At 38.2% G+C, this 576,716-nt stretch overlaps 1 protein-coding gene across 1 annotated transcript; it reads left to right on the top strand.

Annotated features, from left to right (window-relative positions):
* The first annotated feature begins 106,772 nt into the window (after positions 1–106,772).
* Positions 106,773–561,217, top strand: ZNF385D (zinc finger protein 385D). Its single transcript, XM_075705630.1, has 9 exons — positions 106,773–106,878; positions 210,469–210,747; positions 424,838–424,980; positions 466,144–466,254; positions 496,427–496,589; positions 553,382–553,615; positions 555,540–555,718; positions 557,070–557,171; positions 560,984–561,217. Exons 1-9 carry the CDS (start codon positions 106,773–106,775, stop codon positions 561,215–561,217), a joined length of 1,551 nt encoding a protein of 516 aa, XP_075561745.1.
* Positions 561,218–576,716: the final 15,499 nt, after the last annotated feature.

Below are 576,716 nucleotides of genomic sequence, written 5' to 3'. Positions count from 1 at the left end.
TTAGAATGCAGGGAAATGCATTAACAATAATGGGTACAAAAAGGTACTGTTTGGTATATGTAAAAGAAATGGTAGTAAGAGGTAGGCTTTCTTAATGAAAGACAGGCTTTGTCTAGCTCATTAGTTTAATACAGAATTCAAGAATCTAGTTCACAGTTGGATTAATGTTACCTTTGGGGGAACCGTAGAAGTTAATTCTTTTAAGCCAATGTTGATAAAAGCAGCTTTAACTTGCAAGAACAGTTCTATTATGCCAAAGAAATTAGATAATTTATTCCTAGTTAAATTACTGTAAGCAATACAAAGATCTATTAGTTTCCACAGTTAGTCCACGCTTGTAGTATTGCAATCTAATATAGTTGCTAAGACCTATCGACAAAATGTATTATTAATCTGTGAAACTAGCTAATATAAGATGTGACTGAGGTAAAGACTGTATCAAGCTTCAAAAAAAATTAGGTGTGAGCTAGGTACCACCTACAGCTAAACCAGCTAAAAACAGATATTGACTTTTGAGCTGCATCAAGCTTCTACTTTGTCACTTAAGGATGTTATGAGCAGATGTAACAACTCTTTGCTTCCTAATTCTTGGTTGGTAACTGTATCCTATCAGCAAAGCCTGGCACCAGCCAACGTCCATGGCTGCGCCAGTTTTCTTGATTCCATCTACACTTGATATTGGAATACTTTAGCTAAGTTGGGACCTAATAGAAGTGCCCCAATTTCTACTGGTGCTCACTGTCTCCATGGTCTTTAGGGGATTGCTCTGAGGTATAGTAGGCTGCGGAAATGCCAAAACTGATGCTATTTGTAGAAGTGGTTGAATCAACTCTGTTACTATAAATTTAGCTAAGGTAAAGCTATGCTTGATTCTTTTGTAACATAATTTTAGCCTGGAAAAGAGGAGGCTGAGGGGAGACCTTATCGCTCTCTACAACTACCTGAAAGGAGGTTGTAGTGAGGTGGGTGTTGGTCTCTTCTCCCAAGTAGCTAGCGATAGGACAAGAGGAAATGGGCTTAAGCTGCGCCAGGGGAGGTTTAGACTGGAAATTAGGAAAAATTTCTTTACAGAAAGGGTGGTCAGGCATTGGAACAGGCTGCCCAGAGAGGTGGTGGAGTCACCATCCCTGGAGGCGTTTAAAAAACGGGTAGATGTGGCACTTCGGGATATGGTTTAGTCTGGTCTACCCTTGATTAGTCTAGAGTGGGCTTGGTAGTGTAGGTTAATGGTTGGACTGGATGATCTTAAAGGTCTTTTCCAACCTAGATGATTCTATGATTCTATGATAATTTGAGTAATCTTCCAAAATACCTAAGGATTTAACTTAAAAGTCTGATTTCAGTACAGTTTTATTTTGTGAAAATAAAAATAAAGTATTTCTTTAATATTCTTATCCACTCCTTAACAAACATGTTAAGACACAGGGATGACCAAGTTTCTTTTAGCAAGGATGATATGGAAAGGCATAGTTCTGTCTAGCTGTGGTGAGGTCCTGGTTGGTCTTTCAGTAGCCATTGCAACCTGCCTTTCCTCCTTTGTTTGAGAGGAAGAAAGGACGGCTTCTGCATACAGACCTTAACTCAAATGCCTACCTCTGTCACATCCAGATTAGATTTATGTAACACACATGCTGTGCTCTGGACTAAACCTTTTAAATCAACCTCAAGTTGATGAAACATGATCGTGATACCTGTGGTGCCTGGAACTTTCCTGGATGCAGTTCAAGATGCTGGGTTTCACCTACAGATCCATAAATGGCCCTGGAACTCTTTCAGTTGGCAAAAGGATTTGGTTTCTCCTACCCTCCCTATAAAGAACTAGAGGCCCATAAGTTGGATCAACCTTTGCTTAACAGTGAGAGATGCTGTTAGCCCCTCTTTTGAGGGGGTAATCCTTTTGTGGGGGGAGCAGGGGGAAATAGTAGGGAGAAGGGGAAGATTATATGCCATTTTGTGATGAACTGTTGCGGTTTATTTCCGGGCTTTGCTGCATGCTCTTAGCTTTTTATGCTGTAGCTTAAATGTACAGGTCTGCTCCAAAGAGCAGATTAGTGCCGTCTATACCCCTTCCATATCTCTTCTGCTGCAGCTCCATGTAGTGATTTGAAATAAAATGACATACCTGGAAACTGGCAGCCCACAAACACAGTGAAGAAGCTCTTTCTCTTCTTCTGTACTTAGACTTAACTACTTGTTTGTAGATCTCGGGCATGTCTTAAATTCTTTAATGGGGTTATAAAATAGCAGCAGAGAAATAATATCTATAGTCTTGTTCATGTTACAAGTCTAATCTGTCTATAACTTTATAAGATTACGGGTTGGACAGGGAGGAAATCATTACAGAAATCTCAGCAGAGGTGGAGGATTTAGTGCGTTTTAAACTAGCTGGAGGGGAAAGAAGGTCAAGTGCCATAAACACTGAGTTTTTCTATGGAGACAGTGAGTGTACTGCTTTAAACAAATTACTAGCTGCAGGTTAATTACTGCATGTGAAGATTTTCTGTCTTCCCAGCATTTTTTAAATTAACAGAGGTGTTGCTTTGTGGTGCATGAGTGACACTGTTGCTCTATAGGTGGATGCTCCACTCTCCTGAGCTGTTTCACCAGCAGTCATTTTCCTTGTTTAGTCACCCAGGCAGTCTTTCATGTGGAAGAAAAGCACAGTGCATTTAGAAATTCCGGTAAAGTCATTTGACAGAAGCTGGTCACTTATTAAGACAAAGATATTGTCTCGAGCATCACATGGCTGATGAATGGAGAATGGGTTTAGTAGTAATATATTAGTCAGCAGACTAATACAGGAGGCTACAGAAGCTATTGTTGAATGATGAACACAGTGGGTATGGACTGAGAGGAAAGGAGAACAAACTACTGGTGCCCCAAAATATCTTCTACCCTTACTTTTTCCCCAAAGAGAGATGTGAGGAGACAGTGCACATAAAATCCAAGAACAGGTCTCAGGTAAAACTATCTGAAATGGCTAAATAATATTTGTTTTTTTCTGAACACATTCTGTGTTCTGTACTAAAAATGCACCATGGCCTCACAGAAAGAAATTAACTGTGTTCATGCTGGTGGTGATATTTCTTTCCTGTAACTCTTCCCATGTACTACTTCCTCATATGTTGTTTTCCCAGAACACTATTCTTATGTGTGTGCACCATAAATACTTGTTTGAACATTTTTCTTGCAATTAATGTACTAGAAATTAAGGGACCCTTCAGCTGAGTGCACAAACTTTTTTCTGCTGCAGGTTTTTCTCTAGGCTTCTGCTGCCAGTCTGTTGAGCAGTTCAATCTCTGTTACTGACCAGTTCTGACCAAGAGGACACTTTCTTTTTACAGGGCAGATAACAGAGCAGACAATTCATCGCTCCTGTGTTCAAGTTTTACTTATCTTACCAATTTTAAGTGTGTGTGTGTTCAGGAAGCTTGCTTGTCCAATATTTTTCTTGCTGGCTTTGCAGAGTAAGTGACCCTGCAGCCACTCACTCGGCATTATACCCCGGAGAATCCAGCACAGTTGTGGCAACCCTGAGTTATGCCCTGTTATACTTGCAGAAGATTAAGGGTTTATAGCAGTTTAATATAAAATAAATACTTTTTCATATATTTTGTCTTGTCCCTCTCCATAAACATTCACCTTATTCAACTGTTGTCTGTATATCATGGGTTTTTGTTTGTGGTTTTGTGTGGGTGGGTTTTTTTTTTAGTTAGTTTGCTCAGCTTCCTTGGTCTCATTGGGTATTTTAAAATAATGAAAAGATTTGCATGTACATCTGAATTTTTCTCCCTCAGAAATGATACTGTGAGAATTGTGACCTTCATATAAACTTTGCTTGCTGCTTTTACATCTCTTCCAGAAGTACCTGCTGTTGCTCTGGCCTTGCAGTGGATGCCAGATAGTTAAAGGGATGTACCTTTTATGTGATTTTGCAGTATTCATCTAATCCATATGTAACAGGAATTTAATGTGTCCTGCAGAGGTTGACAGGACTCATCTCGTATATCGTCATTACCTTGAGATAGCTTCTCCTCCTCCCTCAAGGTTACTTAATAGGACTTTCTTTGCTTCTAATTCTTGCTATGAAAATGTTAGCTCTTCCTTGTAGGTGTGAGATCCACTGCTTAATGGAGCAGGCACTGGTAGTGGTTGTGGAGGTCTCCAAAAGTACTTCAGTCACATTGTCTCATGCCAAGAGGCTCAGTACAGGGAACAATTTAAACCTGAAGAAGAATTTGAGGCAAATCAGCAGGTCCATCCTCCTCAAAGCAGAGAAGGGCAGCAGAAAGCAGAGGGGGAAGGAAGGTGCTCCTGTATAAGCAGCAGATTTTCTCTTCCCTCCTCTATCCCAAGACTCTCACTCTTCCTTCACAAATTAATTTTGTAATGAGCAAATGTAAATTGTTTGTAATGAGGGTTTGTGTGGGAACATAAATGTACACTCATATTAGTTTTGCAAAACATACTCAAACTGTTTAAGTGCTCCTATGTATTCTATATTTTTAAGAGATTTTGGGCAGGACACCAAAACTGATGAACATTCACATTTTAATGCAGTCTAGCAGCAGATGGTCTGAAATGGCCGATGGAATCACTATCTCTTCTGAAGTCCAAAATGATGCTAACCAGCAAAAGTGAAGATAATGAGGTGAGCAATTTGTTTTATGACAAGCAGGCAAAGAAATTTGTTCTCAATTAGCCTGCCAACATATGAGTCTAAGGTTAAAGTATTTAGAGATATAACATCATTTGGCTTTTAGTGGTGTTCAAAGTGTCATTGTTTTGTCATTTTGTCATTGTGTCATACCACAAAAAAATTAGGATCAAGTGATTTTTAGGTAGAAGTTGGTAGGCAAGGATCATAGAAACTGTTGCAGTAAAAGCACTGAGGTCCATGAGTTGGTTTGGGTTTATATGCTGGTACATTACATGGTTGTTTTTTCATTGTCTTCTGTGCCTGGCAAAGTGAAGCTTTCAGATGTTTTTTGCATATATTGAATATTTACTTCTAGGAAAATGTGGAATTTCTTCTAAGAATTACTCCATTTCCCATTACAAAACCATATGTATGTAACTTAAACTGCATGAAAATATATGCACCGAGTTTTCATACTTTATTGTGTAGTGCACATGAAAACTGAAGAAGTAAGTTGAATGAATGTTTTGCTGGTTTCTACATATGGTATTCCTGGAACATAACTGTTGTCAGAAAATTACTACTGTTGATTGTCAAAATCATGATAAAGCTGCTGCTGCCACTTATGCCATGCTTTTGACTTCACAGTATTTTGGAGAAGACATCAGTCTAAACTGGTATGAAAACACATATAGCACAACCTTCCACCCTTTATAAGCCTGTATGCAGCTGTAAACTGTTTTGGAAATCCTCTGCAGCTTTTCTTGACCATCCATGCACACATGTTCTTCTGAAACTGCCCTTTTGTGCTGGCTTCTCATTTTTTGTGGACAGTGATATGTGTCTTGCGGCACTGCACAAAGCTTGCCTGGCCTGGTAATACCGCATGGTCATTTTCTGGAGCAAGGGTCACAGGTGGAGGTGCCTCTGCCCAGCTCACAGGACTGTCCTCCCCATTGCAGACATGGTGGGGGGCCCTTTGTGGGCCTCTGAGGACGGGCCCATAACACTCAGATATGTTCTAACTTGTCTGCTTTCCTTCTCCACCCCCCATCTTTTTGGCACACCCTGCCTTTGAACTTCTCCTTCAACCCACCCTTCCCCTGACATCTTAGGGATTGTTAAGCAGCATTGGAAAGTGTGTGTGGAGGTGTCCATGATTGTTTGATACTTGCATTTACAATTTTATGAATAAATTACTCTTATTAAAGAATGTCTTACACACTTTATACCTACACTTTTAGAAACTTAATCTATCTTCATGTGTACATGCGCACAGATGACACTTTTTATGTACTTATTTAGCATAAGTAGATTTATATATATTTACCTATGTGCATTTTTTTTTATACTTATAAGCCCTTCCTGGTCCTAAAGGAAAATGGACAGTAAGTTTTGAGTTCACAGGGGTATGATTTTAAAAAATGGCAACCAGACATTTGCAGAGCCTCATGAAACTGCATGGTGTGGAGGTGTGGGACTTCCCCTGGAAGTTAGGGCTGGGACATCAGTCACTTCCTGACTTGGGACACGGTTGCCTCAGTACTGCTGGTTGTGGCAGGGAAGCTGTGTGTGCTCCACCATTTGCTTTTGACTGAAATGCCTACCCTGAGGATGTGCAAGGCTCATATGGTGTAGAGCTTACACGTGTGTCATGTCTCCCCCCCCCCCCCCCAACTGTTGTGTTTTCCTCTTGAATTTAAATAAATAATAATAACAAACTGGGTATTTTTGAGAAATATTAAGTAGAATATTCCAGTTTTGTATACATCTGTATACTGTAGCTCTTGACCTTTAAATGTAAGTTTCACATTGCTCAGCTTGTGATATTCTGTCATGCAAAAATGCCACTGAACTGTTGACCAGTGCAGAAATCCTACAGGCTGATATCTTGCTACAATGACCAGTTGTTTAATATCTTAACATGTCAGGTAAAAGTCACAAAAAATTAACTTTAACCATATATTAATACAAGTATAAAGATTTCTTTTTGTCTATACTGCTATTGTGACTCTATCTTTGTTAACAATCTTGAAACATTCGTTTGTGGGGGGTGTGTGGGAAGGCACCAGCTGACAAGATACTGATTTAGCTGGGAGTGGAATGGAAGTACCCCAAGTTTGCTAAGAACCTACAGAGACATGGGCAGCTCAAGAGTGTGGGATTTTCACCCACTACTGCCCTTTACTGATACTGTGCCAAGTGCTTTTTGTAAACCTCTAGAAGAACTGGAGAGCGATACAGGTTATCCTTCCAGCGCTTGCTTCTTGCTTCAGGGACAACATTATTACTGGTCACAGATCCTTTCATGTCCTGGAGACTTCCAGCCTTTAACATCTCCACTTCCATTTCTATATGAAACACTTTCCCTGCAGTCCCTTTGTAGGACTGTAGAGTTTTCCTGCAGTTCAAATGAGTTCATGGGGTGGGGGTGGGGGAAGCACTCCTTGTGCTTGTTAAACTTAGTTTTATCATTCTTATATCAGAAGAGCTTAAACAAATCACCTCCCCGCCAATGGTGTGTCCTGGAAAATGAGTCCAACTCCTTGATTGTACAAGTAGAAGCAAGATACATAAGGAGGAAAACAAAACTTTAAAACAGTTGTAGATGGTACTGTATAGCCATGTTCTCCATTAGTTGAAGCAGTAGCATGATGGGCTGTTGAGTCAGGCTTCTTTCTCCATCTGGTTTCTCATGAGATTTCTGCTGTGCCTGTGTCTTCTCAACCAAATGACTGCAACTAGCTTCTAGGTCTTCAGGGAGATGTTAATAACACACATAATATCACTGTCATTTAAGTTGCTCCATCTCTTTCTGCTCCTTTTATTGTTTTTTGAGCCTTCTACTGCTCCAAAATTGAACAAGATGCTTAAAACCTTGATAATGCAGTTGAGAGAATGCTTTGCTATCCTTAAAGTAGGGTTGTAAATAAACCATTTTCTGTCACACTTTTCTTTACATCCTACATTATCCAAGGGTACATCCACCATAACTTTATAATCAGTGTTTATATTGATAACAGAAGTTGAATCTTTCTTGTACATAAAGATGTTTTGTGCCAGTGTGTTGTCTTTTCTGCTAATTTATAGGCTTAAACTATACAAATGACTATAGTGGGGGAAGGAGTCAAGGAAATGGCGTCTTCTGAAGTAGATGTAGAAGAGAATAACTGAAAACATGGTACTTCGGGTTTTTCTTTTGTGTTTTATAATTGGAGAGACTTTATTCTCTGAACCAAGAAGTGTTACCTCGCACGGCGGCATGGCAATCTCACAAGAGGAAAACCATACTAGATTTTAAAAGCATACATGAAGATGTTTACCTAAGTTAACCTCACAACAGGCAAATAATAGATTTAATAAACTATTAAAAATAATTTGCTGTGGGTTTTTTTTTTATTATGGGTACCCTAGATTAAATCTTCTGGATGAAGTTAAATGCTTTCTTTAACAGCATTTTATCTGTGTAGTGCTAAATCTTGAAAAAATAAGACATGAAACAATTTCATCTTGTCATAACTTAGTCATGCAAGGGCTTGTCTTATATGTAAGCACCCCAATGTTTAGATTTGTTCCAGCATGTATCTTCTCAGAGCTGTTTTAAAAAACTTTTGGGGTTTTTATGGTCTATAGGGATATGTATTTAAATAACGATACTTAAGATTTTACAATTCAATGAAGTAACATTTCTTTTCACATATGAAGAATGTGTTGAGTGGAAGTAGCCAAATTATTCCTCCAGACAAGCACCATGTGGTTTTCTTCTGAGGAGCTGGATGAATCTGTGCAACTTTCAGCCCAGACTAATAACTACTTTCGACTGCAGGAGTCAAACTAGTTATGTTGTGTAGATTTATTAATGTCTAACTCTGCCTGATGCAGCTCACTAGGATATAAGGTAAACGTAGTTTTGTGCTTTTTTACCTAAGAAGGGGTTAACTTGCAATCCCGTGTGTGTTTTCAGTATCAGTTGAATAACGAGACTGGAGGGAAAGTAATGAGAGGGAGAGTGTTTTATCCTAGATATTTTTACAGATCTGAAGCACAAGCTTTCCAAATTGGGAGATGCATATGAGATGGAGGTCCCTCAGGGATAATTAGGACCCTTTCCCAAATTAAGAATGTTTCTAGGCTTAGTGATGTGTCTGCCAGCTAATGCCTGATTTTACAGTATTTTTGCCTACAGTGTTTTCTGTGTACAATATGTAGAAACTATATTCTTCATGTCCTAGAAACACAACATTGTTTAGAGAACTGGTTTTTATGCACTTAAAATTCTGAGATCTCATTTATGACAGCTGATTGGAAAAGAAAAAAAGATTATGTTAGTCTGAAGACAGTCCCTTAAGACTCAGAAGGAATCTGGAAATTCAGTAAAACTTTAAAAATAATAATAATGAAAATTTTATATAAAGAATACCACACAGTGTTGCTGTGTAATATGAGCTCCGTTACTAAATGGATACTAGTACATCTCTCTTGAAATGGTGAGATTTATGCATATGACTGACAAAATGCCACTCTACAGTCCACCTTCTAGATCAGAGGAAATCAGCCTTTAGATTGTGGTTTGTCACTTGTGCATGCAAAGAAATGTTTGCACTAGTATGCGCTCACTTATGATGGTGCAATCAGCTGCGTTTAAAATGCTGGAGCTTGAGGTTGGTTTTCTATCAGATTGTCCCCATTATTTTATAATAGTGCAAGCCTTTTTCAGCTTCAAAATGCTGCTCTTGTACCTTTTTTTTCCACATAAGCTTTGTGCACCTGAGACGACGTATATGAAACTATAGATATAAGCAAGTCCCCTGTGACTTGAGCTCTAACATTGTGATGGGATTAGATTAACTTTGCACAATTCTGATTCTCATTACACACCCTGTCAGAAAGCTGGATTCATGTTGTGCCATTTTCTATCCTCATTACCGTTTTTGTCACAAGAATGAAATTTTTCATCTGTCATACAGGCTGGAAAAGACAGCAGCCTGCAACTGTATTACGATAACCTTTCTAGTGCTGTGCAGTTTGACAGGCTGTGCCTTTCTGCTTTGTTCTCTTTAATAGTTTCTCAACCTGTTTGAGGGAGAGAAGGGATGGATATCCATCTCAAGGTATAATACATGATTAATAGTGTTGCCTGTATTCAGAGGACTGTAAGTTTCCAAACTGAGCTGGCTGCAAAAAGGATGGCAAATAGAAATGTTGCTACAGCTAACCAGGCCCCTTTTTCATTTGCCTGTGGCCCAAGAATCTGAGGTGAGGCTACAAATATTAAAGTATCTAATTCATACCTGTGTTTCCACGAATTCATAATTGCTTTGGCTTGCTAGTGTTACATTTGGCTTGCTACATTACATTACGCCCAACTGATAGAGTTCCCCTGTAAAACAGATATGACCAACTGTCAGTATTTCACAATATTTAGTCTAAAATTTCCTCCTCTTAATTTCATCTCATTACCATAGTTTATGTCCTACAAATTACCCTGTTTTATCAAATTCCTATATTTCTTTTCTGTTTGTCAGTAGACCAAAGAAATATAGCTATCCTTTAATTATTCCTCACATACTCTGTAATGAAAATTTCAACAAAGGATTTTTAAATAGATATTCTTCATTTTTATATCTCATATTTGTAATATCTCCTGACCTTCTCTATTTAGAAGAGAAAAAAATCATGGTTCTGTCAGTATTCTCCCTGTGGTGATATCCTGATCAAATTACCTGCATGATGAGGGTGTGTGGTAGTACTGCTTTTGTAAGGGCTCACTGGCCAAAAGGTGCTAGTATGCTGTATACTGAAGTTAAACTACTGTCTGAGTGAGAGAACTCCTAAAGTGCAGATGCCCAAAGGCCTCAGTTGTGACCAAAATTATTAATACATAGCAGTGCTTTTACAAGAAAAAGCCATGACCTACAAAGTGTACCTCTTTTGGAGATGGTATTTAATAAATGAATAATAATATCTGACTGTTTCTTGCCCCTCTTTCCCCTCAGAAATGTATTAAGTGACTGAATGATACTTCCCTAAACTGCTCATCCCATCCACAATCACCTGCATGAATGTGCCCCATCATACAGTGCATTATGCAAAGGTCACCAGGCTTCATAAGTTTTGTAGTTTGCAAGCTGATTTGTATAACTAATCTTTTGTCAACACAGTGGGGTCTTGGAAATAAACTCATTTTTCTTGCATTTAAATGTAACAGGTGTACCCGTTTATTGAATAAATATGTCTAACAGCAATTCTACAGCAAATGTGAAAATATGGGAAAATCTCCATTGTGTTAAATCCTTTCCTGTAAGGGCGTTTACAGAAACAAAGGGGTTATAAAACGTGTCTCTTACTGCTCCTAAATGTTATGGAAGTGCACCTTTACATGAAGACATCTGGAACATAAAGTTCAACTAAATCACTGGAGACTCCACTTCAAATGCAGTCTATTTCACCGTGACCTTACATCAGTGAACCCTTGAACCTTGCCTGCTGGCAAGCAAGATCCCACTCCAGCTATCTCTTGTCCTTTCACAGAGCTGTGTAGCTTACCCCAATAGTGATTTTTTCTTTTTTTTTTTTTTTTTTTTTGTTAATGGAATGCCAGCTTCTTTTCTTAGCTACCCTGAAGGCTTTTCAATACTTGTCTTAATTCAGGAAATCATATTGGAGTAAACGCAGGGATATAATACCAGTGAAAGGAACATCAGTTAATAGTGAAATTTCACCCCAGCATTAAAACCAATTAACCTAACACTGCCTATGCTTAAAGCAAGCAAGCCAGATTCTACTACTATTGTAATATATATTATTTACTCTTTAGTGTGTCCTATTTAAATCATGAAGTTGAGACAGAGGAATGTGGTTAAAACAAGTAATTATTCCAATCCATTTCATTATACTGTATAACATCTTCTAAAAGCCCTTATGCTTTGTTTACTTCAAAGATGCTCTGTATAAAACAGGCAGTAAAAGCTGAGTCCATGAAGTCAATGAGGTTATACCAGGAATGGCTTTTGGTCCATTTTCCTTGTAGGTACTCTTGAACTATTAACCTTTTATTTTGCTTGATTGTTCAGTAAATGAAAAGGTCTCATGTAGGATCCTAATCCCTGCTGTAGAGTAGCTAAAAGGACAAAGTAATTGTAAACGTGTGCTTAAAATTAGGTGTGTAGCAGGTTTGGGGGTGAGGGAAAGCAGAGAAAGGAATGGTAAGTAACAGCTTGTCCAAGTGACTCAGGGTGCTTGTAGAAAGAATTTGGTTTGTTTTTTTTTTTTTTTTTTAGCATCTCTTCCCCTGCAACAAAATAAAAGCTAACTGCAGTGTACAGTCTTCATTTGCATCTGACATGCTATGTGTCGTATCTTAGACAAGTCAGGACTTTAAGATGCTTTTCCTTTCCTTCTCCTGAGCTCTGCTGTCAGCCTGTAAAGTGCCCATGGTGTATTGGGAGGTACTTATAGCCTTGTGACCCTGATAATTTCCCTTTAGGAAGGGACATATCTACTTGGAAGGGTAACAGAAACACCATACCAAACAAAAAGGTAAAATCAAGCCAACGCAGCAGAAATTGGTTAGGTGGCAAAATAAGAGGGAGCTTTATCTTCTGAGGAAGGCAAGTAGTCCAATTTTAATTTTGTTTGCAGTTCATAGGGTAGATGTGTATCAGTAAGAACTCGCTTATCGATCCATTAGGGGGAAATGTTGAAGTCCTGTATGTTACTGGCCTACTATTTTTGGCCCCTGTTTCTTCAGCTTCCTAAGACTGTTTCTCTCCTTTACTCTGTGGCAGATTTCATAATGGAAAGAACCCTTAGGTAAGAAGAGAATTGAGCTTTGCAGCCTCAGATTTTCTGGGAGGATGAGGTTGGAGTGAGGAGTGCACCATTTTCCTCTTCTTTTTTTCCTTGCCCAGGTCCTGTTTTGCTGTGAGACTGTGTTATTAAAAATTAGTGCAGACTCAGAATAACCTAGATTATAAAACAAAATTAAAAAAAAGCAACAAAATAGAATGCAAACCTAATTTCTAACCAGCTCTGACTAGTGTGTGACTGAAGAAATATCAGTGCCCTGTGCTACTAGTCAGGCATGTTCTTGCAGTCAGCTCTCACACTTCAGAGAACCAGAATACTGTGAAACTCCCTGCTTTTAAATCCATCCATGAAAGTCTGTACCTTTATTTGGGAATGCTAAGGAGCACAGTTGTATATTCAAATATATTCTTGGTGAGCGGATGTGGTACTTAATTGAAAATCAGTTTGAGAAAAGAATAATGTAGGTAAATGTCTATGCAAGATTGAAAGGTTTTTTAAAGTTATTGTATTTGGCCCTCAGAAGTAACGTTACTGCGATTAAAAAAAAAAATAAATTGCTGAACTCTTATGTTATGCAGGGTTAAAAAAGGAACTAATTTTGCTTACTTGCCTTCCCTGATGAGTCATTATTTAATTATCATGATTCATAAATTTTGTGTCTATTTTAAACTATTGCTAAGTGCCCACATTACTGATTTTTTTTTTCTTGACTGAAACAGTAGCTACTGCATTAAGAACTGGGTTCTGCCTGCTGCACTTCTTAATGCTCAAATCCAAATACCTTTGTCTAATTCAAACTTCATGGAAAATGCTAGAGCAGAGCCAGGCCCTCTGAGCACATACTTTCAGACTTTCTGAGATTATCCTGCATGCTGTTTCACAGGTATAATGAACTCATGGTTACTTAGAGTCAGGGAATACATAATTCTCTTTGATTTGCTAGATATTATAAACTAGTAAAATATATTCTACTTTGTAAAATATGCTTAAACTGCGCAAGGCTCATGATGGTAGTGATAAAAGCCTCTATTGGGACATGCACTGTCACAATTTGTGACAGTTGTTTTGGACACTATTGCCTAAAGCTCTTCAATGATTGACATAGTGGTGGTTTCTAACTTCGTTAATTATTTCCCATCAGAGATTTCTAAGTCAGTAAAAGAAGGTGTATCTATCTGAGCATCTTCCTATTTCTGAAAAATAAGTTTCTAACAATGCTTTCTAGATTTTGTGGTTTTTTTTTTTTTTCTTTCTTAACGAAGAGCAGAGTTTGAAAAGGTGCATGATTTAGATTAACGAGGACTGGTAAAAGAAATATTTTTGTAATTCCCATGAATTTAACACACAAAGGATTTGTGCTAGTTCCAGCTTAGAAAAATCATTGCTTTTGGGAGCAGGCTGCAGTTTTTCTTTTTTGTTTCACTCTGTGTTCCACGAGACATGGGCCATTTGTTTTCCCCTTTGAAATTCTTTTAGAGCAGAAGTGGAAAATGTTTAGTTCTTTGATTTTTGGCCTTTGAAAGTGAAAATGTGATCCTGTGGTGCCAGGGCACAAAAGCAGCAGTGTGGAGGCAGTGAACTGCTTTTAACCACATTTTTAAACGAGGCCAAATCTTGTCATAATTCCAAATCTTTCAGAGGAAAGATGATCTTTGGTTGGTGTAACATGATGGTAGCTTAGATACTGATACAGAGCAATTGATGAAATCCATCATGTGAAAAATAATTCCATAGTGTAATACTTCTGATTGTCAGAGTATATGAGCCAAGAGGTAATAATCACAGCTAAGAAATAGCCCTCATCCTCAGAGATTATGTTTTTTTGAATAGTAAAAAATAAATGATCACTTTAGACAGGGAAAGCAAGTAGCTGGAGGAATTCTCTGCTGCCTTCTGGTCAACAGAGCATGCCGGCTTTGAATTAGGTAAGTAGTGATGGTTGATTGAGACAGGATTTTTTAAAGTAGAACTCATCTTTCAAAGTTGTTTTTAGGACCCATAGTGTTTCCAAAAACATACGTATATTATAGAGGATATGACCCCAGGTCAGTTTTATTTAATTAAGCATTTGTTTGTAATTACAAGAAGTTGATGTGTATTTTGTTCATTTTTGTAAGAAAATGCCAAAATCTTTTATTTGACATGTATCAAAGGGGCCTTTGTGAACAGTGGCCAAAACAGGATGTCTCACCTTTCTGTGTGTTAGAGTTGTGTTTCAAAGATGTTGGAAATGCTGGATCAATAAACATAAGTCATCACCAATTCTAGTTCTTCCTCAGAGAGAAAAAGTGGAGCCAGGAATACCTAATATTGTTTTATTTCAGGTTTAAATAAAAGCCTTCAATTATGCAAGAGAATAAAATAGCTTTTATGAATCTAGAACTATGAAATTAAGTCTAATAACTTCTTTTTTTCTTTTAACTTTCTTTATATATGTGACTCCTCTACATTTGTACAACAATTTGAACGTAAATGCTAGAAATTAACTTGAATTAAGAAAATACAACATCGTTGTTGTGTGATGTGGAAAAGGGTTCCTTGTCAGGGATGGGTTGGTCACATGGCCCTGGGTAAGCGCAGGATGCTCCCTGCTGCTGTATGTGCTTACTGTCAATATTCATCCACGTTGCAATTTCCATTTCAATTCCAAACCTCAAAATTGCTGTGCTCTTGTATAATACACTCCTGGCACTAAATCATGCTACCTACTGATGTTTAGTGACCTGAATGAAATTGTTTCGATGTAATTGACTGGCATGCTTTGTGTATAGAAATAAGTCTGCTCAGCAAAGGCTAAATTACGTTTTTAAGTCATGAAAAAGAGACTTGTCTATTTTGGATGTTGAAAAACAATGTGGGCCCATCAATTTCATCCACAACAAGAGGTAAAATATATCAAAAAAAGTACACAACCTTAAAAGCTATTGCTCTAGAATTGCACTCTATTGGTTTTCCCTGTTTTCTTATTATAAACTGTATCTTTTCCTATTGTGATAGGCTTTTCTGATCAACACTGTGCTGCTTTTAACTGGGAATACAGCCTTCGTTCTCTTCTAGAAGTAGGTTAGGTATGGTTGCCAAAAGAAAAAGCAGAATCCAGCAACAGGAACATGCAAGGTGGGCGGCAGGTATGTGTTGTGTGGTGAGTGTATTAAAAGTCTACTGCATAAAAGGCTTACTGTTTAGAGGTACAACAGTACAGTATTTAAAACTCATTTGGGAAAACTTTGTTAGATTAGATTAAATGCGCTCTGAGCTATGTATCTTCCTATTCTGCACCTGTATTCTCAGTGCCAATGAATTCCGTTATAGTCATCACCAAATGTTTTGTCTTCATGAAGAAAAATAGTTGTTTGTGTTTTCTCAGCTTTGGGAGGGTATGTGTATGATCCAGCCAGAGGGAAAAACAGCAGAGTAAAGGGAGATGGTGAAGTTATGTCATTATTTTTATCAGCTTGGGAACTAGCTTGTTGGGAACTAGCTGATAGATGGTAAAGGCTGATTCCTTTTTTTAATGGTTTTCTCTAATAATAAAGAACTGCTATTACTCCCTTTCCCTCACACACTTCATCAAGGCTGGACCTCTGATTGCTGTCATCCCCTTGCTAGCTTTGAAGGATAAGAATGGAAGGAAGGATTGCATGAGAGTAGGAGTCCCAGCTCCAGTTCCTACTTTCATTAGATGTATTTCTGTGAGACAGCTTCTAATTCTGGTTATTAAAAAAATAGATTCCCTATGGCATGAGCGCTTCTTGCTGTCTGGCTTATTGGACAGGTCTCTTGTGCTCTTCAGAGATAGAGAAGCTTCTGGGTGATAACCAGATCTGTCTGAATGAAGGGATAGATTACTGTTCTTTGCTACTCACTATGATGCATTCACCTTCTGGCCTTGACAGCCATGAAAGGTCTGGTAGCAACCTCGTAGAGCTTTTCAGGTTAACTTACTTGCCCTCAGGAAAGGATCCCCCATCTGTCTAAAATCTGCACTTCGATAATTACATCAGCTCCTGCAGAAAAATCACAAAGTTTTTGCTGAGGAACACAGTAGTCATTTTCATTTAGCTCTTTTTGGCTCTCAGTGACTGCAAGAAGTCAGTCCCTACTTGCTCTGTCACCTCCAGATTTTTGTCACCTCTGAGGAGCAGGTATAAACTGATCTTGGACCTGGCTGCGCCTGTCTGGGCTCATTGCCCATGTGGCTAAATGTTAGCTCTCCTGACCTGGCCTCTTGTTCTTTGTACTCTGCCACTAAGTTTCAGCAGGCAAACTTAAACAATTCATGTTGCTTGACATAGCTTAGGGGCAAAATTATGTCCTCTGAAGTAACTCCCTTCCCTGATGGACAAGTGCTGATCAGGTATGCGTAGCTTTGGCTGAATAAATCCTCTGCATGTGATTTTCTTAGCCTTCACTCCCCTTTTTACCTTTGGGTGGTTTTTATTTTGCTTTAAGGTTTTGGTTTGGGGTGTGTGTGGGATTTGGACAGAGTCAGGTGTCACACCTGTGTCCCATAGTTGTAGGTTCAGATTTCTCCTGGTCAGCCTGAGAAGGGATAGCCTTAACGACAGTAACTTTTTTTTTCTTTTTGCCCTGCACTAACTCTGGGGCCTGCCTTCAGACTTCAGGAAAATCTTACAAAAGAATGCTGTGAAAAATGAGTATCAAACCCACCATGTACATGTATTTTAAAAATTCAGATGTTGCATTGTGGTACCCTTTCATGGCTGTAAGCAATTCCATTATAGTTGTAGTTAAGATTAATTTGTCCTGGGAGTTCCTTGGAATAGCAACGGTAACTTCATGATCCCAAAACCATATTATTCTAAAGAAATATAACGCTGGTAAGTATATGTGGTGTTGGGCACCTCTTCTGGCAAAGGCATGGTAAGCATCTCACTGAGATGAATAGCTGTGGATAACCTGTGTGTGTTAAAATAAGCAGAAGTACTTTGCAAAAAGACAATCCTTTCTCTAGACTGTGCAAGTCAAAGGCCTGACTCTCTCATTGACTATATGTTGTGTTTTCCTTTGAGACTTGGCTGAGGGAAGTGATGTAACTCCCATATTTTATCCTCTGAAGGACTCTAAAGGGAGAAATTTGGCAGGTTCTCAAAGGCCCTGAGGAGTCATTTGGCTTCAGGTTTATAACTTCTCATGTTCACTAAACATGAAGCTGCTGGAAAATGCCACACGTTTTGGGCTTTATGTCAGCAGTGTACCATGGTACGATCTCACACAGCTTTCTCCCTTGTCATGTTGGAAGAAGGGGCAGGTCTGCAGCCTTGTAAGTGACATGGAGCATGTGCCATATGGGCAGAGTTAATGGAGCAGAGAGGGAAGGAGACACAGCCCTATTCTCTGCATAGCAAAACTTCCCTTGCACCTTTGCACTCCTCTCCACCACCCTTGGTAATATGTTCCGATTTGTTGAAGTCCTCTTTTCTGTAGCCAGCGTTCACCTGGAGACATGTGATGCTAAAAGAAAGCCACCAGAGCTGCTGGATCTGTGCATGCTCTCCAGTGTTCTACACTAAAGTGAGAAGTACTGCCTGCTGCAAGAATAATGGCCTCTGCTTTGGTTTGTTGATGCATAGAGAGATTGACTAAAATGTTGGCATGCAGTATTTTAAAGCAAGCTGATTATCTGAAAGCCTTCTGAAAGATACCTTATGTTAGATACTAATAAAAACCACAATTTAAATCAACCTGTTCACCAAGAGTTCCTTTTAATCCTCAGTTTCATCTTTCTTCTAAAAAGTGCTTACAGGTTTTACCAGTCCCTGACTGTTATTAGGTTCTTGGAAGGTAATCTCAATTAGTTCTGCATGCAGTATGTACCCATTTAAATTTTCCCCTTAACTTTCAGTTAAGAAAGCTGTGATTAGCTGAAATGGGGCTGACTTATGCAGAATATTCCCCCCCCCCCCCCCCTTTAAGAACAGGAGGTGTGCCTGGGGCTTCCATTAACTAAAGCTTTGCAGACAATGATGTCACAAGGATACAGGGTCAGTAAGCTTCTCTTTAAATACCTCATTATAGTTTCCCTATTGCTAATGTTAAGGGTCTTGTTTGGTCTGTAGGTTTGGAATTGTGCAGTCTGGAATTGTCTATGCAGTCCCATCTGTCTCTTAAATGTAACTAAAAGTCTGAATTTGTACTGTTTTGTCCAGTTACATGTTTGGCCCCTAGACTGTCTCTTCAGTTGGCGGCCGGTCACGAGCGGTGTTCCCCAGGGCTCTGTTTTAGGGCCAGTCTTGTTCAATATCTTTATCAATGATCTGGATGAGGGGATCGAGTGCACCCTCAGTAAGTTTGCAGACGACACCAAATTGGGTGGGAGTGTCGATCTGCTCGAGGGTAGGATGGCCCTGCAGAGGGACCTGGACAGGCTGGATCGATGGGCCGTGGCCAACTGTATGAGGTTCAACAAGGCCAAGTGCCGGGTCCTGCACTTCGGTCACAACAACCCCATGCAACGCTACAGGCTTGGGGAGGAGTGGCTGGAAAGCTGCCTGGCCGAAAAGGACCTGGGGGTGTTAGTAGATAGCCGGCTGAACATGAGCCAGCAGTGTGCCCAGGTGGCCAAGAAGGCCAACAGCATCCTGGCTTGTATCAGGAATGCTGTGGCCAGCAGGAGCAGGGAGGTGATTGTCCCCCTGTACTCGGCGCTGGTGAGGCCGCACCTGGAATACTGTGTCCAGTTTTGGGCCCCTCACTACAAGAAAGACATTGAGGTGCTGGAGCGTTTTCAGAGGCGGGCAACGAAGCTGGTGAAGGGTCTGGAGAACAAGTCTTATGAGGAGCGGCTGAGGGAACTGGGGTTGTTTAGCCTGGAAAAGAGGAGGCTGAGGGGAGACCTTATCGCTCTCTACAACTACCTGAAAGGAGGTTGTAGTGAGGTGGGTGTTGGTCTCTTCTCCCAAGTAGCTAGCGATAGGACAAGAGGAAATGGGCTTAAGCTGCGCCAGGGGAGGTTTAGACTGGAAATTAGGAAAAATTTCTTTACGGAAAGGGTGGTCAGGCATTGGAACAGGCTGCCCAGAGAGGTGGTGGAGTCACCATCCCTGGAGGTGTTTAAAAAACGGGTAGATGTGGCACTTCGAGATATGGTTTAGTCTGGTCTACCCTTGATTAGTCTAGAGTGGGCTTGGTAGTGTAGGTTAATGGTTGGACTGGATGATCTTGGAGGTCTTTTCCAACCTGGATGATTCTATGATTCTATGATTCCATGACCTTTTTCAGGTGATGCTTTCTTGACTTCTTTGCGCATATAAATATGGTACATTCTCCACTCTGCATGGAGTCACCTTACTATTTATACATTTCTTTTTCACGGTATTTCTGCTGCTGTGTTAATAATTGACACTTTTTTCTTTTCCCCCTTTAGAGACTATGAAAAAGAAAAAAAGGATAAATTTTCCTCATCCCATCTTGCTTTGCCAGCTCTCACAGAAATTGTTTTGTGCTGTGATTTTTCTAGTTTTATTAATGCTTGGTTTTTAACCCTACAGTTTCTGCATCCCTTGTCTGGTTTGATTGCTTTACTGCTGCTTCACTATGATCAAAGGTAGAAAAGCCACCCTTGTATCCTTTAGTGGAAGAAGCTTGTCTTCACAATTCTCTAATCCTGTCAAGTACAAGCACGCGCATCGCTAAGGAATTCACATGTCCTAAGGAAAGCAGGATGTGTTCCTTCTTTGCCAAAGATAGGTTTGTAGAAAAATTTAGATTGACAATGTGTTAGTCATCACTCCGATGAAGCTTTCAGTCCTATGGATGTGCACAGTTCCAGTGGCCTCTTGTATAAAGGTATTAACAGTTATGTTTGATGTACATGACACCAGAATAATTAAACTTCTTTCACTTCTTTTTTTTGTTTTGTTTTGTTTTCCTCTTTCTGTTTGTGTCTCAAAAGAAAAGGACTATTCTGCTATGGTAGGTCCTATGCTCTCTTTCTTTGTATTGTGTCACTTAAACACAGTGGTGGATGAAAAAAGCATGGTCATGGCAAAGGCCAGCTTGCCACAGTTAGACACCTAACAGAATAAGTAGTTCAAAGCTATTTTTTCTAGCTCCTAGCTGTGTTATGGTCTCTGTGCATCAAATCAAGTCATAAACATGATAGATTTTATGCATGTTGTTCATGTACATCCAACTTGTGGATGGACTTTATTGTCCAGTTGCCTGCTGACAGAAGTCCACAGAAGCAAGGGAGATGTGCCAGATCTACAACTTTCCTTTATCAGAAACCTGTTGTGTCCTTCTCCTTTTGTACCTTTTACTTGTCTGGCACAAATACTGAGCCATAGAGACCCATTTTTGCACTCAGTTTCCAATCATATACCTGTAAAAATGCAAATGCTTACTTTCATCCATAAATTGTTCTCTTAACTTGGTTCATGAACTTCCACGTTTAACTGTATAGGTATTGGTGAGAACTGCACTATAGATTTTTTTTTTTTTTTTTTATTTTAGTTCACTTCTATAACTTGGATACTACTGAGAAATACAAAGAACAACTGTTGTCCTAAGAAAAATGTTTTGGGATGGAGCTTACACGTACAGGGTGTAACAGAACAGTGGAGAACCTAAAAATATATGCTTGGGACAAACATTAAAGAGAAATGAATAATTCTTTGGAATGATCTTGAGGAAAGAATTTTTATGACAAAGAACTAAATTTAAAAAAGTCCCTTTATCCCTCCTTGTAAGTAGTTCTGTATGGTGTCAAGCTCCTTTTAATGTTTAAGATGGTCTCATTCAGTTCAAATGGAAGTGAGTGAGAGGACAGAGAAAAGACTGATTATAGGCAAAATGATTTCCAAAATGTTGGACAATGAGGATCACTTCAAGGCAGTAATGAATTAAAATACTTTTCCATCTCCTAACATTCTGCAGCTTAATCTGTACCTGCATTCAGTGGAAAAAACAAAACCCTCATAAAGTGAAATACTGTGTGGTAAGAGCCATACAAAAATATGATTTATAGGAAATAACAATCTTCTAAGTTACTACTTAGCTTCTTTTCTTCCCCAAAAGCTGGGATTAAAAAGTAGGTCAACAAGTCCATTTAAATAGCTTATTCCACAGTGTGGTTTAAATTAGTGCTAGTGACAAGTGTATGAAGTGCTGTGCATTTTGTTTTTATAGCATATTGGTTAAATTTAGAATTGTTCAAAGTGGCTGTTATACACAAGCCTCCAGGCAAATCCTCAGATCTTTCAGTCAGTGAACTTTGTTGTTGTTTTTAAACACATATAACTTGTTGGCATTGTATTTGTAAACCAGGTGTTTTATCCAAACGTGCAATTAGAGTAATGAGTGTTAATGTTAGTACAGTGGTGGAGCCTCTTGAAGTAAGGAGGTACAATTTTGGCTCAAAGGCTAATGCATTTATGTGCTCTAAGCACGTGACTCCCACTTCTAGCTTTGTCCAGGAATCCCTCCAGAACAGTGATTTTAATCTAGAGACAAGCTGAAACCTTTAGGTATCGCTGAACAGAACTGCCCTTGTAATGTTATTTAGTAATGATAGGTCAGGCGGCTTCGATCAGACAAATGGCCTGAGATGAAAGAGTGATTGTAGGCAAGGAAATGGCTTTTGCAGGAGCTCTGTTCTTGCTTCAAAAGCCATTCTTTGGCTTGCAGTCTCCCTCTCTGCCTCTTGAGAATTGCCAGAAACAATCCTGGCCCTTAAATTCAGAGGTACCTAGCGCCAAGGTGAGGAGAAGGGTTTCCAGCCCAGCTAGAAATCTTTCTCTGTTCCTCCTCCTTTTGTTGCTGTGCAGCAGAGGGTTCTCATCTGCACCCTGCGTGCAAAGATACCAGCAGAGCCGAGTGAATAATGAGGAAATCTACTCGCTAGTGTTTTGACAATTGCTAAATAGAGTTTTGCTTAGATCATGTTTGTACCTATTTTATCTGCTGCGAAGCTTTTTGTGAAAAACTGTGGGAGTGAAGTGTTTGCTCAAAAGAATACTTGCAGGGAACTATTTCTGGACTAATTCATGATTAATTTAATCAAAACCCTGTTTTTCTCACTGTAAAAGTAGCTGATTAATGATTACGTCATAAGTGAGGAAACAGAAACAGAGAGTAAATCAGTGTGTTAAATTTGAGCTCGTTCTTTTTCAAAGCTCTACATAATTCAGCTGCAGCAGCATGTCTTGGGCAGCTTTTTTTTGTATCCCGCTCTCCCAGTAACGATATCCTTGTCACAGTCTCCCTCCTGCCCTGCTCTTGTTGTATGCCATTCTATTTTATGGAGGTTCTCACTCTGCTTTCATTGTGAAATATATGAGTACCTTGCAAGTTTATGGTACGTGAGGTGACTAGTATCTGTCATATTTGGCTCATTCTTTCCCTACATGAAGAATTAGATACTTAGTAGGAGTGCTTTGTTTTGATAAGATTGTTTTCTGCTTATAGGGGAAGCAAGCTAGGCAGAAGAAGAGTGATTTGCATTTGGAGTGAGAATTGATGCCATTTGTGATAGCCCTTAATTCCTATGGGAGTTTGTTTCAGAGCCTTGGCTGACTGCTGGCAAAGCCCTGTGCTTTAAGCCCGTTAGTTTTATGATACATTTTCATACCTGCGTACTCTAACAAAACTTCTTTGTCAGGTCTCCATCCTAACTTCGCTCCCATTTCTCCCATAACTGTCTACTAATTGGAATGGACAACTGGAAATCCTGAGAAACTGAGGCACGAAAAGAGCTGCCAGTGCAATGAAGCTTTTTTTCCCCTCGCTGCTGCTCTTTTCTAATGTTGCAGTTGTTGGAGAGGCTTCTCATTTGTGCTCTGAAAGCTGAGGTGCTGACAAAGATAAGTGAATAATGATGAAAACTACACCTTATTTTCAAAGTTATCTATCAAGTGTCGTTAACTATTTCATACTGAGCATTGTCCAGTCAGGACAAATACTCAAGCCATGATAAACTTTGCTTGGTAATGACTGTATTGCTCTTGAGTCATCCCTAACATCTAGTTAACAGCCCACATGTATTTGGGAAAGCACTTAAAGCGCATATTTGTGTTCCTTTGACTGCAGTGGACTGAAGCAAACAATTAAGCATACTTCCAGTCAGGACTGATTTCCTGTATTGGACCTGTGTTGCAAACAGATCTTAATAGAAAATGTCACATAATACTTCTCTCTCCTCCTTTTTCTGTAAATAGTGAGATGAGTTAGGTACAATATGGCAGGGTTATACGATGCCACAACTAGCTACTAATATAACAAGTCATTTGAAAATATACTTTGTGGAATGAATTGATCTGGCAACACTTCACAAATTTCGGTGAGAAACTTAAAGGACTACCTCTCTAAAGACTATTCATAAGGTATGATGCCATCTTGAAATATTATTTAAATTCAAAGAACCCTTTAAGGTATAATTAAGTTTTAAGACTTTTAAGCTCTTGACAGAGTTAAGAGCCGAAGGAATAAACCTTTATTTGAAACAATATCAATTCTTATTAAATTTGATGAATCTGAAGGATATTTCAGGGATATTGCCTCTTTAGCATTGAAAGAGGAACTCTATAGATGCTCTGAGAATTTACTGCTACCAGAATATTGACAAATTGCTCTGTCTCAGCACTAACGGACTACTTATTCATGAGCTGAAGATGAATATCCTGCTTTCTTGTGCAGGAAAGCCGCAAGCAGACAGGTAAGAAAGCCCAGAAAGAATAGATTCTGCAATATGGCATGAAGACTGACAACACCACTCCCAGCACTGCATTGACCTCATCATGACCACATGATCATGACTGAAATTATGAAGTTCCACCATGAAACTGGATTAAAATTTTAAGATAGTGTGTTAAGTCAAAATTGAAAAGTGTTTGCAACTTGTAACAGTGGCAAAACCTGCATAAGGTAAATTTGCTTAAATATGGTGCAATAGAGGGGTTGTAGATCAAATTTTGGACAAATAATATGACTTGATTGGAGTTTAATAGGCATATTAATGAATGACTGTCACAAGAATTCAGATATGCTTTTGTTTGTCTGATGTCATAGGACTCAGGTGCAACCACAGATATTTGCCATTTATAACTTATCAGGTTTTCCATGGTACATGAATCTGCCTTCCGCAGATTAGTGAGATTTCCTTGCCCATCTCTAAAGGTTTATTTACCTAGGATGTACCCTAACACATGTTTCAGTTTGGAGAATTAAGTATCTTGAGGCTGAGATTAACCTCATTGTCAGAGATCCTGTCTGTGACTATAGGTTTTCTCAGGAAAAAATGTATAAATGAGGTAGCTGTTGTTCGTATTCTTTTTTCTTTTCTTTAGCAGTACCACAATAATCATAGTTAATCACTGCTTTAGCTGATCATTTTGCTTCTTTTTAATTGAGAAATTTCCTGAGTTGTACAACCAAATTCCATGACGGTCCCATCCGTGAGTTTTTCTTGATAGATAATCATTAAGACTTGCCCTGCTGTGTCTTGTTTCTCTAAGCCCTTTTTGGTAATGTTCTGGATAAAATTCCTTGACGCTTAACTGTATGAAGCACTTTCTTGTGCTCCTAATATCTCATCTAGGAAACCAAATAAGTAAATCCTCAGTGTAATTTCTTAGGAAAGCATTTCACTATGAATGGGTTGAGTGAGCAAAGCTTGAATAATTGAAGTTGGATTTTGCAATCCAGTTTATCTGCAAAGATGTTGCTATACATAATCCACATAACTTTGAAATATTTAAATATCTACATTGATCTATTGTTGTTCATTCTGCCTCTATTATGTCACAGCTTGCTTTTTGTCTCTCAGTGTTCTCATGGTAAAAGGAAATAAATATGCTCATGCTTTAATAAGCAATTAAGCTTTTTGTTATGTCATCATTAGCCTTTCCACAGAAGTGAGGCAAACTGGGCTAGCCAGACAACTGTTTCTCATGACTTCCGATATGCTGAGATGGCTTGAGGTAAAACAAACATTTCTATTTTGCTTCAGGTGCTCTTGACATGTGCTGCCTATCTTAATCTGCAGCCCTGGAAAGAGTCCAAATCACATGGAGCTTGGCTCTGGAGACAAGGGTTATTAACAGGGTAATTTGTTAACTTCTGTGCTTTTTTCACTCCTGTTATTCTGTTTTGATAGTGGGTAGATGCACTAAAACGGCACCGTGTGGTGCCTGGCCAGGAAAGTCAAACAGCTAAGATTTTTGCTCACGAAGCAATTTCAGTTAGATATGCATAGATATAGTTACTTTGAGATACATCCACATAATACTTACATTCTCATGTTTTGTGACTCTTGAAACTTAGTACAAGCAAAATTAACAGTTTTCATCTGAGCAAATGGGTTCTGTTTAACAGAGAATTGACATCATATGACATTTTGTACAAGGATTGTCCTGTTGAACTAAAACAAAGGGATAAAAAGAAGTGCCAACAATTTTAGTAGCAAAGCATACAAATTAATTTCCTGGTGACTCTCCTGAGAATCAAGGTATGATTCAATTAATCTCTCATAAATTTGGGTAATGATTCCCAAACTGTTATTCCTAACTGTGTTTTTAGCCAATGTTGGGTGAAACCACCAGAGTTTAAAACCAACTCCTCGTGAGTAGACATCTATGTTTTTGTGGTGACTTCCAGCCATATTTGGAGGCATTTTTTGCCTTTGCTTCCCTCTGTCAGAACTGAGCACCATGCAGCTGATGTATTTAGGACTCTGGCTCCACTGTAAAATTACAAATGTTTTTTCTGGTGTAGCTAAGGCTGTGTTCCCCAAAGATACGGGCCTGGCCTTAATCTGATTCATCTCAAATGGCCATGCTGTCCTAAATGGGGCTGCCCATGCATATGGGTAAGCTTATACCTAAATACCTGCAAAGAGACTGGCTTGAAGTTTGACCTGAACCACCAGCAATATTCTGGAGGCAACAGATTCTTTGATCATCAGTTCCCTGAGGCCTTATGCTTTCCTTTATTTTTATTTATTTATTTTAAATTAAAATTACTCTTCCTCTTAGGAATGTCATTGCCAATAATAATAAAAAAATGCTACAAGCTGACTTGATCATAAGTTCTGGGAGGCACAACTTCTGGTAAAACCTATAAGTTGAAAGGATTACAACATTTCAAAATTCCTTTGTCAGACACTGTCTTTATTTTAATTTCTTTTTTTCTTCCTACACTATTACTGTCCCTACAGGAATGATGGATGACAGAAAATGATGTTCCCATTAACTTAAATTGTTACCCATAAACCCTCCAGAGATTTCTAATTAATATGAAAGTTTACTAGATTGGGCTTATTGCGAGAGCCTGCTCACGGTGCTCTGTATTTTTGCCACTGCAGTGCAGAAGTCCATAAATCTTCATAGCTCTGGGATTCCCAATATGTCCCATTACGATGAAAAAGTAGCATCTGATGCAGGGAGTGTAAATACTGTATAGATGTTCAATAAAGTGTTTCATTCTTCACTGGTGAATTACAGCTTTATGGCACATAAATAAAGCAAAGCAAGGAGAACTAAAATATGAGGAATAGGTGTATATCAGCCACATTATCTGGAATGAAATTGTTTCTACTGTGGTGACAAATGTCTTGTCTTCAATTTGCATTCATGTCTTGCGTTATACTACTCTAAATGCAGTTGGTTGATGTTGTTATACGTGAACTCAAACAGTTAAATGATAGATTCTGCTCTCCTCCAACTTTTCATGGGAGAAATAAGTCAGATTGGGTCAGAGACCAAGGGGTATAGTGCATTGTTTATCAGCCTGGTAAAGTTTGAGAAGAAACAGTATTTTTTAAGAATCAACTCTATATAGTTAAAAGAAATTAAGATTTTGGACATGCAAACTCTTCATTTGTTCATCAGGATAAGAATCTTTTGATCCACCTGTATGTTTTTGTTTGGAGATTGATTTATTAAGTTAATTTTGACCATTTTGTATTCTGGAGGGTGCTGTTCCTCCTTGCTGATTCACAATAAAAATACCCCCTTGAAGGTAAAGATGGTTCCTTACCACAGGAAGGAATCTGGCTGCCTGATAAGAAGCTGGAGATTATGGATGGTTCGGTATTAAATTCCCTATTTAAAACAAAAACCCCACCTGACTGCACTAGATACAAGAAAGCCGAGGGATGTAGCACCCCTATCCCATCATGTGGGCTTACTCTTTGGTATAGTTCAACTCTGAAATTGCTTTCACAGAGACAGATATGTTAGCTGATCAATCATGGTGATTCCTTTAGCTACTTCTGAAGGAATTGTGAAATACAAGTATTCTTGGCTATCTGGGAAGGCATCTGGATGCCTGGGGCTGTCCATGATTTGAGAAGGTGTCTGCAGGAAGTAGCATATGTAAGAAGCAATTCTTCCTGGCAAAATCACTACCTCAGTGGTGGTGGTCACAGCAACAAGGGCATTTCAAACCCCAACACCAGTGCTACTCTGCAGCTTAGTGAATGAAGCCCAAGCAGTAGGGCTGTTGTTGATGACGTGAAGTGAGCAGGAGAGGTAGACAGACAGAAGAGGCTTGTGGCTGTCGCCAGGCAGCAATGGTGAATGCTTTCTTCCTCATCCCATGTCAGTTCTGGGGCTGTGCATAGTACAGCAGCTGCAAAGGACTCTGGTTCCTTTCTTCCTTTCTTGTGCACAACCTTCTTTTGAATTGTATGGAAAAAATCCCCATACTAGAAGCTGCAGAATCAGGGTTGGGGGTGAGGATCTTAAACCAAAAAGAACCTGAAGCAAAAAAAAAACCCACCAAAAAACAAAAACCAAACCCACAAAACTGCGAAGAAACAAAAACCCCAAGCCCCAATGAAAAACAAACACACAAACAAGAAAGGCCCCCCTGCCCCCCCCCAATAAAACTGTATAAATATATTGACAAGACCTGCTCTGTTCAGGATCAGCCCATGATGGGTTTTGCTGTTGTAGTGAATACATTCAATCACTAGGGTAATCACTCAGCAAACAATGTGATGACAAAAGTAGAAAGGATTTCATAGACCATCAAATCCAATCTGCTGTGCTAAGCATGTTGTCACATCACCCTGTTTATAAATGTGTCAGCTCCATCAAAATTGGTTAGGGTGTTTGCTCCTCTTACCTATATGAGCAGTGTATTCTAGAAATGCACTTGTCTTATGGAGGGTCTAGTCTATGCTTATTTATGGCCCTGTTATATCCATTGGCTCTTCAGTCTGCACTGCATTTCAATAGCTCTTTTCTCCCTCCAATGTTCGAACCCTGGTGTATTTATATACAGTGGTCCAAAGATTACTTTTTTGCTATTTTTCTCTTTTTCTGAATTTGGTGCCTTTCATGTAAGATAACCTTCATTCCTATGATCATCTTAGCCCTTCTCTGACCTGTAGTAGTCTTAATTCATCATCAGGTAACTGGAATTTGTAATCTTAATTCTAGAGAAGGTCTTACAGAGGTAATACACAGTGCTCTGACTTCTCATACCATGTGTGATGTGTTATAGGATTGCATTTGTCTTTTTCATTGTCTGTACTTATGGTTCACAGTCATTGCAATCTGTGTGACCAGGCATTTCCAGCTAATGACCTTTGAGATTTTTATAGAAATTCTTGTTATATGCCAAGACTTTGTCTGTATGATGAGACTTAATGTTGTCTTTCCTTTCCCAACTGAAAGGAAAGCAAGCCCTAATGAACAAGCAGGAAGAGATGCAGTGCACTTTGGTCATGTTCCTGACTATCAAGGGTCAGGGCTGTAGGCTGCAGAGTCTGGAATGCCTGTGCTTATTTTGTGAATTATTTTATAAATTTTATTACACTTACCTAATGTTCTCTGCATTTTTGATATCGCTTTACTGTGTCATCAGTACAACTTACTATATTTACAACAGTAAGTGTCTTGATGTGATTTAGACATATGCTCCCATTTTCATGGGTGAGAAGTATGGCTGAAGTCTTGGGTGAGGCAGTTCTCTATGTTATTGCTGGCTAGATATGAAATAGCTTAAAATCTGCCTCAGTGTATTTTCTTTTTTTTCTTTGTGTTTCTGGCTCAGATGGAGGTAGAGAATACAGTAATGTTCAGGTGGCCTTCTTGGCGTTTTTGGGGGAGTCTGTTTATATCTGGAATGAAGATTTAGAATTAAGATGACTTTATTTTAACAAGTGGACTTCGTCCTAGCAGATTATAATTATTCTTAGTACTTCATACGTAACTGTGGTAAGAGCTGCTCCAAATACCCAGTGTGTTAGTAGTCTTGGTTAACAGGAGATACCATAACTCTAGCAACTGTCTTTTCACTAAATTTACAGATTAAATCAAGAGACACTGCATTTGGCTTACACGCAAGATTGAGGTCAAGGCATGTGTGTTCTGTTCTCATCCCTGCCATGGATCTGCTGGATAAGTGTGGGTCAGACTCTGCCCTTTAGTTTCTTTGCCTATAAAACTTAAACACACATCATCAATTTAACAGTCCATGACAGCTTACAATTTGAGTTCAGCCATGGCCTCTGCCTCAGGGGTTTCAAAGCAAGTGGCATGTTAAGGTGTATTTGGCAATGCTGCAAAAATGTGGTAATGATTACATTAAGTCAGTGAAAGAAATAAAAAATAAAAGAAATCTATTCTGTATTTTCCTTCAAGTTTGGCACCTGAGAGTCATTGAAAGTGGGGTCTTTAAAGTTCTCTGCAGTAAGTCATATCTTGTGCAAGATATACTGGCTGTACCTGGACTGAAAGACCATAACCAGTTATCTGGGGTTTGGGAAGCAGAAGTGTTAGAAGCACGTCCATACTTCACTTCTGTTGAGTGTCTTGTTCCTGTCTTCTTTCAAGAGTTTTGTCAGCTTCCCTCTAGGACCAAGAGCTCTAATGTGCCTTCTTCCCCTCATCGCTCACTGCCAGGAGGGTAACGAGGCCTGACTTAGAAATGCTGCGTGAGTGGCAAGCAGCTGAGCAGTCTGATTCAGTATATTGCCGCATACAGCACTGTAAATCTGGCAAACCTAATTATACTCGGAGGGATAATGACAACTCCATATGGAATGGAAAATTGTTTGCACGTAGATTTTGCTTCTTAACTCTTCTGGTCTTCCTGTAGTTAGTAGGCAGGCAGCAGCCTCCAAAGCTAACAGCCATACTACTTCTTGTCCAGCTGGCATGGAAGATTTAACTTCACATGAGCCAGCTGGCTATCTCCTTGCCTCCTTTCACCTAAGAGACTGAAATATGTCATCCTTGAGATATGACCAGACTCTTGGAACTTATACCTCTTCCTGGGAAAGAAGCAGCGTTATTAGTACTCTCTATATGCTTTGCTTTAGAGATATATAAATATAAAATATGCAAATATACATATATATGTATGTATATGCTTTATATCATTATGCACAGATGTTAAGACTAAAATGTATAGCGAAGAAACTTCAAGCCTACAAAGAGAAATCCAGAAAAAGAACAAGAAAATAAAAAAACAAGGTACCTTGTTTTCATTTTGATGTGACTGTCTTACTTCCCCTACCCTGCATATGTGGTAGCTTTAATTAGAAGTTGGATTGTTTAAGTATACAGCTGAATTTATTCCATATGCATACTCAGGAGCATTGATATTAAGAGGATCAGAGTTATTTTCATTTCCTGTATTTGGGGATATAATTTATTACCCTTCAATATGGCACTATTGGTATTCGTACTTATTTTCCTTTTTCTAATAAATACAAATAATATGGAGAAAGATTAAAATGGCTTTTTTTGATAACATTGCTTTATAAGTAGTCCTGCTAGGCTCTGAAAGTCACATCTGGAACAATTAATCAAATGGGACATTATAACATTTACTGATGCTGCTGTTTGGCTGAATCTTGATTTTTGCAGAGGCAGCAATGTATCAGTCTAAGCCATGAATCTTTCCCAGGAGAATGTAGAATTTGGAGAAAATCAAAAGTGACAAAGGCACAGAGAATTCCACGTATTTGGGTGTGGTGCTAGAGCAATATTGGTGATAATCTCGTTAAGTTACATGTGCTTCTTTTAATGTCATTTGTTCTAGCCAAAAACTCAACCTGCCAAGCTCCTTTTAATAGCATGGGAAGTGAATAAGGTTATTTTGCGTCTCCCCTTTTGGCTGCTCAAAACTTTAAAATTGCTTCATTTGAGCATTTTCTAAATCATCCAAGCTTGCAAAAATGAAATTAAAAGCATGACATAAAAGCAGTTTAAAAAGTGCTAACTGTGGATTCTTGTCTTGTATCTCAAGAACAGCAGATGTGGCACAAACCTCTAGCAATAATCTGAGATGCCTACAATGCAGAGATTTATTAAAAGCAGCAAAGAAAACCCCTTACCTCATGTAAGTAACTGATGTTGTTTGTCCACTGAATGCATACTCCTGGTAGCACTGAGTGCCTTAGTTTATGTTGACTAAAACCAGAAGACCTTTATTCAAATAAATCTTTAAATAAGGCTAAATATTTGCTTAAAAAAAAAAAAAAAAAAAGAGTTAGGAAGTGCAACTTTCTTCCAGGGTAATGAATGAGGATTGTAGCAATGAGATTGTTAGAATCCACTTATAAATTGAACATTGACAGTAAATGAAGGTAGGATTTAAAGTAATTAAAACAGAGGGCTACATATTTTAGGTTATTACAGTCTAAGCTAATGTACTTCTATCCTTCTTGCTCTATCCGTTTTCTTAGAGCAACGTGTACAGTGTTGCCTAAGGACTATAACTAGGTAACTAGTCTTGGCCATTGATGAAACCAAGGGGCTTACAAGAAGAATCTCAAAGGATATCAGATGCTGTTTGTGTTGAAATTACTGATCATGCATTGCTCAGTGCTCTTACCTATTCTGAACATTTGTCATCTGCTCTGTCACTTGAGATCTGTGATCTCCATCTTCTAGGTGAAGAAATTAGTCCCTTGATGCTTATTGCAACTGGCATTGTGAATAATATATGTTTAGGATGGTGAAGATCAAGCAAAATAGATCATATGTGATATCAAGAAAAGATCTCAAAGGCCATGATATAAGACTCTTTTGTAAGCTGACTTTGGAAATTCTTGTCTACATTGTCAAACTTATAAAGATAAGTTGAAATAAATGAATAAATATGAGATAAAAATAGGGTGTTTGCCTCTAAAGAAATGGCCTACTTAAGGTCTTTGCATCTTTTGCAAGTTTTAACTGTTTCCACTGGAGGCAGTTCTTAAAGTTGTCTAGTACCCAAATTATTTGCGATAGTTTTTCAGCCGCAGCATCCTTCATAGGGATCTACAGAGATATATCCAGGAATGTATCCAACCATCCTGAGCACAGGAGATCTCTGATGCTAAGTGAGATGTCTCATGTTTGGATTCCATCCATAAAAAGGGATGTAGTGCAATTCCTAAGTCCTAAGACTTCCAAACCATGGATTACATTGTGAAGGTTCTTTTTAAATCTTTTAAGTGAAATCTATTGTTGGAGATTACTTCCCTGAGGATTACTGGCAAACGTATTGTATTTATGGGGGTACTCGACAATTTAGATGGCACAGACAGGATGCCTCTTTCATTCTAACTTATCTTTGTACATGGTTTATAACATCCACCCAAATTACTTCTTGGTGTGCAATTTTTCATGCTTGTTCTTGTCTCAGAAGTTTGGGGTTTTTTTTCAAAGGATTTCAAAGAAAATCATTTTAGTTCTGAGTGAGCTGGGCGTGAAAAGGATTGTTTTGACATACTTTTATGCTCTGGTTGCTCCAGAAGCATTTAAATCTGAAAACTGCAATTGTGATGGGTAAGTCTCAGTCTCTCGGATAAGGTGTGATAAGCACACAAAAATAACATTAAAAGGACATTAATTAAGGTTGCAAAGTTAAGCACTTGCCAAAAGAAGTTAGGCAGTGACAGAATGAACACAGACAGTGAATCCTTAATTCAGCCCTGCTGTATATGTTATGCCAACTTTTAAGTGATAACATACTATTTTTTTTCATGTCCTTCTTTTTCTCACTTGGTATGGTCTTTTCTTACTGAGTTTCTCTTATCACATTCGTCTTTCCAGATCCAGTTTTCTTGCCCAGCAATTCTTTGTTTTATCCACCCAGACATCTCATTTCTACCCCATCCCTGACATTTCCTTGCCTCACATTATTGCCTTCACCTTCACTCCTGAATGTCTCTGCCTTTTTTTCACTCAGCTGCCTTATGTCATCTTCCTGACTTTGGCCAAGAAGAAATGAAACTGTAAGGAACAATAACAAAATCCACATCATATTTCTTAGGTACCTATCTTAAGATGTAGAGAACTGATTTACGTATGGAAATATATTTGGGAACAAACTTTTGGAGGAGAGACAGAAGGGAACCCTTCCAGACTGTGGCCACAGTCCAGCATCTCCCATCCTTTTGTCTTGCAGGTCCTTTTGCTATGCCATGTGCTTTGGGATTTCCAATGGTTGTTCAGCTTGTTTATTTCGATTACTGATGTGCTGAATTTTCTACGACTGTGTTAATAGATGAAGTAAAGATGTTAGAAAGGACTGCAGGAGGAAGCTATCTAGAAAAAAAAAAAACTGAGACAAAAACCATTGTTGGTTTTCTTCACATATTTGTATTTCACCAAATATACGTGAGCATGCTAATTTTGCATGCAACTCCTCTGTGAAACCAAGTGCCCCTTTCACTCTTACCCACCTCGTGTTTCCCATCCTCTCCCTCCATCTTTTTATTAAACTGACTTTTTCTATGTTCTCTTAAGTTAAATTAGTTTAGGTCTATGGGGAAGGTTACTGTGTGTGTATACGGCATCAACTGGAACAAACCCCCACAGGTTTGTGGGGCATTGCTGGCCTGTGCTCTGTACTCCCACTATGCTTAGTGATCAGTGTGCTGGGAGGTGTGAATGTGCCAAATAAACCAGTGAGCCCATCTCGCTGGGTGAATTTTAACCTTAATTTAATTCAGGAACTTCCAGAGCTTTCTCATTGATATTGCAAAAAGCTAACTTACGTTCTTAATTTTCTACGCTGTAAGTAGATCTGGCTAATTTGTTCCCCAGCTGTTTAATTTGCAAAGGAGGCTGTCATTCTGTGTTAAATAAAACTGGAAAAGAAGGAGCTTGAGGAAGATCTGTGTAACGATGAAAGTTTGTTCCAGTTCAAAGCTGCTGTTGATACTGGGTGTGATCCAAAATCTCCTGATGCCAGAGGAAACGCTTCCATTGATGTCATCAGATTTCAGATCAGGGCCAGCATGCTCAGCTCGCTGCTCCTCTGGCATGCTCTGGTACCTGAATCTCTGGGAGAGTGGGCTGTGCCAACAACATTTAGAGAGACCCCACTCCTAATTGTCCCCTGCCTGGTACCACGTGCAATAGATGTCTCCTCCCACTTGTGTAATTCACTCTAGCTAGCTGTTTCTTCCCTCAAGTATTTAATGTGAGATATTTTTGTCTGTCTCTCTCCCCCCCACTCCCCCGCCCCCCGAGCCTAGCCTTGCTTTTCCTTTGCTTTCATGAGGCCAGGTGCACATGGTTTTGTGTAATCCACCAGTGTCATGGGCCAGATCTGGGTGGCCCCCACTGCCTGCTGGACAGCTGTCCCCTAAATCTGAGTTGCTGGCTAATTCTGCCAGGAACTGATTCCTAGATGGTTTCTTTGGACTCATTGTCTGAGTCTGGACATGCTTGGTGGCCCCATCATTGACAGTATCTGTCCTTACATTTTAAAAAAAGTGTGTTTTGAGAATGCAGGCAGTTATATGAAAGATAATGGATGAATCGGGTTTCTAGTGATTTGCTGTAGTATTATTGTATGTTATAGGCTCAGGCACCAAACCATGGTCTTGGCAAGCCCCACCAGAGTGTGGCCAGCCCTGGGGCTGAGAGAAGTTCCCTGGTGAAGGGTTTGAGATTGGTGGTCTCCTTTTGACTCTACTTGTCAGGGAAATGTGCCTCATGGGACAGTCTCAGTTGTCTTATGATCCACATAGTCCTTTGGTATTGCCAATCATACTGTTTTCTCTTTTGTTTCATCTGCCTGTTTTTTTCCAGGCTTATCTGTCTCTGCACTGCTGAAAGTTCCCATTTTCTCTTCCAATTTACTTTTAGAGGGAGTGGGACAGAGACCCCTGTCAGATAGTCTGTCTGCTAGTTAAAAGATGCCATTGCCCTTAGCTAGGCAATCTCTTACATCAGTTCAGCAGACAAAAAGATGAAAATACTTTTCTTGCTATCAGAGCGGAACAAATATTTAACTCTTTCCAATATCCAAATGTTTTGTCTGTGATTTGTAATAAGTGTTGATAACAGATTAGCTGCTATGATAAAACTTTGCTTTATGGACTATGTACTATTGTGGACTCTGTGCTGGTAGGGTTAAGAGAGCTGGTATAAGTAATTTTCCTATTCTGAATCTGTTCGCCCACATATAAAAAGAGAACAAAAATGCTGGCTGCCTTTCTGATATGCTTTGAAATCCACTGCTGAAAAATGTTACTTAAAAGTTGGACATTATAATCTATAATTATAATCAAATCCATATAAGTATTATGCATAAGAAGACAGCCTGATAGCGAGTATGGCTATAAGCATGAAGAAATCGGGAAATTCCAACCCCTGCTGTAGATAAGTGACACTGCAGGCCATTTTCAGCACAGGTATCAGCTGTTCATTCTGTCAATAAGGCAAAGAACATGGTGAGCTGCATTGCTACATGTTAAAATTCCCCCCTGTATTTAATTTCCCTGCCATGATTTTGCATTAGCATAATCCTTTGATCTAAATATCAAAGTATCAGCAAAGGATCGAAAACTGAAGTCAGGTTTAGAGCTGAATGTGCTGCTATACTTCATGAATGGCATTAGTTTTGGGGAGGGTGGCAGTGGGAAACCACACCGCCAAAAATCTAGAATTGGACTGCAGAACCCAACTTATTTGTTGAACATACAGCTTCTCTTTTGATATCTACAGGTTTTACTCCTATTGAACAATTCTGTCTTGGACTATGAGAACCTTGAATGTATTTTTGGGCATCAGGTTACTTCAGGAACTTCTATCTAAACCATCAGCTTTTTACTGGCTTACAAAAGCAAAAATGTTTCGTTATCTCAGATAAATACACATCAGTTATAGTTGACTGAAAATTATTTTAAACATGTGAACACACCTGAAGCATGAAGTGTCAAATGTGAAGTTTTGTTATTTTCTGATTTCAGATATGTGAACTGGGTAAATAAACATGCAATTCTGTAGATGAACATGGTTTCAGACTATCTCCAAAACTCCAGCTGCTCCTTCTGTTAATCTCACTTTCCTTGCTGATCTTGCCTGGACACCTCAGGATAGTCCAAAGACATGTACAGGCTACTTATCTGATAGACCTACATTATAAAGGTTGATTCATCAAAATGAATGTCTTCTCCCTTATTTGATTTTTATTCTTTGATTTATTTGTTCCAGTCCCTGGCACCAGTGAAGTAAACTTAAAAAAACCCAAATCTCTTGACTTCGTTTAATACATGTTACGTAGAATATCCCTGATGTGATTTTATTTTTTTTTAAGAGAAGGAACATCTTTGTCATAACTATACTGGCTCACGCTTCACGGTAAAGGAGCAATAAAGTTGCAAATTGCATGATTCATCAATCTAGAAATGCTTGTGCAACCCAGTTCTGTTCTCCTATTTGTCTGCATCATGATACTAGCTTATTACATTTCACTGCCATTTTATAAAAGCTCAGAACAAATGCTTGTTTACAAGTAAAGCAGATTAGAGCCTACGCTCAGTTGTTATAAATCAAGACAGTAAAGTGAAGTTGAGACTCTTTTTAAATTTTTTTCCTGAACTGCAACTATTTCTTGCTACTGTCAGTAATAATAATAATACAATGACTGTAGAAGTAGCATCTTGAGGTCTTAAAAGGATTATGACCGTATTGTGTTACACACTTCAAATACACCTGATGAAGTGTTGGAAATTTCCCTGAAAGGAGATCGAGTCTGGAGGGACACAGAGCACAGCCAGATTTGTTAGAACACCTTTTTTAAAGTTTTTTTATTAATAGGCTTGAGCTGTTAATAGCGGAAAACTACTTGGACTATTCATTCAGTTTTTTGCACAGTTCACGCAGCTGGAGCAACAGTGAGAGGCTAGCCCTGCTGTACACTTACTCAGAAGTGGATGGTCATCCTGATACAACCGTGGTTTCTAGACAGGTGTTCGGAAATTCCTTTGATGTCCCTTGTGTCAGCAGGTGTGTGTTATACCTGTAGTTTCTGCCTGCATGTAGCAGCCCATTTCTTCTCTTGGCATGGTCTGTTATGCCACTGCTGGTTGATGGACACATTCGCCAGCCTCTTGGTGTCCTCAGTTTACCAGTTCTTGGGAGACTTTCACATGCTATCTTGTGGCACATATGTTTCCACTCTTCACCCACTGTTTTCTGGTGATGGTTCCTCCGTCCACATGTGTAGGTCCCTGGGGACCCTGTTTAGGCAGGCTCACGCAGAGGAGCTTTTGTGGCTTTGTGGCAGGAGCAGCGCTGCTGGGGTGCTGACTGTGACTGAGGGAGATGGAATGTGAGTGGGAGAAAGGAATAATTCACCCTGTTGTGTAGCTGGGAAACTGGGCCACAGTATTTTACTGACATGTCTCACTCCTGGCAGGAAGCCTGTAGCAAGGCTGTGAACTGAGTCCAGGATGTCTGTGTCCTCCTTGCTCAGCCCTTCACTCTCAAGAACAACTGTCTCTGCAGTTTTCAGTTCCTGTTGCTCTTCTTGCTCTGCTGCAAGATACGCAGTCACAGCGTACTTGCTTCCCTGGATTTACTGGCACTCTGGAAGTAGGCTCGAAGATCTGAGGAAAACCTCAAAATGTCTGAGACTGGGTCTCCAGAGCTTGGTTGACTATACTCTTACTGTGACTCACCCTGAGCTGTTTGTTCCTCTCAATGAACTAGTGACATTTCTTCTAGTCTTGAGTGCATAAAGTATGGATAGAAAAGGAGGAGCCCAAAGAGATGTGCCATGTGTCTGAAGGGAACAATTGTTTAGAAGAGTCCATTTTCCCTATGACTCTTCCACCCAAAATATCTAAAGTATTTAGAAGAAAAGAAAGAAGAGGCTAAACATTTGTAAGAAATTAAATCCAAAAGGACGATTCATAAGGATTAAGAGAAACAATTATTGAGGCTATGATTCAATATAATGTGTTTTGCAGGAGTTACTTTGTTTTACCAGCCCTTGGTTTTCTACTGTTCCTCAGTCTAAGTGTCAAAAGCAACAGTTGACAAACCCTTGTTTTTATTTCACTCAAGATATTGCTAATATTTTTTTAGATAACACTGACAAATGTACTTCTGGATAGCAATTTTTACTATATTGATTTGGTGGTGAATGGTGTCAACATTAGATTCTGCTGAGAATACGAGTCATGACCAGGCCTAACATTGTAACTTCACATTAACCTCTTCTGTAGTTCTTTTTTTCAGACTCTGAAAGCTGATTAGTTTTTATAGAGGAAAGACTATGTGGAAATTGCTTTTATCTTCAGGTAAATTTCATTCATGTAATATGGACTGTTTATAGCCTGACCATGAAACATTTGCTGGTTTTGAAAATACCACAGTGTGTTTTGAATGAAAATCGTCTGGACCTGGCTGCTTTTTTGCACTGGAGTCTGATGCTGAGCCATTAACAGTTGCAGGATCCGGCCTTTAGACAAAACTGTATAAATGGGAATTTGTAGAATTTGTACGAGGTCTTCAAAAGAGATAAGTAAATTCCTGGCTCTTTCCTCACCCTAGTTAAAAACTGGGCTTGATATGGATCTGGATTAGTCTGTAAGATCTGTTACCTGCCCCTGAAGTATCTGATGCCACACTGTGCTCTCCTGAGCCTGTCCAGGCCTTGGAGAAGATCCAGGCCTTGGAGAAGATCCTGGCAGTTGCAGGTGACTTCTTAGTGCAAAGGTCAGGAGAGTTGGAGGCGTTTGTGAGGAAAGCGAAAAAGGAAGAGTGGTGAAGACAAATAGCTCTTCTTCACTCTGTGCCTTTTTTTTGTATTACATTGAGAATTGCTATTGATTCACTGAATCAAAAGCATAGAAATTCCTTTAAATACCAGTAACTTTAATAATTTGTAGGTATTCTTCACTGAATTGTCTTAGTTAATTAGTAATTTTTGTTGAGTAAAGTGTCAGTTCTCCTTACCATAAAATATGCCTCAGGTTAGAGCAGAATATTTAAAGTGGCTTGACAGTGCCTTTTCTTCAATCCACTTTATACTGGTGGAAGTAACTTCATCTGAAGTTCCTAGTCTTAAAAGCATTCTTGAGACACTCACTTCCTTGTCCCGATATCCTTAGGAGAGATTATAATAAGAAAACAAATAAGCTTATTGTTTCAAACCATACCTACAAGAGGACAATATGCAGAGTAAGAATGGGTTAAATGAGAAAGCTATGTGTAATTAACTGAATTGGAATTCCTCCTTGAGCTACGAGGGTGGGATGACCTCTGTGTTTGATAAGTAAACAGCCTATTGCTGACACTGGTGAGAAGCAAATAATAAAATAGAGTTAGTATAGGTATCTTTGCTTGATACTAAACTTCACATTTCTCTACTTGTTGAATGTAATCTTACTGGTTTTGACTACGTCACTTGCAGCAAATTGTTCTCCTGTTTATACATGAAAAGCCACTGACTTTTCTGGGAATTTAAGGATGGGAAAACGATACCAGAACTTGGCCAATCATAAAGTGTGCAGTAAAATTTTGACTGTCAGATGTAATACATTTGGAAGATTATTTTGCAGACATGTTTTGGGTTAGGAAAATTGGTGGTCTCTCCTAAAAAGAAAAAAAAAAGGAATAATTGAGCCTTTGCTTTTGGACCCAAGAATGGGACCAATTTCCAGGCTATACTGAAAGATTTAAAACAGCAAATTCATGTCAGGTCAGAAAACCAGAAATTGATAATTACAAGAAAATACTGTGGCTATTTTTTCTTGTGTAATTCAGTTGACTCATCTCTCAGGAAGGGCATATGATCAATAAAGTCTTGTTCTGTTTAACTATTATAGAACAACTTGACTAACATCCGAGCCAATTTCCCTAATCTTGCCTCAAAGTTGGGATAGATAGAAAAGGAGTCAAGTGTCCAGGTTGATTTAATGCATACATAAAGATGAGTAGCCAGAAATGGAACGGGAAATGTGGAGCAGTTCCGTCAAAACCATTGATCGAGTAAAACAGGTAAGTATTAGACTACTTTGAAATATTGAGACTATTTTTAACAGTAGGACTAGGTTTGCTTAAAGGTGCATTGAAATCAGTAAGAGACAAATACCTAACCTACTTAAGCATTTTTGTGAGTTGCACTGGATTTCTGGCTAAAATACAGGTGCTTTGCTGCCTTTGTAAATAGTGGAAGGCTGGATTAGTGTCAGGGCCCTTTGAATGAAAATCGTCTGGACCTGGCTGCTTTTTTGCACTGGAGTCTGATGCTGAGGCCTTACCTGGGACTTACACCCTTTAGAAGCTTTAGCCCCTGCCCTGAGCCACACTGGAGGAGCACTGGTCTCTAGCACAGCCACAGCAATGCCCGGCCTGGCCATGGATCCCCTTGATGCAGACCTCAACCTGTGGACTGTCTTCTTGGCTTGACCTTGGACCTGCCTTACCACCGTGGTATTGCCTTATGACTTGGACTCTTGGTTGGACCTGGCCACCATCTCAGGTTCTGCCCTGCTCCCCAACTTGGGGTGGTAGACGGGCCCCGACTGGCCACACCCTACCCTGCTGGTCCCCATGGGGACCCCCTGCCGCTCCTGGCTCACCTTCCCTTAGGGAGCAGACCTGCTCTTGTTGCTCCCTGACAGCTTCTTGTGGGTTGGGGTTTTTTTTTGTTTGTTTTGGGGTTTTTGGTGGTTTGTTTTTTTTTTTTGACACTTTTCTTATGATGAAATGAATTGTATTCTGCAGACTTCTCTTTTAGTCCACCAGCTTCACAGAGATGTCTGAATTAGATCTGATACCTAGCCTTTAAACAATTAGTGCTAGATGAGCAGAAGCACACTCAACAGTGAACTCAGAATTTCCTCTTCATCTCTAGGATTTGGCATTATTTGAGTTTTTTGACCTAATTCTCTTCCCTGAGCTTGGCGGTTTCAAAGATTTTCTTGCAGGTCTCCTATTATAGATCCCCATTACCCATTCCCTAAAGACCAGATATAATCCTTTCATCTGTCTTGTGCAGTTATTACTGCCTGCTGCAACAAATCAGCACAGCTTTAGCAGCTTTAGATGGATATCTATGTAATCTCTTCATGGGCTGGCCAGCAGAATCCCACTACTCACCAGTACAGTGATCTTTCACATTCATCATGTGAGTATTCAAGTGCTCAGATTTTATTAATGGCAATACCCTGGAGAGAAGACAATAAGCTTCAAGGAAGGCAAATATTAATCTTTGGTTTTGAGGTATTTGCTGAAAACATTTAAAATTGCATATCTGTCTGATTTTAAAATTTACAAGTTGAACCTTGTTTGGTTATTTACATTAGTTGGAGAGCACGGTCAATAAAGTAGGACTTGTGTGTGGGAAGTTTCAGTGGAAGTTAATTACAAGGAATCAGGGAATAGACAAAGTATACAGTAATGAATCTTAATGCCCGGAAGTTAAAGAGAACTTTGTCATTGATTTAACAGTGGACTAGATTTCATGAAAGACCTATCTGACTTAGGAAATTTTCCTAATGCCTGTCAGTTTCATGTTAATAACTATTTGCTGAAGTAATTTTAGTAGTTAAGAATATGTGAAAAGTTAGATTTATTTGCAGATTATTCACAAATACAAAATAAAAATTGACAGAATGGATTATTTGCTTTGTTCAATTCTACTTTTTTTGCCTGTAACTGCTGGTAATAGCGGTTAGTATCACTAGCTCTCTGTGGCTGAAAAACTTAATCTGATTGCTAACCTGATAACCAGTTCAGTCCAAGCAAAATCTGCAGTCAAAAACTGATCACAAAGTTATACAGTGAGTCAGGGGACTGAAGAATAAAGATACTAGGCTTGCTATTTGTGAGTGGAAGTACCATATCCAAAAGAGTGCTTTCTACTTAGGAAGCAGCTGTAGATTTTGTAATGATGCTTTTCATGGTAAATAATGGTTGCAAATAAATATACTACAAATACCAAAAAGTCTATAAAATTTTAAGTTTTAATTGTTGCAAAATCAATAGGGTTGTAAAAAGAAGCACAGTCCATTAACACTCCCTGGTTTTATTATACAAGAGAAGTTTTGCAGAGTTTTTTGTGGGTTGAATTCTTTGGTTTTGGTGAATTTAAGACCTTCAGATTTGTCAGAGTACAAATCTGAGAGAACTTCATAAAGAGGACAGATGTTACATGACCCAGGCTGCAAATGGACTTCCCCCCTCTCCTTGAATGGAGAAATCCTTGTCCCACTTGTGTCTTTGCTGAAAGGAAGAAACTAGTTCAGTTTTTGTGCCTAGTTTTATTGCTGGACATCTTAATAAATTTAACCAAGTCTCTAGGTTTTTAACTGTGATTCTTAACCGAGGTCAGGGTTCTGAGCATGGGGTTATTGGTGGCTGTATTTAATATGGAGGCGCGCAAGGATAAACCAAGGGCTGGGCTTTGTGAGACAAATTTCTGCAGACCTGAGGAATGAGTCACCACAGGTGGATGCAGAGCTGAAGGGGAAACATAACCCATGAGAAGAGGGAGAAAAGTAGTAGCTGCAAGTGTGTGTGTGTGTGTGTATCCCTGGTTCTTATCACACCAGGTAGAGCAGTGAGAAGGATGGGCTCTGGAAAGGCTGAACTTAAACCAAAAACCAGAGAAAAGAAATATAAAGCTGAAAAAGATGTGAAGGAAAAGAAAGGAGACAGGCAAGATGGGACAAACAGTCAATTGCTCAGGAAAATCAAATTGCTAGGGAGATTTACATACATAAAGTTTAGTCTCATGGGGCTTTTTATTCTCATATTTCTCACACACAATAATAACCACTACTCCGACTGCGGAAGTTGCTCATATCCTGTGGTGGAAGAATCAGCTCCAGGCATCAGCTCTAGCAGAATTTACTTTTGCTAGATAAATAAAGCCCACATTAGCTGCCAAATAAAAATCATTATCACATGAGTTTCTATTATGCTTGCTCAGTCTCTGGTGTATGGAGCAGATATTACCAACTCATCTCACATAAACTGCCCAGCAGGTGGCTGATAATGGCTTTAGGGATCACGATGCAGGGCAGTCACACCTCCAGTCAGTGTATCAAGCCACTCTTGAAACCGCAGCTCAAAACCACAGCTGTCATTCAGCATCCTCCCTGCAAGACATTCTTGGTACTCTGAATTCACTTACAGCTGTCGTTTCACCCTTTGGGTCTTCCGTGGGCAATTTAATTCATAAAACAGACAAACAAAACACACTGTAGATACTGCAGGTTTTTATTGTTTCTTTTCTGGTTTTTTAGTTTGTCATATTTCTTTTATGCTGTATATTAATGTCCATAAAATGCAGAGCAGTACAATTGTGAGACCGGAGGGCAGACAAAAGAAAAGTTTTCCCTTGTGTGCATTTTTTTTTTTTCCACTTCTGCAGTTCAGATTCCCAAAACCAAAGGTGTGTTATTCTTGTTTATCTCATCTTTAATGTTAAATGTAGTCTGCACTGCCGACGTGGGTGCTGCTGTTTGGGGTACCCATTATGTCATAACTACTAAAAAATTATGTACAAATGATGAGCTGTTTGGGGTACCCATTATGTCATAACTACTAAAAAATTATGTACAAATGATGATGTACTGACTATGGGGAAAAGATGTAAAAACCTTATATTCATTCCAAAAAGTGAAAAGATGCTCCTAGTATCCCTCTCATTCATTTAAAACAGCTTCCTTATTTATCTTTGTTCCAACAAGCCAAGAAATAAAGTTCAGTGCAAAATAAAAAGGCATATTCTGGGTGCTAGCAGTCTGTGTGTGTCCCACTTCAGAGGCTGAGCAATGCTGGAGGGACCCATTTTTCTGCCTGATGTAGCTCTCTTGATTATTCTTTTAACCAGATGTCAAACAGAAAACTGACATACTTTAGATACTCTTAAAAATGATGGTAATAGGGGAAGATTGTAGAACATAACTGGAATTGTACTCTTGCAGCTGAATTGCTATTGATTTTAGAGAATGTAAAATCTCATTGTGAGAGAGGCATCTCTAGCCCTTGGCAACGCCTTGCGTGCACGGGACAGGGCAGTGCCTTCCAAATGGCTTTGCTCTTTCCAAGATGATGAGTTGTAGCATGCAGTTCTGCTTTGTACAAGCCTGGTTGCTACTACTGATCTCTCTGATTAGCCCTTCTCCTATTGCAACCATTAGTAGACATTATGTTGACTTCTGTTGTATAGAGCTGTGTTGTATTAGAGCAAACTGGTGAGGATTTTGTATTAAATGTTGCACTTGTAACACCCGTTTTCATGAGTATAGAAAGATCTGTTGTAGAAAAATAAGATACAGTCCCAACCCAATGAAGTGGGAACTTATTTGAGCCTAAAGTGTATTTCACAAGTAGTAGGAATATAATTCAAATACTTGTAGTTTTAATATGATTTTTTTATCTCTTGTCTTTCACCTGCAGATTTTTTTTCCAAGGAAATTATATTTTGCTTACCTTATTTCATTTTGCATATAAGGAAAGAACATAAGAGAAAACATTTTTTCCAGTGTTTTTCTTGTGTTCCCTTACATAAAAAGAATTTTACCAAAAAAAAAAAAAAAGGAATTCATTCTTTATCAACAAGGCACAGCATACAATCATCAATTATTGCACAGATTTTATCTGTAGTCTTCAGGAACAACAAATAATAGTGGCAAAGTTGATTTTGTATGACTTTATTACAATAAAGGATATAGGACAAAGGGAAATTATATTATTTCTGGTTTAACTTTTATATGACCATGTAAAAGAAATGTATGCAGTTGTAAGTTTGTTTTCTTTATATTGGTCCCTCTTACCAATAGATCCTTTTGTTAAAAGATATTGTTTTGCTGGATAGCATATAGATGTCTCACAAGCATATTTATGTTCTTTATTCTTGAGGAAAATATTTGTTTCTAGGCTGTATTAATGCAAATTGTTTCTGTGTAGTGTTTATATATGCATAATTATGGAAATATGTCACAAATAATTCTACAGGGTGTAGCTTTCATTTTCTTTTGTAGTGATATCGAACAGCAGTATAATTATGGGGAGCAATATGTAGTGATATCTTTAACTTGCAAAGACAAGGTGTCACATTTAATAGAGTACAAATCTAATAGGGTAATACAACATGACAGCAGTGAGTTCAGACTCTGCATGCTCAGATATACATTGGGATACATGCTGGAACAAAGCAGGAGAACAGAGTTCAGGAAGCAGAAGGCTTGTGAGCTTTACTAAGCTAGAAGTATAAAAACAATATTCTCCTGTCCTTTTGTTTTGCATGTTAGCAAAGTTCAGATAGCCCAGAATCTGTATTTTTTTTCCAGACATCTTGTTACTTTATTATTAAAACCCATGATATTAAAAAGTAACTGGCACACAGTTGATATTTGACTTAAACATAGGTTTTTATTTTTATCTTTTTTAGGATTTCATCTCCTATTTATGTAGCCAGATACTAGATTGTGTTGACCATACAGGTAGTGCTTCACCTTACCTCCAGCTGTGTTCATTTTTGTGGTGTAAAGTATAATAAACACTGAATGCATTCTAGGTTTCTTTTTCCTTTATGATTGCAAGTAGTATCACAATAGAAATATAGGAAGTATGGGTGATCTGAGTTCAAGACATGGCTTGGACAACTCTCAGTAAGGCAGTGCATGTGATCAGCTTGAACTGCTCTCTCTGGCAGGCTCCAGGAACTTTGTCATAGGTTCCAAATGTTTCTGCTCCTGGGATAACCTTAATGATACACAGCTGAAAGAATAATTTGTATTGTTAGTAACAGATATGAATGAGGGAACTTATGAATCGGGTATTTAGGAAGATAAGAAAATCCTAAGCAACTGGATGCTTGAAGAGTTTGCTTTGCATTGATTAACTGCAGTGGCAGTTGGCATACCTGTGTTCAAAGGCCAATTTTATGCAATTAAACTTGATAGATAAATTTGGAATAAGCTATTTTTACAGAATATATACAGCTTGTTAAGGATGAAAAAGTTTCTGATTTTTTTCAGACAGTCATATCTCAAAGAGATCTTGATATTCAACACAATTTTCCCTTGCAGATGATTTTTGTATCATGTTTCTAGTCAAAGCATTCAGTACTAACAAGGCGGGGAAGGTATCCCAAACAAGGATCGTAACAATATTTTGGGAAACCTAAAGGCTGTGTGCATGGAGGCATGTCAGTAAAAGCATTGGTGCAAAAGGAGCAAGGAGGTAATGACAGCACATTAAAAGGCATACGTGCCAGTGTTTGATAGTGGAGTCGAACTCCACTGTAAGTAAATTGTTCTTTCTTACCAGAAAAGAAACATGATCTCCACTGAGAGGTTTATAGGTCCTACATATTATCTAAGGCAGGAATTCCAAAGTTTTATCAGGCAGGAGTAAATCATAACGTTCATTTTGGGGAGAAGTAAAATTCTTCAATACACTTTCTTGACCACGTATTAGGTAAGGACTGCTTTTCTTTTTCTGCCCTTGTGGAAGTGGAAATTCCCTCTTTTCTGGATGACATAAATATTCCTGGAACAGGTCAATGCAACAGCTTCTCCCTGCCAAGCAAAGTATTAGGTGTAGCTGGGGCTGTATACAGGATCTGGTTGTATGGCTGGGGCACCGTCCAGACTTTTGTGGGATGACTCTTCCATGGGTCACTTTGGCTTCAGGCATTACTTCATGGAGCACCTAGATGTAAAGCTTGGTTCTAGCATAGTGAACACAGACCTTTTAGTTGCTATAACTCTGTGTCTGTCAGAAGCAGCTATGTGAAAAAGTTCCAGCATGGACTGTACAGCAATGCTTTGTGATCTGCAAGCAGACCCAGGGGCTGCACTTCTTGAATCCCTGCTCTGAAAAAGTTGTTTCTGCCAGAAGATGTTGCATTCCAGAAAACTCATATGTAAGTAATCCCAGTATCCGAGGCCACTTACAAACAACAGACCGTTTCTAGAAGTCCTTTTTGGTATATGCTTTCTCATTCTGTTATCTTGGCCTCTTTCCCTTCTCCTTGATTTGTCACTTGAGAATCCACATAAAATGAAGAATGCAGCACATTCAAAGGAAAGTTCCTGGAGCTGAAATGTTGCAGCTGTTCTGCTCTGTGGTCTCTTGAATCAGAGTTGCATTTTGTATTACTTGTGCTGAGGAGGGTTAAAAGCCTTAGAAAAAGTTGCTGTTGGCATCTGTGGCAGAGGGTACCACCACTGCAACACAAGAGTGGATATGAGCTCTTGAGAGCTGAAAGCACTGTAGATTTTACCAGTGTGAGCAAATAGTATGTGCAGCCCCATGAAAAGGTAGCTTGAAGTCTTCAACCTTATAACTGCTCTTAGGGCAATTAAACATGAATTCTAACAATGAAGACTTCTGGGCTCTGCAAGACATCAATATTCTGTCTGATTTCACTGCTGAAAGATATCTTAACTGGTAAACTCATATCACTGGTGTGTGGTTCAGAATGGTTCCTGCCTAAAACAACATTTCACATAGTATGAAATACAAATCACTAGGTATTCCTCTTGGAAATAGATACTTTCTCCTAACTTTTACATACTGTACTTGTTATCAGAATTCTGAGAATTTTTCCTCCAAAATCTACTAATTGGACAGTGCAGCCCGATACATTGTAGAGAAATGGAAAGTGAAACAAATCTATTTTAATAGAGTTGCTGTTTGTCATGAGCTGCGATGAAGATGGCTGTGGTTCTGACTCCATTTAAAAATGAAATGTTGATGTACCTTCTATTCATTTGTATGTTGCTGTATGTAAGACGAAATGCATCCCCAATCCCCCAGCCTCTTTTCCCCGCCATGAAATCGGTTTACAGAGGCAGCAGTCCTAGACGTACCATGTACATCTGAGAATGTCTTTTTTTTTTTTTTTTTTTTTCTTTTTTAAATGCTGCCTCTGCACAGACAGAAGATAAAACCCGACATATCCTGAGAGCTGGGCAGCCAAATATCTTTAGATACTTTTGGAATGAGATGTCTGTCTGTGGAACCATGCCTTGAAGATGGTGTCCAGCTGGTGGCAGTTGGGTTGGAAAGAGCTCTTTAGTTGGCATCAGCTGAATTTAAAGGCCAAACCAGAAGGAAAACCTGAGTGCAGTTTGTGGTTAAGGACCCATTCAGTATGTTAGTGTCTTTACTTCTTTTTCCTTGCGCTTGTATTTTAACCAAGTACAGTTACCTTATGTGATTAATTGAACACAAATAGCTTATTCAGAACTGGAAATGTGACATCTCTACTGCATCAGACTTGACATCCACTTCAGAGACATCTCTCTATCAGAGAATGGCTTCTTAGAGTCAACCACAGGATTACATTACAGCTCCTGTCTGCGATAGAACTGCTGTGTGTCATGAGGTCAGCATAAATACTGAAAATCTGTTGCCTGGAATAATCCAACCTGACACAGACAACCTAAACCTACATTATAATCAGCATGCTGGGATTTAATTCTTTGCTAAAGCATACTACTTCTCTCACTTGGGAATGTAAAAGTGCTTATAAATCTAATTAAAATTCTTATTTAGAAAAAAGGAAGATCCAGGCTTGGACTCATTTGGGCATTTAACCTAATTTTTTCCCCTTTCAACTATAGAAGGATCTGTTCTTATAGGTAGGAAGATATTGATAATGGCAGATAGTATGATAACATAATCAGAAAATCAATTTGTGAAATGATTTTACAAGACTATTTTTGTTTATCTTGGTCAGCCTTAATTTTTTGACTTGAGAAATCAGCACTCTTTCAGCGCTCTTTGCTGAAAGGCTGTTGCTGACCCTGCCACTTTCTATTGAACTAGCACCCTGGCACATGGTTAACAGTTACGTTTGCCTTTTACTCAGCAGAAATTGCAAAGCCTGTCTCTAATTCCCAAACACTTGCAAAAAAAGCCAACCAAGTGACAAGACACAGGAAAAAAAAAAACCCACCTCAGCATGAAAAACAGTCTTGGATGCAAAAACTAACAGGGCAGAAAGCGATAGTCTTCTACAGCTCAGCTTTCTTCTTCCCTTTGCAATTTTTCCTTTCCTTTTAAGGTGTTTCCTTCTTTTTCTTCAGCTAACTGGCATCTGACTTAAAAGGACACCTCAGAAAGGTCAGTTGATTAGAGACTGAAGACAGCCTTAGCTGAAGAGGACAATTTACAATTAGGAACAGATATAAAGATATATAAAATGATGTGAAACTTTTTCTGAAGTGGTTGTAATTTATACTTGAAAGGGTCATAATGACATTGCTTCTCTGCACTTATATTGGGTGCTTTATCTTAAGATCTCAAAGAGTTTTATGGAGTGACTTTAGTAGTAGCATAACCTTCTCCTTCACCTTTAACAGGTTGCAGTGAGAGAGTAGGAGAAAAGTTGGGGATGGGCATTAATGGAATCCACAGTGTCCTCTCCAATTTAGGCTGGCATGCTGCCTCCAATAAATGACATGCTGTCACCTGGACCTTGCCAGGCTAGCTATAGCACACAGAAGATTGTAGGTGCTGCCAAAACATGACCTGGTAGAAAACATTATGCAGGAGAAGGTGTAAAATCTTCTGTCACAACTGGAGCCAGAGATACACGATGAAGCTGGGAGGCCATTGTGCCTGAACTCAGCTAAAACATAAATGGCTACCTGGGATCATAATCTTGATTAGTCATCTGGACCCCCTGTATGTTCAAGGAGTGGAACAGGCACTTCTACTACACTGTTTCTGACCTGTTTTAGATGTTCCTCTTAGCACCATTAACTAAAAAGGCCAGGTAGATGTTTAAAGTTAGGTGAAATTACCTCCCTGCCCCCCACCAAAGGCAAGTACTTTGTGGTGTAAAGGCTGGGCTGAGAAAGGAACTTTTGATTCAAATCTTTTGATTCCTGGGTGAAGACTCTAGTAAAAAGAGAATACTAAAGTAATTATGATTTTAATGAAAGTTTCCTGAACTGCTGTGCTTAGTGCTGGACTGCAGGTGGTCTTTATGCAGTGGGCATGCAGTGACTTGTCTTAAACAATTAGATCCTACAGAGACCGAAGTGGAGAAATAATGTCTTTATGTCTAATGTTTGGACCACAGCAGATAAATATTTAGGTCCCTGAAGAGTCATAATGCTGAGTCTGTAAGCACATTTTATCAAAGCATCTCCAGGACTGTGCAGTTAGGTGGCTACTGGAATGTGGCTTTTTTGGCTGCTTTGTGGACACAGGATCACCAACAGCCCTGTTTTGTGTGTCATACAGAGTTTGGGGTTTTAAGTAGTTTGTCCTATATGACACCAAAAGACTGTCCTGGAAATGGGGACAACAGCCTTAGTATACAGATGACAGAAAGGGCTGTGTTGAGTATACTTCATAGGTGCTTCTTGCAGTCAGAGCAAGCATGGAACTGACCTGGCTGCTTCCATACTTGGCATGGACCAAACGTTAAGACAAAATAGGCGGGAAATAGCACAGTCTGGCTTCCTTCAGCTGGTGAGACTTGGTGAAGGGCTAATGTTGCTCCTGCTGGGATCCTTCAGCAGCTTTGAGGCAGCTGAAGAATTACCTCATATAGAGCAGCTATTCCGTAGGAATGCCTCTTGCTTTCTGTGCAGACCAGAGCTTCATGATCTTTATAGATGATAAGGAGTCTGCAGAACGAGAATCTAGCTCAAGTTTACACCGCACTGTTCTAGCAGGCTACAGGTGTGTTGCTTGCAACCTAGTACATTAAAAGCTGCTGTCCTTTCAATAACTCCTTCTGCATTTTATTATGTGTTTTTTGTTGACACTTCAGCCTGCACAGCTTCCTAAACAAGCTCCTAAAACTTGAAATCTTGCATGTATTTGCAGAAGCAGTGGGTGCCAAGGAAGTGGCAGTTACACTGCTGCCACCAATTTCAGTGGCACAGCAGGAATGGTCTTTAAGAGTAAAGCTAGACTTACAAGTGCTCCAAGTTCTTGGGGAATATTCCATATTATAAAAAAAACTTCTTTCTTAGAAGACTTAAGGCAAAGAAATAACTCCTTGCCAAGATAATGTCTGCTTCTCTTGGTTACTGGGCTCGCTAGACCTTTCAGGAAAAACCTGGTTTAGGCACAGGTAGAGCTGTGCTGTTTCAAGAGAGTATTTTATAGGGAATGACTAAGCTGTGCCATAGTCAATTCCTATCTTGGCAACTTAAAACCTTTTGCTCAAGTGAAGGATTCAACAGCCCCCTGGGTTTCCCCCTGCTTCGGCCTACTTGTCCAAGGTCCTTTGACACATTTTGTCATCTTAACATCTGCAGAGAGAACTAATTTAATGTCTACCCACCACCTGCTGGGTAAATAAAAATTTATTTCACAGCATGGCAAGACACTCCTTCCACCAATAAAGACCTATAGAGGTTTTCCCAAAATTCAGACACTTTTTAGAAGACTGAAATGCTTCTGTTTAGTTTGTGTTCCCTATTTTCAGTTTACACATACTTCTCCACAGCTCAGCTCCCCACCCCCACCCCCAAAAGAAGTGTTTAAAATATCCCAGCAGAGGCTTTCTTTGTGAACTATCTCAGATTAGGAGGCAGACAGAAGAGGTTTCTTGTGGAATTCAGGCAGCATTTACAGCCTGATTAATGCACAAGTGGCTTACTGCTTCTCAGTCTTTCTGTATGTGTATTACAGTAGCATCTAAAGATCATAGCTCTGTCAGGTTGGTATTATTCAAACATGACACCTTTCCTACTGTGAAGATGCCTAGGTGCTCAAATTAGAGCTGAAGTTTTATCTCTTTTCCCTTAGTCCACAGTTTTTGTATCCCTTGCTGCCTTATTATTTTGAGAGTGGAAGCAGGCTGTCTTCTTGATCTGGACTTGCTGTCCCTGGTCTCATGATTTTTTTCCTTTTTTTCCTGTGGAGTGGAAGTGGAAGATTTTTCTTATTAATAACGCAAGCACACTAATACTTTGTGGGTTTTTTCATAGCTTCAATAACTTCATGTGTTAAAAAGAAAGCAATGGGGAGGGGTAAATACCAGCACTGAGCTGGTGGGTGGCCTGGGAGCTTGGTGAAAGCTGCGGATTGGGGTAGAACTTTGGGGAAGCTCATATGGTTCTGACCTAGGGTATCCTAACAGTGATCAGTTCATTGAATAACAAACTCAGTCATAAAAGGAACCGAGGGAATATATATATCAGAAAGTGCATTAACTGTGTAATATTTTTTCTGGGTCATTCTGAATTACATACTTTGTGAAACCTTCCTTTGGTTTTTTTCATAAATATTTGCTACAACCCTCTGGTTTCTTCCCATGACTTACTGTTAGTGATTTCATCTTATACTGTATGACTTTTTAGTAATATACTGGGATTTTTTTCTTTCTTTTTTTGTTTTTCACTTCAGACTGAACAGCTCAGAGTTTGGGCTTCCCTAGAGCTTCAGCCATATTCTCTTGTTTTCACTGTTTCATCTCAGCTGTAAATTGCATTTTCTGTCTTTTTGTAGCAGTGAGCTGAGCTGTTCTTGTCCCTCTTCTTGCCACCAGAAGTCTGGTTTCTTTTGGTTAATTTAATACCTTTTCCACTGGAGATAGTTCATCATTTTCTTAAGCATTCTGTTGTGCTTTATTGGCCTTATTGTCTGCCTTGCTGTTTAATAAGTCTGGCACAATGCCTTCCCAACAGATTTCCTAAGCCTTCTTTGTGTACAAGATTTTCAGCAGTTAGAGTGTTTTCTTTGTTGGTTTCAGTTTGTTTGGGCCGATGGGTTCTTCCTACTGTCTGACTGGCACACTGTGATGTCAGCTCTGTCACTTTTCTCCAGCCTGATTATCTACGTGGTTGTCATATCCTTCCAGAGCTCCAACTACTTTCTAAATGCTAGCCTTGAAGTTTTTCCAGTCTCCCTGTTAGCTTTCTCACAGGGATGCAAAGTGATTTTTCCCAAGGGCATCATGAATTTTAAGCTCTCTAGCTACACACACATATTTATTACAAAAGTCCTGTGGTGTCAAAGACTATTCAATTGGTTGTGACAGGATGACTTTAGGAGTCTCACTGCTCTGCTGCTGCAATTGACCAAGAAATGGGCACTGAGACAGACTGAGAACTATGTTGTGTGCCCCTGAGATAGGCTTAAATGTTGATTTTGGTTTTGAAGTGGCACACAAACTATGATCCTCTCTAACACCTTCATGATAGCTGACCCTGAACAATGGTAACAGTATACGGAAACACAGTGTTACAGACCCACCTGGAGACTGACTGGTTGTGTCCCCCACCCCGGGAAAGAGGATCCAGGTTCTATGTAGTGAAAACAGAAATGACAAGCAAGAAAGCAAAAAATTCCCTTGCACTGAAACATAAAGTCATGTTCCTAAAGCATTTGTATGCCTGCATTTCCCACCATTGTGCCACAAGGAGCAAGGTTTGAGAATCTGAAGGACAGGCTTAGATGCTTCCATGTTCTCTGAAATCCATAGCAGAATTATGTCTCTTGAAATGCATAGTATATGGGATATGATTAGTATGGACCTGTGGCTCAGATTTTCTGGACTGAATCTTTCATCATTCTCATCCAGGTTCTGCCACACATCATCACACTCAAATCCTTACCTTGTGAACACCTCCATGGAAGACAGCAGAATAAGTCACAGGGAGAAGTGATGCTGCGTGTCTGAACTGGAGCCTGCGTCAGCCTGGGGAAGTCACTAACCTTCTGCCAAGCTGATACAAGTCACCTCTTGTGAGCTCGATGTGCTGTTTGTGCAGTGAGTTCATCTATTACAAGCTCAGCTTTGTATGCTACGGTCAGAGCAAAGTGCTGCATGTGGAGCATCAGCTTACAGGACAGGGAACATCTGTAAAGACTTCCTTTTCTGGGCTTTTGTATTAACAAGTGAATGAATGCAGCTCCTTTGATCAGTTTATTTCCTGGGCTGATATTCTTGTTCTTATAAGCCTTTGCATTCCTTGCTCCTCATTTCAGTGTCTAAACATCTCACTTTAATTTGTCCACATAAAACTCCTAGGAGGTAAGGTTGTAGTGGAAAATTGGAGAGTTGAAATGACTTTAATAAGCTTTCATAAACAGTTTGTGACAGGGCAGGGACAGAATTTAGGATTTTAGAGGTTTGGTGCCAAAACCATTTCCACTAGTGCACCAGTTGTTTGGGAGGGCTTTCCTTCTGGAGATTTGCCTTATCTGTTTTTCAGAAACTCACTATTGAGCTTGATTTAGTGCAGTCCCACAGTCCTCCTTTTAACCGTGTCTTTCAAATCAGTGTTTTTTATGAACCTGTGAGTTTAATTCCCTTCTCTGATATAGAAACACCATGACTACAGAACCATAGAATGTCTGAGGTTGGAAGGGGCCTCTGCAGGTCATCTTGCCCAACACCCCTGCTAAAGCAGGGCCACCTAGAGCCAATTCTTGTCCATGTCCAGATGGCCTTTGAATTTCTCTGGGCATATAGACTCCACAACCTCCCTGGGCAACCTATGCCAGTGCTTGGTTACTTACCCTCACAGTGCAAAAGTGTTTCCTGATGTTCAAAGGGAGCCTCCTGTGTTGCAGTTTGTGCCCATTGCTTCTGGTCCTGTCACCAGGAACCACTGAGAAGAGCCTGGCTCTGTCTTCTTTGCATTCTCCGTTCGGGTATTTATACACATTGATAAGATCCTCCTGAGCCTTTTCTTCTGTAGGTTGAACAGTCGTAGCTGTCTTAGTCTTTCCTTGTAGTAGAGATGCTCCAGTCACTTCATCATCTTCATGGCCCTTTGCTGGACTTTCTCCAGCAGCATTTGTTTGTACCGGGGAGCCCAGAACTGGACACAGCACTGCAGTTGTCTCACCAGTGCTGAGTAGAAGGGAAGGATCGCCTCCCTCAGCCTGCTGGCAACACTCCTCCTAATGCAGCCCAGGATACCATTAGCTTCCATTGTAGCAAGGGCAATTACATTCTGTTTTTAAGGAAAGTTTTAGGGTTGTATCTTCCTTCCTGAAATGTGAATGTTTGTAGTTCTGTGATCTTAACTGAAAGAAGAGAGCAGCTTTAGACAGAAGTATTTTTCTCAACAAATTTAGTCAGTGCATTTAAAGGAGCATTAATAAAAATAGCAAAGCCTTTAGGGAAGTCTGACAAAAAATATTTCTGTCTGTTTCTTAATTTTTTAGTTTTCTGGATTTAGTGATTTTTTAATTTCAACAGTTCTGGAGACTCCACAGTGTCTCAATTTTCAGTAGAAAAAGGGATTGGAAAAATGATTTTCAGACATCAGTTTAAAAATAAAACAAAATAAACAATTTTTTTTTTCTTTTGCTGGGCAGCCAGAAATGTTGCATAGCTGGACTGCTAATGCCACGCCCTCTAGAGAGCCTGTGTAATAGGTTTTGATTTCTCCCTTGCCTTAGCCTATTTGGATTTCACTTTTTCCATTACATAGTGTTGTTTTTACAAGAACAGCATGTAGCTTATTAGTGGAATTGTCCTTATCTTTTGTGTGGCTGCAAAGGAGACAACAAAACAAGGAGTTTCGCTGCCAGGAACTCCCTCAACAAACTCTGGAGGCAATATTGTTCTCCAGGTTGTATGGAGCAGTATACAGAGGTCTTCAGGAAGACATCTAGATTGTATTGCTGAAGGGTGTGATAGATATATTAAAAATTGCAGGAAATGGAAGAAGGGGATTCCTGCTAGATCACCTCTAAGAATGGACACTGCCAGCCTGGGAAATGGCATGGCTGATTTATTTCAGCGTTCAGTCTTTGTGTTTGTATTGGCAGGGAGAAATACACCTATATATCTATATCAATGCAGTTAAACCTCAGTGATGCACTTCTGAGGATGGGGTCATGCTGAAGGTTCCTTATTAACCAAACTTCAAGGTGAATGGCAGGCATGAGTCTCCTCTGCCTGAATTGTAAATTGAGCACATCAATGAAAATGACCAAATTGAAGTTGAAAGGAATCTTTGTAGCATGCTGCACTTCTGCTTTCTGATAGTGATGTAAACAAGGATCAGAGTTGAATGTGAGGGCAGAAAAAAAGAACATTTGGAGGTGAAACTTGCAATGAAGCACAGCTCCTTAGAGTCAATGGAAAATGTCTGTTGAAGGAAGGCACTGATGACCAGAAAGGGAGGACAAAGAAGCGGGACATAACAGGATGTAAAAGATGGTTTCCAGGTGCCATGTGGAGGTGGCACAGGCAGCATTGTGCAGAGCATTCCTGGGCAAAATTCCAGTTTGGTTTGGAAATACTCCTTTAAATTCCAATCCTACTTCAGACCTCCTTCATCTGAACAGGGAGCAGGAAACCTAGCTCTCTGAGCACATGAGCACTTGGTATCCCAGGCCACCCTGACTCCAGAAAGTCTGATAAAAGACTGAAATCAGCAGGGAATTGCTGAACTCCTCGCAGCTAAAAAGGGTTTCACTTGTGTTTTGAGTGGAAGTCTTGAGATGACTTTTAGGTAGAGGCTACTCATCAGTGCACCCCTGGAGCAGCACGGGCTGCCATGGTCTTACCTCTACTGAGCACCACAAGACAAAGCATTAGAAGCAGAACACCTGTATCTTGTCCTCACCTCTGCTTCTAATTTGTTCATTGACTTTGGGTAACTTATACAATTACATATCCAGAGTTTGGCTTGCTTCTCTGTATGAAAAATGATAGCCCCTTTATAAAGCTTACTTCACAAAAGATTGTACTTGTGAAGAGATATTATTACATAGCTTATGGTGTATAGAAATTAGGTGGCTTTAAAGTAATTGACTGATTTGTAACCAAAGGATTCACATGGGAGCTATTTATACTACTGATGGTGAGTAGGAGCTTCACATTATATGGAGGTCTAGACTGATATTTTTCTATAATTCTTTCTTTTGATTTTATTCTGTCATCAAAATCTTAACAGGCTATCAGTACATTGTCCAGATTTCTGTAACAAATAACTGTCATATATAAGTATGGAAAGTCTACTGGGGAAAAAAAAAAAAAAAAGGCAACAAACTCTGAATCTTTTATGATGCATTATTCACTACATACATTTTAAACAAAAGCACTGTATATACAGCCTGCTCCTATTGCATTGGGATTTCCACCCTTGTTTTAAAATTTCGCTTTGTGCTAACAATTGCACCTAGCCATAATACATTTTTAATAACAATAAAAATTGGTATAAAAGTACAAAGAATAAAATAGCAGAGGGTTATAGGATGATATTAATGCAGTATGCTTTTCATATGGTTCACAGGAATTGCCACTTTTAATCATAACCATACATCTCCAAAGCCCTACATGGTTTGAATAATTTAGTGTTGCAAAATCAGTCATGAAAGTTCCTTGACCTGAAAGTTTGCCAGTTTAGAGAATGGAAAAACAGGCCTCGCAAACATAAGTGTATCGAAATGTTTTAGAATACGATAAATAAATTCTGTTAAACTCACTAGGGCAGATTCAAGAATACATCTATCTGTGCAGCTTTGCCTGGATGCTTTGCACAGGACAGGCTTGAAATGTAGCTTTCTGAGAGTGAATTTTAGTGATTTATTAAATTGGTTCTCATTCAGTGAGAGTGGTGAAAATTTTTATGTATCCAGATCTGGCCATTGTAAGGACATCTTTCATGCTCTGACGTTTGCAACAGTCACAGTGTATGCCTGCAATATTAAAAAAAGAGCTTACCTTGTACAACAAGGACTTCACAATCTCATTTGCATAGATTTTAAAGATTCATTTCGGATTAAACATTTACTCTGCTTCAATAAAAATCATAGCCAGTAGTCATGGATATCTTCATTGCATGCTCTCTTTTTAAAAGAGTATCCTCACATGGTACTTAACAGGGAATGAAACTTGAGTTGTCTAAAAGCTGGATCAGTTCAAGGCTCACAACCTGACTGCTGTTGAGCGTGAGGATTTGTATTTCTTCAGAGCTGGAAGATTCTTATTTCTCAAACCTAATTTCCCATTAAGTTTCAAATGCTGAGCAGGATCAGGGAGGGGAGATGCAGTTGTCTGGACACTTTTTGGAGAAAAAAGAATGAACTCCCCTCTGGAGCTAAAGTGTCTCATCAGTTTCTAGAATTCCCTGTTGAAGAACTGTTGCAGAAGGTAAATTTATACCTTTAAGGCATACGGGTCAATGTCAGGCTCAAGCAAGACAGAAGTTTGAAGGGTGATAGTTATTGACGAGCATTAGTCCCATCCAATCACACCCTAAGGACTGACTTTGTTCTTCCCATAAATGTTCTTGGGTCTAATTCTCTCCACTGGCAGCCCAGCCTGTGGAATATTTTAGATGTGGATTTGTTTGTCCATTAGCATCACAGGAAAAATTCCCTCATTGCCAAATAGACTTGGGAAAAATTCAAAATGAGGATGTTCTAACACAATAGATGCTTCTGGCTTCAGTTTCTAATCAAGACTTGGATTTAAGTGGTGTTTGCAAGTTGCTTGCATTCACACTTGCATATATGTTGCTAGAGATAGCCTGAATCATAATATGACTTCCAGCGCCCCAATTTCTCTCTCATGTTTTTGTCCCTCCACTGTTTTTGGGAAACTCATTAATTTACCCTCCTTCCAGTTCTTAATTCTATAAGCTTTATGAAGGTTTCATATTCCAATATGGGAGATCTGGAGCACTTAGATTTTAGAACTTGTGCTATCTCTATTTTTGACTAATCTTTTTAATACTCTTGCCTTCATTTTAGCATCTGCTCTCAAGGCTTGGAAGGAGGCAGTGCTTAGCACTGCATTTGAAATACACAGAATAAAAAAATGTATAAATGATCTGTCATAGCTTGGGTGCTCTTGTTTAATATTTAGGGGTAAAAAATGGCTGTTCTATTGCATTTACCTGTAACAAAGTTTGACAATGTCCACAGGAAAAGGACAGTTTAAAACTTGTATGCTTTAGTTACCTTTTCCCAGGCTCCTCATTTATCATTCCACTTTAAATATTTCATTGTATCTTGATAATACACTTAAAATTTAGCTTGGCATGAAACGCATAAACGGGATTATTAATATACCATTATTTCATGGTTATACAAGAGCAAATTTGAATTGTCACTTTAAATCAGACCATAAGTCAAAGCAAAGATCTTAACAGGTTGCTTAGATCTGTATCTTCACCGAATTAAACAGTAATTTGGCAGTCTCTTCTGCTAAATGTAGTGAGATAGCTAGTTAGTCTGATATGCCCAGGCAAATATATTGTGTTGCAATGATGGAGACAATTCCCTGTGGCAATAGTACTGGCAGTTGAGTTGATTCTTCTTGATACACTGATTCAGTATGTACTTAATGTTGAGGAAGGAAAATGTGTTTTAGAGGCTCCTAATGTGAATTCTAGGAATTAGGCTGAATATCACTTGTGTCACCCACGATAGACTTCCCTTATTCTTATGATATTCATTCTTCGTAGTCCATTAAAATGCCTTTACTGTGGTTTGTAGCTAGTTGGAAATTATATCTGAATTGTATGCTATTGGTGAAAACAGTATTTATGAAGAGCTCCATATACTTGATAGGGGCTAGACCATGTACTTTATAAAGACACCTAAGATCCATTACCTGGCACTGGTGTCTTTGACAACCAAATATTTTTCCAGATGTCTCACCATCAGCACTCCTGTACATACAGAAAACAGCCACAATACGTGTGCTGAGAAACGGAGCATAGTTACTCCAATGCATGGGGAACCTTGAGCACTCATGTGGACCACATTCAAGGGGGACTGGCCTGTCTCATAATACACAATCACTCCTGACTCTACATCTCCAGGACTTTGGAGACTAAGGGACTGTGATATCTTGTGGACGCCCTTACTTTTTATTTCAAGTATTTGATTTAGATCTCTATTTTGATAGTGTCTTCCAAGGAGGAAAAGTAGCGTTCATAAAAATCCATGTTATAAATGGAGGGATGATGTTATTAATGCCTTAAGGTAGCTATAAATGTTTAGCCAAACCCATCTTTGTAGTTTACTGAGGAGAAATGTCATTTTAGATGGTCAAATATGCTTGGACTGGAAATGGCTAAGAACTCCTTTGCTATAAGTGAGCATTCATTAGGGAATGTAAACATTTTCTGCACATGAGGTAGATTTGCTTATAATAATATTTCTTCAGACCCTATTAAATAAATAAAGAAAAATAAATACAAAATACCTCTTCTATGTTCTGCTCAAAAGAGGCTATGTTTAGTAGCACGCTGGTACTTTTCCACCTCCTTTAGTTGCTGTCCATGTATGTCTAAAACACCCCTTTAGGTAGTGAAAGGTGAAGATGGAAGGTGAAAAGGAAAGTGCTCTGTGTGAATACAAGCCACGTTTTTCTGACGTTTTGTGTATTTTTTTTCATTGACTTAGAGAAACATTTGTGTATTGTGTATGTTCCTGTACTTCAGTTGCTGCTTAAAACATGTTCAATATGCATTTTAAATTCTATTTTAGAACAGAAGTATAGTTCTTCCAATAATATTGGAAAAAAGCAAGGTGACAGTAAAAAAGCAAATCCCTGAAGATTAAGCATTACAGAAGACTTGTGTCTCTCCTGGGAATAAAGAAGCAGATTTTACTTCAAATTAGGACTTGAATTTTACTGAAACCAAAGACTGTGTTTCAAGAATTACTAATATTGGAGAGAGGATGATGAATCCATACTTAAAGCAATAACATGTGACATGGGGAAAGACCTTACAGGTAAATACTCCAAAAGAATGATTTAATGTTTTGTTTCTCTTATTTCTTTTACTACTTGTGCTTTCACTGAACGCTACCTCAGATCTCCCAAACATGATTACCATTTCAGTCTTACTGTCAAATTAGGAGAACTGCAAGGCAGGAAACAAGTAATGTTAAACTGCTGCCTGTTAAAAGGAGAAATAGAAGCAGCCAGATGCTTGTACGTCAGTTTCATCTTAAGCTGTCAGCTTTGGACTTGAAGAATTTTTACTTTCTTGTAGTATAAGTGCATACTTTCAACCTCTTCAGACATCCTCGATTTCATTTACAGTGAGAATATTCAGCTATACTGATACCCTGTGAAACACATTCAGCAACTGTATTTCTTCATTTTTCTTTGTTAAGGATAGTGATGTCATCATTTTTAACTGCCTTTGAAAGTGTGCTTAGGAGTCTCTTCTCTTGAGCAAAAGCCACTTTCTATCAGTCTTTCTGTGGGACAACACCATTTCATAATTTCTGTTTTCTACAAAAGGGACATCTCTCTGCCTTGCTTCATGGTAGCAGTCATCTATAAAGCCACCACTTGGCTTTTTCCAACAAAAAATACATTCTTTTGCCTATGGTGAAGTTGAGATACATATCTTTTTTTCACTCTTCAGGACTCTCTTCTGTCCTGTGCTGTTGAGCTTCTCCAGAAAGCTACATTAAAAAAAGAAAGAGACAAAAGAAAAAAGGAACAACCCCTGTCTCATGCATTCATTGCATTCATTTACCTTCAGTTTAAACATAGGATCTTGTCTATCTCCTTAGAGATTATGTCTCTACTTTCTTCCACAAAATGGGCAGGATTATAGAGGAACTTATGTGCACCTGCTTCACTGCCCCAAAGCACCCATAAAATATTCTATGTTTGTGAAAATTTTTGTTTTAATTTTAGCTGGCAAAGCAAGCGTTTTTAAATTTGGGGATTTCCTAAATTTTTGTCCAGGCTATCCGCCCACCTATGAAACACCACTAGTTTTGCAGTTCTGGGGCCCTGAGGGACAGAGGGAGGCACAGCTACAGAGGTTAACAGGAGCATCAGCACATGGGCCTCCAGAGTACAGGGAGGCTCTTTCAGGCAGCCTGTAGAGACTCCTGCCAAGAAAACCAAAGTGTGTGGCATTTAGCTTGATAAGATTAATTTGCACTGCTGAAAAGACGCAAAGTGAATTTCAGTCTGGCTAGAGCTTTCCGATGGATGATCTCCCCTGCTCCCTCTGAAATACTGGTTCATCTGATGCCAACTGTGATCCTGGTTTTCTAAAGGAAAGGACTGGGAATGTACTACAGATGACCCAGGACTATATGGAGCTGCATGATACCTAAGTTACTTTTGTATAAGAGACTGTACTGAGGCTACATCTTTAACATATGGGTGGCCCTGGGAAATGACACTTCTCTGTAGAGATCTTTTTCATCATGCAGCCATTTAATTAACACTGTTTCTGTAAATGAAAAGATGAATGAAATCTGATTTCCTATGGGTTTGATTTTTCTTTTTGATTTCATTGTCTAAGAAAGTGCAAAGTCTCCCTGGAGCTTTCCTTTAGTGGGAACAGGTATGAGGAGTTGCCTTCTGACATGTGCATTTCCAGGGTTTCTCTAGTTTTCATAAAGTTGCTAGGATCCAACCTATCTTTCTGATCTTTATCCTTTCAAATTCAGTTCAAATCAGTCAATGGGCTCAACATTTATTGAGGGTGACAAATAGGCAGGTAGGCACAAACAAGAAGCACTATCATAGTGGAAAACCAGGCAAAAACCTAACCAGAAAGCTTGTGCAAATGGAGTATTTCTTAATTTTCATAATGCTGAAGATTTGGATGGGGAGAGGAGGAAATCTGCTAGCCCGCTAACAAGTTGAAAATGGCATGTAGTACAGTATACCAGAGTCAGCATGCTTAGGTGGATCCAGTGTCTTGTAGAAAATCTGTCTGATATGTTCCTTTCCTGCAAAATGGCACTTTAAAAAGTCACTGTCTGGCTTCTGGTGTTACTCTGGCTAGTAAGCAAGTTAATTTAATTTATTTATACCTCATTTATAGTGTGTTAGAAGATAAGTAAATGACCTCTTGGCTGCTCTGCATTTTAGCTGAGCACATAAATCTTGCCTAATGTTGGGATATTTTAAATATTTTGACTTTTTTTTATAGGACCTGCATGTAAATTCCAAATTTGTTTTTCCTGAGTTGCTTTTTAAACATTAGAGTATGTATTTTAAGTGTTTAGGTATTTTTTCTAATGCAAATATATGTTTTTAGAATGTTGGTTTTGTTATCTTACAAATGTAATAGTAGTTAGTAGTAATCCAACAATTCTGATGATCCTCAGCCTTTTTTGAACTGCAGGTATAAGAAATATGAACAAATGTACATTAACAGCAAATGATGTTTTCTTAAGCCTGTCTGTATATAATTTTTTCATGTAATAGAAAATCAAATTTAATCTATGTATAATAAATTGAGCTGACGTTCCCCAAACAAAGCTTATTACTCAAGAGGGGCAAAGCACTGGCTGTAGTAGTGACTTTAGTACTGACTCATTACAAGAGTTGCTCGGTGCCAATTGCCAAATTTCATTTAAAAGAGCCCTCAGAACCTGTTTCCTTGCTTGGAATCACTGCTGTTTTGGCCTGACTCTACTGAGAACATTTCAGTCTTGTTTCCTTCTCTCTTCTTGGTATAGGTAAAGCTTCTTCTGCTTTCATGTGCTAGGGGAACAGTTTGTATGTAAAGTTAGTTTAGTTATGGGGTTTTTTTAAATATTATTTTTTCCTGTTCTCCCCCAAAACCTCCTCTAAGATCCAGAGCCAAATGACTGGTGGCTCCAGGGCCATGCTACATTGCAGCCTTCCCTTTAGATCTATATAGGCTCAATGCTGGCTCAGCCAGTGTCATATAGGGACAAATGTGAATTATAGCACAAAGCTATCTCCATTGTATTATGCATACAAACTGTAAAAAGCCATTATATAAATCTGCTTTTGCCATATGTATATTACCCAAAAGGTTGCCTTGGGGCTCAGGTACAGGACTAGAAATGGCTTCTCCTCACTGTATTTTTATGACATGCTGGCTTTTCTGCAGAAAAGTTCTTTAAAGTCAGCATTTTCAAAAACTGATTTATTTGCCTATTATTCGCTTGTCTATCATAGGCCAGCAGTGCTCTTCTAGCTCTGAAAAATCAGTCCCACTTAAATGCAAATTACATTATCAGAAATATTAGGCACAGTTGAAATACCAGCTTTTAACTTTCTGGGGCTCAGAGTTCAGACTCCTAACTGTTTAACATGAATAAGGATGTTTCTGTATGTCAAGTGGGTATGAGATTTCATTGATTAATTTTGTAGTAGGTTTAGAAATGCCTTTGACATTGCCAGCTTGTGGGGATGCATTGAAGTCTTTTGGGAAGTTGCCTCAAGGTTTATGTCCTTCAGCCGTTGTGTTTTTGAGTCACAAGAGTCCTAGGTAATCTTAACTGACTTTTTAGTAAAAAGCCTGTCAGATGATAGAAATTTGAAAACAGCTTCCAAACCAGGAAGCAAACACGAATGTACGAAAGTAGTCCAATCATGCTACTTTTTTGATCCAGTTGGGATTTGGGGGAGACCTTCTGTGTGATGTTTCTGGTGAGCAATACTAACCTGGCGTGACATGGCATTGCATAATGGAACTTTAAATAGTTATGGTGAATAACATGGTCAATTTTAACTCCTCTTTATAATTCTAGAATTTCTCAGGATGGCATATAATTTTCTTAAATATACTTGTTATTCATAGGTACTATTTGCTTGTAAGTGCTATTATTTATTCTACAGACCGAATAATAAACAAATTAAAAGTAGTATTTGGAATTCCAGCCATGCTCCTCAGCCATCAGCAGAGTATTTGTTATTTTCACTCTCTGAATTAATTTTCTCTTCCAGAGTCCTCACAGATGAAACCCTCACTCCCTCTGATGTGCTACTTTGCTGGCCTTGAAGGCTCTGGTAAGGAATTTTGGGAATAAGGTCATCCTGTGATGAATTGTCCCTTACACCATGAAAATAATACCAGGTAGGTGAGGTTTATTGGATATAAAGCTTTCATTAGCAAAGTAAACTTCTTTTCTGCAAGGTGCTTCAGTACTTTGTGTGGGTGGCTCATTGTTTTCTCCTGCGTGGGATTTTGGAAATGTTACCCACTTGCAATGCGAAGCACTGTCATGTACCAAGCCCACTGTGCTATATAATCTGTTGTTATATACTTTAGTGATTAACTGCAGTTTCTTGCAAAAATACTTATCTTTACCAGTTGTACTAACATGCATAAAAAGAAAAACATGCTTCTATATTTCTGTTTTTACAGGATTAAAACTCTTTAGTGACAAATGCTACTTGTCTCTGATAACATTTCTGAAATCTACTGAACAAGGTTTTAAGTTTTACAATGTTTATATGTACATTTTAAATGAAATCAAAGCAACCTCCAAAGGAAATAGCAGAAAAAATACCTTCTCACTCTTTCTTTTTCTTTTTTTCCCTTCTCACTCTTCATAATACAATGAATTTGTCTTTAGACGGCTGCATCTTCAGGAGCACTCCTGAAATGATTTTTTGAAATATCATTCTCTGTAAATACTGCACTTGTCATCACAAGCCCCTGCCTCTGAGAAAGCTCATGCAAAAAGCAGAGACTCACTGAAATCCTAAGGGGAGAAAATTCAAAAGGGGTTGGGTACAATCATTGTCTCCATTGTGCAATCGCTGATAATATGAATTCAAGTTAAAATTCAAATGAACACTTGCAGAAATGTTCATCCATCTCTCACATTTTATATAAATATGAGATACATGTTATTTATATACATGATGTAAATAGCATCAGTTTCTTGGCTCTTTTAAAATGGTTTGAAGAAATGGAGTAATCGCTTCAGCTGATGAGGCTTCGCAACATGTAATTTACTATGGGTCCCATCACTTTTGAATGTGTGGAGATTATGTTTGATGTATTATTGAAAATGTAACTCCCTCATTTGAAATTCTTCTCAACTCTCAAACAATGAGATCAGTCACAACAAAGAAGAGACTGGGAAAAAGGGAGGGAATGAATGCCTGACAAAATAGCCAGAATAGCCATCTAATAAGCACCCTGGTAAGGGAATATTTGGATAGGCTGAAGTTGTCCTTTCTTTATTATAATTTTGTCTTCCTATATTTTGATTATTTTGCCTTTTGCCTTCTGCTATATGTTCCTAAAGGTTTATCGGTATTTTTATATGTATAATACTTTTGAACTACTGAAGGAGTTCATCTGTATGGAGAGTTCTAACAGCCTTTTTTTCTCCTCACGCAGCAGTGGAGCATCCACAGTGCAGATATTCTCTAGATACTCTCTACCACGTCGATGAGTACTGGGGAAAGGGGGAGGCTTGCACAGGGGGAGGTGAGCCTCTGCTGCTTTTTTTTTGCCCCACATGAGTCAGGAGGGAAGACTAGCTTAGGTCCCTTCAAGTGACCTCCACAGGGGTCAGTTTTGTTTCACTGGAAGTGTGTGTTAACCTAACTGTGATGAATTCTTCCCTTTATCACCTTGTTGAACTGGGTCAGCAATATTAAGTTACTCCTTTGATAACAACATTAGGACAGTCGTAAGAGCTGAACTGGGATTTATATCACTAAGCAAGATACGGTTTGTCTCGTAATCTCTGTGTTAGGATTGACTGTGGATTTTGGCTGGGGAATTGCTTGTAGGTTGTAAAGATGGGCACTTCTTAGCCCACTGCAGTTGATGGCAAAGCTGGCAAAAGTATCCCTGATCTCAGGAGCAACATGAGCAACCCAGCAGAGTGCAAGTTACTTGCAGCTATTTTACACTTACTTGTTTCTACTTACCTGGCTTGTCACTGATACCCCTAACAGGTATGAAGCTCCTCTTTTCCTCTGTGCTATAATGTAATAAATAACTGTGAAAAGCTAGCAGATTTTACACTACTGCACTAATTTATTGCATGCTGCTGTCATGAGCAACAACAGCAGCAAAACCTTTAAAGTAATATTTGGAAAAGAAATGAGCACAAATGAAGGTTCAGGAATAGCTTCTTGAAAGAGCACTTGAGAAAGAGTGGTTTCCCTACCAACGTCTCCTCAGTAACAGATCATTAATGGCCTAGCAATTTGTGGCAGGAGTACAGCTCTGTGAATGACTGTAGCTCTTTTTTTCTTTTTATTTTGAATTTGCCTGAGGAACCAAAACAAGAATGTTAAGGGACAACCCCAAGGAAAAATTATATTTATTTTTCTTTTCCACGAAACTGAACAAAGCCCCAAAGCATATGTTGATTTCAGACTGAGTGGGATGTTTTGCTTTAACACAAAATTAAACACTACATTTCATTTTCAGTTGTATTTAACTGTTTTTAAACAGGTAAAATGTCAAAGCAAAGCATGTTAAGAAAATAGTGCAGCATTTAAAGGCTTATCAAATCTGTTTATTGCCAGCCACAGAGAAGATGACAAAATCCATCCATAGTCTCAAATGCTGTTTCTTCAAGTTGCATTTTCCAGCAAATGTGATCTAATCTTAATGGAGAGACACAAAATTCTTGTATTTTGCATTCTGCACATGCTCAGACAAAACCTTTGCTCTGCAAAGTGTATTCCCGTTAGTTACCTTATTCTCTTTCCTTTCTTGGTCTCTGGTTTGTTTCAGTCTTCTACAGCATCTTGTCTAGAAAACGAAGGTGTATATTTGCATTGCATATCATCTAGATAAATTGAAGCATAGTAAAGTAAGTGGCTGTAATAATAAATTCCAAGTTTCCGCCATGCTGGTTTTTTTCCTTGTATAAAATGTTACTATTATTTTATACTGTACAATGTACTGGCATCCATCCCAAGTTATAATTAGCTTTAAACAAAGAGACTTTTACTTTGCGGGGGGCCAGAAAGGAACCAAGAATTAGTGCACTGACTCACAACCAGATATTCTAGTTGCTCTTACCTATTTCTTACCTTTTCTCCTCTGGTATGAATTTAGCATACAACCACACTATACTTCATATGCTCAAGAAGGACTTTGAGATCTTCATGTTCAGATAATCTTCTCTGAGCTCTTGCATTTAGTCCAATTCCCTGATATGGAGTATGGTCATTTGGATATGACTGAAGTGTAACTGTCTATCATCCCAACAGCAAGCGTCATTTACATGTGTTTTCAGAAAGTATCGCATCAGAAGTCTCATCATTCAATTGATCTGGAAATGCTGAAGGCTAGAGATAGACACAGGGAGGGCACAGCTATATTAAATTAATATTCTGATGGTCTTTGGCATTTGTGAATAGTCTTCTACCATTAAACTCTAAACCTATTCTATCTGTAATTCAGTGCTTGTATTATTTCTTTTCCACTTCCTTTCTCCCTCTGGGATATGGTAATAAATGAAAAGGGCACACGGTTCTGCAAAATCTTCAGATCTCCCTTTCTTATGGCACCGCAAGGGATGTTTATAAAATTCCAATTTTCCTTTGTTCCTGGCAGCAAACCCTTTAGCTTTTGTGTTCACATCAATCGCAATCAGTAACAAAATAAGCCTCTCTATGGAATACTTAATTTGATCTAAATATGTCCTATATTTATTAATATAACTGCATTTACATGGTTCTTACAGGGTCAGAAGATGGAATACCTGTAGAAGTCACTGGATATAATAAGCTAGCAAGACAAAAGGGAAACCACAACCAAACAGGCTCCTCTGTGCCATCACTCTGAATTCAATGCCTACGAGGCAGCTGGACGCCCATTTTTAGAAAACCTTTTCTTTAGGCCCAGATAAACACACGCTTTCACGTTGACGTTGGCAATCAATACAAAATCCATCAAAATGTGAATTTACATCAGCATCTAGAAGCTCTTTCTTTAGGCTGAGTCCATCAAGAAATTCACAAGAACAGGCAAGTTAGCTCAGGAGGTCTTTTTCTGTTTTTTCTGCTCTTTAATAATTAAAATAAATATTCCTGTGGGATGGAGCAGTGAGCAGCAGGAATAACCGGTAAAAAGTGAAATGGTTGGACTACATATGGCATCCCTTCTGTATCCTGTTTTATTCTGCTAATCCTGCAGATGCAATAGAGTGGGTTTTTACAGGGAAAAAAGACAGTTGGGGAATGGGCTTTGTAAAGAGGATTTGGCTCCACTTTGGTACTTAGGTGAAGGTCAAACTTTCAGAAGAGGTCAGCATCAAGCAGGTCCAACCATGACACTTGTGCACAGATTTTTCGAAGAAGTCAGCATCTTGTATGCAGAGCTTGTTCTGATAATCTTATTTGTTTTGGTGGCAAAGCTGAAGCTAAGCTCTTCTGAAAATCCGACTGCTGTATCCAATTATGTTGACAGAAGCCCAGTTGATGCATATTGAATTGCGGTTCGGAATGGTCAGAGAAATGGAAATTGTGTGCGTGTGCCACAGATTTTGTAATGTTTAGTTTAAGAGAAAACTGAGCAAAACTAAGAGCTTGTTGCAATCCTCTCTTGTGTAGCCTTGTGGAAATCAGTCCCATAATGTTTAGTCAGTGCATTCTTTTTTTCAAAGGGTAGGGAGACAAACTGAATGGCATTTCACTGTTAGATATATTTTTATTCTCTTGAAGAATCATATATAATTTAGTAGAAAAATAGTGAATATTTTAAGTAATAAGTGAAATCTGACCCTACTGATGTGTTGGATATTTTTACTATTAATCTCAGTAGAACCAGTTTTGACACTAATTTTATAGGCACTGGTGAAATAATTGATTTAAAACGATGGAATAAAAGCTGGCTGCTTCACCTAAACATACTGAAGGTCGCTCCCCTGCCTTTCCAAATAAATGGTGATTTCTGAAAAAAGTTAAGGATATTACTCTTTTAAAAGATACTCTTGTGGTTTCTCCAACCACACATTAATCTATATATCGTGAGGAAGGCAGATATGTACTGTGACCGTGGTTACTTTTCCGATTGTGGTGTTTGTGGTGTGTATGTGTATGTCCTTGGCTGCAGTAATTTAAAGAGCTTGAGATAAAATTAATTCTTTCTCTGAATTCACTGAAGAACATGAGAGACATTTGATAATGACTTTCAATCCTAGGCATCTAACAAGTTTTTAAACATGACTGCCAGCCATTACTGAGATTTTTTTTTCACAATTATAAGGTGGTTAATACATTTTCTAATGTCATCATTTACAAGCCTAAAGTTTCACCAAAACAAAAATATTTTCAGCAACTTCAAAGAAATGTTGAAATAAAAATATATATGTGGAAATATAAACACCTGTGCACACACACACTTTCCAGAAATGTTTTCTAAAAGACCTGCTGCACATGTTACTCTTTCCATCTCTTTTCTTTTCTTTGCAGCCAAGCAGAATATTCACTGGAATGTTCAAGACTGGAACAAAGACGTTGGTGGGAAACTCAACAGCTCCATATAGGTAATATTATTGTCCACAACAATGACATTAAAGAGAGAAATTAAGATACCTGGTATTTGTTTCATCCCTTACCCTTATCTTTTCCTCCATGATCTTTCTGAACAAACCACAACTTCCAGGGTATACTACTTAATCTCATCTGGATACGCATATGCTCATTTGCTGGAGGCGCATTGGGGGGGATATAACAGCATAAAAAGTCCAGCCTTTTTGGGTTAACCAGAAATAGAGCGAATAGTGTCTAGGCTTTATCTGAAGTTTGTTGGGGGTTTTTGTTATTTTCTTTTCTTTCTTTCTTTTTTCTTCCCATATTACTGTTTTGTTTCATAGTATAAGATAAGTTTCTAATTATAGACTCAATAAAAGCCCTGCATATAGCATTTAAGCGGTGTGTCGGTTTCTAGATAGTATATGCTTCTACTGTGACCTATTGTCATGCAGCAAAGTCACTGGTTTGATATTCATTTCTAGGTGCAATGTAAAAACAGCAGCTGTTTTAAACCCTGAGAAGTGTCTGTTCAGGTGAATGGATAAACAGTAGTGTGCTCTCATTTTAGCCAGTTTATCATCTGGAATGTAGCAGCAACTGGTGATGTTAAATGCGTTGATATCACTTGAAGAATCCTATTAAACACAGACCGAAGTGTAAGTGGTTCGTTGCCCTAAAAACAAACATGGGAAATTTTGCAGGCTATGGATCTTTTCTCTTTCGCACTGACACCAAGCAGAGACGCAGGAGGGATTTGGTTCTTTGTGTCTTTCTTGTGTCTTTCTCAGCAGTTTCTTTTTCTCCTTGCAAATTTTGGCTCATAGCTAGTCTGCAAATATGAATTTCAACACATTGATGCTGACTATGGCTTGTATGTCCTTATGGATACTGTCTGCAGCATACAGGAAAAGCTAGGTGGTGTGCTGGAAAGAGAAATTCTTAGTAAACAAAACTCTTTTTTTCCCTTTCCACTGCATTCACAGATTATGCCTCCCAATTTTCTCCTTTTACTGTGCAAAGTTACCAGAAATGCTGATATCTGCTGATTTGTCTGAACATCAGCCAGTTATCTTAAGCTAATTATTATGGATTTTAGGCCTGTTTGCATCTTCACAGGCAATTAAACAATATTAGAGAGTAGTCATTACAAAAGGGATCAGACCAAGTCTGAATTGAGGCTCTTATACTTTTCTTCATGACTTATATCTATAGTAAAAAAGATCCCACCTATACATACAACACACGTATTTTGAGAACTGAGATTTTTTTTTTTTCCACAATGTTTTCTCAATAGCAACAAAAGGAGAGAAGTTATAACAGATAAACATATCTGGATTGTATCTGTCCAATCGATCATGTTCAGTGGGTTAAAAAAAAAGAAATTAATCCCCTCTCCAACCACTCTCTTCAAAAAACAACAACCAGGGGGCAGTCTGAAAGAACAATCATTGACTGAGAGTTGCATTTACATTTCCAGCAAGGACCAGAATATATATTAAGTAAGCCAATTCATAATATGATGAAAATTGTTGCTTCCCATTTACAGAAATATATTTTTCAGTTGCTTATTTTATAAAGGAACCCTTCTGGAATTGAAATATAAGGGGTTGTTTTAAATTACCTCTTTTTTACCTTACACCGAAATCATATTTTTCAGGCCATCTTTATTTCTCATCCTTTTTTGAAATAATCAAATCCTGAAACTTGAGCAATATTCTGTAAAGTTTAATTCTATTGTTTTCCAATAATATATAAACTCATTGTAATGCTGAAACCACTTAGCAAATAACAAAGAGAATTTTTAGTGTGTTTAGTATGAGAAGGAAAGAAGGCAGATTAAAAAAAGCTTCTAACATTTTTGTGTAAAAGATTTAAAAACAGGGCTCTCCAGACTCACGAAAATGAGTTTTAATCTCAGGAAGAAAATGAATGCAATGATGTGCAAAATGAGCATATGAGTATCAATAAGATTTTTATGTGCTGATTTTTTTTTCTGGAGAAGAGTATGGCAGACACAACAGGAAAGAGACTGCCAGAGGTGTATGCATATGAGGCACAAAAAGGTTGGTGACAAAATCAGATACTAGCGTACTGTGGGGAAGAAGAAGGTGGGGTAAATGTTGACATAAAAAGCCCAAAACACTTTATTTGTATTTGCTTTTGGAAACAGTAGGTCGATCAGAACTAGGTGCTGAGAGGCAGTGCTGTTAACAGGCCTGTGGAAGGACTTGGGTGGGGAGAATTGCAGCTGGACTGAAGCAGTTATGTGAAATACAGACCCGGAGACCTTGTTGGTGTGGCCTGAGCTATTTTGGAAGAAATTGCAAGATTTAGGTCTGACATGGATAGATGAGTCCAGAGATTATTCATAGATCCTGTTTAAAATAGGATTCAAATGTGCGCGCTTTCTTTTTTTTTTTTTTTTTTTTTTTTTTTGGTAACATACCACAAAGTGTGAAGGCATTCTGCATTTTCAGAGCAACCAAACCAAAATCCTACTTGATTTCCCTCTTGGTTGTGCATATCATGTTGAATATTGAAGTGTTTTTGCATTTAATGTTATTTCACTTTGTTCACAGTGGTTAAATAAACAGGTTTTTTGTTTAGAAATATTTATAACAGTATAATAATTGTAGTTCTTTTTCAATTCTTTTTAATGCTTTTAGTTTACTTACATACAAAGAATTAGATCATTCTGCAGGTACTCCTTTTTATATAGATTTAGCTTTTTATTTTTTAAAATTACTTATTCAATACATGTGAACAATTCTTTGTAACCTTTGTATGAATATACATATACTAAGTTACCTGAAGCCTCTCACATTACAAATAAAAATAGAAAGAAGGGATTAAGTTAGAGGGCAGTCATGTAGCTAAAGCAAGCTTGAATCTGAATACAACAGAAAATCTCTAATTCTCTTCTGAAAGCTCCAGCTATAACTGAATAAACTTTTTGTTAAACTTTAAGTATTTTTAGACAATTTTTCTATTCATTTTCACAATACCTATTCAGTTAAACACACATATATATGACTGTTTAATAAATGAAATAGTGTGTAAAGTATGTAAATGAGACACTTTTTTTTTTTTACCATGATCTTTACATAAACCTTCCTCTCCAAAGATAACTACTAAAATAGGTCACAGTATAAAAATAGTATAGTAAGCAACCTAAGAACTAGATTCTGTTTGCAAACTGAGTGCTATAAATCCACCCTAACACCGCTGATTTCAGTGGTTTAACTTAGATTAAACCGTGTTGTTATTAATGAACGTGCATCTGGTGCAGATGAAATACTAATTCCTTCAAAGTCCTAACACCGAGGAGCAGGATTTAGCTGGCAAAAAATAAGAAACTGGAAGGAAATGCCTATGTTCCTTCATTCCAGCTGCAAATTTCTATTTGAATCCTGTACTGCAGGAGCGTCTGACCTTTCAAGCAGACAGATGCCAGGTCTCGTAAGGAGGTACACAGAAGACATACATCTTCAGCCTTCCTCTGCCAGATGACAAAAAGAATGCCCATCATGGAGCTGCAGCCACCCCCTATCCCATGACTGGCATACAGCCTCCGTAATCTGTTTCAACAAACATACTCTTTTAGTTACATGGGTGGATGAGCACGTATCACATGTTGGGGATGCCCAGATTTCTGCAGCTGTATTACACGGGAGTCTGGACATGCTGCAGGGAGAGGGGTTGATGAGCCCTTGGGAAAGCTGATGAGTGCTAGAGCACTTTAAATTACTTATGCCTTTCTTTTTGATTATGTCTCAAGTGTCCCTGAGGGCTAAGTATGTGAAATGATTGTACAGAAAGGATCAAATAAAAGGGACATTGTAGAAGGTAACATCCTTGGATTGGGCTAGTCCAAAGGATGATGGGCCATGGGTACTCCTTGTCCATGCTAGGCAGCTGTGCCCTGGGGCAAAACCCTTCTGGAGCTCTTATTTGTTAATCAAACTCTACTTCTTCCCTAGTAGACCAGTAATGTAATTAAAAAAATGGCTTTTAATGTCTTTTTATTTGCAACTAATGCCTTCTTCCAGGTTCAGTGCAAGTTTGATTACTTCTTAAGCAATTTATTAAATATAAGGAGCAAAAACTAAGCCAAAGGTTTCAGTTGTGATATTTGACAGCTGGAGAAATGCCAAGGCCAGCAACTGCCAAGCAGAGGCAATTCTGAATAGAAGTTTAAAAGAAAAAATTGATTTTTGTCAAAAAATCTTTCATAAATCATGCTGAAGCAAAATATTTTTCTCCCATCAACTTTGCAAAAACATAGCCTTTTATTTAAAAATCCTTTCCCCTTAGAAAATTCAGATTCTTAAGACTTTTTATATTTAGTTGGCCTTGAAATTAGGAAAAGATGTCCAGTACCTAATTTATCTAATTTCTTCAAAAACCTGCCTGGCTACAGAGCCTTATAAGCAACCTCAGAGATAGCACAGGTTTTTCTCCCACCAAGGATGCATACTGCTGCAGGGTGCAGTTCTTAAGCTTCATCCTCAATTGCACAGGTATTCATAATGATAAAGTTTTCAATCATAGTTTTACGCAACACCACAGAATTTGATGCAGCTGTATTAATACATAGCAGTTAAGAATCAAACCCATCACACACCTCTTACATCCTTTAAGTATTGCTGAAGAATCCCTCGTATAGTTTGTCATCAGCAGTAGCATTAATGCAAGTGGGTAAGTTTAAATGACTAATCAAACCTCCCTGATACTAATTCCAAAGTTCATGAGGAGGCAGTGAAAGCAGTAACAGGATGCATGTCAGACTAAGCAGAACACTCAGGATCTAAGCAGAAAAGCAAAATGATCATTGCACAAGAAATGCCCAAATGTCTGAAAGATTTTTATGAGTACTGAATTAGATAAGTTTTGGGTTTTTTTTTTTCCTGATAAAAAGAATCTCCCTGGTGTCTGCCTTCATTTACCCTTGTATCCTCCGAGCGTGTGTTTTTTACAATCTCTTTGTTGCTGTAACGCTAGTTGATTGAAATTCTCAATTTGTAGGTCTCGAACATGTTTATTCAGGGGATGGGACTTGCACAAAACAATACACTTGTATGAGGCAATCCCATCACATCAGCCTTCATTAGCATTTTTAGATTGTCTAACTGGGATACTTGTTAGTGATTGCTGTAGTTCCCATGTTTCCACAAAATGGCCTCGATTGTTGCGTGTCGATCTTTGATACCACATTGGCCTTAGCTTTACCATGATGTCTGAATTAGATGAGCATCCGATGTGCCACAACTGCAACTTTTCTCCACTAATACAATGGGATGTTTTGAGCACAGGGGCTGAGGTCTTTCTTCGTATGAGTATGTGATACAGCTGTTGAGTATTGTTGTGGGGTTTTTTTTTCCCTTGAATTTATTTTTTAAAAAATTAAAATACCATTGTTACTATCTATTTCAAGCTCATGAGTTTATGCACATTTCACACCTTACTGCATTGGTCTTCTTCAAAGGAGGATGCAGAGTGTCTGAGTTAGTTTCATATTTTCCACAGCTAGATGATGTGTGTATCCATTCCCCTCTCTGCCACATCACATGTCTTTAAATCTATCATAAGTAATTTTTCTTATGTGGAAACTAATTAACATCTTGGGAACAGATTGCTTGCATTGTCTTGATATTTTTTTTGAAGTAACCAGATGCTGTAATTACTGTGTGTACAGTTCTTTTTGCCTGTAGGTTGTCAGATAGTACCCCCCATCACTTTAATTAACAGCATAAAGTTCATGTAAACAGTAAAAGATGATACAAATTTGTTTGGGAGTCTTTGAATGTAATAGGAAGAAAGATCTGTCCTGAAGGTAAAATGAAAACAAACCTAATTCAAATCATTCATGCTAGAATACTTAATTCCTTTCCTTTTTAGTACTATTATTCTTTATTTGAAATTCACCTACCTTTAATTAATTTTTTAAAAATTCTTACTATGTACAAACTAGTGCTCTGTGTTGGTTTACTGCAAAATACATCTACATCTTTAATAATTACATCCCTGGTGAAACCTGTATTTATTGGTGCTTGTTTTCTATACCACTGTATACTTTGATTAGATCGTTACTAGTGCCTCATTTCTTCTGATTTTTCCCAAGAAGCTGAACAAACTGGATTGCTATTAAGAAAAAAGATAGCTCATTGTTAAATACTTTTTAGGTGACAAGAGGCAATAAGCATTCTCTGAGATCTGGTTTAATAAGAGCTGCATACACAAGCAAAGGGAAGGAGGGACAAGGCATCAAAACATGAAGACATTTATAAGGTATCAGTTAAATCAACTGGCTGTCCTCCTAGCCATTACTGGTCATTTTTTCATAGGCAGGTTTACTTATGAACAGTGTCAGCTTGACTGTATTTTAATTGCTCCTGTATGCAATGTCCACTATAGTGCAATGCAGCACCTTTTGGATGAGACTTGTTTGATATATCAGACTTTCATCAGATGCTTTCTGAGATCCAAACACATTGTGTCATGTTTTAATCATCAGTCTTGGCTATAGCATGTTCCAAACAGCTAAGACAGATTTTCTCATGAGACGTATTAAAGAAAGATAAGGAAGAGAGAATTCAGTGGAATGTGTCATCAGTTAAAATGCCAGACGCATGCACAATGAACATGCTTGATTTGAGGATGGTACTTGCATCAAATCCAAAAAAGAGATTGCAGTTTTGCTTCACGTAAATGCAATATTTTATTCATGACATTTGGTTACACCTTTTTTCTTTGTCATAGTCTATGACTATTCAAAATATTTTTTCCTATAACCGTGTAAGTTCTTTTCAATTACACAATGATGTATATCATAATCTTCTGTCCTAACTTTCAGCTCAGTATATAGTATGTTACTCAGCTGTGACTGAAATTATAAAGTGATAGAAAACTATTATGTCTGCAAAATATAGTTTGTTTGTTGGGATTTTTTTCCTGCACTTTTACTAGTAATGATGGACCACTAATAAATAAGAATAGCAATACCAGTGACCTTTGAAGTCTATGTGAGCTGTCTACTAGTGTCAGGGGAACATAATAAAATGGATATTTCCAGTAGAAAATCTTGTTTTACACCCTTCTCTCTGAAATCAAGAAGAAATGTAACATTAATGTCACACAGGAAATAAAGAAAAAAAATGGATTAGCAAGTGGAACCAACCTTGGGAGCCATTTGAAACCCAGCCATCATTAACAAGGCTAGGTATGTGCCAGCCAAACAAAAGAGAGACCCGTGTCTTGTTTTGTGCATTTGGTTGGTTGTTTTTCTGTATTTCAGGAACCTTTTAAATGAAGAAGCTAAAACCACATTTGTTCCTCTGATATACTGTCCCTTTATGGACAGACCTCTTTTTTTGATGAGTGATGTCAGTCCCTACTGTTCATGGAATGATGAGTTGTGGGAAAGCATGTGGTTCCAAAAGCAGTCTCCACCTTGGGGATCAGTCAACTAAAGATAGTTAAAGGAAAGTTTTCCTTTTTTTCTTTTGTGATTGCTGATGAACTTGGTTAAGTGTCAACACCAAAGGTTCCCAAACTGTGGTTGCCAGACCATGTTTAGTGGTCTGTGAATTAAACAACTAGACCAAACAATGCTTAGGATGTCAGTTGCTAAGTTAGACAAGATGGTGGCGTGAGGTTTGAGATACATTAATTGCTAACAGTGGACAAAACAAGCTTCTTATTGTTGTGTATGGGGAAAAGAAGTGGGGCGGGGCAATCATGCAGTAGGAAATTGTAGTCAAGGACAGAGCAGCCTGAACTAAGAGCAGCTGGAACTATGAATCAACAGGGAAGTGTGAGAGAGGACCAGAAACTAGGGCTCAAGGCTGGGAAGATGGGAAACAAGTCCAGAACAAGTGCAGGTTTTTCAGGCAAAAGAAGAAATCCAGTTAAGACAGGAATGATGAAAGGAGATGGAGGCAAAGATTGTAAATGGTTTGAGTGGGCTGTGTTGCCAAGATGCTTGTTGTGAGGTCTCAGCACTGTTGTACAAAGTGGGAATTACAGAGAAAAGGACCTTCATCCCAGTTTCAGTCTTATAGGTTGCTTATTCATGCTGAGTCATCACCTAGCTTGTTTTACCTCCTGAACTAATATAGGCTTAATAGTAATTGAAAGGCTGGATGGCTTTAATTTTACAGTATCTTGTGATATCAGTACACAGAAATGCTGCTCTCTCCACAGAGCATTTTTATGAGGTTCAGTTTCATTAAAATTTTTATTTTATCCATGAAAGAGGCAGGAGCTTTAGCTGCAGGATAAGCCATCTGGAAAGCAGCCAGCAGGAGACCCTCAGTTTTGCCAAATCCAAGGCATTCTGACCTGCTGCAAAAGAGCTGAGCAGGGATGATGAGGGGCAAAGAGGAGGTGTTTGAAATCTACCTCAGCTCTAAACAAGCTTCTCAGGAATCTTTCTATCTTTGTAAAGAAATCTTGAAAAATTAGCGATCTGCAAAGAAGAATAAACAGCCCCCCACCCCCTCAAACCACACATCAAATTTAAAAGCAATTCTACATCTGTGCAGTTTCTACTAGGCTGAAGTTGGTATCCGTCAAAATTTTGCTGGACTTCAATTCATTAGTGCTGCTGCTGGCAGCCAGCACTGACTGAAGTGAAAACCCAAGCTACTGTAATGTGTTGCTGGAGTGTGTTTTAAAGATGATGAGGTTATTTATCTTCTGCTAAACTCTAACAGTTTAGGTGAGTGCAATTTGATCAATTTGGATGGTACCTCCCTCACAACCAATACCCAATGATTTTTATAAAACACAGTGTGCTGAGTGATGACTACCTTATGTCTTATTCACAATATTGTATGTACTGTAGAGGTTGAGATGACTGTTTTGTACAAACAGAATAAAGATGTTGTTATCTAATATTTGTATTCTGAAGGGCAGATAGATGAATGAATGTCACTCTAGGAGCACACCTTATTCTATGCTGGTAAAGCAGACTAATATGGGAAATCTTGTATTGCATTGTTTTTTTCCTGTATTTCTTTCTTGAGTTGTAGCCTTCTCTTTTACTGTCAGATTATTTTCTTCAATACTGACTTCAGTTCAATGTTTATATACATGTGAATATATGTAAGTGTAAATTACAAAGAAATGTTTTTAAAAAGTAATTAGTATTTTTGATGGTTTAGAAATTGAAAAATAAGTGATTGGGAAAAGTAGATAGAACATAGTTCTTTGTTAGTCCATTTTTCTTCTAAGAAAGCAGTAGCTAGAAATACTATTTTACTGGGGTTTGCACATTTTAGAGGTAACAGAAATGCCTTTTTTATTTTTTTAATTTCATGAACGGGCAAAGAAAACTGCTGTGAGCAGTAGTCAATCACAAGAACTAATTGATCCAAATGGCAACAGGGGAAGCAAGGTTAGCCATCGCACTTTTTCTCAAAACGATTCTGCTCCATCCAATGAGTTGTGCCACAGCTAATAGGCGCATTAACACAGATTTCAAATATGTTTTCAACAGTTTTTAGAAAACAAAATGTAGGAATGGGAACATTCGCTTTGAGTTTCCTGACTCCCCATCCATTCGGTATTATCTCTGTGACACCTGCCTGTGAATTGCCCCGCTGCATCTCAATCAAATATAAGACACATTCCTCCCTTTCCCAGTCTGAAGCTATCACTGTTGCTGTGTGGTCGTAAACAACTGTTTTGGTCCGGGTGAGGTGGCAGCTGCTTTGAATGATGGTTAAAGTGTTTGCTATACCAAGTTTGATTGCTTAGTTTCTAGTCGGTTCAGGACAGAAGTCTCAAAAAAGACAAGAAGTGCTATGTGCTGTATTGAAATAGTACAGACCTCCCTGTGATTAACTGTACCCTGCCACTGACCCAGTGGGCTCCGATGGACTGTAGAACTGGAGTGCAGGTTACCAGGCATCACATATGTTAAAATAGTGACCTTTTAGCCTATGGACCTCTGCCAGCTGCCTCTGTGCTGTGCTGTGCGTTTTCTGGGTTTTAAAATGGTCTGCAGATAAGTTAATGGACCTGTTGTCTTGCCCCCAGTGAGATTTGTGCCTAGTCTTTCAGTGGTCTCTCCAGTAATGCTGCTCACATTTTACGGTTTTGATTCCCTCATATTGTAGATTTAGTTTTATTTTTCTGTAGATGTTCCCTGGAGCCAAAATAGAAGGAAGGGGAAATCTTTGCTGTAAAAGTCTTGTATTTATGAGGCTTATGATGACAGGGAAGGGGAAGATCCTTAAAAAATAACTCCAGTTGTTTTTAAACCTTTGTTCACATTTTAAAATGATCTGTGGAACACAGTTTGGCATCTATAAAACAAACCAAAAAAATCTTGTGATGTTGTTATTAATAAAGCAGGTGGCTCATCTTTCAAAATCCCATTTTAGCTAGGCAGTGATTTTCAATGAAACCTGACATGTTCATTTTTGCCAGACTTAGCAGCCCCCAAGGCCTGTTGAAAGTCATCTGAAAAAAGCCTTCTTAATAGATCAGTTTTCTTTGCTGAAGCTGTAGCATCTCCTGTATTTATAGAGATTTGGTTCTTTTACATCTGTATTAGTTGAGCAGCAAGCTAACTCTGGTGACATAGATTAACAAAGTAGGCTAGTTATACAACATTGAAGAATGATATATCCTGGAAACCATACAGTGAGCACCTTTATATATTGGCAACTATATTTTCATTTTTCCATTTATTGTAGAGAATAAATCCTTGGGAATCTATTGACATAATTGATGTCAGCTGGGGAATTGAAGCCAGCCTTGCAAATATGTTAATTATCACTGCAAATGATAGAGAGCACTGGGACAAATCCATATCTAGTTTGAATCCATTGACTTCTCTGAGCTCATGGAGTATTTTGCATGTTAATCACGTGAATTTTGTTCAAAAATGCCTCCCAGTCCCCTGGTTCACATTTTATTAAAAAAGACAGTCTACTAGCTGCTCATTAAGATACCCTGCTTAACAGAGTGGATAAGCAGTCATACTTTTTGAACAAGTGCGGCTATTTACTTATAACTATGTGAGCAGAATAGTAATGAGTCAGGAAATTTTGATGAAAGGCATTTTTTTTGTGGTCTTGCTTCTGGCACAAAATGAGAAAAGGATGTTTTTGGTTGAGCTCAGCTATGGTTTTTATCTAAAAAAAATAAGCATGGATCTTTCTTTGCTCTTACCTCTCCACAATCTCTTTTTAGTGAGCTCAACTTTTCAAGAACTACACCAGCTCATGTCATACCCATCTCCCTCTGGACTTCAAAACTTGCAGTGGCATCAAGCTTTATCCATGAAACAAGTTTCAATCATTTATCAGCATTCCTGGCTAACTGGGGAGGTCCTGGTTGACTGGAGGTTAGCAAATGTGACACCCGTCTACAAGAAGGGTCAGAAGGAGGATCCAGGGAGCTACAGGCCTGTCAGTCTGACTACAGTGCTGGAGAAGGTTATGGAGCAGCTAATGTTGAGTGCCATCATGCAGCATGTACAGGACAACCAGGTGATCAGGCCCAGTCAGCATGGGTTTGTGAAAGGCAGGTCCTGCTTGACTAACCTGATCTCCTTCTATGACAAGGTGACCCACTTAGTGGATGAGGGAAAGGCTGTGCGTGTCGTTTACCTTGACTTTAGTAAAGACTTTGACACCATTTCCTACAGCATTCTCCTGGAGAAACTGTCTGCTCATGGCTTGGACAGGCATACCCTTCACTGGGTAAAGTTGGCTGGATGGCTAGGCCCAAAGAGTTGTGGTGAATGGAGTTAAATCCAGCTGGCGATCAGTCACAAGTGGTATCCCCCAGGGCTCTGTATTGGGGCCAGTTCTGTTTAATATCTTTGTCAATTATCTGGATGAGGGGACCAAATGCAGTAAGTTTGCAGACCATACCAAGTTGGGCGGGAGTGTTGATCTGCTTGAGGGTAGGAAGGCTCTGCAAAGGGGTCTGGACAGGCTGGATCAATGGGCTGAGGCCAATTGTATAGATTCAACAAGGCTAAGTGCTGGGTCCTGTACTTGGGTCACAACAGCCCTATGCAATGCTACAGGCTTGGGGAAGAGTGGCCAGAAAGCTGCCTGGCCGAAAAGGACCTGGGGCTCTTGGTTGATAGCCAGCTGACTATGAGCCGGTAGTGTGCCCAGGTGGCCAAGAAGACCAATAGCATCCTGGCTTGTATCAGGAATAGTGTGGCCAGCAGGACTAAGGAAGTGATCGTGCCCCTATACTCGGCACTGGTGAGGCTGCACCTCGAATACTGTGTACAGTTTTGGGCCTCTTACAACAAGAAAGACATTGAGGTGCTGGAGTGTGTCCAAAGAAGGGCAGTGAAGCTGGTGAAGGCTCTAGAGCACAAGTCTAATGAGGAGTGGCTGCGGGAACTGGGGCTGTTTAGCCTGGAGAAGAGGAGGCTGAGGGGAGACCTTAAGCGTTTTTACAACTACCTGAAAGGAGATTGTAGCGAGGTGGGTGCCGGTCTCTTCTCCCAAGTAAAAAATGATAGGATGGGAAGAAACAGCCTCAAGTTGCACCAAGGGAGGTTTAGATTGGATGTTAGGAAAAATTTCTTCATGGAAAGGGTTATCAAGCATTAGAACAGGCTGCCCAGAGAGGTGGTTGAGTCACTATCCCTGAAGGTATTTAAAAGATATGTAGATGTGGTGCTTAGGGTCATAGTTTAGTGGTGGACTTGGCAGTGCCAGGTTAACAGCTGGACTTGATGATCTTAAAGGTCTTTTCCAACCTAAATGATTCTACAGTTCTAAGCTGGAACTTGCATCTTTCCCCTACGTGCTGCTCAAGCAGAAGCTGTGTGGGATTAACACAGTGCTGGTGTCAGCAGGAGGACCTGAACTCTTCTCCTGCATCGTTTCAGGTTTGGGGCATATGGGCATGGTTTGAAGGGCTAAGAGAGGCATCACACACCTCCTTAGCTCTGTAGAGCATGAGAGCTCTGGCTCTCATGTTAGGTGTGGCATCTGGGGTTCTCCTCAAACCCTTGGTACTGCCAAATTGAGCCCTTTTATGTAGCCTAGGCTATGAGTGGGAGCTGGCGATTTGCTGAAGCTCTCCAAGTCAACCTGTTACTTGTAAGAAAAGCTTACTAAGCCATAGGATGAATATTGATTGAAATTGTGAAAAGCTTCCTCAGTAGGAATCAGTCTCAATAAAAGCTGGTCAGGTGTTTGAAATGTCATATGTTTTCCACAACGGGCAAATAATGTTCCTTTTTCAGCTGTAAAATCAATATGTCTGAGCTTTGCATAGTAGGAGAGGACTGAGATAAACTGCTGAGGGATCACATCTAGGACTTTCCACTCATATGCTGCTTCAACAGGAACAGATCTAGAAGATTGCAAAGGTGCCTGTTATCTGAATTAAACATCCTAAATGGATCAAATAGCACTGAAAGAGATGACATCTTCAAGTATATAAGGAGAGAATGCAACATGAGGAACTGGAAAGTAGAAAAAGTCTGGAAAGCTATATTCTGAAGGAGAAATGAGACGGTGTCTCTTACCACCTGCTTGAATTCACAAGTCTCTTCTGTATCCAATATACAGAAAAATTCTTCAAAGTGGCACTGTTTCTGCATCTGGCTTCTGAAATTCCTCATTTTGTGTCTAAACTTGGGTACTCAGTGAAGTGTGCTCTGAGACTTTTCTTGCATATTTGTTAGAATAATCATCATAATGAGTTCAGTAACTCTCTCTTAATGTGTCTATCATTCTTCCCTGGCTTCAACAGGAAATTATACGTTAATTTGAGCTGATTTTTTTTAATATGTTAACATTGTATGAGAGGGTCCATCTAAGGCACACTATCTCATGCTTTGGGGAGTTTTGCCATGATCTGATAATAAATGATGGAGCTAGTGTGCACATGTTGAGGAAGGAACTACTTTATTATGACAATATAGTGACAAAATAATTTGCTCCTGCATTAATTAAGATGAACTGGTTTTTATAACTTTATTTAGCTTGTGCTATGTCAGTTGGTTTGTCTGCAGGTAAGTGTTGGCATTCTGCCCCAATGTATAGAGGTTTTTGGTTTGATACTTCAGCTCTGTATAAGAAACTACCTGTAGAAAATACACATGTGAACCATCAGAGATCAACACTAGGTAACTTTCTTTTTTCATATTGTTTTGTTTGTCCGTCTGGGTTTTTTATTACATGCCAGCAATTTTATAACATGACAGACTTTCCTCTCTCCTGTTACTTTATATATAGTACTGAAAAAATTCCCATCTACAAAGCTGTAAATTGTGGAAAAAAGCACCTTTCTACTAGGTGTGTATTTTAAGGTATCTTTAAGTATAGTAGAGTTACCCTCTTCTCAGCACTGCTGGAGCCACATCTGCAGTGCTGGGTCCAGTTCTGGGTTCACCCAGTACAAGAAAGAGAGATGGAGCTGCTAGAGAAAATCCAGTGAAGCATCACTAAGATGATGAAGGGACTGGAGCTTCTCTACTATGAGGAAAGGCTGAGGCAACTGTGACCGTTCAGCCTGGAGACAAGAAGGTTCAGGATGATCTTGTCAATGTGTATAAATACGTGAAGGTAGGGTGCAAAGAAGACAGAGCCCAGGCTCTTTTCAGTGGTGCTCAGTGCCATGGACCAGAGGACAAACTGCAACACAGGAGGTTCCCTTTGAACATCAGGGAACACTTTTTCACTGTGAGGGTGACCAAGCACTGGCACAGGTTGCCCAGGGAGGCTGTGGAGTCTCTATCCTTAGAGATATTCAAAGGCAATCTGGACAGGGTCCTGGGATACCAGCTCTAGGTGGCCCTGCTTGAGCAGGGGGTTTGAGCAAGATAACCTCCAGAAGCCCCTTCCAATCTCAACCATTCTGTTGTTCTGTGATTCTTTGAAATGCCAGACTTCATGATTTTGGGTTGAAATCCATGTGGAATTAAAGTGCTCTGCATTTCCATCCAAAGTCCTGAGCAGATGCTGGTTTGTACTTGCTGAAGTGCAGTGGAAGCTACTGGACCCAACACAACAGCTTTTATGTGTGTCTTTTGAAAAAAGAATTAACATCAACAAGCTGTATACCAAGCTGTTAGCATGCTTGCACTTGGGCACAGGAAAAACCTGGTCTTGTCCACTTCACTTGAGTCTGCCTCTTCTGTAGCCAGTACCTATCTGTTTATTTCTAAACAAGGCTGTGAATGGGTAGCCTCATGCTTGACCTTCCCAATTTATAGGGCTTGATCAGTAATACCTGTCTTTGATACAGGGGTTTAGTGTGTCGGGCAGCTGCTATGGAATAACCAGGTTATAGAAGTCTTGATTCAGTCTCCTAAATACAGATATCTGGTGCCATTTGACATGCTTTGCAATGTCCCTGTCCAGCTGCTTGTCCCAGGAGTGGGGACTCCCATTGGTCCTGAATCATCTTTGCCATCACTGTGCAGATGTCTTTGATAACAGAGGTCTCAAATGGTGCTAGATGCTTGTGTAGGCAACTGAATTGATAAAAAACTCTCTTGTATCTCAGAAATACAGCCATGCTGGCCATCTAATAAATTTAACATCACTGGAACGTTACAGTCTTTTGTTGTTTCTGTTACCCTCTCATTTCTCAGGGCATAGATGTCTATCTGGCAGTAAATTCTGGATTTTTAAATAGCCACCTTTATATTCTTGATGATCAGTCCAGGAGGATATTTTCTTCTTCTTCTACTTTTCATCCAAATTAGTTTTGAGCATGATAAAGACAGAGGACTCTTGGAGGCAGATGTGGATTTACTGGAAGGTGAAGAGGCTACAGCCTTCCCTCTCTTGGGGTGCCACTTGATACAGCTCACCTTAGTCTTTATGTGAGGGCTTCTTTGCAGCTCCTAAATCCAAACTGCAGTTGAATCCACATCTTTACTTATGGTTAACTACCTGAGACCTTCTGATCCCCAAAGTGCTGTCAGACACCTATGGCTTGCTATTTATTTATTTATTTTGGTTTACGGTAATTGCACAAGTAAATGTAGTTCTCATGTAAGGGCCTTTCCTTATTGCAGGTCCTGCTTACTCACAGAAAGGTAATTTACTGCCTGCAGGGCAGGACTTGGATATACCCAGGCTTCCTGGGTAGCTAAATGGATCATTCCATTCCAGTGCTCATTCATTTGCTGGCCTCTCTCAGACTGCTCGCAAAAGCACTTACCCTGCAAATGCTTACTCATGTAAGTAATAATACTCTAATTAGAAAGTAAGTGGGGTTTGGAGACATTAAGATTTTTTTTAAGTGAGTAAGCACTTGCAGGGTAAAACCCAAGGGCACCAGAAATGATGATAATTTTCTGCATAGTACATTGTCTATTTTTATCTTGAAGTCTGGATCTTTACATAACTTTCTATTAAACTGTTTGAGATCTTCCCCTCCTAGACCAGTCAGGAAGCCCAATGGGCAGACATTCTTATGCTTCAAAGCATTTTCTAATGACTCCCTTTTAAAATGAAATGAAACATTAGACTGAATTATAGCTGTGATCTGCTTCTAAAGTTCCTTTTTAAGCACTAAATTATATCCTTCCAGTGACTGTGTCCTTTCTTCTGTCCCTCTGAATCTCACTTCAAGCTTATCAAATAACTGCTTTAACAGAAGTTGGCATTCAGGTTCATTACTTGTCCTTTTAAAATGAGATTGTTTACAAATGTCTTCCCAACACCTAACAACTTACATGAAAATGTGCTTTTTCATCTGCAAGGATGAAGAAGACAATGAAGATGTGTCCATGCAGGGGCAACTTTGCCACAAAGACTGGAAGATAGCTGTCAAAGCAAAAAATTCACTAATTTGGTGAGTGGAGGACTGTGAGCTGCCCAGGCAGACATTAACTGGTGTGTATACGCTTGACTTGCTGCTGCTTCTATTACCTCTCTTTTTAACAGTACTCTGACTGCCTTTAAAAACAAGTCCCTTGTAAGAATTCTTTCATATCTCAAACTGTTCTTGTGATTTTACTCTTCAACTATTTTCTTTCTTCAACAGTTTATAAAGACTGTTTAACTCAAACTCCAGAAACATTAAAGCAAAGGGTGATGTTTTGCCAAGCCATATGTTCTTAAATGGTGTGTTTTATGCAGTTGATAATAAATACTTTAAGGCATAGTAGCTAAAAAAAATTCCAACCTAATGCAAGCAGGCACGCTTCCAGTGATTTCAGCACTTACATTAAGGATGAATTACAGGCTATTACTGTCTGTTTTCACTCAGGACTGGGCATAGTATTCAAACTGTGTAGGTTTCATTGACATTAGGTGTTGGGCTGAGGTCTAGAATAAAATTGCTTTTTTCAAATTACTTCACTCTATTTACAGCTTTATTGCTTTGCAGAAGTATTAAAACACTGATATAAAATGTTCAGTAGGTATAAATATCTTGCCTGGTATTTGATAATTTTCCTACCTCAACAGCTTTTAAAGACATTGTTCACCTGCAAACATTTTAATCCTTTTTTACATGAATGAAGAACTTAAACCTCTAATACATGCGCTGTTCTAGATAAAAATACCAACTGTAGGCCATAAAGTGTATGTTCAATTGAATCGTAAATTGCAATGCAAGAGTTAATCTCCATGTAAACAAAGCTTTTAGTCCTACCTACTTGGTATGCCAGGGATACATATACTATAGATTACCTCAGTTTAAAGTAGCAATGGTTCCTTTATACTTGTAGAAATACACTGCACAGAGGTTGCTTATCTAAGGTTTGGTGAGAAGAGAACAAATAGCTTGGAGTGCCAGGCTTAGTGTACTGACACTCGTTTTTTCTCCATCTAGAAAGGTTTTTCTGGAGGCTCCTTCTGCTTTCTCTTTTCTTAGATGTGAAACAAGAACGATTTTAATATTGGCAGATCCGAAGCTGTTCAAAATCTTCTTTTGTTCTTATTCTTTCATTACACAGCTGTAATTCCTCTCTCTCCTACCCAGATTGTATTCTGTCCTGTGCTCTGCTGCTTTAAATAGATATCTGAGGTGCCAGGTGATGACATGGGGGTAAAGCACACCCTTATAGTTTAAATACTGTGTTCATGTTATTTGAAAATTGTTAAATTTGAATTACAATAAAAATCTACTTATGCCAGGGAACTATAAACTCATCATAGTAGTCAGAACTGAGAAGTTAACATGGCATCTTTTTGATTTTGTTCTTAGTCTTCAGATAACCAGAAATTTCTATGTGAATTGTAACCTTTAAGGAAAGGTTTTAAATTCCTTGTAAAACTTAAGATTTTTAATTTCTGTTTTTCCTAAAGAATGTCAACATGAAACAAGGAAGATGTAAGGAAATGCCTGTTACTGGCATTTTGCTCTTTAAAAGAATGCTGTAAATGGAGTAATGTGTTAAAATGCCATAAGCAGACAAACTTGAAACCTAACTCATTGATCAAAGGACACATATTAATGAGCGGAGAACAATTTACAGCATACCTGTCATTTTAACAGCATAAAAGAAGTTTCAGAAACGTGAAATCCTTAAGTGATTTCTCTTTAAAAAACAAAACAAAACAAAACTATTTTTTTCCCCCAGATTCTTAAAAAAGAGACAGATTATAAACATGAACACAATTACTAATGAATCATCAAATGTTAAGCTTTGATCATGCTTCCATGATTGTATAATGTTTTGGTTTCTTGTCTCATTACCGAATGTACTTCCATGTGTTAGCCTATGCCAAGTCATTTCATGATACCATGGATTTTAATAGTGGAATTATGATAGGGTTTTTTTGGAGATTGGCCTCAGTATTACAAATGTATCTTTATTCTTCTCTAACACTATTGAGTGATCCTTAGAAAATAGTTAATAATTTTATCAGTGGTGTAGAAATGAACAAGATATTAAGGAAATAGACTACTGATATCTATGGACAGAAAGTACCTACAGAGGAGCTAAGAATTATAAATATTGTTAACTACAACTGTAGCTAACTACTGCTTCCTTAACTAATCAAAAACATTAGTGAATTCTCATGCCATTTTGACATACTTAAATAATGTTCTAATTTGTTTTTATCCTCTGAACAATGAAATACAGAACATTTTTCCTAAAGTCATTCAGTTTATTAAATCCCCTGAACTATAAACCTGTCTGTGCTTCCTGTGTGACTCCAAAATCACGCTGCTTGGAATGAGAGGGGATGAGAAAAGAAGTTGTGTTATAAAAGAGACCGGGAAAGGTTTAGAGAGAAAAATACATACAGAAAAATTAAGTAAAAATGAGTTACAGAGTCATAGACTTGTTTAGATTGGAAAAGACCTTTAAGATCATCAAGTCCAAGTGTTAACCTAACATTGCCAAGTCTACCACTAAACCATGACCCTAGGTGCCACATCTACACATCTTTTAAATACCTCCAGGGATGGTGACTCAACCACCTGTCTGGGCAGCCTGTTCTAATGCTTGATAACCCTTTCAGTGAAGAAATTTTTCCTAATATCCAATCTAAACCTCCCCTGGCGCAACTTGAGGCCGTTTCCTCCCACCCTATCATTTGTTACTTGGGAGAAGAGACTGACACCCACCTCACTACTATCTCCTTTCAGGCAGTTGTAGAGAGCGATAATGTCTCCCCTCAGCCTCCTTTTCTCCAGGCTAAACAGCCCCAGCTTCCTCAGCTGCTCCTCATAAGACTTGTGCTCCAGACCCCTCACCAGCTTTGTTGCTCTTTGGACACACTCCAGCACCTCAATGTCTTTCTTGCAGGGATGGGCCCAAATGTGAACACGGTATTCAAGGTGTAGCTGCACTAGTGCTGAGTACAGGGGGACAATCACTTCCCTAGTCCTGCTGGGAAGTAAGTTGTAGTAACCGTCATGTATAGCAAAATTTTTAAGAGTAAGAAAAGAATTCTGAAAAATGCCAGTTGCAATCAGTGCCAGCAATACCCATCCAGGAAGAAAGACAGACAGTAATTACTTGGCTTTAGTTTTGCAGATGTAAGAAATGCAATCTTGGTCCTCGCTTGGCAAGTGGCAAAAATCCTGTTGACACTGATAGGGCTGACATTTTGCTCAATGTCTTTCTGATGCAAGCCTGATATAAAAACCAACCAACTCACATTGCACCGAGGAGGAGTTTTGCCACTGGCAACAGCGCTGGGCCTTTTGCCTTTAGGCAGTGAGGCTGAAATCAATGAGATTTCTGCTTTAAATTAGGTCACATATTCCAAACCCATTCCTGCAGCAGATTTGCTCTTTCATAGCCTTTTTTCTTTGTTTTTTTTTTTTTTTTCTTTTTTGTTATGACTACATCAGGGTCAGATCCATAATCTGGCACAGAAGTGGAACAATCAGTTTTCAGTGTACACATTAAGGTGTGCATGGGTGATACGTTGTGTTACAGATTCAATCAATCAAAGCTCAATTTGGTTGTGACGTAATTTCCTTTGGTCTCAGTGAAACACAAGTAAAGATAAATCTGGCTCACTTTTTTCAATATCAGAGCAAAAATAGGATTTTGAAAATTAAAAAAAAAACATTTGTTTGATGCTGCTTTTCAAATTTTCTTTGAAAAGGTTTAACTAATGCAGATTAGTAATTTGTAGCCAAAATTGGTGTTACCAAAGTTGAACATCTTGTTTGCTGTCTTAAATATTGAAATAAAAATGCTAGAAGCTAGTGACCATCTTGTAATAATGTGTAATTTATCTGAGCATATCAGTCTTGTTTAGAAGCAAAAACTTAGATACAATAGAACTTATTTTCAAAGGAAAATATAGCCTAAAGGGTATACATCACACTTCATTTCAAAAGCCCTAGGAGAAATTCTCACTGAGATTCTTACAAATTATGCTCATTTTTTTAGAATGCATCAATGGAACAGTACTAAAAGGTTGGAATGTAAGAAAAATGTCAGCATTTCTAATTGTTATTCTTCTTTGTGTGTGTATGTGTACACACAGGCTCTGTGACGTCCAACAGCATATTTTTGCATAATGAAAATTCTATATATATTCATTTGTGTAGTTGCAAGTTGAGCATTCTTTATAGAAATAGGTAGCATTTCAGTATTTGTGCTTTACTTTTGGTGCAATAATTGTCATTGTCGTGTTATTTGAAGATACATAGTATGCATTATCAAGTACTTAAGTGGTGTACTTTGGCATTGTACGTTAGGAGGATAATGTTTAGTCCAATACGACAATTATGAGGAAAAAAACCCCAGGGAACAGTAAACATCTAACTTGCAAATGAAGACCCACTGGGAAAAGACAGAATAGATTTGGATTTTCACACAAAACTTTTTAAAAATTGCTTATTACATGTATTCAGTTTGATTAGTTTGTTTATTTTGATTAAACAGTCAGTGTTTGTACATTGTTCTCCATTAACAAGTGTCATTTTCATTCTTCTCTCTCTGCTCAACCCATTTTGCTCTGGTCTTGTGTTTTATACTGCTTGTATTTTACCACTTTCACTTTTCTTTTACAAGCAGTGGGAGAACAGATTAAATTATCTCTATGTTCTGTAAGCATATGTCAACTTTGAGCATAGGAGCCTGGTGCAGATCTCTTTGAGTCGATGTGGATTTGAATAGATAAAGATGTACAGTGCAGCATTTTACCAGCATATTTACTGGTACAAAAGCCATTTACACAGCACTGCTGTACCAATTCCAGCCTTGATACAGCCTCATGTGCTGCTAGGCTGGGTCTCACGTTCCTTACTGCTGCTGGCTAGCGTATGTGAAGCCAGCTCAGCTCAGCTGTAGCTCATCTACCTACACAGAATATATGTAAAAAGTAAGAAGCTACCAAAACCATGTAGAATCTCATTTTCTGTTAAACAAAGCCATCTCCAATACATATCTTCCATATTCTACAGAAAAATTATCTTTGCAGACAAACACCTGTACTAACTTCACTGTGCAGTATAATATATTTAAAAACATATTCATGACACATAGGCCTTACATAAACCTATAAACACTTCAAATCAGAGAGAGTGCTCTAAATCTCTTAATAAAAAGATTCTCTGCCTCTACTGGTGCATCATAGAGGAGGTTTCTCTTTGCTGAAAAACATGTTTTGGCTTGAAGAGAATGGTAAAGAGTGAAGTTAGCTGAGTCAAGGCTCACTGGAACTGCCTTGTCAACAGAAAAATTAATGTATAGCCTTATTGAAGCCAAGGTTGGTCACCCATTTTAGGAATATTCCAAAAGACCTGAGTGAGTTGTTGTTTGGATGGATGTGTCTGTACTCGCTGCTCAGCTACACAAATGTTTTTGACATGGTACCCATTGAGGATTTTGGATGGAAATCTCACAACTTACAGGTGAGGTTTTCTTGAGTGCCTGATAAAGAAAAGACTTTCCCTGGGATCTTGGACAAAACACATTCCTAGGTGACTCAGTATTAAGCCAATGCAAAAATAACTGGTATTTGTGAAGCAAAGGAAGTGACCCAGGCCATGCTTAGACTGTGGAAAGTGAAAAGTACTCTGATACAAAAGGGAATCCCAATTAATAGGCAAAAGCATGCAGAACTCTAGTTTGGGTCACAGAACAGTGCATTAAGCTATATACACTGTGGAACACCATACAAGGTAACATAATGGCCAGCATATGGGAAAGGATAGAGGTATTGCAACGGAGAACATCATTGCAGGAATTTTAAAGATTTGCTTGACACACATCATGAAACAAGAGGATGGCAAAATCCCTAGCTCTGGGGCATAATCCCTAGGAAGAATGGCTAATATTGAAATTTGTGTTTGGACTAACCGCCTGAAGGTGAAAGGTGCACAAGTCAGCTTTGCAACCAAAAAGTTATGTGAGAAGCACCGTGTGAAAGTACCCTCAGTTCAACTTTGCAATGAACATGTGTGCTTCAGTGGAATAAAAGGGTACGTGATTTCTGAAAATGAGGAACAATAGAGGGGAATTTATAAATTATTAATTTTATCTAGATTCCTTCATCAGCTCTCTGAGGATGCTACCACAGGAATCCCAAGTGACATGGCATGCAAAGTAGAGAAAGACTTTGTGAATTGAAAAGGCTAGTAAAAGTCTGCAGTTCTGAGGTACTGTGACAATACAGAAAATGTGCACTCCTGGGTGTCTTTTGCATATTCCACATAAATGTACATATTGCAAGGACACTACTTTATATAGTTCACAGGTTCAATCCCTGCTTACTGCAGGGGGGTTGGGCTCGATGATCTCTCAAGGTCCCTTCCAACCCAAAGCATTCTATGATTCCATGATTCTATATAGGTCTTGACTGTTCATGGACATGGCAGAATATATTTGTACCACACAACTGAAAAGATGAAGCATTCATTTATTCTGCTAAAAAGGAAGTTTGTTCCTTTCATAAAGATGTCCGTTGATAACAGTTTTTGCAACAACATTAGGACATCCTATCAATGGACATGAGAGGATGAGGGAAAACTCTCTAATTTTTTTAGAGGAAGCTGTAGGAATTACTGTTTCCCTGGCTGGAAAGTGTACTGTTAATGACAGGTTGGGTCTAAGACAAGTGCAGTAAAAAAAGCCTTTTGTGCCCAAGGGAAATTTATGGGGAAATGTGTTAATGTAGTAATGAGATTCATCTGTAGTTGACATATCAAAGATAAACGTCAACTTATCTATTTGTTAATGGATCTATTAAAAGCTTTGTTTATACTTTCTGTCTATTTTTTTTTCTCAAGCGCTTACACACAGATGGATTGTGCAAACAAATACTTCATTAAGCATAGGACTTGGAGCCAAGTGAGCACTTTCAAGTCCAGAATCATGTCAATTAACCCAATTTAATTGCTTTCTTGATCCACCCCCCCCTTTTTTAACAGTTCTTTTTAGGTTTTTGGATAAGACCAGAGAGGCACTGAGTAATTCTATATGACCAAATGACTCTATACATCCTATTTTATTAAGAAAAATGCAATCTGTGCTCTCAAAATGGCACAGTACCGTGGAACATAAAAACAACACAAAACCCCACATCAAAAAAGCTTCGTTAGAATGAGTCACTGAGGCAAAATTGGCAGGAACAGCCTGATTCCCAGGCTCAAGTGAGCTGGTGAGGGGAGAAGAATCCTGCATAAATATGACAACCATTTTGTTTAAAATTATTTCTAAGACACGTTTTTCCTACTGCTAAACAGTTACTTGGTCAGTATCAAAAGTTCAAAGAAATTTGGCCTTAAGTTGAACTAGTGATTCATTTTATGTCTAGTTGCAACATATATACCTAGGTTTGCCACTTGGACACAAAAAGTGTTTTGATTGGAGAGAGTTCTAGAGTATATAATAAGAAACTGAGTTTTATCTACAGCTAGCCGTATAACACAGAAAGGACTATTTCATAATTAAACATAACATGTGCAGTGCAAATGATTAGCTTGATTTTTTGGGAAAACAAAAATTTCCTTCCTTAGACCAGGAACCAGATCTTCTGAAAACTGACAGCAGATGGATCTTTTGTTATTTCTTAATGATGACCAAGAATAACAGTATGAGTTTTCAATTTGCTCTTGTATGGTCTTTTCAATACATGAAGGATGAAATTGTTTAAAAAGGTGCATTTAATCCTAGATTTTTGAGAGCTTTATCACTAGCATGTGGTCAAATGTAGGACTTCTGAATGAAATTCTGTATAATAATTTCACAAGTTACAAGCTGGTAAAATGCTATACATCAAAACCTAAATTTGTAGTATTTTCTTTTCTATTGTCTCACTGGTATACATCTCATTAACTTTGGCAGGCATATGTGGTATTTCTCAGTAATTAGATTAAAGACTACAGACTTTTTCTATGCATGTGTTTCTGGGATGGGGTAGAGGATTGACCATGTGATGCTATTTGCCTTTGCAAATGGATAACTGATTTTTTTTTCTATAGGGTGAAAAAAAGAAGCCACACTTTAAATAAATTACTCAATCTCAGTTACTGAATCTATGAAACTTTTAGGATGACAAACATTTTTATCCATCTTCTGAGTTGTTCAAATGCTCCCAAATAATAAAGAGGATTTTTACCAGTAAACACTTAAATGTGAAGTTGTTTATATGTCAACACATAGTGGTTTTTTTTTATTATTTCAACTTTCTCAGACCCTCCACAGCTTCCTATGAATCCATGTCATTCGAGCAATTACAGTATCTGTGAAAATCCAGAATTTGCCATTAAGCAAAGAGAATTTTCCTCTGCTGAAAAAAACACGTGATTGAGAACAATGTCTTCAATGTATGCCTCCAAAGAAACATTTAATTGCTCAGTCCTTCTGAACAATGTTAAAATAATAACTTAAACATAAACTCTCATTTGGTTTTCTCATTATGCTCAGTGAAGTTAATGGGACTATATGCATGCTTAAGCATATACTCTAGAGCTTTCTTTATAGGTTGTAGGTCAGAATGACAGGGGGATAATATTTAATCAAGGAAGCAAGTTTTAGTTCAAACTTCCACCGCACTGTTATGTCTAATAGCGAAGGAAATTATTTAAAAACTGCTGGCACTAGGTCTGTATTCAGCATGATTTCAAAACCACAGAATGGTCTATTAAATTTTTCTGGCATGTGAAACTTGGAACGTGAAAAGTTAAGGGACTGTTCTTGCAAATCCCTCGCTTGCAAGAATAAGTATTTATAGGGCTGAGCTGAAAATCCTGAAGTTCTTTCTGAGTTTTCACTGGAAGCCAGGTAAAATCAGGGACTTACAGTGCAGGCACCAGGCTTGGCACCTGGCTCATACCTAAGCTCAGTCAGGATCTAGATACAGTCAGTATCTCTGCTTAAAAAAAAATGAGAAAAATGATTTAGCAGGAACTCTTAGGAGCATGCCTAATGAGTAACAAAGAGGTGGCTGCCCCATAAATGTAGCTTGGGGCACTATTTTAAATATAATTTCAAATTAAAGTATGGCTGAAAAAGGAAATCTTCCTTTTAGTTGATAGTCTAGTGGTTGGAGCACTTATTTAGACAGTGACAAATTCTGGTTCAAATCCCTTTTCTGCCATTTCAGAATTAAATCTCTATCTCTTTTAGTAGTGGACATTAGCCATTGGACCTAGAGACTCTTCCAAGGAAGGAGTATGTTTTCAGTGTTTCAGCTGATTGTGGGTCATAATTATTATAAGATATATAAATTCTTATATGACAAATAATTGCCATATTTATATCATAGAAGAAACGAGAGTCAGCATCATTTCGTTAGGAAGACCTGTGAGAATTTTTACTTCTGCTCCCTGGAGTATTTCTGTATTTTACTTCTGGCAGTCTCTAAATAGCTTTGTGAACTGCCAGTTTTCTAATAGAGTTCTCTTTGAATCCACCTCTGAGGCAGGTCTCCCATAGACACATAGCACAATATTACTGATTTTCTTTTGGGAGTGAAATATTTATAATTTAGATGTTGTATTCCCTAATTTTAGGTGATTGTGCTATGTGTTAGATATGTGCTATATACTAGATGTCATCCTTTGTCTTTACTGAGGCAAGTTTCCCATTGAGAGACACAGGAATAGAAATTAAATAAGGTAAACGGAGCTTTGACCCAAACTGAGTTTCTCTTCCTTTGATATTTGGATATAGAAAATATTAACCTGCTCCAAGGCATGGGAACATTACCTACTATTTCACGTGCCTTGGGTTTATCATATTCTTACTAGGCTTTTTACAGTTATTGTACCTAAAATTTCAACCACGTGTGATTTAGAAAATATAATTACAGTATACATGGTAGGAAAGTTCTAGTCTCTGAAACATCATTAAATTTAATTCCACTGTTTGTAAATCAATTTGGTGGAATTCCATCTTATCAGAAAAAATAATAATTCTAGCTACGCATTATTCAACATCTGCATATGCTCAATCCTGCAGTTCATACAGGAAGATTTACTAAAATCGGTATCATCATTTAAGATGAAAATTGTACAGATTCAGACCAGTATTTTTGAGACTTTCATCTAATGTTGACTTAAACTCAGTATTATATTGTCCAAAATATTTTTGAAAATTCTGGGTAAAGTCCCAAGCCCTTTGAAGTCAATAGACTTTATCAGGTGCAGAGGTTCACATTTCTTCTTTTTTCTATTTTAAATTAGGTAATTGTAGAGCAAAATATGATACCTTTTAGGAACTGTTTCCTTCTGGGTGAATGAATACTTAATATTGCTGGTTAAGTGTGAGTGGAAGGACTGACTGTAGTGCCAGATGTGCCTAAGTCTAAGAGGGTGTCGCATTGTTCTGTTGAACTGCTGCGTCTTTTAATCAGGCTTTTTGTCTCTTACAGCAGTGCTGTACAGAGTGCTTCTAGAAGTGAAGAGGGACTCTAGGTATGTAGACTTGAATTATCAATATTTCCTTTTTTTTTGTGCAGCTGTGCTCAAATTTGTATTGAGTTTGAGTTCTGAAAACAAATGTATAGCCTTGCATTAAGAAATAAAGCCTAATGTATGTGCTTTACATATTTGGTTTTAGGAAACCTAGATTTTTACTCTTGTGCCGTGTTTTGAAGACTAGAGTTACCTAGAATTATCTTTTCTGCCATTAAACCAAACTCATGCCACTGGTATCCCATGGGATAAAAATGCCACATTATGAACAACTGTCTTACAAGTTTTAAGTCTCTGATTACTGATAGGAATCATTGCTTGTTTATATTAGCATGGACCAATGAATGACTGCAATGGAGATGAACTGCCAACTATTCAAGAAACAAATAAGTTACACATGATCTATATAACTGTATCTATATAGAGGATGCCTCTGAGAGGTATAGGGTTATGAAATCCTGAAAGATCCAAATGTACTTGTGCTGAAAAATATGAGGTGGAAATAGAAATAACAGAGGCAGATTTGGAGCAGTTTTACGTGTGTAGTGCCTTTTAGGTTTACTGTAGCTAGACAGAAAAAAATGGAAAGACACACATCATTATTAACAACTCTATTTGTGGTTTGTCAGTTTTTAAAAGTCAGGTGGTTCCCTGGTGTGTATCTGATACATGTCATGTATTTCCATATCCCTTAGTCCTGCGGTTATTAAAGCTCAATGTGAAACAATGTATTGGGAACTCAAGAAGTGTCAAACATTAAATTGTATTTTTATCTCTAGTTTACAGGAAAGACAGAGCCTGGTTGTGACAGGCTGAAGCAACCCTGGAGAGGAATGCTGCTTTCCTGTGGTCAGTAACATGGCACTGCCTTCTGGGAACAGTGTGTTAAACAGCTCAGCTGTGCATTGGGTAAAATAGAATTTTAAAAAGTCTCAAAAATACTGGTCTGAATCTGTACAATTTTCATCTTAAATGATGATACCGATTTTAGTAAATCTTCCTGTATGAACTGCAGGATTGAGCATATGCAGATGTTGAATAATGCGTAGCTAGAATTATTATTTTTTCTGATAAGATGGAATTTCACCAATTTTCAATTTACTGCTTCTTGTCTCCTGTCCCCATTTCCTACACAGGACACAAATGCTGTTTTCTTTTTCCCTGTTCATGCAGTACCGTGGAAATGTTTATTTTGACCAAGACTGAAAGATCACATAGGTGAAGCCAAACTGCATCTGTCAGAACTGTGCCTGGTGGTAGAGCCCCTGATGCTGCAGATGCAGTGGTGAAGTGCTGGCAACAACCCCCATCTCGCATTTCACGCGGTTCTGGTCTCTGCCAGCTGTGAGATGTGCCAATCAACTAGACAGCACATGACCTGACATGCATCATAATTGTGAGCATTACCAGCATCTGCTTCTTACTGCAGGATGAGATTATTTTTCTGGTGTGTGTATGAAGTTTTCACAGGGAAAAGGGACACTCCTGCTGATGGTCTAAATGTCACCCTTCCACCTCTGAACCCTTTCCTCCACAGGCCAAAAGAGCAAAACTGCAAAAATTCTATTATTCAGGGCAGACAGGTTTCAAAGAGATTAAGTAGTGTGTGCCATTGTATTGTGATAGTTGTCTTAGTAGCACATGAAAGAAGAATGAAGCAGTGAGACAGAGGTGTCATACAGTAATATGGGAATAACCTAGGAACCCATCAGCATGCTCTGCTAGATGGTCAGGTCATCGGTGTCAATGTCCTGGAATTCAGCTACTGAATGTGATGGAGCTCTGGCCACCCCCTCAGCTCTCAATGATCCCTGAACACTGCATGGGTCCAAAATTAAAAGGCATAGAGAATAAACCCTGAACAGAAATGGTTCCATTAGGGGCCAGTGAAAGCACCAAAGAAACTTGAGGAAGGATGAAGGCAACTGGAAATTTAAAGAAATGTTGTTATGTGGTGACTAGTGGGGAACCAGCCAAAGGAAAAAGAACTAATGCTAGAGATCAGGGATCTCCTGTACACCTAATTCCAAAGGAATTTCCTTATTTTGGTTCCATATTCTTCACTGATGTTACATAGAAGCACAGAGAATGTTTTCTTAAGGTTATATTAGAGTGGTTGTTAGATACCTATTTATACTTACCTTAAATATTAATGTAGCAGTTATTTCAGTAATTAGGTGGTTATTGAAGTAGGGGGAAACACAGGCCAAATTATGTAATTTTGAGACACGTGTTTAAAATTGCAAATCTGTCTTACTCCATGCAGCTTCATGCTAGTGCATTCTCTTTACCAAAAACACCTAAAGCAATAGTTTTTGACTACAAGCCAGGGAAAAGCGATATAATGTAGTTGTGGTAGTTTTAATGGGCGATTAGACCTGCATAACTGTATGAGTTTAGTCACGTTAACATGCTACTCAGTAAGGATGTAGCATGGCCTGTGTTTGATGTGCTTTTAGCCACTGCAGCTAGGGCTCAGTACCCGATGCCATATTCAAGCATAACTCCGGTGGAATAGAGAGCAAAACCCTGAATTATGGTCACAGAAATGAAGAAGAAACAAACCATTCACAGTCGCTAGTACCATAAAACCTGCGTGAGGTTTTCTGCAAGCTCCTGCAACCGACCATATGCCAGAGGGACACTACAGATGTTGTGGCTGTTGGCAGGGAGATGCACAGCCAGGAGAGGTAATGTTTCATTCAGTACGTTCCTTTTGCAGCCCCTGGCAATAGGTTTTCTGCAGTTTCCTACAGAGCTGCAAATAGAAACTAAGGCTGCCTCTGACTCACTGAACCTTTAAGAAGGTGACAGGTGAAAAAGAGCTAGCCTTTTTTTTTTTTTTTACAGGGTAAGTTCCCACTGGAGGGCAATGGCTTTATTCTAGTCAGGATATGAAATGTACATTTCTGCTTACTTCTGTAAGGACAAAATTCTTAGTCCAGATTCTATCATCAGTTATATTATGTTAAACTGACTTCAACTTATATGACTACTACATTTTTAAAATAAAGCACAGCAAATATGTTTCTGGCACAGCGATAGGGAAACATATTTATAACAGGGACCAAGTTGAACACCGAGAAAGACTGATAACCAACATAGGAAATAACGTAGGTGTTGCAGGAGCTGACAAAATGTGTGTCAAAAAGGAAGAAATTTTCTCTCAAACTGCTAAATTTGTTTGTTAAGGAATTCAGAAAATTCAGGGAAAATCTATTTCATTTTGGAAAGAAGTAAAAAAAAAGATCTCTCTAAACTTTCTTACTATAGCTATTTATTTCTTAAATTCTGTGAAGGGAATAATTATTAGCTGAATTTAGCCTGTTATGACTGACCTCTTAATTCTTCTCTCAAAGATCCTTGGACATACTTTTGCTCTATATTTATATAAAATCCCATTCCTCAGGGTATCCAGAGTAGAAGAGCTAGTAAATACCTGAGAGCAGTGTGCCCTCGTGGGATCCTGTGTCTTGCACATCCTAAAGATTATCTGTCTTCTGATCCAGCTCGAGTAGCATTTCCATTTCATTAGCTAATATGAGGGACCAAGAGGCACCCCTGCAATAATGCCATAGCTTTGAAAACCAAAATTGCTTTTACATAAGTTTTGTTTTTCATCAAAAATTGACTGACCTGAAAGAGCAGTAAATACTCAGGTTTTCTTTATACTTGCTTTTAGAACATTTACTTCATTCAGAAACCTCCCGGTTTATTTGTGAGCTACTAAATGGTGATGCCTGGAAATACATGCTTGTATCTCTCTGAGTGTTTGCTCACTGGGCTAGTGATGTATTTGTACATGCAGTTTCCTCAGCCTGCTCTAAGTTACATAGTGAAATATTTCAGTATCTTAAACATCAGTACTAGGATAAATGAACCTGAGATTACAGATCTTGTAGTTGTTCAGTATATTGGATGAAAAGACAAAAATATGCAGACAACTCTGTCCCACAACAATATCTCAGAGACAGGATTGTAATTTAAGCAGCTCTCTCTGATCAGATTTGAGTAAAAGTTTGAGTAAAATGGACTTTAGGCAGGACATTCAATGTGTAATAGGATCATTTCAAATTTAAGCTTCTAGAATAGTAACTGAAAGGCTCTGAGGTCAAAGCTGTATCCTGTGGGCTTTCTGAATCTCCATATTTATTCCCTCTTTGTGTGAAATGGGAATTCTGCCTAACTGTGCATCCAGCCAGCACCCCGACTCTTCGGGCAGACCCTCAACTGCTTTTTACAGTCAACTGGGTCAAACTCTGCGTGGCATGAAAGGGGTAGGCGCAGTTTATGAATTGTATCTTCTGTCCTACCCATTGGAAACAGATGTCTTCACTTCCACTTGCTGGAAAACAAGTTTCCTGCTGTTGGGTATAATAAGTGAAGGAACAGAGGCAAGGGCATAGAGAACGGAAATGTTGCTTTCCAGCGTGACATTGTTTCACAGTTACAGTCTCTTTTCCCCAGTTTCTAGGAGTAGGAGAAATGACATTACACTTAAAAGAAACCTTCTGGGAAGTCAAGTATATGTTGAAGTTAGGGAATATGCAACCTGAAAATTAAACTTTGTAGATACAAAGATAAGCCACTATTTTTGTTTTATTCAAAATAAAATTGCAGCAGCTGTCTTTTTAGTCAGACTTTCAGTACTAAGATCTGACTCCATTTTACATTCCCTTTTATGATGAATATCTAGTCCTCTAAACCTAGCCCAAGCTCCATGAAACAGTTGTGAGCACAGGAAGCAAAGAATATGACTTGTTTAAGATTGCCCTTGAAGTTTTCCTCAAACAGCCTTGTCTAGCAGTGCTCTCAGGGATTTGGGCTGGCGGGGTCCCTGCTGCCCACCGTGTAGGCGCAGTATCTTTGCTGGACTTGGTGCCAGCATGTGCGTAGCTGCTCCTAGCACATGAAAGAAAAAAGACTTAGAAAGATTATACTGAGGATTATAAAGTTGTGGTGGGGGTGGACGCTGCTATTGCCAAGGCAAGAGCCAATGCAGCGTAAGTCCTGCCCTGTGCCTTGCCTTGTAGCTGGTACCAAAGCCACCCCCTTGTTTTTCCAATTCCTCTAGCACTGGGAAGCATAAAAGGAGTGTACACAGGCTGACCCAAAGCAATGCATGAATATAGCTGAGGTTACTGTAAAAGAGCAAGCTGGGGTACAGGTGCCAGTTTAGGTGCTTTATCACAGTTTTGCACCTGCACAAAGCAGAGGAGGGCAGCTGCGGGCAGGTAAGTTAGCCTAGCAAAAAGATGCTTGTGGTTATTCTGCTTTTGTCTGGTTTGTACAAAATCACTTGCATATTTACATAACACATTATAACCTGGAGGCATCTTCTGGAGGGACACAGATTCCCACGTGGGCCATGAAGTGGTGCTATGCAAGGAATCGGTGTCATTTTGTGAAATGCTTTTCTACCCCACCTAGCTTTCCTCTGTTTGGCCCAGTCAGGAAGAGGTAGATATCTTCGGTACCAAAAGACAGTAAGAGGAAATTCTCGTCAACGGTAAATTACAAGCATGTTGCCAGCAAGTTTTGGACTGGAAGGTGAGAAGGGGCAGAACTGCCTTGGGGCTTCTAGACTAGAGCTGGATTGCTACCATGGACCGAGCTGAAGCCTTACAAATTTGAGGTCATGTCCTCAGAAGGTACTGTGTATTCCCCTTTCCAAAGGAAGCAAGTATAATAATTTCAGTACTGAGAAATGACGCTATTGGAAATGTTTCCATGTTATTCTTAGGTAAAACAACAGATGCCTAAGCACAAAATCAAGTATGGCAATGCTCCTATTTGTGAAGGTCTGAATAAGTCAGTTCAGTATAAGCGAAATTTAGAACACGTATTCAAATCACCAGTCTGTTTAATGTGTCTATGCAAAGAACACATTAAACAGAGAGATATGACATCCAAATACTCCTTTACCAGTGGAAAACCAGCCCCAAGTTAATACGTGAAAACAGTTGTACATCTTCAACATTAAATGAGCAGGAAACATAAGAATAAACAACAATTAGCCTGCAACTTATGATGCTACACTAAGGGAATGACAGTATGATACATAGAGGTATCACATAACATTTCAGTATTATCATTTTATGATATCTGTACCTTTTCAACAGAGGCTGCTCGTATTCTCCATTACACCTTTTGTTGGCATGTGATGAGTAAGTGTGATGGTCCTTTAAGTCACAGGTACTACACTGTACAATAATATTTAAGACGACTCTTGTGTTTTTCACTCCTTTAAAACAAAAAAGAAAAAAAGGAAAGTTATTAAATGTTGATCATGGAAAAAACGATCTTTCAAGAGGGGGTTGTGAATATATTTTTTCAGCTGTGGAAGTTTCTGCAAAAATACCTCTTTGCACAAAGACAAATTTAAGTTTGTAAGGTTGGTATAACTCTTTTTTTTTTTTTTTTCTTTTTTCCTATTTATTAAACCTGTTCTGGAATATTAATTCTACATAGAACTATTGCAGACTTTTCCTTCTCCTCACTAATTCCTTGTTTTATATGCTATATATTTTTATATCATTTAAAAATATTGCTGTCTACAAAACTTTTTTATACCCTGTTCTTAATTTGCTTTCCAACTAATTGGTGTAGGAGTTTCATATTCTTTGCAAAGGGGGATATATCTCCAGATGTATTTTCTTTTGTTTTTCTTTCTGCTTCCTCCCCTGTGTAAATACTATCATAAAAGTACATTTAACAAAAGACTATTAGCTATAAAAACCATCCTCATGTAGAACAGCAGTGACATGATACACCAGACACCCACTTGTGTTGTCTTTATCAATAACAACAGAAACAGGATCAAATGATAGAAATATATGTGATTTAAATCAGTCATTTTGGGAGTGTATTTATTCAAGATCCTTCAAGCGGAGATGAATAGCAGGTTTCTAAATGTGATATTATGAGGGCAAGCAAATGAGTCATTTGTATTATAGCGCAATAGAGTTGGGCAAGAACAACACTACAAGAGGGAACAAGCAGTCATATCTAACTGTTTATTCTACTACATTCATCACCACGGGGTGTATCTGTACATGTCAGGTCAAGGTCAGTGGTACTTGTTCACATGAATCATTTCAGTGCTAATGAAAACCACCCCTGCTGCAGCTTCAGCAGATGACAACATTGGACTGGCTCACTTCTGCAAGCCAGAATTCACAGGTGAGGCAGAACAGCTGGGGGGAATTCAGGGCTTAGGATGGATAACAGATTAGCAGAGGCTGTTGGAGGAGATCAGCATTGGAAAAAAGGTGAATAATTTTTAACCGGAGGACAAAACACTGCTGTTGCATCGTAGGCTGTGGCTCCTTTACACCTTGGCTGTCTGCGTTTCAAAGCCAAAGAGAGTCTTTCAAAAACGAAAAACAATAAAAAAGACAACTTGGTTCTGAGTCAGTTTCCAGAGAATAAGTTTTAAAGTTATGATAACAATGAATCCTAATTATCTTTCCCCACAAGCTTCTTGAAGTCAAGGAAACAGAGATGGAATACAGTGGCACAAGAAGGGGTTTTAGTTTCCTTTTTTTTTAAAAAAAAAAGAAAGATCAGTGCAAATTCTGCACACATTTTCTCTGTGTTTCAAAGTGTCCAGATAGAAAGAAGGATACGCCTGGTGGAGGTGCTGATGACATATAGATATATATGTGTATGAAAAATTAAAAATCAGCTGTGGAATACCTTTTCACGACTGTTGCAGTGACTGCTGTAATTGGACATACAGGTGGATTTATTATCAAGATTACAAACAAAAGTTATGCGTGTTATTTGTACTTAGGAAACATACTGCTCTACCAAATCCTCGGCACTGCAACTGCATTTTAAACTATTTTTTCTTGCCTGAAAATTGCTAATACTCCATCCCTCTGCGCCTGTAACTTTTTAATCGCTAAATCTGATTTTAAGCAGACAACGATTTTCAGGGAATATTACGTTTCTGACGTTGCAATGATCCTTTTACAGAAATTTTGGAGGCCCCGTGCCAAAGCAAGGGGAGGAACGCGATGGCGGGGGGAGTCCCCGGGACTCTAGCGAGGAAGAGGGTGCTCCGCGGAGGTGAGGGAGGGAGGCAGGCTGGTGTCTCACCACACATGGGCTTGTGGGAAGTGGGAATCTCAGGTTGAGTTACTCATCGTTCTGGAGTCAGGAGTGTGCAGAACCAACGATTTGGATGGCAGGAGGTAACGTACACATGTTTTTCAGCGAAGCTGCTGTAGGAGGACTTGCCGGCGGGCAGGGGGAGGTTTATGCCGAGGACTGGCATTTCCCAAGTGTGGAAGCCTTCTGCTCCCGGGAGCCCACCACCGCCTCCTCCTCCGACGTTCTCCCCCCCCCCCCCCCCCGGCTACGAACAGGGGGCTGCCGCCGCCGCTCTGCTCCCCCGCTCCTCCCCACCCCGCGGCGGCGCACGGACCCGCCCGGGCAGGGGGCCAAGCGCCGTCCCCCGGCGCCCCGCACACCGCCGCGGGGGAGCCAGGCGGGGGGCGCGGGGCGGCGCTGCCCGGGGCTCCGCGCTGCCCGCCCGCCCGTGCTGATTGACACCGGGCCGGGCGGAGGCGGGCCCGCCGGGACCGCGCTGCTCCCGCCCGCCGCCGCCGCCGGGCAGCGCTTCCCGCGCTCCATCGCCGCCCCCGCGCTCTCCCCGCCCGGCGCGGCGCGGCGCGGCGCTGCCCCCGCCCCCGCCCGCGCCCGCGGCATGGCCGGCGCGCTGGGCAGGGGGGCGGCGAGCTGGCGGATGCGGAGCGCGGCGGGCGGCTGTAGGAAGGAGAAGCCGGCGGGCGGCAAGCCCCAGCCGCGGCACGGTAAGGGGGGCGGCCGCGGCGGGGCTCGGCGGGGAGCGCGGCGAGGTGGGACGGGGAGCCCCGGAGGTCCGCGCGGGGCACCCCCGAGGCCAACTTGTCTGTGACTTGTTTTAGCCGCTCGGCTCCTTTGGGGCAGGGGGATCTTCTTTTCCCTTTTCCCCTTCAGCGGGTGCGAAGGGAGGCGAGCTCCCTGCGCCCGAACTCCGCGGAGCTGCGCCCCGTGCCTTTGATTTATCGCGTACCGAGGCTAGGGGAGAGGAATAGCGTTCGCCTGCGTTTTGGCATCCCGCTTTGACAGCGGCTTCTTTGATTGTTGCAGAAAGCGTTTGCAGCCTGGCAAACGCCAGCGAATCTGGGAAGAGTCCTCGAAATCTTTTTTGGCTTGCATCTGTCTGGTCTTAATGCCCGGGCAGCGCTGTTACAAATACTTGCCCTGCGTGCGCTTGTCCCCCCCCTTAACTGGTCGGGGAGATAGATGCTCCCTTCCAGGGCTAACCAGCAGGCAAGCAGTTCATCCAAACCCAGATCCTGACTCGGAGAACATAGAAGGGAGCGGTGTCACACGAACTGTTGAGAACAAGTGTTCAGGTTCGTGACCCGTTGCGTGTGCTGAACGGTGAATGCGGTTACTCAGAGCCAAATCTGTCGTGTACAGTTTCCTTACTGTACCTCTTGGCTGTCGCCGTTGTCTGCTTTGATGAACAAACCCAACTGCTTGTGGAGGTATGGTCGCAGCGTCTGGAAATCTCCCTAGAATTTGTTCTAGCTGTGCGTTCCCCGTGGGTTTTAAACCTGTGATTTGGGTAAATGTGCTTGCAGAAGTCTGTGACCTAACCCCTCAAGGGTAAAGTAACAGTTTAAGTTGTGTTTGAGTTGTGCCTTTGATTTGTGCTTGTTGGTTGTCGGATATGTCGGTCCCCAAAGTAACTTTGTGCCTTTTCCAGAGAAAATAATTTGGCTGAAGGAGTAATTTGTACTCTTCACAAGCATATGGAGCGCTGTAACGCATGCAGTAATCTTGATGACAGAAATGTTGGGATGATGGGGAGCCTGGCATCTTAGGCGACGGCGTTCTGAAGAAGGTGCTTGCCATGAAAGTAATACCATGCAAGTGCAGGTCTGAAATGAAAGAAAACTAGAAGTTGCTTCTCCCACCGTCACCTGGATATTTCTGAGCTAGAGTGATTTTGCAGCCACACCTCCTTTTCTCTTTTGCTTGTTTGTGCCCCTTTCATAAGGCAAAGAGGAAACAGACTAAAAGAGTCTGAGCAAAGGTTTTGTCCGTGGGTATCAAAAAACCTCTAAAATAAATGACTGTGCAAGAAATTAAGTGTTATCCAGTTAGAGAATAAAAGTGTCTGTTTAAAAATAGCTGTAAATATTTATCCTGTTAATTGTGAGTGTAATGCTGGTAGTGGGGAATAACTCGCATGAAAAAGAGAGTTGGTGGGATCCCTTTAAGTTATATACCTGTTATTCATGGGTGTTACACAGTAGCTAGGCATGTAGACCAAAATCCTGGATGTAGTGAAGTGTGTGGGAATTTTGCCGCTGACCTGAGAAGAGCCAGAATTGAACCCACTGCCTGGGTGGTGTAAGGTGTTGGGCCAAACTGAAAAACCTTTGACTGATACAGCTACACAGTTATGGCAGAGGTTATAGTACTGCAGTACGCTGCCGTGATCAAAATATTATCAAAGTAGCTCTACCATAAATTAGTTATTTTAGGGAGATATTTTATAACTTGGTTCCAATTTAGCTTAACAAAAAGGTGTGGTGTGTGTCAGTCTGTTAGAGTTGCTTCTTATAAATGTTTTGTAAAGTATCATGTGACAATTCTCATTTAAATAATTACTGTAACAACATGGAACACTAAATTACACCGCAGCACATATAGTTTGCATCCCAATTAATTTTCAGCTGTGCTTTAAGGATAATCACTCTTTCTGCTGTACTGTCTTTGCAAGGTGCACTGAACTTATTTACCAGGTCATTTACTATCCGTTAACAGCTCCAAATGTAAGGTAAAAACAAAATTAGACGTAATTTGTGTGTGCCCAATATTGATGGTGTGCTACAGGGAGATTTTTGGGGAGAAAAAGAAGTGTGGTATTACTTTAGTATGCTGCTTAAATTTTCAAAGTTACAGAAATACTCTGTTTTCCAAGAATGGACTCTTAAGTAAATTTCGGCTTTTGTAGACTGTATTGACCACTTCATGCAGGAATGGAAAATTTACTGAAAATGTTTAAGCTAAAACATTAGAGTGGTTATAAGAAAGATATATCTAAAAGTGAAATTGTGGTGTGTGAGCTGTCAGCAATTTTTTAACTGGCAAACAGACTTACAGGTTTGACTCATTCATACAGGCATGCATGCAATTATCAAAGTGAAGTGAGAACTATTCACTTTTGGGAGGTATCGAAAATATGAAATACTTTCAATTTTGGGAAGTAATGTTGTTCTTTGCTATTCTCTTTTTGCTGCAAAACCATTTCAGTGGGCCACCAGCCTGTGTTGGTAAAAAGTGGCATAGCTCTATGGATCTCACTGGCAGTGTTACGATTGACACCAGCTGAAGAGCAAGCACAATATTTCTGTGTATGTTTGGATTAAGATATGTTTATTTGGGCATCAATTAAGGGTCTAAACTGGCAGGGTGCATATTGAGTTATGAACACCTGAGCAAACCTGCAATTTAACTGAGTCAAGTTACAAGTATTTGCCAGCTTTGACATTCTTCTCACCTTTTATATGAGTAATTATAGAGACTTTTCTAAACTTTTCAAATATTTTAAAACACAAATATGAAATTTTTGCTATGATCTCATGTGCAGAAGTTCTTGTTTTACACTTTTTGTAGTTTCATACTGTGTAAAGCAATGTAACATAGGACTAGCATTTCCACCCATTGTGGTCTAGACAGTAAACAAAGTCTTTGTCAAGACTCCAGCAAAAAGTTCAAGATCCTGTTAAGATGATGAATGGTAACGGTCTTGTAAAAACCTGTTTTTAAATGATTTAATGTTGGTTTAGCATTGGCACCTTACCTCTAAAATCTCCCAAGAGCTTGAAAACCTAGATGGGTGACTACAGCCAGAATTCTATTACAGGTACTCTCTAAGCAGAAGATGTTAAGGAGTAGCATAATGGAAACCACAGTGTAAATCAAGTAGTATTTTACTGTACTGTTTAAAAAAACTTTGAAATACTTGTATGAAAAAAGTCCCCTCCCTTGAGGAGTAGATATGGAAAGTTTGTGACTAGAAGTTGTGAAACAGAAAGACGTTTTAAGTTACTTGACACCACCAAAAATAACTTCTGTCGAGAAAGCAGTATTTTATATCCCTTTTTAAAGCTATGCGAAAGTTTTGTAGTGAAAAAGTAGTTCTGCATCCTTAGTATTAAAACAATTACCAGCGGAAAATAGCACAAGTAAATAGTGCTGGGAGTACATGTAGGAGGAGTGTGTGTGTACACATAGGCGATACTTTAGACAGAAAATGATTGCTTCTTAATTTATTTGATTTTTTTTTTTAAACTGCTCACAAAATGTGCCAAATTTAGGCTGGGGAGTGGAAGTTCTCTGTGCTTCAGCTAACACAATGAAATCAGTTGATACCATGCCAATATGTTGGATCACGCCCAGGTAGGCTGGATAAATAAATGTGAGCTGTAGCAACACAGACCTCTTTTTCACCTGGACCTGCTGACCAGTTGTAGTCTTCACCTGTCTAGAGGTGTCACAGAACAAGACAAAAGCTGTTGTCTCCATTTCTGTTTGGTGTTTATTCCATCTGAGTGTAACAGAAAGGTTGTAGAGCGGTAAGGATAGAAATGAGCATGTTATTGTTCCAGAGAAGTGGACTCCTCTTAACTGTGTTGAACTGATGGAAGAATGGGGAGAGAGAAAAAAAACCTACAAACCTGTCTGTTGTTTTCCTGTTGTATAAGCTTAGATGTATGCACTTAATGACTTCTGGTTGCTACTGGACCGGACTGGACTAGTTGTACAGTTGATAGTAGGGAAATCAAGTTGTGCTTGAGCTTTCTAGTGTCATATGTTCTCATTTTCACACATTTCTTCTTGAAATATTCAAGAATGTCCTTCAGTATTTTCTGTTGGCTTGTTCCTTTTTTCCTTCTCTGTCTCCTGAGAACTAATGTTCTTGGTCATATTGAAGTAGTCATAACCAAATCTTCTCTTTTGCTGGAGGCGTAGTTCTCTGCGCCTCACTTTTTATGTGTGGCTTATTGTAGTATTTGTAAAAGTAAATGTCTGAAATTTGTGTAGGCGTTTATATATATATATAAATCTGCTTAATCTAAAAGAATAGAAGTTCTCTTCTTGAAGCAAGTCAACCTTTTTTCTGTGATCAGCTGGAATAATCTGCAGGTAGACTTTGAATCTTAAAACATTTTTCTAGCCTATATGTTCAGAAAGTATGAATATTGATGTTATTTCTACTTAGATCTAGTAACACTTTGATGCCTCAGACACTTTTGGGATCTCAGTAGTCAATGAGCATGTGTTTGCCATGTGTAATGCAGACCTTGCTGTGAAGCCATGGCTTTCAAAGCAAATGGATGGGTAAAGGGTTTGACCTGGAGAGCAAGAAGGGTTGGTTTATCAAACATATTTTAACTTGCTTAGCTTTTTCCTTATGTAAGTGGCAGCTGATACCTCTTTACTTATCTTAATCAGACCATATACATAATAGTTACAACTTCTTAAAGAACTCATCTGATTTAGGAGTTAAATTCCATTGTGTGTATGTTTTGGGGTTTTTTTTTTGCTGTTGGTTTGTGTTTGGGTTGTTTGTTTGTTTGTTTGTTTTTCAAATTAGTTCACAGTGGTGCTACTGTAAAAAAGGTAATACTCTTCATGGCTAGAAATGTTCATGATAAAACCAGGAGATACCTGTTACATGGCTGTATGTGCCTTTCCCCTCCTAGTTCACAGAAGAAGTTATTTATGATACTGATAAATACTGATAAAACCTTGCATTACAATTCACACAGTTAGAAGTAAGTAATCAGAGCTACAAATCCATGGATTATCCTAAATTTGAATTTACAATAGAATGACAAACCCACCATCTAGATCTTAGAAGCAGACTCCAAATACAGTTTCATGATATTCATTTAAATCTAATTTTGGCACAGAAATGTAGTTAAGAAACCAAAGACTTCCCCTCCATTCCATAACCAGATTTATTTTTCTGATCTTTTTTTTTTTTAAGATGATTTGGAGAGTTTTAATCAGACAGAGGTCACAAATCACTTTGCTGGGAAATGCAAGGTGTGCTTTAAAAGGGGGAAAAAGAAATCACTTTCTTGATCATTTGGCTCTCAATTTTTAAAATTGTGAAGCTAGGTGAAGTGATTACTCTGACAGAACTATAGAAACTATCTCATTTTAGTACATTCTGAAGTATTTTATATTTTGAGTAACCCTGGCTCAGGGGCATTTTATACTCACATCTGGAAGTTTCCAGTCTTAGTATTTGGTTTAGTGTCTCTGTCTTTGTCTTTCCATTTAGCTTTGCCATGTTATAACAATGAATCATCTTGTCCATTAACTAAAGTTGGAATGTCTGTCTATGCACTGAATTTGTTTCATCATGTCGCCATAATAAGTGATTGGAACCGTGGCAACTCTTGACTGCTTTCCCATATGTATTTGGGCTGGACTTTACCCAGTGCTGTTCTGAGCAGCAGCAGGATAAGCCATCACAAAACCTGGAATATCTTTATCCTCTTATGATTCAACCTCTCTTTCTCATGAAACTGTAGGGTAGCATTTTCATATTCTGTCTCTGTGTATATGAAGTTGGGTAGAGGCTGTAGTATTCCTAATCATACGAACTCATAGCAGAGTTGCAACACTCCTATGTGTGTAACAGTTAAACCAGGAATGTTGTTATTGTAGGTTCACTTTGATATGTTCCGTTTTGTTGATGGATTTTAAATTAGTGCTGATTAAAATATTGAAGCATTACATAAAAAGGGAAACAAAACTATAGTGGCATTCTTTGATTAATAATGTTAACAGAGCAGACAAGTGACACGGTGCAAATGAAGGGGCCACGTGGCAGGGAGGCTGTGCCAGCAGATGCAAATTCACACCTCTTGCCATGTGAGTGGGCTTGCAGATAGCACTCTGTTGGCTATTTAAGCAGAGTGTTTTGCAAATAAATGTCCTTTTATTAAAAAAGTATTACACTGGCTGTACCTTGACTCATTTAATTGCATGTAGCCTTAACTTACTTTGTGATGGTATCATGGAAATTATTTTCTTTATTTTCATGAAAAAAACAAGTTTGTTGCATTTGGAAGGTAAATACTGAAGGATCTGCTTAATAAATAAACTGTTGTGTAAAACATATGTGTTCTTTTTAAGATGGCTTTGTGGTCTTGTCTTGTGCACTGTGATATCTAAGAATATTTTTGTGTGCTCTCTATGACCAATTTTCATTAAGAGTTGTTGATGCCACATTTCTGTAGAAAACATCGGAAAGTAGAAATGAGGAGTAGGAATTAGTGGGTAGAACCTTCTCCTGAAGGCAGATTAAAGTAGAACTGTTAGTTCGTGATAACAAACCCAAGAGCCTGTGGAAAAAAGTGAGAAAAAAGACTTGTTATTGTCAATGACTGCATTGAGCTTTGCTGTACAAACCATTCCAGTATTTTGTTTGATACTTTTCACTCTGAAGCTCTGAAACGACAGAGCTGTCTAAACTGCTGGCATTTGTAGTGAGGGGGAGGAACGGAAGGTTGAGAAGACACTCTTTCTCCAGAAGTTGGATTGAGTAAATTTGCGTAGTATAGCCAGGTGTCCTCACCAGTTTCTTCTTTTTTGGCTGATAGTCACTGTGGTTTCATGTGGGAGGTCATGGTTGCTGCTAGACAAGAAGTGGGTGTGAGTAAAATTTTTTAGGAGGTAGGTGAAAGGAGGTTCTGTAACGAGAAGCTGTATGCAGAAGGATCAAGGCACCCTTGTGGTGCATTCACATCAGCCAGGATCACAAAGCAGATGAGTTGCTGTGTTCTGTGCTGGGCAGAATGTCTCTGGGCTTCTGCATCATTTTTAAATACAAGACATCCTGATAATGACGTCTCAACATCATTAACATATGGCTTATAATGTTCAAGCCTGAGTTAGAGGGGATGGTAATGCAATCTTCAATTTTTATTTAAGCTAGAGGTGTGATTTTTTTGGCTGTCTAGCTATTTGGAATTCCAAGAGATATTCAGATCTGCAAATCCATTTAAAAACTGGAGGAAAGCGTTCTTTAGAATGCAAGAAATGCTTTAGGGAAACATGGTGTTTTCCAGTCTGGATGAGGTTGGACTTCTGCAGATTCTCTACGGCAGGCTGCTCCCGGTCCAGGTATTGATTTCAGTTAACATTGAAGTAGCCTGAGGGATGGTCAGTTGTTTGTATTAATGGTACAGCTGGGTGCAGCCTAAATTGCTTCAAGCCTTTGGCCTACCAAGGCAAGTTCTAACAAAGCAAAAAAGAACTTGCCACTGGTTTTATTCATTGTGCAACAGAGGACATCTTGTTATTTTTTGCTGAGAAGTGGTAACGGTCTGATCAGAATAGGAGCATATTTGGGTTTTTTTTTTTTGTGTGTGTAGCTTTTGTTTTCATAATGTCCAGGCGGGGAAGCTAGTCCTAGCTCAATTACTTTACTTTTTGGGAGAGGGCTATATTACAAATGTAAAGGTGGGAAAAGGATCACCTTGCAGAAACTGTAGTGACTGGAGTGAGAGTCTAATCTTGGAAGGACTTTATCTTGTGGGACATAGCTCTTGCTGTATGCACCGTATCAGTCGGTGAGCTGATTTTCCAGGCTTTTTGAATTCTCCTGTTTTGCCACTTGTTCCAGGGACTGAAGCAGACAAATGATCTCACAGAAATGGTGATTAAGTGACACCTGAGAGTTTTTCGGCGTTCTTAATAGCTTTGAGCAGTTGTTCCATTGCAGGGAGGGTGAATCTGAAGATTCATCCTGGATCACGGCTAGCTTTTTTTCTCTACCTTATTCCTGTAGCACCATGATGCCAATTTGATGGTAGATGGACATTTTTAGCCAATGGCTTTTATATGCTGGGAACTGAAACTCTATTTTACTACTTTCTCAGTGTAAAAAGAAGAAAGTTGCAAAATTCTTTATTGGTATGGTATGACAACAGTATATGACTTTTTTTTTTCCCCAATCGAGTTAAAATATTTAGATCCATTAAGTTCTGATTAGATTAAACATATCTAGTGGAAACCTGAGGAATGCATAATTCAGGTTGGAAGGGTCCTAAGGCAGGTCTCTATTCCAGTCCCCTGCTCTGTGTCAGGTGTGAGAGATCAGATCAGGTTGCTCAGGGCTTTCTTCACTCTAGTCTTGAAAACATCCAAGGAAGGAGAATGCACAAAATCTGGCAACTGGTTACGTTTTCACAAGTTGAAAATCAAAATTGAGCCAGAAAACTTTGGAAAAGTGGGAGTTATAGATAATGGCCCTGTCTTCCTAGAGGTCAAGCCAAGAGCAAGTGGTGCTAAAATGATTCCACTGGTGATCTGAAGTATTGCTTGCAAAACATAGTGCAAACTGCCTCATTTTGGGATGTTCCAGAAAGGATACCATAAGAAGCTAGTAATTTGCTTATATGCATGGCAGTCTGAATAAAAAGAGTGATAACTGTTCCTAGGCTTGCAATCCCTTTTCAGAGTGCACCTAGAAACATAGTAACTTTTCGAGAAATACAGAAGAGTATGCCAGGTATCTGGCCCTGCAACTATCTGTTGCAGAAATCAGAAGTGCAGGTAAGATTTTGTGACAAGAAGGGTCTTGGCAACTTGACTAATTGAAATGTTCCAGTGTAGTTACAGCACAGAGGTCTTTGGCCATTATGGAAAGAGACTGAAAGATAATGCTTCGCTGTTTGTTTGGTGGTTTTTGGTTTTGTTTTGGTTTTTTTTTTTTTTTTTTTTACAGGGCTGAGGGCTTCAATCTTCAGACCGCTCTGTTTTGCTTTGTCTCTTCCTTAAATATGCTGAGCTTGTGTCCCGTATGCATCGGACTTGACTTAGAGGTCCAGACTCAATATGCGTTTCTACCTTTTACTCTCTTCTACAGTAAGACCACCAATATCTGGTACATATCTCTTCAACAGTGTTGAAGGAAGAGAACTAGTGTTGGATCTATTTAAGTGTTGTCTGCCTGCATTCCTGCACCATGCTCTGTAGCAGAGGCCATTTCTCTAGGTTCTGTTAGTAGAAAGCTTGTGTGCCTCTTGGCCCTGGGCTTGCTGGGTAGTTGCCCACAAATCTGTAGAAGTAAATACAAGCTCAGTGTATTCCTATGAATCAGCCACTCCTCTAGTCCGAATCAGATTTATAAAAAGCAAAAAAAACCAAACAAAAAAAACAAACCAAGATTAAAACTGTCCATGAACCAAACATTCTGCATTTCAGTGAACTCTAACTGCACTTTTTGAACTCTGCAGCCAAGAGCAAGGAAGCCATAACCAAATTGCAGCCCTCTAGCTACAGCCCGGATGTTTACTGAACACATTTGTGAACATCAGGAGCCTTTCACAGACTTTCTGGGGTCTGTCTCTGGTGTCTTTGTCAAGTAGTCTGGAACCCTGACGGTCCTGTTGGATCTGGGCTCCCAGCGCTCTCTGGGTCCCAGCTTTGGGGTAGTAGCATGGCTGCCTGCTCTGAGGCTCCATATGCCACCCTGCCAGCAGGGTGGGGAGGTTTCTCTGGGTGTCTCCTACGTCTGGCTTGAGGAATGTGCTGAAGAAGCTGCAGCTCCATTTCATCTTTATGTCCTGGCATTGTCTTGTGTACAAACCTACCAGTGAATTTCACTGTTTTCCAACAATATTGCTGTGTAAGAAATTGTCAGGCAACACAGCCTGGATGCAGTAGTACAACCTTGCTGGCAATGTATTTTCCTGATATAGAAGAGTACTGTTTTTCTTTCCAAGGAAGCACTTTATAATTTCTGGTATTAACAGTCATTGTCTTGCATATCCTAATAAATTCAGCTATTTGGTGTAATTAATTTGTTAACGCTTCTGTAGTCATGTAATAGGATGCATTGGACCATGGGCACTCTCAAGACACTTGTGTTAAAAGATTGTTTAGAGAGTCACTTTCTTTGCTTAATAATATTTTAACAAGATCTTTCATTGAATTCTGTGGCCATTACAGTCTCAGTTTTGAAATTTTTCTCTTGCTTGTGTTGTCCCCAACTGTTGGGTTTTTGTTTTTTTTTTTAATCTGATATTTTGTCTTTGTCCCACTGCTCTTTGCAGGTTTTGCTTTTAACAAGTAGATGGGTAAGCATTTCTATCAGTACAGGTATGATTTGGAAATCTTTTTTCAATGGTTTTTATTGGACCTTACACTCCCAGTAATAATTCAGGTGTCAAAGTTAGGGGCAACACACGGTTTAGAAACTAATTCAGTTACTTTAAGTAATTTATGATTTTCCTAATGTAGGGAAAAATTAAGGACTCTATCTGCTACCAAAGTTGTGAAAATTTGGCAGTGGCTGACTTTGTGATGCAAATGGCAAGACACATTTCTCCTGTTCGTAATCTTTAACATAGTTCTTGAGAATTAGCACTCGTATTTCAACAGTTGTATTTTTAAATGTGTCTATGTGCAAGAAGGTGTGTATGAAACCAATCCGTGTAGCAGAAGGAATTATAATGAACTACTAGCTTTTTCAGGAATCTGTGTTCTCTGGCTATAACTGATTGAGTCTTGAATTTGGGGTAGAGAAATGTGCTGTATGAAGGGTGACATGAAGTACTTTCATTGTCAGAGCAGCACTGCATAGTGCATGTCTGTGTTACCACATTTTGTTGGTTGTATGTTTTTGCTACAGAAGAATATAGCAATCACAGCAGGCACTACTGAGGAGCGTGGCTAGGAACTCAGCTGCCATCTGTGTTAGCGCTGTCTGTTCATGTTGTGTGCTTGTTTCCATATGTATAGTTTAGCACTTAGTCTCTACAACCATTGGAGTAACATATCTGAAAACAGTTGTGATAATGAAAGTCAATGGCAAACAGTCATTTAAGAAGTTAATTTACTTGTTTTCAATATCTGTGCTCTGGTTTTTTTTCCTTCTTTTTCTTTTCTTTTCTTTTTTTTTTTTTTTTTTTTTTTTAAATCTCCTACTACTTTAGACAGATTTCCTGAGATGCTGCTGCTCATTCCAAATTTGAACTCATCACTTTTGGCTTTGTACATCGTAATCACCTCCACAGCAACCACTGTGATGCCATAAACAGAGGGTTTGACTTCAGGTGAAGAATGTAGGCAGTAAAAGCAGAAAAACCCATAAAGGAAAATGTGGGAGGATGGAGAGGACGGGGAAAATGATTATTCTGGCTTCCTGTGTAGTGATTTCCTCCCCGCCGCCCCCACCCCAAACTTTTTTTTTTATCTTTACCGATAGCTGAAAGAAAATAAATTCTTTTAAAATGTCAGAGTGGAACTTCTATTTTAGACAGTGTAATTGAAAAAATGTATAAGCAGTGGAGTTTTATTCTGCATAGGTTTTATTTTTCTCTCTTTCCATTCATTTTTAAAAAAGTCACTTTAGTAAATCCACCATGGGAGGATAGTTTTGCTGCTGTACTTTTCCCAGGATGCAGCAAGAGAAATTGCATTTGCAGTTCACAGAGAATGAAATTAAACTTGCTCTGTCCTGATGATCCACTGCTCCTACACCCAGTGCATTTCTGGGAGAGACTCTTGCATGCTGTAGGAGACAGTGCCCTGAATGTGCTTGCACCTGCTCTTGTGCATGAAGGAATAGGCACGGATTTGGGCCCACATAGCTCTCAAATTAGAATTAGGTACTGTGTGGAGTGCCTGTGTGTCTGCCTCCTCTCTGAGGTGTCGCTCTTGGAAGGGGAGACTTCAGGCATGTCACTTTGCTTATAGAGGTTGAGACTACTTGCTGTTCTGTAATGTATTTATACATGCTCAGAAAGATCATGGTTTTGGAGAGCATCAGGCAATTGAAGGATACCCATTTTCAAGTTGCATCGTCTCATGTTCAAAACATAGTTCGGTGCTAAACTGTAAAATCAGTAAAAAGTAATGGGCAAATGCAAATCACATTGTGGCAACTGAAAGAGCGGACTGTCATCGCAGAGGTGATCACCTCTGGTGCAGGCGTGTTCCACAGCAGAGCGGGGGATCACAGCGTACAGGGGGGTTTCCTGAGCCGCAGAAACCCCAGGGGAGCACAGAGACCCGCCAGGAGCCCACAGCTCTCACAAGAGCAGCTGACAAAGTGTGGGTGGGCCAGGAGTAATGGTGTCCATCCCCTGCTCCCACAAAAGGCATCCCCAGGGAGCCTGAGTGACCAGGACAGGCAAACGCCAGGGCATGATGCGGCACTTCGCATGGAAGGGCGTGCAGGGAGGGACGTTCCACTGGCCGAGTGGGAGATTTGAAGTACACAACCCAGCAACCAGGCACCATTCTGTGACCCTCTGTGCAGGTCAAGGGCACTCATCCTACCTGATCCTCAAGGCAGAATGGTGGGTACTCATCTGAGAGCAAAGGCTGCAGCTCCGGCTGGGGGCTCTGCACCATCTACCCCAATGGTAGCCAATGCCTCCACCCAGATGGAGCTGCTGAAGGGAGAGGCTGCAGTGGAGACCTCAGACTGCAGGAAGTGCCTAGACCTCTCTCCTGGGTCAGGGATAGGCAGCAGACCTGCCTGCAAAAGGTGTGCCGAGGTGGAGGACCTCCTGCAGCAGGTGGCCGAGCAGCTGGAGGCAGTGAGAAGGCTACATAACATCAAGGAGGCTGGGAAGGAGTTAGAGAGCTGGTTCCAAGCACAGTGTGCAGCGGACCCATGGGCAAACAGCTAAAAACTACCCCCCCGGCACACACAGAAGGGAGGGTGGCCAATAATGCAGAAGAATGGATGGTTGCAACAGCAAAGACCAGCCAGAAAAAGAGACTTCCCCCAAAGCTTGAGGTGCCCTTGCAGAACTGCTTCACCGCTCTGCAGACTGAAGTGGAAAGACCCATCACGCCAGGAGAGATACTGGAGCTGAGTAAGGCAGCCTGATCTGCTCCCTCTGTAACAACCAGCGCAACTAAGAAAAGGCGACAGGTGGTAATAGTAGGCGACTGTCTTTTAAGAGGTACAGAGGCACCCATTTGCTGACCATTTGCACTCTAGAGAGGTGTGCTGCTTACCAGGGGCTTGTATCAGGGCTGTCACCGAAACTACCAAGCCTTGTACAGTCCACTGACTATTATCTGCCGCTGTTGTTTCACATGGGAACAAGTGATACAGCCAGAAGCAGTCTGAGGAGTATCAAGAAGGACCGCAGAGCCCTGGGAGTGGCAGTAAGGGACTCTAGAGCGCAGGCAGTTTTTTCATCAATCCTCCCAGTCAAAGGGAAGGGGTTTGAAAGGGCCAGTCGAATATGGCAAATCAACAAAGGGTTACAGGACTGGTGCCACAGCCAGGGGTTTGGCTACTTAGACCATGGGACTCGCTTTGAGAAACCTGGTCTACTGGGAGCTGATGGGGTCCATCCATCAGAGAAGGGGAAGAGCATCTTCAGTCATAGGCTTGCCAAGCTGGTGAAGAGGGCTTTAAACTACAGTTGCCAGGGGAGGGGAACCTCAATTGATCCCACTCCTACCAGTTTGATGCCAGTGCCAGCAACAGATGCCCAGAGCCTGGAGAAGGATCACAGGTCAGCAGGAGAGCACCTGAAGAGCAGCACAAAGGAATTCCAGCCACTCCAGCCAGTAAGTCAACTTCATTGGGGGCCCAACTTAAATGCCTCTGTGCAAATTCACATTGCACAGGGAATAAACAAGAGGACTTAGAGACATGTGCACGCCTGCAGGACTATGATCTTAATGGCATCACAGAGACCTGGTGGGAAGGCTCCTATGACTGGAGTGTTGGAATGGAAGGATGCAGGCTCTTTAGGAAGAACAGGAAGGGGAGATGAGGGGGTGGTGTCACCCTTTATGTCAGTGACCAGCTGGAGTGCATGGAGCTCTGCCTGGGGATGAATGAGGAGCTGACCGAGAGCTTATGGGTTAGGATTAAAGGGAGGGCAGGGACAGGTGACATTATAGTGGGGGTCTGTTACAGACCACCCGACCAGGAAGAGCTAGTGGATGAGGCCCTCTATAGACAGATAGGAGCAGCCTCATGTTCACAAGGTCTGCTTGTCATGAGGGACTTCAGCCACCCCAGCATCTGTTGGAGGGACAATACAGCAGGGCATAAGCAATCCAGGAGATTCCTGGAATGTGTTGATGATAACTCCAAGTGATAGAGGAGCCAACGAGGAGAGGTGCTCTGCTGAACCTTGTTCTCACCACCAAGAAGGGGCTGGTGAGGAATGTGAAGCTCGAGGGCAGCCTTGGCTGCAGTGACCATGAAATGGTGGAGTTCAAGATCCTTAGGGCACTGAGGAGGATGCACAGCAAGCTCATTACCCTGAACTTCAGGAGAGCAGACTTTGGCCTCTTCAGGGATCTGCTTGGTAGAGTACCATGGGATAAAGCCCTGGAGGGAAGAGGGCCCCAGGAAAGCTGGTTAATCTTCAACGATCACCTTCTCCAAGTTCTGGAGTGATGCATCCCAACAAAGAGGAAGTCAGGCAAAAAGACCAGGAGGCCTGCACAGATGAACAAGGAGCTCCTGGACAAACTCAGCCCCAAAAAGGAAGCCTACAAAGGGTGGAAGCAAGGACAGGGAGCCTGGGAGGAATACAGAGAAATTGTCTGAGCAGCCAGGGATCATGTTAGGAACGTTAAAGCCCTGGTAGAATTAAACCTGGCCAGGGATGTGAAGGGCAACAAGGAAAGCTTCCATAGCTATGTCGGTGATGAAAGGAAGACTAGGGAAAATGTGGGCCCTCTCTGGAAGCAAACGGGAAACCTGGTTACCGGGGATATGGAGAAGGCTGAGGTACTCAACGACTTTTTTGCCTCAGTCTTCACCAGCAAGTGCTCAAGCCACACCGTCCAAGTTGCAAAAGGCAAAGGCAGGGACTGTGAGAATGAAGAACCACCCACTGTAGGAGAAGATCAGGTTTGAGACCATCTAAGGAACCTGAAAGTGCACAAGTCCATGGGACCTGATGAGATGCATCTGCAGGTCCTGAGGGAACTGGTGGATGAAGTTGTAAGCCACTACCCATCATATTTGAGAAGTTGTGGCAGTCTGGTGAAGTTCCCACTGACTGGAAAAGGGGAAACATAACCTCTGTTTTTAAAAAGGGAAAAAAAGGAAGACTCAGGGAACTACAGGCCAGGCAGTTGCACCTCTGCGCCCAGCAAGATCATGGAGCAGATCCTCCTGGAAACTATGCTGAGGCACAGACAGCATAAGGAGGTGATTGGTGACAGCTAACATGGCTTCACTAAGGGCAAATTGTGCCTGACAAATCTGGTGGCCTTCTACGACAGGGTTACAGCGTTGTTGGATAAGGGAAGAGCAACCAATGTCATCTACCTGGACTTGTGCAAAGCATTTGACACTGTCCCGCATGACATCCTTGTCTCTAGATTGGAGACATGGATTTGACGGATGGACCACTTGGTGGATAAGGAATTGGCTGGATGGTCGCACTCAAAGAGTTGTGGTCAATGGCTCGATGTCCAGGTGGAGACCAGTGGCAAGTGGCGTTCCTCAGGGATTGGTATTGGGACTGTTGCTGTTTAACATCTTTGTCGGTGACATGGACAGTGGGATTGAATGCACCCTCATCAAGTTTGCTGATGACACCAAGCTGTGTGGTGCAGTCAACACGCTGGAGGGAAGGGATGCCATCCAGAGGGACCTTGACAGGCTTGAGAGGTGGGCTGGTGCGACCTTCATGAAGTTCATCAAGGCCAAGTACAAGGTCCTGCACATGGATCAGGGCAATCCCAAGCACAAATACAGGCTGGGCAGAGAGTGGATTGAGAGCAGCCCTGAGGAGAAGGACTTGGGGGTGTTGGTTGATGAGAAGCTCAATGTGACCCAGCAATGTGCACTAGCAGCCCAGAAAGCCAACCATATCCTGGGCTGCATCAAAAGAAACGTGACTAGCAGGTTGAGGGAGGTGATTCTCCCCCTCTACCCCACTCTCGTGAGACCCCACCTGGAGTACTGTTGTTGTGACCCAAACTGGGCTGCCCAGAGAGGATCGTGGAGGTTCTGTGATTCCCTTGGGCTAAATTAAGGTGAAATGACACTAAATGATCAATTAAACACTTTATTGATGGTAAACACCAACCTGAACTTGGAAAGCATAATGGTAGGCAACCCGAATCAGGAAAGCGCAACAATAGGCAATGTGGGTTCTAATTCAAATACTTGTAAGAGGAAAGGAAAAGGAAGAAAGAGGAGAGAGAGATATATCACCACCACCCTTGGATCCTGTGATGTCGACAGTAAACCTGGCAGTCCTCTAGTGGTGGGCATGCTGCTCTTGGAGTGCAGGGCCTCCAGCTGTGCTGGCAGCAAGTGGAGGAGGCAGGTCTGGAGCAGCAGCATGGAGTCCTCTGGTGGTGGGGGTGCACACGTGGCTCCTTGAAGTTGTGTCTTTTATAGACTAGTCCCCACCTCTAGCCTCACCCCCCTTGAGGCTTGTTCCACAATGTTCTTCATCTTCTGTGCAGGCGCCACTGTGTGTGTGTGGGGTGGTTGCGAGGGGTCTTTCAGCTGGTCCTGAGCCCCTTCCTCAAATGAACTCTGCATGACCTTTGGCCATCAGAAGGCAGAACTGTGCATCCTCTGGCCTCCCGGCTCCTCACCAATCAGCTTCTCACCTGTGGCTCAGTGGTGCTGTGCAGACCCTAATTTATCACTATGGAGACCTTAACTTGTCTCTATACAGACCTTAACTTGCTGCATCACAATGTTTGAGACATTAACTCTTTATGGCTCTCACAACTGTGTTCAGCTGTGGGGCCCCCAATATAAGAAGGACATGGACCTGTTGGAGTGAGTCCAGAGGAGGACCACGAAGATGATCCGAGGGCTGGAGCACCTCTCCTATGAAGACAGGCTGAAAGAGTTGGGGTTGTTCAGCTTGGAGAAGAGAAGGCTCTGGGGAGACCTTATAGCAGCCTTCCAGTACCTGAAGGAGGCCTACAAGAAAGCTGGAGAGGGACTTTTTACAAGGGCATGTAGTGATAGGACAAGGGGTGATGGCTTTAAACTGCAAGAGGGTAGATTTAGATTAGATCTACGGAAGAAGTTCTTCACTATGAAGGTGCTGAGGCCCTGGAACAGGTTCCCCAGAGAAGTTGTGGATGCCCCATCCCTGGAAGTGTTCAAGGCCAGGTTGGATTGGGCTTTGAGCAACCTGGTCTAGTGGAAGGTGTCCCTGCCCATGGCAGGGGGATTGGAACTAGATGATCTTTGAGTTCCCTTCCAACCCAAACCATTCTATGGTTTTATAATTTATTTGTTTAGTTGGGTGGCAGTGGGAAAGGCAACTTAACCCTCCCCGAATCCTTTTTCTTCTTGAGCAATAAAATCTTGCTCTTTAACCCTTCAGCCATCCATCCAACAGAGATGATGTACATAAACCTCTGTTTCTAGGCTTTCGTACCGCTTTTACAGCTGGCCAGTTCTTCCTCTTGGGCTGTGGCTTCTCTAAAGCAGCTTCAGGTAGATAAATGCTCAAATGACCTTCATGCTCATGTAGCACCTTAAGTACATATGTAACAGACCACCCAGCAATAAGTACTTAATTTTCTTACAGAATAGAAATTGAATGCTTATAATGCCTATGGCAAAAAAAATTCACCAATAAGAACAGTGAAAGCCCAAGGATCAGCAAGGATCTCTGTTTAATATAACGCTGATCCTGTGCTCCACAAAGCTTGTTAATGTGGGGAGACTCCCACAATATATATCAAAAAGTTAGCCCTTGCTGTTCAAGAATTCCAGCAGTTTTCATTTACATTTCAAAGCCAGAGAGAGACTGAGAGCACTCGTATCTGTAATTCCAATAGTCCCTCTGTCTGGATGGCTGTTTCTGTAAAACTGACACAGTATGGGCAGTTTTCATCAATTTAATTTGTTCCCTCTTCTCAGATGAGCCTTTAATCTCCTGCTTGCTGATCCCAGGTTTCTAATCAGATTTGACAGTGATAGGATTGCAGTGAATATCTTGATGTGAGAGTCTATAACAAGGTAGAACTGTCGTTTCTCTCCTCTGGTGTGGTAAATCTTTATTTGTGAAGTGTGAATAACCTTAAAGCTTAAAGCTGCTTGGTTTCAGGCTGTTTTCAGGTACATCTGTTTACAAGTAAGGTTTGGGTTTGGGTTTTTCTTTTTCCTCTGGAAAAGGCAAGAAAAAGTCTTATTTGTTGACTTGCTTCTGAATGTTTTGGAGAGCAATTTTATGTCAACTTGATTAATTATTCTGTTTTCCCAGAGGTTGAGAACATGCTGATTTCAAGTAAGACCTGAAATAATAGATATTTGACATGTGCATAATCATTTTGATGCATGAATAAAGGCACTCCTGAATGGCTATAATGCTTTCAATAAAAAATCTTACAGTTAAATGAATGAAAATATGTTTAATAGCTGTATTTAGCAAAAGTCTGTTCATGCTTTTTTTTTTTTTCACTGTTTTGTATACATATGTTAGCTGCATCACTTCTGCATCTCTTTTGCTTCCTGTCAAAATGGAAAAATCTTTTCTCTTTGCTTTTTAAGCCATCCTCTGGATAATCTTAAAGCTCAAGTTTTGCCACAAATTAATATAGTAAGAATAGAATATAGAAGGTGAGGGACATACACAAAGTTAAGCGTAACCTCTGCCTATGGAATAAACCAGTTTTATCCAAACTATAAGATGTTATCACTCTGTTTCCATTTTAATAAAGTTTTTTTTTCTTGGATACTTTTAGCTGGTTGTGCCTCCCCTTTACTTTTTATATTCTTATTTATAATTCTGGCATTATCCCATTGTAGTATGTCTGCCACAAATCTGTTGCCAGTCTTGGGAGGAAAAAAACTCTAAATACACTACCATATTTTCTCTCTTTCTCTCACTCTTCTTTTCACAATACACTGATTTCCATGTCTTTGCTGTTCCAAAAATTCTTCCCCCTTTATTTAGTCTCATAACCTCAGTTAAATCTGAGCCTTACTGTCAAAGGCAAGAATTTAAATGTTGTTTCCCCTCCTGCTTCACCTCTTGCCTTTCCTTTTTAGGATTTGGTGGTCCTTCCACCTTCCTATTCAAATTGCTATCTGGCACACTACAGACTCTTCTATTAGATAAATATATCTGTTGCTAAGATATACCCTTAATGTGATTATCTTAAAGAAGTTTGTGGGGTTTTTCAAATGTGTGAAATTCTTAAGGTTTTCCTTCACTATTGTAATGAGAGTCCAAATTGTCCCAAATTATATAGGTCCACACACCTATGTCATAGCAGTGTACTTTTTATTTATGTTTTCTCTGCTTTCTGTTGGTTTTATGCCAATAGCTCCAGGAGGATCGACTCTTATTCCTCAAACATAGTAAACTTTCTAGGTATAAGTTTACAGATAGAACAGAAGAATTCTTCCAAATAAACCACCCTCCCAGCTATGCACATCAAAAGTAAACTCAAACCACAAGATGTGCAGTCAAGTGCTAGTGATGATTGTCCTCTATGGAAGCTGCTGTTTTCACTGTTGTGGCTGTAGGCAGATGTCTTTTTGTTGTTTTTGAGTATATGTGACTTGCAGAACTCTGAAAATTACTGGTAGAAAGGGAGAATCTGATTTAGGAGGTGCCCACAGACTGCGCGGAGGGAGTGAAGGTCTGCATGACTGCTTGTTACTGGCAAATGGTAAAAACCCTTTTTTTGGTAGGTCAGTATTTCTGATTGTTTCATGCACCTGCCTTTTGGGTTCTCACTGGATATGCTATTACAGAACTTTGAGAGAAATATTGAAAAGTTCCATGCAGTAAATGAGCATTACAATTTCCTTATTAATGCTACTTTTGCCTTTGGCAAGCTTTTCTACTTCAGAGAATGTATTTCTTCTCTTGCATTTAGAATTAATTTTGTATGCCTTGACAGCCAAGTTATTTGAAGTAGGAGTAAAACACCACATATGGCACTCACTGAAGGTGAATACTTCTGAGGACTGAGCTGGTCCTACCAGCATACGATGGTGTCCAGCTGACCATGAGCCAGAAGAGAACCTCCTGGTAGGAGGGAATTGCAATGCGTATGGCCAAAGACAAGGCTGACTTGAAGTTCAACAAATGGGAACGAATTGCAAATAATTCAACATTTATGCAAAAGTGATAACCGTTGTTATCTGTTCCAGCATGTGAGCTGACCTTTAATTAGCTTAGAATTATAAATTTTGCAACTTTGGGTGAAAGATGGTAAAGATTGTGTCAACTGCAAGTGAATTGTCTGAGATTTTTGGAGGGATTATTACTGAAAGCAATACCATTCCTATGAAAACATGAATTCTATATAATATATAATTTATTTATATTTAACATGTTATACCAGTGTATAAATTATATATTAATGTATAAATTATATATTAATGTACAAGAATAGGGTGCCTGTTTTGGAAAAGAATGTGCAAAACTCCATACGATAGAGGACGCAGCATTGCCTGACTCCTTCAACCAGTTATGGGTGGTTTCCTGGCAGTGAGTGAGGAGCTGAATTTAATGACTTGAACATATAGGGACATATAGGCAATCTCTGCACAGTAGCTATTTGCATTTGAGAAATGGGAACAGCCATCCAAGGAATTTAGGAAGGCAAGCTGGTAGGTTTTTGAGTGTGGAGAAAGATGCATGTACTGGGGAAAGGTAGCATCTGGACAAATCTGTATACATACAGCTTGAACGTTGTTGGCATTTTGCAAAATTGCTCATCAATAGCTTCTTGAGTAAACAATTTAATTTTACAAGTGTAGAATATTTTTGAAGGATGAAAGATGGAATAACATAGCAGTGGTAAGGAGGGCAATAGCAAAGAGTATGATTAAGAAGACGACAAAACAGTAGAATTAGGACAGCAAAGCCTCACAGAGAAGGTTTTATTTCCAGATAAAGGGCATTCTACAGCTGAGCTTGCACAAAGTTGAGTATAGTGGATTTAAAAAGAGATGTGAAGATGAAGTATTTAACTGGTTAAAGAAAGCAAAGAGGAGTATGATATACAGTGGTCAGCAATAATGTCAATTCCAGTTCAACAGTTGAAAAGGGTATTTGACAAATGTCCTAATCACAGACAGAATAAAACAGTACAGAGATGCTGTTTTAATTTTCTCTTAATTGAAGCCAGGAAGCAAATGAGAATCCTGAACTGAAAGTCTTCTGGCATCTATGCTCTGCCTGTGGAAACTTACAGTTCTCCAAGTAGAAATACAATAATTTGTGAGATATGTAATTTATACAGTGAAACTGTTGCACGTTTGTGTGTCTGTGGAGTTTCCCTGATTTGTATTTATCTGGAGGAAAACAGCGAGGGCGGCCTTCCCACATAAAGATCAAATCACCAGATGAACTATTAGAATAACTAGATGAGCTACTTGTTTTACTAACATGTATAAGAGGACAGAAAATCTTAGAAGAGCTGCATCTTTCAATAAACCAGTTAACACAGAGGTAATAGTGAATGAATAGTGACTTCCAGTTCTCATCAAAGATCAAGGACATAACCCTTTCAGCCTGGGCTGATCAGTTACTGTGTGTGCAGGTTTTTGTTTTTTTTTTTTCCCTCTTTTTTTTCTCCTGTAAGTCCAGAAATATGATTCCAGTGCACAGAGAGTTGGGCTGCACCTAGAACTTTCTGTTATCTGTCAGAAGATACCACTAAATAAGAACGTCTTTGGAGTTAGCCTGGCATTTGGGATATTTCAGAGGAAATCAAACCAGGCTGTAGGGGAACTCTTAGATGTTGAAATTGTTGCTGGCAATGTTCTTTTTGCAAGGAAAGGAAAAGTCAGGGAAGAGGCAGTAGAGTACTGTGATACTGGGTGGTAGAAACTCTTTGGGGCATGCCAGCCAGTGCTTGTGCCTAAGTCAAAGGATGAAAGGGAAGGTAGCATTTGTGGGAAACTAAAGGAAGATCAAAGGAAATCCTAAGGGTGTCAGTGGTTCTAAAACTTTGTGGAAACGGAGTAATGTTAGCTACACTGTGATACTTCTGGAAATTCCCCAAAACAGGCTCTGGTATAAAGACTGCACACCATGGTGTTTGTTAGCAGACTTTTTAGAGACATAAGCTACAGCACAGTAAAATTGGTGGCAAAGCTACCTAAGAGACCAATGGTCAAGGTTGAAATGGTAGATGCCTGGCTGCCAGTGTGCAACTACTTGCATTGCTCAAAAGCTGGATAATAGTACAGCACAGGAACTGACAGTGGGTTAGAGGAACTGGATCCTTTATTACGTGCAGTAGTCTTTTGCAGTCCATGCCACTACTGTACGTATGGCAACACATGGATGTAATTCCAATCTTTTATGCCTATTCCCGGTCCAAATTTCCTTCTCCAGGCAGTCCCAGGCTCCTTAGTGCTCTCAGTTGCTCCCTGTATTTCTTAGCTTTCTGTCTGTTTTCTGAGCCATTCATATCCAGTAATCTTTTCCAGATTTATGGGCAAACAATATGTTTTCCTAGCCTAATTTTCCCAAAAAGGCTTTAGTCGTGTTTCCAAAAAACATTCCATCTGAGACAGACATCAAACAATAAAAAAATGTCATTGCGATGTCTGGCAAAGTTTTAAGCAAATGGTGTCTTCCCGATAACAAACGATGGCAATGTTAATGTGCAGTGCTATCAGTTCTCCCTATAATTACAACATTTCATATATATAGACTGAAAACAAAAGTCAAAAGTTTGAAGGAACAAATTATGCCTAGCACTCACACCTCAGAAAGAGTAGAAGGGGACTTAAGAAGATAGATGGGAATGAAAAATATACTTTGGTCTGACACTGTTGCCTAATGTTCTTAGATATAGCCATCAAGGATACTATGACTAAAGGAAGAAATGCATTATTTTCTCTCTTTAATGTTTTGCATATTCGGTAGTATTTTGTGGGATTTGTGTAGATATTGTGCAGTAATATGTTTTAAAAATTAAATTACCCCATTGTGTAATTTGAAAAAAGAATGTAGACACAACACGTGAACGTGCATTAAATTTCCTTTTTGACCCTGAGTAAATTTAATTACAGAGAAATTCAGCAGTGAATTGAAGAAGCCACATTTTATGGTCTTATTTGGACCTCTGTCTTTAACTGAATGAACTAAATTTTCTTAAGACCTTCTTTAAAAAACAGGGTTTTCTCTGAATAACTTTTTAGTGGATAAGGTATTTCAATTCCATACACAATTGGACTTGAAATATATATATATTTATTACATTGGCCTTTTTATTTCAAACTAATCCAGCCTGGGAGTAGAATAACTGTCTTCTAGAAATAGTTCCTGTTTTCAGTGAAAAGTCTGTATCCAGAATAAGTCTCCCACTTCAGGCAGACTTGCTCTTCTCCCAAACTGAGATAGCTTTAGACCTGAATTGGTTTGTCTGAGTGCCCTTTATTTCTCTTGATGTCATTCACCATTTCAATGCTGGTACACAGCCAGTTTTGCCCCCTTGCTATTATAATTCACATGAAGATATGCAGCTGGAATCACACAATTTTTAAATCACCATGTTTTGTTACTTCTGTGTTCACATCTACAGTAGTCCAGGGGTCCTAGACTCTCTTCAGAGTGAGAAAACGTGTCCCGGCAATGTGAACACTGAAATGCAAAATTCTTGGCATATCTGGAAACACGAATGGAGAAACGCAGAAAAGGACCAGGGCTGCTACAAAACAAACAAACAAGCAAGGGAGCAAGCAAAGAAAGTGTCTTGGGAGGACTGTAGGAATACAGACTGCCTCAGTGCCTATGCTGTTTGATGAAGTACAGGGCTAAAAGCAGGCTGATGCGATGAACACGCCACACTCCCACATTGCTCCGAAACATCTGTGTCTCAGATGCAGCGAGTCCGTTGCGTCCTAAAGGCAGATTTAGGTCAAGCGCCTCTTCCCATTGCCTAGTGCTGGATGTGCCACTTGCAAGGAGCTCAAACGTGCCAGTTAATCGTAGTCTCTGGTGCTGTTTTAAGGCATTCCCATAAAGATGGTGGGGCGAGTGAGCAACCCTAGTCCCCAGGCACAGAGGAGAGCAAGCTTAGACTTTGTTCCCTGTTATTTTGTTCCCTGCACTTCCATTAAAAAGTGGAGTGAAGTTTTGCTGGGATGACTGAAACAATTGCCTGGGCTGGGACAATTTGCAAAGTTTGGAGCGGATGGGAACAAAACTGAAAACTGGCACCAACGTGAGCTTGGCCAGCACTGTGACCACCCTGGCATTGGAGATCTCTCACAAAGGCTGAGTAGAGAATAGCTGAAATTGCAGATGAAGATGCTGTCTTAGGGCGTGAGGTGTCTTGTTTTTCGGCTGGTCTGGCAGGATGACGTGGTTCATGCCACGGTCAGATATGTGCCAGAAAGGGAATTGGAGTGCATGGCTGGGAAGAAAATGCAGGACTGGCAGCCACAGTTAGACTCACTTGGGCTGCTTCAGGTGTACAACATTAGGCAACAAATCACTCTTCTGTAGCTGCAAACAGGGCAACATCACCAGGCAGCGTTTATGCCATGTTTTCCTTCCCCTGCCACCATATCAGCTTTTTTTTTTACTCCTTTGCAATTTAAGCCTCTTGAAGGCATGCCTGAGGGCAACGTGCTGATAGTCTGTGGAGTTGTATGTTGTATTACTGGCTCTATTACTGACTCTTTCAATCCACAACATGTCAGTTATTGTACAAGGGCTCTGCCCAAAAAGGCTTTATGATCATGCAAGTGCTAGTAAGATAAGATAGGAATGTCATCTGATACCAAAAGGGTGGAAGAATACATGCACCATTTATTGATGCTGGTATGGAGACTTGTACTGAAACAATCCTTTCTCTATTTTTCTCTCTTCTTTACAGAGTTCAGGGTAGCATGGCCATTATGGAGAAAAGTCTTAAATAGCTGCTGAGGATCTGAGACGTCTCTGTAAGGAGTAAGAGGGCAGAGAAGATGTGGTTTTGATAACTAGAGTAAATGCTAGGAGAAGGCCAAGAAAGCAGATTAGCTGAGGGAAGTACCTGGAAAGGCAAGGTTGTGCAGGAAGGGCATCTGGGCAAACACAGAAATAAACAACTCTTCAGGAGACTGTGCTGTTGATAATGAACATCCCTAGAAAACCAAGAACTGTGCACTGTGATGGGGACAGGAGGCCAAGTAGAGACCACTGAACTATCACATCTGTCCTGCAGCATTTTACCACCTAGGAAAGGGAGACTTTATCTTCATGATTTATAACCTGTGGGCACTAACATATGAGCAGTCAGAACTTCAGGCATGTTCTACTACAGCTCTATTGTGGTTTTATGTTTTGTTGTTTATATTCAATTAATAAACATTTTTTGTTGTGAAAAACATGGTAAAACCATTTTTCTGAAATGCAGCTTCATCCTAAGAACATCAATCCCTAATAACTTGGTTATGTAAAGACAGAGCATTCATTTTTTTACTTACAGTAAGGAATCATTTTTCCTGCTTTCTACCTTCTAGATTCCAACTGGGAGCATATGATGCAGCTCTGACCCAGATTCACCTACCATCTGGACTACCTTTTAGAACCACCTTTTTTTGTTGTTTGTAGCACCCATAAAAGCTCTTTAGCTTTGCCCCTCAGTCTATTAAAGGGGATCTCAGATATAAGTGCACAGATTACAGCAAAGACAGCAGACATGTATGACAGAAACATCTGTTGCTTATAAGCATCCAGCCTTGTCACCTCCAGTTTACTTTCAGTCTTACAAGTAACTAGAACTCTTTAATTGGAGTAAGCAGAGCTGATTTTCCAAAGAGCCTGGCCTAAATGACCTCATTGCTTTCTTCCTCCGTGTTAATACATGGTATTTAGCCAGGCTGTGAAGTGCGCTGGGGAAGACTAAGACCTCATTTCTCTTGTTGGTCTCAGAAGTTCATGGAGCCTGGTGGTGAATGGGTGTTCAAACAAAATGATGAGTGTTCAAACAAAACAGGTGGCTGTTGCATCCATGAGATTGAATTGATGTATCAGAACAAAACTAGTTAGCTGCATATCAACAGGAATTGAAGTGGCGAATTTCCAGATGGCAATGACCATGCTTAGCACAAAGTTAAGAAACAGCTCTCATGTTGATGGAGTAGCACTGAAAATCATTTCAAATGAAGGCGTTTTCCCCAGGAGGTTTTATTTTAAGTTATGTCACCACGGATGGTTACAGATTTAGAATGCTAATTTGAACAACAAACCCTTCCTAGCTGATCAAGCCTCAAAGTACTGATGACTGATGAATTAGGTCTAGGAAAACTTTTAGAAAATATGCTTTTTGATTCTTACTTCCCATAGAGTTCCTTGTTTTCATAACCATTTCCTAGGTTATGAAACACAATGCAACTGCATAATGGTGAAGAACAGAAACTAACTGACTCCCTTAATATAATGGTCAGCATTGGGATGTATGCTGGAAAGTTGGTGTATAGCAAGTCTGCTGATTTTGAAGAAATCTATGCCAAGTCTTTTACAGGTATCTGATATATAAGCTGGATGTCTTAACACAAATTACTTCTTATACTCCTTTTGTATTTTTTGCAATGCATCTGAGATACATATGTATGTATGTAACTTTTTAAATAAAATTATCCTTCTAAATTTTAAATGAACATGTGGTAACTGTCTGCTTATTAGAATAAAATAGTGTATAGGTTTGCTGTTACAAGTTGTCAGAAACTTAGCACCTTTGAGTAAAAATTACATAAAATTCAGAGAAAAATAATTTGAAATTGTAACCTTGCATATTTGTGCATTACAGCTGACTCTGCTAGTTATAATCCTTCAATTAATGAACAAAGGTGATCTATGTGTCTGATTAAGACCATTGTGGCTGGAATTTTGAATTCAAGAAGAAATGTTTCCCTTACAGAGTCCATAATGCAAGAATTGTTTGCTTTTTAATTTTTTTTTTCTTTTTTTCCCAATCCTTCAAAATAATAAAGAATATAATAATCTCCTCCTGGGAGAACTTGAAAAAATAAAAAAGCTAAATGTACTACACTATTTCAGATTGTTTGACCTATTTAGGAAACTAAGAACTTCAACCTTTCGGACTTAATTCTTCAACCTTTTGGACTTAATTCTATCAGTATTTGGCATCTACCAAGGAGTGTGCCAGTTGTTACCAGTAAATATGAAATACCTATGAGCTAGAACGAGGTCATTGAAGATAAACCAAAGAATTAAAGGTTCAGTTTGCTGTCAGTTAAAACGTGATTTGAACCTTAAAGTAAATCTCCCAACATTAGCAATTGCCAGGGCTTTTCAGGATCATGAGGTAGAAGTCAACTGTTGTTTGCTTTTGTGTTGTAAATGACATGATTCTCATGTTCATGACACAATCTGAGAGGAAAACAAAGTTAATATCTGAGACCATCTGAAATGAAATAATGTTGTGATTTGTGCCAGATGGGTGCATGAAGTAATTAGAATGTCGGTGCTTCCTAAGTAGGGTAACGATATGGACCTAATTCTGGTCAGTCTGGAGAAATCTATTTTGATGAACTTTCTTTCAACTCTATTTAGCTCAGACATATGTTGAAAGTAACCTAGCGGGATGCTACTGCAGTCTGTTTGTATTTCCCCAAGCTATTGAATGCCCTACTGCCATAATTATACCAATGATGTTCTGTAGAAATACTGAGACAAAAAGGCTAAAGCCTATTATTTTTCTACTTAGCAGGAAGCCTAAGGAAATAATCTCTGTCACCTTGGTACTGCGGTTTGTTATGAGCAAAACAGTCTTGACTTGGGAGTCTTTGTTGAATTTAATTTTTTACCAATTAACAGAAACTTCTGATCATGGATTTGGGGGGAAGAAAAAAGAATGAACGTACCCCTTCCCCAAGTTCAGCTTAACCCAAACACCTATCCTAACCCCTTCCTAGTCTCGGCTTCCCTTATTTTCACTGCAGGTCAGGTTCAGCGTGCCCCAGCTCCTTTGGTGAGGTGAAGTGCGGGAGACAGGTTCATGCGCCATGATGGTATATTTCTGCTCTTCTTTGTTTTAGCGTTTTTCCTACCATTCTCTCTCTTAGTGGCTCTGCTCTAAAGTAGCATCCACAGGCCAAAATCCCCTTGGGGGTGTCCCTGCCCCAGCGTGCGTTCCCCACAGGCACAGTCCCTTGGAGGTGTTGCTGCCCCGGCGTGGGTCGCCCATGGCCGCAGTCCCTCGGGGTGCCCTGCTTTGGCATGAAGCACCTCCTGCCCATAGTGTGTCTCCAGTTGCGTTTCCAGTGCCATGTCTCCCACCCGTCGCGGCTGCCACTGGCTCTCTTAAACCTGTGCCCGGCTGCCTGAGGTTTTGGGGGGTGATGGGCTGTTTATGCCGGTTTCAGAACCAGCTGGAACCAGCTGTGATCAGCTCAGGGCTGCCCCCCACAAAAGACACCGCTGCAGCCTTCTGCTACCGAAACCCTGCTGTTGGTGCCCAATACGCAGCTATAGTGCAGATTTTTCCAATTTGTGCACTGTTTTCGCAGAGTAAAACAGACTTGGACCTGCAGTACTGAATTTTGTAAGGCTTTGGAGGAAATGGTTAAGTTCAAGGAAGGGCTGTTTGGAGAATAGTAGATAAAGAACACTTTGTAAAGAATCATTTTGTGTCTTAGTCCTTTTGTTTCATTGACATTGGAGTCATCTTTCACCTTAAATAACGACAGACAGATGTATTTCCTCATGGACTCCTTCAAGATTACTTCTGAGAGCTAAGCAGCATGCTCATTTACCTTAAGCTGCAGCACGCTTCATGCCCTTATTCTTCCTTTGCTGCATTTTAATATATTATTTGCCATATTACTGAAACAGTCATTTAGCTCACTGGGATGAAATAATTTTTCAGTGAGCAGAGGCAACAGAAAGCCGAAGCGCCTGGGAGCAGGTGCTCTCTTGCATGTGTGCTCACACCCCCAGCAGCTGACGGTCATCTCCCGGTCTCTGTAACCTGGGATTTCAGCAAGGGTACATATCCAGTTTGCTGACTCTGGATACACAGCTCTTCCTTTGTTTTTCACCTAGATCTCAACAGATGTTGTATCACAGCTGTGTCGTCTCCCAAAGAGCTTAGGGCTGACCTAGCTGATGCTGGGGTTTTCAGCATATCTGTGTAAGCTCAGTAGTGTTGGTTCAAGTTGCTGTCTGAAGACTCAGAAGTGGAATGCCCTCTTGGTTAACACTTCACACAGGTTTAAAAAGCTTTTCGAGTTTGTTTTCTAAGCAGTCATATTCTAAAACTTATCTTTACTTTAAAGAGGAAAACTGGGATTTGCTGGGACTTGAATGTCTGCATCCCACATACTGAGTTGAATGCTTCTAGACTGTAGGTCTTCTGACCGACATATCCTATTCATCTGAACAGAGCAGTCTATTATATAAATTGTCCAAGGTCTATTTTATTCAAAATGAGCTATCATTCTGGCTTTACATAAGCCGAAGAAAATATCTTTTTGCAAAGTTCAGTAGACCAAATTGTGTAAAAAGAGTTTGGTATTTCAATTTAAAATTATATTGAGGATGGAGGAGAAAAGGAGAGACCTTTTTGTGCTGAAAGTTATGATTAGGACAAAAATAATTCCAGCACAATGGTCTCCCTTTGGAAAATGGGGTTTCATTAAAATTAGCCTTCAGCTGAGTATCAGAGCTGTCAGTCACAAGAAGAGGCCATTAGGCATGAAACTCTACGGAAAGACTGTAGGCGCATAGCCTGTCTGTTTATATCTTCCATGCAATAAATACCACCAGACTTTTTGATTTGAGAAATATGAGAATATTTTATTTAGTTGTAAATGTTGAAGCAATGAATTTCTGAGTTGAGATTCTTGGTGTGGGGGGGAGTATGCTACTTTATTCTGAGTTCTGTGAAGAGCTTAGATATTACATTTTTTCTGCCTTGTGACTCATCTGTAGTGTTGCTGAGTTTGGTTTTGGATGTGATGCATATCTGTGACATTGGACATTGTGTAATATTTATTTGTTTTGGAGAATCCGTGACTTGGCAAGACATTCACTCTGATGAGGTTAGGAGGTTAGCTGGGTGTTTTACCCCAAGAGTTTCTTAGCAATGAAACAGTAGGGTCATCTTCATGAAAATAATTATAAATAACTGCCAAAACACTCGTATCTATTATTGAAGTAGTATATATCCCAAGGTGATACTTTAAAAAGAGAAATATCTTTCATATTTGTAATATTTTCTACATTTATTGAATCAAAGGACTTCATAGCACTAATTGAAAATACCAGAAATCTAAATGATAGTATTAAATTAATGTACAATAATTCTTTTTGCTGTTTTACTACTGTTTCTCAATTGCTGGCTATTGTAATCATATCTTTCTGAATGAAATGTTACTGAAATTGCAATTCCTATATAGAGGGAGAAAAAAATCCAAGCTCAGAATATTTTTGTTGTCTGTGATGGATGCTTGACATCCAACATTTTTGATATATACGAATAGATGGCAATTGTCACTTACCCATCCGATTTTATGTGACATGCTATCAAACTTGTTCTGGCTGCATGTAGCATAATTTCCACAGAATGTGATGATACCTTTTGGATTAAGCTTTGAGGACTTTTTAATCAGTTGCATTTTCTCATTTATTTTAGTACACATATTCAATCCATTAGAAAGCTAAGGCTTTCAAATTTGTCTGTATATGATCTGAGGAGACGTAACACCTCACCAGTCTAAGGATGTCCCTCAGCAAACAAAGGCTCTTTCTTCAAAAGAGTAATGTGACCAGTATATGTACTCTGGTTACAAGAAAGAAGCAACCCAGTATGAGTAGTTGATTTTTGGTGTCCTCCCCCCCGATATAATTATATGCTGTATTGCACACACAATATATCATAGGCTACTTGGTCTTCTACTAAGATGACTGTTTCTTCAAATAAGTTTCCTGACTTCCTTTCCTCACTTTTCCTCACTTTTATTTCCATCAATCTTCAGTCGGCCTCCTGTTCCCTAACATTTGCAAACTCATCCTAAGATGAGAACTTTCTTTGGACTAACAGCCGTAAGATGTCTCTGCATCTGCAGTCTTGCATGGACTCTTTGGTTTTGACAATTATATATGTGCAATTTTCAGCATATGGTATGTTTTATCCAGTGCATTGAGTGCTATTGGAGTGAGCAAAATGAAATAGAGTTAGTACTATATATACCAGAATAAACTTACACAGGCAATGAGTAATGGACAAAATAACTGAGAAAAGGAACATTTTCTTTCAAAAAAAAGAAAAAAAAAAGCCTCCCTGATTTCATAGTCTCGATCTTCAAGAGAAACTGCGAAAAACCTTTAAAAATGAATGTCAGTGCTAAAAGTAAAATCTCATTAGATACTAAGTGCAATGGTGTTATGGCAGATTATTGCTTTTCCTGAGTAACATCTCCTAACTCCCAGCTGTTCTCGAGGTGCTAAGTATTTATTCCTCATGCTTGGGAAACATATTATGAGTTACTGCTTCTAGCCCTGCCAAAAGATTTTTCTGCTTTATAGATGTTTAGCTCCTCTTTTCTAAAGATTGTCTAATTGTTCTGGAACAAAGCTAATTATATAAACCCTGTGTTTTCAATTTTTTACTTAGCTTGATCTATTTTTTCAAGTCTGATAAAGGCTTTGAGTATCAAAAAGCCTTTGTTTCCTTCAGTATCTCTTTATCTGCTGATGTAAGAAAAAGATACTATCTCTGCAAATGTTACTTCAGCTGTTCCTAACACACTGTTATTGTTTGTCCTTGTCTCATCTGGTCAGGAGTTGGTGGTTGTAGAGGTTTTTGAAGGTTATAAAGACAGATGAGTTAGGGAAAGATTAATTTCATCCACCCTTGACACAGTTAAAACTTCAGCATGTGTGTCAAACTAGCCAACTAGGCTTACTCCGCAATAGAGGGAAATAGGCACGAGAGAGATATAATTATGTTCTTTTATTACTTATCATATAGTAGGAAGACAGGAGCAGAATGGGGGAAGAAAAACAAAGCTTTAACCCCGTCAGAATCCATCTAGTTCCCTTTCTTGCTTTTCCCTTCAAAAATGAGTGATTCTGGAGCAGTGTTTATGCCCAGATCTCCAGGGTGCAGTCAGGACCTGGTGGCTTACCAAAACCAAAATGGGGGGAAGGCCCACTGATTTCTGTGACGCTCTTCAGATGAGGAAATTTAGGTATAGGAAAGAGGTGACTAGAGAACTAATTACTCTTAGGGATTTAGGATTAGGATGCTGATATTTGATTATCTGTATGCAGAACAAAATGCCATTAAAATAGCAATTTTACTGTCTGAATTAGTTGCACTTTGGGTCTGACTCTTTAATACTCTTATTACAGTGGACTTCACATACCAATATTGTTTGCTTTATGTGGCTGACATATAATTTCGAGTGAAAAATGGTGCGCTTAACCTCCCATTATTAATCTTTTGAGACTTTTGTATGCTTTCCAAAACTGAATTGCATTTGAATTTCTGTAGTGGAGTGTTTTAACTAACCTCGTCTTAGTCTGACATTTAAATGTGGCAGTTCTCTTTTTCTCTCTCTTTTTTTTTTTAAAACAAAACAAAACAAAACAACTTTCAATACTCAGATTGAAATGAAGTTCAAAGAACTTTTATGGAACTTGGAATGTATTTTGTAATTACCATGGTAGACAGATTTTTTTCCAAATGCGTAACTCCAGGGCATCGCCAGTTTCTAAACTCGATTAAATGAACTAAAGCTCTGTTTTGATAGGTTTCAAAGAGAGATCTGTTGACTCCTCCCTGCGTATGATGTTTTTACCTGGAGCCTCAGGAAGACACTTGTGGAGATTAATATTTGGATAAATTAATTTTCAAAGGGAAAGAAAGAATATACTAAAATGTATGTGTTAAGATTTACTAATGGTTACTGAACTTTCTATACTGTGTATTGACATTTGTTTGTGAATGCTGTGCATTTAAGCTGTGTGTTGTCCTGGAAAAAATGTTCCTGTTTTCCTGGTTATTGTTGGAATGCACTTTCTTGTAATAACAAAGCAGAAACTAAAGATGTGGTAGGTAAGTACCATCACAGAAGGAGAGGAAGACAGGCAAGCACTAAATCAAACTAAATATGATGTACTTTTGGAAATGCTGCAGAGATTCAAGATATTTTAGTTATAAATTATTCAATTTCTAGGCTTGCTTTCCTAATAATGCAAGTTCATCCATAAAGTAGTAGTGAGAGGCAGTAGCAATTGTAAGTATTTTTAGCAAATAAGTATTAGAAGTTCTAAGAGTACCATAAAACTATTATACCTTTTCTAAACATTATATCTGAGCTACATATAATTATGAAATTGTTTTGAATACCTTTAAGTTCATACACTTTTCAAGTATAGAAATTAAATGTTTTGGCCTCCAAACATGCACCCTATCTGTGTATGCATTGTGCAGTTTGTACAAAGTATGGACCTGATTAATGGTACAAGTCGATCTACAAATTTAGTTCCAAACAGGAATCTGTGTAAAATATAGAGAAAGTTGCAAATTTTCTTGTATCCTGGGTAGGGGTAGAAAAGATTTAACTGATAAATTTGTGTATATGCTTTTAGCTGATAACCTTTTGGAAACTTCAGAGATTTTAATCTACCAGAGCTATTGTATTTGGAAGTTGACAGAATGCAAGATCAAAAATTCTATTTCCTGCGACTCTACAGTTTAATATAGGATTATTAACGCCGTCTGTGTTCAGCATATTTTTTTTTCTCTCTGATTTACAGTGATGTATTATTTTGTACTTTCATATTTGTCTTGGAAAACTGTTGTTCTTTATTTTATATCTGATTTAGGAGATAGGAAAATCTTGTCACAAAAATGCTTGTTTATCTACTTTTCTTATATGCCAGTGTAATAGGTGTTACAGTTTTGTTGTCCCAAAGATGGGTTCTTTACCCGGTGTGCAAGAACCAGTTCACACACTGAGTCGAGATATTTGCTTTATTCCATTTCTGCGCAGAGATGGGTGCTAGGTGGTAATTTCACAAAGCTAGCACACCCCGTTATCCTTGCTTCACATATTTATACAATTAAACAAAGTCACTACACCTACTGTTAACACCTACTTGTTAGTAGTTGGTTATTTCTACATTCGCTCAATTTAAAGACATAGCTCCCTTTAAAATCACTACGCATGCTCAGTGTCATTACGCATGCTCAGTGGGTAGGGGTCTCCCTTTGGAGGTGGGTAGCTCTTCCAACAGAGGTGTGGTTTTCATATTGTAATTAGCTGGTTCACTTAGGGAACACTAATTAGTGGATCTTGCTGACTAGTAAAAGAGGAGTTAAAGTGGAGTTTTGACACTCAGGGATATATGTTCGTTGTTTGAGAGATCTCTTGGCCTGCTCCTTATTATAGATACCCTGGTGCCTCTTATCTTTATTACATTCCTTCAACAATCAGTCATCGATTCCGCCCTTTGAGACTGTGCAAGGAAAGAAGATTCACATTTTTCTTATACAAGTCTCAACCTTTCATATGTCTGTCTTCCCAAAGCAGAGCAACATTTCCATGCAAATTGGAGTAAACACGTATATACATACGAATATTAATAATGCTATAATCAATGTACATATTACTTTCTTTAACCATGAGCTTATATCTGGTATCTAAGAGGTCAGCCACTTCCAAGTTTCAGCAAAGCCAAGGGAAGTATCATCCTTTTGTATTTCATATAAAATTTTAGTTTGTTTCCAAATTTCATTAAGATCAGTAGATATTCTGCCACTTTGGTCCACACAGGCACAACATCTGGTATTTAGGACAGTACACACCTCTCCCTTAGATGCCAGGAGCATATCCAGGGCCCTTCTATCCTGAATAGTAATTTCAGTTAACTGGGTCACTTCTTACAGATCCAGCAATTAGTTTTGTTTATGATTTGCATCATTTTTTGCATTAATCCAAAATGTATGTTCTCTTCTGAGGGATTTTTCACTGGCTGCCTCTCAGAGTTCCAACTATGCATCCTCATGATTAGGCAAAGGGTAATGATGTTTAGTACCATATTGGCCTGTTCCTGTGAAGAAATTAGTATTTCTATAGGTACATACAATTGCAATGGGAACTAATATCAGTAATAGACAACAAAATAAAATTGGTCCTTGAGAACATTCTAACTCAAGATATCTTATGAGTCTTTGAGTTCCCAGGTACAGTTTATTAAGCTTTAGAGAATTTCAGTTTACAGTCTCCAGTCTCAGCGGTCCACTGCTTCATTGGGGGTGCTTTCTTCATCTGGGGGTAAGGTATCCAGGAGTCAATTCCTTCTGCCTTTATCGCTGTAAAGGTGGTCAGTAAAATGGTGTCGGGTCCTTTCCATTTTTCTTTCAAAGGTTCCTCCTCCCAGGTTCAAAGATAGAGCAAATCTCCTGGATGATAGTCATGTACTGGTGAGCCTAGAGGTAAAGAAGTCCTCTGGTTGAGGTATCTATTTAGGGAGGATAAAGTTCGCGATAGGGATATTAAATAATTCCTTAACATTTCCTCCCCTTTAATGTGCATCTGGTCTCCCCTTATCATAAGGCTATTGACTGGATAGCATTTCCTATACAGAATTTCAAATGAGCTTATCCTTCTCTCACCCTAGGGGCTATTCTAACTCTCATCAAGACTATTGGTAACACCTCTATCCATTACATATGCATTTCTTGCCATAGTTTTGCTATCTGTCTTTCAATGGTTTGATTAATTCTTTCTATTTTTCCATTAGACTGTGGCCTCCAAGGGGTATGCAGATCCCATTTAATTTTAAGAAATTTCAGAACTCCTTGCACTACCTCTGAACTGAAGTGGGGCCTGTTGTCTGAGGATATTCCTTCTGGTATCCCAAACCTAGGTATTATTTCTTTTAATAAAATATTTGTTACCTCCCTGGTCTGATTGGTACGACACGGGAAAGCTTCTGGCCAACCTGAAAAAGTGTCCACAAGAACAAGTAAATATTTATATTGATTACATTTTAGTAACTCCAAAAATTCTATTTGCCAGTATTCCCTGGGGATTATTCCTCTTTCCACATCTCCTGCCGGTGGCTTCCATTGAATCTTTGGATTATTTAGGCAACATGTCTGGCATTTCTTTACCACTATGTCAGCCAAAGTTTGCATCTTCGGCCCTAATGTATGCCTTTTGACACTGCTCACCATAACATCTGCTCCCATATGGGTTTCTTATGCAGTTTTTGCATGTCTTTCCATTATTTTCATAGATACCAGCTCCTGGTGATTGGGGGTCGCCCACCACCCTTCAGAATTCCTTGTGCACTTTAATATTTCAGCTAATCTATCTTCCTTCTCTGTATACTTGTGTGGTTCCAAACTTATTTTTCCTTCTGGTATTAACACACCAATTGTTGGCTCCTGCATTGCCACTCTCTTTGCTGCTGCATCTGCTTGTCGGTTTCCTTGGACAATCTCCCCTTGTCCCTTTTGGTGGGCCTTGCAGTGCATCACAGCCACTTCTCTGGGTTCTAAAACTGCCTGCAATAACTTTGTTATTTCTTTTCCATACTTGACACGGCTTCCTTGAGAATTTAACGGTCCCCTTTCTTTCCAGGTTGCCTCATGGGTATGAATAATTCTGAATGCACACTTGGAATCTGTATATATATTAACTCTTTTCCCCTTCCTGATCTCCCAGGCTTGTGTCAGAGCAATTATCTCAGCCTTCTGTGCTGAGGTGCTAGGAGGCAGTCGGTGAGATTCAATCTCCCAAGATCAAGTTACTACTGCATATCCTGCCTGCCTCTCTCCATTATGTATAAAGCTACTCCCATCAGTAAACAATTCCATATCTGCACCCTCCACAAAGGCTTGTCTTTCAAATGTGGCCTGCTAGCATAAACTTGTTCAATAGTGTTTAAACAGTCACATTGCAAAGGCTCCTCTTCTGACAAAGGTAACAAGGTAGTGGAATTCATGGATGCCACCATCTTAAGGTCCGTATCGCCTTGTTCCAGTAATACTGCTTGGTAAGATCCAATGGTGTCCCTTCTGCTCAAGAACAGCTGTCACAGCATGGGTTACCAGCACAATTATAGGTTGTCCCAGGGTTAATTTACGTGCTTCTTCTATCAGTAATACTGTAGCAGCTACAGCTCGTAGACAAGCAGGCCATCCTCTACTTACGTCATCCAGTTGTTTTGAGAAGTAAGCAACTGGCTGCTTCCAGTCACCCAGTAACTGTGTCAGCACTCCCAACGCTACTTGGTGTCTCTTGTGGACGTATAATTGAAAGGTCTTACCCGTATTTGGCAGGCCCAAGGCTGGTGCCTTCATCAGTTCTTGTTTTATATCCTCAAACCTTTTTCTGCATTCTGGGGTCCATTCCAATAATTCTCCGGGACCCTTTGTGGCAGCATATAGGGGCTTAGCCATCAGTCCAAAATTTGGTATCCATATTAGGTGCCATCCTGTCATCCCAGAAAGCCTCGCAATTCCTTCTTGGATTTCAGTACTGTGATTCAACAAATAGCTTCCTTTAGTGGGCTCCAAGTTCTCTCTGTTCCTTTGAGGTTTCAAATCCCAAATACTGAACCTTCTCCTGGGCCACTTGAGCTTTTTCCTTGAGTCTTGGTAAACTGCCAGTCCCAAGAAATTTAATAAATCAATTGTGGCTTCAGGACATTCTTCTCTTCCTCTTGCTCCAACCAACATATCATCCACATATTGTTATAAGGTTATATCAGAATGATTACCTTGCCACGTTTCCAGTTCCTTCACTAATACGTTACCAAACAAGGTGGGGTTGTTCTTGAATCCTTGTGGGAGTACAGTCCAACAGAGTTGCACCTTCCTTCCCATAGCTGGTTTTTCCCATTCATTCAGTCTGACTCTGTTCATCCACTGGAATGCAGAAAAAGCCATCTTTCTGGTCCAGGACTGTAAAATAAACATTTGTCTGTGATTCTATTTATTTCCCTTAAGTCCTGAACCAGCCGGTTGTGTTTCTTTACTGGTAATGTAGGGGTATTGTACTTGGACTGGCATTCTTGTAATAGTCCGTACTCCAGAAAGGTTTTTATTAATGGCTCTAATCCTTTTTGGGCCTCTAATTTGATATGATATTGTTTTTTTCCTTACCAGTTTCACTCCGGGTTTTAAGTCAGTTTTTATAGGAGTTACATTTTTGCAATTCCCGTTTTTCCTGAGGCCCATACCAACGGAATTACCACATCCAACACCTTTTTTGGTATCTCATTCTCGGGCACGATTCAGTCAGCAAGCAAATCTGAGCCTTCCAAGCGGCATCTGGAGGTATATGCAACTGTACAGAGTTGTCAGAGAAGGTTATTCAGGCATTTAATTTACACAACAAATCACATCCCAGTAATGGCAAAGGACATTCTGGCATATGGAGAAGTTTGTGAGTTAATCTGGTATTTCCAATCGTACATTCCATTGGTTTCAAGAAAGACTGTATTGTTTGCTTTCCCGTTGCCCCAGCAATTGGAATTGTAAACTTTCTCAAAGGTCCCTTGCAACTGGTAATTACAGAATGAGTTGCTCTGCTCTCTATTAAAAACATTAATTGTCTCATTCCCTAGCTTCACTGGAACCAGAGGATCAGCTGGGGAAACCTCTATTTTCTCCCCCAGTCCCCTTCATTCATTATCCGAGTCTTCCAGCAGGATAGGGTTTACATCTTTCTTGTTCCCTGGTTCATTTGTTCCTTGCAGAGTGGGGCACTCATTTTTCCAGTGCCCTTCCTTTCTGCATATTGCACACTGATTGGGTCCAAATGGTGTTCGTGCTGCTGGGGCCTGTCCTCGCCCGACATCATTCCATCCTCTTCTCCCTCTGTCTCTCATGCCATTCCCAGTTACTGCTGCTGCCAGCAGAGAGGCCTGCAATTTCAACCTATTCTGTTTCTTTCTTCTCCTTTTTTTTTTCTTTTTAAATTTTTTTTTCCTGTTGTTATATACTTTATAGGCTATTTCTATCAGTTGAGAAATTGACGTTCCCACAAAACAAATACTCCATTATTGTCCCCATTCAAGTTTGCATTTTTTCGTATGTCATAATAATTTCTCAAAGGAAAAAAAAAAACCAAACCCCAAACAGATTTACATATGGTACCTCATCCCATTTATCTAACCTTCTACAAAATAACATTAATTGTAACATAGTATTATAATTCAATGTTCCATTCTCTGGCCACTTTTCTCCATCATCAAGATCATACATTAGCCACCATGGTCCACAATATTGCTGTAATCTTACTTTTGTCAGAGGGTCTCCACCATACTTATTCCAGTGTTTCAGGATGCATCCTAGAGGGGAACATGGGAAAACTTCCTTGGAAGTAGTCGTACCCATATCATTACCAAAAAAGAATTTCCTAACCCAAGGTTTATGCACTCAGCTCTGACCCCCTGTCAACAAAGGGACCCCTTCCCTTATCACGCATCTACGTGTGAAACCTGATAACCACAATTTAAATAACGATTACTTACTAATTCAGTGGTCAAGGATATATGTCACTCAAGGATATATGTTCGTTGTTTGAGAGATCACTTGGCCTTCTGCTCCTCATTATAGATATCCTGATGCCTATTACCTTTAGTACATTCCTTCAACAATCAGTCATCAGTTTGAATTACTGTTATTTTACAGAAATTCTTGGAGAGGGGGGAGATTTAAATCTTATGGCCTTATTCACTCTTCCATTGAAATAAAAAGTAAATAGTTTAGATGGTCTATTACTAGTCATACTACTTTGATCAAATGAAGTAGAAAATAATTGTGCTTGAGATACAGTGTCCATAGACAGCGTAGCATACAATTCTTTAGAACTGTCTTTCCACTTACGTCTGTTATTTATCAGCTCCCCCAGGATGGTCAAACAAGATGAACTATCTTTGAGTCAGTAAACACACTGGAAAGGGGTTAGTTCAGTGACAGTGCCTCTCTGTTCAACATAGCTGGGTTTAAATTTGTTAAAATTCCACACCCTGCATAAAAGCATTTCATGGTAACTTGGGAGTTCGCTATGGATTTGTTTTGAAATTCAGTTAGTTCTGCAGTGACTAAGCACGCACACAAAGATTCACAGCTAAGATTTTGCATGTGTATTCCTTGGCAATTGGTTAGCAAAGTGAAGATAACCTAATCCATTGGGACATCTTCAAGGCCCATGAAATGGCCAAGCCATTTTCTGGGCTGCACAAGTTGCTGCTTTCATTACCTCTTAGTGAGCAAGGTTTGTTCATTGCATTTGTAAATTAGTATTGTCTCCCTCCTTCCTGTAAAAAAAAAAAAAAAAAAAAGATTGCAAATAGCTGTATAATGATAGGATATTAATAAATGATTAGAAAAATGATTTTCTGATTGATTGCAGAAAATTAATCAAAGATGACTCATTGGCACTCAAAAGTCAAATGATCTCAGTAGTCTTTTGACTGTGTGGGTGAATGAGCAGTGAAAAGTAACTGGATCTAAAGATCACTTGAAGTCAAAAGAAAAATTCTCTTGGTATAATGGGCTTTGGATGATTGCTAAAGAGAGAAGCCTGGAAGTAACACAGTACTTGCTCACCTCTCTTGAAATGTTTTTCAAGTCAATTAGCTGGGCAACTTGTGCTACCCCCAGTTCCAGTATTGTGTAATCATCTGTTGTACTCTATTTTCTGTTTGCATTCTGTTAGCATTTGTGGAAAGCACAAAAATGGAAACATTTAGACAAGCACTCAAATCCATTGTCACAGTTTAGATTAATTACACTAACTTATATAATGTGGCCTTGAATGAATAGCCAGACTTTGTTTGGGTTATTAAATCTGAGGCTTTCTTATAAAATACTTGCAAGTTCTAAAAGTTTTTTTCAAATGACGTGCGAGCTGGATGACTAACTAAGGTTGCTAATGTCCCTGTGGCAATACTATGGACGAGGGAAGAGGAGAGAGATTTTCCTTTCATGTCCCTGCACAAGAGAAAATTGCATATGTGCCAAGATTCTGCTGTAGGTGATTGTGGACCGAACGTTTGCATACACACGCACACACAGACACAGAGTGTTGCCTCTCTGTGGCATGTGGCCCACTGCGAGTGTGTGACGTGAACATCTCACGCTGCTTATTTTCTCCTGGCATAGCACTACTCTGATCTCACTACATCCCATGATATTTCAAAGGGATAAAGAGGTTTGCCTGGTGCTGTTTCATTTATCATAACTGATTATTCCATCTCTTCATTTTCTCTTGGAACAGTGAACATTTTTCCCAATTTTATTTTCATATAGAAAGAGTTCAGAGCGCGTTCTCCTTTCTCTTCTGTGATTTGTTCTCATTCTGTCTCTCTCATCTCAGACTGGTTTTACTGGCAGCCTGCTGCAGTATCGTGAGGCTGCACTGTGGGTTTCCAGCTGATGCTAGCTGAAATCCTTGGAAAGTTGCAGCTCTCTGAGGCTGTCACATAGCTATTTGTGCTGCTTCGGCCTGTAGGCTTTTGCTTCTGGATGAGCTCCCTGTGTGCGTTACTGCCAGCGGGCACACGGACATCCTCTGCTACTCAGTGTCTGTTGGTGTGTGAGAGCTTACTCTACCAGAAGGCTTTGGCAGTACCATCACTCGTCAGATTGCATGAATGTATTGATGCCATTTGGGCATGACAGTTAGTTGGGGAAGAAGAAAGTAATATTATCTTTCCTTCACAAATGCTTTTTTAAATTAATAACATCTTAATAAACTTTATTTTATTTATTAACTTGAAAACAACCAAACAAATTTCAGTAACATGTAGTGAAGCAGATAAACAATAAAACCTAACAATTTTCTTGGGTAATACAAACTGAGACCTTCACTCTTCAATTCAAACTTCAAGCTCTGTGAACAAGGTTATACTTACAATCCTGCCCAGGTGACCCGTGAGTCTTTAATTTACTCAAGAGCTGCAGATTTCAATGATCTTAAGAAAACATGATGAAAAATAGATTTTAAGTAAATATTAAATACTGCAGAATTTGTGATGGAGTCAGTATTTTCATAATCCACAGCAGTTCCATTTCCCCTGAATGGACAGACTGATGTCTAAGGTGTCTTTATTGTGGAGTGTGGGGTTTGGTTTTGTTTTGTTGTTTTTTTCTTTTTTTTCCTAGTTTGAGTTAATTGAATACAATAAAAAGGACTAGGGATTCTTTATGATTTATTTTTAGGCAGATACAGTTAATTTTATTTTGTGCCCAATTTGATGTTTTCCTTTTCTCTTAGCCTTGTTGAAGTGCATTGATAAACTGTCAGATTCAAACCTGAAATAAAGCTGGTAGTTGAACAGGGGGTAGCTGGAGTTTATTCTCCCACTGAAGCCTCTTGAGCCTTTCCTCTTCTTTACTGTCTTTTCTTTCAGCCCACTGGGCTCTGGGACGAATTATTACTTCACTGGGTGACAGCTGGGGGCTAATCACATGAAGAGTCTACTTGAGCTTTCTTTGTCATGAACAATGTAGTTTCAAGCTGAGTGACTCTTAAGACACAATCTGAATTTTTTTCAGTGCCAGAAAATGGTAGGTACATATATTTAATTATTCTGGTAATAAACAGGGATATATGGACATAGAGAAGTACTACTATAACTTCTGTTGGGAGGCTTAGGCTTCGGAGATGTATCCTTAGACAGATTTTGTAATATGAGAAAATACTAATAAAACCTTAATTAGGTGTGGGGTCTGCTGATACTCCTGTAAATACACAAATAAAGCCATATTTCTGTTCTGTAGTGTATCTGTGATGATAACATATGGCCTCCAAGCTTTTAAGATTTTTTCCTGGAAACATTTATGCATCATTAATACTTAGCCCTTCTGGTAGGGAATAAAACAGCATTTAGGAGCATTCCCTTACCCATTGCCTTTTCTCTCTGTCTCAGCACGTAGGCATGTTGTTGGTCGAGGTGGGATGAAAAGTGAGCCAGAGCTATTTAGAACACCCGTTTCAAGTATCGGGCATCCACCCTATTATGCATTTTTCCTAATATAAAATGTCACTTGCAATCAGAGGGTTTTATGATATTCTGATACACAGTAAATGTATGAGTTTGCAAATTACCTAGACTTTTCTCAGTGCAGTGATCTTGATGTATCAATATGATTCTTTTGGATTTAATAGGGTCTGCATTTCAGAATCTTGATGCATCTAAACACGTGTATCTGTACCTAGAGAAAAAGATACATCGTAGGTGCATGTAAGCAAAGTGCTAGTATTTGAATGTGTGTAATTGTATGTCTTGCACTTGCAAGTAGTATGCTTTAGAAGAAATATTTTTCCTTGGAAACTCTTTGCTTACACAGATAATTAAGGGAAGAAAAGCATTACTATTTTCTGTATCTTATTTTTTTGTCTGAACAAGGGCTTCTTCACTCTTTGATTTCATGGCAGAAACTGTGGAAGAATTTACATTTTTCTCAGACATTCTTTTGTATTTGAGAGCCTCATTTGCTAGGCTTATCTTCATCCTAGGGAAGGAGTGTGTGTGTGGGAGAAGGTGGGGATCCCAGGTGAAGCTGTTCAGGGCAGTTAGTGCCTCTGCAGGTGCACTTGGTCTCCTGGCAGTCACACCAATAGAGTAGACAACAGTTGAGATCAGTCTGTAACCTTTCACTCAGTGGGGACTCCAGTTAGGTCTCTCTCTTCTATCCAGGTATTAATTTTTTTGTTAAATTGCATTGAAAATAAAGCAAATATTTGTTTTGATGATTTGGTATAAGGTGAGCAATCTGGATCTAAGGTTTGTGGCAAAATTTGGTTGTGCAGCATATTGTTTGGCAGAGTGGAAATTCTGTTGCAGCGTTATGTAAATTTTCTTTTAAATTGTGGGCTTTTCATTAAATAAGCAAAATGAGAATAAAGCTAGGCATTAATGATGTTACTTATTTTGATATTTAATCCTTTTTTATGTTCCCCATTCATTTTCAGGTTTTGAGTTGGAGGTGTTTCTGTAGACAATGTCTAAATGCATCCCAGATACTGACAGGAGTAAACCTGGAGCTTTTGGAAGAAAAACAGGTGGGGTTTCTGGCATGTGGGAAGTTTTGGAAACAGTTTGGGAGTGTTAAAATAAGCCCATTAGCCAGATGTTTCTGCAGAAATGAGCAGTTAAAGCTAACAGTGCTGACATTTACATTGTTATCTTTAAGTATTAGACTTTATAAGATACTGAAAAGACTGAATCAATTTATACCATGTTGCAGGCTGTCCCAGTGCTCTGAAGACCATATTGCCCTGTGTTGCACTGGTTTTACTTCCAAGCACGGGGGTTCGAAACCTAGCTCTTTTTTGCTAGGAAATCAATAAAAAGGCAGCAGAGCAGTGGGAACTGGGCAGCAAAGCAAAATCCAGTTCTCAAGGAGTGACAAGAGAATGATTATGGGAATGACACTGCTTGTGTTTCTCTGAAAGAAGTGAATTTCAGAGGGCAGGTTGTGCAAAGAGTTAATGATGTCTTAATCAACTTTGCACCTCTTCATTAAATATTTAGGAAGATGATCTGAGGTTGTGTGGCCCATCAGAAATGTATCTTGGGGCTTGTAGGGTTGTGTCCTGTAAGCTCCAGCAGATATCCAGACTGGCTGTTCAAACTGCCTTAAGTTTAACAACTTTTGTTTATTAGAGGAGCAAAATGAGGCACTAGGACGCTGCATTTCCTCGCTACAGGTGTGTTGCTCTTTCCATTGGCAAAGAGGGAATGGGGAGAAAAATTGCGCCTTACTTAAAAAATGTGGTGTTCAAGATTACCAGGCAGAAGCTCTACAGAGTTCAGATTGCTATCAGGAGGCATGATAATTGTCTTCTATTCCCCTATTGAAATGTTCTTACAGTAGCTTAAAATAACATAAATCAAGACTCCTGAAAGACTTTTAAATGTGTAGTAGTAATTATTTGAACTCCAAAAAACCAGGGGGAGAGTACAGCAAAAGCGCACTTTTTAGAGCACAGTTGGATACCAAGGCTTTACTCTTAAAAGCCTGTTCTGGTCTTTCAATTTGTTCACAGAGTTAAGGTATTTGCACAGCTGTGAAATGATTTTGAGGTGTATTTATTTAAAATCTTCTCTAAGGAGTAGCCTCCTGAGGTGGGAAACTTGTTTTCTTGAGAGCCCCAATGGGATACCAGTCATCCAGTGTTCCTTGAGCATCCTTCATCTCAACACAGTACAGGCTATATAATACACGGACGTCTGTTCAACAGCAAAAAAAGATACAGTTTTGAATGGGAATCACATTTGGACTACTTTACACAGCAGGGGCAGCTGGTTTAAGGATGCTGAAGTTCACAGTTTTTAACATGACATCTGGGACGTGCTGCATCAAAGCCAGGCCAGGTACATTAACTGTTTGGGGAAGTATCAGTAAGTGCGTAACCTGCTGTGGACCCTCTTACAGAGTGCAACATGTTCTCTGCTCTGCGGCACTAAGTGGAGATGTCCTTGTGTTTTATGAGTGCAGATACCGAAATTCTATTTGACTGTTATGTAATAGCACAAGATAGCAGAGAAATCTTGCATTTGCTGCTTCCCATGAGCTTTTTAAATGCCTCCAGTCAATCTGAGTTGCACTATCTCACCAGCTGTTCCAGTTTGCTTGAGAATTGCTATGTGCAGCACTCCCACAGCATTTTGCTTTAGGAGTGAAACTAATCCAGGCAAATTTTGGAAGGCAAAATGCAAAAGCTGCCTACAGCCTGCTTATATACTATAGCAATATTTCTGGTATGTATGTGAAAATAACTATATTTGAAGAGTTCCAGACTTCTATCCCTATGTAACAGTGTATTTTCTCTGACAAATACATTAATTACATGTATGCATTCTTACTCTTCACTTGTGGATGTTGAGCTATTTATTCCGTCCTAGTAGTAAAGACTTCTGTATTTTGGTACTGAAAATTGTGGATCCTTTTCCTTGAGTCACTGCTGAGGCTGTGTATAGCTAGCTGTAGATTTTGATAACACATATGTAACGTTTAAAAACTGATAGACAGCATTTGGATGGCACTGTGTCCTTTTTTTCTCTCCATTGTTTTTGGATTTTTTGTTTGTTTGTTTTCCAAAAGGCTTCCAGATGTCTGTTTCTCTTTCAAAAGCAAAATGTAATAATTTGGTGCCTAGAGAAACACCCAGAGACTATGTAGAAGTTTGCTGTTCTGATAATTTGACAGTGATCTTGACTGAAATTTCTCATCTTCCTCATGTATAAAATTGTATACAAAACATAATTCCTGGCCCTATATATTATATCATTTGTAAGTCAACAGATTTGTGTTCAACTGTGACAATAACATAAATAATTGAATACAAATATGGTGATTTTTGTTATGGTATTAGGTAAACACTTCCTAGTGAATGTTCCTTTTTTTTTTTTTAAATTATTCAAGGTGGAAAGGATTGTGCCACCCAACTTAATAAAGACTAGTCAAGATGTATTTAATAAAAATTCTCACGGTAATGCATTGAGCCATTCAGAAACAAATGCACTTATGACAGTATGGGAAAATTGGTGAGTGATCACATTTTAATGGGTATAGGTTTTCCTAGCACAAAGAGGAAAGAAAGAATAGAGAGAAATTGGAAAAGAAAATGGTGTAATGGCACAGATTTTAATATTGATGGTAACTGAAGGACAAGTTTGAGGACTAACATTTGTTTTCTTGCATAGCTGACCTCATTAAGTGGGACCTAAATGGATTCCTTTGGATCTCTTTGGCAGGAGTAATACAGCAGTTGGGCAATGGCTAATGTGCTTTATCCAATATCTGATGCAGGGAATGATAAAGCTGGTTGTAGGCAGAGAAGAATGAAGATTTTTTTAATTTTTTTTTTTTATATTATGAATTTTTAATTTTATAATTTTAAATTTTTTTAATTCTCATCTGAGTGAGAATTTAGACCTTGGAACTTATAGCATGGTTAAAGTTAACTATAATTTTCTTTGAAAAATCATATGACGAGCAAGAAACCATGAGAGTATGCTTACTTGGAAGCATTTAAGAAATTAAAAAAGAAATTGTTTGTTTGTAGCTTTTGGAAGATTGATAGAATAAAAATACTGCAGAAATACAAAGGTTTAAGGTAGACAAATACTGACTCCTCAAGTTTAAATAAAAAAACCCCACAAAACTATTAGGCATACACAATCTAGACCTGCATTGGGATCACTCTGGGTAGAATGTATTTTAAGTTTGTTATTGATGAATCTAACTTGTAAAACAGCTTGAAGTAATTCCCAGTGACTGTGATGACTCTTTAATTATGAGGGCACAGCTAATCAGCTGAAAGCTGTCCTCTTGCTGAGTTCTGCCAAGAAACTGTCTTGACACCAGCAGATGCTTTTTTTTTTTCTTTCTTTTTTCTTTTTTTTTAAATATATATTTTAAGCCACTGAAAACCTTATGAACCATCTTCTGTTGTCTGTGGAACAAACTCTGTGTTGGTACAATGGTGTGAGTGATTTGTTTATGCCAATACTAGTAAAGGAGTTGGCAGCTGTTGCAACAGAATTTTGTAGTAGTAGGTCAACTTAGAGAAGAGGGTATTAGCAAGCTGGAGGGGAGGTGAGGGAACAATCTTTATTGAGCACAAATGTATCAGGCCTGCTTTGTTAAATACAGCATATATTTTTCAAAGATTTATTGCATAATTACCTTGATTAGATGAGAAAAAAGTGCCTGGAACTAATCAAAGAGCTACAATTCATTGGTTTTAATAATCATTACTTTTCCCCTTGTGAAATGCAGGTGCTTGGTTTGAGTGTGAGGATGGTGGTGCTTATCTTCTACGAGCTTTGATTAATATCTAATTCTTTGCATCATGGAAGGAGCTAATCAGATATTCAGTTTGCTAATCAGCTTCTCAATTTGATTAGTAATGTACTAATCACTTAAGAAAATCAAATGTGACATACGTTTAAGGTTTTTTACTTAAATTTACAACCATTTTTGAGGCTGGGGAGGTAGGAGGATCTGCTTACTACTACAAGTTTGATGCAGTGTTAAGTCTGAGGCAGCTGCAGCCTCTCCAAGACTGCCAGAGAGGAGAAAAAGCTCAGAAGCAGATGCTGCAGGACTTGCTGTTACAGGCTGCACTTGAACTTGTGTCCCTGGTGCCTGCTGCTTTTCCTAGTCAAGAGATCCTTTACCTAGTCAAGACTGAAAGTGAGAAAGCAATGTCCCAACTGCTCAGCTGATTACTTCTGTTCTCACTCTTGGGATTTCAGTAGGATTTCCCTTTTTGTAGGTGGTTTTTTTTTTTTTTTTTTAACATATCCTGACTCTGGAAAATCTTATTTTTAGTATTTATTTTTGCTTCATGACAGGTGTCACTGAGAAGGTGGCAATCTATGAAATATTGTCACCAGTGGCGTAGGCCTTTTTCTTTGCACTGTTGACAGGCGCTGCTACTTGGAGCAAGGGGACTGTTTCTCTTGTCTTCACAGGAGAAGCCTTTGCTGGCCATTTTGTGTTTCCTTTTTCCGTTGACTGTAAAATGCTCTCTCCTAATGAAGTTGTCAAAACTTGCTTCCTTTGTTGTTTTTTGTCTTCATGTTTGTCTTTTTCCCTGATGACAAGTGGACAGTGCTTTGCCACTGCTTTCATTGTACATAAGTTGTTTCATTTATGTTTGCTCCTTTGCTGATGCTCAAGGTGCGTTAGTGAGTCTGGACTCTATTAAAATGGATGGCAAGAGGAGATGTACTTGAGCCCTTGTAAGCATATTAAAAGTTAGAGTTAGCTGCTTATGTGCAGCTTTGTTCATTAGTAATGCTGTGTGTTACAAATATGTAGGGATATCTCTGCCTAGGCCACGATGACTGTTTAAATCCAGATAGGGAAATAAACTAAGGAGTAAGCTATGCTGTCTACTTACTTCCTGTTTATAAAGTTGTATACATTAATAAAGCCAAAGTCAGATGAGCCATCTACTGAGGACATAAGAGATCAAATTGTACCTTTGTCAAAGAACTTGTTAAAGTAGAAAATTTAATGGACTTTTATATTTGCTTTTTGTTTCAACTTTAAAACCATAAAATAGTATTTTAATTATTATTTAAGCAATATTTAATTTCCACTTAAACGATTTGTGCCTTCAGCTCTTAAATGGCTCCATCTCTTCATTTGTCTGTTGCCTGGCAATATTTGTAGTGGCAACTAGCTGCATATTGGTCCAAATAAGAATTGAGCATTTGCAGTTGGGGGCTGAAGGCATAATCAGGATGGCAATGATATCTAACCCTGTGAATGTGTTTCCTTTGTTTATCTTTATATAATGAGTAGGGGGATTAATGTATCCCTATCTACTTCCAGCAGATTTAATAGCAGCAGCAGCCACAAATGTGCTGATAATTTGTATTTGATGAAAACCCAAGACATGCTGACCATGTACTTATCAAAACAGTGAAAAGCCTGGGAGCTGAATGCTAAATATTGTGATTATTGCTTTCTGTATGTCTTCTTCTAAAAGCCAGTATGGGTTTTGCCTGTGGATGATGGAAAAATATCACTTTGAAATGTAGGAACTTCAGTACTGTAGTAGTGGTAGTCTTTAGCTGTCTCTGCCTGAAGTACAAGTTAAATGTTATACTGTTTGCATGCCTTCTCTAGGGAATGGGCATGCAGAATACAAGGATTCATTGTAATATTTGACGATCATTGAACAGCCCTCATTTTTTTTCCCATCTTTTGGTATTATGTGTCTAGATAGAAGGGTGAGTCTAAATTTTATCTTCAGCTGAGATTCAAGAAGTCTCGGAGTATTTGTATTTCATGGACTATTTTAGAGTTGGATGGCCATCCTAAGTTGAATACAACACAAGTAGAAAGGCAAGATGAAACTCTTTATGAAATTTCCATAAGGAACCTGATCTTGTTCTGCTCTGTAACTGAGGGAGACTTTGCTAAGACGGTGTTCAGATTCATGAACTTTGATTGTTTTTTGCCTCAATGTCCTTAAGGGATTACATTCTTATGTTAGAGGAAAGTTTGGCTGCTTTGGTTTTATGACAGAGTTAAGCCAAAGGGCTTTTGGGATCAGTCTGCGTCAAGGCAAACCTAGGGAAAGAGGGGAGAGGGACTGTGGCTAACCCAAGGCTGCATCAAGGGCTGGCTGAGTGGTGTTTTGCTTGTGGAAGAAGTATATTGCCAAGCACTGAAAGCAAACGCCCCTTTGCTATGAATCCATAAGAGGATATTCCTCTGAGAGTATTTGTTTGACTTCATGAATATTTAGTTTGCAGTGTGTTTTGAATGCATTGTTACAATATTTCCATCTTAAATACCGCCATTAACAAAGACAGAAAAAAGAGGATGACATCATGACAGTGGAGTGTGTATCTTTATATATGCTCAATTAGCCTTAGAAACTACTAATTTATGGCCAGATTGTGGCACTAATACTCACAGATGGAGTAGGATATTGTGGAAGGATTCTGCCCAAATGGCTGAGGCTGCAGGCACTTTCTCCTTGGAAGGAAAGATGCAGAAAGGATATTCCCAGTGTGATTTTGTAGTGCCTGCAGTGTGGCAAGTCCCGTACCTTTTAACTGCAGTGTCACTAACCATGAAAAACAAATAATTCTGTGGTACAGGCCTCATATTTCTTCAGCCTGTTCTGCCTGTCAGTAGGAGTGTAGGGTGCTGACGCTTCTGGTATCTTTCCAAAGAGCGTAACAGCTGGGATTCAGATTTGTGCAGTCTCTTACTACCCTTTCATTGGTATTTTGGGGCGGGGGGAGGGATTAAAAAACCCACAACCCTTAACACCAGTTCTGGGCATGTGTCACATGGCTCTTTGGCAGGCACTCAATACTCAAGTATTCTGCTTTCTGGCATTTTCCTCACAGTAAATATGCACAGTTGCCTACTGGTGCTCAGATGGTATGTGATAATGAATTTTCCCATAGAAATGGGAATGCCATAGCAGCCTTCTTAATAAGCAGATAGCTTTTAATAATACTAATATGCTCCTAGTTCTCTAGAATAAGAAAGATATTTCCTATGGTGTCATGCTCAAAGAAACGCGAGACACTCGCTAGGTTGTAAATAAATCTGCCTGCTCCTTCTGAAAAACCAGAGACTGCGATAATGGCATTCAAAATGATGCTGACATCAGCCCTGTGGTTCTTGCCACCACTGAAAGAGCAAATAGTTGTCATTTAATTCTAATGCAGTGCGATAGCCTGGAGCTAAATAATACATTTTTGTTAGTAATTATTTAGCACAATCCCAAACTGCAAAATAAATTTACATATGACTTGTCCCTTGTTGAGTATCTTACTTAGAGGCTACATGGGAACACAGGAAGGAAAATTACTCCAAGAGGATGGTCTGTTTGCATTATTTCAACTGTTAACATTATCAGAAGCCTTTAAATAAAAATGAAATATAAATAAGTTACTGGTTTTAAACATTAAGGACTCCTGCATGCAATATTTAACAATATTCCACCAAAGATATTACTTTTTATATGAAAAGGAATGTATGAATACAAAAACACTTTCCTCGGTTCTTAGGTATGGAACTCCTGTTTGTGGTTGTTTTTATTGATGTTCAAATAATTGAACATACAGAGTGAAGGCTGTGTGAAATTCCTTCTCGTCTCATTCAGTAAATTGGAAAAAAAAAAAAAAATTAATTACTTACAAATCTTTGTGGATCGATTTTTACATAGCTTTAAAACACAGCGCTGGTTGTGTTGAACTGAATGTACAATACAGCAGAGGTTTGTCCGTAGGTGGTGATATGAGCCCTGCTCTTCGTGCTTAGCTGTCATCTTTGAACCTCTGTGCTTCTGAATGAGCTGGATGTGACGGGGAGGGCTCCTAGGGGCTGTGAGAAACCTGGCACTACTGGGACACCCTCCCTCCTCACCTGTGCCCTTGCCAGCCCATGGAGAAGACTCCAGCCACCTTGTTGTCCAATGGAAACATGCTGGAGAGCTGTATGCAGTGCGGCTCCGGCAAATCCTGAAAATGACTATACTGGTGAGTAAAGAATAATGTTTATCTTTAACAAACGCCCTCAACGGAAAGTGCTGTTCCTAACTTACACCATATTGCTCTCTTTTAATTTTATTTTTACATTTCTGTTGTTTGGTTCCTGCGAGCCGGCACTCATTGCACCAGAATTGCAGCGCTTCTCCTGTTGTCCCAGTATCACAGTCCTGCATTGTCAAACATCGATGCCACAGTGTGTATTAAGCAGGATAGTATAAGGTCACTTTTTTTGGGCATGCTTCTCGGACAAGGGGAGGTTTTACTGGCTGGCAAGCATCTCTCCTATGAGGGAAAGCTGGGAGAGCTGGGACTGTTCGGCCTGGAGAAGGGAAGGCTCAAGGGGGATCTCATCAAAGTGTATAAATATTTAAAGGGTGTCAAGAAGATGGAGGAAGGCTCTTTTCAGTGGTGCCCAGTGACAGGACCAGAGGCAATGGGCACAAACTGCAACACAGGAAGCTGCCTTTGAACATCAAGGAAACACTTTTTTGCTGTGGGGGTGACCAAGCACTGGCACAGGTTGCCCAGGGAGGTTGTGGAGTCTCTCTATCCTTGGAGGTATTCAAAAGTCATCTGGACACAGCCCTGGGCAACTGGTTGTAGGTGGCCCTGCTTGAGCAGGGAGTTTGGACCAGATGACCTCCAGAGGTCCATTCCAACCTCAAGCATTCTCTGATTCTTTGAAATCCTCAATCTGGTGTCTTATGGGTTTTACTTTATAGAAATTTTTCATTTGTGTCTGACTTGCAGGCAAAAAAGAGAGAGGGAAAAAAAAAAAAAGCAGCATTAAAGCAAACCTAGAAGGCCTTGTTTAAACAGATGGATTGAAAAAGAAGGCAAACAGTTCTTTGGGTTAGCTGGAGCTGTAGATCTTAGTCCTTTGAGAGAAGAAGTTAAATCTAGGGCTCCCAAATCGCCTCATGGCCTAGTTTGTCTGATATAGGCATACACACCCACGGGGTGGTACTGGAGAGGCTGCACAGGGACCGCAGAGTGGGAATACGCATTGACTGATGGGGACTGAGAGCTGCTGAAGCTGCTGCCATCACTTGCAGCCCTTCCTCAACACATAGACTGACTAGATAAACAGGGGGACTAATTATGTTTTCGTAGAGAGAAGGAACCGAACAACAAAAAAAAAAAGACTGAGATGGTTCATCAGTGAAGAAAGATGTATGTGGAAAAATCTGCCAAAACTGCCCCTCTCTGAAACTTCAGGTTTCAGTGATTACTGGTGTTCACAGGCTGGGATAGAAGAAGCAGGATGCTGCTTGCTCAGATAGGTCCTCTCAGACTAATAGATACATAGCAGGGGCTCTTACTGATTTGTAAATCGCATCTTGACAGAGCTGCTTGAAAGTCTGGGAGTTTATTACCTAGCCTAGTCTAAAGCTGCAAGAGTTTGTGCCTGAAGCAGCTGCCAGCGATAATTTCTCTCCAAATCAAGTCCCTTCTAAACAGGAATCAGACTGATAGTGGCTTTTCTGAGATGAATTAATACGATCTTTATGGTAGTGTTATGTAGGCTAAGCCATGTGCACTCAGGGTGTAGGCTATAGGTCCCACCATCTCCTTCCTCACCCGCAGCCCAGCTGTCTGTTGTGGCCAAGTGGATAGCTCTTGGATTTGAAGCAAGGCCTACGTGAATGTTTTGTATGCTGCTTAGTTCTAGTGTAAATGAGGTGTGGGGTTGGTTTGTTTTTTTTTTTTTTTTTTTTACAGAGAGACCTTTTTTGTTCTTGGATGCCTTAATATGCGGCACTGGTTGCTCAATTTTCCTTTGGGAGAGGTGATGAGGATGCTTTTATCTTTCTGAGGCAATCCAATGTAAAACAAATGAGAAGAAGAATGACAGCAATTATAAATGCTTCCTTTGATAACCATTATTTTTATTGGTGATGCTTAGAATTTACACGTGGAATAATGTTTCTGTGATCTTGTGTTAAGACTTTTAAAGTTGAGTTTCATTCATAAAGATTTTATATTGGGGAAAAGAGCTTTTAATGTGCATTTGCTAATTTTTGACACACTGAACTGCAGCATTAAGATATTCTGTTTACAGTGAAAAGTGAGTGCAAATCAGGTTGCAAAGGTGGCCAAGCTGAGTGTTTTGGTTTTAAATATTAATTTTGAGTGGCTTGTTCTGACGCAGGTGCATATGAGGGAGACAGTAGATTCAACCACAATTTGAATCTAGCCCTGACCTGTGATTCACAGTAATTACATTATTAACATTTGCTATTAAAATATGTACAATTGCATTCAGCTGCATTCATCCTTAAGATGGCCCATTAGCAAGCAGGCAGACCTCAGAATGCTCCTGGGGGTTTCTGAAAAGAGATGGCATTTTATTGTAACACAGAGGAAAGGGAAAGAGCACGGTTCAGGCACTTGTAGCGTTGTGGCAATTGAAGCTTTCTTTTAATTGGCTAGCCTGGGATTGACTTGATTTTCAAAAGGGTCACATTTGGGGAATAAGGGAGCTAGATCACCCTCAGATTGTGAGCCTCTGCACAGAGTGAAGACCTGGAGCTGTTCCCCACTTCATGGGCACAAGGCAGCCATGTAGCTAAATGCTGGAAAAGCCTGAGGTCTCTCTCACCACTGCTTCACCAGTCAGCCACAGTACTTGCTAGGTGTGGGGCAAGGGAATTATTATTTTTTTTTTTCCCACTAGAAACCCTAGGTAACCTAATCTTCGCACAGAATAAAGATGAGAAACAATTCACTCTGGTCCTCTGTAGTGAGTCTGCATGTTATCGCTAATTTGGAAGTGTGGACTTGCTGATGGTGTGCAATCACAAGATTGAAATATTTTGGCCTCATCAGTCTGATCTTTAGCAAGAGCCAGGAAGATCTGAAATGGTTGTTTTTTATCATGACTGAATTACATATTGATAAAGATTTCCTTGCACAGAACACCCAGAATTTATTGCTTTAGATATTTTGACTTCTTGAGTTGTAACCTTTTAACACCTTGAATCTGTTTTTTTTTTCTGAGATAGGCTTTAATTCACGGACTAATAAACTTTTCTTTTTTTAAATGGAATGTTACTGGGTTACCATGTACGGCATGCTTCTCAAGTACCTTATTTAGAGAGAAGCATGTTGTTTCTAATCGATTACATGCCTTTCTGCATGCTAGTAATGACTTCATAATTAGAGCAAATAAAGTGCATTAGATTTCAACATGTAGTAAATAGTGCTATAGCACTAATGTTGACTTGCACCAAAGGTGCTAAACCCCTCTAAGGAAGTGGAACAAGGAGCTAAATTACTGAGATCTTCAGTGACATGTAGTAACATGAGAAACTGAATTCTGAAAATAGACCTGAGTGACAAATATAATTATGAATTTTATCCATGATACTCTGCTAAAAGCTAAGCAGTCATCAAAAAAATTGTCTTCTGTATAGTGGCCTTCTTTCAAGCTTTTCCTTTGAGCAGCTTCAATGAGCTTTCTGCGCCTCGGCTGAAGTGGAGACTAACTGTATGAAAGCCCTTGGCAGCCACCCCCTGCCTCTAGAGGTGCAGAAAGATGGCATAATTTATCACAGGCTGTGTAATAGCCATGAGTAATGGCTACGTTGTACGAGGTGGTGACCAGTTGCCTTCTCTGGCTGGAGAGTATAATCTCTCACGCATCTCTGCGTGGTTTACCGCACGGAGCTGGGATCATCAAACTGTATGCAGGTGGATTGATTTTTCAGTTGCTTGATGACTAGGAATTGAGATAAATGGCAAAAAGGAGGTGTTATTACAAATATTATAAATAACCTTGCTTTTTTACAGATACTGCCAAATTGTAGAAGCACGTAGAAATAGAAATGCGAGCGTTTAATGCCTCTTGTAAGCTTCTGCTGTTCTGCATTTCTGTGGTGTTGTCATTTGAAGGCTGGTGCTAAAAGATGAGGGGAGTAAATTTATTTCTTAGCCTAATTTCTTCTTGAATTTTTTTCCCTCTCCCAAATCTACATTAAGTTTTAGCTGTTGGTGTTTTGGGATAGTGCAACCAGAACCAGGTCAAGACACAGTTCTTGGTGTGCATATGTCCTATCTCTTAACCTACCATAAGAAGATGAATCCTTTAAACTTCTAGGTCCAGAGCTTGGTTTCAGGTGATGGCAGAGTAATTAGGGATATCTATATGGATTTGTGTCACTGATAAATGCAGTGAGTATATTTGCAACGTATTTCCAAGTAATTGCATTGGAAAATTCTGGCACTTCCACATGTTTGTCTGCTCTCTTTTCCTGCCTGTGAAAATATGATCATGGTTATGTGGAAGATTTACTGTTGTTTATTTAGTTCTAACTGGGAAAAATAAACACATACACCTGCTACAGGGCTTTCTTCCTGTGGAATGGTGTTTTCTGGCCATGCAGCTTGCTCGTGCCAAGGGATTCAGAGATGTCCAGGGCAGCTCACAAGATGATCTTGCCAATAACTCTTGTCTTACCTGGGCTCCCTCAGCCTGTGTCAGACTGGGTAGTTCCCTGTTCCAGCTGAAATAAGAGCTTGGAAATAGAGCAACAGACCTGTCCAGTTATGCGCACGTCGGGGGACTGAACGGCTTTTCTCTCTGGCTGGGCACTGCAATGTCCTCTCTGGACACCCATATCGACTTGGGGGGAGGCTGAGGGAGCTGGATGCTGCTGGAGGTTTGCTTTGAGCTGCCGCCCACTTTCACGGCCATCCAGCTGGCACGCACCCTCTCATATCTGCGTTCAGCCTATTGCCTGCTGCGCTCTGCTGCGGTGCGCTGTTGCAGGAGGTAAATTTAAGAAGTCTCATGAAAACTGGAGACTGAAGATGAGAACTGACAGACGACGTCTTCCACAGTACCCTCTTCAATTGTTGCTTGGGAATAGGAGAGTGTTGCTCAAATAACGCGTTTCCTCTTGTCTGTTCAAGGGCACCCTAAAAAGGGAAGGTTGTGAGCGTTCTTGAACTACGGTTTGAAGCAGGATTATGGCGGTAAAGATTTACTCTCTTTCAATATTTCAGCTGTTTCCTGCTCCAACACCATCTCTGGGCAGCTGAGATTTCAGTCATTTTTAAATACATTTCATCAAGATGCCTTTGGGATGCTTCCTGAGATTTCTTGGTAATTTTGTTAAATAACTCTGCCATTAGTTATCCCCAAATTTCATTTTGATTGACTTTATTAAATGGGCTTTGACTTTCTTGATATTTGAGTAGAAAAAGTTTCTCCTGGCATTTGTGAATGTTCAGGTTTGTTGTTTTTTTGAAGTTTGTAATTAAGTTTTATGACAAGACTTGCAGCTGTTTCTCTGCTATTTGAGTATATGTGCCTAAAAGTGCTATTGGTGTTTTCCTTTTTAGCTCCATTATGTTTGTTTCTGTACTTCAAATGCTCTGAAAGTTTTCTCAGATAGCTTGAATGTAGCTGTTTTAAGAGATTCTTTGCTTCATTTGGTAAAACTGAATTATTTTTAAAGTGCATGCATGGATTTGCATAATCAGCTCTCTGGAAGGTTTCTAATCTTTAGTGTTGTTCATGAACAGCACCTCATACAATTTTGCCTTCAGTTCTGGTTTGGGGCTTTAAATAATTTAAATGTCAGGTTTACAGTTATTAATTGTAAAATTTAAGAAAAATGTAAATTTTATGTGTTGGACAAAAAACCTGAAATTTTTGAACTCCATGTTCTCAGCAAATCCCGAATTTAGTGAACAGCCATGGTGAAAATGACAAGCCATTACTAATTAAATTAAGAAAAAGCTAGCATGCTTCAGGCAAGCTGATTATGTGGGCTATTGTAATGGCTATTTGGTGTGTATTTTATTTCCCTGGCAAAATGTTGCATATAATAATGGAGCCTGAAGTGCCTTTGAGTTTTACCCACCAAAAATTAACTTACATAGGAAAAATGAAATGAAGGTAGGTAAATATAAATTAATTAAAAAAAAAAAATCTACAAAGAAAAAAAGACAAAAATGATGAGGTGATGATTAAAATACTGTAAATAGTGGCAGAGTATATTGTAGAAGGAAACTGAAGAAAGGTAGATAAGGGTGTTAGAGAAAAACAGTGACTTCTTTTTCCCGCCAGTGCTAGATGGAATATACTTACTCATTGTAACAGGATGGGAAATGCATATGGGGGTAAAAAGTTGGCTGCAGTAAGATCTGATTCTGGGAAAACTAAGAGAAACTAAAGACCACATCATAGTTGGAGTTAGTGTGAAGGAAAGAATTGTAGGCTACATCTATTTTAATAAAATGAGGGAAAACAAATCTTTTTTTGGTTCCTTTTGTAATGCATTTGGGGAAGTACTAACAGAATTGAGGGGAAAACAATTACAACTTTGCTGAAACTTCAATTTGTAGTGAGAAATACAGCTAATAAACATTTATGTGAAGCAATAGGTATGCCTTTTTTTTTTTTCCCCCAATAGCTAATCTTTGAGGAAAAATACCATCCTCACAATAAATAGGGTACCTTCTGAGAACAATTCCAGAATTTTCTTATCTTTCTATACACATATCTTAACATACATATATAAAAATGCATCCTAACAACTTTTGAAATTATATATGTACTTCTTAAATATTTATTTTTATATATATATATATATATAAATCTAAGTCTATACCTAGACAGCAGGGTAGACTTTTAATTACTTCTGGCGGCATGTCAAATAGCAGAGAAATGTTTTTGAAATGAATCAGATGGTTACTATTCATGGCCTTTTCATCCTGAGACATGCATTTTGTTCAGGCAGCAAGCAAAATTATATATATATTTATGTTTTTTCCCTGTTCTCTTAGGTATTACAATATGACCTGCTTTCCCCAGGACTGACCCTGTTCAATAATTTTTTTTGTTATCTTTTTCAGTGCTACATTCAGGAAAAATAGTGGTATTAGATCAGATAAAAGTTGAGACAGTATTTTTGTCTTTGTATTTATTTATTAAATATAAAATATTTTAGTTCCATGAATAAAAGCTAGAATTGAAAATGATGCCAGAAATTTGGAGAACGATAGCAATGATGAGAACAGCAGTCTATGGACTAGAAGTAAAATTTGTTTTAGGAAATGGGTTTGACTGTTCATAACAGAGCTGAGCCTATATTGATTATAGGAACTGGGCACTTTTAGGTTCCTACATGGCATGGTACCATCTTGGAGTCCCTTGGTTGTCTACCCGTTGTTTTGAAGTGCTGTCGTTGTGTTAAAACCTTGCTCTGCTGTCATCCTTACCCCATTTTTCTGTTCTTCACCCTTCTGCTGAAAACATCCCTCTGTGTAGTACTAATTTAACTGTTGAGAATACAGATACAGTAAGCGACAGTGCAATATTTTTAGCATTTCAGTAATACATTATTTATATATCGCTGACACAAGTAGTGCATGGAACTCCGTTATTAACAGCTTTGCAGCAGCATCCCTTCAGTCTTTTTACACTCGTGCTGCCAGGATATAATGTGTTTAGGTAGTGTTACTGGGATGTGAATTGGAGAGATTTTATGTTGCAATGCATTGTCCCGATGTATTTAAACTGCAGGTATTTTTTGAGTCTCTGCCTGCATATGTCCCCTCCCCTGCCTTAATTCTTACAGAAAAATGTCTTCATTATTTGTCAAATCATTAACCATCACACTTTTCAAGGAAGCATCTTTGGGGTATTCTTGTATTATCTTTGTACAAAATATCTCCTATAACCTGTTCATTAGTGGTATTGACTCCACTATTCCATGAAATTCTGCATGTCTTGATTGCAAATATAATAACAAAATTAATCAAGATAATTCACATGAATGAGAAAGGGGAATATTTGACCTGTGTTACTCCATAAGAAAGTGACAAAAAATCAGCTGTCAAATTTTGGCATATCTCTGCAGAACCATGAAGGTTCTTGTGGTGCTCTAGAGCTGCGAAGTATCTCATCCTGTTGGAGCTGAATGATCCGAGGGCTGGAGCACCTCTCCTACGAGGACAGGCTGAGAGAGTTGGGGTTGTTCAGCCTGGAGAAGAGAAGGCTGCGGGGAGACCTTATTGCGGCCTTTCAGTACTTAAAGGGGGCCTACAGGAAGGATGGGGGCAATCTTTTTAGCAAGGCCTGTTGTGACAGGATAAGGAGTAATGGTTTTAAACTAAAGAAGAATAGGTTTAGACTAGACATAAGGAAGAAATTTTTTACAGTGAGGGTGGTGAGGCACTGGCATAGGTTGCCCAGAGAGGTAGTGGAGGCCCCATCCCTAGAAACATTCAAGGTCAGGTTGGACGGGGCTCTGAGCAACCTGATCTGGTTAAAGCTGTCCCTGCTCACTGCAGGGTGGGTTGGGCTAGATGACCTCTAAAGGTCCCTTCCAACCCAAAGCATTCTATGATTCTATGAATGCCCAGTATTTTTTTTTTAAAAAAGCCAATGCAACCTTAGGAGTTATTAGGAAGAAGCAGAAAACAGAACATCATTATGGCACTGAATGATTCCACGGTATGCCTGTATGTTCAGTATTTGGGCCAATTCTGGTCTCCATCTCTCAAAAAACATGTAGTAGAAATGGGGTAGATTCTGAAAAGGGCAGCAAATATGATCAAGGGTATGCAATGACTCCTGTGCAAGGAGGGATTAAATTGGCTAGGACACTTTATCCAGAAAAAAAGGGAGCTTATTTTAGAACGCTATAAAATTGTAAGTGGCATGGAGAAAATGAATAGGGAAGAAATGTTCGCTGTCTCATCTAAAAACAGAACAAGGGGAAATAAATGGAACTAGCAAGAGCTGGTTTAAAGCAAACAAAAAGAACTACAGTTCAGTGCATAAACTCCTTGCTGCAGGAAGCTGTGGGTAATAAAAGTTGACATGGGCTTAAGGTATGATTGGAGAGTTTCAAAGAAAAGAAATCCATGAAACACTTCTAAAAAAAAAAAAACCCGGAACAACCCAACAATGAAGCAAACAAAAAAGCCTCCAAAGAAAGCCCCAGCACTTTGGTCTTGGAAACCCACAAGCTGTTGGAGACTGAGAGGATTTTCTAGGTGTACATGCTAGATACTTGCTCTGTTTTGAAACTCTTCCATACCTCAAATCGACTTTTGTTTTTATAGACATGCTAGATGGACCTGTATTATCTCTTACACTCTTGTGCTCTACCAGCAGATTAACAGATAGAAGAAAGTTATTTTTCCATGCGTTTTGTTCTAAAATAGTGCTTTGTTTGTGAAGTGTTTGTGTATATACATATCTAAAGATACCTGAAAATATGTCTATCACAACCAAGTGTTATTCAGTGCAGTTCAGTTTAAAGTAGTATGCCAGGATAGGAAGCTGGTTTCCCAAATTCTGTACTTGTAGCAGTGATAAGTTCTTGCTACTCATATGCTGAAGTCTGTTTTGGGCTTTATGGTGTTTATTTTAAGGCTTTATGGTTTTATTTTGTGTATGTATTTTTTGGAGTAGAAACTATAAATTTGATGTTGCATAGCAAATACATTTCAAAGAGTACCTGTTTTTTGAGAACACAACTAGTTCCACCTATTCCGTTTGTATAATCCCTGCTTTTAAGTTACACTTGCTGGAAGAGTTTAATAGTGTGTCACTTTTTTTTTTTTTTCCTCCTTTCCCCCCCTTTTTCTGACATGCTCTGCCCATACGCTTATGTTGTTACTGGGAAAAAGAAAGCCATTTTGGCAGTGCTGCAAATGTGCAGGTATGAGCAACATAATTCATGGCATTGTTGAAACCAGCCTCTTTGCAGAGCTCCAGTGCAAGGACTATTTATCAGGTAGGCAGCCCAGGAGATTGTGCAGAAGACACAATATCCCAATCACCTTCTAGTGATAATAAAAGGACATGAAGGCATTGTGTACTTTGCCTGTGAAAATCATTAGCATCCTGCATGATTTATTGAAACTGTTTATCTAAATCATCATTGCAAATTTTAAAAAAAGAACAGTATTTCATCACATTTTAAGATGAAGACTTGTCAGTGGGTCCTGCTTTTGTGTTTTAGTTATTTATAGATTCCCACTGAATGTCTTGAGCTATGCACATAGAAATCATCTTTGCTATAAAAAGGACCAACTGATTCCTTCCCAAGAGGCTTTTGCATGGTACAAAGCAAAAAAAAAAAAAAAAAAGAAGAGTTTTCACTTATAGTGCACATCTGTGATATTGTGTAACTTAAATTTTTCCTGCTGCTTGACATTTACTTACCCAGAGTGTATCTCAGAGAATGGTTTGTCATTGTGGTGACTTTTTTTTTTAATAAACATGAGTGTGTTAAATGCAAATAGCTACATTAATGTGACATTATTGCTGAAATTTACACATGTAAAGTCAGGAAATTCAGAATAATGATTCCCACAACTGTCATAACTTGTCCCCTTTCTTATGTGAGGTGTACTATTTTCTGTTACACTTTGTAAGCACTTGTCTTTGTTAAACACTGAATGTGTTTTCTCTGGTTGGAACACTACCTCTCTCATATACAGCTTTGGATTTTGCTAAGGTCGTAATTGTGTTATAATGTCCTCAGCAGTAGTTTAATGTCAGTGAAATAAATGTGCTGAGAAATGAATACCCTTCAGTCTGAAATCTGTCTCTTTCCTCAAAGATGATTTTAACCTGAATGGGGAAAGTGTCAGGGACTGAAATTGTGCAGGAGTCCTGCCTAAGGGAGGGCCAGTCATCAGACCTTCAGTGCAAACGAAGCAGAATGAAGCAATTTTGGTTTTCTCCCGCACAGGACATGTTTTCACTTCACATCGTTTGCCTTTGTATAATTAATAAAATTTCTCTGCTATAGGTATTCCGCAGCTCCACAGTGTCAGGCTGTTGCAGCATATTCCAGTAACATTTTCATTTGGCACAGTGCCATTATTTTCTTAGATGAGATCAATTAACACAACACCCAAATGCTCTACAGTTAATTTAGTTGCCTCTAAATGAACAGTTAAGCCAGATTATCTACGTTGGCAGGACGGTATGAATCTTTTCCTGAGAAAAGCTGTATCAGAAATCTTTTCAGCCAGCATTACTACAAAATTTTGGAAAGAAGAGTTTGAGTCTATATTTAGCTTGCTTGAGAGACAACCGCAGGTTTGGGAAGATAGGTATTGGCATATCCAAAACTTTTTCTCAGAACAGTGTGAACTCTTTGGAAATAGGATATAATCAGCACAATGTGAGTGACTGCAGGAACAGCAGCTTCTTTTGTTTATGTTTAAGTATAATATGTGTTTTTATTTACCCTGCTAAAGTAAAACCAAAAATGCATTAAATGCAAGAAACGTGGTGTCTTTGCACTCTTGGAGGCTTTGTTTGCTTTATTTCATAAATAAATGTACTTCTAATTGGTGAAGAACACAATGTGGCTCTGTAACAGGAATGTCCTTTTAAGGGCAGGCCCTACAAGACAAAAAATCCTTTAGTGGTATTATTAGCAAGTCTTTTAGCCAGTAGCAGAGGGCAGGTTTGTCAGGCCATCAGCAAGTGTCCCCAGGTGAATTGTTACAGTGGATACCCACAAACCTGACATCAATTGTATAGTTTAGCCCTACACCCTACTGTATTTAGGCTGTTTTTTCCCTTCAAGGTGGCATCTCCACAGGCTTCTCTGCAGGTCAGCTGGCAAATAAATGTTTAGGTTTCCTATTTGAAACTAGGCATTCTTCATGGTTCTGTTTTTTGCCTCTTTTGTTTTGCTTTAATAGCTATAGATACTGTAGGTTTATGCGTATGCACTTGAAGTCAGTTTGATCAATTAATCAAATGTTTTGCTAATCAGCCTGGTATTCAGTCTGGCTGAGAGCTAGCCAAAATCAATATAAAGCTTCTTGTTTCACAGTGCGTATTTGGAGTTATCTGTGTACATAGGTTTGTAAAAAATAATCTAGTACATGGTGAATAATGCTCTATAATGCATTTCACATGTTGAAGACAAACAAAAGGAGCTTTATCAAGCACCCTCCAAGTAAATTCATTCTTGAGCTAAGACATTTTATCCTAAGAGTGGTTTTCTTTCAATAATTTACAGAAGTGACTAACTTGAAAGTTCTTTCACCTTAATGACTTCTGCTGGTGGCAGAAAGCTCCAGTGTCATCAGCATTCTGCGCCTAAACCTGCTGTCTGCTGAAGAGCTGCCAGGTACATTAACTCTTGTCAACTTAACGGAGATTTGTTGTAAGAGAAGCTGCCTTCTTCATAAGAAGGTTCAGACTGAGCCTTGACACTTAATCTAAATACTGAAGCTACAGGGATTTTCCTGGAGGTAATTTTGAGTGATTATTAGTTGATTAAAGTAGTTCTCTGTGTCAGTTTCAATCATGAATTGGCCTTATATGTGTTGGAGTCTGAGTTTATCATGCTGATGGATATTGGTGTGCAACTGAGTGTTTTTCACATAAATTGGAAAGAACAGTTTGGTAATCCCCTTTTACAAGCTGTAACAAAATTCCTCAGAGTAGCTCTGCAAATACGTCCATCTAATGCAGTAGCACTAAGCAGCTGAAAGTTAAATACCCTTTTCACCTTCTGTTTTTATAAGGTAGGCTGTCATGTGTGTCAAATCTGTTGTGTGCGATGAAAGCTCATTTAAATATAAATAGGCATTTTCTGATAATGAAATTTTAAATGTGTCAAAAATGTAATATGACTGAGTTGGATATTCATCCTATTGACTATAAACAGAAGAGCTGATTGTAGCAAATACTAAGTTATTTTGATTTTGCTGTACTGAAATCAGAAGTATGTTTCATTTTTAAACCTATAATCACAGCAATAATGAGCTCCTGTGCCATGCTTCAAGTACATCGTGCTTGGATTTGTAGCAAAAGGCAGGTCTGACTATGGCTTTCTGCCAGCTTTGCCTCTTCTTGCTGTATGCTCTTCCACTAGATCATCTGTATGGTTTACCCTGAAAGGTCAGGCTTCAACCCTTTACCAAATTTGAGTGTCCTTTCTGAAAAGATAATCTATTTCACTGGGATCAAAATAGATCCTAAGTAGACCCTAGAAAGAGGGTTTACTAGTTTGATATGAGTGCAGGAAGGTGCATTCAGTTTGGAAGTAAATAAAAATTAATTTTTTGTCCTTGCTGTACTTTTGTAACATTAGTAACATTATGATGAAGTAATTAATTTAAATAAAAGAAGAATCTCATTTGCAAATCGTGAAAATTGTTTTTCAATTTCAGGACTTAGCATAGAGTAGGAATTCTAATTTCCAGGTGTTTCTCTTCAGGTTTCTTTTGTCAGCAGTTGCCATGAATTTAGAATCTGGAAAAGTGACTGTGTAGTAATCACATTTCCATCTGCATTAACTTTATCAACACGCTTAACTGCCAGTTCTTGTTTAGTTAGATTTATTGAGAGTTTCATATAGTTTGGTGTGGTTTAGCTAATGCGTAATTTGGATAATTCATGAATTTGCATCCTTTTAATCTTGGAGAGCTGGTAAGTGGAAGGGCATCTCAGAAAAGATTTGTTTAGTACGCAACCGCATGGATTTACAACTCACAAAAACATTAAGCGCGGAGGCTGCTGGGGCTGTGTTACATCACCAGGAGATCTGGTGTAGGAGGGGGTCTTGGCCGTGAATCCCTGCATGAGGGAGGAGAGCCAGTAGAGCTTCCTGAGGCCAACTGTCTGGCATGTTGACTTGGGCTTGAGTGCATATCCTGTCCCACGGTGTAGAGAGGGAGATTTCTGGAAAACCATTGCTGGCTACTGCCTCCTCCTGGAATTTCCCATTTTCTGGCTCTTCTGGGGTTGTGGTATATGTTTTGTGTTTTCATAGTTGTGTGCAAGTTCTGATGTGCAGTGTATAGGATCAGGAAAGGTAGACATCCATCCTATGCATGCTGGCCTCCTTCAGGGAAGCCTTGATTTTTTTTTTTTTTTTAACTAGATCAACATTAACACAGCATTTCTATACCCCCATTTTTCCAATTTCTTGGGTTTAACTTTCTTCAAATTCCTGTTTGACATTGTTTCTCCAGGCTTCTGTAAATTCCAGGTAACTGCATTGATCACTTCAGAGATACATGATTAAGATTCTGCTTATCATATGAGGATGGCAAATAAAACCATTTAGTTCTTCCACTGTTCTTTTTGAGTAATGCAGAATTCTTTATTTTTACATCTTGTTAAAGGTTGCATTAATTGTGTCTTTTTATTTTTCCTGTCTCTCTTCTCTGTACATTTTGTCATTTGTACTGTCTGTAGCTCTTACGACTTTTTTTACCCTGAAGTTTCTGTGGGACTGAGTAGCAGGAAGGTGATTCAGGTTTTTACGCTATTGTCAGCTGAATATTGGATGTTTTTGCTTTTCCATTTTCATATTTTGCATTTTATATGTTTACACATGAATGATCTTTGCCAATTTTGATAGAGGGAAAGGAAAAGCTGAAACTCCTTTTTCTGAAAGTTGCAGAAGTAACAGTCCTGTTTTTAGATTTAAAGCTCTTTATGTGTTTCCAAGCTATTATCAAGAAGCAGTAGATAGGAAGTTGATGGGGGGAGGGAGAGCCTTAAGAGAATATAAAGTCTCTTTTCAGGCATTTCTAATTTTTTATAGATTTTGGTACGTTGCTTAGTAAAAACTGTCAAACCAGATTCATGGCGTTCATGAAGGTTCTCTATATTTCTGTGCTGCACTGTCCTCCAGCTCGTATTGTAGACCTGTATATTCTACTGACTAAAACTTTTAATAGCTGTATCTGTTCAGTGAATATTGGGGAAAATTGAGATTTCTGGATGTATTGATTTATAGATATCCACACAGTGAATTTCCAAAGGCTCATTTCCTTTAAAGGAGAGTTAAATATTCTGTCCTTTCTGAAATTAGGGTATTGCAATACTAGTTACCTTAGAAAATCTTTTGTATATAATGGACAATACATGTTTTAGCCGAAGGAAATGTGGGTCACAGAGACCCATTTACTTGTTAAAATGCATAATGATTAAAACATAAATTTTCATGTATATACACTCATGCTTTTGTTTTCCTCTTCTTCCTCTCCTATCCCCTGCAGTCCCTGGACTTTGAGTTTGAATACAGTGCTGTGGAGCAATACTGTTGTATGGTTTTGTTTTCTTTTGTCTTTTTTTAAATGAATGGTGTTTGTTTATGAAGAAAGCAAGTATTCCTTTGCAAGTATTGGCCATCTTTATTGGCAAATGGTGATGGAGACGCATATATATATAGATGTATTTTAGGGGAGACTGATCTAAGGAGGTGCCTTTGAAGCAACTGTACTTTACATCTGTGCTGGTTCCACTTCATGCCAGCTTTGGGGTTGCTGACCAATGAAGCATGCCATAGTAATTCTGAATCTTTGAAATCATGATTATTTGAAATAGGATTAGGAAGAGGAAGAGAAGGGTCAAATTGAAAACTGCATCAATTTCTGTAGCTTGGTTCTTAAAATAAGATAAATGAAGAATGAGATCATGTTGTGTGTGGGAATAGTATTTATCTCTTTCTGCTCTCCTGTCCTGGCGGTGTTGCTTTCTCCTCAGAGCGGTAATCTGCGGCCGTTGCGTGACCACACTTGGCAGTTTCATGTGTAGGAGAGACCTGAATACAGCCTTCTGTTCAGGCATAAAGGGGATTTCAAAATTGCCTTGAAAATTCAACCAAATTGAATAAGTGATTGTATTCGTTAGGCAGATAATAGTGAAGCTGCTTTAATAAACTGGCTCTTTTTAATCTTCCTCTCCCACCCCTCTGATATCTTTTAGAGTAAGTGCTGTTGAGTTGGTCGGGAACTGTTACAGTTGTGAGATAAACAGTTGGCTCTTCAGTTTGTTTGCTAAGTAAGGCAGTATTGTACTTGGAGATGTGCTTTACCTGCCTGTATCACTCAAGTGGTGTGTGAGTGAAGAGGGATGTAATTGATTTAGCAAGGATGCGCTTTCAAATACAGCTATATATTTTTCATTAACAATAAATAAATGAAAAAGGAAATTACTTTTATTTTGTATTGTATCATTCTCTTTAGCATTATAAGCTTACTTTCAGGTGTTCTTTATTTCTGAGTGTGCAGATTTTTACAGCAAAACAATCTACCATGAAGTTGCTCAATTCAGATGTATCTCTAGGAGACACAGGTGTTTGAGACTTTTATTTTAAAATAAAACTTTAATGTTTTTTCACCAAGATGTTAAAAGGCTTGATGTGATTCCATTTTATTTACTAGACTTGTATTTAGATGTTCCTGTTGTTTGCATTCTGAAACTATAGTAGTTTATCACAAAAATCTGTCTTGGTGTTCTCAACACCAGATAATTTGCCAAATTGTTCTCCTGGCTTGCCAATATGTATACAGTTTGAAAATGTTTCCATACAGAATATCTGCTGGTAGTGATATTTTGTAAGACAGAAAGTTTGAGTTGTTGGCCAGAGAAAGAGTTAATGCCTAACACGTGCTGTTGCAAGCTGTTGTTGTACCACCTTGCTGTACTCCCCCTGCCGCAAGCCCTGAAGAAATGTGCAGAAATAATTACAATGATTAATCCTTTGAAGACTGGGCCTGATTCTTGGATATATTAATTGCACCTTGTTAGAATTTAATTGGTTTATTTTTGTGTGAGCATCATATTAGAGCAGTGTACCATGAATATGGTACTGGACAAATCTCTTGCAGAGATTCAGTGACATTTGTCTACCAAACTGATGGGATTTGCTAATTCTTTTTTTTTTTAAAGGGAAATAACCCAGAAACCCTCAACCCAACCAAAAGGGAAATAACCCAGAAACCCTCAACCCAACCAAACTCCAAACATTGATTTTTCTTATCTCTTTATATATACTGCTTAGACTTGTAGATCTCAGGGAATTTGTAAATAATTTGTCCTTTTTTCTTTACTCATTGTTTCAACTGAAGAAGTGTAAAACAGGATGATACCATGGGTACTAATTTGTTTTTTATCATAAATCTGTGAAGACAGAGTAACTGTTTCTTCCCAGCTCTTCTGCTATTCTAATTATGGAGATGTTTTCCAAAACCAATAGTTGGCTGCTTTTGTTCATCCTAGAGAGTTGTCACCCATGTTGGCTCTTTTAACACTGTATTCAGTACTTCATATAAAGTGGAGATACTTGGAACAGATTTTGGTGCTTCTCTCCTGCAACAGACCCCATAAGTCAACTGTTCAGACTGAGGTCACTTGGTTTGTTCAGCTTGGAGAAGAGAAAGTGACCTTGTTGCAGTCTACAACTTCCTCACGGGGCAGGGGTGGTGGAGGGAGGGGTGTGCTGATCTCCCTCTCTGGTGACCAGCGATAGGACATGAGGAAATGGAATGAAGATGTGTCAGGGGAAGTTCAGACTGGACATTAGGAAAAGGCTCTTGTGGTCGGTCACTGGAACAGGCTGTAGTCAACAGCACCAAGCCTGTCAGAGTTCAAGACAATGCTCTTAGTCATATGGCTTAGTTTTAGATAGTTCTGCGAGGAGCAGGGAGTTGGACTTGGTGATCCTTATGGTTCCCTTCCAACTTGAGGCATTCTATCATTCTAGTTTGCATAGAAATGGAGGGTGACAGCAGTCATTAATATTCTTCTAATGAGAAAATAGCAATACTCAGCATATTCTAATAGAACATTTGCAAGTTGAGAATCTAAATACATGTAAAATGTTATATCTTTTTGAGGAAAAAGGACAGATACATTGCAGGTTCATAACAAAATAAATTATAGATTTAATATAATAATTTTATTTAGCTGCAAACCAATGTTATGGTCAATACAGACTGACCAATATTAACTTTCCTTTAAGAAAACAAGTATGAAGTGCAAATGTATAATAAGCTAAATTAAATATTTCAATGAACGCTTCTTACTTTCTTCATTTAATCTGAAGAGAATATTTTAGGCATTTTAATTTAAACTGATCTGGCTGCTCAAAGAAACATTTTGACAGGAATTCTACTCCATGGTTGTTTATCATTCTCATTGTAGAACATCTGTCTGCCTTAAATCTACTGAACTTGCCTGTGAAAATGTCATTGCAAATGGATCCTTGTTAATGGCCAGGATACCTGTAATTATCTAGCTTTAATATAAATGCTTTATGTATTCCATGTGTCTTCTGCAAAGTAATATGATTTATTAAAATGTACCAGTGTCTAAAACCAGGTTTGAAAGTACATTTTACTCCATTTACAAAATATCTTATCTCCTAGTTGTCTTTTAATTAGAGTAATTTCTCTGTGGCATGTCCTTCATAAAAACGGAGTAGGAGCAGAATCAAATTGTTTTGAAACACTGTATGGGTTTCCTGATCCTGATAACCAAACATACTACTGTATACCTGCAAAGTGGTCTGCAGTTCACAGAATCACAGGATGCCGGAGGTCAGAAGGCTTCCACCACCCCACCCCAATCAGATATTTATACAAATTGCTAAGGTCCCCCTGAGCCTTTTCTTCTAAGTTTACTTTGTGTTCCCCCTATCTGTGGCCACTTTTCTTGGTTACATTTTGGTACCTTATAGTGGTATGTGGAGATCTCAAGGGTTATTTTTGGAAACTTTCTTACAGGATATGTCATGTAAATCCAAATTCTGAATTGACAGGTAACAACATATTCAGGTTCCTTTAAGCATAGATCGATGTATAGTGACAACATGAGTAAAAATGCTGAAATTGTTCTAAGTGAAAAAAAATTTGAAGGAGCTGTCTAGCTGTCAGAGATTGAGCTTTAATCCTGTAAGTCACTTCAAGAACACTGTTTCTGTTGTATTCATATGAATGATGCTGAATGCGCCATGTGATGGGCTCTGTTTAAATTATGAGATCAATGGTAGCCCTGTCCATTTCTCATGGATATCCATTAGATCACTCTCTAAGTGAGTTAAAAAAGGTTGAAGTGAAAAAGTAGCTGATTCATTCATGTGCTGCAATATGTTCCTCTGTCAGATTTTGTCTGCGCTCACTGTTCTGCTGTGCAACATGTGCAAGTCCAATGCAACTTCAGTTCACAGAATTTACAGAGTATGTGCTGCAAGGCCGATGCGTTAAAGCATCTATATAATCCTGCATGTATGTGTATTGTACACCAAACTCTTACTAATTAATTCCTATGAAAATGCACTTCCTTTTTTTTTTTTTTTTTGCATAGCTTTCCACCTCAGATTCAGAATGTGAAATAATATTTCGAAATCTCAGGTTTTTTTCATGGGTTGGAAATTCCATTGTAAGTCTGGGCTTGGGTAAACCAAAACCCAAACCACCTTCAGTTTCCAAATTTTTTATCTTTCATGTTAACTATATTTACAACTTCAGAACTTCTGGGCAAGTATACAGATAGTCACCAAACAAGGATATGGCCCAGAAAATCTCCGTGTATGTGCAAAAAAAAAAAAAAAAAAAAAGTCAAAGTTTAAAATAATAAACCAGTAACTCAGCTGTCAATTTAAATTTTACCATAATCCCTGGTTCTCCCTTTGATGCCCTTTTGTATAGTTCAAACATGGTGATTCTCACACAGAGTACTGTATTGCACAGTGGAGAAAAGGGAATTCTCCATGGCTGATGTGCAGCAGCCCTACCTGTCACTCTCACACTTTTCATTGATTTTTTTCGTTCATTCTTTTCCCCTCTGTTTTTCATCCCATCCTGCTGTTGGGGTTGTCATGCTGAGACTTTATGCTTTCCAATACCTTTATCACTGCTGAATGCCTGTGTATAATTTTTGTACCCAGCTGTGGTGAAAGCATGTGCTATTATGATACAGAAGAAAAGTGAGGCTTCCTTGCTGGGGCAAACCCTTGAAAAAAACAGAAACATTATACAAAAAGAAATACCTTTTTGCAGTAAGTAACAACATTTTAGGTGGGTGGAGGTTTTTGTGTGTTTTGGGGTTTTGTTGTTGGTTGGGTTTTGTTTGTTTGTTTGTTTGACCTTCACTGTCAAATGAATTTTCCTTCTGGAATCTGTTTCAGTGTCGCAGTCCTAAGTTGAATCTAAGTGTTGTGAGAGATTTTACTTCTACACACTCTGTGAATGAGTTCTTGTTATCCAAATTCTGTCTGTTATCAGTGCAATACTAAGCTCATTTTTCACAAAAATGTAACAGGGAAATATGAAGGATTTTTTGATAGATGATGTGTATCTGTTGAGTGACTGAATGCCAAGATAAAAGGGAGGTAAATCTGTTATGCAAGTCTCGAGAATGAATGCACTGTTCTAATAGTATGGCAGGAAGCATTTGTAAAACCATATATAGCCCATAATACAGCCTAGTTCTAGTGATCTCTGACAGAAGTATGAAGAAAGGAGACTTAAGTGACCCTGAGCTGGAACAGAAATAGAAGAAAAAGCCCTTACACTGTGATGTGAGGAATTCCTGCAAATACATTCTCTGTCCCCAGAGAAGGGCAAAATAATCTTTCTTAGCAGATGCCCAAAAAAATGTTTCTTTCTTGACTACGGTTTAGCCTTTCATCTTAGAATGATAGTCTTTCAGACAGTACCATTCTTTTAGCCTGCTAATTACACATTCAGCTTGTGATCTATTTTAACGTCCATATTCTTTACTCTAAAACTTCAGCCTAACTAGTTTTCCCCCATCTTGTATTTGTGTGTGGGGTGATTTCCATTCCTGTCTTACAGGATCTTCTTAACAGGGCTTTTCTCCACCTTGTCAATTTAATTTTGAATTTAATCTTTGCCTGTGATGTGCTTTCTGTCCCTTTGTGCTTGATGTAATCTACCCGTTTGGTAAGCATATACTGCATTCTGTCATCCTGTTGTTAATGAAACTAATGAATAATATTGGACAGAGAACACATCTCAGCAGAGCCTGCTAATACATTTTTCTCATTTGGAGAAATCATTGACAGTTTCAACCTGGTCACTGTTTTCTTGTAACTTCAGTATTAATTTCATAGATGTTTCATTTGGAGTACCTTTTTCAAAATTTCCCTGGGAAAAATAACGGAAAATGGTGTCAAATGACTTTAAGTCAGGAGTTAGTGTCTGCTTTTCAGAGCTAAGCCTCTGACAATTCTTTCATAGTTGTTCAGCGAGTGAAGGAGCATTTTGTTGTGCTCTTGCTAACAAGGAGTTCTCAAATCAAGGCACAGACACTAGATTGTTGTAGTGTTATGAACATTACTAATTATATTTTCACTGTATAAATATTCTCTCCATACAGACTGAGGCTGATTAAAGCTTATTTGTGCCTCTTACATCACGGCAATGCAAATCACTATGGAGAACTCCCCACAGGTCTATTTATTTCCTTTCAAGCCTGCCTCGGTTGCTGGCGCAGGGATGCGCTGAAGATTCTCCAGGGCAAAGTGCTGGCTTGGCTCAGCTCCGCAATCCTTTCTGAGCATTGAGGGCTTGGAGCAAGTAATACAAGTGTTATAGACAGACTAGTATCGGTATGCAAGCTGGTCTGAGCACCTCTGCACTGCATACCTGTAAGATTTTGCTGTGCCTGGACTGGCAATGATTCCTTGCTTCAGACTAGAACTTGTTTCACAAAGCCCTGAGCCATCACAGACTTCATAGCCTGCTGTTATATGCTGTGGGAACAAACTCTGCTAGAGTCCTCATTAGAACGTCCCGCTGTAGAAAGGACACATGAAATTTGGGTTGCAGAGCATTTTAGGTTATTCCTTTCTTTCCCGTCGTTAATTTTTCCATGCAAATTATGTCAATTACTAAAGCAAACGAGGAGTGTTTGTTTAACTGGAGAGCTTCATTCGGTGTCTGATACCCTAACTCTTCACTTCCTTTCTGTCTGTTTCTCTTTTTCAGTAGTGTTTTTATTAGATTCTGCAAAAGACAGTATATGTTTATGCTTAGTATATAAATTTTTCCTTGCCAAGCAAGTTCACAAGAAGCAGTTCAGTTTCTTGTAAGAAAAAGGTGAGTTACTAAGGTGAGTCAAAACTCCATGATTGGTGCAATTTTTTAAGCAAGCTGCACAAATTGCATGAATACAGGAACATACCATTGGGTAAGGCCATGGACAAGTGTGGGCCACAGCAGCAAACATGTGAGTGTTCTCTACTCCAAGTATTAGCTGAATTTATGAATGCTCTGCTGAAACAGGTGCACTATACTGCTTCCTATATATAGTGACAGGTTGAATATTCTCTATGCTGTTGAAGTCTCCTTTGAACATCTCGCTTCTGTCCAAAAAATACATGTATGAATGCAGTAGACCTGTAGATTACTGAAAACTCCTTTATAATGATCAAAAAGAAAAAAAAAAAAAGAAACAGAATACATTAAAATCTGCCTTGTTAGAAGTTTTGTCCAAAATGATGCATTTATATCTGGTTCCTTCAAATAAAGCAACAGACATTAAAATCACCATTACGTATCCTAAATATGCACTTCCTTCTATTAGATACAATCTTTGTGATCCATTTCTTAATAGCACAAAATAACAAACCGCAGTAATAACAAAACCTTTGTTATGAACGTGCCTTTCATTTCCATGTTGACAAGTGGCATGCATGAGATTGTGTATATGAACAATAACTATTTTGTCTAAAGATGTGGACATAACTTTTCTTTCTTTTCATATCTGAAACCATTTACTCTGCAAAGGTTAAAAAAGGATTGAGATACTGCATGAAATCTGATATATAAACTGATTTGATTATAACAGACTGTAAAGTGTGGAAAGCTACTCCCAGACACCTGCCTGTATTTTAATACAGGCAACCGTGTTTTGCGTATGTAACATCCTCTTGTAGTTTTGTTTAGAGACTGTCTGTTTTCTTATTTGCATGGGTAAGTTCTTGGCTTTCCTTTCTACATCTTAATGGATGTGAAAATTTCTCAGTGAGCTGCTCTCATTGGAATTACAACAGGACTGCACGCTGCCCTTTGAGAAATCCTTCTCCACAAATTGAAATGAAGGAAACTAGGAAATTTTGGTAAATCATAATCACTTTACAATTAAGAATAGGGCTGAACAAGAAACTTCTTTTTCTGATGTAGGACCAACTTACTACCCCTTAGAGACATGAAGTTATTAACATGCTAATGATTTTTTTTTTTTTTATTCTGACCAAGTTGTTGCCAGCACAAAAATTGCCAGCAGTTGACATTCAAAAGAGTTTTTGAATTACTAGGTGGAAAATTGGAGAGAAACTGCTGTTTTACAGTAGAGTGGATCTTTGATTAAATGTTACATGCAATCACTGGTTTTCCCAAAAAGGTATGGAGCGTAACACACTTCAGGAGGTATTGTACTAGTACAAACATTATACTCCTTATGTGAATGCGTTTTATGGGAACATGGCTAATATTGTACTCTCTGGGTCACTATTCCCACTTTAATATCACTTCAGATTCTCTCAAAAAAGGGAAGAACAGTAAATATTTGCCAGAAGGAGGAACAATGCAACCCAGACCTATGTCTCAAGTGAGACTTTCAGTAGAAGATGAAGGAACTTGAGGAATGAAACAACCAACCAAATTCTTCGTTGCAGGAGAACTCGTATCACATCTGTATCTTCAGGATTATACTGCAATGTACAGTTAAATATGCCTAAAGCTTAGTAATTTTCTCTTATTTTTATAGCTTTCTTTTGTCACAGATTTAATATGATTTCATCTGAATTTATGATTTAGGGGAAGAACCCTTCTTGGTTTTTTGATCGGTTGGTAAATAATTAGTAGAAATGTATTCTGAAAAGGGCCCCTTGCTCTTTGAGATGTTTTAATCTACAATGCCAAGGCAGAGGATGAAATGTTTGTCCTTGAAACTTCCTGCTAGAATACTGTCTGTGTTCAATGAGATGCATAAAACAAGTGTTATGATTGCTGTTAAGTGCTGACATCGAAGAACTGCTGTTTACTGGGATATATTGGATATCTCTAATATTTGAATAATATGACTTAAATTTCTTTTGATCCTTTCTGTCAGTCTCTAGTGTGGATTTAATGTATTTTAAATCAAATTCCTGCATTCAGAGCAAGCTTTTTAAAGACTTTTATAATGAAATGCTAGAGCAATTGAGTTGTGCTTCTATATGAAACAAACCAAGCCCAAGTTTGCCAAGGTTTGTGAACCGAGGCTGAATTTAATGTGCTCTCCCTATATGCTTTTTTATGTTTTCGATTTGGAAATAATTACTAAATCTCTGAAGATGTGAAACCATAGAAATTAAAGCTAAATGTATGTTGAACCCCAAACTCCTGAGTTTCAGTTTCTGAGGAGGGTTGGTGTTCATCGGTTCTGGGGTTTTCCCCACTAATTTGGAGACTTTCACATACTCAGTAAAATTTGGGTTCTGAATCCTAGGTGAAGAACCAAATAAACTTTTGAGTGAGCGAGCTGTTAAAGTGCTCTTCCACCTCAGTCCTTGTCTCTGACCTGTATTCTGTTATAAAAACCCAGGAGTTAGTAAGCTGGTGTGTCAGATTATTTGCTGCTGCTGTCACTCCATGTCTCTCTCTTCTCACCCTTCCCCAGGAGATTTGGATTTTATGCCTGTCTTGGGAAACCTGCATGTCTTTCTCTTCTGTCAAGTAACCGTATTTGAAACAGTCTCTCTAGAAGCAAGCAGAGTTGTTATTTCTGTAGAAGATGATGCTAAGCGCAATGGTGGTATTGATTTATGCAGATTTCAGACAACACACACTGGAAGTACTGCATACCAATACAATTAAGATGAGCCTAATACAAATCCTTCACTAGAGTAGAAGCAGTAAACACTAATTTATAAAAAGTCCTTTATTTCTATTGAAGCCCTAAAGTAATTCAAATTGGGGGAGCTCGCCATGGTGGTGTTATTACTAGGAGGAGGGTTGTTTGCTCTGTGCATGTGTGGGGGTGTGTGTTGGTCTTTGGTAGATGATATTGACAACACTGTGAGCAGAGTTTAGTGTATGATGGAAATGACTGAGAGGAGGTCAGGGAATGATTCATCTGCCAACCCGTCCGCTCTTAGCTGCCCGCCCTGGGGCAGCGTGGTGCATGGCGGGTAAGGAGTGGAATGCATGGACACCATAGATCGCGAGTCCTTTCATGTGGCTAGTCACCTCTTTGTTCCAGCAGCAGGTTTTGGTTTGTCCCTGTGTGCATCGGTTTTAGTTTTCAAATGTTAGGAATGCTTTCTTCTTTGTAGGGCTGCCTGAGCCTTCAAAATCCTGATCCTAACTCTGGTCCTTGTAAAGGCCACTCGGGTTTTCTACATTTTCTGTGCTTGCACAAGAAGGATACAGTTGTCGCTCAGTTGGGTTGAGGCACTTTGTAGGAATTCAGAATAGGGTCAAGTCCATTCAAAACAGATGATATGGTATTTTCCTGAATTTAACCAGTGAAACAAAATCCAGGGAAACAGTGCAGGAGAAACAAATAGATGAGTTTTCTAATAGTTTTCTAATGTTAGTCCATAATTCTCATGGAAAAATATTTCCTGTCAAGTACCTATACTCTCCCTATTACTCACCTGCAACTAACTTCTCAGTTGTTGGATAATCCTTAAGTGTCTGAAAAGATGCATCTACCTGCAGTCTACAAAAGTCTGTCCCATGCTGTTTTGGTAACAGCACTCAGCTGTTCTGGAGAATGTTACATGTTCAAAGCACTTAACAAATATTAGCTAATTAATTGATTAAATTGAAGAACAAAGTATTCTAGCAATGCAGAAGAATGTGCTTAGCACACATTACAGTACCAATAAATGGATTCCAAATCTCTTTGGCAGATTTAGGAGAGACAGTACTGTTGTCTGTTGAATATATTTGGATAGTGTCTTAATCTGATAATTTCACATGTATAGTGCCTCAAAATTTTGTGCCACAAAATGGCCAAATACAACGTAATTTTTTTTTTTAAATCCATGTGACTACTGAGAAGTATTTGTGTGTTTCCCATATGTAATGAAGTTTTTATGATTAAATAGTCTTTTAATTATTATATAGTGATTGCTTTTTAAGAAGTTGGAGAAATACCCATGTAAGTGGGACTAAAACAATCAACAGAGCTTACTAATTGCAAGTTTTTTGGTTTGTTTTGTTTTTAGGCTCAGTTTGGGCGTCATTTTGAAAATCTTATCCCTTAAGAAGAAAATCTTATCCCTTATCCCCTACAAGAAGTCAAAGCTTTATTCATGGCCTAGAAATTACACTCCAGCAGATATAGATGCTGTACTGAATAATACTAGTCATAGCAACTGTTCAGCAGTTTCTTGGGGAAGAATTTGAGGAATAAATCATCTTTTCAAACAGAAGAGTTTCTTCCTGTTGCATACATTCAGTTTCTAAAATATTATATCCAAAATTCAAACATTAACCTTTATCTAAAGATATGCCTTTTGTGTTTGGAGCATTCCTAGGATTTGTTGTTCTTCCTAGATAGAAAGCACTAGATTACAATGATCATGAATTTACCTGCCATTTATCTGGGATATTTGTGGTATTTTTTTCCTACTGAATTTCCAAGTGGCAGAAAATGGAATAGTCTTATAATGTATTTTCCCTTTAAATAGCAAACAAAAGGGAATAGGAGGCTATGAGATGTACTGCTGAACTTCCCTTCATGCTAGGCATAGTATCATGCTAACAAAAATACTCTGACATTCAAATAAGAAAAGTTATTTGTCGGTTTTCCTTAAAAGCACAATAATCTCTGAAGAATAAAGTTGGTTAGAAGAGGAACAGAGGGGGGGTGGAAGGAAAGGACAGAAATTGTCCATTAGCTTTAGAAACTGCACTAAGATAAGAGCCTAGAAAGCATGCATTCAAGTTTCACCTCCTACTGCACCTGGCAATTGCATGATTGACTGAAGTGTTTTTGTCCGGATGCAGACAGGAATTGTACGAGATTTACAGATATGGTAAAATGCTTTCAACAAGGTCGCTGCTAGCAGCACAGAGTGTTGTTCTGTAAGGTATTTTCCTGAAGCTCCTACATTTAATGAAGAAAATATAATAGTGCATGTATCTAATCTTCCCAACTTCACTGCTATTTCCAGTGCTAAAATATTGTAGTACTTCATGATGTTATCTGCATCTTGGTCATATTCTAATAATGTGTTTAACTTAAAGACACTTCTGCTGTATTTGTGAGTTCAGAAAGGTTATGTCTCTGTAGGCACTCTCTCCAACCCATTTTCTTTTTTTTAGATGGCGCATATTTCCTTCAGTATACTTTAAGAAAATAATACCTTTTGCAATGGCAATGACAGATCTCCAGGCTTCACAATAATGCAAATCTCGACTGCATGTTCTTTTTCTGCTTCTAAACTGTGCCTTTCATGCTGGTACAAGGTTGAAAAAGTTATGAATATGTCTTAATAAGACTGTTCCTCTTTAAAGAAAGTACTTGTTCTGTGTGATGAAGAGTTCTGTATAATGAATCTGCTTGGAGAAGGGGGATTGTATCTCACAGTATGGAAGAGGTTGGGACTGTTAGAGTAATTGGGAGCATGGTGGGAGAGAACTGTTCTGCAGCCTAATGTAAATGGTCAGCTTCAGGTGTAGCCATTTGATATGAGGAACCGGGAGGAAGCATGAAATATAAGTGCTCCAGGAGTAAAACTATCTTTGCAGTATTTTGGGGGGAAGCTTATGTGAATGATTAGTAGCATTGAGCTGGGACAAGCAAATCAGCTTACTGGAAATGATGTGAAAGTAGAGTGAGGAAGAAAAGTTAAAGTAAGCGTGGAAACAAACATGAGAAACTAATGAGCTTTGGTGTGTCACATAGCCCAAGGACATTACATTTGTTAAAAACATGGACTGCATGTTCTGGGCAAGTTTAATGCAGAGTTGCTCATAAAGAAGAAATCAGAATAAAATTGAGTATCTTCAGGGAGACGGTCGCCCATGGGACTGTCAAGAAAATATGAGTTTTGACTTCATGAATTTCCTAAAGGTCAGCCTTATGGTGCTCTCTTTTCTGTTTGTTCCTTGGCATAATCCTGAAGTGCAATTTTAAGGTTGAGGGAGGTGACTCTGCCACTCTGCTCTGGTGAGACCTCACCTGGAGTACTGCATCCAGTTCTGGAGCCCTCAACGCAAGAAGGACATGGACCTATTGGAGCGGGTCCAGAGGAGGGCCACAAAAATGATCCAAGGGCTGGAGCACCCCTCCTACGAGGACAGGCTGAGAGAGTTGGGTTTGTTCAGCCTGGAGAAGAGAAGGCTGCAGGGAGACCTTATTGCGGCCTTCCAGTACTTAAAGGGGGCCTATAGGAAAGATGAGGGCAATCTTTTTAGCAAGGCCTGTTCTGGCAGGACAAGGAGTAATGGATTTAAACTAAAGGAGGTAGATTTAGACTGGATATAAGGAAGAAATTTTTTACAGTGAGGGTGGTGAGGCACTGGCATAGGTTGCCCAGAGAGGTAGTGGAGGCCCCATCCCTGGCAACATTCAAGGTCAGGTTGGATGGGGCTCTGAGCAACCTGATCTGGTTAAAGCTGTCCCTGCTCACTGCAGGGTGGGTTGGGCTAGATGACCTCTAAAGGTTCCTTCCAACCCAAAGCATTCTATGAATCTATGATCTGAATGTCCCACAGTTTACAGAGTTACCGTAATTAAAATGGACACCAAACCTCAGCAAGCTAACATCTACAATAGCAAAGTGGATTTCCTCTAGTTGCAATTCTTTATATATACACACCCCCCCTTTTTTTATTTTTCCTTTGCCTTCACTGATGAACCGTTACTAGAGTGGGTGTTTGTTCCTTATGGTGAAAACAGAAAGGCCTTGCATGCATGCTCAGAAATGTGACAGGTTATGGAGGTAGGTAACATTGTCAAGTGGCTGCCTCTGGCGTCCTCTGCTTCTTTCCTTACTCCTACAAATCGGTGGAGCCCAAAATTTCATATCTGAAGGATGAACTCTGCAAAGTCAGTGTGAGAGGAAGGCTCAGGGATGGAATAGCTTGCTTTTGTTACATTGTTTTATGCCAGAATTTACCATGTTTGATTGTACATTTTGTCAAGGTTGCTGTTTTTTATATCTATGGTGAGCAAAAGACTACTGCAGGCAGAAATAAAAGGAACTTGGGTCATCACTTGTCAGTCTAATCCCTTTGTTGACAAAATGCTCTTTCAGGAGAAGAAAATCCTGTGCTATGTTCACGGGCGTGACAAAATACTGTGCCACTGTGAAACTTACTCCTATCTAGGCTGTTGGCTGCTTTCTTTCATTTTGTACTTTGCCACTGAGGCACTCGTGCTTCTGTTAGGCTTGCTCTCGGAGAAAATCCACCCGCCCTCTGATACCTGTCTTGATGGCTGAAATGGTGACAGCAGGAAGAGTGGTAGCTGCTTCATCTCCCGCCTTAAACCCGTAAGAGTGTTGAACACCTGTTAGTGGGCGATTCTGATACTGGCAGTACTAATTAGCTGTAATATGACGTTGTTCTTGTACAGAACAAAATTTGAAACATAGTGACTATGTTTCTTGGGTTAGAGGACCCAGAGGTTTTTGCTCTTCTTTGTCATTAAAATTTAAGCTTGCACATGGAAAGTTGAAAACTATGGTATGGAATAGCCCTTTGGTCAGTTTGGATCAACTATTCTGGCTGTGCCCCCTCCCAGCTTCTTGTGCACCTGGCAGAGCATGGGAAGCTGAAAAGTCCTTGACTAGCATAAGCAGTACTTAGCAACAACTAAAAACATCAGTGTGTTACCAACATTCTTCTCCTACTAAATCCAAAACATAGCACTATGCCTGCTACTAGGAAGAAAATTAACTCTATCCCAGCTGAAACCAGGACACCATTGTTACCTTGTTTGTGTGAAAAATGATTTTGGCCAAGTTCTTTGAGAGAAGATTTCCAGTGTTTTTGACCCCAAATGATTTGATCAAATGACCCTGTCCATACCTCTTCGAAGTCTCAGATATGTGTATCTGTATATATATTTATATGCATATCTATATTATTTATGTACACAAAAGTACATGCAAAACATTAAACTTTCCTGCCCTTCTTGAAGTTATTTATGCCACACAAGGGTTGAAGTTAGTTGGCAGGACAGAAAGAAGTGTGCTTTGTGGCAGATGAAGTTTCAAAAAAAGCCCTTGTAGTCTCACAAGTGGGTGGTGGCTGTTCAGAACAACTACCTTCCTAAAGCCACGTGGTTAGATATTTGTGTGTTATAGATCTTTGAACTCTTCAATGCTGAAGAATGTGTCTGTTATGAAATAGTGAAGAAGATATAAATCATAGTGTGCTACAAAGGGTAAAACAACCCCTCTTGCTGCTTGCTTCTGGGTAAAGAGTTTGCAACTGTAATGGAGAATTTTTTTTTTCTTAAATGCAGATGACTCAAAAAAGTCTTGATATAGTAAGAAGTATCCAGTGTAAAGGCTTACTGCCTTGGTTTGTGTGTGAATTCTCCTTGCAACAGAAGTTTCAGAATTTGCTGAAGCAGCAGGAGAGCAGTAATGTGGAATGAGGTTCAGTCAATGAAGAGCGATAAGAGTAGTGATCAATAATTAAGTGATTTGTAAAAAGCAGTTGATGACAGTGAATGTGTGTTGGTTCCAGATGTGTATGTGCTGTAGGAGCAAGGCACGCTGAAGTGGATAACACTGCTGTACTGCAAGGTAAGCCATTCCCATGTGCTCCTGACTGTGAGTGTTGATTGCAAATGGCATTATTGGGCCGGATTTAAATAATGCTAAGTAAAAGAATGATGATTTTGCCTAAACTAGGGAAATGAGAGGTAGGATGGAGTAGTCTCTTGTGTGCAGTGGCTTAGGGGAAGGTCACTTGTTCAGTTCTTTGGTTTTAGGCTGTGTTTTTGTTGGCTTTGCTTATGTGCAGTGTTTACTCTTCATATGCCTCTGTGATAAACTAAATGAAAATGTGACAAAGATTTCAAATGGATTGCCATTAAAATGAAACAAAAGTAAATGAATGTGTATTGAGAGGTGTATTGTTTATCTCGGTTGCCCATAGTTCAACAATTTTTCTTCCATTAAAGAAGAATTTTTTCAGGGAGGAAACAAACCTGACAAGATCAAGGTTTACAATAGAAGTAGTGATTTGCCATCGTTTGGATTTTTATTTCCTTACAGATCTTCTCAGGAAACTAAAGCCAGCTGATTGGTCAGATATTCATTAAATTAAGAGTGAACATACTGCAGCCTTGTGAGTCATACAGTCAACAATGAAGTTTTAACTATTGTAATCTTTGTACTTTTTCATCATTAAATGTTTCCCTTTTCTGATTAGAAAAGCTTTGCAGTCCTGCAAAGCTTTTGTCATATAAGTAGTTCTTACTCATGCAGGTAATCCCATTGAAATTCCCTGAGACTGCTAGTGTGAGTAGTCTGGGTCTCAATTAATAAAGGAGTCTCATTTCTATTCTTCTAGAGTAGAGGTATATCAAACACTGAAAGTGCTTTAAGTGTTCTTTAACCCAACCTGTAAAAGATACCATAAATTTAAAAAGTGACAGTTTCTATAATGCATCACAAGAACAGCAGAAATTATGGTGACTGCTGAGATGCTGAAATGACCAGTGAATGCTGAGATGCTGAAATGGCTGTAATAATTTCTATGTAGAAGGAAAATGGGGATCTGATTCTGCTTTTCTTGCACTGTTTTTATGCCAATGTAATGCCAGTGACTTCAGTGGCTGTCATCCTGACTTGCACCTGCATAGGAGTATGTTTATCTTGCCATTTTAGGGAAATGGATTCAGTTAGTTGTCTGGTTTTTAGTGGAAGGGGCACCATATTGTAAAGCTCTGTCAGCAGCTAAGGGTCACTACTACTCTCATATTTAACACTTCTTCAACTTCTCAGGAAAAGTTCATTGAGATTGAAGGCTTGTACATGTACAGTGAGGTGCAATGTTTTAGGTGATGAGGTTAATCAGAGGAGGTAATGCTGAGATAAAAGGCCTTGAAATACTGGGCCATTTAATATTTTGTGAAGTCCTCTAACCTTTTGTCACAAAATCGTGTTTCAAAATGAGTTAATTCTGAAAGTTTCACAGATATTTTATTCAGTAGTTTTAAATGACCTTCAGTGCTAACAAATATTTTAATGCAGAGTTAGGCTGTTATTCTGAAAAATTAAGTAGTTGCGGATGTCCCAGGGATTTTATAAACTTGTCCTACATTTATGAGCTTCTTGATCTGAATCAGCATGGCTGAAGGAAGAAACTTCATAGGTGTTACAGAGCTTTAAATTTTACCATGCATGACCTCTCAGAAGTTTTCAACAGCTTCAGCTTACCTTGACAGGTTGAGAGAGACTGTAGATCACTGGCGGAGCCAGTGGAGCTGGAAATTTTTTACAGACTCAGCAGCAGTAGTTTTTGCAGATCACAGTGGCTGAGCAATGTGCTCAGGCTTCCCAAGAGCAGCAGTTCGGGATCTGTGCTATGAGCATCTGCTACAAAGTGCAACAGAAGTACTGCTGTGAAGGTCTCCCAGAGAAGGCTGGAAAGCATCAGCTATCCTACTTTCTGTGTGTGTGTGGTGTTATTCCCGTACTTTCCATGACTCTTCTTTGGAAATATGGTTTTTTTTAGGACAAAAAATGACTTCCAATCATGTGAGGGTATTTCAGAAGTAAGCACTGATGCCTTTTAATTATTAGCAACCCATAATGTATAAAGCCTAACAAAAAAATAATATGGTGGTCTAATTCTGAAGACAGTGTTCCAAGACAACTTTGCACAGAAAAGGTATATAAATATATATATATTTCTGCAAAACTGAAAAACCTTTCCTCTTTTAGAAGCCTATTTTCTATTTTAGCAATAGTCAGGCACCATCATTGATTAATGTGTCCAGTAAGCTCCTGGGCCTCTCTGGTGATTTTCTAGATTTTGGAAGATACTGCTGCAATATCTTGCAAAATTAGCAATTTAAATTTTTACAAGCAAAGTGAAGCAGCAGACCCTCTGCTGGAGGGGAGATATTGGCTTGAAGTCGCAGGTTTTTGTGTATTTCCATATTTTTATTATTAAGCTGTATATGTCCAAATTGTAAATAGTTAACATATTTCAGTGATCTTGGATCAAAAGAAACTTACAGAAACAATTTCTGTTTTCTCCCATTATACTTGCTCTAAAAGCTATTTTCATGTAACTTGTCAAAAATATAAACAAATTCTCCCCAATGTCCCCTACCCTCATCTTCTACACGAGTCAACAAGAGGAGTGAATTACACTCCTAGGAAAATAATGCAAGGTAGAAGTTACTGCAATGTCTCATTGCAGATAAGTCCTCTTAGGTCCTGACACGTTTTTCTGGATGTGCATTAGGATGTACACCTACCCTATGGGTTTATAGCAATCATACCTTGAAAATACATTTGCATTCACTAATAGTGAATCACCTGAATTTATCCCAAATAAAAAATAAATCATCCCAGTTTCTCTTTTCAATAATTAGATTGCTTTTGCACATTTTTATTTTTGATGCATAAGCATTTCTATAAATGCATTACGTCTGGGTACTGTGATGAAAAGGTTATTAGAAATGTGACATAGACAGATGGGCTTTATGTTAAAATAATTTCCCAGCTGCATAAGTGAAGCCCTGTGCTGGCCTTGTGTGACTGTAACAAAAGACTTTAGCTGCTGCTGTAGGACACTGTGTCATCCTGGGGAAACATGAAAAGGTCCAGATCTCCCAATTTGTCTTTCAGATTTTTTACCAATAAATGTCAAGGATAGTCTGGTTTGCTAGACATTTATCTCCAAATCCCTAATATTGATGAAGAGATTAAGGTAAACATGTAGTTGACATGAAAGAACGTTATATCAGCCTCAGATACAATAACAAAGACATGGGCTTTCAAGACATGACAGAGGATATGCTTTTTAAGTTGCATACAATATTTTTATACTTGTCAACTAAAACTGCACAGTCTACCCCAAATAAGCACATGCTGTAAACTAGCAGAAATTATGTTCCTATTGCCATGAATGCTGTACTAAATACATCCTCTTTGTTAAAAAGAATGCAATCCAAAGGTGCAAGAATAAGATAAATGACAATAACTTTCACATGCACTTGCAAAAACATCTGCCAACCTTTCCAAACACAGCAGACTTTCACCTTGATGTGTTTGCTTTGCTTGGAAAATGATCTGCTCTCCATTAAATTCAACATTAAATGGCCCAGTGGGTGTAATGAAGCAATAAAATAATAATAAAAAAATCCCTACACTTGTAAATACTGCCAGAGTTACCTGAATATTTTATAATGAGTAGATAATCTGAAAAACTGATTACTTTTACAAAAGTATAAATGATAATATTCAAATATAAGCCCAATTCCTCAAGCTTTTTTTAACACTGGTGTTTGTAGAAGCATGTTTACAGGGAGACAAAATGTACAATATTTTGTTTGATCGGGAATTCTCTTCCAAAGGGTAACTGATGGAAGCACTAAAATTGCTCTTTTGCTCTTCCACGGTTCTTTTGTTTTAAAGGCCTTTTGTTTAAAAAATATCCACATAGCAACTCCCTAAAACAGAAGTATAACAAAAAGAGGGGGGACATTGTGTTCTAACTTTTGGCTGTTTTTATATGTGGTAAACATTGCTATTTCCTAGGGTCTGAGAGGTTTTGAGAATGCTAATCATAGAACTTTGGCAATCTTGAGAAATTATCTTGCAAACTACAAGAAAATAGTAATTTGTGAAATTGCTTATATGGAAAACAAAACCCAAACCAAACCACAGACTTCTGACACTCCTCCTGAATTGAAAAGAAAAAAAAAAAAAAAAAAAATCTGAATTTTAGTAGTCCCTTGCTTGTGACCTCTAATTTCCTCTTCCCCACTATGACTACCTTTATTGCCAGTCTATTTTATTTTATTCAGTGTCTGATGGTTGCATTTTATATGCATAACAAAGATTGTAGGGGATGAACTGTCTGTCTCAAAATTATCATTCTTTATTCTGCAATGTTTTTTTGGGTGGTGGTGGGATTTTTTTTTAAGCAGAATTCCCACAGAGCTCACTCACGTGACTTGCCTTTTAATTCTTTTTCTGTTCCATTTTGTAGATGTATTTTCATCAGCATATTGCCAAAAATACTTAACCAGAAAAAGAAAATAAAAAAGTGACTTGCATTTCTAAAGAGATAACCTATCAACAAAATAGAAATAAACACTAACTGAAACTTAGGCATGTTTTAAAAATTACCTGCTTGGATACAGTGTAGCTAGTCGTTGCATTGGAGTGTTAAGAACAGAACTTACTTGTCTGCAAAAATGAGTTTATTGTTATGCCCAAACAACTGTTCATGCTCTTGCTTTCTGCTGAGATATGAAGATTTGACTGGATAATTTAGATACTAGGAAAACTAAAGATCTTTAAGGTGGAATATGGCACTTGCAAGATATCTGGGTGACAGGTTGTAGGCTGATTTCACATCAGGGAGTTGATCCAGAGAAGCTAAAGAGGTGATTTTTATTTATGAAATCAAAAGTAATTCCAATTCCTACAAAATTTCAGTAGTTCTGTAGAAAAAGATTGGTTGTTGTCTTTTCCTTTTGAGCATCCTTTTTTCTTTACACCTGTCTCTGGACCCTGCTAAATGGTCTAATTTATCAGTTGCTCAGAGTTAATAACTTGAAAAATCTGCAGTCTTCTTCCTGACCTTTAAAACCTGTACTGACTGCCTGCCTTCTCAGAAATAATGCTAAACCCAAGGTTTTGTCTAGTAGAGGCAGTCTGAATTGCAACTGGACACTTCTGTCCCTTCTTTTTGAGCCCAGCCAACTCAGAGTGCTGTTGACAGGAGTTTTGAGGCTGCAAGTGGAATTCCCAAATGTGGAAATCAAGAATATGGAAAAAAATAACACGCTTCAGGGCGCCTGACAACAACAGATTTTCTTGGTAGGCAGAGCCTTCATAGCTGGGCTAGCTATGCCTCTTGCCATTTTAACTGCTGCCTTCTGTACAAGGTCTGTGCGCAAGATAACGCTGATGGAGAGGGAGGTGAGGCAATGCAAACAGCTTGCTTTACCTGCATGGGAAGAACATCTCTCAGGGCCTGGCTACCAGACATATAGCTGAGCCCTTATCTTTCTTTGGCCTTATTTTAGGCAGAAATCTTTTGTCTTTACAAGCACCGTCTCTGAAAATGGATTGAATAAAAAGCAAATGAGGGAGTTTTCATGGCTTGGCTCTGGCTGTAAGTCACCACAGTAGTGCTTCTCAGATTTTAGAAGCTGATGTTTGCAAATTAATTACTTGGCCTTTAAATAGTTCCAAACCACCCAAAGTGCTCCATTATGTTAGCGCAGGCTTGAGAAATAGATATGTATTACTAGCTAATTGAATAACATATGGTGTTGATTAGTGCTTAGCTCTTTTTATAGAACTCAATTAAAAAAATGACTGCAGTATATTTTGAGACTATGAGATGTCTGTTGGTTGCTTCTGGCACGAGGGAACTGCTGAACCAAGAAATGATGAACTTTTTCTGTTTAGTTCATCTGTAAGTTCCTTTAGGAACTTGTGGTGCGTGTGGCTGTGACGGGAGATAGGCTGGAGTCTGTTCATTTGCTGCAGTATTGAAATGCAGCCTTTCCTAAAAGATTTAAGTGCTCTCCCGGCAAAACAAAACAAAAGCCCAGGCTTTTATTTTCTGCGCTATTGCTCAAGGTATACGACTATACAATGAGCCTATTTCAGATGGATAAAAATCTACTCTTACAGGGTTCAGTTTGCAGAGATGCATTTCTTGGGAGGAGTCCCAGGCTATAGACCTTAAGTTATAAAGCCCTGCATCCCCAAATAACCTTGGTCTCCTTCTGCCTCATCTCTCCCCCCTCCCCAAGCAATAAACATGTGGGGAGAACCTGCCTTTTTTTCTTTCACTTGATGCAGTTTTTGCTCAAGAGATTATTTTCCTCTTTAACTTTGCACAAATCACCTGAGACGATGATGATGATTATGATTTTCTTATTATTCACATGGATGATTGAGGTGGTATAATAGCTAGCAGCAGCAATCAGATTGGGAGGAGCTGGAAGGATATGGAGAAATAATAAACGGGAAAATAAGGTGTTTCTCTCCCTGACTTATCTCTTTCTTTTTCTCCTAAGCTAGCTCTTCTACTGTATTTTGTGTGGATTTTTTGAAGAGAAAATTTGGTAAATAGTGGCTTCAAATGTGATGTGCACTGTTTGAGACAGATGGCAACAAGAAATACTGACTTCTATCCACAATTTTATCACTGACTAGTAATTTAGCTCTTGGGTGTATGACCTGACAAACTCTTCCTTGCTTTTTAGAAACAAGTGATGGTTATTCTTGCAGTCTTAAAACTCTTAGTAGAAAAGCCTACCAACAGTGTAAAATTACTTAATGAATGTGTTTTACAGATTTTCACGTCAGCTTTTATTGTATTATACACTATTTTGTATTTAATTTTCATCTGAAAGACAGCAAAATCTGAAAGACTCGGAACAAAGGAGGTCCTGAAAAATCAATTATTTTTAAAAAAGCCTTTCCAATGCCAGTAGGTTCCCATTCCCCAGTAGCTCTTCCACCGAAATTATGTTTGTTCATCCATCCAGAGAAAACAGATGAATCCTGCAGCATATCCTGAAGGTTGCTCAGGTCATTTGGGAGGGAGCTGCGTTTCAGAGATGCATTGCTTTCACCGTAAATGCCCTTTCACCATTTTCCCATTGTTTGTCCATCTCATTGTATGTTTGTAACTGCCACAGCAGCAATGTGTAAAGTAGAGCATTCATGACCTAAATCGCTCTGGGCTCAAAACCAGGAACAGGTGCAACCCTGATCAAAACTGGAAGACTACAGTGTCAGGACCACATCATCCGGTGATAACAGGGGTGGAAGAAGCGAGAACTGTTCTATTTTTTTTATCCCTGATCCTTCCCCCAGTCTGTCCTGCCCTCTCCATCCATGTATAAAATAGTTGGCAATACGTTCGTTTTAAGCTTCTCCGAGGAACAAATTTCTAGAGCCAACATTTTATTCAGTGTCCTGGTTTCGGCTGGGATAGAGTTAATTTTCTTCCTAGCAGCAGGCATAGTGCTGTGTTTTGGATTTAGTAGGAGAAGAATGTTGATAACATGCTGATGTTTTTAGTTGTTGCTGAGTACTGCTTATGCTAGTCAAGGACTTTTTCAGCTTCCCATGCTCTGCCAGGCGCACAAGAAACTGGGAGGGGGCACAGCCAGAATAGTTGATCCAAACTGACCAAAGGGCTATTCCATACCATATGACGTCATGCTCAGTATATAAACTGGGGGGGGGTTAGCCGGGGAGCAGCGACCGCTGCTCGGGAACTGTCTGGGTATCGGTTGTCGGGTGGTGAGCAATTGCATTGTGCATCACTTGCTTTGTATATTATTATTACTGTTATTATTATTATATTGTTGTTATTGTTATTTTACTTTATTTTATTTTAATTATTAAACTATTCTTATCTCAACCCAGGAGTGTTTCTCACTCTTACTCCTCCGATTCTCTCCCCCATCCCATCGGGGTAGGGGGAGTGAGCGAGCGGCTGCGTGGTAGAGTTGCTGGCTGGGACTAAACCACGACAGTCCTTTTTGGCGCCCAACGTGGGGCACGAAGGGTTTGAGATAAGAACAGATTAACTAGAGTGTATTAAGGAGTCTGTTAACAGTTGCCGGTCATGATATTAGTTCATCTGATCTGTACCATGTTCTTTTCTTGGCTGTGCATGTTAAAGCTTGGTGTTGGTCTGTGCATTGCGCTATGCTCTGTAGTGATTAAGGATGTTTTGATTGGGAGGTTCCTTATCAAAATCCTGACCTTGAGCATGGTTTTGTATCTGGGTTTTATACACAAGTCATTACTGTACTTCGGGTACCACCTCATGGAGAGAGTTAGCAATTATACCTTTCCCTCGGAGACGTCTGTTGTGGAGGAACTACAGAATGGCACCTTCATTACCTTATTCTATAATGCTTCCTCCCTCATTACAGAAAGTTTTCAGTATTTTGAACATCCCTGGGCAGTTAAGATACTTCTATTGATACTTCTTGGGAATATTGTTTTGGTTTTGACAAAGGTTAGTAAGCAATTTAAGAATATCATCCAGAGATCTGCCCCAAGGCTGGAGAGTTATGAGTGGCAGGGTGTGTGGGATCGTATGCGCAAGTACCTAGGGCAGTGGGGACCTCCAGTGTTTTGGAACTTCACCCCTGAACAAGTGCAGAATCCTGAAGAACTAGTAAAGTATTTGGAAGAAGTATGTTCTCACCCTGGCAACTCCAAAGAGACACAACTCATTGCAACATGCTGGGGACTGGCCCATGCTTATAGAGCCCTGTTCAACACTATTCAGTACCCTCAAGGGAAAGAGAGGGTCTCTGGATCTGATGACAAAACAACAGGCACTGTGGCTACTCCAACCACAGCCATGAGCACTGTGGCTACTCCAACCACAGCCACAAGCACTGCAGCTACTCCAACACCCACCACAGGCACTGCGGCTACTCCAACACCCACCACAGGTACTGCAGCCACTCCAACCCCAGTGGCAGGCACTGCGGCTAAACCAGAGAACCAACCTGCGCCGGTATCAGTTGCCCCTATACAGAAGAAAAAATACACAAGGAAATCAGTTCGTTTAGTAAGGGATGAAGATGAACCAGGGCCATCACGAGAACCAGAGGAGGAAGAACCCATAAATGAGATCACCCGATCCCTATCCCTGAGTGAGCTGCAAGATATGCGAAAAGATTTTGGTCGTCATCCAGGCGAGCACATCATCACCTGGCTGCTCCGATGCTGGGATAACGGGGCCAGTAGCCTGGATTTAGAGGGTAGGGAAGCCAAGCAGCTGGGATCCCTTTCCAGGGAAGGGGGCATTGACAAAGCAATTGGAAAAGGGGCAAAACCGCTCAGCCTCTGGAGGCGACTTCTGTCAAGCGTGAAGGAAAGGTATCCCTTCAAGGAGGATGTTTTATACCGCCCAAGCAAATGGACCACCGTAGAGAAGGGTATCCAGTACCTGAGGGAATTAGGCGTGCTGGAGGTGATTTACAGTGACCTGAATGATGAACAGTTAACCAAAGACCCAGATATGAAGTCAGGTGCACACAATCCATGTGGCGGAAGGTGGTACGGAGCGCACCAGCATCGTATTCCAACTCGTTGGCAATACTAGCCTGGAAAGACGACGAGGCACCAACGGTGGATGAAGTGGCTAGACAACTCCGGGACTACGAAGAAAAGCTCTCTTCCTCCCTACGGGCCTGTGTCTCGGCTGTGGAAAAACTGTCTGAAAAAATATGCCAAGAGTTCCAACAACTCAGAGAAGATCTGTCCTACTCCCCACCTGCACGGACCAGTATCTCAGCCATTAGGAGTCAACGTCCCTATGCTCAAGAGAGAGGATATAGAGGATACACACCACGGGGCACCCTGTGGTTTTACCTGCGTGATTATGGAGAGGACATGAGGAAGTGGGATGGAAAACCCACCTCAACCTTAGAGGCACGGGTGCGTGAGTTGCAAGGAAAAACTATTAGGAAAGGCGGTTCTCCCAGGAAGATTGCAGCTCCAGTTTCCAGTGAGCAGTTCCCGAGACAGAGTAAGAGGGCTAATTTTACTTCCGACCTTGATCAGGGGACTTTTGATTCACATTTACAGGAAGTGAACAGCGAATACTGTGACCAGTGTTAGAGGGGCCCTGCCTCCAGCCAGGTGGAGGAAAGGGACAACCGGGTTTACTGGACTGTGTGGATTCGATGGCCTGGAACGTCAGACCCACAGGAGTATAAGGCTCTAGTGGACACTGGTGCACAGTGCACGCTAATGCCATCAAACTATAGAGGGGCAGAACCCATTTGTATTTCTGGAGTGACAGGGGGATCCCAACAGCTAACTGTACTGGAAGCTGAAGTGAGCCTAACTGGGAATGAGTGGCAAAAGCACCCCATTGTGACTGGCCCAGATGCTCCGTGCATCCTTGGCATAGACTACCTCAGGAGAGGGTATTTCAAGGACCCAAAAGGGTACCGGTGGGCTTTTGGTATAGCTGCTTTGGAGACAGAGGAAATTAAACAGTTGTCCACCTTGCCCGGTCTCTCAGAGGACCCTTCGATTGTAGGGTTGCTGAAGGTTGAGGAACAACAGGTGCCAATTGCTACCACAACTGTGCACAGGCGGCAATATCGCACCAACCGAGACTCCCTGATTCCCATCCATAACCTGATTTGTCGACTGGAGAGCCAGGGAGTGATCAGCAAGACTCGCTCACCCTTTAACAGTCCCATATGGCCAGTGCGAAAGTCTAATGGGGAGTGGAGACTAACAGTGGACTATCGTGGCCTGAACGAAGTTACACCGCCGCTGAGTGCTGCCGTGCCAGACATGCTAGAACTTCAATATGAACTGGAGTCAAAGGCAGCTAAGTGGTATGCCACAATTGATATTGCTAATGCATTTTTCTCCATCCCTTTGGCAGCAGAGTGCAGACCCCAGTTTGCTTTTACCTGGAGGGGTGTTCAGTACACCTGGAACCGACTGCCCCAGGGGTGGAAGCACAGCCCCACCATTTGCCATGGACTGATCCAGACAGCACTGGAACAGGGTGAAGCTCCAGAACATCTGCAGTACATTGATGACATCATTGTGTGGGGCAACACAGCAGAAGACGTTTTTGAGAAGGGAAAGAAAATAGTCCAAATCCTTCTGAAGGCTGGTTTTGCCATAAAACAGAGTAAGGTCAAGGGGCCTGCACAGGAGATCCAGTTTTTAGGAATAAAATGGCAAGATGGACGTTGTCAGATCCCAATGGATGTGATCAACAAAATAACAGCTATGTCCCCACCAACTAGCAAAAAGGAAACACAAGCTTTCTTAGGCGTTGTGGGGTTTTGGAGAATGCATATTCCAAATTACAGCCAGATTGTAAGCCCTCTCTATCAAGTGACCCGGAAGAAGAACGAATTCAAATGGGGCCCTGAGCAACAACAAGCCTTTGAACAAATTAAACGTGAGATAGTTCATGCAGTAGCCCTTGGGCCAGTCCGGGCAGGGCAGGATATTAAAAATGTGCTCTACACTGCAGCCGGGGAGAATGGCCCTACCTGGAGCCTCTGGCAGAAAGCACCAGGGGAGACTCGAGGTCGACCCCTAGGGTTTTGGAGTCGGGGATACAGAGGATCCAAAGCCCGCTATACTCCAACTGAGAAAGAGATACTGGCAGCATATGAAGGGGTTCGAGCTGCTTCAGAAGTGGTTGGTACTGAAGCACAGCTCCTGCTGGCACCCCGACTGCCGGTGTTGGGCTGGATGTTCAAAGGGAGGGTCCCCTCTACACATCATGCAACTGATGCTACATGGAGTAAGTGGGTTGCATTGATCACACAATGGGCTCGAATAGGAAACCCCAGTCGCCCAGGAATCTTGGAAGTGATCATGGACTGGCCAGAAGGAAAAAACCTTAGAATATCACCAGAGGAGGAGGTGGCACGTGCTGAAGAGGCCCCACTGTATAATAAATTGCCAGAAAATGAAAAGCAATATGCCCTGTTCACTGATGGGTCCTGTCGTCTTGTGGGAAAGCATCGGAGGTGGAAAGCTGCTGTATGGAGTCCTATATGACAAGTCGCAGAAACTGCTGAAGGAGAAGGGGAGTCGAGTCAGTTTGCAGAGGTGAAAGCCATTCAGCTGGCTTTAGATATTGCTGAAAGAGAAAAGTGGCCAGTCCTTTATCTCTATACTGACTCATGGATGGTGGCAAATGCCCTGTGGGGGTGGCTGCAGCAATGGAAGCAGAGCAACTGGCAGCGCAGAGGCAAACCAATCTGGGCTGCCGCATTGTGGCAAGATATTGCTGCCCGGGTAGAGAACCTGGTTGTAAAAGTTCGTCATGTAGATGCTCATGTACCTAAGAGTCGGGCCACTGAAGAACATCAAAACAACCAGCAAGTAGATCAGGCTGCTAAGATTGAAGTGGCTCAGGTGGATTTGGACTGGCAACATAAGGGTGAATTATTTATAGCTCGGTGGGCCCATGACGCCTCAGGCCATCAAGGAAGGGATGCAACATATAAATGGGCTCGTGATCGAGGGGTGGACTTAACTATGGACAGTATTGCACAGGTTATTCATGAGTGTGAAACATGCGCTGCAATCAAGCAAGCCAAGCAGTTCAAGCCCCTTGGGTATAGTGAACGATGGCTGAAATATAAATATGGGGAGGCCTGGCAGATTGATTACATCACGCTCCCACAGACCCGCCAAGGCAAGCGCTATGTGCTCACCATGGTGGAAGCAACCACTGGGTGGTTGGAAACATATCCCGTGCCCCATGCCACCGCCCGGAACACCATCCTGGGCCTTGAAAAGCAAGTCCTGTGGCGACATGGCACCCCAGAAAGAATTGAGTCAGACAACGGGACTCATTTCCGAAACAACCTCATAGACACCTGGGCCAAAGAGCACGGCATTGAGTGGGTGTATCACATCCCTTACCATGCACCAGCCTCCGGGAAGATTGAGCGATACAATGGATTGTTAAAGACTACCCTGAGAGCAATGGGTGGTGGGACGTTTAAACATTGGGATACGCATTTAGCAAAAGCCACCTGGTTAGTCAACACCAGGGGATCTGCCAATCGAGCTGGCCCTGCCCAATCAAAACTTTTACGTACTGTAGAAGGAGATAAAGTTCCTGTAGTGCACATGAAAAATATGCTGGGGAAGACAGTCTGGGTTACTTCCCCCTCTGGCAAAGGCAAACCCATTCGTGGGATTGCTTTTGCTCAAGGACCTGGGTGCACTTGGTGGGTGATGCGAAAGGATGGGGAAGCCCAATGTGTACCTCAAGGGAATTTGATTTTGGGTGAAAATAGCTAATGAACTGAATTGTATAATATTAATTGCTTTATAATACTGTATGTTATCTCTTAACTATATGTTATCTCTTAACTGCATGTTAATATAATAATATAGTAGGTTAATATTAAGTATATAATACTGTATATTATGATTGCTATATGCCACATCAATGGTATTGCTGTAAGAATTGCCCAGCTTAATGAAAATGAACTTTGATGAAACCATTTTGGAATGAGAACTGACTTCAGCATGCAACAGTCCAACACTGCACACCACCTCTCCTGCTCTGAAAGACTGGGATGACAGATGGAACCCAAAGTCATGGACTAAATGAACTCAATGGACATTTTAGAGGGATGGGCCATAGACGAAGGGAATGATATCTGTGTGTATATCAAGATAGGGAAAGTGGTGGTGATTAATTGGAACACATTGGAAAGGGGAGGGCCTGTGCATGACTTAGATGGTATAGAATAAGGGGTGGATACTGTCCTGGTTTCGGCTGGGATAGAGTTAATTTTCTTCCTAGCAGCAGGCATAGTGCTGTGTTTTGGATTTAGTAGGAGAAGAATGTTGATAACATGCTGATGTTTGTGGTTGTTGCTGAGTACTGCTTATGCTAGTCAAGGACTTTTTCAGCTTCCCATGCTCTGCCAGGCGCACAAGAAACTGGGAGGGGGCACAGCCAGAATAGTTGATCCAAACTGACCAAAGGGCTATTCCATACCATATGACGTCATGCTCAGTATATAAACTGGGGGGGGTTAGCCGGGGAGCAGCGACCGCTGCTCGGGAACTGTCTGGGTATCGGTTGTCGGGTGGTGAGCAATTGCATTGTGCATCACTTGCTTTGTATATTATTATTACTGTTATTATTATTATATTGTTGTTATTGTTATTTTACTTTATTTTATTTTAATTATTAAACTATTCTTATCTCAACCCAGGAGTGTTTCTCACTCTTACTCCTCCGATTCTCTCCCCCATCCCATCGGGGTAGGGGGAGTGAGCGAGCGGCTGCGTGGTACTGAGTTGCTGGCTGGGACTAAACCACGACATCAGTAAGGTCAATCTAGAGTTGGCAAGGGCAAGTTAGCTGTCACTGGTTTCTTCGTAAAGCAGTCACAGGTAACTGATGCGGCAGGGATTTTTGAGCGACGTAGCAGGTAAATAGGAAGACTCTAGCCTACAGATACCCAGTTTTGGGGAGGGTCCTGTCGCATATATTGACTCACAGTGTGGAAGAGTTTCTTAAAAGGCTGACACAAAGGTCACCATACTACCATGACTGTCATCAACCAGTGATGTCCTATCACCTGAAAGTTATAGCATAAAATTTATGATGTTCAAAAAGATTGGAAGATTCCAGTTATTACCAGAGGGGTTTTTGCATAGTGTGCTGATAATATTCCCCCAAGACGTGAAAACTGACAAGGCGATAATTAGAGAGAGGATCTTGATAAGTGAACGATATTTTTTTTTTTTATTTCTTTAAACATTGTTCTAGCAACAGTTTCGGTTGAACAGCAGCTGATATCTGTTGATGTATGTTGTTATTTGTTGATACCTGAAAACCAGGGGTTTTTTTTACCTGCTGGACTTCATTCCTTTTAATGTTTGAAGAGGCTATTATGGCAGGCAGAGAGAGATTCATCCTATCTAACCTGAGATCTACGGCATAAACATCTGCAAAGGAAGGGGGATGCATGTTTCTAGGAACAAAACACCCGAGTTTAGAATTTGAGTGTTCATAGTGAGATAACTCCTTCTATAGGCCCTGTTGGTGAGGTTTACAGTGACTGCAGTCTAGGGGTGACTAACTGAGATGGAAGCATCTGCATCTTTGGTGATTGCCACCAAAGTGCCTTTGCCATTTTCACAGTTTTGGAATGAAATATTAGAAATCCCTAAATATTGTAATTAGTGGACTTTTGTCCTTAGCGCCCTGTCTGTATTTTCTATCCTTCAGCTATTGCAGGCAATGTATTTGTTGTAGTGACCTGTTGGGAAGTGGCTTCTTCCAAAGAGATATTCTTTAGGATATACTGTGTCATTCATCAATGGCAAATGGCCTGTGTTGAGTACAACTGCCTTACCTGCACAGTGGTCTCTTACTCTGGGACCTGTATACACCATTAGCCTCTTAAATGAACCCAATGTATTTGACTACTATGTACACAGGGTCTAAGACCCAGTGACTGGGGTGGTTCCACACTGACAAGACAGTCTGGAAACAAAACAACTAGTTGTAATACAAATTAGCCAAGTTTCCTTTCCGTATCCTTGAATAGAAAGCATGCTTTTGTCTTGTGTTTAAGAAGGTAAGGATTGTTTCATGGGAAGGATGTAATTTCTAATCCCTTACATTCAAGCACATTTCAGAAGAGAAATCCCCAGGCAGTAGCTGTGTTAGCTAAGCCAGCAAACACCACAAATTGTCGTCGTGCTGGTTTTCCACATGGGACAGTTTTCTACTTCACAAAGCTATAATGTCATGCAAAGTTCATTTTACTGGTAAGCATCATTGAGCCAAAATTGAGTTCAGAGCTCCAGGGAAAATAAATGTAAGCATTTATCTACAGTGCTATTTAAATTGGCTTGAAATTTTGAGTTCCTGGTTACCTTGCTCATTCATTTCTAGTTCACTGCAGTCTTCCTTAGGGCTCCTAAAGGTTCAGAAGTTAGCTTTCTTTTAGGGGGGTAAAAAAAGTTATCTGCAAAACTGATGACTGTTTATATGATATGCAACCAGTGCAGTCAAGATGAACTCTATAATATAATGGCAGGGAAAGAGGGTTTTCTTTTAATGCCTATCCATCTCCACGTAGGATCAGCAGTTCAAACCAATAAGACATTGATAGCAATTAAAAATTGCTTTTAAAATTAAGATTATAATGTTTTCTTCTAACCATATTCCATGTAACTTCCCAGTAGGATAAACTAAGCATCCTTTCCGTCACCCACACCAATTAAAATTGCTGCCTAAACATTTCATTCCAGAAGATAGAAGTATGTAATGATGCAGGCATATGCAGGCATGAACTGGAAGTCTGCGTGGTGCTTTGCAAGAAGTAGTCTGTGCCTGCATTAATTGAAACACTGGTGGATCTTTTACAAGATTTCACAAACTTTTTTTTTTTCCTTTCTTTTCTTTGAAGATACTATTTGGAGTCTTTAATTGTATTTTGAGTATTTCAGCAAGTTATACTCAATTGGATATCTGCCCCTTCTTTACCCTTTGCAATCTTTATTTCCTTGTCCTTTAAGGAATATTCAGTAAGAAGGGCTCAGAATGTTTTAATCGTAAATGGCTTCTGTTTTTCCCAAATGTTTTTTTCTTCATGTTCGGGATTTTTTCTCAAACCTTTTGTGTCCAATCAACATATGGAATACTGCTATGGAATGCTGGCTTACAGCATCAACTCAAGTTGTTCGCACAGGTGTGTAATATTTCACCTTAGTCATTTAGTAGTGCCATTATATAGTCAGAAATCACTGCGTATCTGTAAAGGAAACGGTGGCAGACTGTAGCGTAATACGTATTGCTGAAACTGCTGTTTTCCTAATTGTCACCTAGTCTGCAGTTATAAATTATCCCGTTCTTCCAGATTTGAGAGAGACATGGCACCAGGCAAAAATGTATGCAGCTCTAATGCCATCACAGCTTTCTAGTAAGAGCACAAATCAAATGGTACATGCTTGAATCATTTATTTCCAAGGTGTAATTTCCCTTATTATTTTCCTGTGCCTTTATCTAGTGTGCATTTTATAATTTATTATTCTGGAACGAGATTAGAATGCAAGACAGAAGTATTCTCTATGCCAAAAATCAGACTCTCATAGATTAGGCTGTGTTGATTGGAATATTAGAGGGATGGTATAATGTGCTAATACAGTTTATTAGGCTGATAGCTTATCTGTGTAAATGTTTCAAAAGGAATTAGACATGTGTACATATAGTGTACAATGCTTGCTTAATTTACTAGAGTATATTTGCTTACAAAGTTTTACATCTTGGTTAGAAGATCTGGGTGGTTATAGTAATCTCATGCCTATATGTCTAGCAGTATAGGTCTAGAGATATATTGTAATTTTCAATTCATACTGCTCTCTAGTGGGGAATGCTTTCAATGCAAAAGATTATATATATTAATGTACAGCATGTATATAAACTGGGATTTCTGAAAAGTTACTGTCATCTAGAGCAATTCAGTAAAACTAGTGCTATCATGTTAGTATTTTAATCCTTGTAATGCTTTGATTAAAGACTGAATTTTTTAATTTAAAAGTATTTTAAATAGATGAATATAGCTCTCTTTGAAGTGAACAATATCTCCAGCAAACTCCAGAAAGCTGAGAGGTTGATGGATCACTGCTGCTTCCTCAGGAGAAACCTCCTCCTTCTGTTAGGAGAAATATGCTGTAGATCTGCTCTAGAAAAACCTCAGGTTTTCTCTTAAGCTTTCACAATCTCATAATGTCTTATGGGATGGTTGTGATTTGTCTGTAAGTGTTCCTATCATCACTGGTGGTATAATGGGTTTGATTTTAATAAATAATTCTGTGCTGCTTCTTTTTCTCTTTAATCTTGCTTTGGAATGAATTGTTCAGCTTGCTTTCTTATCTCTTGCTTTAGACAGCTAAAATCCTAGATAACAGATTTGACTATACAAAAAAGCTGAAATAATAATACTGACTGAACTGGTTGAGTGAGGTTTTAACCTACAGCAAGTGCAGAGCTCCTCTCAGAACTGGGTCTGTACTTTCTGAAATGAAATAGGGTTTACTTAGCATAAAAGAACACAATACTAATTAGATAGCAAGCAAGTCTGAAAACTGAGATTGAAACTGTTTTGAATCTTGATACATTTTAGATTTGCATCTTTAGATAAATTTGTCTTTATGATTTTAGTGGAAAGCAGTAAATGTGTTTAAATCCTTGGGAGGGCTGGCAGAACATTTAGTTGATGAAATTTACAATATTTGAAACTCTGTCAAGAGTGATTTGCAGTATTTTGGTGTAATCGGACCCAAATCTGAAGGCTTGTTTAGACTTATTTTTAGATGCTGAACCTTGTCTGGATCTGGGATTAAAGGCATCTGTAGCCTATTTTTTTTTGTGTTACTGCTATCATCTTTTTTGTCTCTAGGTTGACTGATTTTTTTAGTTAGAGACCAAATAGTCAACATTTAAGGCTGCAGTAATTTTGTCACTCAAAAGTACAGATTAGATTCTTTGGCTAGACCTTCCTTCGCTAAGTCTGGGAGAATAAGCAGTTTAAAGATTTATATGCTATATAAAGGTCTCACCAAGATGCTAAGTTGGTCTAACATTTTGCACCCCTTGAAGAGTAAATTAGGTTTGCAGTGCACAGAGCACTTCTTCACCTGTGCCATTTCTGCTCACCTTTAATCACAGAAGCTCATGTTTACATTGGTTTCACTTGAAGTTCTGCAGATGGGATTATCTTCTCATTTCTGTAGTTGTGACAGTTTGGTGTTATCTGAATCTAAGTTAACTATCCTTGAATTATAATCCTGGGAGGTTAAGATAAGAAACTAATAAACACCTTTATTATTTGTCTTTGAACTATTTTGTACCAGACAAGTTACGAAATGATTAGATTTGGGCTTGAAAGCATTCACAAAAAGTGGAGAGGGGATGATTAGGGGTTGCTAAATACCTAATTAATAAACTCGAGTGAGGTATATGCATGCATTTAAGTTTAGCTGAGTAAAATGTAGGGGGTTTATTTTTTCTTCTGTTAATTGCAACACGTCAATATATATAAATATGGGAACCAGAGACTAACTGTCCTCAACCCCCTTTTATTTTTCCAACTTGAAAAATGCATCTTGCATTTAGAAGTGCTAAAACAGCTAAGAATTTGTAGTGATTAGTCAAGTGCAGTATTTGAATGTAGGACTGTGTGTAACAGAACGTAACAATAGGTTGTCGTTCGCTTGGAGTTTAACGGACCTATATATTCTATACTTCATATTAAAAAAAAAAATCAAAATGTGATACTTTAATCCTAGAGAGGATCATAAAATATTTCTGCTGTAATAACTACTTGTATTTCTGTGGTCAATTGACCTTGGCTGGCTGCCAGACCCCCACCCAGCTGCTCTCTCACTCCTGTTCCACACCAGGACAGGGAGGGGGAAATAAGATGGAAAAGCTCATGGGTTGAGATAAAGATAGGGGAGAGCACTTACTGGTTACCATCACATGCAAAATAGATTCAACTTGAGGAAAATTAATTTAATGTATTGCCAATTAAAATAGAGTAGGATGGTGAGAGACAAAGACAAAACACTAAAACACTTTGCTCTCTGCCCGCCGCTGCTTCCTGGGCTTAATTTCACTCCTGACTCTTCTATACTAGACTTCTACACTACTACTACTACACTGAGCAGTGGAGGAGGTATGGGGATTGGGGGTTGTCGTGAGTCCATATCACTTCATCTGTGCTGCACCTTCCTCCTCACGCTGTTCCCCTGCTCCAGCATGGGGTCCCTCCCACAGGATACAGTCCTTCAGGAACTGCTCCAGTGGGGGTCCTTCCCATGGGCTGCAATTCTTGAAAAAGTGCTCCAGCATGGGTCCTTTCCATGGGATACAGTCCTTCAGGAAGGACTGTTCCAGTGTGGGTCCCCCACGGGGTCACAGGTCTTGCCAGAAAACCTGCTCCTGCATGGGCTCCTCTCCACCGACCGCAGCCCCTGCCAGGAGCCTGCTCCTGCATGGGCTCTCCATGGGCTGCAGCTTCCTTCAGGGCCATCTGCTCTGGCATGGGGTCCTCTATGAGCTGCAAGATGGATATCTGCTCCACTGTGGGCTGCAGGGAGACAACCTATGTCACCATGATTTTCACCATGAGCTGCAGGGGAATCTCTGCTCCAGTGCCTGGAGCACCTCCTCCCCCTTCTTTTCCACTGTCTACAGGGCTCTTTCTCCCATGTTTTTTCAGCTGCTCCACAGCGTTTTTACCCTTTCTTAAATATGTTAGCAGAGAGGTGCCACACCCGTGGCTGATGGGCTCAGCTTTGGGCACTGGTGGGTCAGTTTTGGAGATGCCTGGAACTGGCTGTCCCTAGCATGGGACAGCCCTTGGCCTCACCTTAGAGAGGCCACCCTGCAGCGCCCACTGCCAGCAGCCGAGCATCTGCATCCAATACAGTTTCCAACTGTATTGGACAGCTAAGATGTCATGAGCTTCATCTAGACTTTGCTGAGATTTCTAACAGCATTGGTAAGGTTGCTTTTCATAGGGTAATTCTTAAATAAAGTAAACTAACCAAGGGATAAGATAGAAATAATTAAAGAAAAAAATTATAACCCCCCCCCCCCCCCCCCCCCGTTGACAGCTTGGTTCCAGTGATAGATTTAATAGTACCCCAGAAGATTTAAAGAGATTCACCTGAGTGGCTGTGAAGTTACTCAAGTTACACAGCAGAACTAAAAAAAATGAACAGAAAGCAAAACATGAGTGGAAATGTAGCATTAAAATATGAAAAAGCAAAGAGCCTGCCTTTTGATGGTTTACAGATGTAGAAATCTTGTGTATATGATTTTATATTAGTCATCAATTTCCTCTCTTATGGTTTTTTTTTTGGTTTTTTTTTTTTTTCCCCCCACCAGAAAATATGAAGAAGCCCTGGAACCCTGATTTACCAGTTGATAACCACTCATACAATTCAGAGTTCACATCCGTCCCAGACAGGGAAGCTGAGAAAGAATTAGCACCTGATGGCACTGAAGAAAAGAAGGAAAGAGAAAAGAAACACACCAATTTCACTTTGTGTAATGTTTGTAACATTCAGCTGAACTCTGCTGCTCAGGCACAAATCCACTACAATGGCAAATCCCATCAGAAGAGGTTAAAACAGCTCAGCAATGGAAATCTCAAAAGTGATAATGGTAAGCATTACCTTTTGCCACATTTTGGTCTGGGAATTGCAGAAACATGCAGTAATGTCAATATATATATATAAGTATTTTTTTTATTCAGCCAACAAATCCTTTGAAGTTAAGGCAAAGGGTCTCGGTGACTTCAGAGTGCTTGGGGTCATCCCTAGCAGGAGCATCTGGCAAATAGCTAAAGGTACACCGTCTGTGTTGTTAAAAATGTTTTCATTTTATGTTTTGTTTACATAATGATGTTGATTTAGATTCTTTCTCCTTCCATTTGCATTTTGATGGTTTTCAGCATAATCAGTGATATTCTGTATTTCACAGTCTACTAGAAGGGTTATACTTGTGAGGGGTATGTTTGCTTTTAATGAATATAAGGCAGCTGCAAAATAAAGTGAAACAAATACATTACACAGAACAAATACATTTCCAAACTCATTTCACTTTAGTTTGCTTATTCAAGGTTCAACGCATAGCTAGCATGAGTCTGTTTAAAGATCATGACTGAAGTCAGAGATGGGACAAAGGTTATTTTGATTTTAATTGATTTCATTGACAGCTTTGGGAAAAGCATTTTGTAGTAAGTGGCATGTTTTCCTATCATCAGGGTGAGTTGTATGCCTCAAAGAAAAACATGTTTATGGCTTTATGTACAAAAGTAGATTGGATAATAGAGGCAAACGATGGTCCCTGATGAGAAAAAACAGATTACCATGTTATAATTTTCTCAATTTCATAACAGGTAGTACTCAACTTTGCTGTACTATGGGTAGAGTTGTATTGTATTGTTCTGTCTGCTTCTGTGCACCATGTCACAATATCTTAATATGATGTACTTAGGACTTTCAGACTTTTTTCAGACCACATATGTTGCTTAACATTTTGTGCCATGAGTTGCTTCCTGCCGCATTTGCAGAAGGATATGCAGAACACTAATCCTTAGATAGGACTGAAGAGGTATTTTAATAATCTGTGGTTTGCCCTGGTTTTAAGAGTTGGGAATAATATGGGTGTGTTGCTGAAGTGTGCTGGATATGAGAGCTTTGCTATGTATGAGGTGTTGCTCATTTCCTTAAAACAAAACAAAAATACCCTGTAACACTGAACAACACAAATAATTTAGTCTTTAAGTGGACTTTGACTATAATGTTTGGCACTGTTCGTAGTTCAGGCTTAGGAAGAATACCACTACCATTAGTAGGAGCTGTGAAAATGCATAAAGATTGATTTCCTAATTGAGTAAAAGTGCAATATGGTTATCCACAAATGCATTCTTTCTGTAACCAAATAAACACAGTCTAATATTATTGCTTTCTTCAGTTAAGGTAAAATTGTGTTGTCATTATTAGCACAACAATTTTGCTAATGATAGAAAGTGTTTTTCAGCAGTTCATTTTTCTGCTTTAATCCATGGTAATGAAAGAATTAGTAATTAAGCAATGCTGAAATTAGTGTCAAAGGGCTTCAATCGTGCTTCAACATTTATATTCTAGAGAGGATCAAAGTAGTAGTACAGCGGCATGTTTCTTATTTCCTCCATAAAAGTATCCCTGTGTCTTGTGTAGCTGCATCCATTTGTAGTCAGAAAATAGCTGATTGACTATCTAGCTCTTTGTTTCAAAGTGCAGTTGTTTTGGGGGATTGCCTGGAGCTTGAGGTTCTTCAAATCTGGCAGATCTTTGACTATCATCAAAAGTAGAGCTCCACTGAGAGAATAACGTGGGGAAGAGCATAAGGAAATGATTTTCCCATGTCACCAAACTCTGAGATTTCATGGTTTTTTTTTTTTTAAACTGAACATTATGAATGAAACAGAGACCAATATTAAATATTTCTTGCTAAAAGTTAGAACTGAATGTTTGAGTAACCACCCTCCCTGTACTTTGAACAGAGACCCTATCTGAGATCCCTTTTCTAAGTCAAGTAGAAATCAGAACCTGACAGACCTTCCATAATAATAGTTTTTGTCAAAACTACTGTATCTGAAATATGGACAATGTTTTTCAGACGAATTATTGTTTTGTGGATGAGAACCCAGCAAGCTCAAGTGACATATGACCATGACTGAAAAAAATGATGACTTGATCCTTTCAGTTTATCATGTTCACACAAATGATGGTTTTTGAAGGTCACTGATGTAGCTGAATAACAGTTAAACATGCACAGTACTGCTTATTCAATGTATGTCAGTAGGTTGCTTTATTTATGAGAACGGTATTTCTTGTGTAGAAGTCTGATTGTCACAGAAGACAGCTGTTATGCTCAGTGTCTGGGTTAATGGTCTAATCATTCTTGAGACTAAATTCTGCTGTAAATTAAAACTAAGTAAAGGCTCTTCTTTATAAGATGTCTTATAAGGCTTCATCATCAGTAGTTATTCATTATATCTCATATTGAATGAGTGAAGTACTTGCACTACACACAAGAAAACCCCATTTCCAAATACAGCGATTCATGGACTGTACTATGGGTTGTATATGCCTTTGCAAAGTTCTGTGCTCACTTGGAACTAATGTACGTGGAAAGGTTGGGAAAAATATTGGCATTGTGACTTCTCCTTGTTTTCTTTCATCTCTGAATTATTCCCACAAAGCAGGATGGGTTTGTGTGTTTTATATCATGAGGGGTAATAGAAATGGAGAATTGATTTATATGAAGCAGCAGCCCATGTCTTGTTCCCAAACAATTTGCAATGGACTGCTGAACAGAGGTAGGGTTCAGCTGTATTAGCATTTGACTGTGTAATTAAAGCTGTCATGCTATAGTCATCTTCAAACCGTGTGAAGTAGCTTTTATCTGCTGGATATAACAGCGTGTTACTGTAGTTGAATATCTCTGCGTAATTTCATAAGGTATGTTGCTTAAGCACAAAGCCTATTAACCTCTGCAAATACACAATTAATAAAGAAAGTACATTGTGGGGTTAAAAGTAGCATTTTTTGGCTGCTGTATTGGTATCTGTACTGAATTTGAAAAATTCACCAGATTTACTCTAAAGTTTGCTAGTTGCTTATCTGGCAGCTTGGCAGCTTTACAATATGATAGCCCCCTTGGTGCTTTCCTGGGGCAGAGCAGCCTCAGAACAGCAGACTGTACAGAGTCACAAAAATGATGTGAACCCGTTGTTTCTTGTGTCATTACTTGGTACAGTGATTTGTGATGACTTAACAGGACATGGCAAGACATCAGCACTTCTGTTACTGAACTGTATGTGCTTGGGAGTAACACAATTTTCCGCATTCCTTCCTCCTAATAATTGCCTTTTATGTCACATAAAAAGACTTCTCACACTTTCCTCATTACACCCTATACTATATTCTTCTTGTTGGTGACTTTTTTGCCTTTCTGCTCTCCTACATGCAGTAGCAAGGTGACAAACAAGTCAGTGGAGATTTTGAGTAAGTTTTGGAATTGAAAGAGGGCAAAATGCATTTCCTATCTGGTCTGCCAACATCACACCACTTCTCACAAAACCAGCCTGGATGCTGTGGGAAGAGGTGACCTCTTGTGGGAAATTGTTTATTCTGACTAGCAGGAGTAAGACTCACATTTCTACTGACAGAATGGAAAAATAACTCTGGATGCAAATGTATAGCAGTACTAGTGAGAAAGCTGGTATTACTAAGATTTTATGTAAACCAGAACATCCCTTGGGCTTCCTTTTGTGTAAATTGCTGAATCATCATGACTGAATGAGGCATGCTTAGGACAAAAACTAAAGCTGCTTTCCTCTGCAATAATTTCTACAATACATTAGATAACAAGTGGAAAAATAATGAGAGCTGAGAAATGGCCCAAAATTCATAGAACTCCTTTCACTTGAATAGCGCTTCAGAAATAAATTTTTATTTTGAAACACAGGAGCCAGTGAGGCATTTGGCAGGAGTTTCTTTATCTAACTCTCTGAATTCATAACCCAGACAAAAGACTATGCAGTTTAGCAAGTTTCATTTACTTTCTTTTAAACTAAACCTGCCTACAACTTTTTTTCAGTGAAACGTCATCTTAGTAAAATTTTATTGTACTGTGAACAAGGACAGTGAGTGCATGGAAGAAAGAAAGGGAAAAGATCAGAATTAAATATCCTTTTTTTTTTTTTTCAAGAAGCAAATTTCTTAATTTAACACTAGATATTACTTAAGAATGAATAACAATTTGATTGTTACAGTTATACTGAAATATACACTAAAATATGAGCAAGATCCGTTTTGCACATTTTACTTTTTTTCAACTGTATTTGGTGGTTGAATGTAGTTCCCCACAACAACTTTTCTGTTGCCCGTTCTTTTCTAGTTCTGTGCTGGTGCTGTGCTTTATACCGCTGCTGTCATGTTTTTTGATCATGAAAACTGGCAGCTTTGGGGCAGACAGAATGTTACTTTAAGGTGGTAGACTACCAAGCTACAACTTTCAGGTAAATGGTGTTGCCTGCTCTTTTTATTGCATTAGTCCTCCTTTCAGAGAAAGAGGATTGGATAGGGCATTGAGGAATGGAGGAAATCTTCAGGCAAAGTATGCTCTCCTTCAGAGGAGGGAATTTTCTGTTAGTTTCCTGGAGAACAAGTGTTGTCAGATCAGCTTGAGATGTCTCTGAAAGTCATGTCTCTAGCAGTGACCTGTAGCAGGTTCTTCTCAAGATAAAGCAAGGCATTGCACCATAACAACTATTTTACTGTTTTGTGGTTGCAAACTTTCTTTTATGTCATGGTCTGATGCAGAGCCTCATGGCCAGTTAACAGTAAATCCAATACAAGTTATCCTCTGGTTTTAAGCCTCCAGTCTGTGGGTCATAGATGCCAGTGTTTTTGTAAAGAAGCACAGCCAGGTTCCTTCTGGATATTCTGTAATACCTCTTAAATGTCAAAGCTGGAGATCTCTGGACAAGTAGGACTGGCTGAGGGCAGTGTGTTGTCACGTCCACTGCTCCCAGATGTAAATCTTTCTTCTTATTCCGAAACACTTGTCTGTTTTCATCATGTTCCTATTCCAGTTAGTGAACTAGTAACATAGTTTCTGCTTTTAAGAGCACTTTTGCAAGAAATGCTTTTAAAGCACTACTTCTGTTCGCAGAATTTATTTTTTTTACTATATTCAGAAATGTAATACCCACCATATATGACATCATAGTTCAGCACAAAGTTTTATCACAAGGTAACTTGTGTATCGTTGAATGAATTAAGCTTAAGAAAGAGCCAGCTCACACCAGCTACATGCACAATGTTCGTATTTCCCCTGATCAGCACAGTAGGATCCACTTGGCTTTGTGAGTGTACAAAAAATGATGGATGGATGGTAATTGTGGACAAACTCTTTACATGTGTGTGGATATCCATTGTAGACTTGCTATAGTTAGCTGGCTGCTACCTGTTACAAATAAATACAAAGATACAAAGGGACATTGCTAAATTTTAATACAGACCAATCATAGGTAAACACTAGCATTGTAACAAGTTGTGGGGAGGCTGGGGAGAAAGTTTCGTGAGTGCATCTGGAATAGCTTCAATAATGCCATGCAGTCACAAAGGTAACATATATTTTAGCAATCCCCAAAACATTCTTTTGGATTTGGGGAGGAGAAATTCATAGTAGTTAAACTATTCTTCATGTACTGTATCTGGTAATTGGTCTACTGAATAGCATGAAGAATGAAAAAAAAAAAAATTATAGGAGCCTAGAAAACTGTGTTTATTAATTATGATTAATTCTTCAGAAGCTGGGGGATAAGTAGAAATTTATGGCTAAATATGCTTAAAGTATTTTTGAAGTTCCGTATTGTTCATCAAGTGCACTTAAGAATGTGCTTATGTCCTTTGTTCAAGTATGGTTTCGGTCTCAACTGGTAAATCCCTTTCTTTTCTACCATCTTAGGTTACAACTGAATAAAACCTGCTGTGGCAGTTTATTATGAATCAAACAGTTTAAGGTATATGAAGAGTCTCAACCATCAAGAACATCTGCCCAGGGTCTAAACAAGCCTCTAACTGCAGATTTGAAAGAGTTACAAAGGATTGGGTTTTTTCTAGTTTTCTGCCTGAATATAAAACTGCAGAGGTTCTCTTTTAATATCCCCATCTGTATAGAGTGCCCTCCTTTTGGGTGCCATGTCCAAAGCAAGATGCTTAGCAAGTTGTCTCCATTCATAGGACATGGAAGTTTGTCCGTGAGAAATTCTACAATGGTGTTGGACAGCTGAAACAAGTTCAGAAGTGGGTCCTTTGCTGCCTTCTAGCAAACCTGGATAGGGTTTCTGATTTCTATGTTAAGGCTGTGGGGTCTGAGATACTTAAAGGTGTCTTCGACAGCACACAAAGGCTGCTGTTACATGCAGGTTAGAGGGTGAAAATCTTCACCCGCTGTGTGCCTCCTTGATACTTTTAATCCTCTTCCATACTCACAGTTCTTACTGTGTGTGTTCCAAATGTTGTTCTCTAACAGTTTGCTTGTCCTTTTTAGACATGTATGGCTTCATGTCTTCAGGATTTTATATTGCTCCTAGATGTACAACACTTTTTTTTCTATGTTGACAAATAACTGCCCTTTTAGTCCTCAGATCTGTGCTTAAAACATGCTTGCGAAAAGCGGGAAGGCTAACTGTCATCTTGCTCTCTTTGTACCTCTGCCTAATATCAACATAGCATCTTTTTAATCACTTTTCTTTTGGTTTGGTGGGTTTTTTTCCTTTTTTTTTCCTCCTGTATGGCTTCAGGCTAGAACCTGCCATACACCCTATTTATCTGAACTGGTTTGTCTCTCCATTTTAAAGTTAATACTGTTTTAGGTAAATGTTGTCTTAATGTTTTTAATGCTGTAGCATGAATATCAATAATCAATACTAAATTAGCTGTGTAAGGTTCAGTTATTCTGGGAGCAATCTGTGTCCATCTGTGTTGTTTCTGAACTGTGCCGAGATGTTGGTCTGCCATTCTTTGCTTCTCCCTGAGAGTGGCACCAGCCTCATTTCTGAGAACACTGGCATTTGATCTCTCTTTGCATGTACAGTTAACAAACTGTTGAAACCTGTTTTGCAGGATCTCCATTTAGTTCTGCTTATATCACTAGGTCCAATATAGATTATGATGACCATGGCTTCCTTCCAGACCTTCTCAGTAACTTGTCGTCTTTGAATATGACGGGTTTTTTTTTTTCTGCACTGGCATCTGGTAGGCAACAAATCTTCTATGAGTCATGACAACACACTAAGTTTATCAACATTTCCCGGTATTAATTTCCCGAGAGCTAGCTTTTCTCATATTCAGGTTTTTTTTTTTTTTCTTCTTACTTCAAATATAGGTCTATATTCCTCAATGAGGCTGTGAAAGGATAATTTTGAACCTTTCATGTGGCATTATTTTTTTTAATTTTTAGGATATCACAGAATTTAAGCACAGTTTTTGAGCTATATCTGAGTAAAAGAAAAAGAAAGCAGATATCATCAAATGTGACACACATTTCAGTAATGCTGACTTTTTCTTATTTATGGCTTTTTATTCCTCTGATTCAAAATATACTGTCTTCCTGATAGTCATGTCACTGAAATCTTTAGTTAATTTTTTTTATCCTCTGACACATTTCACAGTAGGGGCAAATATAGCTCAAGATCAAGAGTTTTAAGACCAGCTCCAATGAAATTAATTACAGACTCCTGTTGATTTCAAGAGGAGGCAAGTTCCTCATTCTGTTGAGGAACTTAATTAATGTTAGCACACATTTATGCCAGTTCAGTTTATATCATCGAGGAAGCACCAGTTCTAATCTACAGCTCACACTGCTACTGTGAGAGTGAGTTAATCTGTATGATGTCTTTCCTCTGTTTCTCACGTTAATGCTTACAGGTTAGCCTGGCTGGAGTCCCCATGCAGACAGCATTGTAGATATATAGACATAATCAAGATTTCCCCCCGAGTTTTTCCATATATATGAAATTAGAGAGCTGGAGAGATACACTAATTGTAAGCAAAGCAAAAACTTGCTTTAGCCCTTACTTAAACTAATTCTTTGTTCTGTAATCAAAATTCTTCTCTAGACACTTTACGTCAGGGTAATATGTCTTTAAATGCAAGCCTCCCTAATGGGGATGGTATGTAATTTATTATATGGGATATAAGATGAGTGTGTAACTTTTGGACTATAAAAGTAATATTGAATGCTTGTTTTTGCAGGCTTTAGCAGCATAATGACTAATATTAGACTAGAAACAAAACCAAGACGTAGTCTCCCTCTGTGCTGGATCCCACAATGTTGTAGAAGAAAAAAGAAAGTTAATGAAGAATAATTTTGTGATCAAACATTTTGCAAGCTTTAAGCAATTCCATTCATAGCTAAGTACAGTGAAAGTAAAACTGGAAATGTCAAGATGACTCACTTGGGTATTTCTGAGTGCAGTTGGTTAGCAATTTTGTCAAAGATTATTCAGAAATGCAGCATTATTAGTTTTCTTCTGTTGAACCCATTCAATTTCTAATTATTCTTGGAAACACTTAACAAATCATCTTTCCCTTTTTTTGCCAGGAGAACCTCATCCTACCTTTGAGTATTTCTCATTCCATCCCAGTAGAAATAGTGATATTATCAAAAAGGGGGTAAAAAAATCCTCCTCCTACTTCCATTCCTGTCCTCAGATTCAATAGACGTCTGAACCTTGGCAGCTTCCGTTGTGAATAGATTTCCCCCCCCCCCCCCCCCACTGGGAAAAGACAGTAGAATTTTGTCTTTTTCTTGGTCCTCAATTTTAACTATTCTGGTAATATGTCCTAGTTTTTCCTAGGGTGGTGTTTGGGTTTGGTGCTTTTTTTTTTTTTTTTTTTCTTATTATGTTTTTTTAATTTGATCATCAAACTGAAGAAAACCAATGACTACATGGCCATAGTTCTGACTGCGCTTAGCTCCATTTTCCTCGCTTTTGACTCAGAGTCATGTTACTAGTCATAAAACTTCTGTATAGTAAAACACAGATGGATGCATATGCATAGCTGGTCATTCTCAGTAAACTTTGAATTTCAGTGCTGCTTTTTTCTCCTTTTGCTGTTTAAAAAGTAGTATCTTTAATGTTTCTTTTTTCCTAGAAGAGGTAGTAAAACTCTACCGATAAATTGACAGCATTCTTCTTACCAAAGGTACTTGAGACAAGGGCCATAGACAAATGCAGTCAAGTTCAAATTGAAATACTACCAGGGATGTCACTCAGCTCAGTAGTGATATCTGATACTCTGAAGTGTTTTTGCTTTGTTGTATTAAAAATCAGATGTCTTTAAAAGAAGCAATTCACCTTTTTGGAGTAGTCTGTGTTGTCACACCCATAGGGCATTAGGGTCAGGCCTGTAGGAGTTTTTCTTGTGCAATTGTATACTGGGAAAGTTTTCGGTGGCAAGAAGGATAGTACATTTTAAAGGGATCTGTATGGGAAGAATATAAAATAGTGATGTCTGAAAGGAGGTAAATGTTACTCCCATCTTCAGAAAAGGCAAGAACTAGAAGCCAGTCAGTCAATTATCAGTGGCCAGGAAGTTTATGGAGCAAATCTTTATGAAAGCCATTTGCATGCACATGAAGGTAGAGGAAGGTGATTGGGAACAGCCAGTACAGACAGATTTACGTGCAGACTTTGTAAGACCAACACGGTTGCCTTCTGTGGTGAAATGACTGGCTCTGTGAACATGGGAATATAATTTTCTGACTTAAGAAAAGCTTTCATCATGGTGTCCCATAGGATAGTTGTAGCCAAATTGGTGAGATAGGGGCTGGATGAATGGAGTACAAAGTAGATAAGAAGCTGGCCAAGCTATCAGGTTCAAAGTATAATGATCAACCTTTCGCAGTCTACCAGGCACAGGATTGATTATGGCACTCTCCAAGGATTGATAGCGAGGCCAATGCTGTTTAACATCCTCACTTGTGACCCTGGTGACAGGATGGAGTGCACACTTATCAAATCTGCAGATGACACTAAACATGGCAAAATCATTAGTATGATGGAGTACAAAGCTATCATCCACAGGCACCTCAGCAAGCTGCAGGAATGCCCCAGCAGTTACCTCATGAAGTTCAGCAGATGCAAACAGGTCTTGCACCTGCGATGTACACAAGTACAGGCTGGGGACTGGCTGGCTGGAGAGCATCTTTTGTAGAGATGAAGGCTTAACTGCACACTGGGCTGCATTTGCGGAAGGATAAGTAGTAGTTTGTGGGAAGTGATTACTATCCATTCTGTGCTTTTGAGATCATATGTGGAGTACTGTGCCCAGGTTTGGGCCCCCAGTGCAAGAAAGACATCAACAAAAGGGAGTGAGTCTGGAGGAGCATCACTAAGATGGTCAGACTGCAGGAGCACATGACTGATGAAGAGAAGTTGACAAAGCTGTTTTTGTTTATTGTGTAGAAAAGAAGGGCTAACGGGGGATCCTCTTGCAATCTTCAACTTCCTAGAGGGATTTTAGAGAGAACATGGATGTGTACAGTGAAAGGGCAAGATGGGATAGACACAAGTTGCAGTAAGGGAAATTCTGATTAGATATGTGGAAAAAAAGCATTCAGAACTTCACTATAAAAATGGATAAGCACTGGAATAAGTTGCCCAGAGAGGCTGTGGAAATTATTCTCTGGGGACTTTAAGAACTCAACCTGGTCAAACCTTGAAGTTAGATCTGCTTTGAGTAGGAGGTTAGGTAAAGTGAATTCCAGACATCCCTGGATTATTCTAAGGTTCTGTAGAAAATACGCTGGGAAAACATCAGTTTTAAAGATTCAGGGGCCTACTTGCTTAACTTACATCAAGAGCATGATATATACAGCCAAAGGCTTGGATTTTTTTTCATAGCTATGTGTTTAAAAAGAAAAAAATGCCAAGAATACTCCACTCTGAATGTCAAGTTGCTGATGTTATTTGACAGAAGCAAAACAAATACAGTAAAATCTGTATTCTTAGAAAGACTTTGAGATGTAAAACAAACTGTTGAAGCCTTTTTTAGTATTTTTCTTTTTTCATCAAATTGCCTGTAGTGTGTAGTCAGAACTGCTGCTGATGCATGTTACAGTCTATCTAGTTAAAGATTACCAAAATACAATTCTTGTCCTCTAAAAGAGGCAATCTAGGAACAAAGCTACTAGTATACATGGATCTTGTTTTTAGACCTTTCTTCTGTCGTTAGTGGTGACAGAGGGCAGAACAGATGCTACAGGATGCAGTAAGTAACAACAGATACCATTTTGTTCAATGATGTATTAAGACAGACTTGGTCTTCATGGCAGGCCAATATTAACAGCCGTTCAAACTTACTTTTCTTAAAATACATTAACTCTTAATGTAAACTTTTGAAGATGCTAACAGTAGACCCTGCCTTGTAAACACTGAAGTGATCAAACAGCACATTTAAAACATTATGCAATAATTCATATTGAATTTGTTTGTGGGTTTTTGGTTTTGTGTGTGGTGGGTTGGTTTTTTTCTCATAGATCACATCTCATCATGAAATTAAATTATGATTAATTAAAGTAATTTTTGTATGTTGAGGGAAACAGATCTCTATTTAGAATTGCCATTGTAATGTAGTATCAAAAGTATCACACATCAGTAACAAAGTATTCCCAATGTTTTAAAATCTTGAAAAGTTTAAGGAAAAAAACATTGCCATAATAATTCACCATTTTTTGTTTGATTTTATCACTGACTCTTTTGATGTCAGTGACCCTTGTCACAAACAGATTAAATATGCTTGAGAAAGCCAAAGAAAAGATCCTGGAACTGCCAAGCTTTGAAAAATATATATTATTCAGAATTGCAGAGTTGGCATTTAAAGACTTATTAATGTGAAAGAAATTGTTTCATTGAACAGCGGCAAGGCTCTCTGGTCTTATGAACACTCCAAATTAAAAGATTGTGGAAGCAAACAATGCTATACCTAAAGAAAGAACAATTAAATAAGTTTATAGCTGGCATAGAAGTCTCAGTACTATTCAAGAAAGAAACATTTTAATTTCACCAACACTTTTTTTTTTTTTGCAAGCAAGAAGAGTTTATTTCAACAGATTGACTCTTTTAATTTTATCTCTGTGAGATTGGATGTGTGTGTAAATAGTTATAAATTACTTTATGTCTTTTGGTGCAGGCTGAAAATTTGGACTGTAGGTTAGTTTAATCTGTTATATATCTGTAAATCTGTTGTGAGGGAAATAATTTGCTGCTTTTGTGATTGCCTTGATTCCTCTGATACTGAACACAGCCCATCCTACAAAATCCATTGACCACATTTAATAGACTACTAGAGGGTCAGGTTAAATTTGAATATGTGTGCTTCTGAGCACAGTGATTATATATTCATACACACATAGATGCACACACACAAAAATCATGGCATAGTTTATTCTTAGTCTGCATAGAAATATGTTAACTCTTGGGCTAGTTTTGAAGAAACTTCCAGTACTGTGCTTTACAGGGAGCGTGCACCTTCTCCCTGTTTGCTCAGAGTCAGTCCTGTATGGTAGTCAGCAGCTAGCTAGTTTTTAATCTTTGAAAATTGTAGTGGATGTTTTTTTGCTGAAGAGCTGCAATAATTTCTTTTTGAAAGGAATTTTCCAAACAGTATATGTTTATTTTGTCAAATCAGAAGTCATATTGATGACGTTTTCAGGTGAACATCAGGAGGGATAAAGCTTCCCACTCCTTAATGGCTTTGGAAAGCTGAGTTGCATTTCTTCTAATTCAGTTTTATTCACTGATGCTGCAAATTTTATAGTCCAGAGAACCTGCTCTTACACAGTATGACATAAGGCTTTTTTTTCCTTTCTTAAATCTTTATATTTTTCTGTTCAATGCACTCAAGAAAGCCTCTCGCACTTTAGTATTCATATTACATTATGACTGATGTAAACCAATACTTAACAAGAATAGGTGTTATTACTTTTGACAGATCTCTAGGAGTATGTTAGTTGTTGATAGGATTACTGAAACAACATATCTTTATGCAAGAATGTTTTTTTTTTTTTCCACTGGGAATATGAAGTGGTATATTGTTCTGTGCTATTAAGATATCCCAGGTATGTTTTTGGTAAAAACATATATCCCTTCCTGTATTATCTCTTTTTTAATTTCTTTGGAGAATGATCTTCATAATATTACTTTCTTTTTTTTGCCAACTAACTGTTGATATTTTATTAAGTGTCATCATAGAAAGCTTGAGTAATCAAGCTTAGCTGATCCCAAAGTTACCCAGAAAGAGAGTTGTCACCATGACTTACTGTTTGTGGATACCCAAAGGATTTCTGGTTAATGCATTCTGACAGAGCTTTCCATGCTCTGCAGTTCACCTGCTATAGATGTGATGCTGTTAAAATGTGGTAGCCGAGGCAGTATGTGCAAACACAAAATGGCAGGACTGGTGAGTTTATAGTGCAGTTTCTGAAGACAAGGCGGGGGGGGGCGGGGCGGGGAATCAAATGGTATCTGATTCATCCTTTATATGCCTTTGATAATAGAGCATTTCACAACAATCTTGAGACCAAAGCAGACAGGAATATGTACACAAAGCACAGCATGGATTATGAAATGTGCTCAATTTGTTTATTTTGTGTACAAAGTGAGGTGGCTAAGGCTCCTTTTCTCTTGACATTGTGTAAGGTCAAAAACCACCCACTGTGACCCAAAGAAGCCCTGTGGGAAAGACAGAATATTACCCATACTGAGGGCAGTAATCGGGCCAACAGCAGCTTCCTACTAGACCATTTTACTGTAACAATATGTGAGGTTAGACTCATACTGTTTAATCTCATGGAAGACTTTAGAAGGCCTAGGTTCCCATGGAGAAGCACTCTCTCTGGTAGTAAAATGCCATTCACAACCTCCTATGAACAGTAGCATGAACCCCTGAACAAACTTACTTTTATGCAGGATAAAAGTGGATCAATGCTGCGGCATGAGGAGACTGACTAATGAGGGGATAGTAGGATTCAGATGGGGCTAGGTCAGTCATTTTCATGATTTTGTGGGAAAATCAGGCATGAAAATTCATTTTTATAGGATGGGATTAACTTGCAGAGGTAAATACAAATGTAGAAAATTATTAGAATGAGTAAATGAACAACTGTAGGGAAGACTACAGGATAGGGGAGGGAACTGTTTGTCTTGTATGTCAAAGTCAGAACATAAAGTATTCTTTGCTTCCTGACCATCTTGAAGTCGTTAAGGAAATTACCATAAATTTTCATAGAATTTATATTTCACATTCACTTGAACGCCTGGCGTGTATATTTCCTACTCAGATGGGTGGGCTCCTTCTGCTAGGCGCTGGCAGGTTGGTGTAAATTACCCAGCAGAAGTTAGAATGTTCTTTCATTATAAGCTGACAAAGTGAAAGACACATGCAAAAACCCAATACTCTCCCCAACCCTACCACCCTCTCATTTCTTCCTCCTTCTTCAAGAAACCCTAGGAAGAGAATTCATAGTCCTTGTCTGAGGAAAACTTAAGTGAAATGCTTGTCTGAGAACTGCTTGGTTTTGAGCACGGAAAAGACTTCCAAGTTAACCAGTGGCATTTCTCAGCTTTTTGAATCTACATTATACTTTGATTTTCTGCTTTGTTTTTAATCCAGAGTTTAAACATAATGTTTTCATGCTGCACAACTTAAAAACAAAAATAAAGTTCTTAATAAATGGAACTATGTTTCAAGGAAATCCCCTTCTGCATTGTATTTCATAGAATCATAGAATCAATTTAGGTTGGAAAAGACCTTTAAGATCATCCAGTCCAACCATTAACCTTACACTACCAAGTCCACCACTAGAACAATTAAGAGTAGAGTAGTAATTTCATGTTTCCTGGCTTGGTGGCTGGATTATTTTTAATGAAAGTAAAAACTAGGAATCATTAAGGTTGGAAAGGACCTTTAAGATCATCAGTCCAACCATCAACCCACCACCACCATGCCCACTAAACCACGTCCCAAAGTGCCACATCTACCCGGTTTTTGAACACTTCCAGGGGTGGTGGCTCTGCCACCTCTCTGGGCAGCCTGATAGCCAATCTAAACCTCCCGTGACGCAGCTTGAGGCCATTACCTCTTGTCCTATCACTTGTTACTTGAGAGAAGAGACCAACACCCACCTCACTACAACCTCCTTTCAGGTAGTTATAGATTTTTTTTTTTTTTTTTTTCCTGAAAAGTTTACCCTATATGAATACTAGCAAGAAGATACAATGCAAAACCCCCTGTCTGCCTGGCACAGCACAAGAAGGATTTATCCCAGTTTAGATAACATATTATTTAAACACTAAGGTACTGAGGAATGAATCGCACATTTCCTCTGAGAAACCCAGGTTTCCTTGCATATAGAGTCGGGTGAGCCTTGGAACTTTTCTCATAGAAATACAAAACATACCTAACTTTTTGTACTCTTCTAGAAGAGAACTCTTTAGGAGTATAAAAAGACCCACAGCATATTTGTCATATTGCAGTTTCATCAGTTGTTCTTTTATCACTAGTTTGATTAGACCATGATACCTGTGGAATTATTTAATACCATACGGTAATATTATATCTGCTATGCTGGCGGTCTTTGGGATGGGTATTCTGCTACCCTTATCAGTATGTAAGGCAGGAGCAATGTGAAGACTCTAGAGTAATACTATGAATAGCACAAAATACTGGTAACATCAAACACTAAAATGAAGGTTTGTTGGGCTTTTTTTGGCCTAAATTCACTTTGGGAGTGCAGAAGGTGTTATCTGGAGAAGAGTAGGGGGGAGGGGAAGGACTGAGGAAAAGAATTATTAATTTCATTTTATGGAAGTTAATTTAATGCTTCATGGGAATGGCCTTGGCTTTCTCTCCCTCCTTGTCTGAACACTGTTATGTGGAATTCCTTATGCTCTTGCTGTCTTTACCATGGAAGTGTCTGTATTTTAGCAATAGTGCTGAGCACGCAGTATGGTAATATTAAGCCTTTGTTTAGGAGAATCTTTCTGTGGCATTAGTAAAAAACCAGGCAGGTTCCTGGTGGGTTTTTTTTCTTCCAAAAACACTAATTGAACTGTGAAGTGTTCTTATATCTTCTGGGCATTTTAACCTACGTCTGCTAAAGCATCTTACTGTTTTAAACCCAAATATTAAATAGTTGCCCTGGAATGAAGTGTATCAAACTTTCCTTTTTGCCTGTAGACAGCACATGCTGCAAGTGAAAGTACATGACCTCCTTATATTCCAGCTCTGTTCCTCCATAAACAAATAGCAATATTGTTAACTTGGGTGTGTACAAAAACAATATTATGAAGGAATAAAAAATACTTATTGCTTGTAGTATGCAGCCATTTTTCTTCCTTGCTTTTCTTTGTTGGTGATACTTGCCATTCAGACATTATTTTCTCACAAATTAAATTGCAAAGAAATAATTCCCTCAGAAGCTCCATTTCAGCTTCATTCCTAACTCCCCTTATTAATACTGAAAGTGTGGGCAGCCACATTTTCATGATGTTTACAGAATTACTCAGAAGTGTACAGCTTTTTTTTTTTTTCCTTTGTGGAGATCAAAATAACAAGTTTTTACTGTTCAGCAGTTGTTAACATGTAAGACCTAATATTCCCACAGGTATATTAGATCCTAACACCCTTGGCTTTTTACAATTAGAAAAAAAAAACCCTGGTGGATATTTCATTTATCTAGCAATTCATTGGTGTCTGAAGCTGCTACTGCCAAACTCTGGAGGGGTTTGTCCTGAGTAAATGCTTGGGGGCTTGATCTGTGATTTTTCTTTTTTTTTTTTTTAATGCCTTTGGGAGGTGAGATCAGATGTGCAAGTATGTGATTGTGTTTATTTTTTACATGAATCCCACCAGTAGAATCCTTAGGGATTTGCTGTATCAAAGATACTTACGAGAATATTGCCCTCAGCTACAGTTTGAAAGGGAGCAATGTAGGACAGGGACAGATGAAGGGTAGGCAAATTGATCACAGAGAATGGTGAGAGTCTCCTACATCTGGATACCCTTTCTGATACATAGCACTCAAGCAAATTAGGTGAATGTGCAAAAATCTGCAGTCACATTTCCAGTTCAAAGGTTTGCTTGTGTATTACAGTTCCTGAATGTTCATAATTTCAGAAACAGCAAAGCATGAGCAGGATTAAGTCACGCAATGGATGGACTCAGTATATGCTGTTGTCTGTACATGGCGTGGGTTTATTTGGAGAGCAAGATCTTCAGGCATGTGACTATTATATTTGGCCTTTGGTGTGAAACAGATGTTTGGTGTTTGTACACATGAATACCTCTGTGTTCTTGCAAACTTCCTGCTTTAAAGGGAAGAATTGGGCAAGACAGTAATAAGTAGAATCTGGCAGGTTTGTCGTAGCAGTTCCTCAGCATGTCTAGGTTTACATTTCCAATGAGTAATAGGTATTAAAAATGATGAAGCAAGCAGAAAAAAAGAATTATAAAATCAAGTTGTATATGAAGTTTCTTTCACTGAGGATGTATTGTTCTAGTAAGAAAAAGGAGCTATTTGCCCTCAGTTCAGTAAGAGATCTCAAGCAATACAGAGAACTGTTGAACTCTATCTTAAAGGTCCTAAATGATTCTATGAACTAGCTGAAGTGCCACTTAAAAAAATTAAGACATCTAACATTTATATTAATTTTGCTGACCAGAATAGTTGCATGATCTATTAGTAATATACGTCTGCTGATTTCTAAAAATAATTACATGTATGCACATGTGCATATGCATACAGAGGACTTTTAATTAGTTGCTGAGATAATGTATAAATCTCTGCCCCTTTAAATTTGCTGATTGAAAAATGAAGAATTCCTGCCCTTTAAATGTTCAGTTTTCACAGAGGTTACAGTAAATCTCTTAATCTCCCAAGCACTTATTCTCCTCTGGGTTTTTCACAGGCATTTATCCACAGGACATTCATTTCCAATCTGTATTTAAATCCAGGAATAACTATGTGGTCTTTGAGCTATCTGCTTTCATGCCCTCCTAATCGGCTCTACCACAGGAACTCTGGATGAGCTGGAAAAAAAAAAAAAAAAAAGGTTCAAGCGCAGTCATATTTGGCTTCCGTTTCAGCTTAAGCTGTCTCTATTTATTCTTGATGAAGATAGCATTAAAGAAAGCAATTATTTGGGGGTGAGGGAAGGGCAGGAAGGATCCACAATAATGGATTAATTGTGACTTTATAGAGAACACCAGCGTATCAGATTTTCAGGCTTATAATGGGACGTAGTTGAATATATCTGCAGAATGGGGTGTGAGGATTTGAAACATATCTGGATTTTTGTCAAATGCCCTGAGCACTTTTTTTTTTCTTGTTCCTTACAGAAACTGTAGACCAGATTCTTAGATGTAAATGGTCATAACTTTACATTGTTCTGTAAATACAGAGTAACTCACAGTAGCGTATTTTCTCATTACTTAGTAGATGCTTTGCATTTAATATGCTAAATAGTCCATTTTTGTAAGAGAAACTTAGTATTAAATTAATATTATGGTGTGAAAGAAAACACAGAAACACAGTGTTCTTTTAAGTAGTTACAATGAAGCTGCATCTTGACCTTCTGGCATTTTCTCTTCTGTGCATCAAAGAATTCGTTTCAGTTTCATTAAGAGTGTACTTAGGGAAGGTAAGTGAAAGAGATTGTAAGAAACTGTGCTGAGGAGACTTTTAGTTCTGTATTTCCAGCCTATGTGAGATAACCTGAATTTGAAAACTGTCTTAAATTGTATCCAGAAAAATGTGTGGTATTACCAATGAACATAAATCATTTACACACTAATTTTTTCATCATCTTCTGTTGTTTTCTTCCCTTCCTATTTTCCTCTCCATACTGGGTTTGCGTGGCAAGGTTTGGTGGGGACGCTAAAGGGGTGAATTCTGTGAGAAGCTGCTAGAAGCTTCCCCTGCGTCTGACAGAGCCAATGCCAGCCAGCTCCAAGATGGACGCGCCGCTGGCCAAGGCCGAGCCCATCAGCGACAGTGGTAGCGCCTCGGGGATAACATATTTATGCATCATTTTCTTCATTATTCCTCTTCTCTGTTTTCATTCTGTGAGCCTTTCCCCGGAATACAAATCCTTCCACTTTCTGTGCGCTGTATTTTCTGACTGTTCTTTGCTAATTCAGCTTTGCTTTGCTGTTTTGCTGGTTTTGGTCTTATAAGCATACTGCTTTATCAAAGACAACTGAACAGCCTTCTGTCAATAATAGCCAGATACCTTTTTTTTTTTTTTTTTTTTCCTTTCCTGCTTACAGTATAAGATATACTTCAAATGTTAGTAGTATAAAGATTTGGAACAGTGTTCATTTTTTTTTTTTTCCTGGTAAATGTGCTTAACTTGAGATTTTACCTTTGAAGATATTCTTACTAGGGGGCATACGGTGTGATGATGAATTGTTCAGTAGAAGATAGATTTTTCGTATTTATTTCTAAATTGCATGTCTTGGTCTCATGCGGAGCTATAAGTGAAAATAAATGGGCTAATTAAACTGTGATGCTTATTAAACTCTTGGCAAATTTGGTTAGACCCTCTTTCCTGGTGCTGGAAAAGTCTAACAGATCATTATTCATAGCATGAGTAAACTTCTGGATAGATGGAGTTTAGGAAGAAAATTCAGGTCAAATCTTGTGAGATGCTGCTTATTTCTTTCAGTTTAGATTAAAGAGCTCGGGCCAAGGAGTATCTTGAGGGGAAGCGATGGACTCACACCAGTATCTTGGTCTCTCATGGTAGCACAAAAAGGGAATTGGAGAGGAGATGCTGACTTGTACCAGTTTTAGGTTTGACTTCTTAATTTACTGATACACATAACCTAAAGAACAGATCATAATATGATCTAATTAAGTGTTGTCCAGCTACTTAGGAAATGATTGCCTGAGCAAATTTACTTAAAACCATGGTGCTAGAAGAGTGAGGTACCTGAAACTTGCTTTATGTTTGTGTATTTATTTTTCCTCCTTAAGGGATCAAAGCTCTGGCCAACAGTTCTAAACATGTCTCTGACTCAGTAAATTTATACATTGTGTGTTGTCTAACTCTGTTTTCTTACGAAGTTAAGCAAACACTTATAAGAGAATGCACAATGTTTCTGTTACCAGGAAAGTATTACTTAAGATCATTACTCTTATTAGGTTATTTAAACAAAAAGCTGTTATATTGGCCTATGTGCAACAACCTAGCCTTGCACTGCAGATTCCTAGCTTAAAAAAAAAAAAAAAAATATCAAGGTGAAATAAAGAGGAAACCTGAAAAAATAAATTAAAAATTGGATAAGTTTGAAGTGGGAGTTCTATATATCTGGAAATCTGTTCTTTAATAAATTAGTGTTCAATGACTTCTTTTCAAAAACAAGGATTTGCTTGGTCCACCAAGTTCTTGTTTGCTGTAGATTGCGGCATGTTGCTGATAAATATACATGCTTCTTAGCAGTAACATTTCTTAGCAGAGTTGACCATAGCAATAAAGAGAAGCTGCCTGTGAAAGAAACTTGTTTGAAATAACAAATTAACTTGCAAGTCATAGAGGCTTATGCTGACTGATGGCACATTTAATGATCAGGATCATGTGGACCAGAGCCCAGAGGATCTCCTCCTCAATTTGCTGAATTGTTCTTAATTTCTTAGGACCCTGGATGTTACAGCCTTTCCTTGATTTTTTTTTTTTTTTTTTTTTTTAATCTTTGCAAAGTAAATTTAAAGAAGCAAGATATAGCCATGCTCTTCAGGATTTGAAACCTTCTCAAAAACTGAATTCTGTCCCTCGTATTGAAAAGCTTATAGACTGAAGCACAAGTTTCTGTTTGTCACTTAGAGATTTCAGTTTTAATATTTGGCATTTGAGCTTAATTAATTTTCCCAACATTTAATAACTGCGTTTAAATGAGGCCTGTCTTGATGGTTAATTACTGGGAATTTATGGCTGTCTTGACATTTCTAATACACTGATGATTACAGTGAAATCACTTACAAACTTATGTACATTTTGTTTGCTTGTGAACTGTTTATTAATCCCCTTTTCATGGGAAAGCGCTGTAGCAGTAGGGACTGCAGGTGCCCAGTATGCTGCTGGATGAACTAGTTCACAGCAGTTTCTCATCTGGCAAATTACGTGATAGTCCAGCAGGCATTTTCACCTATTTGTAGTACTGATGGGGACATTCAGTAGCTAAATAACACTGCTCAGCCAGCCCAAATGCAGGTGTGGAGTATGAGACATGGATGTTTTCTGACTTGCCCAAAACCTTACAATGAGTTTCTGGCAACCAGAACTAGAATGAAGGATATCTGATTCATGTTCCAGTTTCCATGGCTTGCCTTTCTTCTGACATTTAAAGTCCAAATCTGACAGGTAATTCACTTACCAGTCTTCATATTTCCATCAAAAACTGTGGTACATCTCTTTCTTTATCCACAGCTCCTTGACCAGAATCAAATATATATTTACTGTCATCTTTTTAAAAGTAATATTGCAAAACTTATTTTGGTTCAAGGATTTTTATCCTTAAATAAGTTCCCTCTGATAATAGTTTCTGATTCTTTGGCTTGTAATATACTGTAAACTTTGCCTTCTTAGCAAGACCTGCTGTGACCAAATTCTGCAGAGAACTATGCTTATATTGACATATTTCTAGGATTGCAAATGGAATGTTCAGCTATGTTTCTTTCCCCAAACCTTGACATAGGAATGGTGTGTGAGAATACCTGCATGTCTGCTGAAGCTTATTTTTCTGTGAATTTTAGTTTGAGGATTTTCTTATTCATTTGTAAAAAATAAATAAATAAAACCCCTACAAACCCCCCACAAAACAAACAAACTCCAAACCAAACTTCAGGAGATTTTTTTAGCTGGGAAAAATGAATCATTTTAATCCTCTTAGGACGTCAGAATAACTTAGCATAACATAACATTTATGCTCTATGTACATTGTGTTAAGCATAACAACATAAAATAACAAGTAGCTCCACAGAGAACAAGGATGGAAATTTGCAGCTACACCATTTCTCATAATGCTTAATTTATAAGATGTAAAGATAGGGTTATGAACTGGAAGTCACACAAGTTTTCAATACCAGCCAAATTCATAAATTATTTTCCTCCTCTGAAATATAGTTGAACTCATCAGACGCTGAAGCGTACATGCCAAGAAATTATGGTCAAACACTCAGGCTCATGCCAATGAGCTGCGGTTCCATTTGCTTCCATCAGCCACATGGAGCTTTCCTCTCTGAGGATCTGATGTTGTTCTGTGCCTGTCAGTGTCTTTTTGTTGTTTGTTCGTATCGTCACTTTTGCATAGCCCATTTAACTGTAATGGATGGATGGATTTAAAAACCATCTGCCGCTACTATTAATATCATTCTTCAGTGTGTGTATTTCCACAAGCATTTGGTAACAGCTGTTTGAGCAAAACACTTTTTGATTTACTTCCTTTATATCTAATTTTACAGTACCCTTTCCTTTTTTGTTTGTTTTATGTAATATTTGTCTATCAGAAACTGTCAATCATAAAATTTTAAGAGAGTCCTTTCCAAATGTCTAGTGAGGTACTTGAAGTTAAAAAGAAAGTACTTATTATACATTCCATGTCAGTAATTTAAAACCAACACAGTTTATTTTAGTGGTATTTCTGGCAATAGCTTATCAGAAGTTTGAGTGTTACTATAAAGGTCCCTTGCTTTACTTTATATGTAAGTGTGTTCTTCTGGCACATTAAAGAAATTTTTTTACTGTAAAAGTTGTACTCAGCCTTTATTTATTGAAAGATTTAAAAATCCTGTTGTATTTCAATTACTTCCTTCAACGGTCATATAGTATGCTTGCTCCTTGATTACTGCTTGATATGTCACATCTACATCTAGGTAGTAGAAAAGCTTTCTAATTAAATAAAAGATTTTACAAACTTAAAATATATATAACTTTTAATGATCAGAGATTATTGCTGCAGATTGTACATCCGTGGAGAAGCAAAGGAGATATTTTGCCTGATGTGAATTCCTCTTCTGTTCTGCAGGAAATACCTTCAGTTAATGTTGTTAAAGCTTGGGGTATGCAGGAAAAATCTTTAAAAACAGTCGACTGAAAATAATGATGCTACTTGATTCTACTTACTTTTAGAGCAATATTTGCCCTTTTTACATTCTAGAATGACTTCTGGTAATTTTCTTTGAAATGACTGATTTTCCAGACATTTGTGGTACAGTGGTATCAATGAGCTTTTAACCAGAGGTAGGAGTCCACAAGAGAAAAAATAGGTTTCATTGTAGTCTTCAGAACCACAGATACAAGGAAAGGAAAAGACTCTGGAAGTTAAAATCTTCTCCACAGCTACTTGGGTAGGATTCGCATAGTCTAGCAGATGCAAAAGTGCTTGGCTACCATTACAAGCAACTGACAAAAATGTTTTATATTCTCTTTTACCAGGTTATATTTTTAGATAATCAATCTATTTTCCATTTATACTGTAGTAAGGAATAATACAAACGTTTTGATTAAAAACCTTCATCATTTGGTGATGATTATGCAAGCTAAATTAGTTCTTGGTGTTACAAACCAAACTGATGGTGAGTGAAGCATTTAGTTGTAGGGAATAAAGTAAATCCCATCTTTTCTTGTCTCTGTAAGGAGGTTTGGCAGGTCTGCCAATAGGGTTATTGATCCTTCTTCCTTTGTGTCTCGCCACTTGGTCAGGCTATTATTTATGTATTATCTGATGTTTATAGTGTTTTTCTTTCGGTGTTTGGGAATTTGTAAATAGTTCACTGCTTTGAAAAGTCTTCCTCTGGAAAGGCAAGAAATGTGGCAGGATCACTTCCTGAATACGCTTTACAAGTATGTCTTTAGTGCAGGACAGCGCATCTTCTAGCCTGCGATCTAAGGTAAACCGTGCATTTGGAGATAAACTCTCTTTTAAGTATATGATACCTTTAATGGAGATTCTGTTTTGAGAGCAGAATATAACACCAAGTGTGTGTTCTTTGAAAATGTATGTGATGATGGTATTGCTGGGATCATTTCCCATTATAGACTTCTGTATTATCTTGACAGCTGGATTTTTCTTCTGCTACCTTCAGTGTGCTCACTGGGTAAGATTGATTCTAAGTCAATCTTAGTGATGTGAGTGTACAAATCAAAAAAAAAAACCCTCCAAACAAATGGGACATTTCTGTGATAGGTCAGTGATTTCCAAAAATTAATACTCTGGGCTGTACATTCTGGTATGTAACTGGTTTAAATGGCAGCACTACTAACAGAGTTTGGGGAGGAAGAGGCGCTGTGTTTTACAGCCAATTTTTGTAGGCTACAGCCATGACTCTGATAGGTATTGTACTGCTTTGTACTGCTTCAGCTGAGGAAATGGCCCCTGCTGCTTTTCTACTGCCATTGGTAATAAAGCTTCTGGATTTAGTACTTTTTTTTTTTTTTTTTTTTTAAATACTAGTCAAAAGACAAAAGAATGCAAGTCCTTCCTCTGAAGCTGTATTGTCTCTTTTCACCACAGGAGAGCTTGTATCTCTCTGAAAACCAAACAGCTATTGTGGCAGGATACCTTGTTGAATCTGCTATCAGATGTTGCGACTTTTCTTACCGTAATAACCATAGCTACAGCTAGTGAACACCGCCACTGAAGCAGGAGTTTATTGTTTTTCTAAATGTGACTTTATAGCATTGCTTGTATTGGATGCTAACTTGTAGTGCTGCTTCTAGTCTGACCTGAATTTCTTGGGGATTTACAGATGTATTATATTAAGGTACCAGCCAGACTACATTAAAATGAAATACAAGTCTAGCTTTTTTTTGACAAGTGAAGTGCTTAACAGTTCTATCTTCTAGTCCTATCATTTGAAAGGATCAAAAGAAGCTTGATAGTCTGAAATTTAGCACTATGTTGCTTTGAGGATAAAGTCATCTGTTTTCATGTCACCTAAAACCAACTAATCTGTGACAAAACAAGAGAGAGTAAGTCCAGTTTTTTTTTGTGCAGAACATACAGAAGGGAAGAAAGATTGTTGAAATGTTATTTGAATTTAAATGTGCTTATGTAATTGATAGCTGTTTATCGATAAAACAAACAAAAAAAGAATTAATTCACTCCAATACTTCCAGCAGCAATCTAATTTTAGAAGAGGAGATACATTTCTGGAGTAAAAGATAACAGCTTGAAAATGCTGTCTTGGCTAGCTTTGGCTTTGTGTAGCTAAAATGCTAAGCCCCTCCAAAGACAACCTTTGATGACCCATATGCTAATACTTTCTGGCCAGCATTACTCCTGATTACAAAGGAATCTAATAACCTTCCCTGGCAAGGATTGCCATCTTCTCATGTCACCAGTGATCTCTACCAGCAGTTCTGAGTGGGTGTGTTCATGGAGTCCAACGCATTTTTGCACCGTTCCGCAAAGATCTGCCCTGCATGGTTTCATTTGGAGTGCGTTTTTGTGAATATGATGTTATTACTTGCCTCACCAAATCTCAAGAATGATGTAAGACTAAATATCGCAGTTGATGAAGTGTTTTATTTTATTCACTGGCAATGACTTTGGTGTGACAGCTGCTCTAAGGGTTGTGGAAACGGATGCATAGACACATATGAGAATTTCCCTCTCTGTAGTATACTTTAATCTTCTGGCAGGATTCATTCACGTTTTATAGTTTGTTGTTCCTGCTATACACCTATCACCTCTTGTTAATATCCTTGTATCGTTGTTTTAAGAAAAGGCTTTTCTGCAATGTAGGCTATGTTTATGTTTTTGCTATGCTGTGATATCCATGTTAATATATTTGGGATCTACCTTCTCAAAAGTATGCATTCAAGAACTACTGTTTTGTGTGTAGCCAATAGAATTGTGAATGTCAAAATTCCCAGAGGCAGCACTTAGTGTAAAAAACGAAAAGAAAAAGACACACCCCAAAACCAACAAAAGCTCCTTATTTGGGGAATTTAAACTAGTTATCTGCAAACATTTCCAGACTATTTCTTCAACTACCACAGCAATCTACATAAGATACATTACAGAAAAGGGAGCAGGCTAAAGAATTGAAGTCAAAGTCTGATTTTGAAAGGTAAGTGGAGCTCCGTGCTGAACTGGCTTGCCTGGTTTGTTTTTCAGAACATTTTCAATATGAAGAACATGTGAAGGCTAGGTCATGGTTTACAAGAAGTCACTTGATACTTTCTTTCCATGAAACACTTGAAAGGTTTTGCCAGAGTATCACTTGCTCTGTGCACTTGAAGGTGTTTTCAAAGTTATTCTTTATGCCGCAGCATAATGTGTACCTTGAGTGCTTCTAGTAGGTGATGAAGATTTTAATTTTGGAGGAGTGTGTTTTTTCTGTGAAATTCAGTTTTGAAGTAACATCAAGGAGACATCAAGGTAATCTGTATGAAATCTGGAGTGTTGTACAAATTGATTGTAGTCTCCTGATGAGTCTACTGGGTATAATTTTTTGTGACCTAGAATCTAAAGTCCATTTCTATTTCTGAACCAAGTTTCACACTTAGTAAGTGCAGAATGACCAGCATTTGACATAAATGTTACCATTCGCTTTAGCTTCATTTCCAAATTTAATTATATGGAAGTGCAAGACAGAGTAGTAACTTTAGCACTCTGTTCCCACGCAAAGAATCTGCATGTCACTTACAACACATCTGATGTCTGATGCCATTTCCTGTCTGTTTGTGGGAAATGTTTTCCTTAGGAATTAGTGTCCTATGGAGAACCAGCTGAGCTCCAATATCTGCTGCAGGTTGCAATCTGTTGTCCAGTGCTAGAAATCTGATCTCTCTGTTCAAAGTACTGCTTCAGAGTAAATACTGTAAATGGCAGATTCTTAAGGAGCAGAATTTGCACCTGCTTGGGCTAATACCTTCTTTAGTCTTTCCCTCTTGTAATTTTCTAGCTGTTCCCCCATAATCTGCAATCTTTCAAATCAGATAGGATTCCTCTTGCGATTTATTGTGAATTCCTTGAATTATTTATGAAGAGAAAATTAAAGATCCTCGGATCAAATGAATGAAAGTTCAGATAGGTACTGACCTTTTATGTATGTGGAAATTAATTTAACATACAGTGCTTTACATAATTTCATGAACTTTTGATTTTTTTTGATACATGAATGGGAAATCTTTGCCTAGTGTGTTTTGTCTTGGAAGCATGTGTATGGCAGAGAATTGTCTTAATATTTTTTCAAGGAATTAGAAATATTTCTGCTAAACTTGGCTACCCTTAGTGTACTTTTCACTAGACTAAAAAGTTTTTTTTGTTCTATGTGAACTTCTGCGACATTCTCAGAGCCTGTTTTTGAGAATCATTCATTTTCATGCAAGATAGAAAGAGATCTTGTAATTGCAGTTAATGAGTCTGGTTTTGGCTCCTGAATATAAAATTAAATGAAAGTCTTCATTTTAACTTCTTCGCTACCTTTTTACTTATTTTATATTTAACTGCCTGCTGTAGGCTTTTTGCATTTGAATGTAGGAAGCAGGATCAGTGCACAGAAATATTTAAAAAAATAGTCATGCCTCAGCATTAGTTGTATTTTCCCCATCTTAAGTTTGAGACAAGAAATTCTTTAGTAGCATTAAAATTCTTTTCCTTAGTATAGTAATACTTCAAATTGTTACATAGCACACTTTTTAATATGAACTCTTTACTAGAAAGTCATAGTTCAGTTTCCCTATCTCTGATGAATTTGCAGAATATATCTTGAAAGCAAACATAACATCAAGAGCTGCTTGTCTGTGAGAAAACAGGTTTAGAGGTGCGATTTACACACACACGCACACGTTTTTAACTGATTCTAGGAATTAAGACCATTGACCTTTTGGTCCAAACTGTGAATATTGTATTCCTGGTTTTGATAAATATTGCTAAATGTTGCAAAATTTCACACTTCATATGTGTGTACACACACATATATATACATATATATATGCATAAACAGAATACATCTGTATATATGTGTTTCTCTAACTGTATAATATGACAAAACAGAACATGGAAATTAGCACATGGAATAACTGTACCTGAATTTGCCTGTTACACGCTGACAGTAGTCTAAATTGTGATCAAAATATTCTGTACCTTTGCAGCTGTTTTGTCATTTCACAGCCTGCTCAAATGGCTTAAAATGTAGTCAATCCAATCCCAGATGTTCTGTCTTTAACCAGTAATTAGATCTATTTCTGTTATCATGTCAGAAACTTGTAATTTCAAAAAAACCTCAAAACAGAGTTTTAAAAATATTTCCAATTCTACATAAAATGACAGTTGCTTTAAATATTCTGCATTGAAAATATGATCTAAATAATTGACTTGCAACTGAACACCAGAACACTTTTTTCTACCTGCAGTGCCACCCAATTGTTCACGTTTTTATAATAATACAGATTACAGGAATGATTATGAATTACAGAAAAGTGATTTATCATTTGTACTTCTATTGAGCGTTTATTACTCTGCTCAAGATCTGTAGTAGTTGGTTCATAAAGCATTTTGTTTGATTTTCAGTGTATAATTAGGTTAGTGCTTTCCCTTTGGTTTTTTACATGCTTCAGTACTTTTAAACTTTTTGTAACTAAATTTATTTTTTTATAGAAACTGAGTACTTCCAAACTCCTGTGCTCCTATTGAAAACTCTTAACAAAATTGGTTTTGCATTATAGCCCAAACTGCACTTAAACACTTTTATTTGATGTTTATAAAAGGTGACCCCATTCTGTTGATAGCCAGGTGGTTTGTGACAGGTACAATGTATGCAGTCTAGGGAAGGGTCCGAACCAGTGTTCGTCTTCTATTTCAAGTTTACAAGCTTTTATACAAGTATAGCTTTGTTGTGCACCCGACTTATTATTAAACCTTAAATTTTATTTAAAGGCATTAACCCTTTATGTGAATGTTTTAGCTGTGTTTGGTCGTTTGTAGATTATTGCTTATTTTTTCTCATACACAGATCTGAAAAATTCTACTTAATAGATTTTCTTCTTTGGATAAAATAGTATTTATGAAACTGGATATATTGTTTGTCCTTCATAACTGTTTGCACAGTTTTGATAAATATAATCTGTTTTCCTGTTGGGTTTGTTAGTCCTTTTTATACTTTGAGAAGCTGACTTTTAAAAAGACAAATTTATTTATTTCTCCAAAGTAATTGTAGCTATATAACTGGTTGCTGGAAGAGTTACTGCAGCATCTCCCAGCAAAGAACAAAGCCTGGATGTGCTTGTTGTATTACACTATCCGTGAGTATGAAATGAAGGAGACTGCACAATAGCTGGGACTTGATTTGAAGACGCTCCTGGAAGAGGGTAGAATAGCTTGAGAAAATTGTGGAGATTAATTTGATGCTGAAATATCTGAAGGGAAGATTTGGCCGTGGATCACTACCCCAGAACAATTTTCAAACACTTTTACCTAAAATGCTGTGGGTTCAGTAATGACTGTGGATGCAAAGTTGAACACTTAATGGTAATGAATGATGTCCGTTAACAGTCAGCTGCTTGTATAAAATCTTCCCTTGTAGTAGCTTTTTAACTAACCTGTTAGGTCTTGGGTGAAATGATGTAATCACATAGGTTTGGTAGCGTCACTCTTTCTCCTGTTAGGTGTTTAGTATCCATGAGAGGGCACTGCAGCACGTATTACAGATGTGGCGAAGAGGTGCATGGAGAGACTAAGAGAAGCAGCATGTGTTTAAAGACATAGCTGAAGATAAATCTGCTAAGTATCTTATGCTATTACATTCCAAAACCAAGGCAAGCTACTTTTATTTCTTTAGAAATATGAACAAGTGTAAGCATGCAGAGACTTCACAGTAATTTAATACTAATACACACTATGCAACAATTAATAAAAGAAGATAGTACAGGTTTGAAATATTGCTTGGTTTGTATTGCTGGACACTGAAATTATTTAGGCACATATATTTAACTAGTTTATCTTAACATGTCAGGCTTAGGAGTGGTTTACATTTATTGGAAAGAAAGTGAAAGGAATGCATCAAATGCCCCCCACCCCCCCCTTTTTTTTTTCCCTAGCTCACTGACAGGCAGAATAAAAATAGTGATTTTCACTTTTCCTTGTTCTTTCTGAATCTGGGCAAATGGTGTTAAAATGCAAAAGCTGGCAGTCTGACACTGTAAGTTTAAATTATAGTAGCAGCTGCAAAACTAGTTTTCCTACATGGGCAAATTAAACCTAATAACATGCCCCCAACCCCTGAGGAGCTGCCATAGCAGTACCAGGCACAAGCAATTTCCATACTGTGGAGCTTGAAAGAGTTCTGCTGAGGTGCAATTGAAGCCAGTACCATTTTTTTTTTTTTCCTGGTGATTTCCTACATCAGCTCTCCAGAGAGTATGTTGAAGTGCTGAAGCTTAAAGGCTTCTGTGTTTTCGAGGGTTGGGAGGCTATCTAACATCAGAGTGTTATTTGTGCACCAACCCAACTGTTTCAATTACCAGTTTATCGCTGGGGAGCAGTAATGGATTTTTAAACTTTGAAGATAGATCTGAGCTCTTACTGTCTAAAAGAAAATACACAATTCCATTAGGAAGGTAGTGTAGATGCTGAATGGGTACAGGATTTAATCCTACTATTTTGGGTAGCATTTATTAATATGTTTTTATAAATCCTATTGGAGCTGCAATATTACCCATTCTGCTCTACACTGTAGTATGAAACTGAAATCGTGTAAAAATACTGGAAATTCTGTTATTACTCCTATTAGTTTAATGTAATAAAATTACTTTATCCCTATCCTCAGACTCACAGTCCTTTGGCAGACTTAGTAAACTGTCATGAAAGCCCAAGAATCGCATTATCGTCTCTCGAGAGGTGAAACACAATATCTGCGTTTTTAGTGCATAGTGCCACTCTCGCGCTGTTCTGCAATGCACCTAGTCAGGCAGCTAATTTTCTGCGTGTGCTTGTATTAATTTGGGCAGAGCAGGAAGTATTTTAGGTAATTGTCTGAAAAATCTGAAATATCATATTACTACGTATCAGTGTAATGGGATATTATTTTGGTGTTTCTTTTTGTAAAATGGCTAATTTGTAGTAACTGCAATTAGGAAATGTATTCTTCTAGAGCTGTTTTTCTGACCCTGAGTACTGCGGATTCACAGCCTGTTTCAAAGGCATCTAAAACAGGCCAGTCAGAGGAGTTTCGTGCATTGTTTTGAAACTGTAATTTTATAATCCCATATGGAGTGATCAGGGCAAGTTAGTTGCGTTTACACCTGGCACGGTGTGCTTCTAACAGCTGGGACCACCCCCCATGCCACCCCCTCCCCGGCTGTGGGGTGCCCAGAAGGGTGTGAGGCTGCTACCAGGCTTCCCCTGCATGGGTGACTGGGGACGACGGTGGGAGCTGTTGGAGGAGCCCAGCGTAGGCAGCGCCTGCCTTGCAGCGTAGGCATGCTCAGGGGTTTGTTCAGTCACCTTCTTGTAGGTTCGAACACCTTCTTTTTGTTTCTTTCTTATTTCTAGGTATAGTTTAGTGAAGGTTGAAGAGGTAGGTTTTCATTTATTTGGGGTGTTTTTGGTTTTTGGTTTTTTTTTTTTTTTTTTTTTGCTTTTGTTTCCTCCAAATAGAGTCCCCATATCAGTTTTCCTTTGGATTTCTGTGGACTGTTATTACATTGGGAATATGGAGGAACAGCTGACCGTGACTGACTTGCTGTAAGAGCTGGATTTCTGTACAGCCTGCCATATAGCTCTGTTGAGGAGGGATACCCAAGAGGTTTTTTGTTAGTGCTGCTGCAGGGCTTTTTAAATTATAAGACAGTGTTCTCAGGAATGCTGATGAATTTCAGTGACAACTTCAGTAAATCAGACAAGACATTTTCAGCTGTTCTTTTAAATTTGATGCCTTATTCTTTGTGGAATTTGGGCATACAAAGGACTCTCTTAAAGGGAAAGATGTGACTGCAGTTCCACAGTTCACAACAGTAAAAAAAAAAAATTGAAGGCTTTGTATTGCTGCTTAGTACATTTTAAGAAAGTAGATTAGAATGGTTTACACAACTATCCATTCCAGCATGTCAGTAAGTAAGGGAAGGGGAAGTAGGATGAATTCTTCAATATGTCTCTAATACTCATCATGGATCACTTTGTCTAGCATGTCATCCAGAACTTCAGTTTCAGAGCAGCCTGTTGACAACAGTTCATGTGTTATGTGGCTTAGCAATACTTGCCAGAGAGGGGGAGCGAAAAAAAAAAAAAAAGGTGAAGGATATTTTGTGTTTGTTTATTTTCATTTTAAGCATGAAGGGATTTAATGTCATAACTGCTTTATTCTGGTTGAAAGAAAACGGAATGAGTGCCCCTAATGGGACATTGGGAATTTATGGTATGGTGTTGAAACCAAGATCGTGACAAGCAGCACTTCACACCATGTCTGTGGAAGCAGTTATGTTTTCAAAAAGGATGTTATGTGGAAGGTCACATCTTTGCGTCCCATCAAGATTCTTGTACAATGCAGAATCTCATTTGCATTTTTAAAATTAGTATAAACTGTTGACTATCCTTAGAGTGTGATTGCTGCTTTAAAAATTATTACTTCAGTTCCTGTTTTATAAACAAAAGCTGCTGACTCCCTGAATCATACTGCCCAGATATCAAATAGTTTATGTGTATGCTTCCAGCTGGTTGAGCTGGAGATATTGCATAATACTATACAACAGGTTTATTTCACACAAATAATCTTGTTTACCTGCCATGGTCTGCTGTGTACATCCTCGTTGCAGCTGATGGTTAGGAGATATTGGTAAAATAATTTCCTGGATTCAGTATCATATCCAGTCAGTTATGCTACATAATGAAATCGCTAATTTCCCCCAGTTAAATGGCTTCATAAAAATTTTGATGAAAATGAAAACAAAAAAAACCTAGGGATGAAATCATGTCTTCATTAACCAAAATTTCACTTTAGTTATTCAAGTTTGAGTTCTATACCCATGTCTAGACTGGATAAGTACGTTATTTTTACAGATGCCAGCTTTGTTCTGGGGTTTTGGGGGAGATACATAAATTCTTTGTATCTTTGAAAAATAGTCCAGTCTGATTTCCACACCTTGAATGTTGATGCCAAACTCTGACCAGTTTAGAGTGTCTGGCAGAGAGGCTTTGATTCAGTGGGTGAGTTTCTTGCTGTCAGAAGGCTGTGGAGAGCTTTCAATTCCCAAGACTGAATTCAGGAGATACTTTCCAACTATGACATAATTTAGAACTCCTCACTTATACCACTGATATTTGATATGTAATGGACTCTATATTACTAGACAATTAAATGTAGCATGGGATAGTTCTTCTATCCGCCTTATATACACCCTTTCCTGTCCTATATGATCCTTGTAATTTCTACTTTAATGTACTGCAATATATTTATGTGTGGTAATGGTTCTGTTTCTATTTTGGATACGTAGAATCTATATTTAGAGAAGTCTTTCAGGGTACCTACTGCACATCTACAGTTTTTACATATAGTAAAACAGCTTTTCTCAGATAACCATTTAATTAAGCTTAGGAATTTCTTGGTACAACTGACAAATATATGCACTTTTCTCTTCCTTTGTATTCTAGCAAAATGATTGAGAAAATATTTTCCTACAAAAATGCTATAGAATAATTTGGTGTGGGTTTTCCCATCTTTCCCTTGTCAAATTGCTTGATTTCTTAAATATGAGGAATAATTTCATACTTATGCTAAGTATCAAAAGCCCTTTTTATTCAAGTGAAATAAATTTCCTTTTCACTTCTGCTAGAAAGTGGAATGAAGCTGACAGTGATCACCATGCACTCTGACTTCACCTGTAGTTCTGTATCACGATTTATGAGATTAACATGTTGATTCAGCATGACTATAGAGTGGTGTAGGTCTTTCCTGAAGTTGGGTATTCCTCTATATGCCAAGACAATTCCATTTTTTGTTTGATCTAGTTACAGGCTATTGGATATTTTAAGATCTCTAGTTCAGTATTCTGCTAATTGTAACTATGGTCTGCATTTTGCCCTGCCACCTGATTTTATTCTGCATCCATTGCAATAGTACTGTTGTGCTCCTGATGTTCTGTGATGTTTCATGTGCCGGGGTGCTTATCGGAGATCACTGTTATCCTTTAGCTTTAGCACAACACCATTCTTTTCTTTTTTTTTAAAAAAAAAGAGAAAGAAGGAAAGAAAACAACCTCAACAACTGAAAATGAGGTGGAATGGATTTTTCAACAGAAATATTCTACCTCTGTCAACATATTTGAGGGCATTTTTCCTAGGCGTTCCTACACTTTGCATTAGTGCAGATGGTCCTGCAGAGCCCTGGGATTTAGTGGCAGCAGCAAGTTGAAACTGCTGTGTGGGCTGGCAGAAGTGAAGCCATGAGACTGCCAGTGAAGTGCAATGTGCTGCGAGTTCAGAGGTCCTCCATCATCCAGTGGTGAGTCCAACAGCTGAAGTGATACAGAGGACAAAAGCATTACATCTCCTTGCTGTGAGAGTGTAGTTGAATTGACTTAGCTATGTTCCCAGCAGTTCACTCTTTAAAGAAAACTCCAGAGAGTGAACATAACCCCAAAACCTCAAGCAAACCTGGATGCAGGAGAAGACTTCTTTGTTTACTGCTTTTTTTTTTTTTTTTTTTTTGAGAGAGAGAACAAAACCAAAATACTCCTTATCTGATTTTCAAGGATATAGTTGCTGATATTTCTTTTTTTTTATACTTGGTTCCTTCTGATTTATTTGAATGTTTCATGGTCTTTGCATTAGCATTTGCCAAATAGAATACAGCTAGGAAGAACTGTTGTAACCAAATATCTGATAAATAAGAATCATTTAGAGTGCAACAAAACCCTAAATTCTTATCTGTATGTAGAAAATATTCATCCCCTTTAATCTGGTGATAAGGGAATCTACTCTTGAATGGGAAGGCTAATACCCTAAAAGAGGGTATCTCAGTGTTTGATTCTCTTATTGACTTGAATGGATGATTATGAATGATCTGTATTTTTTTGCAGTTTGATTGCTGTATGTATGATTCTTAGTTTGAAGCCTGCTTTTATTGCTTATAATGACATGTCAGAGTGTAACTAGATCTCCACTTCACTGTAATACCGGAAATAATGATCAGCTTAAGTCAGACATAAGTTCTGTGAAGTCCAATTTTACATTTGGTTCTAGTGTTTCTTTTTAACTCAATGTATGCCTGTCCATAAACACTAATTTCAGCTTAGTAATGATGTAAAAACCTATGGAGTCAATCAATAAACACAGGGATTTAATTGATATAAAACTATGGCAGTTAATCTGTTCTAAAAATACCTCCAAAGTTATCACTTATTTATTTTATTTATGTTGTGGGTTTTTTTTTTTTTTTCCTGGGCTAGCAGTAAAGCAGAGAAAATGCTAACTTACAACCAGTGCTGCAACAGTAGCAATAGGTCACTTTTACAATGAGTCTCAGTGTAAAAATGGTACATAGATTTGGTCAAAAGAACCAAATGTGAGCGTATGCAGGATGGGTAGGCAGCAACCTAATACAGGCATTCTCCAGAGTGGTTCATGCTGTCGTTGTAGCAGGAAGTACTTGGCACTGTTTAAAGCTCTGACTATTTCTAGGACTTTGGCGTGCTGTAAAATAATAGATTTTTAACATGTACAAGCTCCTTGGTCAACCTTAGTAGTTCATAAAAGCCAGCTGCTGGCAACTTGTACCTTGTGCTTGTGCCTCATTGGCATGCATTGTATGACACTAACTCTTAATTTCATAAGCCCATGTTTTGTTTTGTTCTGTTTTTCCACAGGGTCTTTGCCTCATTCAGTGCGTTGGGATAAGCAGTGCTCAGATTTAAAAAGGAGCTAAAAACTTGTACTTTTTTTTTCCCCTTTTTACATGACAGTATTTTAAAATTAACATGCTTAGCAATATAGATCAGACATATTTAAAGTCCAAACTTAGTGACAATATCAAGATCAGAACACATCTAGTTTTACCTTTAACTGATTTCAACATGTATTATAATATATTTTGTTGCATCTGGGAGCTTACAGTAGAAAAGAAGAAATTAAAAATTATGGGCTCCGTTCATTGCCTTGGCTTCTGAAAGACAAATTGCATTTCTAGCTTAGAAATTAAAGAAGTCATGAGGAAGGCATAACGGGCTTGACTGGGCACCAGATACCCTTCTGTTGATTTCTGTAAGCTTTCTTGCAATTTCTGCTTGCAGTTGATAAGGTAAGAGGTGATTCATGGCTGATTTTTCTTGAGGAGCAGATGGAAGGCACCAGCAGTAATTGGAACGGGTTGAGCAGAAAACATTTACGTGCTTATTAGCACCTTGTACTGCATTTCTGTGTGGCTGTAGAGGTGATCATAAGACCTGGAGGCTTCAACAGCTTATTCCTTCCCACATGTTTACAGTGAAGAAACCACAGGAAGCTGCTGAGAGCTGCTGCTGTTCCTTGGAGAGCTGGAGACAGCTGAGGAGGCTCCAGGCACGTTTGTGTTCATTACTGGTCTCTACTGACCTTCTAGTTTGGATGCTACTTTTGATCTACCCTTGTGCATTGACTGGCTTCAGTCTCCCATGCTATTAATAGGACACAACCCTCTATTAGTAAACTGCAATAATCTTATAGAAGAGGTGGCATCTAGAGGGGCATAAAGTACATGGTATTTTGGAGTTGTTAACCTCTCATTCATCTCTGTTCCCCACCGTCCTCCTCTGTCTTGTATCCCTGCATTTTCTTTAAAGCATGACAATTCTGCTTTGTGATGCAGAAGTAAGAGTAACAGGCAGAAAGGGGGTCAAAAATATTGATCAAAAGTGTTAAAATACAATGCAAAATACTTCAGAGGTTTTAAAAAATAAATCTGAAGAATTTTGCAAGGAAACAAATGTTTATGTTATTTCCCATGGGTTACATTTTCCACTTGGTATGGGACATGAAAAATAAATGTAATTTGATAGAATTAGACTGGCAGTAGTACAGTATAATAGGCTGCGCTTCAGGCCTGATTATTCATGTGTCCATAAGGTTGTTCTCATTTGGAGCTTAAGGGTTAAAATTGTAGTTTCATAACCAGCTATCTGGTAACAGCTTAGCATATGAACAACAGGAGCCAAAAATCTGGATGATTGATTTAGTACCTGATCACATTACATTTGTTACAACTTTCCTAAGAAATAAATTCCATGCTGGCAAGAGGTGCCTGTGATTGACAGCTCTGGAATCTTATTTATCTACTGAAAGAGAACATTTCTGACAGCAAGGGTTTGAAATCTCTCCTACTGCCCCAAAACTCGGCCTAGTAGGATTCAATGCAGAATGTAAGGATGCAATTTTGTCCTCAAACCGCTTAAGACTCAGTTTCTCTGCAGAGATTAGCAAGCTCTTGCACTGCGTAGGGAAAGCACAGCTCCATGAAAGGTGCTGAAGTTGCGTGATGGAAGAGCTCCGGATTATTACTGTGCACATGGTGGCTGACTGTGGAGCAGAGTAAGAGACCGTCCAGGAGCTGCACCTGCATCCCGACCCATGCAGCCTTCCCCAGTCCATGCAGAAATGGAACATTCGGCTTCGCGTTTGCAGAGGGATTCCCAAGGAGTATCGTCAGGCTTTGGGCGGGGGGGGTGTGGGGGAGTGGAGAACGGGTGGGGAATGGAGTAATGGAGAGAAGTTGCCTGTCGTTTTCCTGTGCACACTGACACACTTGTGCTTTCAGTAGTGTAGAGAGGAGGGCAATACCCTCCTGTAGATGGCTCACTGCAACCTTTGCTGGACTTGCCTTGGTTTTAAGAATAAGCATTTGTATTCTTATGTGTAGGGGTGAGAGACTATGTGTAACCTCTTTCTTAAGCTAGCGTATTTCTAACATCATAGTTTCTTTAATGATCGAAAAGCGTTAGCAATTTGGGCCTAGAATCTTTGGCTTGTTTTTATGCCATCTTGTAGTTTATTTCAGGCTTATGGCTTTTACTCAGGCTCTTGAACTTCAGTTTTGTGTATGCCTCCTTCACTGTGCTTTCATCCTGAATAGCACGACAGCCTCTGAGTGTGGTACGCTGTAAATGTGAATTGCGGCAGCGCAGTCTTTGATTTAGGTGGCTCCTGATCCATCAGCATTACTGTAGATGAAGACTGTTTTCAAAGAGTGCTGAGAAATTGTCTTGACTTGATGGATGTCCGTGGAGCACCTGGGAGTTGTGCTCTGAGCAGCCTGTGCCTCTGCATAGCCTGCTGCACTACTTTTGGAGTTGAGCAGGGGCTTTGTGTTTTATATAATACAGATATATAATACAGAATAATACAGATAATACAGGATAATACAGAAAAGTGAAGGAAGGAAATAATATTTCCATCGGTGATTTTATTTGAGCAGCTAAAGTTCAAAAGAGGTTCAGAAGGCCCTTTAAGATTATAGTTTTGACTGTGAATAACTGAGATGTGCAGATAATGTGGACTTCAGATAAAGCTCAGATGGACTGAAATGCACATAGTTCTAGATAGTACTAGAGGAAATTGGTAGAAAATACGGTTTAGAACAGGATTAGATAAAACTCTGGAAAATATGTTAAAGCACTAATTTTAAGTTGGCAGAATGGAATAGATGACTACTGCTGATAAGTCATTATTGGATCTACATATCTAATATGTGAAGAAAGTTTTATAAAATTTAATTTTGCATTTTCTCAGCTGGATGTTAAATGAATGCTAGTTTCTACTGGAATAGGGTCTCATCAAGCACATCCCAGCAGCCTTGGCATTTCAACCTGAGCTTTACTAGCACTGCAGTAGTGCCCAAGGTTGTCTGTATTAAAAACTTGGTGTTTGGGGAATGGAGAAGAACCAGCAGATTTAAATGGGAAATTAGTTTTGTAATTTGGCTCCAATCAAGAAAATTTTTTTTTTTTTTTTTTTGAAACGCTGGCTTTTCTGTGAAGACCGTCTGTTTCTCCCAGAGCTCTAGCAACTTCAAAGGGTTTGTCAGCATTAGCACAGCCAACAGGATGTGGAATATTTGTACAGCCTTTCTAATTCCACAAGGGACTGAACACATTTGCTCTTTTATATGCAAATACAAGAGATGATGATATAAAATGAAAAGAATAACACAAAATACATTCTTCATGTGCTTTGCACTGAATATGTCAAAGCATTGCTAGTCATAATTGAATGTAAGTGTAAGACTGAATACAAGATTATTAGTTAGATTCAAAGCTGAATGGAAGCCAATCAGGCTCTCTGTTTTTTTCAACTGTTGTTTGTAGTTGTTTTTAGTTTTACGTTAGAATACAGCATGCTGTATTGTCAGAATGTAATACAGAAATTGTTAAAGATGAGTATTGCTTGTAACATATTAGAATTCCACATATATAAATTTCAGGTTGAAATTTGTCTTATTCACTGTCTTCCTGAGGAAGAATTTGTGAGCAATTCTGGGAACAAACCAGTAGAGAAAAATAACTGTTGAGACTTTAATGGCTCCATGGTAGGAGCATCTGGGAGTAGAAAAGTAAATTTTTCAGAGAAAGTGTCCTTGCTGAGGAGAAGCAATCTGAAGTGGTTCAATGAATAGTTTTTTCGTCATATTCCACTGTTAAAATGGTACAACTCACAGTACAGCACTAGCTCTTGCAGTTTCACTTTGCTATATGCAACTTTGCTTTTTGGTGAATTCTGCAAATACTTGGGAAATTCTATGGGGAAAAAAATTAATGCAAGCATAATGGCAGTGGAGGGTACCTTGAACTACCAGCATAATCTTTAGAAAGCAAAGAAATGGCAGTTACTTTGGTTTGGTACTGGTTTGCCTGCTCACTTTTCTACCCTTGTGCCAGTGGGTTATCTACTGGTTTCAATGTATCTGAAGAGGAACCCACTGCTTCAGGTAAAGGGAATTAAAACTGTGAGCATATCTAGATACTCAGGCTGTTTACATTGGAGAAGGCTGTTGCATTGGAGAAGCCCGGACATTACCATTTTGCTTAGAGAAGGAAATCGAGCTCCACATGAAACTGGAACAGTAATAAGCGAAATGGAGTACAGAAAACCCTGTAATTTTTCTCTCCCTCTTTCAGAATTAGTGGAGGAAAATTTAGTTTCTATAGCATGAGGTCAAGAGTAAGATCATCCAGTGTCTGAACAAAAAACCCCAATGTAGTTTAACCTACTTAAATAGGTTTTTGAAAGGGAAGATACCATAGCAAGAGTTTGCATATATAGTTTTTTACTGAATTCTGCTAAAGCTCATTATAACTGGCATCCTTCTCAAATTTATGAACAGAGAAAAAAATTAATCACTTTTCCAAAGCAAAAAAGGGAAAGTGATTGCCTTCCTCACCCCAACCCCCTCCCCCCACCATTTTCAAGGGGATGCCTTGACTGTGCAAAAATCTCTTGTTTGTACAAGTAAACTTTTGAGCACTGAGACATTTCATTTCTGGCAAGTCCAGTTATACTTAGGAGTGTTTTGTGTGATTGCTCCTTAAAGAATGATTTCTCTGTTTGTTGAGTATGTTTTTATTTTTTGTGTGAAAGGAAAGAGATCTAGTTCAGCACATTAACTACTTCGGGAGTATCTGATGTTGTGCATCTGAGCTGCTTGCAGTCCATAAATATTCAAACTCGCAGCATGCGAGTGAGGGAGGAAAGTGGTATCTCCTCCTTTTTACAGGTAGGGGAGTGAGGCACAAAGAAACTGAGAACTAGCTCCTCAAAGGGATCCCGCTACCAGGATCCCATTGATTTCACAGGGAGATAGGCACTTAGATATCTTTCTGAAACTGGCCATCTGGCTTACTGAGGAACTCACAAGAGGTCCATGGTAGACTACTGCTACAAACCTCAGTCTTCTAAATCTTGACCTATTTCCCTGACTGCTTGCCTTGCCTTTCTTCTAGGGAAGTTTTAGTGTTTTTCTTTTGTCTCATCTTTTTCAGAGACAAAGACAAAAGGAAGGCTTTAGTGGTGTCTCTAGCACAAGTAGGTTGGGGGGGGGGGGATGGGGGGGGAGCAGGGGGAAAGAAGCTCTTTCATATTCACCTTTTAAGTTTATTTTAATTCTGACACAGTAATCAAACTGATAGTCTTCTGCTAACACGTATGCCTGAATACTGCAGACCCATCTTTGACAGAGTTCATTTGACTTAAGCGGCAGGGCAATGCTTTGCCAGTGGTTAATATACTTAGTATTTCTGTGACCATGAAGCAACCTTCTATAAATATGTTACAGCAGTTGTACACAGCTGTCTGAAGAAGTCTGCCTACAAAGATTTATTTGCAAATGTCCTTTTACCCTTTTTTTAACAAGCAGCTTTCAAAGGCTGTTTATATTTTTGGCAGAGCTGTGAGCTTTCTCTCAGGGCTACTCACATTTCAGAGAACAGGTGACTTGCATACTTATTGTTTATAAATTACAAGTAAACTACATTGTCAGTCCAATATATATTTAGAGCAATCATAATTGACCATATTGCTAACAATTTCCAATTCCTTTTAACATGCTTTGAATTTCTGGTTGGTGTTGGACGTTTTTTGTTTGTTTGTTTTGGGGTTTTTTTTGTTCGGTTTGTTTTTTTTTCCCTCCTTGGAGACCTCAGGAGTAATCTTGGTGTTTGCAAATGTTGTTTTCAAACAAAGCTTCTCTCTTTTTGCACTTTTTTCATATTGTATTTCATATGTATTCTGTGAAGGGGATAATTCTCCTATATTTGCTTAAAATAATGATTGCTAATTATTCCCTGTTAGTAAAGGAGAACACTCAAAGATTGCTAACAAATGATCTATGCAGGAACACACAGGAAATCACAAAGATCTTAGCAGTCCAAGAAAATGAACTCCTCATCTCTCGGCTCATTGAACACTGTAGAACTGATTATTTTAGGATTAGTTTTTGTTTGTTTTAAATTCTGATTTAGTTGGATAGAAACTTTTGGGAAGCAGCACAATGATCTGCACTGTTTTGTGGCTCAGTGACGGGAAGAACTTGCCTTGTGGTGCCAATGGCTTAATTCCCTATTGGGAATTGACTGTTGAAATTATGCCAGTGGATAATTTGGCCCCTGGTATTCCAAGAAACAGAAAAATGGATGCTGAAACCTGCTAATATCACTGGACTGTAACCAAATATATCTTACTATGGGGGTGGAGGACAAAAACATTTTTTTAAGGAATAATGTGTCTAGCTCCAAGGTCAGGCAAAGTGTGTCTTTTTATATTTATGTACCGGTCAAAACTTATTTCATAAAAGAATTAAAGTTATTTGAGCACTATGTCATTTCTATAACAGTAAGTATTAGAAAGCTGAACACCACAATTAAATAGAAAGAGAAGAGAAGGTGCTAACACTAGAGCAAACTTGAAAAAATGGCACTTCATACAGTCACCTGAGATTTCAGATGCTTGCTGCAGTCTCCTCCAGCTCCAGAACTCTTGCTTTCTCCTTTCGTTGTTCAGCTGTACATTGGTTTTCTTCCTTGCTCAGCCACTGACCTCTCTCGGATGGTATTGGCTCCTTTCCATGCTGTGATTAACTGCACTGCTTTTGATCTGATTACACACAAGTCACGTTCTACCCAGGAAATGCAGCAAGCTCTGTGGGGAAAATGCCATCTCTGTGCATGGCATGGGTGTCCAGGAGAAAGCCCTCTACAGTCCCTTCATCTTTCCAGTTATCGGGAAACCCGGGCCTGGCATGGTGGGATTCCTCATCTCCCTTACCCTTTATTGTGACGGTAGCCCTGGCAGTTTCTTGTCTGGATGGCAGTGATCATTCTCGGCAGATGCCTCTGCCCGAGAGGTTTCAGTCAACTCTTGCGCCTGTTTTATAGCTGTTCTCCCTTTCTATGGTTTCAGAGGATGAGAGGCAGTGAGAACACAAACTGCGTCAGAGTGTCACAAGAGCATAGGGTGCTCAGACCATGTAGCAGCATTCAGGAATATAATCTTAAAGCAGAAACACACATTGGTTTTGTGTACGCTAATACTAGCTGTGGTACTATCGCAGAGATCCCCAGTCTCTCAGTTTGTTCAGAATTGCTTTTGTTTCCTGTTCAGAGCTAGACTGCCTTATACCATGAAGATAATAATTGTTATCCTGCTATTTATACCATAGCTGAGATACCAATGCCTAATGGAAAACGGCATGCTGGCAGCACTAGATTTTAAGATGACTGTAATGGAAGTTATTGATGCCTTCAGAAACTTGGTAGGGAAAAACCAGAATTCTTTCTATCAAGAAAAAATTTCATTTGTAGACTATCAAAATATGCAAAATAGCATCAGCATTTGCAGTATTCAAGTTTCAACTATATGTAGCAAACATATTGATGAGTGTGTTAATACATAAAAAGTCCCTAAGTAGCCACTGACGACGTACATCATAATGGTTTGGGCATTCTGTAATTGCATTTCTCAATAGCCCACAAATGCATATGGTAGAAAGGAATGGCTCTCAAGGGCTTTATAGAGAGAAGCTTGAATAAGCTGTGTTTTTAAAAGTATGCAAATAGTGTATGGCCTGAAAAGATAAACCACAGTGATGGAAAAAGTAATTTTCAAATACCTCTGGGCACAGTCTGCTCACAGTAAATAAATAAATGCATCAAACTTGTTAATAGGTAACAAATCCTAGTGCTGGTAGACAAATCTGGGTGTCACCAAATTCTGTTTAGAACTTTGTTTTTACATGAGCGGGTCAGAGAGTTACTCATAGATACCTGTGTGAACAGGTTTAGAGCAAATCAGTCAGGCTGATGTTTTGTTCTGTCCCCCAAGCACATAGGCACCTGGTTCCTTCTGTCCATTAACCTTGGAATATGCTGTCAAAGTCCATTTGCAAGTGCTTTGCCTTTGTCTCATTGAGGTTGCATCCAATACTTGATTGGTGAGTGTCGTGGTTTAGCCCCAGCCAGCAACTAAGCACCACGCAGCCGCTCGCTCACTCCCCCTACCCCGATGGGATGGGGGAGAGAATCGGAGGAGTAAGAGTGAGAAACGCTCCTGGGTTGAGATAAGAACAGTTTAATAATTGAAATAAAGTAAAATAGTAATGCTAATAGTAACAGTATAATAATGATAATAATAATAATGATACACGAAGCAAGTGATGCACAATGCAGTTGCTCACCACCCGCCGACCGATACCCAGACAGTTCCCGAGCAGCGATCGCTGCTCCCTGGCCACCCCCCCCCAGTTTATATACTGAGCATGACGTCATATGGTATGGAATAGCCCTTTGGTCAGTTTGGATCAACTCTTCTGGCTGTGCCCCCTCCCAGTTTCTTGTGCACCTGGCAGAGCATGGGAAGCTGAAAAAGTCCTTGACTAGCATAAGCAGCACTTAGCAACAACTAAAAACATCAGCATGTTATCAGCATTCTTCTCCTACTAAATCCACAACACAGCACTGTGCCTGCTACTAGGAAGAAAATTAACTCTATCCCAGCCGAAACCAGGACAGTGAGCAAGTGCAAAACAAGGTGTGACATCCCTTCCTGACATCATAAGCAAGTCTTGCATTTCTTGCGTCCGTGTACCCTCATAGGATTATGGGGCTCTTCACAGTCTGTAACTTACCTTGTATTTTTTTCCTGCTGTCTGTTACATCTGTACCTATCTGTTAGGTCAGTCATTTAGACTGTCAGTTCTTTGAAGCATGCAAAACCATACTTTGTTGTGTGTATATATATTTTGAGTGCAAAGGCACCTTGACCCAGCTGTGATCTGTAGTCTAGGTAGCTATTATGCAAATTTTAGCCTTTAATATCCTTGAAGAATTGCTTTTCAGTAATAGTGATTGGCAGCAGTTATCTGTGATATAGTAGATTTGTGTTCTGAGAAAAGGAGGAGAGAGAACACTTGAGACAAATCCTTGAAAGTGACCTTTAGATTTGTGGAATACATACAAACAGCAAATCCAGCATATTGCTGAAATGCAGCAATAAACATATGCAACTTCTTTGGATGACTTGCCATCCCCGCCCTGCTGTTTGCTTGGCCAGAGATGGGGTTCTGAAGTGCCCTGAAATTTGTGTGGTTATTGTTATAGGCCTTATTTTAGCCTGTAGTGTATTTATGTCTTAAATGGAAGTAAATTTTTGTTAAAGTTTCGGCGAAGAGATCTCAAAATCTAGAGGGAAGGATCTAAATTTAACTGGAGCCTAAATATCTCTTGATTTCCTCAGTGCATTTCAAATCCTACAAAAGTATCTTTTCCCCTTGTAATTACTAGGGTCATCTTGCCCTGGCTTGTGCTGAGCTCTGTTACACCACTGTGCAGCTTTATAGTTCATTTTTTTTATTTCCCCCCCCAAAGTTTATGTGATGTACAACTGAGTTGTTGAAAAGAACAAAAGTGTTCTGAAACTGTTCAGGAGGTGAATCCAGACTGTGCCACTTTCCAGTGACTGCTTAGTTCAGCACAGTGTTTAACTTAGCCTCCAAGGGTTCCCCTGAGCCTCAAATCAGCATCAAACTGAAAAGCAGCATGGTCAGGATAGCACACTATGTTTCCCACAGCTTCAGAACACTTATTTTCTTTTCAACTTATCCTCCAAGCAATTGAGTCTCTAAATTGGCGTCACACTAGGTGACATGCTTAGAAGGGTTCATCACTAATAGCATTAAATTGCTGATTTCTCTTAAAAGAAATACAAAATAAAAAGGAACCAGACAAAATTACAAAAGTTTTCTAATGTTAATGGAGCCTACAGATGAGAAGTGTGGAAATAACTGCTTGTGCAAATATTATCAGCTTTGGCTTTCTTTCAACTACCACTTCTTTGGAAGCAGTTAGAACTTGCAGATTCTTGAGAAATTATTTATATTTTGTTGAAGCAAAAGGAATGAAACGGTCCGGGTGAAAGCCATTTAATGCAGTACTCCTGAACAGTGCCGTGAGATTCAGTTTCAGCCCTTCTCATGGCTGTAGTTTCTCATAGAAACCTTAGTCCAGCAGCAGAGGGTGGACACAAGATCTTCTTTCAGAATTGTCACATGCAGAGACTGTCCTGGTCCAGACCCCAGGGACCCTATTTGATTTTCTTTAATATGTGTCCAGTCATTTAAGATTAGGATGTGATACTTCCTTTTGGATTAACCTCAAATCCATATGTTTACCTCTGTTTCACCCATAGGGTCTTTCCCAATTCTCTTTGCCATTCTTGCCTTCCAGTAGGAAACAGATTGAGGATTGGTCTCAGCTGCACTTCAGATGCATGACAAGGGTAATCTGGCACTGAAAGCTGAAATAAGGAACTTTCTTATTCTAAGAGGGTTTTGCACTCAAAGTGTTGGAAGAAGAATTGTAACCCACTGGAGATGGGTTAAACTCTCTTGAGGTAGTGTTCTTTGAAAAGAAAATTTGTCTGAAAGGTGGAATATAAGAAAATTTGTTTAAATAACTTAGAAACAATAATGACTTAATAGTGATTAAAAAAAAAATTTCTGAAACAATTGTTTTCCCCGTTAATTGTTCTCCGCATTAGTTTTAGTGGGCTTTGGAAAAGCATCCATACGAATTAGGACCTCAGAAACTCTGGGTTCTCCTACACGTTTGTTCCTCATACATCTGAATCCCAACTCTTAAGAATACTCCTATTAAAGCAGATATAAAATATATTTATATGTAGTCATTGTGTACTTCTGTGTTATTTTTTGTCTTTTTTGGCTATTTGCCAGTATCTTATTGAGAATTACAAAACTACAGGCCTCCCTATTCAGCCTCCCATTGTGTTCCTCTATTAGATGTACACATTTTTCAGTACAGTAAAATCTTTCTGACTTTTGCTATTTTGCAAATGTGATAATTTCCACTAGTCACAAAACTCATGCAACAGTTTTAGTTAAAGTCCCTTGAGTTTCAAAATACAAGTAGCATTCTTGGGGAAGTAGCAAAATACACGTAGCCGTTTCATGGGGAAGCCCCCACAAAAAGGCTAAGATAATTCCATCTGATCTTTGCAACCTGAAAATCTGTTACTTTTGTGCTAATGTATGTGTACCTGAATAGTCATTAAAATCAAACTAAAGCTGTCAAAATTAATCATCCAAATTATGTTTCAATATCCTTTCATTGATTTCAGAGCTTTTTTCAGTGATACCTTTCATGGTTTTGAAAAATGGTTGTACAAAGGGGTTTGTGTTGGTATGAGTTGATAGGATTCTGCAGCATTTTCCTAATAGTCCTCTTTTTTCCTAATGCTCCTCTTTTTGTCCATTACTTTGTGTGCTGTCACAATAAAGGTACTCTATTCCATGTATTTTGAGACACAACAGAAGACGCCCTGTGTGCAGACAGCTGCTTGTACTTTTATAAACTCTATTGCAAGCATTTCACACTGTTTTTTCCTGCTGTGTCCATTGCTGGCAATGAATTCAGTGCTGAGATAATCCACCTTCAATTGCCAAAGTGCTTAATTTTATCTGGTATCCTAATTTTTAGTGTGTTTATTGCAGCCATGCCAAAAATGGATGTGACAGCACTTGGATTTGTCCAAATAATAAAAAAAGTCCATAAACATTTTATTTGGCATATAGAAATAGGACTTTAAAAGAGAAGATGAATTGTGAATGAAAAAAATTCTTAATGCATGTTAGTTATTTTGTTAATGACTTTGTGCAAGAATATAGGAGTTGCTTTGGAAGTATTACTTGTCTGAATGAAAACAAATGCATAAGAAAATGTAGCAAGCGTATATACTTTTCCATCCTTTAACACTTTGCAGCTTGGACACTGTTGGAGGCAAAGGTGGCTTCTGTGTGTTTAGCACCTTTCAGAGGATTTTTTTTTTTTTTTTTCTGTTGGTCTGTTCAGTCTCTCTTTGAACCCATGTAATCCTTAAGCATCCACAACATTTCTTGGCCAGAAATTTTACCAGCTTAACTACACATTCTATGAGGAACCCTTTTCTTTCATTCAATCTTGTTGCTTGCTTCCTTTGAAACCACTTAATACTTGTGTTGGAAGAAGCAGTGGGCAGTCAGACTTACAGCACGCTATTGTAGGAAGGGAAAGCTTTCCTTATACTGTATCATAAGTTGCACCTTTAGATACTTGGGATGGCAAGAGAGCTAAATATTCTAATCTCTTATAATTATAGATGTCCTCACAATATCTCTATGAATTAGGGTGCTATTAAGCAGAAGCACAGAGAGGTGCTCTCTCACATTTTAAGATGCTTAGAGATACAGATAATCATGCAATAGGATTTTTAAAAGCACCCAATTGTCTAATTCTATTATCTTCTCATTTTTGTTTTTGAAATACTGACTATCTTAATTGGCCATAAAGTATTTTGTTGAAAGTTGAACAGGTATTCTGTACTGCAGCAGAAAGTAAATACCCACCTCTAGGATGTTGGAGTAGTATCCTCAATACTGGATTTGTCTTGAATGTAGAAACAGGGATTTTTTTGTTGAATTCTGTGGGAACAACACGGATCCAATTTCAGCTGGAAACAGAGTCCTGCGTTTGTAGCCCTCAGGACTGCTTTCTCAAGGTACCTCCAGCATGCCTGAAGCAACATCTGTACCTGGCAATAGATAAAGAGCACTCAGACACAATACTTTATTGCGCTTTTCCGTGCTCTTCCTCATTTGAACCGTGACTTGCTATGCAGTCCCACGTAAGATGTCCTGCCGGCCACTGTGAGCATGAAGTAGCAAGAGGAGGAGCTGGAGGTGCCCAGGGGCTCTTGCCGGGGGAGGGAGGAAGGCACAGCCTGTATGCTGGGGAAACTGCGTTGGCATTACTGCAGGGCCAGGGCACCGCCTCATGTCTGGGGCAACAGACTGCCTATTCCTTGCTAGTTGCTGAGTGCAGTGCCATTAGGCAGGGAGCAGTAACAGCTGGGGACCAGCAACGGGGTGATGGTGCTCCTGAGATGGTCATCCTTTTCAAACTTGAAATCCCCACAAATGCACAGTAGAGAGCAGCTGTGCATGTGTAATTTTCTTTCTGTCCCTGGTAGGTGAGGAAGCTGATGTTGCTGTAGTTTGATGCATCCAGTTGTTACAAGATCCTCTAATAAAAAGGCTATTTCCTGGTTTAAGCCTGTGGCACCAAATAAAATAACACCAGGGTGAGTCAGATCTAAGATGTTGTCATCAAACAAAAAACTTCTGTACTTAGGTTTAAATAAGATTCAGTCTGGTATATATTTTGCAGTCCCTGTGAGTTTGTTTTATAATGAAAATGCTGTCAGTCCTTTGAAGAGTTTCCTTAAGAATCTGTCCAGTTCTTATAATGGTGGTAACATTTTACTGATTTAAATGAAAACTGGAAAAATCTAACTTTGCATATTACAGTGAGGCTAAAGATACCCTCTTTCTAATAGATAAAATGCTAATATGTAATTGATATTCTTTTAATCTGAACCATATTCTATGTATAGTTTGTCTCTTCCACTAATTCTATAGGGACATCTAATTTTTTGAAATACTTTTAAAATGTCCAGGTATCAGTCCCATTTCTTAGGTAATCTGATCATTAAACGTAATTACATGCTTGTATACCTTTTTGCCTAAGTTCATGAGGACTTACACTCCTAAGTTACTTAAGTGGCATAGAAGAGACAATAATTACACATTCAGATGTCTTTATTCAAAATCATGTTTAAGTAGAAGCAACAGCAATGGACGTAGTTAAAATTGTATGATAGTTTTAGTTGTTTTACAGCTGCTTGTAGCTGTCTATTCCCCTTCCAGTCTGAATAGTTCTGATTTGGAAGAAAGTATTTTAAATGTAAGTGGCTCATCTGCTTTCTATTTTGAGCAGAAAAGCAATAAATAGGCTGCTTTAAAAAAATCTTGCACTCTTATATGACTGCTAGCAGAAGCCATTATATTTTTGACATATAAAGTTTTTATGAGGTCAAAATAGCAGTGGTTGAAGATGTTGTCTTTGAGCCGTCTTGCCTGAATATTGACCGTTGTATAAATATTATACTAAAGAAGTTTCACATGTAAGAGGCACAACAAAACTTGTTTGCAATTGCATAGGTAAATGGCTACTCAAGGTAGAATGAATCTAGGCTTATCTTGCATGCATGAGCAAGTTCACTCTTGTACACTGAGAATTCACAAGGAAGGAATAACTAGGAAATGTTCTACCAGGGATAGTGGGTCATATATGGAGCCTAAATTTCCTAGATTCTCAATTTTGGTACTTTAGTAAAATGCTAAATTATGTCTTCCACTTGGGTGTTTTGGTTAGCTGCTAGCTACAAATGAACTAATTGAGACTATCCTATCCAATAGAGCAGAAACTAAGAGAAAGATTTCATGGGCTAGTATGGAGAAAAGTGCTTACAAAGCACACAGAGTTCTTAAATATTACAGGCTGGGTAAGGATACTGAAATTGTACCAAATATACATAAAAGAGGTGTCGTCTTCTGCTCTATTCTTCTTTCTGCAGAAGCTGTCAAATGGAAAAATTAGGGTTATGCTGGGTTAAAAGAGCAATTCCAAAAGGGGAGGTTGGAAGACAGTGCAATGAGAGATTTAAAGGAGGGAATAGTATTTGGGGCTGTTGCAATCGTTAGAGTAGGCTCATCTAGAAGTTTCAGCAAGATGACCATACAGTTTTCTTTTTAAAAGTGTTTACCATTATATTATCAGTATCACTTTTAAATGGTACTGACATTTTGGAAGTCTGTTCTATGTTACTGTGTACTGCTGGTCACTGACTCCTTAAAAGAAAAACTGCAAATACAGATCCATTTCAGTCTGTTGTGAAGAGACAGGCAGTATATTACACAGTGCAGCATACTGGAAGCCGAGGTCTGAAAGTAAAAGAATTTCAGTATTTATCTCCCAAAAGCTGACACTACAGTTTTGAGGATTGGTGAAGAGTATAAATCTTCTAAGATTAGAAAAGACATCTCTAACTGGGAGATTAGAGGAAGAATATAGTAACCAGCCCTGCAGCTACAATCCACAGCAATTTAAATTTGTAGAACAAGCACTTCCTCATGCATGCAAGGGTACTCTTGACATAGAAATGAAATATTCGTGAAGAATTCCAGAGAGGGGAATAATTAGGAAATAGTCTGATTTAATCCTTCTTAGTACCTATTTTTGTGACGAGAGCAGTCACAGTTTCTGATAAATGCCAAACCATTCAGAGAGACACTATTTAACTGTATTTGAACTATTTTAATTCTGTGTGTGTGTGTGTAACATTAGATATCATGTCCTTGGTCTTGGGCAGTGTAAAGCCATAAAAATCAGGAGATATTTTTCTCTGACAGCTATACCACAAACACTTTTCTTCTCTTCCTCCAAGGCATTTCAGCCTTGGTGACTGGTCTTTCAAACTCAGTTTCTGTAATTTGTCAGAGTATGCTGCTGAAAGAAAATGTCAACCACATTCTCTGTTGAGGTTCACGACTGTCATATAATATTAATTTTTCAATGGTATATAAAGACACTACAGTTGAATTTTAGGGATGATCATTTTGATATCCTCCTGCCATAGCTGACAAACTTTAACATGTGGAAGGTCTTTTTTTTTCTTTCTTGGGAACAAGAAATGACAAGCGCTTTCTCTGGTGAGCTACCATATTAAATGCAGTAGACATGTGGGGCAGTATATTGTGTTCCAAAAGCAACTGTTGCTTTTTATCTACATTATTTGAAAATTCATATTTACAGTGTATTCCACACTAGTTTTTTAAACAAGTTCATAAACTCAAGCTTCAAACTTTGCTCAGCTATTTAAAATGTTTCCCAACAAGAATAATCATCAAGACATATTGGAATATTTTATGTAATTTTAATTTATTTGCTTATGTGAAAGATAGTAGAAAAACTTGGTTTTGGTTCAAAACAACATCTGAAAAGTCTTTCAGACAATTAACCCAAACACAATATTTAAGTTGGTGCCTAAAAATATGTAAATGAGTGCCACGCAGAAAATCATACATTGGGTTTCTTCTCTTGAGGGACATCAGGATTCAGTAGTATATTTACGTTGTTTGTCCTGAACTGAAATCTCCCAGTCTGTGGAAAATTACCTTGTAATTTTGTAAATTAAAATTTAATTCACAAAATTTAATTTAAAGTTGTAAATTAGATTGTAAGTGATCTACTGCTCTCTTCTTTTGAAACTTTGTAGTTTTTAAATATCACTTTAATATTTTCCTTGTCCAGAGAACAATTCTGTAGCCTGGTGGTGAGATCACTCACTCCTACCTTCCAGTCACTGTATGTTTAAACCATTTTAACAAGGTTGTTTTAATGGTCTGGGTTGAGAGGAGTGCCTCTCTCACAGCAGACTGTAGTTCAGTGGTTATGGAACTCTTCTGGCAGTCTTGGTTGAAAACCCAGCATCAGGATTTGTTTGAACTAACATTTCTGACATCCTCAGACACTGGCCTAAGTTTTCACAGATGTGTCTGAGCACTAGATATCAGATACGGGCATTATTTCTGTTCCCCTATTTTATGATGATTGGCAGCTAAGTCTCCTTATGAAGCCAATGCCAGATGTCATGTTTCGGATAAAGTGAAATGAATCCTTTGCGCTTCAGGTATTCATTTTTACCTTTGTATCCGTCTGAACTATTTAACAAATGTTATTCTGATATAAATTGTTTGTAAAGGAAAATTTTCTAGCTGTGAAGGTATGTGCTACAACTATTCTAAGAATCAGTTTCTTTCTAGTTGGACACCTAGAAACTGAAGAACCCCAAATCACTAATAGTTCTTGAAAATTGTTTCTTTCATGCTTGATATGTTTTGGAATTCTTGTATGTGACACATTACTTTGAGGTTAGCTGGTTCAGCTCAAACCTTTGTTCATTACTTGAACAAAATGTGAATGAGAGCTTTCAGCAGGTTTGCTAAAGTTCTGTTCGTTTGAAGTTTCTTTTCTTTTTTAAGATTCAGCAGGTTTCCAGACAGGACTACGGAATATAACACAATGTTGGCTCTTCAGGGCAAAGCTTTCAACTGAAGCCTGTAATACAGATATTTTACCTTGCCTATGTAATACACTTCACTACGTGCTTGTGTACTCTATAAAATCAGTGTGATTCTTAGTTGTACAGAGATGATTTTGCTGACAAGTGGGTTAACTACCTGTCCCTGTTTCAGCTGGGGTAGAGTTAATTTTCTTCCTACTAGCTGGCATAGTGCTGTGTTTTGGATTTCGTTTGAGAATAACCTTGATAACACACTGATGTTTTAGTTGTTGCTAAGTGCTGCTTACACTAGTCAAGGACTTTTTCAGCTTCCCATGCTCTGCCAGGTGCACAAGAAACTGGGAGGGGGCACAGCTCTGATAGTTGATCCAAAGTGACCGAAGGGCTATTCCATACCATATGATGTCATGCTCAGTATATAAGCTGGGGGAAGTTGGCTGGGGGACTGCGATCGCTGCTCGGGAACTGTCTGGGTATCAGTCAGCAGATGGTGAACAATTGCATTGTGCATCACTTATTTTGTATATTATTATATTTTTTATTATTATTATTATTGTTATTTTCCCTTCCTTTTCTGTCCTATTAAACTGTCTTTATCTCAACCCATGAATTTTACTTCCCCCTGCCCCGCTGCCCTGATTTTTTCCCCCATCCCACTGGGGTGGGGGGGGAGTAAGCGAATGGCTGTGTGGTGTTTAGCTGCTGACTGGGTTAAACCACAGCACTACCCATCATTTCATTGTCTTTGTGGGTATGCCTTCTGAGTGTGGGATATATGTAATTCAGACAAGGTTAGCTGGAGATACTTGAGCCGTGTGCTTTTTCTCATTTTCCTATGCACAGCCGTAGCATGCAATGTTGTACTGGCAGCCTTTAAAGTCCTTTGAAAAGCTGAAATGCATATTTATGGTGAAGCCTGATTTTTAATTTAAAACCAATTTACTAAACCTATAAAGCTTGTTTGAGCTTCATATATGCATATAAGGAGAAGGAAAAGACAGTTTGGTCTTGTAAAGTCTTGGAAGAAGATATGAAAACCAACTTTGATAGTGTTAGAAATTCTAAAACTATGACTAAGGAGATAAAGAATGGTATGAGCTGTCCCATACCCTTGCTCAGATGAGCTAAAATAAACTGTCATATTACGTGACCTATAAGTGGTATTAGGTGTTTTATTACCTTCTTGCTATCCACTTGAGCTCTAGACCTTTACTAAAGATTTTTTACAGAAGTTATTGAATGCCACTGGTTTTATTTTTAAAGCACTGACAGGAGGCCATTAACATCCCTCAACATAAAAGGAAGGAATGAGATAAATTTTAAAATCATGATGTAAGTGCAAGAGGAAGTAAGATAAATATAAACCAAACTTGTACATTCTTCCTTGCCAAGAGTGTCTTTATATGCCAACATGTCTGACATTACTTTAACAGCTTCTGTCAGAGTAAATTGGAAAGGAAAAACATTAAAAGAGTAATTCACTGCACAAAAATGCTTCTTTAGAGTCACATTAGGCACAGCCTCTGAATACGATCTTTGCTTTCATAATGTATTTACTGCTTTGATGGATGTTAAGGTTATAAGGATGCTAAATGGGGATGGAACATTTTTGATTATGGGCATCATTGATCTTGATGAAACACTCTAGCTATGACTTGGGTTTAGTGATGCAGCCCATGTTTTTGATTTCCTTGTATTGATAGCTCCTTTGTCTTCAGGGCTTCTGCTTTGTCCCCCGCTCTGCTGTTAATATGAATGTGGTGACTTCCCCTGAACTACTTCACTCCCCTAAAACCTTTTTAGTTATAGATTTTGGAAAGTATGTGTAAACAAGAAACAGCCTTAGTGAGCAGGAAAGGTCAGAAACACAGAAATATGTTTAATTTTTTTAATTGTCATTGAGAATTCACGCAGCTTGAAAGAAATACTTGCATCAATGGCCTGTGTGTAATTTTTGAACACACAGTCTATTTTGATCAGACAAATTGAAATTAAGGTGTATATCCTGGCTACTGGCTATTTGTGGCCTGAATGAATTTGAGATTGCCCATTTAACAATATCTAGCATTAGGTTGGTCAGTTTGTAACACCATTCTGCATTGGTGAATAATAGTGAATACTGATTTTATACTGTTTTGATAGGGGAGCTGAGTTTGAAAGTTCTTCTTGCCCATTTCAAAGTGGTCCAGCTAAAAACTACATGGGATTAGCAATCGGTCCATACTCTGCCTCACCTCAAATAAATTAGTGACTATAACTAGAGTGATACAAGAATAGTTTTTTAAATATAAATTCTCCTAAGATTAGCGTTAACAACAGATTTTAGTCTGTTGCTAAACTAATAGGGTTTTTTTGTTTCATAACAGCTTCTGGTAATGTGCTTCCTTGAAATTTAGTTTACTGTTAGGTCATTGATTTCCTCCAAACCATGACAAATTAGTATATTTTTGTGTGACTGGGTGAAGACTCTTATAGTCCCCCTGTTGTACAGCTGCTATGAAAATACTTGCTTAATCAAAAGATTTCTGTGCCCTTGGGTACAATATGTCATGAGTTGCTTTTCATTACTAATGTACGCAGTTTCTGCTGCTGGAACATCTGCTGCTTATTTGGAAAGGTGTAGAAAAATTCACTGTATAGTAATTGGATAATAAAGCTGTTAGGCTTGTGCTTGTGCTAAACTCTAAATTTCTTTTGCTTCAGGCCAAATCTTTATTCAGATCCCTGACCCATCTTTCTGATGAATTAAATCAATTTGATTTTTACTGGTACTATATTGAATGTTAGCAACTGTTGCTATTTGTTGATAATTTGCTGATAGCTGGTGGTTTGTTTTGGCCCTATTTGTTGTTATTGTTTGCTACTAAAATGTAAATCTAACTATACTTATGTTTGTTACAAATAGCCAGTACTCGTACACACTCGTAGTACATAAAGTAGTTATGTTTTGTCTTCAGCAGTTTTCCTTCATGAATTTTACACAGATAGATGCCGATCCTCTAAAATGATATTTATTCTTCATTAAAAATACAGTAAAGTTTTGGGACAAAGAGTATAAGGTTAGGTTTTATTAGCAAGCTGTTTGCTTTCCCTATACACGCGAGTCATTTTATTGGTCTTACGGCAACTGAAACACTTTTGGAATAACAAATAAAATGATTTAGAATCAGTGATAAAATTAGTAGTTATTAATGCTTTGGACTTCCTAGGTATTTTCAGGAATACCAAGCAACATTGCGAATGTGACTGAAGAATATCATAACCCCCTGTAGAGCAAATTCGGTTCAACAGATTGATTTTGGAGGAGAGTTTGTTAATTTTTCACTAAATGGTCTGCGCTGACAATGAATATTGTACTAATAGAAAGTTTGAAAGATCAGAGTTTGTTTTAAATAGACCTCAGTGTTGATTCCTGCCGGGCTTCTGAGAAGAATTCTGAGAAGAGGAGAAAGCAAGAGCAGAGCAATCCTGTGGGGAAGATTAAACGTTCATTAGAAAAAATTAAGCTTTTTTAGAAAAGAAGTCCTTGTAGCCCACAGCAATATTACTCATGACTTCGTTCACTGGAATATTGAATTGTTATGAGTATTTTGGTCTCTGTTTCTTCCCTGGGGTATCTAACTGACTTTTCTGCTTTCATCAGGGTTGTCCGTCCCTATATGCTGCAACGCTTTCTTTCGCTGATGGTGACCCACTGACTCTGCCACACATTTCCCTGCTTTATCTGCCAAGGCTGATAATTATTTTAGTAACAAGTGCTAGCTTAATAATGCTTAGTCACTCAGGCCTCCTCCCTCATTATTTTTCTTCCCTGGGGGCATCTGATCTAAAAACTATCTCTGTTCTCACCTGGGGTTTAAAGATATGAAAATTCATTCAGATCACAGTTATCTTTCCTGCTATCTTCCCTGATTAACAATATGGTGAGCTGAACTGAAGTTTGCAAGAGCAGTTGGTATAAATTGGTTGCCCACTCGCAGTCTACTTTGAATCCAGCTTGTTATCCCGGTTTGCATGAGGCAAACAGGAAAATTAAGCAGGAGTTTTAATTATGTGTGCACATCAATATCATGTTCTAAATATTGTTAGTAGCTTCATCTCTTACCTTATTCTAAGGAACATGCTGCCAGAACTGTTCACTTGTTTTCTGTCTTTTCTCAGCTCTGAGCAGGAGGCTTTCAAGCTGAGCCCAGCAGCCCTGGCGCGACAGAGGATATTCCCAGTCGGTGACTTTTGCTGTCGTGGCCACTAGGGACCATAGCTATGGTTAGTCTTTGCCCCAAGAAACTTACAGAGAAGTGGTGAAGTTACCTTAGAGAAGCTCACTATTAACTAAAAGCTCAAAAGATAGGAAAAAGACCAGACTTCTCAAGATCTGCACTGTCACTCCTTGGGTAAACTGAATGGGCTGTTGTTCAACCATCATTCAGGGTCAAGCACTCAGTTAAACATTGCAGAGAGCCATGGTACATAACATAGCTGATTTCAGTGGCTTATGAGAGGGACATTTTCCAATATAATTTTGTTAATTAGTTTTGTTATGTTTGAATGGAAAAACAGAATTTGAAAATGCAGCACTTCAACCCCTCATTCTCTGGTGTGTAGCTGATCTCTCCTGAAATACTAGTGTCAGCAGCAGCAGCAGTATTGATGCTGGATTTAGATAACCACTGTAATGAAGCCTAGCAGATCCCACAAATAATGCATTGGACAGGAGGGAAGAGGCTGTTCTGCCTCTGAAATGAAAAATCCCCAGGGACAGTTTTGGTAGTACTTGATATAAGAAGAAAGTGTCAGAAGATGAATGGGAGTGCTAACGGTGTCAATCTGTAGTTTTAACAAAGTATGCAGGTCTGAGACTGCCTATTTTTTCTATAGTCATCTTAATATTTTGATAGCATGTCCTAGGAGTCCCTTAGGATGAGAAAAATGGGCACTTGTGAAAAAATATCTAAAAGTCTACTTCAGTGCAAACCATTTAAACCTATGCCTACTAAGGAGTGGCTCATTGCTGGAAACTTGTGTCAGGTACATGTGATGAGATTCTCCTGGCTAGATATACAGTGAAGAAATCAGTCCTTGAGCTCCGTTCTCCTTTTGAAGGTGGAACCCTGATCAGTACAGTCAGCAGAGTCAAAGGTATAATACCTCTTTCAAAAGGCAATGTCTAAAATAAACCAGATGAATGAGCTATGTAGAATGTCCATTGGCTGTGGAAGGGACCCATGGTGACAGTCATATATATATATATATATTTTTTTTTTAGATGTCTAAAGTTAGCAAAACCTGTGCAAAACTAGTAGTGAAAGAAAATTGTGTTCTATATTGCCGTTTAGTAAGACAGCCTTAAATGAGGGGGGAAGTAGGAAGTTAAGTGGGAAGCTACAGCAATCAAATTTGCATATTTTGCCTCAGACATACCTGCTGGGTTTTTTTGTTTGTAGGTTTTGGGTTTTTTTGGTGGTGTCATCAGCATAAACTCTTTTACTTGACTTAGTATTTGGGGGAAAAAAAATGTGTCTGTTGTCAGAGGAAATGAGTGGCAGAAACATTGCTTGTCAGACCCCAGTTGGCTATGGCAGTTGAGTCATACTTGGTTTTAGCTGACCTGGGCTTCCTATAAATAAAGACATGAGACTTCATTCAGTGGGTTTGAAAAGAACAAAACTGCTTCCTTTATATAAGCATATTGACATGAAGTTTTTGTGGGTGCCTGTTCTGTATGAAACACTGCTACCTAGGTTTGATAAAGATTTTGTAAGAGGTGCCAAAAGTTTTCCTGGAAGTTTAGTAGTTTGCTGTTTTGTTTTGGGTTTGGGTTTTGGTTTGTTTTTTTTTTTTTTTTTTTTGGTGCTTTTTGCTATAGTACTGAAGATCATGAATCATAGAATCATAGAATGCTTTGGGTTGGAAGGGACCTTTAGAGGTCATCTAGCCCAACCCCCCTGCAGTGAGCAGGGACAGCTTTAACCAAATCAGGTTGCTCAGAGCCCCATCCAACCTGACCTTGAATGTTTCTAGGGATGGGGCCTCTACCACCTCTCTGGGCAACCTGTTCCAGTGCTTCACCACTCTCATTGTAAAAAATTTCTTCCTTATATCCAGTCTAAACCTATTCTTCTTTAGTTTAAATCCATTACTCCTTGTCCTGTCACAACAGGCCTTGCTAAAAAGATTGTCCCCATCTTTCCTGTAGGCCCCCTTTAAGTACTGGAAGGCTGCAATAAGGTCTCCCCGCAGCCTTCTCTTCTCCAGGCTGAACAACCCCAACTCTCTCAGCCTGTCCTCATAGGAGGGGTGCTTCAGCCCTCGGATCATTTTGGTGGCCCTCCTCTGGACCCACTCCAACAGGTCCATGTCCTTCTTGTGCTGAGGGCTCCAGAGCTGGATGCAGTGCTCCAGGTGAGGTCTCACCAGAGCAGAGTAGAGCAATTTGAAGCTGCTTGGATAACTCTTCATAATATTGTATTGAAAATTTTTTGTGAGCAAAATTATGCTTGTGTCTGTATGCTTTTGCCATTGCAGAAAACCTTCATACTCCTGATTTTCTTTTGCTGCTGTTCTCAGTCTCGCTGTAATCTACCTCTACCCTATTGTTATAATGTCTTTCTCAGATTGAGCTCTCTCACACAGAATTTACTTTTACATTTATCAGCATCTCTGATTCTTTCAGATGTCCCTAAATGTATGGCTGCACTGTTCTAATGCCTTTTCCCAGACATATCTAAAATATCTAAAGATATTTCTAATTATCTTTAGACCTTCCGTCTCTTTAGGCCTTAAACTCGTACAACCTCAGAAAAGTCCTGGGTTATTTTTGGCCCCAAAGGGACCATGAAAAAAATATTTTCTTCCTGATAGAGTGGAATATATAATAATGCATGGTTTATTTTTCTAGCAGTGCAAACCAGAAACCATGGATTGCAATTTTTTAAAAAAAACGATGCATTACCCTTCTTCCCAAAGGTGTCTCGCTTGGTAGGTGGTGAAAAATGTTCCACTTTTATTATTTGGTCAGGCTCTCTACAGCTCTACAGAAGTGAAAGGTTCTATGTTTTCCCGCTGTCAGTGTACCTCACATATGTTGCTGTTGTTTTATGAAATCTAGAGAAATGAACATAACCTCCTGTTCTTCTCTGGGTTCATAAATGGTAGGACTTGAGGCTGTGAGCTCTGTTCTGAATTAGGGACTTAATTTTGGACAAAGTTGAGGCAGCACGTGTTGCAGGTTGAAAACTGTAGAAGGGGACAAGACTTTGATACTTTAATTAAGACAGGAAACCTCAGTATTGTAAGATTACCTCTGGATTGTTCCTCAGAGGTTTTGCTCCTTCTCTGATATGCAGAACCAATGATTTGGTATAATTTACTTTTGCCTAAAATGGGGAGATTTGCTCTCTCTGACAAGTTATGTCTTTATATTTGGTTATTTAACCATGTACTTGTTTCGCCTATGCCTTTATTGGGGAAAAATTTCAGTTTGCCCTCTGCTACCTATAGCCTTCCTTTTTTAATAGTACTGTTTACAGCATTACATTTATTTGAATATCTATGACCAGAATAAAAATGAATGTTCTTTTGCTTCTTGGTTGATAGGACTATATATATGTCTTCACAGTATTTTTCATTGTTCCTATGAGGAATTTGTTTGAGCATATGGTGGTGGTGTCACATTTGTCTGTAGTTTCTTAGCAGTAAGTATAATTAATTGGAGTTTTTATTTCTCTTTCAAAATGTTAGGAATTGTTTTAGCTGATGTAATTTTCCACAGCATGAGCAACTTCCCCGAGTACCTGTCCTGTGTATCACAACTTTAAGTTTGAGGTGACCTTCCTAAAAGTATTTTGGCCTTTATATCTGTCCTTCTCATTTCCATATCACAGCACTGTCTACTTTCTGGTACCAGATGTTTTGTATGGGCTATTTGACCTTCTTTGCTTGATGAACTCTAATGATGAATTCTGGGTCTTTTGGTGATCTTTTTCTGATGTTCTGTCCCTACTATCTGTCACCGTTTAGTCTATAATTAGGAAGGCAAGTATGAAAAATTGCAAAATTGGATTTTCCATCATGGGTCAGGCAAAGACTATTCTGTTTCACTTTCTTTTTTTGATTCCCATTTCAAACCATATAATTTTGTCACTTATTTTATTTTTATGTGATTTTAGTGCTTCAGCATTCAAAGTACATTCTTATGTTTTAGTTCACAGTTAGGTTCCTATGTCTGAGTTAACGAAAAACTATTTAAAACATCATTTCAAAACTAGCTGTTTAAAAACAAGACTACCTCTGGCTGATTCTCACTGTTTGCTAATGTAGAGTAAATTTTGTTTCAGGTTTCTTTACTTGTCCTTCACTTTTTTGGAGCTGAGTCAATGATGGAAATTATTACAGTTTTATATACATATATATACACACACACACACACACTCTCAACTGTGTGTGTGTGTGTGTATGTATGTAATGAAGAATATATTCAAAGTTCATTTGAGATCTTGTATAGTATATCAGAGCATTCTGATCAAAAACATTTGACAAAAATCAGCTGGTTTCAGCCTTCAAGTTCTGACTACCTCAATGGTCATAGTAAGAAGGGGTCTCAGTGCAACACAGCTGGGCCCAGGGAACTCCTCCATGACCCTCCTCACAGCATACTACTTTACAGGCTGAGGAACAAAGGGAACACCACTAGAAAATAATGCAGAACCCTCCTCATGAGGTAAATGTAAGGATCAGTTTGTGGCTCAGCAGACAAGCATCCTGCCTATGATCAAGTAATTTCCTATTTTAGGTACTAAAGCAGAGTTCGAGTAGGAATTTGAAAGATGAGCACATTAGGTCTGACCAAGGTGCATGTTCTTAGTTTAAAGCAGTAGATTAAGGAAACAGGCATCACTTGGTGACGAGGAACAGGTATTCATCCTCCAGCATTAAATGGGAAATGATAACATGAAGAGCCATAAAGCTAAAAAAAGAAAAAGAAGTTAGCATTTAATGTGGTAGAAGAAAGAGACAAAAGAAAGGTAGAAAGTGGGTCTCTGATGATCAAAAACCAGACTAAGAACTGATCTTTATGATCGTAAGAGGTAACAACAAGGCTGCTGGAGGAAACATTGCTGCATTAATCAAGACTAGGGCTGAGTACTTAATTTTTTTAAACAAATAGTTTGGTTGCCAAAAGATATTGTTTCAGGTTGACTAAGTATGCTTATGAATTTGCATGGAATTTGGCATATACCTCTCGTTGAAAAAAAGTGAACAGTTCTGTTTTATTGATTTTAAATAGTGTTATTGAAGCCACAGGGGGGGAATATTTAATCAGGAAAAGAAAGCTTCCACCCACCCCCTAAATTTAGTTACCCGAACAGAAGGAAAAAAAAAATGTTAAAATGTTTTGGTTTTGAATTGGATGAGGTATTTAATACAACCTGCAAAAAATTTTATGTCAACTCTTGATTTCTTCCAAAAAAATGCTTATTGTACACTGACTCAAAGCAAACTTTTTTCCTCCTGACTTTTCAGTTCAGCCTTTCACTGACTTAACAGTAATAGATAGGTGACTTTGAAGAGCAGATTTTACTGTAAAATTGGAAAGGATGTCTTACAGAGAAAATGTTCAATATTTAGGCATTGCTTGTTTGGGAGGGGTGTGATGGAACTTAATGTTCAAGCTGGTGGCTAATTTTTAGCCCTAAATTATAGAATTAATCCCAACATTGGCCAGAAACTCACAGGTGAAAAAAAAATATTCCCATCTCTCTGAAAAGACGTTTATTACCATCACAGATGTGGGCCTTGAATTCTTATTCTTTCCCTGCAGCAATGCTACAGTGCATTTGAGTTTGATGTATCCCACATCCCAGCAAAGGCAGTGCTAGACCTGTGTTTGTTTTTTGTGTAAATGCATACATATGCTTTTTCTTCTGTCTGCCACATAATGAGCATGTTACTTTGTAAGTCCTTTATAATGAGTTACCAAATACTATTTTTGTTGCTAACAGATTGTTGCTAAGTTGAAACAGTATCCATGGTAAATTAAAAATACTAATCTTATTTAACTTCTGTTTGAGGTCTGAGGCATAAATTTCAGAGGTGTTTATGTTTATTAAAAATTAAGATGCAACAGTCGAAAAATGAATTATTGAATATCGGGCAGTTAAAATGCACAAAATCATAAATCGGTTATCTCCACCTAACTCCAGAGGCTGCACAGCCTTGTTCTGCACAGACCTCTGTCTTTCAGGAGTTGAGTATAGTTTTATGGCATGAAGTGCTGAGTTCTTGTGCATTGGGTATGGGCAGTCAAGCCAGATTTTGTATGGCCAGAGCAGTTTTCAACTGAGTTCTAACCAGGAACATGCTTATTTTATTCAGACTTTAGGTTGAACTTGACAGACATTACAAAGAATGAAGACAAATGCTCTTAACTTCTGTATAGGGGTAGAAGAATCTTTACAAGTGAAAACGACTGGCAAGGATGTAAGGATTAGGATCTAAATTTAATTGACATCTACACTATTTTCATATATTGAAAAATGAATATATGAATTCATTTTCATATATTTTATATACTAATTCATAATCCTATAAATGAATATATGAATTCATATTCATATGCACATAAGAATATATATGTTCCTCAGCGTTCAATTCTAGGGCCAGTTCTGTTCAATATATTTATCAACAATCTGGATGCAGAAGTTGAATGCACCATTAGGAAGTTTGCTGATGATACTAAACTGGGAGGTGCTGTTTACTCTTTTGAGGGACAAAATGCCTTGCAGAGGGATCTGGATAGATTGGAACACTGGGTTATGATTAATGGGATGAAATTTAACAAGTCCAAATTCTGGATTCTGCACCTAGAGCAGAGTAATGCCAGGCACAGTACAGACTGGGAGAGGAATGGCTGGAGAACAGCCCTGCAGAAAGGGATCTGTGGGTGTTGGTCAGCAGTAGGCTTAATTCAATATAAGTCAGCAGTGTGCCCTGGCAGCCAAGAAGGCAAAGTGCACTCTGGGGTGCATCAAACACAGCATAACCAGCCGGTCAAAAGAGGTGATTATCCTGCTGTATTCAGCGTTGGTGTGGCCTCACCTTGAGTACTGCATGCAGTTCTGGGCCCCACAATTTAAGAAGGATGTTAAGGTCCTTGAATGCATCCAGAGGAGGGCAACAAAGCTGCTGGTGAAAAGGCAGGAGGGAATGTCCTATGAGGAGTGGCTAAGGACTTTGGGCTTGTCTAGCTTGGAGAAAAGGAGGCTGAGGGGTGACCCCATTGCTCTCTGCAGCTTCCTGAGGAGGGGAAGTGGAGAGGGAGCTGCTGATTTCTTCCTGGGATCCAGTGATAGAACTCATGGGAATGGTTCAAAGCTGTGCCAGTGGAGGTTTAGACTGGACATTATGAAACATTTCTGTATGGAGAGGGTGGTCAAACACTGGAACAGGCTTCCTAGGGAGGTGGTCAATGCCCCAAGCCTGACCCCTCTTCTATTCCCTTCCCCTTCCCCTTCCCCTTCCCCTTCCCCTTCCCCTTCCCCTTCCCCTTCCCCTTCCCCTTCCCCTTCCCCTTCCCCTTCCCCTTCCCCTTCCCCTTCCCCTTCCCCTTCCCCTTCCCCTTCCCCTTCCCCTTCCCCTTCCCCTTCCCCTTCCCCTTCCCCTTCCCCTTCCCCTTCCCCTTCCCTTCCCTTCCCGCTGGTTTTCATGTCTTTGTATTTCATTTTTAAATGCAATAATAAGTCCAGAAGCACAGTGTTGTATAGCAGGTATCTCTGCAAGTAAAGACCTTCAGGACTGAAATGAGTGGTTGTCAGGATTTTGTTTTCTTGGCTGAATGATATTTTAGATATCAAGTCATAAGTTGTATTATTGACTTTCCCAGCAGGGAAATAAATCAGCAAGGTTTTTATAGCATTTGCAATGATTGAACTTGAGTGGCTTTCAGCAGAAGAAAATAGCAAGCAGATTGTAGAAGGATTAAGATAACCTGAGATGCTTTGATTGGACTGCTTGTAATACAGTACCATTGGGATCTCACCAATCTACTTTACAATACAGAAAACGTGTTGGATTTACTTTGGACATAGTTGGATAAGAGACAAGCAACTAAGTAAATGTTTTCTCAGTGTACAAATAACTTGTAGTCTTACTATGTGTATTGTGTAATTACACACACAAAAATGTTTGTTTCACTGTGGTTTTTATATAAGACTATATAAAAGATACATATAACACAATGAGATCATGCTCGTCCAAGTCTATAGCTCTGAGGAAGGTGACTGCTCCAAAGTACTCTGCTTCATAATGGTATTCAAAGCTTTTTTGTGATTATGACAATGCATTGGTTTATTTTATAAAACAGTTGAAACTTCATATATTTGAAGCTTCATATATTTGAATCATGCCAGCAGTGTGAATAAACAAATTTTCATTTTGTCAGCTCTTTGGAAATATGGTTGCTGTAGTGCATTGATTTTATTTCAGTCCTTCTTGAGTATTGAATGTAACGTCTTTGGAGGTGTAATCTATGTATTGCTTTTGCATTATGGCTTGTGCCATCTTTGGCATGCAATTTATCAGTGACGTGAGAGAAAAATGATTGACAGTTGAGTTGTAGACATGCACATACATAATTATTTGCAATTCTGTTTTTTAACAAGTTTAACTTTGTTAATCTTTTTACTTAAAAAGGAACCGGAATAAAAGTTGTCTATTGTCATTCTCTTCCAAGCTAGCAGCCAATGAAAAATACTGGCAAAAAGCTATGTGATGCAGTTTTCAACGTATCTGATGCAAATCCTCTGACACACTTAAAAATAGGTAGGTTTTTGTTGTGGCATGAGAAAAAGCTACCTGAATAAAAGTGTGTGATCCTCTCATAGCTCCGCATTGAAGAATGGTAAAATGTGACATACAGTGGTGGTCTGTTTTTCTTCTGTTGCTCCAGAGACCACACTTCCAATTGAGGCAGAACAGCCTTAACTGGGGAAATTGAGAGCAACCTGCCTTATATCTTTTCATAGAGGGAGAGGAGATGGTCTGTCTGTCTTCTAGCAGTAACGTGAATTTATTCCTCTACTTCCTTTGCTCTTAAAAAAAGGTGTCTAGTATGAAATGTTATACTCCAGGTCAAATAAGTAATCTGATCTGAAACACTTTTTTTTTTGCCAAAATGAAAGTAGGAAGGACTTGTGTTTTAGGTTGACATGAACTGCAGCTTTCTTATTTTTGCCAGATAACTTAAAAAATCCCCGTGTATTCTGGCCAACTCTTTATATAGCAACAAACACAATTAAGGGTGTTTTTTCTTTTTCTTCATTTAGATTAATTATTGGACTGTAATAGCATAGTGTTATCATGTTGCTGAATAAATATATAACAGTGCACTTGATTCTAGCTGGCCAGTGCTTACTCTGTTGTTCTGGTATGTTCTCGTTCCTGGATCACCATATCCATTTGGAGGGTTAATGAATGAATCTTCTCCCTGGTCCTCCTCCACTTTTTGATTTTTTTCAGTCTTGTTATTAGAGTTGTGCTTGATTTACTCCTTTTGTTATGCCACAGGTTTCTGTCATAAGATAGAAAGAAAACCAAAAAGGCTTTGATAGGAGAAATCACTCTAAGCTATCCAGATATCTATGATATTCCTCAGTCTGAGTTCAAATATATGGTTGTAAGATTTATAATGAATGTTTCTGAAATGTTTACTCCAAATCAGGTCTTCCAAATAAAAGGGATACAATGAATCTCACTTCCCCCCCTTCCCCCCCCCCCCCCCCCCAAATAAAAAACCACCTTATTTGTCTCTAATTGTCTAGAATACTGATGTATTCTAGATAAGTTTTCTGTGTAGGACTTTTGAAGATACTCCTTGTAAAATTCTTACTAGTAAGTCACTTACTCTAAGTTCTTGGTAAAGGACAGGAGAAAGCTGACACCCCTGGAAATTTTGTGAGTCCATTTGCATCATTTCTTGTTGAAAAGGTGCTGTATGATAGTCCTTCAGATGTGCTGTTTTATTTTCGGTGTAATAAGGTATAGCTGAACTGAAATTGTGATTAAAATCCTAAAAGCAAAGTTAAAAAAGAAAAATCACCAGGGAAAAATTCTTGCTTATAATAACACAGATTATGATAATTTAAATACATGTTGTCGTGGTTTAGTCCCAGCCAGCAACTAAGCACCACGCAGCCGCTCGCTCACTCCCCCTGCCCCGATGGGATGGGGGAGAGAATCGGAGGAGTAAGAGTGAGAAACACTCCTGGGTTGAGATAAGAACAGTTTAATAATTGAAATAAAGTAAAATAGTAATGCTAATAGTAACAGTATAATAATGATAATAATAATAATGATACACGAAGCAAGTGATGCACAATGCAATTGCTCACCACCCGCCGACCAATACCCAGACAGTTCCCGAGCAGCGATCGCTGCTCCCTGGCCACCCCCCCCCCAGTTTATATACTGAGCATGACGTCATATGGTATGGAATAGCCCTTTGGTCAGTTTGGATCAACTCTTCTGGCTGTGCCCCCTCCCAGTTTCTTGTGCACCTGGCAGAGCATGGGAAGCTGAAAAAGTCCTTGACTGGCATAAGCAGTACTCAGCAACAACTAAAAACATCAGCATGTTATCAACATTCTTCTCCTACTAAATCCAAAACACAGCACTATGCCTGCTGCTAGGAAGAAAATTAACTCTATCCCAGCCGAAACCAGGACACATGTCAATGAATTTGAAAGACACAGGTAGGTGTGTGAGTCTATGTCTTTCGCCTAACAACATTGTCAATGATCAACTGGTACAGTACCAAAAGAAAATAAATTCTAACAAATACAATGAAACAGGTGGAAATATAAAGTGCAACTTGTCATCTGAATGCACTTTTGAAAAATACTTCTTTAGATTTTGATGTTTTATTTATAATCAGAATGAACGTCTTTGTTGACAAGGTACTTTCTAACAACAACAAAAAAAAAGGCATCAGGAAAGAATGGCATATGCCATATAGCCTAACTATTTGCTTGTGGTGGGGTCTCTAATACCAGGCTTCAACATCACTAATTGATCGTATGGTGCTTGTTATAGTCTGTCAGGTGCTCTGGCAATGTATGTGTCAAGATGAATGATTGAATATTAAAAACCTTTTCCTTTCTGTTCTTTTAGATACAAAACATTTTAAACTGTTATTTCTTTTTCAGTGAGAGAGATACTCTGTGAGTATACAAAGTACATATCTATATTTAATGTGTGTGCGTATACATACTTTTATGTTCATATACATATATGTACAAATGAGAGCCATCCCTTATTTACAGGAGCTAGGAAAATCTTACCCTTTTTTTTTTTGGTGTGTATTTCCAAATGTGAACCCTATGCAATGAATTTGCTGCTCTTGTAAAGTTTTTCTCTTATGGAGATGGAAATAGGTTTTATGACTCTTTTCTGCAGACTGTCAGAAAAGCTGGTTTTAAAAACCAGTCTCTCTTTCTAAATGCCTGTTTTCCACACCAGTTAGCCAAGTGAATGTTATTGTCAGAAAACTTTTTTAATTTCTTCCAGTAAAGTTGAGGAAAGAGGCAAAAGCATTGCTATCTTCTTATCTGAATTGGAGCTGACATCTGTACCTGTATACCAGGTGGAGGTTCTGATCTAGCCTTTATCCTCTTGAAAATCAAAGACCATTTCTTTGCTTTAAAGTTTAAAAAAAGTGAACTTGTAGGACTAACTGCTTTCCTTGTGGGACTTCATCTGTGGGCCATCACTGATCCACAGGATACAATGAAAAAACAGTGCTCAGACCACTGAAGGCAGAGTAGTTTATCTCCCTCTGGCCTAGTGGAATCTGAATAATTTTACAAGAGATGTGAAGGCAGAAAGAGGCTAAATCGATTCCAAAATGTTTTGAACATTAAATCATGGACTTGTATCCCAGATGATTTCCCTTTTCTGACTGTCCTTTTTCTGTCTTGTCCATCTGTCTTCCAAGATCATTGTTCCATAATGATGCAGGACACAAAGAAATGCCAAAGCTTGAACAAAACTTTTCTTGATTTCTTGCTTTCTGGATGGCTGAGAGGTGTAACTGATACTCAGGAAAGAAAGTGTGGAAAAATGCCTTTCATCCATTAAAATTCATTTTCCTGCACTGGGGGAAGGTTTCTGTGCAGGGGACTGTCCCCTTCTCCCTCTGCCCCTTTGGCACGGGAGAGGTAGCCAGCTACTTTGAGCAGCTTAATGTTGGACATTGTGCTAACTGCATTTTTGGATGAGGAGCTTTTTCCTTCATTGACAGATCAGCTTGTGCGCTTGGATTTGTTCCTCACCTTTTCTCTGCAGCCCAGGGACCTGTTGGAGAGATTACATTCCCCTGCCAATTTTCTTCCACCTTTTGGTGCTGCTTTCAAGGCCTCGTTCAGTTGGTTGTTCAATACCCTAGTAAGTCAGAACTGAAAATGAACTGGCTGATGGCATTTCCTGGAGGATATCAGAAAGAGTCTTGTATAGTAAGTAGATAACTCTCCTGTCCTTTGGCCATTAGCCAGGAAAGCACTGTCTGTGCTCACAGGTGTGGAACAGGGATTTGCCTAAACTGTGTGTTAATTATTGGCATTGTGTTAGCAGGTGGAATAGAGACAGATGTTGATGGCAACCTGTGCCATAGTGTTCATGGCACTGTCAAGTAGTATGGATTACAAAAGAAGGGAGAGTTGCACAGGATGAATTGCTGTCAGACAGCTTCTATTTCAGTCACATATGAAGGCATGCTTTCATGTGTGCAGGTCACACAAAAGATATGACACATGGTCTTGAGGTTGAGACTTAATGCACTCTTGCATTGGCGGAATGAAGACAATCCATATGGAGCATGCTGATGGTTGTACTTTCATCTGAAGTTTTGTCTTGCTTTCTGTATTTCCTGTCTCCCTATCCATCTACCTGATTTAATGAAAATACTTTAAATGGAGACATTATTTAAGATTATTCTAGTTTTCCTTTGGTAACTACTGCATTAAGGACCTCTTGTCCCACCTCATGTTGATTGACAAACTCACTGTGTATGTGCCTTCTGCTGTGAATTGGTATTTCCTCCCCTATTTGCAGCTGGTGGTTTGAATGTATTTCACAATAAATTTTAATGTATTTCAGGATAATTTCTAAACCAGACCATGAAATTTCTCTTTTCTAAGTCTTCCTCAAGTTATTTTATACATACATGTATTATAATATTTAGGAAAAGAACATTAGGGAAATACAATTGCATGTAATTTATTGAATGGATCATAGTGAAATTTTTAATTCAGACTATTACACAGGGTGATATTGAGACTCTATAGGATACTGACCTGATAAACCATGACGAAGTACGTAATTTTAACAGACATAATTCAGGAATGTGGCTGCGAAGTATAATGTATGAGCTTGCCACCTCATGATGAGTTTGGATACTTACAGTATTTTTGTAGTAATTCAGGGAGTTAAACTAATAAAATGCAGATTTAAGAAGAAACAGGTTGTGTCTTCTGTTATTTTAGAAACTCAAATTTGTGCAAAATTCTTTCGTTGAGAAGCATTGACTCAAATTGTTTCCTCACTAGACCACTCTGTGTCAGGGCTGAGCATTGCTACTGTCAAGTACCTTTTCTCTGAGCTTTCTCATTATTACAAACATTCAGCATCAATACAGTTTCATTAGTAGCCAAAGTAAAAGCTATGCAAAAAAGTTTTAATTAGATCAGCTGAAGGAACAGAGATAGGCAAAGATGAACAATAGTTGTCTTTTAGAACTGAAGGATCACAGCTGGAACAAACCCTGGCTTTTCTCATTTGAGTTGTGTCAGAAATGAAAAATTGCATTATCTGGGTAGTGCAGAACAACAGTAGCTCAACAAGGAACCTCCTCTTTTAAAGCTGGGGAGAACCTCAACCCTGTAACTTGCAGTTCCTCTGCAATGCTCACTTCAGGCTTCATCTTTGTTTTAAAAGATTCAGTGTCTCATCTATGTGAAAGCAGGCAAATCTTAAAAGTGATGGGTCCTAAAAGGGTGGCAATTCTGCTGTAGTCTTTCTTGCACTGTCATTACTGTTTTCTCATTTATCTTTTACTGTTGTAAACAAATAGTAAGAATTTCAGTGTTCCCATGTCTGCTGCTTTTGGAGATTTCCAGTACCATAAATAACAATCACCATGTTTGTAGGTATGTTAGAAAAATTAATCAACAATAGAATTTTTCAGTTGTAATTATCCAGCTGTATTGGTTATTATGGTGACATTATTTTTTATGCCGTTTACTGTCATTCAGTGCAGCACGGTGGGATTAAAGTAGGGAGCACCTTGTCATGATACAGACCATCTCTCTCATTCACAGGATATAGCAGTGTGCTTTGATAATTGGTTCAAGAGAGTGAGGTATTTGGGGTCTCTAAGCTCACAGAGGATGGCCAGAACAGGCCATAGTTCTTTTTACCGCTGCATTGTTTGAAGCAATTTGGGATTTTGAGTCGAAGAAGTTTCCACTAGCTGGTGTCACTAAAGCATATGACAGTAAGACAAAAATGAGGAGTTGAATAGTAACTGTAATACTTGCATATCTCTTCTTCTTCTTGTAGTATTGTTTCATCCATTCCTTCACAAAGTTTAGCCCTAATAACATAACTGCCTTTTCCAAATTGTTTTCCCACTGTGATGCTCTGTCTTGTTAGGTGTCTTCTGCTTACATGTGCTTGTTTTATAAGCATGGATAGACAAAATGGAATCTATCATAAATTATAGCAGTTACCAGTGAGAATAAATCAAAAGTTGAAAAATAATTCAGTGTGCTCCTGGGAACAATTTGGATGTGATTCACTGCTGAAACCTGTGGAAAACAAAGTATCATGACTGCACTGGTGATTAAATCTTTCTTAGTATGAGTTGGGAACAGAAATATTCTATTTAACATATTTCTGTGTCTTTTTATCTTTTATAGAGGGTTCCCTTCAGCCTCCGGACAAATATTTTCCTCTTTTAAAAAAAAAAAAAATAAAAAATTATGATTCATTCAAAATAGATGCCATATGTTAAAAACCAAGTTATTCATCTGTTGACGTCTACCTTGTTTGTATTGTGTCCAGGGAACACATTTGTAACTTGCTGTCTTCCTCCTGTGCTTGGCTGTTACCCCCATTGGGACTAGAAAGTCTTATAGTCTTAAAGTCTTAATACAGTTTCTGACCCCTAAAGACAAAAGGTCAACTCTGGGCTGGTATGTATCAATCTACCTCTCTTGGAAGCAGCAGAATTAAGACAATTTGCAACTATGAGGGTTTTGGCATAAAGGATATGACACACACATATTTATAATGAAAGAGCAGTACTGAGGTTGTGAAATGAAGCACTCAAAAGACTGGGAAATGACTGAATTAAATGGCTTTGACGCTACTGGAAAAAGACTAGCAAATGACTGAATTAAATGGCTTTGACGCTACTGGAATGATGTTTGAATTATTGCTTTAAGTTAAGGGATGTGCTTAGGTATGGTCCTGAATAGGAAACCTTTTATTGAATTGTGAGCTTTGTATTCCTCTTTTTGAGCTAGGCACAAGGAAAACATCGTTAGCTGCAATTCAGAATGGTACATATGCATCTTCTTAGTGCTAAGCAGGCAGTACTACTGGACCCTGTGTGCTCAGGAAACAACAGAAACAAGCTAGAATATAGTGATATGCCACTGAGGGTACTTCTCATGGGTAAAAAACAAGATAGGAAAGAGTCAGAAGATATTTTTCCTCCACACCATTACTTAACAATCATACTAGTACTTTGGGATTCATATTTCACCATTATGCCTAGCTCAATCAGGGCTTGTACTGAATTATCAATAGATACTGATTTATTTCAGCTTTGTTTCTAATAAAGTTCCTGTGATTTTTCAATAAAAGTATAAAGGAAAAACTAAACAAGTATTCCGGGGTTAAAAATATTAATACTTTAGAACAATTACTGTGTTCTAGAAGTTTACTTTTCCTGTTTTGCTGATACTGCCTCAGAGAGCCTTTCACAGTTAGGGGTGCAGAAATAGTTGTAGATGCCCAATTTAGATATACAAAATGTCAAAAGACTAGCTCTTTCTATAGGGCACTCTGTGTTTCTCTGGATCATATTGCTACATACACTTTAGATGTTGTCATAGTAACTACCATATGTAAATGTGTATATTTGCTATAATCTTTTAGTGTACTGGTGGCCCATAATATGTGTGGTGTAAATGTGGATGTCAGTACTTTATTTAAAATCTATATAATATGATGTATGTAACATACCATATTTTTTGGCATACGCATGTGTCTTATTCTTTATGGTTACATGCATGTACATATCCCATGTTTTTATGTACATATTTTGTAATTAAAGACTTGAAACTTTGTTCCTATAACGTGTAATAAGGGCTATTGTGAATTTATTTCAGAGTTAAAAAACCCACAGCCACCTATGGGCACTGGTTACTATGACAACCTCTTAAAAATACCTATACTGTTTTAAAAAAGGACAAAGCAGTCTCCAAAAAATGAAACTGTAGTATATGATTGAAGTTTTAATTAAAATGTGTTGTTTTAAATAAGGAATTGTTTGAAGTATAATGACATGTCAAAATTATGTGTATTTGACATGCAGGAAGCATGAGAGCGCTTGATAAGCATAACGTGGAGTTTTACTTGCAAGAAGTCAGGCAAGCTCATGAGAAAAAGCTCAGCGAGATATTTGGTGAAGCTGAATGTGCACCGCAGCAGCCTGGTGCTGTGGGATACAGTTCGGTCTGTGGGAGAAGGGAGGCAAAACACACCACTGGTCCTGGGCCAAATGTCTTCCTACTCTTTAATCGAGCTTAGTTTTCTGTCCAGATCTTGGAAAGAATAGAGGATTGTCTAAATAAATGTGAAAACTATCAACAAGCCATGAAAAGTAGCAAGGTATTTGGTCTGAAAGCCATGAGTGATCCATGTTTAAGCAAAGCCTGAGCCCTGCTCTGGAGGTCAGTGTATTTTTGCACTGAGTTGACAGTCAGACACCTTCGGAAGGTTTTTCATTACTTTTTGGAGATGTAAAACGCTAGGGCTGTTTCCAAAAGACATGGAGCAGTGGGTGGAGCTGAATGAATGACTCCAAGATTCAGGATAACTCGCATTAATCAAACTGATTTGCTGTTTGTCAAAATTGATGTTGCATAATAATATGATCACAAATCTTGGGAAAATAATTTGCTCTGTGGCTGCTGATGTCACTGTTAGGCTTTTTTATAAGCCATATTCCACCTATAAACATGATTCAAAAGACATTCAGATGACATTTTCGGGATAAATCAATAAATTGGCATTTGAAGATGCACCCGTTGGAGCACATTAGGAAGACATAAAAAATAAGTTCTCATAGAAGGTAAAGACTGTAGTTTTATTTGTGACGAGAAAAAAATCTGAGCAGCCATTTTAGCATGTTGCAGAAGTTTTGGCCATAGCTTTACCTTGTTTTTTCAGGTGTGTGCAATAGCATACCTTCTGATAGCTGAGCTGGGTGAGCCATAAAAGCTGTACTGAGGAGCTGGAGTTCTGCTTATAACTAGTGAATGGCTTTTAAGATGAAATGACTTCGTAGGAACAACTGGATGCTTTGTTCGCCAAAATTATTTTCTAAACTGGCTGACAGTCAGGAGTAATACTTTTTCACTGTAATTTAGAGGTCATTTATTTTCTTCCTTTTACAATTTAAAATGCATACAATAAGATTACTGTGATTATAATTCACACCAACTAAAGAGATCTTTTCTTATCATCAAATTACCACACAACTACTATAACTCTGTACTGATTAGGAAGTGGAATACATGCCATTTGCTTTTTCAGGTGTGTAACTTAAAAAAACCCCAAACCCTCAGCTATATGCTGGAAGGGGAGAAATGAGTTGAGATTGTGAAGTAAATGCATTATTTATTTTTAGAAACAGTCTGAAAGAGATCCTAATTTGTCATCACAGTGTGGTAAAACTCTGAAAAATATTTAACATTTCTTTAAGCTGGTGTGCTTTTCAGCTGCTTTAGGGAGACTATCACATGCTATTTTTTTTTTTTTCTCTGTCTCTTCATGTAAGAGGCTGTGGTCTAATATCATGAAAAATTTATGGCCCAGGTTTAGAAAATGAGGGGGAAATGTAGAACGAAAATAGGACAAGAAGAAAACTAGAGATGAGAAATCCTTAGCAATTTCTTGTTCAGAGAGGGCTTTAGACATGAGAATGATTATTTGTCAAGGCTGAGACAGTTTTGTTTAGCTCTGAAAAGTTACAAGCTACTTAATATAAAAAAGTTAAAGTAAGGCTTTCTTGTAAGCATTTCAGCTTTAATATGCTCATAATTGGAAATTATTTTGCATGCAATTCTTTTGAGAGGAAAATTAGTAATGCACATACATTTTTAGTAAACAAGGCAGATCAGGAGTCATAATCAGCATAGTTAAGAGACTATTCTAAGAGAAAAAACCTCAAAGATACGGGAAATCTACAGATTAGACTGCATGAAACAAAAGATGTTTAAAACCACTTAGTGCCACGGGCTAATGTTGTTTCACTCATGAATGCTGACGGTTTCAGAACTTATGGCAGTAGAGTATTACGGTGGTCATGTTGACAATTACATTGTAAAGGCAAATCTAAGTATTTCCATTGAAATTATTACAGTCATTTTTGCTGTCGTTTTGTGGTGGGTGAAAAATAATATTTATTGTAACTAGAATGACAGATTTAATAATCTACAAAAACCAATAGTTAATATATGCAGCAGTTTACGTCTTTCAAAGGGTAGGAAATAATTTCTTACAAAAATAGGGTAGATATATAATGTTCTTTGAAATATTTTAAAAAACTATATTGATGTTGAAGCCTTGTACAGCCTCAAATGATACAGTCCATTTGAGTGATGGAAGGCAGAGGAGGTCCCCTTATGCGATCATAAAAAGAAATGCATGGTGTCATTCCTTCAAAAAAAAAAAAAAAGTTGGGTACAAAGTAGCTGATAATTTAAAACCTTAAGAAGGCCATACTCAAAAATGAAATGGAATATCTGTCACTTGAGAAAAAAAGGGGGATTTTTTTTTTTGTTTTGTCAGAAGAACTGCATGCTAATGCAAAAAGAGAGTAAAATTATGTTATGCCGTATTTTCTCAGAACAACTTCACTATTTTTTCCTGTTTAAACTGCCTGCCTTCTTTAGTGCCTCTGGTGTAATTTACTTGAATTTTCCCCTTTCTGTTTTGTATTATGCTAGACAGACTTTCCTGATCTCTTTTGTTGTTATACTTTGTGCAGAGTAACAAAAAAAATTTGGTACTATCAAAAGTGGAAGATGCTTCGTTTTGTTATTGTAAAGAAATGAATCAGTCGTATCAAATGTGCCATCTAAGTGGATCTAAATAAGGGTTTTTTTAAATTTTCTTTCAATGACGATTTATTGTAATTTAAGTATTACCTAAGCCAAAATATTTCAGCTGCAGAACTAAGTGTTCCATGAACTTCTCTGTTTGTTCTGCTGTCCACCAAGTAACTTGAATGAATGAGGAGGCATTTCAAAATAGCCCATTAGTATGATACTATTTGTAGTACAGTAATTGGGAATCTATGTTTAAACACTCTTTCGCAAATAATTGAGTCATCCTTACAGCTGCAAGTAAGTACAAGTTTGCCAAAAACCCCACTCAAATTCAAGAATGGCTTTTTGAAAATTTAGCCCCCTCTTTTAAATAGTTTGTGCAAAGGCTGATAATTCAAACTGTAAAGGAGGCAGCTGACATTTATATACTAATATATGTTCTTAAAATAGTCATAGGTTAGAGACATTAGTATCTTCATCCGACATAAATGATACTTGAGGATTTAATTGTAACCACAATGGTAAAAATTAGGGATGGTTAAGTCTGACTTGTGCAATGAACCACAAGGAGCAATTTATAGTTTTATTTGCTGTGGTTTTGATATAATTTATTTGCCATAGTCTTTGCCAAAACTCTGTGCTGTCACTTGCAGAAAGCTGGAACCCTACATCCTACAATGTTTAATGATTTTTTTACAACTATATGAGCTCTAATAAACAGTGCACTCACTCTCTTTAAACTTTGCTTTGCCTAATAAGCTTATATGGCAAAGTCCATATCTACCCTGGATACCTGTGCATAAAGTGCCAAAGGAAAAAAAGTGAATCTTAGTATAATAACTTATAACACAGGATGTACTTACATTTTCATAATTACTCAGGCTTGTTTTACACTGAATGTTTTACATCGAATGTTTTACATCTTTAATTGAAAATTGTAATAATATAGCACTATTGGTGTTTTAATATTTTTTGTCTGTATCATAATTCTTGACCACCAAGTCTTTCACAGTCTACCTGCTGGCCTAGATCGAGTAATTAATATACTAAATTTCATCCCCCAAATGAAACTATTTGTTAGATGGTTTCACGTTATTGGGTGTGGTGTACTGCTTTGAAAGGGAGTCTCAGGGGCTTATCTTGTACTTCTTTAAGTAAATGGATTATTTCTCCAGGGTGAAAGTTGATAAATCTCAGCTTGCTTCCTAAGCTTAGGTCACAGATATTTGTTAAATATAAACATGCACAACACACAGAGAAACAGATCTAAATTAATATTAAAACCAAACAGTGTTGCAGTGAGATAGAGATACTAATTGGCCTAAAAGTTACAAAGTTCCCATTGAAAGCAAAACTTGCAATAATCAGCAGATGCTTGTAATTGTATTATTTGCATATGATAGTGTCCACAGTGGTCTAACACTGCATGGTGCGAAAAAATATTCACCTTATTACAAAGACTTTGCACATCAAAAAGGGGGTACAGAAGATAAAGACTCTAAATCTGGTGCCCTATCAGCCCTCTGGTCCAAGGCTTTTATTGTCTCCTGAGACAGTGCTGTAATGATCCATCAAGTGGGATCCAGGAAAAAGGGAGTTTGGAACGAGCTGGGAGACAAGCTCCTTTGTCATAAGTATCCTGGGAGAAATTAGAGTGCTGTGCCAAACGATTTGCATCCTAGGGTTGTTCAAGTAAAGATAACACTTTTGCATTTCGGGCACAAGTTAAATATGAAATTATGACATAGTTCGTAAATTCATTAAAGATACATTGAACTTTTGTCCTTTTATGCTCCTTTACACTAACTTGAGCCTAAATCATCTCTCCAATGGAACTGCACAGTGAGAACCTACATGCTGCTTGGAAACCTTTTTTGCCTCCTCAAGCATTGATGATACCTACTTTCCTGTTTACTATGTATTCTTTGAGACTACTCATCTACATGGCTTCTGACTCTAACTCCTGGCCTTTATTTCTGTCCCTGCATGTATTCCTTGTTACCTTCTGATTTAGCATTGTAACCCTTTCATCTCCAGTTACAACTATTAATGCCCTTTCCTTCAGCTGATGCGTGTCTTCCTCTATTTTAATCATGAAACCTGTTCAAGCTTGTCATCTTCATTATGGAGTTTTTTTCTAATTAGATATGCTTATTCTGTATCTGCTTTTGTCTGTTATTTGCCTATTCATTTGCATAAGTTTTACTCACCTTGGATGCCTCTGTCCCTTTTAGACTTACATCTGCATGTTATTACATGAAGTGTTTCAACTTGAAGAACTTGAAGTGTCCTCTCAGGGTTACAACATTTACTCTGTCCTCCCCCATCTCTCTCCTCAACACCTTCTGGAGTTCTGAAAGAAATTGACTACTGGTTGTCTAAATTGAACAGCATATTGGAGATAGATAGGCTTGTTTATAAGAAGGTTTTTTTAAAAGAGAACAGTTGAACATTCAAAGAGTTGTAAGCCATCAAAACGAACGTGTATCTGTGTTACTATACTATCTGATCACAGTTAGTTTAGTTCTTCCCACTCCCATGCTATCATACGGGTCTCATATTATAGGCATATATTATTCAGGACAGAGACTGTCTTTACAGACTCATTCCCAAGAGACCCACAGCCTTGATTAAAGGCATTGGATGGTACAGCAATATAGACAACAATTGCAGTTAAAGTGAAGGTCCTAAAACAGCTTCTTGGAGGGAAGGATCTACTGCATAGCCAAGTCTTTTGTACTTTTCCTTTCTGCCACATTACAGATTCAGTCCTGCAAGGGTATGAGCTTTCTGCAGCCTATTGGATTCCCAGTTGCACCTTGCAGAACTCTTCACCACAACAGAGGAGAGAGGAATCTTGGTTTTATTTTTCTTTTCAGATAAACTTGCAAGGTCTGAAAATCATATTCTAGTAGAAGATAAACTTGCAAGGTCTGAAAATCGTATTCTAGTAGACTTGACATGTTGAAACAGGAGTGATTTTTTGCATAAGAGGTGTTAGAATCTTTGTACCACTGATGGGGGCAGGGCAGGAATAATGCTTACCTTTTTTTAAAAAAATACTCTAAGAGAGTAAATTTTAGATGGCATATGTGCAGAGAGAATTACAGCATACTGCAGAGTGGTGGATTACAGTGCTGCTTCTTAATGCTTCAGTACTTAACCTCTAGGTATCATTGCGAATTAGAACTGGAAAATGAAAAGATAAAAATCTGAAGATATTTTCATCAGATACTGGAAAGGTCATTTGTGATGTTCTAAGTAAACCAGCAAATGCTTTTCCTGGTATCAGTGGTAGCAAAAGGAAAAACACATTCCTGCTTAATAGTTTGACAGATTTCATCACAAGAAGTGACAAGAGCTGAGCTGGAAAAGGGAGAGGCACTTGTTTAAGCAATAACAGTGAAGGCAATATAGTGTAGCTAAAAGTAGGAAAGCACTTTAATTTACAATAAATTTGCAACACTGACTTTGTGTCCTGGTTTCGGCTGGGATAGAGTTAATTTTCTTCCTAGCAGCAGGCATAGTGCTGTGTTTTGGATTTAGTAGGAGAAGAATGCTGATAACACGCTGATGTTTTTAGTTGTTGCTGAGTACTGCTTATGCTAGTCAAGGACTTTTTCAGCTTCCCATGCTCTTCCAGGCGCACAAGAAACTGGGAGGGGGCACAGCCAGGATAGTTGATCCAAAGTGACCAAAGGGCTATTCCATACCATATGACGTCATGCTCAGTATATAAACTGGGGGGGGTTGGCCAGGGAGCCGCGATCGCTGCTCGGGAACTGTCTGGGTATCGGTCGGCGGGTGGTGAGCAATTGCATTGTGCATCACTTGCTTCGTGTATCATTATTATTATTATCATTATTATACTGTTACTATTAGCATTACTATTTTACTTTATTTCAATTATTAAACTGTTCTTATCTCAACCCAGGAGTGTTTCTCACTCTCACTCCTCCGATTCTCTCCCCATCCCATCGGGGTAGGGGGAGTGAGCGAGCGGCTGCGTGGTGCTTAGTTGCTGGCTGGGGCTAAACCATGACACTTTGTGTCACGTTTTTGCTGTTGTGGTGGAGAATATTAGACTCTTTTTTTTGAAGGAAAAAATCCTCAATACTGTTGTTCCTTAAATGTTCTTCAGGATAGAATAGTTTTAAAATCTAGTAAGGCTGTTTTGACACTCAGTTACAGGATTTTTGTTTTGTCTAAATAGGATTTGCATAATCATAGCAACATAAAAACATAAGAAATATGAAATTACACCTTTTATAAATAAGCACATCTGCTGGAGGAGATAAAAATACAAGATGGCTTAATGTTTCTATTAGCTTATCAAGTGCTAGAATGCTGTGATAGTGTTATTGACAAAATTCATAGTTTATGTTTAACATTCAAGTCCTAGAGAGTACCTGTTCTCCAGGATGTGTACTTTTCCATTTACATTAAAAACGTAAAAGTCATTTTACATACTGTGAATTCAAGTTCAGATTGAATCTGGCTGGAGGATGCAATGAGATGAATCAGATAGACTGCTGTTAACCTTGTGGACCAGATGAGGTTATGAAACAGTAAAGATGACCACAAATAATATAATGGGAATGACTTCTGATGTAATTCTATGTATTGTCATTGCCAGAACAGGAGGTCATCTTATAACACCTCCTCTGCCATGTTTCTCCTGTTTTAAAAGGAAGGAAATTGACTTCAACCATTTACTAGGGAAAAGAAGAACTTTTCATATTCTATTTCGTTATATTTGCGTTTGGGCTAAATGTTGATCTGTATTCTTGTATTATGTGCTATTATATATTCTACCTTGTAAATTAGGAACTTGCCCACCTTGCAGTGATTGAAAGAAAAACTCTTTCACGCACTTAGATACAGAAATAAAGGTATCACTCACCACTGGCTAAGCTGTCATGAAATAATCAAGTACTCATTTAGGTTAAAAATGCAAAAAAGAAGTGAGGGTTTTTTTGGAGGAAATCTATTTAGCAGCTTCACCATACAGCAGCTGCAGTTATAATTTATCTTAAGCTTCTGTAACGGACGGGTTCCCAAAAAAAGGAGCTGTTTACCATGCTGGTTATTCATACTTAAAACACCACATTTGCAGAGCTTCTGCGTGATACAACACAGACTTTACACACTTGGGCACAATAGGAGTCATTTTGCTTGTACCACCAGTGTCCTGCTATAAACATCTTTTACCTGAAAACAGATAATTTCAGACAAAAAGATCTTCTGCTTATGCAGACAGAAGCTACACAGACTGCAAATGGCCAAAAAAACCCCAAACAACAAAACAAAACAACCAAAAAGTGAGGGAAACCTTTTTACAAATATATGGAGAAAAAAATGTGAGATGGGACTCAAATCAAAAAATGTTCTCCAAGCCTTAGTTATCTACTACATTTAATTACAACATTCTGCCCAAATACTTCTATTGCAAACTTTCTGAACAAGTTTCCAAATTGAAAATATGAACTGTCAAGTCTTTTGGAGTAACCTTCATAATTTTTTATTTTAGGGGTTGCGGAATACAGGCATGTCACGCTTTCAAGTTTCTACCTGCAATCACAAGGAACAATTTTAAATTAACACATCAGCACCTAGTGTAATTTTTTGGCCCCAGGGTACTATCTAGTTGCTGCATCACAGGGACACAGGTTTCCTATAGGTCCTGTGCCATATCTGGTAGCTCTGTGATGATACCTCAGCTAACCAAGGGCACCCTTGAAATGGCAGAAGGTACCTCTGTTAGTAGCATAATTGCTCCAGGGTTCTAATGGTAGCAACTTTCAGCAATGTAACAACCCACACTAAGTTCCAAGTATAAAGAAACATACTGTTGGTGACTTCATGTCTTAAGCATCATCTAGTTTTCTACTGAAAACATGATTTAGCAAAAACCGTCTGACATCCAGCAGAAACAGAAGAAAATTTGTTTCCAATCTCTCAAACCAGTTTTCACTAGATATCCTACACGTCATATTACATAAGGAATAATTTCTCAGCAAGAATTTTTAGCTTTACTACTTAGAAAAAGAAGGATTTGTATGTTTGGTTAGACTCTATTTGACATACAGGGTCAGAGGCTGAGTAATATCACGGTTAAAATAGTTTCAGATATTAAAGAGCTATGCTGGTACAGCTAAATACCCTTAGACAAAACAAATGGCTTCTTTCAAATGAAGACATGTGTAAAGTGTTGTTTTGGAATAATCAACCTATCTACATACTGATACGCTGCTGGGCCCCTGTCTCTCTTCTCCCAAGACAACATGTATTTAGGTTGAGCTGTAATTTCTTGCTCTACTTTCAAAATCAGAAAACTCTGAATTTAAGCTCAGCCCTTTTCTCCTCAACTTAGACAAGGCTGAGGGCTCTTGTTGGTATTTCACCTGGTTTTAATGTTTGCCATGAGTGTAAGCAGACATATTTTTTGCTGCTAGGATGGAAGTACCTGTGTGTTGTGATGTTAAGCTTGAAAGCTCTTGCACACTTGTCAGTGTTCATGGCTCTAGGGAATAACAGATTGTGCTTTTTCTTAGCTCTGAAAGCAGAGTATCTCATAAAACTGCGAATATGCTTTTCTTTAGTTTTATCTTAAACGTACTATTATTTATATCACTCTTCCAATTTAGAAGTTCTCCCTGTGAAATAACATGGTTACCATGTGTTTGGAAACAGTTACTGCAGTACTCTAGGTTGCCATGGCGTTTCCCTATATACACTGCTCCAAATTCTTATGGCTTGGTATGAAAATGCTCTTTCACACATTTTCAGCTGTTAATATTGTGTTTATCACTGTATATACTAGGACCTAGTTGTAAAACTCCCAGGACGTCTGGAGTCGTTAATCCGGATGTCTTATCAGCTTGTTCTCTGCAGACATCAGCACTGGTATTAATATTCAGGGTTTTGCATCTATTTTTTCCATCATTTTCTCAAAAAACCTGTCTAATAGTTTAAATGTGTGTTTAGGATAATGCCAAACTATGTGTGCTATATAAATATGTGATGTTATTTATGCTTCAATAAATTATTTGCATTCAAGATAATTGGAGATTTTTGTCAAATTCATGTAGCCACCCAATACGAAAATAACATTGCTTTTAACTTCCAGTAGATATCCATGTTTGTGACAATAACTGGCAGCGACTGACTGAACAGTGTTAGAGAGATTCTTTCTATTAGATAGAAATATCAAGTAAATTGGTACCGCACAGTCTTATATATTCTACTAAACAAATATATCAAGTCAACATAATTTGATGGTTGCTTTGGACCAGTTAGGTAGCTGATTTGCAGAGAGTAAAGGAAGTGAAAGAAAAGATATTATCCTCTTTCTGTTAAAGTCATTGGCAAAGCCTACATACATTTTGGACCTGAAGGATACCTCAGATGTTTCAAAAGTATATTTCTCTATGAAAGAAATTCAGAGATTGAGGCACTGGAACAGGTTGCCCAGAGAAGCTGTGGATGCCCCATCACTGGAAGTGTTCAAGGCCAGGTTAGATGGGGCTTTGAGCAACCTGGTCTAGTGGAAGGCGTCCCTGCCCATGGCAAGGGGATTGAAACCAGGTGATCTTTAAGGTCCCTTCCAACCCAAACCATTCTATGATTTTAGAATGGCATTTTCTTATTCATTAGACATGCTTCATTTGAATGTTAAGGACTGTACTTTCTTTTGGTAACAGACAGTGATTTAATTATTTTTTTGTTGTTGTTGCTGTTAAGAGAGTCAGCATTAGGAGGGGGTAAGCTGTGTTCTGTTCTTTCATGTGCACTAGTGGCTATTGTGCAGGCATCACAGTTGTTATCCTTTGTAACCAAGAGCCTGATCTTGTCCATAGATTCTTGTAATATTTCAGCATGGAAGCCCTCTTCTTATAATGTTTTCTTTTTCCTGTTTATTTTCACATTTTTCTTGTTCTTGAGCTTTCACAGTTTTGAAGAATAAGAAAGTTTGGATGGCACTATGGATAACAACTTTAAAATTCTGAGCAACAGGTCCAATCAGAGCCTTAGGAATATGTTTGTGAAATTTGCATAGTGGGAGGAAAATTACGTATTCACCAAGCAGTTACTGAAAAATACCCTGGAGTGATTATGCAGATCCTTGCTCTTTGATTGGCTAATGATAGGTTTCAGGCAATCACAGTAAAGGGAATGGCACATTATGTGGTTATTTCAAAATTAACGTGCAAATCAGACATCTATAGTCAATCAGAATGCAAGGAAGTACATAAATTTTGAGGAAAGAAATAGTAGAATTATTTCAGTAAAGGAAGAACCCTTGTGATCAGAAGTGATTGATGTGTCTTTTCTGAAACTTTAAAAAAAATAATCTTCCATGAATGAGAAAGCATGGAGAATATCAGTCTAAATGTTAAGCCAAACTATACGTAAGAGTTTTGGTGACTTAGGAAAAGATATGACTCTTTCCCAGCTCCACCTACATGACTACTGTAACATAATAGGTTTTAGTTTTGCTGTTAATTCAGAGTATAAGACATACACTCAGAGGCTTTGAGATTACATTTTGTGGTGGGATGTTCTCATGGTGAAGAAACCATTTTCCTTTGTCTCTCTGTTTCTTTGCCTGGACACCATCTGAATTTTTTTTTCCTGAAATTGTAACTGGGATGAAAAGTCCAAGTAGCAACTTCAGCAGCTAAGCAATATGCAAATATTTTAAACGTTAATTTGATACTGCTACTTTCGTTCATTGGTCTTGTGTGGATAAGACCAAGGAAATGGTGTGCCCTAACAGCTGCTCTAGAATAGTTCCAGGTTGCTGAAGACCGTAAGGACTTCATTATCTAGTCTATTGCTAGAAGGCAGGCTGTTTTTCTCAAGAATCTTATAATTGAAAAAGGTTCGATTAATAAGTGCATTTCAAGAAGCATATGGCAAACTTATGTAATTTGAAAGTTAATGCCCACATAGGAATTGACTAGAAACGTTTTTTATTTATATTGTGTTTGTCACTTGGAAATTGATTTAAAATTACAAAAGGATGGAATTTGTTATTTCCTTGAAATCTTCGCTGGAGAACCAAGGTTGGTTTATCCCCAGACCTTCTTCTCTCATTTTCTTGTTCAGACATTTCCTTAATTTTGCTAAATAAATACTGAAAATTAAAATACTGACTGTTCTAGACATGCAAAAGCATTTATTTAATTCATCCCCTATAAGGTTAATCTTGGAAAATAGTCTTCCAACTCTAAGTGCTGGTAAATTATTTGCATTTTTAAAGCAGGAGAGGCCTGCTTTTTAAGTCCCATCAGCTTCCTATGTAGTGGTGCTGGCTGTGAACGGCTTTTTGTGTTACTTTGGATAAATGGGCTCAAAGAGAATAGCAGCTTTGCTGATTTGAAACTCTCCACCTATTTGAATCAATTGAACATCTGTCCCTCTTCGGCTTTCCATTTGATTATTTTGTTTAACTTTGGTTTTGAGATATAGGTCTACTGAAGAATTCAGCCCAAATCTGAATACATAAGTAATGGATGAATAATGGAGACCTACAGGTATGCAGAACAGAGACAGCGTATCTCACCATGCTAATAAAGGCATTATTCCAAGTATGGTTTGCACTGTGCCAACTGTAGCTGCTGGACCTAATATCCTTCTAGAGTCTTGTGTGGAATGTTTAGACTCCAGAAATCTGATTCCAATTTTAAATGTAATGCTAAAGTTGTGCTCCTCCTTAGTGTTACAGATAGTCTATGCGCTAATTATATAACTAGTTTGAAAGTTCAAAGATTGAGAAGTAAATGTGTGCATGTGGTATCATCTTTTGACTAGAATCATGAATTTCCCATATATGGATTTAAGTGACATAAATTCTGCATGTTTATACTAAAATAACGTTCATAGATGTACAAATAAAAATTACAGGTAATGGCTAATTACCTGTAAGCCATTACCTTCACCATACTACAGACATCTTGCAAAATAAGGATTCTAGATACATTGAGAATTCAGCACTGAATTTGCTGGCACAATATTTGGCACTTCAACAGAATCAACACACATCAAGTAGAGAAGTCCAAAGATTCTTTTCAGTACGGCTTTTCAGTATCTCATCATTTTGCTTTCTCACAAAGTGTACTATCTTTGCTAAGCTCCAGGTGCTGAACTCTGGGAATGTAACCTTTGAATGACAGCTAAAATAGTACTAAAAAAGTGAATTTTAGGACTCCAGCAGGCAAAGAAAAGATTTAAAAGATGAATACAATTTGCCAAGAAAGCACATGGAAAGCACCGTAACTGTTTTCTACTATTTCTTGTTGTCTTTTTTCCTCCACCCGCCTGCCCAGGGTCATTATGGGTCCTTTTCCCAAACAGCGGAACAGTTCGAGTTTAATGCTAATGTTCACAGGAGGTTCTAAGCCTTCATATTGCAAAGAGTTAGGGGAAGTAGCAAGAGCGCCAGCCACATAGAGTTCTGGGTTTGGAAGAACAAGTCTTTAGTGGAGTGTCACTGTGCTACTTTTGGGAAGCTAGCAACCAGAATGAATTAGCTACAGGGAGACTGCACAGAAAAGCTGTATGAATTAGTTTATCTCCTTTCATCAGGCTGTCTTTAGGATGGCATTACGTTTTTGGGGGTTTTGTTGGTAGTTCCTGTAAAAGCATACTCTTGTTTCTGGGAAAGACCCAGAGGAGAGAACCCAAAAGATTTTTGCAGCTTTTTCTCTCAAGCCCTGTCCCATCAAGTAGAACATTCTCAGAAGGACTTCACAGCTCCTACAGGTATGTCTCATGCTGTTGTTGGGAAGAGTAAGAGTCTAAAACTATCTTCATTTCCAAAGCCAAAACTGCATCCAGATTAAGTCCAGTTCAGTGGCATAAATTGGTGACAGTTTGTATTTTAAAATATTCTTTCTTTGTGTCTTAGACTGATGTTTTATTCACTTAAAACCATTTGCAGTACAATATGTTGTAGATTTAATTGCACTTAGCATATCAAGCTAGCGTGATTGACTTATTTTCTATATTCCTTTCAATATTTTTATTAGCAGATGTCTCCAGTGAGTACATGTTCTGTAGATAGGTTGTTTACCATGAGGAGAAACGTAGAAAGTAACACAAAGGGCACATTGTGTTAGTGTAGTGCCACAGAAATATTCTTGCAAATGACTTACTTTGAAAGGCTTAAGTGACTGTGATATCTTAGAGTAAATTGCTATTTTAACACTGCAGAGGTGCTGAAATCTGCTCCCTAGCACGTTATGCTGTAGTATGGCATCATTCAACTTCCCTTGCAATGAGCTCTGCCACTCATCCTCTGTTATGAAGACATTAACCAATGACTGAAACTTAATATACTGTTTGACTGGCACTCAAATGGCTGTGATGTATGATGGAAGGTTTTCCTATTTGTAGTCCATCTGTTGTCATCATAAAATATTCTTGCACTAATTGGTATTTTGACCAATATTTAGGTAAGTAGTACTGCTATTACTTGCCACAGAAGTCCGGTGGGCCAGACAGGTAGTCCCCTTTTTCACCTTGTCTAGCAACTAGGTATTGCTGTTGCCCTTGCATATTGGAGAAACTGTCATTCCTCTCTATTTCTGAGTTCTGTCATACATAACATAATTGACTAAAAATTAAAAATTCAGGAATGATATCAAAATTTTGCAGGACCATACTTATTGTAAAGAACCCTACAGAGACATCAGTGCTAAATTTGAAAACTATCCTTGCATGACCCAATTTCTGCTCCTGCTCCTTCTCTAAATATTCATCAAACCACAATAAGACAGTGTGGCAGGTAAAGGCACAGGCCTGTTCTGTAGAAATGGCGAAGAACAAAGAGAAATGGAAATTGTGAGTAGTGCCATGAATATTTGCAGAGATGAATTCAATTAGTATCAACAGAAAGGAATGACAGTGTTACGGGAATAGTTGAGAGTCATGCACAGCAGGAAAAGGGAGCATGGGTAGGAAGGGTGAGTGTCTAGAGTAACACTAGGAGATTTTTTTCAGTATATTTTATGATAAGTTGGGGGGAGAAAATGGACTAACCTTGTGAATATTAGTTTTGGTTCAGATCACATCATGTTAGTCAAATTTCTATATGCTATGCTTATCCTGCCAGTACATAATTTTTTGGACTAGAAAGCTTACAAATCTTCTTTGGTAATAGATGGAATATAATAGTTGGAATATAATGAAAATACAAGTACCTTTGAAAAGAAAAAAAAAGAAAGTTAGTGAGTAGAATAGGATTCATTATTAAGAAGTTGAGACTTGTTAATAATACATAGTCTGTACATTAATTCATTTCCATAGTTATTCATACTTAGTATTTTGAGTACACAGAGCCTTTATTTTAATGAATAGTAAGTAAAGTCTTGTTATTTGTAGAGAAAGTCCTTGTGCGTTGCAGCTAATGTTTAAGCTTTTAAAAAAAGTTGCCATTGTGTAGTTCAAGAGAACGGAAAATGCTCAATATTTCTAAGAAGTAAAATGCCAAAGAAAAAATGCCAATTCCACATATCAGTGTTTTTGATCAGCTGTCTACAGTGAGTGCAAGGTTATGGAAAAAAGTAGTAGAAGAAATACAGATTTACTACCATTCCTCTTGCTTATCTCATAAAGTAGCCATTACAATCGCATGTTGCCTAGTTATTGTCAGGTTCTCCCCCTACTGTTTGTGATAGATTTAGAAGAAAATCCTCTATATTTTATCATTTAAAGCTCCTTTATATGTAAGTTTGCCTACAACAAAGGCAGGAGAGTAATTTTGATCAAATGTGCAATATTAGATGCCAATTGCAGCTCATAATAAAGCTTGAGGAAAAACCCCACAGTTTACCACATGGTTTTCTAGGTGCTAAACATGCATTTTAATGTGAAAGGGAAGAGCAGAGAGCTCTCCTGTTCTTAAACGACACAAAACCCAGGGGCTCCAGTACGCCACAGCAGAACGCCTCGTAGAATGCAACATGAAAAGCTGCAGATTAACTGTATTTAGATGCACTGGTTTGATGTAACATCAGCTTGCTTGAATTAATGTCCTGTGACAAGTCCTCCCTTGCAAACCTATAGAAGCAAACTGTTTCTTTGTCTACAGTTTTAAGCTTGGCTACAGTCTCTGATAGATTCTGCATTGTTTTTCACATACTGTTTTTTGGACAAAGTTGAATCACCATCTATGAAGGACTAACTACCCAAAGGGTATAAACCCAATTGCTAGTGGTTTATTCAGCTTTGACACTTCTCAGTGTGATCCTTACTGCCTTTTGTAAAACAAGCAGGCAAGGGAAAGGCTCCAGAGACTTTCTTCTATTCATTTCTGTAATAGTTTTCTTGCCACGGGAGGCTTAAGAAGATTTGTACTGCCTGCTTTCTTTTCATTAGCAGTGAGTGCAATGCTGTTGGGTAAGTTAATGTGTGAGACTATAAAAAGAAAAGTACAAGAATTTGAAAAAAAAGGTGTAGTTTCTCACTAATCCATTTTAAATGTTATTTGTCTTGATTTATTCTGTATGGGGTGCAGAGAAAAATAAAGTAACGTGTAACAGTTGAGATATTTTCAGTTCTCTGCCAGACAGAGAATTAGAATCTAGCTGTAGTCCGTTTCTTGAATGCAATACTATGCTTCACTGGTTTTTGGCAGCAGCATGTTAAAAATCTTGTTATTAGACAGACAAAGAAACCTGATTGAATTTTCAATACAATCGTACTTCCTGTCATGAAATGTAATAATATTTAATGATTTCTTTGTATTTCTGTATGCAACAAAATGCATCAATCTCTGAGCCTTACTTTGACCACTGTATAGCACTATACTTAGATGACCACTAAATGATTTATTTTGTATTTCTGAATGTTTACTTTAATGAAAACTGAGCATGTTTGTTGAGAAAACCCCAAAGTTTGGCAAATGGATTTATACTTTCCTTAGCACAATAGCTATTTGCATCAGATTCAAATTTGACTCTGTATAGCAGTACTTCAATAGTCAGTTTTGTGTGTTGTGACAATTAATGTGTAAATCTCTGCTATGTATGCACAGGATAGCCTTTTTAAAAAATTAATACCATACTATCATTATTATTACCGTTTTCCCAAAATCTCTGGGCTCATAAAATTGGCTATAAACAATGCAGAATAGGTAATGAATATAAATTAACCTTACAGAATAATCCTTTCAGAGGGCAAGTAATACAGTTTAAAATTTGTGTCTGATGGATTGGTGGATGATAACTCATGCAGGACATATATGTGTTAAGAAGAACAAACCTGGTGATAGATGTTAATAGTCGTTAAAGGATTACTGGATGCTACATCTCTGAACTTTTTAATCATGCTGCTCAGCAGCAGCAAATGTAATCTTCTTTAATATTTTTGTTGTCTGGTGTATTATGTATTGTTTTTGTCTTTTCCTTTGTCCCCCAACACACACTTAAACTATTCTGGGATATAAGGAATACAATAATGACTTAGGAAAAATGCTGGTAACTCAGCTGAAACAATTCTGTAGGAATTGTGTGGGTTGTGTTTTGGTTTTTTTTTTTTTTTTTTTGAGGATTTGTTTTTTTTTTTTTGAAGAGGGTAAGCACAACTGTTCTCTGCCTGGTAGACCAGAAGTACAAGATTTATAAAGCAATTCTTGTGAAATGTATACAGATAGTGTGGGTTTTTTTAAATGCCAAGCTTTATTGTTTTTTTTTCCAGTCACTAGGATGCTCTTTGACATTTTGAGATATTCAAGCAGAGATAACTGTTGATAGATGTAACTCAGCACTTTCATATTTATAGAAATCACATTACCTCCAGCCACACTTGTCAGCAACTCTGCTCTTTTGATTCCCAGTTGCTCAAGAACTGTAGCTTGAAGCATTGTCAGTATGTGATATCATTAATCAAGAAACCAATTATACTTTTTTTATTTTTATTTGCATACACATGACTACAAATTACCAGTCTCAGTTATTCAGCCCTCAGAAAACTATAGTCACTGCTTGATGGTTTACTTGTGTTCCATTTGTGTCGTTTTAAGAAGAGAGAGACATGACTGACTGGAGGCTTGCATAGATCATAGCCTAAAAATGGCCCTTACTCATAAGAAGTTGTATAGAGAATTAAAGCTTATTTCTTAGAGAAGCATTTGGCTCTCAGATGGAATTTTTTGTAATTTTTGTAAGATGCAGTTCTTTATTTTTTTTGTCCAAAATGTATGCCTTTTTCCCATATATCTCCTTACTGGTGTTTTACTTTTGTTAGCTGCAGTAGCTCAGTAATGATTTGGAAAAGAGAGCTTCTTGCTGAATCTGAAAGTATGCTCAGTTGTGGTGCAGGGGCAGTTACAGTTTGCTGACCAGATTCAGATAACTCCGAGATCTTGTTCCCTAGCATAATAATCAGAACTCCTTTGGATAGCATGTACCAAACATACATACAAGCAACACATGAACACATTTTTAGAAATTTAATATGATTAATCTGTTGCCCCCCTTATGAAATGTGCATTAGGGCTGTCACAGCTGTTGTCTTTCTTTTTCTACTTCCTTGTTTTGTGTGCATTGATCTATCTTCATGTAAAGTTTTATCCCATAGTAAGTGTGGGATAAAATTCTTGCATCACTGAAGTCAGTATCACCTTTTAGCACCTGAATAGAGTCAATTTATCATTGTATTCTCTTTATGCAATACTCCCAACTACAGTGTGGAAGGCAGAGGAAGAAGGGAGAATTGCTACAGTGATCCAAGCGTGAAGTTTCGGAGCCATACCCTGTAAAAGTGAGCAGTGACATAGAGGTGCTTATACTGAAAGAGAATTCAGCATAATTCTGACTCACTCCACCTTCCTCTACCTTTCAAAAATTCTGGAAAGCATTTAACTTAAAAAATGCAATGTAGTACTTTGAGAATGCCATTTGTAAACTGATAAATATGATATTTCTGCTGCTGCAAGCAATTATGTGGGCTTTTCTTTTTTCCTTTTAAAGGTCCTTGCTACATACAGTTTTTTATAAGACATTTTACAATTATAGAGAAAAAATCTTTTGCATAGCCTTTCAGCAGAATATAACCTGTAATAATTTTTTTGTGGAGACTATTTTTAACAGTCTCCAAGGACTTTGATCAGTGTTCTTTATTCACTCAAACTCCCATTGAGTTCAATAGGCGTTTTCATGATTAAAAGAACCAGTAAGGAATGTTGAATAGAGTTAGCTTATTCAAATGCAAGCAAATCATTTGGGCTATATTTTCATAGGGGAATTAACAATCTAGTTATTACACACCGAAGTAGCCTAAGCTCTCATGTGGTATCTGGGTGCCAAAAAGATGGAATCTACTATTTTAGAGCTATTTGTTATTTTGACAGTGTGGCTCCAGGCTACATTGCACTGGATAAACCCTTAATTTTACATAACAAATAATGAAATATTGCTGCTTCACTGCCTCTCTTCAAATGATTAAAAGAGATTAACTGTGCTTAACATCACTCTAAATTAATTCCTGATGCTATACCTGCTATTGAATCCTACTGTCCATGTGTATGGGATTTTTCTGCTCCCTATAACACAGTCCTCATTATAGCACAATGAACTAAGAGCTAGTCATGTTATCGTATGATATGACAACTTTTAAGGGAAAGAATGATAAAGAAATTGGCAAGTAGCTTGGGAAAGAGTTCCTAATGTTCCTTGTGTTAATCAGGTGACTTCCAAGGGGACAGGGAGTCTGGAGAGGACAGTTAGAGAGTCACAGGAACTCCCAGAAAGGGAATGAGGAAACGTGCATGTACCGCATTATGTCTCAAGAGAGAAGGCTGAAGAATTTTGAACAAGGACAGAGAAATATGGCAGATTGAAGAAGATTTTGTGAGCTGGGAAGCTTGCCTGAATCCAGGAAGACACTGATGATGGGTTGTGGAGTTCATTAATAAGAAGCAAAGCATGTAAGATTGCAGCCCAAAGGAGGAGGTGATGTATGAGAAGGGCTTTCCAGAGATATGAAATGGGTCTCCCAGAGGTTAGAGCTGGCTCAGAAGGAGCTGGAGTGGAGCTAGGGATCCAAATACGTTGGAGGAGAAAGAGTTTGGTTCCACTTTATAAAATCCCCAAGAGGGTGTTTTGTACTGTGATTTGAAAATTCCTTGGTAAGCCATAGCATCAACTGAGGGCACAGAAGGTATCTACAGGACCATCTATGCCATTAGGGAATATTACAGGGTAGAAGGATGCTGATGGATTCCAGTTCTTTCTGCTCTTCAGCCTAACCACAAGTGAGCCATCTTTAGTCTGAAGGTGATGTGCCTGTGTTACTGCGTGCCATCACCAACTAACTTTTTTGTGTCATGCCATGACAAACTGGCTGCACAGGTTCTGGACTGGAGCTCTTTGGAAACCAGCCAGATTGGAGAGAAAGCAGCGTAGTAGATCTTCCCTATATTATCCAGGGCATTCCCAGAGCACACCCTTGTGCAGTGTGATGTTTTTTTAAAACAACTGCAGACAAAACTGTCTAGATTGCTGAAGTATGCAAAAGAAGCATAGTCTATTAGTGCTTTCAAAGGAAGTTGGATAAGCTTTTTTATATGTCTTTAGATAAATTCTGTTTATGTAGAGAAGATACTATCAGATAAAAGTGGGATTTTTTATTTCATATCAACACTCATCTATTGTAGGATGAAATCTTATTTGTCTTCTATTAACATGGTTCACAATTAAAGCAGGGACTTTAATTTTCAACTACAACATGATCACGTTCAGATTTCAAACTTCTATAAAGAGCTGTCTACCCATTTATTGAATATTCTTGCAAGAGCTGCCTTACTTGACTTGCATAAATCAATTAGGGAATTGTCTTGTAAGGAAGAGAAGACGATAAATGATGATCGATGATTGTTATAAGGAGGTGATATGGGTTGCTGAAAGGTAGGTAGATAGGTTGCTGAGGAGAAATGCTAGTTAAGGGTACAATTTATTTGCATTGTTCAAAAACATGAAATTTAATAGGTTAAGAAAACTTGTAAAACAGAGTTTTTAATGAATGTGGTAGGATTTGTTTTTCATTGCCTTTGCAGGTGTCAAATATATGAATGGAATTTGCTGTATAAAGAGAAGTTTCATTGAGGAATAAATTTTCCACACCATATGAAAGAGATGTAGTGGAAACCTCTGTAATTAAAGGCATTACATCTGTGATGCTTGTTGAGTTGTATAGTATTGTATTGAAGAGAAAAGTGTTCTTTCAGATGTATTAATTTACTTTGGGGCATTTTGCCCTGTTGTGATGAGAAGAAAATGCTGCAAAAAGTGAAATTACTCCAGCATATTATTGGGATGGTAACTTCATCTTTGAGAATAAGAAAGTTATTTGTACAAATCCTTTTTATGTAACTTCAGCTCTTCCCATTAATTGCATCATCAGCCCTTGATCTGCACTGAGGCTTCTGTTTTGGAGCTCCTCCTGGTCTCCTACCAGTAGTTTCAGACAAAGAATGTTTATTGTTTTTATGAACAGGCCTGTGCTTTCCAGGATTTATTTTGAAGTCCAGCTGGAGACTACTCTTTCTACATATATTCTGCTTATCTCTTTCTGTTTCTCTATCCTTCTTCCTTGATGATTGCTGAAACGTTTATTCTCCAGCCACTTGTTCCCGTCTTCTTTTTCTTCCTCTAGAGCTGCATGTAAGAGCAGTTGCTGTTGCACATTCTCCTCCTGTACTGCTATGTGCTGTGGATAGCATAAATAACTTACAGACATAGTTTATAGACTTAACATTTGAGGTCAGGCTCTTCTCATATTTGTTCTACCACATGACAGAAACAGTGCAAATAAAAATGGGAATGAAAAGGATTAATATGTTGTTCAAAAAAAGGAAATGCTGACCAGCACCAAAGTGAAACCTGGAATGCATCTCTGTCATGAACCTGAGTCCTTTACATTAGATGAAAAGATGATATATATGTGTGTGTATATAAATATATCTCATGTAAAGAATATATATAGCTCATATGTTTTAGACAGGTACTAAACAAGAACAATTGCTGGCTAAGAGTAGCTGTTCTCACATGGATAAAGTTCCATAGAGAACTTTTCTTTGTAGAAAACCAATACAGTTAGGTCTGAAAGGTCTTGATAGTTGGTTTCATGGGAGCAGTTGAGAACTTCTGATTCAGAGCAATATTATGTTGAGCTGCATTACAGCTCGAGCTGCATTCCCAGATCAACAGAGACTTCTCTCTCAGGCTTACTTAAAAGATTTTAGCAAGGTGTTTATCTGTGATAAGTCTTTATTGCTCCTGATACGGGAGGTCCTTGGTGACCAGCCAGAGAATCTGTATCTAAGTCATTTGTCCTATTCAAGTGTCTTTCACAACTGCTCTGTTGAACTCAGCAGATTCATATTATTCAGGCTTGATAAGTGGTTCATTGATCAGTTTTCTTTCTATGAAGAAAGAATGCAGTAGAATAGTATAATCTATGCTACTTTTACTTATGCTGACTGAGAGTAATGCAACATAACGCACCTATTTTTTTTGTGAAGTTTCGACAGGCTAGCTCCCTGAAGGGGTACATTTTATGGTCCATTTGGCATGCTCTGTATATCTGTTCATACTAGAATTGATATCCTTTTTATCAAAGTCTATCTTTCATGTAGAGTTTTGTTTTATGGCTTTTATAAAACAGAGAACTGGAATGGTATCTATTAACACAAAAGTCACTTCAGTCTCCCTGTCATTAGACTGACTTGGTTCAGCACCTCTTGGATGAAACAGCTGTATAAATCTTTAACCTCTGTAGAAGCACCCTTTAAATCAATAAGAAAAAATGAAAAAGGATTAATGTGCTGGAATCACTTGAGAATGCTTCTGTTCATGAAGTTGGCAAATGTCTATGACCAGTCAAGCAGTTAACAAACATCTGTGGCAATTCATGTCTTTAATATACATTTACTTGGTTTTAACTAGTCTCTCTTCATTGACTTTTCAACACAAAAAGAATAAATGTTTCAGCTGCTCCATGAGGTAGCACAAATTTGTTGTATTATGGTGGGTTGGCCTTTTAAAAGCCAGGTAGCTGTACCTGATCTGAAAAAGTATATAAGGTATGGGCAGATGATCAAAATTACTAGCATACCTATGGCTTGCTTAGTTACTGCTGAACTTTAGTAAATGGTGATGTTCTTACCCAAATTGTACACTAAAATTGAGCATCTTAAATAACATTCATAAATTTGGACAAGGGTGAAAGGGGATTTTTTGTATCTGCCATCTTAAGCACCCATACAGCAAAATATGTATGTAATAGTTGGATGTGGATTCCAGATCAGTGCCAAGGAAAAGAATCCTCTTACAGTTTACTTCTTGGTTTTAAACAGTGACCTGTACTGGGAAAGAATCACTTAGTTTCTGTGGAAGTATTTTGCTGCCCAAGATCCTTGGGGCTACAGACAATAAGGCTGATATGGTGAAGGGAAGGCTGTTACTTTCTCAGACTCCTGAGATAGATAAGGCTCAAAAAATACCTTGCAGCTGTAACAAAGGAGAACAGAAAAATTTCTTTGCATGTTCTGATATTTCTTCTAAGTTTTATTTTGAAGAATAAAACAGTCCCCTGAAAAAATCACATGAGAACTTTCTTGGCTGGGAGAAGAGAAGGGTGACCTTTTTATACGAGCAAGTGGTAGCTCACTGGGGGTGGGAATAGCTGCTGGAGAATCTGCTCCAAGGAAAACTAAGACAGCAGCTAGCTTGCCATCAGGACAAGTTTCTGGCGCTGTTACCACTCTTGAATGAATCTGTTTTTATTAGCTGTTAGGTATATTAATTAGCATTCATTTATTCTTTAATCAAGCTATTTTCTTCTTGATATAGCAGAAGTACTTTTACTACATAGACATCTTGTTGTTACAGTCTCCTAGCAACAAAAACTTTTCTTAAGCTGACATTTGCTGTCTCGAGTTCTGTGTCCAAATCAGTTTGAATAGCCTTAATTTTCCACAGAGTTTCTAAAATTTAATCAATCTCATCTTTTGTTAGTTTGATTTTCTAACAAAGGCATCTGATGAAGTTATTTCCTGAGCCTTGGTTACAGTATCATCCCAAATGTGTGTATTTCAGATCATAAAAAAAATGATCACAAAAAGATCACAAAAAAAAAATCTCAACCCATTCTGCCTACATCCTCAATGGGATACATTACTAAGATATATTTTTTCTCAAGCATCCTCAGAATCAGTGATCTCGAAGAGAACTTCTGCAGTTATTCTCTTAACTGACACAGAGCCTCTGCAGTTACTTTTAGTCAAAGCAATTGATCATTGTTAACAAAATTTGTACCAGATCATCTCACTGCCTGGCATTTGGAAGTGGCAATGGAAGGGAAGTGGAAATGTCTGTTTGCAAACTTCTGAATCATTTCTGTGTCTATAAGGGTGCTCTGCTTCACATCTAAATAGGCAAATTCAGAGGGAAAATTTGGGAGCGGAAAAGAAAAGTCACAGTCTTTGTTTATGCAAAACCAATGCATATCAGTGGAGAATGGTAACAATTACTCGCCCAGATCATAAATGGGGAGGCCTCTGGTTATGTTGCATGAAGTGGTCCACTGAATACTCTGCAGACTTACTGCCAGCTTTATTGCTCTGAGACTGGCTCCCACATATCTGCCTGGGATTACGGGCAGACCTGAAAATGTTGGCATCATCATTAATGTGTATGCAGCAAGTACACATGCAGTATATACAACACCCTAAGGTCCTAGTCATGTGTGCTGTGGTCATGTCCAAGACTGACTGTCATGCAGTAGCCAGATTGTAGCATCAGTTTTTCAAGGCTACCTGGTGTTTGGAAATTCTGGACAAATGTGTATTTTCAAAATATTCTAGGATCAGGATTTCAGAAAGAAAAGAGCTTGAGTTTAGGAAAATTTAGATGCATGCTAGCCCTCGGACAGGACATCCTCATGTTGATCTCAAAGTTCACCTCAATTCATTGTTACTGATACAGCCATTGAATGGCTGAACTGGTACTTAAGTTGCTTGTTTCTTTCTGGCCCCTAATGGTCTTTATGCAGTCATAAACCTTCAATAATTTCTACAAGATTTCTGTTGTGCTTACCTCTGGAACTGCCTGTGTGTTACCAAGGAGTATGCGCTCCCAAGTGCAGATCCATTAGTTCCTGTCTATCACTTTATACACGTACGTAAAAAAAAAAAAAAAAATTTAGTACTGGATACAGAGGGGTTGTACATCTGCAAATAGGTCCTTAGGTTTTCATACCTTTTGATTACCATGGTGTAGACAGGAATGATTTTTTTCCCCATTGCTTGTTAAATTTCTAGCTCCCCAATAAGCAACGAATTATTTGATTCTTGGCTCTTGACAATTTTATCAGGAAGCAGTTGCTGGCAATAAATTATGTGTTTCCTCCTCATGGATTTGCACAAACCATACAGGTATTTTTGGGAAAGTGTGTGGATGTAATGTGTGGATTAATATGACAGTATTGTTTTTTTCCTAGACATTCTACCTGCTTGATATCTGGTTTGTCCTTATTTTTTTATTCAAGTGCCATACGGTCTACTGCTTCCCTGGGATTCTGACACCGCTTTGGAACTGCCTAGTCCTGGTTATAAAGCATACAGCTCAGTTTATTGTATTTTAAGACATAATGCAGTCACAGTAACAGTCTGTTTCTTAGTAATATATGCTGCATAAACACCACTTTTTTATATATGAAAACGCATGATGTTCTGTATGTAATAGGGTTGTGGTAATACTTTGTGGCTTTCTGAATCAAGACGTTTTGAAGTAAATTGGGAGCCAGCTATCTGTGCAGATGGGAACTTGGGAGCGAGTTGGTTCTGGGAGACTCAACAGTTAACTAGCTTGGGGAGACTCCTCATAAGCCTTGTGCTGGGTCACTATGGAAGCGTGAAAAGGAATAAGTAATTCTATAAGAAGCCAGATGGATTTCCCGTACTAATGTTGTAGATGATTTTGATGATTTTTTGGTGGAACAATTTCATTTTAACAAATTGAAATTTACTGATTGTAAGAGATTTCTATGTTGGCATCCCTTGACTTTGCCACTCATTGTCCTGAAACTACCTGAAAGCACCTTCTCTCCTGGACTGTCTTAAAAAAAAAAAGAAAAGAAAAGGAAAAAAAAAAGTGGAAAACTGGAACAGGTGTGTAGGAAAAATGTAGTTTTAGTTTTATGTTTGGCTTTATGTGCTTTAAATCACATAACATTTCTTTTATTTCTGCCTTTGTAAGGGCTGATACTTTTTGCTCGTATCTGTTTGGGATCTGTTAGAATCACATAGGGATTAAGTGCAGTTGTTGACATGTGGGAAAGCCTGCAGAGTTTGTGTGTGCTTCTTAAGTCCTGCATTTTAAAACCTTCTTGGAAGAAAAGAACTAGAAATGGGCGGTTGCAGACCTTATTTCTCCATGGGAGAAGGTGTCAAGAAGGAAAGGAAATGAGTGAGTTTACACTCCTGTAGAGATCAGAAGCTCCAAGTTCTTGGCACGTTCTTCTGTAGTTCAGAAATTCTGCGGTGCTGAAACCAGAAAGCCCTGCTTAATAAATGTGTTTAGTAAGGAGATGGCTGCTACATATGAAAGTAGAAGAAGTATTACAGCAGATTGGTCCATGAACCAACTCACTCAGGCTTGCTCCTTACTCACAGCCTTTCATTCCTCATGGCTGCTTGCAGCACCTCATCTCTCAGAAGCTTCTTTCTGACCAAATGACTACCTCACTTCCAATTCCTTTTGAGATAATGGCTTTAGGTTTCATCCCCATACTTACCTAGGTCCTTTCAGGTCAAACTGGATCTGTGATAACTGTTTCAAATGTGGACAGGAGACTTACAGATCATGCCTATAGTACTTAAAAGAGTACTCCATGCTTCTGATGCCAAATTCCTTGCCTGTCCTGACTGTGGTGCCTGTTGTGACAGTGTGACAGACAGACATCACTGTGACAGTGATGGACTGATGGGGACTGTATGCATTGAGAATCTCTTCAGACCTGATCCTCTCTGCCTCAGGGACAGAGCTCTTAAGGTTAGGAGAAGAAGAATTTTTTCCCCTGAAAGTCCTGCTGTTTTTTTCTGAAGACTCTTAATGCTATGTATGCTCTCCAACAGTGTGAAAGCATATTTAAATTTCTGTTTAAGGGGGAACAAACAAGCAAACACATCCTTAGCATAAACAGTTTAGGTAGCTTTTGTCCTATCCTGCTTTCGGTTAAAATAGACTTCCATTCATTTTCAAAATTGAAGGTTTTTCTAAACCCTCAGACACCATTTGTGAGAATATTTTGTGCCAGCATAAGTCTTGATTAAAAACATTGAAAGAAGATGAAAAATAATACAAACCACACTTTATAATGAGAGATCTGCCATCATTTGTGGTGCTTTATGCTGTCGATGACTTCAGTGATCTTTCACCTAATAGATTAGATCTGGGAATGACAGTGTCTACTCAAGTTTAAAAAAATCAGAAAAAAACAACAAGCTTGTGACACGAACAAGTCTTTAGTATTATGTCAAATAGATCCATAGGTGAACTCAACTGCAGTGGAACAACGGAACAAGTAAGTATCTGTAATACCTTTTGAATATCAAACAGTACCAAAATGGAGATTATTAAGAACAGATGACAGAACAGGAGACTGATTGAGGATGTTCTGCGTCATAGATACTTGCTGTATCTTGATTTTTCTGAAGTCTTTAACTCCAATCTGTGCCATCATTAATATACATACTACATTATATTTTGAGGACTAGTTCTTCAATGTAAAGGCATGTGAAACATACCAATACCATTAGACTAGTGTATCAGGGCAGGTGAAAAAATTTTGAGGTCCCACAAAACATTTTTAGTTACATTACTAGCTAGATACATGAATCTCCTTGGTTTCTGCTGTGCACAGGGGTCAACATATGGCTTCCCTCAGTAATTCTCTAGATGCTCCTAACATTTAGAATTTATTAAATCTTCATCTCTGGGGTTGATAGGTTTCTTTTTTTTGGTATTAACTACAGAGAATCCAGCAATACTAATTGGACCACTTTTCATATGGAACAGTGATCTTTGTATTATAAGCTTTAAGGTCCATGCCTATAGAACTATGAGAAAAGACACAAATGGTGCTTGTATAAATTCAGGAAAAAACTGTTACTTAAGTATTAAGCCTTGTATTTAAATACTTATTGTTCTATTTTGCCGTAGAAAATAAATTAGATATTATTTTCTGATCCAGAGGTGTGGGTTTTTTCTGTCTGTCTTTTTGAAGGTACACTGTGTATCTTGAGTTATCCTAAGGCTGGGAATTCACAAAGGGCTCTTATATTATCATCTTCGTGAGGAATAATAATGTAGTCTGAGAAGAACTCTTGTTATGCCCTTGCAAATATTAGTAATTAATTTATTGAAAGATAATCTTTCTCTTGGAAATGAACCCCTGACAAACTTAACTGATGAAATCACCCATCAGTTCCTGAGATATATGGTTATCTTTGTGCCTGACTTCTGTTTCTGCCATGATACGTTATTTCCTTTTGAAGCCATAGAAAGAAAGAAAAACCCCAAATTTGTCTGACATTTTTTCGAGAAGCCTAATCTTTTTTATTATGAATACAGCTTTAAATTATGTTTTTCTGTCTCTTCTTCCAAGCATAGTAATAATACATCTTAGCGGTTTAGGTGTTGTTTTGGCCACAGGTATCTTCCGGTTGTTCAGTTCCAAACAGAACACTTTGCTTTACGTACCTGATCTGTTATTTATATCAGTAACTAGCTGTGAGATGGTGCTGTCAATCTGAACCTGCTTTTAGAAGTCATGGGATTCAGTCAAATATCCATGATTAGCAACTGACTTTCTTTTGAAGTACTCACCCTAATTGCTATTTACAGTTGATACAGATTACAGATAACAATGAACTCTTAGATCATTGTTTAATTATTGTTGATCTTTGTAATGATGATGGACCATACAATAAAGTGATTTAAGGCAGGGCAGTTTAATACCACCAATAACAACTAGAATCATCATTTCAGATAATTTAAAACAGGCTTGACAGTTACAAATAGCATTTGTGATGTTGCTTTTTATATTAAAGTTGATTATAATTAATTTTACATGACGCATTTAGAAGCACTGCTTTAAGCTAGTTTTAAGAGCTCTAGCTTAAAGATAAAAATCAGAACTCCCCCTCTTCCAATATTTAAAAATCAAAGTTCTAATCCAGCAAAGCAATAAGCTGAGCAGTAACTATTACTTTTGTGAGTAATTCCATTCATTTCAACAGGATGTTTCTTATAAATAAGCAGATGCATTTATAATAAGCCCATGTATATGGCATGTATCCCTGTGTGGCATAAGGGTTAAAGTAATACTTGAATCACTCTGATAGTTCTCCTAATGTTAATCATAAGACATCATTTGGAATTCTTGAAAGCATCAACAGGATTGTGTCTGTACACAAAGCATTTAAAAAAATAGTATCACTGTTTGGTTTCTGAGTGATGTAGGAGCTCACATGCCATAAATCTTAATTTTGATGAATTGATTTACTTAAGCTGTTAGAAGATTTTTTTGCTTTGGTTGGGGGGGTAGTTAATCAGTTCAGTAAGGCAGAATGTGGTATTGGTTTATACTCTTCATAGTGAGCTTGAAAGGCATATTTTTATTCCTGAAGAAGTAAATTCTCACCCAAACACCAAAGAGTGTGACTGGTTTTGATTGATCCAGGCTTGGCACAGTCAGGGAAGTGGTAAAATGTCTTATGAAATATACCTTCTTCATCACAGAGTTCTTGACTGCATTCTGTGGTGCAAACTATAAAACTGTGGAAAGCAATGACATACTTTATTCATTTAGGACATGACATTATCAGATGCTGTTGATGAAAAGAGGCAGCCCTGATAGCCTCCTTTTCACAAAACCGTAATTGATTATCAACTTGTCAAAACATGGGTAAGGCTGCTCTGAATAAATAAAATATCACTGTCTTCTGAATAAAATATTTAAAAATTTAAATCCCCTTTTTGTAGCTGCAATAAGGACACCCAGACCTGGAAAAGCTGTGATTTTTTTTCTTTGAATGTGAATCACTGATTCTTGTGTCACTTTTTGAGTTGATCTGCTTATGTGGCCCTTTATATTAAGATCCTGCCTTTCAGCTTGTAGAGATTATCCTATTACTCTATTCAAGAAGAAAGGTAATAAACTGTAAAGCTTAAAAATACCAAGGAGCAGTCATAATTAAAGTTATGGAAGCTTAGGAAAATCCTCCCAAGAAACAGGAGGGTGGGGTGTGGGGTTTTTTTTTGTGTGTGTGTGTGTGGTTTTTTTTCCTTTCAGATCTGTAGTTTCTTGTCTTGACTAGAAGAGCTCTGTTCAAACTCACCATGAAGAATGCCATGCCATCAAATCTTCAGTTTCTCTGGACCATGACATGAAGTGTGGACATTTCCCTGTATCTTTTTATGAATGCATGTCAATTCAAACACTTTGTCACTTCCACTACCATAAAAGTATTATTGTAATTCATAATGAAGATCATATTGGTAGGACTGTGATATTACTGTCTTTGTACAAGTTCTTGTACCTCTGAATTTCACATCTATAAAAAAATTAATTCACATAAAACTTCATGTCAACTTTATGAAACTGATCAACGTTTGTGGAAGAAAAAAGTTTCTAATTTAGAAAAGGTTTTTTGATTGAAAAGAACAGATTCCCAAAATCAAACTACTGTGTTTTGTAAAGTAGGATTTTATTGGTGTCTTAGCACTCCTAGTACTTATATCTTTAGAAACATTCTTCATGAGAGTATCACCAAAAAAGGCCAGTTTATGTACTAGAAAATGGTCTGTCTGTCTTTTCATGGGAAAAAAAAAGCCTTGTGCTTCCATATTTTTATTTCATATTTGAAATATGTGGTTAATATTTCTATTGTAATTAATGGTAGGTATATACTTTGCTGATGAAACAGAAGTGTTCGTTTTACTCTTGTGATAACATCAAAAACTTAAATAGCTTTTCAAATCTGAAAGCATATGATTTGCTTTAATTTGGTGCCCTGAATTTTGTATTCTGCTGGTTAAGCAACAGACCTACAATTATCTGACAGAGGCTGCCTTCTTGACATTTTCCAGCTTATTTTTTATCCTCAAGTAGAGCTGTGTATTTTGCATAAGCTTTAGATAATCATGTAAACTAGTTGCATCACCAAAGTATTTTTATTTCAAATTCAAATACATTGAGGGTTGCATACATGAGCTTAAAATAGTTTCTGCAAATCTTCTCATCTAATGTCTGTCTTCATCTGATTTAAATTGTTCTTGAATCTCTTTCCCTCACCTTCCCTATCAAGGCAAAATATTTAAATTTAAATTTACAAAAATATGTGAGCCACTTAGAGTACGTCTGCAGAAATTTAAGTATTGACATAGTGTATGATATTTAATCCATACTTTCTTTTCTTCCCTTTACCATATGTACTTCATCCTCACTCCCATGTTACGTTCAGCATTAGGTGGAAATATAGTGAACAGTTCTGCTAGGACAAAGCAATGGGACTCTTCCAAACAGTTAATTGTTTGTACAAGTGTTGAAAGTTTGGTGTCCTTGGTGGTTAGAGTTTCTGGTACAGTTTTCTCTGAAAATGCCGAGTGCGCTCTAAAATGACTTACAGTCCTTCCTAAGGGTTAATATTAACCACTAGTGAATAACCCTGTTTCATAAGATCCTGGTGAATAGCAAAACTGCTCTCAGTTTTCTTATAGGACCAAAATACAGATTCACTGAACTGTCAGGTACAATAAATGCTGGCTGTAGATCACACTTAATCCAGCTCAGGCCAAAGCATTTGACGTATAATATACTGCCATAGGTTGTGCATGCACAGAACATTTTACAGACAAGTATTTGTCTCTCTCCTTCAGCTGTCAGCCCAGATACATCATCATATATCATTATTGCTACTAGCAATGACACTGGAACATCTTGAGCAGTAGTATACTTACTGTGCACATATAAATATAATATATGGTTTTTTACCTCCCTATGGAGTGTTCCAAAGGCATAGACATCTCATTTAGAGATTAAAATAGTTTACTTCCTTCTTATATCATAAATAAGTTATCTATTGGTGCTTAACTTGTTCAACCCATGTACTCTTCTCATTATTAGAGGAGAGTAGAAAGGTGTCCTCATACTGCACTGACAGCTAAAGGTATCCTTTGCATGTAAATATCCTTTAGAAAAGGTTGTGCTAAATTAGCAGCTGGGGAAATGTGTACCCAAGAAATATAAGTTCTCAGATTAGGTCAATTTTGTATCACACAAGCTGAGTAAAAGGAAAAAAAAAAAGTGTTTTCTAAATTGGACACTTAATTTTCTGGAAGAGTACGAGGCACTGAAAGCCAGGTTTTGGAAGGTATTCGGATGCCCAAAGATCTGAATAGCTGCCTTTGGGTTATGAAGGACATCTAGCTGCTTTGACAGGTACAGAAGAAGGAGTTGCCTTTCAGTTTTATTAGGCATCTAACTTAGCTCCTTTTGTTAATTACTCAAAGTATTTATCTGCAATTTGGAGCACCAATTAAAATTAAAATGCATTTTGAGAGTTTTGCTTTCAATCTCCCAGTATGAAACCCCTGTCTGACCTGCTATTGTGTCTGAAAATCTGGTCCCTGTTACAGTCATTGAGCTGTCAGAAAAATTGTATTCCATTTGCTGCAGACTCTAAGTGTACTCCAGCATACTCCAAGTGTAATGCTCTCTGCACTTGAACTGTCTTTGTGCATATGGAGGTTTGAATTAATTTTATGATTTTGAAATGATTAGCGCTGATTCTTGGTACTGCAGGAGAAAGATTTTTGTAGAGCAAGTAAAGGTGTCACTAGAGGTGTGAACTATTCAGTATTCATCTCTTAATTGTTCCCAGTTACTGCTAGCTACAGGGGGCTGTTTGATTTGGTTTAGAGATAATATAGTTTGGTTTAGAGATAATATAGTTTGGTTTAGAGATAAAATGCTTGTCCAATGGATACCCAAATTAAAAACATCAAATTAATTTCCTGTGAAATACTGAGCAGTAGTTAAATAGCAAAGACTTTGTAATAGTCTGTCTAACAGACTACTGTAATTGTTGTTGGTAACAAAATTATATGTAAAAATTTAATCATATAAAATGCATGTATGTTAATTGTACCTATTCATATATTGATAAACAGCTGTAATCTTAATTCCTGGCTTTTTCCATGACTGAATAAAACTTAAGCTGACAATCTATAAACATGTTAGAAACCAGAAATTTTATAATTTCTAGTGAAAGAGATTATTATTTTTCTATGGTATCTTTTATTGTCCATATAAAAGTTCCTAAGAACTAAAAGGTCAGCTGAACAGGAGAGAATGAAGAGAAGTGCACCTTGTTGGTGTGAAAATGTATTTACTTAGGTCTTTTCTTTGTCTGTGTGTTTGTTCAGTCAAAGAATAAAGATTAGAACAAGTAAATTAGCTTTGCAAGTGTAGTTGGAAATGGAATAAAGAACATAAAGAAGAAATATTTGACTTTTAAGATAGCATAGAAATTAGATATATTTTATATGCTTATATGTAAGTATAGTAATTCCTAAAATATAATTTATTAAAAATTTAATTTCTCAGGGATTTTGTAAGACCTTTCATTGACCCTCTGAAAACTCAGAAGGATAAAATCTTTTCTATGTTGTGAGCAAAGTAAGGTTGGATTTTCACACCTGCATTAAATAATGTAAAGTAATTGTGCAGGCTGAGACAAAAATAAGTCAATTCTTTCAATTGTTCTTCCTAAAATTGTTTTTCTGATGTTGTAGTGCTCAGACTGACAAACAGATATAAATCCTGTTCTTCATCTCTTGATGTTCCTGGGGGACAGTATGTCACATCTTTCCAAACAGGGGGGAAAAAAACCTTTATAGAACTACATGAAGTGAAAAGCACCAGAACACATTTTATGCATAACAAAGTGAAGATTTAGATATTTTGCTTGTTTTGATCATTGAAAATTCATCAAATTGCCTTAAAGACTGAGTAAAGCTTGAAAATTTAGGCAAAACCAGTTTATTTGATAGAGTCTTGAAACAGAATCAGTAAAAATGAAGATCAAAGAAAATGCTGAGGCAATGTTGTAACAATTTATTTGTTAGGTTCTCTTCCGATAGATCTATTTCAGATCCAATGAAGATAGGAAAGGAAAATAAACATAAGTTTCGGAAAAGGAAGCTGAACAACTCTATCTTTTAATTGAAATAATTTGAAATCCAAGCTCTGCAAAGACAAAGATAAAATAGGACTGTTAACCAGGTGTCAGCTCAAGCAGTCATTAGGAACTGTTGCACTTGCAAAGTGAAAGCAGTTAATCAGCTGTTATATGGAGATCTCTGCCCTTAGTTAGCTAGCAAGTTACAAATCTGATTGATTGAAATAATTTTGTTATTAAATAATATAACTTAATAACAAAATCATGTTATTATATAATTGGTATTATATTATAATTATTATATTATCTATACATTTATATTATTTATACAATTATAATTTTAATTATCAATCCAGAATCAGCTAACGTTTTCAGGGAAGATACTATCCTTGGGAGAAGGGTATGATTTCCATACTATTTAACAGATCTAGAGGTCAGTGAGTAAAGCTCAGCTGAGTGACATCCCTGTATCCATTTTTGAAAACACAATTCAACTTTTTTGCATTGATATCCCTGGCTCTCTCCTAATTTAATTTTTTTCAGCAGTATAAAAGGAGGACTAAAACTTAAGATGAAATGTTTTAAGTGGTTGAAACAATACTCATGGTGGCCTACTTTGGAAGTAATTTTGGTGGCTTTACTTCACTTGGTCTTTGCCTGAATAAGTAAACTAGTAAATAACAATCTAGTACAAACAACATCCAGCTGATCTCAGAATGCCAAGTAATGCTGCAAAGCAGCTATACTGCAAATTGCAAGGAAATGAGTCAAGAATAGGATGGGAAGCTTTATTTACTTTCTGTGTGAGTTCTGGCTTACGGGGTATATACCTGACCTTAGCGTTATTTTGCCACAGCCACCTTGTATTTCACTGAATCCTAACGCTTAGAGATGGAAAGCGTACTCGTTTTAAGCTGTGAGAATTTCAGGACAGACTGATGAACAGAGAACATGACTGACTTGCATTCTTTGAATACCATCTGGTTAGCAAATACTAGCAGGACAGAAGGAACATATGTTGCTATAGCTGGCCCCGTGTCTTGCCAGGAAACACATTAGACTGGCCTGGTCCAGGGACACATACATCCAGTGTTGCAGGAACAGTGAAGATCTTCATAGGTGTGAGAAACTCTCACAGCTAGTGAAGGCAGTTACAGGAAATTTAACAGTCCTGCCGAAATCCCAGGCAGCTGTTGATCTCTGAAGCCGATATATGCGGGACAATACAGAATATGACTTCTAAATTCATTTTGGCAACACTGAGTTCAGCCAGACTCTTGTTTAACTAACTTAAGGTCAATTATTACGTGGGTTTGAAGTAGGAAGAAGGCTTTGTCTGGATTGGTAGAAGAAAAAACCATGGGTTAGACCGTGTAAGGCAAACTTTGTTCTAGGCTACTGCTGCCCACTGCATCAGGGAGCCTGATTCCCTGACAAACTGGAACTGAAAACAAACAGAAAAACATGTCTCTGCAGGGAGGGGAGGGATGAAGCTGGTGCTCCTACTGCCTTGTTCTTTCCCTGCTTTTTCCCTGTCCTCTTAAACCTTTTTCCAAGGGTCAAATCAGTGCAGACATGTTGTGGCCCCCATGCAGCTGGGTGCCAGTGGATGCCCAGCCTCATGCCACAACACAGACACGGCTCACTGACCCACACTAATGGCACAAAGGTGGTGAAATTTCCCTCTCTCTGCCCACTCACCAGTAAATTCATGCCCAAAGGTGAACAAGTCTTAGTAAGGCTGTATAGACAGGGTTAGCAAGAGACTAATATCAACCTTCACTAGGCACATTAGATTACAAAGGAAGGATGTGCGAGGTCAGCTCAAGCCAGCTATTTCATAAGAGTGTGATTTGATTAAGGCCAGGCTATGGCCTAGCTAGATGGGGCAAGAGATGGTCTGGACAGTTTTGCCATTAATTTAAGTGGGAGCACAATCTTCTGCCAGCCTGTAATCTTTATCGTTTATGGTTTGTGATTTCATTATTAAAGCGAGCTGTTTGCTGAAGCTCAGAGGCAGAATTTCTATCGATTATTATATAGCTAGTACTTTATCTTGGCTTCTTGTTTAAATATAAGTTTGTTTATTAGCTGTCAAGCAGCCATGCACCCAAGTATATAAATAGCATGAGGAAAAAATGCATTTAAATTTTAAAAATCTGAATTCACTTCCTATGTGAAAATAAATTTGCTTTGAAGATTGTTAGTATTCAGCAGATTAAGCTGTTTCATTTTTGTCAGGTTTTCACTTTACTACCTTCTTAACAGCAAGATAAAATATCCATTAAAAGTACAATCATAATGAAATGGTGCAATATAAATAGATGACTTTCATCATAATGCACTGTTTTTAGAAATGTTCATAATTTAAACAATTATGTTCCTTGACTTCTCGCCAATTAAGTTTAGTCATCTAGGGACTGTGAATTTTAATGAGAAAGCTGAATGGTCTTTTGCAGATATGATCTGTTGGCAGGGACACAATCAAACAAGGAAAGGTTTAATCTCTTCTTTTCCCCTTATTTCTTTAAGTATCATAAAAAAGATAAGAGAAAAAATTTAAGTGGCAGAAGAAATAAAACTGCTGTACAGAAAATGCTTTATAGCTTTATGTAGATTGAATATATTAAAGAAATCTTTGCTTACTACCCCTTGAAATCAGCATGATAGGCTTAAAAGATGCAAGAGATGTTAAACATACCCATGAGAAAATTAAAATTAGAAGCAAACTGTAGCCAATAGTTGATACACTCTGATTATTCAGATAGTTCTAATGAACCTTTTCACAAAAATTTTGGATCTGGAATCATAAAGAAAAAAATAAATAGGAGTGGCATAAGATACTTCAGATGGTAAACTGTGGTCCATGCATCTACTGTTCAATAGACAAACCAGAACCCCCCTGGGGATTAGAATTAGATTAGCTAAATGCCTAACAGCTGTCTCACAGGCATGAGACTAGATAAAGCAACCAAGCTGTAAATCTGTGCAAACTGCATGAAAGGCTACATAATGCAAATTGATTAGTTTAGGACTTGCATTAATGTGGTTGTGAATAAAAATAACCCACCAACAAATCCTCTCCTAATTTTAACAGCTACTGAAGAGAAAAACTTCACAGATGGATCATTATGAGGTATGAGTCTACAATGAATTTACATTGTGATCGAAGAAAAAACTGAATTACTAATCCCCATGAAGTAAGAGTTCTAAGCTCTGTGCAGAAAGGCAAATATTTGAGGTTTTAACTTGGATTGATAGGCAGCTTTCATGGAATACCAATGCCCTTTGCATTTTTTAAAAATGAAGAATATGAACACCTATTGATTTACATTCAAACATGGAATATGTGATGTGGTACACACCTCAGTAGATGGATCGTAAACTATCGAAATGTAACCTGCGGTAACTATTAGGACTGATTAGTTTTCTGCAATTTCAAGAATGTAACATTTGAAATTAAGAATGATAGGAGCATTGACTTAATTATTTGAATTTCTTAAGCATAGAGAACCTAATGTTAAATCTGTTTTGTAGTATTTCTTGTCTACTCAAAATTGTACATCTTTTATTCAGTTGAATTTTATCACAGAAAAATAAACATCATTTAATGAGTGCTTAATTTGTAAGATATTTGTGAGCTGTAAAATTTTGTCATAACTAGTCAAGAGATAATAACTATGAGATTATAAAAACACAGTAAGATGTGACCTATATTCTTTCTTTAAATGCTATCCCTTCATATCGTCTTACTGTTTATGTATGGACTGCTACATTAATATTAATGAGGATTTGTTCTGTGCCACATACTGAAAGAAAGTGAAGTTTCATCAGATTGTAAGGCTCTTGGCTGCAGGGAGGCTAAAAGCAACCTTCTTGTATGAAGCCCTGAGTTCTCCCTGGGTGCCGAGAAGTATGCCTCTGCGATATTTTTGAATGCAGATAGATAGAAAATTGTTCTACCTGTTTTTAGAGTCAGCCAGAAGTCACATAGCCATTGTTTGTATAAAAGTAAAGCCCAAGGTAATAGGAGAGATGTACTGAATCAGGTGCTAATGCAGCCACATAGCTTCTGGCTAGGTAGAAGAGAACCAGAATAAATTCATATTCCCTACGTACCCATAGCCACAGAGCACATAGGTACCTACATCATCTATGTGCACTGAGAATTCACCATCTAAGAGTTTCTCTGCTATTACCCTGTGAGGCCTGATATAATATGTTTTATGTGTTTTTAGAAATGCGCGTTCTGACTGGACTGCTGAAAAACACGCTGCTTTAAATCACTTGTTAAACCTGGAGTTGGATTGTTCACCCAAGTGAAGAAACATTATCTTGAAATTCTTATTATGTTCATAGGAACTTGAACCTAGAAGGGTATCACAATCCTTAAATACAGGGCATTATTGTACTAGAGCATCTGTAATCTCAGCTCTGAATCCAATCCACTATGTATATGATACTTAAATGCGCATTTGACTTGAATCAGATTTCCCTCAGTGATAACAGTAATTACTGGTCTATAGAGAGTCCTGGTCTCTCTGCTCTAACAGGCACTGAATTAATACAATGTTTCGGAACTAATACAATATTTCGGTTGTTTTAATGTGAAGTAAGAAGTACAAAATTGTACTTTCAAAATTTTACTCACACAACCAAAGTTGGCCAAAGCCCAACTAGAACTTGATCTGGCTACTGTCATAAAAGACAATAAAAAATGTTTCTATAAATACCTTAGCAATAAAAGAAGGGCTAAGGACAATCTCCATCCTTTACTGAATGCAGAGGGAAACATAGTGACAAAGGATAAGGAAAAAGCTGAGGTACTTAATGCCTTCTTTGCCTCAGTCTTTAATAGTAAGACCAGTTGTTCTCTGGGTACCCAGCCCCCTGAGCTGGAAGACAGGGAGAGGGAGCAGAATGAAGCCTCCATAATCCAAGGGGAAATGGTTAGGAACCTGCTACACCACTTAAACCCATACAATCTATGGGGCTGGCTGGGATCCAGCCAAGGGTACTGAGGGAGCTGGCAGAGGTGTTCACCAAGCCACTTTCAATCATTTTTCAGCAGTCCTGGCTAGCTGGGGAGGTCCCAGTTGACTGGATGTTAGCAAATGTGACGCCCATCTACAAGAAGGGCCAGAAGGAGGATCCAGGGAACTGTCAGTCTTAGCTCGGTGCCAGGGAAGATTATGGAGCAGCTCATCGTGGGTGCCATCTCATGGCATGTACAGGACAACCAGGTGATCAGGCCCAGTCAGCATGGGTTTATGAAAGGCAGGTCCTGCTTCACTAACCTGATCTCCTTCTGTGACAAGGTGGCCCACTTAGTGGATGAGGGAAAGGCTGTGGATGTTGTCTACCTAGACTTTAGTAAAACCTTTGACACCGTTTCCCACAGCATTCTTCTGGAGAAACTGGCTGCTCATGGCTTGGGTGGGTGTACTCTTCATTGGGTAAAAAAACTGGCTGGGTGGCCAGGCCCAAAGAGTTGTGGTGAATGGAGTTAAATCCAGTTGGTGATCGGTCACAAGTGGCCTTCCCCAGGGCTCTGTATTGGGGCCAGTTCTGTTTAATATCTTTGTCCATTATCTGGATGAGGGGACCAAGTGCACCCTCAGTGAGTTTGCAGACCATACCAAGCTGGGTGGGAGTGTTGATCTGCTTGAGGGTAGGAAGGCTCTGCAGAGGGCCCTGGACAGGCTGGATCAATGGGCTGAGGCCAACTGTATGAGATTCAACAAGGCTAAGTGCTGGGTCCTGCACTTGGGTCACAACAACCCCATGCAATGCTACAGGCTTGGGGAAGAGTGGCCAGAAAGCTGCCCAGTGGAAAAGGACCTGGGGCTCTTGGTCGATAGCCAGCTGAGTATGAGCTGGCAGCGTGCCCAGGTGGCCAAGAAGGCCAACAGCATCCTGGCTTGTATCAGGAATAGTGTGGCCAGCAGGACTAAGGAAGTGATTGTGCCCCTGTACTCGGCACTGGTGAGGCCGCACCTCGAATACTGTGTTCAGATTTGGACCCCTCACCACAAGAAAGACATTGAGGTGCTGGAGTGTGTCCAAAGAAGGGCAGTGAAGCTGGTGAAGGCTCTAGAGCACAAGTCTAATGAGGAGTGGCTGCGGGAACTGGGGCTGTTTAGCCTGGAGAAGAGGAGGCTGAGGGGAGACCTTGTCACTCTCTACAACTACCTGAAAGGAGATTGTAGCGAGGTGGGTGCCGGTCTCTTCTCCCAAGTAAAAAGTGATAGGATGGGAAGAAACAGCCTCAAGTTGCACCAGAGGAGGTTTAGATTGGATGTTAGGAAAAATTTCTTCACTGAAAGGGTTATTAAGCATTAGAACAGGCTGCCCAGAGAGGTGGTTGAGTCACTATCCCTGGAAGTATTTAAAAGATGTGTAGATGTGGCGCTTAGGGACATGGATTAGTGGTGGACTTGGCAGTGCTAGGTTAACAGTTGGACTTGATCTTAAAGGTCTTTTCCAACCTAAACGATTTTATGATTCTAAAAATCAATAGAGTTTCAAATACTTTGGATTCCTGTCAGTGCTTTTGTGACATAGGAAGAAGTTGTTAATTTTGGATTGCAAGTCATGAATGAAAAAAAGTTACAGCCTCAGTAATCTTTACTAAGTATGATAGTTAATATTACTGTACACCAAACCTTAGTCTAACCTGTTGGTTTGGGTATTTATGTACTGTACTCCTTTTGAGGAGAAAATGTAGTTTTCTGCTTCCTAGAGGAGTGCCTGAGCCATCAGTATGCTAGGTGACGGCTGGGTATCTGAGATCTTGTTCACTGTATTTTGGGGAGTAACTGAAGCAATTCAAGTATTCAGTACAAATTCATGAAGATACTTCATAGAAGTAAAATGGAATTTTGGCACAGATCTCATCCAGTTTGGCATTCATTAAAAGAAAAAAAAAAAACCGAAGAAGAAAAAAACAAAATAATACAGGATTTGTGCAAATGAAATCTTGTATTTTGTTCTCAAGCATAGATTGTGCATTTATTATGTTATTTCAGCACAGACAGCAAATAATTTTAGAGGCCATAAAGTGCTTTAGCTTTTTAAAATTTTACATGACTCACTGATTTTCTGTAGCAGTGAATTACACAGCTAGATATATCTCATAAACTATTTTTTTCCCCATCTTTCCCTAAGAAACAGTGATTTTTTTTTTTTTTTTTTTTTTTTCCTCCTGGTCACAGGAACTGTCTGCTACAGCTGTATATCATCAGTGCTTTCTTCTTGGTTAAGCTTTCTGATCAAGCTACAGGAAAGTAATAGAAAATTACAGGAAACATAATCCCATTGCAGCACTCCATGTCCTGAGCCTATAAAGCACTAAGCATTCAGGCCATGTTACAGTGAAATTGAAAGTGGACTTACAGGAAGTTATTTCCTAAATACAAGTCCCCTTTACATCAGTCCTTCTTTCAAGGGCATATTAATGGAGTCCCAGCAGTGGACTGAGATTTCAAGTGATGGGTAGTATTTCACCCCTGCCAAAGGAAGTGAAGGAAACAATGAAAAGTCTAATGTTATAACCAAATGTTTCACAAGTGAATTAACACATTTGTGCTCTTAGTGTGAGTTGGTATCTGGAAATCAGTCAACTAATCGTGGGAAGGCTGGAAAAAAATACAGACATGCATATGCACTGCCTTTTAAAATTCTTATTTACTTAACTCAATACTATAGCAAAAGGAATACTTTAATGATGACCATAGAGCTGCAGTGGCAAAGTGTGGTGTACGGCAAATGAAAAACTAGAGTATGTCCTCTCCTGAAGGTGAGGGAAGACATGCACAGATAAATCAAGCATGGTGTTTTTACTGGAGGAGATAGGGTTGGAGCCATTCCTCCCTTTCCCTTCTTCCTTTGATCTTATTCTTGTATAGTCTGTGACTGTCTTATACCTTCTTGTTATTTTCACAGTGTGTGGGATGTTTTACATATGTCATATACAAAGTCTTTGTTCTCTTTGTACTGTTCTAAAGCCAGTTCTAGCCAGCTGTCAAGGTTTCATACCTTCAGTGACCCATAGCGGACCATTTGTGATTTGTAGTCTAGGGGCCTTCGATATCATCCTGTGCCTTTATTCTCTAGGTTTCTACTGCTGTCTTGTGCTTGCTCTCCTGAGGGCCCTTGCTACACTTTAATCTCCTGTGCCTTGTCCATGATATGCAAGAGGAACATCACTGTGTATCTTCTGTTAGTTCCTGGTACCAGATTTTTTCTCCCGAGGCTTGCAGAAGCTTCCACCTGCTTGTTGTTCTAAGGAAAGGTGGAAAACAACCAACAATCCTGGTAGCTTATCTCAGTCAAACTCCCAAAGTTTCTGACAATCTCTCTCTTTCTACTTGATTGTGCATCACGCAGCTGGTAACTTGGAGCATTCTGTTAAAAACATTTTGAAATCTGACTTTAGAGGGGAAGGGATTATTCATCCATTATATTTGCTGCTGGTGGTGTCTGGGGTCAGCTCTGCCTTTGTGACGAACTTTGAGAGGATGGTCCAATAAATGCCAGCTCTCGCATCTGTCTCCTTTCTTGTTAAAGTCAGTGATATTTTAGCATTGACTTCAAAGGGTGATGAGTTGGTTACTGGACCTACACCCTGCTGGGCAAAGGCCAAGAACAAATCCAAGTGAAAGAGGGGGGCATAAAAGGGGTTCCTGCTGGTTGCTTGATACATTAATTCAATACAAGTGGATAGCTTAAAACAGCTGTTTCTGTGTGTCAGATGCCTGTTAGCAAACTGCTATCACTCCCAAGTCACACATACCAAGTTAAGGTCAATGAAACAGTGGTTACGGGCCTCCGAGATCCCTCCCATCCATACGTGGTTTTGTGTTCTCTCTTAGGATGACTATGAATTCATCTCTGTGAGTCATCTTCTATATCTGAGTATTAAAGTAGAAAAAACTTTTTGGGAGTGATTCTGAAGGTATGGAATTATGATCTTGTGAAAGTTACTGATAGGAAATGGGGTTGGGAATAAATGAGAGGTTCTGTTCTACGTCAAAACATACAACATATGCTGATAGATCAGAGAAATTAATGTACAAGGTTGTACTGAAATACAATAGCATTCACATTGTATCCTCATGCATACCTATTTATAAAATTGGGGCGACTGCACAGATAAAATGCACATACTTTTTTTTTTTTTATGAGCAGCAAATGCCAATTTATGTCCTCTTACCCCTTGGAAAATAGCTTAATTGTTTCAAACAATCCTGTAAACCAAGTCACCATTGAGGTGACATTATTCCCCAAGGAATGCTAGAATGCTTGAATTTATGATTCCTGAGATTTTGGCCAGAATAGCTCTACTTGTATCTTGCTTTACTTTCATGTGTTTAGTTTATTCTCTTCTCACTAATCTCTTCTACAGATATTGCACCATGCCAGTATGCCATTGATGGTTTTTCTTCCAAGCTGGTGGTTTGATGGGGTGAGGAGAAATTGCCTTTCTTTTTTTTTTTCCCCACAGAAGAGAAGATAAAAATATGTTACTGATTGTTTTTACAGGAAAAAAGACCCCAAAACAAAAGTGTGATTAACTGTAATTGCTTCTTCCTCTGGGTCATTTCAGATGTTTTTGTCTGGAATGCTGGTACCTGAAACAGCATTTTGCTTCATAGTAGGCACAGACTATAAAATTAAACTAAGTGGTGTGCTCAGGCTTCCTGTTTCCTTGTGTAAATAGTAAAACCTGCACCTGAGGTGCTCTCGAAGGAGAGAACTCCCTGGAGAGCCAACATAATTGTGACTGGCTAGCATTACTTCTTATGACTTAATGATTTCACTTATATTGGAGCCTTACCATGAGTTTTAATGACTATCTGTTCCAGTCCTTTATTTTTATAATGAAAATCAAAATCTAGTAGTTCTTCTGAGGCTATCTTCAAGCAAAAAGTAGTTCCACAAAAGCAAACTAAACAATGTCTTTAAAATTGTGTATACATACAAGTGATTTGTTAGTTTGTGGCTTAACTGCTTTGTGGTTCCGAGCAGTCAGGTGTTCACCGAGGCGGCTTATCTCAGTCACTCTCTTTGCTAGGTATGCAGTGTTGTGTAGTACAGATAGAACAGTAAGTAGTGTAGAATAAAATGGAAAACAAAGTGTAGCCATGCTGCAGTGAAACTTGTAAAGTATTTCCTAGTGAGCAAATCAGGAAGTAAAAGTAGCAATAGCAAAGTTAGCAGCTTTCTTGTAAGCTGCATTGTCTCTGGAATTAGACAAAGCCAAGAACATGCATGTAAATTAATCACAGTATCTTCAATTGATATGGCTCTAAGAATGAAAGCGTATCTTGCATTCTGGGATGGGCAGGAACAGCACAAATCTGGGACAAAATTGGAAGATATGTCTTCCTCTTCCCTAAAGAATTAATTTTATCAATTTGTAATGCACTCTTCTGAGGTGCCAATCATACTCTGTAGGCTTTGACACTATGTAGAATTTTTTATAAAATGTAACTGGTGAAATACAGGGTGCATAAACTTCCAGAATCATGTTTTTTTTTCTTTTTACAAAGGTCTAGTTTGACGTAAAAAACTAAGGTCTTTGGAGAGAAAAGCTTGTTTTGAAACTTAAAATGTTGAAATGTTTCATTTAGAACCTGTAGATTTTGTGTGGCATTTAATAAAGTGATTAAAGATGCTGTCTATATCTGATATAATTGGAAAGAAAACAAAAGTATAAATAAAAATCACATCCCAAAAGGAATTTGAACTCCCAGCCTTCAATGTGTGTGGCTGTTATTTTGTTTATTAGGCTATACAATTAAGTGCATAAGCAAGTGTGAAGATTTTTGAATGTTAATTTTACCACTGGAGGGAGCCCATATTCCATAAATGCTCTAGAAAAAAAGGATTATAATTTTAAAGGAAAAAAAAAAGTGCCCTTTTACAATATAATACATTTTTCCACATGCTGAATTTGCATGTATACAGAATTTCTGATATACTTACTATGCTGTTCATTTTTATTCCTTCCACATATGTGGAAATTAAAGGTCAGAAGTCGGAAAACCAGAGTTGCCTGTTTGGGATATAGCTTTCTCCAAAAAAGATACTTTGTAAAGAAAATAATTATTACCTTAGTTTTAACACTGGAGTAAACAGGTACACCCCTACACTGCTAGATGAGTATAGTTTCAGAGTGTGCCGAGTCTTCAACTTACTTGGTTTTTAAGTCTTTGACTATCATTAAGTTTCATTTTTCGTAACAATAGTAATCTTCTATTCTAGGTGGACTTGCTAGTATGATTTTTCATCTTTTGAAACCTCTGACTTTTTAAAATATGATCTTGAGTTAGTCTGTTCTAAAGCATGGTTCAAATGTCTAGAAAAGTTACCAGTGTAATGCTGTTTGTCATCATCTTATAATGAGCAGTCGACAGGCAAGAAGCTATTAAAGCTTTCTTCTTCCCTTGTGGGTTATTTGATTTGTCATTCTCCATTTTTGCAGCCTGTGTACTCAAACCAATTTGTGATAGCACGACCAGAAAGCTAAATTCAGTAAAGTGTTCATGCTGACATTGTTATTCCACACAAGAGACCCAGTAGGGAGAGATAATGCTATAATTCAGATAACATGATGAAATGAGATCTTGTATCACAAAGACTTTGGTGGATGAAGAAACACACATCTCCTCTTTTTATATAAATTAGAAGAAGATGTGGGGTCATACTGAAGTTGCATCTACTATTTTTATTTAACTTTTTTTACAGACAATTCAGCTGAACCGAGGCTTAGGGAGATGGTTGAATTCAAGACGTTCACTCAACATGTATTTTAAGAATTTAGATTTACTTTGGCAGGTAGTTTTTATTTAAAATATTTGAAGCAGGTCAGAAGACAAACATGAAATGAGCTATATTTATCACAGTAGATAGTTAAAAAAGTAAATTGCATAAGCCTGAAAGAGTTTTGAGTTGCCATAATTGAATTGATATTGATTTGCTGAATATTTTAAAGAATCATTTTTTGAGACCATGGGACAGCCCAGAATATTCTTGCTTTTAGCAGTGAGACCATAGACACTAACAGTAGTTTATAATGGAAAAGCTCATTTCCTACCTATTTTTTCAGCATTTTAGTTCAACTATTTTGCATTTTCAATTACTTAGTTGCCATTTCTCATCTTGATATTTTAAATGGAATATTCCTACTCAGTTTATTCTTATTTTTATGTAAATGTAATGTAGCCTTGCTAGAATTAGGGTTTGTGGTTTTACATGTGTGTATTGCACGTTGGTAACTGAATTTAGCTTTTGCATGTTATATTTTTCTGAATGTGCTTCAAGAAAAGCTGTATTTACATGAAAGATAATGTAGCAAAGCAAATTCAGTGAAAATGAAGGTAGAATTTAGTGTATTGAAAAGATTAAAGAGGAATTATTACCTTGTAAAGCCATATTGAACTGAGGTCAGAGGTATGTGTTTTAGAAATTATCATTCCGTACTGTCAAATCTGAGGATTTTTTTGCTTGAAAAGTTTATTCTGACAAGTCATAGGCAAATAATTTCATTCATTCTTGGTAGTTTGTTCTGAAAAACATGTACTGAGATGAATACCTGCAAATTTTAATGGAGAAAATTGGCAAAATAGCAGATAAAGAAAAACAAACTGTACCTTAATTAAATACAAATGAAGTTAGTATAAATATTGACATGAAGAGTTTCTGAATGTTTCATTGGTTTCACAGTAAACGATGGTTTCAGAGTGTTTCTTTTTTGTTTGCACAGTTAGAAGCTTTCCTGCCTAGAATGTGCTAGTAAACATGAAGGAATTCCATTTTCAAACAGCTTTCCAACCTCTTCTTACTATCGGGTACATTTATCCTCAGAACAGCTCTTCAATGAAATTTAAAGTGAATAAATAGAGTATCTGGCTGCTGTAGAGTTCTTTTGATGTAGACATTTCAAATAGTTCAACCAAAGAGTTTCTTTTCATCAGGACCAGGTAGTGAAACTGAGTTGTAAAGCTGAAGAAAGCCCAAATCAAAAGTAGTATTTCCAGAATCCTGGCCCACCTTAATTCATTATCCTGTATATCTTGGTTCCCATCTCTGCATCTTCACATACTGTGGAAAATCACAGGTTAAACCTGCTTAATGCTGCTGGCACTTTATGTCTCTAAAAACTCATTTCTTTAATAAAAGCAGATCTGTGTTACTCTTCAATCTCAATAGTGGTTTTGGTCTTCCTTCCTTCTTTAGTGGACGTATAGAAAATCAGTATTGGTAATGTTTTCAACGTTGTTTATATCATCGCTTTGCAAGTATTTTATCAGCAGATCGGTTCCAAATCAAAAAGATCCGAAAAAAGCAGATGGTGTACCAGAAACTGTCATTTTTCAGGCAGGAGATACAGGAGGGGCCTCTCTGATCTTGCCCCCCAACTAGGTGTTCCAGGGGAGTTTCCTGATTGAGCTAATGACCGTCTCTGTCTCTCCAGAAACTTGATATAAAAATATTTCTCTGTTTTCTAGAATAACTTTTGGGGTAGAGCAAGGAAAAGAATTGCCCATAATGTTTTAAAAGCTCATATCAACCGGCAACCCCCGGTATCAGTACAGGTTAGGGGATGAAGAGATTGAGAGCAGCCCTGCGGAGAAGGACTTGGGGGTACTGGTGGATGAAAAGCTGGACATGAGCCGGCAATGTGCACTTGCAGCCCAGAAAGCCAACCGTATCCTGGGCTGCATCAAAAGCAGCGTGGCCAGCAGGTCGAGGGAGGTGATTCTGCCCCTCTCCTCTGCTCTGGTGAGACCTCACCTGGAGCACTGCGTCCAGCTCTGGGGCCCTCAGCACAAGAAGGACATGGACCTGTTGGAGTGGGTCCAGAGGAGGGCCACCAAAATGATCCAAGGGCTGGAGCACCCCTCCTACGAGGACAGGCTGAGAGAGTTGGGGTTGTTCAGCCTGGAGAAGAGAAGGCTGCGGGGAGACCTTATTGCGGCCTTTCAGTACTTAAAGGGGGCCTACAGGAAAGATGGGGAGAATCTTTTTAACAAGGCCTGTTGTGACAGGACAAGGAATAACGGATTTAAACTAAAGAAATAGATTTAGACTCGACATTAGAAAGAAATTTTTTACAGTGAGGGTGGTGAAGCACTGGAACAGGTTGCCCAGAGAGGTAGTGGAGGCCCCATCCCTGGCAACGTTCAAGGTCAGGTTGGACGGGGCTCTGAGCAACCTGATCTGGTTAAAGCTGTCCCTGCTCACTGCAGGGGGGTTGGGCTAGATGACCTCTAAAGGTCCCTTCCAACCCAAAGCATTCTCTGATTCTATGATCAAAAGTCTATTCCTAATGCATGAGGTATTTAAAAAAAATAAATAAATCTTGATCAACTCTTCACGTAGTGCAACATTGAGCTTTCATTTTCTGAGCAGAAGGAAGAGAAAAGCTGAAAACAAAAGAGAAAGAAAATCAGATTGAATTGAAGAAACTTTGCCTTGTAGGGGAACAAGAAAGCTATATGGAGGGACTGGTATATCCTAAATGGTATATCCCAAATACCATGAAATCACAGTAGGAACGTGCTAATTAATTAAGGCACTTGAACAGAAAGCTTTATCCAAATTTCTGTTCTATCCCAAAAGAATAAATTCACTTCCATATTTGTCTTTACAGTTGATATATCCTTGAGAAATTGTGATCTCTTACATATTGCAAAAGACTAAAGAGTTTTCTTCAACAGCTTTTTATCTACCAACTATTAGTGCTTTCTTTTAGGCCCAGGCATTTTTTGTGGGTCCCAGACATTCTTTGAAGATAAAGGTCTAAACCAGAAAAATATCCTTCCCCTGTGCTCAAGATAGTTTGGTGTTTCATTTTTGTTTCTGTTGTCTCTAGTTTGCAAGTACAGTTACAGCATTCAAAAAAACAGAATGCTGGACACTTATAAATAGATTTTTAAAAAATTACAAAGCCATCCAGATTTTAGTATTTATGCATATGTCATAACAATCCGTTCATTTGCCTTGGGCACAGATTAAGCAAGGTTGAGTGTGGCTGCACAAGGGAAGAGGGAAGAATATTTTTTTCAAAATTCACCCACTATGTTTTTTTTGCAGTGACTTTATGAGCCCCAGTCATCTGCAAGGTCTAATCATTTTCATTGCTGGGATGTAAGACACATTTTTTTTTTTTTTCCATAAGATGTTGTGCGTGACACAAGATTAACAGCGCACATAAAAGATTTTGGTCCGTTGGGAATTGCAACACTTTGTATGTGACACAAAATGCAGTCTTGAGCCCAGAATGTTTTTGAGATTTTTTTTTAAACACTTAGAAGGGCTAATTACAGAAAAAGTATAAATTCATTGTCCTGATTTGAACATAATGTGTGTTTTAAAAATTTTGCTTAGTCCCTGTACTAAGTGATGTGCTGTGGCAAGGAGATCTCAAAGGGAAATTTGAAAAAGAGGAGAATGCAGTGGTTTGTTTGGGAGGACATCTAAATGGCCTGAGATTATTGAGTAGACTGTGTTAAGTGGCAGGAAATTTTCTTGAAATCATGATGAAAAGATTTCTTTGATTTTATTGCTGGCTGTATCGGTGAGTCATAAACAGGCAAGTCATAACCTCTTTGTGTCTGAGTTTTGTAAAATTATTATAAATACTTTTCTAATTCACAGATTGAGCTAAATTAGTATTTGGAAACTTATTGCAGTCTTTTAACCAAACTGTTTCTAAAAATATGAAACATTAAAATAAATTATGTGAAAATGTAGCTGTTTAAAATAGTATTGAGAATGTGTTGATTTGTTTATTAAATTGCAAGAGGGGAAAATGTAAACAAATTAAAGGTTATGTAACAAAAGAACAAAATGGAAACCCAAATTATGCAGCCATCTGCAGGACATATTTTAATGACTATCACTGAACTATTTTTAAAGATTTTGAATCCTTTAGAAAGCCAACTGTTATTTACAAGCTGGCCTTATTAAGTGGCAAGGAATGACTGTGGCTTTGGTATCTAGATGATTAAACAAAACAAAGTCAATGTTGATTAGAGATTTACGAAGTTATATGAGCTTTTCTTTGTGACAATGAAATAAGTATTGTATAAAGGAAATGAATACAGCTTTCTATTTTAAAGAGAGCAAGCAAATTATAGAGTGAAATTAAGGTGTTAGATATCTAACTTCATGGAAATAGCCTATTTCAAAACAGCAATAAGATAATAGGAACTTTTAAGCACATGGGTCTTTAAAAGGACTGTGGTTTAAATGACAGCTACAAGGCTTGCTTGTTAGCAGAGTAACAGATCCTTTTCCTTCCTTCACAACTTATCTGTTTATTCATTTCTTTGACACTCTAACACAGATTCTTTTTAATTAAAAAAAAAAAAAATCAGTTTCCTGAGGTCTTCATAAAATGCACCAAAGACCATTAAAGAAACACTGAACCAAAGGGATTTTTAGTTATCACTGAATAGCCTTGTCTCTTAGTGGCTGGGAGCACCATCTCATCCTTTGACCCACACAGGGGAGTACTGCAGCTTGCTGTAATGTGCCCTACAGAAATGATACAGAAGGATAGGGGCAGAAGACAATCCCAGCCTTTCGTCCACAGACTCACTCAAAATACAATTTTCGTCTTAACAGTGCTCAGCTAGGTTGTAGGAATATTTCATTAGAGAGTAGAAATATGTTTTGTGGCTAGAAAGTGGTGATATTGCTAATTTAGAGTGCATGATTTAATTACGTGGCTACTATTAAGCATTTATCATATCATATAAGGATACCAAGGGTTTAGTTTTATGACATTTTTAGAATGTCTGCTCAGTTTGGAAACTTCATTTAAATTACAGCACTTGCTGATCTGGATCCCCCTAGACTGAGTCCATTATACAGAGCATAGCAGATAGCATAAGAAATAGTTATGCTACGGACAGAAATGGTCCCACCTTCCTTTTGCTTATTTATTCCCACTAGCTATTGTATACTAGCATCACGTTTTGTGAAGTCCTGTGGTGAGCTGGATCAGGGAACTGATTTGGTAGAAAATGAACAGATTTTTTTAAAGTTTCCAGTTTTATAAATTCACTAATCCATCTTGGTGAAAGATGTGATGAATGTGAGCACCAGAGGAAGGGAGACAGTAGCGGTTAGTACTAAGCAGGGAGGTTAGGAAACGGGAAAGTGCGATTGCCTCTTTTTACAGAAATGTGGGCTTTTGTTGGATCAAAGTCACTTCTTTGCCTAGAACCAGAGCAGAGGGGGCAAGTAAAAAAGGTAAAGAAAGCTTTTTTTTTTTTTTTTTCTATGTGGAAAAACCGGTGGGTTTTTTTTTCCCTAGCATTTATTTAGAAGAACTAAAGCAATTGATGGTAAAGTGGGTTTACTTTCACTGCAATAGTGATCCATTTTTAGCAATACTGAAAAAAGTTTCACCAAAACTGAAACAACATTAAAACACACACATTTGAGCTTTTTTCACTGTGAACAGGTCAAACTACCCTGCTTTTAAGAATCATGTGATTTATTCTGCTGGAGGGAGCAACATCATTTTCTGTAGTTTCTCTGTATTTTTGGAGTGTCCACACAGTTAAACTTTGGTGGCCTTCCTCAGAGTAAGGGTTCTTTCTTGAAATTTCCCATTTTTCCTTCAAACTTTTGCTGTTAAAAATAGGTGATAGAAAGTTTGAGTGTTTGCAATGAGCAGTGTAGTAACTGTGAAGTCCTTTGGCAGCCACTGTAGGCGGGAGTTCATGGTTCCTATGCTCCTGTGTGCAGTGGTGTTGGTACTGGGGTAGTTGAAAAACAGCAACAACAATAAGAAATCTTTGAGAAAAGTCCTACTGTGACATAGCCAGTGACTCTTGAGATGTCAGAAAAGCATTCACTCTACCTAAGTAGCAACACAATGAAGAAATGTAACAAATGTCAGAGGGAAGAACAAAACCACAAAATATTTCATTTTTTAAAGTAACAAAAAAATGTGTCTACATTAAGAAGCATCAGAGAATTTAAAAGTAATTTAGTATCTTTTCCCATAGCCCAGTCTTTGCAGTATCATGTCATTAAGCAATAAATAGTGGAATTTTTGCAGGAAAGACATCTTATACTTTCAAATCAGTGACATAAATCTAACCATATGGATTAGGAAGTCATCCTTATCTACTTACAGTCTAATGTGCTGATGATACATAGTGTGTTCTGTTGTCATTTCTTTAATATGGTAGGAGATGAGGAACCCATCAGTCATTTCCAGATTACCTTCAATAAGGTTTTCAGAATGCTCTTTTAATGAGGATAATTTTTAATTGAAAATTGTGTACAACTGCCTGACGTGAATGATGAAAGTCCACTGAAGAAAAAAAAGGCAACTATTTTAACAAGAGCCTACTTGCTATCTATTACTCCAGTCTTATTCGTCATGTCTAGTCCTTAATCTTACTTCATGTATCAGAAAAATGCATGTGCAGAATATCTGCAGATCAATGGAAGCATGCACATCTGAATAATAGAGAGTTATTGATAATGGATTCAAATATAGCCAAATGTTCATACTAACGTGTTTGAAAACTATGACCGATTAAATGGCTTACACGTGTGACTCCTTGGCAATAAAAGCTGATCATCTGTGCATAACTTTTGGTTTATACAACTTCCTTTTTTATATTTTAAAGTGGTTAATGCATCACATGTTGTGTGATGCCCCTTGATGTTCCTGCTGCAGTTGGTTTTACACTGGTTTGTACATCTTAAACTTTTTCATTGCACCACTGCCATACAGTGTTTTTTTTAATAGAGTGAGTCAGTAGTACAATATATTTGGGGAACCACTCCTTTATTACAGCTGTGAATACTAGGAAGACAGATTAGAGAGATGACCTGAGGAGGAAGAGGTGGTGTTCCTTTCAATAGTTCTTCTCATTCATCTCCTTTGTAGGTAGAGTATGTTGAGATTGTGAAATCCTGTTTTGCCTGATGAGTTGCATGAAGTAACAGTATCTTATCAAGATTAAAGACTGATCATGTCAAGAAGTTATTCATTAGGTTTGGTACTTTTTAGCACTTGGTATGGTTGTCACAAAGTTAGAGTTAAAAATAAATAAATAAAAAATAGACAAGGTTTTCTTATATAAAGATGGCTTTTTAAAATTAAAGCAGTGCTGCATGATAGTAATGGCTATTGATGTATTTTTCAACTTAAAATCTGGGAGCTTTTTATATAACCAATGTATCCTATATAATGGCTATATAACATTAACTCATTTATGTAATGGTGTTGTGACTAACTAGTCAAGATTCTTGAGTATTAAATAAGAATAAAAAGCAGCCCCCTCCCTTTCAACTTTGTACTATGTTAATAAATGGTTTTCAATGCAAAACAGCTATATTAGCTGTGAAGACAGCAGCAGCTGCAAAGGTAGCAGAGAGCTAGCAATATAATGACAAAGATAGCAATAAATTGATCCCTTGTGTTTTCTCATGAGTATACATTCTGTCACTTAGATAACTACATTCAGTCAGGAATAATTTATGAAAATAAACTACTCAGTGTCAAGAGGACTGTATTCACTGAAGTGATAGGGCTTGGCAGGCAGCAAAATGTTTTTTTTTTTAATATATCTGTGACGCTATTTTTTTAATCTGGTAAGGAGCAAATTATCTCATCAGATGACTGTCTTGTTAGTGTCACTTTTGATGAGCCAAATGTGAAGGTTTTGACATGTTTTAAAACTCTGATATATTTGTATGTGAAAGGAAAGAAAAGAAAAAAAAGAAACGGAAGTATCTGCCAGACAGAATGAAAACCTGGCACCCCAATTTTCAGAGTATATTGGTGGCATATCTAAATGCAATTGGGAATGATAGTAGAAATGACTATGCAGAGGTTAACTAGTTTCTTCACTTTTTTTATTTAAAGGGATGCAGACAAAGCTAGGTTCTTTTGACATTGTAAGATTGGGTTTTATGCTGTGTTTTAAAGAGTATGGTGTTATATACAATATGATGATCTTGTTATATACAATATAACATAGTTTACTATGTAATATTATATTTCCTTTTTTTCCCTTAAAAATTAAACATAAAAATATAGTAGCTGTTTGGAAATATCCAGATCTACACATCATTGAAGAGTTCTCTCTTATTTTTTGTGTTGCTTTGGAAAGAAAGAGAGGCTCACACATACTTATATCAATAAAATCTACATCCTAGACATATCACTTTAACTTCTCTCATTTGTGTCTTTTCATCTACTGTGTGTTTACATTTGTAAAAATAAATAGGTGTTGGCAGAATATAAAAAGTTTGCAATGAATAAGTTTCATTATTCATAATGAGCACATCTATGAATAGTGTTAGCAAGCTATAAAACCTGTATGGTCTTACTGTAAACTACTTTCTAGCATGTGTGTCTCATGCAACAAAAGAACCTCAGGAATTTAACTAACCTCAGGCATGTGTCAGAAGTCTGTTTTCCACCCTGGCCTGCAGGACTCAGAGGCCAGATTTGGAATGGAGAGGGGGATCATCTAGCTTAACCCCTTGTACTCAGGCTGAAGAAACTATAATGAGATGATCTGTCTCAGGAGCTCACTGCACTGTTCTTAAGAACCTATGGTTGAGTAGGTTCCTGTAGTTTGCCATGTTTCTGTGTTTAATTACCATAATCATTAGAAAGACTTTCCTGGTATTAAAGTAGATCCTTTTTGCCACTGACTAAAATGATGATTCTTCTCCTGCTTCTGTAGACTGACATGGGGAAACAGCTCTGACATGGGGAAAGAGCTGATGACATTTCTCTTAAGATTTTATGATGAGTAGATAGACGGCCATGTCTTTCCAAAATCATTTGTTTGTTTGCAAATTATAAAAATCTTAATTCCTTAAACTTTTCCCAGGAGATCTAGTTGTAGATCCCTTTTTTGGATCAAGAAGCCCATCAGTAGGAAGCAAAGTTGATAGATTTTGTTCCAGAGGTCATGAATTGCATGCCTGTTAGTAAATCCAAGAATAAGGTTTGCCTTTTTTGGAGCAGCGTTGCACTACTGATTTGCATTCAGATATTGCTCACCGCCAAACTGCAATGACTACTGAGTTTTTCCCCACTTGGTACTTGTGCATTTGTCTTCTCCAGATTTATTGCTCTCCTCAGCCCAACTTTTGCTGAATGCTTTGTTGATTTCAGGACATGTCTTCAACTTGCCAAAATCATTTGGAATTCTGACCTTATTCTCCAGGCACCTATCCTGCAGGAGAGGTTGCATTTTCTCCTGATTTGAAGCTGTCCACATTGTTAATGCATCTATTTTCTTACTCCCTTGGTCAAGTTTCCCAGTGGGAGCTGTTTCAAGGTACCTTTTGTATATGACTGTCAGACACTGGTAATTAGCCTTTCAGTGCAATGTCATTTTTCAGCTTTTACCCTTACCTCATGTAAGTGCCCTGTAAACTTAATTTCCTTAGCTTGAATATGCTTATGGTGGAGGATACTGAAGGTTCACTGAAGTTTCTGATCAAATGCCACAGTATACATTCAGCTGTTGGCTATTAGAGGCAGAGAAGGTTGTTATCCCAAACTAATGCTGATAAAAGCCATTTAGTACCTCTGTCTCTGCCTGCCTTGTACGTATCATATGTAATCTTTAGCACGTCTTGCTGATGCAGTTGTCAGATGTTCTGCTGTCATCGTAGTGCTAAAAGGTATTTTCACTGAATTAACATCTTGCAGATCAAAGCTTTAATATTAGCAGAGGTTCTCCATAATGGGCTGCAATCACTTTATATGATTAGTCGGACATCTTGAGCTCTCTCAGGATCTACCTTGCAGCTTTGGGTTATGAATCACATCCCACTTTCAGATGGAGTTTTTTCTGTGGTCATCAGAGAGATGGGTAGCATGCTCATGTCCTGCAATTTGCTTTTGGCTGGTACGATAATTTATTGCATAAGAACTCCTTTAAAGTTTCGTTATAAACCTGGAGAACTAATTTTAATAGAGATCTACATGCAGGTTTTATTATTTTTGTTGTCTGAGGAAGGAGCGATGACATTTAATTAACACTTTAGGGAAAGTTGTTGACTTGAACCATTGCTGTAGTTTCATCATGTTGGTGCCCCAAAAACATTTACTAAATCGTTGAAGTGGAACTAATGTTCCTTTTGATGGCACAATAAAGGGACCAGACTTATAATATATGGTAATCATAGGTGAATGAGATTAGGATTTACTTTATTCTCTGCAGGTTTCTTTGACCAAGGAAGTGCAATAAAAGATGTGTTCACTTAATATTAAAAGAAGGATATTTATTGGTTTTGCTCAGGTATTGTATATTAAGTTCTACAATTTTTACAATATTGAGGTATCCACAACATAATCAGGGCAAACACTGGATCTGGATTTTTTGTTTCTTTTTTCTTTTCTTTGCTTCTCCTTTTGGCCTGTAAATATTTTTTCCCCAATATTTACCAGTTGAGGGAAAAGCTACTGCAGTACTTTTTCATTGAAATTGTGGGAAAATGGTTTCAGCAGCTCTCGCCCTGATTCCCTGCCAGCTGGAGGCAGGCAGCTGCCAGTTTCCTACCCTTCCAGCTGCCTCTAGAGCTGTGCTGGATTTAGCAGAGGTGTGGTACAGTGGTTGAGAGAGGCAACCGATGAGGATGGCTTTGCAAAATGCCTTCTGTGGTTTTGGAAAGCTGCACAAGAACAGTCCTTTCCAAGACTAGCTTTTACACCTGGAAATACTCTGACTAAAAGAGAATGTTCAGCAATTGTATGTTCTGTGTTATATTTCTTCTTATGTTATGAATACATTGCAAAGCTGTGTGTGATATTCAGGATGCAGGAGGGAGTGTAATATTAATTAACAGTAGAGATGGCTCTGCTGCAAGCAAACTTGGAGCTTTCTAAACGAGCATTTTCTGTACATAAACAACCATAAAAGGCAATCAGATCTACAGTTGGAAATATTGTTAGCCTTAAGTGATTATGCGTTCTTTGGCAGAGAACACGTATTTGGTTCTTGAGCATTTTTCTTTTCAATGGAGGTAATGACAAGCTCTATTAAAAAGGATTGTATGGTTGTACCTTGATTGGGCCTAGAAATGAAGATATGGGATCAGCACAAAGGTACTTGGTGAAAGTGGTTCAGAAAATAGCAAGGTGAAAACTAAGGGTAGCTATTTGGATGTGATTTTGGTGGGGGTGGCTCTCATTTTGAAACTGGGGATTAGCTGAGGAGCCACAGAGTTTGCTAAATGTGTCAGTGGAAGTGTTAGGCGGAGGAGACTAAGGAAGTCAAGGATGGCATGGATTTTGCTGTTTAAGTTTGGATAATGCCATTTTTTAATGTAGGCTGTTCTTTGTAGTTTTATTATTGTTACAATATCTCTGTCCCTTAGATACATGTTTCTTCCTTCCCCTGCCTTCCTGGCTGTGATACATCAGCTGCATTCCTTTCCTGCATTGCTTAGATTACTATACTGCTGTTGAATAGATGTGTTCTGTGATTTTTCCACATCTCCCTTTATGACCAGAAAGGTCATTGTCTGGAAAAATCCAGTCTACTCTAGCTACCTGTGCTTCCCCCACATGTCTCTTCCTCCATCACCATCTTCCATTCACAGTCCCTCATTGACCTCATCTTTCCAATACCTCCTAATGCAAACATTAAATGGGGAAATAAGCAAAGTCTGTAATAGATAGAAAAACTCTAATTAGGAAGAAAAAACTGGCAGCAGGAGATGGGTGAGTAGAAGAAGCAGTGATTGCAGGGAACCTTCTCACAGCTCTGCTCCTTAGCAGCTTTCACCCCAGCATCTTTTTAATATTCCTTTGCTTGTTCATCTGGAGAAACACTGCTGAGATCTGGGTAAGCAGAGGACAAAAAAGCATCTAAGGTTGGAAACCACTGGCGTAAGGGGTTTGAAGCTAAGAAGGCAGCATCAAATGATGGAAATAATTGGGTGGTTTCTTCAGCTTTTCTTTAGAAAATGAAGCCCTTCTCTGTGTTTAAAATGTGCAAGAGCCTTCTGCCTGAAAATATTTGTCTGGCTGTCTGAAATTTGTAGACCGTGGTTCATTAGCTATTGAGATTGAGATAAACACTGACATTTTAATGAAAATGTTTTAAAAGGTATATTTGATTTTAATGCATTTACTAAGCATGAAAGGAAACACTTTAATAAGCAAATATTATAGAAGATTAATCTGTGTTCTGAATGTATAGTGTTAAATATTAAAACAAAATTCAGTCTTCAAAGTTTGAAAAAGAAACATGTAAGCCTCAACGTGACCCTAAATATGACACTGCAATCAGTGCCTTTATGATAAATTGCCAAAAGCAATAATCTGTATCTGCAATCAGATATGGCCACAGTATCTGTGGAGTTAGATTTCTGCTTATGCAGAGGGCTCCATTCAGTTCATCAAAAAAAGAGGATTTAAAAGCAGAACGCAATCTGTTAAGATGCAAGACCTGGCAAGTTTTGTGTTTCTTCAGTAGTGTAAAATCTGAAATGCTTTAGTTGTTGATGGAATTAAACTTCTCCCTAGATGTCTGTGATATTACTGACTTTTTCAAGAGGCACTGAAGCTGGCAAGTGGATAAAAGAGGAAAATATTTTTAAATACTTTGCTTGAAAGTACAAAGGTGTATGTGTGTGTTTGTGCATGTTAAATGCATGCCTGCATATTGCTAGCTACTGGAATTGGCAAGCACTCATCTCTCTGAGTTTCATGTTTTTAACCAGGTTTTTAAGCTTAGGAATTAGTTATGGAAGGGAAGAATGGGAATCTGCAGAGGAAACTTCAGAGCTGTTTCTGTCTCAGTCTGGAGAGAAACCTGGGAGACATGGTTGCACCTGAGAATGTTTTTGTTTGTCTAAGGAAGAAGCTGAGACAAGTAGCCTGCTAAATAAATAAATTATGTAGTCATTGGGATGGTAAGGAAAGCAGATTTGCTATATAAATCTGGTAGAGAGTGGGTTTTAAAGGTGAGTCAGGCAGGGCTGTTGAGATTTCTGGAGGTCACCCTGGCAGACCTGCTGTGTGGGAACAGACAAACAAAAAGGCTCAGCTCAAAATCTAAAAATATCCGTGTTTTTAATCATATATTTCAATTTCTGTTGAAGTCAGTAAAGAGACTAATTTTCTCCTGTGTCCTTGACTGAGACAACTTTGGATCAGCTCCCTTAAAATGCATTAGGTCTCTGTTACACCAGATCTCCAATCTGCTTTTCTTTTAATCGCTTTTTAAGAAGAAGTCATACTTTTTTGCTGCTTTGATTTGTAACAGGAACCTAATAACAATTGGATTTTGGAAGGTTTTGAACAAGTTTGTCTCAGATCACACAATGCTTCAGAATTTGGATTTAGTTTTTCTTAATTGCATGTTGTACAGAAAAAATATCTTTTGAAATATTTTCAAAAAAGGAGTGCTCTTTTGTGTTCAGCCTAGTACTCAATATTATTAATTAATTTATGAAGTACAGACTGGCACAAATCCTTGTTTTCCTTTAGTTTTAACACTACTCATGGTGGATAGTAAAATAAACAAACCTGTACAGCTGTTGAGTTAAAAAAGTAGTTATCTCCCTGTTTTGAAATGGCACCATGTTTATTTTAACAATATTGATTAATTAGGTTGCTGTTTAATTATGCATATGCAAGGTGGAGAATATCTAGCTGTGTACAGGACAAAGCACTCGCGAAAGTGAGGCCTGAGTTGAGTGCAGCAGGTCCCTGCCTATACAATTTGAACATGTACTTAAATCCCTGCAAGTTCAGAGCCTCATGGACAAAACATCGGTGGGAGATGGGAAAATGTTGATGTTTTGCATGTGAAGAAATGAGAGAGAGAGATGGCTTTTTTTAGAGGCAGGAATCATTATTTAAAAAACCACCACCACCAAACCCCAAAGCCAACAGAAATGAGCTAGGGTAGGTGTGTGAGATTGCTTTGAGTTTCTTGTAGCTAATTCTATCTAATTCAAGAATAAATTACTTCACATTTTCTAAACAAATTTGGCAAACTGTCTGAATCGGCTATCATGCACTGCAAATGATCTGCTGCTTGAGAAGATGTGCCTACCTATTTTGTATATCTTAAAGCAATTTAGGATTTCATGGTGTGTGAAAGCATTTGTAGGAGGACCTTGCAGATAAGAAGCCATGATATTCAAAAGCTATTTTGTGGTTGATATACTGTAAATTGTTGAAACTTATTTTAGAACAGGGCTGATGAAGGCTGTCTGAAGCTAGCTGTGTGCATTAGTATTTTTTGCACTGACCCTAGTCCTTGTACAAATAGACTTACCCACAAACAGTGGTAAGTCTTTAAATTAAATGGGATAATCTTTTTCTGTTGCCTTAATCTTGTCCTTATAAGTTTTTATAAGTCTGCTTCCTTCATTGTTGTGCATCACACAAAAGGTACTAAAAATAACTGTTTATTTTTTTTTTAGTGCATACTGAAACAGAGATAAAAAGATAAAGTATATTTTGTTTTTATGTAACTCCTGCTGGGCTGATATTACTCCTTTTTAATGTCGTTTTGTGTCAACATACCCAGCAAAAGCTGTAGGACCTTAAACACCACCCACACAAATAGTCTCTGATTCCTGCAAGGAGTCATTTTCCTTAAGTATCTATCCAACAGATGGATCACATTTTCGTTCTACGGCAGAAACAGTTAAAGTAGGATGGAGCCACAGGAACATCATATTACAGCGTAGTTTCAATTCATTTTACTTGCTTGCATAGCAAGGAGGTAACTTGCATAGCATCTTGAGACATTAATGATCTTCCCTTTTTAGTAGCCATAAAAATTTTCATACTGTGTTGTGTTTTCCTTTGTTTTAAAACTCTTGCCTGGCTTGGAAATTTAATATGAAGGACTTTGGTCTGGCCAGCCATTCTTAAGTTCAGATAAGAATGGGAAAGGATTCTGGTGCTGGGCTGAATCATTCTTTTGGCAAAGAGTTCATGGAAAAACAGTCATACAAGCTTCAACTTTTAAATACATGCAAGATGCTATGACAATAGTGCATGGGAAAATGGAGAAGAGAGTTACTGCTCTGTAACTTTGCTAGGGGCGTGACTGAATAGATATTATGCCATTTGTATGGAACTTTGTTGAGTAAAACTGTGTTGTTTTTTTTTTCCCTGTCAGGATACCATATATGCAGGCTGCCTGGACTAGCTGCATTCACTTCTCTTTAGCCAGCAAAACTGCAAAGACCTGATGTTGAGAATGGCTAGTACGGTCTTAAAGACTAGATTATGAAATAGGTTTTTCATGGGAGATGGGAACAAAGCTGAGTTGACAAGCATTGCATAGTAAATGAAAAGGAAGTCTTGCTTTTTCACCTGTCTCATGGCTCTGTAATTCCTCTGTTTTCTTGCCAAAATTCATTTTCTACTAATTTAACTCCAAAGGTCTTGGCAAGCTTTGGATTTGCATTTCTATTTCTTTTTGACAAACAAGTTCCCCCCAACCTTTTGATCACGATCACTGCTGTTGATGGACTGACAGTGTACATTCCTGCAGCTGCTTTGGGTATTTTTAATACATGTCAAGATTAGCAGCATGGAGGCAGTACATTTTAGTTTCTAATCCTCCACCATGTATTAACTCTGTACTGTTAAAACTGGTATTAGTTAAACATAAATTCGTCTACAGCCTGCCACTGTGGGTCGTGTAAGCTAACATTTAATAATCATGCTAGTTAAATAGACAGGAGTTTTCCCAAGACAGAAAGACTCTTTATTACTAAATAATTGCCAGGGCCTGATACTTATGTTATATTGTTGCGTCTTGAGAGATAGGCCCAACTTCAGAAATCATTCCAGTGAGACCCAGTGATGCCGTTAGTAACATCTTCTGGTGAAAATGAGAGGAGATCCAAACTCTTGTTCCTTAATATGTAAAAGAGGAGGGCAGATGAAGTATTGGAGCATGCCCACCCTGGCAGGAAGAAACAAAGGGCGGGAATGAAGTGCTTAATGCTGAGTTGCATGGGATCAGAGCTGGGGCATGACCGACTGGAGAAGAGAAAGAAAGAGGAATGGAGAAGAAAGTGAGAAAGGTCTGGAATGTAGCCACACAGCAAAAAGGATGCGGGAAAAGACATAGTGGAGAACGATCAAATGGAGGTTTAAATATTGCCCCATGTGACTATGTATTAATCCAAAGAGATGAAGATCGGGAGCGTGGACACCTGGGGCACACCAGGGGTGTGGAGTCACTGCACAGTAATTAGGGATTAAGTACTGCTCCACAGTCATCTGAGAGAGAGGGGGGAGACAACACCACTGAGAGGTCGTATTTCTATCATCTTAGTATTTCAAGTAAGACTAGGAGATCTGTTTTTTGCTTTTTTTTCCAAAGCTTTTATATCTGAAAACATCTGGACTTCAGTGCAGTTGTTCTTTGTATGGCTGAAGTGAGCAGTATCCATTTCCTATAGAAACATAGGAGTGACCATAATAACTCTGTTGCCACATTCTCTTCATTTTCAGTAATACTTGAGACAATTTTTCCACCCCATGGCTTTTTTTTTAAAAAATGTCTTTTTAACACATTTTACCTGGAAATAAATTTGTGGAGGGCACAAATGTAAAGAGGAACTACTTCAGGATATGGCAAATTCATCCTCAAGAATATAGTATCCTCACTCGATATTCTTTGAAGATTAGAGAACTAGACTGAACATCTCTTTGGTTTGTAAACGTCTTCCTATCATTGGCACTGGAACACCCTAGAGCTGTTTTCACAGTGACAAAACATAGTCATCGTGTTTTTTCTTTGCCCCTTGAAAAGCTACTTTTGGGGTGTAGATCTGCTGTTGTGATGTTGGCTCACCACCACTGATGTTTATAATGTGCATCTAACATATCTTGCACTACCACTATCTCATTTTCTTTTATTGTTAGCTTCTCAATTTCCCTTGGGGAAAGGCAAAAGAAGATGCAGATAAATTGAAGGTACAGACGGATTAACTGTCAATTACAAATGTCTTTCTAGAAAAAAATGTGTTTGCTTTGCTGTTCTGCAACTCTATATGGAATTATTCTCCCATCTCGCTAGCACATGAAGTGTGACTATGCAGTGTCCCACTGTAGTAGCCATGCATAATGCATGAGTTTCGCCTTAAAAAGTTCCCTTGCATTAGAAACAATACACAATTATACACTGCTTCAAATGATGTAACAGGGGAATGAGGGCAAAGAAAAGAATCTATTTGGAATAACTTAGTTTCCTGAAATATTTGTTTACAGTATGAATTTCAATAATTAATGTACGGATTAAAACATTTTGCTTATCTTCTTCTTCCAGCACTAGGGTCAGCACCTATAGCTACACAGAAGGAAGCCAGAAAAGCTTCCAGACGCAAAGCTGACAAGTACGGTGCTTCAGCTGCAGCCTCAGCATATGCTGCAAAACTCCATATGTTACTGCACTAATGGGAATGTGTTTGTTTTTTCTGGCCAGATCACTGGTGTGCTGTTTAGGCTATCTTCTTTTCCTGAATGCCATTTTTTCCTTTTGGTATTATAGAATGTATATGCCAAAGCCTTTACGTAGCTTTTAATGTAATAGGAATTGTTCCTGTTTCCTTTCCTGTTATAAAGCTTGTTTATCTTCAGGAGTCAGCAGAGCCATTTGTGAACTAAAATCTCCTTGTTTTTCTGTAGCAAATTCCTTAGTAGCTGTGTTGTATATGTTGGTGTTGCAGTATATTCACTCTAAAACTGTGAGTTTTCAAGTGTAGAGACTTGATAGTGCTGTTGGGCTATTTTTATTGTTTACATCAATATAAGTAGAAGTTGCAGGTAGGCACTATTTTCTCTTTAAAATATTTTTCTTAAGCCCTGAATTTTGAAAGCTTTGAAATGCACGACATCTTTTTCTTCTTCTAGAGCCGTAAAATAGGATAAGATTCTTAGATTAACCTCTTTTATAAGTTATTGACAGGAAGAATAAAATGCAGTGCCTGTTAAAGCAATGCAAAAGCTCTTCTTATGGATGAATCTCCTAAAATTTTGAATACACGGAAAGAAGCAAGCAAATGCTTTGAACGTATGGAAGTCTTAAGTTTATATTACTTTGTCCTGCATTATTCACATTGATTTAAACATAAGATCATGACAGGTTTTCTGTAAGTAGACTCCATCAGTTTTATTTGTATGACTAAATACTGAAGTGGCATGAAAACTGCTTGGAGAAATGAAGAGGAAGATGGTTAAAATAATCTACTCCCCAAGAGGAAAACATGAAAAATACTTGTGCTAAACCAGAAAGTTCTAAAGGTAGTTGTGGAGATGGGGCAGAATAATTATCTCGGAGGCACCTACTCCTAAGAGAAGGTTGGCTGAGAACTGCAAATACATTTAAAATTTATTAGGGCACAGAAACATGACCCCCAAGCCCCCATTTCCATACATGTTTAGATAAAAAAGAACTAACATGTAATATTCACATAATAAAGCAAAGAAATTGCACACTGTGCCTTGCTGTGTTGTAACTGAACCATGGTATTGGATTTATACCTGGAATTACTCAACTTCACTTTGAGCACCCCAGTTTTTGTTATTAAAAGGGCTTAATAAATAGGAGAGAGAGAAATGAGAGATTCAGAAATAGATGAGGGACTCATTCATTATAAAGTACAGTTAAAAAAGATAAATATAGATTTGGTGGAAATCTGATAAATTATTAAGATGAAAATATGATAAATCCAAAAGCATATAAATAATTGAGACCCAATCTACTTAGTCTGTCTCAGGTGAAAGGAAAATGTTTATGTTTGTGAACAGCAAGCATGTTTTTTTAAAAACTACATTTAAGTGGATAGTCTTACGTCATCATTTGGGTGGACTACTGATGTGTGTGTAGGCTTGGAAGATCAAGCTGTTAGTATTGCTATGCTAATTAGATAAAGACCCATCAAACATACAGGTAAGCACACCTGTAGTCTAGATATGGCCTCTGATGTACTGAACGTCCCAGTCAGGAAAAATATTTCCAAGTAAGATTACATTGTTACCCCCATTTTCTCTCTCACTGCAGAAGCCCCAAAATGGCACAGGGAATGAGAAAACTGTGCTTGCAAGAACTACAATTTAATGCCTGCCAAATTTGTATTCTGTCCTGTAGGTTTGTGCTTTTTCTGGAAGCTTAATATTTAAGTATCTCTTTAGTATGTATGAATATTTTTATGTATTTGTACGTCTTAAGAGACAGGAAAAGGAAGGGTTTTGCAATGCTAACAATAGAATATCACCTTTACCCAAACAGGCATAAAACCCATTGGGTTTTCTTTGCTTGAGGGTTTAAGATGGGTGTGGTTATTGTTATTTTGGAGAGTTTTATCATCATTGTCCTCAGCATCAAATATGTCATATAAAGATGACAATTAAATTTGTATACTAGCTACAATGTACTGTAATGTTAGAGGACTGCCTTTTTCCTTTCTTTCATTCCAGTTATAATACATTATATTTACAGACTTCTACAGGTTTATTGGAGTAGACTTTCTGGATAAGAAAAAAATGTCAGCCTACTGAAGATGAGCAATTTTCAGGTGAACAGTTAAATCAGTGCATGTTTGCAGGCATAATTAGCAGTTGCAGTTGCCACTTGCACTTAGTAGAGATTTTAAACATTGGAATAATTTAAAACACTGACTAATTAATCCCTGCCACGCTGCTGTGAGGCAGATAACAAGTACCATACTGCACAACCATGGTAGAGGTGATAAACTGAGGCACAAATCTGCTAAGTTTGTAGTTAAACCAGGATTATCACCTGGTAGACCTGAATCCTAGTCAGTCATGTGCTTTAACTGCTAACACTCATCTGAACTAGAAGAATGAGCAAAGAGTTCGCATCTCAGAAAAGAAGAAAAATCCTCCTTATTATCAGAGATTTTCACATTTTTCCTGTTCAGTAACTTGATATGAGCATAATGTTCTGTGGCTCAGGTCATTCGCCTATCTTTTTAATGCATATATACGCATTAAAAGGCAGTTAGAGGTAGACATAAAATTCTGATGTGGCACATGTAGCTTTGTTCATTTCATTTTATTACAATGTGACCCCAATACCATACAAACTTATATTTGCTTAGTAAGGACTCTATCCATTAGGCAGTGGGATTTTGAGCTGAAAGAACCATTTTATAAATAAAAAAAGAAGAATAAAATAATAGCCCTAGTTTTAGATACACCGTATTTGGGGCTTTTATGTCTGAGTTCATGACACATCAGAGCAATTATGCTTATTATCGTCCATTACACCAGAAGTAGTATCTTTGTGTAAAGAGTGTATCTGTCAGGCACAGCTTAAGTCTCTGCACACTTATTTTTAATCACAGACAACTAAATTCTATTTCAGCTAGAAACTTTTCCAGTCAAAGAAAACCAATTCTAGAAATTCCCCAAAGTTAGACAGAACAGTGAGTGTGTAGCTGTGTTTTATTGTTCAGATCAGTGTATAGTTTGCGTACGAGTAACCTTACTGGATTAGAGATGGTCATGTGCTAGTGGAAGATATGAACAAGTACAAAGCAAGATCAGAAGATATTTGATACACATGAAGATAAATTTTATTAAAGGATCATATCTTATTTAACAATTAGGGCCTTTAGGAAGGTATTAGTTAAAACTTTTCAGACTCTGAACAGGCAGCTCCATGGTTATTTCAGGATAATTATGTAATCTTTTAAAGTAGAATTACAAAAAGGAACGCAACTTTTGTTGCAAAAAGTGAATGTCTAAATGGACGGTTTGGGATTTCTGCCTCAGTATCCTCATATAAAATGCATTAAAATAAAGTTACAGAAGTCACCACAGAGTTCTGCCATGGCTTTGAAAAAAAGAATCCTCTTTCCACCAGGGAAAATGATACTGAAGTAAGCAAGCTATATAACTTGAGATAGAAGACTTTATGATATTATTTTTTTATACACTTGATATTGGCAAAATGTACTAGCAATCAATATGCCGAGCAGATAGTGAACCTTAGTCATGACTAGAAGTTTGATCTTCATAGTTGAGGAAAAGAGTTTAGCTTTCATAGCGATATACTACTTTATTTTCCTCTGAAATTACCAACTAGGGTGGCAATTTTCATGATAAATTTTTGAGGAGTTATGTGGCCACTAATACAATATATCTCCAAGGATGAATGGACCTGAGAGTATCACTGGTTTCACATGATCTCTCTCTTCAGTGTGAAAAATTATAAGGAATCCATATCTTGGAGTAAACAAAAACATAGTTCTTACCTGTAGGACTTCAAATTAAATCATACTTTATAGTTATGGAATTTGTAGGGCACAATGCCTCAGATTGTGCAACTAAAACATAAATTTTTGTTACTCGCTTTTCTGCTCATTGCTTTTGGTATATAGATTACAGTCAATATTTTAACCAATATACAGTGTTCCTACCTGCAGCATTTTTAGTGTAATAAAAATAGTAGCAGTTGCTGCCTTTCTAACATCTCATTGACGTATTTTGAAAATACTTTGAGATTTGTACCTCTGTACCAATCTATAGTTGTACCACTTCTATTTTTTTAAATAGTCAGCTTGGACTTGTTTAACTGCAGTAACCTGGAATTTTTACTTTGGATCTTTTTTTCAACTTGTGAACAAATCTTTACCTTTTTGTCTGATAATAGAGTGAAAAAACTAATATAAGTGTTTGTGACTGACACAAGTGGTCAACAGCTGCTTGGTGGTACAGTAAGAATCTTTTCTTGTGTATGTGCATGCAAAAATACATATATGCATATCCATAGATACTCATATATAGATAATTTTGAACAGTGCTCAAGATATCACAGGGAAATGTATTGGTATCTAATAAAGCCTACAGGTGTTCTAGTATTAAAATGCTCTAACACATAAATCACTTAAACATGGGTGTACTGTCAACCAGTTCCACAGCCATGTGAATACTTAATCGTATTCTTCTGTTAAGCTTGCAAGTGATACTTCATTTTAGACAGGGACTGTAGTGATGTTAAGAAAAATGTGTAAGTGATAATCAGTGCTACTTCTTGGCTGGAAAAGTAATCATATAACTCTCAGATTTACATTGGAGAAGGACTCTATGCCACCTTTACCCAAATGTGAAGGGAAAGAATTCATGCTGGGTTTGGAAAGGACTATGTTTTTCTATCCTAGCTACTTAAAACTGTAATTATGTGAATGTCTCCAATGGAAGCACAAGCAACTGGAAAGCTTAAGCATGTCCACAGTCCTGTCAAGCCAGCTAGTTCCCACTCTTGCTAGCAAATTTAATGAGTCAGGTTTTGTTTACTCTTTGAATATTAAATTTCAGATAGGGTTTCTTTTCTATTGATTTTATACTTACAAACACACACATAAAATATCTATACGTGTGTTTAGGGACATATATTTATAAAAAATCATGGGCCACAAAATATGATAGCTGCAATATGTTAAATAATGTAGTAATGTTTGCACTTTTCAAAATTGTTTTTGGAAAGAGATAAGAAGATGCTGCGCTGAAAAGTGGAAATGAGATTTAATGTTCCTGCTTACCTGCGTCCTTAAGCTCATTTGTGTATGTTTGATATTTTAGTTCTTGTTACTCCATGTCCTGCCTAATAGGACTCTCCTGGTTGGACTAAACAGGTCTTCATTTTGAAAGCTGTATGTTTTGAAGATCTGTAATTTCCTTAGTGGTAAGCTGTCTTTCGTTGCAGTGAGAAGAGGACTGGGAGCCTCTGCTTCTCTGTCTAGAGAGAGCGTATTTGGAGAACAAGAGGAAATGAAATCCCAGCACTGGAATAAGACCTCACCTGTAGTAATATCCAGAGCAACACATACTGAGTCCTTCCTAATGTCTGTGTTTTCCTAGAAAAACTTGATAGCAGGCCAGCAGAAACAACTCCCAAGGCTGTGAAGAAAACCCAGCTTTACTATATTGTGCATAAAAGATTTCCTAATGAAGCTGGAAAGGAGCTGGAGAAATTATATCTTGCTGTTGTCCAGATCACTGTTCAAAGATGAGACTTCACCTTAAAATAAGTTTCTTAGCTGTTCAACTTCCTTTACTTTCCTTAAAGGTCCAATTAGGGTTTTTTTCCACACACATTGTATTTACTTCATAATAAAGAAAGAAAACAAGCAAACAAAAAATCAGGTTCTAGCTTTTTATTCTGACAAGCAAGAAGTTCTCTTAAAATGTTTTTTATTTGAAAAATATTTTATGTAAATGAGCTTATATTTTTGAAAGCACTTTCCCTGTGTTCAGTACTGCATGCTGCAATTCAGTCAAAATGGAATTGTTTAAAAGATTCAATTTTCTGCATTCTCTGCTTCTTTTTCTTTATTTTTCTTCTCCTGAATATGTTCTGTCAGAAAGAGACAAAGACATTGCTTTGAATGTTTTTATGCATTAACATAATGGCTAATCTGGACCAGTTTTCTGCACAATAAAGAAAAAAAAGCCCCAAACCCTGACATTTATTTCACAAATATTAAATATTGATATATTTTGCTATTTATGAAGAATGATATTCCTGCTGTTCATTATTTTTTTAAATATGGCTTTAAAGAAAGCAGAAAATCCTCCTAATATTTCCTGCCCACTTAATTTTTTTTTAAACTATACAAACTTGTTTAGTTTGTTAAACTATAAGGGGACTTAACCTTGCTTAGTTATTATTTTATTAATATGTAATACTAATTTATAGTTAGTTAAATAAGATTTATCAGTTATTGAGGAGGTTTTATATTTAAGATATATTTGGTGCAGATCTTCCAAAAGTAAATGTGGGTATTTTTATAACTAGCTTAGAGGGAACACAGAGTATCTTTGAAGCCTGAAAGTAGAAATGCTGGAATGACAGAAATGTCTTTAGAGGGGGGGAAGGTAGGGGAGGAGAGGAAATACCTTCATAAAATCTGAAAAGCACATTCCTGTTCTCTGATAGTAGATGCCATAGCACATTGTTTGCCAGACTTTAGCTAAGCTGATAAGAACAGCGGAGTGGGAAAAAAAAGCTAGGAATTCAAGCAAATACTGACTATTAATGATTTGACTAGCACATTTATAAATAAGGAATTTTACAGGCATGAGTGAAATTCAAGTAAGCATAATTTTGTCTAAGTGTTGTAATGGCAGATCAACATAGCTGACTTGAAAGTAATTTAACATTTGAATAGCTAGTATTTTCTACTCAGGAGGGCCAGACATTTAATCCATGACAAGAACAGTGCGGATTTTGTGTGAGAAAGTGATTGCAGCACTAATTTCCAGCATTTTTCCAAGAAAATCTAATGAAAATAAATTTGGCCTTTTTACTTGGTAAATTACACAGATCAACAGATGAAAGCTATATTATCAGAGGCAGGAAAAGAATCCTCTTGATAGATATCACAGGCTTCTAGAGAAGAAAAAAAGATAAATAAATATGTGTATATGCATATATCTAAATAAATATAACATCAGTACATACATACACACAATTAGATGCGATTGCCTATGCCTGATGCACATCTAGTAATTGGCTAATCAAAAAGATTTCTAAGCTGCCAGTTCTGTAAAGATTACCTGGATGATAATTACCATTTATTCTTTTCTTGCTTTGAACAGTCTAGTTTTAAATCCAAGAAAAAAAAAGGATGATTTTTTTCAGGAAATTTCCAGCACTTCTTAATTTAGCTAGTTTATATCCGTATCTGTTATTAACAAGTCAGAATACAGGAGAAAGTAATTAGGAAAAAAAATTAGTACCTTAAAAGTTAAAACCTAAAAGAACGCTTAGGTACTGTGAAGATCATATTTAGGATGGAATACCTAAAGGATTCCTAGTTTTATTTAAACTAGTTTTCTAATCCCCTGCTAGGCCAATTCGTACATAATACGGTAAAAGGACATGGGTTCTATTTTTGGGTCTGCAATCATACTTTAAATGAATCATATTATTGCCCTGTCTCATTTTCCACATTTCTAAATAGGGATAATAAGATTGATCTTCCTTGGCAGTACATTAAAGACAGTATAAAGCTCCAAATTATTAATTCTTATTAACACACACACATGCACACCTAAGCAAAGGAGAGCACATTCTGCCGATGAACCTAAAGTAGGAGACTGGCCAAGTGTCACAGAACTAAAATCTTAATCTTTGTGGAGAAAATTTAAAAAGCATGGATTTGCACATATTTGCAATGTATTTGAGAGAAAGAAATTGATTTATTTTGCAGCAGTGTTCTTCTAACACACCAAGGAAAGAGAAGACAAGGAGGGTAGTAGCATGGTCATGGAAACCCCTACTGACGTTTGAGGAGCCATGTTACAGGATGAGTCCAGTTGGGAAGCCCCAGAGGTGCTTCCAGATCTTGGGTGATGCTGTGGGCAGCAGCTGTCTTCTGACTCCTCATTTACTGTAACAAGGACACACATTAGTGTCCCCTCTATGTGCTGTGGTTCCCATGAGAAGGAAATGCAAGTACCTTACCCAGAGAGGTGCTCTAGGCATGGGCCCAATCTCAATGGTACAGGAGCATGACCATCTACGCTTGCCAGCCGTTAACAGCACAGAAAAGTACTACTTGGGTTACAGACATTTCCTACGTTTATCATAGCAATGAGTATAACAACTAACACAAACAGTGTAGTGCTGTAATATTGACAAAGAAATAAGTAATTACAATATTAAGCAGAATAAAGTTTTAGACTTATTTTATTTTTTTCTTTTTTTTTAAAATCCTAAAAGCTTACAGAAATAAGATAGAGGGATTACTTTGAATTGCATGCATCTCTATAGTGTTTTGTAACTCAACCATTTATATATTGTGCAAATACATGGGAACTGGAAAATGAAAGGGAGCAAAGCCATTAATCAGCTTGCTAATGTGTTTTCTTTATCGGGCTGAAAGAAGCGCTACGAACAGGCAGGTAGCATTCATTATGAAAAAGAGATGGAGTGTCAGATACAGCTTTGTGAGGTAAATCTGTGCAGTGAGAGAGATTTAACTTTTCCCTTAATATAAAATTCTCAATTCTATAAATAACATGATAAGAAAAAACTCTTGTGTGTATAGTGACCTGGTATACCTTTCTGAACCTAATGCATGTTTCCCAGGTGACATTAGGCAAGTAACTCAAATCTTCCATATCATCAGTATGTGTATACCTCAGCGGTAACCTATAATCTGTTCCCTTCTCAGCCAGTTCATTATCCATATAAAAAAATAGAGTATTTCATCCTCCTTTGATGTGTCATGTCATCTGCCTCCAAACAATTGCAGCTGCTTGCTGTAAGCATCCAGGCAATTTTTAAAGCAATCCTGAACCTTAGCACTGTGGGGTCTGTTACGATGAACCCATTCTCTCTGTGTTTTAACCACTGCCTAGTCTTGTGTGGTGTCTTTAAACACTGCTGTAACAGAAACAACAACAATCATATTGGTAAACTTGACCTTTTTATTTTAATTCCTAACGTGACCGTTCTTTAGGTCAATTTAATGTTAACAGCTACTTAACTTTGTTTGATGGTTGTATGGTTTTGGGAAATTATTTTGCATCTCATCATCTTAAGCCTTAATTTGGAGTACAGATAAGTCTCAAGTGCCAGAAGGGGATTCAGGCCCAATATAATAATGTAGCTGTGATTTAACTAGTCACCTTTTATCATTTACTTTCCACTTGATGAATTTCACAGATGTACTGTGAGAGTAGAAAATATGCCATTTGATGATGACTGCGATACAATACATACAGTGAATGCTTGACTAAAATTGCATTTTTTGTGCCTTGCATCATTAAGTGTTTAAGTACTTAATGATTGCACAATAGAATGACAAGTTCAGTCGGGGTTTGATGTACAGCTCTCTTCAGTCTATTTGCATAAGCTGACTTTCAATAAATGAAAGCAACAGTGTCCCACAGGGGACTGACAAGACTGATTTCTGTTGCAACTTTGGGCCACATAGTGAGATAATCTGCTTTAGATCATATATAGCTATTATTTGCTTCATCTGCATTTTGCAGCATACTCTTTGGAAAGAAGCCATCTGTGGATCTAGAGCTTTCTGTTGTGATACTGTTACTGAATGTGGTTTCACTTGTAGAGTCTTCTAGTTGACCTCTGGGATATTGCTATTGACTGTGCAAGCTGATCTCCTTGGGCCAGAAAATCCAACTTTATACAGCAACGCTTGAATTGATCTGTAGAGAAGGCGTGTTGCAAAAGCAAGTGAATTAAAGTGCATACTGACAAACTCAACAGACACAATACAGGAATGGAGCCGGAGAATTTATTATGACATGTATCTTTCTTTCTCTGGTTTATTTATATTTTTGAAATTATTAAAATCTGTATTTACGGTTCTTGTTATGTTAGTTTTGATCATTGTTACACAGAGATGTACTACAACAGACTTGTAAATTCCATTGACTGTGAGGCCATTGTAATTGATTATGATAGACAGACTGTCTTCCAGAATACCCATCTGACATGTAGGATATATATGTTCTTGTATCTTGTTTACCTGAAAAACATATAAATTACAGGGATGTTCTATTAAATTTAAAAAAAAAAAAAAAGTTTATTAATGAATGCCCAAGTAAGATTCAGTTCCATCAAAAGTAATAAATTAAAGGAGAGCGTATAGTAAGTACCTCAAAGTGGCTTGAATAAATTTGATTCAGCACTTATCTTGAATTCCTGAGTCCATTAGCATCTTTCAAAGAAAACGTATACATGAATACACTAAAGGTCTGCACAGAAAACCCGAATCATTGCCACTCTGATGGAAACTATAATTGTATTAATAATTGCTTTGAACCTGTATAATCCTTTTAATTTTAGTGCTGTAGAAGAATTTCTAGTCACCTATGTTGATGCAAAAAGAGAGATACTACTTATTTTACACTGTGAGATAACCTTTGCTGGCTTGTTAGAAACTGCAAACACAGTGATGATATGAAGCTCTTTGGAGAGGTGAGTGTCCTTGAGCCAAACATTTAAACTGCCCAAAGCATCAGACACACTTATGTAAGTACCCAACTATTTCATTGAAACCCTGAGGTAAGAATTTAAATTTTTTTGCAATCTGCAGCTAATTTCAAGGTGATATCTTGTGAAGAGCTGGTGAAATAATAGAATTAATTACTGAATAGTATAATGGAGATCAGAATATGTAATGCATCTTATTCTTACTTGTGCCCTATATCTACCAGGAACAGTTGGCAAGGATGTAGGGGAGGAACAGGTTAAAGGTACTTACTGCTTCTACCTTAACCGCTCATATAATTCAGAGCATACTCAGGAGTGCCTTAAATTGCATTGGCTGGGTGTGGTTCCTTGTTGCTTCGCACCTGCCGTGCAGAAGAAATACATGAGTGAGTCGTCATCTGCTGGGTGTCATTGTGGGACGGTGCTAGGAGAAGGAGCTCTGTCAGTCTTTCATGCCCGAGGAATTTCCACTTTGTTACTGTCAAAGCTATTGAAGTGATGGTTGGGGCATTCAGCTAGAGCAAACTTAGAGAAAACTTGGTCCCATGTCCAAGCAAACAATTAGTTATAATCTCCACTCTTGAACGCAAGCCAGGAGAAGATGGTGAAGGCATGCAAGAAAGGAGTCTCAGAGCTTATCCTGAGTAAGCACATGGCAGTAAGCTTCCAGGCTCCCACTGATATTAACAGCTGAGCTATAAAAATTACTTTCAGTTTAAATCCAGGCTCCCCTATTGATTTCCAGCTTGATTTTTATATGAATGTCATATCTCTCTCTTATCAGCTTCATGCAGCTCTAGTTGGTTTGGCACTTTGTGATGTTCTTGACATTGTTCAGAGAGATGTTAAGTTAAAGCTGAACAGCTTCCTTGACCTGAAATTTAAACAAGAATGTGACAGTCCTGGAATTTTACTTAAGACTCAGAAACATGTCTTCAAAAGTACCTGAAAACTGCCTTTTAAGAAGCATTTCAGACAACCCCGTTGCTATCAGTAACTATTTAATAATTTGGGAGCAAATATTAACTCCTCAGTATTTTGATAGACACTGTTCAACTAGAGAACAAAAATTATTTAGGAAGGAGATTCTTATGCTAATCCAAAGTCCATGGGAAGCTTTTCTTCTCCAGCCCCACCCCAGAAGGTTTCTTCATTTCACAGAAATACATGAGTTGATATGGGTGCCTTTTACACATGATGGAATAAACAAGCCTGTAGGTTTCACAGTCATTCTGTCTGGATTAGCATCATCTGTGTGTTTCTGCAGTTGTTAAACAGTGATCATGAGGTTAGAAGAGATACTGGATGATGAAAGTATGCTGTGGTCCTGTTAAAAAAAAAAAAAAAAAGGTATGTTAAAGCAGGATTATCCCCCAAAAATTCCTGGGTAGAGGTTTATATGTGGACTGGCAATGGTTGGGGTTATTACAGAGAGCAGAGAATGAATGTTAAACCTGTTATTTTTAGTCATAATTGAAGTGCTTTGTTCCAACAAGTCACTATCCAAAGACTGCAGTCACTGTTATGAGTTTGTATCCCCTTTTTGTAAAGGGTTATTACTTGTTGTCCAGCTGACAGCTAAAATTGGCCAGGAACTGAAAACTAAAAATATGAAAAAATGTCAAGTAAAAGAACACATAAGCTTTTAAGACCTTTGAAATGGTAACATAGGGGAGTTTTCTGAGGAATCAGCTGGGGAAATAACTGCAAATTGGAAAGAACTGCTTGCTTGTGTGGTAATGTCTTCTTTCTCTGCAACTGCCCTTTTGAGGTTGTATTTGAACCCCCTATAGACTCCTTTCTGGTCCTTTGCTTCACAGTAACTTTGCTAGTTAGGACTTTACTGTTAGGAGAATATAAAGAGCCTTCATTGATTTACTTTCAGGTCTTGTAAATTATTGCCTTGTGATTGTATTTCCTACTGAATAGGGCAAAAGACTTTCATATTCATGGTTGGAAGGTGTCAAATCAGATGAAGTTCTATATGAAGTTTCATGGATTGTACATAATGCTTTCCATATATGCAAAGACAAAAAGCTCTTCTGACCTTAATGGTGATGAATGATATTTGATTTTTTTTTTTTTTTTCCTCCAGTATTTCCCTTGGTATTTAAAAGTAGATTGCCAGGACATGCAAAGAGGAGACAGGAATTACACACCTGAATTAAATACATGGAGAATCTGGGAAAAAAATCTAATCTTGCTTTGATGAACTAATTACTCTTAATTGGCTTGCAGAGAGCTTTTGGGGAAAGGGAGTAAGGTGTGGATAAAAGTGATGTAAGGATTTCATAACTGATTACAGCAATTTCACACCTTGCTGCAATCAGATACTAACTGATACCAAGAAGTCTCATGCTCTGTTACAATATTGCACCATCTACAAGAAAGTCTATGAGATAGCTATGGGCAAATGAAGTGAACTTATCACATGAAATAAAGGCAAACAAGTTATTGTCTGTGGAAAATAACATAATACATCAGGGGATAAATAATAAAAGTGGTATTTTTTTTTATTTGACTTGGATGTAATTTTTATTGTTTGTTGTTGATAATATGACCTCATTGACATATAGGTGTGTGTCAGTGCCTACATAGGGGCAAATACTTCATAAGAAAAATGTTGTATTTTCTTTCTGTAGTAGAAGCAGTTCATAGTTATGCCTTGGAGATTTTTGTTTGTATCTGTTTTTCTGTTGATTTATAGATGGGCATCTTTTGTGTATATAAATAACGTACATAATGAAGGTTAATTCACATAACATTGGGTTTAGGTGGTAGCGAATTCTTAAGTAGCTTTTATGTTTTGTGAAAAAGAATTGCACAGGTCCAGCTCTTGTGGCAGTTACAGTCTCTGGGGAGTCTTTGAACAAATAAGCAGACCGAATTCTTAATTTGGTAGAGAGCAAGCGCAGCAAGAGAAGCACTCAGATGATCCAGTTCATTGTATCCCTGTTGCTAAGCAGACAGGCTTTTGTACCAGTTGGAACGCTTTCAGGCTCTGTGGCTGCATTCCTAGATGAGTTGCAATAATTAAATGTGAAAGCAGTGATTGCCAGCATTGCTTGCCAATTCCAGTTTTATAAAAAGGGGCAAAACCATCTGATCAGCCCTAGACAGAAACAGAAATTTGTTTGACCTATAATTATGTGCCAAACCAATGACGGTGTGAGCTTAAAGAAACAAAAACATAAAATCCTCCTAAGCTATGGATTGTCTTACTATTCTGAGAGGAGATATTCCTTTTTGGTAGGGAATACCCTGGAGGAGGAAAGTCCCTTTAAGTGACTCTCTTTCTACTGGTAACAGCTTTTCTTCTTTTTTTTTTTTTTTTTTAAAACCTGTTTCAAGGCTCCTTGAACTTCTGGCTTTGCTAGGCACTGAGTAAATTCTTTTTATGTAATGGATAAGGCAAGGTATTATCTGTAATCTGCTAGTTTTCCAGTTTGTGTTGTCTCATCAGCTTTTTGAGCCACCTCTGCTAGGGACTGAATAACAAGGGAGAGAGAACTGAACTTTTTGCTGCTTCTCAGTTGACAGCTGCAGGGGCGGAGAAGTGGCAATAATAAACTTCTAGGTTTCATGTGAGTGAAAAGGCCTATACAGTCATTTTCTATCCATTTGGATGGACTCTGTGGAAGCAACACAGGGCTATTGGTGATTCTTGTTGCTAAATGCTGTAGAAAGGTCTGATGAGTATTGGTACCACCCAGAGAATAAAACTAGTTAAAAATGTGGAGAGTTTGTTTGGGGCTTTTTTAATTTGCAAATCTATCAAAAAAGGACAAATATGTTTCTCCAACATAAAAAGATTATCAGAAAAAAAATCAAGAATTAAAATGGACTTTTTTGTCTTACTGTGTTGGTACTAGAATTTTTATTTATTTATGTATTTTTAAGTTTTTGACATTTGACAGTTTCTGTATAATTGATCTTCTGACCTGCACATAAGCTTGTTTCACATGCAGTAGAAGACCAAGTGAGAAAAGAGGTGGGATACTCTGCCTCCTTATTGACTCCTACCTCAGTTAGAGCTCCTTGCTAACCTGTCTATAAGAGAAGATGTATTGAATTTTCTTTTTGCAGGCTGTACAACTACTGCATTGACACGACCTTCATGCTGGGTAAGAAGTAGTTGGAATTTAAGTTTCTCCCATCATGGAATGAGACTTGTCCTTCTGAAAATGGTGTCTTTGCAGAAATGGTGTTTTGTCCACTGGAAAATAACTTTGCATTAAAACTTCCAGACAGCTTTTGTGACTATAGATACATTTTCTTCTCATATGGATAAGACAAAAAAAATCAGAGTTCAAGCCATAATTCAATACTGGGGCTAGAGGCTTGCCTTGAAAGATTAAGAATCCTCAGTATGGAAACCATGCTTTGCTCTGTGCTTTCAGAAGAAGCTGTATAAAAGTAATTCCTGAAGTGTCTAATATCCAGTAATTGTTCTTCGTATAGGTCAGACTATTGTAAGTTTTAGGGAGAATGCAAAATCGTGAAGTCTAAAGTTGTCCTTTTTATATTATTTTTAGTTTTACTGTTTGTGTGGTTAATGTCATAAAGCTTTCTCAGTTTGTCAAATTGAGTCAAGGAAAAATTGAAGGACTTGCACTGGGCATGGTAGTCAGGGAGCAGGCATTGAAACAACATGAAGTAGCTTTGATGACCAGTATAGGAAAATGTCCTACTAATTCTTGCTTTGGTTGCAAAGGAGACTTCGGCTGCTACTTTGAATTTACCGATAGTGCTAAGTTACTTCTTCTTAATAGCTAGTTAATTTTTCACCTGATTGATTTTTCGATGAACCATTACCCTTCACTGATAGCTGTCATTGCCACAAATTTTGCTCGTTTTAATTATGGCTTATATCAAGATTTACTTTTGTGTCTTAGTTCAAGCTGAAAGTCACATTTTATCATGTAAACAAAACAATTAATGCATGGAGAGGAATAGCTGTGAATAATGTACAAATGGCTTACCTAAGACAATGATGTGTAATGCTTATAGCACAAATGTGTTGTATCCCATCTTGCTGCTGTTGTATTACTTCATTGTAGATTAAATGTATATTGTGACATTAATTATTTATTTTTCTGTGTTGCTGGGCTAACATTTCACTGTGCAATAGCTCCCCTTTCTTCATAAAAGCTTGAATTTCTGCTCTTGGGTGAGCTGATGTGAGATCCCTTTAGCATTTCAGCTGCCATATATCTAACTATTAAACCAAACTCCATGAAGAATCAGAGTAACGGGTGTCAAGGAATGCAAAGTGATCAGTGCCAACAAGGAAGGATGAAAGACCAGAGAGTATTTCTGTGCACACATCCAAAATTTTCAGTGGTTGATGGTTCATTAAAGGAGGATGCTTGATCATTTATCCATTGCACCTATCCCAAGACTGTTGCTATTCACAGTTATTATTTTGAGTAGAATATCACTGCTTTTTATGGAGAAAACTTTCAGGTAATGCACCCCCATGTGAGGACGTGGACCAAGGTCTCGCTTTGTTGAGCTTCCTGACTTGTTATTTTCAAGGCTGAATTAGTAAATCAACATCTGTCTGCCTGAGTGGGAAGGAGCTGCATCTCAGCTCTGCTTGATTGCTTAAGCATCTAGTCTGTTACCTGTGGTTTTGGCCTTGCTGTTTGACTTTGCAGTGCAAACATATGCACAGTTGTGCATACTCGGCTATGCTGAGAGGCTCTTTACCTTGGGTGCAGAAGGGCACTGGGTCTCACTCGGGAGGCTGCACCTCCCGTGGTGTTTTGCTCTCGGGGTCCACTGGAGGAGTGGAAAACAGTGGGAGAGAGGAGTGCTTGGGGAGTGCATGAGATACTCAGAGGATGCCTGCCCACTACTGCTGCTTTAAAAGTGAGCAAAGATTAAGCTGCAGACCGGCATCCTGCACGTGGGACAGTGTTGGCACAAAAGAGTTACTAAGTGCTGAAAGGAGTAACAGTATTTTGCAATAGCTCCTCTATGGAGGCAGGTCCCGCCACTGCCTTAACAAGCAGTGCAATGCAAACGAGTCTTGAATCAGAGATATTTCATAACTTTAGTAGGTGGGGGTGGGGGGGATTTGAAACTCACCTTGGAAACAAATATTTGTGAATAGTTGCTTCATAAATACATTCATGATGAATATTCATCTGCTGTACAGAGGAGTTTCTTACTGGGATTTGACTTGCATGCACGTACTAGGACAAATTTTCTACCACAGGCAATTACAATAATTTAAAGCAAGACATGATGAGAATAAAGAGTAGAAAGAGCAGTTGTAGTTGCCTTAATGATGCTGTTTCATCTAAAAAATGGTTCATTTCACTTCCAAGAACATCTGCCATATTAATTTTTCATTTTTTTCTGATTTAAAGATAAATAATATAGAAGGTGATGATATTGGATTAAAAAAAAAATCCATTATATCTATTCTGTTTTAAGGATAATTCAGCTTGGAAGGGACCTCAGGAGTTCTCTAGTCCAACCTCTGGCTGAAAGCAGGGTCAGCTGTGAGATCCGACTGAGTTGCTCAAAGCTTTTTTCAGTCCTTGAGAACCTCCAAGTATGGATGCCACACACATTTATTATGCATATTTGTTTTTCTCAACTAAGGAAAACATTCAATCTTGTGCTGAAACTGAATGAGACATTGCAGTTATTGTGGGATGAATCTGAATGAGTTTTCAGGAGCAGGGTGATAACTTCCAGCACGTGGTTTCACCCTGGTGTAAGCAGGAGGCAGCCTAAGTCCCAATGAGAAAGGGGAGTGAGTGCTCCCTTGCTGCTCATGCAGGCAAAAGCGTGAATTGTGGGCACCTGCCATCAAAAAGTAATGATGGTGAGCATAGTCTACTTTATTATAATTTGGTTGTATTTTTGTACCATTTTTTCACTGGAATCTGTCCTTTTACTGTCAGTGAGAGTTAAGCAGTTGAAACATACTCCACATGTTCATCTCAGTTCAAACCTAAGTGAATTTTGATCCTTTCGGTACTTACACAAAGTAAGATAGTGAAGGTAAAGTATTTCTATGCAGTATTGTGGTAGTTTCTGTTGAGGCTTCCCTTTATGGTAACATGCCTTTGACCTGATCTGTCTTACCATTGTAGCAATAAAAGGTTACTGAGGATAGATAGCTACTTAGGTCAGAATCATGCCAAAACCTCACAGGAAATAATTTGATTAGATTAGACTTCATGTTCTTTTTCCATCCCAGCTGCACTTCCAGAGAAGTAATTAGCCTGTTCAGCTATGACATGAACGTCAGCAAAATGAAAAGGCAGTTTTTTCTGCCTTTAGGAAAACTGTGGCATAGAGTTTGTGTTAACTCTCACTCTCCTCACTTATTATTAATAGAACTATAATCACCTTCGTCAAAGTCATGCCCTGTGGTGTGTCCTACAAAGTGGCTGTTCTGATCATCTGGTGTTACATCCACACCAGAGTCACAGTTAGACACTGGGAACGATACAACTGGAGGAAATGCAGTTACTCTCCCTCTGCTTCCATTCCTACACAGGCATATTCTTCCCTAATTTAATTCAATGTCAGGGGAAACTCTGAACTGTGACATCCAGAGGGATGCTTTTGAGCCTCACAAGGGTTAGAAATGTAGGAAGACAACTTTGCTATAGGCATGTTAATTGTTATTCCGTTTCACTTTTGAATTATGGAGCAAGAAATCTAAATTTAAATGTGTTATCCTGCATGCATAACTTTTGTTGACTCAACCAAATTTATGTATTGTCTAGAGAAAATGGGAACTTATGCCTCCTGGGCAATTAGCAAGATGTTATGCCACCTTTTACTGCACATACATTTTTGATCTTGAATAATTCAAATGCTACTTACAGTTCTAGTCTGTCACACCATTGTTGCTCACTGGTTACTAGTTAATGTTGGTTCTATTTTTCCTTCCATATTTCAGTCACATAGATTAAAAAAGAGCAAACTGGATCTAATAGGATACGCATTAATGTGACATGAACTTGAATTAACCACAGGCAAAAAATCTTTGTGGTCAGTTGCTACTTTTTATTCTTCAATTTAAAATGATTAAAATGTGAGTAATACTAAATAGAATGTGTCGTGGTTTAGCCCCAGCCAGCAACTAAGCACCACGCAGCCGCTCGCTCACTCCCCCTACCCTGATGGGATGGGGGAGAGAATCGGAGGAGTAAGAGTGAGAAACACTCCTGGGTTGAGATAAGAACAGTTTAATAATTGAAATAAAGTAAAAGAGTAGTAGTAATAGTAACAGTATAATAATGATAATAATAATAATGATACACGAAGCAAGTGATGCACAATGCAGTTGCTCACCACCCACCGACCGATACCCAGACAGTTCCCGAGCAGCGATCGCTGCTCCCTGGCCACCCCCCCCCCCAGTTTATATACTGAGCATGACGTCATATGGTATGGAATAGCCCTTTGGTCAGTTTGGATCAACTATTCTGGCTGTGCCCCCTCCCAGTTTCTTGTGCACCTGGCAGAGCATGGGAAGCTGAAAAAGTCCTTGACTAGCATAAGCAGTACTCAGCAACAACTAAAAACATCAGCATGTTATCAACATTCTTCTCCTACTAAATCCAAAACACAGCACTATGCCTGCTGCTAGGAAGAAAATTAACTCTATCCCAGCCGAAACCAGGACAGAATGTTAGAATATTATCTGCAATGGCATGAATCTCCAGCCTGTATGATATTACTTCTGCTGTTTCATCCTTCTGTATTTGCAGATGCGTTTGTCTTAGTGTTACAAACAAAAGCATATAAGATTGAAGGCACAAGTGAGTTTTGAAAAGAGCTTACCTATAGTATTTGCTGGCAAGAAGATAAGAGTATGGGGTTTCCACATTGATTGTATAACGTGCCTCTCTGTCAGGATAGCATGTGAAGTACTAATCAAACAGGGTCTGCTGTATTTTCTCAAAAGTGACTAAGCTTCTATTGGTAGTCATTGCAATACCTGAAAGTTAAACCAACATCTTTATTATAAAAGTGCTGTTTATACCATGTTTTGGTTCAATTTAGAGACATGTGATATGGCTAAGAGAGCAGTCTTGAGAGAAGCAGTGATACCAGCTTAACTAATCATTGCCATAAGCTTAACTAATTCAATGTTAACTTTATTTTGCCTTCGTCGTTTAATGAGGTGTAGGATATAACTACCAAAGAGATAAATATTGCAAAATATTATGTTTATTTCCATAAGAATAACTTTCATGAAGTATGACTGTAATTCCTTGTTTGCTTTATTTGTCTGTACTGCATATGAAGTCTAATATGTTCGCTGAATGAAGCCAGACAGCATATATATACAGAATGTTGTCTCTGCCAACTACACTGGTAGCTTCGGGTGCTTTGCATTATTTATTTGAAAGTGTCTGTTGCTTAAACATTGCCTTTGACTGCATGCTTTTTAAGTGACAGGAAATCTACCAGTTTGGATCCATTTAGTGAAAAGCAAAAGCTTCTTCCCATAAATTTTGAGCGGCAACAATAGGAAACAGTGTCAGAAGTGGTAGTGAATCAAGTTCTGCATGGAAGTGGTAATTGAATCTTCTAAACAAACGGTTGCATTGCACTCTGTGTTTCAACTTTCATTTCTCACCACTGCCATTTATACAGTGAGCATGTAACATGATTATGCCATCCTTGGTTGTTTAGGCAATCTAAAAGACTCATAAGAAAAGGACTGACAACTAATATTTATAATTTAAAACACATTATTCTGTATTCTGGGTAAAATAATCTTAGTAGTATAGTATAGAAATAGTATAGATTATTCCTTGTGTTCTTTAATGAGAGACTCCAGCAGACCAATTGACATCCAGATTCCAAATGCCTTGAAGATCCTACAAGTTTATTTTAGTGGGCTTTATACTCAATATTAAATTTCCTAAGGAGCCCTCCCAGAATGCTGAGAGAACTGCAGAGATATGAGAAGGCTTTAGCCAGCTCCTCTCTGGCTCCTGCACTGACAGAAAGGGGAATGTCTGGTGGTGGTCCCTGATTCTGCAAATCCTGCACATGGACTGCCATTCAAGCTCTACGTTAGCTGGACAATAATTGACAAAGGCGCCACCCTATAGTAGGAAATGTGAAATACTTCCAACAGAGGTTCCCTAAAATTCCTAGTCTGGGTTTTACTGAAATTTCATGGCGGTCGATACTTTTACAAGCAGAGAGTGTAAGCATAATTCTTCTCACAATGAGTAAAATTTTTTACAATAGTCTCAATATTTCACTGAGGACACTTCGGAAGAAAAGTCACAATCCTTAGTCATGCAAGATATGGACCAGAGAACCAACAAGAAAACTGGAGTACGTTGTCTCCTCTAAGGAATTTCTTAATATTAGTTTGAATCAGTGAAACATAATGATAGGCTGAGAAAGTTACTTTAGAAGAATTGTCTTTAAGAATGCTTGGAAAGCCCTTCTATTTGTTTCATAATGGAAAGGCTAAATATTTTGTTTTGAAAGTGTCAGAATGTTTTTGTGACTCAAGAGTAGTAATTTATTTTGATGTTTTAAAGCTATCTGCAGTGCTCAAGAAAAAAAAATTGTAATTTTTTCTGTCATTTTGAAATGGTTTCTGTCATTCAGAAGTCATACTGTCTGGGAAATAAACTCTTAATCCTAGCAAAAGAAATAAATCATTATGCTCTAGAAATAAGGTGACATCTTCCAAAGCAGAATATTAGAAAGGGACAAGCCTTGCAAATTGTGCAAGTCTTTAGCTTTCTATATTTATTTTATAAGAGTCTATGGGATAAATATGGTTCTTCATAAAATACAACAGAATACTTCTTTATTGGTAATACTTGTTTAAAATAAAAATTAACACATGTAGAAGATAAAGACAGCAATTTCAGAGCATTTCTTTATCACCGAATCAAGTTGCTTTTTAATAAATAAATACAGTAAACCGAAATTTCTAGCAATGCCAAGTTGATCACAAATGTGGGGGTAGAGGGGAAGGTGTAGGAGAAAAAAAATAGTATGGTAATTCAGGAGTAAATGATTTTTGAGTGCAGTATTGTTGGAAATGTTCATCAAATGCTGTCATAGGAGTAGTAAAGCCTGAGAATGGATGAGGACATGTATCTGAGGATTAAAAGTTTAGGGACTATTTTCTGTTCAAGGTTGCCTGTTTATTTTAAGTACTGTTATGTCAACCAAAGAAATCCTTATTACAGGCATTGTACTGGAAGACTTCAGTGTTATGAGAGTGATGACCTTAGATTACTGGCAGAGTTTGCTTGAATATGCAATCTAAATAATTATTTGGCAGTTATACTAGCTGTATTTCAAATATTATTTTACTGGAACTTGGAAATAGGATAATGAAGACACTTTGTTCCAAATCCATGGTTTAGCATAATTCAAGTCCAGTAAGCTTTTCATGACTTTTTAAAACCAAATTTTTTATAGTGCAAACACAATGTGGTTACAAAAGGCAGGTGGAAAAAGATGTCATTGACCTGAGTCACTGTTGGCAGTGGAGATTTTATTTTGATTACAGTTTGAGATGTAAGTCCATTCACTTTTGCATTAATAACTTTTTTTGTCTGGTTTCTTATCTTCAGCATATGTGCATTTGGTATTTAATACTATTTTAAAACATATTATGTATATTTTACTACAAAAACAGAAGACTTCACATTGATTCAATATAAAAAAAACCATAGAATTTAGAACCTTCCCTGGGATCCTGTCCTATTCCCATTTAGATTGATGGGTACCTTCCTGTTGTTCTTTGTTAAAATAGGCTCAGGGTCACAGTATAAATTTGAGAGTACTAAAGTATTTTTTTCTTCTGTTTAAAATTACTTCCATAGCACCTTAAAATGTCCTTGATGTTTTTAGTCATTCTTTAGTACACATGATAGCTGCTGCTCCTAGTAGCTGATAGTTTGATGGAGAAGAGCAAGTTACAGTTTGGTTATAATACAACAAAGAATAGGCAGACTTTTGTTTCTTTTTTTAACATTAAGAAAAATTCCATAGATGTCCAAAGGCAGTTGACAAGTTAGGGTAAGAGGAGGAATCAAATGGAGAGAAAGCTATAAACATCCTTTGGAATCTAATAACTGTCAGGGTCTCAGACAACACACACTGATGACTAATTTATGGCCTAAAAACCAACCAACCAAACAAAATTTCTTCCCAGCTGGGCTAGTATAAGGAGTAATTTATGTCAGACTTGTTACTATATCTGTGTGTTGACTTTCTTCCTTTCCTCCTCCTTTCCTCCTCCTCTCCTCCTCCTCTCCTCCTCCTCTCCTCCTCCTTTCCTCCTCCTTTCCTCCTCCTTTCCTCCTCCTTTCCTCCTCCTTTCCTCCTTCTACGTAATGATAGTTAAAGCCCTAGGGATGCTTTGAGTATCCTGTGGAAATACTGTCTCCAGCTAACACTAGAGAAATTCACATTTAAAACTCTGCATTCCTAAGATTAACCTAAATGAAGGTGGCTGTCATGTTAGTTGGTTCAATGCATAAAATACAAAAATGTCCTCCTATAAACTAAACGATCAGACCTGAAAATAATGAGTAGTAGCAAGATTTGTGTCCTTTGGCCTTTTGTGAAGATGGGAATTAAAAAAAAAATAATAATAATTTGACCTATTGAAAGTCAGCTTGCACCTGAGGTTCTTATTGCTGCTGTCTGGAAGTAGCAATTTCTCCTCTATGAAGTGGCTAGCTGCAAACCTGAAAATGAGAGGGTAAGTCAAGTCCCTTTCATCATGTCTTGAATCATTGCAGGTTTTTTCAGTGTTCATCAAAGCTAGAGGTAAAGTCAAAGCACAGCATGTCCAGTGTGTTATCTCTAATATACAGTTTAGGGAAGAGCAACAGGGGATGTAAGGAGAGGTTAGCTGGAACAAGAAATAAAATATGTTTATATTTGGGAAGGAACTGTAGCAAATCCTGTATCTCTTCCCTCCTGAGCAAAGGAAGTAAAGCAACTGTGTTACAGGTCCTCTCATTGGAAGTTTTTTCTGTGGCATGTCTGGCTCATCTCATTTTCAAGTTATCAAAGGGGTAGAGCTATACCTGGTAGGGGAGACTTTCCTCAGGGCTTGATAAATCCATCCTCAAACTAATTTTTGCAGCTTGATGGAAAGCATATTGCAGTTCCTGAGACTTTCTAACTCATTTGCAGGCTCTCGTGGGTTTGTCTGTCCACAACACTCTGCTTCTCGGGAAACAGTGGACCCATTTAATGTGTCTTGTATTTGTCAGCTGAGCAGTATTCATTTTTCACACTAATCAAGTTTTATAGGTTCAAAAAGCATATACTGTGAATTCAGGCAAAGCAGAAGTTTACAGTCTTGATTGCCAAATTTAAAAAAAAGTGAGTAACGTGAGGAAGTAAAATAATCAGTGTAGGCTTAGGGTTTATCAGAGGTGAAATAGTTTCCTTTGTGTTGCATAGGACTGTTGAGGTAGATCTTGGCTGTAGGCCAAGGGGGGCAATTCAGCTGGTAGACACCACTTTGTGGGATGCTAAACCTCACAGCAGGAGCCTGAAGGCAGTTGTGTAAGGGAGGTGCTCACCTTGTCCCACACTGCTCCAAGCAGCAGTCACAGTGAGAATTTTCTATCAATTTTTATCAGGGTTGGGAGTCCCCCTGCCCTCAGCTTTTGGCACTTCTAATCTGTCTTACGCTGCTGATCAGAGGATGCACGGCTCTGCCCTTTCCCTGACTTCTCTCAGATTATTACTGTGCCTCATTAGCCCACCTCTCTGGCTCCAGTGGCTTCCCCCTTGTCAGCTTTCCAATACTGCTCTCAGTCTTCAAAAATCAATGAGACTATGGACTGTACAACCATTCTCTTAATTTTACAGTCTCTACCGTGTCCATAGCTTTTCATAGAAATCATGCAAGATATGAATAATCCAGGCATCAAACTTGGCATTAACTATAAATTTTAACTCCATAACTTCTGTTAGTTGCGGGGGTTCCTGCCAGCATACCTGTATATATATATATATATATACACCATATGAAACACTGATGTTTCTAACATAAGGGGCCAGTTTCAGATGCCATTACTCACCTTGCCTTGTGTCTTTTAATTGTGAGGGCTAACACACAGTAGGTCTGTTCACATAGTTCAAAACTGAGTAACTTGGCAGAATTTAGGTTTTTTAAAAAAAGTCTATAGAGACATTAGAAAATCATCAACTTTCAGTTTTCATAAGTGATACTATCTAAAGAAAACTCCTCCTGAATGTCTGGAACGCAGCAGTTTCAAGCACAGCTCAGGCAGTCACGACAACGACTTGCCATACCTGGTGTCTGAGGATCAAAATATCCAAATTAATATCTTTCTTCCAGCTGACTCTTTCATATAGGTAGACTCCTTTAGCAGTTAATTTATGTTATGCATTTTCTCTCTGTTCATATGTGAAATATCTGCTGTAGTGGAGGATAGGTTGTGATCCATGTGTGGTTTATTTTCCTGTTTCATAGAGGTGTATTAAACCCATTCCTGATGTTCTTGAAGCATTGAGGTATTTTGCTGCTTTGGGCCTGTTGCTAAATGCCAGGCAGCTTGGAAAGGTAGAAATTAAGAAAGAAATTTGTCCAAATGCTGGAGATCATACTATTTGTTAGATGAATCTAATGAATGCTTGGGTCATAACCCGTGTGTGTTTGCTGAGAATAACACCCCCCCTTTTTTTTTTTTTTTTTTAGAAAGTAATAAATAAACAACTTGGTTAAAAGCTTTGCTTGTTGTAGAGTCATGGGTAATAGTACGTGGAGTTTAATTTACATTTTACAGTTGCTCTTAGCTTTAATTTTTTAAATATAACTGAGTAAACAAAACTTAATCTGGGAAAAAAAGACAAATGAGACTATTTTCTGATAATGAAAGTCAGCAAAGCATAGCCTGATTCCTTGTGATGGGGATAAATATATTTGCATTAATGTGCTTAAAAGGCAACTATTAGTTTTTAATGAATGTAAGAGATTTACTTTTTTAGCAGAGCTACTAAAATAATAATCATACATAAAGGAGTACTTCACACAAGCTCAGGAAATTATATTCAGAGATTTAGCTAGGGAATTTGGTTCTGGTTTGAAAGATAACGTTCATTTATATATACAAAAAAATTGCTTGGTTCATTAGCATACTTTTATTCTGCAGACACTGAAAAGCTTTAATGCCCCCAAAATTACTTAGATGTAACTTAGTTTTATGAGTTATCAAGCACTAAAGATACAAATAGCCTTATTATTCTTTTGCAGCTAGTGCAGTACTGTTCCAGAACACCACTATTGCACAATAGGAGGCATTTTAAAGGGTGGCGGGTTTTTTTCCCCCACTAGTGTACCAGATTAGCTTGATTCTGAGATAATACACTGACTGAAAGTGGATGTGTGATTTTAAGACATCTGGTGAAGTGCAGACTTTCACATTAAAGCATGAAAATGTGTCCAGTGGGCAGACACTGTTTTTTGAAGTGAGACTTTTGATTCGTAATCTAATGCAGCACCAATGGAAGATTAATCAAGTAATTTTAATGAATAAGAAGAGTGGTCAGACCAAAATGTGTTACCTTCCTGCTGAAGACAATCTTCATTTGCTCACATCTATGAATAGATTTGTATATATACGTATATTAAAGTGTAGTGCCATTGGTGATGGAAGCAGTGGATGGAAACCAGTTATGAAAAAACAGAGTAAGGAGGCAGACATTTGGGCTCTTACCTTAATTTGTAAGAACTCAGCTGGGTGACACCAACAGGTATCAACAGTAGGAGTCACGTGGCTACAAGATGCTTTGCACTTTGAGAATTTCTCATAAATTGAAATTAATCTCTGCCTGGTCTCCAAAGAAACTCATGACATGTTGTATAGAAATTAATATCGGACAGCAGAGATAAATATTAATACATCAGCAGCAGCATTGATTATGAATGACTCCACAAATGCTTAAACTTGGCTGAATTATGCACTAAGAAAGCCACTGTTAACTTTGTTTTAGTTCTGTATGTCTGTTGCTTGAAACTTTGTATTAATCACTGTGAGTGTATCAGATAAAAAGCAGAAACTGGAGAAAAAGTGTGGAAAATAATTGCCAGTCTCTGGAAAATTGATTCAAGGGAATATAGTTGAGAAATGTGCACTGCAAGTGATACTTTTTGTCTTTACTTAATAATAAAAAAAAGCCAACCTGGTACTAGGAAAATATACTCTAAAGAGCTGCTAGCTATTAATACCCAAACTGTACTAAGTGATAATATTCTTATGCCAGACTGATAAGCACCTGTACAAAAAGTACAGATTGCCAGCTAAATTAGTCTGGTAATCCTGATAAGTCCATAGTGAAATCTGTAATGTCTGCTAGGGGCAAAAATGTATGCTGTAAGACTTGCCTACAATCTATATTTTCAGTCTATGCATGTCAATCAAATTCTTTCAGGAAGGGCTTTAACATCTCAGATAGAGAAAACAGCCTTGAAAATTTCCCTCACATCCATGTCCCCAAATCTGACTTCCAGCAGGGTAAAAGATGATGCTTCCTAGGTTAAGGCTTTAAAGCTGTCTGGGGCTTTCATGGTGGCCCTAGGTTGGAAGTGAAATTAAAAAAGTGTTTGATGTAATCTTTCTTTTTCTTATTTTTTATTTTTATTGTTTCCTTCTAAAGCAAGTGCATGTTTAAAACTAATGGTCGTTGTATATAAGCAGCAAGAAGAGTTGACAGAAATTACTGTGGCTCGTAATGCAGCAGACACTTTAGATTATATTCTTTAATCGTTATCACATGGTTAAGATACATTCCTAAGGCTGCTATGGTTTGCATAGTCTGGCTCAGCAACATCACATGGGAATACAAAGGTGATTTTTAAATTCAAGATGGGTTACAGATGGCTTAGACTTACACACAAACTGTATTTGTATTGAATTCTTGCATGGTTTTATGAATAGAAGTAAGAGCATTACATATAAAGCTAATGAACTCTCAATGAGCAGTCATGTAGGCAGAATACAAGTGATTATATACTTACATGAGAAATTCCAGCATAGGGAAAAATTATTTCTTTTGATGGCCACATATTTTATCCTCAGTAACTTGTTCTGTCTGAAGAATATACATTAAATCTTGCTTGAGAATGTATGAGGTAGTTTATGTGTATGAGGCATCAAATGAATCTGTCAGAGAGCTGACTTGATAAGGTATGGCAACCAATGGCTTGGCAACTCTCTACTCGCAAACTTCTTTGCAATCAATACTGTATTAATCATTTAGTTTCTGCCAATTTAAAATGGATATTCTTTCAGGGACTGCATCCAGCACAGTGAAACGTGATATACCATCAGCATTACTGTAGCATTGCGAATGGGAGGTAAAAACGGGAAATTTTAAATTGGCTTCATAGAGCGACTGTGACATTTGTCTACCTGAGTGTAATTTATGCACGGTAAACTGAACATATAGAAATATTTTGTGAGACATTTTCCCTGGGAGACACCTTCCCTCAGGCAGAAGGATAAAGGCCAGAAAAAAATCATACCAATAGCAGCAAATGGCCAGTGCAGTCCTGACTAGATCCTACCAAATAGCTTGTGATAGGAGGCAGGCATAATGGAAAGCGGCTGTTCAATTTTCCTCAAAGGTATTTTGCTTGCTTGGTGTCAGGCATTTGGTTTGGGTTTTGGTTTTTTTTTGTTTTTCACATGAACACAAAACAAAAATTCGCATAAATGAAATACTTGAAGGAACAATGGTTACTGACCTGGAAGGGGAGAAAATGAGAGTGCACTTTTCCAAGATGATTCATGTTAACAGTATAATTTGAGAACTGAAGTCCATTGCTTTGCAATCATAAGATAAATTATTTTATCATAGAAATGGAGGAGAGCCTTTAGGATGACTGAAGTTTTCTTGTGCATGACCTTCTCCCACATCCTTTTCTTCAAAGTTTAAAAGGCAAGAAGGTGCCAGTAAAGGTAGTAATTATTATAAATCTGGTCTCCGGAGGCTCTCTCATATGTGCTTGCATTTAATAAACTGTTATCTTCTCTGCCTCTTCCAAAACAATATTAAAAGTGGTTTGTGTGTGTTTGCTTTTCCTCTCTCTCTCCACCGCTTCTCTCCCCTCCTTCTTTGTCTGATCCTATTGCAAGGCAGGTCTGTGGATTTCTCTGTTGGCTACCCATGTTCTGCACAGCAGCAGAAGACCGAGATGGACATTAATCCCACTCTGTGGCCATATCTAAACAGGCATGCCTAGAAATTGTTGATTTCACTGTTCAATTTCAAGTATGCTATGTTTGGATCCATGTTGCACAGCTTATCACTGTAAACTTTTCCATACCTTTTGCACAAGTGACTTGCTGGTGCTAACAGCAATTTTGTGGCTACTTGATATGTGGACTACTGTATCACGCTCAAGTTAATCAGTTTTGTGTTTGTAGAGTATCAGGATGAAAGCCACCTATGTGAGCCTTCTGACTTAGAATCATAGAATAGAATCATAGAATTGTTTAGGTTGAAAAAGACCTTTAAGATCATCAAGTCCAGCCATTAATCTAGCACTGCCAAGTCCACCACTAAACCATGTCCTTAAGAGCCACGTCTATATGTCTTTTAAATACCTCCAGGGATGGTGACTCAACCGCTTCCCTAGGCAGCCTGTTCCAATGCTTAATAACCCTTTCAGTGAAGAAATTTTTCCTAATATCCAATCTAAACCTCCTCTGGTGCAACTTGAGGCCATTTAATCTCGTCCTATTGCTTGTAACTTGGGAAAAGACGCTGACACCCACCTCGCTACTATCTCCCTTCAGGCAGTTGTAGGGAGAGATAAGGTCTCCCCTCAGCCTCCTTTTCTCCAGGCTAAACAGCCCCAGCTCCCTCAGCTGCTCCTCATAAGACTTGTGGTCTGAACCCTTCACCGGTTTCATTGCCCTTCTTTGGATGCGCTCCAGCACCTCAATGTCTTTCTTGCAGGGATGGTCCCAAATCTGAACACAGTATTCAAGGTGTAGCCTCACTATTGCTGAGTACAGGGTGACAATCACTTCCCTAGTCCTGCTGGCCACACTATTTCTGATACAAGCCAAGATGCTATTGGCCTTCTTGGCCACCTGGGCACACTGCTGGCTCATATTCAGCCAGCTATCGACCAAGACTCCCAGGTCCTTTTCCGCTGGGCAGCTTTCCAGCCATTCTTCCCCAAGCCTGTAGCTTCTTTGAGCAATTACTTCCGAGAACTATTTGACTTTATGCTGCATTCTGTTCTTTCTTACATACCTTAAATTATTTGCTTATACTGTGCTCTTGGAGAACACTTGTGATGCAGAGATCAATGCAATGGCATGGCTTCAGCTGTTCTCCAGGAATTTTAAAAGGGCAGCAGCCCTGACGTTTCTCTCTTCACCAATGGGAGCATAATAAAAATGTAAAATGAAATGCTGGGTTTTAGAGAATTTATAGGTCCAATGACAGAGAAGATGGATAAATCTTTGCATTTTTTGTTCCCCTTTTGATAGAGAATGGCAAAAATGTTTGTCCACAGAGATAGCTAGAGGGTAGACAAAAAAAAAAAAAAAAATGCACTAGCAGTCGGGGTAATCTGTGTGTTTGAGCAAGCTTAAGTGAAGGGCTTGTTTGTGTAAGTTTAGCTTGAAGGCTGATTTTTTTTCATGCACTTGTCCAGTATTCACAAGAGGAATGGGATGATTTGTAAGGAATTCTAGGTTTCTGCATTTCAGAAGCACACCTGACCCAATTATTTATTCTTTCTTTAACATGGGAGGGGGAACAAAATCAAACTAGACACTTCCAAGGAGTAAGTCATCATACCTGTTTTAGAGTCTACTGTAGGCTGAGCTGATGGAGTTGTTCAAGTGCCAATTGTTTCTGTTGGCAATAAGGAAAGGCTAGGGGGCTAGCTCAGATGCAGACAGTGTGAACACCTGAGGCTGGCCATTGGTATTCTAATGTACTCTCTGGAGTTCATGAACCTACAGATGGAGCCTTTCCTATGTTCATGTGTAAAGTGTGCTTCAGGCAAATGAAATGATTATGATTACATTGATTTGAAAGAAAGCTACATGCACTCTCAACAACTATGTCTATGCATTTTGTGGACTATTGTTTTCTTGGTACTATTGAATAACAAAATAGGTATTACTGTATGAGATGTTTGGTCCAAGTCTGGCAATTTTTTTTTTTTTTCATGAGGATTTCCTTTTAGTTCAAAGAAGTTTGTCAGAAGGTTATTTTTTCATATCCTCATCGGAGCTAATGCAGTCCATGTGTCAGCCTGAGTCACCACTGTGACTATGAGATTGTAGTACCTGACATGATCTGATTCAACAGAGGCAGCAGATGTTCTTCGGAGGTTTTTGTTTCTGATCCAGATTTATAAAGAATATTTTGCAGAAGTTATATGAATCACACTTACATACAGAAAGTCTTGTCATGGCTGAAAATCTGTAACTGTGCCGTGACAAGTTTCCAAATATGTGAGGTATTCAACAGAAAGACATAACTTACATGTGGCATGTCATTCCATTGGCTCCCTCTCTTTACAGATTACAAGTAAGGACTGAGGCCAACACTACCAAAGAATTTTATGGTTATTTAGATGGCAATTACCTAGGTGCAAAGAGAGTTGCTCAGGTGATGTAAGCCATCTGGGCATTTTTTGTGGCTGTTAACAAAAACTGAGTGGTCAAGTTCCTGAAGAAAGTGGGAGCTAGAGTCTTTCATGCCTTCATGTGTGCTTACATGTTAATGTACTCTTAAAATTATATACCCCTGCTTATTGTTGGGAGCACTTTTAGACAGAAAGTTGCCCAAAAGCAAGCCTGTGGTATATTTCTTTACAGCATATTGTGACTGTGAAATTCTTCTTACTCTGTTGCATATCTTCTGTAAGATGACCTAATACAGGAAAAAAAAAAACCAACACCAAAACCAAACCAACCCATAATGCAGATTTTAATATAACTTACAAGTACAAAGCTTAAACAAACAAACAAACCCACAACCCAATGCCAAGTTTATTTTGATTTTTTGAAACTGTTTTACATGACTTTTTTTTTAATACTGTGTGGAAAGTGAAGACAGTGTTGAGAGATCCAGTTTTCCTTTAAATTGGTTGAAACCTGTGGAAGTGGGATTATCTTTTAAATTATCAAACACTTCATGAAAGAACTCAAATCCCAAAAGCATATAGAATACTTGAATGTCAATATTTGCAATGAGATCGGTTTATAAACATACTGATATGTTTGCTCATCTGTATACTCCACATCTGAGAAACCTTCCAAAACTGTCTGGCCTATACTTCAACTGTTGGAAATGTGGTAGAATCCAAAACTGTGGAAAAAGTGCCCTTTTTGGCCAAACCATATCCCTTTTTGGACACATTTGTGCCAGCGCAGATGTGGTGTGCAGCTGAACACTATTTACTACATGGGAACATCCAGCTGATCAAAATTTCCACACTCTGACTGCAATAATCCTTCATTTCTGTTGTTTATGTAAGATCCACCCTAACAGTGAATCTGATAGGGGGATTTAGCGTGGGTATTGAAGGGGAGATTTATTATCTTTAGAAAAATAGCTAAGATATTAGCAGGATGCTATTACTTGCAATAATACACTTTTGAGCCAGACCTTGATAAGTAGTGGTGTTATTAAGTAAGACTTTTCATGGCAATGTTTTTGCTTAGACTTGCTGGATGTTTACAGAACGGTTGGCCATGGATACTGCATGCTGGAAACACTGTCTTACTCATTTGCTAACATCAAGCTGTGAGATGAGATTTTTCACATACTGATCTGGTTTCCTAGAGTTTAAGAGTTAGAAAGGATGTGAAAATCTGCCTGCCTTTGTTAGATTTATCTATTTTTTCATTAAATAGATGATGAAAATCTATGTAATACTTGCTTACGATCCTCCTAATTAGAATTGGGTTTTTGTGCATTTCAAGAGCTTCATTCAAGTGCAGGTGGAAGGCAGACTTGGCTTGATTGACTGTAAAATGCTTCCACATTTAGATGTGTTCTGTGAAATAAATATGAAAGAAAAAAAAATGTCCTTTGATTGTGTCTGAAAATGCAGTTATCACTCCCATAAGTGTGAGTGTGAGAGAGAAGGGAGAATGACAGGAGGGGGGAAGATTCAGAAGAAGAGAAATCATGAGATAAGGGACAAAGAGAGCTCCAGAAAATACTTTTAAAAAGCCCTACAAAACAAACAAACAAAGAACCCCACAAGAACAAAACGTATACCGAATGAGTCAAATTAGGTAGTAAATGAGTCATAATATAGAAAGAAAAAAACTTCTGTACACAGATAGTATGCCACATAACTGTATTTCTGCTGTGAAAAATTTTAACTAAGGTAATATTGCTATATTCCAGGGTGTACGCTAAAGTACTGTATCCAGAGAAAAAAATGCATAGGGATGCATTTCCCTATCTTATAGTTGCTATAAAACAAAATATTGATGCTCTCAAAAACCTGTTAATTTATTTTTTCCTTAAATGCCGTGTAAGAATATGTTCCAGTTGAGGGTTTACGGAAAATAAATACAATGCACTATATTGAAAATGGATTCCTGAGAAAGATCAATAAATGCTGTATGCAGCAGAATGAAGTTATCAAAATGCAAATATTTTAAACAAAACGGAATTTAACAATTGCCAAGATAAGATATTCCCTCAAAGCACACTGAAGACATTTTCTAGTTTACATAATGTAATTAAATTCAAGCCTGAAGAATTCAAATTCATCCCAAAGACATTATTGGCACTGTGATTTAATGTGGTGATAAGGATGAAAATGTAGCATGTTTGAAGGCCACAAGAGTATTATCAAATTACGTCTGAAAGCTGGCAACAATTGTTTGCAAGCATCTTTTTGAAAACTACTCAGTAATGACATAATGAACAGAAGACCTTTTCCATTATTAGCAGTACAACCTCCTCCTGACACAATTTGGGCCAAGTTCACCCCAATGTAACTTTCATAGTCTCACTGAAGCTATACCAGGAGAAAATGACCCTTTTTTCTCTTGTGGGGAAAAAAACCCCACGAAACCCAAACCAAAACCCCAAACATGGAAGTGAACACAGTGTAAGGAAAATGTGAGTCAGTGCTTTCTAACGGCATAGTAAACCATTTTGTTTATATTCTTTCAGCAATATGAGAGATGAGTACAGGTTTTATGTACACTGCTTTCTCACAGTTGGTTTTATTGTTTGTATGATGGGGGACAGTGTGTGCTGAATGCTGCACTTGACCCAAGATCTCCAGGGGTTCAGCCTTTTTTCTGTCCCTAACTAATCTCCCTAATTATATTTCAAACCCACATTTCATCTACAAAACAGTGATATACTATTTCGCATCTTGTAAGATCAGCTAGTTGAAAATGCAACAGCTTTTGCAAAAATTTTAGTATTATATCATAAATGTTAATGTCCTTTGATCCTTTTGTATTACGAGTGCCTTAAGTCTGGTAAATTAGGACTTCATCAGTCAGGGTACAGAAAGATTAATTCTGTGAAGCATATCTTGGCACTGGTGGGGGGACATCTTAAAAGGTGTCAGTGTTTTGCTGTTGATGAGTGAGGGTCATTTAGCTTGCTGAGTTGAAAGGGTTTTTAACTAGGATTAAAAAGGGAGAGAACTATTTGGATAGCAATGCTTCCTACTGGAGAAGCTTTATAGTCAAACTACCCCTCTTGAAAGGATTTATGTGTTCCTTAACAACTTCATGGCGTGACCCCTGATTGACAGTGAAGTGGTATTTATAGTATTTAGACAGTCATCAGAAATGTCTAATTATGCCTCCCTTGGAATGTACATGCTTTGATGACTCATGTAATATACTCTCATTATCTCACAATTTGGTATCTCTGATATGTTAAAAAATCTGTACACATGTCCAGTAGTGGTACTTAACATCTGCCTTCTTAAAGTTCCATAAATTAAATATTTTGTAATTTTTAGGTAAAAACTGTTGCACCTCTTGTGGTGTCCCCTTTCAAAGTAATAGGTGTTTCTTGTTCAATCAGTCACTCTTGCATTTGTCATTTTACAAAATCTTCTAGCAGGCTTGAATGCTAGATCAAAGGTTAATCCATTAGTAGCCTCTCAGATCTGACCTTTCCTTAGGAAAATATTCTATGAAAAGTTTAAAATGACTCTTTACAAAAGGGTAAAAGACTGTAGGAGAAAAATTATGAAATATGTAGTATGTACAATAGCAGGACCAAACTACTGGTTCATCTGCTTCTCAGCTGGAAAATCAGTTTAAGTAGTCACGTAATATGTAAAGAACAATTTGTTTCTTTAAGTTTGCTATTTGTATATTTCTAGGTAGTACTTTATGTGACTTTCTTCTAAAGAAACCCTGAAAGTACTCATCATAAAATACTACCTGAAAGCTTCTGAACTGTGCTCTTCTGTGATTATTATTGCTTTAAACTTATCTGAATCTCTTTAATTTTCTGGTTTTTAAATTGAAAATTATCTGACTCCAATGAAAAGTCAGTAAATAAATTATATTTAAAAAAAAAAAAAAAAAGTAACAATGTATTTTGCCTTCCTCCACTGTGCCCAGCCTGGCACCTAAGAATAACTCACACACCCCATTTTATTATTTATCAAAAAAATGCCTATTAGCAGGAACCTATCCACCAATTTTATGGTAAAGTTTCTCAGTCAGGAATTGTATTTTAACAGTGTGCTTGCATTTTTATCCCGGGGAAAAAAGAACAGTAGTCTAATAAGCAGGTTACCTGGATGTTGAGGACAGTTTTAATTACTTGTTTGTCTTGGTTCAGACCAAGGTGTTCCTCTTCAGTCTTTCCTATGCTTGGTGACCCATTGACACAAGGGAGCTATCCTGAAGATGGTCTTTTATAGTTTGTCCTAGTGGAGTCTTTATTTGTAGATCTAAGCATTCATAGCATCAGACAGAAGTTAATAATATCACAAGCTTATTAAAGCACTCACCAGGTGTCTAGGAGACAGTAGTCCAAAGTCCTGTAATGAATGGATGATGACAGGTGTTGGGAGGTAAAGCATGTACTACGGAACCATGGATATTAATCCTTCATAAGAGGGACAAGCCTTGGGTAGCCTGCAGAATTACAGGTTAGCCTCCAGCTGGAACTAATCTGCCCATCTTTCAGGTGGCTCCAATGGACTTCTACGCAGTGGAAGACCCTCTCCAAGGACCTTGACTAAAACCATGGTTCATTCTTATTCTTCCCCTATGCATTGGTTGGGATATTCGACAAAGATGGGGAAAAAAGAGGTTTCTAACCTGACTTAGAACTGTTATGAGGCCCAGAAGACAGAGGTGTAACCAGTCATGACAAAATTTTACGCCCAGCAGTAATGAGCAGGAGCACACTAGGACTTTATTAAGGACAATTCCTAACACTAATCATATTGTAACCTGCTAAAATTTTGACCATTATAATTTAACCTCTTCCTCATTCTAATAAATGTCTCGGGAGTACTGAATAGAAAGTAAAAAAATAATACAATAGAGTGCAAATTTTATCACTCCTAATTCTAAAATTTGATTGGCCTCATATCCAATGATGAAAAGAAGATTACCTTGTTGAGCAGGAATGAGAAGGAAAGAAGGGGAAACAGGAATCTTAATGCAGCTATTTACCTGTGCAGCAAGTTAATTATACATTTGAGAAAACATCAAGCATTGTCATGTTACACTGCATGCGTATGTATGTGCACATGGCTCAATATAAATATGTGTGTATATGAATGTGTGTACATGCTTTATGTGGCATTGCTTGCACTACTCGTGCGTGGTACTTCCTGAATTTGTTTTTAAAGTCATCAGTTTTAAAGGATGTAAATGAAGATGAAACATGGCTCAGTGGATGTTAACGTATAGAGAGTTACTTTTGGTAAAAATATTTACTTGATTAAATGCTCTGGTGGACAGTGATCAAGGAAGGAAGTGGTAGATAAGTAATGAAAAGTGTGTCAGTACAAAAAGTATCAACAGCTTATAGGACATGATAAATTAGCAGGATAAAACAGGCGCTGCAGACTTCTGGGTGAAATGGCCTTACTGAGGCCTTCTATTTCTTACACTATTTTCTCATGAAAGCTTTTCTGTCAGTGGTGCAGTTTTCTAATGCACAAAACTAAACTGCCAAATCACTGCAACCCACAGATGAGTTAGAAGTTACTTTTACACTGCAGTCAGCTCTGTCTGAGCAGTCGGAACATAAATGTTCGTGAAATGACAATCACTTTTTTTACATACAGAGAAAGCAGAGGGTTGCAGGTGAAGTGAGCGTAGCAGTCCAGCATACCATCATGCATCTTCATGAAAAATGCATCTTCTGTTCTGCTATCTGCAGACCATTCCTCGATGCTGGGCACAGATAGAGACCCCTACAAGTCTAGAGCCAGCTATTCCTCCTCTAACACCCCCAAGCTGAGATGGTATTGGCATAACACAGTGCTTCTCTCCAAGATGAATTCATAGGCAGTCAGTATGCTTGGAAGAGTTGTCTCATATCTAGAGTCTAGAGAGAGATGGCTGGGGCTTTCAAACCTAGCTAAAATTCTTTCAGTTGTTAATGCTTTGTAGGAAAATGAAGTTAAGGTATAATGTACGCATACATCTGTGGTATACTGTTCATCTATATAGTGCAGAGAAGAAAAAATTCTGTGAGGTAAGGACTTCGTTCAGTATTTTCTGTCTCTACATCCATATTTAGGCACCTGGAGTAACTAGGCTTATTTTTAGAGGTACTGAGGGGCAAACTGACTAAAAGTCAAGTCACTGAATTATCTCAAAATAGCAGCAGTACTCTATTCAGGCAATCATGTTTCAAAATTATTAATTTCCTAATTATTTTGGCATAAATACAATTGCAAAGGATTTGTATTAGGATGGCATCTGAAAAGTGCATAGTGAAGAGAGAGCTTGGCTTTGGGATACGGTCTTTTTATTCAGCTGTGGGTAACAGACAGAATTACTTATAGGCTGCTATTATGGCAGGGTGTTTTCAAACCTGATAATTAAATTCAGAGATATGGCAGATCAAAAGGAAACCTTACAAGAAAAAGATGTAACAAGAAAGTCAGGAACAGATACAGACAGGAGTTTTTTGCTGTACATGTCGTTCTGAATTAGAATGGCAGGAAGCTCTGTCAATAAGATCAAAAGGTGGGAACAGAGATGAAAACTCTCCTTTTACTGTTAATTATTATAAACCAGGTAGGAATGTATTTGAGCACTAGTGGCAGAGTGCTAAAAAGCAGTAACTCCCCCAACCCCCCTTTCTTCTGGGAGAAGAGTACTGGAGCGTTTGAAATTTAAAAGAAATCAATTGTTTCTGGGTGATTCTTTTTTTCTTTCACTGTTAACACTAAATGGCTATATCATCTAACAGCCACTTTGTGACATGCTCGCATTTTGTCTTAAAGGTAAGCATGAATAGCATAAATTAATCCACAGGAATTTTAGTAGAACATGGTTATTCTAGGATACCAGCTTGGTCATTCAAGAGTGGTACTTTCCTCTGTGCAGAAAGACAGACATTTTCGATCTTTGTTTTTTGCATAGGATGAAATATTGAGGCACCGTGTGATCATTTAAGATCCCAGGAAATTTTCTTAAGCACTGGAGAAACTAATGTTATAGTTAATTCCTTACGAGATAATTCAATTTTTCTAGTATAAATTTCATGCTGGTTTCACTTGCAGGTGTTCTTCATGTTCTGTTCTAAATTGCTGCTTAGTGTTGCTGAGCACAGTTGGTAGCTGCTGTGATGATCCCAGATGGAGCTGAATTTCAATGGGTATGAGTGATCTGCAGGGGTCCCAGATCTTTTAAGAGGTTTGGAAGCCTTGGCTGGGATTCAGCTTGCATGTCTCATAGCATGTAAAATTAGGTGCGTGTGTATAGGTGTCTACAAGTGAATTAGGTGTCTAAGCTCCCCTTTTGATTGGTGAAATTCTAGTCAGTATGGTTAATGGAGCTTAGAGAGCTACTTGGCCAACCAAAGTTGGTGTCTGCTTCCAGATGGAATAACTCTTCTGACTTTGACTGCATCAATTGGATCTCCGTTGACTGTGATGGGAAATTAGACGTCCAGCTTGCAGGTAGGCACCCACATATACAAGTAAAAACTTAGGTGCCAGTCTCCGAGTTAAATCCCACCTACGGTGAGATCTACCATGGAAAAAATAAATACCACTGATATTTTCACTTCAATGATGATTTGCTTCCTACACTTTGTTGTGAAGCTTGCATGTGTGGAACTGCAAAATGCTTACACATGGACATGCGGATCAAATTTAGCACTGGTGTGAATAAAAACAGTATACATTTTCCAAAACTATCTCATAGAAAGTTGTACACTATGCTGTAACATAAATCTTTTTATACCCTCAAATTAGTGCCTTGTCTGCTGCCATTTTGTCCTCCTCCCCTTTTTTGCATGGCAGTTTCTGATAGATTGCAGCTTACTCTCCTTTGAGTAGCATTTCCTTTGATAACAACATGTTGGCCAAAATAATTTCTCCTTGGATATTAGAGGAATTCAAACACATCACGTATGTTTTCTATGAGATTAGGTAGACTGTTTTATAGTCAACAGAGACGAAAATTCTCCTGCCTAACTGTAACTGGCTAAGAGTTTATCATCTAACCTAAGTTAAATGTTGATACCTCTCTTCAAGTCAGTGGAATGAGAGAAGTACAGGTAGAGAGGAACGAGTCTTCTTCCTCTCAGATAAAAATTTATCAAGGGTTGAGTTGCCCCAGGAGGCACCTGTAGCACTGGCTAGTTTAGTTGAGATGCCTCCTTTTCAGGTAGTCAAACGTGGATGTGCCTTAAGCTGCTGCCTGTTCTTAGTTCCAAATGCCATGCTTGCACCTTGCAGATGCTTCAGGTGCTGCTGCAAAGTATCTCAGCTCTCCAAAGCAGGAGAGAAGTTGTAGTGCTGTGCAGCTGGCAGTGTTTGTGTTCCTTCCTGGCTGTTGGGCTATGCTGCAGCCTTGCTCCCATCAACTGACCCAGGATAAAAACCAAGCTGCTCTGCACCCACTCACGTTGGGACTGCATCTGCCGGCATTTTCCTCTTGCAGTTATATATCAAAATCACAGTTCAGTGCCTTCATAATCACTGGGAAACATGAAATCATACTGCACTGCTACTTTTTTTCTTTTTCTTTTCATTTTTAACAGCTCTATACAGCACCAAGAAAATGAAGTAGTATTGTTTTATGCCCATATCTTTCAAGTTTTCCATTTAGGGACTTAAGGGTGTGGAAATTGATTTGATTATATTCTATAGGAGCAAACAGAACACAGATAAAGTCTTTTACACATTTTGTGCTTCAGGGTGGTTTATTTCTTAAAGGAAAATTAGGAGAAGAACTGTTTGGGAAGAAAAAGATAGAAAGGCTTGGAAAGAAAATCGACACTTCCTTAAATAACTAGAGGTCACCAGATGACTAAAAAAAGTCATTTCATGTTCAGAAAATGGAAAACTTTGGTTAAAAGTCTGTTCTGGTTCAGCCACAAAATCAGGACAGCAACTAGAAATTGAAAAGCAACTTGAACAAAATTATAAAAGAGGAAGTGGATACTAATCGATGTAAATTAGAAGTAAAAAGTATGGAAAATTTATAGGGAAAACCAATAACAGGAAATGAAAAATCTGCAGTTGACAAGGCAAAGGATGATAAAAAGTTTTTAGTGTATTAAGAACAAAAATCCTAATAGTATAAGCCACTAGATGGAGATAGTAAGATTGTTATGAGTGATTTGAAAGATCCATAAGTGTTAAATAAATATTTTAATTCTGTATTTTGAAAAATGCTTGATACTGTCCTCATGTCATGAGTGTGCTGACGTACTTTCCAAAATTCCTGGAAGAAAGAAAAGACGATGTCAAGCAGCAGCTACTTGGACTAAAGACTATTTAAAATCAATAGGCCTGGATAAGTTTTGCACAAAAGTCTTAAAAGATTTGTTGAGGAGATCCCCATTTCATTGAGGCACCTTCTTGAAGAAAAAAAAAACCAAAACAAAACAAGAAAAACCAAAACCCCAAACAAAAAGCCAACATGCCCCCCCCAACACCCCCTCAACACCCCACCCCCCCCCCCAAACCACCCACATGATACCACGGGAGAGTACAGGAGTGCTGATGATTTGCTGGTATTGAAATGTAACTGATACCTGTACAATAATCGCATTGCTATCATTTCTGAGCAAAATGAGAAGGTCTCTAATAAAAAATGCAACAAATTTTAGTTATTTTAGTTTAACCAAATATAAACAGAGAGTTAAAACAGGCAGTATAAGCAGACCATTTCACTATGTAATATCTGGTTTTGTTACTTGAGACTTGTCATTTGATTGATAAAGATGATTTTAGAAACAACAGACGTACATAGTTTTGGCCACTGTTTTCTTTTAAACAAATGCACTATACAACATAAGGCATGTACACATCTGATTAAGAAGGGGGGAACTGACAGATCCTCTACACACCAAATTTAACTAATTCATGATGGTACAATCGGAAACGCAAATTGCAGGTTGGACTCATGAATGGATTGTGTCCTGTAAATCAGAGTGCAAAGGAAAAATCTAGAGTGTGAAAGCTGTACAGAATGTCTCAGTGTAACATCTGGATTTATAAATTTAAATTTATCTATTATAAATTTATAAATTGTGAGACTACAATGCCTGGATTTGGTGATGAATCTTAAAAGGTATGTTGCAAAATTGTAGAGAATGCCGGAAAGATGGACAAAGAAAGTGAAACACCAACTAATTTGTTCATCTCACCAAGGGTAGTGATGGATTGTCTACATGTGGCATACTCAAAACCCACACATGTGTTAGACAAATTTTACTGAATGCAGTACAGAAATAAAATTACAACAGAAAGGGGGAGAAAGGAAGGACTATGCATGTTGGAGTTGATCTTACCACCAGTTCCAGTTTTTATCCTTTGAACGAAAAATGAATTTTGTGTGTGTGTGTGTGTGTGTAAATATCTTTGACATGGACTCAGACAAGCTTCTTGGTCTTGCCATTTGCTTTTGAGACCATCTTTCTCTTTAAAATTACTATCAATATACAGTCAAAGAAGCTTCTGCACCAGTTGTGTATGCATTCACATTTCATTAACTTAAATCTTGTCACATAGTTAGGAGGAAAAGATGACAGGAGTGGGCATTTAGTAAAACAATAAGCAGCAATAGTGCGTAAAATGTCAGTTTGGTTTCATGTTGGCAACATTCTGTTGTTTGTGTAATAACTATCTATATCTGTGGGAAGGAAATTCAGAAAATATGACCTTTCAATTGCCACATCTCATTTGTGTTCAAAGTATAAAATACTAGAAGTACTAGCTTTAGGCTTACAAAAACACATATTGTTGCTATTTATATTTCTTAAGCCTCGTATGTAGAAAATCCCAGTTGCTTAAAAAGAACAGTGCTGCAAGTACTGCTATTGAACTGATAAAGACTGCATGGCAAAGATTTGTAAAGGCTCTCAGAATCAAAGGTGAGTCTTTGTTTACCTCTTGAAAACACTTTTATAGGAGGTTCTGGTTAGCCATTTCCAATAGAGAATGGAGCAGTTGATCAGATAGCAGCTAAACTAATGAAAAGCATCATGGAAGTGACAGGAAGATTAATTAAGTTCCTCCAGTTGTATTCACGTGTGGCAGTACAGAGTTCCTCTGGGTACTGCTGCAGTTAAATGGTATTCATGGTGACAAATATTGCAGATTTCCAGAAGTGACACTTCTGAGTCAAGGGTAAAAAACACATTTGGTAGCTTTAGCCAGTGGAGAACGTGCAAAACCAAAGATGAGCCTCTATGGCTAGTTAAAATACACAAACGTAAGTTGCTCCTTCCCTTATCTTTTAGTGTAACCTCAAGAGATTCGTAACGAATCACAAAAGTTGCATTATTGTGTAGTATGACTTAAAGTACTCCAGATGGCTTCAAGATAAAAAGAAACTAAATTTCTAGCCAGTGTGCTTAGTATATTTGATTTGAGGCACTTGGAAACACTTTCAGTTGCTTTTGGACCCTTACAAAACTGTGGCTTGTTTGCTGTTTTTTATTTCTGCACTGTGGTTACTGTAGTACTAATAAGAATGAAATATCTGCAATACATAAATTTCCAAATTGTGTAGACGTTCTAGGCCTACTTCACCTTCAAGAGTCTTTTAGTTTTGGGGTGTTTTTGGCAAGTTAGTCGGTCAAGTGTGATTTGGATTGCTTCTCCCACTTCATTTTCAGAAACAAATGTTTGCACAATACATTTTATTCTTAATAGCTGTTTCTGTACTGTAGATAAAATTTATGTTAGAAAATCTGGAAACCTCTCAAGTGTATGAGATCTTTTAACCTACTACACATGATGCATAAACTTAAAATGTTGTGTCACTAGTGCATTTTGTTGCCTACTATTACATTTCTGCTAGCAAAGAGTCCCTGGATATGCTTCTGCATTTGCAAGAAAAGGTTTGTGGTCAGCCTCACTAATTGAAATTCATCAAAGCCAACTGGTAGGAGTCTGGGTTTAAATCTAATATTAGTTGCCTCCTGGGAGAGTTCAAGACTGGAAGAGAGTTTTCCAGGAATCCTAGGGTATTAACTGGGTGCATTAATATTAAATATTAATTGCTCTCTGCAACAGACATGCCTGCAAGTGGTTTTAATGCTTACTATGGAGGCATTGTGTAAATCAGTGGATAGATAAAAATCAGTAGAAAGCATAGATAGCGTGGCCAGTTCACTAAGAGTGGCCTTCTTACTCTAGACCAAGTAATGTGCGGGGAGTAACCTGTAGCTTTCCCAGCTCTGGAGACGTGTAGGGTATGCACTGTACTTTGAGGTACTTTCAGCTTGCTTTTTGCTTATTCTGAGGAGGTAATGTCTTGTGGGGTTGTCTGCATTTTGAAAATCTGCTCTTTGTGGCAAACCCTTTAACAAAGTGGGGTTGTCAAGGTGAGGAAGGGCAGAAGAAGTCAAGGTGGAGATGCCATTAGGAAAAAAAGACAGCGGTTGTTGGGAAAGAGGATTTCAGGGAGAAGAAGCTACTACTATTATTAGAAATAAGGGTGTGGGGCAGCTGTTTTAGCATTTTTTTTTTCATGTTATGTTTATGCTATTGCTGAATCATGAGGGTTTTGGGGTTTTACTTTTAAAGGTGAACCATGCATGAAAATATGGTAACATTGCAGTTGACCTGCATCTGTAGCAAAGCTAAATGCTGTTTAGCCTGTGCTGGCTTTTTGATGATTGGGAGTTTGCACCATGGGCTGGCATCATGGGCTAATTTGCTCATTCATTCTGCATGATCCTGCATGCCCAGACTGGGTCTGCCTAAATCTCTAGGTGCACACAAGTGTTGCTGTGCTTCCCCACAGCTGCGTTCAGCAGAGTCCTCAGTGCTTGAGTTAAACCACCAGCCATTTGGAATTGCAATTACTAAGCTAACCCTTGCTTTCCCTGACAGTGACAATATCCCATTCTGGGAATAAAATTTATTCTTTGTCCCTTGCTTGGAAGTCTACTTCTTTTTGCAGTTTATGGATGTTGTATGTGTGTAAATGAAAGCAGAGTTTGGCATGGAGTGTGTGAATTCAGGCTGTGAAAGCTTTCCAGGAGAGACCACCAGCGATTTTCCCTCCTCCCTTGCATTTGTTCCATAGTTGAAATGCAAAGAAATTGAAGAAAACTTCTTAGTTTAGTTTCTTTTTTGGCTACTTTGATTCTATGCTTATTCTAAGAACACAAATAAGATGCAATAAGGGGGGAGATGGTCCTGATTGTTTTGCATCCTAAAGGGCAAAACAAAAGTGGAGGTAACGTTCAGAGCCAAGTAGTGAAGAATATACCGGTCTGTGTGGCGCTTTGCTGTTTACGCTTCCTGAGGAGCTGACCTGCCATCAGACTCCACCGAATTGGTACAGGTATTACAACAGAGCAGCCAGCTCAAGAAGGAATGTTTAAAGGCAGCATGGTTGCTGCCTGACCGCTAACAGTACATCTACGCAGACATGAGTCGCTCCGTATCCGGGCGCTCAGGGGCCAGCTGATGGCACAAATCAGCAAGGCGTATCAGCTTGGAGGAATGTCCAGACTGGAGGTAGCCTACATCTCGCAGGGTCCGAGTCCTGACAGAACGAGTCTTGAGCTTTTCTGTGATAAGGTAAACGCCGCCTAACATGCAAATGCTGTGCCTGGGTGCAGACTGTCCTAAAGGACATCACACAGCGCCTCTGCAAAAGCACTTTGGAGCTAGCAAAGGAGCTGAAGGATTTCACAGTGAATTGATTCTCTGAGCTTTTACCCTCAGTGAAGGGAGGGGAGGGAATGCTTGTGCTGCAGAAGGCTCCTAATAGTAACATATACCTGCTGCTCAGAGGACATTAGAGTGGCTCAGCTGAGATATTTTAAACCAGCCTTTGAGGGGGGTGTTTTTACCTATAGTGAGGTGTCCTCCTTGTACAGTAGAATTGAATGAGCATTATAATAATGAAATAGAGGAAAGGAAGGTGCCATGAATACCCCCTGTTACTTGTTGTCCAAACCGTCCAGTTAAAATACAGGCCGTCGTTTCTAGACAGCTTCTTTTTTTTTTTTTTTTTTCAGGGGTTTCTAGATACTATTTCTTCACTGTGATTTAGGCTTTGCTCAACTTAAACTGTTGTTGGTCTGTTTGAACCATGCAAGAAGTCTTGATCTTCCTACCTCATGCACTATGGCCTCAAAGTGCGCTCCTGCACTGTGTGCTTTTTAGTTGTGAAGGAAAATTTATTTTGGAGTTTATCTGTGTACTGTGTATCTCTCATTTCAGGTGTGCCTCTTTTAAGGGGCAGCTAGATAAGAAGGGGCACTGAGAAAGGCTAGGCATCAGAAATGGAGAGCTGTGGAACTGCCAGTGAGCGACAGGCCTTAAACTCACGCCCCGGTTGCCCCCAGCAGTGTTTAATCTCAGTGACTTTTATACAGGTGGCACGAAACCTCGTGAGAGCAATGCAGCAGAGGACTCTTGCCGAGAGATGCGTAGCGGCGACGTGCACCAGGGCTCTTAACTCTTCTGCTGCAATTGGAGCATTCCTTGGCTGCTGTGCTGGTGGGATAATTTTGCCCTAAGTGATTGGACCTCATGAAATAGTAGTTACTGTATGGAGTTTTACAAATAAGAAGTGGAGCTTTAAATGAATTATACCTGTCATCCTCTTTCCTGCAGAATGAAAGCATTCATCCCATTAGATCCTATTATAATGAAATAAACACTTCAGCAGACTGTCCATTATTTTTTGTCTTTATTTAGTTTAAGTGTATTATCAGTGATACATGCCAGACTGATGGCAGGAAACAGATGTCTTCTATTGGTTCACAGAAGAGACACAATACGTGCATAAATACAGACCTCATCGTCTTCACCATGCTGCCGCACCGGTGTGTGTTGGATCCATCGCGAGGCACTACGTGAAGATGGTGGAGCGTGTTTCGGTATTTCTTTGGTCTTTCTTCCTCTGAAGCTGCTACTAGTTCATATAGCAGCAGGGACTGTGTGGGGACCTATTTACAACAAACTTAGGGCCACTCTGTTTGTCACAGAACAATAAAATAACTACCAGCTGCTAATGACTTACCAACCTGGGCTGGAAAGGAACTGGAGACCTGGAGGGTGAAAGGCTGTAAACTGCATTACAGACCCTTGCTGTCATATATCTCCTGTCCTCACACTTTGTTATTCATGCAAAGAAATTGTAGTTTAAAAAAATCAGTTCAGCTCTATTGAAATTGAACTACCTATTAGTCAGTTGTTTTTTTAAAAATAGAAACAGACTGAGCTTTTTCTGACATTCGGATTAAAATCATTTATTGGAAGGGAACTATTGATTTTTGGGGAAAAAGAAAAAAAAGTCCTAAAGGGACATGATCTTGCAAAGTGCCAAGCATCTTTATCTTCTACTGAAGTTCGGGAATCAGGGCACTTGGGGCTTCTCCTGGAGCCTGCCCTTCAAAGAAAAATACGCTAAACAATATACGCTTTGTCTTTCCCATCGATTATGTAATTGAGCATGTTATGTCACTGAACACGTTTGCTGCCAAAAAAAAAAAAAAAAAAAGTATGCTTTTAGAAGGGCTTTTTTTTTTTTTTCCCCAAGCCAGAGCTAGGTTAACCAGGATATTAGAGTACGTCGTTGCAAGCCCGTTAAAGAAAAGATCTGTTTGTAGTACTCTTAGTCCTGATGTCACAGGCACAGCAAGGACATCAGAAGGAGGAGTCAGATTACAGTAAGAATGGGCAGTGCAGCATGCAGCCGGAGTAAACGCTAAATCAGACAGGGATTGTATCAGGGATAAGACTGCCTGCAAAGCGCTCATCCTCAGGAGGCACACTGCTCACTCACGCTTCTTGTGCTGGGAAATTTCCACATAATGTAGAATGAAAGAGCTCTGTTTTACATGTCAGCCCTGTGCGGGAGCTAATGCTGAATACACAGCGGTGGGATCTTGACTGCATGATTAATGAGAAACATAATGTATTTTGGTAAGTGTTAACTGTGATGTAATTCTGCTTCTGCTCACATTATCAATAGGAGCGATTATTATAAATTTCAGATTCAAGAACATTTTGTGCTGGCACGCACCTAAAACTGACAACTGGGGAATCCTGTCGGCTGTGCAGTTTGAAAGGATTCCATTGTCTGGGAAATTTTCTGTTTGAGTGGGCAACCGCGTAGTTTTAGCGGCTTGAAAAATAAGCTAGATAGGATGAACTCATCCCAGGTTTGTTTTATATGAACTTGTGTTTCATCTGCCGAGAGGGGATGAGAAATGGTTGTGAGGCATGGGAAGTTTTAGGCGAACTTAATGTAATGGACGAGCTGCTACTGCACTGTCTGTGGTGGGGAGGCACAGTAAGCCTTAGTATTTCATTCAGCTTTTAGTTTGAAGAATTCAAAGATACAAAGGCGAAACAATGCTTTATTTGCAGCGGTGTGTTTGCCGAGTACTCTGCGTTATGCAGATCACCGGTGTGGGGTTGGCTCCTAGCATACCACGAAATGCATATTATTTTAAGCCTTTAGAGGTCTCGGAGCTGTTAAATATTTGTGCAGAGTTTAGTTTTGTTGCTTGGTGGAAATCTTCCTTAGGCTTACAGCTGAGCTGGCTGCATACCCTAAAAACATGCTGGAGCGTAGAGCTATGTCTAAGCAATGTAGTGCTGCAGTACTGGGCTGGGATGTACAATTGCACTATAATGCTGCAAGTTAGTGCTGCTAAACAGCAAAAAAATAAAATAGAAAATTTGGTGGTGTGATGGAAAAAATACTATTCTTGGCTGTTTGAAATCTCATCTAGCCTCAGTGTTAATTTATAGCCGCATAATACTTAGAATGAACACAGAGCAGAGAGTTGGAGGATTTCTGGGACATTCAGCAGCTTTCTCAGTTTCATTAAATATTGAATCAGGAGTTCACTTCAAGCTTTAAGAGAAGAACTTTTGTAATATTCTGAGCCCTGTCACAGAAGTACTATGCTTTATGACATGCTAAGCATTATTTTCTTATTTTCATAAAATTAAAAATATTGGGGGGTGGGGGGGTGGTTGTCTTTAACAGTAAAAGCCATCAATTATGAAAGCAAATTGATTTTGATGTAAACTGTCCTAATAGAAAAAATATAAATTGGCTGGGTTGTCAGAACTGTTCAGAGTCCCTTTCAAAGATAAATTTGCAATGTTTTAGCTTTACTACATTTTCCAAAGACTGAGGAAGAATAGACAAGCGTTATGGTTTTAGGTTTGAGTAATTTGCATTAAGTCTCTTCACCATTAAAAATGTGGTATCAGGTTAATTTTTTGCTCATTTTTTTTTGGTTTGTTTTTCCACCTTTAATATCATTGCAAGTGCGAGATGCGTTTTCCTTTTTTAGTCAGTTTTGCAACAATTGCCTGTGTGACTAGGATTAGAAGTTATGGTTTCCTGAAGTTATACGGGTTAGGGTATTAGGTATATGTTAGCTGTATGGTACTTAATTTTATCTTTTTTTTTTTCTGCTTATAATTTTCAGAAACAATGTAATGGTGATCAAACTTATTTTGGTGTTACTTCTTTGGAAAAACGCAAACTGCTGTTTCACATGCTTATTTGTTTTCTGATGCAATGCAAGTTTTTAATTGGAACAAACTGGATTGTGCTTTCTCTCTGCTTTGTAGGAAATTTCACTTCTGAGAGGAGAAAGTTGCTGTTAGGCAGGTTCTTGGTCTGCTTTGTTCAGTCTGAAACTTCCTTTAATATTAAGTTTTAAATGAATGTTCTTGTTTCTGTCTTTTGCATAACAAAGCATGAGCTAATGGGGATGATGTTTACCTGTGGTTGTTCTGGGTGTTTTCCTGCTCTGTCTGTGAGAAGCCGGAATGTCTGTAATCTCACCTGTCCCTGTTGTAACACTTACTGCACGAAGCAGTATTGCACAGAGCCAGATGAAAGCTTGACTGCGTACATCGCACGCCTGCTTTGACTTAAAATTGCTATAGCCATCACGTAGGCAACATCGGAACTTTATATTTTCTGAGGGAAAAAAAGAATTTCCTGTCAATATTAGTAAAGAATTCTGTGGTATTTTTTTCCTCTGTGCATGCTACTACTGGGCCACCTAGAGAATAGGAAGGGAAGAAAAAGAAAGCATTTCTGTATGTTTGTATGCATTTTGCTTGTTTTCTGGGCCTTCTTGTCTAATTGCTGCTGATGTAAGGTGGCATAGTGGGAACACACGTGTACCGCATTAATTGAAATAAATACTGAAATAATTACCATGGAAAGTAAGGCCTAACCATCTGAAAGTATTATTCTTACAGAGCAAGTATTAATGTGTGAAGTGAGTTTTTTAACCGTCAGAGAGAAAAGTTGCTGAATTCAGGGATCGGTCATAGCGTTTCTTGCTCTCTTTAAAGCTGTAGCCTCCAAGAAGATTTTGGGCTGAGGTCTTTTACGATTCTACTACATTCTATTATGTATATTCTGCTACTTGAGCTGAGTCTTCAAATAATTAAACTTACTGTGACCCGTCTAATTGCGTGAGCCTTTCTTTCACATTGCACCAGAATTCTGATGGAGTGGTTTCAATAACTGCTAATTTTCACTCACCGTGCTGTGCTTTAGAGTTTGTTGTTTGGTCACCGTGGATACATTTGTTATTTATTGTATTAGTTTTGCATTCATCATTTGGAGTTAAACAGAAATATGGAATTATAATAATAATAAAAATCCTACAAAATGAGGTAGTGTGTTTATAGAGTAAGCTAAAAGCCAATGAAAATAAAAAATTTCTGTTAAGTGTTTTAATAGGTAGACCTTTTGCACTTAAAAACATACATACCTACCCCAGAGCAACTTCTGCTTGCGTTTATCAGCGAGTTAATAATTTAGCGTAAGATAAAATCTAGTCGCGACCATTCTCAGCAGCTCCGAGAGGAGAAACGGTGGGTGGCTCTCAGTGCCACAGCGCTGCTGTTGCACGCTGGTGACAAGGGACCTCCTCTAGTCCTGCTCAGCGTGAGGGCTCTGCTGTGCCCAGTGGTCATAGCTGGACGCTGCCACCTCTACCTTAAAAGGTCCCGCTGGCCGCTGCTGCCTTGGCTCGGCCGCTTCGCCAGCGTCGCACCTTGCCTGGCCTGCCGGCACGGGCAGCTCGCGGGAGCTGGCTCGTCCTGCGGGCGTGGTGGCCTCCACGACCACCACCCCTCGGGCTGGGTGGCCAGCCTGGCTCAGGTGGCAAGCGCTCTTCGCCCTTCGGGAGCCGAAGGGGGAGAGCCGTCGGTATGTGCCGTGCGCCGGCACCGTGCGCGGTGCTCGCTGAACCGGAGGGAACGCCGCAGTGCCATTGCAGTTATGGGACAGTGAGCACTGGTCCGGAGGGCTCCGTAAGCCCCGACTGGAATTGAGAGGGAAGCCAATCCTCCAGCCCCACTGCCAAAAAATCACTTCCCCACGCGCCCCCATACTTTGCCCTTACTGAAGAAGCACAACTGAGAAAAGAACTAAAATTAAAATTTACAAAGAAAAGAGTGGGGGGGGGGAGGGGGGAGAGAACCTTGTACCTTTCCTACCTTTCCCCCCCCCTTTTTTTTTTTCCTCCCTCCCCCTTTCCCCCCATCGCCCTCTGTGGACCTATTGCTGTTTCAAGTAACTTCTGTTCTCAATGTTTCCGTTCACTTTATACAGGAAACCTAATATATTGGGGTGAAATGAATATCCAATGGGATAAAATAATAGAACTATTAAGGGGAGAAAAAACAAACAATTTTTGCCGGAAAATGCCATCACATTTCTGTTTGCATTTTGGCTGTTTTCATTTTCGGTGGGTTTTTTTCAGTCAATGTTGTAGAGTGTAGTAATTCATCTGCATACATACTGCTATTCTGAGTATCACTTTTTATTTCTGGAACACTTTCTTGTAGAAGAGATTCATGCTGGATGAGTCACGGAAGAAAAAATACCCCCCACACCCCAAATCTCACCACCTCTTTAAAGAAAACACACATCGTACCAACCAGCCAAAAAACGTGTTTCAGCAGTTTCAGTGAACATGTTTAGTTGTCACCGGTTTGTTTTTAGGAGGTTATATTTCCTTCTAGATTAGACACTGCGGAGGCCTTTCGAAGCATTTCTGTTTGTCTTCATTTAAGGCAGGATGAATCGGTGATGATAAGACTGTGCTTTTAAAACGTTTTGAGAAACACAGATACTGGATTATTAACTGTGTTTTATCACCAGCCATCTGCAATAAGAAAGTGTAGTTAATATATAATGGATGCTGTATGTGACAGAAGAATTCAGCTGAGCAAGCCATTGTATAGGATCTTGAAATCTGCGGGAGCCTGATGTTTATACTTGGAACATTACAGCCTCCTGGGCAGTGAAGTTCATATCTTGAAGTAGTGAATAATCATTAATGCATGTATACATAATAATAATAAAAAAAATCCTGTTTGAACTTACAGAAACTGCTCTGTGCTAGATTGTACCCTTTTAGATTCTGTTACAGAAAGTGTTCATTTAAATTACTTCTAAACATATCCAGTGTGTTGCCATAAATAAAGGGTGATTTCACCATTTCACACACACAAAAAAAAGTCATTTCCAGTGTTACCCTTCTTGTGGGTGGCAGAATTGCTCCAAAGCAAAAATCAGAATTAATGGTTTCTTGCTTCATTAGAGAAGATTAGATCACAGTTGCTTCAGCTGAAGGTCCTTTACAGAAAGTGTGTGTGTGCGTGCACGTGAATGTGCATTTGTACGTGTTTTAACTGGGATGACTGTGGAATCTAATCCTGCACCCCTTCTTAATAAATGTCTGTCTTCTGTTAAGAAATGAAATGTTAGGTAGAAACCAGATTTCTAAAATTTTCATTGTGATGTCATGCCTCTGTCCTTTTTCATCTTTTTTCCTAAAAATCAATTCATCTAAATTATTTTTACAAAATATTTTTAAATAACAAGAGCCTTTGCGTGCAGAATTATCTCAGAGTCATATAGCTTCTACCTCCCTGAGCCTGTGTGCAAATATCCTTCCTTATAATTTTGATTTTGTTTTATAACCTGGTGGCACTTCTAGAAATTCTTGCAATTACAAAAATGTTAATCGGGTTACAGGAATCCTTTACAAAGCTTTTGCCTCTTATTGCACTAAAGAAGATGGTGGTACTTGAAAAAGAAGAAATATATTTGGACTTGATAAGGGAAATATTTCAATTTGGTATTAGATCATGAAAAGTTCCTGAAATACAGTAGAGGTCATAAGGGCTTCAGTTTTAAAAAGGGGTTATTACATGTAATATACTGCAAAGATTAGTTTTGCAGCTGAAATTGCATAGATGATTGGTAACATTCAGAGAAAATGCAGCAAAAGAGATTGGCTAGAAATACCAAAGCTTGAAGTGTCTGAGATTGTACTTGAGTCAAATTGCTGGGGTGGTTGAAAGTGGGAAGAAGCTTTGCTCTGTTGTAGGGCTAAGCCATTATATGGCAAAGCCATGTTGTGTAGGTCAGCCTGTATTCACACTGATTTTAGCAACACATTTCTGCAACGCCTGCTTAGGGGTGAAAAAATCTAACACATGAAGCTGCATTATTGGCATGCTCATATATTTAGACCTCCTTGCCCATTTTGTTGACCACTTCTTTCAAACAATTTTTTTTTTTTTTTTTTTTTTTTTTTGCTTTGTACATATGCACCATAAAGAGTTACTCCATTCATAAGCATGGTGTGACAGCTTGAAGTTGGCAAGGGTCTGGATCAAATGTGAAATAAGAAAATGCAAATGTAATTTGAAATTGGAATTGTAAGGGAGGCTTTTATGAAAGTTCAATTACTATATACCCTTGCCTCTTGTTAACATCTATGATAATGCGGTTCTGTCTCGTTTGATGCTTAAAATTATATCCATTTAAAACTTTTTTAGGTTTGGAAAAAAGGTAGAACATCCTGAGTCCTTATCTGGAGCATTTAAACAAAAGCACTTGCACTCCCTCTATTTTTTTTTTTTTTTAATTATTTTTTTCCCGATTTCTGCTTTGGCAAAGGTCACAACTATTTTAAAAAGTTGGGGTTAGATCAATCTATTTCTCTTTTTAATACCTCAGCTAGCTGGCTGAACCAGTTGTTTGGAGATCATGGGAAATTCTTTCATCACTATGGGATCAGGTCCTGGCTTTATTACCCAGCCAACTAATTTTCTCTGTTTTATAGTCCCTGCAGATTTAAAAATTTAAAACCATAATGTACCACTTGCTTTTCAAGCAAAGCTTGAAAAGCCCCTGGGATTTGGTAATGTATAGTATCTTCATCTCTGAAGCAGTTACAGGAGATACAAAAGTGAGATTGACTGGGAGTGTCTGCTAACTCTGGGTATGGCCGTTTGAATTTTAGCATATGCTTAGGATCTCAAAGGGCTTTGGCTCATATTGGTAATTTTTATACTGTGTATTGTTTATGCATTCTGCTTATTACAGTGCAAACCTGCAGTCTCTTCCTCAGTTCTCCCCTTCAGAAAACAAGATAGAGCCTAAAAAGTGGGTTTATGTTAGAAAACCATCTCCGAATATTAAAACTGCTTTCTTAAGAACAAAGGAAAAAAGCTAGGCTTAATTCACTCTTTGATTATTACTTCACAGTGGTTCTCCTATTTATTTACTTTTATGCTGTAATTGAAAAAGCAGATGGACAGTACAGTTCATTCAAATGAAAGCCATGAAAATTTTGTCAGCTTCTTTTGTTCTTGCTGACCTTGTTTACTCAGTTTGTTTACTATGGAGTGTAGTAAGTTATGGAGACGGAGGGAGATAATGGCTGTGTTTTCCAATACTGTTACCCATCGTTGCACCAGGGATCAATATTGAATGCAAAAAAAAAAAAAAAGGTCAGAAAACACAGAACCTTGGCAAGATCTGCAATTGTGAATGCACGAGGAAGGAGGAGGTGGGGAGGAAGCCAGTCTTGGCACCGCAAGCAATATCAGTGCTCTTCTTGCTAAGCCAAGTCATTTTTCAGTAGCGACCTGAGGGTCTACTGTCTCTATAGAGCAATGTTTAGCAAATTAGTTTTTGTTTGCTGGTATTTACCTGTGAAAACCAATCCACTCACCTCCTGTCAAAACCAGCCACATACCAGGAGCATTTAGTTTGCCAGATATGTGACTATTATATAGCAAGCACACCGCTCCTTTGTTTTTCTATTATTACTGGTAAGCTGTGCTGCTGTGAGCAGCAATTTTTTCAACAGTGGAAGTTGTGTGAGCTTGAAAAGCTAAGGTAGCTAGGTAGCACAGAAAAAAAAAAAAAAATCTTTGCTTCAACCCTTCATACAGCATCTGTTATTTTCGGTAGCTATTTTTATTTCTTTAAGAAGGAAAACCAAACAGGTATACCTGAAACTTTACCTAACCTCCTACTTAACTTTGCAATTCCCGTGTTTGTAAAGGATAAATTCTAACAAGTCAAACAGGCTACAAAATGGTGCGTATGTGTATGTGAAGGTATATTTAAATCCTTTCCTTTTTTGTCTCCCTCTCTGACTGAGGGCATGGCAGCCACATGAATACGGGTGCTGTAAAGCCATTGTAATGCATTATTTCTAGTATCCTTACATGCTTTTAGTGCTCAAGACATGATGTCATCATTTACAAACATTTGTCTTGCCAATCCTGACCACAGTCTGTCTACCTTGTAAAACTGGTTATTTAGTCCTCCTCTCCACATGCAGTGCTAGGGCAGTTGCACTAACCTCCTAATGACACGTTTAGTTTCTGTTGGCTCAAATCTTAGTAGCACTGAGTACTTGGAAATTGCATTGGTCCACACGGTCTGATTTTTCTCTCCTCTTTCATTCTTTACTAAGAAAGGTTATGAATTAACTCTTTTCAATTGGGTTGAAGTAAAAATTTTCAATACATTTATAGATCACCAGTGGTTTGCCCTTTTTTCTTTCTTTTTTTTAATTCTTTGCAGTATTTTTATAGAACATAAAAGATATCTTCTTACATAGGTACAGCTGACAAACCTACTCAGTGCTAATTAGCAGCCCACCATTTGGTTTCCTATGCATTCAGTAGCAGCTGGACATCTGACATCTCTTTGGGTATGTTGTATAGAAAGTACGGTGCCTTGCAGAAATGCCTATCTATGGTCAGATCCTTGTATATGAAGCAAGTATCCTTCATATTAGCATTTAGCTCTACACACTCTAACAGTGCGTGCAATAGATTACCTTCCCAATACACACAGGTTTTCAAGGTAAAAAGAATCAGTGGCCTTAAAAAGGGACGTTACTACACATAAATTGCCCATGCAGATATGCTCCTTGCATGAATGAACTTACTGAATATAATAAACAAACACCAAAAGGCTGAAAACACATTAAAAAAAAATCAAAGCAACATTTGAAATCTCTGTAACAATATAGATACAATCAAGATGTGATTGTGGAAAGCCTTAGAGTGTGTGAAGTGTATATAAACTCTGCTGGCAGAGAAAGGCAGGCAGGCAGCAGGTAAAGCGATGTGGCGTGCTGGTGCTGCAGCAAAATGGTATTGGCAGCACCACCCTGCACAAGCACCCCAAGATGACAGAACAAAACTGCTTCATTTCGCCCTTAGTGACAAACTTGATGCAACATTGTCATCACATGCTATCATCAGCACACAGGGAAGAAAATTTGTTTAAATAGCCTGAAATTAACCTTGTGAAGGCAATGAACAACGATGCTATGCATCACTATGGACACCCAGACAACTCTACAGATTTTGGGAAGATAATACAGATGTGTAGGACATTAATTTATTTTTATTGCTTATTCTCCTATGCCCTGATTTCTTTTTTCTAAGTTAAATATATCCAGAAATATCAGTGTAGTGAGGAAAAGCAGCACAGAACTATCTCAGGTAAGCGGTATTTGAAGATACTTAGAATTGAAAGAACATTAACAATTAATATTCCTAAAATATTCCTCGGTTTATACTAACAATCTTCATGTGATTGCTATAAGCTTTTTGGGCATTTCTAGTAGGAAGATTTTTGTCACAGGAATATTCACAAAAATAACAATTGCATGATACTTTACTGTAATTTATTACAGGAGTTTTTATGTTAAAAGCTATGCCAGCACATTTTCAGAAATACAAAGCTCACTTTAGATTCATCTGCAAACAGAAATAGTGCCATGTGACCTCAGTATATAGTCAAATGAATTATGGATCTTTTATATCAAATATCTGTTTGAGAGACCCCAGCTGAGCTAATATCTTCCAAATCACAAAGATAAGAGGAAATAATGTTCATTCTAAATTATTAGCCCTTTTTAGGAAGCTTACAGTAATACATAGCTAAAGTTATTACAGAATGTTTAAAATAATAGACAAGTTAATCTTTTAAGAAATCTTTCCAAAGTGCTGTGATAGGCAGATCTCCAGTTTTGCAGGTTCTTCTATCTATGTAGCCAACTTCAGTTCTAGTAAATAATGTAGGGAGCTGATTTTGATAGCATATTGATTGAGGTAATGTTGAAGGTTTGTCTGAAGGAAGTTGGGCGGTTTTTGAAATCTGTTGATATAAGGTATGTATGGCAACTGCTAGCAGGTATAAAAAAAAACCTCCTGCAAGTTCAAGAATCCTTCAGCAAAAATCGAGCTTTCCTCACTGATATTGTTTTTACTGAGTCAGATACGTTCTTCATTGTGAAGGAGGAAGTTTTCAGAAAGTAATTATTATTTGTAATGAACTGTGGAAAGTGTTGGAGTGTGTTAATAGATTTGCTTGAACTCAATTTCATTTACTGGACCTAACATGCTGAGAAACTTCCATGGCCCCCAGTAAAGTCAGAGTTTCAACGGTGCTGGAAATATTAAATCAGACCTAGTCTAATTAAGGTAACTGTCAAATAATTTGTAACAGTTGTGTTTAATATCTCCAATAATTTCAAATGTGAATTAAATGCTCTTTAAAATCTTAAATTGATCAGCAGCAGTGTAGCCAAACTTTGACAGCCACTTGGGCATCCAGTCTTGGGGTGGAGGATGCTGGCATGCCCGGGAGCATGGTGACCATGTGTTTCTTCCTCACCTGCCACCAGCCTGGAATTACGGGAGGGAGGATTTATCCATTTGGGTTGCAGTTCCTGCTCAAAGAGTTGTTCCCTGTCTCTTCACCAGAAGAGGCACTGAATGTGATGGAAACATGTGCTTGGGCAGTTGGATTGGCCTTGCATGGGGAGCCCCACGTAGAGGAAGATGCACCTGCAACAGGCAGTGTGCTGCCGCAGGTCTCCCCAAGCTGGAGGAGTTCTCTGCACCTGCGGGGGAAGACTCCATCAGTTCCCTTGTCCACCTGAGCTTTGATGGTTTCCATAGAAAGGCTCAGGGATTAACAGGCAATGAAAGCTATGCTGACTGTTTGTTTTTCAGGAAGTGGTTTTAAACCACCAACCTTTTTTCCAGAAGCTAGCAAGCAGCTCTCAGCTGCAAACAAAATATAGTCATTATTGCTTTTATTCATTTCCGTTACCAAGTCATCAATGCCAATAATGATAATATGAAATTCTTAAGTCAGCTGAACTATTTAGTTCTATACATACCTAGGTCCATATCAATTCCCATTATTATTTAAAAAAACCCCAAGCCAACAAACAAACAAAAAAGAAACAGCCCAGCAAAAAAAACCAAAGCTACCATGACTGTCCTTTTAGGTTTGCATTTGCAAGGAGGTCATCTGTGTGGATGGGGCTTTGCAAGCTCTCCTGATTATGTATGTGTTATGTAGAGCATCTCTTAATTCACAGTAGTCCTATTTAAATTCTATTCAGTTTCAAGGGGGCAACCTCTCAAGTGATTTGTTGAACTGGGATGCCTTTTTTGTCTCATTAAGGCACATTATTGGCAATAGCATTAAAGAGATCAGGACAATTCAATGAATAGTTTATAGTTTGTGGTGATTCTTCTCCAGTTAACAGACTCTACACTAGTTAAGCAGAACAGCAGCAGTAAGGAAAAGCTGAGGTTCATTCCCCACGTCCCCCAAGCAGAGGAGGCTTAACATTTTTCTTAGAGCATCATCTCATACAGCTCTGTTGAAGTTTATGGCCAGATCATACCAAGCTATCATTTCTGTGGGTTTGTAGTTCAGCCAGAAAAAGCTGCATGTGGAAGAAGCTCACTTCTGGGCTCCAAGATTTTAACATTTCCAATTGTGTGCCTGGTGCTGCTGAATGGACATGTATTAAAATTGTAAATAGGTAAGGCTTGCTAGTGACAAGGAAACTTTAATTTGTAATTAGAATGTCAGTTTGTCTTTTGAATGTGTCATTTTGGAAAGGCCAAATAACATTATACTGTTATAATAAATAGCAAATTTGAAATTTCTAGTGAATTTTAGGGGGAAAGAGATAAAATCTTGTACTAAATCAAGTCTAATAAGAGGTCATTGCCCATGCAGTTAAAGTAAGAGCAATAACTTAAGAAAATACTCTCAAAAATAGATTTCCATGGAAAAAAAAATTAAAAGGTTTCTAGTCCCCTCAGGTCTTTATGTGCATCCACTGCCTTACATGTTTTTCAGTGTGCGGTAGCCCTCTAAAAAATAGCTCATGCCACCCTTTCCTAGCTTTCAATGAGGAGAAAGAATCCTGAAATCATGCGAGTTGGCAAACTTAACTTGGGGCTTTCCAGCAGTATTCTTCTGGGTTTTTTTTTAAAAAAAACAAATTGGGCTAAAACCAGCTTGCTTGCATCTGCAGCAGGAGTTGTAGGGAAACACTGAAGGGTCTTATTGATGCAAGAAAGAGATGTTCCAGTGGGAACCAAGTTCTCAGCTTATACTTACAAGAGCAAGTGGCCTATTCACTTCAAGCCATCAGACACTGAATTATACTGACTTTCTCAGTCTCTTTTTACTGTTCTTGGGCCTCCACCAGTCTTGGTAGTCTGAGTCTACCAAGCATGACCAGGCTTGGTCTTGGTGATGCTCTGCAAAAATCAGTGTCAAACAGTGCACAGTGGCGCAACCTAGATGTGAACTCTGCATTGCTTTCTTTTGTGTCCCTGCTGCAATGCTATTCTACATGCAATTTTAAGCATGTCATAACAGTTCTGTTAATATGGTTGACACTTGACCTCGGACACACAGATCCATTTTACTTTTGCCAGTTTTGGAACTGCAAATACTCATGTAGCTGAACACCTGAGTCATTTGATGCTTTCTGTGAACTTAAATGGTAGGTTAAGTGAGAAATAAAATGTGGATTTTTTTTCACATGTGGTAGCAGCAGAATCTACATAGCAACACCAAACAGCTGTGTGTGCTTTGAGTCGTCTTAACACATTTTAAGTATAATTTAGCTGTCTGAGAGTGCAATAAAGGAATCCTAACACTCCCTATTTAAATTCTATCTTTATCCAGACAAGATTACTGCATATTCTCCCCAAGTCCAAGTGAAACAGAATAGCCAGAAATACAGGTTTGCAGTCTTTTCTTCGATGCTAAATCAAATCTTTCTGTAATGTATAAAAAAGGGCCACAGATCTGTGAAGCTACAGATACCCAGTGTCTGAGTTAGAAGAGCAGAAAGTGTAAGGTCCCACCCTAATGCAGATACTTAAGACACAGGAACTGTGCCAGCATCAGTGGTTTGGGGCTGAAGAAGGGTGTGCAAATCTTAATTTAAATTTTGTCATGGCTTGGCCCCCATCTGCTGAAGTTTTCTCAGCGTTTCAGGTTAACACACCCAAAACACTCTGCTGTGAATCAGGTGATTTATGTTTAGTTGCAACTCCAGATCTGTAAAATTGGCTGAAGCGTAGGCTTTGGAATGCAACCCTTACACAGGCAAGCTGTATTTGGATTCAGGTTTCTTAGAGGCTTGCATGCAAAATTGCCTCATTGCTTGAATTGAAACCTCTAAATAAACAGAATCAGTGCGCTGCAATAGTTGTCCTTTAGTATTACAGCTCAAACTAATACCTGCTGTAACTCACCTTAAGTCACTGGAATTATACTAAGGGAGAGATAGGCCCCTCTTTCTCAACACACTGTCTTTTTTAGTAAGTTTATAGGTTTTTCGTTAATGCCATTTCTAGATCCAAGAATTATGTTCTTGCCTCTGGAATAATCCTATTCTTTTTTAAAGATGTGATGTCAGAAAGAAAAGATAGGAGTCTCAGTGTGTCTTTGGCAATATGCTTAAAGTATCTTCATCTTATGTTTACAGTTACACAATGCATTTCTCTTCTTACGTGGTATGTCTTGGTGTTTTGTGTGTTTGTTCTGTTTTTAAAGAAAGTAGTGCCAAATTCTGCATTATGCAAACAAATGCTCTCCTGTATATGGTGATGTGGGTCAAGTATTTGGGGTTTTGATTCATCCTTTGAATCGAGCACCCTTGATAAAATTTTAATTCCTTTTTAGCAGAATAGCAATTCTCTTTGTTTAAAACTCATTGTTATAGAACATTTTGAATGTTTAGTCGGATGGAGTCATGCAAATAAGAGATAGACCCTACTTTTGCATGCATGAATTAAAAATGAATTAACTTTTCTGATGTCATTCCACTGATGGGAGGGATTGGAATAGTTAAATATATGCAGAAGTACTTGCAGGATTGAGGTTTGTCCGTGGCTTAGCAAAACCTTGCATTTCTATAGCAATCTGACAATTGGTTGGCTCACTTCACTGGTTTAATATAATTTCATTTTCTTGGAAATGTATTGTAAGATTACCTCTTATGGGAAGCAAAGATAATTAGAGAATGTGAGGCTCCCTCTACTCCTTAGCAGTAGAGTGGGAGGACGGGGGGAGGGATCCAACTTGTCAACACACGGTTCCATTGAAGGCTTCTTGCACTTGTCGTGCCCTCTTAGCTTCCCACATATTGTAAGGTTCTTCTGATCAGATTAATATACCAAATTTATTAAAATTCAAAGGTGGTAGGGTTTGGAGGGTGGCGACTTGCTCATCTCCGGTAATAAAAACATATTGAGAAATCACTTGAACTATTTGATATACAATTCAATTAAAATAAATGTCTATTGCCTAAATTGAGTGGATTACTTCTCTATTTTAATATGAAAAAGTAATAAAAATATTAGGAACACGTAAAATAATGTGATGCAAAGAAGTCAAATGATGATTTTAACTTCACTCCAAATTGTCAAAGCAAAGCAATGAAATGAAAGGATCAGAGCAAATGCTTCCTTATATAACATACTCAATAACATCTGGAATTATAATAGCTAGACTTAACGTTATGAAGCTGCATGATTCTGATCCTTCTGATCTACATGGATTATCAGAAAAGTCTGCACAGGAATTCTTCTCCTCTTGGTGCTGTATTCTATTGTATCATGGTTACAAGGCCTAGGAGCAATGCCTTTCAAAAACCACATTTGCTTTATTGTCTCTGAAATAACTGTGTTACGTAGCAGAACCAAAGTTAGTTCTTCTGTTTTGTCTTTCTAGCAGAGAGAGGCTTAAAAATAAAATAAAACATGTCAACTGAGACTTTTTCTTTCCTGTGGAATGACAGTTGTAGTGTGTTATGCCCAAGGCTTGATTTTTTCGAGCACCTTAGTAACAAGGTAGATGAAAGATAGTCTTTGAATGGAATGAACTGAAATGTTTGAGATGGGTTGTTTTTATACTAGGCCTGTTTCTAGATATATTTCCAGTTAGTTTAAGAAAAGCTGAATTCTAGACCATGAGTAACTGTGAAGGCAAAATCGGCGAACTTCTAACCTGAGTTTGTGATGCACACAAAGTGACATTTTAATAGCTGTGTAAGGCTATAAGTAAATATTCTGAGCAGGGTGATTGCATGAGCAAGAAGGGAGCTCCCTAAAAAGTTATTTAAACATTTTATATTGCTCTCCTATGTTTAATTCCTGGGACAGGGACTGTAACATTTCAAGATGCCTTGATAGAGGACCAGAACATAGCTAAGCTGACTGAAGAGCAGGTCAGGAAAGGTATTACAACTTGAGTTCTTATCATAGTCCTTTTTCTTTAGAGAGTGTTTCAGGCTGTTCCTGACCTATGTAAAAATGCAGGTGAATACTATTTGTCCCTTCCACCATGCTTTGCCATCCCTAGCCAGCAGTGAAATCTGCACATTGGTATGCAGACCATTCCTTGCCATGTTTTATAGCACCGCCCTTTTTTTCTTTTTTTCTTTTTTTTTCTTTTTTCTCTTTTCTTTGTTCTCTTTTCTTCTCTTTTTTTCCTGTCTTTTTCAACTTTTTTGTCTTTTTTCCTTTTTTTTCCTTTTTTTTTTCTTTTAGAATTCACCTGTACCAAAGATACACACGATACTGTCCTGCAGCCTTTTGTTTACAGCTACAAGCTGTGTTGTTGACTCGGGAAACCTTATGACAAAATAGGTGTCAGAACCTATAAAAATTTCTTTGCTTTTTGAGTGAGGAAAAAGTTCTGAATGGAGTGAATAATAACATGTGGATTTATCATGGAGTAGTTTTATGTCACATGATAGTAGAATGCTTTTAAGGAATGTCTGGATAGGATACAGAAAAGCTAAAAAGTCATAACTAATTTCGTATAGCTTAAAGAAATATGAACATAGTGTTGGGTTAGGTTTGTATTTTTTGGCCAATAGTTATGCTACTTCACTGAAACTCTTATGTGTACATGTGTAAATGTAACTGGATTGTAATCAATAGAATTACCCACCAACAAGCACAATTTATATTAACCAGGGGCAGGGATTCCCAGTCATTAAATCTGTGGAGGACATGCCTTTATCTATTTCTGTGGATGCAGCCTGGAGCATCCAACATGTCATGGATTAGATAAATTGGGCCTGACGTGCCTGTGTTTCTGGAAAACAGGACAAAAATTTCTTTTGTCCTTTGTGTCTTGTCTGCAAAAGCAGTGCTGCTTTTGCCCCACCTATAGAGAATGACAAGAGATAAATTTCCTTGCTTGAAAAGCTTTTTTAAATTACAGGCATGTTTTACATAGAGATATAAAAAATGGACCTGCCACCATTTTCACAAGTATCAAGAGAAGGACAGTCAACCTACTAACTGCCACATATTCCAGCTCTAAAAGCATTTGCCTAAATCAGCTCCATCAGGTGTAGGCTTGCTAGAACTGAAGTTTCCATAGCCCTTCTTTATAAATAGACATTTTGTTAGAGCTTCTCCACTGGAAAAGAACATGTTCACTTTCCCAGAAAAGACACTAGCCCTGTGGTCGACGGATTTTTGTGGGCTGCTGGAAACCGAAGCTAAATTTCTCCGTGAAGTGAATACACATTTACACAAATCTAAACCACTCCAAAAAGAGATTATTGTGCAAGTATCCCCAGTTAGTCAACAGCCCAACTGTTGGGACATTTCCCTGAGGCATTAGGGACTTACAGAGCAGGCTTCAATGTGGGCCTTTGAGTAAAATCCAGACCTTAATTTCTTTAAATTTTTGAAACTTTTATAAGGATTTGCTTCTATAACAAGTAGGTACGAGAGTGTATCTTACGTATAGATCTGCAGAGAAGACAAATTCTGACAGAACTTTGCAACACAGCAAAAAATTAAATTTGACAGTGTTTTCTCTCTCTCTCCAATTCACAAGCAATAGCATCTTGAAGCAAAGCATCAGCCAAAATGCCATGGAAGAATAATTATGATTACTTATCTAATTGCAGGGGCATGTGCAACACCAAAACCTGATTCAAGGGAGATGGGATTCTTATTTTTCACTGGCATAAAACATGGTTTCACACTGGTCTCCTATGATAGAGAATGAAGAGACAGCTTTATAAAAGTGAATTCAGGATAGTCTGATTTGTTGTGTTTTTCTCTTATGCAGAAGGGTCACGACTGGTATCTGTTAGTGAGGATGAAGGTAGCTTGCTTGTGTAGTGGAGCATTTAGATTTTCAGAGAGTCAGTCAAACTGTTATTCCAAGCCCTTGTGCCTTTGGAATTTGTACTTCCTTTTTTTTTTCTTTTTTTTGGGGGGGGAGGGTTTTTTGGTTTTTTTTTTTGGCAGCTCAAAGTCTTACTCAAATGTGAATTTTCATGGAGTCTTACTAAGAACCAGGATTTGATGGCTCTGAGCTCTGATGCTTGAGTCTGCCACCAGACACTGGGAGGAGCTCATTGTGCCATAAAACATTTGCAGGACCACCTTTCATTGGCATCTTTAACAGTCTTCCCTGCTCTGATTTGTAGGGAGTTGGATTCGACTCTGACTCCACAGCATTAGTAAATGTGGGCCGATGCTTTTACGGAACACAATATAACATATGTTCATATGATCTTTGTCATAGATAGGAAAAACCAATGTTTTCTTCACTAGTCCTAACAACACTTTCTTGTATATCTTTATTTGTGATGTTGCATCATGGTGTTTATTTTTGCTTACACTTTTTGAATATAGAGACTTACTGGCTTATGGAGTAGCTATTTTCTTGATTTAACTGTGTGTATGGAAGCACAATCCCACAGTTTTTGGAAGGAAATAAAAATGTTTATTGATCAGAATGTACTGTGATTTAAAACCTAGAAACTGTTTTCCAGCATATCATATGACACATATTTATCTCTGTTCAAAAAGAAAGAAAAAAGAAAAATCATTTGAATTGCACAAGAGCAGTGTGTGATTGCAATTGCAATAAATAGTTTTTGGCAATGATGTCAGCATTTTCTAGATACAATACAGTTACACAACTATTACTTTTTAAGTATGTTATAACATGTCCTATTTAAACTTTATTGAAACTAAATCTGTGTCTGGATATAGAATTTCCATAAAACATCTGTTTAATTGATTCTGGCCAAGGTTCAAATTTCTCCCATTGATTTCCAACATCCCATTCTTTTATTTACATTCTTTTTCTGGTGCCTTCTTACTTCCCCTTAGCTTCCCTTTCTTTCCTCTCCACTTTTCTCCCTGCCAAATTTGATGCAAACTCCTTGCCCTTAACATCATCTTGAGGGTTTTATGCTTTATCAGCACCTGCTCTCCTTTCGTGGTTGACCCCTTGCTGAACTCAAAACTCTCTGCTGCAGTCCGGAGCCTGCTAATCATTTGTATCCCCAGTCTTTGCCAGACAAATGAAGAATGGCCAATGTGTTGATCGGTACAGCAAAGCAAATGTTCTAAGAAAGTCAGCGATGATGTGCAAATTTCTGGTGAATTAAATGACTCATCTCTTCATGCTGGAAGGCTGCTATCTTGATAATGTGCATGCTTTTGTCTTTTGTGCACGCCCAACTTGCTGTGTTACAGTCCTCATAGTTAACCTTCAGTTTTGCGCAATGGGGCAACAAAGCAACATCCGATTTCACATCTCCTTAAGACAGTGTGATGTAAGCTGACCTCAGCTGCTTAATGCTGAAGGGAATGACTCTAATCTAATCTTCAAGTATTCAGGTGGTACTTAACAGGAGATAGGAAGATTTTTCTCTCCCCAGAGTGCAGTTGGCCTTTTTTTTTTTCTTTTTTCTCTCTTTTTTTTTTTTTAATTGCCTGCTGATGAAAATCCAGAGATTAGTCATTGCTGGACACAGTGCGTGTGTGCTTTGAGGTGGCATAAAATTCTATTCTAGTAAGGCTCAAGCTTAACAGTTAACTAAACATTTTATCGCTCTCTTCTCCTGTCTCTGTTGGGGTCAGCAGACTGCCAAGAACTGTCTATTTTTTCTTTGCTTCTCAATGCAAAGCATGGGTTGCCTGCTAAGATAACTTCAATTTTTCATCCACTTCTTTTTCCAGAAGGTCTTGGTCACAGATAGAGCCTCAGGCTCTTGCTTTTTTGCACAAACAGCTCTATCTCCTGAGGGCTGAACTGGTTTAGTTTCATTAAAGTATAGTAGAAGTTTTATGAAAAGTAATGGGTTGGGGTTTAGAGACAATCAGGCCATGTGCTCTAATAGTTTTTTCTGGTCTTACATCCTGAAAAAGAGTAGTGTGAAAGATATTTGTGTTTGCTGGTTTGGTTTACTTTCCTTTAAGAGCTTCAGATATTTCATTCAGAGTGGGAAATCGGGTATTTCATTGGTGGGAAAAGTTCCTGAGTCAAATAACTTGAAGTATTTTTAATTTAGGAATGCATATAGGAAAAATGATTATATGATATATAATTTATCTTAACAAGTGTCTTTCAAGCCACCATGAACTGAATAGTGCTGTATGTCCAGGAGCCCATCCTTTAAAACTCAGTTCTGTCTACTGTGTCTGTGCTCACTATCCATTCGTAAATCCTGTGCTTTTGGTTCCACTCTACTTTTTCAGTGTTCAGGGACAAATGATACCACTTACTCTTTTGTCTACCTATGAAAGACTGTAAAACTAATATTTTTAAACATGTATGTGTTTTTTTGTGAATCAAAGATTCTGAGACTGTAATAGTTTCTGATGTAATGTGTAAGCATTTGTGTCTTTATGCATATGAAGGAAAAACGAAAAATGTGGTTTTATTTCAATAAGTATGCATTTTTGTTATGTACATATACATAGGCTGTCCTATGTATGCAAAAGCTGTGAGGTGAGGTTAATTCAGTGGGGAATCTTGGCCCAGTCCGCGCAACACTAGCATCGATTCACAGAGGTATTTTCACGTCCATTGTTGTGTGCTACCTGTAAGACCAACAGCCAAATGGTTCTATATAACCATAGACTTTCCATCACTCTTTTCTCCGTGCTCCTCTCTCCCTCCTTCCCCTCCTCTCTGTGGAGCTAGCTTTGACCTGGGCAGACTTTGCTCCTTTGGTTTGAATTCTGCCATCCTTCTAACTTGGTCAATTCCCAAGTTGATCTACCTGTTATTCAGTAAAACAGCAGAGGTTTGACAGCTAGCAGAAGAGCGAAGTGATGCTCTGGAAATATGCAATATCTAGGCATTAAGTTCCACTTACTCTTGCACTATGCAGTTAAAAATGTGTAAAAACTATTTCCAGTGAATTATTAATAAAACTTGGTGAAGTTGAGCTTTCCCAGTGCTAAATGGAAGAGGCATTGCTGCACATCACTATCCTCACAGAGTTTACTAGTGGAGTGTGTCCATTCCATGATATTAGTTATATATTTGTCTCAGTTGTATGCTTGTTTCATTTAAAGTAAAGACATCAGAAGTTAATCGTTATTTCTTTCCTGAGCATGCCTTTGAAAAATGGCACTTTTAAAATTGCAAATATATTCATCATAAAAATGAAAAATTCTTTGAAAATCTGTTTGCAGTACAGTGTTCTTCTGATTAATAACCCTTGGAAATCTGTGCTCATTATACCATAAACATGACCTTTATAAAAACATCAGAAAAATCCAACTGCAGACTATGCCAGGTCAAAGATTGTTTTAAATGTTGAAAACTGTAAAGCTTTAAAATTACTGTGATTTTTATAATAATTGTCTGATGCTTGTATTTTTGCTTTATTTTATTTATTTATTTGTGGTGGGGTGGTTTTTGAGTCTTTGTGGTTAGGATCTATTGGGAGACTGTGACCCCAGGGGAGCACACTTTGGGATGAGTCTTAATGCCCTTCAGCAAATTCCTTGTTGTTGTTCAGTACTTAGATCCATTTAAACAACATTTTTGCTGGGCCTGTAGCTGGTTAGATCTGGTGAGGTCTAATAGCTCTCCTGTAGAGGCTACTAACGACATACTCTGACCCACTGGTTAGAAGACATCCATGTCTAGTCAATAATGGTGCAGTCAGTCTAGCACTGTGAAGATAATTTCTTTATCTGCTGAAAGCTGTAGGGAAAAACCATACATACAGTTTTGTGGAAATGCACATTTGTAACACTGTGGCCTTCCTCTAACTTCATCGGATTGCAGTGCTCCTCTTGAAAGTACCCATGCTTCCCACATACCTCAAGATGCACCTTAGCTTGAGTCTGAATGTAAATCTTTCCGCTGCAGGCTGGAAATCATACTGTGGGTAGCTGTTTTATGTGGGGATAGCTAGCCAAGATGAAGACCTTATGGTCGTGAGAAGGAAAGGGAAAGGTGTTTTTCCTTTTGATAGCCAGACAAACTTTTCTGGCCTGGCATTACTGCTTGGTGGTAGGAATGTCTCTGTATATTTCTAGCTCACTCTAGGCAAAGAAGGCTTTTCACTTCCTTGGATTCACTTTCTTACTAAAGAAAGTAGAAAGTTGTATAAAACATGAGCAGTAGGGGAAGGAACTGCAGAATAGAGCTGGGAATATACAGTTTGCCAAAAATAAAGAGAATTATTCATGCAGATGTGGACGACTCGGTCCACTCATCTTCCCTCTAGCATTTATGGCTGGGAAGGAAGAACAGGTTTTGACATTGTCTTTGCTATCATGAGATCACTCAAGTCTGAGTGACAGTGTGTTCAGTTCACTACTAGACTAAAACCAGGGAAGGGTGTTGCAGTGCTCAGAGCACTAAACTTAGGGACCTAGGGCTCAATTCCTCAATTCCTACCACAGATTCCTGTGTGAGCTGTGAGCAGGTGACTCACTCTTTCTGTCCTAGGTTCCTAGCTGAAAAATGGGGATAATCTTGCCATGTAGAAATGTCCTGAGAATTAATACCAGAATTGCATGGAGAAACATAAGGCTGCTTGGTGTTTAACATTTTATTTGGTTTTGTAAGGCAAATGGAAATGAAAAGCTCTTCCATTCTCAAGAGGGAAGAGAGCTGATGTTCATGGGCATTTTGCTTGTTTGTCTTCTCCGAAGCCATGATGGTGGCAACCTTGGGCTTTCTGATAGCTGGCATGGCTGATACTTGGTATAGGCAGCTGGTAATAAGCAAGGTGGCCAAACTGGACAATTTGTTGTTGTTTCCTTCTACTAGAAACAGCCAGAACTTTACAGAAAGTGGAACGTTCATTTTGGATCATTTAATTTTCAGTGATCCAACAGCTTCCAGTAGGGAAAAGAAATCATCCAAATTTGTCTGACCAACTGGAATGAAACCTCAAAGGATTCCGAAGAGCTCAATTAGGTAGGTCATGTTGCTAAAATAAAAAGCTTAGTTGCTGCCCTTGTGCAATTTATAATCCACAGAAGGTGTTGCTTGTAGTGAGTGGAATTTGTTGCTAGACAGTGTTAAGTACTGAAGTTCAGATTGTAGTTTTTCAGTAGATTTAATTTTTTTTTTTTATTAAATAAATTGTTATAGTGTTTCCTGTGGGCCATAGCATATTCTAGATAGGGGGGAAAGGGGTGATGCTTTGTGGGGTTCATGGAGGCTCTGACATTAGCGTCCTTGTGGCCTGAGGTGGGTAAGGTTTGCCCAGTGCTCTGCGCTTTGGTCCTGTTCAGACAGACTGGACTTTATTGTCTGCAACCTAGGCCCACCTGTCTGTTAATGCAGAGGAACAGGAGGGAAGAAGGTAGCAAAAAGGGAGCAGGAACCTGAGCTTGTTCACTAAAAGTAAGGACAAAGATGAAAGGAGATAATGGGTGTCAGAGTATTCATGCAAATTTGTCTCTGCATTTTCCTAATACTACTTTCATAACAGTAGTTTCACAGGATTCTACACAATGAAAAGAGAAATCTACTCCTTTAGGTGTACAGAGGCATACATTTTTCAATCAAAATTCTTGTATCTTTTTCAAAATGCTAGTAAGCATGAAAGAAAAAACTTTAAAAAACCCAGTATGATGCGTAGCCGCAGGGTTCTAAAACTAATAATAATAATTATAAAAAGAATTATTTTTCTAAACTAGCTCACTTTGCAGGAATCACAGAGTAAATATTGTCTCTAGACAAAATAATACTTTGAATAGAAGCAAGTGACCAGAGCTGATGCAAACTTTCCAGGTGAATAGTGTATGTGCTGAAAAATGCACTCTATAAATAAATAGTGGGTACTGATTTGTGCCAAACTGGAAGAGCTTTACTTTTTTAAAAAAAGGAAGGGAGGGAAAGATATTAGAAAATATTTGAAAATATTTTTGTAATGAGTAGTTTTAATTGTTTGGGTTTGGATGTTTGCAATTTGCCAATATTTAAATAATAAAAATGGTTAGGTATCCAAGTACAAACTGTAGAATTTCATTTTGGGTGAAAGAAATGTTTCAGCTGACACAATGATTGTTTTTTTCCCCCCTCCTAATTGTCTTTATTTTTTGGTTTGGCCAGTGAACTGAAAAATCAAATTACTCACACATCTCCACAGCTGAGACAGTGTTGCATTCATCCTCTTCAAAGTGACTAGCCACTGTTAACATTACTAACAGCAAAACCTATGAAAGGAAAGCTTGTGTTGCCACACAGGGTACTTGATCCTCAAGCTGTCTCAGGAGAGTCAGCAGGATTGAGGCTGGTGTGCTTGGAGCCCCATTTTGAGGGTTCTTCTTTTCTAGTGGGTGTCAAATATTTAATACAGTTGTGTTTTGTCTTTCTTTTCTGAAACTATGAGGGATTGTATGAAACAATATTGTGTTTAAATGTGGATATCCTCATTTATAAAATATTTTTGAGATTATTATGTGATGAAAGCGCTCTCCAAAAAAAGTCTATGAACAATGCAGGAGTTAAAAGCACTTTGTTTTAAGATCCTCATCTCCCCTTCTAAAAAACAAACCAAACACAAACAAACCACCAACAACAAAAAACTCTTACAAGGAGCTGAGTTCTAACACTATAAACGGTCAGAAAATAGATTTTTCTGAGCAATAAATTCTCAACAGGCATCATGATATCTGTTCACACATAACCTCCTTTCAGTCCATATGGAATATGTAGCCTATTAAAATTACATATTTAAAATTAAAAGTGTATCCCTTTATGCACATAAAAAGGTACAGGTTGCATGTTAGCTAATTTTCTGTATGCTGAGTCCATATTTTAGTCACTTGAGTACTATAATAATTACTAATAAGTAGTTTGGTGATTAGGTGAAGCCTATTTTGCCATGTCAGATTAGAGTGCTGGTACTACTTATTATGGAGCTGAATTTACCTTTAAAGTGACAACCTAGCAGTTTTTTAAAAAAGTATCCTTTGCAGAAATGAAGACTATCATACAGTGATAAAAGGGAGTACCCTAGTGACTATAGGTCATGACAAATTACATTAAGCTAATTCCTAAAAGCCAGATCTACCATTCATGGTGCACTGTCTCTGTTATATCCCAGAGAAGGTTATTCTTTTGTCTTTGGATGGCTTTCAATTTCCCATTTTATCAGATTCTCTGAAGACCTAAATGTGATATCTAATATTTTAGATAAAGAAAGTTCATTATTCATCAAGGCTAGCCTACTGTTCTTAATTGCTTATGTCTTTATTGTCTTTTTGAGGAAAATCCTTTCAAATATACCCTTTCTTTGGCCCACGGGCAAACTAAATTCATAATGAATTAAAAGTTCTAGCTGATACCAAGTTATCTAAATGTAAGTTTCTTAGCATTTATAAGATAGAACATGAGCTCCCCACATATTCCTTCACTTTTATACTTTAAAATAGCCTGAGTTTTCTTGAAAATTTTCTAGGGAAAAGAATCCTCTTTTGACTCAAGCTCTCTAGGATATATTGCAATGCTTACTGGGTGTGAACTGCCAGATATTAGGCTACTGTATAAAAAATTCTGATGATACTTTTTGAAGTTACCTTTTAAAGTTACCTAGAAGTTAACTTTTAAGTTGGAAACCAGTGTTGCATTCCCAGCTACTCCACTGAGTCATACCAGCTGAAAGGTTCTCCGAGCTTCTGCCAAGATAGAATGTGTGTTTTGACCTCAAATAAGCTATCATGGAAATATTGGGAGAGGCGTGAGATGGGATGGAAAACTTGGGAATATCCGTATCTTGGAGAAACCAAATTACGATACGGAAAACAGACTCGGACTCCAGGATGGAAGGGAAATTGAACATTAGTTTACGGTGTCTCTGATGTATTGAAAATGACTGTACACGTGGCCAGAAGGAAAGAATTGCAAAGTAATGAAGGAATGAAAATGGAATTCTGCAGAGATTTGGTTTTTCACTTGGTGTTTATGGTGGTAATAGTTAGCGATGGAAGAACTGCAAAAGATTTAGATTAATGGGGTATTAGTTTAGAGTTCCTGCCCAGTTTACATACCTCCAAGTTCCAAATGCATTGCAAAAAATTAGCTACATTATTTGTGTCTGCAAAATTTGGGCTGGATATTTCTTTAGGAGAGGCTATTTGATAACAGATCTGGTGATTATTTTTCTGGAAACTAAACTTGCAGTTGAGTTTAAAGGATTGGGAGTGAGAGTGTGCATGAGGAAAGCTGTGCAGGGGAAGATGTAGCATATCTCTCTCCATAGCCAAGTCACAAAATACAGCAATATGCGGTTGCCAAATTGTTGAGCTGTTTGTTAGGGGACCTGAGGGACAGAAATCTTGACGTCCTCCAGAAATGTTAAGGAAACGTTATTTATTACCCTATATATAAAAAACACCCTGCTCTATCATGTCTGTTTACTCTAAGACTATTTTCTTTTGTTTCCTTTGTGCATATTCAGTCTTTGTGCTTCTTTTAATCCATATTTTTAGGGGCAGTATTTACAGCTGTTTATACTCTTTTCCTAGCACTGGTCTGAGGGATATTTCAGGTGAACTGGGCACAAAAATCTGTATGGGAGACTTTCTTATCAGAAAAGGATATTTCATTGAAAGCAAAAATTTCCCCCAGAAGGTGTTAATTCTTTGTAAAGAATTGTGACAAAAATGTCTTTAAGATAAGGTCAAAACTTCAGCATTTTTAAAGAAATCTGGTTTCTTTTTTTTGGAATGACTTCTCATTTTAAAATCTGTTCTCAATTCCATAGTGAAACATGGTCTCTAAAGTCAAAACTGGGAGGGAAAAAAACAGTATTTATTCACATTCCAACTAAAAAAAAAAAAAGAAAATGCGACAATTCCTTATGGAATGGACAGTTTGAGGCTGAACCTGCAGGAATCATCTCAGTGTTTCTGTTGTCTTCCCTTGGTTCTGGGTACAGGCAAGAAGAGTGTTGTAGTGATGAAGTTCATATCACCAGTGGTTTCTGAAGGAGAACTGCTTGAGTAGGCTATGCCACAAAGAGCATGAACCTCTTGTTGCGCACGTGGCTTTGTACCACATAGGCTGTCTGCACTCAGAGCATATTGCTGTATTGCAAAACATTCCCTAGTGGTAGGGCAAAATGTCTAGTCCCAACTGGAGATGCAAGAGTGCATCCATGTGTAAAAATGCACAGTTTGATTGACACTGGGGGAGTTCTCAAAAACTCTCTCAATTTAGGAAGGGGCAAAGGTCTATGGCAAGCTTTTCTTCAAACTTGTTTGCTCACATTTACCTTGGATGTGTTGCCAGTGCCTCTGGCCAACAGATTATCTTGCCTGTGGTTTAAATTGTCTGAAAATTGAATAAATGAATGATTGCTTCAATCTTGGTTAAAATGCAGAGATAATTAAGCCTCTACGTTCTATTATTCCTGTACTTCGTACAAACAAAATTAAGGTAAAAACATTGACATGAATTTCCAAAATGTCTGGGACATTCATCTCCCATTTAGGATCTGAATGGGCTGGAAAGACTCTTCCTCTTTAGAAAGGCATTAGACTATAACATCACTAACTTGTTACACTGGAATTAGTAAATATGTTAGTATCCTCCTATTTTAAGAAATTGTAGCACGCTACTCATAAAATGTAACTTTAGACCTGTACTGCCTTACATTTTGAGGGGACTGTTATGTCTCTTAAGTCAGGCCATGCATGCACCTAGTTTCTGGCAAGGATGTCTATGTGAACTTCAGGTAATAATACAGAGCATCAAGCACAGGCTGTGGACAAAGCCTGTCAGTGGTGTGGGATGTTATTACTAGCTTTACTGGTCAAAGTGGAACTCCAGACCTTGCTGGTAGGAAGTCTGTAAAAAGGCTGACATTGAGCCTTCACTGTGTGTCGATCAGCAGTGTTACATCTGCACAGGGAAAGCGATGGAGGTCTTTCTGTAGAAGCTTATCATACAGAACACCAAAACAGTCGTAAGTAATCTTTATGGTTCCTCACTTTGATCCAGTGTTCAGTAACACTTGATAACTAAAAAGGACGTATGTCTTGCTATAGTCATTTTCTAAGTGTGCTATTGTCACACATAGCACCACTTATTTACAAAGTAAACTCTGCTTTATGAGCTTTAGCGTATCTCTCTTTCTTTACCTTCAGTTTGGCTTTCTTGGTTCTCATGTTTTTCTTCTGTCATCATTTCTGCCCTTGCTATTGCCTTCTTTACAATAATAATTTATCTCCATGTGTTCTTCAAGAACTCTTCCCAGTGGGCTTCAATGCCTCTCCATCCATCTGCTAATGGATCGGATGGGAAATAGTTAACATTGACATTCCCAGATGTTGTCCAAAGGTTTTTCAGTTAAGCTGGGTCACAAAAATGGTTGCCATTGCTTCAGGTTTTCTTCTGCTGATTCTAGACTACAACTCTGTGCATGTAAAATGGGAAGAGAAGCTAATTTTTGCAGCCATAAACATTAGAGAATTTCTTTTAAGCAGAAGCTCAAATTTCATGATACCTATCACATGCTCCATCGTTAAGGAGTATATCTGACGCTATTGCAAAAACAGAGAGCAGCTGTGCTCCTGAACATACTCATTTTCTGTGCCACTGTAGCCAGGACTGTGGTAGATTTTAAACTGTTCCAGAGGCTCTGAGTCCCAGCCAAGGTCCTGCAGAGCTGGCTGAATTTTTCCATTTAAAGCATGCTCTCGTCCCCAGATGACTTTGTGCAGCACTGGCTGGCAGCGGCAGGTGTGTGAGTGCCTAGTCATACCACAGGGAAGGATCACAGAATAGAAATATTTCATCCTTCATGGCATGGTATCCTAGAAGAGTATGGGATAGCAGTGCTGTTCCTCTAGGTAATCCGAACCTGTGAGGCTCTTCTCCATAGTGCTGAGACAATACATGTGATGAGCTGGGTCCCCAAGCATAGGTGATATTTCCCAGTCCAGTTTGCATTTGCATGTGTGACTTGTAGGATGTTTAATCAGTTTCAAATACTTTGCCATTGCAGGCAAATGTTCACCTTGGCATTTCTGTGTGTTTCTGTACAATCTCAGGTGCAACCTGGAGACTTTTTATTAAGGTTTTTATTAGTAGGAGTGACTTCTTTCTTTCATGATCTATAAAAGCTTTATGTGAGGAAAAAATAAGTATTTCCAGCATCTAAAAAAATATCTTTATGGGCCTTTCCTATTCAGAAGGGGTAAGACTGGCATGTTCAATGCTACCTTGTCATCGTTCTGACCTGTTAAATTTCTTTTTACACTGTTTTTGTAATAATTCCATGGGAATGTAGCAATTGCCAAACTAATGGCAATCATGACATACTTGATGATTCTATGCTGGTGAGCTATGGAAAGCAGAGCTGCTTGCCCTCTGCTTTTGTGTTGCCCATATCCTTAGCTGCTGCATTCAAAGAGTGATTTGGTACACTCTTATATTGAGGTAAATGCAGAAATTACTCCAGAAATGGCAGTTACTCTAGGCCAAAAATTAGCGTGAGATTGGAGTGAAAAATTAGCGTGAGATTAGAGTGAACCCTAATCCAATACCTTTAGTTTACTAGTGGGTAATGTTTTCCTTTCACTGATTCTTAGTGAAATGCTTCACAGAGGAGCTGAAAGTTGGCAAAAAATACTGTCTTTGAAAATTTGGCTCCAGCTGATTTTATACCTAGAAGCAGAACTGTGGATGATCTGCTGCAACTGGTAAATTAAATCCTGTGCTGTTACCCCTCAATTAGATGCGTTCAATGGCAAACCTTGTTAGCAGATTTGCTGGCCAAATATGGAGAGATTCCGTATATCATTCTGATTACTTTATATTTGGGCTCTTAAAGAATGTATGCAGCTTGTCTAATGAAGTGTCTGTATGTACAAGAGGAAAAAAACAGATTTGGGATCTCTCCCTCTGTTGGTCTGTCTGCCTGTGTCTCTGTTCAATGAGTGGGGTAAATCTCCCCCTTTTTTTTTTTAATGTTTCTTGGACTCTTACCAGCAGGTCTTTACAGTCTGTTGCCTGCCTCTCAGATTAGAAGAACACTGGCATATTTTAACAGTTTCCTAGGATCCAAATAGTCCTTAATTAACAGGGAATTGATGTTTTGGAGTGCAACCAAAACATGGGAGACATTGGAAGCAGAGAATGGGCTTGGAGCTTTCCAGCTTTTAGCTGGCTGTGGCAAGGGGCAAACAAGTAAGTAAAATAGGGTGCGCCGCAAACAGGTAGCGACTTATTGGTATGCAAGGGGGTTTCTTCATTTGCATTATGTTCCCACAGAGCTGGTGGTTGGTAGTGTTAGCCGGGAGGAGCCTCCTGCTGTACCGAGTCTGAACCAGCTCCACCCCTTGCAAGAGCAGAAAGTGTTCGTCAGTACCTTCCTGTAAACAGAATTTCGGTGGCTGCTGAAATTGTTCTTAATTTAGATTTGTGCTGATCAACTGTTGAGGCAGCAAGGTATGTTGTGTTTGCAAGGTTTAGGGTGGCTATGAAGCTGTAAGTTCCATGAGTGAGCATTTAATTAAAAAATCAAAAGTCTGCAAATGACATGACTTTTGCTGAGCCGAACAGCTAGTTGTTGTTCTTTTTCTTCTGGAGCAGTTTGCCTTTGGAGGGCTGAGCAATAACATTGGGATGGAATACTGAAATTATAGCAGAATGAGACTAGCTGAAGCTCTAAAGGGAAGTCAGACATATGCTGAACTATTGTTCCAGATAATCCAGGGAGAGAAATGGTTTATTAGCTAAATTAAATTTTAATTTAAATAACGATAGACTAATACCTGAAGCAATTACTGGCAAAGAATCATAACCAGCAGTCACTGAGTCAGCTGTGCTCTTTTTCAGTAATGCAGTAATTTGTGGACAAATAAAAATGTATTTGTTTAATCCAATATTGACTTTTTATTGTTGCTTTTTAGCGTTGGCGCTTCCCCCCACCCCCAATCGTAGTACTTGCTGAATGCTTTGTGTCTCTTTCTGCACATAGGTGGTACATGCCAGAGCCCTGCTCTTCCAGCCCTAGTGCGTCCTCCTGCTCCACCTTTGCAGCCGTCGCTGGATATTAAACCATTTCTTCCGTTTCCTCTGGACACTGCCGCAGCAGTCAATCTCTTCCCCAACTTCAATGCAGTAAGTACGCTCCTAACAGTTACTGTCCACTTCAGTGAGCCACAGTTTCCATGGAAGACTCAAGAGGGCACAAAGTAGAATTTTATGTACTCAATTAAACCTGGAATATCCTCTCCATTACTAAGGGCCAAATAGCTCTTTCAGACACACTGGTAGGCCATAAATTAAGGCCTAGCTGAGTGTTAGCCAGAAGTAATGTAAAAGGAAAAAATGATATGATCCCAAGCGACATGCAGTAAAGTTGCAGGCCGTACTCAGTCCCAGGGCTTGTGACTTTCCCACTCTAATTTAAGGTGTGCAGAGTTTCACTAACTTACAGTTTGCTGCAGCTCTCAGAGAGTGAAACTCTCATAGTGATGGCATTCTACATCCCATCCCCAACAGGCTTCCTGAGAAATACTTAAAATTTACAAATTGGAGGGGCTACAAAAGATAAAACTGTCAGGGCAATTAAAGTAAGAATGAGAACAGCATTAGCTGGTATATGAGCTATTCACTGGCAAACAATCCAGTGTATTTTTTTCAGGTTAGGATATGTTATTTCTCACGCCTTAGGTTAAAACAAGGTTAGATTTCTCTTTAATAATTTTTTTACTTAGTCATACTATCTATGATTATAGAAATCTTATTCCTCCGTAAGTATTTTCGTTATTTTACTGACATACGTCATGAATGTTTTGATTTTCCTGTTTCTGGCTGAGATATTTAATGCTCTAAAACTAAAAAAAGATCTAAATTGGTTTTATGTTAATTTCGACTTTACAGAATTATGCCTCTTTTTAATTTGAATGTACTCCGGGACATTCTTTGCCTTATTTACATACACTAAATATATAAAAAAAAAAAAAAGTGTGCTTACCTACTTTGAGAGACAGAGAGAGGGCTGGAATTTGGCATGCCAAAACAATTTTAATTAGCACGCAAAAATCTTAATTACAATAATTAAGAGTAGTAAAAGAACATGCCCATTCTAGAAGCATTTGTTGTAATCAATAGCAAATTTCCATAATTAAATGTTCACTTATTTACCTTTTATGGATATTCATTTTACTTTAAATTAATTAAAATGAACTAATTGTCAAAAATGTTTATTTATTCAGTCTTAAATTCATGCAATTCACAGCATTAATAGAGATCAGAGAAGCTATAAGCTGCAAGTCTTAAAATGCTCAGAAACAGTATGTCAAAGAAACTTTTTATTACAAAGAAACTTTTTCAAATTTTAAAATGTATATCAGTATGCAGCGAAGTTTTAAAAAGTGCCGGTTTTAACCAAGTTACTGATAACTGATAATGAAACGGATAAACTATTAGACTTGTTTAGTATGCTTTAGGGTTTTTTTTTACCAGTTTTCCTTTGTGGTCTCTGTTTGTGTTTAATGCAATAGGCCAGCTGAATTTTTAGAAATTGTCTATTAGAATTTCTGTTTTTTTCAGGATTTTCCGTTGTTCAGAGTCTGCAGATTGTTTTGCAAATTGTTTAACTCTGCATAATTCAAATGCAGTTTTAATGATGAATTTTAATAAATAATTGTTAATCTTTTGCAGTTTCTTTTTTTCTTACAAAGACTGATTTTATACTATGATTATCTTGGGGGAGAGGGTGGGGAAGATGTGCTTGTATTAATTTGGAAGTAAGAAAGTAAAAATAGACTCCTTTCAAAACCCTGTTACTCCCGAACATCATCTTAGTAGGATATCGTTTGGTATAAGCACTGTAAATTGGACTTCACAGACTCCTCGTCTCTTCAGTTTTTCAGTAAACTGAGCCTAGGTTTCAAGAGTGAGACTAGCAGCCCTATTTAACAGCAGTCTGAAGTTTGTTCCCATGCAGAGTACTGCTTCCTGCGATGTGTGCCCATCTGCCGAGTCCACCTTTGCTGAGTATGTCAGTCCCGAGTGTGAGGATGCTGTCATCGAAGCTGCTGTCACCTGCCTTGCTGCTCATAGTCTTTGCCTTGCAACGTGACCTTTGCCTTCTCATCATGTGTGCTGACATGCAGCATCATACTCAGTGTTCCCATTTTCATTCTGAGCAGTACATTATTGAATGTTGCTATGTTTAGCTCATATGCCAGAGCTGGTTGATGGCATCCTCCAAACGTGTAGGCTAGCTGAGAAGTTCTGCATATTTCCAGAAATTCTTTCCAAGCTGACGAATCTTTTGGGGACACATCAGCTGCTGCTGAGCATTATCAGCCGAAGGAGAAGGTAACCCACAAGTCATATTAGACTTTAAACAAGATGTCCGACAAGGGCTTTAAGTATGTGAATGTGAGACAGAAAACAAGTGTTAACCGAAAAATTATCTTTGTAAATATGTATACTCATGAACGATTGTAGCTGTTGATAATACTTGATATTCATTGACTTCATTGACAATCCTACACAGTGTCAGCGGAGAAGCATTTATGTTCTGTGGCTAAACCAAGGTCAAGCAGGTGGTCAGTAAAAGAACACCTGAACTGGATGTTCTCTCTCATGTTGTCGATAAATTGGCTTTACCCTTGATTGAGACATCAAGGTCATAGATTGTGTCTTAGGAAATGGATTTCTAAAGACTTCTTGACCCTAACAGAATTACATGGGAACTAACGAGTTTGGCAGCATGTCTGGGCTGCTTCCCAAGAGGCTAGAAGGAAGTCCAGAGTTTTGGCCATTTACTGGCCACTTTTCAACAGCCTTTACTTGAGAAGAGCATGATCAAGGAGAAACTTGAGTAAAAATTCAGTCATGTTTCAGAGAAAAGAAGTGGTCTCTGGTTATGGCAATCCTAACTCAACTTGAGAGTTTGGTTGTGGTAGGCATAGGCATCTGACCTAATCAGCCTAAGTTTCTTCGCAAAAGATAATACAACAAAATGAGCAATTTCTCCAGTTTTTTAAGTGGAGAAAAATACACAAAGGTAGGTTGCAATGCAAGCGCCCTATATGTCTACTTTGGCATGAGGTGAAGTGAACCCTGAAAGTTCCCATTCATCTCTGCTGACTATAATGAGGGGCTGGCTCAGCTGCATCTACATTTAGTTAGTTAGATGAATCCCACGTAATGGGACAGGTCATAAGCTATTCACAGCTGATATATCAAATTCCACTCAGAAATCAGATGACAGAAGTGCTGACATTGTATTGTATGTTTACAGAGGAATGCTCCCATTTAGCAAGCAGTTATGCTTCTAATTTTGTCTAAAGACAATCTTAAGGGAATTTGAGGATTCAGATGAACTGGATAAAAATACTAGTAGAGGTGAAAGCAAAAGTAACTTACCAACTTATACAAGAACTAACGAAACCAAATACTGATCTTAAGTATCACAAATAATAATAGTAAGGTGGTGTATTTTAGAATATTTTTTCACCTTGTTTCAGTTTATTACAAACATAAGATTACTTTCTTTGTTATTGATGACTTTGCTCTAAAGCTAGCTCAGTTTTTGCTGGACGCCTCTGAAGAAAACATTCAGCACTGATTTCTACAAAGGCAAAAGCTTTCATTGGAGCAGAGAATAGAAGAGATAACATGGGGTGTGCAGACCTTTGTCAGTAATACCTCTGAACACTGAGGAGAGGGAAAAGTAAAAAGTGAGTAACCTGAAAAATGCAAGGAAGATAACGTGAACCTTTGAACCATTCAGTTTCAGGGGGAACATTTTCTATTTATACGAGAAAACGTAAAGCAAACATACCAATTAACAATCTGGTTAGCTGAACATTTGTAGGTGTTATGCTCTTAATTGTGAAGCAAATGGGTACCCTCAAGTTGTATGTAAAAAGAAATTTTAACAACACAGCTGTTCAGACTGAAAACAGCCCACTGGTGCAGACCCTGTAAAATTACAAGTTCATTGCAAGTTTATCTGATATAAAAAGATGAGTCAGTGTATGGGATTTAAGTGGCTAAATTTTATGAATGAAACTACGACTATAAACAATGCTTATGTAGCTTTTTAAAATATGATTTGAAGATTGTCAGAGGAATAGAAAAATAATTAAATTGTCTATTCTGAAAAATGTTTGAGATCATTTAGCAAACATTTGGTATACTTCTGCATTTTCATCTGCTGAGTGAGAAGCTAGTTCTTAGAGACACAAAGCTTTAGCAGTTGCATTGACCAGCACGTGCTGGTCCGTGAGTGCGTGTGAATGTGCATATATGATGTTTCTGTTCATGAGCCAATGGTTGGTTGCAAAGAAATTTCACAAAACATCAAAGTCTAGAAGTTAATTAACTTGTAGGAAAATATTGATATGAGTCCCTGGACTAAGAGGAAATGCTTCATTTTGGTAGACATCAGTATCAGCCCTAAGTGACCCTCCCACAGAAAAAAACTCAGATCTTTTTTATCGTCTCTGATGCCCATCACCCTCAAAGCTTAGATGCACCAGACACCAGGTTTTGCTTATTTCTGAAGCTCTCAGAATTATATATTTCAGCCTCTTGAGAGACAGAATTTAAAGTTTACAAATCTAGGACATTTGCCATCACTAGGTGGAAAATCAGACAATGCATTGCACTCCTTGTTTGTTTATTATTTGGAGGACATGCTGACCATTTTCCTGAAAAAATTCTGAAAAATATTATATCACACTTTGTAGACTGTAATATGAGCATAATCTGTAGTGGAAGAGGTCCACAATGTAGAAGATCTGAGTAAGCAGAAATCTACTTGCAAGCAGAAATAGGGATGTTGCTTGAAAAGCTCCATCCTAACTCCAAATTAAAGCCTGATCTCCCCTTGTTGCCAGTGGAAAGTTTCCCAAAGAAGCATCCTTTGGAAAGAAACATGATTACAGTTTTGACTAGAAACGTATGACTTGGAAGGCAATGTCAGAACTGTACTAAACATGGATGGAAAATGAACTGTTACTCTACAGACATCTCTGTCTCATGATTCATCTGTAGTAATCCTTGTTCAGTCCCCCGATTTTTCCTGTTTGCTTGTTCTATGCCAGTAGCCCCAGCTGCAATATTAAGGGCTTCATGGTTCACCTTCCCCTGGTAGAGATTTGCCATACGGGAAAGGAGGAGGAGGTGACAGCAGCCATTGCCCGTAGGTTAGGGCTCCAGCATCAGCTTGGGTTAGGGTGCCAATGTAGTGCTCCTTGCTTCCTGAAAACTAGCCTGTGCAACGTCCTAGCAGCTTCCAGGGCAGTACAAAGGCTGCACTCTCTATTTATAGAGGTGAGGCTTGTGGTTGTAGGTATCAGCAGCAGGCAAATATGGCTGGCTTGTTTCACTGGGAGCTGCTTTTCTCCTCACTCTGGTCTTGCTGTCAGGCTCTGCCTGGCCTGCTGATAACCACTGAGTTCGCTCATACAGAGCGTAACTTCATGGTTGCTTGGGAAATGCAGTCTTGTCCTATGGTGGCCAGGCAACTGATAGAAATGGACAATGTAGAAAACCTGCTGGCTGACAAGTATTTCTGGGAAGGGTGATGCCAGGAAATGTGGAGAGAACCTGTCAAAAAGCTGCCAGAAGACGTTTTAAAAATCTTTTCCTTAGGCTCTTGTCCCGGATAGTTTTTTGTCTAGGAGAGAGATATGTGCTGCAGAAATGATGTGCCAATTTTCTGGATATTATGAATAAGATGTAGCTTTTGATAGTGAAGAGTGGAGGAGGAATCTGAAATACATGTTAGTTTTTCTAAACATTAGCAGCCTGAAATTTACAAGATAAACCCAGGTTTTTTGTACGTCTCTACATAGTAGTTTTGTTCTATGTTTTGTGACTCAATTGAGCAGAGGAGCATAACAAGACTATTTTTGCTCATCATATAAAATTCTTTAAAGTTCAGTAGTGACGACATGCTGTCAGAATGCTTTGTTTCCAGAAGAGGATAGTCAGGGGACAACACAATGGCCTCAGTTTCATGTGAATCAAAATGGAATACTGCCTATGTAGAAGAACTTGGCAGTAAAACTATAGTCTGTGCTGCTTTTTAATGTTATTTCCATGAGAAGGACCTTCATCAGGTGGAGAACTGTACTGCACCAAATTGTTAATTTGTTAGACAAACAGAGGGGATTATTGCTTCTGGGGATATTTCTTGCATGGCTGCTCATTTACAGGTGTCTGGAAACAGGGGGTTTGGCTTGCTCTTTTCCTTTCCATAGCACTGCAATTGAGCTGTAAGATAGCTATACTCTTCTTTATGGTCTATATGTCTATTGCTGTTTAGCTGAATATTTTTCAAAATACGGAAGACTGCAAAAATAATGTTTGGGTTCAGGAATTCTTCATTATAATAATGTTTTCATCACTGGCCAGGACATTTAATTAAGAAGTCTGCAGGGGAAGAAGAGGGATTAGGGAATGAGCAAACACAAGAAAATCCTGGCAATTCAGGTGTTTTTATTTTGTGCTTGCAAAACAGGAATGAGTCAACATCAGTATGAAATATTCAGTTATTTGAATTGGCCAGGTTTATTTGCTGTACTTTTAAATCCTTAAGCTACACCCTGGGCTCTGTTTGAAATAACAGTAAAGTTCTGGTCCTCTGATGTAGAGGAGATGTTTACAGCTCAGGAGACATGGTGAAATTAAGCTTCATCTTTTTCCAATTTTGAGTCAGTTTAGGGTGGATCCAGATCTCCAGGCATACTCTGTCTGCCTGTTCTTATGTATGGTCTATGCTCTATGTCACAGACAGGGAACAGAGCTCCTATTCTGACTGTACATAAATGAGTGTTCCGGCAACCCTCAGGTAATCTTCCCATGGTTGCCTGTGATTGCATGGCTGTTATTTTCCCTTGCTCTGCAGAGCGGCTGGGGAGTAGTGTCTCAGCTCCCTAGTGGTTGACTCCAGAATGATTGCTGTTATTTTCTTTCAACCTGATGCATTGTTAAGGAGCATCCTACTAAATCTAGCCTTAACACCTTTGCAAACTCCTCTAAAAATTTTTGGCCTCTGCTTGCAACTTATAGCTGGGACTCCTGCAAGTTTCAACCCAGGCATCAACAAAAGTTTTCTTGTTATCTTTCTCTTAACATTACCTTATATTTTAGCAGCACTTCTGGCCCTGGTTTTGGAATTGCTTTTATTGGGCCCATGTGAACCTCATGAAGCTCAACAAAGTCAAGTGCAAGGTCCTGCACATGGGTCAGGGCAATCCCCAATATCAGTATAGACTGGGTGATGAATGGATTGAGAGCAGCCCTGTGGAGAAGGACTTGGGGGTACTGGTGAATGAAAAATTGGACATGAGCCAGCAGTGTTCACTTGCAGTGCCGAAAGCTAATTATATCCTGGGCTGCATAAAAAGCAGCATGGCCAGCAGGTTGAGGGAGGTGATTCTGCCCCTCTACTCCGCTCTCATGAGACCCACCGGGAGTATGGCATCCAGTTCTGGGGTCCCCAATAAAAGAAAGACATGGACCTGTTAGAGCGGATCCAGAGGAGGGCTGCAAAAATGACCAGAGGGATGGAACATGTCTGCTATGAAGAAAGGCTGAGAGAGTTGGGGTTGTTCAGCCTGAAGAAGAGAAGGCTCTGGGAGGACCTTATTGTGGCTATTCAATACTTAAAGGGGGCTTATAAGAAAGATGGAGAGAGATTTTTTACCGGGGCCTGTAGTGACAGGACAAGGGGCAATGTTTTTAAACTGAAAGACGGTAGGTTTAGACTGGAAGAAAGAAAATTTTTACTATAGGGGTGGTGAGACACTGGAATAGGTTGTCCAGAGAAGTTGTGGATGCCCCATCACTGAAAGCGTTCAAGGTCAGGTTGGATGGGCCTTTGAGCAAACTGATCTGGTGAAAGATGTCCCTGCCTGTGGCAGGGGGGCTGGGCTTGATGATCTTTAAAGGCCCCTTCCAACCCAACCCATTCTCTGATTCCTCACAACATATTTGAACAGGATTATGTTCCAGTTAGGGAATTAGCAGTCTCCTAGGCTTATGATGAGCAGCTGTCACCTCTTGCTGCATAGAGTACAGCAGTCTTGAGAGGAGTTTGGTCGTGGGTACAAATGGGTAGATACCATAAAAAAAGTTCTGTTAAAAAGTTTTATTTTTATTTAAATTAAATTTGTATCAAGGGTGCTCCAACCTTCTGTGATTGCTTTTAGTAGAAATTCAGGTTTCTAGGATGCATGTTCTCCTGGGGAAGCAAATGTTAAGATTATCTTAAAATAGCCTAAGTTTGTGTCATTTCACCTTGCTGAACATTATAATACCTATCCTTGAATTCATCTCTGTAACTGTAACATGGATGTAAATTATGCAACCATACCTGTTTCCTGGTTGCTGTCCAGTTTTTGGAGTGTGATGTGTGCCTTTAGTAAATCTGTCTGATTTATCTGGAAGACTTATTTCCAGTGTGTGTGTAATAGCGTCACCTACGTTTGGCCTTCTGCAGCTACCATCTCTGTTGGCATTCAGCTCTGTGGCCTCATTCAAGGTCCTCACCGATGTCTCGATGCTGGCGGTCCTTTGGCAATTGCCGCCTGCAGATTGATTGTATTTACTTTGTGGGTGTGGGTAGGATGTTGTTCTTCGTGCAGGCTGAGCGTATAGCACATGCACTTCCACCATCTGTTTGATAGCTCACAGTTTCTTCAGGATTTTTCTGGCAGTATATCACTCAACAGTCACTCAGCACCTTGTGGCTGAAAAACAGATGTTTGTGCTGCTCCTTTTTGCCATGTGAGAATGGGTGGACTTCTAACTAGTCTCCACCAATTCATGTCCATAATCAACTGAAAAGGTCTGAGGCAGAAGCACCCTGTTTGTATAAGCTCATGACTACACTATCAGATAAAAGTCTATACAGTAGGTTATGGAGTATAAATGTGAAGGCATTTTCTTGAGCAGTGTTGTAGGGTGGAAATGATCTCTGGACAAAGGGTTCCACATACGTAAAAATGGCACACAGCAAGCTTTGTTTTCTGTGTATATTTTTAATTTACATAAGTGGTTTCTTGTTATTGTTAAAACAGCCAATAGGATCTAAATACCTCACATGCTTGTTTGTTTAACTGATTATTAGCAATAGTGAAAGAATAAACTTTCTGAGTTACCTCATTCTGCTTTACACATTTGCTGGAGGGCACTGCACAGCACAGTATCCAGCAATAGTATCCAAGGCAAAGGCAATAGCGTAGCCTTTATTGGGGACTGAGGGTCCCTCAGGCTTTTGCTTTGCATGCAAAATGTTCTCGTAAAGGAAATTAAATTAAGTGCTCTTCAGATTTGTCAAGTCTTTATGAGTGGAATTACTTAAACCTAGATTTTATAAAGCATTTTGTAAAGCATTTTAAATAATGTTTTAATCAGTTGATGTTTACACCCTTTGTCTTAATAGCACTCAGATGAAAAAGATCAATGATTATTTTATTCTGCAAAGACTATAAAACTTTAATGGGTTGCATAATAAGTATAACTCATAAAATCTGCAGTTTAAATATGGATGGTTATTAACCTGTTTTTAAAAAGCTGCAATTAAAGTGAAAAGGAATTACTTAAAGCAGTGATTTGATTACTGTAGTCTGAGGAGGAAAAAGAGTGATAAACTTCTAAAATCAGTATTATTATTATTTCTGTTGATGAGACAGACATTTGGAAAGATTTAAAATAAGGCATGAATCTTTCCTATCCTTAGGCATGTTTGTGTTCCTAACCTAGCTGAATAACTATTTACTGAATTTTTTTGTACAACCTGCAGCTTGTTCTTAGGAGTTGCAAAGGTATCTGTTGAAAAAAGCAAGAGTTTGCATGACAGGTAATTTTACACACAGTAAATACAGTCCTAAGCACAATTACCTCGTTAATTGCTTATTCATAGCATGCAGTAACAGTGCTGCTGTTATTCAGGAACTTGTCCTAAAAGACACTCACTTTTATCCTTTATGATAACAAAAAAGATTTGGGGCTCGCTCTTTCCCACTCTTTTTAGTCACAGTAGTTTGGGCTGATAAATGGCACATGCTGAACAACTTCTTTATCTAGAGTCATTGTATGATGCACTCTCTGATGGAATATTTCTGTAATGTCCATGTCCTGTCTAATTTATTTCATCCTAACATTCTTTTGATAAGGGAAGAAATCCCCAAAGGTTATATGTTGGACTTGTACAGTAGAATTGGATATAGAACTCCGGATTCTCATGCAACTACTGTTTTTCCTGGCATCTTTCCTTTGGCTCTACTGAATGCTTAAAGTAATACTGTGTAAATATCCATACAGATTAAATTAGTAACCAAAATAATTCATAAAAAACAGTACAAAAGCTCGTATCTCTCAGGAAATCAGTGTTTCTCCTTTAAATACATTGGTTTATGTAAATTGATGACTATCAAATTCTTACTATTTAAAAGAATACAAATCAACAGTTTTCTGTCAAACATTATATTTTGTCCAGAATTAAATGTTTTGTGATATCATGAGTAAAAAGTTTTAGATGACATATTACACTTACATATTATTTTTTATCAGAAAGAAACAAAAATTTTAAATAAATTGTGTAGTTTCCTTACACAACAAAAGCAATCATGTTTAGAATGAAATGTAAACGCTGTCTTAAGGACTCACAAGAGAAGGCTAAATAGTCTATAACTGAATGAAAAATGCAGATAAAAATATAAAGATGTATAGGAAAGAGACATTCTTAATTACAGTTAGAGGTGGTGTAAAGCCTGCTGGAAAGCCGACCAGCAGAAGTTTCTTTCAGCATTTTGCTACTGTAAAATTGCTAGGATGTTTGAATGGCAGAGAGAGCAATCCTAACGAATGGAGGCCATGGCAAGAGTTCCTGCAGTTGAACAAAATAACCCTGTGAAGGGAATATTTGAAGAAAATTTTAGGGGACTGGTATTTAAGTTATTCCTGGGACATTTGTCAAGAAGCCAGAAAAGGTGTAAGCCTGCGGCCTTTACTTCCTTTGTTCCTGTGCAGCTTTCACTAGGCTTATCGCAGTCCCTTATGTCCAAGGGACGTCCAGGGAACTATGTCCACCTTACAAAGATATCCGTTTGGGATCCTGAAAATAGTATAGGCCTATTATCATGGCTTTTTTTCTTCTTGACCTAATCAGCCCTCCATTGTCAGAAAAGTCAAGTAGCTGATCTGATGTACTTATGCATAGAATCTTTAGTTTCAACAAGTCGGGTAGCTGTGGTACCTGAGGGTGGTGCGATGAGATTATAGCAAGGTAACAAAAGCCAGGACCAGGCCAAAGCATTATCTGTTCCTATAGCCTTTCTCTGACAACTTAAGGAAGAGCAGAAGAGTAGAGAACATCTATAGCAACACTTGCCAGACAATGTCTCCAGTGAGGTATATTTTAGGAAGTTCTTGAGCCAAATGTGTTGTCTTGGCATGTGATAGCCCTCCATGAGGTAACATGCTGAACTGGATGGGATCAGCAGGAGAGTTTGTTTATTTTAACTACTAATGAGGTAATTTGAGTTTCCTCATTCCCTTCTCCAGACAGTGCCTAATATATCCAGGCAGGGAGATATGTAGGAAAATTTCCTTGGGCAACCTAAGTAGTAGGAAAAGATGGGAGTATACGAACTATGACTTGCTATAAACAGTAGAAGTCTAAGCACGATTTTTAAGGTGCTGTGCTTGTGGGAGCTGGAAGTGGATGAAGAAATGTCCATCGCCTTACTCATGTTTTGTGTCTGCTATGTACATTATTGGTGTTGCTAGGACTCAGATGACAAAGATAAATCACAGGGGTGATGCCAGAGTTAATTATAGCAGGGTCCTCCCAAGTGGCACTGTCGGCTCTGAGAAGCAGCAAAAGCTATTGTTGGCGTTAGGAAGTAACATGAGAGAGTGGTGTCTGGGAGAGGAGCGGCAGTGCAGAGACTGCCAGTGAAAGGATTGGAAAATACTGGATATATGGTGTTGGGCTTGGAAGAGAGGTGGGAGGAAGAGCAGAAGGTTTTCAAGAAGAGAGACTTAGAAATATCTCAGAACAGGTATTTGAAAGATGCATTTCCTTCACACACACACACACACACACACAAAAAAAAAAGTAATGGTGGAAACATTGCAAAGCAAGTTAAAGTATCCAGTTTCCACTTAAAGTGTCCTTACATTTTTGTTCCTGGCAGGAACAGTTCCTTTCCTTTTTAGTTACATGCTTTTCCCAGGAAATTAATGTCTCCTAAAACTTTTTGAAGCAAGTTTGTTCTCTTTAAATCTTATCTTATTGATTTTTATTTTATGGGAGCTATATCTGTTTGAAACCTAATTACGTTTTTCATTCTAAAGAAAAGAGAGAAATTACCTCAGTACTTACTGAAAATATGTCTCAAACTGAACTAAAACAAGCACAACATTAAAAAGTCTGTGCTTCTGGAATCAGACAAAATCCTTCTTTAAGAACAAACCCTCAGATACTATAAAATGTCATAGCTCCACAGCTGTTCACTCTGTTCCTCAGTAAGGATTCCCTGATGAAGGGGAATTGTTCTTAAATTTCTGTGCACACAGAGGAGAGCATGTATTTTTGGTCTTAAGTGCCTTTTTTTCCATTAAGCAAAGCAATGAATAAAAGTAGTCTACCTCAGCAAATACTGTATATGTATGTATCCTCTGTAGTGTCACACACACACAAAAAAATCTCCTATCTCTTCGAACAGGCTGAGTTTCTAGCATGTGAAGAAATGCCTGTTTCAAATGACACCGAATTGCACAAAAAACTATGGATCTGAAGATTAGTTTTTATTTTCTTTTATTTGCTAGGACCCCAACATTCAGTTGATTGGGAAAAGTTGTATTTCATTTAGAATTATTTGCTTTAGCTCTTTCTTCACAAACCACTGCAACTTTTTCAAAAGTCCTTCAATTTCTTTTTTAGAAGCTTCTGTGATACGGCAAGAGATTTGGCACATAAATTGACGCTGACCCTGAGGGTAAATAGTTCTCTCTGTGAGATAATAAATTTAGTGTCCCTTGAGAAGCTCAGGTGAAAGTACAAACAAGCAAAATTCTGTGGTTAACAGCATTTGTACTAATACAAGGAAAGTATTAACTTTGAATGTAAACAAGTAAGGGAAGTGTTAATTTTGGTAAAATTAAAACTTTCTTGTCTCTAGTTTAATGAGAAAAAGGCAGAACCTAACCAACTCAGAACTCAAAAATACAGAACACCCAATGTATAAAATGTGTTACGATTCTCATCCTTACCTACTCAGTTCTGTGGTTTGATTAATATTTCTGCTTCATACTAGCTGGACTCACAGTAAAACACTGCAATATTTTATCTGTTTCTTAAAACAGCATTTCTGTGGACCAGAACACACCAGGAGAAAGGTTGTAAAGAACAACTTCAAGTTCAGTAATTAAACATCTTAAACATTTGTTAAGCTTTTTAGTAAGACACAAGATTAATCAGTAAAGCAAAAAGCCACTTAATACTGCAATAATGTATTACTTAGTGTATAACTTCTCTTAAATAAGAGGAGGATTAACAATCATCTGCTTTGGTCTTTAGCTATCATCAACAACATTTAAGTCTTCAACCTACGCAGGGATTTAAGATGATTATATAATCAGCAGATTTTTTAGATGGCTACAGCTGGTGATAAGCATGCATTATTCCAGGCTTCCGAGCTATGCTAAGAAATGATTGTCTTGCTAGGCTTTTGTCACATAGAAGTATAAAAAATCATTAATTTCACTTAGTTGTTCCTGACTGTTCATAGTACAGAATGAGAGAGAAATCCCTAGTCTTAAACAAAATTTTGTTGAGGAAGCATATTCTTGCTGATAGAGATGATTCTCAAAGGCATTGGCAATTTTATTGCATAAAAGTTGCCAATCTTACAGATAGCACCATTCAGGTAGTTTTTGAACTTAGAGAAGTTCTGTATGGCAACAGGAGCTTGCAGGGACTCATTGCAAGCTTGGGGAATTAATTTGGATGCTGTTTGTAGCCAGTCCAAAACTCCAGATGATAAGATAGCCATGTATTGTTTTTGTTTTTTCTCCTCATGTCGTCTGAGCCTGAAGTAGCCTCTTTGATGTGTTTCTTCCTCAAGCCAGTAATACTGAAGCACATAGAACAAAAGAAAATCTGTTCAAGTTAGTCTAATGAGTTTGAACCTCAAAGGTTCAAGTTGAAATTATAGTCTTTTAAAACACATCCTTAGGCCTTATTTTATTTCATCTCATTTATCCATCGTTAATTTTACACAAGAGATGTCAATTCTGAGTAACTTTAATTTGGCTTTACTATCCATCTGTTATGTTACAAAGTAATCACTACCAGCCCCTCTTTCACTTCTGCTCATTTAAAAGATTGCTAGCTGGAGCTTCCTTTTAAATCTCCATGAAGAATTTTATAAAATAAATACTGCTGAAATATCAATAGGTTACCTTCCATTCAAATGGTTAAATGGCAACATGAGACAGTATGCTTAGACTGTGGTTGTGATCCAGTAATCTCTTAAATGGTAATTCTAAACAGATTACTGACCAGGTCTGCGGCTATTGGTCATTTGTTTAATTTTCATTGAGTCCCTCGTTTGGAGCGAGTCCAGCATGCTTCTGCACCCTTTGGTGTGGACAACCTAAGCAGGCTGGCAGCGATCAGTAAGTTCAGCAAAATGGGTCTGGACTAGTTCTGCAGATTGCTTATCCCCATTAGCTGATGACAATTCCCAGGGCCTAGTCAACCTGCTTCTGACTCTGGGAAAGTAATTTCTCCCTTTCAGTGCTTTGATTTACTTCCCATTTCTGTAACAGGGAGTGATAGTGCATTCATGCCCTCAAGGCTCTGTTTTCATGTTCTGGTTGGTGTTTTGAAAACAGACTAATATTCACAGAAAGCTTGGAAAATGTAATGTGCCTGAAGAGTCCTACAAGTGATAAAGGTTTACAGATATCTGCCCTACAAAAGTTTTTATGCTTCCATCATATGTGCGTTTGAGTCACAACCCACTGATCCTTCCCCCCTCCCCGCTCCCAAACTTTACAAAATGTTTATCAGTATTACGTTATCAGGGTTTGTCAGTGATGACTGCTTGATACCATCACCTAATTTCTCTTTTCATGTGACTATCTATCACAGCTATGCTTAAGGCAAAATTATGCCTTAATGCCTAAAAGCATTTTTTTCATTGCTCCATCCAGATAAAAAAAAATAAGATTAGAGGTAAGTCCTACTGTTATTGTTTAATCTGTACTGGGACTACCTCAATGGTCCATCTCTAGATAAGCATGCGAAAATATTACATAAAAATAAACATTTTTAGGTTGTTGAAAAGTTTGTCTGGAATGATTTACTGCTGCAATCTACAGGTCTTTCTAGTGACGTTGAATAGTTCTCTCCCTTTCCTATACCTTTCACCTCTATTACAGTGTCTTCCTCAGAAGCATATGGCTCTAACTACTGAGCTTTTCTTAACTTAGTATTGATAATCTGATTTTTATTTCCATCACTGTCTGCTGGTTCTTCCTTAGGTAGATGGTTAATTAAAGGAACTGTTTTGAATATATTCAGATTTGGCCTTCTAATCAATCTTAAGGAACTGATGTAAACAAAGAATGCAAATTAATATATTTGCTCTGTGAAGACAAATGGCTTAATCCAATTGTGTATTAGACCTCAAATTCATATTCCTGTAATGATTTAAAAGGAAAGGTGGTAGACCTCCATAAACTTCATGGTAGAAAGAACAAGCAATTAGACTGCCATAGATGTTGCTGGCTTTTGCTTGGGAAAAACAGAGATAGAGTTTTGGTACAGAGTGGGGAAAATAAATGTTGAAACTAATTGCCAATGTTTTCTTTATTTTAAGTTAGAAATTTACAGTCATTAAATAAACTTATTCCATATAATGATAATGCCAGTTAAAAGACCAGTGCTGAAAATTAGTGTATTTAAATATCTTAATAAGATCCGAGATATTTAACTTGAGGCTATTCCAATATAAAGAAAAAAAAAAAGTCTGGCTTTTGGTTCTCTCACCTCTACATGCTTGACAATTCATGCATGTGTCAAAGTATGCCCCTAAGTCCCCAGTGTAGGAGGATATAACCAAGTCATACTATGACGTTTCTTGCAGAAATTTAAGTTAGAGTGGATGACATGTATCTGACCTAAATTGATGTCTAAAAACAAAGTGTCCAATCTAAACCAACCATTTAGCTCCTTCCAGAGTCAATGCAGAAAGACGTGTAGACACAGAAAGCAACTCATCCCATTTGAGACACTTACCTGGGATGACATTAATCATCTGCAGGAGGTACTTACCTCCAATAAATCCTGTACCAACTGTGCTGTCTTAAAATGCTATACCTGAGGTAGCCAGCTGACACAGGAAATTCCAGTTATATCTTCGGAACAATATTTTTCACAGTGAGTGTGGTCAAACACCATACTGTTTTTCCCAGGAAAACTGTGGACTCTCCATCCCAGGAGATACTCAGAACTTCACTGGGCAAAACCCTGAGTGTGAGGGCCTGGATGAGGCTGCCAGTTGGTGCTGTGTTGAGAACTAGGGAGCTGGAGCAGATGACACCCAGAAGCGTTTTCTCAAACTAAATCATTCTGTGAATTCTAAAGGCCTATACCAAAGCAGAGTGACTAAGACTATTGTGTTTAGGGGAGATAAGAAACTATGAAAGTGAGGTGGTGAAGAAACAAAGCAGGAAGGATTCTGTCCAGCCTGAAATGCTGCCGAATACTGCAGCTCAAGCAATGCAGTGTTGATAGGGAGAAGTAATATATTGTGTTTGATCAACAAGCTAGCTTCAAGTGCACAGCTGCTTTTTTTTTTTTTTTCCCCCTTCAGCTCTTGCTGGAACACAGTATCAAACAGAAAGAGTAAAGGATGAGATTAGAAGTAGAGAAGGTATATGAAAGATATTATGTGATAAGATAAATCTCTGGTTAAGACATGCTTTTCCTAAGTTTGTGATCTTTGCATTGTTGCTATTTTACTCCAGAGAGCTAAAATAAGATTTCCAGTGCTCATAGTCTCGGATCTCTGGCTAACTGTTTATAAGTGAATGTGGAAGAATAGGGAGTAAGGGTAAAGAAAGATGCCAAACATAGGGGTTGAACTGTGACAGACTGTACTGCCTCCTGTTCAAAGGATGGCTCTCAAATAAAGTTATGAATCTTAGGACTGAGATCTAGAAACAGTGACTAGATTCTATCTAGACTTGCATGTACATGTTGCTTAGTGACCGAGACTATTCAAAACCTGTTGATGTCTCTGTATGGTGATAGAACAAGAGAGGCAATGAAGTATGGATGGAAATTGGCGTTTTTCATTAAACTGTGACATCATTCCCTATTGGATATTTACAAATTGTCTTTTCATCAAGAGGAGGCCACTTCTTAGTAATTGAAGTTACATTTCAGCATTAAATTAAGGAATAGGAATTTCCAAGTGTTTGGCGCCTTGAAAGCAGAAGTTAATACTGCTTACATACAGTATTTCAAACTTCACACAGTTGCTTGAGCAGAACATATGCTGGTTGAGTGCTTCAATTAGACAGTGAGATGTTCAGTTTGGAAAATTCACACTATGAGGGAGAAGCTCACAATTAGAGCTTAGAGTTTGGTCTATGTTCCACTTGCCAAAACATCTACTGCAAAACAATGTCTTCTTTTGACTTTGCGCAAAATTAAATTCCTTTGATTAACTTTTTCCTGCAGTTTAATAACATTACTATTGAAATTCAGGAGGTTTGGCTTGTATGTATGTGTATGGGTGTACATTCTTGTTATTTTTCTTCAGTAGTAAAATCAGGATGTGACATTCTGACCAGTGATAGACTATTCCAGTCTGATAAAGTTACGTACTCACTGTAAAGGGCTGCTCTGTGTGTAATGTGCTAACCCTATCAGTCCAACCCAGCCCTGGGTTGCTTAAAGAGTAATGCACAGGAGTAGGAAGTAGAAGCCACTGCAGTAGGCACTGTATAGATGCTCCTTTTTCAGCTATTCATACACATAGAAAATTTAAACTTAATCATGGTGTGAGTTTGGCATGGCCATATAAATTCAAGCAACAAACTCTCAGTCTTTCGATAGATTTGCAGTTGAGAAATTTAGTCTTCTTTTTATTCTTAAGTACAATGATAGCTAGAAATAGCCAAGGACTCAAGGACAATCACTTTCTTGTAATATTATGTTCTGCAAAGAGATGGGGATAAAATTCTCCATGCTAGTCTGCAAAACCAGCTTGTTGCAAGCAAGAGTAGATCCTTGTTTCTGAACACCTCAGTCTTCAACGATTTTGTCCTTCAGCATCCTGTGTACCTCATTTTTTTCTTTGGTGGGTTAACTGAGCTGCAAAGACATTGGTATTTACTTCAGGTTCTACAGGAGATAAGTGGATGAGCAAGAGATTGACCTGAATTCTTCTAAACTGTAGTATCTGCTGACTGCAGACTCGTCTCTGCAGCAGGATGAGGTATCTGCCATCTCCTTTCATGCACAAGACTGTGATATGAAGTGGAGAAAAAATGGGCCATTGTCAGACCTGCAAATGTAGCACCTGTTATTTTAAGCTGATTTAAGCTGGTTATCTCACAGATACCAAATTTTCTTATGTAGTTTGGAAATGGCTTAATGGTTTAGATACATGAGCTATGTCTTTCCGAGTCATTTCCAAATAGCATTGCTGGCTGTAACTAATTAGATTCTGCTTGATGTATTTTTAGTTTTAAAAGATTAGCAGAATCTTTTAACAGTATATTTGTGAGTACTCTTGTGGGGAGGGGACTAAAGGAGGGTATGATATCATATTTCACTGCACATATTTGTTTTAATCTCTATTGGTTATAACGTTATAGGATTTTACGTATGTGTCCATTATCATAGAATCATAGAATGCTTTTTTGGGTTGGAAGGGACCTTGAGAGATCATCTAGCCCAACCCCCCTGCTTCTTATTATTGCTGCAGCCTCAAATAGAAGTCATATGCCTTTTCTAAAACAAGGCTTTGTTAAATGCTGTTAATGGTTATGTCAAGCAAGGATAGATTTAAATGAGAACAATTAAATTCCTTATCAATCCATTTTTCTCCCAGAGATAGCGAATGAATTCTGTAAGAACTAGTTCACTTTTCCCACTCCAAAATATTACTGGAGTTTAAGTTTAGAGTATCATCACTTAGGCAGACATTCTAGCTGAGTCTCAAACTAAATTCTTTTGATAAAACACACTTATTACAAGAAAATTATTTCATTACTAGTATAAAAAAGTAATAAAATAGGTATTTTAACTTTGTATTGTTCTGAAGTGGGACCTTCAGCAAAATGTATTTTGCATTTGAACTACTATTATGCATCTGATATAGCATGCTAGTCCTTGAGGCAAGTATCACATCATCTTCTTTGTAATATGGAATGGCTGAATACATCTACTGTTCTTAGAGAACATGAGTTGGAACAGAAACTTATCGGACCCAAAAAGTTTAATGGCTTCCTGTCCTTAACTCAGACATATTGTCCAGCAGCTCATACAGAATGAATTCTGATCTAAGATTTATGTAGCTTGATTTATTTTATATCTATTTTACTTTTCTTTTAAAAAATTCCCTCAACTCCCTCTGTATAGAAATAAATGCAGGCATTGCTGGATGACAGAACAACATGCAAATTATGTTATCACTGAGGCTACCCTTCCTAATCAGGTCACCTAAGTGAGAAAGGATGGAGTAATGTGTATCTCTTAAATTTTTCATTAGGAGTAAACTAGACAAGGTGATTGTGAGGAAAGCCTCTGTGGAAAAAGAGTGCATTGCAAGGAACTGTGTAGAGAACAGCAGACAGAGGAATGAAGGAACGGGCAGTTCTGACCCTAAGGCAATTGTTCCACTTCCTCCAAAGAACATTAAAAATAAAACCTTAAGTGTCTTCTATCAACCCATGCGTTTGTTACTGTGCATATGAGGTACTGTACCTCTGAGCTACTGGTTTCTCATGATTTTGCGTAGTAGTTTATAAGCTCTAGTATTAAGCCTTCCTGCTTATGAATCTCACAGCAGAATGCCCGTTTTCCTTCTTACTAACTTTATGAATATGTCATCACATGCCATCATTTCAGTTCCTCATCTTCAAGATGAGTTCCTCATCTTCAAGGTCTTCTTCAAGACTCCTCCTCACCAGTGCCAATGATGTGACAGTGCCACCATCCCACTCTCCACATAATTAAAACTCTTATCTATTAGGGACAAGTTCAGGATGTGTAAAGCCCCCTGAATTATGGCTGATTTTGGTATCCTAGCTGACAAACAGGAGGAAGAGAGATGAATCCTAAGAATGAAGCTCAAGTTATTACAGGTGGGGAGTCAGAAGGGATAGGGAGAATTCCACATCTCAGAATTGTTTTCTGTGTTTGTACTGACATACCCTGGACCTCTCCAGTCATATTTTTCGTGTACATCTGTGGCTTAAATTGCTACTTGCTGCTGAAGAATAGAAGCTCTTACTTCAATTTTTGTAGGAATGGTTGGTCTCCCATGGTAGCAAAACTGGACTTCTGTCATTCAGCAGTGTAAACACTGGATGGCAAAAAAGAGCAACTGTCAGCAGGAAATGTGAATAAAAGATTTTAAACACACTGGACAGTATGTTGTTGCCACTTCTTTCTAAGTAACCCTTCACTGATATAGTAGCATTAGTAAGTTAAGTTTGATCTGTCATCACATAAACATGGTTATGAACTATTCCCTGTTCATGAAAAAATGCTTAAAATAAAAAAAGATGAAGAAAAGGCACCATCAGAAATCAATCAAAACTTCTTTGGAACAGGTTTTTTTATATATGGCTGTGGAGAAGTTATGTTATTTTGTATGAATATTATATTTGTGTAAAATTACCTGCTTGGTGTTATTCTGGCTCAATAATGAAATCAAATGAGGCTTCAAGGGAGGAATAGGTATTGAAGAAAACAATGAAGGATATACACCTTACCTCTAGAAAGAATATTGAGGCTCCTTACAGAAAAAGTGATGAGCTTGTCACCAGAAAATATTGATGTTCCTGTTGCCATCTCAGTTAACAAGCTTATGTTCTGCAGGCCAGACTCTAAGAGCAAAAGAATATTTAAGCCATTAAGAATTCCTGCCTAGAGAGAAAAAGTGAGTGAACAGAGAGCACATACTTAGACACATTGACTGGGAAAGTGTAGGACGAAGAGTGTAGGAGGAAGGCTCTTCTCTCTTGGCTCAGGTTTAGATGTTGCTTCCAAACAGGTAACTGAGTTCTCTGAGAAGCACCGAGATAAATCTAAAAGCCAAATCTGCAGACCTTGGGTAGGCTTAACTTTTCTCTTGTGTGCACCTTTTGGCAAAAGGTGTCCCTCTGAGGAACTGTTTTAAGGCCCCTTATCAGCTTCTGTCATGGGCACCTGAAAGCACCTTCTAGAGATGGTCAACACCCATAGGTGTAGTGTAACAGCAATGGCAACAATAAGATTCAGTTTGTTCTGTTGGCATCCACCCAGAGAAAAGTGCAAAATGAGGCGCTTGTCACCTCAGAGGTGTATTTATGGAGGGGGGCAATTGTAACTGTTCCCAGGCAGTGAGTGAGAAAGGCGGGTGTTGTAGCCGGTCTGAGGTGGAGCGAAATGCAGGCAACAGGGCGAGTCTTGCCTCCTGTGAAAATTGCTCACTAGGATACTGGGGGGACAGGTCAGAGGCATACCCTTGTGCCACTGCATTGGCTGTTAACACATAGATTATGGAAATACTTTTTTAGACTGCTTTTCAAAGAGGCAAACATAGGAGAAGCATCATAACATAAACAGCTTCCCTGGTTCTGTAACAGGAACAACTGAGGCAAGGATGGATAAGTGGATAAGTAGTAGGTCCGAGATTAAACCTCTTTTATTTCACCTGAGGAATTGCTTCCTTTACAGGACTTTGCTTGGGCTTGTTGACCGTAGGGAGCCCTTTCACCCATCCGTTCCAGTGCTTAGCTTCCACAACTTCGAGTTACCAGCCTAACATAATAAAGTCATTTATTCAGCAGATTCATTATTGAATTATGAAATCAGAATTAGTGGAATCTTGCAGCTTCTGCAATGACATCTGTATTTTTATACCATCATACAATGAACTTTGTTCATTTATTTTGACAAACAGGTTAGCTGTAAAATGGCAGTCTATCACACTATATTATGCAAATTGGTAATGCCTTAAGATTAATAAGTTTTAAAATTAGATGTTTATGACAACATTTGTAGGACCATGAAACCTTTGAAAGTGCCGTACTCTGACTGTTTCACATTGGTTGAAAAGTGGCTTACAAACTAGATAAAAGGAATAGAGGGTATTTTTAAGCAGTACAATGTGGCAACAAACAGATAATGTAAGAATGATGAAGACCACTTTTAGCATATCAACTACTTAAAAACTTGCTTTTCATGCTGAATGTATTACAGTCAACACCACCTTGTCCAGCTCTCCGTACGGAGTTCCCTGTAAGAGATAGCATTCAGATAAAGTACCGAAGGATAGGATGTTATATTGCTGTGAATCCACTATGGACTGTAGGCCCTAATTCTTCAAAGCATTTAGGCATGAATTTGCACATCAAAGGTATGCACAATGACCTGCTACCCAGCAACTTCTGGTGAATTAGCACACTGCATTATAAATGACTAAAAGGCAGAACTCCACTGTGCAGAATGGCCAGTCCAGCTCTCTTGCTAATATAATGTTCATTATTAAAAGCAAATAACAACAGGGATTGAACCATATTATCGTGTAATTGTCTTATCTTCCTTTTGCATTACAAAAATATTTATCTTTAACATGGTGTTTGAAGATACCTTTACATGGTGTTTCCATTTGCTTTTGATTTTAGGTCAGTAAGTGCCCTAATTAGAAAAGAACTTTTCCTTTCTATAAAGTACAGAGCAAAAGCATATCATTCAAGATCTTTATAAATTCCTAAACAGAGAGGTTACAGTGGGGAAGCCTGCCAAAACCTTCAGTATAGAAGCACTACTAGGCCCTGCAATAACATGTCTGATGCGCTAGCATAGAGAACATCAGAGAAAAGCTCTAAAATGTGTTGTGTGGGTGGTTTTTTTTTTAACTGAATATGCTTTGTAATCAGAAGCATTAAAAATAATTTTTTAAAAAGTGGTCATTTGAATAGAAATTATGTGTGGTATTTTTAGTTATATTGCAAATGTGGTATACTGTATAATCGAAATATTGGACACCTACTTTAGCATTTACTGCATTGCAGTCAGATCCACCCTGACAGGGTTTATCTTTTATCTCATTCAATTCCCTCAGAAAAATGAAATTATGTATTACTCTTTGTGCTCTTGAAGCAGCAAATTCACTAGTTCTGTTGTATTTTTGGTACTGGGTTTATAGACTTTTCCTTCTTTTCTCTGCAAACTGATCAACGTTTGTAAATCAGTATTTATTTCTAACAAACTTCTGCCCTACTGCTTAAGATTCTACAGTCCAGAGAGGTAATTCTGAATGTGACTATATTTTCTTTTGGGAGGTCATGGTGGAGTGACAAAGGGAGGAGATGATATTCCTAATACAGCATGTTAGAATACTTAATGCTTATTCCTGAAGCACTAGAATGGAATTCTTACCAAAGTACAACATATTTTTAAAGCAGTATAATTAATTTTCTCAAGGGGTCAGGGGCTTGTTTCCCTATGTGGTAAATTATGCTAAGTCTTTGTGAGTTAATTAAAAATCTTATCTGTTAATTATCTACAGTGTCTGCAAAATAACTGTTCATGTAAAGTTAAGAATTTTTTTCAGTTGGCTAAGTTAGAAAAATGTGTGAATATCCTAAATGTTGCTTTACAGCTTTAATTGGAAGGCATTAAATTGTGCTTCGTGTCAGTCATCATGTCTATATTATAAACATAAAATTAATTGTGACTGACATAGGGAATAAGTACAAAATGTAGGGAATGCCATTATTATTTAATGAATCTCACTTATATAAATACCAGTAATATTATTGTTACCATTTTTGGTAGCAATATACCATGCCATAGTTATATATACCATTTTTGGTCAGCATCTGGGAAGATTAAAATCATCCTAATTCTATGATGTTTACTTAGAATAATACTGTTATCAGTGATTCGAAGGATTAACTCTAAGCTGGATTTTTGTTAAGTATAAGTTCAGAATGATTAACGTTTTTGTTCTCATGCTGTAAGTAAACCTAAATATCTTGATACTGGTTTAAAAGTACTAACTACTACTGCCTTTAGTGAGGGGAACATTTTTCAGATGCAACTGTCACCATTTGATTTTGATTCATGCCACAACTCACTTATGTGTGTCTGTTCCTAGGGGTGTTTTTGCAGGCGGGGGTGGGGGTGTTTTTTTGTCAGTTTGCTGGGGGTTTGTTTTGTTTTGTTTTGTTTTCCAAAAAGAAGTGAGGCATATAACAGCCTCTGAAGCTCTGGTGCTCATTGTAAGATTTATTCTCTACTGTTAGTTCCTGCTGTGTGAAGTACTGGTGCATAGGTTCACAGGCAAGAAGATAAGGAGGCTTTTAAAAAGGACCCTAAAGAATTATGCAGCACTTTTTATGTCATCAAGTCAAAAGCAAAAGAAAAGCAAATTAAGATTGTGGTAAAGGTTTGGCAGGAACACTTTTAAAACTAATGCGAGTACTGAATGCATAAAAATCAGTAATCAAATTGGGAGTCATATGTTGGAAGCAGCAAATGTGCTACATTATCTACAAAGATAACACACAGTGTTCATTTTTCTTAGTAGCTAATTTAACTACCAGGTTTTTATTGCTGCTTCTGCTCAGTCCTTCCATTATTAGCTGAAGTCGACATTTCCCACAAAAGTTCATCCTTGGTAGTAATAATTTGCTGCCATATAAAATAAATGACTTAACATAAAAGATTTTACTGATTGCAGTGCCAGTTGGCACTTTCTTGTTCTCTGTTGAAATGAGCACAACACATTGTCTATTACAGCTGCACGGCTACCCTGTGACCGCAGTGTGTTGCAAGTTTTAACATTATTGCTTCTGTATGTATTTTTCCCCCATAAATTATTCTTTGCAGAAGAATGTTAATTAGTAACTGATAGATATAAAGATTGCCAGGGACAGCCCATTAATTCCATTTACCTTAATGGCACTTAGATCTTAGCTTGCAGTACAGCTGTATTCAGACTGGATTATAAATGTAATTTTTTGCATCATTAACTACCCTGATTAATCTTAGACAGCAAAAGCATAATTATAGAAACATAGGACTTGCAATGTGCCAGTTTAAAGTTGTAGCTTTGCTCTTTTATATTTGCATCATTGTAAACAACATAGGTTTTGAAGATTTAGACTGGGAAACAGTTTTTCTCCCTTTCTTAATAATTAACGTATGCCTTGTACTAGTCATTGCTCATTTCTGCTTTTGGTTTTTTTGAGGTTTTATTTTGTTTGTGGTTTGTTGGAGGTTTTTTTAAGTGCCTTTTGTAACATGTTTTGCTTTTGACTGGTGCAATTACTGGATATTTGCATAGTAATTGACCACTATTAGCGAAGTGTTCATTCTGGTCAAAGAGTATTAAGGAAAGCACATGTAGTCTGTGTCTGATTTCTGTGAAGGCTCCATGGAAGAGAAACTTACTGCCAGAATATGTCATTGTGATTTTCACATTACATGCGTCATGAATGCCCTGGTTAGAAGTCTGACAAACAATTCACTGTGTTGGGCCGAACAAGAGTACAAATTCAGATACCAGCCTCAGACAGGAGCAGATTTGATGAGACGCTGGTCTTCCAGAGCGCAGCCAGGAAATGGCATGTTCTACCTGCGTTCATGTTTAATGTTAACAGTTGGGAAACCTGACCTGCCTGGTGTCATAAAAGTTTTTGCCATGTGGGGTTTTTTGGCTTGTTTTTCTTTGGTTTTGATCAGCAAAAAGTGATGTAACCCTACCTTGATTGTGTGCCTTTGGTTTAGTATTGTCTTATCGATATAAGACTGATGTGAGAAATCTCCACCCTGATAAGTGCATAATGCTACTTAAAGTGTTAAACTTCGAGTTAATAATGAGAAAGACAAGAAGTGACAGAAAGAGAGAATTTGCACTGGTAATGCCATTTCAATAATCATAAATCTGAAAGGAAAACTAAAAGCAGTTACTTGCATGACGATGTTTCAGAAATGCCATTTGTAAACAGTTAATGGATGGTTCTCAAGAACATACTGGATTTTTCAGGATCAGTCGGCACTGCTGCATGCTGCGAATGTGCTGTGTGGCTCCTCACATGGAGTATGAACTGAAGATTTTTTGAAGGGGGAAAGAAGAAGAAAAACTTTCCAATGATTAATTCAAATTGGTGATTGCACAGATGCCTTTTTTAATAACATGGATTACTCATGTGTGGAATGGTCTGAGCAGATACAGGTCCGTTTCATATAACAAACTAGACTGTTGTTTTAAATTTTGTATTTGAGTCTCCTGGCTTCCTCTTCTTTCAAGCTGTAGGCACATCCATTGCAGAAGCAATCTGCTGCACAAATTACAAGGAGATTACAATAGTACAGTATTCTCAGTAGTGCCTGGAAAGGCAGCAGCACTTTTTAGAAGACACAGGAAAAGAAGAAGGGTAGAGGTTTGGAGCACTGAAGTTTGCAGCTGCTCCTGAAGGAAAAGTATTTTTTTCAGTTATTCTATCCCATAGCAGAACTGTTTGTGCCTGCAGCTGCTCCTGAGTGCTGCCAGGGCAAAAGCTTCCCTCCCACTAGGTTAGACTGTCTTTCAAAATGAGAACCAAGAGTCACATGAAGTGTGGTGAGGGGTTGGCCAAGGGCACTGCTCTGAGCTAGGAAGAAGGGGTTGGTGGAGGAAGTGGTGGGTTCAACTCCACATTCAGGCACAGACCTCCGCAGTGACCTTGAACCATTACTGACTCTCAGTTCCCATCTGTAAGATGAGGATAATATTTCCTGGCCTTTTAAGTGTGTCACAAAGATCCTGGTCATTAATGATTAATTCCGGCACATGAGTGTGTGCAGTTACCTAAGTATTAAGATCTGGACATAACTGTCAAAGCTGAGATCCAAGGTCAAGTATTCTTTGAACTTGTTCCATCAGCGTGTCAAGATAAGCAGAGTAAGTCCTGGTGGATAAGGTTCATCTCTAATATAATATCAGTATAAAGCTAAAAGATCTTTATAGTAGCAGGAAGAATGACATTTTCATTGGTGATGTTATTTTTATAATCACAGATAATTAAATGGGTAGAAAATAAAACCAATCGTAAGGGCTGAGAGCCCTGCAGGCATCTAAGAAGTTAGAAGCAAAGTCTCTGGGGTTTGCACTGCACTTTTGGTGTCGTCTTCTGTTTTTTCAGAATTCTTTCATTAGTTGCTGCCATCTTACCAGGTCCCTCTTAGCTATTCTGTGTTGTAGATATCTCCAGGGCAGAGCTTTTACTATAAAAGCAGAGATAACGCACCCATACAGTATCCATAGGCATGAAAATATACATAAAAAATGAATCCTTCAAAATAACAAGAGCTGGGCTGTTTGTGCATTGTGGAGTTTCTTTTCTGAAAAGATACGCTAGCAGTGCAGATGTCTTTAAGTACTTGACTTGCAGGCAGCAACTAGACAGTTCACAGGCAATAAAATTGCCTGTCTTCACATCCATAGGTATTTGTGTGAGGTACTCCAGACATAGATGATTTTGAATCAATTATGCCTGTGCTGTCTAGTGCTAAGGCTGTGAATGAGAACAAGTGGATTTGCCAAAAGTTCTAGTACAGCTCAGTTTTCATATGTTAATTACCTGCCTGTAAGTGGTCTTTGTAAAGCACTGTGAAGTACTCAGATGAGACTTCCTATTGTGTTTAAGTTCATCATATACATGAAATCCTTTTCAGCCTGATTAATTCAAAATACTCACCGGCACCCTAGCTTCACTGAATGTGAAGCGATACTGCCCTTCTGGCTGGGGGTCAGCTGAGGAGATGGAAGAACTCTCAAGGCCACTTGCCTGCAGTAGCTCAGTGTCTAGCTGCTTCATCCCTTCCTTTTTGCCCAAATTCTGGTTCCCATCCACATGTATTTGTTCATTTGGGGTTCCACCCTGGAGGGACACAGAGCATCCCTTCTCATGCACTGGACTGTAGCCTGTACCACAGTCCTCACCTGGTCAATGAACCTCTACCTTGTGTTTGTCATGATCTATACATCACCAGTATAGTCAGAACTGATTTGGGATAAGGGCATCCAGTTTGAGTTTGCTTGATCTAAAACCATGGAGAGACCAAAATCAACATGAAGTAACTTTAAACAATCAGGGAATTCAAGAAAAGAAGTGAACTAGGTCCAAGCCAAATCACTAGTATAGAAAGAAACCATGTCACCATCTGCCATGATGGTGAAGAAGTGAATGAATTCCCCCTTCTCATATTGTCCTTTCACGACAGAAAAAAGTAGTCCCAGAAGCCAAAGTTCTCCTACTACCTCCACCTTTTTGACTTTGTAAATATATTAATGCTTCTTTATGGTAGTGGACTGCTGGAAGGAGTGGAGATTGCTTTTTTAAGCCTGTTTTGAGATATCTTGAACTTTTGAGCTAGTATTTCTGTATGCACACAAGTAACAACAGGTTTTCTTCCCTTCCTTTGTTTCATTTAGTTCTGGTTTGATCTACAGAAAGCTCAGAAGTCAGGGTCAGAATGGTACTTCCCTGGAAATACTTTTTTCTGAATTTTAATTTTGACATGTCATTCAGATAAAACTTCAAAGATGAAATTGCATGGAAACATACGCTGTTAACTTTTCATCTTTTTCCAAATGATATAAAAACATGCTGAGAATTATTTAATGCATCACATTTCAGAGATGGGTAGGAAGGGATTAAAGCACTTCAAGTAGTGAATGAGCCATAACTATATTCTCCACAGCTGTTCAGCGTGCTCAGGATCGCAGTAATGATTCAGTCACTAAGACTGACAGGAGATTTGGAATGAACCTCAGTGGCAATCTGTAGAGAATTACTCAAAAAGTACAGTCACAATGTGGGTACCCAGTGCAGGTATAAGTGTCTTTGTTTCATTGAAAGGGAATATAATTTTGGTTTTGTACCATGAACAAAATGTGAGATGTTTCAACTGGTGGGGAGTTGGGTTAGTAATGTAATAATCTCCATTTGTTCTAAATTATTTCTTTTCTGTCTTTTCCTACTTTCTACATCCTAAAGAGTCTGAAGCAGAAATCAGGTTGATCTTAATTTTGCAGTTACAAATACCTTATTAAAATGCAAGCCACCTTTTGACCACCTATTTATCTCATCTTCCTGGGATCTTGCTCAGCTTAGTACCAAATTCTAATGTTGTTTATGCATACGTAGTTACTAAGAACAGCAAGGTTTATTTTCATTATTATGTAAGCTCTCAAACTGTATCAAGAGAATTTACTACATTTTTTTTTCCATTTTCCAATTTCATATTTCTCTCTGTCTTAGTGGAAGCGAGTTTCCTGAACACACAGTCTCATCCTGGTTCAAAAATTCAGGCAGGTTTTAGCGCTAATAATGTTATGGAGGAAGGAAGCAGGTTAATGACTTCTCCTATGGACTACAAGCCGAAAAAAGTTAAAATATTTTTTGCATGCAGGGAGATATAATGCTCTTAGTGATCTGTATGAGGGCTATGAATATCGCTGTGCACATTATTTACCCTCATAGTTAACCATTACCTGTTGTAAAGGTACATTCAGTTGCATGTGCAAACTACAGCAATTCAGTTCCCATATGTGAAGAGTCTGGGGAACATTCTTTTCCTGCATTGACTGCTGGTGATGAAATTAATTTAAATAAAATTGTCTTGAATCTCAAGATGTGAGGCAATATGATGACAGTTGGTCATATGGTTTTATATCCCTCAATTTTCTTAAGAAGGGCAATAGAACATTTCTTCTGGGAGAAGGGAGTGGAGATGTTTGTTTTATGTTTTATGTGCTTTTTTTTAGTGCTGATCAAAAAAAAAAAAAAAAAAGAAAAAAGTGCCTGTGGTCAAATACTTCTACCAGCAAATATCTACACTTGCACCTAAAGTGAAATGCTTCTACCAGATTTTGCAGACAGACAGACATCCATTTACAAACTGGGAGAGAAATTCAATAATTTTCTAATTACTCTGTTGTAACTACTCTGCTGTAAAGGGTTGTCAGACACCTAGCAGGTAAACAAGCAGAGCAGCTTTGGTAAATGCAGCGATCGCAGCTCCCTGGCCACCCCCCCCCAGTTTATATACTGAGCATGATGTCATATGGTATGGAATAGCCCTTTGGTCAGTTTGGATCAACTATCCTGGCTGTGCCCCCTCCCAGTTTCTTGTGCACCTGGCAGAGCATGGGAAGCTGAAAAGTCCTTGACTAACATAAGCAGTACTTAGCAACAACTAAAACATCAGTGTGTTATCAACATTCTTCCCCTACTAGTCCCCTACAGCACTATGCCTGCTACTAGGAAGAAAATTAACTCTATCCCAGCCGAAACCAGGACACTCTCCAAGATTCAACTGCTGTATTTTATTTAGCCTTTGCTTCATGAAAATATTTGTTCACACACACACTTAGAATCATAGAATCATAGAATCGTTTAGGTTGGAAAAGACCTTTAAGATCATCCAGTCCAACCATTAACCTACACTACCAAGTCCACACTAAACCAATCAAGGGTAGACTAGACTAAACCATGTCCCGAAGTGCCACATCTACCCGTTTTTTGAACACTTCCAGGGATGGTGACTCCACCACCTCTCTGGGCAGCCTGTTCCAATGCTTGACTACCCTTTCCATGAAGAAACTTTTCCTAATTTCCAACCTAAACCTCCCCTGGCATAGCTTGAGGCCATTTCCTCTCGTCCTATCGCTAACTACGTGGGAGAAGAGACGAACCCCCACCTCACTACAACCTCCTTTCAGGTAGTTGTAGAGAGCGATAAGGTCTCCCCTCAGCCTCCTCTTCTCCACACTAAACAACCCCAGTTCCGTCAGCCGCTCCTCATAAGGCCTGTGCTCCAGACCCTTCACCAGCCTTGTTGCCCTTCTCTGGACACGCTCCAGCACCTCAATGTCTTTCTTGTATTGAGGGGCCCAAAACTGGACACAGTATTCCAGGTGCGGCCTCACCAGTGCCGAGTACAGGGGAACAATCACCTTCCTGCTCCTGCTGTCCACACTATTCCTGATACAAGCCAGGATGCTGTTGGCTTCCCACCAAAACCTGGGATAAAAATATAAAAATATTCTGTCCCCATTAACGCTTTTTTTTCCTTTCATGGTGCGAGGTATGGATTAAACGGTGTCTTGGGGTCCCTTTTAGTCTCATATTCTCTGTTTCTACGAGTATGGCTTAAGAATTGTAACTTCTCCCAGTCTTCTTAACTCACTAAGACAGATTTTGAAATGTGTTGAAATGTTATAAAAGTATAGATTTGATAAGAGTATTTTAATAATGTCTGAAGCATCCCTTGGACTTTTTCAGGTAAGAATGTATATTTTTTAAACATTCTAATTATACTCTACACCTTAGTTCTTAATGGTTTCTTTAGAGTCACCAGAATACAAATGGTAAATAGAAAGAATTTTTAAAATAGGCTAAAAAAGCATAGCAGCATGATCAGGAAGGTTGCATTGCAGAATTATTTCCACACTCCTTAAACACATGTATACAGAGCCACATCTCTGAAAAATGTGTAGTAGTTTGCAGAGACCACTTTCGACTCTCCTACTTGTGAGCATTTCACTTGTAAGAGTGAATCAAGTGCCTCTCTGCCAATTCTCTGTCTGGCACACATCCTGCTTTTATTGTTGTTGTGATTAGAAAGACCCACTATGATTAAATACCAATTATAACATTTGGTCCAGTTTTCTGAAATTCATTCACATATGAATGATGCTATTGGGAATTTGTTGTGTAACGCCCATTATGCCTGCCAACCTTTTGTTCCAAGCTCTTTTCTTAAGCACAAAACATGAAAATGCCCGTAGCTTTTTTAATGTGTTCTTTCCCATGAGCTTATTTTTGTTTTGTTCTTGGTTGAAGCCAAGAAAACCAATGGCATTTGTGAACCTTAGGTTTTAATCTTTATTGGTATCTTCAGAGATACCTTTAGAAAGAGTGTAACATTTATCTTTTTGTTTTAAGCAATTGTTTTGGGTTTAATCATATTTTTACCATCTGCCACTACTCATTTAAGTGAGCAGCTGGAAAGAAACAATCTACCCCTTCTTTCCACACCACTTTGGTAATGCCTACTAGAATTGGAGTGAGTAATTCTCCCACTTTCAAGGTGGTCTGTTTCATGTTAGTCTGTTCTTATGCTGCAATTGTATTGAGTGTTATCCACTGGATAATTGAGCAATATGACAAACATGCTACATGTGGTTGCCTTTCATCTTCTCTCCTTTGGGAGAATCTTTTAGGTCTGGTAGAATTTTGTGTGTCTTTTGGATCAGCACTGGGGAACAATCATGGTTTTGTAATTCAGAATGTTATGATCTGTCATATTCCTGCTCTGTTTGTTGAAGAAACTGGAACACATGTTTTGAATGAGATGGGACTGAAGAAAAAGAAAGGGCCACCCCTTTCCAGAAAACCAGTTGAATACCAGTCTGGAGAGTTGTTCTGAGAGACACGAGGCAAGTCGCTTAACCCAAACTTTTCTCAGACAACTTTATGGATTGTGAGTCCAACTTGCAGTTGTGAGGCTGTGTTTAGTCTGTGTAGCACCTTCACAGATGAATCTGAAGTCAGGAGCTGTGTGGTGAACATATGAAAGGCAATATAATACTAAGTACTATTAGGTACTATTGGGTAACTGGAACTAGTATACGCTTTTATTCTTCATTTCTGAGAAGATATCTTTTATATAACGAAGTTTTGAAAATAAGTTAATTATACTTGTGAAGTACTCGCATGCTGTGTCAATGAAGACTGTAGGAGAGCCAATGAATAGGCTGGTAATTCCCATTGGGAGCGAGATTTCAGCTTTATGCAGTAAATGAGGTCTAGGGCTATTCATTGAACCCCTTGGACAAAACACAACATTGAACGGTTGCTCATTAAATCTACATTGTCCATCTTCTGAACAGAACAAAGCCAGAATCTTTCAGGAAAAATATGTGAACATATTTTAAAAAATGTAGATTCATAAGGATGTTAAATTAAGTTTTATAGACATTTCATGTTTTTAAGGGCTTGATCTGCAACCTTAATGTTCTTTTAGCCCTGTGTGTTTCTGTATTTAGCATACGTACACATACATACACAGATTTGTTCCACTCTGACAGTCCTTCACATGTTGTTTAGTGTGTTTGATTAGCATAATCGCTGTGTGATTATTTCTCACTAGCCTTAGCATATGCAAATTCTTGTCTTTTGACTGACAACCATTATTAGACAATCAGAGTATAAGGATTTGCATAATCTCTATGTGGTTACAGTATTTGTGTGCAATAGCACTGTGAATGCAAATCCTTTTGCTCTGACTGGTTTCTGTATATTCAAGCAGTTTGCCAGAAATACTGCTGCTGTCTCAGCATCTCATTGCCAAGTGGAAAAATCTACAAGAAAAAAATAACAAAAAAGAAAGTAAGCGAGAAATACTAGAGTCACATCACAAAGGTGACTAGACAACAGCTACAATGAAATAGCTTCATTAAAAAAAAAAAAATCCTTACAGACTTATAAGATTTCAACAAGAGAATAAAAAGTTTACTTTGGGAATTCATTCTGAAGTACTATTCAAGTTACATAAACCAGTTATGTTTTATGGGAAGTGACTATAGTTTTCTTTTTGACAGATACCACTTTTTTAAAGAAAAGTAATTCCTCTGTAAATATTGCACATTATTGTAGTTGTTGCAGGTATTTTATATGAATTGTTTTATATTTTACTAGGTTGAGTAATATTTCTGTTTTATGTACATGAAAAGCATCAGGTTAGTTCTACACTGCTTCATTGATAAGAGCAGAAATGGTAGACACTAAGAAAAGATGTGTAATGCTGAGTTCAATTCATTGCATAATTATTCATCATAATTACTAGGGCAATACTGAATAAATTAGCTGTAAAAGGATGAACCATGCATGGTAGCATATCTAGAACATGTATTTTAACCGTTTGATATCATATTGTTCTACTTGCACACGAAACCAAAATATTGTTGAACGTTCTTTTTTTTGTGTGTTTAATTATGCTTAGAAAGCTCTTCCCGTCATTCCTTTTGAATTGTGTTCTTTAGTTAGTTTATAAGATCCTTACTCACAGATTAATGTGATGTTGGAAAAAAACCTGGACTGCTAGCCCTAACAATGGGGCCTGTTTCTTATGGAAATACAGAATGTCAAATATACTTAGGATCAAATCACTAAGCTGTTGTTGAACTGTTCTGTTTCTGACCTGGACACCAGTATATTAAGAATGCATCAGGTAGATTGTAAGTTATAGGTCTGACACTTCTAGAAAGCATCAGACCTACTACACACTCTGCACTTTTTTTTTTTTTTTAACATGCACAGTTAATAAATACCTTCAAGAGGTTTGAGATGGATGTGCACACACAGAAATGAACTGCAGTGTGTGACACCCAGTAGTTCCAGTACTTCATGGAAGTTTTAGACCTGTTGTACATGCTTTGTCCAGCTTGAATGTGCAGCTGCAGTACATCATAGAATCATAGAACCAGAGAATGCTTTGGGTTGGAAGGGACCTTTAGAAGTCATCTAGTCCAACCCCCCTGCCTTGAGCAGGGACAGCTTTAACCAGATCAGGTTGCTCAGAGCCCCATCCAACCTGACCTTGAATGTTGCCAGGGATGGGGCCTCCACTACCTCTCTAGGCAACCTGTGCCAGTGCTTCACCACCCTCATTGTAAAAAAATTCTTTCTGGAGAAGGAGCTACCACTCAGCTGAACAGTGCCCATAATATGGGCACTCTATACGGGCAATATAAGGCTGAATGTCCAGCAGTTCTCCAAAACATCCAAGTTTCTCCATAAGTAATAATATAACAATGTAATGTAATATAATACAATATAATATTGCTGCGTCTGTACATTTGACCAGCATAATTGCAGGGGAAATGATTGTGAATTCTTGATGCTACTGAGATCAGAGAGGAACTGCTCAATTCTCAATTGGAAATAGTGCAATTATGCCCTGAGAAAATTTCTGGTTCAAAAAATCCCTCAGCTGTAAATGATGGTGGCTTTACATGATTGAGGAGCTTTCCTATAGCTTTAGTAACTGCTCTTCTGTGTTTCTACTAGTATGTCACAATTATAATGCAGTAGGCAGTTTTATGTTTGAACTGTTTGGTGTTAAAACTGCATCCATCATGCAGTTTTAAAAATGGATTAAGTTCACCATTAAGTATAAACTGTGAAAGATATGATAATATTTTGTTCTTTCTTGCTTGGTAAGGCATTGTGTATGTGGTTGGTACAGGATTTACACTGTTTCCAATGCTCTTATTAGTTTCACCATTTATTGGAACATAAGAGAATGAATGAAAGGAGCACCTACTGAGTTATCTTTATTTCTTACCAATTATACAATTAAGATGTTCACGTAAGTCTCAACTCATATGTGGAAATACTAATATCTTGTCTGCAAGTATAATAATATTACATATTATTACACAATAATAATATTAGTGTGCTTGTTTAACTTAATTTTTGTACTTACAGTTAAATATGTTTGTAGAAATGCAGACCTACAGTAAGAAACCATACACAGAATATCATTCCTTTAATGTTATTTTCATTGTAACGTTGCATTGTGTTAGCATCTGGATTTTAAGAAGTTCTGAGAGGTGTTGGTAGCTGTGTCACTGAATTCACTTACCTATTCAAGTAATGAAGGTCAGTCTTTTGGTGGGTAATTTTTTTGTAAATTACCACTAAAATGGTCTACAGCAATTTTTTCCTGAGAGCTTCAATGACCTGATGTGTTTTTCTGCTCACTTAGTATAGGACCACAGTGATTTGAGTCAATCTTCTGCAGCTAATTTCTTTGGCTTTGAGGTAAAAATACTTTCTTTCTTACTTGATTGTTTTAGGCCCATCATATGTTCTGAGCAGGCTCTGGGCATCCACGTTATCTTCGTCCTTTTGCTTATAGACAATAGTGCAATTCCATTAGTTTACTGCCAACCTCAAGCATTTGAAATGCTTGTGTCATGCCCGTTGGTCCTAATACACAATTAAAAAAATAAAATAAAAATAACTCCCACTGGTTTGTATCCTTTTGTGATTTGAGCCTTTATAGATCAAACTTGCATGCTTTCCTTTGATACCGGTTTGTTGTTGTTTTTAACTTAGGCATGCTGTTATGCCTCTGGGATAAGAAGTCACAGTAAAAGGGCTAATAAAAATTATATATATTAAGAATTTGTTGAAATTCAGGAAGAGCTATGTGTTTGAATTTCAGTTTCAGCATAAAAAAAATTCTTCACAAAAAAAAAAAAAGAACACTCACTAAATATTCATGGAAATTATGTAAAATTTACATTTCCAAAGGGCCAAATTTCTCTGTCGGTAAAATTTACCAGCCTGGGTTCTGCCTTCTGCAGATATTTAATGAAATTTAATGGGATGGAGACTTAGCTACAGAAGGCCTTCAAGGGTAGCAGCTATGGTGATTCTGGAAAAGTTGTCCAGGTAGGATAATGTGGGATCTTATGGGTCAAATTCTTGGTGATTTTGTGGTAGATGTTTCATCCAGAAAAGTTCATGCAATAGCCACTCCTCTCACAAAATAAAGAGCTCTTTTGTGCTCTATGGTAAACACCAGAACAAAGAAGAATGCAGCTAAGGTCATTGGTCTGACAAGGTTGAGTTTGAAACAAGCAAGTAAAACCAAATGAGAGCGGTAAGGTCAAAGCTAAGAAAATCGAGTAAGGGGCCAACTTCTGCCATGTCCTTGGTTTAAGCCTGGATTTTGCTGAAGTATGGTAAGCCCCTGAAGATCTTGGGGAAGGGAGTACAGTGTTTGATCAAAGAAAGTAAGTATTATAATGTTGCTGCAAATTTCAGCTTGAATAATTAAAAAATAGGCGATATTATTGCTGTGCATTTTATGTATTGAAAATAAAAATTAACTGAATGAAATATGAAACCTTTCATATTTATCTTTATAGACCACACTAACAGTTACCTTTTGGTTTGCAGTCAACCTTGAGTAATGTGCTGTCCCTGGACTGACCACAAGGAAAAGTGTGGCACAGGCTGCGCTACATAAGAGATACCTAGTGCTGGATTGTAGAAAAGCAAAAGGTAGTGAACAAGTCAAACACGGGGCAGATTGCCCTTTTTGTGTTGCGACTTGAAGCACAAATAAGTTGGTGAAAGGAAGTAAACCTCTTGCAAATCTTGCTCTCCTGCACAGCTTTGACAGCTTTCATGTGAATTGCAAACCTCTCTGTCCTTCACTGTAAATGGGAGTAAATTAATTCATTTGCATCTAAGAAATAAAATAAAACCCCAGCGATTGTAATATAGCAGTAGTAAAGAGTAAAAAGCAGATTTGATCAAAGTTTATCATGATAACTTCTATTTTGAAAGCAAATGCCATTTACATAGGTTGAAATACAATTTATATATGTAATTAGTAACATTCAGTTAGCCTAGACATGCTTGGAGATTCTGTTAAGTATCTCACCACTTGCTGATTACCTCAGATACATGATATTATTTCTGTCTTTATACTTCTCTGCAATCCTTGCTCTCTATTTTCTGGCAATCAGCTTCCTCTCTTTGTTCCTCTGACTCTCAGCAGGGCTTCTCTCTGTCTTCCAGCGTCTGTGAGATCTGAGTGGTTATCATACTGCACCTCAGTATCCTGTTACCTCTCTCAAATTTCCTGCATAAAACTTCTGGAGGATTATCTGGTGCTTTTGGATGTTTATTTGAAATTTATGGATTGGTGGTATTTCACAAATGAAATCTCCAGGAAAAAATAATAACGTCAAATACCGCTCCAACATTCTGCCCCAACTTTATTAGAATCTAGGCCTAAGTTTTGAAGTTTAATTTTGTGTTGCAGTATCAAAGAACAATTGGCAGAGAAAGGATTCTTACTTTGAAGCAGCTTTTCTTAATCAATTTGGAGGCTGTCCAGAACACTTCTTCATTTAGAGCCACAAATACGAATCAGCCGGTTCACAATAAGGCCATGTAGCTGTGTATCTAGAAATCTGCATCTTTAGAAAGAGAAAGGGAAGTGTGCAGATGGATTTCTGTATCAGCACATAAACAAGAGAAAATCTGTGGAGTGATTAGGAAAGAAACTCTACATTTTTCCATGAGACCAAAATAAAATTAAATACAAAACAGACCAACTATTCCACACATTCATGATTTTTCTCAGTTCTGAAAAATTATTTGTCTCTTTCTCAGTATGTGAGCATCAGTTCCCCCAGAAATCCAACCCCATTTGTGCTAGAATTCTTACTGTGAAGATGGGTAAATCCAACTCAAAAAATTAGTTGTTCCATCTTATGAACCAGGGTGGTACCTTTCATATAACCCTTAGAGAGCTGCTTTGTTGGCTTTCTTAACTGTCCTGCTTTTGGCTGGGATAGAGTTAATTTTCTTCATAGTAGCTAGTATGGGGCTATGTTTTGGATTTGTGCTGGAAACAGTGTTGATAATACGGGGATGTTTTAGTTACAGCTGAGCAGTGCTTACACAGAGTCAAGGCCCTTTCTGCTTCTCACCCCACCCCACCAGCAAGTGGGCTGCGGATGTACAAGAAGTTGGGAGGGGACATGGCCGGGACAGCTGACCCCGGCTGACCAAAAGGATATCCCATACCGTATGACGTCATGCTCAGCATATAAAGCTGGGGGAAGAAGAAGGAAGTGGGGGATGTTCGGAGTGATGGTGTTCGTCTTCCCAAGTAACCATCACGCGTGATGATGCCCTGCTTTCCTGGGGATGGCTGAACACCTGCCTGCTGATGGGAAGGAGTGAATGAACTCCTTGTTTTGCTTTGCTTGCGTGGGCGGCTTTTGCTTTACTTATGAAACTGTCTTTATCTCAACCCAAGAGTTTTCTCATTTTACTTTTTTGATTCTCTCCTCCATCCTACTGGGGGGAGTGAGCGAGCGGTTGTGTGGTGCTTAGTTGCCAGCTGGGATTAAACCACAACATTCACTTTCACTTAATGGCACTTGTGAGATAATGTGAAAGAGTTTAACATGTTAACACTGAAGGCTAAACTAATAATATCTCACAACTGTGGTTAATGTGAAGGCAAACAGCTACACTGGATCAAAGAATGCACGATTTCTTGTTACCATGTGCTGACTTACTCATATATCTGAGCCTGAAGTTTCCCCCAAGTATTTTAGACCTGCAGTGGTGAAAGGAACAGTGCCTAAATTTCTCCAAACTTCAGCAGCAATGAAACGGATAGCGTCAGTTAAGACCAGGTTATTCTTTAGTGTTGAAAATCTCAGGATACAGGTCTATTGGTTCTGTTGGCATAAGAAGTCACCTCTTGGGTAGTGGAGCAGTTGAAAAAAGAAGAGCTGTTACTGTCTATTTACTCTCTTCTGTGGTGGTGTTCCTTGTGGTCTATACAATAGTATTTTTGGACCGTGGGCTTTCTCAAGATCATGTAACTGAGTGAAATGCGTGCCCCTAGTACATGGTTTGATCACTGCAGAAAGTCTTACACAGCATGCTGTAGTGTTTCAGAGCTTGATATACTCTGACCTTAATCAGCAGTGTTATTTTGGGGTTATGTTACAGTGGCATCCCTAATTTCTAGGTGGGATTGGTGTTCTTTTATGCTGGTGGTTGCACAAATGCATGAGATATTTCACTTTCACATCAAATTGAAGAGGATGTTCGAACTAAGCATTTCTTCCAAACGTTTCTAAAAAGCTCTGCCATTTTCGTTGTTCCTTTTTTTTTTTTTTTACCAATTTGAATTTCTTTTCAACAGGAATTAGTTTAATGACCTATTTCATATCTGACACTGAACAGCTGTTGAGTGATGCAAAATTTCTGTAGTGATCCGTCCTGGATTCAGTGCAATAGAGGCCATGACTGTCTACCATTACAGCTTCCATGAATAATTGATTACTCTAAGGAAAAGCTCTGACTCTTTATTTATCAAATAACCCTTTGCTAACAGACTAGAAAAAAGTGAATCATGGGGACATGAGCATAGAAAAAGTTTTTTTTTTTCTCAAGGCACATACAAGTTATGCTTTGTGAATACAGATTATCATCAGAGTTAGACAATTAGTTGTATTTGCATTGTCAAAATCTGTGAATTTTTAACAACACAATTTAAAGATAAAAACTACCAGTGGCTTTACCAAGTTGCTATAAAGCTATTACTAGATTTTGAAAATAGCTGTCAAATGCTTCTTGTGAAAAAGAAATATAAATAATTTTGACCAATGAATTTAGGGAAGTTGATTTCAATCCTTCACGTAAAAAAGTCTCTTGAGTCTCTTGAATTTTCTGAAATTCTCTGCCAAAATGGTACATTTTTTATGGGACCCTGACTTGCAGACGCTGCCAGATCAGCATTCTGGTAGACGTTAGTTCAGAATATTGTTTTTCATGAAAGTCAAAATTCATCCTTAAAGTAGGGTTTACTCAAAATATTTTCTTCTAAATGTCTGTGAAAATAATCTTTGCAGGATTTGGATTTTTCATAGGTTGTATAGAAGTTGTTTTATGGAAAAGATTAATTTATTGGTTCCTGGGAAATTATTATTTTTTTAATAATACCAAGCTATTGTGTGTTATTCTGGAATTATGTGTATATAATATTCGTTCACATTTCCATTGATCCTTTTCTTAGTATTTTTATCTAAAATATTCTTGTTTCATTTAGTGAGCTAGCTTTTCTATGATACAAAAACCACAAATTGGAGTTTTAATAGGTAAACTTGTTCAGCATTTACAGCTTTTAGCTTTCTTCAGTAAAGGGAGATTGGTGTGTATAGAATTAAACTAAGGTTATGTATTTCAAGATAGCTAATGAAACTTTTCTTTGTTCCTCTGTATTACCTCTTTATAAAACTGCATGAAGAATAAATACTCATTTTCAAAGAAAAATAAGTTTTCTCTAATGTGGGCTATGGTATGGCATGATGCACGGTCTGTTTTGAGACTATAAATAACATAGCATACAGTGGAACAGCAAAAGCTTTTATTTTTCTTTTCCTTCTCTCTTTACAGATGGACCCAATTCAAAAAGCTGTAATAAATCATACATTTGGGGTTCCTCTTCCTCATCGAAGAAAGCAAATCATATCATGCAACATTTGCCAGCTGAGATTTAATTCTGATGTAAGTCGATCATTTTGTATCAGATTAGAAATATGTACTTATCTTCTAGGATGTGCCATAATTTGCATAAGTTGAACCTAAACGAAACATTGTGATTTCAGTTTGTAGCTCAGCAGATGAAAAGGCTGTAGGATTCTTCAAATAAACACAATTATTTGGTAGTGTTTATACACCCGGCCAGATTTTCCCTGCGGATATATCCCTGCAAGCTCATTAGCTTCAGTTGTGCTGCACAGAGTGTAAATAGGAAAATGGATTGATCCATTACTGCTAATAAGGCTGAAATATTTGCTGGGTCCTAATTCTTCTACCAGTCCTAGTTGTGTTTGCCTTCCTCTTTGGCCTGTAAATGTTAGAAGTTATTCAGATATACTTATAGTCCTTGTGGATCTGCCTTCCTTTTTCTACAATATCTCTGTCTAGGCAGAATTGTATTTTAGTGTTCCTGTTCTGCCAGTACAAGCTTTAAAAAAAAAAACAAAACCAAAACCACAACAGCAAGCAGGTGATTTTATTGTCAGTTGGCTCCTACCTTAAATCCTCTCACTCCTCCAACAATGGAGTAAAGCAAGCTGAACTGGAGATGGTCTCTAATACACAGAGGAAACCTGTCCCTCATAATTACCCCAAGCTGTGCTGTGGTGCTTCTTGCCAAGGAATACCTGTTCTGTCACAGAAAAGCCTCCTGGAATTTAACTCCTTTATTTCCTTCTCCAGGATCGTTGTGTGTGCAGACAAAGCCTGACATAGTACAACATATTTTCTTCTGCTCTTCTAGTCTCTCCAGGAAGTTTCTTGACATGGGCATCACTGATGGAAACTTATCTTCCCCTACCAAATGTCTTTCATTTACTACCTGTTTTACTAGTTTAAATATGGAAGTTACTTCTGTCAGAATAAAAATGTTTGAATTTAGAGTGAAGTCTAACCCAAAAACGTCCATGAGGTTTGTTCCTCATGATAATCATATGAAATGGAATAATTCTTGTGTGCTGCTGCTTCTTTGTAGGCAGCTATTTACGTACAGATTGTGCCTATTTTTAGTTTATTAGTTATTTATCAAAGCCATGAACTTGTCAAAAACTTAAATTGAATCTTGAAGCCTTCTTTTAAGGATTGGCCACCTAGGGATGAAAATAATGCAGCTCTCTTCATTCTCCTCAGCTTTTTATTCCTCAGAAATAATTTTAACAAGATCTTAGTCACAATTTCCGGACCAGTCAGCATCATGTACTTACTTTCACTGATGACTCCAGGTTTTCTAGTTCATGGACTGAATGGACACCTTCCTCTTATAACATTGACGTCATTCTCAAACAGTGGTGCAAGGAAGGGTAATACATTCTCTGGAGCTGTCGTATCCCTCACAGATAAGAATAGAAGAGTCAAATTAGGCTCTTCCATTTAGAAGCCAGATGTTAGAATTAGGGCTGTGGATACTGAGCCATTCATGGGGAGGGGGTGATGGAGACTTCTGGGCCACAGTGGATCCCACTGACTGAGCAGTCCAGCTCATCACTCATAATTTTCATCTTTGCCTTAGGAAAAAGCATGTCACGGTGAATAATACGTCGTATATAGCTGCAAGAGACATCAAACACTTCGGTGTTACATACCAAAGTAAAACACCTCCTTTCAAAGAGGGTATACCATTTGTTAGTCTGCAAAAAGATCTAGATGAAAGAGAGGATGAACACGTCATTAAAATGACTTAGTCATTAGTAGATACATGACTGGGATTGATACATGAAGTGGAAAATTTTCCAGCTGACAGGAGCTAGGCATTTTCCAGAATAAAATGTTTGAAATAAAAACTCTTCTACACAGAAGCAAACAAGATATCAGTGGACACTGATACTTCTTACTCAGAAGACTGGTATGCTCCCATACTGTTCCTTTTCTGCCACTCTTAGAAAGGATTCCAAAGAAGAGAAGGGGAAGAAGCAGTGGCCATTTTCAGAGTCACCTACAGTGTCCAAAAAACTGGTTTCAGAAGAAATCTATTCATTTATACTCTTCACAGCAAACTCTCGGAAGGAAGGCTGTTGAGCAGATATTTAGTTGTCCCTTCACACCTTCAAGTGATAAAGACTTGAACTTCAGTTTGCCAACACTGTTCAGTGGAAGATAGTTCTAATGCTCCCCTCTCTCAGAGTTGATCAATGTCATTAACTTTATGGAATGGGGAAACCTTCTTGCTGAGTATCTTTCCACTTTTAATATTCACCTAATTTTTAAAGCAACCCCAGTGTTGCTGGTTGATGTAGAGATTATGATCCAAATGCTGCCCAGTGATTAACCTCGGACAATATATCTCCTCCTTTTCCCTACCACACAGAGGAGATTTGTGGATATCTTTTTGATGGTCTCTTCTCATTCCAGTGCATATAGTTATTACTGCTGGAAATCACAAAGTGCTCTGCTGAGGCATTTCAAGAAATAATAAGTAGTCAGAGTTCCACTGCAGTTTAGAAATGCTTTTCTGCAATGTGAGGGGAATAGGCAGAGCTAAGTTCCTCAGTTGCTTGGGTAATTCTGAATGTCCACCAGTTTCTGAAGCAAAAAATGTGCTAAACTAAAGATTTAACACTGAGACTTAAAGGAAAGATTGCTTTGAAGAAAAAGAGCTATTAGCTATAATTTGTTGATAACTCTACTATATGAATGGCAAGCACGCACATTGTAATTTTTTCTCTTATTATTATGAAAAAGTTTTCATTTACTGAATATTCCTACCTTTCATTTTCATCATATTTTGTTGAACATGATTTAAAACCATAACAAAAATAAATAGCTTTTCTGTTCAGAAACCTAGGGCTTTGTGGCTGTTCTACCAATGTGTCTTTATTTTTAGATGCTGGCGATAGGATTTATCAGGGAGTAATGAATAGAAATTCCATTTACCTACTGCATGACAGTATTATGAAAATGTTTACAATAAAACTGGTCTGCGAGATTTTTCATTTTTGCAGAGAATACAGAATTTTCTCCCCTTTGATACAGATTTCTTTCAGAGCAGAAGAGCTTTTTTTCTGGTTACATGGTATCAAAATTACATTTCAAAGAAAAATGAGAAAAGGCAGTACAATAGTCTAAAATCGTTTAGCTTCTTTCTAAAGGAGTTATCTATAAATCTTCATGACAGCTGTGTGTTCAGTATTTCTTTTTAAAATAAATCTTCTCATACAAGGGAAGGGAGGAATGAGCAAGTAACCAAAGCCTCTCCATGCTGAGAAAAAACATTAGAACAGCAGAGGTAGGTTCTGTGGGGTCTGTTTCAAGCAGTGACTTTTTTTCTTTTTTTTTTTTTTTTGCATTGAGAGAGATCTATATATAACATTTACATTCACATTGTGCATCCAATACAGGGCAAAACATTTAAGTATGTGCTTAGCTGCAAGTGTGTGAGTTGCCATTTTGGCAGCTGCTGAGAGCTATTGCACCAGTTCAGAAGAACTGTTAAATGCATGCTTTGTAGTAAATATTAAACATCTGCTAAAAGCACCCTGTAAAATGAAGTGCAGCTGACTTCAGTAGGACAACTCATGTGCCTACAGTAGTTGTAGGAATAAATTCACTGCTAACATGAGCGATCACTAAAAAACAAAACTAAACAAAAAGCCCAAACAACCCCATTGCTTGGAAAAATGAGTTTACTAAATTTTCCTCATTTTTTCATCACCTGTCTTGACTATTTGCTCTTAACAAGGTCAGTTCTTGCAAAGGAATTCTCTCTTTCTCTTCCCTCTCTTTTAATGCAGATGGCTGAGTGATAATCCAGCTTGCCTTTAGAGAAGGGTTGAACAACATTTTTATGTACTCACAGGACTTGAATTCCATTATGATACATTGTAAAAATATTTCCAAATATGTTAGCCAAAAATTATTGTTTGACTTAAATAGCAACAGTAGTAATATTCTCCTAAAAATCATGAGCTGAGTGCTTATTGTGGAGTCCTTATTTGTTGGGTTTTTACCTTGTTTTTCTCATCTCTATACAGAAAAGGTAGCTACCGCTGAATCAATACATAGTTGAACTGTATGAAGTTGTCAGGATTCAAAAAGTGCTGTTCCGGTAAAAGAGTAGTGAAGGGTTTTTTTGGAGGATAAGGATGCAATATAGCTCCACAAGATTTTACTATGGTTCTGACTTTCATGGGGAAAGCAGCAGGACAAGAGGATTTATATCCTATGTAAGTTATGCTTGGTATCTAGAACAAATGATTGAAGTATCAAATTGTAAGCACCTAGGGCACAATAAGGTGATAAGAAACAGCCAACATGAATTTGTCAAGAACAAATCATGTCAAACCAATCTAATTTTCTCCTTTGACAGGGTAATTGGTCTAATGGATAATAAGGAATAAATAGATGTGATATATTTTGGCTTTAATAAGGGTTGATACAGTCCTATGTGACCATCTTGTAAGTAGGGGAATATGGTCCACGTGAAATTGTTAGAAGTTGGTTGTACAACAGATTGAAAAACTGTAGAGAGTAGTTGCTGATGGTTTCCTGTGAAAACAAAAGATTACTACAAGTCCAGATCTGCAGGAGTCTGTTCCGTGCTTGCTGCTACTCTGAATTGTCATTAGCAATCTTCCTGATGGAATAGAGTACATATACCAGGTTTGTGGATGACATCTAGATGAAGGGTGGCAGGCACTTGATGGAACGTGGCAAGTTCAGCATTGCAGTCCAAAATTATCTTCACCAGTTGGAGAAATAGTCTGGAATTCTGACAAGTGCAGGAAATGAAAGCACAAACTATTGTGCTTATACTGGGAAAATTAAATGCACAAGTAGTAAAATGATAAATGACTGGCTTAATGGGCAAAAATTATAATTATAAAATTTTAAAAAAGTTACAGTGAATCACAGTCCAAATATACATTAACAATTGCTAATGGGGAAAAAGAAAAGAAAAATAAAAACACCCAACTAATCCTATGATAACTTTTTTTCCCCAAGAGTGTTACATTTGTTAATAGACAGGTAAGTATTCCATAGTATTTGAAATTGGCAATGCCTCAGGTGAAGAATGATTTACAGCAGTGGTCATCACACTTTAACAAAAGCGTAATTAGTTGCAGAATTTAGAAGACACCCACTAGTATGACAAGATGTGAAAAAACTTCACTCAGCTAGGGAGAGTAGAAAGAACCGGATAGATGTACAGTGGAAAAGACAAGGAAAATATAGCAGATTTTCAGTATATGGAAGGATTTTAATAAGAGAACAGTGACCAACTGATCTTTGTGTTCCTTGGTTTTCATAGAAGGATAAGTTTGATTAATTATTCAGCTTAATTTGATTCAAGAAATTTTTTGTTGGAATATTTGGTGAAACAATTCTAGCTATAATGGTAGTGAAGTTCTGGAAGGAAACACATAGGGACAGTTGTGGGCTCCCTGTTGGCAGATGATCTTAACAAATTAGACACCTCTTTCTGAGGATGGACAGGAAATGCTGAGTCTAGTCGCAGAGCTGGGAGAGATATTATATGAAGTCCTGCTCGACTAACTTACAAACCTCTTTCCATGCTTTTGAAGAGGTGATAGAGATTTAATTTCTTGTCCATGCCAAGTGATGGTCACACCTGGCCTGCAGCCTCTGTTTGCAAAGAGAGAGGAACTTTCAAAAGTTGGTCCATTCAGAATGAGGAAAGGCAGAAACAGCTAACTGCTTGAAGTTATTTAGCATTTCACCCTTCTGATTTCAAATCTTGTTATTTTTCAACTTTCAGGGATACGCTTAAATGGTATTTGAAGCCATGTGTACTATTTGCCTCAGTCGGTGTTCTGTGTGTGACTATAACTACATGTTCTTACTCTTTGCATGTTTTGTTGTGCCTCCAATTACAGATAAGATTCAGATTTAGCTTTCCAATTAACCTTTAGATTTAGAACCCTGCTTTGGTATAAAATCAACAATTTCTGCTTGAATTATAATGCACAGCTTTCTTAATCAAAGTCACTTGTTGCAGGTATTGCCAGCCATCAGGCACATTTATCTATTATCTCAGGACAGTTTTACTTCTGGTCTTTCCAAACCAATGCATCTGTGTTCTGTGAAGTCATCAGCCTGATTCTTTAAGGAGATTCTCCTGTGCAACCATTTCCAGATGCTTAGCATGCCCTTAAAGTCAATGTTACTCTATGAGGGTATAGTATTAATTGCAGCATTTGTACCTCACCAAGAATAAAACTTTGTCCAGAATTAACTTATTTTTATATATATAAAATTATTTTATATATATAATTTCTCTCTATATATACGTAAGGTATATAATTCCATATACATATATATATGTGCGCGCTACTTCTTTCTAATAATGCACCACCTTTCTGGTACTATGGAGTTCAGTGTAAGGAGAAACAAATGCTGATTTCAATTGTGGAATTGCACATGCCATTCATTTGAGATCAGAATGTGAGTCAGAGTGGAAATACACTCATAGGTCGACACTTTTCCAGAGATACTGGTTTATAGTATTCACTGGAAAAAGTAGCAAGTAATCACAGAAAGTGATTAGTGCAGAGATTTCCATGGAATATCTGGCATTTGTATCAACACATTATGGAAACCCTAAAGAATTGCTAAAAAAATCATTCAAGATATGTGATTTTTTGGCATTCCAAAAGCATAATCAAATAGCACAGAATATTTTGCACTTACATTGAATACATGACAAATTTGAAAACAACCTAGTATTATTTTTGCCCAGTTGGATATTCAGTGGAGTCTGTTTTTATAGGCCTAGCCTGCACATTTTAGAAGCATTACCTCCTCTTTCCTAGACCACAGTTTTAAAGGCTGCAATATGAATTGCAGTCAGGTCCTGTGCAGGTCTGGTCTTTCCCATACTAGAGAATTCAAACTTTTTTTTTTTTGACTGTGTGTTGTATTTTGGAAGAAAATAATCTTAATTTTTTATTTCAATCCTGTGTTCTGTTAGATGTTGTTTCATTCTGAGATGGTTGTGAGTAACCTTTTTTCATATAGGAAATAAGTAACTTAATTTATAAATTACAAAATGCAGAATAGTGTTGAACAATAGTCACAAATTTTCACATAACCTGTAGTTTCTTAAAGCATTTCTAAATTGCTTAATAGAAAGTATAAATAATTTATTTTTGTTGTATAAAGTATTTTTTCCATAATTTTCACCTTCTATATAGTACTTTTATGCACCTATACAACCTAGAAGCAGAAATTATTCATATCTGACACAGCACCTTGTTGTTTAGCTTCTGAGTACTTTGGAGGTGTTGAACTGAGTCTTCTGACTGATAGCCTAAGGATGTGGATATTTCCTTGCCTCTTAAGCATTGCCTACAAACCAAATATTTTGGGTGATCCGCAGTAACTACTGTAAGTGGTCTCTCAGTCATCCACAAGCTACGGAGCTCTCTACACAAACTCTTCACTAATCCTTGTGCCTGTCTCCTCTCTTGTAGTGAAAGTAATTTATTCTGTCTAGAAAATCTGTACTGTTGCAGAACATGGACCAGCCCAGAGGTATCAGGCTCATAGAGGCATTGCCTGAGGACAAGAAGGCAGTAGGAAAGAAGGAAAGTTTTAAGTTATTCCTCTTTAAGAAAGCATGCTCTTAATGTCAGATAGTTACTCAGTCTGTTGCTGGTGGAGAGAGATGGAATACCTTGGTGTCCACTGTATGACTTACACTTTCCTCTCAAAATTCACTCTCCAGCCACATTCAGCAGTGGTAGTTGAAGAGAGAGTGTCTAAGTCAAGCACTGGAACAGGCTTCCCAGGGAAGAGGTTGAGTCACCATCCATGGAGGTATTTAAAAGATGTGTAGATGTAGCACTTAGGGACATGATTTAGTTGTGGACTTCGCAGCATTAGGTTTACGGTTGGACTCAATGATCTTAAGGGTATTTTCCAGCCTAAATGATTCTATTCTGTAAATTCAGGAGAAAGCAAAATCTAACGCTTTCAGCTACCTGGTCCCTGCACAAGCAGAGGTTATGGAGAAATGTCCAATATCTATGTCAACCAAACATCAGAGTCAGTATGTGAACATGACCCTGGAGAGATTAAAACATTCAGCTTCTCAGGAGCTGCTACTGTGTTAGGACTTAAAGATTATGTAAAACATAAACTTTTGTTATTCACCTTTGTCAACTCTTGCTTCCTACCTCTGCTCATCCTACCAGGTTATTTCATTTTCAAAGCACGCACTTTTTTTGATAAAACAAGTCAATTGTGCAGAAGGTTTGAGGTCTCTTGAAAATTACAAGAAATGATCTGTGAATAGGCAATGGATCTCTCTGCTAGTCCTTTTTTATAATTTGCAAAAGATTAATGACCAGTATTCTGACTGGGGAATATGGAGACAAATTGGTTTAAAAGGTTTCTGCTTCTGGCACCGAAGTGAATGGTTGCACTATTTGCCCTTTTGGGGCCAACTTGTAACTTCTGCTTGGGCGTAGATGATCTCAGAACTGCAAAGAGCAGAAGGAGAGAAAGGCAGAGGTGAGAGTAGTTAATGAGAGAGAAAGTCTGAAATAGAAGCAACCTCCCTCCTGTGTTTGAACACATCCATGCTTGTTACTGTCAGAAATTTTCCTTCTCTCAGAAATTATTAAATTAGAATATAAGAATGTACCAGAAAACATGATATTAGGGGGTGAGAAGCAGATCTGAATGGTCTGATAGGCCCTAGATTTTCCAAAATCTGCTTTCAGTGTCAGGAGAGTGCTTAATGTGGGTTATCTGTCACTCACTAAGATGACTTTCAGGCAAATTACATATGTATTTCCAGTGGTTTTAATGAATTGGTTCCTGTAGCTACATTCTTTAGGTTACAATAGTGTCAGAAAGATTTCATGCGTGGTGGAGGATGGGGGAACAGGAAAATGAAATTCAAATGCTAAAGTTGGGCAAGTAGTGGCTAACTGGAGTTTCTTTGAAGTCTTCAGCTGGAATTGTGGGAATGAAGACAACGCTTAGTATTTTTGAGCTGTACATTGAAAAATACCATTTTATACAGGAGGGAATTGGTATAGACAGGGAAAAATGTAGACAGTGTAAAAGGGGGGAAAAAAAGTCTCTCTCCCAATTCTCTCATGTTCCATTAATGGAAAAGACTGCCCATTTCAACTGCAAGGAGAGAAACCTCTGCTTTATCACTTCTTGCCATACACTTATTTGTATTTGAGGCATTTTTTCCTGTCAGCTTTCTCAGTCAACATGGGAAGTAAATCAGTCAACTCTAACAAACAACTGAAATTTATGAACAACTGTGATGGGGACTCTTTACAGAAACCACTTTCCATAAGCGAGTCATCACCTAAAAGGAAAGATAAATTGTAAATTCTTTGCTGTGCAGTCTTCATCTAGCTTGCTTTGGTCTGTTGTAACTTCTTCCTTATGGATTTATTTAAAAAAAAAATTATACAGTAGAGAATCTGAGATTCTGGATTATTAATAATAGGTGCAGATAACAAATTTCACTATAAAAATGGCAAAATATTGTCTGCTTTTAGTCACCAATCAGTGACAACTCCTGGCTCACTTTCTTAGGCACTGATAAGGACATAAAGAACTGGGAGAAGAGGAACAGGCAGGACTATATGTCAAATTCTGGTCCACAGAAAGAGCACATAGTGAAGAAAATGTGTGCAGATTTGTGTGATGTAGAAAGATCTGCATCAAAATGAGTTAAATGATGTAAATTGTATTTTTTTCCTCAAAAAAAAAAAATTCTTCTAAAAATGCATTAAAAGTGAAGTTGCTTTTTTACTTGGCTCTGGATTCCAACAGCCATAAAATCTTTTCAAATAATCTTACAGTAACGTCTGGACACTTCCCATCCCCCACTCCCCCTTTATGGTCAGTAAAATTGCACTCCCTGGGGTACCTGTGATATATTCTTCTTCACTGTATCTGTGCAGCCACCTCTTATAGAAAATATAATATTTCCTTTTGTGAGAATTACTGTTAAACATAACTGCCCCTGATGTAAACAAATTGCACTTCAGAACCTCCAGGCCTGACTTTTTCAGCTCCTTGGTTCTTTTATCACTCCTCACATGTCTTTTACAGTCTCTGGAGTACACGCTATTCTGTGTGCTTACTCACATCACAGCTAACAGCTGGGAGTCTGAAGGAGTGGAAGTGCAACCCAACATCTGCTTTTAAAAGCTTTATATTGGAATAAAAAAGCACATATTTGAACTATACCTTTGAGGGTGTATTGCCCCCGCTCGTGCATTTTTTTTTACCTCAATTGAAAATGAAGTCTTTAAACGTTTAAAATGGCCGAAGGGGATTGACTTCTTTTCAGGAAAGAATCCAGTATCGTGCTTACACCTGATTCCCTCATGGCCTTTAAAAGCATGATTATGAATTCAAAACATGTATTCAGTCTGAGGCAATGCTCTACTGGTAAACCATACAGGTACTTTCATATATATATAATTGTTTGATGAGTTGATCTCAAACTGTGATTTTAAAATACAAGGGTTTATTCTGTTTGGGGTTCATATAGGTCTCATTGTATCGTGGTGGAGAAACTGTAGATACAGATGCATAGTAAATGTACTGAATTCATTTATGTTAGCTCTTTTTGGATGGGCATAAATGTTTCTTTTTATTCTTTAGAAAGGAGATTTTAGAAGGTAGTCTCTGAACAGGTTTTATCCTTTCCCGAGCACAGCCTATTTTGTCTGCATCAGTGGACTTGTCATGATAATCAACTTTTTTGTCCGAACCATCAATCACTCCTGATTACAGCTGGGGAGAAGTTCTGTTCTGTTGATCAGCCCATCAGTGCACATAATGTTACACCTGGAGACAAGTGAAAATCATCCCTCGATGGGAGAATCACTTGCCTTCAAGCCTTTTGTCTGAAGTATTTTAATTTACATTTAGAGTCTTGTTGCAGTTGTCAGTGCTTGCTTTGATTTTATTATTTCTTTGACAAAAATAATAAGTTCAGTTGATCATTCCCTACATGATTAGAAGAAGAATGCTTTTCTATTTCAGATATCATCTTATGTTGTAACTTTTTCACTTCATTGTACAAATATTGCGATAATTATCACTATGTAAATTAAAAAATTAAATGGTTGTGTAGTACTTCACTAGGAGAAACTTGGTATATGCTAGCCCAGAGGTTTTGCAAAAGCTGTTTTGTTGGCTTTTAATCAGATACTTGCCAAGGGCAATATTTATCTTTAGAATTCAATTTATATTAAGTGGCCGTGTAGCAAACGTCATAGCAATTAAATAATTAAAAATTAAAGGCATATTTCCTTTCTTTAAAGGAAATATGGCTTATATTGTTGTCGTGATTTAGCCCCAGCCAGCAACTAAGCACCACACAGCCGCTCGCTCACTCCCCCTACCTCGATGGGATGGGGGAGAGAATTGGAGGAGTAAGAGTGAGAAACACTCCTGGGTTGAGATAAGAACAGTTTAATAATTGAAATAAAGTAAACCAGTAATGATAATAATAACAATGTAATAATGATAATAATAATAACTATATACAAAGCAAGTGATGCACAATGCAATTGCTCACCACCCACCGACCGATACCCAGACAGTTCCCGAGCAGCGATCGCTGCTCCCTGGCCAACCCCCCCAGTTTATATACTGAGCATGACGTCATATGGTATGGAATAGCCCTTTGGTCAGTTTGGATCAACTATCCTGGCTGTGCCCCCTCCCAGTTTCTTGTGTACCTGACAGAGCATGGGAAGCTGAAAAGTCCTTGACTAGCATAAGCAGTACTTAGCAACAACTAAAACATCAGCATGTTATCAACATTCTTCTCCTACTAAATCCACAACACAGCACTATGCCTGCTACTAGGAGGAAAATTAACTCTATCCCAGCCAAAACCAGGACAATTGTGATCATTACTGAATAACACACTTCTGAAATTAAGGGCATTCTATGTATCTAAAGTCAAGCATTTTTCCTTCCTTGTAATAAAGGTGTTTTTCAGTTGTCACAAGAATGATGAAACTTCACCTTGAGTAAATACTTCGTATTTTGCTAATAACTTAAATATGACTTAATTAGCTATCAGAATAACTAGATGTAGTTTTGTTGTACCATTCTTTTTCCTCCCACAGTCACTTTTATATTTTAGGTACCTTTTTACATTATCCTTGTCACAAGTTTATCCTTTCACGATAGCAAAAAACCACAACATATAAGATGACTGTAAATCTGATACTTCAAGGGCTACAGGATGAAGTGTAAATGAAGAAGAAAGTAGAATGTGAGAGTATGGGGTAATAAAGATTTGATTAGCAATCATGTTTTTACATAAAAGGTTTAATTAGCAGTAGCTCATTTTCCTATTCCTGTTGGCCATTTTGAGGACAGTGATATATTGCTTTTTTGCAGTGAGCCATGCCACCAAATAGAAGGTGTTATGTTTTCATTAGAAGCAGACACTTCAGCATTATTATCTCTCACCTCAGTCTGCACAGCAATACAAAACATGTCCAAATGTCATAATTTAATAGGCCAATGATACATATAGTAATTTTAAAACTATGGGATATTCGCTCAGATGCTTTGTTTTGTTTCTTTTTAAATTGATGATAAAAGCACTAAATTGCAAATCAAATAATCACTCACTCAGATTCACTCCTTATGCTCTGTCTGCTTGAATACCTTGTTTGCTAAATACAGGATTTCATCACTTGTATAGAAGTTGTTCTTCCAAAGTGACAACCTGTTTATTTTTATGGTTTAGTAATTAATGTGACTATATTGCATAATTTTTATTTTACAGGGTACATCAATCTGCATTACCTTTCCAAAGACTCTCACCACTTATTATTGTCATGACGTAACAGAAAATTTTCTTCTGTTATTGAATACAGATATTTGGTTCTTCACTAATACAATTCTAGTCAAATAGCCTACCACAAGGTACCTGTCATTGCTTGTCAATTTATTGTCTAACATGATTTTCATACCAGAATCTTAGTAGTGATGAACCATTAGGATAAAGTCAATTTCTAAGGTAAACACATTCTGAGAAGCAGCAATAATGTTACAGTGTCTGAAGATGTCAGAAAACATGGAGTACATGGAAATAATTAACACCTTTGACACTGGAGGAATGAAGATTTTTACTGCATTTAACAGTATTTTATTCTATATAATTCCCAGTGGCTAAGAATCTTTTTTCTAAAATTATTTTACATTACTAATTTGTATCTCTTTAGTGCTTGAAAAACCTGTAAGAATGAAACTTCCTTCACAGAAGAGCTAAGAAAATGTACATCATGTAGTCACAGGATGGAAGAATTTTTAATAAAATGCACTAAAAATGTATTAATGGTCACCGCTAGTCATTTCTCTCTTGTAGGGTTAATTGCATTTGCCCAAGCAGGGATTCAGTAGTTAAGACATGTTTCAACCCAAGGCACAAGTTCTGTCATCCTTCCAGGAAGGATCTACTTTTTTATTATGCATGTTCTGCGCTAACAGAAGGAATTGTAAAGGAAGAGGAATTCCTATGGAGTGGAAGATGTGCATTTCACACTTGAGGGAAGTTTGTTACAACATTGTCTAGGCTAATAAGATCAGAAAGATGATTTCTTGGACTCACATCATGAGAGAAAAACAATGCAGAGTTTTCACTGGTGTGTGTGACCATGTTTGCTCTTTAGAGGTGGAAAAGAAGTATAGTTTCAAGTGGCGGGAAGCTGAATTTTGTGTAAATTTTACAGGTGCTGCACAGCCTTTGAACTGCCAGCACTGGCAGCCTAATGATGAAAAGCAAAATTCCTTGTTGAAAAAGATCTTGCCTAAACTATGAAAGCAAGTTCTGAATTGGTTTATTCTCTCTCAAAATCCCACAGAAAAATGAGTGAAATGAATCGAGGGCAAATCGATCTTTTCAAAAAGTTAGCACTAAGAAGTAGGTGTTTGCTCTGATGACTTGTATTAACTGATTTTTCTATTGCTTGTAACCATTTTGAGGATTAATATTCAGTTGTGGCTGTGATGGTTGTGTAGTTGCAGACATCAGTCCACATTGTCTGTCATAGTTCGTGATTAACATTTGGGATACAGTGACAGAAAAGAGATGATTTGAGAAAGGAAAATTTCAGGTGGCAAAGTAAACAGTAAGAGAAAAATTAGAGCCATCCAGGAGCTGTTTATTCTGAATGATCATAAATATTTGGTTGAAAGCAAAGGAGAAGTCATCCCAAAGAAGGTGTGTCCAAGTCCGGAGAGTAGAAAGGCTTGAAGTCAGAATCCTGAACTACATTAGTCTGGCCAGTGCAAGTCTTGTTTTTCAACTGGGAGGAGGTTTGTCATCCAGACATTCTCCAGCTGGGGTTACTTAGGATTCAGATCTTCTCTAAAGTCAGCCTTACTGAGTATTTTTTTTAGCTCCTTGCTACATAAGCCTATATAAAAGTTAAGATGTCTGAGGTCTATCAATTAGCTCTTTTCTGGTATTTACGGTAAGGAATAATGACAGAAGCACTTCTAGAATAGTTTAAATGGGTAGCTGCTTTAAATCTGGATTTTTAAAATTAACAGAGATTACATGTTATCTCTCTCAGAAAATCTACTTATATCCAAAAGATGCTGATTTCCATATTCCCTGAAAGGAAAATGAAGGCTGAAAATATTTATCTACTTTTTCCCTCAGTGTGCTGCCCTCCACCCCCACCAATGTCCTCATGAAATCAGCTTGGTGATTTATTATGGCTGCTCCTGACATGAAACAGGTAACAGAGTAGCAAGAGATTGATTCACAGTGAGGAGGTATAGCCACTTACAGTAATTGGACTATGAATTTTAATTCAAGTCTTGAAATTGTTTGTTGTTGCAGTCACAAGAATCTGTGTGTTTTGCAGGCATGACTCCTTTTTTCTATAAAAAGCAGTCTCACCAATACTAAATATGCATTTTAATTGAGCAGTTATATTCATAACAAACTGATGGGTTTGAACTGTAGCTAAGAAGGCAGGATTTTGCTTAGTTGAGGAGCTAACAGAGGTTCATTGCATTTCAGTGTGCTGTTTATAGAAACATTAATTGCATTTAGGACAAGGTGGGGTACTTTAGTATTTCACTGCAAGCTGTTCTGGTGTGTGCAAAAGTGCATTTTCAAACTGATAAGTGATGGATTGGCCCTTGAGGCCCTTTGGCTGGGAAAAAGCATAATTCTCATAATTCTTTTTTATCAGCACCACAAAAGATAAATCAACACGATGATGATCTTATCATTAACATCAAATTTCTGAAATTCTTGCGCTGTAAATAACCACATATTCAGGCCTACTTATTAAAGCTGCCAATTTTGTGTGATAAGGTCATCCTTAATTTCTGTTTGTTTAATGAACAGTAGTGGACTCCACCCCTTTTTAGAGATGTGACTGGTTTAAATGGGGAGAAGGAGAGGGGGCTGTACAGCCATGTGGAGCAAAGATTCACGTAGAGAATAAATTCTGTTGCTGGCTTCTGTGGTAATAAGCTGTGCAGTCAAAAGACCACCAGGGCCTGTGATGTGGTCTGTCTGATCAGGTAAAGAAGGTAGGGGCTCTCTTCTGTACAACACCGGGGGTTTTAGACCCCTATTCCTGAACCTGCAGAAGTCGTAGATGTATTTGGCTGAGTGAAAGGCGTGTTTGCACTCGACTGATTAAGCGGTTCGGCTATAGATTTAATCCATCGTTAACAGACAACTGCTTGTCCTCCTACCATATTTGGGCTGGTAAACCCTTTGGTTTAGCCTGAAAGCTCCCAGTTATATTCCTGGCCAGTTGTCTGCCTGAAGAAACCTGTTAGATTTACTGTGTGTAAGCCTGAAGGTGCTAATACATCTTAAAGCTCTCAGTTGGAAGTAAGTATCTGGTTTATATTTGGAATGCAATAAAATGTATTTTTTAGGAGACTGAAGGGCAAAAACATTGAGGCTGAAACTGTATCTGTAAGGTGAAACTGAAGAAGCACTGAATTAAAGATTAAAGCCTCAACCCTCTGTAAAGAGAAAGTATTGGAAAGACTTAGAAGTTAAATCTTGTCTGTACTTGGTAGGACTCTGGGTGCTAAAGCCAATTGTACTGAGCTTGGCCTAGTTGTCCTGTTCCTCTGTATATGGCTGTGCATCTGTCCCGACAGCCTTTGGGATCTCGTCTGGGGAGTGTGACTTCTCAAAGTTCATTGTCATCAGTAGGGCTCCGGATAGTACCTCAGATCCTACTCTCACCCCTTCTTTGAGGTACAGCTACAGTGCTGTAATGTGTGCATCATTAAATGGTGATCATTTATCCGGTTTATGATTTGGCTGGCAGAGTATATGGCACATAGGGGCACGTCAGCCAGAGCTGGGAGTGGGAGCTTCACGAGGCTCTGAGGAGAATGGCATGTACGGGCACAGGGGTGACATGGTTCCAGCCATTAGGGCCACCATGAACTCTGAAAGCCAGGAAAATGCCCTGGTAGAGTTTAACAGTTCTTCTCAGGAGACTTGCATGACTCACTGGCAATATTTATTATAATCTTGACAGATTATAGCAACCTACACCTGCAAGTACTTGCTTTCACAATCAAAATGTTTGCTGTCTGCTATTACCCTTCCATACCCATTGTTTGAACTTGCACCCTTAATGTTCTTTTAAGTAGGGTCCTTGCTTTTTTGGTCTGTCTGAGGTTCATTCATGTTGGAATAACTGCCATTATTGAAACGGTTTATAGTGTAAAGTACTGTATTTGGGAGATAAATTGAGTTATTCTATTTATTTTTATTACATTTTGGTTGTATTTTTATTATGGGATGGACTCGAATGTAGTTTGGCTCTGGGATCAAAAATAGGAAATTACTCTAAAATGGAAAGATAGTCACACAGATTGAGTCAAGACTGAGAGTTCTAAGGGTTATCTGCCTTCTTCTGATGTTTTATTCCCTAGATATCATTATGTAGTGTTTCTGATATATGCTGTGGCTTTATATCTGTCCATAAACTGCTGCACAGATTATTTGCAACCCAGTAAAAAAAGGAGGACAATGGATTATATCTCTCTGACAAAAATGCAAGAGTCTTTGTTAGCTTTATAGCTGGATGTCTACTGGATGTATATATCAAGTGTACTCAACACTGGAAACCTTTCCATCTAATATAATATTTCTGGTGAGATGGCAGGTTGCCTGTGATGTGTGTGTAGCCACATATATATGTGTGTATACACACACACACACCCCCCCCCACTCTGTTGGTGTAATATAAAAGAAACAGGAAAATATTCCTGTGCAGATCACTCAAATGGTATGGTTGTCTCTAGCAGTGTTAAGTAGAAACTAGTAAAGAAAGAGCAGAGAAACAAAGCAAGTCATTTCCATTTGAGTGAAATTGTTCTGGATGTTCTCAATTTTCATTTTGTCAGTATTTTGTAGAGTGTATGTATGTATGACATACCAGTAGCAGCTGAGTATGAGTACATAGCACCAACCAAGATGATGTAGATTTACCCAAACAAATACTATGGTGAGGGCAGACAAGTAGCATATTGCAAGTTGCATATAACACATTTTTGTGGTGAAAGCAAGGCTTTTTTTGCTCCACTGATGTGTTTCTGTAATGCTGTACATTTTGTTTTGTTGGCTCAGTCAAAGGCTGTCCATCCATCTTTAAATTCTTTCCACTGGGTCCAGGTGGAGCATCACACTTGCTTTCAATTGCCAGCCCAGGGTGAAATAAATGTCAACATTTCTGTTGACTTAAGTGGTGCCAGGATTTCACCCACACAATCTAAACTTAACATGCTTGCTATCTTTTTTTTTTTTTTTTCCCCTCTCAGCAAGGAGGTCCTTGCAATTTCCAAAGGGCAATGAAAACAGCATGGTTCATTGTTTCTAGATTTTGGTGTATAATGAATTCATAGGGGTGAATATTGAAACAGTTGTAAAGTTCCTGCCAAAATGTCATTTCTTTATGAGAAAAGTAATGAAGTATATTAGCTACGCTCAAAAAATAACTTCCAAATCAATATGCAAGAACTTGATCAATAGTATGCATGTTAGGAAGGTAGCAGAACACATTCAGGATTTGAATAAATGAACTAAAGAAAGTTCTTCTTTGCAACAGGGCTTCTAGAGTAATTTGCTAACTTCCTATCATGGGTGAATTCAACATAGATTTCAATGGAGCTTGGACTGTTGAAGCAAATAGCTCATTCTTGAAGATCTTTTGTTGTTTTTAACACATTGAATTAGCTCATTACTGCTGAATATGTAGTGGAAAATAGCATCTGTTTACACTGCAATAATATAAAAATTACTTACCAGTAACAGAATAAGGAGCAATTTGCAAAAGCTAATCATATTTGTGCACTTGTCTGTAAAACGTAAATTGTTAATACATACCCAAGGGAAAAAACACTTCCTGGTTTATGCAATTTAATAGTAGTGTTAAGCATAATATATTAAAGAAAATTTTTTAGGATTCAGTTTTAAAAGTCATAAGGATATGAACATAAAAAGCATAGCTGTCCCATATCGCTGTACTTAGTGATGGTTGAACTCCAGAAAGCATCGTGAAGCTCATTGTGCCCAAATCAGGGTCAAACCGTCCATACAGCCCAAATGTACACCACCAGCTTAGAAACCTGCTTGGAGACTTCCTTAGTGAGAGTTCTTGTCTTCATTTAGCTAGAAGTTTTTGGTAGGATGTCCTCCATCATGTAAGTTTGGGGTGCTGCAAAGCATACTGAGGCATACTGAGAATTATCACAGCAGTGAGATGTTGTGGATGTAAACGGAGAGCTTTTCACAATTTCAGTTCATCATTGGAGGTGAAGTTAAAGATTCTTATTTTAATTTTATTCAAAGAGGATTTAGAAATCTCTACAACTTTTTACAGAAATCAGTGTTCCAGAAGTAATTTTGTAGGCACCAGGATAGACATGTTAGCCTTTTCCTTAGCTCTGCTTGGTATTACTGTGCTGCCATTATTTGCATGTCCCATGTGCAGACTTTTTCAGGAGATCCTTTTTACCATGAATGCTGTGTGCAAACTTGCCATGTTTATCCCCTGACATTTTCTTCAGAAGTCTAGAGATGAGTGCTTTGTTCTGAACTCGCATCTCAATACAAAACATCAAAAGAGGCTTCAGTCTGTTGTTTAAGAACAGTATACTTCTATACATCTGCTTGTGGAAATGGCAACTGTTAAATGAATTATTTTTAAAGGATAGAAGAAAGAGGAATCGTGAATATTTTTCATTATTCTTTGAGGTATTTTAATACCTCATTAGTTCTGATAGTATAATCCCTTCTTGATTAGTGATGTCATCAAGTGTCCATGGCTAAAATTTTATAAAAAGGAAACAAAAAGTCTTTTGTTTCACATAAGTGTTGTGTGAACTAAGTCAGCATTTCTTCAGGTGCTAAGGTCGTGCCTGCAAAGTTAAATTAACCTTCTGTTATTAAACTACAGTGCTTCTTAATCATTTCAGGAGTATTCCAACATTTGGTGGGCATGGATGGAAAATTGTTAAATGTTACTGACTTAATTGTACTAATTTACGCGTATCAGATCTCTGTAATTCTTAATTCTGAGATGTGAGAAGTTTGGGGTTTTTTTCCTTTCATTTGAGTTACAGTTACCATAGATTGATAGGAATCAGCACTGAGCAATAACAAAAGGAAAAACAGCATAAAAATAATAAAGAGCAATAAATAAGTGTAAATGTGTTAATAAATATTGTGAATAGGTATGAAGGGATTTGCCTGCTCCAAAGAGTTTGGAGTCTCAGCATTAAATTTCTGTACCATTTAGAAATTTCACTCTTTCAATAATCTCTGCCCAAACAAATCTAAAACATGAAATGATGTATTAGATTTTAAAATCAGAAAGGGCTCTTATAGCTGTCTAGTTTGACCATTTTTATATTACACACCATACAATTTCATATAGCTGTTCCAGATTTGAACCTGATAACCTGTGCTTCACTAAAGGAGATGAGAAACGTAAAAGCCAATGTGACTGAACCTGAAGTATAGAGCATCCCTTCGGCACTGATCCTATAACACTTCAGTATATAAAATGTCCTGTTGATTTCAGAGGGGCACTTCTTATCCAGTAAGGTTTGTAGAATTGCAACTGGTTTCTTGTAGCTTCAGTAAGTATTTGGGTTTGGTCAATGGAAAAAAATAAATTTTCAGATTTCAGTCTAATACGAGGTACAGGGAATGAAGGTTTGCAGGAAGGAGACAAAATATAACTGCAGTGTAAACAGTAAGTAATGTAACATTCTCATTAAGTTTTGTGTACTACTTTAGATCCCTAACCATGGCTTCTTACATAGAATCTAACAGCTTAAAGGAGTGAAAGACGCTCACCTGTCAGCTTTGTAGTGGAAGATATTGTTGTCTGTTCTCTATTGATGGTAGTACAACAACCTACTTGTGTTAGTAAATAAACCCCATTTTTCAGTCTGCACAATTTTTGGAAGAACTTAATCTATCCACATATATGTATTACTTTAAGAAGAAGCAATTGATTTTATAACTAACTTGCATTGCAAGTAGGTCTGTGTGCACTATGTGTATCTAAAGGAGGCTATTCAAAGTACTAAGCCTCTGACCCTGCAATAGTTGGTAGAACTTGTGTGCTGGCAAACCTTGTAGGTATACACGGCATCTTGTGGACTTCATTGAGGTTCTGAATTTGTTCACAGAGTCACCCAAGAATGATTGAAAGCAAGGCGAAAGGAACAAAATTATGTAAAGGAATAAATATAATAAGTATTGTAGACTGACTGATCTTCAGGTTTTCCTATGCCTCATAAACCTTTGTTCCTTCTGGACATTTTGATTGTTTTTCTCAAAATATTTTCTTCTTGGCTAATTGTTTAGATGAAACTAGTTTTTAATGCAAATTTGCTTCCATGCTATGCCACTAGTTTTTGTCACCACTTAGGCATTTATTTTCTATTAATATTAAATCCTTATATAAAACAAATTTGCTTTTTTTTTAAAGTAGGAAGTAGCATTTATTCATTTTACTTTGTTTCTTCCTCTCTCTTTTTCATGAAACATGTATTTCCTGCAAAAAAGAGAAGTCCTGTGGATAAACCTACAGTAGGCTTTTTAAGCAAACCTGGCATAGGACTCTTTTAGAGGTACAAATTTTGTCTAAATGAGCCAGGAAATAGTGGGCTGAGAGTTCTTTTATTCCAAGGAAACACATTGCCTTTTCATGGATGTTTCTGCACCTGGAAGGCTTGGAATCCTCTTGGACTATGAGGAGAATGAAAGAATCTGTAAACTCTTCCATCTTAGTCCTAGCCTTAGATTATCAATCTTTGTGCAGCTGTGAAAACTTTTCACAGTGCAAAAGTTCACATAATATTTTACATATACTTACAGCCTTCTACAAGAAGGCTGGAGATTTAACCTGGGAAGCACCTAGCTACTGCCCAGTCCACATAAAACAGAGCTGGAATCAGGAAGTTTGAGCAGTTATGTTTCTTATTTGTGGGTTTTGAATTTTATGGGTAGGAGCTGATCTAAAGGACACAGGAAAGATTTATATTAAAATAACTATTGAAATATAAATTGAAAATCTGGAATGAAAAATTTGTGTAACTGTATATTTGAGCATGAGAATAATTAAGTTGAATAAACATTTTTCTGAATACAAACTTGAAATTTGGAAAATTTCTAATAACTATAGTATTAAAAATAGTAATTCCAAAAAAAAAGTGTTACGACTGTACTTGAGAGCACTTTGAAAATATCTCCATATACACTCTTTTGTGGTTTTGTAAATACAAGTTGTATTAACTTGTTTGTAATTTCAAATATAAAGTTCAAATGGTACAAATTAATAGGAATTTGCATATGCACTTTTTAAGCTTTTCCTGTTTTCTGTAGAATTTCTTGTAATATCTTTGTCTAGCTTGCCACTATTCTTCCCTGATGCTTTGTTTCAGTCAAAAAAACCTGAAACTCAGAATTCAATGAGATTGCTATTACGAATGTAAACAGACAAATATGGTTTCCTTGGCAACAAAAACCAGGTGAAAACACTCAGATGAGCTACGCTAAACCCACTCACTTAACTTTCTTTAGTTATCAGTTCACCAGCTGGGTGCAGAGGGAATCAAGTGGTTTATGCTCAGTCAGTGTAAAGTTTCTAAATGAACTGAGGCTCTGGGCAGGTAAGTGTACATGTACCCTCTTGACTCCCATTAGCTGTTGTGAACTGTGACAAACTGAGATTCAGAAAGGTGTTGGCTACATAATCACCACTGTTATTTTTCAGATGACATCAGAAAAGACTCTGAACTTTTCAACACTGTTCAGAAAATTACTGTCTTTAAAGCAGTTATTTTAAATGCAAAAGCATCTGTTATTTTTAAGTAAACATGGTTTGTATATAACCTGAACATTGAATTACATTTATGTTGTTAGACTCATTATTAAGTAAATCACAACCATATTGTATCATGGTGAGCTTGTTTACTTTCTTGTTTCATAGATAGATTGTATGTCAGGTTCCACTTCTAGGATTGCCATTATTGACATATTATTCAAAAGGTGTTAATTAACACAATGAATAAAAGATGTGTGGGTGTGTCTACTGCTAGTGGTGGGAAGCTGGGGTTCATTTCTACAATATTATAATGGCATATATCGTTTGCTCAAGTTCTCAGTTCCAAATATGTAAGTTCCAAATTTAAAACTGGAAGCATATATGTTATATTTACTAAGCTGAATAAATAAATTGTTTATTTTATCATATGAGTAGCACATAGCACTCTGTATAGATTAACCTTCTTCTGTCTCATTCTAAGATTAATCTGAGATTAATCATTTGCTTAATCTGAATAAAAAAAACCAAATGAGTTTAATATTCTCTTAAAACTACAATAAGGTTTACCATGGGGAAAATAAATTATGTTGCCAATTAATACAGTAAAGATGAGATTAAATGTTAATTTCATTTATTATACTAGTTTTCAAAAGAGCATGTTTCATCTCCCCATCAAAACAGCTCCCCAAAAAGCAACCATTATTACTATGGAAGTCAGTATGCAAAAAATTCCAGAGACCAGAACTTGATAACCTTGTCAAAATGAGTTTAAAACTGATCTGCCTTAACAATAAAAAGGATAAAATAGATGGTAAAGCAAATAGGCTGGTTATTGAATTTCAACATGCAGTGAACTTTGGTTGTGCTGCATGAAACACTGGTGTCATTAAAAGAAAAATGCCAGGTATGGGAAGAGATTGATTACTTGAGCTATCTTCCCTTCAGTATGCATATTTTGACGCTGTGTGTGTCTGCTTGGAATGCAGTGTGAAGTGTGTTATATCTGGGCAGTTTTTTGTATCTTGCTTAGATAGTTTCAGGTAATGCCATACTCAGTGGCAGCCTGCAGTACAAGCAGATGCATGGTCAGAAAGATACTGTGTTACAGGGCAAGCGATATGAAGTAGGAAATGTTGACCTTCTGCATCTGACCGGGATAAAATAGCTTTTCCTTTCCATAATGAAAATATTTGATTTTTCTATAGGATGGATGATTTTACCGTAAGAATGGGGTCGATGCCAATCTCTCACAAGGTGGTGCAGACTCTTACCAGGTGTAGTCTCTCACCATTGTATAAACGGCTCTGGAAGGAGCCCAAGCACAGGGAGTGGGCTGGAGCAGCTTTGTTAATGCAAAGGAGCTAGCGAGCTCAGAAAGCACCCATTTGCTCTGATCCTGGAGTCTCAGGGTACATTCATGAGTGTACTGAATAAATGCTTTATGAAGGAGAAGAGGGAACAGAAAGTTTTTCTTTCTGTGGAAAGAGAAAATTAAATACCTGGGAATTAACATGCTGGGACTTTTATTTTATTCTGCCATAATAATGGAGAAACGTTTTCTTTTCTACAGAAAGGCTTTTTTTAGTACTTGCTCTGTTATTGTATATTTGGCTCTAGGGAAAGGGGCAAATTGATCAGTCGTAGTTTAGGGGGCAAAAGCCTTCTTGGAGCATATCTGAAAGAAGTCATACTACACACGTCCTTTGCGTTTTATACCACAGTTATATCTGAGTCCATAATGTAATTAGATCTCTGGCTCTGTATTACAGACTGGTATTGATGATAGAGTGCACAAACAATTGAAATGACACAATTCAGAAGATAAAGGTAAGCTTAGCAGAAGGAAGAAATGACGACAGGCAATATTTATTTGCACTATAATTGACTGCAGATTGAGTTTGTATATATCAGGTAGAAATCAGGATACTCTTCTTGTTCAATATGAAACATGTCATCGTGTTGACATCACCTTTAAAAATTACATTATATGTCTTCACTTAATCTCTTACTCTGCAAAGGCTTGCACAGGTACTTAACTTGTTTGTCTCTTGTACTGTGAGTCTTTGAAGCTCTGCTGAAGTCCATGGAGTTCCTCTGTTTTCTAGAAAGTAAGCATAGGACTTGTGAGTAGTCCTGCATTTCCTGCATGTATGCCCTGGGCAACAAAGCAGTAGGCCTTGTAAGAAATTATTTTTGAAATAAAAGCTTACCTACTAAATAGGGTAAATACATCTCAGTGCAAAAGACTGTACAATCCTCTTCTCGTGTTATCAGGTGTGGCTCACAGTAAAAGCCCTGCCCTAGGCAGAACCAACTGTTGGCATCTTAAGGCTGTTAGACTTTCTCTCTGTAAACTTCTTCCATTTACCTACTGAAGAAGTTCCATAAGATGACCTCAGGTTATGTAAATAGCACATACCTGGTAGTATATAGATGTCTCGGCTGCGTACTGCACCTGTCCCTGAGCTCAGTGCCATCATCACTGACTGGACGGGCTGGTCAGTCTAGACTGGCAACTTTGGAGTCGTTAGAAAAAAATACAATACTTTTCCCAAAAATAAGAAGGTCTTTTGATTTTTATCACTTTCTTGTATGCTTAGAACAGATGTAAAGTTATATTTGAAGTACTTATCGACAGCCCAACTTTAAGAAAATATTCTGTACTTGGAGATTAAGGCAGCGTGTAGCATGGGCATCTCATAAACAATTTCCCTGACTTCACCAAAGGACAGAAGCCCTCTTGGCTTATGCAGTTGTGTGTTACTGCTTTTCATGTGTGCCCAGCTCACTGACAGTATTAGTTTGAACCAGGAAACTGATTTTTTGGTTTCAGAGCTTTTTACTCTGGAGGATCCTGACATCAGTTGCTGATGTATTAGCCAAAATTGCTACTATTGTACTGGGAATAACAGTGGAGGTGATGGTAGAATCCAGTAGTTGGTAAAAACAAAGACATGACATGAACTACTGAAAGCTGACATAGACTAAAAGGACTTTTCAGCACTCTCAGCCCTTGTTTGGGGCTTTGTAAGGGTGCAGACAGACTGCAGCCTTGCTACTATTTGGCCAGATGACAACATGGAGCAGAGCACTCTCCACAATGGACATCTTTCCAAACGTATTTTGAAATGAGAAAGACATAATACAGGGTAATTGGATTGAATTTTTGCGAGGAGGAATCAGTAGAACATATTCACTACACTTCTTAAATATTCTTTTCTTTGAGCTGGCTTTCATTATGAAGGTATTGCCTAGAAGGAATGACTGAGGCAGGAAAACAATCTGTAAGAAGATTGGTGATATGAGAAGGACCAAGAGGGGTATGAAAAGGATAGCAGATGCAGTGCTGCTAAGTTGAAAACTCTCTGAGAATAGGAGGAGACCCCTTTTTGTCTCAATGCACAGAATTAAGCACAATGTTTTTGTTGGACCAACGCCTAAAGAAGGTAAGTGAGAAGACATATGATTCACTGAAGTACATTAGTCAGGCAGACAAACTCATTTGGAAGACTTCCATGTAGATATGATGGCTGTAATTGTAAGAGAATACTGTCGGGATTGTTTAAAATATTTCATCTTTCTCATTGTATTTTACACATTGCAGTTTGCTTGGTAATATGATGTCCTTATGGTAATTGTGGTACAATATTGCGCTTAAGCAAAGAAAATACAACTGAGTTTTGACACTGTTATTTCTAACTGCTCACACCTGCATATAGAATTTTTTATTCTTTTATTGTATGTGTATGTCTGTGTGTTTATAATGTGTATATATACACACTAAATGTTCATGTAGACAAATACATTTTTTTATATTCTAACAATTCAAGAAGGTTACAAAATGTAAGGATTAGAAAGATCCCTAATAATTCAAGATATGTACATGGAAACGGAGGAAATTTTGTTTTGCAAAAGAGATGCTTAAACTGACTTACACTGCTCAACTAGGCAGGACTTCATTACAAGTAACCTTGAAAAGTGATTTAATATTTAGACATCTAGCCATTTCCTTGAAGTAATTCTCATAGACCAAAGTTTGTCTACATGTATTTGCAGGATCAGAGCCCTCAAAATTTAGTTAAGGATCCTTGAGTTTTCAACTTCAGATACAAAGAAATAATCTACCTTTTACTTTCTTGTTAGACATCTTTTTCAAGCAAATATATAGATTCTTAAAGTTCAGTGTAAAGTTGCACCAGCAATATTTGACGTATTTCTCATGCTTCATCACTGACTAGGTCACACGTTAGCTGGCAGTGGCTTGTCTTCACGGTGCTAGGGTTAATTCTATGTATAAAACATGGAAACTATGATGTGAGAAGCAAACTTGGGAACTATGATGAAAGAAGAAAGTAAGGTCTTTCTCTTAGTATTCTTCTAATGTGTTCTTCTGTAATCATAAAAAGAAACAGAATTTAATATTAGAGGGTTTTTAGGATAGCTGATTGACTATGATTACAAAGTGTTCCTTAGTAATAGGGAATTTTTCCTTTAGGATTGTCCTGAATCTCTTTTATTGGAGAGAACATCTGATTTTAGATCAAACAGTTTTTTCTCAAAGGGGACTGGCTTCCATCAACATGAGCAATTATAAAAGTCAGTACCCTTTTACAAAGCATGGAAAGGGAAATCCTCCCTTGATTCCCATCAGCTTCTGCAGCTGTAGGGTTTCACCTGTAACCTCTGCTCATAACTAGTCTGAGCACAACTAGCACAACTTGGTAAAGTAATATACAAACATGTATATATTATCTTCTTGCTTTTTGCAACTGTTGAGCCCTGAAGTGTTCCAGAAGGAGACCCCTTGTCACCTTTTTGAAGGGGTACAGTCTCTTCATTCAGTTAAACATCATGGTTGGCACCAAAAAGTAGGACTAACTTGTCTTTCACTCTTCTGCTCTCTCTCAGTGTTTCTTAATTCTGCATGAAAGTTGGGAATAATTGCATTTTATGATCTATCTTATTTTTGTATTTAACCTACTAGTAAATACCATTTAAGTAATGAGTTTTATAAGCTACAAGTAAACGCCATTTAAGCGGTGAGGATTATTTTATTTCTCTTACAGCTGCAGGAAATGATTCAGTGAGGTACCATATCTTATGTTGCTGTGCTGAAAAAGATATTTATGGATATTTTTCCATTTCCTCCATCTTACTCTTGCAAGGAAAAATAATGACAAACTTTTTTTAGAGTTCCAGTTCAGTTGTAAAAGTTCAGCGTAAGCTAATTTGGAGCTCGTTAAATGCTTAGGAGCAATAGAACTACCATTAACGTGCCAGCTACAGTTATATTGAAACAAGCTCAGATGGCTTCATGTGCCCACAGAGGGTGGAGATTTAAACTTTGAAATAAAAAAGGCATAAAAATCTTCTTTAAGCAGAGGCTGGGTAAACTGGCAGTGCTCTGTGGGAAGTGAGTAATGGACAACTCTGCTTAGCAGCCATCGTACTTGTAAATTTGAGCAATGTGTTTCTACTTTGGAGCAAATTCATTCATATATTTCAGAACACTGAAAAGGTCACCAATTTCTGCATAGGGCCTCATTGTATATTCGTTATGCATCCAACACTCTGGTTGAGTTGAGGTTTGTGGAGCTGTAGCTGTGAGAATTTGGAGGGAAGAGAACTATGGATGCAGGAGACGTAAACCTGGGGTGCTCCGCCAACAATTCTGTGAAGAAAGTTGAGCTGTGTATCAAACTAGTATCAACGTTCGTAATTCAGTATTAAGGACCATGTTCTGACTGCCTTTCTGATGTTTGAAGAGTGACACTATTAGTTAGGGAAAACAAGTGCAGGCAGAATCTGGAGCTGACTGAATTAAATTTGACTAGAAACTGTAAAAATAATTGACATTATAGCAACACGACGATGTACTGTATAATGTCATTTTTTAATACATCATTGTAACTTAACACTGGTCCTTCAGTTTAACAATAATTAACATCTCTTGACTGTTTGTATTTGGCTTACAGTATGTCTCAATGTTATGTGTTGGGAATTGTAAAAGGTGCATGATTGTGCTGTTTCTGTTCAAGTTGTTTCTAATTAATAACTTCACTGTCCAGTGTTCTTTCAATAAGGGTACCTAATACAACATTTACATTATTTTAGGTGTAGAGAAACTGGCTTTTCAACCAAACTGAATGATGCATCTCAATATACAACAAGAGTGTATGCATGTGTGTATATCTATGCATGTATACACATACGCATACATGTGTGTATCGGTTTAGACAAGGTCTCTTACTTCTTTCCTACTCACCTTGAGCTTCACAAATATCAGGCATCTGGAAAGAGTCATGACTTTTCATGAAAGCTGAAAGTCACAAATCTCAAGGTTAATTAATATACACTCTTATTGTGATATTCGCTAGAACTTCCTCTCTCCCCAAAATTCAGCACATTAAATAACATTAAATGAAGGTCTAATGACTAACAGGTGCCAGATATTGCAGGATTCTTACCTGCATGAGTGGCTTAGTGAGTTGAGTGACTGTGTCATTTTATCCCTTTGATCCTTTGAGTTTGTAGCCACTAAATTACATATGTGTTTTTTTTCTTCTTCTGATTCCACAGTAGAGAGCATTTACCTTTCTTTTATGTTCTAAGTATCTACTATTGTTTCATGCCAGAAAAAAAATAGTGACCTTTGTGGGTCCTTGGGCTGACCCGGCATAGTTGCTTTTCATTTGTTCAATTCTGTAGTAGCTAAATTTTGACTATTTTTCTAGAGTCTTAATAATTTCTCTTTCAAGTAAGAAAGGAGTTGCTTTCAATAAAGTTTGAAGTTCAGCAATAAAAATATAAGCAATTTTTTGGGTTGTTAACTTATTAACTGGAAGACTATCTTTCTTGTAAGAGTTTAAATAATTAGAGAAGAAATAAAATCTGAATATTCATACTAACTCCAGTGGGTTTTTTGTATAAGGTTTAATCTTATACTTCAAATACGATTCTTAAAATATATTTGCAACATAAAATAAATGAAGAAAAGTTAGTGTTATCTCTTAAAATAATAAAGATACTTTCAGTGTAATACATAAATCTTAAGAGCAGTGCACATACAAATCCATTTTAGCTTAACAATATCAAGTAGCCAAAATATATTTGGGACTGTGACAGGATTTGTGTGAGCTTTCTCCTTTGAAAGGATGCTCCTGGCTTTGAATTTCAAACACTGCCTTTTGTAGGAGGTGGACAAAAGTAATCTTTTTTTTTTCCTAAGCAAGCCAGCTAATTGCATGTCTGCCTCACATTTAGTTAAATCTTTGGTGATGGGCTTTGAAGAGAGTGTTTTATGTTTTGCTTTCTTTGGATTGGGCTTTGGTTTTGGTTTGGGGGTGTTTTGGTTTGGTTTTTTACTGTCAGTCTTTGCTGAGAAGTTCCTGATACCACTGTTAAAAGTAAACTGTTCTTTGAAGGAAGCTTTGACAAAATCTCTAGTTTGAAATAGAAACTGGAAAAGTGCAAAGCTACTGGGAGGAGAGTGCATTTCTCCCCGTTGCCTGAGAATTTTTTTTTTTTAATGCAAAAGCAAAAAAAGTCTTGAGAGAAAAACTAATGGTAGTATGGTAGACTAAAATAACCTTATTTTGGTCTGAAAGTAATATACTGTTATACAGTAATATACTGTATTTATCGAATTGGGGTTGCTTGAGTATTTTGTCCATTGTTTTCCAAGCATCATTCTAAATATAATTTTTTGTTTGGTCACTACTTGGATAATGTGAATGGTACCCATTATTGAAAGGTAGTCTGTATTTGTACTAATACAGAGAATGCCAGTTTAGAAATGAGCCTGATTGCATGGTTCATTTTGTTCTCCTTTGTAGAGCCAGGCTGCGGCCCACTACAAAGGCACTAAACATGCCAAGAAGCTCAAAGCACTGGAAGCCATGAAAAATAAGCAGAAATCTGTTACTACCAAGGACAGCGCAAAGACTACCTTCACTTCCATCACTACCAATACCATCAATACCAGCTCTGACAAAACAGGTTAAGCGACAATCTTTGTTGGTTTTGTTTGTTTTGGTTTTTTTCTTGTTTAATTCCATGTCTGTTTGGTTATGTGCTTGCCACATTGATTCATGCTCGATCCATCTTTCTGTCTGATATTGATTTCTTTCAGTCCTTTCAATAGGCTGGTGAGAGTATGATAGTCATGTAACCGATTTCTCTTAGTGAAAAGAGGCTTGTCATTCTTTTAGGACAGAATGCAATACTCATGACTTGATTAATTTGTATAGTGGCTAAACTATTACATATCAACTGATCTAAACCTTCTAGTCTGTATGCAGTATCTCTCTATAAACTATTACATATGGTACATTTCTTCTAACCACAAACAAAGTAGCAAATTGCACTACTTGTGTCTAGAAGCCTCTTCCAATAGCATTTTTAGTAAAAACCTAATTTTCATAAATTTCAAACATTGCATTTTTTTTTTTAAATGGCTATTGCATGGTTTTCAGCTGGAAAATAGCTGTATAACCTCTATTCCACACAATCAGGTAAGTGCTGTTGATGCCAATTATTCTACTTAAATGAGTCTTCAGACTGAAATAATATCCTTTAAATTATTGTGTGGGTAAAAGGTACTCCTTTGCAAATAAAATCTATGTGAGTATTTGGTAAAGTCAACAGGATTTGATTAAGCTCATGTTTTAAGTATGTGGCTATTGTACTGGAAATTTCGAAGGAAGGTTGTAAGTTCACTGAAGGGTAGTCTAGTATCTCACAAGGTATGAGTGCTCCTGTGTATGAAGGGCTACGGTTTGCGTGTTTAGTCATAATCAAGCCCCCTTCCCCAAACAAGCCAAAAACAGTCTCTGCAAAAAAGCCAAAGCTGTGAAACAACAGAGATCTTTCTACTGGTGCTGAAAACTGCTCATTTGGAGCCACTTCTGATGCAGTAAGTTTAGCATTGTAAATAGATGTGCACTAACCAATTACAGTATAACAAAAAAGTACCTTGCAGACGTGTAGTACTTTCCTTAAGATACATCTTTGCTATATTTGTTATAGACAGATACCCCTCCCCCCCCCCCCCCCCCCAAAACTTTGTTATAGACAGCATATGTTTTTATGGAGATTTATATCCTAATTATAATGGGATGGCTTTAAAAACAATCATTACATTATTTTCATGTTTGTTACCAAAAAAAAAAAAAAAGGAGGAAAGAAAATATTCCGAGTATTTTTGGTTTTATGGTGAAAGAAATGAAGCATGGGAAAATAGGAGCAATGTCAAAAGTTATTTATGAAAATATAGGTGTTTCTAAACATACAAATACATTTAAAAGTTTCTCCTGCTGTTACCTGTTGACGTGTTCAGAACAGAAAGGGGGATGTTGTATGGAAAGAGTGATTTATTGTTTACAAAATATGATCTAGTGGTTGGAGAAAATAACTGAAGAAAAGAGATCATTTTAAGCTTTAAAATGTATTATTCAAAAGCTTTTATCTTATGCTGTGTAAGTTTGAAGGATTTTCCAAGGTGCCTTAAAACCAGTCTGAGTCTTTCCATCAGGCTTTGAATTAGATTCCTGACAAAGATATATGAACTGTCTTGTATCCAAGGTCAGTAGTACAAATCAGTTTTTATATCAGCATAAGAAAACATCAGAAATCTAGTTACACACAAAAGCAATGGCCTATGGAGGAGTTTCCTCAGCTTTACACAATGTTTGTGACTTCCTGGATTAATTTAATACAATGCATGTATAAATATATGTATGTACATGCATACAAATATGTATTCTATGTTAGAAGTGCTGACCTTAATGGCATTCTAAAAGACACATACTGATGTTAATTGACAAACACCCCAAAATCTGACGATTTCACAAAATACTGAGAGCCGTATTCAACTGCTGGCAAAAGCCCTATTCAATTGGCGGCATTCAAAGAAAGGCAGCCAGTTCTATCCAAATGCAGTCATTACAGGTCAGCATTGATGTGACTGGCAGTAGCAATAGCATCCTTGGTGTAAATTATCTTTTGTAGAATCAAGCACATAATGCATAGCGGGAGAAAACAAAAGGAAAAGAAAATTGGGTAGTCAAAAGGATTAAATTTTCCGTTAAACGTGACAAGTTAAAAATTTCATAAATAGGATTTTCCTTTCTTTCCGGTTGTTCTGTGTCTTATATTTGCTTGATAGAGCTTTTAAGGGCAAAATGATTTCTGAAAGCCAGAATAACATCAGAATATACTGCACTGTGTGAGTTTGCACATTTGTAAATGATCACTGTAAAAGTCAAATATTCTGATAGTAATATGCGGTCCTGGGGGAATAGTTGTACTAATGAATATAATTGATTAATTAATCTTTCATAACTAGAAATAAGTTAAGTTACTAAGTCCCTGCACTTGTGATCATTTGGAACTAAAGTTTTTTCTATAGTATTTTAAAGTGCTCTGCTGAAGATTAATACTTGATCCCAAATACACTGAGGGATAGGGTCATGTTGATATCACCTCCAATATATCATGTACAGCAGTGGTTAAATGGTGAATTACATGTCAGTCACAGCACATTGGTCAGGACTTCAGTTCACTGGTTCTGTGTACCCTTAGCAGCTCCAGCAAACAAAGTGTTGTCAGGAAATCTGCAGTGCTGTGCAATGAAGATTATGAAAAAGACCACACAGTATACAAACTGATTCAAGAGCTAAAGCAGCGATTTGTTATGTTGCTTATTCTGGAACTATTTCGTTAGACGTGGTGCCAGCATGTGTTATTGCAATAAATAATGGAGACTCTGCAACCCACAATGTAAGCAGACTCCTTAAAACCTTTCATAAATGATTCCTGGTGGTTAAACTATGTGTTAAGGAGAAAACATAAAATATGGGGTCATTTTGCTCATTCTGTGAAAGTCACTATTTTTTTCACCCCTTCAAACAAACTTTTAGAATTATTAGAAGGCTTGAACTTGGGAAATCTTTGGGGGAATGAAATATCATAAAGAGTTATATTGGCAGTCACATAATAGACAATGCCATTCTCAACACGTGGGAACTTTGGTACCAGTTCTATTATTTAATATCCTTCTTTAATCTGTATTTACCATTTATTAGGTGATACCTGTAGTCACTCAGGACAGAAAAACAGAAAGCATGACCATTCCGAAGACAAGCCCACTTTATGGTAGTATACAAGCCAGATTTCAGTAGTTCTTGATTCTCTAATTCAGGGGTGACAATAAAAATTCATATTTTCACCATATATTAACATGCATGCATACATATTCCCTGACAGAATGTTGTTAAAACGTCCTTGATAGCTTTACAAATTGCCCCTCCTTTCTGTCAAGGTATATTTTCTCCATAAAGATGCTTCACACGTTCACTTTGGCTTAAGGACAGATACTTTAGGAACACCTTTCAGAATATATTTAGATAGACTGTTCTGTCATCTTAATTATATGTCTCTGTCCAGCAAAGTCACTATCCCACACTTGGATTTTTTGCATCTAGAGTGACTGTCTGAGATCATATCCATGTGAAATGATATCCCTATAGTTGTTGCGTATGTCTAAATATTGGTCCTTTCCAAAGCTATTTGAAGTTAAAAAGGACTCGCCATGACCATGTTATCACAAATCAGGTCTTGAAGATTTGGGCTATTTTTATTTATTCAGCGTAAGTTAGATCATTTGTTATCAATGGAGAAGAAAGAATAGACCTTTCCAAGGCGGGGGGTGGGGGGGTGGGTGGGGTGGGTGGGGTGGGAATCATGTCACTGGGAGCCATCACTATGGCAAAGTCTTTAAAGTTGCTTTCGAATATTATACGCTATGTCTTACATCCTGTGTACTTAAATGCAATGAACAGCTCTTGGAGAAAAAAAGTGATGAACAGAAAAAGTATCTGGGCCAAGTCACAGACAAGATCATCTATCATTGGTACAGTATTAACAGCTAAGAGACCCCCATGCTGTCAGAGAACAAAATACTGGCACCGGTCCTAAAGAGCTTACAGTCTACACATGAGATGAGAGACAACTTAGGGAGATAGACACTGTTAATTTAATAGGCAGGTGTTTTAAAAGAACAGTAGCATAAACATGTTCAAGTGATAAAGGCATCACAAGAAATGACAACACTGAAGGATGGATTAGAAGGAAAAGGAGGAGGGTTTTTTCCAGATACTGAACATACATATGTGTGTGTAACAGCATGGGAGAAAGCATAAATTCTCTTATTATCCTTTCACTGGCACATATGAAATTTATTCTCTGTGGGAAAATTTTAACTGAGCTACCCCTTTCCACTCCTTTTTTTCTTTTTATCTAAGAAGTGATAGGATATTTCTGGTCAGCAAATGAAACTTACTCCTGAAATAACAATTTCGGTCCAGCTGGGATAATTCTGAAATGGAAGGCAGGTGGAGTGGGAGACAGCAGTCAGTCTGGCAAGGTCTTGGGCATAAAAAAGGAAGGCAGGAAAGAGAAAGAAATTGGAAATGATGAGTTAAGTCAGGGTAAGCTTCAAAGGAGGAAGAAAGGAAGGTGTCATGAAATGGAGAGGTTCCGGAAGAGATGTTGGAGTTTTGCAGCCACAAATACCACAGGATCACAGATTTTTTGAGGGTCTGTGAAGGGACCTCAAAAGGGACATCTGGAGATTGACAAGGCCACCCCTGCAGGTCAGAGCAGAGTCAGCTAGAGCAGGATGCTCACTATCTTTTTCAGCTGAGTTTTGAATATATTCACAACCTTTTGCTGGGCCACCCATTCTAGTGTCTAGTGTACACCCTCAGAGTAAAGAAGAGTAAAGAAGATTTTTCTTGTATTTAAGTCCAATATCCTGTATTTCAGTTTGTGCCTGTTGTGTATTGTCCTGTCACTGGGCACCATTAAAAAGAGTCTCTGGCTCTGTCTTTTTTACTCCCTGACTCTATCAAGTATTTATGCTGGCTTATGTTTCAAGTGGAGTCCACCAGGAATCCAGGTCTTTCTCCACAAAGCTGCTTTCCAGTCAGCCCCCAGCCCGGACTGGTGTGTAGGGTTATTGCTTCCCAGTTGTGGGACTTTTGCATTTCCCTTTGTTGAACTTCAAGGGACTCCTGTTGTCCCATTTCTCCAGCCCGTCCACATCCCTCATAATGGCAACACACCCATCTGGTGTACCAGGCACTCCTCCCAGTTTTTTATCATCAGCCAACTTGATGAGGGTGTACTCTGTCCCATTGCCCAGGTCATTAATGAAGACTTTAAACAATATTGGCATCAATATCAATTCCTGGAGGACTCCACTAGTGACTGGCCTCCAACTTTGTGCTGGTGACTACAACCCTTTGAGCCTGGCAGTTCATCCAGCATTTTTTCTACTATCCTTTGTGTCTTTTTGTAAAAATGAGAACTAAGAAACTGTAAGAAAAAAATAAGAATAAGCTCAAAGAAAAGAACTAAAATGGAAATGAGTAAGACTTATACAAATCTCTAAATTCTGCTAATGCATGGCTTTAATACGTTTGCACTAGTTTCCCATCAGGCAAATCACATTCAATTTATGTAACATGCGTTGCTGTTATAAAATGTATTTTACATGCACTTAAAATTAAAAAAAAACATCATTGATGGGACCCGATTGAAGTGCAAAGCTCTTTCTCTTGAATTTTAAATTGTTTCTTTATGTCTTTCTGTTGAAATACGTGACAAATTCAGAGTTTTTCTTTTCAGAGCTGTTTTATTCGTTGTAAGTGTACTTCATGCCCTGTTATATACTGTGTTGTCTTCGTGTATTGGGCCTTTTCTAATAATTCCATAGTGCATTTTGTCACCCTCTCAACCTTTAACTGTGCTTCTGTGGGATGACTCAACAGTCTACAGATACTGGGAATAAAAGCTAAGATAGATCTGTTGGCTTAACGTCGGCTTACACTGGAGCTAAGGTTGGTCTGTGGGTATGTAGGGAGTGGCGGTAACGTGTTGCACAGTATGCCAGATGTCTTACGCCATTACTGAGATGGAGAACTCAGCTTCAAATGCAAGGGGTGTTTTAACAGAATGGAATCTACTGAACTGCTTAGACTGTTCATCTGTACTTTTGGTTTTATTGAATATATGAAGGAGAAAAGGGCAGAGGTTATTAAACATAACATTCGTTGGGAGCCTAGGTGGAATTTATTTGACCAATTCTAGGCATACATATTGACGCTAATTGCACTGGCTTCTCCTTAGTGTGAGAGGAAGTCGTGTCAATGAAGTCTAGGGCACAATTGATCTTATTCTAATGTAAACATCTATAATAAATCCGATGAATAGTGAAGACCTGAGAAAAAGTATAAAAAATGTCTGTGGTGACTAGGTCAGATGTAAACTGCTATGCTGATACCTAAAGTTAGCTGAGAAAAATTCCAGCCTCAGTGACCAAATTGCCCTTTCCTTCAGTATGTGCAATTTTTTTTCCACAGGTTTTGATTCTTTTTAACTGAATCGTGATTTCCTCTGTAAGAATTTGATGCTCGGTGTTCAAAATCTGAGTTGTGTTAGTTGATTCTGAATGATCATGTAACAAATGACACTATTTCTGTCTGTCAGGTGGAAATTTTAATATGCTTTTGAATAGCTTTTACATTTCCCACTGATGAGAAGAAAGTTTCTTGATATTTTGTTTGCTTGTTTGTTTTTAAAAAAACATGAACCTTTTTCTCATCTAAATTTTTAGGCATAGGAAGAAAATTATTGCCTAATAAAGGTAGACTGCTAGAGTATATATGGTTTAGTATAAAATACTAACTTCATCTTTCTCCTATTACATTCAACCATGGGTGTCCTAGTGAACACATCCTATTAGATCATTGTATCTCTTTCAGGTCTCTAGTAAAGAGTCAAGGGACTCTGCTATTAGTATGTGATGCTTTATTTAAGATTCAAAACTTCTGCTCTAAATTGTAGGACAAAGTTTTCAAATGTAGCGCTCAAATGAAAACTTGGTCGTATGAATCTTTATGGAAGGACAACATGTAATTGATCAGTACTACAGCAGTTTCATTTAAAAATATGAAGATATATTCTTTGAATATATTTATATGAATATGTTTCTGCATGTTTATTTTCAATATTTGCCCTTCTCTGTTCAAGACAGGTAATTAACTATTGTTTCCTCCAACATCATGGGTAGCACACCTTGCTTGCTTTCTTTTATCACTTACATAGTCAAAGCCATATGTATGTTAGCTCTGTACATAGATGCATTTGTGCGGTTCTTGGTTCAGCTCCAGAACCTGTAATGGAAAGGAACTCCTATTTGAAAATGAAAATCAGTTTCCTCTTATCTCTGCTTTCCTTTTATTTCCACTTTGATTGTATCCCCTTACATTCAGCTTTTGAGCTTATTTGGGTTTTTTATTATAAACATACATGTTGGTAATGGCTGGGCTTTAAGGTTTATGAGGGCTTCCATATATTAAGAATTATTGGATTATTTCTGGTGTTGCTTGGTGTAGCTACCCTATTTTATGATTTACTCTTTTGAGTTATTTGTTTAATCCTTTGTTCTTAATGGCAAACCACCCTAACTTTTCCTTTCCTAAGGAAAGCTGAGGAAGACACACTGCTGTATTTATGACATTAACATATATTTAATTAAAAGTGCCACTGCCTATTTATTAGCATTTTTATAGACAGCAGATTTTCTTGTAATTTTTTGTAACTAAAAGAAATTCTATTTCTAATAATGATACAAATGTCAACTGTATTTAAAATTCAAAATAGTATTTAATACTATTCAAAATCTGTTAGTGGATGCAGAAACAATTTACTGTATGATCCTCGTGTACAATTTGCTGGTACAGCTTAGGCTGTGGATACCGTTGTACATGTAATTTTTGAGGATGCTTAATCTAAGAAGACAATTCAGTGAAGTCTCTTTATATACCTTAGCTGTTGTTTTATCTCCACATGCTTTATTATATCATAAAGTGTGTTTTTGTTTTGTTAAGTGGTTTCTTCAGATCATTTCAGCATTGCTTAGGGCACAGGAGTCAATGTTTTAGTACTTCCTTTGCGAGTCAATGTTTTAGTACACATCAAAACAGAACAATGACCTTGAAGCTTGAATTTGTAAGGATTTTTACTTCATATTAACTTGTTTGAGATATTTTGGATGGAGCATTCCGAAATTGCAAGTGTGAAATAATAAATGAGGAGTAATTGCTTGGTGATTAGCACAACATAGATGGATTTCAGAGCCAGTTATAGGACTTCATAGCCCGCTTCCCAATCACCCAATTCTGAAAGTTCAACTTTTTCTTTTTTAATTTTATTTGAATGAAAAATCTTTAAAAGAAACTATAGTCTGAAAGAGATGTTCTTGTTTTCTGATTCTCTTGTCATTTGCCTTGAAAATAAAGGTTACTGATTCACAGCTATCAGTTCTCATAATCACATGCTTGGAAAACGCAGCCCAAACCAGTAAAATTTAACCATGCTACAACATCTTTCACTTTAAATCACCTATGGTTTGACTTTTCTGTACCTCAGACTATCTGTAGCTAACTGCAGCACAAAATGTTATCAGCATTCCACAGACTGTTGTACCAATTTTGCATTAGAGCTCGATGGTAATTTGGAAGACAATAGCTTCTCTTTTGATCTCTATGTAGAACTAGGGCTTTTTCTTTCTTTCAGAGTGTAGCTAAATGGCGATATAAAAATTACAGTAATTTATGTGTGCCTCAATTGATCATGAATGTGCAATAAAATCCTTCTTTTCTTGCATCTACATATGCTGAAATCTTCGTCATATGAACACCATGTGTTTTCTGTGGACCCAGCTGCTTTTGATTGGGATTGCCTTGACAACAATTTTATGCTTGGATAATCCTGTAGATAGAAACTGGTGTCAGTCACAACATCTGTATCAGCCTATTGAATCAGTATGGAAGTCCAATACTAACAATGGTGTTATTCGTAGTTCTGAAAAGCATTGTCTATTGAAATATTAAATAGGGTCTTTCATAGTATCTCAGGGGAATGTTAGCTTGGTTGCTGCATGCCCATGGTCGTAACTACTAGAAATCTTGGGAGTAATCTTCTGTTTGTCACATGTCTGTTTATCAGTTATTCATCAGTATTGCTCTAAAAACTGGACCAAGCACCGTAGCATGTATCTGCTTAATAACTCATCCTTCATGGTGTGTTTTGTTGTTGGGAATGGCATTGACACTAGCTAGTAGGATGGGTCTGAAGGCTCTGCAGTTCTGGCCATTGGGATGTAAAAAAAAATTATGGTATTGGAGTTCTAGATCCTCTTTCAAGTTTTTATTGTAAAACTTCAGATTCAGAAGCCTGTTACTATTGCATAATTGTTTATATTGTCAGATCATGGACTAATTTGGAATGGAGCAGAAATGTCTTGATCCACTGCTCTCAGAATCATAGAATGGTTTGGGTTGGAAGGGACCTTAAAGATCACCTAGTTCCAACCCCCTGCCATGGGCAGGGATGCCTTCCACTAGACCAGGCTGCTTAAGCTTAGCAAGGTATCTTCAGCACCAAGAAATATCAAGTTATCTTGTGACAAAGTATAGCTGTGACTGCAACATCTGTTTGAGGAGGAAAGTAAACATGCAGTTGGTCTTCATGCACCTGAACTCTGTGCTTCTTAGACTTAGTGTAATTTTCCATGTACTAAACGGCTTGCTTATAGGTAATTCAGGCAGGCCACACCTATAACTTCAGAATAGGTATGAGTCTCTTATTCTCAAAATCCATATAGTGTTTCAAACATCTTGAAGAATTATTGTGTATTTCTCATTTCATCCTTGTGCATTCAAATAGCAGTCTCCCAGTATCAAAACTCCTGTTTTATGGCATGTCCACAGCGGAATTAGTATCAAAGGAGCTAGAACAATTCATGTAAATTAGAAACTAAGAACTACAGGATATTATTATAGGAAACATGGATACAAGAATAAATACAGGCTCATCAAGGGAAATAAAAAGGTACTTTTAAGAGTAACAGGAACCAAGGAACTGTGTCTGATAGATTTGATTTGAGAAGGGAAAAAACCAGCTTACTTATGTAAACTTGATGATAATGTTGATGTTTAAATGCTTTCCATGCTAATGGTAACATTAAGTGTATTTAACCACAAGTACTAAATTAGACAACAGATCAGGAAAAGTTGCATATGAAAGTTTTAAAAGAACTTAAAAGAAGTTTTAAAAGAACAAAGATAAAGAGCTTTCTGGATAAACTGTTATGTTTTTTGGTACATTGCAGACACTGTAGAAAATCCAGAGGACTAGAAGAAAGTTAATGTTGTGTCAGTATTCCCAAAAGGTAAATAGGATAGATCAAGTATTTATAAGTCTATCAGCCTGACACCAATCTTGAGAAAAATAAAGCAGCAGCTGACAGGGGACTTGAGTACTGAAGTAAATGAGATCAATTATATAACAACAATGAATAAGAATTGATAGAAAGTTAGATTTTCCTACCTAAAATTGTTTTTATGAGATTACATGTTTGATTGATAAAGGATAAGCATGCCGATGCTTTGTGTTTGCATGGCTCTAGAAAGTGCAGAGGTTAAAAATTATTTAAGATACTGGAATGAGACAGAATGAATATGGAACATATTAAGTGGATTTAAGCCTGCTAATTATAGGCCTTTGAATGCAATCGTGAGGTAGAACTTGGTGTAGAAATATTCCAGTCAAATCCTTTTGGAATAGGGTCTTAACTCCAGTCTAATCTTACATCATCAGTTGCCTGCAAGGAATTATAAAATATTTACAAATTGCAAATGGCACAAAAACTGGAGTTCTGGGCAAGTAATAAAGATGAGCTGGAGATTCAGTGAATCAAGTGCTTTTAATAAGACAAAATGTTGTTGTTCTCAGGAAAGAACAATAAAGAATTTATTAAAAATTTGGGGGACTTGATGTAAATATGAAGATGGTTTGGGAGTACATTGTTAAATATCAGCTACACAGGAACCACTGGTGTAGTGATGTTTCCAGAAAGCCTTGTGAAAAAGCCTTTTTTTTTTGAGGATAATGAAGGAATATAAAGATTTTTTTTTCTTTTATTACTGTAAATGAACTATATTATCTATTTTTTTCTAAAGAATGTAATCAAATTGAGTGGAAACTTAGGGCAGACCTAATACAATTATTTAAGAATGGTTTAATAGTGAAAGACCTAATGAGATAGATGCATTCAACTTCAGTATTTACTTTATCAAAGAGAATGTAAGCAGTATTTTGATTACAGTCTATAAAAATTTGCATGAAAATGACGAACTAATAGTAAACCAACTCCTAGTAGTTGGGAGGTGTGGCAATATCCAAAGACTGCAAGTGGAAAATAGCTTCATTCCACAATCAAGACAAAACCTTTTTAACACTGAGAATGATTATAACATATACAACATCTCATATGGGATTCTCATAATCATTTGACCAAAGCTGTTAGGTTTGACTCAGGAATTAATAATGAAAGTCCTCTGGGCAATGTTCTGTTGTATGTCAGACAAAACTGTGGACATACATGGGTTTTTTCTGGCTTCAAATATAAAATTTGTCTTCCTGACTCCTCCCAGGAAAAAAAAGTCTTTACTGCCTGGAGACTGCAGATCTTGTGTATTATGCATTTGAGGTGTTCTGTAATAAACCCTTTATGTGGCAAATTTAATAGTACTTAAATTTAAACATGAGACCAATTCATTTGACTTCAGTCAAACAACATGCATTTTCAAAGCTCAAGAATTGATTCTTGAAGTATGCCCTACGTAGGTCATAATATTTTATTTTTTTGTGTTTTGTACAGGACTGGACAAGTGAATAGTGCTTGATTAAATAAAACCCTAGAAAATCATAATTGCTTGTATAGATTTGTCTGAATAGACAAAGGCTTTATGGTGCAAAGCTGCCTGTATCCTGTCTCAGTGTCCTTAATTATATCACAAAATTTACTCCAGATAATTAAAGATGTTTTATTTCTCTGGAAGACTAATTTCTTTCTATTATTATACCTGCTTTAGTATTTTCTTCTTCTGTCATTACTAGAATTTGAATTAAGTGGTAATTAAAATTCATGTTTTAATTCCCAAGTTGTATACTTTCAAGCATTCTTCCTACTTCTTTCAATTGGAATTTAGTACTGTTTCCACTTCCTTGTTCGATCTCTGATTAGTTTTAAGCCCTATAGTAAGCATTTTAGGAGATTCAGAAGGATCAGTAGATCCAGATGTGTTATTTAATCCAGTAGATCTGCACTGATCAAAGCATAGGTAGTAGCATTACTTTTAGTAACCCATGTTTCCAGCTAAGTATTACAGAGAATGCAATTTTAAAAAATCAGACTTTTTTATCACACTTTTCAAATTATCTCATTTCTGCTTGCAAATAGCCATTTTCTTACATTAGAGCACTCGAATGAACTCCTTAGTTCATTCACCTTATCAGAGGAGTCCTGAGACAGCTGCCATGCAGTTTTAATCCCTTCCTTTGCTACATTTTACTTTTTACTATTTCTGGTTCATTTTCTGCTCTGCTGGTTTAATAGCTGCAAGTTTCTAGCATCATCTTACAAGATTCATCTGAAAGTTGCATCAACTTACCCACTTCAGCCATCTAGTTGAATTTGCTTGCGGTAGTTGCCCTTAATAAACCAATATTTCCCAGTAGGGAAAAATGCCTACTTTCTTTCCTGCTTTCAACTATAAGGAAATATCAGCAGCCATTGATAGCAATACATAGGGAGCTTGAAATATGTGGCAGATCTTGCCAAACAACCTTGTCATGCTTTTCCTGCACATCCTTCTTAGTTGCCAGTTCCTTGTTACACCACCAGCCACAGGGCAAGGGCAATGGTTTGGAGAAGGATTAGTGAGTTATCTCCCTCACAGTATGACTAGTGTGTGAGCTTCAGCAGCACAATTTAATAGAATATTCGTAGGGACACCTTGTGTGTGTGTGTGTGTGCAAGAGTGACAATGCTCACAGCCCCTGGGAGCATGTTACTTGGGGAAAGCTTCTGTATAAAATCAATAGCATGGATGGCAGAATCTCATAATGTGAATCAGCTCTTTTGTTTCAAACTGCTAAGATTTGGGAACTCTTAACCCGACAACAATTGCTTTTGTGGCAATAAGCTTATGACTGTCAGTTTCCTCATTAAAATCCACACACGCTAATCCATCTACAAGAATTTTTTTTCTGGAAGCACAAGTCAGGTAGCTGTTTTTGTTTAAATGTAGAAAAATTCATGCACGTTACCTGGATACCTGGATGGTCAGATACTGATTTACCAAGATGCAAAGGGGGAACTAGAAGGGCTTTCATTTATCCTGCTGTTTTCTCACTGTAGTTTGCCAGCCTGAGGTACGTGTTGTGCCATGGTTCCTGCAGCTCCTGCTCAGCAGCGAACGTGGTAACCACACTACTGAGCGGAGAAGGTGAATTATGCCCATAATGAATGGAAGAACAACATGGAAACTAATGGAGTAGATGTAAAGTTCATACTGACAAAACCTCTGCCCTGCCAGATTTGGGGGACCAACCTTCACTTGCACAGGGGTTGCATCTCCTTTTCATGTTTTTAGCAGATACGTGAATGCCTTCTTTAGTCAAACTCTGGGCACCCATTTAAGGCTCACTTAATTGTTTAAAAGGAAAATAACAATCTGTATGAATATTCACACTACATAATGGTACTTAACTAGTTTGGGTAAATTTAAAGGAAAATTACCCAGGCCACTACTGCAATTTAAACCTTTCATCGTCACTTTTTTGTTGTTGAGAATTTTTCACATGAGTTTCACTGCACAAAAATTTGAGATTCTCATTTATAGTTCTGTTTTTCCTACACCAGGGGATTCTTCAAGCTGTCCCCTATGGTGGCTGTTCACAAATGCTGAGTTGTTACTGGGCTGCCTTTTAATTATCCAGTGGTTTGTCTAGCTCCAAGTCAAGGTCCCTGGTTGTCCTTTACCACAACTGTGAAGCCTGCTTCATGACTATCTCCTACTGTCATTGGTTTAAGCTTTTAACAATTCCTAGCTAACTTTAAACAAAGGAAGAAAATTAATGGAATTTTGAATTAGCCCACTCCTCCTAATTAGCATTAACAGTGTGGTTGTCAACACTGTAGCACAAAGTGCTACATTTTTGTCAATCAGTAATAGTCCAGAAGAACCATCTGTGACAGGAAATCTGTCTCATTGTTTGCTTCAGGTAGTAGTCTTTCTAGTACTTCAAAGAGATTTTTAAAAATGCAGGACACTTTCTAAGACACTTCAAAGTAAACCCTTGAAATGGGAATACTCAGGGGAAAAACAATGATGCAGAGGAAAAAAAAATAATCTGGTTCATCCAGAACAGGTCATTATATTTTGTATTATGCTCAACCTCTGCCTGTATTATTTTTATTCAATTTGTTACCGACTGCTGTTTATGCAAAAAAAAAAAAACAAAACAACCACACAAACAAACAAACAGACAATCCCAAAATCCAAACTCAAATAAACCCAAAACCCAAACCAGAAAGTTGGAAAGAACAGTTTCTCTCTTTTCTGCTCTTGCACAGAGCTGCGCTACTTTAAACTCAGCATTTTTCTCTTCATCAGATACTATGGACACTGTCTAATCAAGATGGCTATCATTATGGAACTCATGAGATATATTGCTGACATTTCCAGCCTTACATATTTGGGAGTGCATTTATCTTCCTTTAGTAGTGTGTCATCATACTCTGAGCTATGGCTATTGTGTGCACGCTTGCTTTACGGTTGGTGGGAGTGCTTTCCAGTGGCTGAGCCCACCCTTCTACCTAGTGAGTTCACTACCAGTTTGAAGAACATGCTTATCTTTTTCAAGGTCATTGCTACATACTTGGGCAGTCTCTGAATTGAGAGACAAGATTTGATATTTTACCAAAGTAAGGAAGTTCTGTGGTACCTTTATGGGTTTTTTAATTGTTTTTTTGTTTTGTTTTAAATATATTTTTGATTATGTGAACTGAGCAAAGACATATGTTTATTTTCAGTATTCATAGTTAACCTAATATATGACTAATTGCTTCAACTCCTGGTTTGAAGAATTCATTATTATTTATTTTCTTTTAATGGATTTTTTTGGCCATCTGACCAGAGTATCTGAAGTACTGGAGTATAATATTTGAAGTATTGGCAATAAAGTTCATAAATTGACCAGAAGAAACCCTAGGACACTTAAATATTTGATCATTTCACAGCCAGTTTAAGATACTTCTTAATGTAATTTAACTTCAGGTGTGATCATCACCAAAGAGGCCATGCTTCCAGAAATTGAATTTGGTTTGAAGTTCTACAGAGTAGGTGTGGAAAGAAGATGCATCTCTCTGGTACCAAATGATTGACTGGTATCAGAATAACGAAATTGATACCCCAATTTTTTTCTCTTATATATGAAGAAACGTGCTTTTGTAAAAGAGCTATGCTTTGGCAACCTATTGTGTGGGTTTGTTTTTTTAATCAGAAGGAAATTTTCATATAAGAAATAACATCCCATTGTGGGGGGCGTTGGAACTAGATGGTGTTTAAGATCCGTTCCAAACCAGCCATTCTATGATTCTGTAATTCAAATAACATTTATTATTTGGAACATTTCTTTAACCTAGCTTAGCTACAGGCTAATGAAGCAACAGTGTGATCTCTACAAGATTCCTCTTCTGGGTCTCTAAGGAAATAAACGGTTCTGATAGAGAAGCACAGGACTTTATTAGCAGTACAGTCATGTACTGCTTCTTTTATTGTTTTCCCACTTTAATTACGGCAAAAACTTGTCCATTTTCCAGATCAGACATATGGATGTCATAGTTTCCAGCTTTAAAAGAAATACTGACACTCATCATAGTAGCATTATTTATAGATTTTTTCTGAAGTTTAATAAATGTACAGAGCATGTACGGTGAAGAAGGATCCTTAAAGACTTACTACTGAAATTTATTTAATCTAGAGCTTCTGAATGATTAATATGTGTTTATATGCATCTAAAGGTTTGGGTTATCATTGGTAGGATTTTGCAAAGAACCAGGGAGAGGTTTAAAGAGATTTTCCCCAGTGCCCATTTTATAAATGTATATTTACCATATATCACTGGCCGATGTAGTGTTATGAGTTGAATAAACAGAGAAGTTCCAGGCTGAAAGAAGGGGTTATCCAATTTCAGTTCAAATTAATCATGTTACTATTATATTGATTGGCACTGGGATTATCAAAGGAGGGAAAAATCCCAGAAAGGTGGGACAGTTTTACATACAGAAAAATGGGAATAAAACCCAGTGGAATTAAGGGAGGAATTTCTGAAGCTCCAGCTATGTGTTAGAGGTCCATGCTAGCTGTGGCATTACCTATTTGGTAGCTATGTTGCCCAGAGCCCCAGAAGCCACCAAACAAAAAATACGAAGAGCTTCAGGGTTTAGCTAGAGTACTGTAAATGCCTGCCTGTCTGGTATTTATATTCTCTGTTTTGCATATTACTCAACAAATTCTAGCCCAAAATGGATCTGGGGCATTTGTTTTGTGCCATACCCTCTGCCAAGCCATGGGCATTTCTGTCTCCATAGAGGAAGGGACTGTTGCCTCCCTGGAGAGGAGAGCTTATCAGCCCTCACGGATCCCAACAGTAGCAACTTTGATACAAGGAAAACATAACTAATGCACCACAGTATAGCAAAGTGAAGTATCTGCCTTAAAGTGATGCTAACAAAACATGCTTGTTTCCCTCTATTTGGTCTATACATGTAAGTTTGCATGAGGCCATGAACATGCATTGCTGTGCACCGCGAACATATTACTCCTACAATAGTTATACCTCCTGCATTTCAAACAGTAGACTAAAGGTAGTTAAATAGATTTATTGTTTGAATTAACTACCTGTTTGCCATTGAAATCAGGAATGAGAAATGCTTTCCCTGCATATTGGTTGCGAAGATGACTTGGGGTCTGGCTTTCTAGAAAGCAGAGGCTAGACTATGCCTGTTTTTGAAGTATGAGCATGACAAACATTTATCTGGAGAACTTTGGCATCTCACTTAGACTGTTAAAATATATCATATTAATGTCTTAGAAAACACAAGAAATTGAGACAGTTGATTATAATGTGCTTGGTGTTCAACTTTTGGCAACTCTTTGCCTGAGGACAAGATAGACTTGTAGCCATGATAGCAAAACCACTGGTACCACCTATTTTACAGCATCTTGTTTTTCAGTGTTTTGTTTTGAGTGAATTAATTAACATATTTATGAAGCCGAGCTACGATTATGATATAATTGCTGATAAATGCTGAGTCGTGGATTCTACCCTGTGTACATGAGGGTTCTGTAAATATTTTTTTTTTATAATAGCTCCTTGCCCCTGGGTCTCTTTGCACTATGACCATACAGACTAATTTTATTGTCTATTTATGTTGCAAAATTTGAACATAATTTGTGGTAGTACCTTACTTATGTATCCTCTGAAACCTCAGGCCCTGTTTCTCCAGGTGAGTCTTATTACACTGTATAGAGCTAGCAGCCAGGTTTATTCTACTTTATGCTTGTAAAAATTCTGACTGATCTCAATTTACATATGGATAAAGAACTTTCATGAACAAGTCATCTCCTAAGGAGGAAGAATTTGTTTACTGTAACATAAAATAGAGATCACAGCTAAGGAAAGTGATTTACTTCTACTTAAAACATCCCTCCCCAAACCAAAACATCATAACAATTTTTGTATCTTACAATTTCTGAAAGGACTGAATTGGTTTAATTTTTCATGTGGTCTAGCAAGCCAAGCTGAGCTTAGGAATGATTCTGACTGATGTACAGTTATCAAAAGTTATATTAGTGAAGGGTTGGAAGAAGAGAGGAAAGGGTAAATTCAAATAAAAAAAAACATCTTTGTATTTAAGTAACAGCAATTATCAGAAGTTCTGCTTGTATTAATATTGTCTGAGCACATTATAAAGCATTTGTCATAGCTAATGCATTCCTGTCAAATCAAGCAATATTAGAAGAGGACTTTTATAATGAATATTAATATAAGAGACAGCTGTAAGTGAAGTAAATTATAGAGGCATGTAAATGTAGTATTAACTGCTACAGCAAAGTAGTCTTCCACTGTAAATCAATTTCTTCCTATAATGTTAATAAAAAATTAGGCCACTTGGTAGTCATCTGCAAGCTGCTGAGCATTGATATGAGTTTTCAAGTACTTTGCTGATGTGTCTAGCTCTAAATTAAAAGTCGTATTCATGAAAATGAGTTTACAGTCTGTGCACTGAACTTACTCACTGTGCTATAGTTTCTGCACAGTTCTCAAGTTCTTGTTCACACATCAGAACACCTATCTTCTGTTCAGCCATCTATGACAATTTAGGCAAGTTAAGGAATAAGTACAAGAATGATCCCTCTACATCAGAAATAAGATGCATGAATTTAAATTTTGGCTGTCCATTTTGATCCAGTTTTTGAAAATGACAGTGGCTTTTTTTGTTTGTTGTTTGCTTGTTTTTTTAATTCAAGGTTCTTTGCTTTTGCCTTTCGTTGTACTCGGCACTGGTGAGGCCAAACCTCAAATACTGTGTTCAGTTTTAGGCCCCTCACTACAAGAAAGACATTGAGATGCTGGAGCGTGTCCAAAGTAGGGCAACAAAGATGGTGAAGGCTCTAGAGCACAAGTCTTGTGAGGAGCAGCTCAGGCAGCTGGGGCTGTTTAGCTTGGAGAAAAGGAGGCTGAGGGAAGACCTTATCGCTCTCTACAACTACCTCAAAGGAGATTGTAGCGAGGTGGGTGTCAGTCTCTTTTCCCAAGTAAGAAATGATAGGAGAAGAGGAAATGGCCTCAAGTTTCATCATGGAAGGTTTAGATTGGATATTAGGGAAAATTTCTTCATGGAAAGGGTTGTCAAGCACTGGAACAGGCTGCCCAGAGAGGTGGTGGAGTCACCATCCCTGGAGGTATTTAAAAGACATGTAGACATGGTGCTCAGGGATATTGTTTAGTGGTGGACTTGGCAGTGTTAGGTCAACGGTTGGACTTGATGATCTTAAAGGTCTTTTCCAACCTAAATGATTCTATGATTCTGATTGTAAAAGTACACATCTGGATTTGTGTTAGGATTTTTGCATTGATCTCAATTTTGATGTGTGCTTTTTTGGATTAGGAAGTGAAAGTAGGACTTTGGCACATTAAGGATTATGTGCATGAAGTTAGGCTTCATAGTTTTACCAATATTTTGGTTTTGGTTGTTGGGGGGGGGGGTGTTGGGTTTTTTTTTTTGTTAGCATTAATTAGCGACTAACATTCAAACCATACCCTTACAGGAAAATTCTTTTTCAGGGAAATTGTGATTTTTATGTGTGGTTATTATTTGGAACTTCTTTCCCTAATGCAAAACAAAGACGGTTTCAAGTAAGGTGTAATGAAGCTAAAATCTCATTCCTTATTTGTAGTGGTTTAAGTTGAAAGACAAAGGTATTTTTCTTTTGATAGGTGATCACATTCACACTCTTGGAGTTTTGAAAACAATTGCCACATTATTTTTGCTTTTGTTGTCATCGTCGTTATTGTGCTTTGATGGCTAATGATATCTTCTATAATGAAATGAGAACTTGGCAAATCTCTATTTAAGATAAATGTTAATTATTTTCATTCTATATAGCATGGTTTACATTTTACATACAGAAAATTTTGCACTGTATGCAAACAGCTATGTCTGAAGAGAATTATTTGTCAGAACAATATGTTTAATTTCATAATATCTATATTAAGTAAGCTGAAAACATTCAGAAAAAAATCTTATTCCTGTAGAAATTCTTACTGATTTCAGTGAAGTCGGGATTTTTTTTTTTACTGTGTTCTACTCAGATTTTTATATTTTTAATTTTAAAGGGAACTTAACAGAAAGATGAGAATTCTAGGTAAGTAGTTACGGTTGTTGGAAATGTTGCTTTTGAATAATTTTCAAGGGTTTTTATAAAATAGAATGTAAAAGAGGGAGAATAGATATGTCAAGATTTTAACAGTGTAGGTGTGCGTCTGCTGTTTTTCTTATTCCTCTGAGGAATGCGAAGCCAAAACTTTTGAAAAAGTAGTTGAGAATTTTCTAGGTAAGATTCCACTCTCTCTCAATTTTTAATTGTCTAACACTATTTAAGAGCAAACCTAACCCTTACTAACAGCAAATACATGAGTTTCAGTAGCAACGTAGGAAAGTATTGTCACATCTTTTGGATGTTTTTGGACTACAGTATATTGCATGGGCCGTATTTGTTCTGTGAAGCAAATAATTTCTGTTAAACTGCTCTTTGCCCAGCATGTCATCAAGTACTCAGTGAATTTTCACTGAAAGTGAGTTTACTAGTCCTTTAAATCAAAAAAGTTGATAACACTGTGTCTGAACAGAGTTTATAGTTGGAGAGAGAGATGTACTTATATTTATAAGCTTCCTAAATAGGAACTATGTGAGCTGGATTTTATGATTGGAGGTGGGAGGAGGAGTGAAGGGCAAACAATGATCAAATGACAATGGTTGATGTCCTGGTCAGCTAAGGTCCATCTAAGTTGAAACTTAACTGTTTAATGCTCCCTTCAATCCATGTAGCAATTCAGTTATCTACTTTTCCAAAACAAAGGAAGGAGGGGAAAAAAAAAATGCATACACAAATAAATCAAGTGAGTCTCATACTTAGGCTTGAATTCATCTCACCTAACATTAGGCAATTTGAGTTTCCTTTATGGAATGGTATCTTTTTATAGTCAATGGAAGGAAATCAGCTCTTCCAGAAAGCATTTGATCTCACTCTTAATACAATTCTCCAAAAGAGATCACATCAATCTTCTGTCTCTTTCCAGAGCCTAGGGAGGATTGCTCAGCTGTAGACATCTGGAGAGGGACTAGATGTATCTCCCCTACATATCCAGTTGTGGGGTTTGGTTTGGTTTGGTTTTTTTTAACTTCAAGGAACATTAATGACATTGAAACACTCCTCTGTTAATTTAAATCAACCCTACACTATTACTGTGGCTTTAGTAACCATGTTATTTTTAGGCTACGGTACGAATTAGAACCAAATTTGAGCTTCTGTCTTTATGATTCCTGCCTCTTTCTTATTCCTGAAATACATAATTTATTTCATATGTCTACACCCTCTACCTGTCGCTAGCTTTTGTGATGAGAACACACTGCTTAGAATAGAAGTGCCAGTCAAGACACCAGGTTCTGGCTCTGCTATGCCTCTCGTGCTTTACCGCTGCTATAGGCAATTTCCAGCTTACTGTATAGTGCACATTACTGTAAGATGCTTTCTAAACATGTTTTATTAACACTGGGTGTGCTAATGTTTGCCCTAATTGAATCTCCAAACAAGGTAGTCCTTAACGGGCCTCTGTTTCCTTCAGACTAGAGATAGTAAAAGTAATATAATGGCCATGTTTTAATAGTGTATTCCCCATCTGCACTCTCAGTGCTTCACAGAGGCCAATTTAAAGCATCTGTTTCCCTCCCAAGCTACTCGTATACATATGCAACATTTTCATCTATTATCTTTAGCTTGACATAAGAAGCACGGGGAGCTCTCAGCTAAGCCAAAAGCAACAGTTTTTCTTGCAGATTCTGTAGAAGACTAATCTTTGAATAGCTGTAGGAACTTTCAGACTCTTAATCTTATTCATACTGTTCCTGCTTACCGTTTGGTGGCTTAAAATGTTAAAATTAGAAAGCCATAATTGTTTGTGTATTTGGTAAGAACTTTGAGGAAAGTGCTCAGGGCCAACAAGTTGTTTATAATTTTCACCATACATCCTTTTATAGGAAGAAATATCACAAAAGAATGAGAGACAAACACGTAGGCAGAATGTACAGTTTTGGTTTAAGTCTGTGTATCTTGTGTGTGTCTTTGAGTGTGGACATATACAAGTGGAGGTAGCAGTTTCCTGAGAACTCATATTAACTTAGTTGTCTTAATGAAAAGTTATTTGTGCATTAGTTGGACTTTACACATATGCTACGGAAATTATTATGGCTGCTGTCACTCTTCACTGCATAATTTTGTTGATTACAGGAAAAAAGAGGTTACTTTAGTATGTTGTTCAACAATAGAAAGTAATTTTTTGCTGTGAGATATATAAATAATGACTCCTGAACCTCTTCTCCTTCCCCCCCTCCCATTTTCTCTTGGAGTCATTCCATGGGAACTATGATTGTTTTAACACTTCTGTATTACGATGTTCCCTTCAGTCCTTCGTCATGAGCCAGCAGTGTGCCCAGGTGGCCAAGAAGGCCAACAGCATCCTGGCTTGTATCAGGAATAGTGTGGCCAGCAGGAGCAGGGAGGTGATTGTCCCCCTGTACTCGGCGCTGGTGAGGCTGCACCTGGAATACTGTGTCCAGTTTTGGGCTCCTCAATACAAGAAAGACATTGAGGTGCTGGAGCGTGTCCAGAGACGGGCAACAAGGCTGGTGAAGGGTCTGGAGCACAGGCCTTATGAGGAGCGGCTGACGGAACTGGGGTTGTTTAGTGTGGAGAAGAGGAGGCTGAGGGGAGACCTTATCGCTCTCTACAACTACCTGAAAGGAGGTTGTAGTGAGGTGGGGGTTGGTCTCTTCTCCCAAGTAGCTAGCAATTGGACAAAAGGAAATGGGCTCAAACTGCATCAGGGGAGGTTTAGATTGGATATTAGGAGAAATTTCTTCACGGAAAGGGTAGTCAAGCATTGGAACAGGCTGCCCAGAGAGGTGGTAGAGTCACCGTCCCTGGAAGTGTTCAAAAAACAGGTAGACATAGCACTTTGGGACATGGTTTAGTCTAGTCTACCCTTGATTGGTTTAGTGTGGACTTGGAAGTGTTAGGTTAATGGTTGGACTGGATAATCTTAAAGGTCTTTTCCAACCTAAACGATTCTATGATTCTATGATTTTTAGATACACTTATTTCCTAGTTATTGTTGATACTGATTTTCATTTTCTTGGTTATGAGTATCCTTAAGTTATTTTAACAACTAATTCTATGTTCTTATGTTCCTTGATTGCTTTTGATGGCATATTTCAAGGAAAAAAAAAAGAAAATTATCCATCTGACAAAGGGAGTTTAAATCTTTTTTTTTTTTTTTTCCATCAGGAAATGGTGAATTTACTTCAGTGAAAGTGAAACTGTTCTTAACAAAATGCTCTCAGGGGAATGGGAGTGAATTTCATTCAGATGAGTGTCACTTCCTTACAAACTGCAATGAAATGAGAAACCTCTAAACATGTTGGCTTCTGTCTTCCTGTCTTTATAAAATAAGTTAGTCCACTCAGGTCCAAGATTTGGGACTTCTGTTGTTACAAATGTAATCAGCACTGTCCTAGTTACTGCTTACAGGGTTGATACCTCATTAACTAAATCAGTTTACTGTTGTTTCTGAGTATTATCAGTGTATTCTTAATGAGCACATTCATTTTCCCATGTATAAGTTTTCAAGACCATAAGCTGTTCCATGTTTCACCAAAGTCATTCCAGAAACCAGGGCACTCTGTTTAAGTATTCTTCTGTAATCCAATATAGCAAGTAAAACTATTTTAGAAAATATCAAGAGAAATCAAAGAATAAATAGAAAATTATGAAAGTTCCTTGAAAATGAAAATTTTGATGCAGTGTTTAATTTTCAGTGTATTGACGTAAAACTGTTTTCCATGGGGTAGTAACTGAGATGTCATATTTATGTTTTATCCTAAGAACAGAGTGAGACCACAGTATCTCACACAGTTCTGCATGCCAGCTCCCATCAAATTCTGACTATTCTGTAGGTCAGAAATGATACCAGAAATGATCAAAGTTTTATTTAAGTTGTTCAACAGGCTTAAGTTGTGCGGACTAAGAACAACAACAAACTATTGTTTGTTAACGTATATGTGAAATTAATGCTGCTTTCTGCCACTTTTCTATTTTGTTCCTTTTGCAGAGGAGTGTTTTGGCTATGATTTCCTCAGCTAAAAGAAACCACCTTCTGAATATCTGTTCTTCACTTAAATTCAGAAATCATCCTGTGTTTGTGTGCTTAATCCCATGGAGGCTGCCATTAATATTCATTCAGATGTATAATTTATATACACAGCCAGTGTAAAGGAATGAGGAAAGTGAAACAAAGATAGAAATATGAATTTATCCATTTCAGATCTCACCTGTCTAAAGAGATACAGAAATAGAAATGTTGACATTTGAGTAGAAACACTTCTTATGCCAATATTCTTGTTCCAGAGTCCTCTAAATGAAAGAAAAATATCTACTATTGACCTGTAGGTTTTTTGGTTGGGTTTTTTTTTTTTTTTTCCTACTCAAGATGCATTAACACAATATCTTTTCCATTCCATTTGGAATTTATTTCATATAACTGTGTATATTGGCTTTAACATTCTAAACTATTAATGCTTATTCAAAGAACAGTACAATTCAAACTGTCATCAGTAATGGGTAGTTATGACATTCATAATGATTTTTTCCTAAAATGGACAAAAATGACTTGACAAATTGAATGCATTCTCTCTGTGCATTTGCATTTGGTAAATATAGCATTTAGAATATAGTCAAATAACGATTCAGCTTTGATCTCCTAGCCAAGGGGGAAAGAGCATTCCTAGCAAGTACTAATTGATTATTCTTCTGTCTCTATGATTTCAATGCTGAAAGTTTCCTGGCAGACCATGTAAATATTGCCAAGGATAAGTTATTTCACTAATTCTACCCAGACTAAGGAGTCTGAGGGGAAATTTAGCCATGTAGATTTTCGGCCACAAGAGGAAAAATCTTCTAATGTTAATTAAAGCTCTTGATGTTTAAACTTGTATGGTGAAAAAAGAACAAACAAAACCTAACAGTTCTTGGGAGGTCTCTAGTCGTTTAGAAGATTATGCAGTAAAGATCAATGGAGAGTATGAAAATATACTTTTTTTTGTATAGAGGTTATTCAGGAAAGTTCTAATGACCCACCACCTGGAGGGGAAAAAAAAAAAAACCAAAAAACAAACTACAAACCAAACAAACCCAAAGCAGCTGTACCATGAGTAAGATATAGCATAGACTTTTGCCAAAGGATTATTACTGGGGGCACAATAACAGGTATTTAGCTTCCAATTGCTGTTTGCTTTTTCACATATTTTAAGCATCTCACTTGTATACTCTCTGCGTAAGGTGAGAATGAGATTCCTTTACAAAAAAATCCATGTTATTTTTCTCTTTAAATATTCATGAAGGGGACCTGTAATTCCTGCTTTTCTCATGAGAACCACAGACAAATAAATCACTGCATTCTGAAGTTGAATCTGCACACAAAAAAAGAAAGCCTTAAACAGAGTTGCACCTAGTAAAACTAAATTCTAGACTTTGCCTCTTTTGTTGAAGTACATGTTTGGCTCTAGAGGTCAGAATTCTGGACCATATTTTACACTTTATTTGTCAATATTATATTCACTGTTATCTCCTGAGGTAGCTGGTTTAAAAATGAGTATTTATTTCACTGGGACACCAGGGACACCAGTCCTTGTTAGGTTGTTTGCTTTTTTTTTTTTTTTAATGAAAGCTGCAGGTTTAGAAGTCATTGACTGCATGACATCTCTAAAACAGGCAAGGCACTGGAGATCAGAGGTCCTAGAGAGTAAAATCTGATGTCCTTTGCATTTCTCCATCAAGTAATTTGAATAGAAGGAATTAAGTCATCTTAATGTGACTACATACCACACATGGTGTAAAGACCAAAGGGCAAGTTAACAAGTCCTAGTAATTTGTTTTGAAAGCGAGCAAATGATTAAAAAGGGGTAGTGTGGATTTCTGTAATTTATCAGCAGCTCAAGGAAGTAATCCAGCAACAAAAGAGAAACATTCATTCAGAACCATATTTCAGTCACTTGTCTGACCAGTAGTGGGTCTGGGGTACAGAGAGAACTCAAAGGGTGCTGGGATCTTCCTGCTCTTCCACTTTCTCTTCTCCCTTTTATCTGGACATGTGGTATTGCTATGGCCTCATATGCATCATGGTAACTTCATTAGCTATCACTGGACTATTGAAAATCCTTTCTGGAGAAGGATATTAATGATGATAGCTGACTGTGGATCCATTGGTTTCAGCTATCACACTTAACAAAAGGGCCATGAACGCTGCTTCTCTCTCCTGCTTTTAAAGGTGGTTTTGGGCAGAGGTGTCAAAGAAAGGCTGCAGGAAACATTTCTATCGGAACTTTTGTTCATTGTGCTCTCATGCATCTGTGTTACATCCTATCCCCCTTTTGCGTTCTCCGCTGCAGCTCTTACTGCTGCCATGTCCTATTCTTGTCCTCGATCTGTCAGTCAGAGACAGATCTCTTTGGACTGCAACACAATATTAACTCTGTGTAGTTGCAAATGAAATTTTAGAAAGCTAAGTATAGAAAATATGAAAAATTATTTTTAAGACACAAATTAAAATCCATGACAGTCTTCCATAAGCCTTTAAAAGCTGTATCCACATAGAAAATTACAGTTACCTCTTTTCATAAACTTCCTTTTTTCCTATGTATGTTCTGTGTGTTACTAGTTTTGACTTCTGGTTTCATATTTATGTTTCAAAGAAAATCAAAATAAGAATGAAATTATCACATTTATAGTTATGAAGAAGGAAGTAATTGTAGCCGTGCAAGAGGAATGGATTACTTAATATAATATTCCTTTTCAATAAATAAGTTCTGTGGTTCTGTGATTTACTTTGTGCTTTCATGAAAAAACAGGTGGTTTTCAGCCTGACATAAGGCAATATTTGTCATTCATAATTTTTTCAACTCTTGTGTTTAAACTAAACAGATAATTAAAATGAAGCTTTGTATCATACAATGCATTTATTCTAATGAGCATTGCTAGTGTCTTGCACAGCAGCCTTTTAAGTACCAGAATTTTCATTCCTCAAATGAAATAGACCTATTTATGTTCCAAATGTCATTGTCACCAAAATTAAACCCCATAGCAGCTTCAAAAACTAATCTCCAGTCATTTCTATGTCCCTCCTTTGCCTTTTTAAGTGCAAAATTACATAATTGTACTTTGGGAAAAAAATAACACTTTTTCTCTGAGCCTTCATTGTATTGATTGATTGAGCTCATTGCATCTATGTTTGCCCAAAATTTAGGTCACTTACGTAGCCTAAAATAACTTTTAGCAGCATGAGGGAATGAATCAGTTACTTGCTCTAGGAAGATAGTTGTTAGATTAGTTGTGCACCAAAATAACTCTGATTTGCACCTTCACATAACATGCAAATAGAACAAACTAGGTAGTTATGGACAACCCTATAACATCAAAGAAAGACCTCCGTTTATTTAAAAAGAATTTATGTCAGGCCTTTAACATAGAAGAATGAAATTTAATTTTGAGGAATCATTTGATTATGAAACTGTAGTGGGCAAATTTAATGTGTGTCTTCAAGCAGATAATTGTGAAACAGTGGAGCAATAGATTTAGGATAGCCAGGATGTACACTAACAGACACATCCTGTCAAACACAGATGAGGAGTAATATCTGCATGTGACAGTAGGCAATCAAGGAATCAAACTCGGTATTACACATAAGTGAAGATAAAAAAGCAAACAGAACACTGTTAGTGTTAAAGAGGAGGATAGAGTGCAATGCAGGGAAAATTATTTTAGTGCTCCAAGGGGCTTTTAAGATTGTGTTTGGACAGCTGTATGCAATTTTGAGCACATGTATAATCTGAGACCTTAAAAAGACAGAGAGATTTAAAAGGTTCACAAAAAGCCAAACTAGAATGAGTCATGTTCAGAGGACTCGCATATGCAGAAAGCCTGGCAAAACTGAGGCTAAACTAAGAAAGCTGTTTAGGCAAAGTTATTTTTCAGGTTTCCAAGATGCTGTAGATAGTGAGGATTAATACACATTAAATCTTGTGATAGCGTTGTGGTAAAAGGGCTAAAGACCAGATGATGAATGCTAAAATGTAATGCCTGGTCAGTGCCATCAGAATATTATAGATAGTGGAAAATATGGCTGACTTAGTTTCCAAGTTGTTTCATGCAGAATATTTCAACTATAAAGCTACATGAATTCTTTTTCTTTTTGTTTTGGGTGAGAAAAATGGTCTGAAAATGTAAAAAAATCCCCAGAAATTGTGCAAATTTTTGTATATGTGTGTATGCATATAAACATCTTATTATTTGTTTTCCATAAAAAGCTAAAGACTGGTTGAGGTGATCGTCAGTATTCAGTGGGTAAAGCACTGGCTAGTCACACAATCAGACAGAGTCAACATCATCAAGAGTTTATAGAAAATACCGGTCTGCATTGCTAATTTATGCAGGTACAGCAGTATGTGTAACAGATGTGTATGTGAGACAATGTTGAGTTGATATAGCTAATTTCATTCAGGAAACATGTATCAGAACTAGGGACCTATGCTGGTATCCCGAAAGGGACTTTGAGGTAGGAGCCTCTCATGCCAGCTGGGGTGCTGAGAGGAAGTGACCCAAGTAGATAACAATAGGACAAGAGGAAATGGGCTCAAGCTGCGCCGGGGGAGGTTTAGATTGGATATTAGGAAAATTTTCTTCACAGAAACAGTAGTCAAGCATTGGAACAGGCTGCCCAGAGAGGTGGTGGAGTCACCCTCCCTGGAAGAGTTCAAAAAACGGGTAGACCTGGCATTTTGGGACATGGTTTAGTGGGCATGGTGGTGTTGGGTTGATGATTGGAATGATGATCTTAGAAATCCTTTACAATCTTAATGATTCCTACTTTTTACTTTCATTATAAATGATCCAGACACCAAGCCAGGAAACATGAAATTGCTACTCTTCCCTTAATTGGTTTAGTGGTGAACTTGGTAGTGTAGGTTAATGGTTGGACTGGATGATCTTAAAGGTCTTTTCCAGCCTAAATGATTCTATGGTTCTATGATTTTCAGCTGAGCTGTTGGTGTGTGAGGCCTGCTCAGAGCATGTGCCACTGAACAGACTCTCAGAATGAGTATTTTGAGATGGAAATGCCAAATTCAAGAATTCCAAAAGGCTGTAAGAGGAGAATGGACTCACCACAATAGCAGGCAATGCCGCTTGGCATGTATAATAGCAGAACTTCCTTTTAAATAGTTTTAGCAATCAAATTTAAGTCTATCAGGAAAAGTTATGACTTTTGTCATTTGTTTCCTTTGATGCCCAAACTGCAGCTGAATTGTAATTTCAGTGGTCAGGCCCCAATTGATGTGTAATTATAGAGTCAGTATTTTCACCATTTCACCAGGACCATCCTCAAGTGTAAAATCAGGGCATGCACACAGAGCCAGCAACTCAAGGAACAGATCCATTCTGGGATTAGACGAGAGAGACATCCAGTGACACTGTTATTGTTCACTTTACAATCCAACAGTTTCTACTGAGTGGGTGGAAAATACCCTTGCATTAGGATGCAATGGAACATAACAGCAATAGCTAAAATAAGATGTAAGGGAATAAGCAGTAAATGTAGGGAAGAATTCTTTGATCGTTGGTTAGTATTTGGTTAGTATTTTGATGTAGAAAGAGATTTTCCCATTCCAGGCAGGGTCATTTTGTTTCTTCCTGTTTACAACACTCATCCCTCCTTGCATGCTCTCCATCCCTCCCTACGCATCCTGAAATTATAGCATTCTGACAGCTCCTCATTTCTCATTGGTATCAGACAGGTTTAAAAACCACACTTCTTCCGGAGGCTGCCCTGTTTAATGGCCTTTTGTTGTCTTGCTAGTGATGTCAGATAGGATTACTTGCTCTATTTTCTGTCTGCGGTCCTAAATGGAAACCCTGTGTTAAAGACTGTAAAACAGTTTCTGTCCTGCTCTAACTAGTTTAAAGCTACAGTCTTGAGTTTGAGTTGATGGGGTTTTTTTTCATTTGAACAACATTTTTAAACATTTATGCAGACAAATCTTTTTCTTTATAGAACTGGCTCAGGGGACCAGAGGAAAAAGTAATGGTGCGGCTAGACCTAGACCTAAGACTTGTTTGAAAGAGCTTTAAAAAGTACAGGTTTGATGTTTTAAAAACTGTTTGTCTAAGAATTTAGCTAGTTTCAAAGCAAAAGCTGTGTCTTCTTTTGCACAGCTTTGGACATAAGCCAGCTTCTAGGCACATTATCGTGATCTTCCCTAAGGATACTCCCTACTGAAATGGTGATGGTTTGGGATTTGTTTGGGGGTTATTTTTGTTTTGATTTGTATTTTTTATTTGGTTTTCTTTTCAAGCTGATAGTGTCAGCTACTGTTGGAGACAGAATATTGACCTAAGTGGACCACTGGTTCCTTTCAAGTGGCATAAAATTCCTGTTTGTACCGCAGCAGTGATGCAAGGATCTTAAAGGCATTATTGCTTGAGTGCCCTGCATTTTAGACTGGGTATTTTTGTGGAGAAATTTCATTTTTCTACATTTGAGACTATGGAAGTAGGTATCTCTGGCTGTGGTTCTTTGGGGATTTTTTTGGCAAACCATTGCTCTTTGAAGATCTGAAGAGGTTTAAATGGTATACACAGGTCTGGGCGAGAGAGATAAGCAGACAGAGAAAGGGGTGAGATGATCAAAAGTGCATGATAAATGCCTGGTTTTGAAATTTATTACGTGGGCCTCAGTCATGTAACAGTCTTTATCTTGCCTGGAAAACAAGCATAATGCTTAAATTACAGGACTCTCCTTCCTCTGCAAACTTTATTGCAATTAGCTTAAAAGTTTTCTCATAACCCATTTCCTGTTTATTTCAGAGCATGTTTATTTCTTAGTATGAGGTTCATATGAGTTGTGGGATTTTGAATTTCAGTATTGATCTAATTGAGAACATGTAGAACAGCCCAGTTCTCAGTTCCTAGTTCCTGAATTCCAGGGAAGGTATTTGGAAACTCAGTCATACACTGCAATTCAAAGTATTAAAAAGTCTATTTTTATTGCCCTTCTCTATTGCATGACTTTTTTCATCTGCTTCATACTCTTGCACATTTACATACTTGAATTTACATCTTTTAATACCTATTGGGCAAATGTAACTTGCCATTTCCTCTTATTTTATACAGACTTTTTCTGAGTGTTTTCTGGACATTTCAAATAAATGCCTACATTTTAAAAAAAATCATTACCTATCTGTGATGCATCTGATGTTGCTCAGTGTGCACTTTTGCTAAGCACATCATTTTATTCAAGTTTTAATCAGAAACTAAAAGTCTGTGAAATAACCAGAAACAAGGGAAGACGCAATTATCCAGCAAAAAGTGACTTCACTGTAGTTGTTCAATGCCTTTAAAACAATTAATTTATACTAATATTGGGGGGGGGGGAATATGTTTCAGATATACAGTAATTTTTAACCACCAATAAGCATATCAATAAGAAGTTACCAGTAGTGAAGTAATTGTATTAGTGTCTCCAAAAGTCCAATGATTTAGCAGTCCAAAATGCTTAAAACACCATTCTTACAGTACCAGCATCATGCTTAGAAAATAAGGGGTGGCTTTGAAGAATTATGAATGTCAGGCTGTGGGTGTCAAAAAAAAAAAAAGAAAATGAAAATTTAATGAGTATTTAAGAGATGTTCATTAAGCCTCTCCCCTGTCAAAACGGACATGTTGGGGAGTGCTGTTTCTCTCAGCTGAAAACATTTATGGTGAAATTCTCACTTCTGCACTTCAGTGAAATAGTGAAGCTTGACTGCATGACATTAGCAGAGGGCTGATGTTGAGCCGCGTGGGCTGCTCTGCGGTGCACCACTTGCACTGCGCATGGTCCCTTCCTTCCAGAGGACTCCACTGTCTGAAGCCTTGATATTTTTAGGGGGCCTCTTCTGTCATTTAACAAAAAGGCACTGTGAAATTACTGCTGCATGGCAGACCTGCTGCCTGCTGTAAGCATTTGTATGTTGCTTATGGACAACACTCCAAGAAAGGATTAACTTCTACATTTATTACCAAATAGTTTAAACTGCTGAAGTACTAGTTTGTCATAGCAAGCTGACTGCTGAATAGTTCAGCCAGTCAGACTCCACACAAAAGGAAATTTTGGAAGAGTTTGTCAAGAAAAGGTTTATGTGCTGACCGCTTTGCCCCCCCCCCACTCATTGTGCTCTACCAATATTGACAATGTCTTTCATTTCACAGTTTGGGTGGAGAGCAAATTTCACATACAGCATTCAGTAAATCTTTAGCAATGTGTAAAGTGAAGGAACAGCATATAGCTCAGTTGTTTTAATTTTGTAGGCCATAGGGCTGTTTGCTGGCATAACTGTGGAGTGTGTCCAGCAAATTAGAATGAATAAAGATATGTCTGCCCCAGAGATGTCTGAAGGCTGTCTGAACTTCGAGCAGATCTTTTGATTGTGGGAAAGAAAGAATATGATAGATGTGATTTTGACCAAATGTTAGTCGACTCCACAGTGAAAAATTCATGGGAATTAATGCCAAGTCTTCCATAAAATCATCTCGTTAAAAAATGAGGTGAAGTATTCTGTTCATGTGCTCCTTTTATTATTTCGGAGTCTCTAACTGCTGATACAGGATTTAATTATCTATATACACTTATACAGAGAATAATTTTTATTATATTTCAAAATTGGTTTCATTTTCATTTAAATATGTACTCATAATATGCTCAGTGTAATCCTTCTTTGCAGCAAAATATTTAAATAATTTTATTTTCCTTAAAACTGTGTACTCTTTAACCTTCTTTTTAGTTATTTATATTAGGGCCTGTTTCTTACCTCAGACCCCAGACATTTAAGGAGCTAATGAAAAAAAGCCATGAAGCCTAAATTCCAGGCTGATCCTCCAGCTGTGACACATGTCCCACTGGGAATATGAGATAACCAATATCAGAACTGTGTAAATCTTTCAGGCAACACAGGTTACCTCAGAAGGTTTAAAACATAGTTTGGATTTGATATGCTTCTTGAGATAGTCTCATTTTAGTCTAGGACAGATATTATAGTCTCTTTACACTGAAGGGATGGTGCTTTATTTTAAAATTACATGCACAGTTCTGCAGTACTATGTGTATTATTGCAGGAACAGGTATAGTATGGACAGGTAATAAAAACAAATACTCCACTCCACAGATTCTGTAGGAAATGGCCAGATTTTTCAGAAATGTATTTTTAATAAGAAATTCTCTTGATTCATGGACATCTTTATTTTTATATCAGTTTCTATTGTTTTATATCACTTGTATTAGCATGTTAGAAGTATATATAAACTGTGTTAGCTTCTGAGTTTCAGCCTCCTTGGCCATGATCATCCAATTGCAATCCCTGAAAAAAAATGCAGTCTTATGAAGGAGAGCAAGTTCTGGACAGTTCTCTCACAGTCAGTAATTCATGATTGCTGGGAAGTGCAACGTTCAATCAAACACTTCCAGGCTAAGAACACGGCCACTTATGTGTGCCAGATTAACATTTTGATTCCTACATCCACCATCAAAAGCCTGTGCCCAGCAAGCCATATTTTAGCACACATGCAGGAGTTAAATGCATTTTTTATTTTAAATTGAACCAATTTGATTTTAGACCCACTGGCAGTTCTTGTGGTTCAGTGTAATATCCAGCCACTCTCTCTCTCAAAAGTGCACAGACTTAATTAATGTCTTTACCTCTCTGTGAGTGATTGAAATACCCATGTGTGGGTAATGTAGGCCAAGTAACATCACAGGCAATGTTGAGATTAGATGAGAGCAGGTTTTAATGTTAGAGTTAGCTCGGTCACTTCAGGCAATCAGTAATGCAGATAGGTTGAAACTGTAATGAAATGTTGTTAGTTGCTTCTGAAGTTCAAATCATTTTGCCAGGAGATGAAAGTACCTGGTAAGTCCTTCTGGTATAAAAGAAGAGATGCTATCCTTGTCAACCCCTATTGCCTCCAGTAAAAGCATGTGCTCCAAGTACGTATTAGGCATGTTCTTTATTATTAGCATGCTGTAAATCTCCTTGAATGCTGATTAGTTTATGTTCTCTTGTCCAGATGTTTGTAAGACCGTAATGGACCTCAAAGTATGATTTATGTAAATGTGTTGGATTGAAAAGGCTACTTACTGTTCATAGACCTTTTAAATATACTCAATAAGAAACGAGTCAACATGTGCGAGTCATTATTTATAGTGTTCTCGAATGATCCATGAAATCCCTTCACTGGGTCTGGAGGAGAAGCACAGTCACTATCTTAAGAGCTGCACTTGTAGAGAAGAGCTTGACATCTGTTATCCATTAAGCTGGAAGTGGAGAGGGCATCTGGGGCTGCACGCATGATAAGAGGTAAAGATTTCAGTTGGACAACACTCTTACCAAAAGATACTGGAATATTTGCCTCAAAGGGGTTGGAGTTTTGGGGATATGGTTAGTGCTGTATTATTTGGCCATCCTTCTGCCAAAAAAAAAAAAAGTGAAATTTTTTACCATCCAGGTAAAAAAAGAACCAAGTTATAAATTTCCCTGTCGTGAGAGACAGTAATCTTTTGACAGTTTAAAGCAGAGAAGACTAGGGGGGGGAAAAAACCAAACCCCCCAAACCAGGTTTGCATTAATAAAGAGATTTTTTTAAAAACTTCTTGTGCATTTTTTTCTTGCTTTCTACTTCCTTTTCAAAGGTTTAGTGACATTTACCCCATGACTGTGACAAATATCATCCTATGAGGCAAGAAAAAATTAAGTTGTGAAAGATCATATGCAATATACAGTTCTATATTTGTCAATTTTAATTGGAATTTTATTTTGGAGGTTTCTAATCACCCTAGGATAACTCTTAATCTTTCCTTTCCCAAGAAAAACATAACTTATTTGCTAAATTAAAAGACCTGCTGAATTGCCTTGTCAGAAAGATACTTTGAGTCTTACTCAAACATATGTCCTTTTCATTTACTGAAATACTATTGCAGTATTTTGATAATCCTTGCTTAGGTAAGTTCCCCCTACTCCTTGTACTTAAGTAGATTTGATTTTCACCTAATTTCAAAATTGAATAGCTTAAATAAAAGGATAGCCCATTTCTCTGGATTGCCAAATTCTATTTGTGTGACTAAATTAGCAAAACTTGTCAGCAGTTTTCATTTGTTAAAATATTTATGAATTGTAATTATGTGAATAATTTCATCTTTGCAGTTTTCTGCAATTAAGATACTATTTAAATATTTTGCATCTCATTCCAAAATGTTTTAAATTTTCTTTTTGGCTAATCAGGGAGTAGTTTCCTGTTTCAGTGCATTAAAACTGTGTCAACAAGTCCACTAGGTTGCTTCTTGGGTAACAAAGGAGTAAGTTTTCCCCTATTCTGAACAGAAGAAAATCAGTGCTTGAGATGAGAACTGGTAATTAAGCCAGATTTGCTGTCTAGATAGAATAATTGATGTATTCAGTGAGAAAGAAGTGTATTCTCAAGGAAAATTGTTTCAGGCGGTTGCTACCATCAAAGAACTTCTGGTTTTTTTAATGATCCATTAATGACTGTTTTTTATTCTACCTTCAGACACCTGAGGAATATATTTATAGACCATTAAATCCCTTCTGGCTTTTTTTTTTTTTTTTCGTACTGATGCAGGACAGAAGTTTCTAAAACTGTGATAGACTAATTCCAAATTCACTTTACAGCATTTGTTACCTCACAGAAAATGTTTTGCTCAGTTATTGCTTGAAACACCTGTTATTTTGTCTTTATAAGTAATTTAAATTATCATCTGAGAGCTTAATTTAAAAAAAAAAAAAAAAAAGTTGTTCCAAAATGGTAGGCATATTTCTGTGTGAATTTGCAAAGAAACATGTGCCTGATCTTTGGACTGTGAAAGCAAATTATCGTGCTGTACCTGATATTTGTTATCAAATACTTACCAACTTCTTTATATTATCTATGAAAATTTTTAATAGAAAAATGCCTGTACATTCATAGGTGAAGATTGTTAATGATATTGATATCTTCTTCGTCAGACAAATCATTCTGGCACTACATGAAATACATGCCAATATAGAACCATCCAAGAATATAATCAGTACTGTGTCTGAGTACTGCTAAAAAAGGAAGTGAAAATGTGATTTATGATACCTTCTGTGTTTGAAACTCATGAACATAGAGGAAAGGATTGGGGGAGGGTTTTTATTTTTTAAGTTAATGGCAATGTTAGTACTTTTTCAAAATGGAGTTCTTTTATTTTATTTTTGTCAGTGCACACAATAGTGAGCAGTATTTTTGGCTCTGCCACTGTGCAATATTCCTTCCCTGAACAGTGAAGATAAACATGTGACGCAAACATCTTCTGTCATACAAATGTATGTATTTTTTAAGTCTGTGATCAAAAGCTTTCCATCAAAAATAGAAAATTGTTCTTTAGTCTTTGTTGCCTTGTCTGTTGAACACTCGCAGCCCTGGACTTTTGCGCAGATTGCTTTCTAGGAGATTCCTTTGTCTTGTTCCATGCCATTTTGGTGTCTGCTTTTTTATTTAACTTCAATTCTTGGAACAGCTGTCTCTTCACATGTGCTAGATAACCGCCATATCCTTTGCTCCTTAAAATCTCTCCATAAATCCTGCTTCTCTTAACTAGCCTTCCAGATTTTTTCCTCTATACTCCCACAGCACACCTACTTCCACATTTTCTTAATATTCTCAGGTGACAACATAAGTCCTACAAAGACTTGTACACAAGCTTGGTAGTATAAACTAGGTTGTGAGAATTAAGGTCTAAACCTGTTAGAACAATGGTTTCTTTTCATTTCCCATGATGCTGCTGACATACTGGTATGTCAAGTATTGGTATTTTTATCATTCTGATTGTACTCTGTATACATGCTAGGAAAGTCTATGGGTAAAAAAGCTGTCTTTTCTTAGCCTTAGAAGTGTTGATTCAGACTTCATACTATTTGGGTGTAGGTACAGCCAGCAGAACCCAGACTTTGTTCTTCATCCAGGAGAAACCCACCTATTGCCCACCAACTCTCAACAATGAAACCAAAAAAAAGAGAACCTTATAGAAAGTAGGCTTGACATGCTTCTGTCAAGAAGCTCGGAGTTCAGTGAGCATGTCCCTTAAAATGAACAAGGAGATCCCCCTGTTACTGAGCACTGAAGTGGCTCACCACCTCTGGAGCACTGGGAAAAAACATCAAACCACTTTGTTCAACGCCTGGTACAGAAAGAGGCTGATGTTCCAAACTGCACCGTACCTGTGCGCTATTTTTGTCAAAAGAGTGGTTTACAATATCATAGACAATACTTCAGTCTGAAAAATCAGGAAATAAATATTGTAGGTATTACTACTACTGCTATTATGGCAGTTTGAAACGTTGTCCTAAACTTGGTTAAAAGGTCAGAGGTATTCAAATATAGAAGGGTTAGCTCTTGCTGTCATGTATGTGGACAGGAGCGCTCGAAGTAAAACAGTGATTTAGAGAGGAAAACAGACAAGCTGATCCACTGATATAAAACCAGACAAAAATGTAGTTATTTAAAACAACAACAAATGGTGTTTTCTTCATGTGTGTAAACAATATTTCACAGAGTAAGCAGTGAGGTGTGTCCTTGACAGACAGATTCACAAAATGGAGCTGCTGTATACTACTTACTATCACATTTTATTACAGAGGTTTTAGCATCAACACAGTACATGCTCAAAATGCTAAAAGTGTACCTTAACAGGAGGTGAAAATCAGTCGGTGGCTGAAAACTGCCTTCTTTGCACAACAAACTGCACTGGGGAGGCGGTAAAGATTCTTCTGTAATTGTAAAACATTATGGTGTGTGTGCGTGCATGTATGTGTTTGTGTACAAAATAATGCAGCATCCTAGACTATGCAGCTGGAGTGGGCATTCTTAAAACAAATCACTCAGTGCTAAGGACCTATAGAGCTCTTGGTGATAGGGATTTACTAAAGTGAAATCATAGCTAATCAATTTTTTCTGTGAACTTCTCTGTAAGATTTACATTCAGAACTCCTAGTAGTAATTGTAGACCAAACCTGGGGCTTTTCACCTTGAATTTCTTTGAACTGATTTGGTCTGGCAGGTCTGGATTTCAATCCAGTCATTGTTGCAGGAAGGGGGAGAAAGAACTGAGGAAATGCTGAAGGGTTTTCAGTCCCCTGTTAGTGCCATGGCATCCAAGAGGAACGTTCTTGGTTATGTGATATAGGAGTGATTTTGCATTTCTTCTCTTCTTATCATCTGGATGAAAAAACCTTGGACCCAAAGCATCCTTTATATCCCTATACCTCTATTATTGTAGAGGTCTGTTCCAAAATTTTAAGACGCCTCGTGTAACTGCCGTAACTGATGAGAATAGTTTCCATAAGATATCATTGACTTTATAGACATTTTGGTCTGGAGTAGAAGATGTTGCATTAAAGACCATCATTTTGGGCTGAAATTCTGTAGGCACAAATTTGCAAGATTTTATTATCATCATCTGATCTACACTGGTGGATGAGTTTTCATAGAAACTGGCATATTGCACATGCAAGCCAATTTTTTTTCACATATGCAAAGTGATAAAATTATTTCCAAAACAGATAAGTATATTGCACAGTAATTAATGAATTTGTAATGTATCTACACAACAGGTTGGACTGTTGGCTTTCCAGTTAGATATTCCAGATGCAAAGCTGTCTACTTCATACATGAATCAATGGTTCATGCAACCCAGTACATAAAACATCAAGCTATATTTGAATTTTGCTATGTTCTCCATTTCCTAGTGGAGAGGCAATTGGTATTAAAGGATCATCTGTGCATGAAGCTCAACCTCGTCGTCCATTGGTCCCAGCAGAACCCTTGTGTAAACAACATGAACAGAAACATGGACAAAAAAGTGCAAGTCTGACATTCAGGGTAAATTGAGTGAGAATTTTGCAAATTTGACAGGTGATTTAACAGCAGCTGCTGATACTGGTGATACAAGCCAGTGCAGTGCAAGACTTTGGTCGTAAAGCAGAAGCCTGTGAATTACTGAGCTGTTAGGCTGGGGAAAAAGAGGAGAATCTGAAAGCAAAAAGCATTAAAGGCCTTAAAGTTCAAAGGGAAAAAAGCAGCATACCTAGACAAGATTAACGGAAGTTTTTTAAAGGCTGAGTAGATAAACTTTTGAGCTAAATACATGTTTCCAGTTTATAAGAACATTGCTGAGATATTTTTCATAATTTCTAAACTCATTTGATTTACTGTTGCTGATGCGAACATTACCTCTTGGAAGCTTGAAACAGCAAAAAAAATATTTACCATTTGTTCCCCTCCATCGTGCATGCAGATTGGTTTGTTATTGTATGGATGCTGGCATTATTTATTTTTTTTTTTTAGAAAAAACATCATTGAAGCATTTGTTTTGGAAAAAACACATATAAAGAACTACATGGACTTTGCTAACAGGTATGAGAAAATATATTTAAGAAAAGGTAGGTCACAATTTAGGCCTAAAGGTATTGTCATCATCCCTTCAATTCAACTGGTTAGTTCCAGTAATTATAATCTGACATACAAGAATATGTGGAAAGATAAAAACACACTCTTTTTGTGGAGGGCATCTATTGGAAAAATCCCATTTTTGAGACTTTTTCATAAACTTTGCTGGTGCAAGAACAATTTATGTTGTTCCATTTTTGGTGCTACATATAGAAAAATTCTGATTTGTGGTCTCAACCTGTGTTTGAACAAACAAGCAGAGTAACTAGGACTCTGGTACTGCAAATTCAGCCCGTAATGATTGGGCAGTGCAATCACTCCTAGTGATTGCTTTGGGGAGGACTTTGATTATGTCATGTCTTAGACCAGTATTACTAGTGGCATACTTAGTGGAATCACTGCAGTAACCTATCATACTAAATCAGCAAAAGTGAGATCATACAAAGTACTTTTCTAGTTTTAGTGATTACTGTTGATAAGAATTAAGGAATGGTTTAGGTCATGAAATGCTTTCAGAGGATAACTTGGCAGTCAGAGAGATGATGTAATTCGCTCGCAAGAGACTTTCACCTATGTGCAATGGAATGAGAAGCCTGCTTTTTTATTTATAAAATATATCTTTGAGGGAAATATACTAGATGGATGTGCGTTATAAAACCTAGCAGGATTAATTTCAAAGAAATTTTTTAAAAACACTGATTATCCTAATATTTTGCTAAAACTTGCTTTTCCTGGGATGTCAATTGTTATGTGGCATTTTTTCAGTATCCCCATAGAGCACAGAAGAGATCTTTATCGGACTCATCTCATTTGGCACTGTGGCAGCTGCACATTTGGACTAATTAAAAGTATTAATAAATTTAGATAAAAGAATTGATAATCAGCTATCCATCTGCAGATTTCTTGGCATTAGGCAAAGATAGGTTAGATTTGCAATTCCCCTGTCCACATTGTCTATCCTTTTCAATTCCGCCCTATCTGCTGACATTTGAAACAGCTGTTGCAGCCTGAAGTCACAAAAAGAAAGATGTTACCCAGGATGGATGCTTTCCAGTCCAATCATATTTATTTTTGTAAAATTAGTGAAAAACTTAAGTCTGCAGAGAAATACATTGATCAGTTGACTAAGTTGTGATTAATGCATTAGAAAAACCTGCTTGCTAGCTCTCAAGTTCACGAACTGAATGATTTAAAGCTGTGACTGTTTCTTCAGAGGGAAAAGATCCATTCACAGGCCTTGCTTATGTGCTTGCAATGAACCTAGAAATGTAAACTGTGATGCAAACTATGCAGTAGAAGAAATTGGAAGGTTGAAATCAGTATACACAGTTTGTCAAAAGCTGGGCAAGTTCTCTGAGATTCTGCCTAAGACAACATGTTAGAAGAAATCCTGTGTATCACTACATGCCCTTGTAAAAAGTCCCTCTCCACCTTTTTTGTAGGCCCCGTTCAAGTACTGGAAGGCTGCTATAAGGTATCCCAGACCCTTCTCTTCTCCAGGCTGAACAACCCCAACTCTCTCAGCCTGTCTTCATAGGAGAGGTGCTCCAGCCCTCTGATCATCTTCGTGGCCCTCCTCTGGACTCACTCCCACAGGTCCATGTCCTTCTTGTGTTGGGAGCCCCAGAGCTGAACGCAGTACTCCAGCTGGGGACTCATGAGAGTGGGGTAGAGGGAGAGAATCACCTCCCTCAACCTGTTAGTCACACTTCTTTTGATGCAGCCCAGGATATGGTTGGCTTTCTGGGCTGCTAGTGCACATTGCTGGGTCACATTGAGCTTCTCATCAACCAAGACCCCCAAGTCCTTCTCCGGGCTGCTCTCAATCCACTCTCTGCCCAGCCTGTATTTGTGCTTGGGATTGCCCTGACCCATGTGCAGGACCTTGCATTTGGCCTTGTTGAACTTCATGAGGATCGCACAGGCCCACCTCTCAAGCCTGTCAAGGTCCCTCTGGATGGCATCCCTTCCCTCCAGCGTGTTGACTGCACCACACAGCTTGGTGTCGTCAGCAAACTTGATGAGGGTTCAACTCAATCCCACTGTCCATGTCACCAACAAAGATGTTAAACAGTGATAGTCCCAATACCAACCGCTGAGGAACGCCACTTGCCACTGGTCTCCACCTGGACATCGAGCCATTGACCACAACTCTTTGAGTGCAGCCATCCAGCCAATTCCTTATCCACTGAGTGGTCCGTCCATCAAATCCATGTCTCTCCAATCTAGAGACAAGGATGTCATGCGGGACAGTGTCAAATGCTTTGCACAAGTCCAGGTAGATGACATTGGTTGCTCTTCCCTTATCCAACAACGTTGTAACCCTGTCGTAGAAGGCCACCAGATTTGTCAGGCACAATTTGCCCTTAGTGAAGCCATGTTAGCTGTCACCAATCACCTCCTTATGCTGTCTGTGCCTCAGCATAGTTTCCAGGAGGATCTGCTCCATGATCTTGCTGGGCGCAGAGGTGAGACTGACTGGCCCGTAGTTCCCTGGGTCTTCCTTTTTTCCCTTTTTAAAAACAGGTTATGTTTCCCCTTTTCCAGTCAGTGGGACCTTCACTGGACTGCCACAACTCCTGAAATATGATGGATAGTGGCTTAGCAACTTCATCCACCAGTTCCCTCAGGACCTGCAGATGCATCTCATCAGGTCCCATGGACTTGTGCACTTTCAGGTTCCTTAGATGGTCTTGAACCTGATCTTCTCCTACAGTGGGTGGTTCTTCATTCTCACAGCCCCTGCCTTTGCCTTCTGTGACTGGGCAGTTGTCATGGTTTAGCCCCAGCCAGCAACTAAGCACCATGCAGCCGTTCACTCACTCCCCCTACCCCAATGGGATGGCGGAGAGAATCGGAGGAGTAAGAGTGAGAAACACTCCTGGGTTGAGATAAGAACAGTTTAATAATTGAAATAAAGTAAAATAGTAATGATAATAATGACATTACAATAATGATAATAATAATAACAATATACAAAGCAAGTGATGCACAATGCAGTTGCTCACCACCTGCCGACTGATATCCAGACAGTTCCCGAGCAGCGATCGCTGCTCCCCGGCCAACCCCCCCCCAGTTTATATACTGAGCATGATGTCATATGGTATGGAATAGCCCTTTGGTCAGTTTGGATCAACTATTCTGGCTGTGCCCCCTCCCAGTTTCTTGTGTACCTGACAGAGCATGGGAAGCTGAAAAGTCCTTGACTAGCATAAGCAGTACTTAGCAACAACTAAAACATCAGTGTGTTATCAGCATTCTTCTCCTGCTAAATCCAAAACACAGCACTATGCCTGCTACTAGGAGGAAAATTAACTCTATTCCAGCCGAAACCAGGACAGCGGTGTGATTTAAACACATGCCAGTGAAGACTGAGGCAAAAAAGTTGTTGAGTACCTCAGCCTTCTCCATATCCCTGGTAATGAGGTCTCCTGTTTCCTTCCAGAGAGGGCCCACATTTTCCCTAGTCTTCCTTTCATCACCGACATAGCTATGGAAGCTTTCCTTGTTGCCCTTCACATCCCTGGCCAGGTTTAATTCTATCAGGGCTTTAACGTTCCTAACATGATCCCTGGCTGCTCAGACAATTTCTCTGTATTCCTCCCAGGCTCCCTGTCCTTGCTTCCACCCTTTGTAGGCTTCCTTTTTGGGGCTGAGTTTGTCCAGGAGCTCCTTGTTCATCTGTGCAGGCCTCCTGGTCTTTTTGCCTGACTTCCTCTTTGTTGGGATGCATCACTCCAGAACTTGGAGGAGGTGATCCTTGAATATTAACCAGCTTTCTTGGGGCCCCCTTCCCTCCAGGGCTTTATCCCATGGTACTCTACCAAGCAGATCCCTGAAGAGGCCAAAGTCTGCTCTCCTGAAGTTCAGGGTAATGAGCTTGCTGTGCATCCTCCTCAGTGCCCTAAGGATCTTGAACTCTACCTTTTCATGGTCACTGCAACCAAGGCTGCCCTCGAGCTTCACGTTCCTCACTAGCCCCTTCCTGGTGGTGAGAACAAGGTCCAGCAGAGCACCTCTCCTCATTGGCTCCTCTATCACTTGGAGAAGGAAGTTATCAACACATTCCAGGAACCTCCTGGATTGCTTATGCCGTGCTGTATTGTCCCTCCAAGACATGTCAGGGTGGTTGAAGTCTCTCATAAGGACCAGGACTTGTGAAGGAGTGAAGGGTTTTGTTTTGATGTGAATTGTGTTTAGATTATTACACTGCTTACTTGCTGGAACTTCACCTTAATTTCATATTAAAAAATGTCTCAAAGATTTAAGAACAAGTTTATAAAAACATAGGGTTTTAGCACTGCTTGTCACCTCTGAGTTGTGACATTTATGATTGACTTATGGACTCTCCATTCCTGCAGAATTTTACTGATGACACAAAGCACACTGTCCAGATTGAATGAGTTCAGTCATGTCTACCCTGATCTTCAGCTCTTTCTTGTCACCACAATTCATTTTAGGAGAAGTAGATATTCAAGTGTTTATCCAATGTGATTTCCTGCCATGGAAATGAAAGATGGAAATGTCTTCTGTTCTATATATGTATAAACGATGCATAGCCATTACAAATCTTGCTTTCACTATTACCTGGACATGCAAGAGATCAGATATCTGTGTGCTATATAGTAAATAGACTTGGGAAGCAAAGTACAGTAGCTTTCTGGGAAAACTGGTGGAAGGCTTATTTTGAAGCCAAATGCTTCAAAACCCTTCCATTTTCTAAATTACTGGTAAAACATTTGTGTTAATGTTGTATATTATAAATATGATACATTTTTGTTGCACTAGTATAATTATTTTCATGCTGATTTCACATTTTTTAATTTGTGTGGGAGGGGAGGTAATGTGTAGCCCTTTGAAGAGGAGGGAGGCAGCAAGATTCTTGCTAATGGTTTCATGGTAGTGGAAGCCTGGATTTGTTGCTTTGGGCATTTTTCCCACCTTCTTGTTTTCCATTTCACAAAAAAATCTTACAGTTGTACAAGTGTATGCATTTTTCTCATGGTCATGGATCAAGACATCTGATGATCTATAGATTCACTTGGTCTACAGTTCAGAGGCTTTGAGAGGGAGGAACCAGTATTCTCTTTTCTGGTCAATTTACAGTCTTTTGCTCCCACTCACAAAAAAAAAAAAAAACAAAACCCAAACCTAAAAATCTATATAGATATATCTCCTAAGACTAGCTAAAGTACCACTATAATCAGTTGGCTTACAAGGTCACAACTGATGCAGGTTTTCTGAAGGAGAGCTACGCAAGCTCTCTACCTGCCTGCTGAATGGATCATGAAAGCATTATGAAAGGAAACTATTTGTTTCAGTGTTGGCCAAATTCTTTGCATTGTGAATTAATAATTTCTAGTTTTCATAAATGAAAACACTGGAATTATCTAAAAGGCTGAAACCTGCATTTCATAGTCAGGGACTGGCATATTTGAAGTTTTGTTTCAGAAGTGCCGTGCTGTCATCTTTCACAACCTGTACTGAGTTTTCTAAAATGATGTGTGATGCAAAGTGATCCTAAGTAAACCCATTTGTAATTTTGTTTGTATACTATTGTAGCAACCTTAGGATCCTGAGAACGAATCTAATGTAGTATATCAATGCTAAAGAGATGCTTAAATGTTCTTGTACTGGATGCTGCAGAATCTGAAGGATGTTCAGAAGTATGTTGTTGCAGCTGCTGTTATTCTACTAATGCAGTCATACTACAACTGCTTTCCAAGATTTTTGAAAGCTAATACAAAGAATTAGGCTCTTAACCCCATATTTTTCATCTAAATAACTATTTTTTTTAAGTGCAGCAGGTTTCCCCTGAAAAATTTGAAAAACTTAATGTTATTATTTTCTAGCTATTGAGGAGTAAGCAAGAGGAGTAAAATACACTCTTCATCATAAAAAAACCCAGGCCTGCAGCAATCCCCCAGACATTACAAAGAATTATTCTGGATTATTGTTTTTAATTGTATACACCAGTTGCTACTATTGTTCCCTGTTCTCTGTGTATTCTGCTCCTCAGTAGATCTTTGAACTGGAATTGTTGAGATAAGACCTGATGGCATTATAGAAGTGCTAAAAATATTACTTTTTATGAAGGAAAAATGGATTTTAAAGAAAAGTCACTGATGCTAAGCTGAATGAAGGTGTGGCTATGGAATGGTGATAGGACTGTTGCAGATGTGTGATACTTCGAACTTGCATGTTTGTTAACAAATAATTATATGGCTGAGAGGCTGCTGAAATGTTGCACCTGTTCACCTAGACACTGTGTAAACATGAATGTGAAAAATACATTGTTATTCATAAAATAGCTGCAAACGAGGGCAACTTTCAAATATCTGGGCTTGTATTGGTGCTTTCGTGGACTCTTATTCATATATTTTTCTCTATTATAGTGTACATGGGAGAGAGATATGACAGAATGAAAACTAAGGAACCAGCAGGATAGTATAATACGCTCCTAAAGAGAATTTTTATTTTCTCTCTTTCTCTTTTCTAAGAGCTAATGCTGGGTCTGAATGATGCCAGATCTAGTGATGTCTGAATAACTGTCATGTACAAGAAAGGAAAAAAATTTGACAGAGGGAGCTAGGGTATGATCTTGTAGGTGGTGTAGTATTTGCAGCCACATTTAGAAGGGAAGCTGAAACCACTTTTGTTGCTACTGTGTTATGTTGTTAGGGAAAGAACTGCATACAAAGGAAAATGTGGCACATGTAGAGAATGACAATTTGGGTTTACCAGAGAAATTAATAAAAAACTGTAATTATGCTCATTAATATCCTCCCCTACTGGAAAACAAAATGTGAAAGGACCGACCATTACAAAACTAGCACAAACAGTTTGCAATTATTAGCAGCTCTGCCTCTGTTGCATAGGGCTGTTTTCTTCCAATGTCCCTCTATGACATTTCTTCTGAACAGATTGTAGCTCTCACTTCGCCTATGACTAATTGCCTAAGAATCACACCACTTACAACGTAACTCAGCATGACAGAACTTTTGTCTTTGCAAGTATTGGACAAAACCATCCAACGAATTAACTATGTCACTATGAGTATTAAAGTATGTACTTTTAGTTTTCCGCATAACGTAGGCCTTTAATATCAGCCTTACAAGAGAATGTATAAGAGAAGGCCAAAGCATAGCAAGAATTAAATGCCTCATCTGAGATCCTGCAAATGTTTGCTAAAGCTAGTGTTGCACTGCCATTTTGATGCTAATTTTCATTAATATGCAGCTGCTTTCTTCTTCTGTCACTGCAAACTAAGAGCAGTCATTTCCTTATTAAGGTCTATTGTGCTAGCTTGGTGTCCTAAAATACAAACCCATTGTTGTTTTATGTGTAATTGGTTAAATCAAATAATCTATTTGATTCTATAAGCTTTGGCACCAGGATTGATATCTATGAATATGAATGATATCTATGAGTGATGCCATTATGAAATACATTTGTGATTTTCACTCTTTCTTTGTGTGCAGAAGACTTTATATAATTCACCAGAAGAACAGCTTTGGGCTAGGATAGCATCTCTTCTTCCATTTTGCTTCTGTGGAGAGCTTGCATGCTAAAATTATGGTATTGACTAGATAAACATCCCAAACAGCAAAGCACTGATAACCTCTCTGCTGGGTATGTGTGGATGGTGACAGGGAGGGCCACTGGAAGAGATGAAAAGAGCTGTTTCAGACTCTTCTGACAACAAGAAAATTTGATGAGAGGGAACTCAGTAAATGACTGAAGCAAACAGGCTTCTCTTGCTCTTTGCCTAATCCCAGGACCGTCCATCCAGCCCCATTGTGGTTTACTTAACATGTTGCTTCTGCCAACTAATGTAATCAAACAAATAGTTCAGTTGGTAGCAGGCTACCTGAAGGTAGAAGACTGACACATGGTAGCCAACAGAGACTGCTAGTGTTGCACAAAATAATTGTTTTATTTAAAAAAGTAAGAAAAAGCAAAACAAAACCTGTAAATCATGCCAAGAACTCTGATGACAGCAAGTTATTTAGAAATTGCTGGTCTGGATTGTCTGTGCAACTCCCTGTAAGCATCATTCAATGTCTTTAACTGTAATGATGACACAGGGTGTTTCATAGCCCTTTGTTTCAGTCCTAGCCCAGAAGCGACCTGTGTTGGGTGGAAGAGGGGAAGGAGTAGAGAGGATGCAGGCAATAGTAGGAACATTAATTTTAGATGATGGAACCTGCTGGAGATGTAAGAGGAAGTTAAACAGATAGTCATAGGAACTGCAACTGTGAGTAGTAAAAGATTCTTTCACAGACTCTCCGGAAATTGAGAGAGATTTTCTTTCACTGGCATTCACCTGCGTACCACTCTTGGGATGTGCCTGTCAATTTGTGAAACATGTTACCAACAGTATGTGGTCAGCCAAAGGAAAAATTCCATGTAAAAGCATCGGACTGAAGAATACAAAAAATCTAAATTCGACAGCAGAAAAGTCAAAACTTATTTCCTCTAAAGACTAAGGATAGTAACACTAGCATCTCCTGTTCTGTTCTCTCGTCAACTCCTTGTGAAATTTGTTCCTCCAAAATTTGGGTGTTTGCTATCTCAAGTACTTATGGAAGAGCAGGTGGTTGTAAGAAAGCCATTGCTGATCAGGCCACAGAACACATGTGCTACAGTCTCTACTTACGGTGCACTCCAAGACAGATGTCTGAATGAATGTATGTATTCTCACTGCTCTCCCTGCCTTCACTCCACTGAAAAAAAGTTATACAGTTACAACAGATGCTTGTACAGCTTCTGACAATTCCTATATTAGACACAACATTAGTTTATTGCCAGAAACAGATTTACTAGCTCAATGCTCTCCAGTAAAGGAAGTAAGCTGCTGTAAAGGGAATAGCTTTAATTATTCCTGGATTCAAGACAGGAGAATGCCATGAGGTATTACACTTACGAGGGCAGTCAGAAGTCAGAGTTCTCAGAAATTGAGTTGGACTCCAGTTATTTTAATTTAATTCTAGGTTCTAGGACTATAAATCTGTTTTGAAACTTAAAGTTTAGATGGAGGTTTAAAAGAGGACATTCAACTTGCTTAAAATGCAAAAAAAATCAACTCTGCTTAAAACGGAGAGTGATCCTATGCAATCTGCAGTGCAGTTCACTGATTCTTTCCTTGTTCCATTTGATTAATGAAAGCAATGTATTTTCTCTTCTTCTGCCAGTGATTAATACTTCTCCGCGCTTCTTTGTTTTTGGTGGCAGATTGCTGGGGGAGAGATTCCACAGTAAATTGTTTTTGATATCAAGTTTTAAATAGGCTTTGCCAGCCTGCTTATTTTGTGAAAAATACTTCTCAGTCTCCAGTACTGTATAGCCTGGACTTGTGTCAGCTCTATGTCTTTGTTAAAGAGAAGGGGAGTTTAGGAGAGCCCCTTTCAAAGCTTCCCTCACTATAGCTGATAGTGCAAGGTGAAAGAGAACAACTTGGCTGCTGCTTCCTTCCCCATGTCTGCGGGGTAGGCATGTGGGGGCAGCAGGAGTGGCAGGCAGAGATTGAATCATAGTTACGTACTGGCCTCGGTAACAGCAATTTGTTCTTCCAGGTACAGGGCTTGAGTTAATGCCCTACTAGTGGGTGTTTGGGTGGGGACGTAATACTTGGAAACCATTGCTTTTAGTGACACAGGCAAAAGTTGCTCCCTGAATTCTCCTTGGGGGAGTACTGCCTCCAGTACTGACTAGGTATAATTCGTATCACCTAGACCTTGGTGGTGAAGCAGGGCCTATTTTTAAACAGTATTTTGGACTACTGTCTACACTAGTGATTCACATGGTGCCAAGGCTGTTCCTGGACATGGCAATGCAACCATCCATTCATTTCCATTGCTAAAGCTGTTTCTGGATGACTTCTGGCCAAAGCTAAATCTCCCTGATATCCCTGGGCAGAGCCTAGAGTTCAACACAAGCCAAGGAACGACAGGCAGTTCATGCACAGCTGACCTGTTTTGGAGGACAAGAGAGTTCAATAATATAGATGGGGACTGCTGTGCACATGTTGGCCTCCATGCTGCAGAAAGGTACATTTAAGGCAAATTCATTTTACTGTAGTATATGTTGCAGAACCTTCTTTAGTGGGCTCTTAGTTTTTGAGGAATTGTTTTCGATTCCTTGTTTTTTACTGGTGGTAAACTCAACTGATGCTCGATTTCTGCTCATGCATGAAGATAAACTACAAATATATTTTTGATTGTGTTTGCCTTTACTTAAAAGCTGGGAAATACTGAAGCATGTGCAGATGTAAAACTGGTGGCAGTTTGCCAGCATAGCCTTTGATGTTGCCAAACATGAGAGACCTATGTATAGGATAATACAGCTTTCCTTCTATATATGTGATCAAACCACCATGTGCCTGTTTTATTCCTTATCTTAAAAGCAATGTTTTACATTGCAGCCTCCAAAATAAAAATGTAACTATCGAAATGAAATCTAACACACTGCCTTGTGTATAACCTTCTAGTTAGTGTTGAAATAGAAAATGTATTATTTTAGCAGGGCTGCTGAGCCCACAATCTGCAAAAATCCTCTTTGCACTTGACTGTGAGCTCCACCCTTTAAACAAACACTTTGTCCTGGTTTCAGATTGGATTTTTCACTACACAAGTCTCATTAATTAAATGGCAAGAGTAGCTTCAGCCAGTGACCTGTTCTTCCTCCTGCAGCTCCTTGCATGGAGACCCTTTCACTCATAGCTGGTGAAAGCCATTTTTCTTCTGCCTGGCTGAGGAGAAATCTATACAATAGAAAGGACAGCTCAGCCTCCAAACCCAGTCATCACCAAGAGTTGCTTAAAATAACTTGAAAAATAAATGGTTTTGCCTCATCGTCTCCTTTCCTTCCAGTCACGTTTTTGTCAGCTACATTTGCCTGAGAACCCAAAACTCAGACGCGGCATGACATTTCCCTACCTTCCTCCTTCCCTTTCCACAAGCATTTTACCCCCAGCTGTTGCTGTTGCTGCCAGCTCCATTCAATTAACCTCAACAGGAATGCAGTCATCCCTCTGCGGTTAATCCTGTTCAGGATTAATGAACTGTGCTCTAAACCGAGGGAACTGCTAGTAAAAATGAGGTATAATTTCATTAGAAAATTGTGTACTGCTAATTAATGAAGAAGGTCATTTTAGGACTTGGCAGAATTGAGTTTAACTGGAGAAAAAAAAAACCCCACAGAGCAATTATGTGAAGTTTGCTACTTTCTCTTCGGTCTCACTCTCTCTGTGGATATCTTTTGTCACCACATGTCCTGTTTTCCATCTCCCTCCCATCAGGTCACCACCAAGGCATGTCACTGGGAAGCATGGAGTAGAAGCAGCAGTAAAATGAGGCAACTTGTTGTGGAGTCACTCGTTTCTTCATCCTTTGTTTCTGAGTGATGAACACTGTGTATAATGTGATTTATTTAAGTGTTAAAAAACAGGGACTGGTCAAAATACTGAGGTCATTTCTTCTCCAGTTACAAACCAAGAAAATTCCTGGTATTTGGCTTTCATGCTGGTCCTGGTAAAGTCTGCAGTCCTTCAGTTTCTCTGTAGTGCTTGTTCTATACATCTGAGCAAAGGCTTGGGCGATATCTTAGATAGGTTCAGCCTTTCACTTTCTGGATATCAAAAACAATCACAATGGACACCTAGAGAAAGTAAAGTAACAAGGAACTTCAGCAAGAAAGTAACTGACAAGCCAGGGTGGTGACAGGGGAAGGGAGAGAAAACAGGTGAATAGCTGGTGTTTAAAAAACAAGATCAGAAAAGGCAGCTCATCAAAAGTTTTCAAATTCTGTTCCTGTCTGGTCATGCGCAGCTTTGTTTATTACTTCAGAGCTCTTGACTCTTCCATTATATCATATTAATTAGTATGCATCTTGTAAAAGATCAGGTAAATATCGTGACTTCCAATATTTCGTGTCACTTCACTGAAGGAGGTCTTATCATAAAGTAATGAATTACACAACTGTCATTCAGATATTTTGATCTTTTATACCAAAAAAACTGTGGTTTATGGTACTTAACTCTTTAAACCATGCTGTTGTAATTAGTTTTTTCTTGCAAAAAAATTACATGGGTCCTTCTAAGTTCAAAAATATACTTCTGACTCTCCAAGTACAAGATATCCATTCTGGGAAGGATATATCTATAAAAAATAGATTGAATCCAGGTTTTGAATGTAAAACTAAGCCTAATGACTGGAATTTTCATAATATGATATTGAAAGAATTTTCTGTACAACATATTGTAATGTGCCAAATATCCACCAACCACAAAATGTGCAAGTTTGTATTCTGCACATATAAAGGAGGAGGAGTCGATACATTTGAGTCAAAGTTCCTCAAAGTGTTTTGTTTAAGTGCCAGAGCCAGCCAGAGTGCTAGCACACATGCTTATGTTTTAGCATATGAGTACGGAAAGTCAGCCAAGCACAAAAAAAAAGTCAGTTGCAGTTATTTTTGGGATGGTACTTTGGTTTTTATATACTCCACTGTTATATTTATAGATTCAAAAGAATTTACGTCTTATCTTCAAATGTAATTACCACAGAGGACACGGAGCATGAGATTTTCACAGCAGCCCAAGGAAACTGAGGACCCAGTTCTTAGTAGGCAGGAAAATAATATGCTGAGACTGTTTTGAACATGCTAATATCAAGCACCCGTACAGGAGAATTCTGTTACTTGATGTGGGTTTGCTATAAGCGAGCCAGCTGACAAAGTTTTTGCAATACTAAGAGGTCTTATAGTATAGTGAAATATGTCATATCAACTTCTGTTTGTCATGAGAAAGAATGTGCTTTCTAGATGCTGCGGGGGGCAGGGGGGAGTCCTGGACAACATTATGGGTCAAATGCTCAATCCTTTTATGTCAAAGGCAAAGTTTGATTTAAATGAGACCAGAATGCATGGGCATGTGCTAAATCGGATGGTTTTAAATGCATGCCACTTGAGATTGCGGAAGAAAAAACACGCTCATAAATAGTTGTGATTTGTTTGAAGTCAGAGCACTATTCTCTCTGTGGGTCTATTTATAGTTTCAGGATAAGAAATTCTTATGCTCAGTATCAGGAACTGATGAGTGAGACTTTCACATACTCAGAAGAAAAACATGAGTTGTAATTTTCTGTTTCTTCAGCCTAAAGAAAATTCATGAGTCTTGTAGCTGGGATATAAAATTAATCCTGCTTACTTAGGAGGACCTTAGTCACACCCTTGCAGTTTTCCACTTGAACTATAGTATCTGTAGTACCCAAAGGAGTCAATTCTTACACAATGTTTTTCATCTGGCTTTTTCTTCTTGTTAAAATAAATCTGTGATTTTGCCAGTGACCAGATTTTAATGTCATTTTTTTGTATTTTTAATTTTTATTCTGTTGCTATATTAAGACCAGGAACACAAACAGATTGTTGTGAATCCTGAAGTGTTCCCTTTTTTTGCTGCTGGAGTCCAGTTCCATACAATATTAGCAATCAGCTTCTATGCCAAAGCCAAGCGGTGACAGTTGCAATAATGAATATTTGCTGCAGGCCACTGGTATGAAAATAGCACAGTGCTGCAAGCCTGCGTCACCAGAAACAAATCTTCCACTTGACTGTGACTGAATTTCCAGCTCGATTTTAGATCATTTATTATTAAAATAGTTCTTAAAGCACTGTCATAATATAATGTTAAGAAATGCTGATTCGGTCTTCAAGGCATCAATTCAAATGCCTTCCTACTCCTTTTTGGTGTTTTGGTTTGGTTTTTTCATCCCTTACACCTTTAGTGCTGTACCCTGTATTTAGGGCACTGAACTATGTACAGGCAGCAGCACTGTAATATATTCAGAGACACACGTGCTGGTTAGGTTAGAAGTTCTGGTGAGAAGAGGATTTGAATTTCCTCTTTGTAAGCTTACTTGACAGCTTTTAGAATGTTTTCTCCTTAATTCCTGCAGATAATTCTAAAGTTTATATGAGGATGAGCAGCTCTGTATCTTTAAATGTGTCATGGCTTTTACATGGTGAATTTGGATGGTGTTTTCTTGTATATGTTTTGATGTCAGTAATGCATTTACATTGGTGGAATATATGCTGTATTAATATAGGGCACCTTTTGAAAGTGCAGAATATACGCACCAACCTTTCTTTTTTCTTTTGGCTGAAGAATATGCTGATGACATTTACCATTTTTAGTTTAATTTTTATATACAGTGCTGCTTTCAGACATGTATATCAAAATACCCTCAAAAAGACTAATATAATTGATTGTATTTTCTTTTCACTTTAAAATAATTACATAGTGAAATATTAGATTAGCATAGATATAGGAGATCAGATGTTTGAAGCAGAATAAAATCTGCAGTTATTTAAGGGTTTTTTTGTTTGTTTGTTCATTGCCTCAGGTTTTCCTATGGAAAATAAAGAAATTATGATCTATAATTTGCTTACGGCAAAATACTGACCCTTGCACTGCAAAGCTGGTAATGGTGATTGATGTACATATCTAATTTGCTGCAAGATTAGAGTGAGCACCAACCTTGCCATCAATCCTGAGAGAATGTTAATGTCTTCTTTTTCTTTTCCTTCCCTCTCACTGGTGCCATCTGCCCCCTGCCTTCCTTTTCACTGGGAAAGTACATTGGCTAGACCTACTACTGTACAGTAGTACCAGGATGGAGAAACTGAAGTTTTAAAAGCAGTGTTTTGTACTGCTGGGAGTGGGCTTTTGAGGAAAATAATTTCACTGCAGCAAGTTTCAACTGAAGGAAAGCCAACATTGACACGGATTCTCTGGGATGGGAGAGGAGCGACTAGTTAAATGTATAATTTTGTGAACAGATCTACAAAGGCTTCATTTACTCATCAGTTTCCCAACAAAAGGCTTAATATTTCAAAATAGTATTTTTCTTTTGAAACATTATTGTTGGTCTGTAAAATATAATAAACAAGAACAGAATGTTCAGCAAGGTAACACCATTCCTTCTGCACCAGTATTGGACATCCCCAGTACCTTCAGGATATAACCACTTCCAGACTCACTTTCAGGAAAAAAAACCCTACTTTGATTAGACCTTGAGTGGGACCTTATTTTTGCTATATGCTCTAATGCCTGGCAATACATAGAATATTCACATGACAGACTCTGCTTTCTGGGTTCTACAAATAATTATTTTTAAAAGCCCTCTGGGAGAATACGTAGAAACATTTCAAAATACACAATGTATAGAAATAGGGCTTGAGTGGTCCTATTCCCACTGACTGAAAGGGGATCATACCTGGGTTGCTACAGCAGGTATTTGTTCAGCCAGTTCCAAGTCCTCCAGTAGGCAATATTTCCGGATCTCCGGAGGAAGACTATTCTCAGGTTTTACAAGCTTTAATATTAGAAAGAATTTCCTGATGTCTAATCTAAGCTTCTCTTGCTTTGTTCCAATAGTCCTTGTTCTATTGGAAGGGATCAAGGAGAAGAATTTATTCTCTTATTTTTAGCTGCCTTCTACAGATATGAAAAATGTTGTCAGTGTTTACCCTTCATCTTCTGTATTCACAGTCCATATTTTCTAAACCTCTGCTTTGTTTTGGCTTCCTCCCTCGCAACCCTTCCCTTGTTGGTTTGCATTTGTATTGCTGCTGAATTAACAACAAAGCAAGTAATTGTTCATTTTTGACGTTGCAGTCCCCAGGCTGGACACAGGGCCTCCAGTGCTGATTAGAGGAGAAAAAAATACCTCATAAATATTTCACTTTGCACTTTCAATATGGTGGGGACCTTTTTCATAACACGATGATGTAAGAGATCTGTGTTCATCTTGTTATCTGCTACTGAAAGCTTTTTCTGAAAAAACAAACCAAAGAACCCAAAATCAATCAATCAAAGAAACAAAAAACACAAAAGCAATACTGGGGCTGTTCTTCATCCTGTTTTAATAGACCAGATTAATCCTACTGAGTGTGGATTCCTGCAATTGCCTTTACTGAAAAGCATCTAATTTTCTAGACTGTTTCTCCAATGCATTAAAATTGTTTTGAATCATGTCTCCCAGTGTGTTTGCTCTTGCTCCCTGTTTGGTATTGTCTTTTAAGTTAATTGACGTGTTTGTCATTAATGAAGTTATTGAAGAGTGTTAGTCTGAAACACACCTCTGGAACATCAGGTAGTTGTGTCCATCCTGCATCACAGCGTATACTGAGATCTGTAAGCCAAAGGATTGTTATTTTGCCTGTTCTTCTATATGGCAATGGATAAAGCATAGTATAGGTAGAGCACCACTAACACCAAGGGATGTATGAAACCGAAGTGAGCTGCCTATGTTGGAAAGTACCCAATTCCAGGAGTATCTCAGTAAAGTAACTAAGATTTCTTACAGGGGAAGCTGCTACTCAGTAGACTTAATATGACAAAATACAACACTGCAAAGGCAGAACAGCTCCTGTCCCTTCTCTCCTTCTCCTGTCCCTTACTTGCCATCTTCTCCACTGGCTCAGAGCTGGATCTTACTGTCCTCTACCCTGCTAAGTATGTAACTACCAAATGGCACTGCCATATCCAAATGTCATGTATATATTATTCAAACAAACAATATCATTGTGTATTTTGTCTCTCTTGGATTTGAAAACTACAGAAAAAGCACAAGTTGTTACATGCAAGCACTAGGTTTCCAAATAGATTTAGCTATATAACATGCTTCCAGTTTTTCCAAACATACCACTGATAACACAGAACAGGAATCTTACTAGAGTTTGTGTAGGTCTCAGATATTGAATGTTGCATATTTAATTACTATTATTAGTATGTGTTGTTAGTATGCAATAATGGATAATAATAATGCATGGATAAAAGTATACTGTGTATTAATAATTGCCTTCATTCATTTAATGTTAGTTTTGGCTAATATCAAGTGAAATATCAATTTGTTTTATTTTATCAGATATCAAGAACATACAATTATTTTCATTTTAGTTTTATTAGTACAGGATGTTAAAAATTTAACTTGGCTACTCAATCAGTGTAAGTATTATGCAGTACTAGGGCAGTTTATGCATCTGAAGTGCTGCATATAAATTTTAACTGCCTATTGTACAGGTAATTTACATGACCTCTTTTAGTGGATTATCTTTCAGTTGTACAGTACAGTCGTAATGACCTGTCTTTTCAGTTTATGAATTCTGTATTTACTGGGTGTTAGCAGAATGCAGGAGACAGAATACGTGGCATTTTGATACATGGGAGTACTGTATTTTGTAACCACACAAAATACAAAGAATAAGGTCAGATTTAGTTCATTACCGTCAGTCAAACCATCACCAACACAATCTGGCTCTCTGTGTGGTTACAGCATTAGGATGCAAACAAGCAAATGCCAAAGGTCACAACCTTTTTTTTTGTTTCCTTGCATCTCTTCTCTTTGCCCACAGACGTTACCACAGGGACACCAGCAATATCAACAACGACAACCGTGGAAATCCGGAAGAGCAGCGTTATGACAACTGAGATCACCTCTAAAGTGGAGAAAATCCCCACGACAGCCACTAGCAGTACCACATGCCCTTCCGTTGAGACTGAGGAAGAAAAAGCAAAAAGACTGCTGTACTGTTCACTATGCAAAGTCGCTGTCAACTCTGCCTCACAGCTGGAGGCGCACAACAGTGGTGAGATGGAGCAGTGCTTGCTTGCTTCCTTTTTTTCCTTCTGTCTCAAGAGCTCTGCAATTTTCTTCCCCTGAATAGATTAGATCTCTTGCAGCAGGGGACAAAGAGGTGGCACAAAACTGGCAATTACATGGAATTCATTAACTATTAAAGAATAAAAATGACAGGCAAAGAGGCTTTCATAAAGAGGGAAGAAAGGAATTTTATTGCATGCAAGTTACCCATTTTCTTACATTTTAGCTTTTGCAGCTTCCAAACCTTATAGAGCTAAATGACAGCTCATGCTTCATTACCTTTGCTGTTCAGAGTTTGCATACTTTTGTTTGTGCCAGCTAGCAAACTGAGTATGAATGCCATTAGTTTTGTTTGAAATCTAACAAATTAAGGCTGAAAGAGTCAGAGTTCAATTATGAGAGTTAGAATTCTTAGCTCCATATTGTCTGTTAATAACTTGTTAAAATTATGTATATTTTTCCTTTGTTTTCATCAACTGATAGCAACTGCTGCATGAGAGTTGAATGGGTAATTCCTTACCTCCATCCTTCTTCATTTTTAAGCCTTTTCTTTTTACTAGAGCTAGTCGCATCCATAAGTTCCAGTACTAAAGAGCCATCATTCACAGTCACTATTTTAAGCATCTTATTGATTGGCTTTGTGGTGAGCAGGGTTAAAAGATCTTCAGATTTAATATGGTGGCAATGACCACCTATAACAGTCCGGCAGGAAAACTCCTGATTTTGGATGTCAGGGGTTACCTGCCAGCAGAGTAAACAGAGTTAGGAGGCAGGCAGAGAACCTTCAGTTTGAAAGATAGAGACAGTGATGCAGCAAGATGATCAATGGTTTTATGATGTAATAAAAAAAGAAGTAACTTTGGCATGTCTATAAAATACACTTAAATTAAAAAGGAAATGATAATTTGTTGCTATTCATGAGAAACAAAGCCTAATTAGTTTTGAATGCTATGTTTGTTTTATGCCAGATCTTCAACTAGTGAAAATTCAAGTTCATAAAGCTGTACCCGTTTAACCTATTTAACTGCATATGACAGTTAGACTCTAAATATTTTTCTGATCAAGATGAGAGCCAAAACATTATTCAACTCTACCCTCCAAGTTTTTGCTGTCTGTGCTGATAAACTGTGTGTGTGCTCACACACATGCATGCTTGTAAAAGTGTACACGTGGATGCATACAACAATTATCAGTGGAACACTAATTCTGTACACGGTAGTAGTCCATTATCATCACAGACTACCTGCGTGGAAGTCAACAATGTAAGAAATTGTTCAGTCTGAATAAAGGTAAAGGAACAGGACACTATTGTTTTCTATCCAATCTTTGTTTTAATAAAAAATGCAAGTGCATTTTTCTCACATGTATGTTTCTCACACATTTTGGTTTCTGTCCAGGCCATTAAGGATCCATAGGTTGCTGCCAGGAATCTCTGTCCCTTTTTGATTTGGAGACTAATTAGTTAATTACAGATTTAAGTGTAAGCTACCTAATGCATACTGTTTGTCAATCCATTCAGGAGGACTACAAATCAAAGCCCACTACATCTTTAATAGCTAAATTACTCTTCCTTTGCAACTACAATTCAGGTCTTATTAGCAGCAGGAGTTAATGAGAAAAGTCACACCCATTTAACTTCACATCAGGATACCTGATTGTGCCACTACTTACTGGTGTGGTTGCTTTGTTCTAGCGCATTACCTACAGATATGTAATTTAATAATTAAATATCAGATGTGAAATACTGTTACATTGGTATGAATCTGATACAGACAAACACAGGCATATTCCAAGGATAGCACGTGGCACCAAGCTGAGGTTCATATGATTTTCTTTTAAAAAGAAAAGAAAACAATGAATGCAACCAAATTGCCAAAGTTGTTTCTGTTTCCCATTTCTAATGTCTCTAGGGACTAAGCACAAAACTATGCTGGAAGCTCGGAATGGAAGTGGAACCATAAAAGCCTTTCCCCGGGCAGGCGTAAAAGGCAAAGGACCTGTGAATAAAGGAAACACAGGCCTTCAGAACAAAACATTTCACTGTGAAATATGTGATGTGCACGTAAACTCTGAGACCCAACTGAAACAGGTACTCAGCTAGCTTGCAGAGTGTGAATCCTTGGCTGTTCTTTGTTTTCATAGTGATAAAGTACCAACACAATCTGCATATGTCAGTCTAACAGTTCAAATCCAAATGGAGCTTACAGATTTTGCCCTTTGTACTTGTCTTTCATGCTGTATGTTTTGTTTTGGATATGATTTTCCCTTGCACAGAATATATTTTCTCAAAAACTCTTGATTATATATATGTCTTAAAGAGTTATAGAAGCTGTAAGCTGCAACGTTACATCTGTCTTTAGACTACTATGATTGTCATGAGCTAATAAACCCTGCCATTTAGTGTACTGCATGTTATTTGCCTTGACAAAGATGTGAGGTGGGTGCAGCCAGTATTTTCACAAAATACTGGATAACCTGCTTAGAAATGTGGGATGGAGAGGATTTGTAATATTTTTTTATCAGTGTTAATCTGTAACTGAGAAGCATGACCTCTAAATTGCAATTACACTAAGTTATGTTCAGTCATTCTTCAGATGAACAAAGCCTTTGTTCTGAAAACACTTAGTTTAATTCCATATGCCTTTTGGAATTAAATACTTGTTAAGGAACTTTACAAGAATGAAGATAAATTCTGTAATGGACAATAGCAATACTTGTCTTCTGTTTTCAGGGAAAAAAAAAATGTCCAATTCTTTGTCTTTTTTTGCGAGAACTCTCTTGAAAATGAAAATCAAAGTAAAAATATAGTTCTGAAAAAGGTCCCTTACATCTAATACTGCAATAAAGTCTGTGTAGAAGGATTCTTGTAAAATCTCATAGATTTTATGAAGAAAATAATGGATTTTGTGGGGTTTTTTCACTGTCACTTAGTTTGATATGTAACCATCTTTCAGCTGAAATCTTAAATGGATGTCTAGGCTCCTTAGGGATTTAAACAATATTGTGACCTTCCCCCCGTCACAACCTCCCCAAACAGGGGATGCTCTACTTTCCAACATTCTTCCAAAACTTTCTATCAGCAGTGGATTGAATTTGATGGGTGCTTTATAGAGATAGGGGGAATTTTTCAAAGGCTTCTATCTTTGACCTGATTCAGGTCCTGTTGAAGTTAACAAAAGTGAGAAAATCATTGACCACAGTGGAAGCAGAGTTGAACTGAGCACTGTGGAAAATCACAGTCCCAAATGTGATGCACAAAGAATCGTTCAAATTGGAACAGACCCTATTCCCATTTGTTATTGAATTAGTCAAAGTAATGCTGTTGTGGAGAGCAGTAGCCTTCAGTATTGGAGCACCCTTGTGTAAAGCAGAACCTGAAATGATCTGTTAAGGAAATATCACTCTTCTTTCCTCCCCTCCCCCCAAATATGTTTTCACAGCACATAAGCAGTAGAAGGCACAAAGACAGAGCTGCTGGGAAGCCGCCTAAACCTAAATACAGCCCTTACAACAAACTCCAAAAGGGAACACATCCTCTAGGGGTAAGCCAATCATCTTTTTATTTTACTTTTATTTTAACCCTGTTGAATAGGGTTTTTTAGAAAATGTAAGTGGAAAAATGTTTAAAATGAGAGGAATGGTGTAAGCAATAGGGGTATACAAGTGTCTGAATGAGCCCATGGAAGCCCACAAGGGACTTTTTTTATGCTTTGATGGGTGTGGACTACAACCCATGGGTCCTTGTTTTTTTGTAGCTACTCTGAATAACCTCAGAAAAGAAGCTTGTTTCAAAGGTCATTAGAGAGCAACAGACAAAAGAAACATCCAGATGTCAGACAGGATTTTTCCAGTTTTCACCAAGGACAATAGTGATGAAATGACTGAATAAAATATAAAACCTTTATTCTATCCTTATTTAGAAAATTATTCAGATAACAATTGAACCAATTAAGGAAATTCATCTCTCATTTCATTCCACTCAGTTTCAGGATGGTTCTGGTCACATTTTCAACTGCCAGGAAGGATAAACTGTCTGAAACACAGTTCTTACTAGCTTCAAAAGCTGAGAAAAAGGTTTACTTTTTAATGAAAAACCCTGCTACGATTCTGCCATTAGTTAAGAAACAGCTTATATTGTGGGTGGGATAGTGAAAAATCTGACATTTATCTCCATCAGAAAAACTGAGTGATTGTTTTATGTGCCATGGTGTTTTCTAAGGGTTTATAGATGGTTTAGGCAGGGGGAAGATGTTGATTCATTTGCCTTATAGAGATTAGCCCCTTATTCCTTGACCATCTTCTCTAATGCAAGCAGAATATGGATCTTTTTTCTGTGAAAACCCAGTTCTCTCTAAATTGAGTTAAAGCTCTTTTCTTGACAACAGAAAGTGTGTCCTTGTTGGGGCAGCCCTCATGATAGGTATATTCATGAACAATTCAGTTGGGTAGGAGCTTTCCTAGATGGTGTAGCATAGTGCAATACACCATCCTGCTAGATGCACTAGTAGGGAAATAGCCCCATAGGGTTTTCCAGTAATCCACCAGGAAGACAAAGGTCTCCAACACATATAAACTACACTGAAAGTAATAGAAAATATGTAATTAGGTAAGTAGGATATGGAATCACTAAAGCCTCTCTGACAGGATTATTATTCCTTTAGGAAATTCATTGTTTCCCAGGGGATGAAAATAACTATTACATTACTGTTGCTGTTGTGCACAGTTCTGTATTTGCCAATTTATGTAATGGTGGTTTCTGAGAACTCCAGCCAAGGATCAAGGCCATTTAGTTGCTGCATAGACAAATAAAGGTAACGTGTCCTTTTCCTGCTCCCTCACTCCCAATTGCTCACAATATACAAGTCAGACCAGAGGTGAGTAAAGAGGCAAAGGGGATTTAAGAAGGCGTCAAACAGAGGTACACTGAGAAGGGGTAAGAGCAGCTTTCCATTTAGTCTTTTTGGTTTTGAATAGAAAAAAATACTAAAATTGCTGTCACTTGAAATGCCGAATGGAATAGCAACAAGCCAAAGATGTGCGAATTTTACTTTGAATGTAAATGTTTTTGATGAGCTGTAGACTTTTTCTTTACTCTCCATTAATTTTTCAAGCCATTTATTGTCCCTGAGTTTACTTTGTTGGAAAGGAAACGAATAATGGCTACTTTACTCTTAGTGTTGACCTGTGTGTTAATTAGTACTTGCAGAGAGGTTTGAAATGAAGGTGCAACATACTGTATATACTAAATAGTACTGGTTTTGCAGCTATCTTGAAATCAGAACCATGTTGATAAATCAACTGAAAAGCTATCTAACTTCATTAGAAGTTCCTGATTCCTCCAAGAATGGCAAGATCACAGAATCACAGTTAATATAAAGTCACATAAGATCTTTGTTCTTCATGACAAAAAATATATGAGCATCACCAAATTTTTTTTCTACAGAAGTTAGAACAAGGACATACTACATTTTCGTAGCTTTTCTAGACCAAAAACTTTCCAATGCCACGTTTTCAATATCATTTGTACTGTTTTGTCTAGTCTAGTTTTGCATGCTTCAGAGAAAGAAGCTTTATGGATTCCCACAGTATTATTTCAGAGTTTAGGAAATCTTGTAATGTTGAGACTTACTTGATATTTCTTCAAGCCATGAATGCCCAGCATGTATAAAATACTACACTGCAGAGAAAGAGGTTATCAGGCATTTGATAGTCCAAACTTTCTGCAATAAAATAGCTCATATGGAAAACATCCTTTACGTGGAATTCTAGACCACAATTGGAGCCCTGTAGTTTTGGGCTAGGGATTTTTTGTACTTTGTACTCAGGATTTTTTTTTGAGAGAGAGGGGTTTTTCTTGTCTGTTCTAGACAAGGCTGTAAAAAAGTATTTACTAAAAAATGTAAGGAAGGAGGAAAAAGTCAAACGCTCAGCAAGGGAATAAGACAGCTTGGATCAGTGGGTGTTGCACTGATCAAGGAAAAGATCAGATCATTGCTTTTCATAGACACTGTGAGGAATTTTGTATCTACCATCCGTTATGTTCTCCATTAAGAGAATTACAGAATCTGGTCTCCTCTGAGTATCACTCCCAGAGCTTTAAAGGACCTTGAGGCCAGCAGAGCTGCCAATGGGTATTAGGAAAAGTCAAAATCCTGTATCCATCTGGCTGGTAAAGAACCAACAGATTTTTTGGAATATGGTGATAGTGTGATGATTAAACTTGCTGGTCATTCATGCCAGACTACTCCTGCCCTTACTTTCTGACCATTCACTCACCAAGGTACTGTTGAGTGGGAAGTATCAGACTGATATAGTACAAGTTAATTGTTTGAAAGCCTCTTTCAATTCAAGGATGAGAAATTGTGTTTACTTGCGAGTGAGAAGTGTCCATACTTACACCAAGATATACCACAGCATGGTACATATATTCATATTCCGTATATTCAATACCACATATTCAGGTTTATGTTCTCTGCAAAGGGCCTCAGGTCATGCCAGGACACGGACCCATGGAAAGTCAATCAGAGCCAATGGGAACTTTTCTTTGACAGTGGATAAGGTTTCTATTCTTATCGCAGAGTTATAAAACAAAGGCATTCAGGCTCCTGGCTTCTCATTAGAAACTTGAAATCACACTGAAATCTTCAGAAATCTATATAGACTACTTTGCTGTTTTTTTGTATGCCTACCAAATGTAAATTCTCTTAAATAATAATGTGAATATTTTCAATCAGGCTGGGAAAAGCTTGAGCTTATTTTTTGTCTTTTTGGAAACTCTAAATGAAGAGTTTTCAAAATTTTTTGTTTGTTACTAGAGGCAGGAGCTAATGAAGAGGAGCTAGCTGGAGATCTTAATTTTAAGTAGAACTTGCATCCTAATGGTAAAAACAAAAGTACCGTCTTAGTCAGACCAGGAAATAGGATATGTTTTCATTCTGTTCTGGTCTTTATCATAAAGGTGTACAGATGGAGGTCTTTTGACTGATGGCTAATTCTTCCTTATTTAATTTCTGCAGGGTACATCCAACTTTACTTTGGTGCAGATTGCCCAGCCCCTTTTTAGATTTGCTTTGATTTCTAATCTCATATTAAATTATAAGTCTCAGTGATAAGGAGTGAGCCCACAACCAAGAGGACAATGAAGGTCTTTGTCCCTGACCAAATCTTGCTCACCCTTGTCCAGTGCACGAGATTGTATCACCTGTCACGACCCTGCAGCTCACAGAGTCAGTAGCCACTACAAGGCCTCTCTTACTTGATTTTGCACTTATAATCTTAAGTCAAGCTCCCTGTCGTGTAGCTAATATGAACAAATTATGTCTCTCTGTTTGTTTGTTTTCTCTGTTCCCCACAGGTAAAATTAGTATTTTCAAAGGAACCTTCAAAGCCGATGGCTCCACGAATCTTACCAAATCCGCTAGCAGCTGCAGCAGCAGCTGCTGCTGTGGCTGTGAATTCCCCCTTCAGTCTTCGCACAGCCCCAGCAGCCACCCTTTTCCAGACTTCAGCACTTCCTCCAGCACTCCTACGACCAGCTCCAGGGCCTATACGGACCACCCATACTCCCGTGCTGTTTGCTCCTTACTGAACTCCAAACAGGAATTAATTGTACTGCAATAATTTTTCAAATCAAAACAAACAAACAAAAAAGAAAATCAAGAACATTGAACTATGCAGTGTTTATTTATAGTTTAAAGCATATAAGAAGAGCCAGGACTTTTGATAGAGAACTGAACAAATTCTAAAAGGAGGAATGGGCAGTATTTTCTCCAGATGAGAACATTCCTCTTGAGTATTGATCGTTTTAGAACTGATCTCCAGCATTGACTTGTAGTGACATATAAAACTTATGAAGCCTTTTGACTGTGCTTTTTGGCACATATTTCCCTGCAATGTCTTTCCTGCTTTATGAAACAACTTACAAATTTGTCTAAAGGGCATTAACTGGTTCCAATGTACATAAAATACTTTATTCTGTAGATTAAAGAAGAAGGAAAAAAAAGAAACACTGTGAATAGTAGTACCCTTACCAATCCTCCTGCCAAATCAGCAGTTACTGGGTATTTATCTGAACAAAAGTAGATACAATAGATGTCTTGTAAAACAGTAGTATTGTGTCTCTATCTATGCCACTAGGTTTCTAACTGAGTTGCAAAAGATAAAATGAACAAATTATGTCACTTCGGTAAGTAGTCAAAAATGATGACAATAATGTGGAGCTGTTCCTGGTGAGCAAAAATTGTTTTCCTCACCCATTGAAGAATGGGCGTGAAGATAATCTATGTTTAGGACAAAGTAAATGGTAAAGAAAATTTAGCGGGAGAAAAAAATCCAGATGCTGTACACAGAAGAGGTCAAACTTTCAGTTAACTGAGAACGTATGTGTACAGTGTGTGTATATTCAAAAGGTGTAATACATACAGGATAGATCAATGTGTAAGGCATGCCAGTGGACAGCAAAAAATACAGTCTCGTCATGAAACAGGCCTGACACGTTAGTGTTGAGCAGAGAGAAGACACAAATGGGTTACGCATAGTCATAACTAGCAAATGAAAAGCAGGAGAGAAATCCTGGCCCCATTTAAGTCAGTATAAAGTTCCTCCTGACTGCAGTGTAGCCAGAATTTCATCCCAAGAATGGCACATATTCTTTTTATATCACACCAGTGGGAGTGTCTGTAGATACAGGTAACATTTTTTGCAATAGGCTTAGTCTTAGAAACAGATTTATTCTCTTGTTTTATTTCCTACTGATGTGATATAAAATGTCTTAATATACCTATAAAATGTAAACAGCAACACATGAGATACGTATTACAAGATAACTGCACATCATGGGTTTGGAACAAATACAACCTTTAGGATCTGAAGGGACCCTTGAATTCTGTAGCTGACCTTTATGTATGGGCAGCTTAAAGCCTTATATATTTACTGTGAGGCTTCCAGGGGTTGACTGTGTCCCTTTAAAGTAAGATTTATCAGGGGTATATATAGATATATTGTATATATGTTAGAGTAAGAAAAATAAATTATAAACAGAAAATCTACTATATAAAATAATTATATAACCATTGAGTTTCACATGTGGGTCATTAAGTGGTAAGTAACAAACAGCAGAGAAAAAAATAGACTTCTTGAATCTGATTCTTGCTGCCTGCTTTTTCCCATAGGGAGCTGAAAAGTATCTATTAATATTATGGAGTGCGCTGCTGAGTCACATGCGACCACTCTGATGTGTAGCTAAGTGAAATGCCTACCATACATTTAGGAGGAATAAAATTTAAAAACATAATTTAAGTTTAGATGGGGAAATGATTTGAAAGATTTTATTACAAGGTAGTAATGTAAAATATTGACCATGTGGTTGCTATATAATACTGCCTGTGGTTAATATGGACAGTTGGGAGATATAGACGATGGGAATATACAGCACTTTTGACTTGCAGTTCATCAGTGAGCCTTCCATATACATTGGTATTTGCCATTTTTTAAATCTCTCTGCATTTAGATTTTATAAAAAATATATATAAAAAGAGAGAAAGAAGAGGTTCCATGGATGTCTGTGTCCAAAGAATTCCAAAGAGATGCATTTATTTATCTACAAGTATTAAAATAAGTTCTATATTATGTATTTGTATTTCATCCAGTTTATTTGCAAACGTTTGTGCCTTGAAATGAAATGGGCTTTTGGTTATATTTAATTCACACCTATGTAGCCATGGAAGAGATGAAATGGTGATTTCAGGTCTGGTTACTAGCTGGATTGTTTTGGCCCAATTTTCAAAACAGGAAGAGTATGAGTAAGTTTCTGAAGCCAAGTTTAGGCACCTAAATAACTAGGGGCTGACATTTAAAAGGGCTCCCTACTCTACAGCTCCCAGTAAAGAGGCAGTAAACAGGCTAGCCTTCAAAACCTGCGCCTAACACTCAATTTAGAAAATGTTTCCTTTTATTTGGGTACATAAATATAGCATAGTAAGGTTCAACTCCTCTTTGCAAAACCTTGGCCTTCGTCTTTTAAGCCTGCTTTCAACCTTCCATCTTTTTGCATAAGTTGTAGTGCCATTGCCAGCTGTGTTCAGATTCCTCCTTGAACAGGGCACCAGTTTTCAAGCTGTGCTCCATGAACCACCATTTGTCTTGAGTAATAGCCTGTGTAAGTAAGAGCTTGCTAAGCGAGCAGAGGAGGACTGGCGTTTTCGGAAGGGAGAAGGTCTGGGCAGACAATCTTTTCCCCATGAAAAAACACGCAGATGGGAAAAGGGGAGACCCACAAATACCCTGTAGGCTCTTATGCACGGCCTTCTGGTGCATGGACACCTGCTGTACATCCTTGCCATGTTGTTGTGATGTCATCAAAATCAACAGGCTGATCCTTGCCAAAATGTGGCCTGTGGCATGTATGGAGGCACAGTACTAAAGGCAGAGTTAATAACAAGTTTTGCTAGGAATAGAGAGAGTGTCATTCCAACTACTTACATCAGCTCATTTGCAATGACACCTTCAGTTTTCTTGGACCTCTTTTGTCACAGTGCTCTATGGAACAAGTTTTTGTTCACACAAGTCTCTTTTAAATTTCAGCTGTAAACAACAAACTCAGTTCTTTTTATGTCTCTTACTCACTACCTAATAAAGGATAAAGCCTAAATGTTAGAATGTATAGTGGATTTTCTGTGCCTTGCTGTTCCACCCCTCTCTTGGTCAGTAACAAATCAACGTACCTGGGATGTCAGCACAACAGTTTTATTATATATGTATCAAGGAAAATACTGGCACAGCAATCTGATTGGGCAAAGGGAGTTTCCAGTCAAGGGTATGTCCACAGCAGCTGACAAAGGATCTAGCACACAGAAGACACTTTACACGTGCTTGTCAATACATCCAATATGGAGAGCACTATAAAAGAAAAATGTGTCATCATATTTCAAATTACAGTAACAATCCAGGGTCAAGAGGAAGCCTAAAGCACAAGGAAACAGATAATTTCATTGAAGACACAGTCACTCACTGGAATAACAGTGTGAAATCAGCCTGCATGGAAATGGCTGGGTATGAACTTGGCAAAACAAATAGGTTCAGGGATATTTTCTTAAATTCTATACAAAGTGTTAAAGAATGACTATTATGTTCTGACCCGAAGAGATGGTATTTTTGTGGGAGGGATATATATATATATATTTTTACACTGTCTGCATTTTTCCAACTATCTCTGGCTTCAAACCTTTGTTCTGAAGGATCAGCATTGCTCTGAACCATGAAATCAGTTACCTTCTTGAAAGCTGCTGTAAAAGCTGATGCGAGAGGTCAGTAAGCAAATGGTATAAATATGATGTTCTAAAATGAAAAAAAAAAAAATGAACTGGCCATGTCAAGGAATATTGTATTTGAAAAGTATAACATCTTTATTTTAAAAGAAATTAAAGTTATATAAAATTAAGAATAGCTAAATAAAGTTAATATAACTAGAAGAATTACATCTGTCATTTTAGTACTGGAATATTACAATTGGCTCTGTATTTTAAAAGATGAAACGACTTTTTAGAAGCTGAATCAATGCAAGGATGCTATGGGTAAATTTAATGTCTCACACTCATTATCTTCCGCTTATACTAGGAATACCATAACTGAATGGACCTGCCCTTAGTCACTTCTATTCTTATCCCCAAAGATACGGTAGAGTATTGGCCTTACATTCCCTGAAAGCTGAAATCATGCTTCTTAGGAGCCCCTGCTTCTGCCTTCTGCTTCCAGTAAATGCATAGTTTGTAGAGTCTCTTCAAAGCATCTTGGGCAATTTCTATCTTAATCTCTCTCATTTTCTGCAAAAATAAATGTCATTTTATGAACATAAAACCAACACTGAGGAGCAAGACCTGAAAAGGTTTCTTCATGATTACAACATTCTTGTGGCTAAATACGAAGCGCAGATACCCAAATTGTTTGGCTTCACAAATCTCTTTGAAAACATGTGAAGTCAGAAGCCTAAACGACTTTATAAGGCATCTGTTCTTTTCATTAACATAGGTGTCTGAATTTCCATTTTTAAAATTGACTTCAGCACAGTTCAGGCTTCAGGGCTCTAAGCACCTAAAGCTCACAAGAAAATAACCGTGGACTTCCTATTTACCTAGATGCATGTGAAAATGTGAGCCTATGCTACATAAAATATTACATTTTGGGGGTTTTTTTTACATCACATCTTCCCCTGTTCTCATTGTTTATCTGTAAGTGCCATTACTTCAGTGCCAGTGAATCATACAGAAGCTTCTGTGCTGGGATTCAGTGCGTGACTGAAAGAAACAGTAATACTGATAAATCCTATCTTAAACTAGTAGAAATCTCAAACACACAGTTAAGGGTTTAGCCAAGGACAAGAGCTTTATGTCCTCTCACACCTACAGATTTATTAAAATTCAGAACCATTTAGGAGTAAATGTAACTATCTGGAGGTTGGTTATTACATAGCCTGATCTGAAATGTCAGGGGCTGAAAGAGCCTGTGCTCCAGACCAAAATTAAGAATACTATGAAAAACCTAATGCTCTTAACCCTGGGACTCCTGAAAGCAGTTGCAAACATCTTTGACTTCACTAGAGGCAACTTCTTGCCCTGAGTGTCTGAGGCCTTTTGCAGTCATGCTGTGTACTGCAATTAGGTGTTATTCAACTCTGATTCAGTATTGATATATTGATAAAGAAACTTGGCTGAGCCTGAAACATGATTAGTGGCTGCCTAGTTCCTGTGATCAGCTTCATGCTGGGATGATGCTTGGGTGGCGTAGTAAGAAGAGTCAAAAAAAGCCGATGCAAAGAAACTGGTAAACTAATGTGATCCCTTTTCCTTGTGCAATGTTCTTATATGGAACTTGTAAGGCATGAACAAGCTGGGACGTTCAAGAGTTCCTGGATAAAATATAGGGACCTTGAAGGTCATGAGATTTTAAATTTAAAAATAATTTTGATGAGAAAGATGATGAGAAAGAACCCAAAAGCCTTTCTTTGGCTTAGGTACTTCAGTGTCTTTGTAGCAATGGTCTTCACACTAGTCACACTGTCAGCACACTGACATTTGTGCTGTTCACAATAGAAATTTAATACTTGACACCCATAATTAGAAAAAAGTATAGTTATTAATATTCATTGCATAGGTATTGGACACTCAATTACAGGACACAAGAATTTTCCTTGGAAATAGGTGCATTCACATCTGTTCATACCAGCCAAGATATCACTGCATCTCGTCAACACCTGGGTCTCTGGAAAGGATGATCATATTTTTTATTTGTTTTCATTACTATCTGATCTTTCTTCTGTTTCTTTATTCATAGTTTCATCTCTTGTGAATGAACAGAATCTATAAGTTTAAATATGCATTGAAGAAGCTGGTATTCAACAAGCCCCTGTTGGATCATTTGATCAGAGTCGATAAATTGAATAAAAAATTTAAAGCAGCAGTGCCATAGTAACAATAATATATTATGAATAGAGAGCATATGTATACTACAGTGCTCTTTACCTAATCTAGTCAGAGTTTTATGACACAGACAGCCCTTCAGTCTTTCGCAGTTTCCTGAAACATTCATCTTTTGGGATTCTTCAAAGGTTTAATTAAGTCTAAATGTTATTTCTTATGTTCAGTAACAATAGCTATGTATTTCTGAGTGCAAAGGCAATAGAAAAAAGGATAAAAAACATAAACCATTTTCTCGCTACAAATGCCTGAAGCATTTGTTAACAACTTCAGCCCTTTCTCTGCTTGCGGCTGGTGGCTGGCATTTGCCATGGGAACAGTTCTCATTGACATGTGTATCAGGTGAAAATTGTCTGCTCAAAACGCAGTCTGCCAAGTGCAGACATTCTTTTGGGGCACAACAAAGTGGGAGATGCTAGCATATTGGCAAAGCTATGCCTTTATAACAGCCTGTTACAACTCCCTCAAAACTGCCTGGTGGCTTGATGGGGAGAGGCAACACCCCCACAGGTTCCTAATGTGGTCATTCTGTCATATTTATAACGCAGAGGATGTCAATTTGAAAAAAAATCTTGATTTGAGGATTTTTTACAAGTGCTTTAGTTTGGGAAATGATGTCCCCACCAAAGGGTAATCTTTCTTTCAGACATATTTTCAATGTAGTCTTGTCCATGACATTATTGCCAGTCAAACTGTTGCCTGCACCTGTTTTGTCCATCAGAATAAAACCATGAAGGTAAGTTTTGGTACCCAGAAGGAGCACCCAAGAAGAGAAAATAAAAATATAATGAGCTTCAAGTTAGGTCACTTTGGTTTTACTTTCTACAGTTGCCTAAGTCCTACCAGCTTGCTGAAGTGTGGGTGTCAATCAAACAGAAAAGGCCTGTTTATTTCTTCTACTGTTTTTTATAGTTTTAGAAAGGAGATGGAAACAGCTGTAGCTCTTTATCCAGTGATTCACACACTAACCTCCATGCAGTCGATCAGACACATGTCTGCACAAGTATTGCCTCTGTGTATATGCACAGCTCTCATTTCGCTCCCATCCCTCTCCTGAATGACATTTTGTGACTCCCCCAGCAGGATGGGACACTGCAAGGAGCATTGAAAAGGAAAAAAAACCCTGCTCTTTTATGGGGTATAATATGGTATATGGGTGTATAATATGGGTATGTAATATAGTACCCCTTTATTCCCTTCGGTGGTATAATCTAACCAAGCATATGGCTGGAGTTGTGCACTGAACCCCTCATTACTCTGTTGGCTGCTTTAAAAGGTGACCACTGAAACCAGTCTTGTTGGCTGTGCTACAATTAAGCCTTCTCCCTATCTGTGTAAGATTCTCTGTTCTCCTCTGGGGTATTTTGCATGGCAAGTGAATCCTTGGAAGAAAAGCTAGAGCTATTTTCATCTCCTTCACAAAGCTATGAAAAGCAGTAGGAAAAAAAAAAGAAACTGGCCTTTCATCTTTTATTGATATCTACATTGCAGCTAACTGTCAGGAACTTTGCAGCTGTAGTAAATACTTTAGAAGCTCTTCAGTTCTGCTCCATGAGACAGGATGTGATGGATCACTATTCCATGCAACAGACACTTAATCCAGAGCAGTGTGCAAATCATCTACTCTATGCCACCAACTCACTAAAACCCTTAAACTTCAGTAAAAAAGCCTCAAAACCTACCAGGGCCCACTGAAAGCACTGGAGATGAAGAGCACGTTACATGACGTGGTGTTAAAGAACTGCCAGGAGGACATCCAGGTGAGTCCAACAGCTGCATTACTTTAGGGCAAGAGAGGGTAAAGGTTCAGTCAATTTAACTTAGGGAAGTTCCTTCTGAACCCAAATGTGAGAATGAGTGCACCGCAACAATTGGGAGCTGGAGAAGTTTGTTGGTATCATTGAACAATGTACTTCCAGCTATGAACAATCTCCAACATTGCAGTAAAAGACCTCAAATCTGAGACCAAGTTATTCAGCAGTATAATGAAATATTCTTCCTATAGATAGGAATATATATATAGGCCTTATAGACAACCAGCATAAGCCCTTCATTTAGTGATACCTTCACAAAAACTGGCCCTGAGCCATTCACACTTAAGAAACCCTGTAAACTTAGATGACAATTTTATAAGTTCAAGAGTAAAATTTCTTGGTCTGGTAGTTTGTAATAGTAGTTTGAACTGATAAATAGTCAGTATAATGTCTCTAATTAAAAAAGGGTGGAGGGAGGCAATTGGGGCAATTATACTTTGCTATTTAAAACACCTGATAGCTATCTGAGGGTTTTTTAAAGGTCACAGTTATCAACCAAAAGGCAGTGGGTTAGAGAACAATGGTGTCTTCTCAAAAGTAAGTTAGGTAAGACAAAATTATCAATATTTTGATAATTTCTTTATTAGGTAAGGGTAGATTGATTGTTCCAGATTAGATTAAGTATTTGAAACTGTGTTGCATAAAAATTATTAAATTGATACTATGAGAATTCAGATATCAATTCTGAAAGAAACTAACTGAAGTGAAGGCTGCATGGTTTATAGTGTAAGGGGAATTATTAGGGTGGGGGGAGAAGGTAGAAGGCTGCTCCTCAGGAGCAATTTTACATTGTATCTGGTTTCACTGGTGATTTTGCACACAGAAAAAAAGCATATGCTCTTGAAATTCTTTGATAATACACATTAGGAGCTATCATCGATATAGAGAGGGACATGATATTTTCCAGAAAGAATAGAATGACCTTGAGAACTGGTATAATAGAAAGGAGCTGAAACTCAATAGGAAAGAAAGGGACAATCAAGTATTTAGGATCTAATAACAAGTAGCTCTAAGAACTCAGCAGTTGGAAATAGCTGAAGAAGAGCACAACCCACAGGTGTTACAATTGGTGACAATGAGTTACAAGTTTAATACAGCTGTTTAAAAAAAAAAGAAAAAACAAAAATATTCATTGAGGTATATTCTATATTATTCCACCACAGAATAAAAACTTTAGGTTTTGATAACTTCCGAGAGTCATGATCAAGAACAATTAAGTCTTTTTAGAAAAAAGCTGAGGGATAGTAGAGAACCTAGCAGATGAGAAAATAATGTAATAACATTTATACACTTAGAATAAGGAGCTGAGGGAGAAAGGAATTCAGTTGCTCCCTACGCATCCTAGGATGAAAACAGTGGTAGCCATCAGGAAGAAAAGCAAGCTATACAAGTTAAGAAAGTGTTCAAGCATAAGTGCATGAATAAATGTCTATAAACTCACCAGTGAAAATTATCTGGAAATTAGAAGATGTTTGTAAGTGTTAAAACACAGAAAAGGTGTCAAAAAGGTTCTAAGCAGGCAAAAACTGAGGTGGTCCTCAGGTAGACTCTGTCCTGGTCATGAATGGGGTTCTGTGCTGTGTTTGCTGTGACAGCAGCTAACTGGGCACAACGAGCCAGTCAGCAGGTCTGTACTGTTTTCCCTCCATGTGCATACTTAAGTGTGTTGCTCCAAAGGATGTTAGTGACTTGACGAGTCAGGGAGAGAAATATAAGAAATACAGGGGTTGGCATTTCATAGGAAAAAGCCTTCTGAATCTTGCCCAGGGTCTATTTAATCTATCTGTTCACATAGCAATAGTCAGTTAGAAAATTAAGTGTTCCAAATCTTAGTGTAGGTAGATATGTTTGGTGGTGGCTTTTTGGACACTGTATGTCAGCTGGAACAGTCTGTCATATTCTTGCTGAAATAGGATCCAGTATAGTTTCCCTAGACAATCTCATGTCAAAATATATCTATCATGATCAGTTGCTAAGCATAGTTCATGCTTCTAAAAATTCAGACAGATGAGTGAAAATATTTAACAGTACTGAAAGCAAAAAAGATGCCTCTAGTTCACTGAATTCATGAAAATATGCAGTTCAGCAACCACTCTTTGATACAGCTAAACCTCTTAAGTGTTGCTTGTCTTTTATCTTGGACTGACTTGGGACTTGATGGCTGAGCATCCTAAAGGGAGACAGAAACCTGCAACAGAGTCCTTGCAGCAAAATAAGAGACTGAAGTCAAAGTGTAAGGCCTCTTAGCTCCTCTCTCATTTCAGACTCCTCACTGAGGTTGCTGAATCCTGTGAATTGTGTTCTTCAGTGTATGAGTGCCGATACGTTGTATGACTGTGCCAGTTGGTTAAAGGAACCATTCAGCTGAGCTGTGGAGTTCCTAAAGTTCAGCAATAAAATACAGGCCTTCTTGCAGTTACTGGACTGGTTATGTGATGTCTGAGTCTTAGTGCTTAGCATTCAGTTCAGGTTTTAGGTAATAGGTAAATAAATAGCCACTTGACATCTGCCTGTCTTTATTTTTTAAAAATTTTCTCCTTCCAGAAGTCACATATCTACCCCATTCAGGGGATACTGGATATAAACTTCATGCTTTGGCACACTGCACCTACTTTTCTACTCTCCATTCAATGCCATATTTTCCTATCAATCAAAAGGAAAAAAAAACCCAACACACCAACAAACCAACCTCCCCTCCCCAAAAGAAAACCCCAATACCCAAAACCCCAGAGTCAAAGCTCAGCGATATGTTCAGTATGTTATTAGTTAATTTGGAATAGTCTTCCATATAAAGTGTGTTCCAAACATTTTACAGAATTAAAAGCTTTGTGTGACTACAGCACAAAAACATAATCCAAAATGTTTTGGCTAAAAAAGGAAGCCTTCTGTTTTCCTTACAACTGAGGCCAAAACAATTTTAATTTCTGGCTTCTTAATTAATGTTAAATACCGTTCAGACTGAGTTTCTCATCAAACAAATATTGCAACATTTGTAGATTTGCAGTTTAGTCCATTGTTTTATCTTTAATTTGAGCATCCTGAGTATGAGAGCGGTAAAATTCAAAGTCTTCACAGATTATGCCATCTGTTAATGGAAATCTGTATTTCAGAGCTATGTAGAGCATGGTTGATAATTTTGTCATTTTACTATAGCTTGGCCATTTTTTATTTATTTTTGCTGTATTGGTGCCTAAGGACTCTGATTGTGATCATAAAATAAGAATTTAATTTGATGACAAAATAGAGTTCTTAAAGTTGTTTTCATTACACCCCAGCATAGACTGAGAAGCTTTTACAATTTTTCATGAGAAAAGAAAGAGACTGGCAGTCTGGGGTATGAGATTCAAGTCCATCTGTTTGTTCTGATTTTGTCTGGAGACTTGAACTTGTGTTAGGACCTAGTGCTCCTAGGCACTAAAGCAGTTCCCCCATGCCCCACTTACCAGTTGAGTGATTGCCTCCATTGCTATCCACAGTAATGTCGATATCTACACCTCAACAGTTACCTTTCACTAAATGCAGATTCAGGGACTTGATACAGCTGCCCTCTATTGAAAGTCCACTGTAGGATGAGATGACTTGTGCCCTGGAAGTGCTTATTTTCTCCACAGACTGCAAAGGAAGCATTGGAGGATAGACGAGAGGTAGACATCTGTGCTGTCTGTGTCTGAAATTGATGGAAAAATTAGGCAAATATTAGATGTCAAAAATTAATCCAATCCAAGCAAGTTGCACTTTAGATCAGGATGTGGGACAGCCAAGGTGAAGTCCACCATGCGGGAGAGCATGCTCACAAAACTGAGTCTCGCGTATGCAAGATGAGTGTTTAAAAAAAAAAAAAAAAATTCTTGTTAGTAATTTTGGATTCAGTCTTAGAAGTGAAGATTTTTTTTCAAGTAAAGGTTTTATTACATCAAGCACATTAATGTAATGGTTTTGAGTTAGGGGTTTTTTGTGGGGTTTTGGGTTGGGGTTTTTTTTAAAGCAAAAATTAACATGTTGGAAGCTTTCCAGGAAACCACTATGCTTTTCAGACAGCAGCAAGACTGGGCTGCTCCACAGGGTCAGGGGATCTGGGATCCAAAGGCGGCAGCAAGGCAGCCAGGCAGGGGCCTCACCAACAAGGGGTTGGTCCCACAGCAAGGTGAGAAGAGCAGGTCTGGTGACAGTGCCCAGGTAAGCTAAGAGTCCAGGACTATCCAGGCCAGTTGGTAGCAATGAGGCAGGTACCAGGCCAGGGTTAGCAAGACTGAGTCAGGATGAGCAAGGTGCAATGCCAGGCCCAGGCAGATGTACAGCATAGCTCAGGCAACCTCCAAGGGAAGAGCCCGAGTTTAAATGCAGCTCCCAAGCCAAGGGGCAGAGGCCCCAGACAAGGTGTCTCTCAGCTCCTTCTCTCACCTTCGCTGTTCTCCAGCAGTCTGATCCCAGGTTACATGGCCATGCCATGTCAGAGCTGGCCTTCAGCCCAGGCAGCTGGACCCCTGGGAGGGGAAGGAGGAGGCTGCAGAGCCTGCAGATGTGCACAGGGCCCTGGCAGTGTTACCACATACTTTGTAAAGAGTAGAAAAGATGATTTGGAGTCTAGAACTTGCAGGGTCAAAGAGCAGGAAAGGGAATGAAAGCACTGAGCTTTATGCATGACCACAAAGGATGGAGCAAAGGCAGTTGAACCCTTCTCCCCCTGATCAGCATTTCAGTGAAACACCAGTATTCACAGTGTGGGATCATCATGCTAAATCAAAGAAGCTGAATTCTGCAGCAAATGCAGAAGCTCATTGAGGACAGCAGGAGTAAATCTTCTTAAGTGTAAGTAATACTGGGCATATAAATTTTTCTGACAACAGTGGTATGCCTTGCTTACTTTCAACACAACTCAATCCACTCAAAAAAATGTAGTTCACCCTATTTGTTAGCCAGTTAAAAGAATTCCCAAGTTGAGAAACCACAATTTTTTAACCCTTTATCAGAAGTCAGGTGTTTGCTTTCACGGCACAGAGCTGTTTGTTGGATGGAAAGATTACAATTTTATTTTATACGGGGGGAAGTAGAGTGTCCTATAAAATCTGAGGCTGTTCGATTTGAAAGTTCAGAGCTAGCTTCTTGGTTGGTCTAAATCAGCATAGCCCCATTGTTTTTCTAGGTCTATAGCAATGTTTAGTTGAGGCTGACATCTGGCACGTAGTTTAGAATACAAGTGTTATTGTCAAACCATAATTGGGGAGATGACCCCTGTTAAAAATGGTTATATTCCACAGTAAATATCTGCTGTCTTACCACAGCTGTGAAAATTTTCCATGACAACTGCTATTTCCACTTGTTCTCTTCTTTAATGTTAAGCTACTATAGATGAAATACTTCAGTCATGCAAAACCCCTCTTATTTCCTAAACAATTTAACTGTTGACAGTTGCATGTTATTCTGACAGAAACCATAAATAGCTTACTACTATTTTATAGGATTGTCTCGGGTTTTTGCTTGGCCAAGGTGTGGTGGATGGAAGTTTCCCCATCCAGAGCCACCTGGACACTAACAGCCTAAATATTTTCATGTGGCTAAAGCACAAACTTGTGTGTCCCAGCACTGCTGAGCAAGAAACTATTCTGGTAGCATAAACATCCCCTTATAGCTATCAAATAGCTGAAGTGCAATATTTGTGTGCTCTTACCTTCACCTTGCTCCGATCTCTGTTACACTTCATGGTATGTTATGGGTTAATGCAGACAATAGGGTTTGGTGGAGAAATCAATGGTAAAGAAACAGCAGAAATTGAAGAAACAGACCTCTCGCAAAAGTATTGGGATTTGGCTGGGGTTTTTTTGCAGTCTAGTGAAGGCAGCTAGGAGATTTCTTTGTATGCTGACCACTCCTGGCATTGGGCAATTATTCAAGAGAGGCATCTGCTATTAAATGTGGATTCTGGGGAAGTGCTGTTTGGTTACAGGAGAATAAGATGTAGTCTAAGATCCTATCTAGTGATTAAACTGTCATGAAACTGGTGAGTAACCACCAGTTACTGGGCTTAAATAATACACTGACTAGTATGCTTAGCCCAATATAAATGGCAGTATTGCCAAAATTTCCCATACAAATTACATGGGAAGAAAATGTTTACATTCATAATCACACATCTCCCTGTCCACTGAAGAATTTCTCGCAATCTTCTGGCTGCTCCTACAACTCCCCAGCAGCTTCCTAAGCCAGTTTTCCTAGTCTTGTGTCCCTGGCTTCCTCTACCCTCTCCCAAAATCACAGAGCTAAAGAATCCATGCTGGTTATGACACTGCTTGGGATAAATTTCTTTGCTGCTATTGTCATTGGTCTGGGGAAAGATGCAAGTCAGTAGGAAGGAGAGACTTCTTTGTAGGACAGACAATTAAGAGCCTGCCTAGAAAAAAGTGGCTAAAAATGCAGTCTCTCTGCTCCCAGCAAGAAGATGTCATTTGGGATATGCTTGCTGATTCCCAAGACAGACACTAGGCTTTAAAATTTAGGTGGTATAACACCCATGTTGTAGACATGTGGCTTGGATTGGAGGTCAGTTCCCTGTGCAAAACAGCCTCCTTGTCATCCAGCATACAGGCAGGTCAGTGGCTGACCAGGCTGCTGAACAAGAAGCCCCTAGCATGTATGTGAAGTGTTAGGAGGTGTCATGGTATTAGTTAATAGAACATAATCAGAATTGTTTAGGTTGGAAAAAACCTTCAAGATCATCCAGTCCAACCATTAACCTAACATTACCAAGTCCACCACTGAACCAATTAAGGGAAGAGTAGCAATTTCATGTTTCCTGGCTTGGTGGGTGTATGGATGCAGTTTCTTCCTGCTCTGACTTAAGTATTTTATACCATATTGAGCCTCTATTGCTTTAAATTGGCATTCTGAAATCTGGAAAAGCATTAGGCATAGATTAGCATTAGGATTAGGTGTCAACATTGTCATTACCTGTGTTATGGGGCATGATGCTTTACAGGAGGGAAATGCAGGCACTTGTATGATTCAAGCATTTCCTGAGCTAGAGAAAAGGAATTTTGGGGATCAGAATGTTCAGTTCAGGGTTACCAAAATTCTGTTCAAATCTCATGTTAAATATTTAGCTCCTTTTTTGGATCCCGCTGTTATGGCCTAGCTGCTAAAATCTCCAGAGGCTTCGATAATGGTACATATTGTGCTCTTCATGTACTATAAGAGAGCAGAGGGGGTGACCACAGTGTGAGAGATCACAGATCTTCTTCCCAAGGGTGTTAAAAAATGAGCCTAGAGGGGCTGGCACGTGTGGATGTGTAATTCATCTCTGCCATTGCAAGTGTGTGCAGGGGCAGAGGAAAGATTAGAGAACCCTTGCTTTTATCCCACTTGCCTCACAAATCACTTAACTGTTAGCAACATGCAGATTTAAAACAAAGATAAGGAAGACAGGAGGTTATTTAATACAGATGAAACAAACTCAAGAAGTACATGTATAGTAGCTGGGGAAAGTTAGCCTTGCTATTTCCCCATTTATTTAAAAGAATGTGTTTCTGCCCAATACTGATCTGTCCTACCCATATGAGACATTGGTGGTGGTCACCCTGGAATTAAATGTATTTCCTTAGTTTCCTTTCCTCATTATTTATTTTTCACTGCTCATTCTATGTTCCCTGGTTTAGCTGCGTTGCCAGAAGCTTGCCTAGTTCCACCCATTTCTGCAAAATAGAGTTGGTCCATCGCTAAGAACAGGTCAGCACTGTCTTAGTGAAATGCCATTTAAGAGAAAGCTATTTGGGTATTTGGTCTGTAGACCAGTCATGTTGTTCTGCTTTCA

Source organism: Pelecanus crispus, chromosome 2, assembly GCF_030463565.1.
Source record: "Pelecanus crispus isolate bPelCri1 chromosome 2, bPelCri1.pri, whole genome shotgun sequence".
NCBI lineage: Eukaryota > Metazoa > Chordata > Aves > Pelecaniformes > Pelecanidae > Pelecanus > Pelecanus crispus.
This window is presented reverse-complemented; position numbering and strand designations above follow the sequence as displayed.

Coding starts and splice junctions, on each gene's coding strand:
- ZNF385D (XM_075705630.1), top strand. CDS start 106,773: ATGGCCGGCGCGCTGGGCAGGGGGGCGGCGAGCTGGCGGATGCGGAGC. Junction 106,879..210,468: donor CAAGCCCCAGCCGCGGCACG/GTAAGGGGGGCG, acceptor TCCCCCCACCAG/AAAATATGAAGAAGCCCTGG. Junction 553,616..555,539: donor GCTGGAGGCGCACAACAGTG/GTGAGATGGAGC, acceptor TAATGTCTCTAG/GGACTAAGCACAAAACTATG.